Raw genomic sequence first — 518,712 nt, 5'->3', positions numbered from 1 at the left:
TTAAAATGGGGGCTTTTGAGTTGGGAAGTGATGTGGAACTGTGTGGAAGAAATGAATGATTGATGGAAAGTTGTATAAACACTCCACAAGCAAATAAGGATAAATGCAGAATGAATGGTCATTATCATATAACTTCTCCATAAACCATTCTGAAAGAATGCTAAATAAAAACTGGACATAAGCCTTGTGCAAGCAGGTCAAGATGAACACTCAATTAACAGGTCCTCTGGAGATGCCCATATTTAGACATACAGCCCCCAAAGTTTAAGAAATCTGATATTTGATATATTTTGATATTTGATATTTGATATTTTTGTTTATCTGTTTACTTATTTATTGTGAAATATTTACATGTTGCCTTTCCAAGTACAACAGTTTCGCAGTGTTTATTTATGTCTCTGTGACATGTCTCTTTAAGGAAATTCAGCAGCTACCTTCCCAATTGTTTTAAAATGTTGAAAATATATACATATAGACTTTCATCATATTGAGGAAAGGAAGAAGGTTCACCAGAATTCTCTGTCACACTGTGGTCTAGTCTACCACTGACAAGTGGAAGAATCCCTGAAGTAACTCTATTGTCCAGAAAACATGGTCCCGCCACTAAGCCCTTCCTGATCAAGGAAGTAGAAGATTGGGTTAGTATCTGGACTAATTCTTGTTAAAAGTAGGGTGCTTATCAAAAAATGTGTCATTGATCAATGCTAGCTTACTGTGTACCGTGGTACCTCGGGTTAAGTACTTAATTCATTCTGGAGGTCCGTTCTTAACCTGAAACTGTTCTTAACCTGAAGCACCACTTTAGCTAATGGGGCCTCCTGCTGCCGCCGTACTGCCGGAGCCCGATTTCTGTTCTTATCCTGAAGCAAAGTTCTTAACCTGAAGCACTATTTCTGGCTTAGTGGAAGGGTGTAACCTGAAGTGTATGTAACCCAAGGTACCACTGTATATTATGTAGTGATTTATTAATTTTGTTGTCGTTTAGTCGTGTCTGACTCTTCATGACCCCATGGACCAGAGCATGCCAGGCACTCCTGTCTTCCACTGCCTCCCACAGTTTGGTCAAACTCATGCTGGTAGCTTCGAGAACACTGTCCAACCATCTCATCCTCTGTTGTCCCCTTCTCCTTGTGCCCTCCATCATTCACAACATCAAGGTCTTTTCCAGGGAGTCTTCTCTTCTCATGAAGTGACCAAAGTATTGGAGCCTCAGCTTCAGGATCTGTCCTTCCAGTGATCACTCAGGGCTGATTTCCTTAAGAATGGATAGGTTTGATCTTCTTGCAGTCCATGGGGCTCTCAAGAGTCTCCTCCAGCAGCACTATTGATATTTGAAATGAATTATTATTATATTATATTATATTATATTATATTATATTATATTATATTATATTATATTAGTTCTTCTCATGTATTGTGAGCTGCTTGTGGGAAAGTGGCATATAAATAAACTAATGAGTAATGAATGAATTGTAGGAAATGGTTTCCTAATAGCTAAGAATAAATCTCCATCTTTGGAATGAGATACCCATCACAACATGGAAATATCCCTCCAGCTACGGAGGGGGAAAAAGCAACTTTCCATTTGAATGGACAAAAAAAAGAACAACAACAACAGGTAGAGTGAGTGAGATGAGAATTGTAGCTAAACTCAGCTGCAACTTTTGGGGAGTTGTATCTACTCTCTGGGAATCTGCTAGAACACCCACAGATTTGCTATAACTGAATAAGGGCCTATTTGCTTCCACTATTCTCTTCTTATAAATAAAGTAAACCTACTACGAAGACCCTACAAGTCTGCTGTTCTCTCTCGTCAAAAATGTAAAGCTCAGCACTTAGAAGGGGGGAATGTATTAAAGTGAAGTGAAATTCCTTTTTCCATTCAGCAACAATCTGCCCCAGCCAGGTATCAAAAGTTTAGCAAGTACTTGTTTGGAATATACTAGTAGCAAAATAATAGGAAAAACATTCCAAATATGATTAAAATGAATGCATTTATTTTAAAAGCCTCATCCAGAGAAGCAGCACTAAATTACTTTGATGCACTAATGCAGAATTACTTGGGACTTAGATATGGGATATAAGTTCAGTTACCATAACTTAGTATTCACAGTACATAATTTTAGTTGATCACAGTCTAACCAAATGTATATTTAATCTTAATCCTTTAGCCGCCTTGGGTAGCTGGCAAATTGATAAAACAAGATCTAGAGACAAATTACAAAATTGTGTTCCTGGAAAATAGGTTTCCATATATTAAAAAGCTTATGAAATCACTGGAGTTGATTTTGTTATGCATATTATTTAATGGTCAATGATGGGTTTAAAACAGTGCTACCTTTATGGGCTTATTATGGAAGCTTCTAAGGGGAAAGATTACTGAAACTGGGAAAGAAGACAGAACTTTTGTTCAAAAGCACGTCAAAGTGCAAGTAGATAAATAGGTACCGCTCCGGTGGGAAGGTAAACGGTGTTTCCGTGCGCTGCTCTGGTTTGCCAGAAGCAGCTTAGTCATGCTGGCCACATGACCCGGAAGCTGTACACCGGCTCCCTTGGCCAATAAAGCGAGATGAGCGCCGCAACCCCAGAGTCGGTCATGGCTGGCCTAATGGTCAGGGGTCCCTTTACCTTTTTAAGTCATGTTGAAATCAGTTGGGCAGGTAAAATGATAACATTTCATTATTTCTTTATTTTTTAAAAAAAAAACGTACTAGGAGCATGCAAGCCCCTGGATTTATCAAGGTTCTCCAGGCAGGCTTTAAGCCAGAATCCCTGACCAGAATCTGGTCTAACATACCTCACTGGAACTATTTATTTAGAATCATAGAACTCTATGGTAGGGCTGGAAGGGGTATTGAAGACCACCTACTTCAATCCCTTACTCAGTGAAGGATCTACAATGCTGCGTGAAACTGAAGCATCCCTCGCAGATGGACATCCTGCCTCTGCTTAAATACCTCCAGAGGCCACCATTTCCTGAAGCAAGCTGTCCAGATTTCTACTATGCTAAGCTGAAAATTTGCTTCCTTGCCATTGGTTCCTTGTATCCATTGGTCCCTGACCTACCCTCTTGTTCAAGGGTCGCCAGTGTGGCCCATGAGGCCTTCTCTGGTGCTCACAGCCCTTGCCTCTCATCTACTGAAGCTCAGAAATGAACAGCAGCTCACAAAGAGGTAGCGCTGGAGTTAAATATAGTTCACAGAACAAAGTAGAGTCATTTACTCATATACTGATAATATCCCTTGAGGGATAAGAATGTGCCAAAGTGTGAGAAATATAAATTCTCTACAAAATAAAAATGTGCCCTAACTCTACCAGCTGTCTCCTCAGCCTGTGAAGCAAGACACTTTCTGCTGCAGTTCCTATGATTCCTATTTCAATTGGGATTTTTAAAAAATATATATAATGCAAATGAGCTTGCGCCACCTGAGGTGAGACTAATTAAAATGTTAAATGTGACTTTAAGTGTGGTGTCTTCTACTACTTCATCATGTTACATATTACAACCATCACTCGCTTAACTCAAAGCTGTCTTCCCGCTGGTTAACAGCCATCTGTAGTAACAGAGACAGAACTTTATGAGCCCATGAGTAGAATCTGAGCTGCATTTAGCAATGATTAATGAGTATCATTTCTATTGAAAAGGGGGTGAGGGATGCAAAGAAGATTATCTTTGAAGAATGTTAAAAATGGCAATGTCAGCGAGGAAAACAACATGGCCAGAATTTCTTGGTGATAAAGTGCCAATACTTCTGAGGCCTTTCACTGTGACTTTTTGGGACTGACAGCTTTTGGGTACTAAGGGGCTTGCAGAGTAAATATGCCTGGTATTTACTTGAGCAGGGACAAGATTCACATCAACTCAAAGGAGGCTGTGTAAAAAATTTAAAATAATTAAAGGTCCTCAGGAAATTCCAGGCTATATCAAATAGCTTGTTGAATACAATTTGGCTGCTATTTATAGCACATGAATTGATTGTGAGTGAGAATTATTCCAATTATCAATTAAATAGCACTTTGAGGTACAAAATCTATACCATTGCTTTGTGGATTTGTGAGCAATTGTTTCCATTCTAAAGTTGGAGGAACTGGAACTTAGAAATACTAGGCATTTGGGTGGACAGTTACACATTACCAAACAAGAGGAAGTGCATAAAGTTAATAGGAGAGCAAAAGAAGACACATAATTGCATATGTGGATAGAAGCAAATTTTGAAATAATGAGTATTCTAATTTAAACATCAAGACAATCCATCTCACCATATTGGGGAAAACTGACCAATTGAATCTGCTGTCTGACATGCTAACTATTTATGGGCAACTTCAAGGCTTCTTACATTTCTTTATCTTTAAATGAAATGTGCATTGAAGAATCAATCAATCAACTTTGCTGCAGTTTAGAAACCTTCCAATTGACCAATCCAAGTTATGGGATACATTGAACACAACAAGTTTTGGCATACATTGAACACAAGGCCTCTCCTCCTTCCAGAGCAGGAGGAGACGATTCCCGTGTCACGCAGGCGACGTTACGCCCCCTGCCCCATCCACATGGCTGGCGCGCCACGCCCTCGGTTGAGCACCCAATCAGGCAGCTTGGTGGAGGCGTGGTTTGCTGCTCAGACGCAGCCACGCCAGCCATTCAGCCCATTTACTCACCTTCTCATCGTGAGTCACCCACCCACCACTCCCTTAGGGCTTAGCTTTTCGCTTGACCTTGCTATGGACCTATGGTTGGTCGCCCAGGTTGCCCAGGGGGCCTGGTAGGAATTTTTCCAACTGGCATTAGGCCTCTTGGTTTTTTTGCCTACCTCATAGCAATCGTCACAACTTTCTTGGTACTTGGCGGTTAGGCATTGGAATGTGTTGTTGGTATGTGGAAGGCCAAGGTGTGGCTATCGCCTACCCCTTCAAATTTGGGTATTCCATTAAAGGAATCCGGGGTCATGAATCCTGTCTGATGCCTGTGTGGCAGGGGGCCATGGAACGACCTTCGGTGACATCAGGGGAGAGCTTATAGTTGTATTAGCATCAACAGGCTCCACCTACTGGTGGTTAACCCCTCTGCAGACCCACCCCTCTCTGAGTGGGTGGAGTCAAATCTTCCGTGGTCCAATGCCTAAGCCAATACCTTCTCACTTGCTGTAATCAATGAAGCTGTGGCCTTTTCTTGCCCATTAACCTTATGTTCTGTGTCCACGTGTCTTTATTCCACCAAGCGGGGGTCGGGTCCTCGAACCACAACATAAATGCAAAATTTAATAAATAAATAAATAAATAAATAAATAAATAAATAAATAAATAAATGCAAAATGCATAAATTGCTCTTGACACATAGCACTTCTCAGTGTGATTTGGATAAACTTCCCTTGTATTTATAGTGACAAATAATGTTTGCCATTTTTAATGTCATTTAATGTTATTCATATCAGTCAATAGGAAAGATACAGAAAATATTGAAAGTGTGTCCCCCTGTAAGGAGTTACTAAGAGGAGATAAATAGCTGCCATAAATCCTTCTACAATATGCAGACTGAATGGTGCATGAACCACCAGTTCAACCACCAAAGGACCACAAGGATGAATCTATCACCCCATGGCAGTCCTCTGAAACGCACATCCACTGCAGCTGGTGGAAATACATGTAGCCAATCCAGAATAAAAGATCTACAATATTTAGGAACTATGTAAGTCCATAAGTTATTTAGCTGCTGGTAAATAGAGAAATGCAATCTGACAGCCCTTCAAATACACAATGGTCCTCTTTAAAGTAGAGCGTGTGGTGACCTTGCTCAGGTAGAAGAGATCTGAATCAATGTCTTCTGGAATACTCCAGTGCATGTGATGTCAAGTTTTCTGACTATAATTCACTATATAGTCCACTATAATTCTCTATATCTAAACTTTTCGGCAATATAAATGGTTCATCGGTTACCCATGTACTACGCACAACACTCATATATAGCAAATGGCTGGCCACCCCTGGCCACGGGTCAGATGCTGCCATTTGTTAAGTACTAAACATATGAGATTTCCACATTATGTAATTGGTACTACACACTCTCCTGCCCATGTGTGGCCAGTTCTGGGTCTTTGCTTTGCAATCCAAATTTACAGCGTAGCAGTAATATTTTTGTACAAGCTGTCAGGTCTCATGCTTGCATAGGTATATGGGAAAGTATCACAACCTATTATTCAGAGGTAGCAATAGGTTCTCCTCAGCAGTCAAGCCACTTTGTGTTAGAGCTTTTTTCCTTTTTCTAAAATATTTCAACACCAACACTGCACTTCCCCTTTGGAGGAGGCCATGTCACTGTGGGGTTTAAAGTATAATGCAGCTTCTCATCTGGCAAACCCCAGGTGGTGCCATCGGTTGCCTTCTTTGTCATAGCTGCCTCAGACAATCCAAGTGTGGCCCACCCCACTCTTTTGGTACAGGCTTTGTCAAGAAAGGTGGGAGGGTTAAAGGGTAGAGGGACTTCTGATCCCATACAGACCCTTAAACTCACCTCAGAGTAGCTTTGCTTTCTGTGTCATTCTAACAAGTGAAAAGGAGCGTTTTGCCACATGTAAGGCTTAGTACTCATTTTAAGTAAATTCAAATTAAGTTAATTCAATGTAGCCACTACTGTGTTAGCACCACAATGCACTCAGTCCCATCACGTAGGGCAGCAATGTCCAATTGGTTGACCGCGATCAACCAGGTGATCCCCAGGTGAATGAATGTCTCTGCCCCCTGCCCCCTTGCTCTGTCCCTCTGTCACGTCCAATAGGAAGTCATTTGTCGTCTAGTGCTGGCGACTGGGGATACGGTAGCGGGCTTTAGCAATGCCTTCATGTTTTAGTGGCAGGTTTTTGGTGAACGATTTATGTCATTCCCCCATAAAAAAAACCTGAACAACTCTTGGCTCTCCCCCCTAAGAAAAAGCTCAACTATTGGCAATCATCCCCTCCCACCCACCCATCCCAATGCCAGATCACTGACATTTTTTTAATATAGTGGGGTAGCAAGTCTCTTGGAAGTTGGACGTGCCTGATGTAAGGCATCCAAAAGTCAAGTGAGCAGCACTGCATCTGCTACTGAACTAGGGCCATCCCGTTTGGCTGCACTGAATGAAATTCCCAAGCTAGTGCTGTCCAGATGTGCCAGTGTGGTGTAGTGGTTATGAGCGGTGGACTCGTAATCTGGTGAACTGCGTTCACATCTCCGCTCCTCCACCTGCAGCTGCTGGGTGACCTTGGGCTAGTTACCCTTCTCTGAAGTCTCTCAGCCCCACTCACCTCACAGAGTGTTTGTTGTGGGGGAGGAAGGGAAAGGAGAATGTTAGCCGCTTTGAGACTCCTTAAAGGGAGTGAAAGGCGGGATATCACATCCAAACTCTTCTTCTTCTTCAACAATCCCCATCATACCTGATCAATGGCCATGTTGGCTGCGACTGGTGGGAGTTCTAGTTCCAAATATCTGAAGGGCACCATCTTGGGGAAGGTTAGTCTAGCTCTATTGAACACAAGCTCATTTCTTGACCAGTATGATGATACTTATTTCAATAGCATTCCATATTTGATAGTCCACAAAAGAACAGAATGAAAGCTCTGCTCCAAAAGACTTACAACGGCAGCAAACTGGCAGGCTATTCATTTTATGACTGAATGCATGTATTGCGGTAACTAGCCTTTTAAGTTTGGGGCAATTAATAAGATCCTGAATAAACAAAGAATACATTTTCAAAAATCCCAACAAAGGAAAAACTTTGTTCCTTTTAATCCACTTGGATACAAGTACCTTTTTTAAAAAAGAAAGAAAGAAAGAAAAGGATGTAGCTCGACTTTCTGTATTCTTTAAAGGGCATTTTATCGGAGAATTAAATATTTCGCTTTCTTAATGCTCGTGGGTTTTTATATTTGGATTTACTAAAGAGAGGCATACATTAAAGATAATGAAGAGGCATTGCCATTTCAAACTACTACATTTTCAATGCTATTCTATTGCAGTCACCGTCGCTCTGGAGAATGACAGCTATTAGACTGCAGGTGTGAATATAATAGAGCCTTCTCTGAAGATAACATTAAGGGTGAAAAAAAAGTTGTTGTAAAACTTCACCTCTTTTGTCTTCTATTGTGTGGTTGCCATTCAAAAGAATCCATAATTGGCTAAATTCTACCCAAAGTGCCACTCATCTAGTGTGGCACAAACCTCCTTGGGAAAGATGCTTTTGCCCAGGAGTGATCTCTATAGAGAGCTTTGGAAAGCCACAGAAGCGTGTCATTATTTCAAGTATGTGTTTTATTTGTGATCTAATCAAGGCTGTGCATCTCAAAACTCTATAAATTAACACACTTATTAGGCCCATGAATAGCTACAGGCGGCCTGACACATTCACTGAAATTTCTCCATTTAAATGTAAATGTCGCCAGCCCAGTTGAGATTTGACTGAATTTCTCTACAGAATAAGGGCAGAAAAGAGGAGACATTAAAAAGTGGGGGGGGGGGACCCACAAAGGTCAAATATATGCATAAAAATTAAAAGAGGAGAAGGCTGTTGTGGAACAGCCTAAAGTTACTGCATGAATATTAGATCTGCCTCAAAGCTGGGAAATGACAGGACTCCCTGATGGTCCACAAGCTCTTCTCCTTCACAGGATAACATTCCTCTTAACAGGCCACCCAGCTTCCAGGCACTTAGCAAACTATGGGCTGGATCTATAGCTAGAGATGGGGGAGGAGGATTAAATTGTAATATCACACATTACATTTAAAGGCGAAGCTACCTAATTATCCATTTCCCAAAACTATACATCAGGCATGTCCAACAGGTAGATCGTGATCTACTGGTAGATCACTGGACGTCTGCGGTAGATCACTGGTAGATCTTTGGCTCCCCCCCCCCCAAAGAAGCTGAACAACTGTGGCTCCCCTAAAAAAAGCTCAGCATTCTACCTCCTCCCTGAAAAACTCAACAACTTTGACCTGAAGCCCCCAAAAGGGGATCACTGCCAGTTTTTAACTCTGTGAGTAGATCACAGTCTCTTGGGAGTTGGCCACCCCTGCTATACATGAACCAAAGCACAGCCATCCTTTGACATTCACACTTCTCTGAATTTGGTTGTGCAGTTCTCCAGCCCAAGTAACGTGTACACAAATGCATATACTATGCCAAAATGTGCATAAAAATATGTATTTGGGTGAAAATAATGTGTGAAAAGGAATGAGGCTAGGAAGCATAGTTTTGTGTGAATTGGGTGAAATCGTATTCAAATGGTAAGGGGAAAAATACCGATTACATTTTATGGCGATTTTTAAGTTGTGAACTGATTTTAAGACTGGAAAGATTAGAAACCGGGAGAAAATGAAATTGACAGATTTGTCCCTCCTTAATCCAGACTGAGGCATCAAAACTGTAATTCTCTGTGATCCCCCCTCCCTAATGTCCATGATTCTAGCAAAGCTAGATTCCCAGTTGGCTGGAACATAAGAGTTTTTTTTCCTTTCTGGCTCCAAGTGGCTCAGCTGCCCACCCTCTCCTTGAAGCTTCAGGCTAAGACCTTTGTTATTATTTTGCAAAACTTGTAGTTTGGGTTGTTTGTCTCCTTGCTTTTTCTACTGAATAGTTGTTGATTGCCCACCTATCAGTCACCTGATGTCACAAGTTGGAGGAAATAGCCTCGTGGGCCAATCTGGAATCCATGCTGGACCAAATGTGGCCCACGGCCTGGGTGTTCCCCACCCCTGCTATGGACCAATGAATCAATAGGAGCAAGTGACGTTCTCTTCTGCTCGTGCATGTCTTCCTTTTTATTGCACAAAGAGGAATAATAACTGCAATGCTGTCTGAGGATGCACAACAAACAGCTCTGCAATTTTCCCATACCTCACCTTGTTTTTTCTATTTAACGAGCAGCACAAGCTGTTTATTGCTTTGCTTTGTCCGCCACAATGAACATTAGCCTTTAATTAAATAATGGTGGTTTTTTTTTCTATAAGACTCATAAAAGAGAGAATAAAAACCAGGTGTGTGTGAAGCTTAGACTACCAGCAGGCTCATTAATCACAATCACAAGTTTTATGAGTTGTGTTTTGAGCTTTGAATGTGAAGACCTCGTAGTCTACCAGCAGCCCACGTTCAAGGCTGCCACACTTGGTTCTTGAGTATGAGGTCTGTTTATTGCATTCACCTAAAACCCATCTTAGAATGGGTTGGGAATGCCAGTACCCTCATCTTGTGAGACACTCCAGGTTGATTTGATTGGCAACGAGCCTCCTGATTGGCTCTTCCTGGTGAGGATACCCAAAAATAGCAGGGCAGCATCAGCAGAAGGCACCATGCTCCAATGAGCACAAGGTCTGAGAGTCATCATCATTTTAATTTCTCAAAATGTAGCATTGCTCCAGGGCATTGTGGGAAATGCTAACTGCTAGAACCAGCCACTGAGCACCCATCAGAACTCCGGGGGGGGGGGGGGGCACATTAGAAAACATCTGAAAGCAGCCCTATTTAGGGAAGTTTTTAATGTTTGATGTTTCATTGTGTTTTTAATATTCTGTTGGGAGCCACCCAGAGGGGCTTTGGAGGCCCAGGCCAGATGGGCAGGGTATATGCAATACATTTATATTTTTAGTATTATTAGTATTATTATTTTAAAGGAGGTAGTGGTCTGTGAGTGGGTGGTGGCATCTTCTCAAACAAGTCATGTCATGATGCTAGGTTTGGTAAATTCCCACATTTGGTAAATTCCCACATCTGATACAATTATTAATACCTGCCTTGGAAAAGGGAATGTAATATGAGAACTAGCTTTGCAGTGTGTCTCCTTTCTGTCTCTTCTCCCATAGATTAAGGGGTTATCTGCACTGTCTCAAAATTCACCTTGTAGGATGCCTGTTCCTGCATGAACTACATGATGTTTCCACCACCCTATTTTCCTACAGTTAAAATCCATTTTTTCCTAAATGGTAGGAACACAAAAAGGTTATCTAAACTGATTACGTGTCACTGAAGCACATAACGTGTGTTCGCCATATCATGGGCTTTTTGGCTTTTGGGGGGGGGGGCTTTTTTTTTTGCTTATGCCATGTTCCCTTTAACTCATCCTCTGTGCTGCTCCCACGGCCATGCCACCCAACCTCAGTCTTTCTCAATTCATTACTTTCTCGTTGTTGCCATTGTTCATTTCCAGGTACAACTTTCTCTCCTTTCTGGGTGGATTTACCCAGTGCTTTTTTTCTTTAAAAAAATGTTTAGGGGTACTCTTATTTTCCTGCTCATATTGAAATACTGCCCCTCAATGAGACCAAACTTAGATTCACAAAATGTTTAGGGGTGTGCTTACCCCTGCGTCGTCCCCCCCAGAAAAAAGCACTGGATTTACCTGGCAGTAACTCTATCTGCACACTCAATATGCCAGCAAGTTTGGAAAACTCAGCAGTGGCCAGAGGATTGGAGAAGATCAGTCTACATCCCAATCGCAAAGAAGGGCAGTGCCAAAGAATGCTCCAACTACCGCACAATTGCACTCATTTCACACGCTAGCAAGGTTATGCTTAAAATTCTACAAGGAAGGCTCAAGCAGTATGTGGACCGAGAAATCCCAGAAGTGCAAGCTGGATTTAGAAGAGGCAGAGGAACCAGAGACCAAATTGCAAACATGCGCTGGATTATGGAGAAAGCTAGAGAGTTCCAGAAAGACATCTGCTTCATTGACTATGCAAAAGCCTTTGACTGTGTCGACCACAGCAAACTATGGCAAGTTCTTAAAGAAATGGGAGTGCCTGATCACCTCATCTGTCTCCTGAGAAATCTCTATGTGGGACAAGAAGCTACAGTTAGAACTGGATATGGAACAACTGGTTGGTTCAAAATTGGGAAAGGAGTACGGCAAGGCTGTATATTGTCTCCCTGCTTATTTAACTTATATGCAGAATTCATCATGCGAAAGGCTGGGCTGGATGAATCCCAAGCTGGAATTAAGATTGCCGGAAGAAATATCAACAACCTCAGATATGCAGATGACACAAACTTGATGGCAGAAAGTGAGGAGGAATTAAAGAACCTTTTAATGAGGGTGAAAGAGGAGAGTGCAAAATATTGTCTGAAGCTCAACATCAAAAAAACAAAGATCATGGCCACTGGTCCCATCACCTCCTGGCAAATAGAAGGGGAAGAAATGGAGGCAGTGAGAGATTTTACTTTCTTGGGCTCCATGATCACTGCAGATGGTGACAGCAGTCACGAAATTAAAAGACGCCTGCTCCTTGGGAGAAAGGCGATGGCAAACCTAGACAGCATCTTAAAAAGCAGAGACATCACCTTACCAACAAAGGTCTGTATAGTTAAAGCCATGGTTTTCCCAGTAGTGATGTATGGAAGTGAGAGCTGGACCATAAAGAAGGCTGATCACCGAAGAATTGATGCTTTTGAATTATGGTGCTGGAGGAGACTCTTGAGAGTCCCATGGACTGCAAGAAGATCAAACGCATCCATTCTTAAGGAAATTAGCCCTGAGTGCTCACTGGAAGGACAGATCGTGAAGCTGAGGCTCCAATACTTTGGCCACCTCATGAGAAGAGAAGATGCCCTGGAAAAGACCCTGATGTTGGGAAAAATTGAGGGCACAAGGAGAAGGGGACGACAGAGGACGAGATGGTTGGACAGTGTTCTCGAAGCTACAAACATGAGTCTGACCAAACTGCGGGAGACAGTGGAAGACAGAAGTGCCTGGCGTGCTCTGGTCCATGGGGTCACGAAGAGTCGGACACGACTAAACAACAACAACAACAACAAACTCGCTCTGCTGTGTAGGAGTGCCTGGGACTGAGTTCCTGGCACAACAAGCCCAAAGCCCTGTCCTCTCTCCCTACTCCTTCAACTTGTAAAAGCTTTGCTGCTCTCTCATTACTTCAGTGTGTGCCGGTAGCTTCCACTTTCCCCAGCAGCCCAAGAACCTGCATGCAAGAAGCAAGGCAACTGTGTAAACAGTATTCTCCACAGTTTTTTCACAGTTTTTCACAATTTTTCACAGTTTTTCACAGTTTTTCACAATTTTTCACAGTTTTTTCCATATTGTTCACTCTATAAGACACACCCGACCATAAGACGCACCTAGTTCTAGAGGAGGAGAACAAGAAAAAAAATGTTCTCTCCCTCTCTGTGCAGCACCTCTCCAGCAAAGCGGGAGGAGAAATGGAAGGGGCTCAGTTTCTCATGCCGCTTCGCTGAAGGGGTACTGCGCAGCTTTCCCTCTCTGTGCAGCAAAAGCAATGTGAAGCCTCCTGAGCACAACGGGAGTGCTCCCGCTGCACTCAGGAGGCTTCGGGCAGCTATCCCTGAAGCCAGGAGAGCAAGAGGGATTGGTGCGCACCAATCCCTCTTGCTGTCCTGGCTTCAGCAAAAGCTGCGCAGCCTGCATTCGCTCCATAAGACGCACACACATTTCTCCCTACTTTTTAGGAGGAGAAAAGTGCATCTTATAGAGTGAAAAATACGGTAGTTAAAGTGGAACACATTTACCCGGGAGAAAGTCCCTCTTTACTCAGTGGGGCTTACTTCTGAGTAGGAGTTCCTGAGACTTGGTTATTAGTTGTGTTAGTCAGTCAGGAACAGAGTGTGGATTTCCCTTTATTCACTTAGGTGAGGTGTTGTGAAAGAATGACAGATACACAAACCCTGAAACACATCATGTGCTCTTCCCCCCCATCTATGGCCAGGTATCATCATATGGCAAAAGTTTTCCCACCAGAAAACAACCAATGGCAATGATTCACTTATTCCTGCTACTGTCACTGTGGAGCAACATCACTACGAAGTTTAGTCGGAGCATAGCAGCAATCTAATGGCAGGGAGGGAGAAAAGCAAGAAGAACACATGTGTTTTCCTTGTTTCTGCTGGAAACGGTGATAGAAGGGAGTGTCAGTAGGTTTTATGGGCTGCAGTTTTGAAATGAGAAGCAGGACTCTAGGTCCAACATACAAACAGACAGAGCTTGTGGAACAATGGAATGTGAGAATAGCAACGGTATGGAACCATGGAGGGCACACAATGGATTCAAAAATGTAGCTATTCAAAGGCAGTGTGCAAAAGATTTATAACAGTACAAATGGAGCAATTGCACCATGGTCCATACCAGCAAGGGCCCCAATTTGAGGTTTTGCTGGGATTGTGGTTAAATATTCCTGATCTACCTACAGTATATACCTAACACATTACTTTTTGCCTCTAGATCTTGGATGCTAAGAACATGACAAGCCTGAAGGAAGAAACTGTTGACATTTCCATTCCACCTTAAGGAACAGGCATGAGACTGTTGTGTGTCACATGTCTGTTTACATTCCAGCACAGTATGCTGGGAACTTCTTCTTGTGTACAGCTTTTGCTTTTGCTGTTCTGAGACAACACGAGAGAGACGACATGTTTCTTTGTTCTGATTTATGTTTAATAAACCTGTAGTTAAAGTATGACTTCACAAGCCTCATGCCTATTCTGTGTGTGCAGCACACTCTGCTAATAGCATGCCTTGGCTTCTGAAGCCCAGGTCGCTGATTTACTTCAGAGCACAGACCAATGGATGGAGACGGCACAGCTGGGGCTTATCAGCCAGCCTCCCAGCCCTCTGCATGTCAACAGAAACAACCCACCCACTCCAGGATTCTAGCAGCAGCCAGGTGATGCTTAGGGATATGAAGTTATATTCTCTAACTATCCTGGCCAGTAGGGTTTGACGGTCTCCTTAAATAATGAATCGAGTATAAGGGGATAAATGTGTTATATAGTAGTTAATTCTAGCAGCATTGCACCAAAAGCTATTAGAGTAACACAACACAACTTTTGTTTAATTCATAACATACACAAGCAGTGCTTTGTTATTTCGAAAGACCAAACAAAGATATTATTTTATTGCTTATTTTCCCCTTCAATTTGTTGTATCTAGATGATGACTGGCTAATTTATGCACAGTTGCTTTAAAAGCAAGTCCACTTCCCATTTAATTGCATTCCGTTGCAATCCATCTGTTGACAAGCCTGTGTGTTGTGCTGTTTATTTGCTAATGCAATCCTCTCCTACAGCCTGATCAGTCATACACATCAATTCTTTTATTATAAAAGCACTGCAGGATAATTAAAATACAGATGTACGGCCAATGGGACTGGGTATTTATCTGCATTCCTAGCCAAAATGACCTGATTATTGCTTCTTCATGGGGAGTGAATCAAAATATTTATGGTTTGATCCAATCTGCCATGGGCTCAATATGTGTGGGTGGAGGGGCCTGCAGTGTTGTACATGCTGGGCCTGCAACTAGCTTTTATGGGAAACAAGAAGCCTGTGTGCCCTTCTCCATATCCCCAAACAGGCTGCCACATCTGCTTGGCCAAGGTGTTCGTCAGCACTTTGGGTGGATCTTGGTGCTCTTTCACCAAAGCCACAACAGCAGAGGCAACAAAGAGAGGCATGCTGAAGTTTCCAGGGCATGCTAAATCTGTGAGACAAGTATTTCTTCCAGCTCTCTTCCAAACCTACTCCTTCTCCCACTTTCCCCTCAGCACTGTATCCTGTTGGCCTAGAGGGAAAAGTAGACACCCTTCCCTTAGGCTGAACACAGCAAGCAGCCTTATACCAAGTCATTGACCTATCTAGCTTAGCACTGTCTACACTGACAGACAGCAGCTCTGCAGGGCTTCAGGTGGCATTTGCAATCCTAGGTGGAGATGCTGAGGATGGAACTGTTATTCTAAAGCAGCAATGCTGCAGCAAGCAAAGGCTCTAGCAGCTCAGTCTGCTGCTTGTGGCTGGAAAGCCAAACAGGAAGTATGTGACTGTTGCCATGAAAACGAAGGGGCAGTCCATTCTCCTTATTGAGCACAGGATGTGAGCTCAGGATGTGTCATATGACCTGTACAGGATGTACATGGGTGGAGTATGGAGTTTCTCTCTGTTTGTTGAAGAGAGCAGACATCTTTTACTGTATGACTGCTAAAGACAGGAATAAAAGCATGTAGTTACATTTCTGTCTGTGTCTGATTCCCCTCCCTGGGGATATGCAGGGAGCAGGGAGGAGGAGAAGCAGTTGGTGTGTTTTTCTCACAGCCTGAGGAAAATCGCCGGAACGGACCTCGTGTTGTTCCTGCCGGGAGTCGCCGGAGGAAGGTCTAAGGAATTCAGCCGGTGCCTGAACAGATAGGCACATACCTCTGACCGGGCTAGAATTCCAACAGTGGTATCAGAGCTGATGGTTTCTACGATCCATGGAAGTCTGCAGAAAAGTGGCAGAGCTACTGTATTCATCGCTCCATGGAGGCCTGAGGTGAGAAAGCTGTTTCTCTGCAGCCAGAAGCTGACCAGAGGAAGCTGAAAGCCAAGCTACGGAGCCCAGGTATGAGATTTTCGGGCTTAGAAGTGTGCATGCAGATTGATTCATTCTCTGCTTCAAGGGAGCAAGGTTTGGGAAAAACAGCTCCAAGAGAGAAGAGCTCTGCATTCCAAACATTCCTGTGGTTAATCCTGTCCAAGGAAAGGAATGCTGTTGCTTAGCAACGAAGGCCAGTTTCACGAGAGGGCTGGAAGTCAGGCTTTGCCTCAGAGAGGCAAAACAGCCTATGTTTTGACTTAGGCCCAAAGGAACTGTTGGAAAGGGACTTTCCAAAGCGGCCAGTGTTATAGCTGCCAGGTGCACAGAGTGTAAACAAGCCAGCTATTGGATTTTAGAGGCTTGTGTTTGAGAGTCAATGCAAGGACTCAAAATGGATGCCAAGAAGGGGGGAGGCCTGCCTTCTCCAAGCCTCCTGACCAGTGACAATTATGCATCTTGGTCTATTAAGATGAAGGCCTTGCTGCAGAATCAGAGACTGTTTGGGGTGATTGAGAACCCCATCCCTGCAGCACCAACGCGTGCTTGGGAGTCACAGGATGTGAAGGCCAGAACAGCTATAATTCTGTGCGTGTCAGACTCTCAGCTTATCCATATACAAGATTTACAGCACGCGAAAGATGTTTGGGACACGCTGAGAACGACACATCAGAGAGATGCAGGTTCTTCAGCGTTGCTGTATTTTGAGAAGCTGACCAACCTGAAGCTTGCGCCTGATGGAGATGTTCAAGCGCACCTGACGGAAATGAAATTTCTGCGTCAACAGATGGTGGAACGCAATTTCCGTCTGGATGAGGAAGTGTTTTGCTTCATGGTGATCAACAGCCTGAATCGGACTTACAAAACAGTTGCCAGTCAGCTGGGGTCTCTCCCAGCAGCTGATCTAACGTCGGACAGGGTCTTTGCCGTCGTTCTGAATGAACAGGACAGACTTGCCGCCCTGGAAGTGAAGGACAGGGGGAGACAAGAACGGAGTTCTGACACCCCCACTGCTGTTGCTACTGGAGAAAACGCTGTAGCTTTGAACGTTGTCCGATGCTACAATTGTGACCAAACTGGGCATCTTCAGCGGTACTGCAAGAAGCCACGTCAGCAGAAAGGAGCCAAGGGAAGCTCCACAAAGTCTGAGGCGTCAGACAAAGGTCACACCAAGCCAAAGGCAAAGACTGCAAAGGCTTTGATGTCCCTAAAAGCCACACCAGAAGTGGGGAATTCTTTCGTTTTGGACACGGGAGCGACAGTTCACATGACAGGACACAGAGGACTATTTTCGTTGTTTAAGAAGCAAAGCTTCGCGGTACAACAGGCCAACGGTCAAGAGCTGGAAGCCACCGGAATTGGGACTGTGTATCTTGAAAGTCTGAACTTGACTATAAACAATGTATATTTGGTTCCAGAGTTGAAGTACAATCTGCTCAGCGTTTCGCAGATTGCCAAGAAGGGACTAAAACTGTCCTATGATGATCAACACTGCGAGATCTACAAAGATGGAGAGTTGTATCTTTCTGCCAAAGAGAAAGATGGACTGTATTTGTTGACATTTGATCAAAGTGATTACATGGAATGTAATTCTTGTGATTCTAACATGAACTCTTTTGCAGGTGTAGCCAAGAAGAACGCCAAGCAGGTCACCTCGAGGGTCGACAAGGCATTTCAGCGGGTGTATGCTGATGTGATTGGTCCTTTAGCACCTTCTAGAGGCAATGCAAAATATTACCTAATATGTGTTGATTCTTTTACAGGTTTTGTCTGGATTTATCTTTTGGAGAGACCGCAAGAAGCCTTAGAAAGGTTTAAAGAGTTTTGTGACAAGGTTAAAAATATGCATGATGCTGACATAAATTGTCTTTGCACAGATGAGAAGCCAATTTTTCTTTCACAGGATTTCCAGAGGTTCCTGAAGAAGAAAGGGATAAGACACAAAATTGCTAGTTCCGAAGAAGCTTGGAACAGATGTGTCTGTGTTAAGGTGAACAAAGAATTGCAAAAGGGAATGCATGCGCAATTGCTAAGTTCACATCTGTCACATGAGTACTGGGCTGAGTCGCTAATGTCATTTTGTTAAACGTGGTTGAGAAAGTTTTCAAAAGAGTTGGGAAGTTCTCCTTTTGAGAAACTGTTCCACAGAAAACCTTCTGTTGCCCATTTCAAGGTTTTTGGGTCTCATGTGAGGACAGAAGCTCCAGGTGGAGTAAAGAATGCCAGAGGCATTTTTGTGGGTTATGAAAAGGGTCTCTACAGAGTAATTTTGTCTGAATCTGGAAAGGTGATTCTCACAAAATTTCTAGAGAGTGCTCCTGAACAGGAGAGAGTGATTGTTCACACATTTCCCACAGGAAGTGATGATGATTCTGATGATGATGATGATGATGTTGATTTTATTGAGTTCAGTAGTACTGATGATGACAGCGATAGCTCAGACAGCTCAGTTGTCACAGTCATTGAGAGGAAATCTCACATAATGACTAGACCCTCAGAAGAGGAGGATGAACCACTGTTTACAATTGGTACTGGTTCTCCAAAGAGTCCAAAGGCTGAACCAGAAAGCAAAGAAGAGCAGCACCTCTTACGTAGGTCTGAGAGAGCAACGAAGGGTGTACCACCCAAGAGGTATTCACAAGAGTTTGCTAACTTAGCTGTTGCTGTTGTAAACGACCAAGGTCAAATTGAAGCTGTGTCTGAGTCAGAGACAAAGGCACAACAGAGAGTTGTTAACCAAGGTAATGCAGAAGCACTCATTCCTTGGAAGTCACACAACCAGAGAGGTACATTGGTAAAACCAGTGGCGGGTAGTTCCAAGGGTGGAACTGAAACAACAGGGGAATGTTATAAGTATAACAACTGTTTGTTTTCTTCTCTGGATGACGCTTTGCTCGCAGCACGCATTGATACTTTAGGGGGAGTATGTTATTCTAAAGCAGCAATGCTGCAGCAAGCAAAGGCTCTAGCAGCTCAGTCTGCTGCTTGTGGCTGGAAAGCCAAACAGGAAGTATGTGACTGTTGCCATGAAAACGAAGGGACAGTCCATTCTCCTTATTGAGCACAGGATGTGAGCTCAGGATGTGTCATATGACCTGTACAGGATGTACATGGGTGGAGTATGGAGTTTCTCTCTGTTTGTTGAAGAGAGCAGACATCTTTTACTGTATGACTGCTAAAGACAGGAATAAAAGCATGTAGTTACATTTCTGTCTGTGTCTGATTCCCCTCCCTGGGGATATGCAGGGAGCAGGGAGGAGGAGAAGCAGTTGGTGTGTTTTTCTCACAGCCTGAGGAAAATCGCTGGAACGGACCTCGTATGTTTTTCCTGCCGGGAGTCGCCGGAGGGAGGTCTAAGGAATTCAGCCGGTGCCTGAACAGATAGGCACATACCTCTGACCGGGCTAGAATTCCAACAGGAACTTGGGACCTGCTGCATACAAAGCTGGTGCTTAACCACAGAGCTATGGCCCTTCCCTGTATGATGCTTTCCATGGGGGGGAAAACCAGCCTCTGATCACATGTATGTGAAGGGGTATGTGAAGATAGGTTTTAGAAGAGGGATCAGAGCTGCTGCTCTCTTACTTCTGAATAAGACAACACCCTGTAGCACCATCCCTGGGACTTGGGTAAATGGGCAGTGTGCTGTGCACACACGCCAACATCACTAAAATCAGAGCTGAAGGATCTACTAGTGACAGGCTTGTCCTTTCACCTGTATTATATTATGGGAACTATTCATTCCCCTGTTTAAAATGTTCACAGTGTGCCACACACACACACCATTCTTCAAAATAAATTAAAGGGTTCAACATAACTAAAAATGCAGGTGTCAGTTTTATACAGGTGGCATTAATTTCAAATGTCAGATTTCTCCCCTTTATCCCTGTAGCATAAATGTCAACAGCATTTCTTTCCTCTGAATCTGTTCCACCCAGAGGAACTGAAATTGGCTCATCATATCCCTATCAAACTTTGTATAGTAAAAACTCCACTGGCTAATGCTATGGTTAGGTTTTTCCAAGTGCAACTGCATCAGTTGCAGCCTATCTGGTCCTGGTCAAGACCTATGAATAAATCACAGAATCAAGGAGGGAAGGGGATTGAGTATAAAAGATCAACATCTACAGTACACTTGAAATAAACTTGCCTAGAAGTTGTTGCAAGGCTGGCTGGGATTCACAAATGCACACCTGCCACCAATAATGGTCCTCTTAATCTTACCCACATGGGGGCAACATCCAATGAAATCTGTCTGCTTACACAATGGAAATCTGTTTCCTCAATGGGACTTCTGCTTTCTGTTACCCTCTACCCCTTCAGCCCCCAGTGGCTCACCAAAATTTACTCCAGGGGTTCCTCCTAATTCTCTGGAACAGATTCAGAGGAAGGAAAATAGAAGCCCCATGACATGAGCGATCACGCATTTGTGCTACATCCAGTGTCATCCAGGAAAAATTAGGTGGTGACTTACCATGTTGTTGTCATTGCAAACAGGGCTCCAGGATTACCATATGTTGTGGACTTCGGTTCCCATCATCCTTGACTGCTGGCCATGTTGATGGGACCTGGAGTTCAACATAGCTTCTCCAACTAAAAAGCATTTCATATGGCAGCTGTAACAAGGGTTGGGGGGAAATTCAACTCAGTTTAAAGGCAAACTTACCAAATCAGCATTTTCTGAAACAATACATGCACTGAAACACAGCCAGCCTTTGAAACTTGCACTTATCCAAATTTTTCGGTGCACTTCTCCAGAGAAGTCATGTATACAAATATGCAAGTAATTCATATATTAGTGAAAATAAACAACAAATGCATATATTAGTGAAAATAAATGAACAAAAATGCATCATATTAGGGGAAAATGCTTTGGAAAAAAATGTATACAGTAGGCAAAATTGCATATATACATATCTATATTGATGGGGGGAAATCACACAAAAATGATGGTGAATTTTCTTGAGGGCTTAAAAAAATCACAAACCGATGTATAAATGTGGAGAACTGAATTTAAGATTGGGAAAATGAGAAATATCCAATTGCTTCAAGCTTCAGTCTAGTTGCTCAGTATTAATACCTGCAATAAAGTTGCCTTCTCCTATTGGTCCATCTAACACAGTATAGTCTGTGATGACTGGCAGCAGCTCTCCCAGGTTTCCGGCAGAGATTCTATCCCACTCATACTTGGAGATGCTGGAGATGGAACCTGAGACTGTTGGAGACTTCAGAATCCGGACCAGAATGGAAAAATCCAGGCAGCAATATTTTTAAAAGAAGTTTTATTGACTTTGGTTTATTTGTCAGACAAGCAAAGCAAAGTGGGTACATTCAGCAAAAATGAGAGAATGCCCCCGAACACCAGGGGCAGACAGTTTTTATCCCCTTAGGCAAAGCAAAGTTCAGCCCCTTCACCCACCCCCCTTAAACATTCCCCTTTATGCATATTCATTGAAGCTCAACCAATTAAAGAATTGATGGTGGCCCTTCGGTTCCAAGCTGCATTATCCACTAGGTGGCGCTGTAAGCTTATAATCCTCTTGACCTATTTGCAATTCCTTGTAAAACCACATTGGCCATCCGTGTTCCCACCTTATTTTTGTGGTGGGCTACATCTTCCTGTTGTTGCTCTCTTCTCGGTCTGTTTACGGGAATTGGGTCAATAGCTAGAGCAGGTGTGAAGCGCTCTGACCACACTTGCAGCATTTACAAAAATGCTGTGTGCAGGCAGAGGAGAGAAATAGTTTTTAGCTTTTAGCTTGCTTCTTATAAAATGGCTTCAGTCTGGCTCTCCAAAGTGGACCCAGGTGGACCCTTGGTCCTCACTCCTTCAAGACCTTTGGCATGCAAAGCAGATGCTCCACCCCTGAGCAATGGCCCTTTCCCCAACATCTGCTAGTGCTCCCTTGGCTTGTGAGACAAAGGGCAACTCATAAATAACATTATAAAACTGGGCTCAGGTTTTCTGGTTCTTAAAGGCAGTAAACCCAGTTGAATAGGTGCAAATAGTTATAACGCGACCTTAGAGAAGTACAGAAAGGGATTTGTCAAAGGGATATATAATCTGGTATCAAAATTACTCTAAACTATCCTATGTGATTAAGATTTATTACAGAGACTTATTGCAATGATCACGTGCCGATTCCCCCCGCTCCCCCAATGTGGATTTTATGAGGATAACACAGTTATATTTTGCGGCTTGATAACCATGGGCTTTTCTGTCTTTGAAATGGTATTCCTTTTGTTAATTGCACTTCCCCTCATAAAGTGAGCAGCAGAAACAAAAATGATAGCACAAGGTTAAACTTGTTATGAGGAAATTATACTTGGTAATGACTAGAACGTTGGTGTTTTTTTTTTTTTAAAAAAAAAGAATCCATTTTCCATTTCAGAACTGAGAGTGTGGGACTAGAGAACAGCAGCCAGAATACATTGCATTTAAGATCCATGGCATATCTCTTCCTTTATGAAGTGCAGCCTGGTGAGAACTGGAGAAGCATGGTCTGGCTATTTCTCCAAAGCACATGCATTGGGTCTGGATGTTTCCCCATCCAGGGGAAAATATCTTGGGTTGGCCCTGCCCCATCCACCACTAGCAGCTTAGGGGGTGATCTGGATCAGGGTCATGGCCAGGCAGATATTATTAGACTCCCCTCTCCCAGTGCTTCAGCCCGATTTCCAAATCAGAGCATCATGTGTCAGGGGATTCAATCAAGTGTCATATGTACTACCCTACCTGACCCGCAACATCCCACCGGAACAATTTCTTGAATTCATAACTGCACAGACTTGTACCCAAAGTAGTGCTAAGTCATGGTCCCATGTGTGCATGGATTTCCACTTGTACAATGGGGCTTCCCTCTCTTTCCTCCCACTGTATACCCCCTAAATCTGTTCTAGAGGTTTTCCCAACTGTACAGAGCAGAATTGGAGGGTGGTTATGCATGTAGAGGGGAGAAAACCCTACTGCACAATTGGAGATTGTTGCAGTGGTTGAGCATGTTCCTTGGATACCACCCACAAACCGTTTGGTTTCTAAACCCAAGCTCACAGACCCTTTGCACTCTCTAAGCTAATCCAATCATGGATCTCCTGTTTAATATCTAGTTTGGGCCTAGCCCACCTTTGCAGTATCGAGTCAGAAACAGGCTTTACCCAATATACATGTTGCTGTGATTCCTTCCCTACCACCTATGTCTGGCTTCCCTCTTCTGTTCCTCATTTTGGCCCTTTCATGACCCATGGCAGTCTGCTGCAAAGGCAGCAAAGGGCAACAGGTGCTTGTGCTGATTTGGGCCTCGATCCAGCATGCAGATAAGTGCACCAATATTCCATTGATTTCAGGCCGCAGGAGTCAATAGTGGCTGAGCTAGAAATAGCAAGCACTAATTTAATAGACAGAGCCAAGAGAAACCGACTGTGACCCAGGGCACTTCTAAGAATACAATAGTGCAGTTCCCATTCCCTCACTGAAGACAAGGGGGGGAAGGTCCCGTTTGAATACTGATTGATAACAGCAAGGGACAAAAAGCAAACAAACTAAACACCTAACATGGAGAAGAATTTGCCAGTAATTTCAGGTAATGGTGCACATTATCATTATCATTATTACTATTGATCTTTCATCACTTTCTAAACCACCATCTCCAGTGATTTACACATAACCACTTAAAAACAGCTAAAATATAAAAACAACAAATACATTTAAAGTAAGTCAAGAGGTCAGTCTTGGTAGACCCATGTATTCAACAGGGAAAGCCACCCCCACTTAATATGAACACTCCTAGATTATTGGTGGAGTTGTGGTTAATGAGAAAATGAAAGCAGACATAACCGCTCCCTGGAACTGTAGCTTTTTGACCAACATGCTGTTATGTTGCACTAAATTTAATTCATACCAGTGAATATGTTATGACACAACTTATGTTAATGGACGCTTTAAGTACTCCTCCACCAATTCCACACATGTGTGCTTCTGTTTTCCCATCATTCGCCCATGAAAGTGGCAGGAAAGAAATGTACTGTATGCTGATATACCACGCCAATTTTCGTAACTTTACTCTGGAAATCTTCTGGGTTAATTAGGTAGCATGTTGGTTTTTTTCTGGAAGCAATTAACACAGACGTGAGTGCAAAACTTCTGCTAGATCTCCAGCTTTTGTGTCATGTGAAAACTCAAATGTAATTGGGAATTTAAGAGTTAGGGAAATGTCAGGGAAATAGCATAGACTGCAGTGTGAATGCAGCCAATATCTGCTCCCAAGCTCAGATAACAACCATAAATTGTCAATGAAAACCAGACTCACAAAGTGAGGGGGCTTAAATGCGAATCTCGGCACTAGAATTCATAAACTCTTTTAACAGGCCCATGTTTGAAAAGCAGATGCAACAGCAGAAAGATGCTAAACTAATGCCATTGCTTAAATGAATATTCTGCGCTCCTGGTACATGCACACACACCCTTTGGCAGCTGAAAGAAAACTTGTGAATGATATGGAGCTGAAAGAGTGGCAGGAGAAAGGAGACATAAATTTATGATAGACAGGTGGAGATTTCCTTTCATTAGTTATGACATTTGCATTCTACAAAATAGGCAGTTCTGTAAATTTGTTGTCATTTTCAGACTATAATGCTGTTGATAAAATAGCCTGCCTGGTAATGAATGGCAGCTGAATTGAGAGCACACCACTGCAAAGGAGGCGCAGAACAACGGCAGCCACTTATTAAGTGGATGACAGCTGTTCTAGGTGCTTATGGTTAACAAGCAACTACCTGCGGAGGGCAGGGGGGCAGGAAGAAGCACCCACTAAATGAACCTTCAAACTCCAAGGAAAAGTTCACACGCTTAGCATGAGAAATGCACCCTGGTTTATAAAATACCAAAGAATGGAAAAGAAAGACCTAAAATCGGGACACATTGGGGGGAAATGAAAATACAAGCACCAGGTATTTATTGACATTGAAGAGGTCAAAGGGGGGGAGCTACAGAGGAACATGGAGTGGGCCCCCCATAAGATAACCAATCTCAGTGTGTCACATGCCCTCCAACATTTCTCCGATGAAAGTAAGGGCGTCCTATTCCACAATAATAATGTTATGATTTTTACCCTGCCCAACTGACTAGGTTGCTCCAGCCACTCTGGGCTGCTTCCTCCATATCTAAAAACAGTGGGGGGTTTTCTGGGGGGATGCAGGGTTTTCTGGGGGGGACGCATACCCCTAAAAATTTTGTGAATCTTTGTACTTTTGTCCATTTACTGCATTTATTTTTCCCGATTTGAACTATAAAATGGTGATTTTCTTGAGTCAAAATTAAAGTAAAGGTACAGTGGTACCTCGGGTTACATACGCTTCAGGTTACATACGCTTCAGGTTACAGACTCCACTAACCCAGAAATAGTACCTCGGGTTAAGAACTTTGCTTCAGGATGAGAACAGAAATTGTGTTCCGGCGGCGCAGCAGCAGCAGGAGGCCCCATTAGCTAAATTGGTGCTTCAGGTTAAGAACAGTTTCAGGTTAAGAACGGACCTCCAGAACGAATTAAGTACTTAACCCGGTATGAAGTTTACGGCATGTAATGCCTTGAAAGAAAATATTATGAAAATGATATATAGGTGGTACTTGACCCCAGTCAAGTTAGCAAAAATATATCACCTGTCAGACAATAAGTGTTGGAAATGTAAGGAAACTGAAGGAACGTTCTTCCACCTCTTGTGGACCTGCCCTAAGGTTAAGGCCTTCTGGGAAATGATATATAATGAGCTGAAAAAGGTATTTAGGTATACCTTTCCCAAGAAACCAGAGGCCTTCCTTTTGGGCATTGTTGACCAGAGGGTGTTAAAGAATGATCGAACATTATTTATGTATGCAACAACAGCAGCAAGGATACTCGTTGCTAAGTATTGGAAGACTCAAGATTTGCCCACGCTGGAAGAATGGCAGATGCAACTGATGGACTATATGGAACTTGCAGAAATGACTGGCAGAATCCGAGACCTGGGAGAGCAAGAGGTCAAAGAGGACTGGAAGAAATTTAAGGACTATTTACAAAAACATTGTAAACTATATGAGTGCTAAGAAGGATGAGAGATTTGAAAACAACAGGATCCATAAAGTTAGTTGATAAGATTGTGAGAATGAGTGAATTTTATGAGAAAAATAAATTTTGAATAAATATTGTGTTAAAATTAGGTTTCAAGACCTAGATAAAAATATTCAAAGTTAGGGACAAAATATTGGAAATGTGTATAATAAGAATTGAAACAAGGTGATAAATTGCTGGCTAAAGTTTTATAAATATGGAACGTAAGAGTGGGAGATGTGAGGAAGTCCAAAGGATGAAGAAAAGATGGATACTACAAGATGTTAAATTTTATGTTTGCTTTTTATTTCTGTCTATTATCTGTTTATGCTGTCTTTTTTTCTATTGTATTAAAAAATTCTTAATAAAATTCTTTTTGAACCGCAAAAAAAAAAGAACAGACCTCCAGAACAAATTAAGTACGTAACCAGAGGTAACACTCTGTAAAGGTAAATGGACCCCTGACCATTAGTTCCAGTCGTGACCGACCCTGGGGTTGCAGCGCTCATCTCACTTTATTGGCCGAGGGAGCCTGCATACAGCTTCCAGGTCATGCGGCCAGCATGACTAAGCCACATGGCGAACCAGAGCATGGCACGGAAACACTGTTTACCTTCCCGCCGGAGCGGTACCTATTTATCTACTTGCACTTTGACGTGCTTTCGAACTGCTAGATTGGCAGGAGCAGGGACCGAGCAACGGGAGCTCATCCCATCGCAGGGATTCGAACCGTCGATTTTCTGATCAGCCCACAGCACCACCCGCGTCCCTCAAAATTAAAGTACCCCTAAATATTTTCTTAGGGGGGAAGCACTGTATAAAAACATAACAAAACATTAAACATTAAAAAGTTTCGTATACAAGGTTGCCTTCAAATGTCTTCTAAATCGCTGTGGCTCGGGGGATGCATATTGTCCAAAGGGAAAGTGGGGTGTTATAGGATTAAATCAGAAACTGGGACAGCTTCTGTAAATCTGGGACTGTCCCTGAAAAATAGGGAAACTTGGAGGGTCTGCAGACATTGAAGATTGAACCTGGGATCTTCTACATGCAAAGCAGAGATGCTCTTAGCACTGATATTTGTCCCTTTCCCATCTGCATCGCCCTCTGATAATACGCATCCTCTGCAGGTATTATCCACCATGAACATACAACAAACATTTAATAACCTGGAGAGCATTGCACTGGATCCTCAACATTATTCACCTTCCAAATATATACAACATCCTTGTAGCTACCAGCTTGATGTAAGCCTAAGAAATTTTCTGTAAACCATTTCCTGTTGCCCAGTTTAGTTCTCTTGTTTAATGAAAAACTTACCTGGTTCTTTTTTTAAAAAGAGAGAGAGAGAGACCTTGCAGTTTAAGATTAGAAAAGCTTCTTAAATCCTGTTACAATTTTAGAAAGTGAATTTTGATTTCTACACGCAAACACACCAAACAAACGCTTTTGGTACTTAACAGCACACACACAAAAATTAATTTATGGGTCTTGGGTGTTCCTGCTATTTGTAATGCAAATGCTCTATTTAAAAAAAGCAGCTAAAAACGGGTGCTATTAACTATTCATTTCAAGTATCCAAACTTTATTCTAAATGGCTACGCCTGCTAGCTATTGGGAAGAACTTATAAATATGCAATTTAAGCAAAAAAGAAAGAAAGAAATCCCTTATAAAAATGCACAAGGGGGAAAAAAAACCACACAATAAAAATAGACATTAGGATTCCACTCCTAGCTATTTTCAGCCACCCGATGATTGCTCTTCAATTCCTCCCCCATTCTGAGGCAGTGGCACTTAGTTCAGTTTGTTTATGAGGATTTTCCTCCTCATAACAAAATCATTCAAACAGAAATGAAGTAGTCCTATAATCAAAGGCCTGTTTATTGTTCCTTGAAATCAAGGAGCACTCCATTCTTATTCATGCTAGGCTCTGCCAGACAGTTTGGCGAGAGTGGGGGCGAGGGAAAGGTTGAAAATAGCTTCCACATGTGAGACTCGGGCAGCTCAGATTTTTTAAAAAACAAAAAAAAAAAAACAAAATTCTCCTCACTCAAATTGGCAAAACTTACAAAACTCCAAAATTACTTTCTCGTTTTATTTTGCCCCCAGATTTATTGTTTATGAATACAGTCGAATTTAGGGATTTTAATGGTGGTGGTGTAGCGGGGACAACATTGGACTATATTCAACTAAGTCACACTCAGAATCCAAAGATCCATTGCAATCAAAGCACTTGAATTCATCACATCTGCTAATATGGATGGGTCTACTCTGAGTAAGGCATAGCAAACTGATATTTCTTTAAGAGCACTAGTGGGACTTAAGTTTCTGGGCACAATCCCATTCCAACAGAGTGATCTTGACTGATGCCATGTGTCTTGGAATATGAGCTGAGCTCCCATGCAGGGATTTACAAACTCCTAGAGATGTGCTGTGACTGAAATCCTGTCCTCTAACATGTCTCAGGATTGGGACGCGGGTGGCGCTGTGGTCTAAACCACTGAGCCTAGGGCTTGCCGATCGGAAGGTCAGCGGTTTGAATCCCTGCGAAGGGGTGAGCTCCCGTTGCTCGGTCCCAGCTCCTGCCAACCTAGCAGTTCGAAAGCACCTCAAAGTGCAAGTAGATAAATAGGTCGGGAAGGTAAACGGCATTTCCATGCGCTGCTCTGGTTCGCCAGAAGCGGTTTAGTCATGCTGGCTACATGACCTGGACAAACTGTCTGCGGACAAACGTTGGCTCCCTCGGCCAGTAAAGCGAGATGAGTGCCGCAACCCCAGTCATTCACAACTGGACTTAACTGTCAGGGGTCCTTTACCTTTTAGGTCATTATCTTGGGTTTTCAATATCCAATATATTTCTTTTCATTTTTCACCTAACAGAGGCAAGTTACATGTGGAGGCTTTCTAACGTTATCTGAAATTTGCCTTACTGGTATGAGACTTGATGAAATATATGTAATACCTAAGCTTTGCCTCAGCCTTAAGGCTGAGAGGTGAACAACGTTAATGTAATTTATTACAAGAATGTTAATTCCCTCCTTGCTGGCCCAGAGAGGAATGAAGATTTCAGTGTCCCAATTCAGAAGGGATGGATGATGGCAGGAGACACACACTGTAGGGTCCCTTATCAGGCATTGGCATCACTGTGGTCTTAGCTTATCACCATGTCTCTGGGGTCTTGCTCTTCCTTAAAATTCAGCTGAAAAGAAAGGACCAGTTTTGCACTAAATTTCTCATAAAACTCCACAGGGATGACAACTATCCCAGGGATTTGCCATTCATCCAATTCTTAATTACTTCAACAACCTTGTCTTCAGTCACTACTCCTTCAAGAAAGTCCTTTTGCCCTTGGCACAGGGATTTAGTTAAATTCTTCTGAAGATGTCTTATTATTTCCTCCCTACAGGGCTTACTGAACTAAACAGGGCATTGCAACACACCTTGAAAAACGCCACAATATCTGTAGTTTTGATTAGCTGCGTAATGCCCTTTCTAGCCTTTAGAAGGGGCATTTGCACCTTTCTTCATTTTGGGGGACTGCTTTCTGGCCCCAAGCCTGTGTGATTTTGCCCCCATTTTGTTGAAGGCTCGTTGCAAACCTAGGAGTGCCTTAAGGCATTTGGTTGTGTCATCCTCACCTCTAATTTCTTTCTCCTTTACACCATGGAACCCTTTCTGTAGTGTCACAATTTGAATTGTTTCATTCTTTCTAGCAGAGGCGCCAACTTGTGAGGGAGATTGGGAGGGGGCAATGTCATGTGTGTGACAATGTCCCTTCAGGTTGAAGGAGCCAGGAATGTGGTGGCGGCATGGCTTCAATGGCTGGCAGCTCCACCTCCTAATGCTGTTGCCGCCACATCTTCCACCCTCCTTCTCCTCCACGGCAGGGGGAGGAGCCGGCCACTGAAGTCCTGCTGCCACTGCGTTCCTGGATCTCCTGACCTCACCCATTTGGTTTTTTTAACATTGGGGAAGGCCCAAAAGGGAGTTGGCACCCCTGCTTTCTAGAATCTCAAACCTCTTCTATTATTTTTCTAACTTGCAAAAGAGGAGGGTAGATAGATGCAGTGCTAATGGTATAAATGTGAAACAAATGGGTCTGTACAGATGCATATTTCTGTTATTAAAAGTTATTTTATTCAATTATTGAAAAGCAAGCAAACAGTAATCTACCACAGCAACAGAGGCAGAGATGGAATGGGGCAGGGGTGTTGTGTGTGTCTGAGTCCAGCCTATCATCTTGTTGTATATCTTGGGGTCTCAGTATTTTAGCCTTTTAATTGTGTTCAGTTCCTTGGGTTGCATTCAACTAACTTATTCAGTGCAGACCCATTGGAGTTATGGACCCAAGTTCATCACGGTCATTAATTTCAGTGGGTTTGCTGTGAGTAAAAGTTAGTTAAATACAACCCTCAGGACCTAATTGTTTGTTAGTGTTAGAGTAACAGAAAACAGAAATATTTTTCAATTTTTAATTTTAATTTAAATAGTTATTTATTTTGGCTGTGTTTTGGTGGTGGGGGATGAGTGTTCAGACCCCTGGGCCCTCACTTGTGGGGTGCCTCAGGGTGCCGTCCTCTCCCCCATACTTTTTAACATCTATATGAAGCCGCTGGGAGAGATCATCAGGGGGCTTGGACTGGGTGTTCATCAGTATGCGGATGATACCCAGCTCTACCTCTCTTTCAAATCAGAACCAGTGAAGGCAGTGAAGGTCCTGTGTGAGTGCCTGGAGGTGGTTGGAGGATGGATGGCGGCTAATGGATTGAAGTTGAATCCGGACAAGACAGAAGTACTGTTTTTGGGGGACAGGGGGCCGGGCTGGTGTGGAGGACTCCCTGGACCTGAATAGGGTAACTGTGCCCCTGAAGGACCAGGTGCGCAGCCTGGGAGTCATTTTGGACTCACAGCTGTCCATGGAGGCACAGGTCAATTCTGTATTCAGGGCAGCTGTCTACCAACTCCACCTGGTACGCAGGCTGAGACCCTGCCTGCCCGTGGACTGTCTCGCCAGAGTGGTGCATGCTCTAGTTATCTCCCGCTTGGACTACTGCAATGCGCTCTACGTGGGGCTACCTTTGAAGGTGACTCGGAAACTACAACTAATCCAGAATGCGGCAGCTAGACTGGTGACTGGGGGCGGCCGCCGAGACCACATAACACCGGTCTTGAAAGACCTACATTGGCTCCCAGTACATTTCCGAGCACAATTCAAAGTGCTGGTGTTGACCTTTAAAGCCCTAAACAGCCTCAGCCCAGTATACCTGAAGGAGCATCTCCACCCCCATCGTTCTGCCCGGACGCTGAGGTCCAGCACCGAGGGCCTTCTGGCGGCTCCCTCATTGCGAGAAGCAAAGCTACAGGGAACCAGGCAGAGGGCCTTCTCGGTAGTGGCGCCCACCCTGTGGAACGCCCTCCCATCAGATGTCAAAGCGATAAATAACTACCTGACATTCAGAAGACATCTTAAGGCAGCCCTGTTCAGGGAAGTTTTTAATCTGTGATATTTTACTGTATTTTTGGTTTCTATGGAAGCCACCCAGAGTCGCTGGGGAAACCCAGCCAGATGGGCGGGGTACAAATAATAAATAATAATAATATTTTATTCACCTCTTAACTTGGATGCTGAATGAATGCTGAATGATGGCTCTGCAAGGAACCACCACTTGAGATAATGTGTTGGTTGCCTCATATCATCAGGTGTTGGGGGCTACCTTAATGAATTAGAGCTCCCACCCCTGAACAGAACAGGTGGGGGACAAGGAGACCCAGATTCAAATCCCTCACTCAGCTACATAGTAACTGGCTTAAGGTCCTGCCGTGAGCTCTCTCTCTCAGCCTAACCTTGCTTCTAGGATTGTCACAAGGATAAAACCTGCATAGAACTTTTGTGCCAGTCTGAGCACGTCAGAGGCTACGTGGGATCAAAATGCAATACATAAAATGCAAGCATAACATGTTGAAAGTCACTCCAAGTAACGGGACCCCACCTAAAGCCCCCCCCCCCGTTTCCCCATATCTTCTTTTGATTGCTCTGCAATATACAAGAGCCTAGCAATTGTAATAATAGTTGGAGAAAGGTTAAGGACATATCTAGATCATACCCAGTTTTTTCCCCATTTAGCTGTAAACAAGTAGTATGGAAAGCATCCCTGGGAGAGGCAGATAGCTCTCTCATTTTCTGTTATTCCTGCATCAATGCTCAAAAGCTGGTCAAGCGGAGTGCATGACTTCTTACTGATCCTATGATTGCCTTTATCTACTGTCTAACATTTTAGGTGTGTGAGGGGGGAGAGCAGGCTAAGGCCCCAGACTACAGAGGCTGGATGTGCTGAATGCTTGCATCTGTTGTCAGAATCAAGGTTAAAGACCATGCAGGACAAAAATAGGGGATTTGGGATAAACAGTATTTTTTGTAACCGGTGATAAGGACATTAATTCACATGCTCACAGTCCTTATTACATCCTTTCTCAAAAGGCAAAGCCCTGTGGCCAACATGTGCTCTCTTCTGGCAACTGCACAGCAACCCAGCAATTCAAGTGAATAATAATCAGGATATTGTGGCTTTCGCATTATTGTGTTCCTGGCTCAAAAAAGCCTCTTGCCTGAAAGATGTCTCTTATCAGCTTGGATAATTAGCATGCATTCTGCCCGCTGTTGCCGTTTGTTCTTTTTCCTCTTTAGATTTAAAAAAATTAAGTTTCTGAGGGTCAGACCTGCATGAAATAAAGATGCTGTGTACCCAAACTCAAGTTTCCAACCATTATGAAAGGCAACTCAAAAACTGTGGCTAGGCTAGTTCTTTTGTGCCAAGGTGATGGGTGCACCTCAGTTATATAGGGGGTAGCAAATATGGACAAATATCTTAAAAAAAAAATGTTGCCAGCATGGAAAACTTTAGCAGGGGCTATTTCCAGATGTGATGAAAGCAGAGCAACAATAATGCAGTACCATCTAATGCAGCAGACAACTGAGGAACAAATACAATGGTGCCTTGGTTTTAGGACAGTTTAGTTTATGGATAACTTGGAAACAGAACGCTGCAAACCTGGAAGTAGGTGTTCCAGTTAGTGAACTTTGCCTTGGAATCTGAACATGTTCTGCTTTCTGTTGAGTCTTTGTAAATTGAGTCCCCTGCTGCTAATCAGAGGCTTCCTGTTGAGTTTGTCGGCTGTTGAGTCCCGATCACCCATGCAACACGGATGTGATATTTGGAGCTTTTGTTTTTGCTATTCTTTGTGTTTTTGTTTGTGTGGCTTTTTGGGTTTTTTCACAGTGACTTGTTCTTTGTTTTATGGCTTGTGAGTGTGGCTTGTGACTTCGTTTTTGTGACTTGTTTTTGTAACGTTGTGGAACCCAGTTCAGCTAATGATTGGTTGTGTCACTGCAGAAATGGATAAAAGCCCCCCATCCAAACAATGACTATCATCAGTGCACGTAAGAAAAAAAAGTCATTTTAATTTTTATCATCTACAATACTGTCTTATTTATTTTATAGTACAGTACATTGATTATTACTTTCATTTTATGGATCAATTGTCTCATTAGATAGTAAAATTCATGTTAAATTGCTGATTTAGGGGTTGTTTTTAAAAGTCTGGAATGGATTAATCCATTTTGCATCCCTTTCAATGGGAAAGCGCTCCTTGGTTTTGGAACGCTTTGGTTTTGGAACAGACTTACAGTACTGATTAAGTTTGGGAACCAAGGTACCACTGCAGTCCTTAACAAAAAAAAAAGCAGAGTTAGTGGGGGGGCAAGGGGAATTAAATTTATCCAATGCTGCACATGTGGAGTTCTGCTTGTACAGTGGAACTTCCCTTTCCCATGACTCCCCCCCTCACCCCCCCCCCAGAACTGTTCTAGAGTATCTCCCTACTTTCCAGAGCAGAGTCTGAGGGTGCACAGAGGAGTGCAGGAGAAAGGAGGAAGGAAAAGTTCCTTTGCATAGACATCATGAGGTACAACAGAGCATTTTTTAAAAAATTAAGAATTCTTTATTACAATGAAATAATTAGCATACATACAAGTACTCCAATAATAAACCCTGAACAGGTCAAATTCTATGCATCATATAAAAACAATTTCTATACTGCTTTTTATGTAAACATCTCAAGACTCTGTACATTAAAACATACTTACAGAATGAATTAAATAGTGGTCATTAGTCCAAAACAGAAATAGCAAGTTACTACAGTCAACTGCTATCAATATCCAGCAAAGACCTGAGATAATAAATAAGTTTTTAACAGATACTGAGATGCCATCAATGTTGGCAACTGCCTCAATTCGGGGGGGGGGGTGTTTCTAAAGAGAAGGCACCACTATCAAAAACATTTCAACATATGCCAAGCACATTTGAACCCAAAGCTCTTCACCAGTGGCCTAACAGAATATCAGACAAATTAAACATTGATTTCAACTACCACGGGGACAGCTGACAATATAAATTTGGCACAGGAAGATGAGCTTGAGACCCAGATTAATGAATATAGATGGGCTAGTATGTGGGCTCCCCTCCCCTTATGAACTGCCTCTGCCCAAATCCAAGACGCAGTGCTAAAGACACTCCTTAGATGGCGCTGGAGTCTTCCATTCACATCAGCAACATACCGTATTTTTCGCTCCATAAGACGCTCCTGACCATAAGACGCACCTAGTTTTTAGAGGAGGGAAGCAAAGGGGGAAATCTGTCCAGAGCATGTAAGTGGCTTCTCTCCCGCTTTGTGCAGCTCTCACTTTGCTTGTCCATCCCTCCTCCCGCCTCACTATAAAGCGCAGCGACACCGAAGCAAGAGGAGGAGGAGACGACACTGGGACAGGTGCTTTGCTTGCTTTACAGCGAGGTGGGAGGAGGGATGGGCAAGCAAAGTGAGAGCCAAATAACGAGGGACAGAAGCCATGTAAGCAGCTCTCGCTCTGCTTGCTCCCATCCACCCTTCCTCCCGCTTCACTGAGAAGCCAGCAGAGCAAGAGGTGCTGCGCAGCTCTTGCTCTTGCACTGCTGGCTTCAGCAGAGCAGCGCAGCGCCTCTTGTTCTGCTGGCTTCCCAGCTAAGCGGAAGGAGGGACGGAAGGGAGCCCTTACACTCACCCCCTTCTATCCCTCATCCCGCTTCTCTGCGAAGCCAGCAGAGCAAGAACGACAGACAGGAGCCATGGCTCCGGCTGTGGAGGCCTCCCTCAGCTCGCGACTGCAGCGGTGGCCGAGAGATCCCTCTGCCGCCCAGTACATTCGCTTCATAGATGCACAGACATTTCCCCTTACTTTTTAGGAGGAAAAAAGTGTGTCTTATGGAGCAAAAAATACAGTAGTTTCACCCTTCTGCTGGCGGGGCTGTAAAACCATAGGTTCTTTTTTACATATGTGGTGGGTGGGTGCACTGGTCAAAAACTTTTGGGATATTGTTTTGGATAAAATTTCTGATATAACCGGACAAACAATCCACTCCACCGCAGCATTTGCTGTCTTATCCTTCACCGAGCAACTGGAAACAAGATTTATAAGACCCAAGTAATACTGCTTCATGGAAACATGAAGGCAGTCTCTCTTTAGAGAGATGGATGGCCAAAGACTAGGGCATGGCCTTATCTGAAAAGTTAATGCAGCACAGCAGGATAGTGTGTGGTCTTTTTCGCCATGGGAAATTTGACAGTATAGGATATCCCTTCATCACATATATCAACAGATCTCTTTCATTGTTTTCTCCCCCACTTACCCACATTTCATTCTGGCAAAGTTCCATAAGATGAGCAGACACAGTGATTTAGCCTTAGACATCCCTTAGGGTTGCCATATTTCAAGAGGTAAAAATCCAGACACAAAAGTTTGCTGAGCTTTCCTAGGGCAATCGCCCAATCGCCTCACCGCCAAGCCAGAGCCTGAAACTGAGCTGCCCGGGGACATTTAACAAATCAAATCCATAATCCAAGACATTTGCTTTAAAATGTAAAATTCTCCCTGGGTGGGCATGTAGGACCCCCAAAAGAGGACATGTCTGGGAATCCCCGGACACATGGCAACCCTACTTTTACTCTTCAGCATAATGCGTATTAAGTTAAGGCAGAGCTCTTTACTGTTTGTAATTCTGCTTACCTTTATAGTCCAGTCTCAATTGCATTCATTTTAATACATGATTTACTTGCTTCTTTTATTGAAAAGAAAAACCACAAAAAGGAAAGAAATTAAACATGGGCAATCAGTAAGACAGAGAGAAAGACCGACAGACAGACCCTTCTAGTATACATGTTGGCTTCGACTCTTTCGCATAACCCTTTCAGCCTCTGTTGAGTCCCATCTCCATGGATGCAGCACTTCTACCCAAGAATCTTAAGACAGGTGAGGAAATGCTGAGAAAGACAGAATTGCTGAGAAGGGTGAACCAGGTCACAGTGGAATTGAAGTCCAGACCTCCACATCATCACTGGCCCCATCTATACTGAGTGAGGGAGAACTGATAAGTGATGGGATGGCCAGCTGCAAGTATAATGCAACAAGCCAGGCTTTATTTCATGGATTGCACAGGTGCTGCCTATAAGGACCAATGATTCTGGAAATAAACCCTGAAGGAGTTGCCAAGTTAGACAATGTGGTCATTAATTTTTAGAGGGGAAGGGGTCCTTCCTTCCTTCCTTCCTTCCTTCCTTCCTTCCTTCCTTCCTTCCTTCCTTGCTGCAACATTTGCAAACTTCAGATTTTGATTGTCAGTTATTACATATGGCACTTCCTCCCCATCCATCTATTTGAGGGTCACAGTCTAAATCCTTGGAGAGAAATCTTACTAGATAATTAGGTAGATGTGCGATCAGCTGTGCAAGAGTCCATCACACATGTTTATGAAGCCTTAAATTATATATTTTAAAACCCACAAAACTGATTGTTTCAGGTCCCATCTGCAGTTATCCAGTGGAAAATAAATGACAAGTATCTAATTTTTGCTTTCTCCTGGCTCAGCTTTCAAGAGGGAGCCCTTGTCATCCCACCCTCAGTATGTACACAAATATACAGCCCCATATATTATGGGATAGGGTAGTTGTCTCTTCTCTGAGAGACATTTGTGTCATCTGGTTTATGGGGCTCCTGTGAATTATCTGGCAGGCAATGTGGTAATTGAATATTTAGACTAACTAGGTTACATTCTCTTGTGGTCTAGCAAGCATTTATTTTGCTGATGTCTTAAAGAGTTTTTTTAAATGCTTCAAGAAAAAAACCACCATTGCATCCAAATAAACAGTTCTAAGTGGAGTTGCAGAGAGATTTTTGGGTGTTTGTGAACTTTCTAGTGATAGAAATATAGCTTGAGAGATACCTGAGATATAGGAGCCTTGAAGATTCCTAAAGACACACTAAATTCCAAGTCTCTCTACTATGGGGAGGGAATCGATAATACTCTGGTTTATGAAGGACAGGGTGATTAATGAAACAGAAAATGAGTCACTTCTTTTATTCACTTAGCCTACAGTCCTGCACACAGTTTGTCTGCTTAAATCCATCTGAAGTCATTGGAAGTTTAAAAACCTAACTGTATGCAGGGCTGCAGCCACAGACTGTTTTGGATCATTTGAAATTAAAAGGAAATAATTTCCAAAAGGTCCATTTCGATTCTATATCACAGCAGCCATCACCAATATCAGAATCTGTAGGGGACTCATAGAATCATACAATGCAAGAATCTCAACATGCGGTCTCCCATCCAATTCGAAACCATACCAGGCCCTGCTTAGCTTTGCAAATTCACCAACAGTTTTATTGCTGCACCACTATGAGGACATAGAGAAGAATAAACTAGAGATTTTGAGCTTAATCCCCATGAGTATGATATAGTTCCACTCGATACTAGCCAGAGGCTCCAGCTCGTGAGCACGTTGGGGAGGCCAATATCACACACGTCAAGATGTTGGGAAGAGCTGGAGGCTGGGCCAAACGTGGCAGCCGTGTGGCGTCAATGGTCGGCAGCTCCTCCTGGTGCCATCACTGGGGGGAGGCTGCTTCAACCTTCCTTCCCCTCCAGAGCAGCAGGAAGAGATGGAGCCGGCCACTAGAGCCACACTACGCCATGCTCAGCTCTGCGCTTCGCCTCAGTGCCTTTGGGACATTGGGGAGGGGGTGGTCCCAACCCCCAAAATATTAAAGAGGCCCAAAAGGGCTCAGTCCCCAGGAGATGGTGCCTCTGATATTAGCACAAAACTGGGCTCCACATTGGCATATAATTTGATGACTACCACAAGCATTAATGTACATGGTCTGAGTGAAATGTTGTGCTTGGGAAAGGAGACCATTTTGAGGTAGGTGCCAGAATTTTCAATTGCCCAAGAAGCAATTTGGAGATCCATGGGGGCAGTTGCTGGATTCTCTCTCACACAAACGGACTGGCTCATGGTCCCATGGGGAAGGGCTGTATCTCAGAGGGAGAGCACCTGCCAAGTTCAATCCCGGGCACCTCCACGTAGGACTGGGAATGTCCCCCGTCCAAAATCCTGGATTGCCACTGCTAGCCAGTATAGACAGTACAGACCACAAGGTGGACAATAGGTCAACTCAATATAAGGCAGCTTCCCATGCTCCTGTTTCTTACATGAACAATCATTCCCTGGAAAAGTGGGGAAAGAATTCATCTCCTTTCAGGCTAATTTCTTAGGAATTATGACAGAGAAAGCTGAGACAGAAATCCTCTCACGTGGAAATGCATGATTCCATCAATATCAAGCCCTAGTATTTGTCTACACTCTTCAGCAACCACCTCCTTCCATTTTCCCATTCTATTTCCCCATTTCTCATTCTATTTACAAGCTATAATATTTTTCTGTAATGTGTTTATTCCATTTATTTCCAGGAAATCATAATACTAAATAAATATAATTGAACTGGATGTGTATAAAGCAAAAGGAAGATATTAAAATTGGATACAATAAAGTGAGTTAAATACAACTGCGGTTTAAAATGCTTCATGGTTTTGAGCATGGTTATTGTTTACCAGATATGCAAACATAGCCACCGGATTAATTTTATCATATTTATTTCCCAGGAGAAAGATATTCTTTTCTGCAATGGAAATTTAAAATCAGAGGATAGATTTACTTCAGAGTCTGGTACACAACTGAAAACTATACAAAGATCCTCAATTATACCAAGTGAATAAAACAACAGGAACTATTCTTTGTCAGGAGATACAGATACATGTATTATATAACCTGACACAGCAATTTAATATTGGATAGCTGTGTATTCCAGGATGCCGTTTCTGAATAAATCAATCCCAGATATTTAAACGTCTTAACTTGGTTTATGATGTGTTCTTCCAAGTGCCAAACATGCTTTTTAGGGCGCTTCCCAAATACAATGACCTGCGTCTTATCGTAGTTTATAGATAAAGCATTCCTCGTGCAATATGAACTTAATTTTGCAAGAAGCCGTCTCAGGCCCACCTGGGTTCTAGATACAAGTACTAGATCATCAGCATACATTAAGACAGAGTTTTTGGTCGAGAATTGTGACGGGGCAAACCGTAGGCCCTCCAGTTCTTTAACCGTGTCATTAATATAAAAATTAAATAGGAAAGGATCCAAAATTCATCCCTGTTTGACTCCAGTAATGGTCTTAACCTGACACTGTAATCTAAAGGCATAAAAAAATATACACTGGAATATCGACATCCTCATCATAGAATCACAGAATCAGAATTGGGATGTCCCCAAGGGTCATCTAGTCCAACCCCCTGCAATGCAGGAATTTCAGCAGAAGCATCCATGACAGATGGCCATCTGCTTAACAAACTCCAAGCCTCCACAGCCTCCCAAGGGAGTCCATACCACTGTCAAACAGCACTTACTGTCAGAAAGTTTTTCCTAATGTTTGGTTGGAATCTCCTTTCTTGTAACTTTAAGTTATTGGATCAATTCCTGCCATCTGAAGCAGGAGAAAACAGGTTTGTTCCTCTCTTCCATGTGACAGCCCTTGAGGTATTTGAAGATGGCTATCATATCTCCTCTCAGTCTCCTCTTTTCCAGACTAAACATACCCAAGCTCTCTCATTCGTTCCTCATAAGGCTTGGTTTCTAGACCCTTTAACATCTTGATCACTTTCTTCTACACACATTCCAGTTTGTCAACATCCTTCTTAAATCCTATTTCTATACTTTACTATATCATGTATGGCAGATATTAAGACTGCAACTCTATACCCACTTACCTGGGAGTTTGCCCCAATGAACTCTGTGGAACTTAGTTCTGAGTAGACATCCCAAGATTGTACTATGAAGATACTGGTTGCTGCTGCCCGGACGCTGAGGTCCAGCGCCGAGGGCCTTCTGGCGGTTCCCTCATTGCGAGAAGTAAAGCTACAGGGAACCAGGCAGAGGGCCTTCTCGATAGTGGCGCCCGCCCTGTGGAACGCCCTTCCAGCAGATGTCAAAGCGATAAATAGCTACCTGACATTCAGAAGACATCTTAAGGCAGCCCTGTTCAGGGAAGTTTTTAACGTGAGATATTTTATTGTATTTTTGCTTTCTATGGAAGCCGCCCAGAGTGGCTGGGGGGGCCCGGCCAGATGGGCAGGGTATAAATAATGAATTATTATTATTATTATTATTATTATTATTATTATTATTATTAGAACATTGCTTTAGGGATTTCTATGAAACTTCACACAACCCAGGTCAGATATACACCAAAACAACCCTAGCATTAACTTCTAGTACATCTTCAACCTCCTTCACATATTATATGCACGAATAGGGTATCCATCTTCAAGGAGGTAGTGGAACTCTACCATTGGCCTGCCTGCTGGTGTCCATGCATTGAGTTTGAACATCTGAGCAGAGGAAACCTGTGTACTAAAAATCTGCATATATAGGTATCACCATAGCTCAGATGTCCACTCAATGCATGGATGTTAGGGAGCAGTGAAGATTACATATTAATATAGGGTAACAGTTTATAAGCCTAATCTGTGAGGAGGGCTTTCTTGAGTGGGTATATTGAGGATATCCTCAGCAGGATGGCATCTAGCAAGAGAACATTGTGGCCCAATTCAGGCATGTTAAGGCTTATGCCAAGCTATGCATGCCTTATGACTGCATGCTCCATCCTTGCACTCTCTCTTCCATCCTCCCTTCTCAGCACATTGCAATTCAACACGTCTTGGATTAATTAACCATAGTTTAATTAACCATAGTGTATACATAGATGGCTCTTCTGAAATAATTACATTCCACTGTGAGCCAGGAAATTATTATTACTAGGATCCAAACGTCACTATTCAAAGTTGGTCTATGATCTTAGCCAGGTAACCATAGTTTTCTCAATTTAGATGCAGTGGGAAAGTACGGTTCATTAACCCAGCAAGTGCTGAATTATGATGTATTATGAAGGAAGGCAGGAAGGGGTGGTGCAAAGACTGGGCATGTGGGCACAAGGCTTCTGCACATCTTGACTTAATAAGCAAGGGCACGCATCCAAAACTGGATTTACAAAGAGCTACAAGAAAGAAAGAAAAACCTCAAAATAGGATGATACCACTTTCTGGTGTCCTATCAATCCCACCTACCTAAGTTTAGCCTGAGGCTTTACTGGTCTTTGTTTCACATAGGAAGAGTGAGTTTCCAGTTAGTTTATGTGTGTTGCCTGGCCCTTCATATGTACATCCAGCAATGGCATTACCCATGACAAAGAGCATACACTGCACCAGACTTAGAGGACGATAAGGCTGCAGCTCTGTCCTTGTGGGAAGAACTGTCAGAACCATCTTCAAGAGCCAACCAAAGAACACAGCCTTGCCACCTTCCTCTGATTTGGAGGAGGAATCTACCATAGTACCTTTACTTCCCACGCTGCAGGCCTGCAATAGTAAAAGACTGCAAAACAAGGATAACAGGTCTTACTGCATTACACCCCTGTCAATATTCTTCACTGTAATTGCTGGATCCTGGCAAGACTTACATGTGAGTAAATGTTATATTTTCTTATGCTTACTACACATTCTGTTGCCTGATTATTTTTGTAGGAGGGGAAAGAGGGTGAACCCAGACTGCTGGGGCAGCCTGGGTAAAAATATTTAAGGCTAAGCAGCCTAGTTTCAAGTTTCCATTTTGCTCTGCAAAGGGATGGTAATATTTTAACAAAGAAAGGCTAAAACTCCAAACTTCACTCAAGTGAGACTGGGGAGATAATCTTCTCCTACTTAATCAAAATCCATCCAATAAATTGTAGCCCACCAATATCTAGAGGGCCAGAGGTTCCTTACTACTGCTGCACTAGTGTAGGGCATATGATTTGCTTGGGTCAATCTGGGGATCATTTCCTGGCATCACCAATGAAAGGACATCAGGATTGAGCTATAAGTTGCATGTGACATTTTCTTGATATTTGTTTTTAATGAAAAACAGCCTTCAGAGGCTGAAAATTTGATCTAACAAGCAGCAGGGGAGAAGCAGCCCTTTCTTTTAGGGCTTTAGCTGATCAGAATTGTCCTCTCTGACCTGCTTTTTCCCATGAGGCACTTCTTAGCTGGAAAATGATCAGCAGGAAAGGCTTGGTTTTTCCTTAAAATCCCACCACTCTTTTAAAAAAGAAGCAGCTTTGGGAGAAAGTTACCTACATCTTAGTGGTCATGCCTAGTCTGACCCACAGATAGCTGAGCGGGGAATCACCTCTCTCTGCCTGAGACTACTGACAGGCAGCTTCTTAGATTCTCACAAATTACTGCTCTGTGATAAATTTCTGTTAGCTAATGATTCCTATAAAACAGAGCCATCCTTCATTTTAGCATTTTGCTCAATACAAATAAATGCATCTAATTTCTTTTACCATATCTTTTTCCCAGGATAACCAGTTGTTGATTGGATATTGTTGTAGCTCAGCATACACATTTGTTACAGAAACAGACCATTAATTAGGGAATGTATCATTTGAACTGGGCCATCATCCTTCTAGCTGGATTTGTGCACAAATACACCATTAAGAATGACGAGAACCCGCCTGCGCAAGGTGGAAAAAACACGTCCCCAGCACGATTTCTAATCTGATAGTAATGATACATTTTATCATGTTAATGATTTACCTTCTATTCTTGGGTCTTTTCTTCTCATTGACTGCTCTGTTAAGGCGGGGGGAGTGTTTGAATAAGAAATCTTGGTGGTATACGTAAATGGACTTTGTATTCACCTGGGTCTTGGTAGTTGTTATGCTACAGTATGAAAACCATATAGATTTGTAAACTAATGTTCATAAAATGTGCTGTTTAAGCCCCTCATAAATGAGGGGCCTGAACAGCACGAAAAAAGGGAGTAGAGTGCTGCCTCCAATTCTCACTGAGGACTGGGCAAGACACCCCAGATCATGAGACAGACAGACACAGACACACACACATTCCCAGGCCTTTTGGAGGACTCAGTGGCAGAGCATGCTTTTAATTAAAAATGCAAACAAGTCTGCATATAAGTTTTTTCATCTAAACTGGTAGTATAAGGTAAGATCCGCATCAAAGAAAAGGGAAGAAGTACCCAGATTCTGTTTACCCATTTTCCTCATTCTCTGACTACCGCTATGCTAATCTGTCACAAATAAACTTGAAAACCTCATTGTCATCTCATTCATTAGCCAGAGCAGGGAAGAGCCACCCATTACAATGGCATCTCAGCAGATAATATCAAGAGTCCTGCCAGGAAAAAGGTTTCAGAGCTCTCCCTTTCTATACCGCTGTTGTCATATATATTTTTCACCTTTCTGGGATTGAACATCTGTCTGTTGCTCCTCCACAGCAGGCCATCATAAGCCATGTATGCTTTCTAGCTTACAGCGAAATAACACAAGCACCATGTTGGACGTCTGTGTTGTCTTTGTGGTGGCACTGTGGGCCAGCTCTAACTCACTCAGCCAAGCTGTGTGGCCTTGCCCTGGCCATTTCCCATTCCTTTAGTGCCACTGGAGCTGTGACAGGCTGTCTTTGTTGGACTCTTCACAAGCTGAGCTCATGTCACTCCATCATATTATTGATAGAGAACCTCAATGTGATGGATTTTCCTATCAGATTTTGGTGCATCAGGTTATCTGTGCAGGTTGCCCGAGGCATTTCTGGCCAGATCCTTGGGTTTGCTGGTGCAGACTGTAAAGTATAATGAGAACTAGAGAAAGTTCACCATTGAGACTGTACATGCACATAGGGACTCTGAGACTCTGACTCAGCAGGGGACACCTGAGATTTCATGCTTGGGTAAATGAATTCAAGCTGGGTTTACAACACTGCCTCAGAAAGCACCTCAGCTAATACTAACCGTGTCCAAACAAATCCTGAGCATCCACAATTACTGTTTTGCTTTCATTCATTTGCAAACAAAATCTCCACGCTGCTGTTTTTCGTTGGCCAGTGTGGACCATATAACCCACAGGTGCCAGAAGTGTATGTAGTCCATTCATTTCATTGGCTCCCATCGCCCTACATGTGCCAACTGAGGCTAGCAATCCGTGTTTCTGATGGGATTTTGTCCACAAAGGCTTATGACATGATAAATCTGCCAGTCTTTTGAGGCATCACACAAATCTATTTCTTGTGTTAAGAGCGTTCAGGCAGTTTAAAGCTGAATTGCAGCATCAGACACTTCCAACGTGTTTTGGAGTTTCAAACAAGAACATTTGATTCAGGGTCAAATCGTTCCAGATTAGTTATACAATTATAATGGGCTTCCCCTGCTTCTCTTTATGAATCATTTATATACTCATTTATCTACACAATTTCTCTCAATGGTTTCTGACATACCAGTGGATGCAGGCTTTCCACAAACTAGTTCCTTGATTATGTTGTTAGCTCTTTCTTATTGGATGCTATATGACTGTGCCCCTTATGTTCCTCTATCGCTGCTTATGACTGACTCCTTACAACTAATTAGAAACAGTTATACAAATACGTATAACTGAATGGTACATAACTGTCATGTACCAACATAGCCAGCCATGGCAACATTTTATGGAGCAAATTATCCTGGAATGGAGTGTGACCATTCTTATCCCATAGTTCAGTTCATTATCCTGTGAACTAGTGAAAGCTTTTGTGGTACTTTCAGAGCAGGAGCAACAACAGTCCTGGTCAATCTAATCATCCCATTTGCTCGTGATTTCTTCTTGTGAATATTTTACAGTGCAGTTCTATACAGTAAGGCTGTATTATTAGCTACATTTATAGCACAATCCCATGAATGTCTACTCAGAAGTAAAGCACATACTCCCAACCTAAGTGAGTATAGGATTACAGTTTTCGTTTCTGGAAACATACCGTATATGTTAAGATGCAAATAAGCAATTCTGTCATGATTACATAGGGGTGAAAAGGAAATGCTTAAGCATGACTCACTAATTCAAAAAGAATAGCTTTGTTTTCCATCTTTAATGTCAGCAGATATATGAGTGAAGTGGAAGGCATATGGCCAACAGCACATTCTACTGCATATTTGAAGTTTAGACAAGCTTTAATAATCTGCCTCTTTCTGGAATTGTGTTCCTTGAATATAGAAGCAAAAAAACAAATTTCCAAAGGGTTTGGGAACATTCCCCCCAGTTAGGCAAATGTGATGTTCCATCTGGCTGCAAATATGTTTATATATTTTAACCTGAGATATTAATGTTGGTTTAAGTAAACCAGTTTGCTTGGCAATAGAGCAATAACAACAAGCAACTTATTTGACCATGCTATTGAGCTCCACACATGTTTTTTCTCCATTGTCAAATGACTATCTGTAGGTCAGATTTCCCCTCCATACCAGATAAAGCAGGCTTATCCCTGTGAAAACCCAATTAACTTATATGGTGTCCTGGCACATTGTGTCATTCATAGTGGATGGACTTTCAAAAGAATCCTAATTCTTAGGATGCAACCCTACATGTACATACTTGGGAGTTAGTCCCATTGAACTCAAAAGAACTTAATTCTGAATAGACATTGATAAGATTGCATTGTTAAGTTATGCAATCCTATGCCCATTTGCCTGCCATTAAGCTCAATAGGACTGACTTCTTGGTAGGGATGGGGGAGGATTAAATTTGGTTTGCATTTAAGGTTGAACGTATGTACTTCATTTACACTTTCTGAAATGACGTGAGAACTGAAACAATCATCTTGCAAAGATCACACTTCTCTGAAATTTGCAATGCAGTTCTCCGGATAAGAAATGGGTACAAAAATGCATGTCTTGGAGTAAACGCCATACAAATCATACAATAGTGAAAATGACATACAAACATGCATTATTTTAGGGGAACTGCTATGCAATAGTTTATTAGACAAAATGCATACAAACATAATAGAAGAAATTTGCACTAAAATGCAGAATTTTATTGAGGCCCTTTTTTAAAAAAAGAGCAAACTGATATGGCAATGTGACGGACTGAAGTTATAAAAATGAGAAACTGAGAGAAACCAAACTTGACACATTTGCCCATCCCTGCTTCTGAGTAAGCATGTATGGAACTACACTATTAAGGGGCTTACCCAGAAACTGGCCTCTTACTTGCAATCTTGCAAAAGACTGAATATTTCACCTGAAATATGCTTTTGTATTACAGTGGCACCTTGGGTTACATACGCTTCAGGTTACAGACTCCGCTAACCCAGAAATAGTACCTCAGGTTAAGAACTTTGCTTCAGGATGAGAACAGAAATCGGGCTCCGGTGGCTCAGCGGCAGCAGGAAGCCCCATTAGCTAAAGTGGTGCTTCAGGTTAAGAACAGTTTCAGGTTAAGAATGGACCTCCGGAACGAATTAAGTACTTAACCCAAGGTACCACTGTACTTGCATGCAATGGAGAGCTATGCATAATTTCTACAAACTGATGCCAGTAATTGTCGCTTTGCTAACTTGTGCCTTTCTCAACAGCAAGGTAAGCCTGTTCTGGCCTGTGCTTGAAGCAGGTGTAGGTGCTGTCCCTCAGGCTTTTGATCTGTTTGTAAGTCATTGCTGCAGATGTGTGTGCCTCCCCCAGCCGCCCAAACATGACACACACAACCCACCAGTTCTCTCATGAGGGCTGGGTAAACAGAACTCATAAAAGGCTAACAAATCCCTTCTTCTCCTAGACTGACTTATATGTGTGTTTCAATCTTTAAACAAAATGAGAAAGTTTAATGAAACAGTCCCCTTTTCAGACCTTCGCAAAAAGAGCCTCCAGACAAAATTAGATTGAAGTACATAAATTCTTAATTTGCTGTAGATAATGTCTACCAGATGATAGGATTGGGAGCATGAGTGGAAAACAGATTTGGAACAAATGTCATTCAGCACTTTTCATGCAGAGAATAATTAATGACTTGACCTCAGGCAAGATTGTCAAATCAGGGCAAAAAAAAGAGAGAGAGAGAGAGATCTACTGAGGTCATTCAAAAGACAATCCAAAAGATGGCATCCTTCAGGAACCTGACTCATTTGCAGAAAGAAGCCTAATGTATTCTTCCAGCTAGAAATGTACAATGCAGTCTAATTTAAAACCCTGCCATGAGGAATATCTATAGTTTTGCTGGCTGCAGCACCCAGCTGTATAGTGTTGGGCTGCAGAGTTTGCATTGCCCAATGGATCAAATAAATATTTTTAAAGAGTTATTGCCCTTGTGGACTGGGCACAAATGCTAGCAATGTAGGGCTCAGAGGAAATTGAATCCCACCCTGGAATCTGCAATACAACTGAGTTGAAGACATTGACTTTTCCCTGCTTTCTAGCAGGGATGAGGAACCTGTGGCCCTGAAGAGGGCTGTTGGATTACAAGACCCATCAGTCCCAGCCAGCCACACGCCAATGGTCAAGGGTGATGAGTTGCATTCCAACAACCTCTGCAGGGTCACTGGATAGCCAAACCTTATTTAAAGTTCCTAAAATTGAGAAATCTTCAAACCACCACTAATTAAATCATTCTCCCCTTGTATTTTAAAATAGATCCCCTGGAGAAATAAAATATAAGATGCCATGAGCTTCAAAACTGGGCATGGCTGCCTGCTCCCTTTGTTATCAGAGTTGAGAACTGAAAGAGGGAAATGCGGGCTGTGACACTAGGATCATCCTAGGCAAGAGAATCGAGTGCTTAGAAAACCACACTTCCATCACTGCCTAGAAAGTTCTCAATCCTTTCCTATTGTGCAGATAAGAGGCTCTCTTTTTGCCAATTGCCTGTCTGCTCCAGATACTTCCCATTCCTCAGGATCAAACTACATCTGCTAATTGCATTTGTGCAACTGAGGTGATACAATTTTTGCAGTACAGTGGTACCTCGGGTTACAGACGCTTCAGGTTACAGATGCTTCAGGTTACAGACTCTGCTAACCCAGAAATAGTACCTCAGGTTAAGAACTTTGCTTCAGGATGAGAACACAAATCACGTGGCGGTGGTGCGGTGGCAGCAGGAGGCCCCATTAGCTAAAGTGGTACCTCAGGTTAAGAACAGTTTAAGGTTAAGAACGGACCTCCAGAACGAATTAAGTTCTTAACCCAAGGTACCACTGTATAAACAGCCGCCATGGGAGGGAGCAATCAGAATTGAGTCCATGGTGCACACTGAGATAGTTTAGTTCTTTCCCCCTTGCCATGGTCCCCATGGAAATCCCTGCCCAGAAGCTGTGTTTAGCCACCAAGAGGGCTGCTTGCATTGGTGCTAATGGACACCTGCCTGCTTATAACAGCTTGAGGGGCAGGGCATGATTTTTAACAGGACCACAGTGTGTAGGGTGGGAGAGAGTTCATCTCCCCTTCCCCAGGCATGGTCCCAGATCCTGGTTGTCATCACCACCACCCCATGGCTGATATTAAGTTTAAAATGTTTGTTGCTTTCAAAAATTCATGTTACTTGTGGTTTGATCATCTTATCTGAGCACCTGACAGAATGATTGAGAAGAAGTTCAGATTCCAAAAGGCTTTTCCAGCATGTGGGTGATTATGAGCATTCAACCTGCAGAAGGGAAGATAAATGGTTCTGTGTATTCCTTTTAATGATTTCTTAAAAACTCTGCCTCTCCGAAGGGGCAAGACCTACTCTTTTGCACACTATGCTACAACGACAGGCTCCAAGAAGCACTATTAAACCAAAAGCAGGCAGCTTCATCAAAATAAGCCTTGACTTGGAAGAAATTTCATGTGCAGTCAAAGCTTTGCTCCCTCTTGTCACTGCAGCAGTTCCCCCCTGCTGTCAAGCATACACATTACATTTTAAGCTAAATATCAGTTTTGGCAGCAGAGACTGCAGCAGCAAACTCAGCAAGTGAAGCTGCAGCTATGCAGGTGGTTCTCTTCCAGCTACATACATGTTTTCTTTGGATCCTGGACTCTAAATTAGTTGCAATGAGAACCTGACCATAATGACTAGGAACATGGTAGATAAAAGGTTATGGCCTTTTAAATGTGTTTGTGGGACGGGGGTAATTGGTTTGTTTTTGGTTTATTCTGTATTTTGTGTTCTCATTTTGTATTTTTATATCGTGAACCACCCTGTGAACTTCAGATGAAGGGCAGTATATAAATTTTAATAATGATGATGAAGATGAAGATGAAGATAGTAACTGCTTTATTCTATATGTCAGACACTTGGTCCCTCTAGCTCAGCATTCTCAGCTCTGAACTGGCAGGGGCTCTATGGGGGTTCAGACAGGAGATCCCAGGAACTGAAGCTGGGACTTCACTGCATGAAAAGCTTGTGCTCTAACCACTGAGCCTCAGTGTCACCCCTGAATGCTGTGCACTTGCAGAATCTGCAGCACCAACCAATACTGACCCCGTGGGGTTTTTTCCTTCTTTCAAAAAATGACTCCACTTAATACATTCCTATAGAGTTCGCCAGTTTATTTCTGTAGGACCAAAATTTCTACTGCATCTTGATGGATGGTAAAATGTAGGAAGTGTCTACATTTATAAAGAACCAGATGGTGTAATGGAAACTGAATTCAGAAAGAGAACATGTCCCCCAATATCATGTATCATGTTGATTATCAGCCAATAATCTCCATGGCAAACCATACAGTGGTTCCTCGGGTTACAGACGCTTCAGGTTACTGACTCTGCTAACCTAGAAATAGTACCTCGGGTTAAGAACTTTGCTTCAGGGTGAGAACAGAAATCGTGCGGCAGCAGCGGGAGGCCCTATTAGCTAAAGTGGTACCTCAGGTTAAGAACAGTTTCAGGTTTAGAATGGACATGCAGAATGAATTAAGTTCTTAACCCGAGGTACCACTGTATTTGTTAGCTATAGACTATTATCATCAGGGACGCGGGTGGTGCTGTGGGTTAAACCACAGAGCCTAGGGCTTGCCGATCGGAAGGTCGGCGATTCGAATCCCCGCAATGGGGTGAGCTCCTGTTGCTCGGTCCCTGCTCCTGCCAACCTAGCAGTTCGAAAGCACATCAAAGTGCAAGTAGATAAATAGGTACCGCTCCAGCAGGAAGGTAAACAGTATTTCAGTGCACTGCTCTGGTTCGCCAGAAGCGGCTTAGTCATGCTGGCCACATGACCCGGAAGCTGTACGCCGGCTCCCTCGGCCAATAAAGCGAGATGAGCGCCGCAACCCCAGAGTCAGTCACGACTGGACCTAATGGTCAGGGGTCCCTTTACCTTTACTTTATTATCATCATCCTTATGATTGTCAATATTTTAAGAATTTTCTATGAAAGCTGGTCTGATTTTTTTTTTAAAAAAATACATTTTAAAGTAATACACTTGCTTTCTCAGTAAAAGTCAGGTCAGTATTCAACTAAGTTATTGAACTAGTGCAAAGATTAGCACTAGTACAATGGGATTTCACCCATCTCCTCCCCTTACATGTGTCCTGCACCATCCCCAAATCTGCTCTGGAAGGTTGTGAGATGCCCCGGAATAGATTTAGGGGGTACAAAGGAGAGGAAGAGATGGGGAGAATGTTCCATTGCACATGGGGAAATCCTTGCAGTGATGGAACATTCACCTTATCACTACATTGAATGCAACCCAGGAATCAGTATTTTTTTAATATGCTCTACTTGACTATACGACTGTTTCCCTAAGAATATTTTACAGACACCTGCCATGCTTTGGTTTTAATTTAAGATCATGTAATTTTTTTCTATTTAAAACTTCATCCTTGTATCGTGCTTTATTATTTATGACATACAACTGTTTGTCTCTCAAGGTCACATACCTAGAAAGACCAAACACTCTTTTTAAAAGGCATGTTTTATCTCTGAATTTCAATCAACTGAGGAAAGAATACCAGGAAAACTATAGTGGCAGAAACAAAGACCGTAATAGTTTCTGCAAGTGCATTCAGGCCTGGAAATCTACCGAACAGCTCTTTAGTGAACATTTCATTTTAATGGTACATTTAACTAATATCATATTTCACTGAGGGCTCTCTGAAAGCCCATATGACATGCATATAAATATGAGACCAATTCATCTGGACAGGTGTTGCTGAAAAGCATACTAAAAGGTGACAGCAAGCTAGAAGCCTGCAGCCAAAGTTCTAGGTGATAAATACCTATGAGCACAACCACCCAGAATCAGCAGATTAGGAGAGATGCCTGTCTTTCTCTCTCGTTCTCCTCCACAGTCCTAACCTTGCTTTTTCTTCCTCCCTACTGCTCGACATTTCACTTTCCTCATTTCATGATCCTAGAGATGGAGGCATCGGTCAAATCTAGGCCCATGACAATTTTTCATCCCTAAGTCTAAACCGTCCCATTTTTTCATTAATCTATTACGCATTGCAGAATGACCACTCTTTTTTTAATACCTAATTGAGTACATATTACAAAATGTGTACCTATTTCTAATCATATTTCATCCTAAAATAGGCCATGTTTATGCATGCTGGTATGCATTTTGTGTAAAGAACTGTATCAGTCAAAGCACCAAATCTGAAGGATAATTACATTCTGATCTGTGTATCAGTCCTGGAGATGTAAATAAGGTCAGTTTGCTTAAAACTGTGGATCAAACAAATTATCCTACATCTCTGCCTCTGACACCACTATGCCCCACCATTTACCTTTCACACATCCTTCTATAGATCGATCCTAATCCCCCCCCCCTTATTTTCCTCCATTCATCCTAAGCACCAGCCCTCCAGTCTCCCATAAACATACTTTCTTCTGCTCACTTCTTTCCTTTCTTACAGGTCTCCATTCATGTCTCTGCCGCTCTCTCATCCTTCTTCCCTGCTGCACATTCTGCTGTCATGCATTCTCTCTCTTCTTGCCTCATGCTACATGCTGCTTCACTGCCTATTTTGCAATTAGTCCTTTTCAAATGCAACTAGCAATTCCAGCAAGAATGATCCCCAGGAAGGTTGTCTTTCCAAAAAAAAAAAATCACACATCTAGATATATATATAAATGGCATTGAGAAGGCAGAATCCAGTAACAGGTGGTACACATACAGCACTTCTGAATTTTTGACAGCAGTGAGGAGCAGACTGGATGTGGGAACTGGGTCTAGGCAGTGATCAGCACTGTCAGAACTGATTAATACCAATAAGCCATTCAGTGGGGAGGAATGGAATCTTTGTGTACCACAGCTGACAGTCAGGCACTGTGCAAAGATATTAAATTAGGCCCTATACATATAATAAATAATAATATTTTTTATATATATACCCCGCCCTTCCCGGTTCAGAAACCGGGCTCAGGGCGGCTAACAACAAATTTAAAACACTTAAATGTAATACAACATAGAAACAGCATAAAATACAGTATAAAAGCATGAATAACAATAAAATTCAAAGTTCAAAAATCAATTTGGGGGAAATCCATTCAATAAGCATTATATAGTCACCAGGGCTAGCTGGCTGAATTAGTCCTACTTGGGCTAGTGAGGAGGCGAGGGGAGAATTAGCTGTGGGGTCTCAGAGTGGGTAATCTTTGTAAAAGGGGAGGGAAGAGAAGGCTGAATTCAAATTAAAGGCCAGGCGGAATAGCTCTGTCTTAAAGGCCCGGCGGAAGGAGGTTAAATCCTGCAGGGCCCTAGTCTCATGGGACAGAGCATTCCACCAGGTCGGAGCCATCGCTGAAAAGGCTCTGGCCCTGGTGGAGGATAGTCTGATTTCCTTAGGGCCCAGGACCTCTAAACTATTGTTATTCATGGACCTTAAGGTCCTCTGCAGGGCATACCAGGAACCACTGCAACTGGTAAAGCCCCAGTTGAGTGAATATGTTCCCATAGGGACCCCGCTGGAGTTTCTGGGACAGTTCCAAGGGCAGCCCCGCGTAGAGCAAATTACAGTGGTCAAGCCTGGAGGTGACTGTCGCATGGATCACTGTGGCCAGATCGGGGCAGGAAAGGTAAGGGACCAACTGCTTAATGCAGCGAAGATGGAAAAATGTTGCCTTAGCTGTTGCTGTAACCTGCGCCTCCATGGAAAGGGAGGTATCAAGGATTACACCCAAACTCTTAACGGAACGCACTGGCACTAATTGGGCTCCCACAAGAGAAGCGAGTTGGTCCCTCATCCCCATGCCATCCCAACCCAGCCAGAGGACCTCTGTCTTTGAAGGATTTAGTTTCCATCGGCTCCCACGAAAACCATCCAGGCACAGCTTCCAAGCATCTGGTCAGTGTGTCCGGGGCCGAGTCAGTGTGGCCATCCATCAGCAGATAGAGCTGAGTGTCATCAGCATGTTGGTGACAGCCCGGCCCAAAGCTCCGGACAATCTGGGCAAGGGGGCGCATAAAGATGTTAAAAAGCATCGGGGAGAGGATTGCACCCTGCGGCACTCCACACACCAAGGAATGGCACGATGACATCTCCCTCCCTAGCGCCACCCTCTGTCCCCGACCAGAGATAAAAGAGCACAGCCATTGTGGGGCTGTGCCCTGTATCCCCACATTGGAAAGGCGGTGGTCCAGAAGATCATGATCAACCATATCAAAGGCTGCTGACAGATCTAAGAGACTCAGCAATCCCAACCCACCTTGATCCAGTTGTCTACAGAGATCATCTGTTAGGGCGACCAGAGCCGTCTCGGTCCCGAAACCAGGACAGAAACCAGACTGAAATATGTACTTATATTAACAGAACTCAGCAGTCCTGTGTTGATGTGATGCCATGACACAGGGGCACCATCTGGGGGGGAACTGAGGCCCCCCTCAAATTTTGCAGGATGGGGCCAGGCCCCCTCAATTGCGGGGGCGTGCCTGCCATGTCAGTTATCAGGATTATACAAATGTGTAAAAATATAATTCTCTAAACCCAGTTCTTATGCAGAAAAGAAAAAGGTCTGGTTGTTTCTGAAAGTCTCTACCACCACACCACCCTCTGTACAATCAACCCTCTTACTTGAGTCAAGCCAGAAACTTGTAATTTAAAAAATAACTGCCCCACTTCTATTGCCTTGGCCAATGCCTTATGGATTGTTTTCCCCCAATTTGTAATACTGCAGATTACATTTCTGTTGCAATCATATTACTTCTCTGTGGCCACTGCAGGAATTGATGAAGTGGGAAAATAGCATTTAGGAGGCATCAGAGCATTTTGCCCTAATCAATAAGACACACCAAAATTACTTGTCCCTTAAAATTACATGAGTCCTTGTCTAGATCTATAATGAAGGAATCTGCCAACTCTGTCTCCTTGCTGGGTGGTTAGAAAGACATGAACACAGCATAATAAAAGCAAGACGTTGGCTTTCACTGGAACAAACGGCTGTCCCGGTTTTCTGTTGGGCTGGAACAGAAGCTATGATCCCAAATGCTTCAGTGTGAAAAGGGGCAGCCACAACTGCAGATGCAACAAAGATTTAACATTTAAATACACAACAACCACCAGAGCTAGCCCAGGCATTAGGCAGGGTGATGCCACTGCCTCAGGCGGCAGAAGTCCCTTCAGGCACCAGCCTTGCTGCCATCTCCAGCAACGAAATCATGCGAGATCTTGCCCAAAATTGGTATTGATAGCAGTGCCACTTCTCTGCCAGAAGCAGGGCACATGGCGGCAGCACAGCAGGCAATGGCAGGAGCAGGTAGGTGGCCTGGCAGCAGTGGCAGCAGCAGGTTAAAACGGCACTTCCGGTTTCGCCTCAAGCAGCCTGACACCAACATTGCACCACATCTCATCAAGATTGTCAACAGTAGTACAACAACAACAACAACAACTCTTTAGTGGCAATTAAATCTGTGCAACCTAAAAACACCACCACATACTTAGCCAAAAGCTTTCTGATTACGAGTGTTCAATATGTGCATGACCGTGCATACGCACATCACTCCAAACCCAGAAGTTACCCAGCAATGTCATAAAGACGTCACTGAGACATCACTAAAAGGGCAGAACAGGGTGTTTCCAGGCTTTTTAAATGAGTTTTGGTTATGTGCAATTTCACCGACGCTCAAGTACCTCAGAATATAACCCCCATGTAAACCCAGGGCTGCTTGTACACACATCACTCAGAATACCCAAGCACCTGTATCACCCTGGTCAACATAAGGTTCTATAGAAAGAAAATGGGCATGAATCTATTTTTTTTTTTATAATAATTTTTATTAAGGTTTTCCAAATTAAAACAAATCAAAACAAATTAAATCCAATCTATAAACTTTTTGCCAATAACCAGGACTTCCCCTCCCTACCCCCTCTTGTGTTCCAAATCTTCCAAATAAGCAATTAAATTCAACAAGTTCTTATCCCCAAATTACACTCGCCATCAATAACCCAATTTATCCAAATTCCCATCCCCTAAGATCGATCTATACCCTTCCACGAGTTTCCCCCTTTCAAACATAGTACAGATGGAAATAAGATAAATATGAATAATAATTTTACAGCCTTTGGATTCCAATTTTCCCTCCCCTCTTCCCCCTTTGCGTTTCACCTATCCCTCCACTTCTAATATCTTCCTGGAGTTCCCACATTAAACTATGTCCCTCAGGTTCTTTGCCAGTCTTTGATTACGGATGTCCAATCGTAGAAGGAGTCTATCAAAAAAGGGCCCATTTCTTCTATCCAGGTTTTTATATCCAGGAGTAAAAACTCCAATTTTGTATCCATAAGCTTGTCAAACCTGAATGTCCCAAATGTTCCCCCAGTTCTGTCCAGTTCTTGTTATTTCCTTGTTCTTGTCAATCATTCTCCTCCTTTTTATTTCTCTGTTCTCCCACAGAAATGTTCTTTTTCCAAAAGTTTCTAGTGTCTCTGCAGAGGCTTGTTATTCCTGGAGCAAAGCATTGCATCATGTTCCTTTCATTTTCCAACAAATAGTTCCATTGTTTCCTGTAGTGTGTAGACCTCTGTAGACAAAATAATGTTCCATTCCTGCAGTTTCCCAGGAGATTAAAAGTTCCATTCAACTGTTCAAGTTTCCTGTGAAAAACACATGCAATATCCCTCGGCTCCTCTAGGTGCATTGCAGTAACAAAGTTCCCTTCCAGAATCACATCCACCAGACCAAGTAGCTTGTTGACCGATATTTAAAACAGTTTATATTCAATTTATAACAAATATAACCGGCAAAGTCCTCATAACAAAATCTCTATTTTAATCTTCCTTTTTGACAGCTCTTTGACAGCTGTCAAAACCTCCATCGCTTTTCTCCAGGCAGTTTCACGAATCGCTCCAGGGATTCCGGGGGGGGGGTTGCTTTTTTTAAAAAACAATTCCACTTTTCTCCTCCAGCTCAATCTTATAATTTTCCCTCGCGAAGTTGCTGATTCGGCAAGATAAGGTTACACTCGATCTTAGTTGTCCAGTCCTTTGTTTTGGCTCTTCTACAATTTAGGGGTGGGCTGACTTCCTTTTTTCCGCCTCCCCCGTTCGCTCCGAATTTTAAAAATTTATCCCCTTTTTTTTAGTCCATATTCCAATTACTCACGGGTTCTTCTTTAGAGCCGAATTTTCAATAGAAGAAGTCAGCGCTCTCCGCCGGATGGCATGCAGCTGCGCTCGGCAGGGATAGCAGAGAACTCAAAGCACCACGCTTCTCCCCGGCACCCGATCCGTAGCCTTTAAGAAGGCTCCTTCACGAGTCGGGAGAGCGCTAACGGTGCCAGCCGAGTCTCCATGTCCACGGCCTCCTCTGGCCGTGGTTTTTAAGGGTCCCCGCGTCGCCGGTGCGGTAGGACCCAGCCCCTGCCAAGCCGGCTCCCTCCGGAGCTCGGAGGGAGTCCGCCATTCGGCGATGGCGCCGACCCGGAAGTCCCGAAAATGGGCATGAATCTAAAGGGTTTTCATCAAACAGACATAACACAGCCTAGAATCATAGAATTATACAGTTAGAAAGGACCCTGAGTGAGAGTGCAGGATGCTGAACAAGATCACACGTGACAGGTGGCCATCCAACCTCTGCTTACAGAAGCACCATGAGGTCCACGATCAGGCAAATCATGTGAAAGGTCACAGGAGCCCATGTGGCCCTCAGAAAGGCAATGGAGGGGGGAACCTCCAGTGGACACAGTAGAAATGAATAGAGAAGAAAACAAGAAGGTGCCTTCATGAAGGAAATACACTATAAGACAGACAATGGGATAATATGAGGAACTAAGTGAATATTAGGAAATTGCATCACTACCTTTACAGCTAATGGTAGCGTCACATCCAGAGATGAGGTAAAAATTCAGTTCAGTTTACCTAATCCCTTTCCAAAACAATACAAGAAATTAAACATGGCCCTCTTCCAAATTTGCACTTCTCTGAATTTTGCAGTGGAATTCTGCAACCAACTAATGTGTAAAAAGAAAGCCTATACTAGGGTAAATTGTGTATATAAGTGTGTGTGTGTGTGTGTGTGTGTGTGTGTGTAAAAAATGCATTATATTAGGGAGAACTGATTTGCAAAAAATGCATATATTAGTCCAAATTAGATGCAAAAAATGTTTACATTAGGAGAAATTCATGCAAAGATACTGATGATCTTTGGTGAGTACTTTTGTTATTTTAAAAAAAATGCAAAATGATGTAGAAATGTAGAGAACTGAACCTGTGACTAGAAGAAAAGAGAAATGGTGAGAAACTGAAATTGGCATATTTGCCCGTGCCTAATCACATCGCATATCAACACATCCAATGTTCACAGAATTCTTAATTCCTTCAATCCCCCCAGTATTGCAATTCTTACTTTATTACTCCGCTCTCCCATTTTCTCCCAGCATCTGAGATATGACTGTGAAGCACTGCCAGATATAGATACTAATGAAATCATGATAACAATCTGCAATGAAGACATAGACAGAACATAATTGCAGCCACTGAGGTGATCTAGATCATAATCTCTCTCCTGGGTACACCCCTTGAATTTCCATTGTGAGAACAGTGTTAAATGTGGGACAGCAAAGGAATGAGTCTGACAGTAAATTGGCTCATCTGTTTGAGTACTTCTCCTGGAAGAATTAAGCATAAGTTGCCAGATTCACTCGTGGGAATAAGCAGCTCAACAGTTTTTCAGCAGCTTATTACTACATACAAATTACTTCATAGTTCTTCCTTTGGGTACATTTAAATTATTCAAATTCTACAATGCCTTATTGCAAAAGGAGGAAGAATATCTCATTTGTAGGTTATCCACCATGAATTGGTTAGACAATGTTTATTCCTCCCCATCCTTGTTAATATTCGAGAAGTGTGTTATAAACAAAAATACATGTATGTGCTCTGCATATACAAACCAATAATTTTCTACTATTGATGTTTTATGCAACAAAATAATATATATCCTCCTTAGCCTCATTAAAGCCTTTGACCTCTGAGAAATAGGGTCCACCCTATTCTCTTGTTTGTAATTTGGTTTAACTGATTTTAATATTATATTTTTAAATTGTTGTAACTCAGTTTGGGACCTCATGGCAAATGATGGGTAAGAAGTCTGGTAGTGGTAGTAATCATCATCATCCACCGAGTTCATTTCTTAGATACAGTGGTACCTCGGGTTACAGACGCTTCAGGTTACAGACTCCGCTAACCCAGAAATAGTACCTCAGGTTAAGAACTTTGCTTCAGGATGAGAACAGAAATCGCATAGCGGCAGCAGCGGGAGGCCCCATTAGCTAAAGTGGTGCTTCAGGTTAAGAACAGTTTCAGGTTAAGAATGGACCTCCAGAACGAATTAAGTACTTAACCCGAGGTACCACTGTATTTGTGAGCACCTAGATATAGGATTGGCTACCAGCTGGAGGGGGCTTTTGAGCTCATGCCCTACTTTGGGGCTTCCTACAAACATCCGGTTGGCCACTGTGGGTAAGCAGATCCAGCAGGGCTCCACTTTTGATTTGTTTCCTGTGAGATACTTTTGTTTACTGTTAAACATCCAGAAGTATTCTAGATACATCATTTTAGCCCCTGTTGGAGAAGCCGACTTCAAATTTTGTGTCTGGCTGGTTGTCTTAAAGATCAAGCACTGATTTCCATCTCATGGTGTATGTCCCACATAACAAGTTACATTCCCAGTCACTGATCTGAGATATTTTCAAACCATAGTATAAGATTCTGGCTTCTTCTAATCAATTATCTGATTATCTAATGGGAAACCCTGGTTACCTATTTTACTATATTCATTCAGTAACGGGTTAATGCAAGATTTCTTCAGTTGCCACACAACAAGGAGGGAGATATGAAGGGACAGTCCAAGGACACTGCGTGTGGGCACAAGGCTCATGCATATCTCAGCTTATGTTAAGCACGCTCAATAAAAATGGTTCAGAGCGCATGGGAAACTAGCCCAGTAAGCGTTAAATCACAACATGCCAAAAAGAGAGGAGGGAGGGACAGCACAAAGCTAGAGCATGTGCCTCATACAAGGCTCATGTGCATATTGCCTTCAGAAGCTGAGATCTATACAGCCAAAGCAAATTAATGTGTAATTTGACCCTCAAATGAATATTTCTGAAACTGAAAGCAAACATGAAATCTGTTCAGGTGCACAATTCACAAAAATGTGGGACTTGCCATCCATAGCTAGTTGCTGCTATTTTTATGGACAGCTTTCTACTTAGAATTGATTAATGAGTTTCCCATTTACTATGAGAGGCTTAAATGTGAAGAAGCCATAAAAATTAGGATGAGAGAGAGAAGGAAACCCTGTGATTTCCTCTGAGCTTTTGGGATAGTGTGAAGAGCAAATATAAATCTAAATAAGTAGGGAGAGAACTAAGTAAAATGTGGGCTCCATCTCCTCAATAATACAGGAGTCTTCCTCTGCTGCTGTGGGAGAACAATTAGCCCTCCTCTTACCGCCAGTTGCATCTCTATCTTCCCTCTATGACTCAGAGTAATAAATATTTGATTTTGAAGCCGATTCTGGTTCAGTCCTTCCATCCTGAAAATGTTTTTGTGAGAAGTAATTAACCTCAGCATGCCTCTATTCAACCTATGTGGCTAGCCTATCATAAATTCTCTTCTGACTCACAATCTGTGCCAAAGACACCTCCCTCGTCTACACTCCACTGCACAGTCAAGGGGCTGCATTTGGAACAGAGATGGATTCTGAAGGGATTCAAAAGCGAGCTCTTAATTGAAGTTATCCACAGCTATGGAGCAAAGAAAGGGGTCACCTAAGTGATGACAGGCTTCCACTGAGCTCTGCTGACGCTGTTAGACTCTCCCCCCAGCAATAAAGAAAGCTTTGGTGCATCAGTGAAGAACTCTAACATATCCTTGAGCGAACTGTGGCGGACTTTGGGGCACTGTGCAATGAATGAATATGGGCCACAGAAGCCAACTTACAGAGTGATTTCTGAAGTCTCTGTTGATCATGTTACTTATTGCCATTAATCATGTCCAAGTCTGCTTCTGATTAACTTAACAGTAGCCATGGGAAGAGTAAAGGAGGAGATGAGATCTGTGGCTGATGAGTGACAATGTAAAAATACACCAAGGGTAGGTGCTCACCAGATTCAAATGCATGACTCATCCGGCTGACACTAATGGGATCTCAGGTGGCCAAGTCATTTCACAGCATTTGGGGAAAGCACATTTCACTTTAAAGGCATCAAGGGGAAATGGAAGGCCCTAAATATTCAGAAGTATATTCTTTGGCGATTTTTCAAATGTTCTTTATAGCCTGCCCTACCTCAAGGGCTTAAAGGGGGGGGGCTAGAGACTGGCGCACATATTACTAACTTGAAAAAGGCCCTCAAAATTAACAAATCCTGGTAAGAACATTGCAATAAACTGGGGAAAAAAATTAAAGTTGTCAAACCACAGAAAAGCAGGTGCAATCAGCCAGTCTGTCTCAAATACTTTGTGGGAGAACCTTTTTTTGCCCCAGTGAAAACTCTCACATCTGCATTCTGGGTCAGCTGAGGTTTCTGACTTGTTTCTTCTGACAAAGACTTGGCCAAAAGTGTGAGCAGATCTGTCTTGTCTGGGACAATCTGTTGGTGGTGGACCAGCCTTAAAGTCTACCCGAGCCACTGTTGCCACCAGAGCATCCAACATTAGTGACGTATCTAGGAACACTCCCAGAATGGGAATCTGATTCTTCAGGGGCGAGTGCAACCCCATACAAAGCATTGTTTAAGCACCCAAATTCAGATAAGTCAAAAATCTGTGTTGGTTGGGATTTTGCTTATGTGGATTAAGCTTCATTTTGTTAGTCCACATCCAGGCCACCACTGCTCTAAAGAGATTGCAAAGTAATACAGAAAAATAGATCCATAAAACAGGAGAAGCTGAAGGACTATGTTAATCACACCAAACAGCAGTGTTAGTCACTCAGCGCATGTTCAGAGGGATCTTGAAATTTTTATCCTAGAATATGATGGGTTGTTGCCTCCCCCCCCCCAATTACAAGGATTTATGGTGGAGAGAAAAAAAATCTCAATTTCCTTTAATTACTCCAAAATATTAATTATTGTTAACATCACGCTGAACCAATCTTTCGCAACAGTGCAAATCATTATTTTCACTAGCAGCTTTGTGTATTATGAAGATATATTGCAGCATTCTCATTAGGGTGAGTTATTTAACATTGCCATCTGCACCAAAACAACCTTCCACCTCAATAGCAAATGTTCTCCATTATACCTTTTAACCACATTCTAACATAGCTTTTATATGTGCATAGTTAATACAGTGATTGAGGGTTGGTCGTTTTTTTTACCCATTATAAGTCATGCTAATTCTCTCTCATTCTGTGCCATTTGTGGTACAGAGAGTGATTGGGGGCTAAATTCTGCATTATTTCATAGTGCTTATTGCAATCATATTTTAGTTGTATAAGCTCAAATTACAGACAAAAATGAGCAATTAATGAACAATGGTGATTAAAAATGGCAAAACTCAGATTTCTCATTTGGGGTATAAAACTAAATGAGAATAATTCTAGTTACTGATGCTATTGAAATGCTTTCTTCCACATCGCACTGTAAGACAAATGTTACCCAATCACTTTAGTGAGACTAAGCAATGTATCATATTAAAGTTTACTATCCAACAGAAACAAATAAAATATATTATAGAATATAAATATAAATATGTGACAGTAACATCTTTCAGAACATTCTATTTGAGCCAGAGCAGAGACAAATGGGGAATGAGAAATTCATGGGGCTTCCTCCTAGGGTTACAGCCACATTATAATAAGTTGAATTTGCTTGGAAATTCTTTAATTTAGCAATTTTGAATGTAACATTACTATTCCCAACTACGAATACTGTTGGTATTTATGATTTTATTTAGCATATTATTATTCTTATTATTATACCTTATTTGTCACTTGTTGCTCCAAGTGACTTATATCACATAAAACCACCAAGAAAAAAGGAAAGAAAAACCACCAAGAAAAAAGGAAAGAAAAATTAATATAAACATTAAAACCTGCTTTATACAAAAACACACATGTGGAACAACCTTAGGAAGCTTTGACAACACTTACAATAAAACAGTCCATCAAAGGCCTGAGAAAAAAGGTAAATCTTTACCTGGCACTGAAACAACATGTTAAGTGGACTTCACAGGTCAACACATTGCAGTCTTCCCCAATTAGAGTCATTGTTTCTGAATTTGCATATATTCCAAGAGTAGAGAAGCGCTTCAGTCCAGTGGGCCACATCATGAGCTTCCCCCACCCACCGTAGGCAACTTTTGACAGGTGACGGGGGCTACGCAAACGACGATCACATCCTAACATCAGATGACACATTGCCGCTTGAACTCAAACAGCCCTGAAAGGAAGCAGTTTCCTTTTGAAGTTGCTGCCAAGCAGCTGATCGGCTCCGATTTCCAGTCTTGTTTTTAACAAGGATGGTGCATTTGGTGCCAAATTTGAAAGGCAGGGAGTACAAGCCCTGCTTGCCAATAAACAATTGGGAGCAAATTTTAAGGTAGTTGATGGTTCCTTTGCAGCTGAGTCTTTTACCTATTCCACATCTGACATCAGGAGGGAGGGGAGTGGCTTATAGAAAACAGCCTCACGGGCCATATTAGGAACACTGTTGGTGATGTTCCCCACTGCTGATCTATACATATGAATTAGGATATCCAAATTGCTGTTTTCTTTTGTCCCTTTTTTTTTAAGCAATGCATACATGGCCACCATAGCCACTCCCTGAATGAAGTGGCACAGGAAGCCACGCTGCCAGGATCCAAGCAGCACATCGAATATTTGTTGAAGTCATCCAGGTAACCCTGATGGCTATGTCTACCTCTACTGTTGGACACAGTATGCTTCTGAATACCAGTTACTGGAAACTGCAGGAGGGGAGAGTATTGTTGTGTTTGGGTTGTGTAGGCTTCCCATAGGCCAAAGGAAGATCTAGGGGAGTACAACCAGTGCGGTAGCACCGGGCTCAAAGCTTCTGGGATGCCACAACTATGACGTCCAATGGAAGGCAAGAGTTGGGGGCTGTTGGATTTTGGCATCACTGAAATATGAGACTCCAAGGTCTGCCATTGCAGAGGCATCTGGTTGGACACCATAAGACCAGCATGTTGGACGAAACAGGCCACAAGCTGGATCCAGCAAAACTCTTCTGATATTCATCTGAATAGGTGCCCTTCTCTGTGCCTGAGACTTGGGAGGCATGGCTTAATGATGTCAAGCTGGATGTCAAAAGAACAGATGTGGTTTGAGCCATGGAGCATAGCTACGGGGGTGAAACTAGAGATGTGCAGGCCAAGAAAAATGGGAGGAACTCAAGAAAGATGTATGGCCCTGAGGTTTAATTTGCTGCCTGCCCTGAGATGCTAAGAATAAACCACCAATCCTGAGATTTAACTCTCTCCATCCTCCATTTCTCTTGCCCTCTTGTTCTCTTCTACACCGGTTATATACATAAAAGTAAAATTTTCTTCTCTTTTAGTGTTTATTTCTTAGAATTATTCCCCCACCCCATTTTTTTCCTGGTGCTTCAAGGTTGCCTGCTGATATATCCTGTAACAGTGGCAAATATATCACAGTGTACATCATCCTGTGGCTCTCTACTTATTATTTCAAAATGTAGTCAGAGCCGTTTAGATCTAAACAGTGCACCAAGCTTGCTATTTTTCTTATCTCTTGTTTTTGAACGTCTTGGATATACTTTCAGTGGAGGGTTCTGATATTCAAACTAACAATCTAAGCATTTCTAGTACTTTAAGGAGCTGTCAGGCATTTATATATCAAACTCCCAGGTGTGCTTACCCGCAATCAGGAGAAAACAGCGCTATGCTATTATCACTTATTCCATCCACAATACATTTTTAAATTGCCATAGTCTTTTTAGTATCCCTGTTCATTTTTTATTTGACTCAGGCTTAGCTTCAATGCTCTGGCCCAAACCAACCTACTTTTGGTAAACAAATGTTCTCTCAGTGGTACGATATCGCTGTACATTTCCTCTCAACTCTGATTTTATTTTACCACAGTTCTTTCAATAAAGCTAGAATTATCTGATGTTCCCATACAAACCCAATGCCATCACAATTTGAGGAAAAAACTCATTTAATTAAAACTCATTGTAGTGTTCTGTCACATGGAACACAGTCTTCCGCAACCAGTTGCCTTCCAGGCATCTTGAACTACAGTTCTCATTAGCTGTAACCAGTGCTAGCTGGGGCTGATTAGTGTTGCAATCCAAAATATCTGGAGAGCAATAGGTTGGGAAAGGCTGACCTATGAGGCAACCCACAATACTGTTAGATTTTCGCCACCAGATGGGTAAACTGATGCATTATGAAACTCCACTATGTGTCTGTCTTCACCTCTCACTTGATCACTCACAGCTGTGCTTCAACGATAACCAGGGCATGTTGTTCCTTTATTAACAGGACAACCTGTGCATATTTGTTCAGAAATAACTCCCACTGTTTCCAGCTTATTCTCATGGTGCTTATTCTCAAGTAAACACACTTTGGAAGGCAGCCTAATTTGACTTTTCGGCTTGGCCTTGTGTGCTCCAGAAAACTACCACTCCTCAATAGTCTTCCTCTCCTAATCAAATATTCCCTCACCATCGGACATGACTATTACAGTACTAACCTGTTGTCCTGAACCACAGGTTGTCCTGGCAGCAGGTACTGCTGGAGTGCATGTTCCCATGGTAGATGCTAGCACACAGTCCAACAGGTCAAAAGTCCAGTCAGGCCAGGTTCCCACCTCTGTAATCAATCCAGGGGTCAGGGCACCTAGAGGTCAGTCCCACACAAGCACAGTCCTGAAGAGCTCCCTGGAACATCCAAGCCATGGTCCAACCAATGTGGGAAGTTAAGCAGACACAGCCCCTTAGCTCTGCTTTCTTTTTATACCTTTCATGCTGACTGCAGCATCTGGGCTTGATGAGGCACATAACCCTCACCTGTTCTGAGCTTACTCCAGCTAAGGAATCACACCCGTCCTCCCATACTTAGCAAGCCCCACCTGGTCAGTTAGGGAGATGAGTGGTGGGGCCTCATAGAGCAACCTTCTTGCTGCTCCCTATGCCTCAGTGCCTGCTGTGTTCATGGAGACAGGGTCCCATTTGCTGCTCTGGTTCCTGTGCACTGATCCCCAACCCCTTGCCATCCTCCATCTTGCCAGCAGTACTTCCTACACCAACCTCTCCTTCCCCATCTTGCCCCAGTATGTTCCAGTCCCAGCTACCCATCTCACCGGGATCCTCTTCCTACTCCCTGTCATCCTCCCAGTTCATGACAGCTGTTCCTTCTCACAGATTACCAGACTGACAAGCCTTAGCAAATTCATGAGAGGAAACAGTCTTATCGCTACATCCAGAGCTGGGCCTACCATTAGGCAGAGTGAGGCAATTGCCTCGGGTGACAGTGCTGGGGGGGGGGGGGGCGGGTGGCAACCCAGCAATTTTTCCAGAAACCTCTTTCAAATTCTCCCCTGTTGGAAATCAGAGTTGTGTGTCCTGCACAGCCTTCCACGTACCCCAAAAGCTAGTGGGGTCCCCTAAGCTCTGTTCAGGTGCAGTGGAAGATTCTAGCAACTGTCAGCCCAGTCGGTTTCTGTACATGAAATGGGGAGGTGGCAATTTCCCATCTTGTCCTTTGCCTGAGGCAGCCCTGACTACATACTGCACCAGTTGAATGTCTGCCTGTAGTTTATCTATTAACTATACAGAAGATCTGCCATTAACAATGACGGCAACCCTACTGAGGAGGCCATCTGCTACAAACCACCCAGCCATGCAGACAGTTATAGTGAATGGTAGAATAGCTCCGTCATTAAGAGATTCTTCATTCTCTCTGTTTCGTTAGATCGTTTTGGCTGTAAACCAAAGAATACAATAGAGAGGGCACATTTATTTCAAATGGCTGCAGATGTGAGATTATCCAGGTCTGTGTTGATTTTATTTATTAAAAAAACTTCTTGTGGGTCTACTTTTGCAACCACAAATAAGCCTTACTAAATGGGAGCGACTGCTTATTCCTTAGAGTTCCAGTTCTGTGGAATTTGACAGCTTTAAAAAAAAAAATGAGATGAGGGAAGTTGGAAAATTGGAGCATACATCAATCAGGGAAACACAAATTTGCTGCATGTTATCTTTAAAGTTTTTGTGGGAGAAACTTGGGGGGGAATTAAAAAAGCCCTCAGACACAGAGTTTTAAAGTGAGGACATGTGCCTGGAAAACGTGGAGCAAAAGGTAAGTGTGGATAAGCCCTTTGTCTTGCAGAAAGTGAAATATTTAGTAATGAGATTTTTTTCCTTTTGATTTAAGGAACATAGGATGCTAAGAAGTTGCCTTACACTGAGTCATACCATTGGTCCATCAAGCTCAGTATTATCTACACTGACTGGCAGCAGCTCTCCAGGGTTTCAGACTGGGGCCCCGTCATGGCAAGAGAGAAGATGGATGGCTCAAGTGCTCTAGGTGGAATCCAATGTTGCATGGATAGACTTCTATTCATACAGTGGGACTTCCCTTTCCTGTCCTTCCCCCATCCAGAGCAGATTTTGATGGCATGAGGAGGACTGAAGCAGGGAGGACAAGCAGGTGAAGTCTGTTCTGCTCATGCACAAACAGCAATACAACCTTTAGTCCCCAACTGAGGCCAATCATTTGCCTCTAATTAGAGAAACTCATAAGCAGGGCATTCACCAACCTCAGTTGTTTGGTAATAGCAGGTATTCTGAAATTGGATACTTGGCAAGTATGGCTCACAGCCAGCCCTATAAAACTTTGTAAACTGTTTTATCCAATGCAGCGCTAAGTGATTTAAACTTGTACAATGGGACTTCTCCTCTCTTCCCTAGTGGGTTCCCAATGCCCTGCAGTAATTTGCTCCAGAAGGTTGGGGGGAACACCAGAACAAATTTAGGGGTTGTGACCTTGTGTAATGGAACACATTAGTTGGATACCACCCATTATTAGTTATCATCCTTTTCTTCATTTACAGTTGTCTGACAAGGAGGATGCCATGAAATTCTCTTGACTTTTAATCGCAGACTATGGATATGTTTGACTGATTTCGACAGACAAGACAGACATTGTTTTCTTCAGTGCTAAGATGCAATTAATATTCACCAACAAATAAATATTTGCCAATAGGGTTTGGGAGGGAACCAAACTCTCTCTGGTTTAGACTCCAGGTGTAACCCTTGCTTGCAACTGCCTAAAATACACAAATTCACACATCCAGCATTGGGCACTGAGTGCAATGGATTTTAAACAGGATTTAGCCTTTGGGAGCTTACACCTGCCCTTTAATCCAGGTAGAAAAGATTTCTCTTTGAAAGTTACCATTTTATTAGCTTTAATCTGACTTCTTAAGTGCCATAAGCTATTAGCACTTAATTAGAAATTCCCAAACAGGATTTGTCAGTCATGTAATATTACATTGAGTAATAGTATAATATTTTAATACCATAAATAATTATCAAGTGCAGCCAGATATAGTAATATGTTATCCAGAAGAAAACTGGCCAGAACAGTCTCTGGCAACAAGAGGACAGTAAGTACTGTGGCACAAAAAGGATTCTATTTAGTGTGACAGAACTGGGCTACTATAGGCAGACAGCTGTGTGCGCACATGTATCTGAGAGAGAGTTGAGGGATGCTGGAGAATAAAAACCAGACTCACCGCCTGAAAGCTAACATTACCAACAATGCAAAAATATGATTTATTTGTATTTTTAGACAATCCTTCATTCTAGATCAGACACAAACATTAATGTTAAATTAAAACCAGCCATTGTCATTCTAAGAGAACGAGGGAGATGTTTATGGTGAGTACCGGCAACTCTTTTTCTAGAAAAATAGCACTGGGTATATGCTTAAGATGTCACAAGTAACACCAAAAATGTAAAGGGTAAATTTATTTATTAATACATTTGCATCTTACCTTTTCTCAAAAGAGCTTAAAGTGGCATACATGAGTCTCCACCTCCCCATTTTATCCTCACAACAATCCTGGGAGTAGGTTAGGCTAAGAGATGGTGACTGGGCCAAGGTCAGCTGGTGATTTTCATGGCCGAGTGGGGATTTGAACCCTGGCATTCCAGGTCCTAGTCCAACACACTAACCACTACACCACACTGTATCTTATAGGTGCACATGATATATATATGCTTGCAAGTATGTGTATCATATTGGTATTTTTGCTGCAGAACCACAGTTGGCTGAAGGAACCTGCTGAATGAACTCTCAGTCATGTGTCAAATGGTTCCATATGGCTCCATGATCCTTTGCACCAGCTGTCAGCACCTACAAGAGGCGTCATGAAATACGTAGTTCCCCAGGGCTTGCCAAGAGCATGACCCAAGACCTCCGCCCCTCAGATGAGGATAGACTGTCCAAGTTCAGATAACCAAGTGATGATCTGACAAAAACGTGTCTTTAGATTTACATTTGGATATGAGCCTAAAAACTTCCTCACTTTCTCCTTTCCCAAAAGGTATTAGTTTGAAGGCTCCAGTGGCAATGTAATCAGATTGTTCACATATTGTATTTTCAGGTCTTGGCTGCTTCAGAGGATAAGTGTTTACTTAACAGGAAGTGAACCATCTTAGTGTCAGGGGTGAGATGCCCTTCTTTGAGGGTAGAGTGATTCCCATCATCCTTTCAGATATTGTAGTATAGACAGAGGTCAAACAACTAACGGTGTCTTCTATAAGCCTGCAAAAAGAGACTGGCTGACAAACAAGGTCCTTCAAATTTTAGAAACATCTTTGTGCTGACTTATTAGAGGCACTATTCCATAACTCACTTAAGAAGCTACCTGTTGTGAGGCTTTGTCCCCTCTATCATTTCGAAAACACTTCACAGATCATCTTCAGCTACTGTAATTTTGCTATTTTTATTTTCCTTTGCTTCAAAGCGTCCAAACTAGTCTTCCACAGTTATTTGTCCATGTTTAGCACATAAGGGAGTAATCTAAAGCCAGACACCAGCCCTATTCACACTGTCCATTCAAAGCAATATCATACCATCTTAAACAACCATGACTCCTCTAAGAAAATTCCGGAAACTAATTGGTTAAGGGTGCTAAAAGTTGTCAAGAGACTCCTCTTCACCTCATAAAGTTACAATTCCCAGAGTTCCCTAGGAAGAAGGATTTATTGTTAAACTGCCAATGAGAATTTCACCATAAATTTTCCCCTTTGATAATTTCCAAGTGTGTTTTCTTCCCCGGCTTAATTGATGTAAAATTGTTTTAAAGAAAGCAGAAGAGATTTCCAGCACAGCACTAGCAAGTACTGTGTAGGAAAGGTTGACTTATATGAAATACTGCCAAATGCAGGCATTGGGACCCTGGGACCCTCCAGAGGTTGTTAGACTCCAACTCTCAACCCCCGCCAGCACTGCATGGGGCAAGGATGATGAGAGTTATAGTCCACCAACATCTGGAAGGCCACAGGTTCCCACGTTCCTGACTTAATGGCTAGACAAATTAGTCAGTAGTGCCCTTCTCGGTGGTGGCACCCTCCCTGCGGCACAGACTCCCTACAGATGTCAAGGAAATGAACAACTATCTGACTTTTAGGAGACATCTGAAGGCAGCCCTGCTTAGGGAAGTTTTTAAGGATTTATGTTCTTATGTTTTTAGATATTTTGTAATCCGCCCAGAGTGGCTGGGAAAAACCAGCCAGATGGGCGGGGTATAAATAATAAAATTATTATGATTTATTATCCAGTGAATATCTTAGAATGTGCTCGGAAGGAAATTCTGCCACCAAAAATGCTAAAATTATTAAATAATGCTGTTTATTTACCTGATGATCAAGATCTTTTTATAAAGCAAACTTCCAAAGCCAACTAAAACTGAAATGATTGCAAGAGTAGTTATGAATATCAAACAAATGACATCTGATTATTATTATTTTAAGCTGGAGAGCTGCACGCTGCCCTCTTCGATAACCCTGGGCATTCCATCATCCTAGACCTCAGGATTATCATTGGGTAAAAAGTAACCAATTTGCTCCCCTATCTTAGTAAATAAAATACTTATTTTTGAGATGACGAATCCTCTGGAGCATCTGATATGACATTTAAGCTTTGGAGCAGGATGACTGAGTGGAAGCTAATAGAACCTGCCTTAATGACAGATTGTGTGTTAACTTTCTATTCTCTCTCCCTCAGTCATTGTCAGCCTTCACTGTTTTATTATTTTTCTTCCCAGCTGAAGGTTTGTATGGGTTCTTAAGAAATACTTCATATTAAAGACTCTTGAAAACAGATGAGACCTTTTGAGCAGCCTTCTTAGAAATGTAAACCCATTCACATTTTATTTCTGTGTGGGCTTTAATTTTGTTTGGTTTTCTTGGCTCATACGCTGATAGGATTTCCTTTGGACTTCCCCTCGTCTTCAAAAGTCTAACCTTTACTGAAATTGTGCCTGTATTGTTTCATTTGGTTCCTGGCGTTTCCTCATTCTCAAGAGAAGTTATTGCCCGTTACTCTACTGTGGTATGCATTCCAGAGCAGATATTTAGGCAGCAATATCTCCAGGTTGCTCTTAACAAATGCTGATGTTACTCAATTGCCATACCGCGGACTCACACAACATGGGGCAGATTCACACAAGACGTGACATGGACAGACAAGCATGTCCTCAAACACTCACAAGTAGGGGTGTAAGAATACATCATTTCCCCTTCTTCTCTGCATTCCTCAAATGCAGCACTGTTTCCTTTCTGCTGCAGTTTGTCTTTCCCAAAAACTACATTATTCATATCGCTGTCTGCTGTGATGAAATTTTGTAACTCGCATATTTTACATAATTAATTGTGTAAATTATGCTGCCACTATAGTATTCTACCCCATTGGTGTCAGTGCAAAGGAAACACCATCAATTATGTATTGTTTGCAGCTCAAAGCTGTGCAACAGCAATCAGATTTACCTTTCAAGACATGGGACAAAAAAGCAAGCAATTTCCCCTCCTGGGGAGCCAGTGTGGTGTAGTGATTAAGAGCGGTAGACTCGTAATCTGGTGAACCGGATTCACTTCCCCGCTCCTCCACATACAGTTGCTGGGTGACCTTGGGCCAGTCACACTTCTCTGAAGTCTCTCAGCCCCACTCACCTCACAGAGTGTTTGTTGTGAGGGAGGAAGGGAAAGGAGAATGTTAGCCGCTTTGAGACTCCTTTGGGTGGTGATAAAGTGGGATATCAAATCCAAACTCTTCTTCTTCTCTGTTTCTGTTCTCTGACATCCCTACTCACAAGACATGACATGGCCTCACATGCATACCATAACATGCACTCATACACACGTACCCCAACACAAATTCTCACACACATGCATGCCACAACTTGCATATATGCACACACTCCCAGAACCACCTCTATCAGTAGCTCTTCCATATCACTGTGCCAGAAAGAGAGGTGGAGTCAGCATGACACAGACCAACTCCTGTCAGACTCCTTTCTCCCAGAACTGTCTCCTGCAATGGCCATCAAACCTGGCTATTATTTAATTATGTAACACCACGTAAAAAATGGAGAAAAATTGCTTATTTTCTCTTCGTTCCCTTGTTCCTTTTCTAAATTGTATGATTCCTATCAGATCATAAGCTATTCTTGTCAAATGCAAAGCCACCTCCAGCACGTTGGCCAAAAAAGACTATGTAAATGTAATTACTTAGCCAATTAATTAAGCCCTTGCATTTTAGTTTCTATCAGAAATATTAGCAGATGATTAGCAAAGGCTCTAGACAAATGGGTGCATTTGTGCAATAATGTACAAATACACCATCTCTCCCCCCCCCCCCCGTTGTTGTTTTTTTAAGAGAGACTTAGAGGCTCCAATCACAAAGAGAGGCTGAAAAAAGGCTAGGAAGTGAGAGGGGATGTGAAATTTTTCTCCAGACCAACTGGCCATATGTGTGTTCTTCTTTAAAAAGTTACCAACAACTTTTGTATACACAACACACACACACACACAAATAAGAATGCAGATGTTAGAAAACTGGGCAGGCTGCATTTTCATTGTTCCATATACAATCTCTTCATCCTGTGATCTCTTCAACTCTTGTAATCTCTTCCTTGGCATCTCACTCCCCTTTCTCTTAATGCCAGAAGTTGGCCTGCTCTGATGTCACTCTGTGTGGGTGGGTGGGTGGGTGGGTTGTGTTGTGGGGTGGGTGTGTTACTGGCACACATCTCATGATGTCCCTTCAGGCTGCCATTTAGTTCTTTGATGTAATGTGGAAGCTTAAACAGGGTAGAGATAGCTTTAGGGATTTGAAATATCTGGGACTTGGAATGTTAGGATTAAAAAACAACAGCACTTTGGTTAAATTAAATGGCTTCATCATTAAACAGATACCATGAGGGTTTTTTTTTTAAAAAAAAATCTTAGGCTGCTTCTAGGCCATTGGCATTTTGTGGATGGGATTCAACCACATACCCAAGTTGCTAAATTAAAGTGGATTTGACGCTCATGCACAATCAACTTGCTTCCAAAAAACGCAAAAGCTTTGCTGCAAGGAAAGTGATGGGGAAATGTGCTGGAAAGTGTAAACCAATAATTTGTTGATGCAACGTTGTATAACCTCCCTGCAAAAACTGTTGTATCACCATCCCATAAACTTTGTCATGATGATCGTTTAATCAATGAGTCATCCCAAAGTGACTTTTGTTAGATTGGTTTGGTTGAACAGTTTCAGAAATAAAAAGAAAACATTTGATGCTTATCCATGTGACTCTTCTTAGGAAGTCTGTGATAAATGAGAAAATCTGTTTAAAAGCCTTGTCAGGCATTCATTAAAGCAGTGATGGCCAAACTTGGCCCTCCAGCTGTTTTGGAACTACAATTCCCACCATCCCTGACCACTGGTCCTGTTAGCTAGGGATGATTGGAGTTGTAGTCCCAAAACAGCTGGAGGGCCAAGTTTGGCCATCACTGCATTAAAGGAATGCATGGTTGAAAGGTTGGGCTCGCACCCATTCGCCCTTCACCTGACCTCCATACATTCCAATGCCCCCTTTCCCGAGGGGCTATGTGCGTACATCTGAGCACACCTAACCTCAACTGTTCACAGAAGCACACTTACAGAAGCTTACAAGCATTCAGGGCTACATGTATGTAGGCCCTGTGCAAACAGGCTACTTGAATACCTGGACATTGAAGGAAGGGTGGGCCAGCAATCCCCAACCTTCACCTATTAATTTAAACTGCTTAAATCAGTGCCTGAATACGACTGTAATAGTGAAACATAGGAGGAAAGTGATCCTTAACATACGCAAAGAACAAGATGTTTACGGCTCTGCTCCAATTAAATTTATGCTGCCTGATCACTTTCACAGAGAGAATAACAGACAAATCAGCTTTGATAGTTAATCTGAGACTGGGGCAGTCTAGATTTGGGGTCCTAAAATCAGCTACTTTGCCAGTCATTGACACACTCTGAAACTCCATCAATTTCCCAGTTATTATAGAAAGATGTGATGTGCACTACCTTGTGTTATTTTCCTCTTAACTATACCCCGGCACATCTAGAGCTCAGGGATGGGACACTCAGAACAGGTGGGGGACTCTTCCAGGCAGGTTGGAGCCTCAGCACCTCTCCTTATAAATCAAACTCTTGTTTGCATTAGGAGGACGCAATAAAGTAATCCGGCATCACCCCTTGCGATGAGCTAGCCAACCCAGTTTGAAATGGAATTGAGCTGAAAAGCACTCCAATCAACTTACATTGGAAAAACAAATCCATCCTACCCTTACTGAACAAAAGGGCAGAGCTTCAACAACAATTAGTTCCACTGATAGCTTATCTGAATAGCTCTGGCGTTGCCACAAGATATTGATCAGAGCAAAGAGCTATTCCAGATTGTGACATCTGAAACAATTGGCTTTAAAGCAGTCAGAAGTAAAGCTATTGATTTAACTGAGGATTGTTTTGTCCTTTCACTCTGTTTTGTTTGTTTGCTTTTTGTTTTGTTTTTTCCTAACCTGTCACTGACTTTTATATATATTGCGGAATTTTTGAGGGCATTCATTTCAAAACCGTGGCGTTTCCAGCACCTTGCAGGAATGACTGACTGTCTTCCGGGGAAACTACTTAAAGTAATATGCTGCACCAGCCATCTGTGATCACAGATGCTTTGACCTAAGATTTAAAGGGGCTTTGCCAACCTTAGTGCGAAAAATACAGATGAGATGTCCCACAAACCCAATTCCGCAAATGGCAGAAAAAACTACACTCGTTTATCTTCTCACACAAAAAGCCAAGAATAAGCTCCAAACACTTGCACCTCCCCACCTCAGAAGGAGGGTGGGGAATTCCCAATATAGAATTATACTGCATCACCAACCAAGTGTGCTATATAATCTCATACATTCTAGAAGACGAGACGAAACAATGGGTACACTTGGAGAGAGACATAATCAAAAATACTCCCACCACAGCATACCCTTTCCTCCAAAACAAACTAAGGAAAATCCCCACAACACTAAACAGGTCCACACAAGACTGTGATGGCCTGGGATTCCGTTTCTGAGAGTGAACCGGAGGAATCCCAGCTGGCACAGGAGTCCCCGCCTCCAGGGCCGGCTGAACTGGGGCAGGGCCTTGATTCTGAGGAGCCTGCACCTGTGCCGGATCCTCAGGAGTAGGCACCAGGTAAATCCATTCTGGCCCCAGAGGTGGTTGAGGACTCAGTGCCTGCAGGTGAGTCTCCCCCTGGGCCCAGTAACCCTTCAGCCTCTCCTGAACTGCAGAGGCTTAGGGCAGAGAGACGAAGGGAACTGGTTTCTCCCAGGAGGAGTGCTCACCTTAAGGCCAGGGGAGGCGGGGCTCCTGGGGGCCGGGACCGCCCCTGGCCTCAGAGAAGATAAAGGCCAGTCAGCCCGGTCCCAGGTTGCGGGAGCAACGTCGTCATTGAAGAGCTGTTTCGGCCAGCATCCAGTCCTGTTCCTCCAGTGTTCATGTTCCCTGCCCGGCTTCCTGCTTCTGATCTTCGAGTGTTCCTGTCCCCGCCCGGCTCCCTGCCTCGGACCTCGCCTCGCACCTTGTGGACTATTTCCAGGCCGGTGACTCAGGACTGAACTTTGACTACGGTAACAGTAACCTTCCCCCTGGGACCAGCACGCAGACCATGCTTAAAGCATGGAAGGAAGAAGTAAGCAAATTGTCCCCAACCCCATCCTCACTAATCCCCCTGGCTCACCACCCACTATTCTACTATGCAGCACAAAATCTCCAGATAAAAACCTGGCAAGCCAGAGGCCTATATCGCCTAGCAGACTTCTACAAAAATAACAAACCCACTTTGACACGAGAAATACAAAACAAACTAGGGGACACCCAAATACCTTGATTAACACACCACCAACTGCACACCTTCTTAAACAATCCAGTAGTAAAATCAACAGCCACTAGGCCCTTGACCACCTTCAAAAACCACCTCCTAATAATAATGGTACATGGCAAGGGGATGGTGTCCACAATATACAAAACACTGCTCCAAAGCCCCACAAACCCCCTTGATGCAATCAAAAAACAATGGGAGGATAACACAGGCTATGAAATTAACCCCACCCAATGGACTAGAATGCAGTCTATACGTCCCTTTAAATCCATATCAGCAAAAAGAAGGGAACTCACTCTGAAACTCACTTACAGATCGTACCTAACACCATGCGAACTGGTACTGATATGCCCAGGAACCTCACCAAGATGCTGGAGAGGCTGCACCTCCACAGGCACATACCTCCACATGTGGTGGGAATGCATCAAAACCCAACTTTTCTGAACAACAGTCATACAGGAAATAAGCAAAATAACTAAACAGGTACTAGACGTCACCCCAGAACTGGCCCTACTGAACATCTTCCAAGATAACAGTGCCCACTCACGCTATAAAGAGCTCATAACCCACCTACTCTCAGAAGCCAGAAGCATCCTAGCCAGACCCTGGAGGGACCTGTCAGAAATAAACATGCAACACTGGTATCAAGTAGTATGATAAATAGCCTTACTAGAAAAGCTAACCAATAGACTGAAACTGGAATGGGGACAAATAGAAGAGGACACCTTCACTTCAGTATGGCTCCCCTTTATCACATACACAATCCAACAAGACAACAACACGAACCCACCGTCAGCATACAATTCAATATGGCTAACTTAACCCATGAGCCCCCCCTCCACACACAAACAAATCCCACTGCAGTCAACCAAAGCCAATCAGGCACACCCTAGGCCATCCCAACCTCTCTCACCACCAAGGAAACATAACATGTGAATAGAAAGAGAACACACCCAAGTGATGCTGACACAAAAACCCCACACATATACTAAGATCCTAAGCTTTACCACCCCACCCCCTCTCTCCTGCCCCCCTCTTTCTTCCCAACCCTATACTACATATAACACCAATGTCTCACAGCAAATGTAACTGATCTGTAGAAAACACAACCTGAAGAAAGAGACAACGCATGTGCTTGGTAAACAAGGAAAATCTTTAAGAATAATAGTAGTAGTAACAACAACAACGATAAAAAGATGAGATGTCCCCTGATTTTTTCCTCTAAATAAATGTTCATGCCCACCAAAGCTGAGATTATTATACAATAAGGCAAGACTTTTCCATGGTCTTAAAAGCTCATACCTTCCATCAGGGAAAGAGGCAAGTGAAATCAACATCACATACTTACTCCTGGTTCAGCTAGACTGTCAGCATCTCCCCACTCCTACAGTCACATAAGACTAATGGTCTTGAAAGAGAACCAGAAGAAACAGGTCAAGGCTGTTAAAAGTGTAGAACCCCTGTCCCCTTTCATCTTTTCTCCCTGGTAGTCTCACCGAATTCAGTAATCTTTGTAATGATTACTGGCAATGCAGTCCCCTGCATGGAACATGGGTTTGATGGGAAGTTTATGAATGTGATGTTAGAACCCCTTAAGCATTTTTTCTGGGATCACCAGACTGATGGAATGATTCCGTGAAAGGCTCTGGGATAGCTCAGTTGATAGAACATGAGACTCTTAATCTCAGGGTCATGAGTCTGAGCTGCCGCCCCCCCCCCCACACACACACACATTGGGCAACATATTCCTGCATTGCAGGGGATTCGGCTAGGCGAACCTTGTCCACAATTCTATGACATTATATATAAGACACCACATTGCTGCATACTTGTTTCTGCTGTGAGTTGCTGTTGATGAATATTCTAAGCTGCTTTGGGGATCCAGTTTAAAATCAGAAAACAAATCAAATCAATATGTAAGTCCACAATGCCAGAATGACCATGGACAGCTCAATCAGCTTGGGAAGATGCATTGTAATGAGTCAGATCATTAGTCCATCCAATTTAGTGTTTTCTGCATGGCCTGGCAGTAGCTCTCCAGAGTTTGCAGATAGGAGACTTTCCCAGCCTTACCTAGAAAGACCTGGGATTGAACCTGGGACCTTCTGCATTCAAAGCAGGTGCTCTGTAGGCCTAAGCCTGTGCATATTTATGTAGCCATCTGTCCCCTTGTGGTCAGTTACTCCTATCCCAAGTAAGCATGTACAGGATTGTTCTCAGGAGGAACATTTAGCCAGTGCACAGGGTTCTTGAACATTCATCCCAGTTTAACATCATTCTCGTGGTTGTTGGGTTTTATTTCATACTTTTATTATATCTGGAGAGACTGGGAAACTCATACAAAATGTTATCTCTCTTTGTGCTTGTATTTGTCCCATCAGATAAGGAAACACATGCAGAATCCAAGGAACCACTTGTCTATTGCACGTGCCCAGAAAAATTAGAAGTAAACACCATCAAACTATTGTAGTATCCTGTCTTTGAGATAATTTGATTTAAATGTGCCACTAAATGCTAAATCTGAAAATATCTGGCCACCTATGATTTGATTTGAAATTCTTAATTATTCCTGTTCAAAATTATACAGGTGTATGAATGAATTATTTGTCCTTGAACCATCTTATTTCTAAATTATTTGTTCTTTATATTGTGGTGATTAGCGCTTACCACCAAAGTCTGTAAGTTTGGAATAAGAATATTTCCACCTCATAATGACCAGATGTATTCCAAGGAGAACTGCTGCTAGAATCTAAATGCAAAATGAAATTATTACATGTTTGTGCTGCTTTTACATTCATCACACTTAGGCGATGAAGATAGGGAAAAATGCAAAAATAATAATAATGGAGAGTGTCCAAAATGATCCTCAAAACACAAGTGAATCTGTCCCAAGATACGCGTTTGTGTGGAAAGGAATTTATTTTTAAAGCAGTCCAATGAGTTTTGGCCAATTGTAGTTGATAAGGTCTTCGTTGCTGGTTAAACTGGGGGGAAAGCCTGCAGAGATCTCTGTAAGATAAATTTCGGATGCTCACTGAGCCACCAACTAATGTGAGTGGGAGATATACCTAACAGAGAGCTCAGCAGGCTGTCTTTTCAATTCAAGTCCTGATCAAGATAGCAGCCACTGTTGGCGCATATTCAGAAGTTTATTATTTTAACACACCAGTGACTTTAAATCTTGATTATTGGTGCAACTGGCAAGAATTTTAAAGGGGGCAATGCCATTTACAGAGCAAGGCATTCGCAGGTATGGAATCAACTGGCACCAGGAATTCCCAAGCTTGGGAAAAAACACCCTAGGTTCTTCTCAAATGTAAATATGTTTTAAAGCAGGGATGAGGAACTTTGGACCCTCGGAGTGTCACAGGACTACATTTCTGACCCTTGGCTATGCTGACAGAAATAGAGTCTAACAAGATCTTGAGGGCCACAGGTTCCCCACCCAGCTGTAAAGCAATTTACAATTCTGTGTCCAAAGGATTGGTGGGGAGAACCCTTGGTGTTTTTTTTACATAGTGGGATATGGTTCCACTTGTACCCTAAAGAAGACACAGAGGAAATGGAAGGAATCAAGGCTAAGCAAAGTCCACTTCCTCTTGGGGCTGCAGCAGTCATTGATCTGGCAGATGACACGGCTTCCTGGTGTCCCAGCTGCCTCAACCACACTCCCGTTCCAAAATGGTATTATGAGACTGCCTGTGTGTCCTGAAAAGGAAGCAAGCATGTGCAAACGTTTACAGCCAGTGTGGTGTAGTGGTTAAGAGTGGTAGACTCGTAATCTGGGGAACTGGGTTCGTGTCCCCGCTCCTCCACATGCAGCTGCTGGGTGACCTTGGGCCAGTCACACTTCTTTGAAGTCTCTCAGCCCCACTCACCTCACAGAGTGTTTGTTGTGGGGGAGGAAGGGAAAAGGAGAATGTTAGCTGCTTTGAGACTCCTTCGGGTAGTGATAAAGCAGGATATCAAATCCAAACTCTTCTTCTACAAGCCAGTTTAGAACTCCTGGAATGAGATGCATGCTCCAGTGGTGTTCCGAATTGCTAACCCAATTCCAAGTGGAGCCAAGGGGAATTCTCCCATCACAGATAATGTGCACTACGGTAGGTGCCCTCGGCAGATTGTCTTTAAAGCCCTGAGATACTAAAGCACAACCAAGTGTGTATTGTTGCCACTTGCCTTTCCAGCTCTTAAGAGAGTTGCTAGCCCTCCAAAGCTCTAATGGCAATGTATGAAAAGCACTTGGCTGGCACAACTGTTGAAAGGAGCCAGCCAGCAAACCTGGAGAACAATCAGTGAGCTTTGAGTCTGTGCACCTGCCAGCTGCATTTCTGTTGCTCAGTGGCCTGTGTGCAGCACACACTGTTGGAACATGCAGATGAGGTTTCCCTGGAAAGGGGGCAGGAATTCTGGAGCCAGATAGCAGAATTAGAATGACCTTCACCTGCCCTTAATCCATGTGAAGCTCAATGGACATCAAAGCTTTACAGAAATAATAATAGGGGGGAGAAAGCTATGTCCTTGGCACACAGCAAAGAGCAATCTCTTTCATTCTCAAACTGCTTCAAGTTCAAAGGCCCAGAGTCATCCTCCGGGGCTATTGCATAATTTGTATTACAGTAGAAGCGTATGATCCATCTAATACCAATATGTCATGTGGTGGCCCATTGCAGTCCAATGCTAATACCAGAAGAAAGGGATGAAATAGTCTCCACTTCGTAAACAGATGTGCAGTGCAGAGAGAAAAGATGTCCTAAATCAATATATTTGTGGGTAGGTCTATAGAACCTAGGGACGCGGGTGGCGCTGTGGTCTAAACCACCGAGCCTCTTGGGCTTGCCGATTGGAAGGTCGGCAGTTTGAATCCCCGCATTGGAGTGAGCTCCCGTTGCTCTGTCCCAGCTCCTGCCAACCTAGCAGTTCGGAAGCATGCCAGTGCAAATAGATAAATGGGTGCTGCTGCGTCGGGAAGGTAAACAGTGTTTCCGTGCGCTCTGGTTTCTGTCAGTGTCCTGTTGCGCCAGAAGCTGTTTAGTCATGCTGGCCACATGACCCAGAAAGCTGTCTGTGGACAAACACCGGCTCCCTCGGCCTGAAAGCGAGATGAGCACTGCACCCCATAGTCGCCTTTGACTGGACTTAACCGTCCAGGGGTCCTTTACCTTTATAGAACCTACCATTTAGCTCCTTGGGGCTTAATCTCAGGGAAGTGTGTGTGAAATGCAGCCGCAAGGAATATATTTATTATATTTGTACTCCACCTTTGCTGCAAGGTGATCAGGGTAGTCTAAATTATCATTTTTTATCCTCCCAGATCTGTGCAGTAGATTAGGCTCAATTGGGTGGTCCTGTTGGTCAATGTAGACAATACCAACCTAGAAGAACCATTGTTGAGTTGCTTAGGAATGGATGGCTAACACATACCTGCATGTTCTCGTCTGACTTTTGTGTCAGCACATGTTTACATCCAGTTGACGGTTTTCACCCAAAATAATCTTCCCTTCCTTTCCTGTTCATCATTGGCTCTTGTCACCTGCCTGTAGAATCACTTCAAAACAGTATTATTTATCTCCATAAAACCACTCCCCTGTAAAACATTAGCTCACTTTCATCTTAACTTGAATCCATAAAAATCTGAATAAGTGAGATTATACTGGGTTTTAGTAGCTTGGTGAAGACTTCGTTTGTGCTAAATAGGTGAATCAGCCACTAAAGTGCGGCACATAAAAACCTTATTGAAGGAGATGTTACCGGCTTGTAGGCATTGCTTGATTTTGCCTGCCATCTAGTGGTTTGGTTCCGCCACACTTCCTGCCCAGGAAAAAAAGAGTGCTGATCTATGGATGCAGTTTCTTTTCGTAATGGCACAAGTCAAATCAAAGCACATGTGATCATTAGTTCAGTGATGCTTTCTTTCAACCAGTCACTATCAAACGGTACATAATATATAATTGGGACCAAGTGTAGCTCAACTTAAGCCTGTACCAGTTTTCATTACAATCGAAATGTCTGTCCAAGCTTATTATTGTGTTTCGGTTTGATATTGAGTACTTGAAACACAAATAAAAGCATGCTGTACTGTAACATCTAATCATACCCCTAGCATGTACAATTATTTGCTGAATGAGGTTAACAGCACTGTTGAAAGCAGAGGCTCTATAACTGTGTTTTAAAGTGCTATTTGCAGAAATGGGTACCTGATTTCCAACATACCAAGCTTCTGGGCTCTGACCCATTATTCTCAATGTATTGATTTGTTTACATTTGTATCTCACTATTCTTTTGTCATGGAACGCAAGCCTCCCTGGCAATTAGCCATCAGCTACTGACCAGAACCAGACCTGCTTAGCTTTGTGTGCCTATTTCCCCATTTCTTCATGGAAATCTTATTTATTTTCATTCTTATAACATGCAGGTATGTATTAGCCAGTCCTAAGCAACTCACCAAAGGAACACTAAGCAGTAGCTCAAGAGGCAGAGTGTTTGAGCTGGAATTGTTGCCAGAAAGTTAGGCTGCCCACAAGCTGCTAGTCACGTCTTGCTAATCAGCAGGAAGTCAACGCAGTCAAGTTTGGCGGTGCTGATCATCTGTATGGAGAAGCAGCTTCTCCTTTTTCCTTCGCACCTCAATAGTATCATCTGCTCAACAGATTAGTGTCCCAAACCACTGTGCAGTCTCACCCCCCAGATCAGCCCAAGGGAGAATATTCATACTTATTTATTCCTATTGGAGCAGGGCTTATCTGTTTAATCAGAGCAGACAGCATTAGCCATGGATTTGGCTTGGCATGAGAACTTCCTAATCTAGTGCTCCTGCTTTGCTTTCCTGAACTTCTTAAATTAATTACTTCTAGACACCATCTTTCAGAGCTCTTGAGTTTAATGACCTTTTTTGGATATGTCCCTTGTTTCTTGGCTCTTCTTCGTTTAAGTTTCCTAGCAAACAGTCATGTGCATAATTTGTCAGCCTTGTTCATTTTTTTAAATGCACTTTTTCTTTTTTTTACTCCCATATAAGGAATGCGGGTGGCTCTGTGGTCTAAACCACAGAGCCTAGGGCTTGCCGATCAGAAGGTCAGTGGTTCGAATCCCCGCAACGGGGTGAGTTCCTGTTGCTCAGTCCCTGCTCCTGCCAACCTAGCAGTTTGAAAGCACGTCAAAGTGCAAGTAGATAAATAGGTACCACTCCGGCGGGAAGGTAAACGGCGTTTCCATGTGCTGTTCTGGTTCGCCAGAAGTGGCTTAGTCATGCTGGCCACATGACCCGGAAGCTGTATGCCAGCTCCCTTGGCCAGTGAAGCGAGATGAGCGCCGCAACCCCAGAGTCGTTCGCAACTGGACCTAACGGTTAGGGGTCCCTTTACCTTTTTACTCCCATATAATTCCACCAATTTAAATTGTAAGCTCAGTCACATTGATCATGTTAGATTGGGCTGTTCAGGATTTTAGCACAGATTTTCCTATGCCTTTTAACTTTGTAAAAATGTCTTTATAACAGATTGTGCAAAGCCAGTATGAACAATTGTGACGGGTGCCAGCCCAAGCATATTTTGCTATCCCTTTCCTCCCCATTCATACCACCACAGTCAATCTTTCCAACTCTTCCCTCCCCATAGTACATTCCTGTGGCCTCTTGCATTTCTGCAACATTTCTGCCCCTGAAAAGTAAGCCACAAAAGTTGTCAGGCTTTTGTTTCTACTAAATAACTTTCCATGTTGACAGTCTTGTGTGCCAAAAAGCTGTTGCATCTATCTCCAATATTTACGTAAGCGAAGCCCATCTCTCTTAATATTTTTTAAAGGTGCTGGCAGCAATACCCTTGCCTGTCATAACCTGGGACATTGTGGCCACTGTGACAATCACAAGACCATTCCAATATATTCCTGGCTGAGTACATTCAGCTGGTCAGATGCTCAATTTGGCATTTCCTTCTGGATGAGAAGAGGGAGATCTGTAGGTAGGGAAAGATCAGTTTGCTCTTAGAAAGTTCTCAGCAAGATATAGAGAAAAGATTCATTGAGACATCCACATTATTTATAACTCCCCCTTTTCTTCCTGTTATTATCAACAGAAATAAGGAAGCCAACTGAATTAGCAAAGTTTCCATCTATGCTGGCAATGTCCTCTGTACCTGAGGGAAAGCAGGCTAGCTTAGGGAGCGCAAACCACACAGAACACACAACTCTGTCCTCCAGCACTCTTGCTACCACTCCCTGCTCTCTCCAAACATCTGCTCCCTGAAGCAGCTACCTTAGTTTGTTCAATAGTAGGGCTGGCCTCCAAGGGTTGTGTTTACAAGGCTGTCTCCAGACTATGCCTTCTTTCTGCCACTTCATAGCAAATAACAACTCCTTGAATAATATTTGGAATTATGTGGCATGGGAGGATAGTTGACACTGCACGTTATCTTACTCGCAATCATATGATGCAAAATCCAGATTTCTACCCAAGTTTTTGGAACCCTTCTTGAATATTGAGCTTGGTCAAGATTTATTTCCTGGTATTAATGCAAGATAAATGTGGAAAGATTTTATTTGCTTTGCAGTTTACTGAATTCATTTATCCAACAGGAGCATATGATTTAGCCGTTATATTTTAAAATCCAGCTAGTCGATGCCTTGTGTTCTTTCCCATTATGCCCATTACAATGTGCAAATAATTATTCAGGTAAAATGAAGCCCCCCCAGCTCATAGTGTAGTTTTCTATAGTTATAACCAACTTGAACTTGACATCTTATCAAGGAATACGAGTGTATTAAATTTTTGACTTGCCAAAAGTTTGAAGACTACATTTATTTTTTTCTCTCCTCACAAAGTAACAAATACAAAGAAATGAGTTTTCTGGAAGTTCTACAATTCTGTACAGTACACATAATAGCACAGGAGAGATGGTCTTAAAATTACACTAGATAAATTACAAAATCAGAGCAGAAGCTAGTGCTGCTTTTAGTGTATTATCGGTTTCTTAGTAACTTACAAGGCTTCCAACATACTTGCCTGGGTATTAAATAAGAGACTGCAGACCTATTAAGTAAAGCATCTTCAGTTCACACATTCTTCAGTTCACAGTACTGTCTTTTGAAATGTCCTAGACTGCTGACAAGGTTTTTAAAAAGCCACACTTTCAAATCCAACAACTGCTGGATGCAATAAGGTCCCCCTGTTGCATTTCAACAGCAGTTGCATAGACACACCCAAGGCAAACACTGGCATACAAGGTGTACAAGACCAATATTAAGACTTCCAGTACCATTACCTTGCCTTTGCCTCACTCACAATTCAGTTATCCCATTTAAATAGGAATGGAATGCATTCGGCTAGGGTTTGTCATTACGGCAGGCAGCACAACCCAAGTCCCCTTTGCTCGCTGCTGTTCAAAGCTTGCAGGTTCACCAGAGAACACAGCAGAGCCTATAGACACTTGGAAGAGTCTTGTGTAGATCTCAGATTTTAACAGGATGCTCATGCAACGGATGGATAAAAATAGGTGTGCCTTTCTTTTTATTAACCTACACTGCTGAAAATAATTTCCAGGTGGGGATACTTGCTCTTTTTTCTGTCCTCTCACAGAAGTAGGGGTCTTACATCTTTAAAGCAGATAATTTAGCTGCAGAAGGAGAAGCAGACTGGAGCGTGCAACCAAAACAGAGGTATCTCTGTAGTGTGTCTGGAAAGTAGAAGCCCTTGTTAGAAGTAGTTTATAGTTGCAGGTAAGAGAGCATAATTACTTTGTATAAATCTCAATACAGATTCAAAAGGTTCCCATATACCTTAAGAGAGCATAATTACTTTGTATAAATCTCAATACAGATTCAAAAGGTTCCCATATACCTAAACCAGGAAGTTAGACTTTGAACACATTTATCCCCATCACAACACCTCCTACCACCTATTAATTCACTATCCTTCTACCTGCCTTAGCAAATGTTCCGGAGGCCTGATGTCCGCGTGTTAAGCTTTCTTTCCGGCCACCGTTACCCTAAGGAACTGTTACTAGGATCTAAATGAGGTTGCGGTTTCTAGGACAGTGGAATGGTTTGCATGGTAATCCAAACTCCTTTCTAGAAGAAATGTCAGATTTTTCTATTGCTTAGACGAGGGAGAGGGAATTTGAGCTCTCCATATTTGGTTGAACTCCCAACTCCTGCCAGCATAGCCACTGATCAAGGATGATGGGAGTTGAAGTCCAAGAGCATCTCAAGAGCCAAAGGTTCCCTGTCCCTGGTTCAGCCTTGGGAAGGACTTGTACAGTAAGTGTGCAATCCTTGTCAAGCTACTGAAATGCCAGAGCTCTCCCTTGAATACAAGAAAACATTCAATGGATCCCACGGCATGGCTACTGAATCATCATCTTTGTCTTCTAGGAGTGCTAAGAAAAATGTCGGAGTCAAAATCCCCTGGATTCAGAAATACCCACTTTTGTGCTCCCTTGCTTTCCAGTTAGCATTCTGAGGCAGTAGCTGAAGTAATTTTAACAAGATGGTTAATATTTGACTGTAAAAATGAGTCAACTGTGGCCATTTAGCCATCATTAGTAACACTTCATTGATATTACTGCTACTTACTTATCAATGCATAGAATCACAAACTCATCTGACCACGAGCCATTATGCTAACCACTTTTCAACTAAAGGGCACCTTTGGGACAGCTGGGAATTTTTGTTAACTACAATCTGCCTGCCACCAGCAAAAAGTACTACTAGAACCTATCGGAAAAAATTGTAGATTAAAGTGAAGTACTTTGCAAATACATATTATTGCACACAGAAGACTTCAGGTCTCCCTTAGCTTTGTGGCTCCAGAGGGAGCCTAGAACACCCAGAACAACGAGCCCAGGGCCATTCCTGTTGCTGCTCCAGCAAGCATGCCAAGCGCCAGGTCCCCATCATTATCCCGGTAGCGCTCTCGAATGATGACATGATTCGCAGGAGGGTGGCCATAAGGACCTGGAAAGAAGAACACCGTGGGATTTAAATAGAAATAAAACTTGAAACTTCTTGTTCCCTTTCATTGATCTCCTTAAAACTGGGAGGCCAACACATTCTGGACTCCATAAAAATGGAGAAAGGAAAGCCTTGCCATTAATGTGGGCTAGATAGCTGTGTCTTTAAAAGTAAATGATTTTCAATGCCAGGGAACCTGAACGAACACACAGAGGAGGTAATGTGAAGGAAGACCGATAAAAGCTGTGGGTGATGTCTACATTGTACTCAAGTAACGCAATCCACTCCTTTTTACTGAGTCTACTCTGAGTATGACTAACACTGTATTTCATCCAGTGGCTACATTCAGATATCATGTTCCCCAAGGCGAGTGTACACACACACACAAATATGACTCATTGCTGATCCTCTATAATGTGGTTGGGCAGGGCAGTCCAACATGTGACCCAAGAGCCACCTGTAGCCCTCAAGGCCTTTTTGGACAGCCCTTGACAACATTTGACACTCCCACACCACAGCCCTTGCACTGCCTTCCCAAAACTGGGTAACCGAGGCACTAGGCCAGGCATGTCCAAAGTCCGTTTCGGGGGCCTAATCTGGCCCACCGGTCGGTTTAATCTGGCCCCTGTGGCAGTTTATTTCCTGGGGTAAAATATCCTAAAAAAACCTTAACAACTTCAATCCTTAAAAAGTCCTAAAAAAACTTTGGTTGGCCCTTTGGTCGGCCCTCACGGCCCTTCACTTCATCAAATCTGGCCCTCTTTGAAAAATGTTTGGACACTGCACTAGGCTTTGGAAAGGAAGGCATGAGGGCTTTGGCAGAGTCCCAGAGTCCTTCACCCTCCTTTCCCAAAGCCTAGTTCGCACTTTCCCAGCTTTGGGTAGGAGGTAGGAAGCCTCTAGGACCCTGCCAGAGCCTTGCGCCTCCTTCCCAGAGTTTGGCACCTTGTTTAGTTGACTTCGGGGAGGCAACACGTTGGCTGAGGTGGTGTCAAACTTTGGCCTCACACCCCCTCTTGTGGCCCACTTGGTATGAAAAGTTGGACCACTGTTGTTTAAAGGATCACATCTCAACGCTGTTATTGTGAGGGCATAAACCACTCATGCCAAAGAACAGGAAGACAGGACAGTCAAACCATAAGAACACATTCAAACACAATATAATCCATAAAGCAACTGCAGCTGTCATATCACAGAAGTATATGATACAGGATAATTAATCAAACTATAGTCTTATACTATAGTTTCGCAGTAGCACAGGCTGACCTAATAATGGGTTGAGAACTCTCACACGGGTTTCTTTGCACATCAGCAGTGACAGTGTAAGAATACTCCAACCTTTAATAGAGGGATGGGGAATCTGTGGCCCTCGAGATCTTGATGGACTACAGTTCCCATTGCCATGACTACTGGCCATGTTGACTGAGACTGATGGGAGTTGAAGTCCCAGAAACATCTAGAGAGCCACAAGTTCCCCAGCACAGATTTAATTACAATCTGGCACTGAAACTCCCTCAGTAACCTGAGCATGGGCATATTTTATGACCATAACTGACTTAAGCAATTAAAGATGGCATATTTCTGATACAAGCAACCAGCAATAGAAGCCAAACATACTTAGCAGTGCAAACCTTTACATGTTTACTCAGGAGTAAGTCCCAATAAACTCAATCCCAGGTTAAGTGATCACAGGATTGCCATCAAAATGTTGCAGTTATTATTATTAATTTCATTCCTATTGAAACTATTATTAATTTCATTCCCTTCATATGCAGCATCTCACAATATAATAAAACATATATAAAATAACTGCATATATAAAAACAATTTCAAATCCAGTATGGTTATGGACTGGGATATAGTTCTTGTAGTCTAAGTTACACTCTCATATCATGCTAATGTACTAAAGGTACTAGTAATGTACACATCAAAAATTTGGGAGAGAGAAATACCATCAGAAGACGAGAATTATACTACTATCTCTTACGTTACATCCTCATTATAAACCTTTTTCTACTTATGATTTTAGGTCTGAGATAGGGAGGGAAATTATAAGTACCATATTTTTCCGTGTATAAGACAATGTTTTTTGCTTAATTTTTTTAGTCCAAAATAGGGGGTCGTTCTATACATGGAAAAATACGGTCCAGTGCTTCAGCTGCTCGTTCCGCTTTGGCTTGGCATCTCTCATCTTCATGCCCTGCTTGACTCTGGTTCCTTCTCCTGCTCCCTATTGCTGCCTTGCCTGCCTCCCTCAGCAGAAACTAATTTGGACAAATTCCCCCCAAAAAAGCTCAACAAATTTGGGCAACCTCAGGTGTTTAAAATATTGATTTCTTTTTGCCCAGAGATGGAAAGAGGATGCTGTTCCAACCAGGGAAGAGTGGCTGATTCAATTGATGGTTTATGCCGAAATGGCAAAATTAATGGGTGCGTTAAGAAACCAAGGGGGCGGGGGGATTATTAAGGAGTGGGGAATATTTGTGGAATATTTGAAAAACTATGGTATGCAACTAAGTGCATTGGTAGGGTTAACTTAAATCAAGCAGTTAAAAGTACTATTAAGATTAATTGTAGAATAATAAAAAAATGGAGTAAAGTAGAAAACGCAGTGTTAAAAATTTAAATAAGAGAAGACACCACAAAAGCAGGGAAGGGAAGTCTGATTTGTATTGGAAGAACAATATTGTAAAATCTGTATTTGTAAATTCTTGAATATTGTTTTCTTAATTTAGGGTTAAAAAATATAGGTATCATCTTATACATAGGGGAGTCTTGTAAATGGAAAAATACGGCAAATGCATTATATATACTGAAGAAATGGTAATTTTAGGGTATTTATTCATTTATTGTTGAGTAATAAAATACCTTACTACCAAGGGGGAGTGGGTTGTGTGGGGGAAATACTGAATGCAAAACCAAACTGCATGTACTAAATCAAGTCATAGAAGAATAAATATTACCAGTTACCTTGGTTTGGATATTGATAGGGGATTGCATACGTCTGTCCATTAGAAGTAAAGAAGACCTGAGCCCCGGGTGGTGGATATGCGCCATTGTACTGTGGGTAGCCATAAACCTGATGACATTGAGAACAATTGTTAGCAGCGTACATTGGAACCAAACATTCCTGAGTGCGGCATCCCATTCTCTTTAACTACAAGGCTTTTCGCTTGAAACTGAAGAGGACACCTATACAATATGCCATGCTGTGATGGAAGATGGGGCAAGGGTTTAAGACCTCTTTTAAAACTAGACACAGGGAACAGGCTTCATCTGCTGAACAACTCAAGCAAACAGGTGCTGCCTGACATCACCAGCTCAGGTATGACGCACCATCTGCTTCTTCAGGACAGGTGAAACCTGCCAGCTAAACTTTATGCATAGGTCACCTCACAAAATGCCCAGTTTTAAGCAACTTGCACTAACCAAACTCTCCTTATATCATGTTTTCCGTAGCTTACCTCAGGCGATGGTGTTGCATAAGCCGTGTACGGAGGAGGAGACGAGGAAATTGTATTGTCGTCATACATCACTTCCGAACCAATATAGGCCTGGACATGTTAACATAAAACACAGAAGCAGCTGTTCAAATTCTTCAGTTGCAATCACTGCAGATGGGAGCAGGATTGGATAAACGGAGCACTCAATAGGAAATTGAAATGAGGTTAGCATCTTTGGGAAATGCTGAGTTGTTGACTTACTGTACAAAATAGCATTACTGATCAACCATACTTAAACTGAGGAGTTTAACGCACAATGCAGGGCAAAATGGAAAAGTACAGCCTTCCCATGTTAGGTAGGTGAGAAGTGGGAAGAACATCAGACACAAGGCAAAGTGGAAAGAAGATGCCACTGTCGGAGGTAGAGGGAGAACATACCAAAATTACCAAGTTCTTAAAATTTCTCTGTGTTCTCTTTCCCTGCTCTCCAGCAGATGGCTTTGCTTCTAGCACACGAAAGGATTATTATTTTTGTTCACCCTGTGGATATGCGGCAGAAGAACCACGATGCCGCTTTTATGTTCCGCAGAAGACAGCAGCAACCTTGACACAGATGGCTTTGTGGATGATCACCAACAGCCGCATTGTGTTTTTGTTCAAGCTGCGAGGAGCCCTGTTGAGTTGGCTTGACTTGCTCTCCTACCTTTTTAAGGATCAAGGGCGGGAGCTGGGATAGGTCTGCAGCAGAGATGAGAAAGCACCAAAGGACAACACTTCTTGGACTACAGGGCCAGAAATGCATAGCAATTTCCACCAGCCCTGCTGGATTCTTTTCTGATTCCAGGAAAGAGCACGATGACAAGGGTGTGTGCCTGTGTATTAAGCAGAATCAGAGGCTGCAGCTTGTCTGCTCCCCTGGGGAAGCTACTTGCTCCAGGCATGCTAGGCGAGTGGCAAAGGGCACCTTTGAAGCGTTACGCATCATGTTGTGTGTAATATTTGACTTTTGCTCATTTCTGAAATAAGTATCTTCCTAAAGATTCCTTCACTGGCTAACATGATCAAGAAATGGATCATACAAGTTGGGCCTGTGATGATGATAGGAATAAGGCCAGATGACCACTGTGAGAACAGGATGCTGAACTACAAGGAGGCTTTGGTTTGATGCAGCAAGGTTCTTCCTAAGCTTCCTATGCACTTCTTACACTTACTCCTTCCATCAGAACAAGAGAAGTGTGGGCCAAGGTACTAGCCACACAAAAAAGATACTCAAAAAAGAAATCTAAATGAAAGGTTATTTCTCTCAATGCTACTATTGCAAGCACACACACACACACAAAACCCAACTTACCCCATTTGTTCTGGCATCCTGGAGAGCAATTTTCCAAGCTCTGTATAAAATATGAAGCAAACAGTGTAAAAAAAAAAAAAGCATAATGGTGGAAGAATCACTAATATAAATTGTACCTCCATGTTAACAAGTTTAGAAAAAAATTGTAGCAACCTTTGTGAATATATAAACCTGGCAAGACTCAAGCATTCATAAGGGGACAATCGGACCAGAAATTATTAAAAGAATGGGGTTGTGCTAAAGAGTATATGAAAAAACATTGTTCTGGAGTAAGTATATCAGTATGTAATGAATGATGCATTACAGGGTTAAAGAAAAAGAAAAATGGTGTAAAAAAGTACAAAGATGGAAGTAATCTACATTAGACACAACAATTTAGTAACAGTAAAAATTTTGAGGTCTTAGAACAAAGGAAGGAAGTCAATATGTGTATATGTATGTAAGGACTAGATTAGAATGATGATAGGGTTTTATTTGGAGATGTGTGCTTTTTTGTGTTCTGTTTTTCTTTCTTGTTTGTATGGTTTTATTTTGGATTCAATGTTTGTAATTTTTGTTATAGTTTTGCACTGCATTGAAAAGAAAATAAAAAAATAGAAAAAAATTATAGCAACTATTTGTGGTGAAACTACATGGGAGGAGCATGATTAGAAGACCTGGTGCATTTTTATTACACAAAAAAGTAGCTATGGTTGGGAATGCAATTGCAGAGGGAGAGTGTCTAACTAATGCTTTTGGATTTAGGTCAAAGTGTCTCCTCCCTCTCTCAATCCAAACTGACTACTGAAGTGAAAAACAGCTGAGTTCAATGTCCTGAATCCATGTCTTCCCCTCAAGGACTAACAGCAAGCTTGGGGTACAATTAAAGCCAGGGACCAAAGGGTTAAATCTCTTCAATCTAGCCACAAGAAGTAGCCAGAAAAAAACCTTGGCTACAAGCTGTGGTTAAGGAAGAGAGAGGTTCAACCACAAGCCTGGGTTCAGGCAACATGCTAAACTGAAGGACCAGGAAGGAGCAAACTGCCTGCATTCTCCTCCAGCGCCCACAAGTTTGGCTTAATGTCATGGTTTGGCTTAGCACTACATGCAAATGCAGCAAAACAAATCAGGGTTTGCTGTTACATGCGAATGCAGACCATGTGTAGCCTGATGCTCAATCTGACGAGTCACTAGCCTAGAAAATAATCTGACCAGCAACAACAATTCCCTTTATCAGTATGCAAGAATAAAATATCCCCAAAGACATAAATCCTTGAAAGGCTATTAATAAGTGGAGGGAAATTGAACCATCTGTTAATAGGTGATAATCTGGAAAGGAAAAAGCAAAGATGCTCAGCTAAAGTCCTGGTGTGAAGCTGTCATTACACTCCCCTAGTTTCAAAAGGGATGGGGAAAGTTAGTTATCTGACCATGATAATTAGCTCAAACATCCGCTTTGGGAAGTGAGCTAAGACACGGGTCTGCTTCTTGCAGTTGGGAGAGTTGCAACTGTTTTGCAAACAACTCATTCAAGAACATATGGCACATGGCCGTTCATTATGCATACGTGTCACTCTTTCAGAAGGGAAGGTCTTTTATTTTCAAGTAAGCAGAAGAAACTCACAAGCAGTCGTCAGCACTTTCCGCACAGAGGTTGAGCACTTTCCCATCACGGCAAATGATCTGCAGCAAGCAATCCCTAGGCTTCCCCTCCGGAGGCTGGAAACCTGCCCAAGAGAAAGGTGAAGTAAAAGAATGGTACTTCAGCTCCACGTGGCACCAAGCTAAATGCTTAATTCACTTTTAAACTCAGATCCTCCAAAGAAGCTTGAGTAGGCACATACAATGGGAAGCCTGATTCAGAAACTAAAGCAGAATCCTAAGCTTGAGAAACGGAGGAGACACACCCAAGCTCCACTTGATTTAAGGTATGTCACAAAGCCTTTGCTGCAAAAAGGAACACCTAGAGGTGCAAGGCTGTGCTGCAAGTTCCCGGGTCTTTCAGTTGCCCATAAAGGTAAAGTGACCCCTGACCATTAGGTCCAGTCGTGACCAACTCTGGGGTTGCGGCGCTCAAATCGCTTTATTGGCTGAGGGAGCCGGCGTACAGCTTCTGGGTCATGTGGCCAGCATGACTAAGCCACTTCTGGCGAACCAGAGCAGCACACGGATATTTCTGGGTTAGCAGAGTCTGTAACCTGAAGTGTCTGTAACCCGAGGTGCCACTGTATTTTGTAACATAATTCTTTTTTGCAAATAACTAGAATAAAATAAAATAGGTTGCTTTGCAAATAAGCTCCCTTTTCCCCTGCAAAGGACAAAACAAGAATATGCCAGTTATGTCCTGAGAAAAGGCGATGGGGATCCTCTGCATTTATGTTAAACCAAGTAGAATAAAGTTGTAATTCACTGCATGTATGGGTGCACTGGAAATGTGCATAGTGCCACATTGATACCATCACTGGTCATAGTTTAGCACAGGCACAGGCAAACTCGGCCCTCCAGATATTTTGAGACTACAATTCCCATCACCCCTGACCACCGGTCCTGTTAGATAGGGATGATGGCAGTTGTAGTCCCAAAACATCTGGAGGGCCGAGTTTGCCTATGCCTGGTTTAGCACTGTGAGAAATGGCTTTGTGAATTTAGAACCAAGTCTACATATACAGTGGTGCCCCGCAAGACGAATGCCTCGCAAAACGAAAAACGCGCAAGACGAAAGGGTTTTTCGGTTTTTGCGTCGCTTCGCTAGACGAATTTCCCTATGGGCTTGCTTCGCAAGATGAAACGTCTTGCGAGTTCTTTTCCTTTTTCTTAAAGCCGCTAAGCCGTTAATAGCCGCTAAGCCGTTAATAGCCGCTAAGCTGCTAAGCCGCTAATAGCCGTGCTTCGCAAGATGAAAAAACCGCAAGACGAAGAGACTCGCGGAACGGATTAATTTCGTCTTGCGAGGCACCACTGTAGTGGTAAGTCCTTCATATTTGTATTACAGGTGGCACTGAGCAGGTGTATGTATGCAGAGGGTGGGAAAGTTCAAATAAAAAGAAGATATTCGCACCTCGGCATTCATTTCCCACTCTGACGTTGATGCAGTCAACTTTCATGTGAATTCGATCCTCTAGATCCTGCCGATGTTGGTCGTCATAAAATAACAAATGGCCATGAGCCCACAGATCAAACCAGTTCTTCTTCCAACGCCTTAATATAGTACCTAAAAGGAACAGGGATCAATTGTTTTTTGAGAGGTCTAACTAAACTGTATCAAATTCCACATTGATTAGGTTGTTTGATATTTGTTTTGCTTTCAGTGATCGTGTTTGAAATGCTCTTAAACCAGAGTTCTCTGAATCTATAACAGAAGTAGCAAAGGCAATTAATGTCAAGGAAAAAGCTCCTACTTCTACTTCACAGCAACTATTTAATATATTCTGACAAACCTTTAGCCAGACATCAGGCAACCAAAGAACCAAGCAGACATCTTTTTATTCATTTGGTGGCCAAAAATACTGCTTTTAAGGATTTTTGCATAAAACATTATTTGTTTTATGTCACCATAGCATGAAATTCACACACGGTTCCTGATTCCGAGTGTCATTCTCCCCCATTTGTGTTTTGAGGAGCGGGGGGGATGCACATAGTCAGTTTCCTGGGGAAGGGAGAATCTTGATTGGGATATCAGCACAGGAGGAAAAAACTCTCCCACTGCTCATGCTCAGGTCAAATTGTCAGCCTCAGTGGCTGCACATCACAGAAAATTTGATAAGATCCAGTCATGGATTTTCTACCTAATGTGTTGCTTGGCACCGAAACAAGTCAGGGAGGGGAGAGACAGAGAGAGAGAGCTGACAGAATCCATTACTCACTTTGCCGGAGCAGCCATCCACTTTTCACCAGTGCCATCTCCAAATGCTAGGGAGAAAAGAAAGACATCAGTGTAGCACCAGTGTGATGATACAGAAGGACTTTCTCTGTCTCTCTTTCTCCAATGAGAGACAGGCTTCCTTACAAGGCAGAGGGTAGGGTATGTCTGTGTCTCTTGTGTTTAAAGTATATGGGAGGTGGGGGTCTCCAGACATACTGTACAGGGGTAGCAAACTTTGTGCTTTCCATATGTCGTGGACTGCTATCAGTATGGCCAATGATCAGGGTTGATGGGAGTTGTAGTCAAAACATCTGGAGCGTGCCATGTTAGCTACCCCTCTTATAACAGTAATGTCTTGTTTAATTGGAGCTGCAGGTTGATCCTATCCAGGTTTACTCCAAAAGAAATCCCACTGAGTTCAACAATACTAATGAAGCATGCCTGGGATTGCAGGTTCAATTGGAGGGAAAGCTACTCTGTGGGCCAACATAGCTGATAAGATACCAAAAAGTGATTCAATTACAGAAAGAAAGGGACTTGCATTGAGAGACCAAATGCACTTTTATTTACAGATAAAGGAGTAAGAAAAAATTCTTAAATCATCCCATGGCGTCCAGAAGAATCTTCCCAGGAAGTAAATCCCATGGGACTTGTATCCACATTAACACATTGTTTAAAATTGTTCTAGGAATGAAAGTTCAGCTGCTGTGTTTACTACGTACATGAAAAGCTCTGTCTCTCGTTATGTACTGCATACCACATTTTGTCACAAATAATGAAAATAGCTGAAAATATAGTACTGGTTGTTGTTTTTTTGCCCGCTGTACTAGGTATAAAAAGCCACTACTGTGATTATGAGATTGTTTTGTGAGGGCTTGAGCTTGTCCATAGGAGTGTATGGATTTCCACTAGGCAGAGCCAGGCCATGGATCCATCTAGCTCAGTAATGTCTACAGGGTCTGGCAGCAGTTCTCCGGGGTTTCAGCCAAAAGTCTTTCCCACCTCTGCACGGAGATGCCAGAGATTTTTCTCATATAAGGTGTGGGCTCCACCACTGAATTACGGCCCTTCTTACTGAGAGTCTCCAGCAGGATTGTTGGATTGGGTCCTGCTACTAGAGGTTGTTTTCACCAGGAGATGCCAGGGACCAAAGCTGCAATCCTATACACACTTATCTGGGAGGGGCAGAGCAGTCCAAACTGCCTCCGTGCTGAGCAGAGAGCCCTGCCAGCTAAGCCGGCTTCCCGCTGACAACAGAGCGATGCAAGCAGCATTCCCGTGGCAGGGCACTCCCCCTTCCCCCAGCCAAATGGTCAGGTGGGTGTGCTGTCATGAGGAAATGAGGCCACACCAAATAAATAAATCACATCTTCACTGTTACTCTAATCTGGAGACAAAGCTACCAAAGCAGTTCCCACCCTGCCATATTCTGTCCATATTTCAGCAGCACTTTCACACGCCGCCCAATTAACTGTGGTACAACCCAAGTTAGAAAAGAGAGCTCGACATCCCAAAGTGCGGTTTTCAGAGCAAAAATGACATCATCACCATTTAATTAAAAGCAGCAGTTTGACGATGAAACCATCTGTAGAGATGATGCTTTTGTTTTCTAGCAGGCCTCCCATGTCCTGAAAGCTGTCAATGTCCCCACCCCACCTCCAGTATGTTTAGTGAATGTGTTGCCCACCAGAGAATCCTGGAAAGCTTTGTTTACCCCCCTCACTGAACTACAATTCTCAGCACCCATAAACTATGGTTCCCAGGTTGTTTTTTGATGAGGTGGGGGGGTGCTATTATACTACAAAGTACTTTATCGGCTTATTTTCTGCTCCTCGCACACAGGGGTCTATTTGACAAGGATCCTGAATTACATTCTGCTGTAAATTCCAGAATTAATCCACACTGCAGCTTGAAAGCACAATTGTGAGATAGGAGGGCGACTTTGAAAGGCGTTATCTCATAGCTGTTAACGTTTCCCTTTTTTTTAAGGGAAATTCCCTTATTTCGAATAGGATTCCTCGCAAGAAAAGGGAAAAGTTGACAGCTATGCGTTATCTTAAGAGCCCGCCACTCCACCCCAAAAAGGGCTTCGCTGACTGTCACTCAGACGACCTCCGCCCTGACTGAGCCCCCTTCTCCTCCGATGCTAAGATGGAAAAAGCAAGAAGAAAGCAGGAAGTAGAAGCACCTCAAGAAGCAAGCGGAGCGCTTCTCCGAGGAGGATAAAAGACGAGGACAGCGACCTAGACTGCGTGCACTTGTTACAGTCCTGGGGATTACAAAACACGGTGGCCTGACCTCATTGGATTTGACCCCTGCTCGCCCAGACAAGCTGTAGCCGCCGGACCAGCTGCCCGCCCTCCGTCCCCGGCCCATTGCAAGATCCACACACCGCGCGCCGCCGCCGCCCTTCGCTCTTTCCCGGGCAGAGGGGGAAACGAGCCCCGGCCCAGCCTACCTGTTACGCCTGGAAGCGACCGCGCGAACCCCAACAATCCTCGCTTTCTTCTTATTCTTCCTTGTTGCTAAAAGGAGATCCAAGATCGCGCGCCCCGCCCCGCCCTCGTCTGACGCCAGACGGGTCCTATGATCAACCGCGTCACTCAATGTCTACTGCTCATGCCCGCAAGGGTAGATGGGAGTTGTAGTTTCTCAGAGCGGAAGGAGACGGCAGGGCAAATGTTTCATTTAAAAAAATTCTGTATCAGCGTTCCCGCAGGTTTCCTCCACCCCTATTACGTCTGGGTCAGTTCTGGAACATTCACTCCCCAGCATGCCAAAAAACGAAACTGCAGTTATGTATATTTATATACAAATATCTAGATAAGGCGAAGTGTAAAGCGATATGGAAATATGGAATTGTGCGCGGTAGGCGGCCCGATCCTATGGAAATGCGCTCGCAAGTAAAGCCCGCTTGTTTTAATCGGGGGCTGTCCCCTGGTGTTTAGGGTTAGGGATGGAGGAAGTTGGTGGACTACAGCTCCCATCTTCTCCCACTACTGGCCATACTGATGGTTGGAATTCAACATCTGCGTGGCCACAACTCTCCCACCTCCCCTGCACACCTGATTTAGGATTGCAGCCTTCGGCACATAGTTGGAGGTGCCAATCTTGGCAGCGTCGTGCTTGTTGGAAGAAGTAGGATATCTACCGTAATATCTTCCAAGCAAGCGGGTATGCTGAAATTTTGGTGTCAACCTCATCTTAAAGTACTATCACAAAATAGCAATAGTTGCATGTACAGTACATGTAGTCTCTGAATAGATACAACATATTACTGTGTTTCTCACTCCAGATGGGTTGTACACTTTTCTATTCAAATAATGTTCATGAAGTACTATTATAATCATGAAATACTACTATTATAAAAACTATTGTGACACCTTAAATACAAACTTCAAATCTTTAATTTCTTGAAATATTGTTGGAAACCACCCTGAGATCTGCGGGTATAGGTGGTATACAAATTTAATAATAATAAATAATAATAAAATCTTTCATGACTTCATATTGGCCCACTTGGGAGAAAACAATAGTAATTGAATCTGTGGTTGGAACTGACATATGGGAGGGAAATTTCCCTTGCCAAAGTGCTTTTAAAGCAAAATGTTTCGGCTCTGGTTTTGAAGGGGGGGGTAGGGTAATTACATAATTATTTTTTGCTTTTGTCCAACAACAAAACAATCCAAGGAAACACAAGGGAGAGGATTTCGTTTTTGTCTGAAATGCAACACACACCACAAACTGTTAAAACTATTCCAAGATCCAGGAAAGCTAGCACATGTGAACAAGGCTTGCTGGATCAGGGCCTATGGAAATAGCATGCAGATATGCATGCTTTTGCATAAGTCATAAACCAAGAACAATGAGATACCATAACATCCTAGAATGAAAACCTAAGTTTGAGTTTAAATATCACATATAAACTTTGCCTAAGATTCTTTATTCACAGTAATGTCCCCAACAATATTTCAAGAAATACGAGAGAGAATTTTTCTTTATTTTTCATAAATTTAAGAAATAACTTCACAATAAATAATTCAACTCTAAATCTCCAGTACAAGAAGGACAGTTCACCACACAGTAAAGTATGCTTAGGTACACTGATATCAGTGGAGTTAAATATGCTGGAAATATGGGTTGTGAATAAGGCTGTGCTTCAGGACCAATGACTGCTACAAAAAAGGCAGCTCCCATTTCTCAGCAGCATGTCCCAGATGCAACATCCAGGAAATTCTGATGAAATTAAATTACTGCCACCACTGCCAAAGGCAGCAAGCAAATATGATATTGCCAAATAAATCATGAAACAATGCTGAAAATGAATAAAATGAAATGACCTTTTTTTCATGCACACCCAAATGTGTGAAAGGTAGGGGACCACCACAGAGAAAGTAAGGTATGTTCCTTCTCACTTCCTTAATATGATTTGTATGAAAGATATTAAAACATTATTGATTTGAATGCTCTCATATTCTCTTTGTTATGCAGAATGCCTAAACATATTTTATTGGTTAAGAATGGCAGTTACAAATAGATAAGATTTATAAATGCATACATGTGTGTGAGGTGGTTTTTTGTTACAGAAGAGTAAGATGCACAGTTCTGCAGTGCATTTTCTGAAGACACACACCTTTGTTTCCTTTCAGCAACTTCCAGAAGGCAAGTTGTGTTAAACCAATGAAGAGTCTGGGGGCACCTTAAAAACTAACATTATTATGTTACGCTATATTACTATGTAAACATTTGTGTATTAGAGTTGACTTCATCAGAATCCCCTTTTCACATTTGTTCGGGCATTTGCCCCAACTAACAAATGCTGAATTCGTGGACAGTGGGATATATGCAAGCCCTGTGCCCAACACCCCACCTCAACGCTTCTCTGCTCAGCGCTCAATCTATCCCACACTGAGCACGGAAGTTCTGCAGGGGTCTTTTAGTTGCACTGATTTCAATGTGAGTAGAAAACTCTTTGTGATTTAGGAACCCAATAAAAGCCTTTCCCCCGTTTACAATTTTAGCCTTCTGGCGCCCTCCTTATCCGCCATCTAACTATTAAACTGTATTATGGGCAATCATTATCGTACAGGAATGAGTCACCTTGGCTCCAAAACAATACCAGAAATAGTTATGCAAGCATGTCCTCTCAGGAAGGTGGCTGGCTGCCATAAGCATCTTTGTGCTCTTAATCAATATTGGGATAGCTACCCGGCTCCAACATTTTAAAAAACTCCCTGGTCTCAAAATATGCAGTGCAAAAGAATGCAGACTGTGTTTAATGGATTGTGTAGTTTAAGTTTTAACTGACTGCATTGCAGTGTTTTATTTTGATTGTGAACCACCATTGTTTCTTTCTCCAACTGCACAGCCTCCATGAGAGAAACAGGTAGTGGAAGGGAGGAGCAGGACAGGCTCCTGAAGTGATTGTAACCCCGGAAATTTCCCCCTGTCCTCTGTCTTTTACACCTTATACATTTATTAGGCAAACCAAAATAACACAGAATTGCACGCAAGCTTTCGAGTTCTGCAAGGGGAACTGCCCAAGCTCAATTCCAGAGCATGTCGAGGAAGGGCGGACAAACGCTGCCAGTCAGTGCAGACAACACCGAGCTACATAGGCCATCAGCCTGCCTCGGGATAAGCAGCTTCCTCTCTTCCCCACTCCCGCTCTGATGGTCCAAGACAATATTGAGCATGTGCCTTACAGGTGCAAATGACCCCGAGAAAGCGTGTGCGCGCGCGCGCCTCCAGCCTCCTACACGTGACCAGCCCAGAGGCCACCTAAACAAATAGCAGTTAAAAAAACAAAACAGCCGTCGACTCCTTTGCTTCTTTTGCAGTTTGAGGGGGCGGGAGGGGGTAGAACAGCAGAGCGCGACGGCTCCTGCGACCACGTGACAGGGAGCCGCGGCAGCGAAGGAGCCTTTCTCCCCCCGCACGTGACAGCGGCTTTCTGCTCGCTTTGGGGGGCTTCAGGCGCGCGCGGCTCTCGTCGCTGCCACCGCCGTCCATCCTCTGCACCCAGCCGACGGGCGGATGTGACGTTTTGGGCCGCTAGGTTGCTGCGCAGTTCTCTGGAAGAGAGAGAGAGAGACGGGAAGGCGCAGCCAGGAAGGGCTCGTAGTTGTGGTAGCGGCAGCTCCAGGCGGCACTAACACACATACACACCCCGCCCAGGCTTGGCACCCTCCCGCCTCAGGCCCCGAGAGCGAGAGAGCGACAGCCGGGCCGGGGCCGCCGCCGCGACGAAGCGCCGCAGTCTGGTAAGCGAAGGAGCGCCCCCCCCCCCCGCAGCCCCTGCCCTGAGGGGAGGCCGAGGTGGTCGGCCGTCCTCGTACCTGCAGCTCCCGGCCTCTGCAGGCTTTCGGGGCCGCGGCCAGAACAGCTGCCCGGCGGGCTCCCTCCCCTTGGCTGGCCTAGTCGCTCCCCGGCGGCGCTGCAGTCAGTTCCCTTGCAAGGCCCCGGGCGAGGGATGCTTGGCCGAGGCAAGGCCGGGGCCGCAGACTCGCGCCCGCGGGCGACCTGCAGCAGCTCTGCTCCTCGCGTTTTCCGGGGGCGATCAGCCGCTTTCGTTCCTTCGCATATTCCCCCCCCCCTTCTCCTTTCCCTTTTTGCACCTAGCCGTGCTGCTTAACGGCGATGCTTTGCGGGCGCATTAACTCTCCCCAGTCTTTCTCCTTCTATTTTGTGCTGGGGGAGGGGGGAGAGGTCACTTTAAAGGCTTTTCTCGGCCTAGCTTTGGGAGCGGGGGCGGCTGCGTCTCTTGCACAGAAAAGGATCTGCTCAATTGCCCTGGAATTTCTTGGGCCGCTTACTTTTCCCCGACGCTCCGCGGTGACAAAGAAAACGGCGTTTTAGGATTTAAACCGGTTTGCGCTTATTGGAGGCGGTCTCTGAGAGAGACGATCGCGCCCGTTATACCTACCTGCTGTGTCTTTCAAGGCTCAGTCTTGAATAACGTGGGTGGGCTTCGTGGGTCTCGCGTGTTTAATGGCAGCAGGCCTGTCTGTGCACGCTGACATGGAGGTAGCTTCCACTGAAAGCAGTTGATGGCTTTTTAACATAGACATGTGGACCAGATTGCACGGCTATTTTCTTATCACCCTACGGTGCCACTTAATGCTTCCAAATAAACATGCAGGATTGGGCTGCCCATCACTTCATTTTAGGCATATGTTGTATATGCACATTCTGAGACTTGCTATGTATGTTTTGGAGCAGTTTGCCAAAGAGGTTCAAGTGTCCTTGCAATATGTCAATGGCTAACTTGTTTAAAGCAGGTCTTGTCTTAGCAGCCATGTTCCTTAAACTGGATCCTTTAAATATCCGTTGGACCTTAGTTTCCATATTTGGGTATACCAATTCAGGTTGCATATGTGCACAGATAAGGCAGATCATCCTTGAAATGGCTCTAAGTCCAAACATCAAATACAGAATATACATAATGATACCCTCATGATGTTTTCCTTAATTTTTTTATCCAACTTGCTCTATAGTCATCTCTATAATAAAAATAGAGCACTTGAAGGCCTTTTAGACTGATTTGCAGTAGACTGGTATCACTTGTTTAAAATACTTTTTAATGACATTATAAGCCAAAGAATATGTTTGTGTTGTCTGTTTTAATTATTATCAAGTGTGGTTTGAGAGTTTCCTTAATAACAATATTTGGCTCTTGTCTGTACATCTTAATCTAATCTCTAGGATTGCAACCATATAGTAATGGAGAAACATTGCTGCCATGTGTGCTGCCTTGATTTTAACCTTACTCTGAAAGGGATAGATTGGAGTTTGCTTTGTTTTTTGAATACAAGCTAACAGGCAGACAAAGTATCCTCACATCTGGCATTTGAGCTTTTCTTTTTCTATATTTGTGCCATCTATATCATGCTTGAATAAACCAAATGCCTTACATTAGAACTTAGCTTGTCATTGTCATAACCCTGAGCAGTAACTCGTTTGTTTCTGTTAGTTGTTCTTCACTATGACTATACCCTTTCCAGCTGTTTCTGCTACAGTTTTCCTTTTTGTCAATTCTCTGGCCATTTGCATTCAGTTCTAACTTCTAGGCAGCAGAATATTACTGTTTTTAGTTTTGTGGTCAGCGGAGCAGTCAACCTGATTTTCTTGATTTTGGCCTTATTAGGAACCAGGTTATCTGATTTGGAACCAGAACCCACTTGCAGTTGTCAGCCAACTTGGGCCTTAAGACCATCTTCTGAGGCCCTGCTCTCTATCTTGTCAATAAAAGAAGTAATGATTAATACCAAGGACCAGATTCTTGATGGTGGCCACATATTTGTGGAATTACCTTGCTCAGAAAATACTTGTGGCCTGATTATTGAAACTTCTAAAGAGAAAACTTGGCCATTTTTATTTCATTCTGTATTTTAAATTAATTGGTATTGTTTATTTTAAAGAGATAATGTAATGTGGCTTTAATATGATGGTTTCATATGTTATGTTTCCACTGAGAAACTTTGTACACTGCATTGTGAATGTCATTGTGTCCTGAAAGTCAAGTTTTGAAATTCTTTTAACTAATGTTTCTTCCCTATAACTTTCCCCATCTTTCAAGACCTACTGCCACTCTAGTCTTGTCTTGGGTTTTCAGGGTACCCACATAACTTTTAACGACATATGTTCTTCTAACACCTAAACACATACATTTTATTCTTTAGGTTGCTTATTTTTTGCAAAGACATGAGGAGGATTTAAACATAATCATAAAAATGTAAGATGTTGATAGTAGCACCCTACTAATTTGACTAGACTTTCTGTCTTCTCAGATATAATCTTTTTAGAGAAGCCTATAATTGTAAATGTTATAAAAGTTTGAAGCTCATAAAACAGCAGAACTTCTCAAACACTGTTATCTGTGGGATACATGCAGTTCACCCTTCAGCCCAAAAAGTGTCTAGTTTTTATATATATATATATAAGTATGCTTTCTGTTCATCAAACAGCTTCATCTTAGCTCAGTTTATCCTACCCAGTTTCACTACTAATTTCATCAAAATGTTGTAGGAGGATTATTGGCAGAAGTGGCATTTATACTAGAGGTCAGTTTCCTTGTTTTCTAATCTATGTATTAAACATAATTTATAGACCACTTAATCAAAAGATAAACATCTTTAAGCAGTTTGCATAAAGTAGAATAACTAAAATGGTTATTTAAAAATAACATCAGCTAGTATACATTTTTTTAAAAACAAATTGAGTATACTTTCCTAAACAAATAAGTTTTTATCAGGTGTTAGTACAGTGAAGGTGCCTGCCTGATGTTAATAAGCAGAGAGTTCCAGAGCATTAGTGCTGCACACTTAAGATTGATTTTTTGCTGATATAGAAATGAACAATATCAGAATAATCTTGCATTTAAGGCCTCAAGCTGTGGAAGAATCATCATTGACCCACTTTTCTATAATTTTCTTCAGAATTACGGAGGTACAATGCTTCTTTGGAATTCTGTTCTGTAAACTATTGTCACTAGGTTAGTTTAAATGAATATTTTTGATTATGATTCAAATGGTGTACATTCTGGTCTTTCAAAAAATGCTAGGGCCAGACACAACTTTACCAGCATTTTGCAATGTAAAATTATTATTTTTGATGCTGTTTCCCTTATGCCCCAGTCTTAAGTGCACTGAAGGAAAGTAGGTTCTGTTGATATCAGTAGACTAATAACATAAGATGTCTGCAATCCAGAAGAGCTAAATTGCTCTTTAAGTACTCAGAAAAGTGTGAAAAGCACTCCAGTGATTCAGTTCTGAAAGGTCTTGAGTTGAAAATAAAGACACAGTTAAGGTGCTTACACATCCCTCATATTTGCACCCTTGAGTATTGTGATCAGTGTTCTACAACTGTAACCTCCAATCATTTCAAACCTAGAATCGGCTTTCAATAATTGCTTGCAACACAGGCCATAACGTGGTTCTTTAAGCATACACGAAAAGTGGGCTTTTCTCTCTCTAGTTACCATATACAGATAGGTAGCCGTGTTGGTCTGCCATAGTCAAAACAAAACAAAAATTCTTTCCAGTAGCACCTTAAAGACCAACTAAGTTAGTTCTTGGTATGAGGTATCTGAAGAAGTGTGCATGCACACGAAAGCTCATACCAAGAACTAACTTAGTTGGTCTTTAATGTGCTACTGGAAAGAATTTTTTTTGTTTTGTTTTAGTTACCATATGTGACTGAGAACAGGGATACAGTGGTGCCCCGCAAGATGAACGCCTCGCAAGACGAAAAACCCGCTAGACGAAAGGGTTTTTCTGTTTTGGAGGCGCTTCGCAAAACGAATTTCCCTATGGGGTTGCTTCACAAGACGAAAAAATCTTGCGTCCCCCAGCGGGTTTTTTTTTTTTTTTGCTTTTTTTGCCCTTTTCCTAAGCCGCTAAGCCGCTTATCAGCTGTTCCGCTGATAAGCCGCTTAACAGCTGATCGCTGGAAGCCGCTTGACAGCTCTAGCACTAATCCGCTAAGCTGTCAATGGGCTTGCTTCGCAAGACGAAAAAACCGCTAGACGAAGAGAATCGCGGAACGGATTAATTTCGTCTAGCGAGGCACCACTGTACTTACTTTTAAAGAAGTGGAATTTTGGCAATGATAGTTTGTCACAAAGGGGTGAAAGAAACGGCAGCTGCCTCAATTTCTTCTTTACACAAATTTTAAAAGTACAAACGCCCTATCATAGCTTGCTGTTGTCATGCATATATTGACAACCCATCATTAACTTTAAGCCATAGTTCATGAAGTTTATGAACTATTACCCATACGTAGTCTGGGGGACATAGCTTCATTTCCAAAATGAAATGTGTAAGCTTGATCTTATATGCTGTAGTGCGTATTGATTTCAATTACATGGATGGATGAGAAAACCTTTCCACTTGCGCTGTTTCAACTGTCATTGGGATTAATCATAGTTTGTTTCTCATGGGGCACCAAACTGCAGTTAATCTAAAATGGAAGTAGAGGCTTGTGGTCACCTTGTCCCCATGCAAGAGGAGTGGGAAAGCACTCAGGCCAGAGGCTTGTTCTCATAATACTGAACCCTGACTTAAACTATGCTTGAATTCACTCACACATCATGGTAGGTGATGCCACCGGTTTCTCACCTTATATTTGTTGTGCTCTACTTATTGACCGAACACCAAGAAGCCAAACTAGTAGTATGTTTTGCTTATTTGTCTAGTACATTTATAGTCCACTTTTTTTTTCCATCATGGAACTGCAGGCAACATACTGTACATTGAGTTCCCAGACAGTTTCCCAGCCAATCAGCCATCAGGCTGAAAACTGCTCAATTTCTCCCAGATAGTTGCATTATGTACTTCGCACGATGGCAAGACAAGTCTTTGGTGACTTAAGGATGGAATCCTAAGCATGCTGTAATGAGTAAGCTCCGTAGGTCACAGTGGGGCTTCTTTTTGCTCTTGACAGACACCGTCTTTATATGGGACATCTTGTTTTCAAAAGTAAAGACAGACTATGAACCGCACTTCAAAACGTAGTGTCAGAAACTGCTTGTCTCATCTTTGTCAATTGTGCTCATCTACAGTGCTTTAGACTGCAATCCCAAGCATACTTAAAAGGAGAGCAAGAGTCATTAACCTTTTGTGATACTGAGTGAATAAATGTGTTTGGGATTACACCATTTGAGGTGTGCCATTTTGTCTACCTGTTATAAATTAAAGACCACTCTTGAGAAATGGTTCTTTTTCTAGATAGCAGTAACAACTGTTGACAGTTTTATTGCATCTCATGTAATACATCCCCAGATATCATGAAAGGTACAACATATAGCCATATATGTTAACAAAATCTTAGTTGCACAATTAAAATAAAGGACTTATTAAGAGGGACTTTGTGGCAATGTAGTTGATAATATTGGATTCCTACTGCTTCACATTTTAGTTGAACGTTGATGACTAAGACTCCCTATTCTTTTTCTATACAAATGCTTTCCCCCTATAGTTTCCGAAATCATGAATCCTGTTTATAGTCCTGGATCATCTGGGGTTCCCTATGCAAATGCCAAAGGAATTGGTTATCCAGGTATGTAACTGAATCTCTTAAATGTATTACCTGGGTGCTGTCTATTAATCAAACTGGACATTGTAGTAAACCTAACTTCAGGATGCATTGGTGTAGAGCAGTAGCAGTTACTCCCAAGTAAGTACCTGAGTGACAAACTTCACATATTGCCTGTGGACTGCACAAATAGCTCCAGAGAGAAAAGTGGACCGAGTGTTGTCATGTCATGTCAGAACCACAGAGGCATTTTATTTGGCTGTAAGGGCAGCCACAAACAGAGGATTGCTCTTAGACTACCAGAATCCAGAAGGTCAAGGGAATGTACAATGCCTGCAGTGTAAATCTATGTTTAGGCAGAGAGCTGTGCTGATAGTTTCTGCCCTTTTGAGGCCACAAGGAATGGGAAGGACTATGTATAGTGTTTGGGTTGGAGGAGACACTTTTTCCTACCTGCATTTCTGAAAGCTGCAGGTGATTTGAACATTAGTTTAAATTGCTGGTTTCTAACTGTTTTAGCTTAAACTAACCTTTCTTAAATGGCAGCATATAAACAACTTACTGTTTCATGCAGTTTGATTATTATTATTATAATTAATTTCACTTTTATACCATTCATATTTTAAAGAAAAAAAATCTCAAAGCGGTTTACAACACATTGAAACATCACATAAAGCAATACAGAATAAAACAAGTTTAAGCTCCAAGGGAAATACTTCAAATCTTTCTCCAAGTGACATTTTGCTTTTGCAATTTTTCTTTACCTACTTGATTTATATAGCTGTTCCATAGCAGAAGTACTCTAGGAAGCCAGTGTGGTGCAGTGGTTAGAATCTTGGGCTAGGACCTAAGAGATCAGGGTTCAAATCCCCACTTAGTCATGAAGCTCACTGGATGACCTTGGGCCAGTCACAGCCTCTTAACCTACCTCACAGGGTTGTTGTGGGGATTAGCATTCAGGCTAAGGCCACAATTTGGTTTTTCATGATGTCTGAACCCGGCCAGTTTTGAACTTGCTTTTTATTTTGAAAAGAATACATACAAATAGAAAAATGCTTTGGATGCAGGCTTAACCTTTGTCCTGTAACTAACTGCAGATAAGAGAACACAGGAAGGGCCATAGCTCAGTGGCAGAGCATTTGCTTTCTATTCATATGGTCCTAGGATTGATCCTGGTAGAGCTGGGAAAGATTCCCTGCCTGAAACCCTGCAGAATTGCTGCTAGGTCAGTGTTGACATTACTGAGCTAGTTGGGCCACTGGTCTGGCCCGGTAGCTTCCTGTGTGTCCCTAACATCGTTTTCTGCCAGTGCGTGTCTTTAAAGCATTGTGCTTTTCACCCTTTGTTTCTCCGTGTAGAAGTGCTTAGTTAGCCAAAATAGTCTGCTGTTGCTGTTGTCTCATTTGAGGCTGTCCATACCATTGAAAATATACATTTGAATGCTATTATAAATTATTATGTTATAACTCATTAAAATATCTCCCTGTTGTAAAAAGTAGTTGAGAGTGAGAATATTAGAGGTGACTTTAATATTATTTAGAGCTTTTTATTTTTTTTATTTACCTGTGTTTTGCTTTCCACAAAGAATTCCTGAAGTGACTCATATTAAATATGAAACTACAAAACAGAGAGCATACATCAGTTAAAGGTTTGTCTACAAAAATGAGTCATAAAGCAAAAGACTCCCCCACCCAGCAGCAGGGTTTAAGGACCTGCTGCTGAATTTCTCGCTTACACACATAGGCTCGTACAAACCACAAGAGTCCCTAGTATCAGTTCTACTTTGTAATCTTAAAAACAGTTCTCTGAATACATAGGAAAAGTGCTATACTGGGTGGTAGTAATATTGAAGGTCTTAGCATTTACTATTTACTGTGTATTATGTGGATGGGAGTGCTTTACAGTCCTCATCCTCCAGCATCTAAAATACAGTTAATTGGACTTTGGAATTAGCAGAATGCACAAGTAGTAGCATATAACTGTGCAGAGGTTATTTTTTTAAAAAAAATAATTCTAGAGAGTTGGAGTGGCTTTGCATAGTATAGATTAAGGATAGACACCTGCCATTCTGAAGCCTATGCATCTGGCTGGCATCCACACCTGATCACAACTTCCTGATGCATGGGCAACAAACACAATGAAATAGATCCATAGCCATTTCATATGTGGCAATGTACCATATCAGGGGTAGGCAACCTAAGGCCCGGGGGCCGGATGTGGCCCAATCGCCTTCTAAATACGGCCTGCGGACAGTCCGGGAACCAGCATGTTTTTACATGAGTAGAATGTGTGCTTTTATTTAAAATGCATATCTGGGTTATTTGTGGGGCACAGGAATTTGTTCATTTCCCCCCCCAAAAAAAATAATAATTAAGTCTGGACCACCACATGGTTTGAGGGATGGTGGACTGGCCCATGGCTGAAAAAGGTTGCTGACCCCTGTACTATATAATACATTTGGTTTATTGTTCATGCCTATCCTATGAAGATCTCCTCAGAAAAGTGGCTACATTGCACTGTATAATTTCAACCTCTTTTTGGCTGACTGAAGCAGTTTTTTATCTTTGTGCAGTTGGCCTGGAAGCATAGGGGTTAGATGGCCATGATTAGACATGTCCTGTAGCCTTACAGCTGGCAAGGGCTGGAGGGGTTTAGAGCCTAACAGCATCTGGAGGGCACGACATTGGATGCCCCTGGTTTATAGCCTGAAGCCTCACAATATTAATCATGGGCTTGATTACATTACAGAGATACAATTGAAAAAAGTCATGTTCACCTTATTTTAATTAGTTGTAAGCTTGGAAAACAATACAAGTAGATCATTGAAGGTATTTCTAAAAGTAATTTTCAACTGTTTTCTCTTAGCTGGATTCCCAATGGGCTATGCAGCTGCTGCTCCTGCCTATTCTCCAAATATGTACCCTGCAGCAAATCCTACATTCCAAACAGGTATGTATGCAGACATGTCAAAGTCAACCATATAAAGCATTGGGTGGGAATAGTGATATTTGTTTGGCATCTGCAGAGGATTTCTGAAACAAAGAAACTGAGTAGCCAAACTTTTTGTTGTTGCTATGTTTGAGAAAGGAGTGTGACAGACAGAGGTAGCAGGTTCATCTTTCCCCAGCTCCATGCTAGGTACTGTTGCATCCATGGCATTTGTCTGTCATGTACTCTGGAAAGGAACTGATGTCCTAATTAACTCTCACAGATAATTCCACCACTCCCATTTCCCATTATAGGCCTTGATTCTGGGAGGCATGACACTACGGGTTGGAATATGATGTTAAATGGCCATCTGTCATGGTTGCTTTAGTTGAGTTTCCTGCATTGCAGGGGGTTGGACTAGATGGCCCTTGGGGTCCCTTCGATTCTATGATTTCTTCCCTCTGTATGTCGAAGGCAACCTGGTGCCCTGTTGAGAGACATGGGGATGGTAAATATTAGGTATTGCCCGCAGTAGGGTTCTGTGACTTGGTGCTCATTAGAGGGTGAACGTGCAAGAGAGGGTTCTGCCTCCTGTATACTCTTCCAGTTGATGTTCTTCAGCCTAGTTCCCACTCTCACGTGGGTAGTCTCCTTGGCACTTGCAATTGGTTATTCACATACTGAGGAAGTTAAGACTAAACCTTATCATCCAATGTAGGGAGTTGCAATGGAACACTATCTGCATTTTGTTTGTTCTGCTTTTTGTCTTTTGCTCTTATCCTGTGAAGATAAATGAGTCATAAGTTTTTGGCAGTAAGATGGAGAGGAGTGTTGGGTATTCGCCAACATGTACTCCATGTTCCCTTCTGCGTGCATCACAGAGTTTACTGGGGTTTGCACAACGGGGGCTTCCTGGTGACACTGTGTATTCTTTCCTTGGTATTCCCTGCATGTGGGGATACTGCTACAACCTATTGGGTAATGGACTGTTTACCAGTGCACAGTATTCCTGATTGTTGTTGCTGAGGGTGGGGTGGAGAAGGAAGGTGCACTGTATAGCCATTATTTTTCTTGATTGTTGGAGCAAAAGGTGGTCAAGGGTTGTTTGAACCAAGGTCCCCTCACTGTGCAGGGCATCCCTCCATTTTTTAATAATTGTGCCTTGTCCGTCCAGCTCCACATCCTACCCAATTTTAGAATTAGGCACCATCCTCTTGAACCCCTTGCCCCCACCCCCTGGGGGTTTTAGCAACCAGGTTCAGATCTGTTCTGGATCCAGGATTATTGTTTTTCGCTCTGTGTGTATTTGTATTCCAAGATCTAAAGAAAGTTATTGTAAGAGATTATTACAAGATGAGTGTTGTTTGTTTTCCCTATATCTATATCTGGTAAATAAAGTACAACATTTCTGTTGTGCTTTACCTAACTTTACCTAACTGTTGTGCTTTACCTAAAACCCAAGTACTATATTGACCAACCTTAATACCTGTACTACTCTTCGATATTCTGTTGTTGTTGTTTTTGATTATTGAATTGTGTGTGGTAGCAGATTCTATTTCACTAGAAAATTTAATGGATGTTACTAATTGTTGTGGTTTATTAATCTGCTTGATTGTTAGAAATTATGAAAGCATGTATGTGCATTCAAACGGCTTAATGGAAGGCTCACATTTGTGCCCAGGTGTCTTAAATAAATCTGATTAACGCTCAGCAAAAAAAATTAAATTTGTTTTTTTCTGTTTATAGGTTATACACCAGGCACACCATATAAAGTCTCCTGTTCACCTACCAGTGGTGCAGTGCCTCCCTATTCTTCATCACCCAACCCCTATCAGACTGCAGTGTATCCGGTTCGAAGTGCCTATCCACAGCAGAATCCATATGCACAGGTAAAAAATATAGATTTACTGTTTGCATTAATTCTGTAACAGCCCAGAATGCTATCCTTCTCTACTCTGTTAGTATTTTCTGTAGGATCAGTGTGTTATGCAGAAAGTTTTGACTTCGGTTGCTCTTGCTTTACATTACTCTGTTAGGTTACTGTACTTGTGGGAATATCTGATTTTTCTGAGCATTATCATTCTTGGAAATATGTGGTGATGTTATTGTTTTGGTAAATATGGCTGCTGTGTGGCAAGGGCACAGTAATGTAGGCCACATATCCCAGTATCAGCATGGAAATTTTATAAATCAATTCTTTAAAAAAGGTTCAGTTGAATGATCTGAAAGAAGGCACATGAAACAGTAAACTTGCTGCACCTAAGGAGACCAGGGTCTGACCGGTGCCTGAGTGAGAAACTGCTTGAGAACCATAAGTATGTTGTCTCGAGTACCATGGAAGAAAGATTTGCATTTATATAAATATTAAATGAGCTCTTTTTAAAATGGGGCCTAAAAATAAGTATCAAGATGGATAAAATTACTTGCATCAGCTGAAAAGGTTTTTTCTGTGCCTTCCACCCTCTCCTCTAGATTCAATTTTCACCTTTCCTCAAAATCTCTGCCTACAAATAACTGAGGTGTAAACCTGCAACTGAGCTTTGCCACTCAGATGGCAAGTAGGAACATTGCACACATTAAGACTCCATGGATATAAAACACAGATGTAAAAAGCTATATATAATCCTTCCCCTGGGTGTCTAGATTTCTGTGTGCAAAGAATCTTTTAGCTTTATGCAAGTCCCCAATTGTGGGTGTTGTACTTGACCAGATTCACATATAAATATATACCTAAAGCTACCTTCCTGTGCACCCTTTCCTAACAGATGTCAGAGACAAACTTCAGACAAAAATAAACATGCATAGAAACAGGCTTGTGAATGAACTCCATCTTTAAAATGCTTGTTTTCTCTTAAGAGAAATAGTTGCAAATACAAACAATAGACATAAATGTCTGGATTCTGAATTACTGTCTTGTGGCATGCAGGGTGAAGCAAAAAAGAAAGATAACCCTGCTTTATTAAACTATCCCAAAGATTTAAGCTGATAAAATTACAGGATCTCAGTACAAAGGCGATCTTGCTTTTTGGAAACAAAATGTGAGACTTCAGGTGTGAGAATAGTGACAGTTCAATTAGAGATTAACAAGGCAAGTGTTGTGGGTTTGTTTGCTTTTTCAGGGGTCCAACTCCCACCTGAGTCGTAATGTCAGAGGAGGAAAGAGATGTAATTTTCTGCCTTTGATCTCTCTCACACACCCCACCACTCCAAATTATATCTGTGGTCTGAACTTAATTGTATTTTTCCTGAAATGGTTTTGTGTGCCCTTTTAGGATGCATGCAGTGGTGGCAAGGATTTTACTAAACCAACTATTTTTCCCCAACAGCAAGGCACTTATTACACACAGCCTTTATATGCAGCACCACCCCACGTAATTCATCACACTACAGTTGTGCAACCCAATGGAATGCCAGCAACTATGTACCCAGCACCAATTCCGCCCCCCAGAGGAAATGGTGTCACTATGGGAATGGTGGCTGGGACCACAATGGCAATGTCAGCAGGTAAATAGATTTTTGTTATACTACATTCTGGGCCAGGGTCAGTATTTAGTCTCACTTGATAGCAATCAGTGTGGCCAGTTTGATAATGCATGTAAATTCTCGTGCAACTTGTGATAAGTGGATATTGTATATCTGTACTTTCTTGGCTACCATGACTGATAACAATATTTCAAAAAAGTGCCATTTAGGACTAGAAGTCAGATCATCCTGTAGCACATGAGTTTCACAAGTTAATGTGCATTAACTACTCTGATTTGTCTGAAATCTGCTGCCCATACACTTGAGTGGTGGTTGGATTTTAACTTGAGACTTTGGCCTGGTTCACACATTGCTTAGTGTGGGCTTCCAGGGGCAAAGATTGTGGCCTCTTTACTCTTCCTTGGTTATTCTGCTGCTGCACTGCCCTGAGTCCTGGCTTGATTTAGTGTGTTCTGTGAAGCAGGGGTCATGGTTTAGCTTTCCACAGACTAACCACAAGCTGTTTGCCCTATGGTTTACACAGCTTAAGGTCTGTCCAGGAGAGCTAAGCCATGATCCCAGGTTTAGACAACATGCTAAACCAAACCATGGTCACAGCCAGCAGAGCAATGGGGAGGCACAAAGTGACTTTGATCCCCTCTCTCAAATCTCACACAGTCATGTGTTCCTTCAGAGCCATGATTTGGCTTGGTTTGATTTATGAACCATGTCACCCAATTCTACTGATAAATTTTATATGAAGCATTTTTATACAGTGGGGAAATACTGCAAGCTGAAGAGCTGCTCAGAGGATGTAGATGTACTTGGGGCAGGAAGTGGGAGAGTCGAACTCCTAAAAACCTTTCCTGTTCCATGTAACACATGAAGTAGCATCATGAGACACGCTGTCTCGGCCCCAAACTAGGATGATATACCTGCCTCTCGGTGTGTAACTTTCTCTCCTTTTCTTGCTACAAAATTGGGGGGGGGGGGGGAGAGCAAAAGGGACACATGGCCACAAGCTTGCAAAACGATGTTCCTTTTAAATCCTATGTAAGTTTTTATCGATATGTTGACTTCTAAATTAAAGCAACATTATTATGAAAATATTCTTTGCTCCTCAGGTACCTTGTTGACAACGCATTCCCCAACTCCTGTAGCCCCACACCCAGTTACAATGCCCACCTATCGGGCCCCAGGAACGCCAACCTATAGCTACGTGCCCCCACAGTGGTGATTACCACACAGTGTAAGTACTGGTATGGTTGTAACAATCATAGCAACGTCTTTGCTAGAAATCTAGCACAAGTCACAGGATAAGTTATAACTTTTTCTGAGGTGCTTTTTTGATAGTAGGTGCTTTGGTATGTGTCACCTGTAAATGTCAGGCATGGTTATATGTTTTTAAACATTGCTTGTTTCTGGGAAAGAATGTTTTACAACCACAGTGTTTTGGCTTTCTGAAGAGTGTCTTATATCCATGTATAGTTTTTCACTCTGTAGAAAAGAAATTTAAAAATAAAATGAAGCAAGATTTATTTACCTGGTTAAAGACCCACCTATACCTATGTCGCTTTTGTGCTTTGGGCTCCTTGGATGAATACTTGGCAGAGAAATTTTTGAATTTGGCATTTGGATTCGGAACTGTGTGGGTTTCAGTGGAGAGTACTGATGAGAGTTAGCTTTAGCTAACAGCTGCACTGCCTCTTAATATGATCCAGCAGCACATGGAGTTCCCTGATGGAAGGGTCTCCCTCATTCAATTTTCCTGACTAAGATAGTCAGGAGTTAAAAGAAGCTAAAACAAGCTTTGAGCAGCTGTTAATTGCATGAAACGGGGCATTTACTGTTGATTTTTGTTTTAACATATTACATATATCTCTTTGACTGAGGATCTGATTACTCTGCTAGAATGTTCTGATCCATTTGCAGAATCTGACTGTCTTGAGTCATGGGGTTTCTAGGCTTTCTAGTACAGGTTGGATAGATGAGCTCTGAAAGTGAAATCTGCTAGGTTAGATTGAGGAGGCAGACAGAAGAATAGGGCTATCTTGCTGTTGAGCACAAGCTATGAATCTGCCAGTTCTTGGTGAGTATATGGAACAAGGCGAGTCTGAGTGCAGAAGTAACTATTATGTGCCACATTTGCATTGTTTCTATATTTGACATTGCATGGATCTTGTTACATGAGGTCAGACATTTACTTAGTTGCCTTCTTACCCTTCTTTGAATGTAGGTTTGAAGATGGGAGATATGCAATCAAGTAACTGAGGTTTAAAAGTTGGTGCTGAAGCCCTCATGCCTCCAACCAGGACTTATTTCTTCTGAATGCTTGCAATCCTTTGCTAAACACTAATTCCACATCACTGAAGATTTCCCAGTGCTGCATATCTTACATCTTGGAACTCCAGCAGTTAGTCTTAAAGCAAATCCTGTTTTGTGGACTGTCTTGCAATTTTTAGCTCATTATAATGATTAAAGGGAGTATAAATTTATTGATCTTATCTAGTTGAATGCATGTCTAAGAACACACAAAGCTTGCTATCTACCTGCTGTGACTGATGCAAAAAAAATATGTCATATGCAAAATCCAAAGGAGCCGAAAAGTATTTTACAATTTGTATCACTAATGCACTGTTGTAATGTATGCAGGGTCTTAAGAGGTAGAATTGTGACAGTGATTTTTTTCATAGAAAAACATAATATACATTAGCAACTTTCAGTTGATGAAGGCACCAGTTCAAGGGGGCACTGTTAAGTGATATTTTCCTTTCCTAGTTCAGTGACTGGAAAATTAGTTCATAGTTTGCAGAGAATCAGTTTACCAAACATACCTTTTTTCCATTTCCTTTTTTCTTCCAGTGGGAGGGGGTTAGATTCAGTGTTGCATAAACATTCTTAAGGACAAGAATGAAATTTTGCAGGAAGTGTGGTTATCAGTGGCAAAAGCAGCTTGTCTATAAATCATCAAGGTATACTTCATTAGAATATTAGGTGGAAAACCTATCTACATAATGGCTTGCCTCCTTTAAAAAAATCAAATCACAGTTTTAAATGATATGTCCAAAAGAAATTTCCGCACTTCTGGTAGAATCAGATTTCCTTTGGTTCCAATCCCCTCCCCACCCCAAGATAATTTTTCTTACCAGTCCTGGTCAGCTAAAAAAAATTCAATTTCAACCAGTTTGCTTTTGTAAAATGTACTAATGTAAATAGGAAGGAATTCAACTACATGTTAGATATGGTAAAGGCAAACAAGCCATTTGAAAATATTTTACTTGGCTTGGTTTCCTCGCAGCATAGATTATGAACAAAGTGTGGTAGGAGTTGTCATGATGGAAGAGTTCCAAAAATGAGTGCTGAATTAGAAAGTGATCAAGTACAAAGACATTAATTAGTATTTTGGCATAATCTCCTATCATATCCTTATTGCTTCCTAAATTGCATTTAGAAGACAGTAAATTAAGAAAGCAGATGCAGTGTTTCATTGCAGCGAGTGACTCCTGAATTCCTTGCCTATGACTTTTAAGTTTTTATAAAAGTTCCTAAGTCAATTCCGTGGTACACTTGTGTACCAAAATTATTATGAGATTTTATTTTTAGTTTAGTTTCAGTGCTAAATGCAATCAAGGGCTTTCTTTAAATTGGCACCATTTAGGTAAACAGTAACAGGACATTATTTTCCCAGTATTTCCAGCGTACAACAAATTGTGCTGTAAGTGGTTATAAAATGTTCCGTTAAAAGTTGGTATTTGTATGTTAGGTTATAGTGTTGGTAGACTACTCAAAAAGCTTCTCTTTTTTTAATTGTGAGATTGAGTATCCCTGTACTTTATTTTGGGATGATCAGTTTTTAAATCGCATTTGGCAGCTACTTCTGTGTAGTATGCATGCTGATTTTAATACTGCCGTCCTGGGGCAGGAGGGTTCCACATCTCGTATCCTTGTAGAGGTGAGGGCCTTGATAACTTTATTTTATAATAGACACACTTCATGTTTTTGTTTTAGCATAAGGTTTTATAAAGTTAATTTTCCAAGGAGCACATTGTAGATGGCCCCCTTGATCCAAATGCCTTTAGCACAACAAAAAATTAAGATATTTAAATTTTAATCTTGAGCACTTGTTGCAGTTTAGAAAGTCCCATATGCAGAGAACAACAACAGCAAAATCCTACCCCTACCATTTGGAGTCTGTACTGCTTTGGACGAGTCTGCTTAGCCATTCCATTTGTGAAATTGATCTGTAATTCTTATTTTCAAAGTGCTCCACAGACCTAGTGATCATCCAGTGTGGGCAAATGTCCATTTTAGCAAGTTTAGAACAAAATATTTCTTGCCACAGATAAGAGCATTGAAAATACGGCTTTCTTGGGGACATGTTGAAAACAAATGGAAGCACTGCTGCCTTCAGTCTCTTAAATGCTCTGAACTCTCTTCAGCTAATGCAGCACTTTGTGAATGGTAAGGACAAGTTATAATTTATTCTCCTCAAGCTTCAGATTTCCAAATGCTTCCTCTTGCTTTTTTGGACACAGTAGTAGTAACAGCTTTCTAGGTGATCTCACTCGAGCACTTTTTTCTAAGTTGTGTTTTGGGATTCATCTGCAAGGGGGGGGGAATAGTACTTTTTGCAAAAAATACTGCACCTTCCAGAAATTCTAATCTGTGGGTGGGAGGGAGGGAGAGGGCATTTTTGGGGAGGCAGTTCCATGCCTCCATTACAGTCAATAGGGAAGTAACCAAAAGCACAGTGATGAGGGGGGTGTATATAGCTTGGTATATTGTTGCAAATAATAAAAAGCATGAATATGAAACTGAAAGTTTGTACTTCAAGTGGGTTATAGGCAGCAGGAGGTGTTGTGGAATTCTTTCTTCTGCTGTTTGTTCCATTCCCTGTTTTAGAATTCCTGGGCGGGGGGTGCGCATGGGTGGGTGGGGTAAAACCTCAAATTTTTAGTACGTGGCTGCATTGGAGCTTCCCAGAAAGTTATAAAGGGAGCTAATGCAGTGTAGACAAGGCTCAAATCAAGCTGCTTTTTCAAATGAACGCAGCCTTAAATGTAATCAAAAATTACAGCAATAACAGAAAACAAAAGGATCTGGGCTTTTAAACTTCAAAAGTTATGTTTTTGAATAATGTTCAAAGGATCATTTAGGAGACGTTCCCAAGGTAGATAACACAGCGTTCTAAGTGTCTCTTTTTTAAAGAAGAGCAAAATAGAAAAATAGTCACATTCTATGGAAACATCATTTGCCTAAGAATTGGTAGATTTAGTCAGTGGTGTTTAGCACTAACTACTGACAGGAAACTAAACCTCAATTATTAACCCTGATTATAAATGTGTAACTAAAATATTGTTGAAGGCTACAGAAATTCAAGTACTCTGACAAGCTCATAAAGTAACCATGAAAGGTAGCATGATGCTACAATGGAAATATTGTTTGGTGGGATTCACTTCAGCTGAATTCCTGTAAATGAAAAGCCACTTAGAATGCAACACTTGTAATCTGGTTAAATTATATGGAACGGTATTTGCATAGGGATATTCCATGTCAGCCAATGTTCACAGATCTTAATTTCTGTATAGAATTTTGAATTGATTAGGCAAATCTTTCTCCTATGTGTATCAAATGAGCAGTGTTCCTCTTGGTTGAGCACAGTATTGTAAAGCTAGCTTAATTTGTTTTATTAAAATGCAGGGAAATTGGATGACACTGTTCTACGCAAAGCAGAATATCTAAATTGCTTATATGAAAATGGTGAGTTGGCACTGTTAGGTAAATACACGGTATTTAGCGGCTGCTTCTGAAAGAAGTCGGCATCCATATAGAGGTTTTAACTAACTTCTTGATAGTTGTGAAGGCTCACCATAGCATTTTCTATCGGGTAACTCTGCTAGAATACATCAAATAGTACAAATGCCATTTCTGTCTGTGCATGTAAAATACTAAGCCCCAAATCCAGAGTTCGGTTGTGGGGGTTTTCTCCATGGGTGTCTGCACATGGAGCTTTTTCGAAGCCCCTTGCTTACTAACTTGAGTGGTGCTGTATAGATACTATTTCAGCCTGTAAAACCCCCTTCATTCTGAAGTGGAGAAGGAAGGTTGTGCAGGCAAGGAAGCTGCATGTGTGTCTTGAGTCATCTGTGAAGGATCTCTTTAGTCAGGCTGTAAGTCTTCAATAGAAATGGAAGGGAGAAAAGCTACATAAGCATGTTTTTGCATTAATATTTCAAACCATCAATATTCTTGAACTGCCTTTTCAGGATAGTGAAGGCAGGGGGGCATCTGACCCTTTCTAATGTGACTTGGAATACATTTTGAGTATCACAGTGTCAGGAGCCAACTTAGTGTATCAAAATATTCTAAATAGTTTGACCTCTTAATTTCCCGACATGATCTGTGTGGTTTTTTCCAATCTGATGTGACTTTTGAGCACTTAGCAAGCAAACCGGGGAAGTTTCATTTAGCTTGCTGCTGTACAGACTTGTTTTTAGTAGAATGGATTTGTTAGTGGGATTTTATTGTAGTGCTATTATTGGCTGCCCTTGTGGGGTGAAAAGGGGGAGTGCATGCAACAGAGGTGCAAGAGGCCCCAGTAATAGTGTTTGTTATGAAATAGACACAGGTTTCCTTTTTTATAACTTTTTTTTTAAAAAGAAGACTGTCTTAAAGCAGTTGTATTGGTACTTTTTCCAAGTTTAGGTCAATGTTGTCTTCCAGAACCAGTTTAAAGCATCATATCTGCATTGAACTATTGCATCAACACATAGGAGTGGCAATTTCATTCTGAGCCAACTGTGTAAAATTCATTTTTATTTTTATGCAATCCAATGAGTAGATGAGCTCAGAGTTAAATTCTTAAAAGCACGTTTATGTAACAGGAATTGTTATGTATTAATACTTCAGTTTTCAATAAAGATTGACTGTGTTGCTTATCGTGGTCCTTTAGTCTTGTTTTTTTTTTCTTGGAACAACTACAGGTCTCAAAGTTCCCATCTTACCTTCCAGTTGCCTATGCTAGCTGGAGATGATGGAGCATCTGCACATTCAGAGAGCCCCAGGTTCCCTGCCCTTGCTCTGTAATGTAACTTCGTATGCTTAGCTTGCTACTTCAAATCAACCAGAGCATATCAAAATAGCTGCTTTGTTTACTCAAATGAAAAAAGTGTTAAATAGGCATCAGTCCTTCAGTTGGTATAGCTCACTTTCCCCTTTTGCTGGTGGTATCAAAGATCCTATATTACTGCATGCTTTCACAGAGAATTATTATAACGAGCTTTCCCTGTGCTGACATTCTTCTATGGAAGTTAGATTTCCTATACTGTATATATACAAACCCAAAAATGAGAATTCTGCTTATTCTATGAAGCTTCTGAAAGCAGCAGTATGGCAGTCTTGTCTGTTTATATGGGATATGAGGAGGACTCTGAAGTATGTCAGGCACCAAGCTAAGTGTGAGGCGGGGTTTTTTGGATGGAGGGCACTTGTCTGGACCAGTATTCCAGTAGTGGGTGGTGGCAGATCCACACAAAGCTGTTTCACATGGATGCAGAGGCATGTTTAATTCTTGGTATTAAATTCTTAGTAACTCCACAAGTTTCACCTGTTTTCTTTAGACTTTTAATCCATTTTATCCATCCTTTATAGACTTTAATCAACTCTTGGGGGCTTAATGTTCCACATCCCTGGAACAATGGAAGCTATGTTGTTGCATTCCTTTTCTGGGCTCTGCTGGCTACTAACTTCACACCCATCTACCATTGTTAAAAGCAGCAGGATGTTCTTGCCACCCAGTTGTGGGGTGTTCTGGCTTGGTTCAGCACTAATCCCTTGCTCCTTGTTCCAGTACTTGATCTGTACTGCTGTACACTACAGCATACAATTTATCCCATGGGACTGATAATTCCTGAGATCTATTTACGCAACAAGTAAAAAGTGCTTTCATTTGCAGCACTGGCCACCTGACTGCATAGTTCGCATTGGTCAAGCATTGTTGGGTGACACCTGGCTTGAGAGCAGTACATGTGAAAAGGATCTAGGAGTCTTGGTCGACCACAAACTTGACATGAGCCAACAGTGTGACGCGGCAGCTAAAAAAGCCAATGCAATTCTGGGCTGCATCAATAGGAGTATATCATCTAGATCAAGGGAAGTAATAGTGCCACTGTATTCTGCTCTGGTCAGACCTCACCTGGAGTACTGTGTCCAGTTCTGGGCACCACAGTTCAAGAAGAACACTGACAAACTGGAACGTGTCCAGAGGAGGGCAACCAAAATGGTCAAAGGCCTGGAAACGATGCCTTATGAGGAACGGCTAAGGGAGCTGGGCATGTTTAGCCTGGAGAAGAGGAGGTTAAGGGGTGATATGATAGCCATGTTCAAATATATAAAAGGATGTCACATAGAGGAGGGAGAAAGGTTGTTTTCTGCTGCTCCAGAGAAGCGGACACAGAGCAATGGATCCAAACTACAAGAAAAAAGATTCCACCTAAACATTGGGGAGAACTCCCTGACAGTAAGAGCTGTTCGACAGTGGAATTTGCTGCCAAGGAGTGTGGTGGAGTCTCCTTCTTTGGAGGTCTTTAAGCAGAGACTTGACAACCATGTCAGGAGTGCTCTGATGGTGTTTCCTGCTTGGCAGGGGGTTGGACTCGATGGCCCTTGTGGTCTCTTCCAACTCTATGATTCTAAGATTCTAAGCAAAGGCAACTCTGGCACATTACTTCCAGACTGGTCTTTTTTATTCTTTTGCTATTGGACTTCCTCTCTCTGATGACTACTACACTTTTCTTCAAATACTTCTGCGCTTAGTAGCTGGCTAGGTTGAACTGTGTCGTTAATACAATTGGTATTTTCAGGTCTACACATCTGACAGAAGCGTTCTTAGCTCTTGATCATGTTGTGGCACACCACTTTTGAGTCTCATTGTAAAACCTGGTGGCTTTATAATCTAGCCTCACTCATGTCAATTGAATGGCTTGGAAATCACGCTACCTCCCCGCAACATTAAACAGTTCAAGAGATGAAAAGTACTAACAAATTAGGAGTCATCTTGTACATGATGGCTATATCAGGACTGGCATCTAGCCTCTCCAAATCCCATGCTACAGCCCAGAGTGCTGGAGCTATCAAAGTGTAATTGCACTAAAGAAAGCTTCAAACAGGATGCATGCATATCATTTCTCATCCGTTGAAGACTTCCAGCCAGTTATGTAAACTGAAAAATAAAGGGTTTAGTCTTAATGGTTGCTTGTGTGAGCAGAAGGCAATGAGTTAGCTTAGCTTAGTTCCCCTGCCCTGCCGCATCCCATTCAATTCACAGGGCCTGCTTTAAGGGATGCAACAGCAAGGAGATGTGAAAGCCCCGTTGCATCAGCAAAAGCTCTGAAATCTTGGGGTCCATCTTGGTATGTTTGAAATTATGTAAAAAGTTAAATTATGTCCACATACAAGTCATCACTTGACGCTGCAGTCTCACATGCATATTTTACAATCCTTAAGTAATGTGAATCAGCTTTTAGACCAGGTGGGGAAACTGAGGTCCTCTATCTGTTGCTGGATTCCTTGGGCTACAGCCACACCATACATGTAAAGTGTTCTCACATCATTTTAAAAGTCAAGGATTACTCTGCAAAATCCTGGGATCTGTAGTTTATTAAGGGTGCTGAGTATTGTTAGGAGATGCCTCACAGAGCTACAGTTCTCATCAGCCTTAAACAATAGTTCCCAGAATTTGCACTTGGGGGGGGGGGCATGACTTTCAATGGTGTGAGAGTGCTCTACGTGTATGGTGTGGATGTGGTAGTCCTCTCTTATCAACTACAGCCAGCGTGGCCTATCAAGGACGATGGGAGTTGAAAAATTCAGCAAGAGCTTGAGGACCATGGATTCCACATCCTTGCTGTCGACATGGCTGGAGCTGGGGAGAAACAAAGGCAATAGAGCCCAGCCTGCTAGGCAGCTCGCTCCTCACTTAAGAATAACCAGGCACAAAGGACGAGACTGTTGGACCAATAATTCTATAACAGACACACACGGAGTGGAAATCACTTTTACAAGTTTCTTTATGAAATTAAATGTAGCCCCTCCCACGAGGGGAAAGATATAGTGCAAGAATGAATTTGTACATGCTTCTGGATTTGCGTAACTATCGGCTGGGTAGCCGTAGTTGGACACTGCATCTCTGTGGCAGACTTCTGAGTGCTCACCCCCTCACAGTAGTCTCATACCAGAGTACATGGTTTTCTTTTGAAGTTCACAGTACCAGGAAATCCCTAAAGGATGGGATTCAGTCAGTTATGGCTTCTAGCTATAGTAAGGCAAATCTTTCTCTCTCTTTATCTAGTCAAGGATTACATGGGTATTTTTGCCCACCGTTTTCAAGTGTCAGTGTGTCTATATATACACCCTTCTGTATAAATCTGGGACTCTGTGGCCCAGGCTTCCTATCCCCGCACCGCCTCTGCAGACTATTGCGTGGGTGGCACAGTTCCCAAGGATAATACTGATTTGCTTGTAAGTGGTACTGGTACATCTGAAATTCACCTTCAGACATGTCTCATCTTTTTTTAGGAATATAGGCTTACAAATGTTGGCCTTTGTCTTTAGTGGAAAAGAAATAGACAAAACAGGCATCAAGTTAACATCTGACAAGACAGATTACAAACTCTTACAAAATACAGTTATCTGCACTTTTACCATAAATAAACATTTAAAAACACTGACAGAAAAAAAAATTCATTGGCCAAGAACTATGGCAAAGTGTTGGTAGAGAATAAAAGTAATTTAAAGTTAATTTAGGCACATTTCCCCCTCCCCCACAACGTACATTAACTCAACTAGGTCTCGGCTGTTAGTCATGCTTCAGGTTGGCCAGTCAGGTTCTGGTTCGTGGTCAGTAGTTCTGCTTTCAGCAAAGGAAGGTTGAAGGTGGCTCCCTGGCCATGCTGGGATTCTTCAGGATTTCTGTGAAACGGGTGAGGACGGTGATGGGAAAGGAGTCCGTCGTCCCAGGATAAAACGGTGTGTAACAGCAGCAACAACAGCTTTTTGGAGCAAATGCAAAGCTGGCACTGGGACTGCTCATCCCCTTGCCCCTATTTTGTCTGGCGGCCTTGTTGAAACTGCAAGCAAATCATGGTCCCAAGGGAAGGAATGGTCCAAAAGGAAAGTGACAAAATAAGGGTGGTTTTTGTGGGGGTTTTTTAAGGAAAGAAAACAGGAAAGGTTCCAACTATGTTCTAACTCAAGCCTCTTGCTTTCTCTTCCTGGGTATTCAAAAGAGATGGGCAGGCTCAGCTCACTTTCACAGACACACGCGTACGTACACACAACAACAAAAATGGTCCATGTTGTAACACTTATGAGCTCATTCAGTCTGGCAAAAGAAATAAGGGAGTAAAGGGAAGATGCTATCCCTCTGAAAGCCAGGAGGGGGAGCGAGTGCTTTGTTTTGCAGGACTGATGCATAAAGTGCTTTCTCAGAAGGTATTCAGGCACAAGATCAGGCTGCTTTCCCTCATTTTCGAAACGGTGCCAGCCTGCTGATGTTCTGCCAGAAATTCGAAGGCTTGCGCTTGGGCTCCGCCAGCATAAAAACTTGCTGCTGAGGGAGGTTCGTCGGCAATGTGGGGTGCTTCTGGCGCATCAAGAAATCGTAATATGTCCGGGTGACCACTGTTAACAACATGAGCAAGAGGATAAAAGGTTACATTGACACAGATTTAACGCATTCTTGCTCGTGATGCCCAGCATGATCTAAATTTAATAGAATAATTCTTCAAAACAACTCAACGCTGCCTTTTAGCAGAAGCATCCAATAGGACCTTCTTATCTCTTATGTCCATCTTCTACCTGATCTCATGACACTTTGTGGGGGAGGAGAAAAAGCTGATAAAAGGGTCCTCATGCTCAAGCCATCTGCAGCACAACTATCATTTCTGAACACATGAGCCACTAGTAATATTTTTATCTTGAAATGTGGCTAGACATCACATTAAATTTTGCATTTAACATGCAGGTTTCTTTAAAAAGCAAACCTGGAAGGCCTGATTATTATGGAATTGCAGCAAGTGGGGGACTTTTTTTAGGGGGGGGAATCCTGCCTTCCCCTGCTGTTCTGAGGACAATTCTACCTCTGAAGTAGGTACTTTGCTTTTGGGTAGATGCTCCCAAGTGAATAAAACTAGCTTCCAAGAGCAGGTTCTTGTATATTGCCCTGTATCCTGGATCTCCTTGGCAGGGCTGAAGGCAGCTCAGCGTGTTCAGGGTGCTCTGAAATGCATGGTGTGAAAAGAGAAAAAGTGTCTCCCCTCCTAATACTAGAACTTGGGATAATTCCCCTGTTGGAGGGAGAGATAAAAGAGAAGGATAACTATCCTGACTTGCCTTTTGGTTTTCCACTCTGGTTCAGTTTGCTGGCATTAAGCATGGCTTGTTTCCTCTGCACCTCAGTAATGGAAAAACCTAGAAGATGAAACAAAACTCATTAGCTCAGCTGTGCCTTTGCAAGGTGCGTCATAGAAACACACGCACAGCAACCAAGGGGCCCCCCTTGGTTCAAAATCCCAAGAAGCAAAAATTACACTAGCAGCTTGATTCTGCGCACAATGACTTGGAAATCAGCCCCGCTGCTCTGGCCACTTTTCCCTTTGGCCCCACCCACCACTGGAAGTTTCTCTAAGGGGGAAGGAAGCCCTTGGGCTGAAAAGGGCTCCCCACCCCTGACTCAGGAGATGCTTTGGCGCTAGTAGACCAGTGCATCCATCAGACAGAAAGGTTACATAGGACCCTAGGCAATGTTTCGTTTGTTACATCCGTAGGGAAATTAGAGTATTTCAAAAGTTTGACATGCAGCTCAGGTGGGGCAGGTGAGAATCTTCTAGGGAAAGGGTTTTCTCTGCTTAATGGCTGCACAATGCCTTAAGTAGCAACCCCAGCTACTGTTGCATACCGGTTTCCTGGTCAAGCTGCACCTGCTTCCTTTCGTTCTCAAAGGCCTTGAGCCAACGCTGCTTCTGCTCTGGCTTTTTTGCGCAGAATAAGTGGACTTCCTCAGTGTCCCTGCAGTGCAACTTGAATGCGTTTTTAATGGTGACGTTGAAGTCCTTGTCTTTCCCATCTTCCACATCCAGAATCTCCATGTTGTCCATGCCAATTCGACTCTTATAGTACAGGATGTCACGTCGCAGGAGATCCTAAGAGGAAAAATATAGTCATGTACCACTCTGGCTTCTCCTCAGGGTCTCCTGATGCACAAATACTCAAGACAAAAATATACATGGGCTACCATGTGCAAAATAATATATATGTCAGAACATCAGAAAAGCCAATCAGGCCAATGACCCAGCTAGCCTAACAACTGGTTTCTCACAGTGGCCAACAAGTTGCCCATTAGAAGCCCTAAGGCAGGATTTGAGCCCAACAGCCCTCTCCTCAGATACGATTTCCAGCAACTAGCATTAAGAGAGGCATATTCTGCTTCAGAAAGTGGAGGTACAATGTAGCCATTGTAGTTATTTTTCCAGCATGGAAGTTCATCTATATTTTCAGGATTTATATTAAGTTTCCCTCCCTTTGTTTGTGGGAACAGCAATTCAAAGAGGTGTATTCCAACACAGGGTTGGGGAACTCACAAAAGTCACCAAATGCAACCGAAAAGCAAACCTACACCTGAATCTTCCCTGGCACATTACTAAATAAGATAGAGGAGTGTAAAAATCAGCTGCTACTGTCCAGTCTATTATAACAAAACTGAGTAAGGGTTTCTAATGTCACTGCTAATACAACAAGGAAAGTTGTGAGTCTGCCCTAGGAAGTCTTGGTAGTTTTTAATTGCTTGGAGAATGTATGGTAGGTTTGCACTCATTAAATGGAATATAATATTTGCACAAGAATTTCTTCTGGTTGTACAAATAATACACATGATTTTTAGGTTACTAACTTACTGAGTGATTGTACTTAAGATCAAAAGCCCACTGTGTATTTCCATTCTCCCAAGCATGGCAAGAGGTGGGCTTTTGTATGTATACTCAAGAAATTAAAGTCTCATTGAACAGCCTAGGGACCTTTAGGCTGTAGGGCATCATCCTTCAAGAAACTCAAAGTACCTCTTGATTACATTATAACACACATGGTTGGAAATGGTCCTGTGCCATTTTGTGCAGAAATGTGTTCTGACAGCTAAAACATAAAACCTGGAACAATTTTAGTGGGGCTTACCCAAATCAGACACCCCAAAGTACCCTATTTCAGACACCTTTTGTTTACATTGTAAGATGCATAACTGAAACCAATACTAATTTACATGGAAATAGGGTTAAAGTTTAGGGGGGGTCTTCTCCCCAATCAGAACCCTTTTTAAATAAAGCCTTTTGTTCACCTCCCAAGGTACATAATTTTATGTGAAAATGATTATTCAAACCTAACCCCTGACATGATTTCTGGAGCCCTTACCCAAACCAGATGCTCACAAATGTCACTCCACAACCTACCTACAATATCATCAGTTTACATCATAAGGTTTATATAGGAAGTCAGTACCATTTTGTGTGGCAGTATGGCAGATAAAACAGACAATCTGAAAAGTTAGGGGGCTGTTCTCCCATTACATGTCCTTCTTACAGAGATAGACTGATGTTAGGTACTTTGCTATAGCCACACAAATAAATTATTCAGATGTGCTGCAGAATGTTTCATACCCTGCAAGAATATTGTGCAGTTCTGAAAAATGTTTATTCGGTTCAATGAATCCATGTGGAATGTATCAAGAGAAGCTACCAGCTCTCTCAAGGCCACATACGGTACGGGCTCTTTGCTCTTTAAGTATTTTTTCAGCATTCAAAATTTCCATGGCAACTAGTAAGATGTGGTGTATACACTTGCATCTGTTGAAATGTTCCCCCTAAGATATATATCCTTTTGGTGATCTTGCAGCCAGAGTGCATGTTCTATGAACAAATGGGCAGATTCTTCAACATATTTACCCCTAACCAGGGGACTGCATCTTACGTGATGCACAGACACCGATGTGAATATTGTAACTGCACCATCCTATTAATTGTAGTCATATCAAAGACTTAGTATAATCATAATAATAGAAGACACAGATAGGATAAAACCCATCACTGCTGTTGCAAGGCTTATGATGCCTCCTATTAGTGAAGGAACGAGAACGTAAGAGTCCTGCTGAGTCTGACCAAAGGCCTATCTAGTCCAATATTCTGTTTTCACAGTGCCCAGGCAAATACCCATCGGAAGCCTCCAAGGAGGATGTGACCTTTTCCTCATCCCACCTTCTGGGCTTGGCTTTGTAAGATTTCTACTCAGGCATGCATCTTAATGAATAACATGAGCGTTTATATACACAGGTGGAAACATTGTTAGACTCTTATCTATTCAATACAACCATAGAAATTGCCCCGATGCTTAGAAAGAACGTGGGTGGCACTTTCTGATGAATTTAATTTGATAGCATTTTCAGCTGCCGTCTTTTAATCTTGCAAAAGCTAAATGCCTCACTCTCCTTCAGTGCCGCAGGAGAGCAGTCCACAGCAAGACTCTTTCATTAACTGTTGGTAGAGAAATTCACAGCAGACTAGCATGGAAGAAACGATGGCAGGGAAGGCAAGTCTGCAGTAGGAAACCCTTTCCTTGATTGATATGAATAGTGACGTTTAGATTAATGCTATCACCCTGACACACTGGGATGTTCTTTAATGCAATGCTTGAGTGCAAAAGAATGAAAAGCAGTGGGGAATTCCACTATCGGTGGAGAGTGTTAACTGGCCGAGGCAGAAGTGGACACCGCTTGCTTAGCTTACCTTCTTGCAGCAGACAAGCTGATGATCAAAGAGGAAGAACATCCTTTGATGGCTCTTTGCTTGAGGCTGGGAAATTTTGGTTAATTCCCCAGAGTAGATAAGTTCAGAACTCTTCACAAGGACATCTTCACCCTGTCACTCACAACACAAGAGACATGTCATTTTCTTTCTCAAAAGAAGCTGAGAAGTAATATATAGCAGCCTATTGTGGAGATACTCTGGGGCCAAACAGGACAGTGTTGCTGTTTTTTTTTAAAAAAAAAAACAGCTTCCTAGCCTTGCACTCCCAGATATTTCCCTATTAAAGCTCAAAACACACACATAAAAGTGGTTGTTGCCAGTAGGCCAAACGCAAGAAAGTTAGGTGTTCTTTTTTTTACTTTTTCAAATTATTTTTATTAATTTCCCAAATTATTACAAATCAATCCAAATTCATTTAATTTAATACAAACATATGATCACCCACATAGCTGTATCATTATTTAGCTGCATCTTATTTAGAGTCCAGTTGACATCCTTCACTTGCTGTTAAATTGTTCTTCCAGCTGGCCTTTTTTTTCGTCTTACAAGCAGCACCTCCGTTACATCTTGTAAATAAACAATCTGTTTCACGGTGTGGTCCTTCAAATACATTGTTGTTGGCAGACATGGCTTGTGCGGCACAGCGGAATGCAGTGAGCTCCCCAGAACCCACTGGGGAACGTTGCCAGGTTTTTTGCCTCATAAATCTTGGTTTCCCCCCGCCTGAACCTCCTCGCTGCCCATGGAGGGTAGCAAGGAGCAAGCACCATTGAATCCTGATGTGACCAGAAACCTCAAAACATCACGCTTAACTTTGGAGGTTTCCAGTCACATCACGAGCCAGTGGTGCTTGCTCCTTGCTACCCTCCATGGGCAGCAAGGAGGTTCAGGCAGGGGAAAACCAAGATTTATGAGGCAAAAATCTTAAGCCTATTGGCATTCATGCTTTAAAATGCATTTCATTCTGTGTTGGATTATGGCTGAAGTGTGGCTGACCTAAGAGAAGATGGCCTCTTTGACATCCACCATTTGCTTGTGGACCTAAATAAGAGGTAGGAAAACATATTTATCCAGAGGGCCACATTCATGAAAAACTTTCTGAGGGCCACATGCAAGTGGTAGGTGGGGCCGGAGGCAAGAGTGAGCAGAGCAATAAAGTCACTCTTCTGCAAATTTTCTACATTCCAGGCATGCGGAAGTCAAAGGTTTCTATCCATTCTTCATCAAGGAATCAAGTGGCCTTTATCACAGTTTGAGGACACATTTCACCCAAGCAAAAGCCCTCCAGAAAGGCATGGACCGGGACTAGTGAGGGTGTGTGGCCTAGGGTCACAGAAAGAGAGAACCAAAGGGCCACATTCGGCCACTGAGGTTCTCCACTCCTGATCTGCAGAACAGTATTAACAGGAACAAAGACTATTTTCACCAAGTACATTTCAAAAGAATGCTGCATAGGCTCTTTACTCTTAACACATTTTGAAGTATTCACCATTTCATGAGAAAGTTTTTGCACCGTGACCTTAATTGACTATAATAGAACTTATTCCTGGTATGAGAGCCCAAGTTTGCAACTTAAGAGTTTCGTCGGCAGTGAATATCAAGTTCCACCAGTCTAAGAATGCTTGCAAACAGTTTGGCTAATAAAAATGTTTATTCTAACTTCCATAATTAGCAAGTGTGAGAAATTAAATCTAGGAAGATATTAAAATTCATCTGGCTAGCTTATGACTTGATCTGATAATCCACTGCTCTGGAACAAGAGATAATGGGATCGATAAAAGGGACAGGTGGATGTGTTGCACGAGGACGCCTTCCTGGCACATGGGGATCTGAAGCCTTGACCAAGTCAAGGTAAATGGGCAAGATACTCAGGAGGCAGATTCTCAGTGCAGCCTTGTGGTTTTTGTGCATGTTTGTAATGAAGAATAATCTTCCCCAGTGGAGAAGCCATAAGAACATTTCTTTACCTCCCAGTCCTCTATTGAACTTTGCCACTGAGCAATTTTGTCTATGTTTTCCAAACGCCTCTTCCTCTCGTTGATGAGTCGTGCTACGTTCTTCATGGCATTCAAAGCGGCTTCGACGTCCTTAAAATCCCTACGTTTTAAATGGATTCCATTAGAGGTGTCAACACAAAGCAGCCACAATGCAAAGAGAATGGCCCTCTCCCCCAAAGCGTAAGAAACTAGCAAGCAAATTGTGGGGTTAAAAAAAGAAAGAAAAAAGAGCAGCCAGGAGCTCTACCCCTGACTTGAAGTACATCTGATGTAATTGCTCGAGGTTTAATAGTTTCCCTATCTGTGGTGTGGAGATAATATAGAAGAGTTACAACTTGTGACTTGGTTTGCTGATGCCTGCGAAACACTTCAGCAGTATAAATAACTGTGAAGCTAGCAACTGCTGTGATTGCACTCCGGTGCTTCTCTGTACAGGACCTCGAGTGGTGTCTACTTGGAATTCTCCCCCATCACATTATACACCACACAACATACATCGCTGCCCTTTCTTTACTTGCTGTTCAGGGCACCAGCAGTAGTACCGTATTTTTCGCTCCATAAGACGCACCAGACCACAAGACGCACCTAGTTTTTGGAGGAGGAAAACAAGAAAAAAAAATATTCTGAATCTCAGAAGCCAGAACAGCAAGAGGGATCGCTATGCATTGAAAGCAGCAATCCCTCTTGCTGTTCTGGCTTCTGGGATAGCTGCACAGCCTGCATTCGCTCCATAAGACGCACACACATTTCCCCTTACTTTTTAGGAGGGAAAAAGTGAGTCTTATAGAGCAAAAAATACAGTAATTACAGGCACACCCTCAGTATCTGGAGGAAGCAGCTTCCATAACCAGCATCAGACCTGCTTAAGCTTTGTTGCATCAGCAAAACCGCCATCCCCTGGATGGACATTAGCTGCAGAAACTTTGACCATTTGCACGTTCCAGAGAAAAAGCCTATTTGATCACTGGAAGGTCACAAAAACAAAATGGGACCTAGACAAAACCATAAAGAAAGGTCTGCTCAAGTTACTACCAACTAATTTTTACAAGTATCAAAAGAAGGAACAAACTAGGATGGCTGCATCTGAGACAGGATATGTATCCTCCCTGCCCCTTTGTAATCATCCGTACCTGTGTTGTGGGTTGGTATACTTCAGCAGTTCTGCAAGCTGCAGGGGGTACTTGCAAATTTTCTGCACTGGAGTCAGGAGGAAGCCATCCAAAGAGATGTCGATCATCTTCTGAAGCAGGCGACATGCTTCGAAGAAATAAACATACTTGCTCACTTTGGTGAGTCGGGAAAGCTCCATGCAGGCATTGGGGTGGTTATTGCAGTATTCAGAATAGATCTGGAACTCGTTTTGCTAAATTGGAAGCAAAAATATATATTATTACTACTAATAATAATACTACCAATAGTAGTACATTTATTATTTTAACTGTTTGTTTATCTTTCATGGGTGTTATACAGAACAATAAAATTCAATAAATTCTCCCCCCATCCTCCCATGGAAGAACAGATTCATACAAGAGAAACAGAAAAAACCTGTAGTTTGAAAGAGCAGGTGGGGCTCGCTGACTTGGGAAGGTAGCCAATTTAGGAGAAGAAATGCTCTGATCCTAAACCTCCATTGCCTTGTGGGATATCTTCAGGAGAAGAAAAGGCTAAGGCTTAAGCCCTACACAAATCCAGAAAGGAGTCCCCAAGACAGTTGAGTGATGCCTTGTACCCCCTCCTTCTGGCAACTCCTGCAGCCCAGCTGGGGCCAAATGGATTGCTCTGCTTTGCTTTGGACAACATTAGCGAGGCCAAGAAGGGGGTCTGTGTCGCCTGGGTAGCCCAGGACCTCCATACATACTGACAATGCTTGTGTCCCGGGGAGGGCACGCTGCAGTTTGACTTCACCCCCGGAGGCACATTCCATTGTCTCTCAAGACAAATGGATGTCAACAAATAGCTTGAAAGTCAGCCTACTGAGAGATGGTAGAGAGAAGTCCATGATTTGCTGTGAATTGCTGGTTGGTGGTCAACAGGCATGCTCTTTTGTATATGCATATACAATAAGGTCAAAGAGACACTTATTGGAAATTGTCTCTTTCTTTATTCTTCGTTCACCTAGTTTTTCAGTGATTTCATCCATTAGTGCCACATCCCAGATTTGATTCAGTCACATTTCATATAAGTCAACATTTATACTATTACATTTCTGATCTATAAAAATATAGCTTTTTACTTGAAAAAACAATGATAGAAAGGATCCCTGCTTCAAAGATCACAAACAGAACAGGTGAAGGAAGGAAGAACACAGGGAACAAGATGTTATTTTAAAAGCACAAAAAAAAGAGGAGGGAGGGAGGCAACAACTAAATGGAAGTGAAATATCCAGAGGCTGGCTATAGGCAGAAGAGGCACATGAAACAGAACAAGAGAAGCCCTGTAGTGAGATTAAATTGTGGAAAAAGGGATCAGTTTAAAAAGAGAGAGATAAGAGATAAAGTCAAAAGTAGATCTGCCAGGGACAACTAAGCACTGATCCGGCTTGTCCAACTAAGGTAGTAACAACTATTGTTCTAAGGGTGGCGCAGCAATTTTATAAACAAAACATGTCCAGGTAAACTCTAATCCTAGACCCACTTACCTCCCTCAACTCCCTCCCTTTCCCAAGCCTAATGTTCAAATGTAATCACCATCTCTGTAGTCACAATAACAGGAATAATGTCAATACTTTCCCACATAATTCAGCTGTCAACTTACATATTCTAAGAAGCAGCAGCCCACCTCACTGAGGTGTGGGTAATCTTTGTTGAATTTCTTCTCCAGTGCTTTAACAAATTTTTTCTGGCACTTGTAGATGTCTTCAATATTCCCAAAGATTGTCTTCAGCTGCTCCTCTGTGAACATGTCTGCTCTTTTACGGCATTGTTTTATATAGCCCTGTAAACAAGTACTGTTTTATGATTCAGGTTTCTTGGGAAACAAAACCAAAGAGAACTGCAGCCCAACTCATCCTTGGCAATACGTTTAACAGCTTGATGGAGCAATCTGATGGTGCTAAAGCACCTCAGAGATTATGGACCTGCTATGAAAATGATGATTACTGCAGAAACAAAAATACTTCTGATGTCTGCATGCAATATTCAGGCAACCAGTGCAAAGGATAATGCCTCTACTTTGAGATGCAGCACTAGAGGCAGACATCACAGAATTCTCCAGTGAAGTAAAGCTAAGCTGCTTCTGGGGTGACATGCAGAAGAAACACTCTACAATTTTAAGGAACTCAGAAAGATGTACAAAAATGTTCCATTTGCATTTTATGATTTTCCTAGAAGCTGCTAAAACTTAATGTCTTGTGACACCCAAGTCAAAAGGCAAATGTGTGCATTTTAGTGACACTTCACTTTCTCCTCTGTGACCAAAGGTTATGCTGGACAATATGTTCTAATGTTGTAAGTGGAAAAATATATGATTCAATAGTAGAATAAAAGACTACAGTTGATAGGAATTCTATATGGAGCTTTTGAAGGAACTTGCTGATCGAGTCTGACCAAAACCATTTCCACTGAAGTAGATCACCTTCCCAAGGCTGGTGCTATCCAGATGTTGGACTCAACTCTCTTCACCACATCCAATGTCTAGGGATGGAGGGCGTTGTAATCCAACAACATCTGGAGGACACCACATTTAGAGCAACTATGTCGTGTTTAACTCGATGAAATCAAGGTTTTCAAGGAACTCCTATAGAGTTCCATATTTCAAACATATTTCTAAAATTCAGCTTCTGAACTTCTTTTATCTGTGTGACTTGTTACCTCACATATGTCCTTCAGGTGCTTGATGTAATCTCTTTCCGTGCTTAGGATTTCATTGATAACATTGGTTCTCATTTGGTCCTTAGTTGTTTGCCCCACTCCATAACGGTGGGCAGCATTTCTTGAGTCTTCTTCCCTGCCATCTTCTAACTTCAAAGGATAGTCTTCCATCGGTTCATCCTGGTTCACTCGGAGCTGTTTCAAAACAGGAATATTCCCATCATATAGAAGCAAAGGCAGGACAACAACTTATTGCTTAGGTCAAAATATGGGAGAAGAACATTCTGGAAGGCGGAGCTTACAGCAAGTGTTCCAACTAGTTTGTGACTCCTAGACTTGGAATATGAATCTGGCCTTAAGTTCTGTTCCATCTCCCAAGGCTACTTACAGAACGACTATTTAAGATACAGATTCAATAATAATAAAACAAAAAAATACAATTCCCACAAAAAAACCCACAACCAAGCACCCAAAAGCCGCAAACAGTGGGTTTTCCTGGGGAAAGCAGTGGGACAAAAGAAAAACCTTTTGGACCTGTACCTAGAAAGTATAGGACAAGCAGAAGAAAACATGGGACAAATGGAAGGGTGGAGGAGCCCAAATTTAAGGTAGCAAAACACTCCCATCTGTCCACATACCCAGTGGCTGCTACTGATCACTAAATAATATTAAAAATGCCTCAACTGCTAGAAGTTACTGAAGCTACAGGAAAAGTGCTTCTCTTCTCAAAATGCCCCCTTTCTTGAAAGAGTTTGCTATTAATGAATGAATTTTTAAAAACAGTGAATAGTTCTTACCCGTACGAAGCTGGCTGGGAACCAGCCCTCGCTGTCCATTATTCTGCCCCACCACCATTCTTTGTTAGTTGCATCCATTACTTCAATGACATCACCAGCCTTGAAGCCCAGCTCTTGGTCATCCATGGTGACATGATCCCAGAGTGCTTCGGCGTAGACCACACCACCATCACTGATGAGCTGGAACAGAGAAAGTAAGTATTTTCACAAACTGATCTTTGGTAGGAGATGCTCAGCTCTTGTCATCCAAGAGGAAAAGGGTGTTGGTTCAGTGCAATTGAAAGTCCAAGACTCTGGGGTAGCTCAGTTGGTAAAGCATGAGGCTCTTAATCTCAGAGTTGTGGGTTCAAACACCATTTTGAGAAAAGAGTCCTGCATTGAAGGGTTGGACTATATGACCCTCACGGTCCCTTCCAACTCCATGGCTATAATTCTATGACTGTGATATTCTGAGATTTGAGCTGGGAATCTGGGTATGTGGTGTATAGCTACAGTCACAGACTATGCTCTTAGTGCCCTAGGATCTGCATAAATAGCTGAAGCAGATGGCCTAGAATCAATCCAGGTGTTTTAGCATATAATTGATAAGATGGAGGGGTTATGCTTATAAGTGTGTGCACATGCATGCGCGCGCGCACACGCACTACATCAAACACAACTACGTTAACCTGGCAGCCTCATTTATTTCTACTATTGAGCTTGTGCTACAGAAGGACTTGGTGTGCTTTATGTAAAAATCTGGGTGGTATATTATTACTTTAAGATTGCATTCCTTCTCTCCTGCATCAGGAGTCATCTGGAGAGAGTTTGCATGCATCATCAATATGCAAGAAATACATTTTGGATTTCAAAGTTATTCTGTGTGACAAGGTGCCCATCAGTAAGGACCAAGCCCTCCTTTCATGTTCCATTTATCTTTACAAATAATGATTTAGCTTAATCTGTCTGGTTGATTTTTCTTCCCTAAATTTACCTATTAACTAATATAACACCACAGATTTAACCATTCTCTCTCTCTCTCTCTCTCTCTCTCTCTCTCTCTCTCTCTCTCTCCATATTCCCATCTGTTGAACTCAAAGGCTACCAGTAGTTGCAATTAAATGCCTCCTTTCCATGACAGAGCTTTTTCACTTGTTGCAGAGCAAATCCTATCAGGGCCCGTCTGCCCAAGAGGTGAGATAAGACAGTGGCCTCAAGGTGGCAGGCTCTGGACAGCTGCAAGGGGTGGCAGATCTGCCTCCTGTACTTGTGGGCCACCTCTTATTCCGCCATGCACCCGCTGCTGCATGCCCGTCTGCCATGTGCCCACCACCAGGTGGCAGCAGGATGGCAGTGGGTACGTGGCTGCTGGCAGGCAGAGGAGGAGGAGGAGGCAGGGGTGGCCTTTTCTGTTTTACCCCACCCAAAAGCTTCCTGGACTGGCCCTGAATCCTATGCATGATTACTAAGAAATAAGTGCCACTGTGTCCTAAGACTGCAGTTTTAAGCATACCTCTCTGGGAATTAGGACCCTGGAACAGCAATTGATTTATTTCTGAGTAAACTAAACACACATAGGAGTTAAGGCTATTAATTTTGTTCCAAAATACAATATTGCAGTACGGTTAAATATTATGGCAAAGAGCAGCACAGAAAGTTATGACCAGCATGATGAGGAGCATTCATCTACACAAGCAGGCAGGTAATTTCATTCTGCATGGGAGTCATGTTAACTTTTAAATGTAGATAAGCTTTTTGCCAAGCATGAGGTTGGGGTTCGCAATTATCTAGTGAAGCTGATGGTGTCATTTGCTCTGCTTCATTCTCATGCTTCACTTAGCAAGGGTAATAGGAATGTGCTGCAGAAAGACTGCTTTGCGTTGCAATCATATTGCTATGCAGTGAGCTAATTATATCTTTGCGAACCAAACTTGAGCTTCATCAAACACAGATGAAGCTAAGAAAACACACACAAACATATATTATAAAGCAGAGGCAACAGATGGAGATAAACTATATATAAGGTTACACTCATTTCACTGCCTCTTATGAATACTTCATAAAACGTACTTTACAAACTGTGAGCCACTCGGAGGACTTTTGTTGAATGGGGAATATATAAAGGTATAAAATAAAGCAAAGTGATTCAGTGTGGTGGGGGACACCCGGCATACTAGCAGTATATGTGAAAAGGATCCAGGGGTCTTGGTGGACCACAAGCTTAACACGAGTCAACAGTGTGATGCAGCAGCAAAAAAAAAAAAAAAAAAGCTACTACTATTATAGGCTGCATCAACAGAAGTATAGTGTCCAGATCAAGGGAAGTAATAGTACCATTCTATTCCGCCTTGGCCAGACCAAACCTGTTCTGGGCACCACAATTTAAGACAAACTTTCCAAGCAATTTATTGTGCAAGGAAAGTGCAGTTGCTACCCATTTGTTACAGAGAATCCAAATATGTTTTCCCCAAATGTTTCTGTTGCAAGAAGAATCCAGAGCACATTACAACTTCCTGCACACAAGCCACAATTTGCTCTTGCTGGAATTGTGAGTATCATAGAGGCAGAGGTCATGAGAATGTCATGGTACCAGTCATCAGCAGTGAACAATGGCATACTCATGGCCACAATGCAGGCACTATTCAAAAGTCTTCTTACTATTTGTTTAAAAGAAGAATAAATGCTATGCTGTTATGGTCCAATAGAAGCACTCATCTAGTCTACAACTCCAAAGCCACTCCAACGTTGTGCATCAGTGATCTATGGTCCCATCTTGGATACTTCCTTCTTTGAGGTCTTAGAATGGTAGGCCCCTCCTTGACTTCATACAGTCCCCTAACCTAGAACAGCTGCTCACCAACAACAGGACACCTAAGAGCCACACAAACACAAGCACCAAACTCTGAAACAAACCCAGAAACCAACTCTATCCCCATATTTAGTAACATCAGCTACAACATCAAGGTTCATTTACTTGTTAATCTTCCAATATGACATATACTATCATCTGCCTGAAATGCCTCTTTGCATTCTACATAAGCCAGTTTATATGTAAAATAACACATTTGGACACACCATGGTGTAGGTGAGGCAGAGAGCTGGTGACTGACTCACTCAGTCAGTTTCATGACCAAGTAGGAATTTGAACCCAGGTCTCCCTTAAGTCAAGCTCTCTAGCTACTGTATTATCTTGGTTCTCATTAGCACATCAAACAGAAGGGTTCTAGTTTAGCCTTTTCATTGATGTCTAGTTTCCATGTGCAGATTTTACTCTTATTTCCAGTGAGGGGAGCATATGGAGGAGCATTGAGATTTATTTAGGAAAAAGTATATGCTGCTTGATTAACAGAACCTCTAAGCAATTTACAAAGCTGTGCAAACCCCAATCTGCAGCCTGAAGTGCTATGGCCAAGCCACAGATTTACTGTTTTAATGGTAGCTAGGTCTAAATATTATTTATCATTCCTGGTGCCCAAAGCTGGAAGATACTAAAAAGGTCCTTGCCCCAATCTCACCACAGTTTGCTGTGGTATAAAATTAAGAAAGCTTCTTCACACCAGGCTTTTGGCTTGCTAGAAACATGCTTACTGCCCAAATGCAAGACCTATAGCTGAAGCTAGATATATTGACTGCACCACAGGTGCTGCTAGAGCTTATTAGCATTTTTACACATCAGCAGCTGTTGTTAAGTATCTGCAGCAGAGCCCTGCTGCAATCTGTTTGCTTCTCCTTAAAAAATACGGATGAAACCCTACAGAGTCTTCTAGTCTTGTGTTTATTGTTTGATGTCAGAAAGTGTATACCGTACAAAAAAAGATATAGTGGAATTTGTTGCACTAGAGCCTCTGAGTCGAGAGCAGAACAAATATTGCCAAGAGGGAGGCAAAACAGCCGCAGCCAATCCAGGTTAAAGTAATTACCACTGAGAGGAAGCAATTTATCCCTATGCATAGTAATACACATTGCCAAACTATACATCTCTGTGCACATCCTCATCATAACCATTCAGCTCTTATTTGTCTAATGTGGTTCACCTCTGCATAATTGCCTTATAAGTTGGCATGCAGCAGCGGAAGCACTAGGCAACAGATATATGTACATTTGGCGGGTGCAGATCTTTCATCTGCAGTTTATAAATTGTGGATTAAGGCTATTTTAGGAAGTAGTCATCGTGTTAATCTTTTAGCTCTTTGGTTGTGTTAAAATACTTCTGTAATAACCCAGCACCTATAATGCTGAACATATTTTATCACAAGATCTGAAAAAAAATCACTTATTTCTACCAGGTGCATAAAATGCTATGTATACAGCAGTTGTTCAGAAAGGATATACTGTTTGTGAGCCCATGTACAGCTAAGGCAAAGGGTCCTATAGCAATAAACTGCTCAGAAATTTGGGTGGGTTTAACAAAGGCCACAGCTTTGGTTAGAGAGCCCTCCATTCGGCATGGCATTGGGCAAGGGTGTTATCATCAAATAGTACATCTGCTAGTTGATGTCTCCAACCTAGCCCAATTACTTGGCCTTCCAATGGGAAGTTGGTCCAATGTTTTGGGCTTGCCACATTGTGAAACAACTGTTGAGAGCCCCCTCAGACAACTTGGGGGCACTGGGGCCCTACAGCCCCCTGAGCTTTGGCTACAGCTGATAAGCAGCACCCCAAGACACTTTGGAATCCCCCTCCAGCAAGAAGCAGGGTGCCCATCCCCTGCTTAACCCGGCTATGGACCCTGCCCAATGCCTCCCCAAACAGAGCAAAGTTGTAACAAAAGAAGCCATATAATGGGGAAGGCAAAACCCTCACAGGTCATTGTTAACCAGAGACTGACCCGTATGCACAGCCATATTCTGCACAAGTCATCCCAAGAACTCCTCCCAAAAATTATAAATAATCAACTACAAAAGAGGGTGGGATGGGTGGGGATGCTGGCAATGAGGCTGAGGATATTCCTGAGCATACCTTTGTTTATTTCCTGTGGTCGGACCAGACAAAGCAGAGTCTTCACTCTGGTCCAAACCAGGCCCCCAGCCACAGCCCCTCATTGGCTTCTAGGGGCAATGCCACCCAGGTCCCAGGTGGGAGCAGCAAGGCAAGACAGATCCCAGGCACACTGCAATGGAACCCATCTCCCTCTTCCCTGAGGCATGCTGGGATCCCCAGTAATTCAGGAGACCTGGGACATACCAGAATGCTTCCTCACAAATGGATTTGCAGGTCAGTCAACCAAAACTAGGGTGGCCAGATTCTAAAGAGGGCGGAGCTCCTGCACCTCTAACAGTTCTGTAAAATAGAGTTTCAGCAGAAATTCCCTCCTCCACCCAGCAATTAAAGTTGCAGGATCCCTGTCCTCCTTTGCATCTGCCTACATTATCCACACCATCTATAAATTTGGGGAGGGCGTGTTTGGCCCAAAAGCAAAAGTGGCCATTGCCCCCAAAGCTACCATTGCACCTTGCAAAATAAATGTATTTCAAATAAGTGCATGCTCTTCAGAGCACGCCTGAATCCTCAAATAGTTGAACTTCTACCTTTTTTTCTGATGGAGCAAGACTTCCTCTGATAGATTTTGAACTCCAGTTATGGTAGATTCTCAGTAGGGATTCACTTACCACACCTAAGAGTTGCCGAGCCAAGACATAGGCTGGAGTGTGCCAACAGCTATGACAGCTGGGTCAGTGTAACATTGCAAAAACGGGTGGCATGCCAAGCACAGCTGCAAGGTTATAGCACCTTTCTGGACAGACTTGACAGCTCAAATGTTGACGTTAAAGAGTTGGCTGGAAAGCTAAACTCAACAAGGAACACCTAATCAATGTCAAAATGGGAGGAAATACCAAGTTGACCTTTTGCACTGATGTAACCTTGATACAGATACAGGACTGTCCAGCACATTCATATAACTGTCAAGAAGGGGAAGAAAGATAAGCATGTTTGAAGATGACACGTAACAGGAATACATTGCTAGCAACTTGGTTCTAGCAACAAGAGCTGACTGAGCTACTTGAATTCCTGCACCAGAGTAATATTCCTTCAGTGGTACTGCATCAGTGCTTGGAACACCTGGAATCTACAACTTTTTCAAAGGCAGAGAAGAGGCAGTGTTTCTTCCTTGTGCCCCTGATCTTCTATGGAAATGTTTGTCCAGTGATGACATATGTCCATATGTAAGCTTCTGTGGGGGGAGTAGTGTGGGGCTCAAGCAGGCCCAGCCTACCAACTTATTTTAAAGGGGAGCCCCAGCCAACCTCGTTATCATTATTACTTGGCATCTCAATATTTAAAGTTTTGCTTGTGGTATTTTCCTCAGTATTTAACTCTTTGTGTGTGTTGGGGTAATAAAATTGCAATATATGGCACAGGACTCTTAACTAGTCCTGTCAGTGGAAGTCCTGCATAGCATAGGCAATTCTTAAGCCTGAGCCTCTTTATTCCAATCTGCAGCCTTTCCATCACTATTCTGAACAGAAGCATCCTGTACACCAGGGAATGTTAATCAGTGGCCCTCTAGATGTTGTTAGACAGCAGATCCCCTTCACTCTGACCATTGGTCATGCTGGCTGGGGCTAATAAGAGCTAGAGTCCAACAATAACTGGAGGACCAGAGGTTAGCCACCCTGTTTTACATTCTGTGCCCCACTGGGGTCCCAGACAGTAACAGCATGTCAGATGGTGTTCTTGAAGGTTACCCTGCAACTGTGGAACTTTCTTTTCCTGGATACATGCTGGATGTAAACTAATTCCCCCCCCCCCCCAATTCTTTTTTGTTAGCACCAACTTTTGGCAGGCAGGTTGAAGTTGAGCTTTCTACCACAAATGCTTTGCTTTCATCTGATTATCAGTAGATACTTTATGCAACTGTTGAAAATTAATTAAAATTTGCCTCCAAATTAAAGTAACAGATTAATATTTTATAAGCAATGATTATGAAAATTAAAATAATATCCCTGACAGTGAAACAATGCTCCCTGGGCACAAGGGAGCTTCCACATATGCCTCAGAGGGTCGCTGGAAAGGAGTGAAGGTTTTAACAATTATCTCACAAACAATACATTACATGCTTTACATTGTTTCTTAGACTGCTACCTTACTTTATTTAATATGACATGTATTGAGATATCGTAATTGTAATAAAAATGCTTTAATTGATTTGCAATGCTACAAAATAAACATTCTTGCTTCCAAAACAACATAAAAGACTTTGATTGATAAATTCTTAAACCCTAAGGCACAGAGAACTTAAACTGATCTAAAGCTTTAAATCAGCTTAAACAGTTTGAGCCCATCTAAAAGCCATAAAGTGCCCTAAGCAGCTTCATGCAACCTTTAGCCCTAAAGTGGCTCCAGTAGCTTAACAGTTCCTGTTTCCCCTGACCCTGCTGGCCAATTCCTTTTTCTTCATTCAGCATTTGGGATTTGAGCTTTGATGGAGATCTCTGTGAGTTACTGACAGAACCCAACAGTTGGTGGTCTGACTTCACCCCAAATCCTGTTTGCTGTTTCTCTGGGGCTGCAATGAAGAATGAACAGAAGGCCAAGCTCAATGCACTGGGCCTAGGACCATCAGCTGCTGGGAATTTGTGCTCTCTCCCTCCAGCACAAACTCCATACATAATGCCAGATGTTTCCAATGTAGCTGCAAAAGGCTGTGGCTATTCTGGGAATAGAATTAGTAGAGAGTAACAACAATTTCTTCATTTCCTTTTTGAAATGTAAAATTGCAATGTATGAGTGCTAGAAGCATGGGTGCATTCACATACAGCCATACAGTAGAGAAGATGGACAACTTATTGTGAGTATGGACTAGGCCAGAGAGAGCCAACATGGTACCCTCTAGATGTTGTTGGACTCCAGCTTTCATCAATCCCAACCAATGGCCATTTTTTCACAAGACCACCAACCTATTAGCCTCTATGACCTAGATTGCCTTTTGCCAGCTTAAACTAGAACATCACCTAGGACCCCACCTGGACAGAGCTGGCCTTGCTTCATTTAGTCATGCCCTGGTAACTTCCTGTTCAAAGTACTGCAATGCTTTATATGTGAGTCTGCCTGTGAAGATGGACTGGAAATGTCAGTTAACAGAGCATATGGCGGAGAAACTGTTAAACGGGACTGGGTGATATGAACACAACATGCCACTAATTTGCCATCTTCATAGAATCCTAGAATTGTAGAGCTGGGAGGATCCCTAGCTTATTTCTAGGCCCAATCATGGTGCTAATTTTGACCTTTAGCACCCTTCATAGCTTGGGACCAGAGCGCTCAAAAGTCCACATGTCTCCAAACATCCCTACCCAGTCCATGAAATCTTATTTCAGGATCCTGCACTGAATGGCCCCACCAAGTAAGGTACAACAGGAGGCTTGTGGGGAAAGGTGTGTTTTTGTTTTTTCATTTTTTGTTATGGCTGCCTGCTATGGAATGTAGTGTCCTAAGAGAGGCTTTCCTGGCATCTAACTTTGTGTACCCTTGGCACACAACCTTTTTATTTTTTCAGACCTTAAAAAAAAGAATGGCACAATTTCTGCCCTGTGTAACATTCTCAAAAAAAGAAAAGAAAAGAAAGAAAGAATAACAGTAGGAGTATTATTCTACATATTACAAAGACCTCATACCAGGTAGCATCATTTCAAGAGAGAATGGGGGACAATGAGGATCCCCATGCTATTTGAGTTGATCTTTAATTCAACCAAGGTTGTGAAGATCCAGGCTTACTTGTGCTATTTTTTACAAGACGACGTATGTGCAGAAAATGTTGAGCATTTGGGAATGTTGGAAACATCTCAAGACTTCAGGGGTCAGAGAAGGAGGCCAAGAGAGTTTAAAAGATAACAGCAATTAATTCCATTGTATGTGGTTTATTCAAGGCTTAACATGCTCATGAGCACATCATAAATATGTATGCTTCTCATTGTGTATGTTATCTCAGACATGTCATGAATGCTTTTGCTCAAAATAACAGCAAATTCAAAGAATAGCTGATAGCATCATTTATTCATTTGAAAACAAGCTTCCCATGCATTCAGACTGCTGCCTTGGGATGGGAAATAAATCAGAAAGGCAGCAGCTAATGATCAGAGACCCCCTTTTATAGAACATCGCCTGGGAGCATGGGGTAAAATAAGCAAATAGCTGCCTTAGCATTCTTTCACACATGCCAGAAGTAGACCTGGGATGGTCTAAATAAAAGGTTCCTGGGGCCAACTTAATCATGGGTGAAGTGGGGTATACAGCCATTCTCTCTCTCTGAGCATCAGCTATCTAGATAGATGCAGTAACTCATCCTAACTTTCATTTGTCCTTTGAACTTAGCACAGAAGTTCTAGTTAGTGCACAGAACCTTACATGCATATATATTGCACACATGTAAGATGTGTGCACAAAGAAACAATCAATTAATGGAGGGGGTCAGCAGCTGCAAACTTTATCAATCTTCTGCATGTTCATTGTATCCATTTTATTACTGTAGGTGTTTGTTTTTCAAAAAAATATTTCTAGGTACAGGTGTGGGGCATTATCATTGACAATGCACAGAGTAAGACCTTCCCTCCCTTCCATCTCAGTAAAAAAAAAAAAAAAATCCCACCATGGTCAGACTCCCACCTGACTCAGACCCTAGGATAGACCTCATCTGAGAAGGTGGTTTAGGATCCCACAGCAATCCCCAGTACAACTGAGGACCTGGTCACGGACCTGATCCAAAGGTTGCCTGAAGTACCCCGTATCAAGGATGTTTTGCCTGTGTCCTTTTATACACTCTATGGCTACAGCCAAGCCCTGCGTCAGTGCCCAGTTCTCACTCTTTGCTCCCAAGGGTCTTGAGAGTAAATGAAGGAGCTAAATGAGTGGCAAACAGCAAGCTGGCATAATGGTACCTATGTAGATGCCAAAAGATACAATTGCCATGGTTCTACCCCAGGAAGAGTCTACTCAGGAGAAGGTTGCAAACAATGACCCAGCAGATGTTCAGGGCAAGAAGGCTGGCAGTGAGGATATAAAACTCAGCCTCCTCAGGATTCTTGCTGGCTTAATTTCTCTCCTGTCCCTACTCTTCAGCACATGGGAGCCTGTGTACACATTACTGCCTTAAAACACAGCAGGGTCGGGTTTCTCTTTTGCATTTTCAACTTGCATTGTCACATTGTTGTAGACATCAGTACAGCTTGGTGTTTCCCCAAATTCTCAATTTCTGTCCACACCAGCAGGTGTAGAGGGGGTATTGCTGTGTTCATATGGCTTACATTTGCAATTCAGTTTGAAGCTGGGGGGGGGGGGCGGAGCATCAAAATGCAGTATTTCTCAGGAAACCACAGGATAGGTGTGGATTGTGTATATACAGAGCTTCACAAATCAGCAGTGGGAAAACACTGGATGCAGAGGTAATGGGACTGAGCATTTAGAAGGAACTCGTAGTATTGGTGTTAACTGCTAATCATGTTGGTAACATATGTGTAGTTAGGCCCTTAATAAGAACCTTACTGCATCAGAGCAAAGGTCCATCTCATCCAACTTCCTGTTTATAACAGAGGCTAAGAAAATTCTTCTGTAAAGTCCTAACTCCAGACATGAGTGAAATAGCCTCTCTCTCCCTGTCCCTTGAATCTTGTATTTAGTTGTATTTAGTTGTATGCTGCTCAAAACCAACCCATTTTACAGTCCGGAGCAAAAAGATAAGGTTTTCCCCACCTGAATCTATTCCATCTGCATTAGCTGAATCTTTTTAACTCTGGTGAAGGGCTCCTATATCAGTATCTACAGACACTCTCCAATGGGTTGACTTCCATTGTCTGACAAGATGAAGATTACCAGATGTCCCCATTTCCCAGGGACAGACCCCGGATTTACAAATCCCATACAAAGTCCATCTATTTAGTAGGAAGTTGAAAAGTGTCCCTGGATTCATTGAAAAAAAATCTGGTAACCTTAAGATCAATGCCAACACATAAGAAGGGCACAATGTCCTGAGGGCAGCAGAGTACTTTAAGGGAGGGTACCTCTAACAGATGGGAAAGCCTGGTGGGTTGTAGGAGCGGAAGAAGGGGGTGCTGTGGGGGCGGCCTGCCCCAGGTGTCATCACTTGGGGGGTGACAAAATGGTGGTCAGCACTTACCGCGGAGCCTGTACTGTGCCCAAGCCACGCGTCTCTCCTGGGAGTGACAGAGTGGCTTGGGTACCCACAGGCTCCACACAACCACCTCCCCCTCAGCTGTAAGGTGGCTAAGTGGGAGGAAGCAGGCAGATTCCTCAGAGGCCCCGTGGAGCATCCTGCCCTGGCTGGACCCACCCCTGCAGGCGGCTGGCCCTGCCCCCGGGTGCAGGGCACGTGCGCTGCCCCAGGTGCCTGATCGGCTTGTTCTGCAGCTAGTGGGTTGAATAGCAAAAGCCAGGGGTGAAGCCAGTACTGCCACCCTTCCACCCACTACCTGAAGGGCTCTCTCTCCCCCTTATGATAGGGCTGGCCCTGATACTTGCTCTGACAATTTAGTTACCATGGTTAATAGTCACTGATAGACAATGAATTTGTTTAATCCCTCCTTAAAGCCACAATGTGTTTTGAGGCTGTCTGAGGGAACAGGCCTGTATTCTGAAAGAAAAGATGATGAGAGACTCCCCTGCTGTTTCTTCCCCTGAGGTGAGTATTAAATGTAATTAGAAGTAATGCTAGGATTGCAGACAAAACTAACTTCCTTATTCCTCCCATCCTACACAAGCTACAGGACCAGTAGACTTGAAAGTGCTTTTTGTTCTTTTTCTTTTATCTACAATGATTAGGGAGGGGTGTTTCCAGGCTGAGCTCTGAGAGCACTTTGAATGAGTCACAGTCTCTAAGTAGTGACCAATTAGTTCTTTTTGAAGAGATATAAATGTTTTAAGGCAAAGAAGCCTTCTTGCATGGGCAGATACAGGCACTGTAAGCAGCTGAAGAAGGCAAGCAAAGGTTAACTTAAAAGGTTTGGCCATTCACCAGAATGATGGATTTGACAACTTTCCCCAAACATTGGATGAGGCCAGAGTGCATTCAGGTTTAACAATGAGGTACAGGGGAGTCTTCATGAGCCCCTGGATAACAACACGATTAGTCAAAATACTAAGACACCCAGGGCACTGGGTGAACCAACATAGGAACCAATGGTCCACTAAGCTCAGTACTGTCCATACTGAAGGGCATTGGCTCTTCAGGGTTTCAGGCACACCTGGAGAGATCAGCTATGAAGAATGAGAGTTATGAGTCAGGAAATCCCATGTTCAAATCTCACCCCAACCATTAACTCACTAGATCACCTTAAGCACGCCACAGTCTCTCAGCCTCAGCCTTCCATCTGCAGTATGGGAATGGTGGTAATAATATTAAGCCCTTTTATAGCTTAGTTGTTGTAAGAGTTATTGAAATCTAGCTGCTAAGGATAGAACTGGAAACCTTCAGTTTGCTACTGTGTGCAGCTGAGGCATGTTGTCAGAAAGTTATCATGACTGCAGCATGGAGCATGTTTCCAGCCCTCAAGTATTCCCAAGTCTGTTCTGTCTGTTCTGTCCTATTTCCGCAATAATTTTCCCATAGTGGTTTTTAATTTGCATGAACATCACACCTTGACATGTATTTTTAAATGTAAGTTTCTGTTTAAATGCCGTTTTATATGTTTTCTCTCAACATACACTTTAAAAAAATGAGTCAAGAACTACGGTACATCGAAAAATTTGAGAGGTGGGAAGTTTGGTTCATGCATTAGTCCATGAAATGCAGATCACATCAGCTTGTATTGGAGTTTGCAAAACATCAATTTCCCCCAGCATCACTATTCCTTTCTGATCTGAGAATTTGCCTGAGCAACAAGGTCTTCCTGGCTCTGGTGTGTTACTTTCTAGGTGTCCCTTAACTCTTACTCTCTTACTGAACATCTGTCTCAAGCTTGACAGTGAAACACTTTGAACACTCTCAAGCACCTTGTAAATGGAAAGTATTTTATATGCTGTTGTGTCATCCAGTTAACAAGGTCTATTGATTGTATGAGTTTTGAATGGTTGATGAATCAAATCGGAATGAAGCACAATTTATTTATATTCAGATGCTGTCTATACGATCATTTACCACATTAGAAGAGGCATTTCCTCCTGTGTGAAAGAGGGAGAATTCCTCTTCTCAAATGACTGTCATTTGCAATTTTTGATACATACCTATATTTTAAAAATTAAGATCCAGGTGGGAGGCAGCAGGTACAATCCTGATCACCTCATTGGGCCCTGTTTGAACCAGATGTACATATTCAGTTGATCAAAAGGTTTTTGAGTGATCAGTCTAACTAAACTATCAGTACAATCTTAGACAGAAGTAAGCCTACTGAGTTCAATGAGACTTACTCCCAAATAGGTGTATAGGGCTGCAGCCTAAATTTGCTGTTATGATGAAAACATGGTTTTCTCTCATCTGTTCATTCTTCTTTTTAAAAAGGCCCATTTTAAACATACAGCAGGATCAAGTTGTGGTTTTTTCCCCATGGAGAGCACAGGAGAGGAGTTGCATGTTTAAACGCTCCCCACTTGCCCCAACAACACTTTTTCTTGCGTGTAAAAAAGTAGTATCAGCCTAGTCTTCTTTTGGGTTTATTTTTCTGTGTAGGAGTTAATTTCATCTTTGGATGAAGAGCAGTGTACAAATAATTCAAACCTGCAACCCTCTTCCAGCAGTATGAAGTAGTTTGCACTAGGAAAAGCATTAGCACTTCTGCTGCACATACATAAATTGGGTCAGAGACAGTTTACTCGTGAATCCCAGGAGCTTTCCTTGGTTAAGAGTCCTGTGTGTGCTATTGCTGCCATTCAAGAACAAAAGAGATATCCTGGCAGGCCGTGGTGAGAAGAGGATATCTGTGCCTTGGAGGGACCTTATCATACTGCTGCCCAAACTCATGGGACTCTTCACAAGTGGATATTCCACCTAGCAATGGCAGCTGTCATCCTTGATCACACATACCCTCCAGGAACCTCTCTACCAGCTGCTGTGTTCTTTCCTCAAAAATACTGCTAACATTAAAAGTTAGTAGGGTTCATCTACACCCCTGATAATCAGGTGCTATAACAGGGCTAATAGGTATAGAAAATCTGTGACCTAAACTAGCTCTGGTTGGGAGAGAGCCCGTAATCTTGACGGATAAAGGCAGTGCACATCCTGCTATTTCCAGGGAGGAAGTGAAAGTTCTAAATCAGTGCTTGGGGTCAGCTCTGTTTGTTCGGTCAACAAAGTGAAGCTTAATCCAGGTACTGTTGGTCAGTGATTCTCAAAACCTAGGTACAAATGTGCAGCTATGGCTATACTCCTAAAAAATCAACCACACAGCTTGGGGTACTCCTAAAACTAGTAGCCTTGCTCCTGGGTGGAATCTACACACACATAAAAAAACACAATGAAAATGCTTTTTTAAAAAACGTTTTGAAAAATACATTGAATTTGGCATAGAACATTTGTATATAGTGGTACCTTGGGTTAAGTACTTAATTTGTTCCGGAGGTCCATACTTAACCTGAAGCACACTTTAGCTAATGGGGCCTGCTGCCGCCACTACGCCGCCGGAGCACGATTTCTGTTCTTATCCTGAAGCAAAGTTCTTAACCTGAAGCACTATTTCTGGGTTAGCGGAGTCTGTAACCTGAAGCGTATGTAACTTGAAGCGTATGTAACCCAAGGTACCACTGTATTGCACTTTACAACACATTTTAAACATTTTATTTGCAGCTGTATAGCTGAGTCCCTGGATACAGAGGTAGTGGAACCTCTGTAGTGGTAAAAGCTGCTGTGCCCTTTCCTGAGCTTCAGTCACTCATGTGATGGTCACTTCCAGGTTGGATTACTATAATGCAGTATTTATGAGGCAGCCCAGAGGGCAGCAACATGAGAATGGGCCTTTTCTGCAGTGGCTTCCCGTTTGTGGAATGCTCTCCCTAGGAAGGCTCATCCAGCATCTTCATCACATACCTTTAGGCACCAGGCAAAACATTTCTCTATAACCAAGAGACTTTGGCTGATTGAACATTCTATAGCCTTTTAAAAGTTTTTTGAGAGGGGAGTTATTGGTTTTTATTCTTGATTTATTCTGTCTTCTATGTTCTTATTTGTATTTTTATGTTGTGAACTGCCCTGTTATTTGAAGGAATAATAAATAATAAAAATAATAATCTCAATAATTACCTCCATCCATATGAGATGTCCAGGCTCTGAGGTCAAGTGTAGAGGTCCTCGTCTGTCCCCTCACCTCCCATTCGCTAACATAAAGGGGGCAGCTGGGTCTTTTATGTGTCCTGGAAAAAGAAGCTTGCCTGTCTCCTTAGCGAGCAACGAAGGTTTTTATTTCCCAACAGGCTTTTAGGAATGTGGTTTTCTGAATTTGCTTTTCACCTGCTATGGATCTTAGAAATGTATGTTTTTTTATCAGGCAGATACATTGCTAATGTTTTATTGTCTTAGATGTATTTCTTTGCCTAATTATTTAGAAAGGCAAGGTACACCTTTTGGAAATGAAAGATAAATAGAACAACCTCCTAAAAAGAATGGGATACTGGCAAAAAAATATCAGAAGAGGGAGACAAATTTGATACCTTATCTGAGTAGCAAGCAACACTTTATACAAATATATATATATACTGTATGAACCTCACTAGGGAATCATTACAGTCAGATATGATTTTGGAGTGCCCGTTAGAGAAACAAGGAATGTTACTTACTTTCCTTTCGATGTCATAATGTACAATGTTATTACTGTTTATCACATTGCTGTCACAGAATTACTAATAAGATCTATTCCTACCCGCTTTTCAAGGCTAGGCTCTAAGTTTTACACACACTTTCTTAAGGCAAGGAAAGGTGATCATTATCAATTCCTCCCGCCTCAAACTCTAGATCTGAAAGGTGTGCAAATCCAGCAATTTATTATCTAAAAGGCACACAAGACAGGTGACTGCATGGATAGAAATTGTGTGGGAGCACCACACATGCTACTTCGAATTCCCTCATGGAAGAAAGGAAGGATATAAATGCAGTCATAAGCAGCTCACTTCTGACAATGTTCATGCTGCTACATACCTCTGTTGAAGTGTAAAGTCCCAGTAATTAGTAATTTGGTTAATGCCTACTGAGGGTTAATTCACACACATTTCCATCCATGTTTATTTGAATACAGTTTGGCTTTATTTTGAGGAACAGTTATAACAGTTCTTTTTATAAGAAGCCAGAATTTATTCGATTTTTAAATGTCAAGCACCAACATTAGAAATTTACAATATGCCATGAATAAATGCATGAGGAATCTTATTGACAAAACAGCCTCAGAACTCTTTTTCTTATAGCTCTCTTAGGATACAGTGTATAGAAAGCATTGGGTATTTGTCAGGGCTGATTTGCATGGTCAAAAATGTTTCTCATTGTACGCTCGCCAGCCATCTGGGTTTGTAATGAATTCTTAGAGGCGCATCCTGATCCAGTTATGAAGGTCTGTGTATGTAAGCAGAGGCTCTTTTTACATACTACCTGCTGGATCAGGAACAATGGAAGTTAACTGGATTCACATCTGCATTCTACATTTGTGGACAACTAATGCCAGAACTAGTGGCACAACTTGAATTGATTTGGGGATGAATGACACACATTCAATCAAGGCAAAGAGCTTGATTATAAAATAAATAAATATGAAAATAAATAAATATGAATTGGCCCTCAGTATTTTATTTCTGGCTATGGCAAAACAAAAGTTCTGTTTGTTTCTTTATTAACACTGCAGACTGCTGCAGCATACAACATTTATTTATATTTAAAATGTATACACTGCCTTTCCAAATATGTTGCTCAAAGCAGTAAGCAAAGAAGAATGGAAATTGTAGCAGAAGCTGGAGCTAAGAAAACCAAGCTGAGGCATTTCATTTTTTTTATTTCGTCATGAAAGCAAACTCCCCCCGCCCCACGCAACTACTCTCTAAAGTTATACGATGTCCATATAGGAAATTAGGCTTTTAGCCAGACAAGTAAAACAGATTTTTGGTTGGGTTTATTTTTCCCAACTTTACATTAAACTAAGAAAACAATACATTTAAGAAATGCTACATGCTCTTGTGTTGTTTGGTTTGCCTTAAGTGCAGAATGGGATTGCCTGTTCAGATGAATAAAGTCTATGCAAAAACCATTCTGAGAACTAACTAGCTGTCAAGCTTACATATCTGAGTGTATCCCAGGCTCGCTTCCATGTGCCAAAAATCACAAAGTATTTTCAAAATGAGCTTTCTTTAAAAAAGAAGGTGTCTAGCACAACAACAGAGTGACTCATGTAACTAATAGGAATGGAGAACACTGCACAGAACACGACACACACATAACTTAGAAAGAATGGCTCTTGATAACGGATTCAGTTCTTTTAGGGTGGAATTAGCATTAAACTCCAAGGAGAAGAGAGCAGTTTCATTATCAAATATTGGACCACGTGAGATGAACACACCTGAAAGTTCTTGCTTTGCAACTTCAATGCCAGTAAGGGGTTTGTTGTGTTTCTGGAGGGCTGGATTTCTACTCAAGGCTTGGGAAGCAAGCCACACTTGTGAATTTTCCATTGGACAATGTCACAGGATTTATTTGAACTTCAGTGTTTCTTGAAGAATCAGTTGCCTTTGACACTACCAGCCTGACTGCTTTTCCCTTGCCTCCCCTCACTCCCACTTTCAATCCATCAGTGTCTGAATTTCCAGATGGAACAAGACTGGTAAATAAAAATATATAATTTCCAAGTTGATTATCGAGTTGGCTTTTCTCCATTTTAAGAGGCCTGGATCAGCTCTCCCACAACACCTCGATATTTCAGCTAGAAACAGAAGGGACAAAGGCAGTTTCTTGTCCAAAGATCCCACCAACATTTTTTTTTTACATGTTTCTCTACACATAAGCACTCTGAAGTCATTAAGAAAATGGGATAAAAGCCAGTGAAGACATACATTCCACAGGGCGGTCGCTGAACATAAACATAGATTCCTGATGTACTCTAATGATCCACCATTAATCAATTACAGCTAATTGGGCATTACTCACATCCCAGCACACATATTCTCGAAGCCCCGATGGTCTCAATTAGAGAGCAATACTTGCTCTAATGGATTGGGCTTTTCTCACAGCAGCTGCAGACATGTAGCCGTTTTCTTGTATAATGGTTCATCAAATAAGTGCCACTTAACAAGCCAATGGAGTGCATAGATAGAGTCTGCTGAGCACTTCCAAGTCCATTCAGCTAAGAGGCGGAGTGTGTCTGTATGCAGCATCATTGTGATTATGGCCAGAGGTGGCCGGCAGCGACTCAGTTAACCAAGCTGGCCGCATTACTTCTTCCCTTTCCAAGATGTGATGCTGCTCTGGCTGGCAAGGCACAGGCAACGGGAACAGGGAGAGCCAGGGATACAGTGCGCCGATGAATAATCACAGGAGACATGCTCAGACACATGGCTACGACAGAAGACAAGGCGAACCTGAATCAGACAATGACGAGCTGACCTGCTGGTCTGCAGCCCAATCCTGGAAGCCCCAGCCACTCTTTGCCACGCAACAACAATCCTGCTTCTCAGTAAACTGCCAGGAGAAACATGAGCACAACATTAATGATGATGAGAAAGAGCAGAATGACAAAGACCACCACGCGCTGCGTTTCCGGGTTCATGTTGCACCGGAGGAATGTGTGAAGCGCACTCCATTTGTGCCTGCTCTGGTTCGACCCCTTCGCCATGTCTGGGATTGGCCTCAGCCCCTCGAAAAACAGTGTCTTAGCAGGTTAGCAGCAGCGCTGTTTCCGGAAGAAAGCGTGAGGGGAGGCAGGGGAGGGGGCTACAAACAATAGAGGCATTTCTGCAGCTGTCAGGAAGCAAAACCTGATCAATTCGGTACAGCCATTATTATGATCGGCTTCCGAGCATAATACACGCACATGCAAGTACATCCTCTTCCCCCAAGCAATCCTCCTTATCTGGTTTTTGTTTTTTGGTTTTATCTCAGCAAAGCACCAGCTTCCCACTTCATCTTCAGCAAAGTAACTGCCTCCATAAGCATTAGCTGAGTGAAGCTCCTATAGGAAGAGGGTTGCGTGTGCTGGAGCCCAGAGATCTCAGCGGCGATACTGGCTTTCTAAAGAGCTAGTCAGCTATTTGCTAAGCGCTGTAGCTAGGATACATGCAAGCCCTAGCAACGGGGGAGAGCGGGGAGGGCAGCAAGGAAAATGTGGGTCTTTCAAGCAGGGTTACAGAAGTGGAGGCAAAAAAACCAAAGGCAGCTGTGTTGGTCCATAAGGGGGGAGAGGAACCCTCCAAAATTTACAGCTCTGAAGTATCTTTATTAAGATCAACCAAAATGTTGGCAAATAGGGTGCAAGCTTTTGAGTTCTCCAGAATTCTTTATCAAGCTAGGCACTGCCCAAGCAGGGGTTGGGGAAGAGGAGGGGGAGGCATGGGTACAAAAATCCAGTTAGCTGTTGAAGCCTGGAGCTTTGCATTCAGACTCAGTCTGCAGATGGAGACTTTTATTGAATTAGTCTCTACAAGATATCAGATGATATCTAGGATTGAAAGATGAAGAGGCAATAGCCCAATTTTGAAAACAATTTTGATGCTGCTAATCAAATGTGGCATTCATTTAAAAAATACAGCTATGAGCTGAGTAGGCAAAAATAAATTAACAAAATTAATAAGATTAATGCAGGTGCTTCTTCAGATATTGCATAACGGCAATAGCAGCAGACAGAAAAGGAAATACAAATTGCAAGTGTAGATAACCTAATTCTTCAGCAATGGAAAAAAGGAAAAACCTGGCCAGCCTTGGGTAGTGAAAAAGCAAAGACAGCCACTTGGATCCAGAAAAAAGCCTCCACGATTGTTACAAAATAACAAGCATGCTTTCCGGGGGTCCAGAACTCTTAATGAGGCTGGAAGCTATACAAAGTAGAGTTGCAGGGGAAGGGAAGAACAAAAAAGAGAGAGCAAAAATAGGCTGGTATGTAGCCAAAAGATCTTCATTTAGACCCAATTTCAAGATGGAATTTGTATATTGTACATCAGTTTCAGCAAACTATTCTAAAACTGATTTTCAATCATCATGTAAAATATATAAAAACATCTATGTTCTGTATACTCTGAATGAGAATATTCCTATGATTGGAAATAGGAATCTATTATTTATTTATTTATTTATTTATTTATTTATTTATTTATTTAAGAAAGAAAGAAAGAAAGAAAGAAAGAAAGAAAGAAAGAAAGAACTGTTTTGGGGGGGACAGGAGGCGGGTGGGTGTGGAGGACTCCCTGGTCCTGAATGGGGTAACTGTGCCCCTGAAGGACCAGGTGCACAGCCTGGGAGCCATTTCGGACTCGCAGCTGTCCACAGAGGCACAGGTCAATTCTGTGTCCAGGGCAGCTGTTTATCAGCTCCATCTGGTACGCAGGCTGAGATCCTACCTGCCCGCAGACTGTCTCACCAGAGTGGTGCATGCTCTAGTTATCTCTTGCTTGGACTACTGCAATGCGCTCTATGTGGGGCTACCCTTGAAGGTGACCCGGAAACTACAACTAATCCAGAATACGGCAGCTAGACTGGTGACTGGGAGGGCCGCCAAGACCATATAACACCAAGACCATATAACACCGGTCTTGAAAGACCTACACTGGCTCCCATTACGTTTCCGAGCCCAATTCAAAGTGTTGGTGCTGACCTTTAAAGCCCTAAACGACCTCGGAAGGAGTGTCTCCACCTCCATCGTTCTGCCCGGACACTGAGGTCCAGCGCCAAGGGCCTTCTGGAGGTTCCCTTGCTACGAGAAGCCAAGTTACAGGGAACCAGGCAGAGGGCCTTATCAGTAGTGGCACCCGCCCTGTGGAAGGCCCTTCCACAAGATGTCAAAGAGAAAAATAACTACCAAACTTTTAGAAGACATCTGAAGGCAGCCCTGTTTAGGGAAGCTTTTAATGTTTAATCAGTTACTATATTTTAGTGTTCTGTTGGAAACCGCCCAGAGTGGCTGGGGAAACCCAGCCAGATGGGTGGGGTGTAAATATATTATTATTATTATTATTATTATTATTATTATTATTATACTGCCCTTCATCCAAAGTTCTCAGGTGCTTTCAACATTTTTGAATCTAGAGGTTCACTATGATTTTTAGCAAATAATTCACACAGCTACTCAGAAAAATGTGGGAGGACAGATGCACTCTTCCCCCAAACACACCACACTAATAGCAACCAGGTCATCTGAATAATCTATTACAAGCATGTATGGCAGGAAGCAAAACCATAGTTTGTGCACGATTCAATTTTGCAGATAACCCATTGTCTTAAGTTATAATGTTATACAGTACACTAACTTGGTAACTTCTGATTTAATGGCAGTGTATATGCTTTAAATACAGTAATAAAAAATAATAATACTGTAATACAGAAACAGGTGGGGGAGGCAGGTGGACAACCAACATACAATGCTTCCTTAATCTACACTGAGATGTTTTTCAAACGTTAGTAGTTGAGAGACCAGTTCTGTTCCTGAACAATTTGTCTGGCCTGATTGCGCTCTTCTCTCCCTTGTTAACATAATTTACTTTTTGCCCATAAATCTTTGAAAGTCCTCACCAAAGTTATCTATATTTGTGAACTGACACAAAAGAGGGGATTTGGAAGACATAGAGGCAACACAAGCATCCTGTTTGACTTGAGTTCCTGGTCAGATTGTGGGAGAGAATGCATATTCCACATTTCATTTTTAAGACTGTGTACGAAAGACTCCAAGCCACTCAGGAGACAGGTGCTGGACCATGGTCTGATTGAGGGAGATTTCCATTTGGAATTAAACAAACAAACAGACTACCATATCTGATTTAAGGATTTAGCACAAACATGTAGGCAGGCTGGCTTAGTATGCAAACTCCCACTACCGCCCCAGCTTAGATTGTTATCTCCCTTGTGTCTAGGAAAGGCTGAATGCTATGAAAGCAAAAGTATTACCAGTTTTTCACAGAGAGATCAACATTTCAACAAAAGACTCATGCAACCATCTTAAGCTGGCAACAGTACATGCTCAGGATGTGAAGTTTGACTTTTTGCATTGTGCAGTCATATTTGTTGAAAACTTTATGGTAGTACGGCAAACACAGAATCACTATATCAGGAAAGAAAAAAGTCAAACCGTACCCACTGGCGGAGGGCGGGGGGGAGCACACCGCCTCCGGCACAATCGGGGAGGGGGGTACCATCGCAACCGCCCCCCCAGACACACGCCACGCACCCCCCCCACTGTGCAGGGCGCTATGCCCCCTCAGGTGGCGCACCACACCCCTCGGGAGCATGCCACACCCCCAGGACGCACACCACGGCCCCACAGGTGGCGTGCCACACCCTGGGATGCACGCCACACCCCACAGGGCACGCGCCAGCCATGCCACCGCCTACCAGTTCAACCAACATTCCTGTAAGTTAATTAAGCTGCAGCCTTTTTCTGTTGTTGTTCTGCACAAAAAGAAAGCATCTATTCAGAATGCAGCTTTGCTGCAGCAGCTGCAGGTTCTTCCCCAAAACGATGTGTCTTTAATTCAACATCTAATTGAAAGAAACATGTCAAAATACCACCTTTTGCATGCATTCTTTGTACATGGAACCATGTCTGAAAGGAGCTTGTATAACACCTGTAGCCTTGTGATACATTGCCCATAAGCCGGAATTGTAGAGTTTTCAGCAGGCATTTAAAGTATGAAACAGATGGTGCCTGCTGCACTGCTGCTGGCAGAGTATTCCACAGGATTGGGCTCATGATACTAAAGGCTCCATTTCTTGTTGATGTCAGATGAGCCTCACCAACTCAGTGGAGAACAAACAACACTCTTGTAGAAGATCACAGTGATGAAGCTGGGATATAAAGGTTCAGGCTATTCCTAAAGTAACCTTCACCAAAGTTGTTCATGGTGCTATAAATTAACACAATGACTAGAAACTGGCTCTGAGGTAGTTGAGCACCCTTTGCAAATGACTAGATAAGGAGTTTTTAACAGTAGTGTCACATGTTGTCAGCCATGTGTCCCCATCAGCAGTCTGGCTGCCACATTCTGCACCAGCTGGAGATTCCAAACCAGGCCCAGGGGCAGACTCACATAAAGCGCATTGCAGCTATCCAGACTTGAGGTTACCAAAGCAGTGCTTAGGACGTTCCTGTCCCAGAACGGTCAAATATAGCAAATCAGATAAAGCTGGTAAAAGGCACTCCTACCAAGCTGAACTACAAGACATATGGCTAGTGGTCACATTTACAAAGACCACCACACAGAAGGAAGTTGTTTGTTGTTTTTTGCTTGATTCATCTACGAAAAGACTGCTTGATATCTCATCAGTTGAACTTCACCTGAGTATGTGAAATGGTGTGAAGATGATATAGGGCAATATGAAAGCTCTGCCTGGGGTGTTGGGCTGGTGACAGCCATTTCACACGTGCACATCATCAAGATTTTATTTCGTGCTAATTTTATGTTTGCATTGTTTTTTGTGAACTGAGTGTACTCCATGTTTAGCTCTCTCCTTTTGGTTGAAAAGGAGATGTTCACAAATGTTCAACATGCTCATGCGAATGCACACTTTTATTTGCAGGTATTTTAATTCCAGGAGGAAGTCCTCTGGAAATTGTCTCATTACATATGTAGGAAATGTATGTATATGTATATAGAGTGAATGTGGTACAGCAATTAAAGCTTATCACCAAACTTAAAACCATGGAGAAACCTGGCCTGAACAAAGACCTTGGATTCTTATCTCATTATACATGACAAAGCCATTTTTCACCTTTTCACCCCTTGCTTCTTCCTGTAAGACCTTTTGCAGTCGTTAAGAGTCGTCAACAGGCTCATCAAAGCTATCTGCCAATCACCCATTCCCACCAGCCTTCTGAGTAATACCCCTCCCCACCTTCTCACTATATAGAAGGATCTGGAAACTTCTGTTTCAGTGTATCTGAAGAAGTGTGCATGCACACGAAAGCTCATACCAAGAACTGACTTAGTTGGTCTTTAAGGTGCTACTGGAAGGAATTTTTTTTGTTTTGACTATGGCAGACCAACACGGCTACCTATCTGTAACAGCAATTAAAGCATCAGACGTTAAGCAAGGGGAGTGAGATTCAACTCCTTATTCAGCCATTAAGTTCACCAGGTGACCCTGGGTCAATCTCTCTCTCAGTATAAACTTCCTTACAAGGTTGTTGTGACAATGAAATGGAGCGGGGTGAATAACCTTATATACCACACTGAGTTGCTTGGATTAAGGGTATGATGGAAATCTGAATAATGGTGAAAACTATGGGTCATACTCCATGCAGCTCCATGAGCAGAAGACTTCCAAACACACAATGGAGTTTTCTCTCCCTTTCCTGCATGTTCCAGGCATCCCCACCCCAAATAAAAACAGCTTCAGAGGTTTGGGGGATGTTCCAGAGCAGATTTGGGGAGCATGTGGGGGAGAGATGGAAAGAGAAGTACTGCTGCACCAGAAGAACTATGCATGTGAAGCCTTGGGCACATTTTTCCTGTTGTCCCTAGCTGATTTTGATGCTGGTTTTATAGATTTCATATTTCTTATGTAACCTGTTTTGGACAATGAACTGATATCAAAAAATCAAATGCAACAGCTACCCACCACCAAAAGTCTGACAGAACAATGGTGACAGGCCCTTGCTGGGGACAACACTCCATAATGACTGAAGCAAATGCCTTGTCTCTCATGATCACCTGCCAAATTTGTGTTAGCCAGGCTGTTGTAGCCTTGGGGGTGTGTGCAGTCATTACCAGCTGATTATTTGGAGGAGATGCATTGCTATTTATATTATAGTAATTTTTTTCTAAATTTGCATCCGTATGTACAAATGAGAATATGCAAATTGGCACCCTGTTGTAGCCTCATTTTCAGTGATGGCTTTCCTTTTTTTTGTGGTGATGGGAAGTGGTCATTCTCTTTGTCTCTAGTGGGCTTCAGCAGAAAGCTGGGTGGGGAAGGAGGTGAAAGAAAAGGGGGAGATTTAGGGAAGACTGAAAGGGAAAAAGAAACAGAAATAAACAAAAGTTGAATTAAAAAAGTAGATTGTTTTCATCCAGGCCTTGCCGGCTGTGTCCTTTTCAGGAACAAGATACAAAAAGGACCTCACATGATGAACAGGGCACACAGGAAGAAACACATGGAACTTTAAGGCAATCTTGTCCCATAAAGTTTATAAGTACCAGCACCTTAAATTGGCCCTGGATAGAATAGGCACTGCAAATGTTACTGGGATTATGTGCTCTATCTCACCAGCACCTGGCTGCTACAATTTGGACTACAGTATTCTAAACACTTTGCAGTGTCAGGCTTACATAGAGAACATTTCAATATGAGCTGGAAATTCTCAAGGAATGAATTACCGTGCCCAGGTCAGTCTTATCCAGAAAAAATACAAGATTCATAAAGACATGTCTATGTTAAAGAGCAAGGATGAGTAAGATTATCCACAGTGAAATCTTTAACAATACTGAATAACTTGAGCAGGCATCTGAGCAAAAGGGGCCTTACCACAGACTTTACCAACGTGGTACCATCCAGATATTTTGGACTACTGTGTGCTGCTTTCCATGTATAATCAACTGTGTGCTGCTTTCATGAAGTGAATTGTGCCCTAAATCACCACATACTTTTGTGCCAGATTATTTGCCATCTTTATTGCAGCCTTGCTCTATAGCGCGTGAGCCTGTAAAGATCTGTGCAATCTATTAGCTGGGATAAGCAAAACAGCCTGCTCTCTAGTGAATGCAGTTCAGTGTTATACGGGGTTATGCCAAGTGGCTTTATCTGGGTATGAAAAATTAATAACACTAATAAATCTGCTTGCACAGATCAAGGAGAGAGAGAAAAGATGAAAAGCCTAACGGTAACATTAGAATTTACTTCACTGTGAAAGCAAAGTGTGGGAGTTGGTTTGGCAGTGCCACATAACAAACACACAATAGCCTCCTCTTTTACCCTCGCAATCCAGGATAAACCAAGATAACTAAACATAACAGACATACAATGCTTGGCCATCACATACATATTCATTTTTTGTGTTCTTCTATGATCGCTGGTCTAATCAGGCATGCAGGTTTTCATAGTATTTCACCCTGTACTAGGGTCAGTGGCGTAGCGTGGGGGGTGCAGTGGGGGGCCGGCCGCACCGGGCGCAATATCTGGGGGTTAAGGTTAGGGGGCGCAAATTACTTGCCTTGCCCCGGGTGCTGACAACCCATGCTACGCCACTGACTAGGGTAGTTATGTGAAAAATAGGACAAGGCTTCTGCATCTTACATAGTTGTGAATGAAAGTCTCTCTACTACATAAAAGTGCCAAAACACTTTCCTCTTCTGCATCTAAATAAAAAGATTGTCCAGTAGCACCTTAGAGACCAACTAAGTTTGTTCTGGGTATACGCTTTTGTGTGCATGCACAAGTTGGTCTCTAAGGTGCTACTGGACAATCTTTTTATTTATTTTGACTATGTCAGACCAACACGGATACCTACCTGAATCTATTCTGCATCTGGTCACCCGCCACCTCAGCCCCAAGCCCAGGGTGTCAGCAAAATCCAACCAGACCCTTCCAACCAGATTCTGAAAATCAGTAGGTTGCCAGCACTCCTGACTGTCAGACCTTACTGGACATTCCTGCAGATTCAGATAGACAAAAGCTAAAAGTCCAATTGAATTCAATCAGCCTTACTTCCCAATAAACAGCCTGCAAGGCTCATTTGCTTTTCAAACCTAGTCTGGATTCCCATCTTTCTGAGGTGGTAAAGTTCACACACAGTGACTTGCCACCTCATTTTTCGCATGGCAAGTCATTTGTGTGAAAACAGCCTCTCTTGGGGGGGGGGGGAAGAGAGAAATGAAACGCTACCTTGTCCAAAAAAAATGCTTAAAAACATGACAGTGTGTGAGGAAAGCCACTGTGTATGAATCGGCAGCTAAACTTCTCCTTGTCACTGAAGTATTGAATGAGGCACTTCCTGCCCCCCCCCCCCCCCGCAAGAGCATGATAACAAAATGCTGTAAACTTTTATTATTTTTAATATGGCAGTCCCAGTTAAATTTTCAACCTCACCTGCAATCTTAAGAACTGAGGCCCAGTGCCGAGAGCCTTCTGGCGGTTCCCTCACTGCGAGAAGCCAAGTTACAGGAAACCAGGCAGAGGGCCTTCTCGATAGTGGCGCCCGCCCTGTGGAACGCCCTCCCACCAGATGTCAAAGAGAAAAACAATTACCAGACTTTTAGAAGACATCTGAAGGCAGCCCTGGTTAGGGAAACTTTTAATGTTTAATAGACTATTGTATTTTAATATTCTATTGGAAGCCGCCCAGAGTGGCTGGGGAAACCCAGCCAGATGGGTGGGGTATAAATAATAAATTATTATTATATTGTTATAACATAGGAAGAGCGTGCTGGATCAGGCCAATGGTTTGACTTCACTCCCCGGAGGCATCTTCTACTGTCTCTTGAGACAGACGCCAACCTCTAGTGGGGAGTATTGTTGTGTTCAGGCCCTCCTTTCAGGTTGGCAATGTGACAAGCAAACACTGGACAAGATTGGTCTTTGGGCTGATCCAGCAGGCCTCTTTTTAAGCTGTTATATGGCAAGCTGGTGGCAGCTGGTATGGACACTGTTGAGCCCAGCCCATTTTGAAGCCCTTTCAAATATCACTCAGCCAGAGCAGGAGTGCAGCTATTTCACTCTGGGCAGCTGGATCCACTGCCCTGCACACACACACACACACACACACCCGTCAAAAGCCCATGCTGTGAGGCATCTAGAGAGAGAGAGCTGCAATTACATGCCATTTGAAGTGATTTTAGGGGGATTTGAAGTGAAGCCCGCCTTTTCTGGATTGCCTTTATTGGTAGGCTGAACAGTGAAAACATTCACAGATTTAGTTTCGGAAGTGTGGGGTGGGGGCAGGAAACGGGAATGGAATGGCAAGAGACCTTTCAGGTGTATCTCAGCAGGAGCTGAGGTATAAAATGCACTATGGGAGATTACACAGCTCATGTAGGAGTGAAATTGTATGGACTTTTAAGAGCCGAGAAATAAATAAAAAAGAGCTAACAACAAAGGTTTGGGAGAAAATTACTTGAACAAGTTCCGAAGGGAAGAAATGCATAATGTACTTAGGAGCTTTGGGTTTCCAGCACTGCCTGAGGAAACATATTAGTGATTTTTAAAAACTTAAATTTTATTTGATGGGTTAGTAGAATGTATTCAATTTAAACTTATACCTCTGGGTACAGGACAGTATATAAATTCAATAAATAAAATAATAATAATCTTCTTATTACCAAAGCAGAACTAAAAAAATAAAAACTGTAAGATGCTGCACAGCAAATGTGCCTAGTTCTCCAATCTCACAATATAAATTATGTGGTGCAGTATGCAGCTCATACAACCTCCTTGTAATATACTTTCCATTAAAGCTGTGAGAGGGTGGGCAGGATTTCCCTCATCAAGAGGGCAAAAATATATTTTGAACCCTACAGGAAAATCTGAAAGGGAGGGAGGGGTATGGTGGATGGGTAAGGGGAAAGAAATGGCAGATGAGGAAGAGTAAAGCACCCCCCCCTTTCCCACTGCTTCTCTGCTGTAAATTCTACTTCCATCTGAAAAGGCTTCTCTTTTTTAAAAAAACAAACAAACAAACACTGTGACAGGTCTCTCTTGCACATGCTAAGGGTGTTGTTAGCACCAGACTGAGCAACAGAGACAGTATGAATAAAGTATGGAGTCACAAGGTCAGGGCTGTGGTTCACCAACCAGATGACCTGCCAGAGGCACTGGAAATGGTGTGTGTCTATTATTGTTGTTATTGTTTTATGGTTTTAATACTGTGAACCATCTGGATCCTCTGAGAAATGCAGGGTGTATGTATATTAATCTGAAAAAATGCCTGACAAGGAAAAATCAACAGGTCCACATTAATTCAAATTGTACTTAATCAAACACGGTTAAAACGTTTTGCCACAATGTCTCCTCATGTAAAACAGCATATCTAATTCTATTCTTATTATATTCATGCAAGATTAGAGTACAGTGGTACCTCGGGTTACATACGCTTCAGGTTACATACACTTCAGGTTACAGACTCCGCTAACCCAGAAATAGTACCTCAGGTTAAGAACTTTGCTTCAGGATGAGAACAGAAATTGTGCTCCGGCAGCGCGGCGGCAGCAGTAGGCCCCATTAGCTTAAGCGGTGCTTCAGGTTAAGAACAGTTTCAGGTTAAGAACGGACCTCCAGAACGAATTAAGTACGGTACTGTACTTAACCCGAGTTACCACTGTAACAGGATTTTTATTTTTATTTTGCTATTTGCATTTTTTTTAAAAAAAGTACAAAGTGAAAGGAAGTTGTCCAATGATTACATAATCTACAGTTCCTTTCCAAATAAATAAATAAGCAAGTAAGCAAGCTTACAAATTCACTAAGGCTGCAATTCTGACCCCTCAACTCCAGTGTTGATGGCTAGGTGGTTAGGGTACAGCGCAGGCTCCCCTCTCTGCTGACCTCTACCAGAAAAGTGATGGTTTAAACCTCCACTCAGCCATAACTCTGATTGGGTGACCTGGTCCTGTCTCTATCTCTTAACCTAACCTAGCTCATATGGTGACTGAGAGGACAAAATGAGGATAATGAGTCAAAGGCATTTATTTGAGCTCTTTGAAAGAATAACAAAATATAAACGAGATAAATCAATGAAGAGCTACAGTTAAATAACTGGGATGTATATTTATAATACCATTAGTATAAAATAGCCAGATGAAAACAGCCATATTGTGCTTATGATATCATGCCACTTTGCAAGAAGTGTCAATTCACATATCTAGTTTCAGACCTGTCACAAGTATATTTGCACCAGAAAGTGGTGGTGGAGGAAGAGAACTTTCATAAGGAATTACTTGCATCTTCATTTAAGTAGTGGCAGTCTAGCTAGCCTGTACTTAAGATAAAGTCCAAAGGCACATCTAGCTCTGAATCCTGGAAGTCTAGGCAAAGAACCAATGTTTCATGCCAAATGATCAGAGGTGGCCAACGGTGCCTTCATCAGCCCCTGCCAGCACAGCCAATTTGGGACAATGGGAGTTAGAATCCAACCTCATCGTCTATCTCTGAACTCCAAAGTAGTTGATAAGAACCCATTGACTAACAACCACAGGAGCCTCCCCCCACCCCAAACCAGCAGCAATTCCTCTTGCTGCATTTCTCTAAAGTGTTCCCTAAGGGAAGTGTCAGTTATAAGGCTGTCAGTTATCACCTCTGCAGAGGTTATTTGATCAGTCATCGTTATAGAGTTAAGTGTTGATGCTAAGCATTCTGCAATATCTTCTGAATAACTCTGCAAGTGCCTGCTGGTGAACTGCCATATAAACAGCAGCTGCAGAATTATCTCTCACCTTCCTTGCGGACACAAATATCACAACTCTCTCTTTCCCTTTCCGTCTAATGTCATGCACTCTGAGCACAGTTGCCAAGACAAAGTCAATATTATTTCTCAGCTGACCTTGCAAATTCAGGGCAGATGAATTATCCCCAAATGTGCAAAGAATCAGAGAATCGCAGCTGTCACTCATAAGGTCCCTGGCCACTCCAACCATTTCTGGCACTTTGTTTTATTTGAGGCTAGAACATGGCAGATGAGCCCCCGCTGCTGCCACCACAAAAAAATTAGTGTGTATATAACTCAAGTTTTGAATGCGCAGCTAGTTTGTGTCCATATGACAGGAATGGCAGGTGCTATTCTTGGGCCTTTGTCAGATCAGACAAGACCTCACATTCAGTCTTCATACAGACCACAAAATTTTAACCACATATCTGAAGGCAGAGTTTGGTCTTGCTGTGGGTTTCTGATTACTTTGGTACCTTTAAGTCCATTAAGTTAAAGGTACCCCTGCCCGTACGGGCCAGTCTTGACAGACTCTAGGGATGTGCGCTCATCTCACTCTAGAGGCCGGGAGCCAGCGCTGTCCGCAGACACTTCTGGGTCATGTGGCCAGCGTGACAAAGCTGCTCCGGCAAACCGGCACCAGAGCAGCACACGGAACGCCGTTTACCTTCCCGCTATAAAGCGGTATCTATTTATCTACTTGCACTTAAGGGTGCTTTCGAACTGCTAGGTGGGCAGGAGCTGGGACTGAAAGACAGGAGCTCAACCCCGCCGCAGGGATTCGAACCGCCAACCATGCGATCGGCAAGCCCTAGGCACTGAGGTTTTACCCACAGCGCCACCCGCGTCCCTTAGTCTAGCATAAAAGGCACATCATTCTCAATTATTCTTGCAAAGAACGGAGGTCTGAAATCATGGGGATAACAACACCAACAACAGCATTAGCAAATTATATAATGATGATGATTTATACCCTGCCTTTCCACTACAATTTGCAGAGCTTACAACAAACCATTCACTACAAAATCAAGTAAATAACAACATACTATTTTGCCTGGACTGAGGCTTAATTTTCATGTCCCTTACCAAACACTGGCATTTAATTATTACCCAAGCCTTTGTGGTAGATTTTTGATAACTATTGCAGACTTGTACAGCAAAAGGGCTGACTCTAAGAGGATTATGGGAGCGACAATAAAACAGCCCTTCAGTTTCATATCCCTTGCACCTTTTTTTGATACATGGCAACAGCATGTTACAAATTTATTTATTTTTACTAGCCTCTCTGTCAAAACTCACTTGTGTTAGTTGCAACTGGGCTAAAAGGAAAAAAGAACTAACTTTTGGAAAGCCTTCCCATCTAAGAGAAAGGGCATAGTCACACCTCCTCTGCTGCTGCTGCTAAATATCTGCAAAATATCCCCTGTATAGAAACAATACTTGTTTAAATTCTTTCACTAACCTGAATACATGTAAAAACACAGCAGTTAAATTTCTAATGGGAATTATCTGTGAGCTATACATTTTAGAAATGGGGTAGAAAAATGTGGTTACATACCAGAGAGCTTTATTCATAATCTGGAATGTGCCAGCGTACAATTTGCTAATAAACATTTATAAGTCTTATGTAAAATACAAAACTTTATCTCTGCTTTCATTCCTACATGATATTCTAAGCTGGGGAAAGGCTACTAAAGCGGAGCAGATTATGCTATAGTTCAAGCATTCATACCCTCCAATGAAATTTTTCATTAATTTATAGAATGAATGTATTGCTATTTTCTAATGTAGGATATTCATGAGTGAGTGGGCTTAGAAATACAGTTGGATGGCAACATTCTGATCTTAATGCACCAGATAACAAAACCCCTTAAGGCAACCAACATCAGTTTTTCAATACATACACAACCATCGTTCTTCCTTAACATACCACTTCTTTCGTCATTAGTATTTTGAATGAGGAAGGGAAGGAAATACAAATGGAAAAACATATATTTCAAAGTGTACAGAAACTATCTTCACTGAATAAAAAAGCATATTTAATCCTTGATCCTAGTTGGTGACTTGAAAGCATTTTTAATAATGAACGGAACACTTTTCAGGAGGAAAAATAACCAAGCAAAATCTGTAGTTCTACAGGAAATCATCATAATCACTATGTATCCAGGCCAAATATTTTCTGGAAGGTGCATTCAAAGTTGCTTCCGAAAGAAAGACAGAGAGGTCGTCAATAAATATGAGAGGACCTCTCTTCTTGATCAAATAGTGGAAGCACAGCCAAGTCCCATGCCATCCAATGAGTGCAAAGGAAGTTGGTCTGAGTTGAACGACCTATCTGTGCACTTATAGATGCATGTAAACAAAGATCACAGTAGCACAACACTTCTGAAATTTTGTTTAACCATTCTGCTGGTTAGTCCACCTATAACATTAAGATAATAAGAAGTCTTGTGCAGAACTTCAGTATACATGCTGCTTGTCCCAACAAAGTGAAACAGAAGAGCTGAAGAATCAGTTTTGAACACACCAATAAAATCACACACAACTGCTAGATCAGCAGTGCATCAGGCATCTGATTGAACAATATGGAACATACCAGCTGCTAGGTTCATATATATTAGTAGACCAAAGAACTTTGTTGCCTACTTTTCTACTCAAAGTAATTGAAATTAATTAAAAAGTCACAGATCATACAAATTATTCTAAAATTCAATTATATGTATTAAAAATCACCCAAAATACCCAACATCAACTTAATGTTTAGGATAATAAAATAATATCAAAGAACTAACAAATGCTCACAATTAATTGGCAATTAATCTAAAGGCCTTCCAAAATATGAAAAATTAAAAGGAAACAACCTGGTGTGCTCTAATGGTGGATTCTGGGACAGAGTGATTCTGTCTTAAGCTAACTGGCCTGATTGAGCTTATTGATGCATCCTCCATCATTTCTTCTCCACCTTAAAATTTGCAAACATATTTTTAAGCATTGTACGTCTCCCATATGCTCTTTCAAAGGAAGTTGCCTTTGCAAGTCTGCCTACTAAAATTCACTTACATGAGGGAGTTAAAAGATAAATGAACCACTAGAAAATGCATCTTCTGCAAAGAGAGTCCTGCCTGGTTAATCATAATAGTTTCACTGTTGCTGTTGTTGTTTAAAAATGATAGCTCTGTCTTATTTTCCTTAGAAACCCATAGTTGCAGTACCTCATTAATAGCAAGCTGCTCTCCTCCTCCACCTGGGTGGCCATAACGATGGCTAGAACTTCGAAAGTCTTCATACAAGTCTTCTTCACTTCCCACATCATCACTGGTTTTCTCCAGTGATCCATCAGCAATGACTAAAATAATAAACAAACAAACAAAATCAGGAATGTTGGCCAGATGCAGAATGGAAGGAAGCACAGTAAGTTAGTGTGTTCAAAACAAGGTTATTATAAATGTAAATTTTCAGGCTATAAACAGACCAGTTCTAACAGAAAAGAGAAATAGACAGGACCTGTTGGAAATTATGAAGCTCAGCAATAGCTCTGCTTTATCTTGGAATGATACAGCTCACTCGTGGCCATAAATTTCTCTGCTTTCTTTGGTTCTGGTCTCAGTGGTCCCTAGCAAAGCCCATGGTTTGCATACAGAATCTCTCAAATTCAGCTCCTGGCATCTCCAAGCATGGTTGGGAAAGACCAGTTTGAAATCCTTAAGAATTGCTGCTAGTAAGTCCAAGCAATACTGGGTTAGATGGACCAGCAATATTGACTTGGTATAGGACATCTTTCTATGTTCCCTTAAGTGCTTAAAGGAAACAGGCTGCTGAAAGGGTGGTCAACAGCTCCTGTTTACAACCCTTCACCTAGGCCTGGAACATCTGTCTTTGATTGCTCTGCTTCAGCTCTCAACAAATCCTGCCTGGTTCTCTTTGCCTGTTGCCTCCATATTTGCCCTTGGCTCCTACTCACTGCAATCTTGCTATGTGCTGGGTGTATATATATTCTTATTTTTTTAGCTATTTGATTTCTTACCCATGCTTCACCATGAGGTGAAATACAATATTAAAGTCAGTTAAAACAAATTACAGTCATTTATAGATGGTATTGCTTGTAAGTGATTGCAATAGCTCTCCACTAATGAACAGAGCATTTTCTGTTGGCAGACTTTGTCTGCACCCCAAACCACCATTTTGTGACTTTGGCTGGTAGATTCCAGTGCTCCAAGGGACAGAAATAGATCCTCAAAGCATGAAGTCTGCCTACCCATGAACTAGGTCAAAATCTTTGGGGGGAAATGCAGCAAACAAACCATTTGACTTAAGCTTTTGAGAATATAAATGATGGGAACAGGGAGGGGCAGAATGCCTCTTTAGACTAAAGTATTTCCTTCTAGGCTGTTTGTTCCCTTTTCCTCAGCACGACACTTTGTTGTTTCATCAAATGTTTCACTATACTTTTCCTTTACATGCCGCCTCTGCCTGTTCCATTACTGAACTCTATAATTTTCAGCTTCAAGACAAATCTCTCCCATCATCTTTAAAGCTTTCTGGGTTTTTGTTTTGTTTTGCTCCTTCTCCCTGTCCCCTCCCCCAACTGATACATGATTTGCACTTAGATGAAAAAGTTGTGGTCTGCGTTAAAATGTACTCTGCTAAGCCCCCTTGTAACCTATAATCTGTGTCCTTGCCAAGCACACATTTGTTTGCCTAGCTTAACTCATGTTCAGGGATCAGCAGCATGAGTTTTCCAGGGCAGTCTTGCAAAATGTTATTTCACCCTGTAATAGCTGCTCAAGCTTAGCAAAAGAAAGCAGCAGTGGCAGGTTTCTGCCAACTGTTCCACTGCTTGCGGCAACACCAAAGATGCAGTTCAAATGCCACATTGAAAATAAGTAAAAGAGAAGGATTTTCATTGCATTTATACAAATTAGAGCATCCAAAATGTCAAAGGCCCGAGATAGAAACATTTTTAAAATGTAAGAAGAAAAGCTGCTGACTTATTTTTGAATTCCCAGAAATACTACCCTTATGCCCCTGATACTTAAGTCATGGATCTAGAGAGCTGAGGCTGGGAAGACTTTTAACCCATTACATTACAAGAACAATCCTAAAGTTAATGGCAAATCTTCCATTTATTTCAGTAGATTGGGATCACAACTATTTGCAGTGGAAGAGTAGTACTTGTTTAAACACACACAAACACAGTGAAATGAAAAACAAACAATAGTTTCTCATCAGTTTTAGTTTAAAGTTAAGTTTAAAGATCTTAATGTTTTCAAGCTGAGAAAAGTTCCTTGCATCTCCTCCTATACTTCATCTCCCTGGCTATGTATTTACAACTCACCATCCAGAGTTTGCTACCTCAGTGTTATGTTACTCCCGGAATAACTGGGAGTGTGAGTGCCTGGAGGCGGTTGGAGGTTGGATGGCGGCTAACAGATTGAGGTTGAATCCTGACAAGACAGAAGTACTGTTTTTGGGGGACAGGAGGCAGGCAGGTGTGGAGGATTCCCTGGTCCTGAATGGGGTAACTGTGCCCCTGAAGGACCAGGTGCGCAGCCTGGGAGTCATTTTGGACTCACAGCTGTCCATGGAGGCGCAGGTTAACTCTGTGTCCAGGGCAGCTGTCTACCAGCTCCACCTGGTACGCAGGCTAAGACCCTACCTCCCCACGGACTGTCTTGCCAGAGTGGTGCATGCTCTGGTTATCTCACGCTTGGACTACTGCAATGCGCTCTATGTGGGGCTACCTTTGAAGTTGACCCGGAAACTGCAATTAATCCAGAATGCGGCAGCTAGACTGGTGACTGGGAGTGGCCGCCGGGACCACATAACACCGGTTCTGAGAGATCTGCACTGGCTCCCAGTACGTTTCCGAGCACGATTCAAAGTGTTGGTGCTGACCTTTAAAGCCCTAAACGGCCTCGGTCCTGTATACCTGAAGGAGCGTCTCCACCCCCATCGTTCAGCCCGGACACTGAGATCCAGCGCCGAGGGCCTTCTGGCGGTTCCCTCATTGCGAGAAGTGAGGCTACAGGGAACCAGACAGAGGGCCTTCTCGGTAGTGGCGCCCGCCCTGTGGAACGCCCTCCCATCAGATGTCAAAGAGATAAAGAATTACCTGACATTCAGAAGACATCTTAAGGCAGCCCTGTTCAGGGAAGTTTTTAATATGTAATGCTGTACTGCTTTTAACACTGATTGGGAGCCGCCCAGAGTGGCTGGGGAAACTCAGCCAGATGGGCGGGGTATAAATAATAAATTATTATTATTATTATTATTATTATTATTATTATTATTATTATTATTACTAATCCCAGTGTACACACAAAGTATTCCAGTGTATTCAGACCACATCCATTTGCTGAATCTCTTCAGCCAATCATAGGTCACTATGTTTCCCTATGCTACTGGCTTTCATCCACTAATCATGCTAATATAAACAAGACTTCACCTGCAATGAAAGGGAGGTGAGTCAAGACAAGAGCTCTTGATCTTACCAGTTGACCTTTTTTAAACCGCTCTGATTCATCCTTTGAACACGTATATACATGAGGGGAAGAGGCTGAGTTCAATCACTGATATCCAGGGATACCTGATTGCGTAAACAAACAGGTCCTGACACACATCATGCCAGACCCTCATTTCTGCCTTCAGTCAGAGGCAATCACATCAATGCACATAGATCTATTAAAGCAGGCATGCTTTCTCTAAAATAGTTCCAGGGCTTGTTGAATGTCAGAGGCTAAAGGGAACTATAGAAGCCAGGTATTGTGGTAAACATAGCAGTGCCCACCCTGCCACTAGCTTCCTAGCTGAGAGTGGAGTTCCTTGCATAGCTTCTGTTCTTCTCTTTGTGGTTAAAAATAAATAAAAAGAATCTACTTTTCTTTTACACCAATTAGATAGAATACACTTATAAGCTGCAGCCACACTCCAAAATTCAGAAAGTCTTCTTACTGGTGTAGGGTCCAGGTTTTGAGGGGTCCCTAAGAAAGATCTTAGTGTCCCCGCTCTGAGGACCATCCCCTTCACACTGCTGCATGCTACTTGCCCTGAAGGCAACCCTGTACAGGAAGGTTTTTTAAGATTTAATGTTTTATTACGTTTTTATTCGTGTTAGAAGCCACCCAGAGTGGCTGGGGCAACCCAGTCAGATAGGAAGGGCATATAAGGAGGAGGAGGAGGTGGAGGGACTGAAACTTAATTATGCCATTACAGCTATTACTATAATGATTGTAAATAGTACTACTGTGATGCACTTATGGCCGGTCAAGCAATGAATCACTTGACTGAGTTTTATGGCATCTGTGAGTGTTTCATCTCAAAGAGTAACTTCAATTGCTGACCACTGTTTCCAGAAATTCTGCTAAATGAATGAAAGCTTCTAATAAGGTGCCTACACACAAGTTTTTTCACGCAGCAAAAGTGTGATGGACTGTGACCTTTAATATACTACTACTAGTAGTAGTAGTTATTTCCAGAGGAAGAGTGCAAGGGAAGTAGAAGATGCTGGTCTGTCTCCTTACTCTTTTCCCCTGGTTGTGTGTTAGATTGGGCGAGTGAACAGGCAGTGACAGGAGGAGGAGAAACAGAATAGTCAAGACGCTCCAGAGATTGGCAGTGGACACACAACTGCTGGAGAGTTGGCCTTGGCAGGTGCCAACAAGACCACTGCTAGCCCAGTGCCAACTATGCTTCCTTATGTAGCTGACTCTTTTTGTGAGCCTGACCAACATACTGTGAAGAGGATCTCACCTTTGCCCCATAAAATATTCACTTTACCCAAATATGCCTATTCACCATACCTCAAGTTCTTAGAGCACTGAAGGATCAAAACTGGATAGAGAACACAAAATGTGATACACAACATTTTTACTCAGAATTTCAAAATGTGTAAACATTTCTTCCTACACACACACACAGCAATGTATTCAATGTTACCCCTACTACTCAGAGAAGACCCACTGAAATTGCTGGCCATGACTAAGTTAGGTCCATTATTTCAATGGGCCTACTCTGAACAAAATTTAGTTGGATACAACCCATAGAGTCAGCCCAGTGAAATATGTCACTTTCAATTATTCTTGGTTTGAGAGCCAGGTAAAAAAGGTAAAAGCCCTTTCCCAATGTTTTTATCATAGCTGACCAGAGATGTTCTAGTGTGGAGCTGAAATCTTTTAAAAGCTCTCTTATAAGTTTCTGCTTTTTCTTTCCAGTTCTCTCCTACCTCTGCTGTTCTTTGGCAGTAGAGTATACCGCCACAGTCCATTAATGGGTAGGCTTAATTGTCATGATCAAGCTGTCTGGGTGGTAACCATAACAGTCTGTTCCCAAATATCCACTCAGAGCCTAAATATAGGCATCTTTTATCTTTCTACTTCTATTTTGCATCACACCATGTAAGCTGTTACAAACGGCATTGTTCTTGACAACTGTACAGCTGTAAAATTTCAGCTATATTAGGAATAGTCATGTTTCTGTGGGTCATTAGCTCGTAGGAGCCTCTGAAAACTGCTCTCGTGAGATCTGATCTCAACAACAGCCCAGGACACAAATATTTCATATTTCAAGCATTCCTAGTGTACAAGCATTTGCACAATCATATTTAAAATGTTTACAAAAAAATTAAGCCTCTATCATATTGAAGGGAAAGGAGGAGGAGCAAAACAAAAGGTGGACACTAGATGAACCCAGCCATTTGTCCCAATGGCCACATACAAGATGAATGGACATCACAGCCAAACTAGTGCCTGTTTTATGAGATTCTAACTTTTGTGCTCAATAGCACAAAAGTGAAGTGCTAACCAGGCCAAGGGCCAGGATTTGGTACAGACTGCATTAAGTTACTAACAATATTTACCATAATACATAACACAAAAATCAGACGTTAGAAACATACAGGATGCCACTAATGAAAACAGACAGCAAACAAGTGTAGATTTTGAGATGCGGGATTTGTCTGTTTCCTGTGCCCAGCAGGTGCCCTAATGCTAGAAGCAGGAAATCTTGCTTTTGCTCAACTATTTTTGCAATGTCTGCTTCTCTTTCCTGTAGAAACTTTGATGGCATTCATCAAAGCTTAACAGAATTAAAGCACAACTCAACGTCTGTGATATCCCTTTGTAATAAACAAATTCAGAGCTTCTTAGAACGACAAATGTTGCTTGGGGCTGTAATCCTTATCCAATTGAATTTTGTCACTGATTGCATTCAGGGCTGCATGAATCCTCATTAATATGTAGTAACTTATTTTTAAAAATGAGCTTCTTCTCCGAATGTCACCTTGCATAAGTTCCCAAATGCCAACCATACAAATGGATCAATTCAAGGAAGCGCAGTTATGGATTCCCAAGGAATGTGACATTTCCAAAATGATAAAAGTGTAAAATAATTATAGCTAAAAGGTAAATGTGGGGTGCCTTTTATATATTTTATATATTTTTTAAAAGGTGAAGGGTTAAAAACCAGCAAAGGGAATAGGTTTTGCAATCATATCAGCTAGACCAATTATTTTGCTTTCTTCTCCCATCCCCTGAGGTATCAAAGTGAGACTGTACGAAAATGAACTTTGAAAAAAAGTTACGAGGAAACCTGCTTGTTCTACAGATCCTTTTACACTGAAACACAGCTGCAAAAGTGTTTCATAATATGTATGTGGAACACTAGATAATAGAATGCACATGAAAAACAGGGTGGTGTACAGTGAATAAAATGTTGTATTTGAATTGGGCTGTCCTGGGTAGGGATGGAAGGATTTGTCAATTTGTTCTTTTAATTTTTAATTTTTCCAATCTTAAATTCAATTATCCACATTTCTGCAGCTCATCAGCATTTTGGTGTGAATTTATCCTAAGAAATATACTTTTGTATGCAGTTTTGACTAATGCACACATCTTTGCAAGCAATGTGCCCAAATATAATGGATTTTGGTATGTTCTTTGCACCAATATATTTTTATGCACATTTTGCCATAATATAAACTTCTTCTTTTTTTTTGAGAACTAAACCACAAAACTCAAGCAAGTGAGAATTCTGAAGCATAGCAATGTTTTGGTTTGTGTGTTGTTTGGTAGGGGCCAGTTTAGTAGATTCACCTTTAAACATTAACTAAATTAAATTTCTGCTCCATCCATAATCCTGAGTATTTATTCCTACTCAGCCATGAAGCTGGAACTGGGCATGAGACAGGGAGGAAAGAAGGACTTGCCACACACATTTTTGCTCCCTCACAAAACAACTGCACAAATATGAAGAGGGCCCAGGTAAGCAGCTGCTGCAGGACTGTGTCTGTGAAGAGGTGAGGGGTGGAGTTGTAACTCCCAGTGGAAAGGGATTACATGCTAACATTTCTGTAGGAGAAGAATTTCTACCTGCACACAATTTATGCCATATTTTGCTGATCTGAGAAACTTCACTTTCATATTTAAAAATCATGTCACGTTCCCTCATTGCTGTGCATAAAAATGGTCCCCGTATCAAGAAGTATTTTTAAAATTCCCATTATTTAATCAACAGTACATTTTACTGCATCTAATAATTTTTGTACATTTTATCTATGATATTTTTCTGTGTTTGGGTTGAGGTATAAAAGCTCTCTAAGCAGCAGTATTCAACCATTTCAGTTCCTGAACTGAAATATTATCCTTAAGCTACATATTGCTTTTTATCTACTTTTAAGCTTTATCTCTTATGTTTGAGATTCTCCACTTTCTCTCTCCTCTCTTCCTTCTTTTAAAATCAACATGTCAAAAATGGTGGTGATAATACTGGTGTGATGCAATTGTTGGTCATGACACATTCAAAGGCCAATTTTCTGTAACTAGAGATATGAATTGGGGGAGTGCTTTTCCTCCCCTTCCCCAGTTTTCTCTGCGGTTTTCCAGCCTTCTACATCTCTATCTATGATCCATCAGGTCAAAGACCAATTTCCTATACAGTCCTGATTATTCTAGTATCCCAAAAAGTTATATTTCTAGTAGAAGACACTGACAGAGTACACCCCATATAGTTAAAGCACATGACAGTGGGATATATCAGCCTCTTTGGGAGGGAGGATTACCAAAGTCTTTATTCCCCCTCTTCGACCATGTGATTTCAATCAGAAAGGACGTCTGAGTTGGATGCTCCAAACTTTGACCACATGGCTTTACCAAGCCATCTTCGTGTTTCTAGACAAATGATTTAGAAACTCTTACCTTCTTGAAACTAAGTTAAACTGTCTGTTTTCTTGGAAAAGCACACGAATCTGACCTTTGAAGAGTTTGTAAGCAAACCATTTTAACCAATCAGAGGAGTTTGGAGTTTGGATTTGATATCCCGCTTTATCATTACCCGAAGGAGTCTCAAAGCGGCTAACATTCTCCTTTCCCTTCCTCCCCCACAACAAACACTCTGTGAGGTGAGTGGGGCTGAGAGACTTCACAGAAGTGTGACTAGCCCAAGGTCATCCAGCAGCTGCATGTGGAGGAGCAGAGACGCGAACCCGGTTCACCAGATTACGAGTCCACCGCTCTTAACCCTACACCACACTGGCTGTGTGTATCAAACTATACACTGGCTGTGTGTATCAAACATGTGGTCTCTTTTTTCACACTGGCTGTGTGTATCAAACATGTGGTCTCTTTTTTCTAAGCTAAGGGAAGTAAGGGGAACTTGGAACAAACTTAAAAGCTATATCTCCACTCTTAACTTGTCTGCATGTTTTGTGACTCTAAATCTTTGCTGGGGCTCTCCCCAAAAGAGTATTTGTCTCAAACCCATATCTAGGCATCTAGGGAATTCTTTTATTCTTTTAAACCAATTACAAACAAACCATTATATACCAACAATGACATCTCCCTGAGATTCATGGGAACTGTAGTTTGTAAAGGATTCTAGGAAATGTAGTTCTGTTGTGGGTAAACTATAGTTCCCAAAATTCTTTTTTGGGAAGCCATTTCTCTTTCTCTCTGGGCCAGTCTTATCTGTGCTGTGTTTGTGGCTTGAGTTTTTTGCACATACATTTCTATCAAGAGCTCTAGTGACCCAAGAAGTGTGTCATTTTCTCTTATTTGTTACAGACCCCGCCATCTCCTTGGGAAAGAGTGACTGTCAGTTTTCATTGTGTTCAGGCCAGTGACACTCAGATGAAATGCTTGCTGCTGTTTTTGTTTATCACAACACAGAAACTCCCAAGGGGAAATAAACCGCAATGTCCCTCTCCTCATAGCATCACACTACTCTGCTTTAACCCCAAAGGGACACTCAGAGTACCGGTATATTGCCCTCCTTCTACTACTCTTTACATTTGATGGAGGTATATATAGAAATACCTTGGCAAATTCCATCCTAATTCAGGTGTTTTTTTAATTCATTGTTATTACCAACCCAGAACACTTTAAAAAATGCAGGAACAGTTATCGCACTGGCATAACGCCACCAGCTGTTGCCCAAAATGACTCATGTCACTAGTGTATGTTGATTAAAGTTCACTTCCTAGTCAAAAATGACCACATTTGAATACTGGCTGTCAAATATTATTCGTGACAATAACACGGAAATTTAAAAGCTTATTATTTAAGTTCTCCAGCCCTGCTAGGAAAAGTTAAGATGAGATGGCATCCATCCACCTCAAGAGACAACAGAGAAGTGTGCCCTTGGGGGTAATGTCAAACTGTTGGAGAGTTACAGCGCCTGCTGTGGCTGTAGAAAGCCATGCAGGAGAGACATGTTTTGTTGCAGCAGATGAAGGCATCTAGTTGTGCTGCTGCAGATTCATTTTTTCTCTGTGTGCTCCTCCCAGCTTTATAATTAATTTCAGATGTAGAACCGCCTTGGGAAAAGTGCAGATTCCAATACAGTGGTACCTCAGGTTACATACGCTTCAGGTTACATATGCTTCAGGTTACATACGCTTCAGGTTACAGACTCCGCTAACCCAGAAATAGTACCTCGGGTTAAGAACTTTGCTTCAGGATGAGAACAGAAATCGGGCTCCGGCGGCGTGGCAGCAGCAGGAGGCCCCATTAGCTAAAGTGGTGCTTCAGGTTAAGAACAGTTTCAGGTTAAGAACGGACCTCTGGAACGAATTAACCAGAGGTACCACTGTATGGTGGCCATACAAGAACGGCAGCCCTTACTGTTTTACTATTCATATTTAGACTTTCAATATCATTTTAAGAAGAGGTATGATATCTTATTTTTAAAAGTTAAGGCACGTGTGAACATTAAACACACACATACACAAATTAATATTTAAATTTTAAATAGCCCAAAAATAAGAATATAAGGACCTACTGGATGAAGCCAATGGCCCATCTAGTCCAGTATTCCATTCTCACAGTGGCCAACCAGATGCCTGTGGGAAGCCTGCAAACAGGACATAAATGCAAGAGCACTCTGCCCACCTGCAATGCCCAACTGGCATTCAGAGGCATACTACCTCTGGCAGTGGAATTAGAACATAGGCACAGTGGCTAGTAGTTGCTGAGAGCCTTATCTTTCTTGAATTTTTCCAGTCCTCTTTTAAAGCCAAGTTGGTGGCCATCACTTCCTCCTGTTAGAACAAGTTCCATAGTTTTACTGCAAAAATGCCTTGACTTCATACTGGAATTTGTGCACTTCCCAAAGGAGCACCACACCTGAAATCAAACATATAACTGAAATCTACAGTCCTGCAAGAGCTGACCTTGTCACAATTTGCACAGTAAAACAAATAACCACACGACAATAACAGCAAAACAAAAGAATTAAAACTTCAGGAGGTCCTATTAGAGATCTCCCACATCACATCTGTTTCCACCAAGAATAAAGGCTTTCTAAACAAGCAGAGGATAGAAGAATCCATTTCTTGACACTTAACTCCGGTGCTCAGCAATCTTGTGCTCCAGCACTTGTGCTGTTTATATTATTCTCAGGGCAACTGGCTGTTTTGCCAAAACATTTCAAACAGAGCTTCAACACTCTCTGTGTTATTTACTTTGGGTTTGAAATGGGGAAATCAAAGCTCGGGGCGCTAGGAGATTAAGATCTTCCATTAAAAACTTGCTGAAGCAATCTATATCTTGGAAACACTAGGGCACAAAGTGCCAGCAAATTCTGAAGTATGATCAGTCTGCAGAATGATTTTCAGAGTCATTGGAGAAGACAGCTCTCTGCATGCTCTGATGATTTAGGCCACAACTAAGCAGCCTTGCGCTCCGCTACATACCTTCATGTGTATGAACATGACAAATGATCTGAGTTATGAGAACGCTGCCACTTCCTGGAATCCTCCCACTTTTAATACCAATGCATAAAACGCAGGGACAGCAGAGCTTTTTGTGATATAATCCCAAAGCTGCTTAGGGGGCAAGATAAAATCAAATTGTCCCTGTGCATGTTCATTTTTATGCACAATAACATCTGGCATGCTGATGCCACAGCATATTAAGGTGACCTTGAGCATTAAAAGGCACAATAATCTTTTTTTTAAATGGAAAAAAGATGCCTTGCTGATGGACAGTTTACTGTTCCTAAATAACCTTATGAAAGCAGGATGGAGGCAGACCTTGATCTCCTCTTCTTGGATGCTGTAATGACTCACTGTAGTATTTCTCCTCAAAGACCTTGCCTATGCACGACCGGGGACTTTCCATGCAATGCCAAAACCTATTTCTCTCATATAATATCACTGCAGCCATCATACTATATGTCACTGGAGGACTCAAACCTTGGCCCCCGGCAGCAGGCCCCACCTTGCACCACCAGTGCAGCTTGCATACAGAGAGAACTACTTGCCTGAACTCTGAGAACCATCACTGTAGCAGACCAGAGAGTGTATTGCACTAGAAATGGGTAACCTGCAGTCCTTCAAAAGTTGTTGAACATGAACTCTCAGCAGCTTCAGTCAGCATGGCCAACAGTCAGCGATGACAGAAGTTGTAGTCCAGCAAAATCTGGAAGGACACAGGTTCCTCATTCCTGCATTAAAACTTTGCTAGGCTAAGATGGGGGAGGGGATAAAATGCACATATTCTAATCCCAATTTGTCCCCTCATAGGAGCTGCATGCAACTAAATCCTACACAGAGTAGACCCAATGAAATTAATGAACCTAAGTTAGCCATGTCCATTAGCCTCAGCAGGTCTACTCTGAGGGGAACTAGCTTTGAATACCACTGAAAGGTCCTTTAAGCTGAAAAGAAGCCTACCCCTTCATAATTTAAAGCAGAGGTACCTAGCATGCCCTCCAGGTGTTAAACTGCAGGTTAGTGATGAACTCATCATCTCTAACCTTGTTCATGCTGGCTGAGGCTGATGTTGGCAGTTCAGCTTCAGAAGATTGGTTGTTCTTGTTCTTGTTCTTGTTCTTGGAGGGGGACGATTCTCAGAGAACACACATTCTACGATGTGATTTCTCCAACTCCAATATCCTCCACCCATAGGTTTATTTAAACCAGAGGTAGAAATCTATGACCCACCAGACGTTGTTAGACTCTAATTTCATCAGTCCCAGGCAGCATATCAATTGTTAGGGATGATGAGAGTTCAGAAACATCTGGAGGGCAACAGGTTCCATACCCTGCTTTAAGCTGCAGGAAGGGCATAGGTCAATCTTGTTCAGTATTGTGTACACTGACTGGCAACAGCTTTCCAAGGTTTCAGACAGGACTCTTTCCCAGCTCAAACTGGAGATGCCACAAATTGATCCCGGGACCCTCAAAACATCAGTTCTGCCAATGAACTGCAGCCATTCCCTAAAGAAGGGAAGCAAAAAACCCCTCCACTGACTGTGATGGCGGAGCGGGGAATTGGCCTCTGAAAACATGTTTCCCCTGAAGCCAGCTCCCATCACCCATGAAATTTGTACACAGGTCTTTAGTTGTTAACTATTCCATTCTTGACATAAGTGCCTCAGGATGTAGAGAGAAGGGAAAAGGGCATCTCTAAGGCCTTTTCTACCTTCTTACTGATTTATCAGCAAAGAAGTACATATGGTATAATGCTTCTGTTAGGCTGCCATATGTGAAATGCTGTATTGGAAACCAAGTATCCTTTAAAATTCATACTGCATCTGAAGGTGTAGAAAGGCCAAATGGTATTATTATGACCTAGAGTGTCCTAGCCACTGAGCCAAGACAACAGCATGCACTATGTTCTCAACCAGTCTGCTAATAACAGTGAAATATAGCTGACCATATACTGCTTCATCCATATTCAGAAGAAGAGGTGGCAGAGGAATCTATCCTGCATTATTGCCAGATGGGTATGAAAAACACCTCGCAAAATTGCATGTTTAAGTTTAAGAGGACACACGATTGGAAGTCACTGACAAAGACCACTTCCAGGTTGTCGTTATTTTATAGGTGAGATTCAATCCTCTACTGGCAAATTTGAAGGGTGGGCAATTAAAGACGAGTTCATGCTCTTGCGCAACAAACTTTATTTTGTGGGAAACTTTGGGATAACAATCACTTGAGGCAATGTCATATAACCTCCACATAAAGAAATCAAAATGAATGGTTACCAAAGAGTAGCTGTCACATAACCGTCGTGCAAACTTCCTGGGGCTTCAGTGGTTTACAAGGTGTTTCTTAAAAGAAGCATTAGATTATCATCACGATTCAGTCCGAACCAAACACAGACAAAATTTAAACATGATCAATAATACCCTCTTATTTTCCTGTAAAAACCAGTAAGATTCTTCAGATCAGCAAATTTTGAATCTGCCATAGCTCAGAAATGTAACCCCTATCAGTACACAAGTAAACACTATGCAGTTGCAAACTGGTCTAAATGGCAATATCTTCCACATCAGAACCTTGAGCAACCTTCACAAATCCAGGGTTGGTGAATGAGGCATTGGGTCCTTATGCCATTAGCACTAATTGTGCTAATGTAGAGAAGAATGTACCATTGTACATAGAGAAGAAGCTGCCAGATGCTGCAACCCAAACATATTTGTTTAACCCCTCTGGTTTCATAACAGACCTCCACATCTGTATGTGTATATAATAATCTAGTTTCTATAGTCAGAAATCTCTTAAGCAGTGACACCTTTGATCACTAGCTAGGCGGTTTTCATTTTTCTCCAAGCCAAGTATGGAGGTCTCTCTCCTTCCTATTTGGCAAGCAATTTACTTTTGAGATGACAGTACTGACAGAATGGACTCCCAGGAGCCCATTCCCATCCATGAGTGATATATTATCAAGAAGCTCCATAAGCATTTTTGTACATAAAACATCCATGTCTGTAACAGTTCCTAAATTAAATACACTTATTTCTCCCCTATGTCAGTCCCCTATGACCACAGTCTGCCCTTTTCTGTTTCTCTTGCTGCAGTGTTTAAGAATAGGTATGAGTTAGTTGGCCTGAGATGAACAATTCATATGCTCTAATTCTTTCTTTATTGCCCGGCATAATTCCCATCATATGGTCCCTATCCCCGGTAAGATGTTGCCTTTGTCTTTGGGAAACATTTTGGAGTTACACCCAGATATGAAATGCGGCTGAATATGTTTGTAATGCAGCTCTTCTGTAATAAGAGAGACCAGGACCACAGAGAAATTAGACCACCTTAAAGATTAAAAAACAAACCTCTTATGGACATAGGATAAAAGCTCAACCAAAATGGAGCAACTTGCCTGCAACACATGGAGCTTTCCAGATTAGAAAAAAATGTGAATAAGGGGGGCAAAATAGATGCATATAAAACTATGCAAGGTGTGGCAAAAGTGGAAAGGGAGAAGTTTCTTCTCCTCTCTCATAATACTGGAGTCATCCAATGAGGCGGAATTGGGAACATTCAGGACATTAACACAACACATAGCTCAACTATGGAATTTGCTACCACAATAGGTAGTAATGGCTGCCAGCTTGGGTGGCTGTAAAATGGGTTTATTCATGGAGGAGATCAGTGGCTAGCAGTTATGATTACCTCCGTGATGAGAGGCCCAATGTCTTCTGAATACTAGTTGCTGGGAAGCACAAACAGGTGTGTGCTACTGCACTCATTTCCTGCTGTGGGCTTCCCATAGGCATCTAGTTGACCACTGTGGGCCAGAGTTTTGGACTAGAGAGGCCTTTATTCTAATCCAGCAGGGTTAAGGACTGTGCTTCCCAGCCTTAGAATCAATGGAAGGAATAGGCTACAACTACTACAGGACTGGATTCTTCCAATGCCTCATGCCCTAGAGTGATGGGAATTTATTGGCAGAAGTGAGAACAACGGGAAGACCTGTTGAAGTAGAACGCCTTGCATTCCTTTGTATTATGGTAAAAGAGGGAAATAGCTGAACCCTCTGATTCCAACTCTGAAATGCTGGATAACCAAAGAAAATCAATATGAACGTTGACAAATTATTCTTTGTGCCAGTGTTGTACTCATTGGGGAATTCTGCTGTATAAGCACAAAAAGAGCAGTTTAAAGGTATTTTAATGTACTTTTTAAATGAAGTTGTCAAAGACTGCATTTGTGCTCTTGTGTTTGATGAATATATAGATTGGTTTTTGCAAAAAGCAGTAAATAAAAATGCAACCTACTGACTTTCACACAACAAAACACCATTAACTGTGCAGTGGGTGATTGTTGGAACAACTGTGTAAACTAAATGTGCCATGTACAATTAAAGTGCACCCCAAATCACTGTTTGCTTGCTGTTACAGCTTTTTTTAACTGATTCTGAAGATGATATAGTGAGCATCCCGAAGGACTCATAAATTAATTAAAAGAGCTGTTTTCATTTACACACACAAATACACTCCTCCCCATCTCTCTATTTTCACGCAATGCAGCTGGCCAACCCACACTGTACACTATCACAGATATATATGCCCTAAAGATGTAAGAATACAAATTTGGAGGTAACAGACTGCCATCACTGTGCAACTTCTAGACTCGAAATGTCCTGCATCATTCAATACCCCTTTCTTCATGCTATGCGCATATATAAGAGAAGAGACCCTTTTGTCCCTATAAGAGTATTTGAAATGGGTCTTGCATTATAGTTGGAATTACTGCTAATCAAACATGTTCAACAAAGATCAGAACAATCTGCACCATGCACGTAAAATACTGTTTACCATTTTAACTGCCATGACTTTCCCCAAAGAATCCTGGGAACTGTAGTTTGTTAATGGTGCTGAAACACCCCTCAGAGAGCTATAATTTCCATCAACCATAACAACCCTACAATCCCCAAGATTCTTTGATGGAAATCATAATTGTTAAAGTGGTATAAGAGTGCCTTAACGAGTATCCTTAAATTGTTACATTTCAGGTGACCACCAGATGTAGTTCCTAAGAACAACAGGGACAGAAAGTATGGCATTAAAGAAATATTTCTGCATGTAAGAGTGTTGCTGCTTGACAAGAGACATCCTGCCCTTGCTGTGCTGATCCTTACCAACCAACATATACCAGCAAGGGATAAGAATAACAATTGTCCCCAATCTCCATCTGGACATGTAGCTTTGTCCAGAATTTGTTTATCACCGGCAAATTACAAACTGGAATCATACACTTACTTTTTGGGTTCATACTTTTGGATTACTAAAGACAAGGAATTAATTTTGAATTCTCTACATGCTTGTGAAATGATTTAAAAGTCAGTATTTCAGTGATATCTCATTTCAATAGCAATATGGCAGTTTTAAAAAATCCCAATACAAAACAAAAATAAAAATGCTGCCTAATGCCCAATTATGCTAGGAGGATTCTTTTAATCCAATAAGGACTGTCGGCATTAAAGCAGCTGTTAACAGCAATCATGTTTAGAATCCTAGGTCTGAAAATGCCAAGTCTGCTGATCCAAGGCAGCATGCAAATTGCGCTACTAAACAATAAGACTGTGGTGCAGGGGGATCGTACCCCAAGGTACTTGCAGAGCGAAATGTTCCAGCTGACTCAAGCCAACAATTTCTTCTTGACGGCACAGTAAATTGATCCGTCCATGGCAAGTTCAGAAACGTGTAGTAGGTCAAATGCTAATGAGAATCGGCAAGATCAAATTCTAGTCCTGGGCAAGCTACCATTTGCAAAAGGAGAACAGCATACTTCAAAAAAAATCAGTCATTAAGACTCCAGCCCTAAACATGCTTATTACAGAATAAGGGGCTTACTTATGAGTACGCATGCACATAATTGTGCAGCAATAAGTGATACATTAAATTAGTGCTAGTTAAAAGCTCAGCTGTGACTTAAGTAATTTTTGCTAGACTGTATGCAGGAAGCTGTATTATAATGAGTCAGAGTACTGGTCTACCTAGTTCAGTATTGTCAACACCGACCGACAGAGGCTCTCTATCCAGTGTTCCAGGCAGGAGTCCTTCTCAAACTTACTTGGAGAACCCAGAGACCGAATCCAAGAACTTCTGCATGCAACTTATGTGCTGTTGCCACTGACCTATGGTGGCAACTGGAATGGGAATTCACTGACCAGCAAAATGCTCTGTATGTGTTCAAATGTACTTAAAGTAGGGCCAGAGTTACTTCTAAAATTCCTTTTTGCTCTTCGCCAGCGCATTTTGCTTTATCCTGGCCCACACCACATTCGTGTAATGAAAAAGGGTCAAGTAATCTTCCTTCATGTGGGATGAGAGGTGCTGAAAAGTAATTGCCTGCTCGGTGCTTTTCCAATTGTGATATTTGAATTCTACCCTTCCAAGTAACTAAGAACTCAGATGTTGTATTACCTCACTGGTCTGATAGGTCAGGGAAGGAGGAAAAGTCGAGTTTTGGAAGCATGCTTTTTATATTAGTCAGTGGTGTGTAAAGAAAGTAGACTTGATAGGCTGAGTTATGATGACCCTGCAGGGCTAGGAAAGAATGCTCACAGTCTAAATAGCTTATTGAGGGCAGAACTCAACCTGTCAGCATGGAATGTAGTCTCTGGCTAGAACTGGCTCCACTTTTGCTCTGGCATTTTGTGTAACTAGCAAGGAAGAATGAAGGAGTGATCCTAAAAGATAAGTATTAACCCCACTTTAGCCGGCTTGCCAGGAAGGGAGTTTCTGAACATGAAGATGCCACCTGTCTGACTGAAAATAGTGTAAAACACAAAATTGCTGTTAGATTTTCTCCCCCAGTTGAATAAAAAAGGCTATGGAGATATGAAGGAAACCTTTTTAAAAACCCCCACTAATCACATAATTTTCTCTTCTTACTACTCAACTTTGATTAACTATGAAGATTTTTCTGTAGTAAAAATCCTCCCCACTCCTTTTTACTGCTCCCCACATACTTCTGCTTAGTGAGAAACTTAACCACAAGCCAACAGGCTAAGCCAAACCTTGGCTGAGTTCAGTGGGGCAGCAGCAAAGCAGCTGCACATTTCTCTCTGGGAGCATGTGCATCTGCACAGTCCCAAAAAACCAAGCTTGGCTTGCCACGCTGTACAAACCAGGCCTATGTGTAATGACTCTCTGGATGTTGTAACTGTTATTTATTTATCTGAATGGGCTGGGTGGGTGTGGGTGTAGATGTGTGTGTCTGTAAATCATTTTGAGATGAATGAATGCAGAGTGCTGGATAAGGTTTTTTAAATATATAACTGCAGGGCTACATGCCTACTTCACCTACTTCGCTACTTCTAGCCATTTATTATTAGGACCTTCTCAGTCACTCATGGTTTGTTTCATCAGTCGTCACAGTAAAACCATTTCTAGGTTTTAAAAATTAAAACAAGTCATTAAAAATATAGCCCAGAACACAGATCAAGATTGTGATGAAGCAATAGATTATAATGGGATTAATTATTGATAATGCTGTTGTCGTGTAGGCCATTCTGCATATTTAATAATGTCTCACATTTAGAACTTTAACCCTATCAAATAGGATATGCCTTGAAATTATGGCAAATAAACTATACATAATTAGCTCAAGTTGTTGACAGGATAAAGCATTAGCAACCCTGATAATCCAGAAGGCACCCCAAGCAAATTCTGCTTGAAAAAATACCTACCCATTTCCTGAATTCTTAATATTATTTTGCAAATTTGAAAGTACAGCAGACGTTAACATTCAATAAAATCATTTGGCCTGGCATGTGTCCTTTCTCTGATTGGCTGAGGCACCAGTTACTCCCTAATGCACTACCTAATTAGCGCCTAAAAGACAGCCCTGTCTACAACTGCCCACCCAGAGTGATGACAACAGATACACTTACACTTACAGTGTGAATGGCAAAATCCCAAAAGGGAATTGAGACTTTGTAAGGATTTATGATTTAATGGTCATGTTATACAATCATTTTCTATTAAATGAGCTTGGTGTTGGGTGTTCAGTACCTGGCCCTAACTTTATATTAAGGAGTTACCATCTGAGTCTGAAATAGCATTTTTGTGTCTCTCTTTTAATACAGGCATGCCAGAAGTGGCAAATGGATTGTAGACAGCCAGAGAGGCAGGATGTGATGTGTGCACATTTCAGGCACAGCTTGTCTCCCTCTATCAGACAGTTCAAAAGTTGAGAAGGTAGAAAAGGGTCAGCTTTGAAAAGAATGGCATTCTCACTATAATGCTCAAACCACATTCATTCATGCAAAAAACTCTGCAAACTGTCTTGCGGTTGCTGCTTCTGTCTCCCCCTTTACGTTTCAGCATTCCTGGCTCTACAGCCAAGAGCACCCAAAGACATTCCCTGCTTCTCTCCCAACAGGATGAGTCTTGTGTAATGGTCTCCTTCTGAGCTTTCATCAAATGACAGCTTTACTGCTTGGTGCTGCCCAAAATTTAATTTGTTGTTGTTTTATGTCTTCCCACACAATATTGAGATGACCATCCATTTAAAGTGGAGGAAAGGAAATAGTGCTAATAAGGAAAAGAAAGATAAGGATCGAACAGGCTACTGTGCGGTATATCTTTTATCTTTGATAAATGCCATGGGAGTTAGCTCATGTATTCAGTATCAGATTGGTGAGGTATAATTGGGCGCACCTAGTAACTGCGTAAATTCAAGAATGGCAAGGGCGTGCTTCCAAATATCATTCCTGGTAAGAAACAATTCCTTTTTAAGGGAACTAGGCCTTTCAAAGAAATAAGGCTAGATAACAGTACTGGCTCAAATTCAGCCAAATACATTTTGCTACCTGAGGCAGAGCAGCAGATGCACCCTCTCCCCACAGTCCTTGTGGGTGGTACCAAAGCCATTCAAGATAATTTGGCAAGAGATGCAGAAAATCCCACAAGCTCCTCTCCTTGTCCACGGCAGCAGCAATGCAACAATAACAATCTGCAGCTTTTGTTCCAAGACACCCAAAACCAGCCGCCTCAGTCTAGCTAACAGGAGGGTCAGTCCTGCTCCGTGTATGTCCCTTTTCTGCAAAACAAGTAACATCAGAGCTGGAAGCCTTAAGGCCTGCTGTGTATGGGAGATTCAATTCACAGCTTGAAAGAAGCCCCTCACAAATACAACATGTGGACAACAAAATCCCACTTTGACAATGAAATGTAGGATGCTGCCTTAAACTGAATCAGACCAGTAACTTGTTCAATCAGCTCTTACCTTCTTTAAAAAGTTCAGTATGAAAAGATATGGATAACTGCCTCTTGGGTGGTCCCTATCTAATTGGAGCAAGGTGTCAGAAGCACAGAACTATGACCTGAGCTGAGTCGGTGTTCAGCCACGGTAGTTAATGGTTCAAAAATGTGCCACTATCAGTCAGGAAAAAACACCATCTGCTTCAAGTCAAACAATACATTCCCTATGAGGTTATCCTCATGGGACCATGCACCTTTCACACCTGAGCACACACACGCTACATACATGGAGTCAGATGTTTGTGCATCCAAACAAGAAGGCATATTTATATCAAAGAAAGCATTTTTGTCAGACAAGCTATAGAATCTTCAACATGCTTTCTCAACAGCTTGCGTTCTCACTAGAAAACTGTTGGCGCTAAAAATGTGTTTTCATGCATGTCTGTGCCTTCAGGCAATTAGAGTAAAGGCCTGTGACACACCAGTAACCTTAAGATTGCCAGATGTCCAGGACTGGCCTGGACAGTGTAAGAACTGACTCTTATCTTCCTTATAGGAGCCCCAAAGCAGCCTCCAAGTACAGAAAATCCAAGTACATTGATTATTTTTGGTGTAACTAGCATCTGTTTTTCAAAAGAGATGCATATGCAGTTGACAATGGGTATCAGGAATCACACACAAAACGTACATGGCAGTTTTTGTAACACCCCAGCAACTATAGAAAAAAGTTTAACATGACCAATTGAAAAGAAAGCAGCAGGGGGGCACCTGAAAGCCAAGTTTGTAGATGCTTTGAAAGTCTATTATTTCCCAGAAGGAACGACAAAAAGGTTTCTTTTGGGGGGCAGGGTTTCCTCTGTACTGCAGTGTATAATAAAATGTCTTTTGGTTCCAAATAAACTACTTTTCGAAGGGGGAAAAAACCCCAAAATATTCTGCTTTAGACTAACAAAATAACTGGTTTAGGTTCTTCCCCCTTACATTATCTTTCAGGAAAAATGCAGGAATTTCATAATTCATGAAATAAAAACAAAGCTTACATATTTCAAATATCCTTTTCTCAAAGGTTGCAGTACTAATTACTTCTTGGAACAAATAACGATTTCAGATAAATTCCTTGGAATTGTGGCTAATTTCAGAGCAGTTTACATCTGCTGCAGTCAAAAGTTTGGAGTTGTGCCAAGACGTACGACAGGCAACCCAATTGTTTCCACCGTGTAACTACAAGCCTGGTTGGCATGTCACGTTCAACCACAGTTAAAATGACCTATGGTTTAATGTAAACAAGCAGCATGTTGTGGTTCGAGGACCCGATCCCCGCTTAGTGAAATGAAGACACAAGGACACGTAATATAAGGTTAATGGGTCAAGAAAAGGCCACAACTTTATTGATTACAGCAAGTGAAAAGGTATTTGCTTAGGCATTGGATCACATGACTTGACTCCACCCATTCGGAGAAGGGGGGGTTTAAAAAGAGGGGTTTATTCACCAGTAGGTGGAGCCCGTTGATGCTAATCCAACTATAAGCTCTCCCCTGATGTCACCGAGGGTCATGCCATGGCCCCCCGCCACAGAGGCATCGGACAGGATCCACGACCGCCGGATTCCTTTAACGGAATACCCAAAACTGAAGGCGTAGGCGATGGCCACACTTAGCCGTTCCACCACCACAAACACATTCCAATGCCTAACCTACCCACCAATACCACGAAAGTTGTGACGGTTGCTACGAGGTAGGCGAAAAAAACACAAAGCCTAATGCCAAATGGAAAAATTCCTACCAGGCCCCCTGGACAACCTGGGCGACCAGTCTAAGGTCCATAGCAAGGCCAAAAGAGAAATTGAAACCCTGAGCTCTGAGGGAGTGGAGGGTGGGTGACTCGCGACGAGATGGCGAAAAGTGAGACCGTGTGGCTGGCGCAGCAACAAGTTAAGCTGCTGTCCACGCCCCCTTCAAGCCACCTGGTTGGGCACTTGCCCATGGGCGTGGTCCGCCAGCTTGTAGCTTGAGGCGGAGATTGGATCCCGCCCACAACCCCTCCCCTCTTTGCAGGAGGAGAGTCTTTAGTGCACACTGCTGAAATCATGGGTGCTTTGCTCCCCTGCTTCTGCTGCACCACTGGGAAACAAGCTTGCCTGGCTTGTTGTGTTATCCAAACTCATGTTGTGGTTTGTTTTCGCCAAACAAACCATGAACGGAAAGCCAAGAGCAAACCTTGGCTGTTTGGAGAGAAATAAAGCATGAGCCTTGGTTCGGATGACACAACAAGCCAGACAATTTTCTGAAAGTGCAGTGACAGCAGGAGCAGGGGAGCAACAATGCTCAGAGAATTTCAGAAGCATGCACCAGCCTGCAGTTCATTCACAGAAACCATAGCTTATTTTAATTATGTTATGTTGTGGTTTATTTATGTATCACTTTTGGACTCAAAGGCCCCCCAAGCGGTGAACATCGTATCACTACAAAGATATAATATGTACTAAATTGAAACAGTGTAAACTAGCAAAATCAAAATACCCGACAGTGGCATACCTATACACAGTGAACTGGCCATAATATAGTGACTGAGAGCTGTCTCACTCATCACTTCAACCTTCAACTCTGTAGCCACTTTTGTTACATCAGGGTGAACAAACAGATTCAGATATTTTTTGGTGCCACTTGCCCTCCCACCCGCTCCTTCTTCTTCTGCCACCAATCAAACTAATGTTAATAATAATACTAGCCTCTAATATCACCTACCAATCAAACTAAATATCTGTTCATGAGCTGCATTTATGCTCTCACCACAGACACAGCTCCCTAGCATTCCATCTCTCATTTGGAAACCAGGTTAATTCACATTCCCCTCACCCACTGCTCCAGTCTCTCACCCAGAAGCATGGTTTAATGTGATGCACAAGTCAGGTCTATGACAGTAACTGACAACCCAGCTGTGCTAAAGTATTAGTAGTTAAGCTTGTTGGCACCCACTGGCTTTGAAAGCTGTGGCTCTGAATGCTAGGAGGATTTTCAGAATTGCTGCACTCCTTGGCTTTTTGGCTAACACCAAGTGTAGTGTGCAGAATCTCTTCCTGCCATTAATTGTGATGGGCCTGAGAACCTTGACCCAGATAATTTTTTCCTATGAATAATTGAATTCCATTGTCTGGAAGAAACCAACAGAGGCAACCTTTGAATCATGAATTAGCCTCAGTAAAAGGAAGAAAGTTCAGTAATATTAGACTGTGAAGCTCATCCTCATGTCTACAAATAAATCCTAAACCACCCTGACACAGTTTACACAAATGACTGGACACTGTAATTTGTAAATGCTTTCAGAATGGCTGGCCTCTCGAATTAGACGACAAGATCAGAATGTAAAGGCTCCCTAAATTCCTGCCACAAAAGGAATAGCAGACAAACTCTCTTATTGCCTTTAAATCAAAAGCCTCCAGAATCTCTAATGAAATGCTGCGTCTGCCATATGGCGACCCAATCTTGCTGACCTCAGTCTTGTAAGACCCCCACCAGAATTAATTTAGCAAGTAAATGTCAATGCTCCACAAAATAGTTTCTGGTTGGATGTATGCAGTGGTGCAGGGACATAAAATGAGATTGCTTCTGAAGTTATTGTGTGTGGTGATGCTGTTCAAGTGTTAAAAGGGCTCTAGCAATGCAGGGCAGAACTCACTGTTCCCGCCTCCTCAGTTACATTGCTGTTACTCACCTCTGCCACTTTTCACTTATTGGAGAGCAAATATCTGCAGTGGGAAGCCTGTTGAACACGGATAGGCTCCCTGCACGTTTTAGAACTTTGATTATGCAGGGCTCTAAATCACATGGGGAGCATCCACCATTACGGCAGACTTCCCACTGTAAGTATTTGCTCTCCAGTGTGCAGAGGGCAATGAAGATGTGATGGAGAGGATGGAACCAATGAGCCAACAGGGCATGAACTGGTTCCTCACATAATTCTAATCAGTATCTTTTTATCAGGGCTCTCAAGTTAGTCAAGCTGACTTTGTGGCTGGTGTGAGTAACATCATTTACATGTGGCCATTCCCCACTATATCAGGAAATTGTTAATGGAGAGAAAGCAGATATGAGTAGACAGAGTCTCCTATATTTTGTTGTCTTTAACTGCATATGTTAATAAAAAAATGACTCCTGTGCAACCTTAGAGACTGGGAGTGGTACTGGACTAATTTTAACTTGAAATTAATGAACATGGCTAAATTAGAGCCATTAATTTCAATAGGTCTCATCTGGGTAAAGATTGAGGTCTACCTCATTTTCCTCTTTCCTCATTGCTTACATCCCTCTACACCTTCCAATGTATATATCTTCCAATGCAGTGCTTTTTTTCTTAAAAAATGTTTAGGGGTACTCTCAGAGGGTGACAGAGGGTGTTTAAATAACACCACTTCCTACAGATGCTTCCACAAGAACAAAGACAACCTGCTGAGCTGAATTCCCAAATTTAGGAATATCTCTTAACCAGGAATCCTCTTGGCTTCTGATTTTTATTATCTGGTTACAGTGTCAGATGTCATACATGGCTCCCTATCCCAGAGCCAAGAAGTGACTTGTGAAGTACGGTAACTTGTGTTTATTTTCTGTGGTATAAAATAATAAACTGTCTCAATTCTTCTTTCAGCACCTTCCTCTCACCTCCTTAAAATTTACGTCTTGCCTGTGGAGGCTGCAGATTTTCCTTATGTTACTGCTAAATAACTCAAAAGCAATGGAACTCCCCACTTTATTATTTAAAAGGCTCACATGTTTAAGGATTAAACACTGTTCTCTGATGAATGATTAAAATGACCTATTATTGCCTCAAAGTTGGATTTCTAAAGTAAAAGTATAGACCTTTGAAAGAATTATCTGCTTGCTGCCTTACTCAGAAAATCTCAAGATAATATCAGATAATTTTCTCACAAGTTTCCTTCCATGAATCCTAAATGCATATATGAGAAATCAACATATTACTATGTTTAGATGAAGATATGCTTATTTGCCAAAAATAATTCAAATTCTGCACCAATAAGAACATAGTTCTTCATTAAAATTCTAAGCTTAAGCCTTAGATGTGCCAGTGCATAATAACTTTTGCTGTGATCCTATGCACACTTACTTGGAAGTAAGCCTTGCTAAACAAAGTAGAACTTACTTCTAAGCAAATATGATGAGGAACAGCAGCATAATCAGAAAGACCAGTGACTAGGCCATCATAGTATCGAGGGTCTGCCTTCTAACACTTGTGGCATGTGGTCAATCCCATCATGTTATTTTAAAAAATGTTAATGCTTATTTAATATATATTTTATTTAATGCATAGGGGATAATATTACTCCCATACTTTACAGGTTTGTGGATATAATATATGCTAAGTTCTCTGAACACTAAATTCGTTTTAAAAAAGATCAATGTGTATTGTTTGTCTCACCTAGTGAGGAGCTGAACACTTAATTACAAGTGATTTCTTCCCCTTATTCCCATTTGCAAACTCCGCATGATTTCATGATTTGGTGTCTCTTTCCCTCCTAAACAGTATGGATATTTTATCTTGCTTTTGAACAGCAAATGTATTCTGTTTCACAATAAAAAGTCTATAACATAATAAGAATTAAAGATTTGAGACTCTCAGAAATGAGTGCCCAGATGCAACCCTCTAGCAAACATCCTAGATGTTGGCAACATAAAGCACATAAGTTGGCAGCATAAAGCACTGTTGATATATCATTTCCCAATTAAATATATTTGAAGTTTGTAAGGGGTCGTCCACGACACACATTTAGAATATGCACAGCTCTGTCTGCAACATTGCTCTGTACTTTAATTCCTCAGCTCATTATCATTCTTCATTCACTTTCCACAGTCCATTGTGCTGACTTTCTCCAACAAGGCTGTGAAGTGTTGAAATTTAGAGAAATTCAGTTAATGGACTGATCATTTTCTGCTGATTGATTGTTACATGTATTTGCTGCTAATCCTATCCAGCCATTGGAAAGTCTATTATATTCTTCCGCTTTCTCTATGTCAATTTTTACTATCCAAAAATCCACCTCGGGGCATTGCCGGCTGATTTATTACATTTGTAAATGTCTTACTTTGTAAATGAATATAAGGCTGCTGGAAAACTGAGTGTCATCAGGTGATATGAACTGAGGACAACCTACACACACACACACACACACACACACAAACACACACTGATCCCAGTCTAGATTGGGGGCCATGCATGTGCAATTTGCATTGAGAGTGGTAACTCCCATTCACTTTAATGGGGGCTTTCCCCCCCTATACAAACTGTAGACATGGTGGGTCCAATCCAGATAGAGACTATAGTGGTGGGGGGGGGAAAGGGTAAAAGCTCACTATGTTAAGCTCCTCAACAGGACTGGGGGACCTGCGCTGGAAAAGTGTGTATAAAACAACAACAACAAGTTCTCCACATTTAAAGAGACAGCTATGTAGCTAAAGTAACTAACATGTGGTTTGGTCCTAATTCCCTTAGGTAAAGGGAAAGGTACCCCTGCCCGTACGGGCCAGTCTTGACAGACTCTGGGGTTGGTGCGCCCATCTCACTCAAGAGGCCGGGGGCCAGCGCTGTCTGGAGACACTTCCGGGTCACGTGGCCAGCGTGACAAAGCTGCATCTGGCGAGCCAGAGCCGCACACGGAAACGCCGTTTACCTTCCCGCTGGTAAGCAGTCCCTATTTATCTACTTGCACCCGGAGGTGCTTTCGAACTGCTAGGTTGGCAGGCGCTGGGACCGAGCAGCGGGAGCGCACCCCGCCGCAGGGATTCGAACCGCCGACCTTTCGATCGGCAAGTCCTAGGCGCTGAGGCTTTAACCCACAGCACCACCTGCGTCCCCCCTAATTCCCTTACCGTGCCACAAATTATGGCACTACCAACCCACGTTTATGATGGAACATGAAAAACTAAGCTTAGAGGGCTTTCATATTAACTTTAAAAGATCTTGAGAAAGATAAAAGAGAGTGATGCACCAGAACTCTATTATACAGAGCTTCAGGTCTGAAAATCTTTGTTTAGATGATTTTGACCACATTTTGGATGCTAGGTAATAATTAACTACACCTAGTGGAAATGTCACACTGAAGCATGGCTGCTTAATTGTTACAAAATGGAGCAAACCTCACTGGATCATTCGAATCCCTCACCATGACATCAAGCCATATTGATTTAACTATGTCAATGCAATCATTTCCATGACAACAGACTAGCACGTTCCAAATATAGATGTGTAAAAACTTCAGCAGAGGAAAAGAAGGTAGAGATAAATAGGAAAGATACATAAGATTTCCAGATACAGTTAGCAAAAGACATAAACATCATGAACAAGCACTATACTACAAATTTATGCCTTCAAAATCTTCGCAAGGTGACTTACTCTGTCTCTTGACATTAAAGGCGCAATGGAGTTTAACCCATATTTGGCAATGGGAATTCTATTACCATGTTTGAGAACTATAAATAAATTGCATTCAAACCCAAATAACCCTTTAGTTCAGTTAGCTCTCATTTTTTAATATGAAAGTTCCGCAGGCTATTATGGAAGCACAACCACCAGTGTTTGTTCAAGCAAAGCCAGTACTTTCAGAGGAAGCTTCCCAACTGGTTTCTGTTCTCCCAAACCAGATGTCCTTGGACAACACCTACTATCATTTCTGTTTACTGGCTGTGTTCAGTGGGGGAGGAAGAGGAGTACGGGGGGAGCGCAACGCCCCAGGCAGCTCAATCCTGGCGGGGTGCCATCGGCTGCCCCCACGCTGGGCACCACGCCCCCCAGGCAGTGTGCCACGCCCCCAAGATGCCCACTACACCCCTGTGGGCAGTGCGCCATGCTCCTGAGACATGTGCCAGCCCCACCCCTGCCTGATCTCCGCCCCCCGGTGCCGGAGCATGAAGCTCCACCACCAGCTGTGTTAGCTGGGTTTGTGGTTTGTAGAGAATTGTAGTCCACAACATCCAAAGGGTGCCAGGTTGGGAAGGCTGTATTAGAATATCACATTTCTTATTATGTGGTTCCAAGTAGCCCTCTTTTTTCTTCACTGAAGGACCTACCACCCTATCTATTGAACCACCCCCTAAATTTGTAGGTCAGAACCCCGTGGTAAACTAGTACATTGATTTGAGTTCCCTATATGGTGAAATTATTATGCTTTTTTTGTTCACAGATGAAGACCCTCCACTCCCCCAATGTATCAGACATGTGGCCTGTTGTGTGGGCTTCTGCTACAGTCAAATTTTGAACAGTACGAGGCTGGGGGGTGGGGTCATGGTTGACTGTGGCTACTGAATTAGTTTATTTACAGAGTTATTGTGTGTGTATATAATAGTTGCTGTGTTTTTGTATTTTGATTCTATGGACCTGATTATTCCACATTCATATATTTGTTTTCATATTTGTGTATTTGTGAAATTGTCACAATTTACTTACATTTATTATCTTTTTTGTAGCGGAAATAATAGTCTAAGAAAGGGGGGGCAGGCAGATTTTCAAAATGCACACCAGGCACGGAAATGAAAGCAAGCAAATCAGTGACCCTCCTGCCTCATTATATTTGCAAATGAAATTATTTTCCAAGTTGAGTTCCCTTTTTGCATATGTGGGTGGTGGGGACACAAGGCTGGACTGGTGTCTGCTAAAGAGAACGCTCAACTAGCCTTTGCTTTGGGGAAGGGTCTACTGCTGGGCCAAACATGTGTACACCCTTTGTGCCCTGCATGCCTGATCACAACAAAAGATGCTATTGATGAGGAAAGCTGCTGTTTAAAATTGAATTTTCTAGGAGCTTACGCATAAGAATGCCCTTTGATATAGTTTGGATTGTAATAAATTACTTCAGTAGCGTGCAGTAAGAAAACAATGCATGGTTGTGCTTAATAAGATTACTGTAGTTTTATTTGTGTTATGTGCTGTGAATAGAGAGGAAAATATGATTCGTGTATTTCTAGCCCTGGATTTGGCTTAGTTTTAGGCAGCTTGGGACATGCATTTTCAATGGTGCCGTTATTTTTATGCATAAAACTCTGGTAGAGAGGCTGTATGTAGCCTTTCTACCACATTGGCTGCCAGTTAGTTTTTGGGCCCAATTCAAAGTGCTGGTTTTGACCTATAAAACTCTAAACAGCTTAGGACCACAGTGCCTCAAGGACTGCCTCTTCCCATATGAACTGACCCAGACCCTACAATCATAACCCTTCTTTGTGTGCCTCCTCCATGAGAGGTCCAGAGCGTGGCAACTCAAGCGTGGGCTTTTTCTATGCCCAAAACTGGAAAGAGGAATGGCTCCAAAAAGAGTTGACTGGCAACTAAAACTGATGAAATACACAGAGATGGCAAAACTCACTGGAAGATTAAGAGCTCAAGATGAGAGACTTTTTTTAACAGAATGGGGTGGGGTATTTTTAATATATGAAAACAAATTGTAAACAATTAAAAAGGTTAGCAGGATTGACAAAAACACAAACAGTAATAAATTTAAAGGGATTACAAAGGATAAATTTGTAAAAAGGATAAACTTGGATATGCAGTAAGAATACAATAGAAAAAGAAGAAACCGCAGAAGGGGAGGGAGGGAAGTCGCATAAAATATTATATGATTTGTGTACATTTATATTCATTGTTGAAGGATGGAAAATGGGAAAACTGAATTTTATTTTATTTTTTTAAAAAGTGGGCTTTTCTGTGGTGGCTCCCCACCTGTGGGGTGCTCTCCCCAGGGAGGAACACCTGGTGCCTTTATTACGTATATTTAGGCACCAGGCAAAAACATTCCTCTTATCACAGGCCTTTGGCTAATTAAACAATATTTGGCCTTTTAAACTGGGGGTATTGATTATGATTATGATTATTGTTGTTATTATTATCATTATTATTATTATTATTATTATTATTATTATTATTATTATTATTACTATGCTATATATTTTTGTGTTTTTATCCAAGCAGCGACCATTTTAGGTGTTAAATTGACACACAATCACTGGTGTGTGGGTCCTTTTGGACCTGGAAGAAGGCAGGAGCAGGATGGATGGAAGAACATGAGTAGGGCAAGGCAGAAAGGGGCAGGGTGTGCTAATACACACTCTGTTGACATGAGGGAGCGGGTGGGAATGGAATCTCCAAGCAAAATGGATAGTTAAATTATTATTAACTATCATTAATAACAATAGTTATTATTTTTGGTGGTACCTATCCATATGCAATATTTCTATCTGACATGTATTTTCCTTGCCCCACAGCATACCTTTCTTGCTTACTTTTCAAATGCTAGCAACTCTATATTCCCACAGTGAAGTCTCTGGCCCTTTAATTTCATTCAGTTTCAGGACTGGTGGCTCTGCATTTATCTCACAATTGAATGCACCTTGATATAAGCTGTTGCACGTAAAGATCAAAGCTAATTTACCACAACAGAAAGAGCCCAGTTATTTTAAAGAGAGAGAAGGAATTAATAACACCCTTTAATGATCTAGAAAATTATTGTGAGCTTTCTCACCAGGAGTCACAAACGAAACGCAAGGAAAAAAGGAGATTAAGAAATTCATCAGAGTAATTTGTGATGATGAAAATGATGAATCCCACTGATGCCTTCTAACTCGCAAGATGTCAATTCAAGCATGAAATACAATGTCTGCACTGGTATATGCTTTGGAGCACCTATGGATTTATTTTTGCTCTTGAAAAGGTGCCGAATGCTTCTTTCATCCTTTCTCTGTTGCATTTTGCTTCCAATTTCCTCTGAAGGCATGACCCAAAGGCACAAGGTCAATTAAATCATACACAGCAGTCCATGGACAAAGTTCATATATCAGTGCTTCAAGGTAAGTCTCCAGACAAATGTATCTTAAAAAGGAAAACCTCACAGCCTAAACAAGAAAGATGCTAACCATTTATTATCAATTCTGTAATGCAAAAAAAAAAAAAAAATGCAGTCTTGGAAAAGATAAGCTAATTAAAGCAATGATAAACCACTGCTAGCTGTTTTCATGAAAGGCACCAGCATATTAGTCCCTTGCTTTGCTACCCAGAGATTCTTATCATCTGTTGACTGCTAGAAGGTCCTCAATCCCCTTTGTGACTATAAAAGCTAGGGAAGATAACCTGCAATATATATGCTATCTTTCACAGATGAACATGCAGAATTTTCAGGGTGTTGAATAGAAGGAACAGGAGTGAAGCTATACTAAGAGCCCTGAAGCTGACCAAGCACTGAGCCACGACACACACTATAAAGGGAATTGGGGGGGGGGTGTCAAAGAAATGAGCACTAGCCAATAGCCTGTGGCTATCCAGATGGCATTTGGACTACAACTCAAAGAATTCTTGAGCATTGGCTATGCTGGTTGGAGCTGATGGAAGTAATAAACCAACATCTACAGGCCGCAGGTTCCCCACCCCTGATTTATAGCGTATCAAAAGTCAATCACTCTCATTTGCCACCGAAAACTTAGTATGACACAAATCCATTTCATTCCCTATCATATCTCTAGCTGGGATAGATCCTGATGTTCCATGAGTGAGGAGGAAAAGCCCAAGATCTCATGCTAGTTAAAGCTTTCCTGACTTCTGTGGATTACAACCATGACACTAAAGTAATTTTTTTTTTAATGTATCAAGTCATAAATGTGTCTATCTTTACAATAGGCTCTGCAACTCTACAACTGTACATCTTCATCTGATTCTCTGCCTAAATTAATTAAACGACAATTTTAACCACAAGTTCTTGTACCCCAAACAGCCTTGTTCTACCTGAACACACTCTGCAATGTTACCTTCATGAATAAGCATGAATAATTTAGTCAGATTTTCTATTTCACTTGATTCCGAAATGCCATGGTATACCTACACCAGCAAAACTGCATGCCTTCATCTGCCCCAGCTGCAACAAAACATGTCTCTCCCATATCAATCTCTACACCCACAGCAGGTATGCATCTCTCCAATGGTTTGACTTCACCCCTGAAGGCGCACTCTTCCATTGTCTCCCGAGACAGCTGGATGCCAACAAGATAAATTTGATAAATCTAGGTTCCTTCTTATAATTTGAATTCATTTTTCTCAGAGTTATTAAAATGAGTATTATTTCAAATGACACTTCACCAAAGCTTTGTATTGTTGTACTAGAAATAAACCCACTTCCTGTTCCCAATATACTCAAGAACTTCATTTGCCTTATTTGGTTTCATCATGCAGTTGGCTCCTATTCAATTTTGACAAACTAAGACAAGCATTTCCTTTTGTGTCCCTAAACAATAGCACAGCTAGACATTTGAATTCCTCTCCAGATGCATGAAGCAGGGATGGCCCTACCATTAGGCAGACTGAGGCAGCTGCCTCAGGTGGCAGATGTTTTGGAGCCAGTGAAATGCTAGAGGCAAAGAGTTGTGTACACTGAGTAGTTCGCCCTGCACACCATAAATTAGCTTATTGTCCTTGGATATGTTAGAGGATGCTATCTCATCACCAGTGTTGAAGTAAGATTCAGCTGCCATTCCAGTCAACTTCAATATGCAGCAATGTGGGGTTGGGGGCATTTTGCCCTTTGCCTGAGGCAGAAAAATTGGTCTAATCCCAGAATGCCTTTACATTTCATGGAACTGATTTTCATAGTGTTCCTGTTACTCAAATTTGTGAGGTTTTCCAGTGTACCTTGCCTGTCTTATAAACTCCTCATCTGACATTTCCTAAACTCACTTGATCAAATCAGTGCACTGAAGATAAAATTAGACACCTAATGGAGGATTTTGTTTTCAATGTTTAGTGACGCTTAATGTTTACCAAAAACAATACGTGCTTATACGTATACACTGAGCACACACACCTAGACAGAATGGAAAAATAATAAAATCAATTTGTTTCATAATAGTCCCATAATGCAATAAAAATGTAAATCATAAAGACTGCTTTATTATTTAATTACATTTTACACGTTTTCTAGCTTTCAGAACCTCAGACTCACTGCCTGCATTACCAATACCTTTTCAATAAATGCAATACCCTATTAATGAGCTAAAGAAATCCCTTTTCATGTTTAACTGTTTCTCCCAGCAGATCCACAGAGCACCAGTAAAAATGTTAATCCTGCTTCAACATTTTCCCATTTAGAGTTATGGTATTGACAAAGTTTTATAAAACATATTTAGAGCTCCAGGTAAGAGCTGGTACATAGTTTCACCAGCTTGCTTTCTGTTTCAAATATTGGGTGTTTCAAGAAGTGTTTTTATCATGAAATCAGTGCTATTCATGCATTCAAGTTTTTTGCAGCAGCCACATGCAACTTCGTGGACTTCACAATGCCAGTCTCTCTCTCTCTCTCTCTCTCTCTCTCTCTCTCTCTCACACACACACACACACACACACACACAAACACATATTTAAGCCTGATTTACTGTTTCCTTGGAAAATCCACTAAGTTAAAAAAAAACACCCTGTTGTCAACAACCTGTTTGAAATATCTGAATGACCCACTTACAATATTAAGACTCTGTCTGGAAGCAGCCAATAAAAATATGGAGTTGTTTTCCTTCTGGCTGTCTTTGTTGTTTAATTGCTCGTTCTATTTACCATAAGCAAAATAGATTGGGAAATGAATTCTTTGAGAAGCTTGTCCTTTAAGAAAAATGTCAGTCGCCACGAGTCCTTCCTGTGTCAATGTTCATGAGGCTTGGCAAAAACTGTGTTGTAATCCAAACCTCAAATGCCTTGAGCTTTTTGCCCTTAACAAACACAGCATGGCAGGACAAGTACGGTATTAGTTAAACAATGGCATGGCAAACTCTCTCTCTTTCTCTCTTTTGGAGAGGGGTTGTTGTAAATTACCACTGGAAGAAGCATTCTGATGAAGAGACTTCTCATTTCCCTCCATCCCTCCAAGTGGGAACAGGATGGATGTCAGATCTAAGTCAATTTGGTACAATGACAATGAGCTACTAAAATCTTACCAGTCTCCAACAGTAGGTAGCAAGAAGAGAACTGAAAATCTTTGCTATAGCTGAAATAAAGAGCCCATAACCTTAAGTCGAGCAGCCAGCTACAAGTGCTACAATTCTTTTACCCAAGCTGCCAGCGTGGTGGCCCTGATTTGGATGAACCCTAGGAGCTGTAGAAAAGCTTTAACCCTTTAACCACCACTGCAGTCCAAGCCTGGCTCAAAGGCCCCACGTGTGCAATTTGCATGGATGGAAAAACTCCCATTTGCTTATTTTTTCCTATGCATGTTGCAGGTGCAAGGAGCCTAATCCACATACCAGGAGGCAAAGGGTTAAAGCCCCCAAACTGGCAAATTGTGTGGATGTTTTTAACACACACAAAAACCCCTACACTTTAAGGCACAGCTACATAACTAACATAGCATGTAACTTTGCCCTTAGCCAGTGGTCCTTTGAGAATGTCCCTCAAATTCCCCCAATTTTTTTTTCACAAAGCCAATTTTCAAACTAACAGGAAGGAAAGTGAAGACTTTTTTTTCTCTGTGTGTCCACAGACCCCCTAAATCCCATCCATGGACCTCCTAAGAACCCCTACCCCAAGGCATCATTTGCTTTTTAGTCCAAAGCCACAGTAGAAACACAAGCACTGCTAAGACCTTATCTCTACTGCAGAACACACATCAACTGCAAGGTAAATCTTGCATTATAACTCCAATACAGTGAGACACCACATATCAATGAATAGCTTTCACTGAGTTATCAGACAGCTATAAAAACAGGGAAACAAACTGGATTGCTCACTCAGAAAACATCAGATGATAGTCTACCGTGGATTTATTTTTCCATATCAAGCATACACACATTTTATCAGATGCACATCTTTTGCACAGGATGGGGCTATACCACATGAGCCATAAAGAGCCATAAGGTTAGGTACCTTTGCAAGACAAACTTATTATCATTCCAGTAGGAATCTTGCAAATTGCAACAGAAGTGTTGCATGGAACAGGAGGAGATACTTTCAATGGGTTCCAAAGATGAAACTGAACCTTCTATCCAATCCAGGCTTCCAGTGTTAGCACCCAGCAAACCTAGTGGAAAATACGGTTCTCAGGCCCATGCCAAAACTAACCAAAGGGGAAAAGTAGCTTATTACCAACTAGTGGATAATGAAACTGATGGGCAATATCAATCTAAAACAGAAACCTTTGCAGTTATCAATATCTTGATAAGAAATTAAATGTTCATCAATCAGTGGTGAAATCAGAATACTGCAAATTCTCCCTAATATATCATGTTTACAGTTCTTACCAGTGTTAGAAATAGAGTTATGAAAGCTAGGAGCTAAACGTACCTTAAACCTAGGTTGGGGCACAATAACAGAATGTCTAGGTGTGCTTTTTTATAACAAGAATAGAAAGCTGAAAATGAATGAACTGCAGCTAAAATATTATGTCCATTTTTCACATGGTCTGGTCCTTCCCCTGCCCACCCCCATAGTATTCTTAAGAGGCTCTCTTAAGTAGCTGGGAGTGGGAAGGCAGAAAAAGGTCCCTTTCCACTCTGCAATTTTAATCTGAAATCTTAGGCACAGTACTGCGCCCAGAGCTCAGAAACTCCTTGCGCTAATGAAATTCCCTGTCGCAAAATGCGCCTAGAACAATGGGAGTTTCAAACACTGGTTCTTACCTATGAACATACAGTGGTACCTTGGGTTACATATGCTTCAGGTTACATACACTTCAGGTTACAGACTCCACTAACCCAGAAATATTATCTCGGGTTAAGAACTTTGCTTCAGGATGAGAACAGAAATCGTGCTCCGACGGCACGGCGGCAGCGGAAGGGCCCATTAGCTAAAGTGGTGCTTCAGGTTAAGAACAGTTTCAGGTTAAGTACAGACCTCCAGAACGAATTAAGTACTTAACCCGAGGTACCACTGTATATTACATCACTTGAATGACAGATGCCAACAACACTGAGCCAGAACAGTGTTGGAAATGAATAATAAATAAGATAATTCTCAAAGAAGACAAAAGGGACACAAATCAGACTGTAATAGGCTGTAATGCTAATCTTCCTCAATAATTTAACAAGGGGGAAGGCATGCTGTATTGTGGATTTTACAACTTCGCCGATGTGAAAACAGCAAGCTGACAAAGACTATAAGCATCTTTTCAAAACCTTGAAATCCTTGCTTCTGAACTCTTGATTCCTGAAGTGTGATCAGGTGCTTTTGCTTCTGCTACAGTCTTGAGTAGTATACCAAGCTCAAGGCATAGGTACAAAGCTCTGAGGTTATCTTGTTCTGCTGCCCAACGACTATGCTGCCCATCCTCAGTTATCAAAATTCTCCATTTCTTCCAATTTTATCTCCCAAGGTCAGTACAATATCACAGAGCAACAATTGAGCTTTCCTTACCAGAAGCTGAATGAAGACTCTCCAAGCTCCAGTATCTGGAAAGGACACCTCTCATCCCACTGCCACCACCACACACCACTCCACTGCTATCTGAATCCGAACCTGGGGAGAGCCCAGAGCTGCCACTGCTACTGCAGTTTTCTCCACTGTGTGCACCGCCAGACTCGCAGCTGGAGCATTGCTGGGTCCTCATGCAGGCAGGCAGAGGGGAGAGCCAAGAGGCTCTGCTGTTCCGGAGAAAGAAGGGAGATGGAGCAGCACCGTGCAGCTACGCACAGGGCAGTGGCACCAGGTCCTGCTGTCTCAGAGCTGTGTGGGATTCCTCTCCTCTGAGTTGCCAGTCGCCTGCACGATGCAACCTGACATCATAGGGGTCCGTCAGGGAGGCTCCCTCTGTGGCTGATGAAAAAGCCTCAGCTACCGTTTTCAGAAGCTGGGCTTGCTTCTAAGCCGATTGCCAAGGCATTAAACAACCCGAGGACTAGATCACTGGATCGAGAGCTTAAATTCCAAAGGGTCAAGAAATAGAGTGACAATATCCTTTGCACACATACTTGTGAATAAGGCCCACGGAAAAGAATGAGACTGACAGCTAAGTAAACACGCAGAGGACTGGGCAGCACATGTTCACACTGTCCTGAGGATATCTAGAACTAGCTGGAGCTGCAGCAGTTAAAACTGTTTTACAAGGCACTGGAACCACCACTACATAATGGGGAAAATATACACTCGAAAAAGATCAGATCCAAAGAAGCAGGGACTGGCCCTCAAGACTATGTGATTGGTGATGTGAGGCAAAATCACTTTTTAAAGTGCATACATCATACCAGGGAACCTGTGACTCGTCAGGTGTTCTGGGGACTCTCATCATCCTTGACTATTAGCTGCACTGCTGGAGCTGCTGGGATTTGGAGTCCAACAAGATCTGGAGAGCCACAAGTTCATCATCCTTGGTTTAAATAAAGTTTCACTCTGATTGTGGAATACATACATGAGAACATTTTGTGCTCCTGGCTCATGCTTTAGCACACAACTGCAAGTGCAAGAAGCATTCCTAGGGAAAATAAGGCATTCAGGTGGTTCAGACTTTTTCTTGCTAAAAGTACATATTTCTGTGTGAGACAATTCCCAAGCAGAGTTCTGCTAACAGACAGCTGACCAGCACAGGCTATGCAAAACTATTTTGTCTTTTGATGAGCACACCTAAGACATGAAGAAATCCCCAGAGCTTCCTGGAACGATAAGAAATTTACTAGGATTTCCAATTTTTCCCCAGGGCAGGGTTTCTGTGCCCTTGAGACACTTGTGTACCAGGAAAATTTCAGCAGGAGTACCTTTCTCATCCCTGTCTCTCCATGCAGGGAAAGCTGCTAAATGTTTGCCTTCATAAAGCCATTAAAGGCACTGGAGCTCAGCCAGAAAACAGTTGGCAGCTCTAGGACCTACAAAATCCCCCATGGATGCACTTTCCATGCAGTATCTTTGTCAATCTACAAAAGTTAAAATAGAAACATTATTGGAATACCGTCTTCCTGAATGCAACTAACTGTTGCATTTGTGATAATTCCTGCAACAGGTTGAAATGATTAAAGTATGCTTCCTCCCTCACAAAAAACAACAACCGCATTTTGCTGTAAAATATTAAATATGTCTCGTAGACATTTGTTTCCCTCCCAATGTTAGCTGAGAGAGAGTCAGAAAAATCCCACTCCTGTGCACAGTGAAACAAAGACAGTACAAGACTGCATTCCCTGCAAGGAAGGAATTCAGCTTTTAAATATGCAGAGACTATGAGCAAAGAGACCCTGCAAGTATTTCCAAGAGGCACAATCAACTGCTTCTCTTATGGGGCCCAGACAGGGATGATATGACATAAGCTAGAACACGGAGAATACAGTTGAAGCAGGCTGAAGCCTTAGAACTCTACAAAGGACACCTGTTGTCCATCAATGTAACCCAATTTATTTCAGCTGGGTGTCCTTTTTTCTGTACATTTTGATAATATTGCACACAGACTGAAGTCTCCAGCAGGTCAGACCTAAAGATGACTGAAGTCATCCTTGAATTTCAAGACAAAAGGAATCTCTCCCATGGCTTTTTGTTTTCTGATGAACAGTGTTAATCAAAGAACAGCCTTATAAATGCTCAGGAAAGTTTTGTTTTATTCTATTTGAAAGATGCAAGTCATGCCCCTCACTGTCTTCAAAGCAGCTTCCAACAACAATTAAAATATAAGTTCATGATAAAACAAAATAAAACCAGTTAGCATTAGGTCTCCTATGAAGAAAGGTTTCCCCAGCTGAAGGTAATGAAGATCTTACATATTTAGCATCATAGAAGACAGCAAGATTAATCTGCTCTGTCATGAGGCATTAATGGAGCAAGGTACAGAACAGCCTCTCTCAAACAGCAGAGCTGTCTTACATGTGGTCAAGCTCTACATGTCTGCCAAACAGAAATACCAGCAGCCATCTGGATGTTCATTCATAATGGGTCTATGAGGGGGCATGGAAAATTCCACAGGGCCTGGCTCTTGTGACATAGAGTAGAGTTGGAGCTGCAGTTGCTGTTTCTGCTACTACTTCCAGCCACTGGTATTCTGACTCTGCCTTCAACTAAGGGCTCATCCACACTTTCACTTGACCCGTATTTCAATCATATTGTGTACCCTTTAATTCCCCCGGGTCTGAGAGCTTTTATTGTTCCACAGCTGTGGCTTGCGAAAATCCGATCTTACCCACTAAACCAAAGCTTAGTTAAACCAAATCTCTGTTTGGTTTCCGCACATCTTATGAGATCTGATTCAGTGAGTGAGATCGTCAGAGTCCTAAAGTTTCCGAGCACAACTACCCTGTGTTGGTCTGAGTAGCAATGGTGGTCAGGCCATTGTTGTTTTTATATAGTCATTTTTGATAGCCACTAAATTACGTGTTGCGATGCTGAGCCTGTTGCTTAGATCTTGTATGCCTTGCTGCAGCAATAAAAGATTATGGTTGATGTTATAAAAGCCAGAATGGATGATGTGCAGTTGGTTCTTCAAGGTGTACAATAGATCATCTTTTGCAATTTCACTGGGGTCTTTGGAGGGAGGGGTAAGATTTTGTTTTGGCTTTTCCACAGGGTTCTCAATGTGTAATCCTTAAAACGGTGGCTGTATGTTTGCTTGTTTCTTAGAGGATTTAAATCTTGCACCTTCAATCCCGACTGACACCTTCAGGGTGGCAAACTACAGGCAATATATCATAAAAACAATAAAAAAGACAATAAAATTCGTGAAGCAACATATCAGCAACCACACAATACCAAACTGCAGCTCCACTGAGGTGCTCTGTCACATTCTAATTTAATTCACAGAAATGGAGGCAACATCATTAACCATGTTTCCTGACCTATCTCTCATTTATTTAATGTGGAACAAGCATGCATGGGCACATGCTTTAATTTGAACCAGGATCACAAAAGAGGGGGAAGAAATGAAAGAAGAAATAGGGCAGTGATACTTTTATTACGTATAGGACCTACAGGTGTTTGAAATGCAAGTTTTCAAGTTACCCAGTTTCTTCCTCAGATTTAGATGGTTAGAGATATATATGGCAGGGAGGAATCAATGCTGCATTGTCAGGACATGAATGCAGAAGGAAGTAGTATATTAATGAAGATGCTGCTAATTAGATTATAAATATCCTATGCAACTAAAATTCAAGTTGCAAGGAGTGTGACTCAAAAGTTAGCACTGAGTATTTTAAATGCCAAGTGGTTCACATAAAAGTATCATTTCAGTTGCCTGTTTATCTTATTCGTGACCATCATTGCTCCTAAGAAAAAAGATACAAACCCTTTTTGATGAGGATTGGCCATGCGTTTCTAAATATATAACAAATATATACCAAATTTCATATTAACCTGCGAGACCTAGATTCTATGTCACTTCCCACAGATACATTTTTCTTCAAAATGATTAGAAAAGCAAAAATGTGACATTTGCTGCAAAGACTGTGCTGCTGTTTCAATAGTGTTGCCTGTGGGGGATGCTTTGACATAGGCAACCTTCCCCTTTTTTGGGTGGGGGGGTGCAGCTTGAAGGAATGAAAGTGTATAATTCAGTTTTCTTGTAGCATACAATAGGAATAGTGGGGAAACAAAACGGGCCATTTTCTTGAGAATCTGCAGTGCCTGACAAACATGGCACTAGCAAGAGCCAGGCACTGAGAGAGCTGAATCAGAGCTCAGGAAGAAGCTAGGGCATGGGATGTAGTTGGCTAAGGTGAATGGACAGCAGCACACCAAACAACTGGGTGAAGAGGAGAACTAGGGAGAGAGAGAGAGGAAAATAGCTGGGGCAGAAAGCAGATCAGGGCACAGGTGTGAGAGAGCAAATGTGTGTGAGAGAAAGCATGTGCATGCCTGTAAAGTCATCTCAAAGTGGGTGTTTAGAAACTGGATTCTGTGTAGATGTGAATGCATGCAGATTATCTCGATTCTTTCAAATGTGGCTTCCACCCCAGGTTTGGCACTGAAACTGTCTTTGGTATCCTGGTAAATTATCTAGACTGGGAGATGAAGGGTGAATGTGATCCTGTTGATTAGCCTCCTGGACATCTCAGTGGTGTTCTTACCCTTTCCCATCCCCAAGATGGCACTAACTTGCAGTGGCTCCAGTCACTCCTGAAGGCTAGGTCACAAAAGGTGATGCTTAGAGACTGTGGCTGTATCCCATGGCTTTAGCCGTGTGTACTGCTGAAACCTTGTATCCCATGCTATTTCAACTGGAGATTAGGGTTCAGTATCATCAGTATGTTCTTTTTCATCACATCTCAATGTTTGTGATCAGAGGTGGACTTGATGCAAGCATCCAGACAAGGCAGAAATAGTATTAGTTTGCCGTTCTGTGTGCAAGTAAAAATTCTAACGGGACAGGTTAGTTGATTATCACTCTCTGTCTTCACACTATCTTTTCTCTCCTTTATGCAATGACTGACAACTTACTGGGTTAATTAAGTAGAGTCTTCCATTAGGACCCTGATATGGGACTCTGTGGTTATTAGAATTGGAACAAGCCAGGATCTGAAACCAATTGCACCGTCAGAAGTTGCTTCTAGTAATCTAAGTCAAATGGGGCTGTCATTTTTTAAATTTTAGTATTTTAGAGTATCTAAAATACTAGATTTAGATATGTTTTCCTTGACTAATAGTTTCAATTAATGGTAATTTGATACAGATTCCACATAAGCTACAGATTTTTCAAAAGATGTACCTCCAGAGGAACCATTCTGAGACCTGGATCATCTCAGAAAACAGCTGCTGAAGATGAAGCAATTTTGCACAGTGGAATACGGCCCTCCCATGTCCTTCATTCTGACATTAGAAGAATTAAGAAGGACAGGAAATGAAACAAGTTACTTTGAATTACCTTCTTTTGAAAAGGTTGCAGTTTCATTTTGTGAACTTTTCTAGTGCTGAACTAATCACATATCAGCTTTCCTTCAGCTTGCAACTTTGCCGTAAGGCCACAAATGTACCATGTTATATCAGCGAAGAAAGCTAGTTTGCAAATCCACCAACTGCCAGCCAGACTTCCTATGCCCAACGTCTCTTTTCAGTCATCAAAAATTGACACTTTCATTTGCAGAGCTTCAGAAATCATTGGTGCACTCTTCCATGACTTGGTCACATGATGATGTTATATTACAGCACACTGACAGAGATTCCCTCCGTTTCTCCTGCAAAGTTTCTCAAATGCTAGTGATTCAGTCAATGGGAGCGGAGGTAATTTATTGCTGAGAAAAGAACTTTCTTGACCTCTTCAAGGATGAGTGCCTTCCCTCTGAGATTCTTGGAGACTAATGCATCATGGCCCCACGTCTTGTCGACATTGATAGACCCCATCTGGTGATTAGTTCGCCCCATCAATTCAGCATTTTGCCTGTAGTATTTCTTGTACTGTTTTGAAAGTAGTGCCATTATTTTTGTGTATTTTTCTATGTTCTGCTATTGTTGTTTTTATGTTTGGGGCTTTAGTGTTGATTTAGTGTGTTATTTTTGATGAGATGGTATATTTATTGCTAGCTGCTCTGAGTGTTTTTGGTTAGAACAAGATATAAATTATTTGAAATAAATACAATAGATAAATTATATGGGCATGTTTGGAACTTAACAGTGTGTGCAACTGTTATTTATACAATACCCTTCAGTTGATCTCCTTTCAACTTATAGTATGAGACAGCATGTTAGAATTTCAAAAATACTTCCTCTGGCATCTTTTATAACCTTGCTAGCTCCTTTTGACATCTAAGAGTTCATCAAACAGTTCAACTTTGATGTACAGAGCAACACCACCACCAGTACGTCATTCACTGTTCCTTCTATACAGTTTCCCCACAGATATAACTGCGCCCCACTAGTTCTCTCCATCCAATCAGGTTTCCATTATGTCCCTTAAGTCAATGCCACCCTCTAAGACCAAGAACTCCAGTTCACTCAACTTGGCACATTAGCATATAAACATTTGTAATACAGTCTCTCTCTTCAAGTGTCTTTCACATTTGTGTTTTGACCTGTGGTGCTTTGGCCTCTCCGAATTGTTATCCCCTGCACTCACAATGCCTAGATCCATGCCTCCCCTATTTAAATTTTCACCAATTTTATCATATTTATCCCAGAGATTTGTTCTGAACCGAATCCCCCTCAGCACCTATCTGCTCCCCCTGCCCCTCAAAAGTTGCTCAGCCACCTTTATCATTTTAAGTGCCAACAGCCTGATTCCATCCAGGTTCAAGTGGAGCCTGACCCTTTTGTGCAGGCCTAGCTTGTCCCTGAATGTTCCACAGTGCCTAACAAATCTAAACTCCTCTCCCTACATCATCATCTCATCCATGCACTGAGACTACAAAGCTGCCCCATCTAGCTGCCCCTGCATGTGGACCAGCAGCATTTCAGAGAAAGCTACCTTGCAGGTCCTGGCTTTCAGCATCCTACATAACTAACTAAATTTTGCTTCTAGGACCTTATGACTACTTTCCCCCATGTCATTGGTACCAGTATGCACCACAAGTGACTACTGACATTTTCCTATCTCCCAGGCTACCTAGACAGCAGGTGACATCTACAACCCTTGCAACAGGCAGGTAAATCACCCTGTGATCTGTACACTTAATGACACACCCAACTATCCTAATGATCAAATCATACACTACCAGGATCCCTCCACCTTCCAGAGATGTACTCTCACAAGAGGACAGCTGCTCATCCTCCAAAAATGGGTCCCTTCTAAGGGATTGTTTCCCTCTTTCTCAGAGCAATGTAGAGGAACTATCATCGTGAGAGTGGGACACAGCTATAATGTCCTCAAAGACTTCATCCACCAAGCCCTCTGCCTCTCAGCTAAATGTTCAGCCTTCCTCTAGCCCTATATGCGTATAATTGAGCACTAGAGAGGGGAAGGAGAGAGAAACAGCTCCTCAAAGAACAATATCTTTTAAAAATTGAAAAACTGCAGGACGTTGTTGTGAGATGAGAAAACAGAATTTCTTGTTCTCTACTTCTCCTTTTTTAAGGGCAACATGAGCACTTCTCCTGCTTGAGTAGTACAGTGAGAGAATACTTTAAAAAGTTCATAACGCCTGTCATTTTATGCTGTTCAGTTTCCATTACATGCCATTCTTGGGCATGTTGGGCTAAGTTGCTGTGTTTTGTTCCAGTGTCCTGAAGCTTGTGAATAATTCCAAAGGTTCCAGCTAAGGTCACAATATTCAGTTTCAAAATATTCTGTGTAATCCAAAAGTTACCACTACATTTCATAGCATCCCTTTCCAGGATAACATCTAGAGCGTTCTAAAACCTGGGGCACCACCTATTGGCCAATCTCCATATATATTTCAACTCTATTAAAATAGTTTAATTCTTTCTCTTTTAAACAACTTCAGACGAAAGGTTAACAGAGTTGAAACAACTGTAATCAGTTCTGTGGTAGAGCTGGAGAGAAGGCAGAAATAGGGCTACAGCTAACTCAGCAGTCCCACTAGTTTCCCATGTGTTCCTAAGAAACTTTTAAGAAACTTAGAAAGCCTCCTGGTTTTTTGAGGAATAAGTGATCTACCTTTGGTAGATCATCAACAGTATCACAGATAATGAAAGACTGAGAATGTTCACTACCAACTGAAGTCATTTTGTATGGTAAAGTTCAAATAGTAGGTCACTGAGAACGAGATAAGAAAACACCCTTGAGCGGGAGGAATTAAGAAGTGGATTTCTGGCCTCTTGTTCTTCCAGTATTGATTGATTGATTGATTGATTGATTGATTGCATCTATACCCTATCTTTTCTCTAAGGAGCTCAAGGCGGTGTACATGGTTCTCCTTCTCCTCACTTAATCACCACAACAACCCTGTGAAGTGGGTTGGGCTGAACAGCCATGACTGGCCCAAGGTCACCCAGTGAGCATGTCTTAGTGGGGATTTGAACACTGGTCGTCCAGCTCCTAGTCTGAACCACTACACCACACTGGCTTTCATTCATTATAGTTCATTATATTTTTGTCTGTTGAAAAAGATGCTTAATACATTTCACTGCATTCTAGTTTCCAATGGGGATCATTGCTATTATTTATGCTGCATGGCATTTGAAGTCTTTTGACAATGGAAGTGTATGTCTAAGGATAATAGTATTTGCATAAATAGAACAGAGCTGAAAGCAGGACATTTAAAAATGTTGGTGTATTTGGAAGGGTCCAAATGGCATAAAGATGTTTGCTGAGGAGAGGGAATATTCTCCCATTGCCAAGGCAACCAAGCTCTAGGTTGCCTCAGCAATGAGAACATTAACTTCCCACACCAATTTGAACCTAGAGAAAACCTTCACTTTATTTACCCGCAATAAGATGGCCACCTATCCAAATAAGATTGGCTTAGTGGCTCTGTAATATCATTGTATTCCTTACACAATCCTTATTGTCTGGGATCACACAGGGAAGGCAAAATCCTATTCTCTCTGCTATCAGTACCGCCACCCCAGCACTAGGACAGGAGAGCAGAGGAGAAACAAGAGTTTTGAGTCACTGTGCTATACTGTGCAGTCAGAACAATCTACTCATGATGATTCCTGTCCTGGTAATATCCTGGCTAGAGTACTGTAATGTGTTACACATGGGTACCTGGAGCTGCCCTTAAAAGAGAAACTGGAAGGTTCAGTTAGAGCAGAACTCAGCTGCTAGAATTCTGATGGGTACCTTATTTTGGAAGATCAACATTGGCTGCAATTCCCCTTTGAAATCAATTTACAATGCTGGTGTTTACCTTTAAACACAGATTTGTGTTCCCTTTAGGACACAGATACCCAAGCAATCATTTCCCCATACCAGCATGCTCAAAATCTCTTTAGTAGAGAGAAACATTATGTTGACACAAAGGAAAGGGCCTTTTCTCTGGTGGTACCACGATTTTGGAATGCCGTTCTTATATGATATTGGGATTGTACTCTATGCTGTTCTTCATTTTTCACTTTGTCTTCTTGTGCTTTGTTATGGTTATTTGCTGGTTCTAAAATATATTTATATATGTTTGCTGAATTAATCCTAGTCACACTTTTTGTACACCAATTTTAATTTTAAAAAAAGAAGTATGGAAAGTGGATTTTAGGAGGTTTTCAAGGGGTTGTGTGTGCCCCTTGAAAGCTCCATTTTCACTGTGCAACAATTTTGAGAGGGAGCACTTGGTGCGGCCCTAACTAATGTATTGTGTCTCCCCATAAGACTTCTGTGAAAAAGACTAGCAGGGCAGGGCATACCAAGGCAATACCTTAATACCTTTGATTTAACAAAGAAATTCTAACAGTTTGGGATATTCAGGTGAGGCATCTCCAGAGAAACTAATTTTCTGACAGACTTCCCTAAGTGTTCTTCTCAAGCCTAGGAATAAGATGTCTTTCTCTCCCAACTAATTTATGATGTACCCTGGTATCTGTCTACAGAATAAAGAGTTGGTAACAAATTGCTTTCCTTCCATACCCAGGAAAAACCACCACAGCAGGAGGAGACACTTTGTAATGTCACCTCTCTCAAATGTGAAGCCCTCTGGAAGGGGCAGAACCCAGAAACCTTGAAAATGTACTTAGAGAATTCAGTATAAGTCATCACTTTAGCAAAATTCTCATCTAGGGCCACCTAGGGCTCTCTTTCATTTTGTAACAAAGCTTCAAAATTAGGCTTATAGCTTCTCTGACAACTCTTGTCAAAGAGATGTAAGTTGAACACATAACCCATCTCCACTAAAATATTTCATCACATATAGAAGGGAAGCACCCCAAAGTGACTAAGGAAGTCACTTCACTTCCTCAAGTGAAGCAGTGAAATGCCAACAGTAATACTTCAAAGAAGCTGAGAATTACATATGAAAGCTTGACACGACATGAGGAATCTGTGGCCCTCCAGACTCTCTAATGTTGGACTCTCTAATGGCCAATAGCCAGGGATTATAGGAACTGTACTCCAGCACCAACAGGAGGGTCACGGGCTCCCCACCTCTGGTGTAACACCCATATCTAGTACAAACAAAATAGTACAGGGTGGAGATGGCATAGGCAAACCATTTCAAAATGAACCAATATAATGTAAATATAATGTGCTGGTCAGAAATCAGGTGTCAATTTAAACAGTACTCATACCGGGAAATGAGATGCGCCGCCTCAAGCCCACGCAGTCTAATCCTGTAGGTGTGCTCTGGGAATAGAGGTGCAACTTGAGAGGAAGGGCTTCAAAGGCCACAGGTGAAGTAATGAATGATCTCATTTTAACCTAAAGAGAAAGGTAGTAATGGGTAATTAAAGACACACTTAGCTGGGACTCCGAAAAAGCATTTACCTATTTTTAAAAAATACATACAGTGGTACCTCGGGTTAAGTACTTAATTCGTTCCAGAGGTCCATTCTTAACCTGAAACTGTTCTTAACCTGAAGCACCACTTTAGCTAATGAGGCCTCCTGCTGCTGCCGCACCGCCAGAGCACGATTTCTGTTCTCATCCTGAAGCAAAGTTCTTAACCTGAAGCACTATTTCTGGGTTAGCAGAGTCTGTAACCTGAAGTGTATGTAACCTGAGGTACAAGCGTATGTAACCTGAGGTACCACTGTATTGTATTGTCTATGTTGTTTTCAGACCCGGTATGGTTAGACAGAAAAAGGGAGAGGAAGAGCAAAGCAAAGATTCTGAAGCAAAGAAATGTTATTATAAAGAGCATAAGGAACTTTGTATGTATCAGCTGCACAATATGGGTGCTTCCAAGGTGAAGGATTAACTGAGAAACAGATCGTTCACTGATGTGGGCTTTCCAGTGGGTGCAGCTTGACCGAATGCATCTATGCTATGATTAAACAAAGAAAAAAGAGCATCTCGATAATGACAGTGCCATGTAAACAATGCCAAGATTTTGCATGAACAAGTAGCACGAATTTCATAATAAATTCCTGCCTGGAAGCATCCTAAGACTCAGTATGATGGATCTGAAAGGAAAACAATGGCACCCTGTATTAACCCAAGGGGAATAAAGCTGTATCTGATAGCTTTCATCAATAGTTTTGATTTTTTTTTAAGAACTGTAAACTCTTCAACCTACTCTCCCCATCACTAGTGAACAAATCATGATATAAGAAATGAAAGATAAGCCATTGTGTTGAGGAGTCTCAATGCACAAGTGACTGCCACATGCTGTTAGAAGTAAAGAAAGCAGCAGAATTGATTAGAGGAACAGCCTGAAGAGAGAAGACAACAGTAGAGAGATGCAGCCAGAGAGACGAAACAATATTATTTTTGGTTCCTTACTTTTAAATGATCCTCTGGGAGGTTACTTGATTCAATCTCTCTGTCTGACTGTGCCTCTTTAACAAGCTTCCTCTTCCGATTCCTTTCCATCCATGTGTCATCAAAGCTGAAACGCTTGTATAGGGGTCTGTGTCTCCTCCTCTGGGCATGTTCTTTGGCTTTCCCCTCCTGAATATGGAAGGGAAGTATCCAGGCCTTGCTCTCTATGTTTGAGAGTGAGGGTGGAGATAGTGGCATCTGAGTAGACCTCTTTCTGCAATGGAGACCCCATTTCTCACCTGGTCTCTTTTCTGGTAGGATTTGACTTTGTTGGATATTCTCCTGTTTTATAAGTAACAGGTCAAAACAAAACAAAAATGTTGTTTCTTTGTCTTTTGACTATGCTGGGCAGCTGACTATAAAGCAATCATGTTGAATCCGGAATGTCATGTTACATTTGCCCCTCTTCAAAGTAATAACATCTGTGCCTTATAAACACAACCTACTGGAACTTCTAATGATACCCAGATGTTTTAAGTGTGGACAACTCAAGCTAAATGAAACTCAATTGTGCACTGGTCTGCATAAACACGTAGTGTCAATAATCATGTTCTCATGCACACTGAGGGAAGAATCACAGTCATGTTGTCAGCACCCTTAAGTAGCTGTCAGGGACCAAAGACCCTGGCAAGTCCCACTAGCACTGCTAGTCCCAGGGTATTGTCAGATGGTGCATGAAGCCACCACTTGGTGCAGGGCTAGGGTTGGTCAGTGCCATATAAAAGTGCCAGTTACACATCTGCAAATCAGAGGGAATGCATCACCAAAAAAGAGGACAACACATCTTGAAATAATTCCTATAATTTAAATAGGAATAAAAACAACAACACATCTCATCGTAATGGGGAAGACTGCGACAAAATGTGACAAGATAACTGCTCAGTTTGCTGTCTGGGTGCTTCAAGGCCCCTGCTCTTTCATCTTAAGGTTTCTTCAAATAAAGAACTGCCCTATTTACAGGAGGACACATGACCACCCAGGCACAGTTCTAGCTGTAAATCCAAGCATGAATATCTTGCAGTACAAAAAATTGCCCCCAGAGGGCACAGTGAAATGAATACACTTCCTTACTCCAGGAGCTTTCAGATTTTTGCTTCCATACACTTGACTGGTGCAATTCAATTTCTGTCAATCTTTTTTTTTTTAGAATCCTGCCTCCTCCAGGAATGCTGAAGCATCTCCCTCTGATCACACCATTCTCTGAGACAAAGACTGTGTTCATACATGCAAGCCAGATGTATTTTTCTACTCCTTGTGATTTTTCCACATGAACCTATGTTAAGTTGGCACTACGCAAAAACACTCTATGATCTCCCCAGGCAGGTTCATTCATTACATATCTTTAGGCGTCAGATGAAAATGTTTCTCTTCAATCAGACTTTTGGCTGATTCACAGTCTATGGCCTTTTAAATGTGTCTGTGGGAGGGGGGGGGTTACTGAGGTTTTTGTTTTTGTTTAATTACACATTTTGTGTTCTCATTTTGCATTTTTATGTTGTGAACAAGTCTGTGATCTTCAGATGATGGATGGTATACTACTACTACTAAAACTACTACTAATAATAATAATAATAATAATAGAAATATAAAAATTGCCATCATGATCCCAGCACAGTGAGTCTCTGCAGCAATCATTCCTTGAAGCAAAAAAAAAAAATTGGTTGTTTTAAATTTGTGGGTTTGGTTATTTGTTTTATTTTAGTAAAATTGGCTGGCCCATCACTTTCCTTTTAGTGCTTCTTTATCCTAAGGCTAAGCTATGGGACTGCACTGCACTACAACTGCTACTGCACTAACAATGTGGCACAAACTTTGGCAGACCCATGAGACTGAAGCCGAGTAGACACCATACATTTCAAGTACATTTAAAGCATACACTTTAATCCTGAGAACTGTAGTCCATACCTCACAAAGCTACAATTACCAGCAACCTTGACAGTTCCCAGGATTCTTTGGGAGGGGTACTTTAAATGTATGGCACACATGCAGTCTGTATCTTTGCAAGAAAATGAACCTTGAAGAAAGGACCATAGCTCGGATGACATGCTTTGCATGTCAAAAGGTCCCAGGTTCAATCCTTGGTATCTCAAGTTAAAAATGATCAGGTAACAGATAACTTGAAAGTTATCATCTGAGACATTGGAGTGCTGCTGTCAATCAAAGTAAAGGGTTCTGGGCTACACGGACAGATAGGTATCTGTCCACCAGGTCAGGCTATGTTGCTGGCAGGGAAATCTTTCACATCCCACTGAAAGACAATGGTGATGTCAGCCACCATATTTTCAAATCAAACAAGATATATTTAAAATGAAGTCTGTCCCCTTGTCTGTGGTTTACATGGGCACCGCTTCTGACATAATGTTTGGGGAATCTGATTTAAAACCAGTCTCATGATGACTACATACATGTGGACTCAATTGGTTAGCCACTTAACTTCTCTGGTTTAGACTAGTTTGCAGGATGGCCTGGTCCTGCTTGCATGTAGTTCTGGAAAAGTTATTCAGATAATTACTGTAGTTCTGATACCATATGTCCCTGTGTATGCACTCGTAGATTCACTGAGTGTGACATTCTATATTCCATTTCACTGCTTAGCATATGGAAATGGGCTTTGTTTGGAATGGAAATGATTTTTAGAAAGAAATAAAAATAAATAACAATGATGCCACACTCCAAACTCTCAAAACTGAACCACATCATCACCACCACAAAGCAACTCACCTCATCTCTGATGATATCACTCACTGAAGAAGTCGTGTCCAAGCTGATTTGTGACTGGCTGCTTATCCCACTGTCCTCTCTCAGATAGTCATTATCCAACGAATGCATAGATTGCAGGAAACTAGGTCTAGGCTTCAATGTCTTTGGCCTCTCAGGTGCTTCCAAGTTGCCATCAATCACCGAGATGTTTCCAAGAGATATCATTGAAGTGGAACTTAATCTTCCAGGGTAATGGAAACCCTTGCGTTGAGAACCAGTTCGAGGACTCTGTGGCTTGGGACTCATGGGTCTACATGGCATATCTTTACGTTCATACATTGACAACTGGGGGCAAGAGGGAGTGAAGTGAGAAAATGATGACTGCAGGTCAATCGGACTAATTGGAGATTTCAACCAGAATTCTTCAAAAGATGTATCTCCATCACTGCTCATTGTTTCCCCTCTCCCATTGCAATCTAGGCTGGGCAGATATTTTATATTCAGTTCATGATTCCTCCTCTTGGTATCCATAGATAGAAAATCACCAGTCCCAGAGGAATCAGAATGTCCACCATCTGCAGATGAGCCATTAGACACACTTGATTGCATAAACTCTTGTCCATTGCAATCTTCCTGATTTTCCTTGGATGGTCTTCTAGGAAAGCTGCCAGGGATCCTGCTAGAACAAGGACTCTGCTGTGTTGGAAGAGGACTATTTAAGGCAAACCGCTTTTGGCCATCTACCTCCTTACTTTTCAGAAATGCTTTCCAAGATGTTTGGTGCAACTTGGCTTTTTCCTTTTCATTTTTCACTGAAAACTTTGGACTCTGTTCAGCATTTTCCTTCTCCAGAGATTTAGATTCAAAAAAACTTGAGAAGGATCTGTGGGCCAAGGCCAGCCGACTCCTGAATCTTTTACTCTCCGTGTTTTTGTTTCTTTTGAAGTCATTCTCAGATGAGGATTTCTTGAGTTCAGGATACTCCACAGACTCATTGTCATTATTCTCAACAGAACCTAAAACTTTCCCTTCAGAGTGCTTTCTTCTTGTCATTACGGGAGAAGAACTTGTGCTCATACCTTCCAAGAGTATCCGGCCAGAGCCAGAAGCCTTTCTCAGGCTCATTCTGTTGAGGAGTCCAGCAGGTTTCTCATAAAATAAGTCATCATCGTCCAAATATTCTGCAAGGCAACGTTCCTTGCTTTGGAAAGCAGAGCTGGGTGAACTGCTTTGAATATACTTCAAGTCATCTTCTATCTCATCCCCTTTATCGCCATCCAATGTTTCTGTCTTGGCCTTGACACTATCTTGATTTTCAGCAGACATTAGTTTAGATTTCCTGAAGGATGCCATTTTTGAAAAGGCTAAAAATTTAGACTGCTTGGAAGATTTCTCTGTGGCCCCAGCCTTATTGTTTCTCTGAACTGCCTTGTAGAAACTGCTGTTACTACCCAGGAAGTTAAACAAGTTCTCATTTAACTCCTCACTGTTTGTGCTTTCCATGGTGATATTATCTAGGCCTGTGGTGGTATTATCTTGGCTGTCAATTCTCACATTAGTGTCACAGATATCTGTGCTTGGATTCCATTGGCTGTCTCTGCTAATGCACTTTGGCTCCTCAGCAGAAAAACTCCTGTTCAGTCCTGTGCTTGGAGAACCTTCACAAAAGCCTGTTTTTCCACGTGCTGTATCACAATGTTTGGTGCCTTCCTTTTCAATAATTTGCTTACTATGGACATTATGTCCTAGGGTCTTATCACCAGCAGTGACATTCTGGCACAGGTCACTATTGCTATTTATTTCCTGTGTTCCTGCAGTGATAACACAAGTGTCTCGCTGTCTATTTTTGGTCACAGATTCATCTGCCACTGTATAGCCTCCTGGTTCAAACTGTAAGTTTACTACTTGGGCCGATTCTAAGACAGAGTCACCTTTCACTCGAGAGGGCTTGATTAGCAGCATCTCAGTATTAGTGGCAAGTGGTTCTAAGAACAAACCATTTGCATACCCCTCTTCTTTCCAGTTTTGTACAGTACTTTCCAAATTTAAATTAGTCCTAGAAGAATTGTTCTCAAGACTAGCTCCTGTATGAATTTCAGGGGCAGGCACTGAAGATAAATCAAGACCCATTGCTTCAGCTTCCTCATCACCTCCTTGGGTGGTGATGCTAACAGGGAACTCATCTTCACTGCCTGATATACCCTGTACAGGCAGAATTTCATTTCCACAACTGGGTTGTGCATTTGGAGTCTTCTGTGGTTTTGCGGTGTCCATCATGGTGATGAGAGAAGAGGCTGAGTTCTCATGTTCCAATGTCTCAGTGGTTAATTCATCCACATAGGTCTCACCATCCATCTGATTTGACAGTAGTCCTTTTTGATCAAGAGATTTAATCAAGAGAGGTTTTAACTCTGAAAGATTCTCTGATTTTTCTTCCTGGCAAATGTGATGTGGTGTTGGTGTTAGTTCAAAAGCAGAGACATCTTCACCACCACCACCACAATAAAAATCCTTCTTTTCTATTCTCGTGAGGTGCACACTTGTTATCTCTTGAATGGAAGGACATTTTAAGGCATCAGACGCCCTGCTCATGTTTTGAAGAACTGTTTCCTCTTGTTCCCCCATGACCTTTTTTCCACTTAATTTCAGAATCCCATCAAACATTCCCCAACCTAATCCAAATTCTGAATTGTTCCTTATCTCAGCTGCCCCTAGAAAGGCCTCAGTGTTTTGCGTTTCAGGGCATTTTCTCTTCATGTTCACCTCTGTGCTAACAGTGGAAGCGTGGATGTCGTAAGTATTGCCATACTTATCTGCCATGCTATAGCCACCCGGATAATTCTCTTGGGCTATAGCATCACGGCTGTCAGATTCAGAACTAGGATTCTGAAGGAACGTGTTAATTTCTATCTCACCCTCAGATTTGAACTGATCTTTTCTTAGTACTATTTTGGCATTTATATTTGCTGGTAGAGACCCCAAAGTTGAAGGAGTTTCCAGTCTGGAATGATCCTCTGAGTGATATGGCAGCTGGGATAGGGTCAAAGAATCATTCTCTAGTGTATCTGCTCTTTTTGTTGAAAGGCCAAAGATATTTGATTTATCATGCAAATTCTTACTGGTATTCCAGTGGGATCTTGTTGCCAACTGGTTCTTATTTGAGACTAGATGAGTATTAAGAAGTGATTTTTCAATACCTGTCTCTTTTTCCATCTTGAAGGACTTCTGTGGGCAGTCACCAAATCTTTCTAAATTGCCCCTTACCTTTTCATAATCCGACATTCCTAGGGGTAATCTGGAGCATGACCAACTTAATTTATCAGCCATGCAAATACAGTCACTGGCATGTTCCCTGACCTCTCGGGCACTTATGTTTCCTGGTGAACTGTGCCATGATTTCATTTCTACAATCTCTGGCTTCGTAGGTGGCACCAGAAATGTAGATTTTATACATGGTAAACCCGTGGCCTTCAGCTTTGTGTCACACAAGAGTGCATCTACAGGTTTCTGACCGTCAATACCATTCTTCCTATTGCACTTGGTGTTCAGTATATATTCCTGTTTATACCTAACTTTGGATGATTCACAGTTTCTCTTACAAGTTCTGTTTGTTTCTAAGTGAATATTAGGCAGACTGCATCTTGAAACAGCTTCTGAGTGGGCAGGAGGATGTTCAGTCTCAAGGGAAGTCAATGAGTTTTCAGAGTTTGCTCTGAGACAAGCAAACACTGATCGTTCTGTATTTTTATTACCTTTGCCAACAGCACCTTCAGCTAGATTTTTTGAGCAGATATGCAGGTGTGGCTCTCTGTCAACAGATTTTGCCTCCACTACCAATGAGGCCTCTGTCTGTGATGCAAGGTCTTCTTTACTAATGTTAAACCCTGTGCAGGTAATACTGTAAGGTAACACTTTCTCATTTCCATTGATCTCTTCTGTTTTTGAGTCTGTTGCCTGTACTTCCAATTCACCTTTGCCAGGTGCTATGTGCAAAGATGAAGACAATTCCCCTGCTTCCTTATGCATGCATCCCAGATGTCTTGCACACTCAGCCTTGGAGGGAGCTTTTTCTAGTTTTCCTTCAGCATACTTCTGCCATGGTTCCTCTAGTTCTGCAGAAAGGCAGAATGAACTCAGGCTGGTTTCTCTTGTTACATCACTGGCAAAAGACTCCGAGTCTGATGCACTTTCATAAGGCTCTGTCTTGATGTCTGACAGGGATTCACTCTGATGTGACTGGGTCTCAAAATAATCTTCATCAGTTTCTTGGCCTGATCCACGAATCTCCAGCTCTAACGTACTTGGGACCGAAGAACTCCGGTCTTCTTCAGACTCTCCTTCACTTGTGCAATTTTCTACTGGCTCTGGGGCCTAAAAAGAAAGAGAAAAGAATCTATCAAAGATGGAAACCCACAACAAAATGGTTACTATGGAGAGAACTACTAATCCACAGACTTTGATTTGTATTTGGATGATATGAAGAGGTAATCTTGTATGATGTGGCGGGGTAACTTCAGGCCTGGGGTCCAAATTTGGCCCTCTATCTGACCGTTGGAATTCTCCCCAGGCCATACACTCTCTTTGGACATTGAAAGATTAGTCTTTCATATTTCCAGAATAATACATAATCTTGCCCAGACTCTAAATGTTAAAGCAAGTTTCTACCTCTCATAGCTGCATGTGAAAATGCGGGGGGTCGGGTCTCTGCAGCTTAGGATAGGGCATAATGCAGCTCCTGTCTCCCAGTGTAGCACTATTCAAATTGTATCAGATTTAAATGCACAATGGCACAGCTACATTAAAATGCCTTCAAATTCTTACTTTTATATATAAAGTGCTTTCTGGGTTGTTGGCATCTGTCTGTCTCAAGAAACCAATGGAGTGCGCCTCTGGGGGTGAAGTCAAACCACTACATTAGCAGCTTTCCTGGTATGTAAAAGCATTTCTAAACCACTTAATATTTTTACACTCTCTTTTTTTTTTAAATGATTTTTATTCAATTTTTAAAACACATAATTAAAAGACAAACACATCACAAAACACAAACAAACATAAGCAAAACAACCAAAAATAAATTCATAATCTTATTTTCTTGTAACTTCTTTCAGTCGACTTCCCCATACCTCCCTTTCGCTGCATCCTTATTTTAAACAATAATTTTTAGCAACCCTTTAATCAATTTATCCATTTAGTTCCTTTTCATTAAATTCCCATAAATTTATTGGTTACAGCTGTAGTTCTCTGCTTCTTACCCCTTGACATCTTAACACTCCTCAATTTTACAACAGTTTTTAAGATATATTTTAAATTTCTTCCAATCTTCTTCCACTGCCTCTTTCCCCTGGTCACGAATTCTGCCGGTCATCTCTGCCAGTCCCATGAAGTCAATCACCTTTGTCTGCCACTCTTCCAGAGTAGGTAGTTCTTGCATCTTCCAATACTTTGCCAGAAGAATTCTTGCTGCTGTAGTAGCATACATAAAGAAAATCCTATCCTTCTTTGGCACCAATTGGCCAACCATGCCCAGGAGGAAAGCCTCTGGTTTCTTAGTAAATGTCCATTTAAGGACTTTCTTAATTTCATTATAGATCATTTCCCAGAATACTTTCACCCTCGGGCAGGTCCACCATAGGTGATAGAAGGTACCTTCATTCTCCTTACATTTCCAACATTTATTATTGGGCAGATGATAAATTTTTGCAAGCTTGACTGGGGCCATGTACCACCTGTAGATCATTTTCATTATATTTTCTTTTAAGGCATTACATGCCGTGAACTTAACACCACTGGTCCATAACTGTTCCCAGTCAACGAACATAATGTCATGACCGATATCTTGTGCCCATTTAATCATAGCTGGTTTCACCGTTTCCTCCTGTGTATTCCATTTAAGCAGCAAATTATACATTCTTGACAGATTCTTAGTATTGGGTTCTAACAGTTCTGTTTCTAACTTTGACCTCTCCTTCTGAAATCCTATTTTCCTGTCCTCTTTAAATGTCTCATTTATCTGGTGGTAATGCAGCCAGTCTCGAACTTTGGACTTTAGTTTTTCATAACTCTGAAGCTTAACCCTTTCACCTTCATATTCTAAGATTTCACAATATTTTGGCCATTTAGGATCCATATTAAGTTTTTTCACCCCCTTAGCTTCCATTGGTGACAACCACCTGGGAGTTTTACTTTCCAATAGGTCTTTGTATCTGCTCCAAACATTATATAATGCTTTTCTAACAATATGGTTTTTAAAACCTTTGTACACCATTGCCTTGTTATACCATAAGTATGCATGCCAACCAAAACTATTATCATATCCTTCCAAATCCAAAATGTCTGTGTTCTCAAGAAGTAGCCAATCTTTCAGCCAGCAGAAAGCTGCTGCTTCGTAATATAATCTTAAGTCCGGCAGGGCAAACCCCCCTCTATCTTTTGCATCAGTTAAAATCTTAAACTTTATTCTGGGCTTTTTGCCCTGCCAGACAAATTTTGATATATCTTTCTGCCACCTCTTGAAACAATCCATCTTGTCCAGAATTTGTAAGGTCTGAAACAAAAATAACATTCTAGGCAGTACATTCATCTTAATAGTAGCAATTCGACCTAACAAGGACAGTTTCAACCTTGACCATGTTTCTAAATCTTTCTTTACTTCTGACCAACATTTTTCATAATTGTCTTTAAATAAATTCACATTCTTAGATGTTATGTTTACCCCCAGGTATTTCACTTTTTTCGTTATTTCCAAACCTGTTTCACTCTGAAACCTCTCTCTTTCTTCCATTGTTAAATTTTTCTCCAAAACCTTTGTTTTCTGTTTGTTCAATTTAAATCCTGCTACTTGACCAAATATTTCAATTAGTTCTAACACTCTTTTGTACTAGTGTCTGGGTGTTGCAAAGTCAAAACTAGGTCATCTGCAAATGCTCTTAATTTGTAGTGTCTGGCTCCGACCTGAACTCCTTTAACCAACTGGTCCCTTCTAATCATATTTAACAAAACCTCCAGGACTGATATAAAAAGCAGGGGGGATATTGGGCAACCCTGTCGTGTACCTTTTTCTATAGATATTTCTTCCGTTACCACATTGTTTACAATTAACTTTGCTTTTTGTTCCGAATATATTGCACCTATACCGTTTTCAAAACCTTGGCCTACCCCCATCCCTTGGAGATTCTTTTTCATAAAGCTCCAACAAATATTGTCAAAGGCTTTCTCCGCATCCACAAAAATCAAAACCGCCTTTCTGTTAATGTCAACTTCCAATAACTCCAAAATGTCTATAATGTTCCTCACATTGTCTGACATATGTCTCCCTGGGAGAAAGCCAGTTTGGTCTTTATGAATCTCCCCTATCAACACTCTCTTCAGCCTTTTAATATTTTTACACTCTCTAGGCAGTGTACACTATAAATATGCATTTTATCCCCAGTGCAATTTTTTTTGTGATATCCAATCTTAGCAATATTCAGTGTAGACCAAGTGAAATCAATAGTCTTCACTTAATTCCACTGATTTCAAAGGGTCTACTTTGTGTATGACTAATATTGGATATGCTTTTAAACTAGTGAACACAGATGATCTTGTATGTATTAAAAGAAATATATTTTAACTTGTCTGATGGTTCCTAAAATGTGGGAACTTAATTTGAATTATGGAATGAACATATGTTTTCCTATTCCTACAAGCAGACAAGTTCATAAAAATGTGCATTACTTATTGCTAGCCATCATTTCATGCTACAGAAAAACATAGCCTCTTGGGACTTCTCCTAGGGGTGTGACATTTCTAGTACTCAAATGTTAGGAGTGATTCTCTCTGAGAGCACAAAAGCATTAACATTTGAATAAACACAATGTGGGTCAACATGCCATCAGTGCAAAAATGCAAAAGAGTTGATTTTATGCTTCCTGCTTTCAAGAAGAGACTGTGCCGGTCTAAGGAGAGAGAATTCTAAAGCGTAGCTGCCACAACACTAGAGGCCCAGTTCCTTCATTGCGTGGAATGAACCTCCCGATAAAATGATATCTGCAGGAGGACCTCACCTACAGAGAACTGCGAGCGATTGGCTGTGTAAGTGATCCCAAGTTGTATAAGGCATTATACATAAAAAAAACCCAGCACTCTGAACTTAGTCTGGTAGCTGATTAGCAGCCAAAGAAATTCTTTCAACAGTGGAGTTGCATGTTGGTGATATTCTGCCTCAGTGAGCAGTCGAGCCACAGCATTTTGCAACAGCTACAGCTTCCAAACCTCAAGAGCAGTCCTAAGTAGAGCACACTGCAATAATCCAGCCTGCACATGGTGGTGGCCAGGCTATTGTGGTCCATCACTACCATGGTTTTGTTTCCTTCCCATGGGCCTAGCCAAGGGGAGGCAGCTGCCCCCCTAAAGTAAAACAATAGAAATACTTAACTGACCAATCACATCAGTTCTATCCCCCCCCAACAAAAGTCCTGACCTCCCTAACAAAGTCCTGCCCCCTCCAACAAAAATCCTGGCTACGCCCATGTTCCTTCCCCACTACCCTCACCTCAGTGGAATATATGCTTAGTATGCAAGGGCTCTCTTTAAGGATAACATCTTGCGCTGTAGCCTCTGGACCTCCTTGGCCCCATAGGAGATGCAGAACCCACTTTTATTATTTATTAAATTTGTACACAGCCCTTCATCCATAGGTCTCAGGGCAATTCATAGCATAAAAATGCAAGATAAAAATACAAAATACACAATAAAAACACGAACAAGAACAAAACAAATCACATTCCACATAGTAAGCTGGTATCACTTGGTTTGGATGTTTCTCTGAATTTCCTTATTCTACAGCAAACATTTCTATTTTTATCTTTATAAGCAGCATGGTGAAAAATCACTTAATCTAGCTGATGAACCACTGAACATTCATCGCTCAGCACACAGTAAGAAATGTCTTTGTCATGTTTACACCAGTGTTACAGATGGGACCTATGCAAAGAAGGAAGAGAGATGAATGTCTCCCAAAACTCTGGGGGCAGGAAGTGAGCACATACTATGGAAAAACTGGTGTACATGTTCCTTTGGAGGAAACACCAGTGAAAGTGCGCCAAACATGTGTATCAGCCCCAAGAGGGCATCTGTTCCTTTAATAAGCACCAAGAAAGAAGAGTTTCATTGGGTGCAGCATTTTCCCTTCAGTGCTAAAGTGGAAAAAGAAGCCACGCTTTATTGAAACTTTGCTTCTGTGCAGCACTTACAGAGGCCCTCACAGGATTTGGACCTGATAAGGATTAAGGATTTTACAATCTCCTTTTCCCGCTCTCTTGGCTTTTCCACTACTACCACTCTGAAGATTTGTTTCAAGGAGGAAGAAGCTGGCAGTTGCCTTGGAAACTGGGATGTTCTGTAACTCAGAAGTGATGGGGGGCATAAAGCAGTTCCTAAGCAGCCACCAAGAGTTTCTTCGCCTCCATCTGCTTCAGTCACTGTTGAAGAACGACCCTGTGGAAAGGGAAATGGTAGCCTCTGGCAACACTGAGCCACAAATACTCAAGCACCAAGGAGAAAGCACAGGCACACAACCCCTCTTCATATCAGTCATTGAAAGAACACACTAACAAAATCACATGAGATGGGCAGCATTTGACTTTTTAGCAAGGCCACCCAGAGCAGGACAATATACAAGAAGAACCTGTCTGGTCACGCCTGCATTTGATGATCCTTCCACATGAATGATGTACCGAGAAAAGCAGTTTCTTCCTCAGCTACTGGCTTGTTTGCAGTCTTGACTTTCTCAATGCAAGCAAGGAGTAGGTGTAAGTGATTCAGTCATGCAGCCTCCACAAATTCCAGACTTCAGCATCATCTCGTAGGGCAGGAGGTTCCAAAGACTGTCACACAATCAACAGCCCAGTTTTTATTTGACAAGAATTAGTGGGTGGGGGGCAAAAATAACCAAACACTGCTGTACATCATATATTGATCAACTAGATTCATGCCACGTATCTGGCACTCACAGTTTCAAGGAAAGGAAAGAACAGATTTTTTTTAAAAAATCAGCTCTTGCAGGGAGGAAAAAAGATGAGAAATAGGATAGCCACAGTGCAACAAGAAATACTGTTGTCAAAGCAGCATACTGAAAAGCAACTTCTAATGGAAATGTCTAAAGCTATAATCATTCCTGACCACTGGTCCTGTTAGCTGGGATGATGGGAGTTGTAGTCCCAAAACATCTGGAGGGCCTAGTTTGCCTATGCCTGCTATAATCCTACATGCATTGAACTGAGCAGGAAGTTGACAAGCTTGTAGTGCAGTTTGATTTCCAATACAACAGTAAGCAAAGCTCAGGAACTGAAATTTTCTTAAAAGTTGTACTTGTAATCAGATACATTCTGAAGCGCTAAAGTAAAATTTCACATCTTTTGGCTTTTCATCACTTTCTTTGACATTTTTTCCTAGAAATGCTAGGGGGTTTGTTGCCTTTCATAGGTAGAAGAATCACTGAAGTGACAGGAGAAGCTGTATGTACCAAGTATCTTCATGGTACACAACTACATAAAGCACTATTGCTAACTCCATGTCAAGAGCTGACAACACAAGTGACTGATCAGGAAGAGGATAGGAAACCTGTGGGTCTCCAAAAATTGTTAGACTACACCTTCCATCATCCCTGACCAATAGTCATGCTAGCTGAAACTGATGATACTTGGGAGTCCAGCAACATCTGGTGGACCACAGGTTCCCCAATTCTGTTTATATAATCTTCTCACACTGAAGAACAGAAGAAGACCCTAGTGTGTCATGCCCATGACCCATTGAGTCCAACATCCTGTTCTCACAGTGGCCAAACACATGCCCATAGGAAGCCAGCAAGCAGGACCCAAGCACACTTCCCACTAGTACCATTATCTCATCCTATTAGTTATCTTTTATAAACAAAATACATTAGGAAACAAATCCTAAAACAAGTTCAAACGTTAGAAGAACTGAGGATCAACAAGATTAGCTTTTTTAAAAGCAGATGTTGAGAGGGGAGTGGATTTGCCCATTTACCACAAAATTCTGGAAACAAATTATATGATGAATAAATAAATTATTGGATGTTCTTCTTCCTGCAGATCTTAAAATTATATGATCAATTTATCTGAATAATGTAAAACAGGAAGGATTGTTTTGTATATAGTCCTCAGCTAAAATGTTGATAACAAAGCTCTGAAAATAAAATAACTCATCCATCAGTGATCAATTAAAGTCTGTGAAATCGCAAACACAATGAATCTATAAGACAACATTTTTAAAAGGGTTGATAGCAAATTTGAAAGAGCAAAAATCCTTAGCCAAACTATTACACAACTCTAGAATGATAAAACTGCTAGTAATCTCTTGCTTTGTAAATTCTTTGAGTTTTAGCAAATTTATTTTACATGCTTTTCTCTGTGGTAAAAATGATAATAGAACACACAAGTGCATCATTGATGCTTTTCAGAACATACCATCTTGCCTGGAACCTTAGATAGCTTCACACTGTGACAATGCTGGAAATTGTGAGTTTTCTTTCTGCCCAGGTGGCATTTAGTTCCATGTGAAGGCATCACTTTTTCTTTCCTTTGGTACAAAGATCCATAATTCTTACAGCCCTTCTTTTCCCCATTCTTATTGTCAATGATTTGACGCTCCCATTGCTCTATTGCCGCTGTTATCTTATTGGGTGCTGTTTTAAATGCCGCCTCCATTTGTGACCCCAGCTCCACAGCCTTCGCCAGAGTTAGAGAATCTATTTGCAAAAATAGGGTCTCCCTAATTCGCCAGTCTTCTGCTTTCTCAATCAGCTGGTCAAGCACCAGCTCATCCTGCAAAGGCCCAAAATCACAGCCTGATGCCAAATCCAACAGTGCAGAGGCAAAACTCATAAAGGTCTCCCCAGGAAGTTGCTCCCGCTGCCGGAAACAGAGCCTCTGGATTCTCTTGAAAACACTTTGCCTTGGTGTGAAGTCTTCCTGGAACTCATCAATAGTCTCAAATAATGCAATGGAGCCCAGCTTTGTCTTCTGATTTCCCCAACCAAAACGGTAGGGAAGTTGGTCCTCCATGTTCTCCCATCCAAATAAACACATGAAGAATTCAAGAGCATTTAGTCCATGTGACTAGGACTTCTCCCCGCTAACGTTTGGGGGAAAATAATAGAAGAAAGAAAGTATACGAGTCCACCATCTTCCAGTCACGGCAATGTAACTGATAGTAAACACACCACTTTGCTTTTCTAATTAGCAGGTAGGCTTAGTCAGCCGAGTCACATTCAGACTCTTCCCCATAAACTGACCTGACCTGTAATTTGTCATCTCGACATCTCCGCCTTTTAATTTCATTGTTTCCTGAATATTGTTCGTGGGCATAAAAATCATTAAAAGTACTTATTAGTGCTTATGAACTCAGAATACTACATTGCCTCAGATTTTCTGGCATCAGAGGCAGATAGCATCCCTCATTCAATCCCAGGTAGACAGAAAACTCATAGTAAAACAATTTCCAGATGCCAAGAGAAATAAACTGGACACAGCAAAGCCTAAAGGACCCTCAACAGAACAGAGGCAAATATTAATAAATGGGGTGGCGCATTTGACAGTGTAGTGCGGCTGCTCTTCATGACAGCCCCATAGCCACAATCAAAATAAGCTTTTAAGCAAAGCCCAATGGCTCCAATATCAAACTACCTTTTTTCACACCGGCACCCCACTTTACTTCACATCCAGCCCAATGAAGAGTTTCAGTGGACTCCAAAGCTTGCTCATTATTTGGTGGAATTTGATTGGCCATAATAAAGTTTGGGTTTTTGGGTTGTTTTTCCCTCAAACAAAAGTGGCAGTTTCAACCTGAACCATGCATGCAAATTGAACAAACATCTTCCTCTGCTTAGCTTACTTCCTGGGTTCCTTTCTGAGAAGAGTTTATTTATTTGGCATCAGATAATTGGAAAATAGCATCCCAGTAGATGGTTCTCATCCCTGCTGTGAAATAAGTGTCAGTGCTTTATCCCTGACCCATGCCCACTCCGCAACATCACTGAGCACCTTTTTGGTTTATTTATTTTTGAATTTTTTTTGATATTTGGAAACCTAATTTCCACACTTCAAGTCCTACCCAGTATTTGTAGCTGTGGGTAAGAATGATTACCTGGAAGGCTGATGAGAATACACGTGAGGAGGCTTGTTTCCTACAGTACTGGGTGTCACTTTTACCACCCACATCATTCATCTAAATATAGCTCAGTCTGAACTCAGCAGGCAGCAATCACAACTGCAGAAATGCAGCAAGCCCACTCTATAATGAGCACCTTCCACAAACTGCCCTGAAAACAAATTAAGCTTTTTGGACATTTGAGCATTTCTGAAACCAGTGCCAGATTTACGTATAAGTTAAACAAGCTATAGCTTAGGACCCCACTCTCTTGGGGGCCCCCCAAAAAAATTAAAGGGGAAAAAACAGGATGTACATTTACAAAATATAAGATAAGAAACAAATAAAATAAAACCTACATACAGCAACTGTGTTTTGTGTTGTGTAGGCTCTTATGATGTAAATAATGGGCCCCGCCTGCTCCCTAAAATATCGCTGGTTTGCTCATTTCAACATTCTGCATGGACTGGTTACATGGCAACTTGTGCAAATGGCTTTAGATACCTATTAGGTCCATAAATTACCATATAGCATATATTCAACCCAAAAAACAGTGACAATTTGTTGTTGACAAAGGACAGCTGGACATATAAAGGGCCCCATTACCTTCATTAGCTTAGGGCCTCATGAAACCTAAATCCGGCCCTGCCTGAAACATTAAATATGAACAACTGACATGCCCAGCTGATATTTTATTTTATTTTACTCCCTCCTTCCTTACCAGTCACCCCACCTTCTTCAAGTCAAAAAAACTGACTCTTGGGGAAGGGACTAGTTGACAACTGAGGGCTCCTTTCCTCGCTAGGCCTTTCCTTAACTGTAAATACTGTGTGGAACATCACTTCCTGCTGAGGGACCAAGTGACCTGAAGACAAAAAACTATGTCCCACGATCCTTCGGTAGAAAATGGTGTTGCTCAGAGTGTCATTTACTGCCAAGGGTAGCTGCCCTCACCTGTGTAAAAAGGAGTCTGTTACCCTATCCCAAAGTTTGGCTTTTTTTGGCTTGCAGAGAGATGAGGCAGCTGACAGGAAAATGACAGAAGCATTTTGAATCCAGGCAGACTCAAAGCAGGCTGTGATCCAACTCCTAGGCCTAAGAGGGCTTTGCATCTTCCATTACAGAGGGCAGCCCTCAGCCTAACAGAGTTCTCTATTTGAAGGATTACTGGGGTCAAGTCTGATACGATAAAGAAAGATAAAGAATCACCTGAGCAGCAGGCTGAGCAGGCATGCAGGTCACCTGTTTAGTCTTCTCCATTATGGTGAAATATATTGTATTTCTATTTCAAAACTGATGCAGTTTGTTCTTCTCTTTTATTCTCTTTTTTGATGAAGCTTTTCCTCTTTTCCAGCAATATGTAACCTGCCACGCTTCTTAGATCGTAATCCCATATGTGTCTACTCAGAAGTGAATCCCATTGAGACATACTCCCAGGTAAGTGCGTATAGGATTGCAAACCTAATGGGCCAGACATTTACAGCAGGTGGAGTCTGCCTTACAAACTCCCCGCAGTTGCAAGACTCTTGACGTCCTTTTGTTGAGCTATGAGCAGCCTCTCTTAAAAGTATAACAGTTTAAAACAGTTTTCAAACTTCTTACCATGTAACTTTTGTGGTTCTCTGAATCAATCTGTGCTGATTTTCAGCAATGACTGCCATTATGCAAAGGAAGGGACATGGCTCACTGACAGAGCATCTCCTTCGCATGCAGAAGGTCCCAGATAGGGCTGTGAAAGACTTGGGTCTAAAACTTTGGAGAGTCACTTCCAGCCATTGCAGACAATACTGAGCTATGTGGTGTGACTGTGTATAAGGCAGCTTCCTATGATAAAGTGACTGTATAAATGCTGGTGCTACATTCAGAATTCCATGCGGGTCAGCTTTGTCCACACCACTCCAAGAGCAACTACGTGCAAAAACACAAACCGATAGAACCATAACTGCCTTGACATAACTACCATCATATAAGTGCAAATCAGTAAATATGCACCAGTTCAAACTGTGCTTCAGAAAAAGTTACGACAATAGATCCAAGTTCCAGGATTCAGAAGCACAGAATTTAGTTCAGGGAACCACCAAAAGGCCAGAATCTAATGCCTGGACCAAGCTAATAAAACCAGTAGTGGCATTTTAGTAAAATTATCAGTTTTACAGCAGTTTAACTTTTGCAGCTTCTCCCAGATAATCCTGGAAATTGTAGTTCGCACAAACTCTAAGCTGCCTATCCCCCCCCCCCACAGAACTATAGTTCACCTTACCAGGGTAAGTTGATGATTATATAAACCATTTTAAATTTAGAGCATAGATGTATTCACCATTTTACACAAACACACACTCCTTATTAAATCCCTGAAAAATAAACATAGAAAATAATAATTATAGTCTACAATTCTACTTGTTAAGGTGTGTTAGAGTAGGATGGAACAACCAAAATTGTCTTAGAAAAACATGTAATCTTAGCAAAGTAGACCTAGATGACTCACATGGCCTTGTGGGAGCTGGAAAACCATTAAGTCTTATTGCTTCATACTGTAGTAAAGGTGACAGCCATGACCATTCCTAATGCTGTACTTATTTTTCTTATTATAGTCACAGTGCTCACAAATTGCATGCTTGTAAGTTACAATTTGTGGTCCAAAAGCAAGCAAGTTTCTCAAATATGCTGTGGAAGGCATTACATCTACAGCAGAACTGTATCTAACTTCTCAAACAGATCACAATACAGTACATACTTAAAAATGGTTTTGTAGTAGACACAATTTACCTCCTAGAATGGGAGTATGGGGTTGTGTAGGAATAAGCTCTGTTCCAATTTTAGGCACGTAGGAAGCTATGGTATATTCTCATTTACAGGCAAGAGTCACCTGAGAACTTCTGCATGCAAAGCAGATGCTCTACCACTGAGCTATGGCCCTCAGCCTAAATTTTGTTTAAATACGTGAAGGTCAGGAGCCACCATGATCCCAAACCCCACCATTCCACATATTCAGCAGTTCATTGTCTGGTCAAGGCGAGTCTTCGGATATTCATACCTCATTACAGCAAAATGTATATAATTGACTGGTATAGCTATATCCTTTTTATGACGTCTTTCTGTGCTTAAAGTCATTTTGTTCCACGTATGCTACTGACACTGCTTTGATATCCTGCCTCCACTTGAAACGGTTACACTTGTTATACTTGCCTGGATCATGAGGTTACTTTAGCTCCGGGACAATGCTCATAAGGAGTCACCAAATGGCACCGTTTCCTGTCTAACAAAATGGAGGCTCTCTTTTTTCCGATCTGTTATTTTTCTCAGCTGAAACATTGGGTCTTAGATGGTGTAAGCCAATAGTTTTGCTTGAAATTCCATTATTGTGTAGGTATTTCTGCGTTTCCATACAGATTAATTACCGGTAAATCCCAGTATACACCACAAGGTATTTAGGAACTGTATCCAGCAAAAACTAAAAGCATGAATTAAATTAACATTTCTGTGGTAATTTTTAGACCACTTCTGAATGACAACCTATCATACTAGGGCAACTATTTGTCCAGTTAACTGATTAACTGATCTGCCTGCAGACTGCCTCGCCAGAGTGGTGCATGCTCTGGTTATCTCCCGCTTGGATTACTGTAATGCGCTCTACGTGGGGCTACCTTTGAAGGTGACCCGGAAACTACAACTAATCCAGAACGTGGCTAGACTGGTGACTGAGAGTGGCCGCAGAGACCACATAACACCGGTCTTGAAAGACCTACATTGGCTCCCAGTACGTTTCCGAGCACAATTCAAAGTGTTGGTGCTGACCTTTAAAGCCCTAAATGGCCTCGGTCCAGTATATCTGAAGGAGCATCTCCACCCCCATCGTTCTACCCGGACACTGAGGTCCAGCACCGAGGGCCTTCTGGCGGTTCCCTCACTGCAAGAAGCCAAGTTACAGGGAACCAGGCAGAGGGCCTTCTCGGTAGTGGCGCCTTCCCTGTGGAACACCCTCCCACCAGATGTCAAAGAGAACAACAACTACCAGGCTTTTAGAAGACATCTGAAGGCAGCCCTGTTTAGGGAAGCTTTTAATGTTTGATGTATTTTAATATTCTTTTGGAAGCCGCCCAGAGTGGCTGGGGAAGCCCAGCCAGATGGCCGGGGTATAAATAAATTATTAGTAGTAGTAGTAGTAGTAGTAGTAGTAGTTTATTTTTATTATTCAGTTTATATGCTGCCCTTTATCCCACAGCAGTGTACAACAATAAAAACCTAATTTCTATCACATAGTAATAAAAGACAATTAAACAATCACAGGGGGGGGAATCATAATAACAACCCCCCCACACACATTTAAAAGCCCATAGCTTGTTTAATGGTCAAAGGCCTGGGTAAAGAGGAATGTTTTCACCTGGCATCAGGCAAGACTCTCTGGGGAGAGCATTCCATAGATAGGGAGCCACCACAGAAAAGGCTCATTCTCGTGCTGTCAACCCCTTGGGGAGGGAGAACATGGAGAAGGGCCTTGGATGACAATCGCAGGGTCTGGCTTGGTTTGGATGGGGAGAGGCAGTCCTTAAGGTATTGAGGTCCTGGGCCATATAAAACTTTATAGGTAATCAAATGGCTCTGTTATGTCACAGGTTAACTTCTCCCATGGACAGGAGGAACAGATAACTGACAACATGGCGCCTATGATTTGCCATTTGTGGCATATGATATTTCAAGGGTGGATATGTGTTTTTCAACCCAAGGGCTGCATTCCTTCATAGCTAACCTTCCAGGGACCCCATGCACACAGAGGGCTGACCAAAGTCATATCCACAGCCAGCCACACCACATTCTTTTCCATACATATTATGCATACCTAATTCAGACTCAACAGCCTATCCACATACTCTCCTTCATTTAGAAAGAAAGCTAAAGGGAAAAAACCCACGGCACTAAGATCCTTTATCCACTCAATATTTTTATCCCTCTGGCCAGCAAAATCTTACTGAAGTTAACATTTCATTAGACTAAGACCGCTTCCATACCATACATTTAAAGCACTACAGTACTGTACTACTTTAACAGTCATAGCTTTATCCAAAGCATCCCGGGAACTGTAGCTTGTTAAGGGTACTGAGAGTTGTTAGGAGAGCCCTTTTCTTACAGAAATACCATTCTCAGAGTTCCATCTCTAGCTCTGTCAGGAGATTAGGGATTTCCTAAAAACCCTCAGCATGATGCAATTATATTAACAAAATATCTGTGCCGGTCTCTGCAGCAAAAATGATAAATCTAGCAACTGTTTCTCATACTATTTTGTTGACCAAAAGGGACTTTGCGAGGTTTGCAACCAAGTCCAAAGAACGATGGAAGCTTATCTTTGCTGCCCATTTTGGAGCTTCACAAACGATATTTACTAAATCAGATTTTGGCAATGTGTCTCTCGGGGGGGGGGGTATGCCCTAGATATGAATCTGTCTTAGATTGACATTATTCCTGGCTACTTGTTTGCATGAGTTTTTGAAGTTTTTCTAGGACATTTTTCAGAGTAATATCATATTCCTACTTACAACAGCCCTGGTTTCTCCAACGATTGCATGCATCATTCTCTGAAAGCACAAATTCTGCAGATACCATGCTGAATTGCATGTGTTTCATTCTATTCTCTTATTTGCTTGTCAATGTTCACAAAACAAAGGAAAAGTGCAATAAGAAAATACAAAAGTTGAGATACAACAACAACGACAAAGGTTCTCACTTTGGCAGCACATATACAAAAACTAAAAATGGAACGATGCGGAGAAGATTAGCATGGCCCCTGCGCAAGGATGACACGCAAATTCATGAAGTGTTCTATATTAAAAAACAACAACAACAACAACAAAGAGAAAGTTGTTTAAATTTGCATCATCATCATCTTTATTACAGTCACAGACCTGCATATGTTAAAATAGAAACACACAGTAATTTAGGAAATAAAACAGATAAAATGAGTGACTCAAAGAAGGGGAGATGCATTTAAGAGAGACTTAAAATCAGCTAGAGCAAGCAGTTGCAAAAGTAACTGTAGAAGGGAGGGTGCAAGAGAGGGCACAGGTCTTGCGTATGAGCCTTCAGTTTAGGTCTGGTGTGGGACCCAAACCATTCTTTGGCGAATGTCCATCATGACAGCGCAAAATCTGACTGCTGAGTATATTACGTCTGGGTTTGCATCTTGAAGTAGCAAGGAGGTATAGAGTTGCTCTGTCCATCCAGGGAATTTGTGTAGTATTGGCAGGATGGACCTGACTCTTATACCTGTATAATATTGGCAGTGGAAGAAGACATGTTCAGTAGTTTTTAGTTGCCCTGAGCCACAGGGGCATTTCCTCTCCTCATATGGTACCTTCCTAAAACAGCCTTCCTGGATAGCTGAGGGGAGGGCCTTCACTGTTTTGGTATTTCTAGGTTGGTTATATATGGCATTTGGGAATTAAAGTATCTTTTGGTTTCACTGATTAAAAAAAAAAAAAGGGATCTGGCTAGATATGCTTGGCATTCTATATCTTACATACGCTGTTTAATGGCTCCCCCCCCCCCCCCCGTATTCTATGTAAAGTAAAATTTGTGGGGTAAAACCTAGGGTTGTTGTTTTGTTTAGCACTGATCATTTCCAAGTAATTCAGAAGTCGTTCTTTATAATTAAGGGAGCATGGCCATGCAGGAAGAAGGATAGACTCAGCCAGTAATTAAGTGTGGCAATCCACACTCTAGCCTCAATTCTTACAAGTCCAGTTTCTAGGTGTAGGGTTCCACTGGAAACGTTTTTGGGCACATGTAGGACTGATCTTAGAAATTTAGATTGTACCAATTCCAGTGTTGCACAGTTGGGGGGGGCAGTTGAGCACAATACAGCAGCCTCAAACTTTGCCTTTGCGCAATATAGACTTTGCCTCAAACAATTTGAAGGCTGCAGATATCATGTGGCCACTTTTAGTCCAGAGATATTTGAGTATGGCCGTTGCCATAAATTGAAATAAGCCTTCTGGAGCAGTAAAATGCTGTATACTTATGGTATTTGAAACTAAGACTGCAACAATGGAAGAAGCCCGTTTCCTTCCCGCCCTAGTTATACTTCCCAGGGGCATGTGATTGGCCACTGCACAGTGGAAATCAGGAAGCTGGATTAGACAGACTAGTGTCTGGTCCAGCAGGGCTCATAATGTCCCTCCACTCTTTTTCCTATTCTTTTCTCCTTCCTCCGCTCCTTCTCTCCCCAAGGAACCTTTTCTGAAAAACAAGCTGGGAAGGAATGGCAGCTTCCAGGTTACAATATTGTGGTCCTTCAGTTTACCTATGGAGGTGGCCTGGTTCACATGAGCTGTCTTCATCACACAGAGAGTTTAATTCCTCCAGAAAGCCAACTCTCATTAGCCACAGCCAGCATGACTAATGGCCAGGGGTGATGGGAACTGTAGTTCAGCAACAACTGGATGGCCACAGATTCCCCACTCCTGACTTTACTCTCTAAGTTAACTTTTCAAGTGCACCTCTCAGGCTACAATCCCCTGCACATTCACTTGGAATATGCCCTATTAAATACAGTTTAAGAGTAAATATTACAGAATGGGGCTGACAATATGTACTTTGGATGTACTTTTGTATGCCTGGTAAAAGTACATCTGAAACCCTGTGATATATTATTACCGTAACTGCTAACAGTACAACTAACCTTATGTTCCCAAATAAAATATAGTGATCTCTCACATTTTTAGATGCAGATTAAAAGCTGTCTGGGTTTGGACAGCCTATGTCACCTGATAATTATGGGTGGAGAGGTAGAGGACCCGGTCATGAAATCCACTTACACTACTCATGGGTGTCTGCGGGAATTTTTCCAGGGAGGAGTACAAAGTAAAACACTGAAAGGTGGAACAGGCTGGTTTCTTGCAAAAGATTGTGAAGAATAATGCCTATACACTTTGCCTCCTATATTAGGTTCCATAAATGCTAGAAACTTACTCGTTTTTTTAACAGAAAGAAAGAAGAAAGAAAGAAAACTATGGATCTGGAAGATATTATTCATAATATTCATTGAATTTATATACAGTACTGCCTTTCATTAGAAGATCACAGTGTGGTTTACAGCACAAAAAAACAAAATGAAAATACAAAATATATATCATTATAATAAGAACAACAACAAAAAATACACCCAAACACATTTAAAATGCCATAGATTGTTTTATGAGCCTAAAGACGTTGTGAAGGTGCCAGGCAAGCCTCCCTGGGGACAGCATTCCACAAACAGGGAGCCACCACAGAAAAGGTCCATTCTCATGTTGCCACCTTCTGGACCTTTCATGGAAGGGGCACATGAAGAAGAAAATGGTTCACTGTGGGGGCCAAATGTGGATCCCCATGGCCTCAGTCCAACTCCCCCCAGTTTTAGCCAAATCATGCCCTCTCACATAGCTTTCTAAAGGCAATCAGTAAAAGGAACAGCTCGAAATGGTTAGGGTGCTATCCCTCTTCTGGTCCTTTGTAATTCAAACATTATCAGAGTTCTCCAAGTCATATTGCTGTTTCTCATATGCTTCTCCATTCACCCTCCAAACATTTGTCTCCCTACCCTACTTTGCACTTTCACATTAATGACTGGTTGAGAACACACACAAAACAACAGCCCTAAATGAGCATTATCCATACATCCTTTTTATTATGCATTCATGATTCTCTGTGCTCATGAAGGTCAGGGAGGCTATATGTGATAATGTTTTCAATACTGTTTGCACCTGCGAATGTTTTGGGGTGGACATACTGCTTCATATCCAATCAGTGCACATTCCATAACTTCCTGCTAAAAACCCTGTAGCTCTTATTGTCTTGTTTATTTTCTGAACCACTTTTGTCACATGATAGTGCAGTTATCCTTCCAGAGGGTGTAGGTGCAGTTATCCCTCCAGAGGGTGCAATAATGCAATAACACTGGGGAATATCACAGGACAAGTAACAAAGCAAAATGATGTGTGGACAATCAAACACCAATTCCCTGTTATTGCATCAATGACACGTTGCAGAATACACCCAGTCTGGAGGGGCCTTCAGTTGTCTTCCTCCTCCTTTTGCTTCTGTTCTTTGGCCTCTCTGTGTCCTACCCATGTGGCCAAAGGGAGTACTGAAATTATCCAGGCTAACCTTTTACATAGCACAATTAAAGCAGAGCATCAAAGCACTCTTTCAGCAATACCTGTCATGTCCCAATTGCTGGCCTGCAAATTAAAGGATGTAGGGTGATTATCTGATTTGATGAAGAAAGAAGTCAGTCTTCCATGCCTTGCCACACCTCAAGAACTGGAAATAAGTGGGCCAAAGTACTGTCTGTAGGTATTAAGATTCCTATCTACCTTCTCTTGCTTGCATCAATCACTCTGCTTCCGTTGAGTCAGTTCCCTTGTTTGTGACTTATTTTTAGAAAGCAAAGAAAGCCAGGTAGCAGACTGAACGCATTTAGCTCCAGAAATGGAGAGTCTGCAAGGATCAGAGTTTGATTGCTGCATATGCTGCTTTTTGGACAGTTCCTCCCACAGCAGTTTACACTGAGGTTAAAAAAACACCATCTATAAAGATGCAATAAAACAGCAAGAGGCAGAGCAGCAACAATATTAAAAGGTAAATAAAAGGGAAACCAGATTAAACGAGTAACATGTTAAAAGGACTGGACAAATAAGATAGCACTGTAACTGGTGCTGAAGATATCAGGCCCTCGCTGACATTCCAGAGCATTCCAGAGAAGGGTGTTGGCTAAGTTCTCCTGAACCGGGCTCAGAAAAAAACTTCCGGGGCTTATAAAAGCCCACCACAAAGGAAACTGGAGCAGGTGAAGAATTGCCAACTGCTTTGGCAGTCAACTGCTTTGCAAAGATTAAGCCACACCTTTGTCAGCTATCTCTTGGATTGCGGGGACTTCAGGTGCCAACCATCTCCAAACTGGTCCTGCAAAATGTGATGGAGCAAGGTCATTCCATTCCATTGCATACAGAAGATTTTAGGAAGAAGATTTCAAGCATTGTTTTTGACTGCCATCAAACCCGCCTCAAACAATTAAGAAATAGAGAAACTTCTCAGATGAAGAAATCAGCTAGGTAAACTTCTCAGGGACTTACCGGTAACTAGAAAGGGCATTTAAAAGTACTCAAGGTGGTTAGACATACATAGGCCTACACAACTTGTGAACCACTGAACTGAACTCTGCCCACCAATGAGATATGAGAGTCCACCACAGGATTAGCAAACCTCCCAGGTGTGTTTTTTTCTTTCTACCCCAAACTGCAAAATCATAGGGGTTGTCAAGCTATAACTTGCAACCTACCAAATCAAACACAGCCACAAGGCAATCACATATTCTGGTTGCTTTTGAGTTATTATTTTTTGTGATTTTTACTTAATTTTTGTAATTGATTTTAAGGAATTCTATGGTAGATAGAATGTGCAAACTGCTTTGGTTGTCCTTTGCTGGAATGTTAGGTTAGATTTTTTACAATAAATTAATATAAGGTAGGCAATTCATATGGTCATATTAATCTAGGTAATATAATTATTATATAAGTAATTAATATAAGTAATTAATATAGGTAACATTAATAAAGGTAGGAAATATGAGGGGTTTTTTGCAGATGCTGTCAATGTGATCCTGTGGATATCTATTGAGAAGTATTCCTCATTGAGTTCAATGGTACCTACTCCTAGGATATATAAGGTATTGCAGCCTAAAAACACGTCTCAGTCACTTGGCATTAGAGTTTAAAGCAAAAAATGTAGGAATGTGGTTAATGCATCGTGTAATAATTAGAATTTGCTCATTCAACAATAAAAATCTGGCTACTTAGTTAACAGTAACATTAGAGCATTAAAGCACAGGTTAGTGTGACACCATCAGGCACATGTGGGAATTACAAAACCTGATTTAACTGAGATCAGTCTTCCATCTGTAACCTCCAAAACTAGCGGGCAAATAAGTACCAAGGCTGTACTACTTTACTGTCATTTGATCAACTGTAGTGTCAATGCCAGGGTTGTATGGATGTTAGACCAAGCTCCACAGACTGATAAGTCAGAACAGAAGTGTAGGACTCTGTTGATGATATTCTGCACACACCACCCCAGTCTCCGAGTGCTGAAAGATTACAAGTGTTCCAGGCGCTTAGACAGGATTTGTGTTTCATTTGGAATGATGGACAATGGGTGGAGACAGTGGTATCTTTATGATATATGGTTTATTTACACATATATACAACCTCAGCCTGCGATAGAGGGGTTCACATCATTAACACCCCAAAAGTGTTTCTGAAGCCTTGGATACAGACAGAAATCAAACATTGCTCAGACTCTCTCCAGTTGAGGAAGGGGCTCACACAAATCCACTTTCCTTTGTTTCCTTTCATGGCCCATCCCCAAGTCTATCACCTCAACACAGGAAGCTAGCCTGACTTATATTTTAACACTTGCTAGATCCAGGGGTTAGGAGGGGCTCTTGCATATAGCCTACTTCGCTCCACCTCAAACTCGTAATTATATTAATCTATTAATCTAACTCATCCAATTCTGATTTCATGCAGATTTTCTAACTGTGCCCTAATACATAAAGGTTTTGGCAGGAAATATTGATAAACATTCAGAAAGTAATGGGATATAACATTCTTTCTAACCCCCAAAAGATTGTATCAAGTTTATTTAAAAGCAACAGGGAAACACTAGATTTAGTTTAGAACTATTAATTTTCTGTCAGCTTCACAAATATTTACAGCTGCTAAGTTAAGTACCCTTAAATGTCCCCCTTAACTTATTTTTTTCAATAACAGACTGATAAGTCTAATGAGATGAAAGTGTATTTGCTTATACATTCTTGAAATAATAATTTTGAAGACAAGTTGCAACCATACCATTTTTCTATGGTATGTTTGTGTTGGCTTTTCTTTTTCTTGTTCAGATTTTTTCAGTATTAGATCACCATTATTCTATAATCATTGCTTTGTATATTTTTGCATTCTTACACTTTTGTAAGTTAGACAAACATAGATAAGGGTTATTTTTTAGTACTGAAATGTCATTATTTGCGTAGCAACGTATTGCCAGACTTGGAATTTGTCCAAACAAGTTTTCAAAATGCTGACTATATTCTTTCACTGCATTTTTCCCCCTTAAGGAAGGCACAGAACATGCAGTTTTGGGGAGGGAGGGGTGATTATGAAATAAGTGGGTCATTTATGGTGTCGTATAGAGGCAGGGGGGAGGGAATCTAGAAATCAAAAACCATGAACATTTCTGAAACACCCCATAAAAGCAAAACTTTGATGTTTTCAAGCCACACCTAAATTGCATATTTCTACAAGATACTCCCAGACAGGTTAAATAGCAAAGATTTGCCCTGTTTTGCAGTTACTTGCAAAATTCATTAAAACAAATTAACCGAATGTAACTGAATTTGTGCACGGCATGCCACTTGGGTTCACTAGGATGTGCAAAACATGTTTACTCTCATAACAGTTAAATGAAAACACAGGCTCCACCCACCAGCGTTTCCCGTAGCACCTGTCACTGTCTGCCATGTAACAAGGATTAGGTAAAGGTAAAGGGACCCCTGACCATTAGGTCCAGTCACGAACGACTCTGGGGTTGCGGCGCTCATCTCGCTTTATTGGCTGAGGGAGCCGGCGTGCAGCTTCTGGGTCATGTGGCCAGCATGACTAAGCCACTTCTGGTGAAGCAGAGCAGCACACGGAAATGCCGTTTACCTTCCCGCCAGAGTGGTACCTATTTATCTATTTGCACTTTGGTGTGTTTTCGAACTGCTAGCTTGGCAGGAGCAGGGACCAAACAACGGGAGCTCACTCCATCGTGGGGATTTGAACCACCGACCTTCTGATTGACAAGCCCTAGGCTCTGTGGTTTAACCCACAGTGCCACCCGTGTCCACGTAACAAGGATTAAATGACCCCAAAACAGAATACTGTACTGTATTTCCCAAATGTTTTCTGTGGATTGTTCTTAATTGCAATGCACAGAAATAGGTTTTAATTGCAAAAAGGATCTGAAACAGATACCATTCAGCATTGTATAATTATGTGATTATAGTGTATTGATTTCCAGTTACTTTATATTAGGTGCTTAACTTCATTGGCAGGCAGTGTGCTGTCAGCAGTTTCTGCCTGATATTTCACCACTCAATCACAACATCTGATGAGGTTGCACTTCTAAGAAGGTGGGGTCCTAGGTACTAGTTATGATGCTTCTTCCCTTTCTATCCTAGTTTAGGATAGAAACTAGGCTAAACTAGGATAGAAACCACAGGCTAAACTCCACAATTTAGCCTGTGGAGGACACCCCATCCCCACATTGCAAACTCACACACAAGCACACTGTTTTGTTTTTTCCCAGAGACCTAGGAAACAGCTCACAGCAGCACCCTGTTCTTTGTTTAGCCCTACCAAAAGGTTATGTAGGCTACTGCTATCCATCTTGGACTACCAGTATATTTGAACCCTTGATACTTGACTACAGGTGTGTGTTGCTACTTTCTGTTGCACTCCCTTTGAGTTCAAAGGATTAGTAGGTTTAGGATGGTGTTCAATTTGCAGCTTGCCACTGGACACCACAAGGCATATTTTGAATGGCTATGCACAATTATGTAGCAATTGGTGACCCAGCCCATGTTGACTCTTCCCTAAGTACAAAATGCTAGTGCCTTCTCTTCTATCCTCGCCCCCACCAGCCCATAACTACCTATCCAGAAAATGAACACTACTCATTGCATATGAGATGCAGCTATTCTGTAAGCACCACAAGAATGAACATAGGAAGTTCCCTTAGAGTGAATCAGGAAGGGCTTTCTGACAGTAAGAGCTGTTCAACAGTGGAATGGACTACCCCGGGAGGCTGTGGACTCTCCTTCCTTGGAGGTTTTTAAGCAGAGGTGGGATGGCCATCTGTCCAGGATGCTTTAGTTGAGAGTCCTGCATTGCAGGGGGTTAAATCAGATGACCCTTGGGGTCCCACCTCTATGATTCTGTGAATCAAATCGAATGGTCCAGCTATTTCAAAATTGTCTACACTGACTGGCAGAAGCTCTCCAAGGTTTCAGCAGAGAGTCTTTCCCAGCCCTGCCTGGAGATGCTGGGGATTGAACTTCTCACATGCAAAGCAGCTCCACTTCCACTAAGCTACAGCTCTTCCCCTCCATTGTGGAATTCAGTATTCCGTCAATCATTTAAGGATTTTTTTTAAAGGCAATTTATGGTCAGTTTACTAAGACACCTGCGTAAGAAGCAAGTACAGACAAGCTCCAAAAGAATAAATGAACACAGTGTACTGTGTTGAGAAGTAGCCGATGGTTGTAATTCCATTGCAAAACAAAAACAAAAAAACAACCCAGTGTTGAGTCTTGTCACATTTATTATGGCATACGTTTTGTGGACAAAAGTCTACTTCATCAGATGCATGATAATGTTGTTCTCCATTGGCAGGGGTACTGTTTATGGATGCAAGGGGGAAATCTGTAAACAAGTTAAAATGGCAAAGACATGCATAAAATACAATATGTGACAATTCAGTTAAATTTCAGCATTAATTTGAATTGTGTCACAAACTATTTTTTGCATGTCTTGTTTGCCATTTTAACCCCACTGTTTATAGTGTTTCAGTTTTCTCTGCACAGCTTTGTTTTTGAGCCCAGTGGAACTAAGGCTACGGCCCTAAAGATGGTAGGATTGCTTTTTTCTTTTTCTTTTCTTTTATTGATTTTCCTGTGCCTGGAATGGTAGCTAGATGATCGTAACTTTAGCAGGCTGCACATACTAAATGGGGTTTACAGAATGTATGGGAAAGGGCAGTATCTCTGGTGGGGGGGGCACGTTATGGTTCTGGGGTTGTTTAGCCACCTTTTGTGTTGAAGAGAGAATTTGGGCAAAGGTCCCACTTTTTCATCTCTGTATGGGCAAACTGAGCCTACGGAAAGGAGCTCAGTCATCTTTTACATCTGGTCACCCGCTAGGTGAAGCTGTGATCCTCAAACCTACTTACCCAGCAGCAACTGTATTAGGAGTGAATAGGATTTACTCCCAGCTAATTGAATTAAGGATCAGAAGGCATGGCTGTGGTTCTAAAAGGACAGACTATCAGGATTCTCCCAGGGCACCTCCATTCTTTCCAGAATAAATTGATCACAGCCAAATCTTACATTAGTGTGGATAAAGCCTGTACAGTACATTTAACGAAACAGAAATAAGAAGTATTGATATCTCACATTGCCTCTGACTGTGCTTTAAACAGCTGCATGACAGGTTGAATTTCTACAGGTGTGGAATTTTCCTAGCTCCTCAGTGCAGTGATGGGAAGAACTGATGCTTTTGATTTTCTACTGCCATGCAATTCTTAAAGGCATAGAACTTCTATCAGGAACAAAAGACAAGAGGCTACATTTAGACATAGACTGATCAGGATGTCAGTCCAGCTGTAAGTAAGTTAGTTTCATATTAATGTATGTCCTGATCATAGCTGTCTTTGAATTTTGATTCATTTTCTAACTGACACAATGTTTATATAACTGACAAATAAGAGGTCAAGCCTTGGTATCAGCCTAGTAAAGGTGCCTGCAGATTATTAGCTGGAATTAGCTAAGTAAAGCTGTGTTAGTGGGAGAACAATAGAAACACTGTTCAGTGTATTCAGGTCAGACTCTGGGAGGGCTCCTGTACCCTTAGCAGTTGCAATAAAGTGAGAATTTCATGTGGTGCAGCTTCTCTCGTCAATGCTGCACCATGATGGGAAAAGTTGCAAAAAGTTTTTTTAAAAAAAACAAAAACCTCCCTTTTGTGAAACTCTTATAAGTACAGGAACCCCCTCAGGGTCTCAACCTGGCAGCTAGGGAGGGGAGATGTTTATTGCAATATTACTCCTGTATTCGATTTTGGTTTTGCACTCAGAAATTATGTTAACAAAGAGTTGCTTGAAGGACTCTGGGTGCTGGCCCATAACACAAATGCTCCCATGCTAATTTAGATGCGTAAATGCCTCTGAGCAAATTAAGATGCTGGGTGGTTGGGGTCTTGCCAGCATGGCACTTTGAAGTGTGTCTAGCTGCCCTCCTAAGCCAAGCAAGAAAAAAAGAAGTTTTTTCAAGAAGGGAGAGAGAAGAGCAGGAAATGCAAGCCTGACTCAAAATGGCCTGGGCTCAGCCCCCTCAGGGCACACTCTGAGCATGCCCCTGAATGTTAATGAATGGGTCCATGAAGGTAGTGAGCTCTGAAGGTTTCGGTCTCTGAATCCAAAAAGCTTGTTAAAGAAGTGACAGTGCTTCATGGAAGGATTTTTGCACCTCCATTTCTCTTGGAACCACTCCAAACACATTTCAGTAAGTAACATGCGTCTTTCAAGGGCTACTCCAAGCTGATTCTTTCAAATAATTTATGCTTGAGGTCCTACCCCACGAGACACACCCAGGTGAAACCAGTTTTCTCTAAGGCTCCACACCCTTCAATTTCACCTTAACAATTAAGCAGAGAGGGAGAGAAAGTCTCAAGAAGATGTCCCAATATGCTGCAAAGTATAAATAACCCATAAACAGCCACCCTACTCTGCATCGAATGCACAACTTCAGCTGCAAAACAGATTTAACTAATTTACAAAGGAAACTATTCATATAAAAGCCTCACATCAGCCATTAATGTTGTCAGGAGATCAAACCCTCCCAATTCCCACGGCCTGGTGGGCCATATGCAACACTCGGCTACACAGTGGCATAATGTAACTCCATAAAAGGAGAAGATTAATATTCATATGGCATTTAATTAGATTAAACTGCTAAGCAGCAATTCATAGGTTGGCAGGTGTTGGTTCCCTCTGCACTCGACTGGATAGCTAGATAGCACAGATTACAATTAGTGCTATTTTGGGCTCCATTTCTTTGAGAGGTCAACCAGAGCATAATCTAGTGATCCTCTGTTTAGTCATTGTTACGCTTGCCATTTTATTCTGGCAGTGCTCCTGTGCTGTTAACAACTCTGGAGGCTAGAAATCTGATTTTAAAAAGCAACTGCTAATCTTGTAAGGATGGGGGGGATATTTTAAAACAAACTGACCTAATTCACCGGTTCCACGCTTAGATGCAAATTAGAACGCAGCTATCAGTTCCTCAAATTTTGCAATGCTGTTTTGGTTTAAATGAAAATACACAAAAATGCATATTTCACATTTAAAAAGTGTAAAAAATGGATATTTTAAGGGAAACTCAAAAGTATACACAAATGTGTGTTTTAGGGAGTTGGATTGCATAAAATGTGTGTGAAATGCATACAGTTTAATGTGAACTGTGCATACAGTTTAATGTGAATGCATACAGTTTAATGTGAATACAGTTTAATGTGCAAAAAAAAAAATCCTCTCCAAACCTGTGCCAAAGTTTTGCACAGTTTCAATGCACAGTTTGTGTGGCGCTACAACTAGCTGGGCTTTTGCTGCAAAACAACTACAACAATTTGGCACCAGTTTGGAGGGGACCCTAAAAATTGGGGTTCATAGTTAATATTAAATATGGCCCCCAAGTTTGAGATATCAATTGCTCAGTTTGTGGGGCACTGCAAAACTTCGGCATGGGTTTGGAGAGGATCCCAAATTTAGGGGTTCATAGTTAATTTTCCTGGTGTTATGGTTATGTGCTGCCTTCACAATGAGAGGCAGCAATGCTTCTAAATACCAGTTGTTGGAAACCACAGGAAGGGAAAGTGTTCTTGTGCTCAAGTCCTCTTTGCAGGTTTCCCACAGGCATGTGGGTGGCCACTGTGAGAACAGGATGCTGGACTAGATGGGCCATTGGCCTAATCCAACAGGCTCCACTTATTTTCTTTGTTTAACAGCAGATGCATTAAATACACATCGCCTGAATATTTTACCCACACCCAATCCCACTGGAAGAGCAGAACCTAGGTCAGTTTACTGGATGTTTGCTTTTGCAACTGGCAGAATTAAGTATTGATGCATTAGAATAGGTTGTTACAAACAAACCAAGTTCAAACATTAAGAACATCTTGGAGAACCCTTTCAGTCTTCAAAGGTTTCTTGCACTATGAGGCAAAGCTTGCAGAGGTCCAAGCATCAACTACATCAACAGAGTATTATTGTTTAGTTGAGATTACAGCTGTTGTAACATGTGGTTTCAACAATGATTTCAAATACCCAGGAGGATGAACATCTGGTGCATGCCGTTACTTCAGAGCTGTACGATCCTGTCCGTGCAATATTTACCAGGGCTGAGTAGACTCAGAAGAAGAAAACAAACATGTTAAGTAGAGAAGCTCTTAATAATTTTTGGATTAATTGGAGTACAATAACAATTGCACGCAGCAAAAGGCGGCTCTCCTGGTTGTACTGTTGCCTGCTGAGGCTCGGCACACACTACATCTTTTAAAAATATCCAAAGCACTGTGGTTTGTTACAGTTACTGGGAATTGCAACTCTGTAGGAGGTACACTACAGTACCCATAATTCTTTGAGGGAAAGAATATGCTTTAGAGGTATAGTGTGTACACAGCCTTCAGCACACTGTATTGCAACCCATGAAGGGGAGGAGAGGGCCTTCTCAAAGATTGGACCTAGCCTACGGAATTCCCTCTGAAACAAGTCAAGGGACAGCTGGTTTATCAGCTGCAGTCATTCCTAGGCCAGGACAGCCTGGTATCACTAATCCATGCTCTGGTAACCTCTTGATTGGACTATTACATTGTGTTTTATGAGGGGCTATTCTTGAAGATGGTCTAGAAGCTGAAGTTGGTGCAGAACGCAGCTACTCAGCAATTGGTGACTCATATGACAGTCATCCTTAAAAGAAGCATTTCATTGGCTTCCTGCGAACCACCAGGCTGAAGTTCAAGGTTGTACAAATTCCTAAACAGCTTGGTACCTGAGTTCTTAAAGGAGTACCTCCCTGAGTGCGACACATGTCTTGAGATCACCAAGGGAGGTCACCTAAGACAGGGCCTTCTCAGTGGTGACACTCTGATTGTGAAATTCTGTCTCAGCAAAAATATATTTGTCCCCCGGATTATCAATCTTTAGATATCAGCTATAGACATATTTTTTTCATCTGCACTTTTAGATATAAATGCCCCAAAACCCAGCTGCTTAGTACATTATGTTTTGTGTTAAGTAAGGTTGTTTTAAAGATGTCATTTATAGGCGTTACAATGTTTTGCAGTTATTTTATTGTGTTTTCAGATTTTATACACTACCGTGGGCTCCTGTGCAATGAAGGGCAATCTAGAACTAAAACAAATAAAGAAATGAAATATTTAATAGCTATGTTAATCTTTTGGTCTTTATGCATACTTGTAGCTAATGGGCATTTGTAGCCTGTAACAGTGCACCATTTCACATTAGAATACATTCTTTCCTAGCTAGTCCATGCCTTTACATTCTGTATAGCTCAAGTTTCCACCACTGCTTTCGAGTTGGCGGCAGGTTTCCTCATAAAGCTGGTGAATATGTTTACCCTCTTAAGCCCAAGCACAGAAACCCACAGTTCAAAGTCTGGAGACACACAGTGAAGACCCACCCTCAGTAACAGTACGCATCTCTATATCTCCCCACTGATCTCTCAAGTGATAATGCAGCAGCAGGTGGTTGGTTAGTCAGGAATCCAAAGGTAGCATCCAAGGGCCCTAGGCAACAACACTGTTTTGCCATCTCCTTGGCATCTCCAGGTAGGACTGAGAGAAAACCCTGCCTGAAATGCTGCCGAGTTGCTACCAGCGGTTCTCAACCTGTGGGTCCCCAGGTGTTGTTGGACTACAACTCCCATCATCCCTGAGCTCTGGCCTTGCTAGCTAGGGGTGATGGGAGTTGTAGTTCAACAACATCTGGGGACCCACAGGTTGAGAAAGGCTGGTTTAGACCAAAGTGAACTAGATGAGGCAATGTTCTGACTTGCTGTAAGACAGCATCTGATGTTCTAGCCACATACTGGAGCGGCAAGTGCCTTAAAAGGGTCAGAAATCCAATCTAACTCTAATCTAGCAGGTGATTCATAAACTATAAAGATACACGCCTGTTCCTCCTCCTGTTTCAGGAAGGAGGTTCTGTGTTTTGAAGTTGGCATTTCAAAACTTAGGAGGATGTGTTCCCTGGATGTGTTGTTGGAGTGCCCGCTTTCCTGTTGTTCATCGCCCCCATGGAAAGACTAGCTTGCTGAATGCAACACTATGAACTGTTAACAGGAACACACACACACAGCTATGTTCATATCTTTGAAGCTGAACAATATATCCAGAACTTGTGTGGGTTGGCTGGTGCTGCAATTCACCCTCTGTTGGAGAAGAGCTGGCAACATGATATTTGAAAGTTAATGCTCCTCATCTAAAGGTACAAAGTTCACCCTTCATAAATCGCTTATTTGGACTCCCACCCAAACTCAGAAGAAGTGCTTGCTGCGCTTGTGGCACCCACTCACTTGCAGAAGTTCCTTCCAGACAACCCTTCTGAGGTGGGCCTCCTAACAGTGGTCTTAGTATGCTGCCCTATACATTACCCCAGTAATCAAGTTGCAGCCCACACTGTTCTTGAACTAGGACAATGCTCAGCTATAGAGCAAACTGTGTGGATTATTGCTAATGAGCAAGATTTAGAGACAGATTTAAAGGCAGTTTAAAAGCACGCCTTGTCTAGATTCTAACCACATACAAACCATACATATAAAGCACTTTAAACAGTCGTGGCTGCCTGTAAAGATGGATTGACAGTTAACCCGCGCTGGAAATTGTAGCTCTTTGAGGGGAATAGGGGTCTTCTAACAACTCAGCTCCTTTAACAAACAACAGTTCCCAGAGTTCTATAGGAAAAGCTACAACTGTGTAAAGTGACGCTGATCTATACATATACAGTGGTTCCTCGGGTTACATACGCTTCAGGTTACAGACTCCGCTAACCCAGAAATAGTACCTCGGGTTAAGAACTTTGCTTCAGGATGAGAACAGAAATCACGCAGCGGCAGCACAGCAGCAGCGGGAGGCCCCATTAGCTAAAGTGGTGCTTCAGTTTAAGAACAGTTTCAGGTTAAGAACGGACCTCCAGAACGAATTAAGTACGTAACCAGAGGTACCACTGTATGTTGTGAATGTGGCCTCTGTTCCAGCCCACAGGCCAAAGTGGGATGAGAGGACTTCTACATCAGATTCAGCCTGCTCTTCAGCAGAGTGTCCATTTGCTACAGAAGACTGCCTGCTACTAAGGCAGACAGGAAAGTGTGGGTTGGGTTGGCCCATGGTGCTCATGCAGATGCAGGGCAAGTGTGGAGAACTGGAAGACCATAACCACCGGAAGCTGGCAGAAAATACTGAGCTAGATGGACAGGTGGTCAGAATTGGTATAAGGCAATTCCTATGTTTGTATGGCAGGGATCTACCCACATCATTCTCCAGTGTCCTGACTGCATTTTCCTTCCCTCTCCAGCTCCCTGAAGCCTGTCAGTAGGCTGTTCATGAGGCAAGGTGGCAGGCTCCAGGCACCTGAGAGAAGTGGCAAGGCCGGCCTCTGAGGAGCATGCTGCCCACTTCCTTCTGCACTTGTAGGCCACCACCTCCTCTGTTGCACACCCAGAGGAGAAGGAGCATTTTCTGTTTTTCCTCTAGGGGCAGAGCAACCTGGGGCAGCCCTGCCAGTCAGTGTTCAGGACGGCTTCAAACTGCTTCTCTGCTCCTCAGGAGTGGTCTGAAGAGGCCTGATCCAACCCACCAGACCTTTGTAAAAGGCCCACCAGCTCCCAAACCAGTGTGTTGCCAGCATCAGTGATGGTGAGCAGTGCTTAGGGGCAGATCAGAGTGCTCAGGTATGAGGAAGGAGCAGTCCCATATGCTCTGATGCACCTGAAAAAAAATGGAGCAGACCTGAGCACTGCTTCCTGTTTCCGGGCTGCTCTGATCTGCTCCTCAGTACTTCCCATGTTGTTGATGTCTCAGCATACACCAGGGTAGTAATTAAAAATGGCACTGACCTAGAGGAGGAAAAGCACTGCAGTATTAGTTGGAGCCTCTGATAGGTTTGGCTACTTCGTGTGTCTCTTGTAAGGATTTATGCATACCAGAGCGGGGGGCCGAGCAGAGAATGCATGTCCTTATTTCCACCTATTTCATCCCCTTGTGCTATTATTATTTTCCCCGTCTAGATGTCTTTTAAAATCTCCCAGAGATCACTTATTCACTCATCATGCCGTTGAAAGCCTTCCTGTGTTACATTAAGAAGTTTTCTTTCTGTACTTGCAGACACTCCATACAGGACATAGGTTTAAATAGGGGTAATCTGCTAATACATATCTCTCCTCTGCCTGTGTGTGCGCCTGCATGGATGGGAGAGAGTGTAAGGGTGTGGCCTGGCCACACTCACTTAGGGCCACATCCATTGCTGGCATGTGGCTTCCAGAGGGGTTGCAGTGGACAGTGCAAAGGCCTTGGACCGAAAAACATTATCTGTCTCTCCTCTGGTTGGAGAGTGTCACCTTCCAAAGGCTTGAGAGACATTCAAGACTATCAGGAAAACATCTCTAGCCATTAAAGAACATTAACTCGTGATTACTCATATCTATACTCAACATAAACTGGAGAATGGCATTTAAGGACCCCAAAGTTAAATACCTAGGGTGGGAGGTATTCAACTGACTTTTACTCAGAATAGACCCATTAAAATAAATAGATTTAACTCACTCGTGTTCATTAATTTCAGTAGGTCTATGCTGAGTATGACTTACTTGAAACCATCTCTGCATTATTAAAACACTAACAAAAAAGTTATTCACTGTCCTGCTTTTGTCTCCAGTTGGATCTCTAACATTAACAAAATGTTTTACAAGCACCACCCTCCTAATCATGTTTTTCAGATTTTTATTTTATTTTAATGAGACTTACTTGGAGATAAATATGCTTAGGACAATCTTTTTCTCCAAATGAGCAAGTGGAAGTTTATAAAGCATGGAAGTTCTGCCCTTTATAAAAGTAACATGATTTGTTCCATCAATTTAAAATTTAGTATGGAGGATTTATTTGGTGAGTTATACAAGCTCTCTGGGTTTCAAAGAAATCTAATGGAAAAATCAGAGGAATGGGAGTGTCTGTCTCTGATCATTTATTTTATTTTTTGCCAGTTAAGAAAAAAATATTAAACTTGTCATTTTGGTGAGTGAAATTATTTCAAAAATGGAAATGTTCACTGTTTTTTCTTTTGTTAGTTTGTTCAAAATGGGCTTGGCAGTTTTAAAGCTAGAGGGCTTTTAAGTTCCTATTTTACCCAATGGAGAGAGAACTATGGGCAAATTATGCAGCAAAGACTCTCCTCCTGGAAGAGAGGGGGGTGGTTGTGGGCGGGAACCCAAGCCCTGCCTCCCACCCACCTGGCTGGCGCCCACGCCCATCAGCAGGCACCCAACCAGATGCCTCCAAGGGGGCGTGTTCAGCAGCCTAAATGCTGCGGAGCCAGCCCCTCCTCTGCCTCACTCTTGGGCGTTCCGTCGTGATTCACCCACCCTCCACTCCCTTTGAGCTCAGGGTCTTAGTTTTCCTTGGCCTTGCTATGGACCTTAGGTTGGTCGCCCTGGTTGTCCGGGGGGCCTGGTAGGAATTTTTCCATTTGGCATTAGGCTTTTTGGGTTTTTTGCCTACCTCGTAGCAATCGTCACAACTTTCATGGTATTGGTGGGTAGGTTAGGCATTGGAATAATGTGTTGTGGTGTCGAAGGGCTAGTTGTGGCCATCGCCTATGCCTTCGATTTTTGGGTATTCCGTTAAAGGAATCTGGCGGTCGTGTATTCTGTCCGATGCCTGCTTAGCGGGAGGCCATGGCACGACCCTTGGTGATATCAGGGGAGAGCCTATAGTTGGATTAGCATCAACAGGCTCCACCTACTGGTGAATAAATCCCCTTCGTTTCAGACTCACCCCTCTCTGAGGGGGTGGAGTCAGCTGATGTAATCCAATGCCTAAGCCAATACCTTTTCACTTGCTGTAATCAATAAAGTTGTGGCCTTTTCTTGCCCATTAACCTTATATCACGTGTCCTTGTGTATTCATTCCTCTTTGGGGGGATCGGGCCCTCGAACCACAAAAGTAACTTGTATACAATGAAGACAGGACAGAACTGTAGCTTTTATTTTAAACTGATTTAAAACTAGCCAACCCTAATATATTCCCCCTCCCATTGTGGAATGAACCTATTCTGGTTTACATGGGTGTATTGAGCGATATTATTATGGTAGCTGGTCCTAACAGATTAGTCGTAGTGACATTTTAAAAGGCTAACTTGAGGGGGGGGGAGGCATTTCTTAAAGTCTATTCATATATCTATGCCACCCCTTCCAATAACATACTATCATTTGAAAGCATAAAAATATGTTGCAGGAATAACAAGAAAATATGCAAGTCAGTGTTGGAGAGAAGGTGAACTTCAGTCACAGAATGCAGTTACCAGAGATCCCATCCCCACAACAAATATTACAAGAGTACCATTCAATGTTCTTTGACTCTATCAAACCCCCATCAGCTGTCTGGCTCGCAGCAGGGAGAGGTGCTGGAATCCCACCTCCCCTTTCCCCAATAAACCTTTGTAAATCTCAGTGGGTGGGTTTTGCCGCTGCATTAGCTCTGGCCGATCACGAACTTTGAACTTGGGAAGACAGTTTCCCCAGGTCAGATTGACTAGAGGCGGAATGTCTGTGTACATCCATGTGTAAGAAGTCTGTGGTCTCTCCTAGCTGTGTCCTGTTTCTCTTGCATACAGCTGCTTACTCCACAGACACTTTTCTACAGTGCACCCACTCCCTGTTTGTGTTATGTTTGGTCTGTACTTTCAGGATCTTGGTGTTTTCAGACAAGTTGTGGCCAAGGATAGCATTACCTGACCTATGGGGGCATGTTGGGTGGATGGTCTTGCCATTCAGTATGATAATTTTACTAAATGCCTGATGGACCTTCCAGTGATAATGATTCTGTGAACTGAATGTCAGAAATGTGGCATCTGCTCCAACACTACCTGCTATGCTATGGCAGCTGCCACTCCAGTGTAGCAATAATAGTAATTATAATTTATTATTTATACCCCTCAACATCAAAAAAACGAAGATCATGGCCACTGGGTCCATCACCTCCTGGCAAATAGAAGGGGAAGAAATGGAGGCAGTGAGAGATTTTACTTTCTTGGGCTCCATGATCACTGCAGATGGTGACAGCAGTCACGAAATTAAAAGACGCCTGCTCCTTGGGAGAAAGGCGATGGCAAACCTAGGCAGCATCTTAAAAAGCAGAGACATCACCTTGCCAACAAAGGTCCATGTAGTTAAAGCCATGGTTTTCCCAGTAGTGATGTATGGAAGTGAGAGCTGGACCGTAAAGAAGGCTGATTGCCGAAGAATTGATGTTTTGAATTATGGTGCTGGAGGAGACTCTTGAGAGTCCCATGGACTGCAAGAATATCTAACGCATCCATTCTTAAGGAAATTAGCCCTGAGTGCTCACTGGAAGGACAGATCGTGAAGCTGAGGCTCCAATACTTTGGCCACCTCATGAGAAGAGAAGACTCCCTGGAAAAGACCCTGGTGCTGGGTAAGATGGAGGGCACAAGGAGAAGGGGACGACAGAGGACGAGATGGTTGGACAGTGTTCTCGAAGCTACAAACATGAGTCTGACCAAACTGCGGGAGGCAGTGGAGGACAGGAGTGCCTGGCGTGCTCTGGTCCATGGGGTCACGAAGAGTCGGACACGACTAAACAACAACAACAACATTTATACCCTGCCCATCTGGCTGGGTTTCCCCAGCCACTCTGGCTGGGTTTCCAACAGAATATTAAAAACACACTAAAATATCAAACATTAAAAACTTCCCTAAACAACGAACTGAGGCAGAGGAGTATACCGTTCTCTAAAAGAAGGATCCATGTGAAGAGCACATGGAACAGTTATGCATTGGGAATTAGACTGTGTTGATCTGATTCACCGAATTACACAAATCATGTTTCTTTGCTTATAAAAATAATAATTGTCCAATCTTAGGGGAGAGCCATGAGATGACATTACTGCTTACAAAATGTTGACTCTGGGAATTATGAGAGTTTTGTTGCTATAAACAAACGAAAAGTATTAGTCCAAGGTTTGGTTGTTTTTTAAAAGGATGGATTCTTGGTTATTTCTGCTATACATAAGGGAGGAAGTGAAAGGACAAAATATTTTTAGGGAAGTCTTTTCCCTCTAACCATAGTGTGGAAATAATTTTATTGAAATGATAAAACAACTCACCTCTCTTTTGGCTGGGATATCACACTACAAATATAAAACGAGTGATTAACTGGACTGCACTTTGTGCTGGGATATATACACCACAGGCACAAACTGTTTCCCATTTTGTGAAAGGGAGTGGTGATGCCGCAAGCTCAGGCACACAAACCACTCAAACTGCCATACTGGATCTTTTAAGGGCCTCGGTCTCATGGAATTAATAGTGCTGCTTTTAATGTAGATATTGCAGGTTATATGGTTTGTGGATCAGTTTTCCACTTGTTAGTGGACAAGGAAGCTCATGCCTTTTGCAGCGACATGAATATTAACAGATGCTGCCTTTCCCTTGCATGATCAGAAAAGCTGCCCTTGGTGAACATCTGCCTGTTCTTCTGCTCTCACTGACTCAGAGTCAGCACGCTTTCAGGGGGGAAAGTGGCAACCCTGTTTGTGGAACCTGCTGAAAAACTGACTAATTTTAACACACATCCAGTGAAGCAGCCATTGTAGGAAATGCAAACTGCAGACAGCCAGGTTCTCCTGGAATTGCATCTGTCCCAGCTGTTTTGAACATTTGCACCAAGTATACTTTATAGTCTGCACCCCCACCCTTTCATATGAAGGTTTGTTTCACGACAAGCTGTCCTAGTTAAAAACTTCTTTTTTTTTGTTGCTCTTTCTTAAAAGTACACTTTGCGTGCTACCTTTGACATTTCACATGTTATCTTTGTTGGATGTGCACGTAAGATCGTCCTGTGAATGTAAAAACTGTAACATGTAAATACCCCTATCAAAAAGGCAGAGGTGCTTGTGGCTCTCATTCAAAGTAAGAAATCCAAGTGTGCCTTCAATAATGTGTAGAATTGTCCAAATATTATTTGCTATCAGCCTAAGGGCATATCTGTGCACTCCAATCAACACAACAAGCTCTGAACCAGTTTCCCAGAGGGTGCATTTGCCAGTGCTGTGGTTGTGCACTTGCAAAATATCAGTGCTTCACACCCTTGAAGATTTGTCTGAACTATTGTTGTGCCTTTCTGTTCTGTAAATACAAGGGATTGTAAAGAGAGATAGGAGAGCAAAGGTACAATAGCAGAAATTCCTCCACTCTACTGTTAACGTTTCTCTGGCTACTTGGATGCCTGGCACCGTGGCCAAATTCCCTGTTTAACCTGGCAGAAATCCATTTTCAGCAAATTTGAACAGTATCCTATATTAGTTACAGTTTCACGCTACAGCTGAAATTGTACACTCTGCACTCTGCGTGGCGCTTTTTTAATTTTTCAAAGCAGGTGAAATACCATTTGCGGATTTATCTGTAAATGAGTGGAATTTGTCCCGGAGAACGAAGGCTGCACACTAATTGGAAGGTAAATTCCATGGAACCTGGAGGGACTTGCACCGTAGGATCAGGCTACAAGGCATGTCAACGAAGTCAGCTTGGAGCTTGTGATTAAATATCACTTTCTCCACAAGCCATGGTTTGTGCCATCTACCCTAAAAGAGGATCTACTTGACTTGCACCACTTCACTCTCAGGCATAAAGACAAAATGCTTGATTACCCCCCTGGAGAATCAGAATGCAAAGGAAGAGCAGGGAAAAGGTCACACTCTCGATAAAATTCAGACATGAAGTATCACCCCAATACTGAATTCCTTGTATCTCCAAAGCTATTTTATAATAATGCACAACCCTGGGGTCCACAGAGACAGAAATACTTTTGTTCTGAAGTTTACTTGCACTTGCTAAAAATACAAGGGAGAAGTCTCAAGTAAGCACAAAAGTAATGAATTGCAGTGAAATGAATCACTAGCACAATGAATCACTCAGCCTGATTAAATGTTCTGCCAGCTATTCTCCGTCTTCACTCTCTGGAGGAACAAAGTTTAATTTTAAACAAAATCACATAAAGTTTTATTTGCCATAAAAACCAGATGTTGTATAAATATAAGTATATCTATCTATCTATCGGTTAACTCATGCAGCAGATAACCAGTTTCCAGAATCGTATCAAATAATGAATTGAGCTCACACACACAGTGTGCTTCGTTCCAGTCCCCCTGGAAATCAAGTTTTCTTTTACCTTGAAACACACTTAGAAAAAGTTTTAAAACTTCTTACCTTGAAGAAGCTCCGGAGAAAATACATTATGCTTAGCATTTTTGGAAAAAGGAATAAGGAGCTGTTCAACCTTTAGAATATCCAAGGCCTGTGTGAATTCCTACACCCCTGCTGTGTCTTTAGTTACATGCTTTCTTGTTGCTATTTTGGACAGACTTAGTACAAGAGAATCATATGAGGCATGCCAGGAGCTTATGCTAAGGAGTTGCATAACAATTAGGGCTTATCTGCGCTGGCTGTACAGTGCAAACAGGTTTGTTCACAGTTTGCTGGCCCCGGAGCATTTCTACTGGGCATGCTCAGAACGATAACCATTGTGTTTGCTAAATGTATAATACGAAGGACCATTTGTGAGCTCATCCAAAGGAGCTGGTAGCCAATGAGACTCAAAGGGAAAGTACATGGTCATTTACATCCTGTCCTTCTCTGCTCTCCCCCCCTTTTGTTTTGTTTGCCAAGAGTTACCTCAATCAATGGGTATTTAACTCTTCATTTCACTCCTCCTCACTATAGCCCTTAGCTCAGGGCAAAGAACAGCCGCTGTAAAATGCAGACGCTGAAACCTCATTAAAATCTAGGCAGAAATATACCACTTTAACATCTCCGCTACCTGTTTCTAAGTACAAAAAGCCTGCATTTATATCCCACCCTTACTCCAAGCAGCTACATGTGACGTACATGGTCCCGTCTCCCCACATTTTATCCTCATGACACCCTTGTGGGGTAAGGTTAGGCTGACTGAGAGAGAGACTACATTCAAGGTCACCCAGTGAGCAGGGCTGGCCCTATCATTTGGCAGAGTGAAGCAGCTGCCTCAAGTGGCAGATGCTGGAGGGGAACAGTACAGAGGTGTTGGACAACAGAGTTGTGCATGCTACACAGTATAACTTCCAGTTGCTAACTTAGCCTGCTGCCCTCAGCGTGGTGGAGGATGTTGACCTATCCGTAGTGCTGAACTAAGATTTCCCTGCAATCAGCCTCAGTATACAGAATGAGAAGGTGTCCCTGCCGCCTCAGCTCCCAATGCTAGGTTGTGTGGAAGTGCTCATGAAGCGGCAGCAGCAGCAGGTTCTGGCTGCTGCTGCCATCACTTCTCTGCCAGGGGCAGGCAGGGTGCCCACAGGGATGCCACGTCTTGGCATTCCAAGGCAGCTGCCGCAGCCTTCCTCATAGGCCCTTCCCATTCCTGGGATTGTCTGCATTGGTTTTCAATCAGACACACCCCAAGGTAATGTAGAATCGATCTTCAATGAGCTTTTCTTTTCAGAATGAAACCAGATTCTGAAGGAGAATTTTTCAGGGGCAAAAATATAAGCATTAGATCTTGATTGTCTATGGACTATGTAGAAAAAACCCTGATCTCCATTTATTCTAGAAGAAAATGCAATGTGTCCACAGACCTGGATTTCAAATCCCAGGTCAGTCACTGGGTGGCTTTGGGCAGGTTATTGCTGAATCACTTTCTTAGGAGTCAAGCAAGTAAGAATACTTCATTTGAACTAATAAATAAACTACAGAAAATGCAAGAGCTGATTGTTTCCTCCAGATGGGACTTCCTCTCAGCCAGTTCCTCTATGAGTCTGCTTTTCTGCTATGCCAATCTGCAGCCCGTTACCTGGATGCAGACAGGCTGACAAGGAGAGCAACCCCTGGGATTAATCCTGTAGTACAGCTATTACTCAGCCCCCTTCTCCATATGTGACCTTCCTCACAAAGCTATTATGAGGGTAAATGAATTAAGGATTGTATTTAAATAGGTCATTGAACATGTCTCCCCAGAGTTTGAGGGATTAAGTGTTCTATAAATCAAAGTAAATTAGTAAATAGGGGTTATCTGCTCTGCACCATAGGGGACTTCTTAACCAATGAATTGCTCAAATCAGTCCTTAAAAGTTGGAGCATGTGGCTGTCCATAAGGTCCTGCCATCTTTACCTATTGGGGTGATTGTCTGTTAGGAAATTGCCTTCTCCCAAATGGGTCAGTACTGACAAAGCTGGTTGCCATCAATCAGAAGTGTAGGAACGTTACAAATGCACTGCATCGTCTTGGGAACACAGTTTGAGTTCTTATGGAGATCATGCAGCAAGCAGAAGATGGAGCAGACTTGTCTCCATTGCTCCACTAAAACCAATGGTGAAAATTGCAAGAGAGCATATTTAAGTTTAGGAAAAACTTCCTGATGGTAATAGGTGTTCAAGAGTGGAACAGGATGGTTCAGGAGTGGTGGGCTCTCCTTCACAGGAGATATTTAAGCAGAGGCTGAATGGTTATCTGTCAATGATGCATAGTGGTATCTTGCAATGCAGATCCTGTTATTAAGCATGTATTAAGCATGACATTTGGAATAGATGGTTTTGTCTTAATTACTGCATTTGTCTTAATTACTGCATCCAAGGAGCCTAGTGTGATGTACATGACTCTCTTCTTCCCTGTTTTATCCTCACAACAACTCTGTGAGGTAGGTTAGGCTGAGGGACTGTTACTGGCCCAAGGTCATGAAGAAGTTTTATGATCTCCAACCGCAAGTCTTGAAGGTGGTCCAGCAACACTTCCTTGCGTGTATGCTAGCTCTCTTGCATAGCAGAGTGACGATTGCAGAGGTTCACTGAAAGGATGAAGTTGTGCACAGCCGATGGCAATTAAACCCTCACGGAAGCAGTAAAGCTCAGCCAAGCATTGTTTACTCGAAAGGCATTGACAGTCGTGTCAGTAGAAGACTATTTACAACTTTACTACCACACAGATAGTAAGGCACACTTCAGGCCTACATGCTGCCTACACACAGCTCAGCAGTCTCTCCCCTGCAGGAATTGCACAAGTCCGCAGATAAGTGCTCCACAGCTATTTATAAGTGCTGTCGAGTAAACAAACTTGCACCTTGATGCTTCAAGAATCTTCAAGAATCTACTCACAGTTTTTGGAAACGAATGGCTCTTTCTCACTTACTCTTAACAGGTCACCCAGTGAATTTCATGGCTAGGTGAGGATTTGAACCCTGGTCTCCCAGGTACTAATCCAACACTCTTAATTACTATGCCACACTGGCAAGATCTCCAAGGTCCCTTCCACTACTACATTCTAGGTTGGGTGTTTTGTTTTGGTTTTGCACAATTAACAAAAACAGACACTGAATAAAGAAATGGAGATAGATGAAACATAATTGGTTCCTAGTGAGCTACTAAACCATTAAGCCCTGTATCTTTAACCTATTGTGCCATTCATTCAAACAAGATGGCATTTAAGATTCTGCCAAAGTGACTAGAGACTGGCAGAGGTTCTTTAAAGAGTGAAAAATGTCAGCTTCCTTTGCACAGTTACAGGGAGATAGGTTCCAGGGCTCAGCCCTGTCAATCTTCAATCTCTCTACTCCAATAGTTTCGAAACATTTTTGTCTACTCCAATAGTAGACCACTTGAAAATTGCTGACTTTTGTGCCCATTGTAGCAACTGTAATGCCCTGTGTTTGATGCTGTGGAATTTTTGAGGACCAATTTTTCAGCTGTTGTAGACCACCTGAATGAAGCTCATAAACCACTGTTGGTACATGAACCACAGTTTGGGGAGCTCTGATCTACATTGACTGGCAGCCAGCAACAGCTGTGTAGAATCTTTGGCTGAAGTATTTCAATCACCTGGTGTCTAATCCTTTCTTTAAAAAAAAAAGGTGTGCGCAAGCTGGGGAATGAACTCAGGGCCTTCTACATGCATACGTTCTTATTTTCATTCACATAGTGCCATAGGATTGTTGCGAAATGTGTGGATCCCTATGGCTCACCTTCTCTCTTTGCATGGGTTTCCCTCCATCAGTGTTCATGGATCAGCACTGCAAACCAAATACTGCCACATAATGATCTATGAATGTGTAGCTTTAAATATTCCACATCTCTCTATCTGCTTCTTTCAGACAGAAATGTGCTAACGAATGCACACACCTTTTCCATAAGAGTCTTGTGGGACCAGTAAGAGGAGGACTTGGGAGCGAGCTTTCTCAAGTGTAAGGAAAAGAAGGGCCAGCTGCCAACTATGACAAAAATCGCTCTCAAAAGGTTCTGAAAGGCTTGAAACTTCATGTTTCCAAGGGAACACCAACAAGCAGAGAATCATTAAGCAGCCATTATCTTATTTCACAGATAAATCAGAGGCCAGCTCTTGTCTAAAACAGAGTGCTTGAAAACAGCAACCCCAAAGGAGTATGAATTAGCTTGTGCAGAGAGATTGTCACAGTTTGAAACATGAATTATAAGGCGGAACAAGGCTGAGGTTGTAAGAAAACAAAAATCATAAAACTGAAATGTAGGGGTAGCCTCATGTGAATTTCAGTGGGTAAAATGCTGAATAAAGAGCTCATGGAAGGAAAACTTCTGGGAACCTTCTCTCTGGCACAGAAAATGATTCTGAAAGGGCATAATGAATGGGAGGGTAGGAACCATTTGCCATTCCAGAGAGGGACACAGAATGACCTTTCGTTTGTGCACAAAGAGATTGTCCCCTTTCACATGTATATATTCCACTTCACAAATATTCATTTTCTATTAAATCAGTACTCGCACTCTAAAAAGAACTTCTAATCAAAACCAGGACATTTTAACCGAAACCCGAACCCAAGAATTAAAAAACAGTTTCTCATTTTAGTGGGAGGAGCAGAGACCCAAATGTTTATCCTATACTAAAGGTTAGTTCCTTAGCTTTGCAGATATATGCAAGGAAAGGATCTACTGGCTGGAAAAGATAATATGGATACTGTATTTCAATTGTGAATCTGTCTGTTTGTTTGTTTGTTTGTTTGTTTTTGTTTGCACTGTCTGATCCTGAAAATATATATTTTTTAAAGATTATTTGAAATAGGCAATGAAAAACTAAAAGATAGGAAAGTGGGATAGTGATTTGTCACAAATTCCAGCCCAAAAAGAAATAACATTACATTATTAATTCTGAAAGATGGTCAGTCCCAGTTTTTTGAGACTGGATCTGGTCAGCTAGCCAGATCTTTATCCCCCCCACCTCCCATGGGCCATGTTAGGCAGATGGTCAGGACCAACCACCTGCCAATCACTTGATAGCACAGTGATGTTGCATGACCCATTTTCACCCTGTGCACTGTGCACCACCCTCTTCAGCACCAAGAGTCAGCTGATCATCAATGCTTGTGGAGATCCATGTGCTGCCCTTTGAAATCCTGATCATCAGCTATTTGCAGGCACCACTGATTTGCTGATCTGCAAGACCTGCAAAGAGCTACAGAAGCCTTCAAACTCCCTTTTTGGCTCAGCTGTAACTTTGCTGTTCAATTTGAGCCCTGTTTAAGCCTAAGCTCTGATCTGTTCTTTCTTTCCTTCTTGGTCATTCTTTGGTCCTGCTGTCTCCTAGCTTGTCCTCCAGTCCTGCCTTGCTCTTCAGTCCTGACATTTGTCTTGCTCCCCAACCCCATTACCTGGTTTGTCCTTCAGCCCTCACCTGCTCTTTGGCCCTGACTACCAGTTTACTTCTTGATACGTATCCTGTGCCTCTCACTAGGCATTGGGAAGGAATTTGTTCGGTCTGTTTTCTGCTGTGGACCTACACTCCCAAACTAGTATCACAGATAGGTGTATTCTTACAGATGCTTTCCCCAAGTATATGCATTTCTGTACACGTTATTTGACTGAACTGCCTAGCAAAATTCGGAGAAGTTCAGATTTCAAAGGATGACTGTGTTTTGGTTCTTGTAGTCTTTCAGAAAGTGTTGATTTCATGGGAACTGAAATGAATTTAAATGTGAACTGAATTAATTTCCTGTCCATCCCCACTCTTGGCTCACCTCAGAATTCTGTCCACAGCCCAGCCTTGGCGCTGCCTGTCATAACCCCTTATCTTTCTCCAGTGCCCATCCTCTGTGGAATCTTTGGACTTTGTTGTCAACCTCTCAATAATATCCTTAATAGAACTGCGTAACATGTTTCTGTCCTCTTGAGCAATGGACAGTGGGAGGGAAGCGCTGTACTGAAATCCTAACAACAAGTTAGACACAAGCTAGTCATTCCCAGCAGCTCTTCAATGAGCTTTTCATTAGATGGAACTTCCCGTCAGACTATTATGGGAGACCCAAGTTTACCAAACAGCTAATCCTTGGTAATGAAAGGTTTCCAACAAAAAACCTTCTTTCCAGGGAGGCTGGGCACTTCAACATTGCCAAGCAGTGCCTAGGGAAAGTGCCAACCGCCAGCTCATATTCTGATCACAAAATGCCAAAATCTTCAGTTGGCTATGGAAAAACATGCATTTGCTATATACACCCACACTAGGGTCTTTGGCATTTTCCTTCGTTTTCTTTAATGGCACTGATGCAGAGGCTGAAGATTATTGTTATACCGTGCCCCTACATTTGCCTATTAACTTTCAGGTCTATTCAGGGATAATCCCAAGCATTGCTTTATATTGTTAGCCAGCCCAAAGTGGTGGAGAAATGTCAGGTTGCGCCCTTTCACTGGATCTGTGCCATCTACTGTCTATTGCCGGGCAACTGTAACTGCACTTTCTGCTCACCATTCATTGCTTTGTTTCAAGTTAGTTTTTAACAGACCAGGCATTGGCTACTGTGAGTTAAAAGGGTCTGTTCTGGCAGTGCTTTATCTGCAAGTACGTATTTGAACCAACTCACTCTCAAATATTTTAGACATGTTTTCTTTCTAAGTCTCACTCATAAAAGCTAGCCAATGCCAAAATTCTTTTTTTCTTGGGTGGGAGATATTTCACACACACACCCCACTCACATTCAGTGATATGCTCTTAAATCAACAAGTCTGGAGGATGAGATGCTCTAGGCATCTGGTGTCACATGGCAACCCTTGAATTTCTTGTTTTGTTCTGAGCAGAAGAGAGGAGGAGGGGAGAAAAACAACCCTCTTCATTTCCTAGTACAGTGGTACCTCGGATTACAGATGCTTCAGGTTACAGACGCTTCAGGTTACAGACTCATCTAACCCAGAAATAGTACCTCAGGTTAAGAACTTTGCTTCAGGATGAGAACAGAAATCACGCAGTGGCAGCAGCTGGAGGCCCCATTAGCTAAAGTGGTACCTCAGGTTAAGAACAGTTTCAGTTCTTAACCCGAGGTACCACTGCACATTCAGCCAAAGAGTGTGGGTTCAGCTAGTGTGAAATAGCATTAGGGGGTGGGTTTTTTGTATGATATCACCTGCTCACCTGTAGGAGCTTCGTGTAGTTCAGAACCTCTCTGCAAGCCAGTGAGTCATGACATTGGTGGCATTGACTACCATAGAAGGGAGACATGAGTAGAATGTGACTGCAGGCCAGTACCTCTAGACCCGCCCAGGTCAACATGCAACTCCTTATGGCTGTTCTCACGTTCTGTTGCTACTTCTGAAGTCGGGAGTTTCCTCTGACGGAAGGTCCATAGCTTCTGTTCTGCATGCAGAAAGCCTCAGGTTCTATCCCTGGCATTGCCAGACGGGACTACCCCCTGCCTGAAACCCCCAAGAGCCATGGACAAATGGTCCGGCTTGAGCTAAACGCATAGGCCTGAGCCCCCCTTTTAACATATTTGCCCTGTACACATGGTTACTGCTTGAAGAAGCCTAGGATTCTGGCAATGGTTGATAACTGAAAACAACAAGACTTTAGCTGTGTACACACACAACTCTTTACTGTGCACCAAGCGCAGTCCCACCACTAGTTTAGGAAGGGGTTTACACACAACTTGGGTCACAATCCATATCTACCCTGTATCTGTCGGCTGTTGTTCTTAAACAAAACAATGATTTATTCTGTGAATCGCCCTGAGATCTTGTGATGAGGGGCAGTATTTGAATTTAATAAACAAATAAATGCATTTTGATGTATTTCCACCACAAAGCAACTTTGAAAAAGAACGGCCTAGTTGAGTTTTAAATGTGTACACAGCCTTAGCTCATGGTGAAACCCAAGAAGAAAAAGGAAGAGGATGCTCAAAAATAGCAGCAAACTCTCTAGCTTGAGAAGAAAGAGAAATAGCAACATTCTTGGTGGACAAGCAAACAAACCAGAAGGGACGGGGTAAGAAAAGATTAGAGGGTAAATATGACCTTGTGTCTTTGAAATATTTAACATAAGGGAGTGAGCAAACAACCATAAGGAAAGAGCAAGGAGACAAGATGAAAGGTTAACAATTGAGGGTATTAGAAATAAAAAGGCAATGACAATTAAAACCAAAAGACCAAATAAGAGAACCTAAAGGTCAAAGATTTCTTTTTTTTTTAGAAATAAAAAGGGCCTAAGAGACACGCTTTTACTGAAAGAGCTATGAATTAACACACAATGGCTTGGATCCATATTTCACTCCTACCAGTGGGAGGAGGGAGGCAACTTTTGCAGAATCCCTCTTTCCCCTCAAGTTCCTTGTGCCCTCCAAAAATCTGATCCTGAGGGTTGAGAGACTCCCCTGAACAGCATGGAAGGTGGCACTGGGGTCTGCAGGGGCAGGCAGAAATCAGCAAAAGTCACCTTGTTCTCCACCGCCAATGGGATCTCTCTACTGGATCAAAAACCTTCCACTGATAGAAACAACTTTCCCATTTACAGAAGACAAAGTTTAGATCCAGCCCAATAAGTACAGCTAGGTCACTCCCACACGACCTGTATAATGAGCATTCATCTTGATTTGCATGCACAAAATTTGCAGGGAGGTCAGACGACTTTGGCAATTTATTGAACATTAATTCTGATTCATTTGTGGGAAGGTAAAACGTTGCATCAAGCATTATCCATAACATCTGGAATAGTTCCCCATCCATTTCCTTTTTCACACCCACACCCACAGTTTTGGAGGGAAGTGGGTTTGATATGCAAGAGCACCAAATAGAACAACTTGAATTTGCCAGTAGTTGATTGAGTCCCACCTAAAAATAATAATAGTCTGGAAGTGCCTCTTGATTCTCATCAGGCCTTCAGCCTGATGACATGAGGGTCCTTCCTCATCCACACCTGATCTTCAGGCGCACATGGAGATAGCAGTGGGGATGTGGAACAACAATTGCATGTTGCTGTGACTTTTATCTCACCGTAAACAAATCTGACTAAACGCTGAATAAAGACTTGATGTCATATAGCCTCCCCCTAATTTTTGTGCAAACAAATCAGGATGAATCCTTAGTAAAATACTTGTTTAAAATATCTGGAAAGATCTATGGCTCTCTGTTTTATGCATTCCAATCTCTACTAGTCAAGGGTAAGCAAAAGACAGATTTGACAGTACATGTCACAGGCCACTGAAATCCAACTTTTTAGGCAGTGCTCTTTGTATTTCAGCAAAGAATACAGGAGTTAAGCCTATGTTTGTGTACATACTTGTTCGTATTTGTCCAGCTTGCTGATGAAATAGGAAATGTTTACATAATGAAAATAAATCATTTTAGATGCAATGACAGTCTTGACTACTGAAATTAGTAACAGTACTGGATGAACCAGTTGTGCTTGAAACATAACATTCTTTGTACTTGGTAGGTAACTTTTTCGTTATCTTAAAATATAATCTAAGGGTGATATTGGTGGTATTCAACTTAGTTTTACACATGGTAGGTGCACCAAAATTAATAAACATAACTAAGTTGTGTCCATTAATTTCAGTAGGTTTACTCTGAACAAAATTAGTTGAATACCACTCTAAGCACTCAAAATAAATTCTATTAAAATTCTCAGAACTGATTGTCATCTACACTTGTATACAGTTGGACTCCACTTTGAATCAAGATAGCAAACATTTCAAAATTGCACTGATTTTACCCACTGATTTCAAAACTGCGCTGATCTTTGGTTTCTTAGAATTTCCAAGCAACGCCAGATTTGAGACTGCTAGTATAAAATCAGCAAATCTGCAGAGTATTCAAGAACATTAGGCATTTCACATGGTGTCTCCCCCAAAAACCTGCCACTTCAGAGCCAAGAATGTTTCTTCTGATGAGGTGTGCTTTTATTAGCCACCAGAGGGCAATCTGTTCATATTTTTAACCAGAGCAATCATGTTGCTAAATATGCAGAACAGAGTTTGTTTTAATAATGAGCGTGAGTGTGTCCACTGGATAACATAATTTATCCTGGATGCCGGAAAAGAATATAAACTGCCACAATTGGCACCAGTTAAAATTGGATGCTGTGCATTAAACTTATTTTGTTCCTGCATGGTGAAACCATGAAAGTAACGAGGCACACAAACACAAACAAATATTTCCCTTACTTTTTGGATAGGCATAAATCATTCTGCAAAACTTTGGGGAATTGGAACAGCAGGTTTTAGTAAAGTTCAAGAAAAGAGTGGTCTTTGGCTGTTTTTACCAAGAGAGAACTAAGAAGGTTCCAAAACAACCTGCTGGGATAGCTCAGTTGGTAGAGCATGAGACTCTTAATCTTAGGGTTGTGGGTTTGAGCCCCACAATGGGCAAAAGATTCCTGCATTGCAGGGGGTTGGTCTAGATGACCCTTGTGGTCCCTTCCAACTCTACGATTCTGTTCTTCAACCCATCTTAAATAAAGCTCTGCTTCCATGTAATTTGGAATTACAGAATGTGGCCCCTCTGGTGTCTGACTGTGGAGAAAGACAGCATGTACTGTTCGCTAATGAAATAGTATAAAATGAATGGATTTCTATACGTTTTTTAAACGTGGATTTTTATTGTTTTTAACTTGTTACACAATAAAAAAAAAAGTATCTAGATGTGATGGACGATAAATCTGCTTGCTGCTATTGAATGAGCAGAGCACTTTAAGCAGCTTAGCTCAGAGCATTTTATTTTACAGGTTCTGGTGCCAGGCCACTGTGCAAAATGCTGACCAATCCTTCTTAGAAGCCTGCAGTGCTGCTAAACAATGAAAGCAGGAGCACAGAAGCAGAACACTTGCAAGGAAAGGGCATGTTGAATGAGCTGGATTTAACAAACAAAAACCCATCAGCATCCTCTTCCCTTGCCCTTTTGACTTGCAAACAGCACCTTGACAGTGGCATGAAAAGTAACTACGTTATATATGTTCTAACATAGTCGAAGCATATTGTTTGAAAGGCATTTGTTAGTAAAGGACAGTTTCTAATGTTTAGTGGGGATCCAATCTCCAGTAGTTAACAAGAGGTACAGCTATCAGCAATTTATTATCTCAGAATAGGTTTCAGTAAATCTGTTTTGTCAAAGGATGATATTCCATTCTCTCAGTGCAATGTCTGAAACAAAGAACTCACACAATAGTTTGAATGCAACCATAAACTGAAAAATTCTGAATGTATTTTGACTGTCTTCTTCTTCCGTGGTCATCATTAAAAACTTGTCCTCCCAAATCAAAAGTGAAATCTTCTAAGTCGGACATTCAGAGAAAGTCACATCTTTTAATCCATTGAGCTTGACTACATGGAAGCTCCCACACCACTAAATTAACATATGAATTGAGATCAAGACACAGTGTGAACTGATTGTGATTTAAATGTATAATTCTGGAAGTTTTTAAAAAAACGGCTCAGAAAGTTGCATTTGTGTCATTTGACATTGAGCTGGAAAGAAAGCCAAACGATTGCAACACTTTGTCATCAAAATTCATGGAATGAGACTTCAGGGGACAACAATACACACCATACTTTTAAAGCACAAAAGACTCTTGGGAACTGTAGTTTACCCCTCACACAAAGCTACAGTTCCCAGAACCCTTAACAAACTACAGATCCAAGGATTCTTTGGTGGAAGGCACATGCCTTAAATGTACAGTGTGGCTTTGTCTCCTGGTTTGTCCTTCTACCAACTCATCATTCCAAAGCACGCTTGTTCCCTTCTCTTTAATTTAAGGAGGCACCACAACGACGAGGAGCCAGTTATTCCGCCTGCCTCCACTACATTTCTTTCAATAGCAACCCAAATGAAACAGGAAGCTGGATGAAGCACAAAACAGGCTGCAAATGGATTGCTTTGATCCAAGCCCAGTGGCATTTCAGAACAGCTGCAATAGATAAGGTGCGCCCCATATTCCATTATCTCTTCATTCCTCATTTTCCAGAACACAGTTCCATCAGCTACACTGACCTTTACTGTTAGAATTAGGGGGGCTAGGGTTTCCCCTGCTTTTTATTTATTTTTTTCTGTGTGGAAGGTGAGGGTGAGTATTTTGCATTCAGGAAGGGTTTACTCCCCCTCCACCCCTCCTTTTCCATACCATTCCCTGACCTCAATGGGTGGGTGTTGAATGGGTTGTTGGGGGGTTTTTTCTGTCAGTTTTGTATTCCTGCTGGATACAAAAGGGAGGCCTTGTGGGGAGGGTTGTCTGTGTGCGTACATGCGCAGTTAGGCGTGTGGTTAGGGAGGAAAAGAGTGAAGAATGAAAAATGCACAGTGAGCAACTTACAGAGATAATCAATGGCTGCATAATGAGCAGCCTACTCCTTTGAATATTGATTAGTCCGTTCTGGCAAGAATCTGCTCTGGGGAGGTCGGCACTCTTGCCAACTGCTTTGTGTGAAGACAAGGGAGGGAAAGGATGTAAAGTCCAAATAGCTTGTTGTTGTTGTTTTAATTGGGGAGGGATGTTTAGAGCCAATGTTATGCAGGAATGGAGGGAAGCTCAGCTGCAACAGTGATAGAGACATTCCATGGTAATATATCTGTTCACATATTTTAAATTGACATTGTTTTTGTTATTGATGTCAAACTTCAGTAGAAACAGAACCCAAGAAGTTGGAATTAAGATATGCTGTTGACATCTTTGTAATTTGGAAATCTTACGGAATGTTCTTCTTGTGAAATATTAGGTTGCACAATAGCTTTGTTTCTACACCAGTGGCTGTGTGTGTGTGTGTGTGTGTGTGTGTGTGTGTGTGTAAGTGTAAACTATATTCAGAATGAACTGGTAATTATAGAATCTTCTTTATGTATTGTCTATACTATAATATATACTTCACTGTTTCAATAAAAAGAAAATCTAACTTTCTTATTTAGTGCATGTAGAAACTCAGAATTGTTTTAAATTAAGCTCATTTGCCCTAAGACTTTTCAGATGAAACTTTTTGTTAGTTGTCCACAAGAATGGGTTGGGAGTTTGTTAATGAAGAAGCATCTGGTGGCATTTTATAATTGATATGAAATCCTACCTTTTGAGAGGCTGAGCATCTTTTCTCCAAAGCTCTCTGCAAAGGAAAGACAAATAGCAAAAGTTAGGGTGGCCAGGGAAGGGGCAGGGGAAGGGGGAGGTAGGAAACTAGCAGCAAAGCAAACATCTACAAACACCCACCCAATTCATCCATGGTGCACTTTCCCTTCTGATGACTTCAGTGGAATCACCCCTGGGATAAATTTGGCTCTGTTTCTTTGCCAAAAGAGAACAACAGAAGGCTGCGAAAGGCAGCTGGTTTTGCATTTCTTTTCTTCAATGGCTCTGTTCATTCTAGTCTGATGATGGAGACTGTAAACAAAGGCCCTTCATGCAAGTTCATTGTGTTAGGCATAATTAGACAGTATAGTCTTCGTAGCTATACATGCCTGCAGTCACGTTGCAAGGGTTTGCTTCTCACTTAGGCTTTATCTTATAGGGTAGGAGGAAATTAGGGGGTGGGAGAGAGATAAAATAGAAGTTATGTTGTGTTCAGACTATAGGTTAATAACACTCCCTAATACTAAATTAGGTTAGGGTATGCTCCGCTCCCCTTCCTAAGGAGGCTACAAAATATTTTGCTGATCTTATTGGAAACAGGTCTAAAGAATCATAGAACTGTAGAACTGAAGAGTTGACAGGGACCATGAGGGTAGGCTAGTCCAACCCCCCTGCAATGCAGAAATCTTTTGCCCAATGTGGAGCTTGAACCCACCATTCTGAGATGACGAGTCTCATGCTCTATGAAGTGAGCTATCCCAGGCCCAATACACAGCTAAGGCTCAAGATGCTTCAGGGAAAGGGCTTTATAGTGCAAATGGGTCACCCTGATATCACAAAAGGGTCACTGGCAACAGTTTCTTTTCTTTTGTTAAAAAAAAACCTTCTTGGGCTTGCATTTTGATACAGATTATTTTGTGTGGATGCTGCAAAAAACCTGCATACATGGGGAGCACCAATCCCACAATAAACCCCCATCTGAAAGCACCCAGTGTACAGGGTGAATCCTTTAAAAGAGGCCCCGTGGATACAGAGTACACATGTTCCACTGGGCCTCTTTTAAAATACCCTGTATATAAAGCTTATCTTATTGGAAATAGGCCTTTACACGGTGAGGGCTATCTCCCTAGGAGTCTGAATTTCTGATAGCTGCTGGAGTACCACTGGTGGACAATGGTGGGGGCGGGGGCACGGTCCACGCTGGGTGCCATCCGGGACACTCAGCGCTCGCCACGCCCTGCAGGTGGTGTGCCACGCCCCCTGGGACACACGCTAGCCACGCCCCCAGATGTATGCTGCTCCCGGTGCCAGAGCAGGTAGTTTCACCACTGTTGAGTACAGCACACTTTTTAAGCTTCCCGCTCCATTTGTCCTGCTTTGCCTTCTAACCTTGGTGCCATCTGTCCTGCTGCTCCTCTCCCCTGCACTCCATGGTCGTGTGGCATACTCTGTGGACAGTGCCTCAGGCTGAAGAAGTGCCACGGAAAGAGAGCAGGACAGAAGAAGCCAGGGAGGGATGGCACCATGGGTCAGGCGCAGGAGCTGGACATAGGCTGGGAGAAAGTGTGGGTGGAGATGCAGGAGCCAGGTGGTAATCTTTCCAATGAAATTTTAAGTGACTGGGGATGCAGGAAGACCCTGAAGATTTAGCACACTTAGGAAGACAGTAGTGTTTCATTAAATCTGAGAAATACTGTCATCTGTCATTTTCTGACACTTGGATGGTCACAGAATGTCATTATCATACCCAGTGGACTTTCTCTTCTCTTATGGGTTTAGCCTGTTCATGGGGCACGGTCAGCTTCTGTGCATAAGGATGTGGCCACATTGCAGGATCAGTGGCTGCATTTAAAGCACTTACATTTAAAGCACATGGCTTCCCCAAGGAATCCTGAGAACATGGTATTTTAAGAGTCCTGGGAATTGTAGCTCTGTGAGGAGCAAACTACAGTTCCCAGCATTCTTTGGGGGAAGTGATGACTGTTAAAGTGGTATGGATGTGTTTTAAATGTATGGTGTTGGTGTTTCAAAGGACTAGCAAACACTGCAAGTATCCGGAAGAACTAGCTTCCCCCCTTATCTTGAGTTCATCCCCATTCTTTTTTTGCAAGGAAGTTAAAAGGGAAAGGATGGAAGTTTGGAAGTTCAAATATTATGCTATATACAGTTTTATGCAGCTGTGAGTTATTATTTCCATATCTACTGAATTTCAGTGTTTTGAGGTTTTCCCTAAAACACAAATATCAGAATGTCCCAGAGGAGACTTTTAATAACATGTTAAAGTACCTCTTTCTTTCCTTTAACTATTTAAATATTCCTCTGTTGCTACAGATTTTAGAGGTTAGTTTCTTAGAGGTTACATCAGAGCTATTAAGACTTCACATTGTCTAAACTATATTCAAGCTGGTTTTAAAAGTCAGGCCTAATATTGTCACATTCCAGGTCAACAGAAATCTCTGCAGTATTCAATATTCATGTGTTCTGTAAGCCCGTCAGCAATTTAGGTGACAATCCTTATAACTGCTTATCTGGGAGTAGGCCCCTTTGAACTCAATGGGACTTACATCTGAGTAGACATATGTAGGACTCCCCAGATAAGTACAAGGATAAAGTTGAAAAATACAAGGAATAGCTATTTTTTTCACTTGTTCTCTCATATCCCTAAATTCATTAATCTGTTTGGTAGAGAATGACATGTTTGTTTGTCTGTTTATAAAGTATTTATATACCCCATTTACAGTGGGTAAAACCACAACACTTTACAATAATACAACAATCTATACAGCAAAAACCATAATAAAAAGTTACAATAGGAAATCAACTATTGTGGAAAGATGTTAGAAGTTTAGGTAGCGGCTGTTATTTAGCACTGTGAGAGGGAGATCAAAGGCAGTGTTCCTTGGATGTTTTTCAGTTATTTAGCATGCCACATTTAAAGGCCTTTTAAGCATAGCAGCACCCTCCCTTCTTTTTAAAAATGCCTTTAAAAAAACGACCACTCAGCAGAGAGGGAGCAGGAATGACCTGCATTTCTAAAGTTAACTAGTAATGCTCCTCCAGCCTTCTGCAAGCAGCCTCTTACCTTACAGAGTTTCAAGATTAGCCAGCATGCCAGATATGCTGTCAGCGTAAACTTTGCCTCCATGTATCTCTCAGGTAAACAGGTAAGATACATTTGTACAAAATCCAGGTCATCACTGACACCGGCATCCGTGTCGCCAGCACTGGCACGAGCCTCCTCTTCTCGTCTCTGATTCGGTCCTCCTGATGCACTCAGAAGCTTGTTGAACTCCATCTTATCAAATATTTCTTCGCCTTGGACAAAGCCACAGGCAAGTCAGATCATCCTTTGTTGCAAGTCGGCAGTTAACTCTTCCCGGCCGCCAGGAAACTCAGCCGCTGCAGTCAGCCTGGAGTTGGGAGGATGCTGGAAAGAACTTCCTAGGACCGAACTGCCTTGGCTTGTTGCCTTTCTGTTATTGAACAAGCTCTTGCAAATGTGTGTTCAGCTACAAGATAAATATAGCACTGACTAGAGAGAGCCTTGTCATACTGCACAAGAATACTCCCATGGTTGCCAAGAGTGAGGAGAAAGATTCCATTTAGCCAAAGTGCAACCCCCCCCCCCCCCGAATCAGAGCTCTCTTGTTCATGTTAGGAAAAGGGGGGGGGAGTGAGTAAAAGGAAAAGCTATAATCTATGAAAACTTTTTTTGGCCAGTTTTGCTTCCTCAGACGAAGTTCCAGTTGTAGATAGAAACAAAGTTCTTGTGGGGGAGAGATGCCGTGTTGGGGATTCCCCCCCCCCTTCCAAACACAATAATTCATTGTTTGTGATTATTTCATATGCCAAACTTGTGAACACTACAGATTTCAAAAGAATAAATGAAGTGTCCTCCGTGGAGTAAAGCCAAACTATTTTGGATTAATGAATGGCTCTTCTGCTTTGCTAACCCTGCTGTCTCCATCAGAGTTTTGTTTTTTGCTTTTTTGCTCAATTGTTTAAAGTGGTTCATGACATATCCAGACAGCATGCATTTGTCTGTTCAAGGCACACATATTTATACTCGATTGTTTGTACCAGTTATACATGAGTTTCACACGGTTGGGTCCTTTATTATACCAATCCCTAATTGTGTCCATTGGAATCAGAAATGTACAGTTTCATACACATCTTTAAGATCAACTTCAATTTCACAGACTTTGCATTGTCAATGCATCATCTTGCTTAAATCATATTTATTGTCATTGCATTTCCTGCATCTAAAATTCAGATGTAAAACTCACATCCAAAACTGAATTCGTTTCAAGTTGGCTCCCACATGAACAACATTCACAAGTGATACATTCGAAGAGTAGAAGCCTTCTTTTATCACTGGCAGAAAATGTGCTTAGTGTCCCATCGTCTTCACCGGAGCGCTGCTGATGCACCAAGAAATAGCAACAGAGTTTACATTAAGCATGTCAATGCATGAGCCAGGTGTGTTGATTCAGAACCATCCTCACAAATCACACAGTACTATGATCCCCACTATTCCACAAGACAGTCATGGGCAACTGTGGCAGAATAGTCCCCATGTGGATCATCAGCATCATCTCAATCAACAGGATCCAGCTGTCTGAAATTTCTGGTTAGTGCTAAAGCATTACTTTTGCAAAGCTCCTGCATGGACATTGTCATAGCAATGGGCAAGACAAATAGTCCATTTTCCGGAAAAGTTTTTTTGTGAAAGCTAAAAGGACTAAAGCTCAGCATTAGAGCACATCATTTGCATGTGAAAGTATCAGGTGCAACCCCTGGCATCTCCAGGGGAGGCTGGGAAGGACTGCTGTACTTCACCCTGGATTGCTGCTACCTGTCATTATAGACAACACAGGGCTAGGTGGGCAAAATGTCTCACTTGTTATAATGCAGCTGCTTACCATTCACTTTCCACTCTCCTGTATGTCCGAATGGAAAGCAATGATCCCAGTACGGAACAGCTGTGGGATCTTCAGAGTGGCACAGGTAATAAGGCGTATGGCTTAGGGGGAGAACACATATTTTGGATATAGAAGGTCCCGGGTTCAATCCCAGCCATCACCATGTGAGGCTGGAAAAGGCTCCTGACTGAAACATTGGAGCGCTGCTGCTAGTCAGTGCAGACAGTGCTGGGGTGGATGGACCAACAGTCTGACTCTTCCAAATCCCCATCTTCTGCACAGCTGCGGGAAATACAGTGACTCCAGGGCTGAATTGCTGACTTGTTTATTTATGACATTTATATATTACCCATTCAACTAAGTCTCCTGGGCGGTTAGCATCTTATTCCAACACCATGATGCAAAGCAGTAGATTTAATTCTCCCCTCGTTGTTAAGACACATACTCCAGGCAGTTTGTGCCAATAGACTGATTGGATATGACCTCCATGCTAATAAATATCAGCTTGACAACCTGCATGGAACTCTGGGACAAAGCTGTACAGCAGCCATTAATGTCAAAGCTCCTCGGTGATATATATAGAATACAAAGGAGGAGATCCAATTACAGGTGCCAGCAAATCTCTGATATTTTAATTCCCATTGGAGTGTTGCTTCTTACTCTTTCTTGGGGCTTCCCAACCAACTCCGTGTGGCTTAGTCCTCCCCCTGGCCTGAAGGTACACAGTGGGGCTTGTCAGGATGACTTGGGGGAATGAGGCAGTGTGGTGTAGGGGCTAACATCACTTGAGAGTTCACATGCCTATATAGCATGAAGCTTGCTGGATGACCATGGGTCACACAACTCTCAGCCTGACCATCTCACAGGTTGTTGCATGCCTTCCAAGTGTCCCAATTTTGCAGGGATAGTCCTGGAATTGCAAAAGCCATCCTGACTTCTGATTTGATCCCAGAATGTCCCTATTTCCCCCGCCATTGACAGGCTTGAGGAGGAGGAGGAGGAGGAGGAGGAGGAACCAGTGATAGTCCCAAGCGATGGTGATGGCAGTGGTTGCGCCTCTCCATGGCCACCGCTGCTGGCCTCCTCCCTTGGGCAGCTTGTAGCAGCTGCTGGAGGGTGGGTGAGGACGAGGAGAGGCTGCCACTGATGAGGTCCAGCCCCATGTGACATGCTGGCCCTGAGGGGCAGGAAAAGCGCAGGGCCATCCTGAATGGGAAGAAAGAGGGAGCTTTTAGAGCTTTAAAGGTCAGCACGTGTGTGTTGTTTAAATCCCTTTTGTGGCATTCTTAAGGGTACAGGAAGCCTCTCAGCACCTCCTCTGGACTTGGCAAACCTGTCTTAGAGACCTTGGTGGAAACGAGAGAGATGTGTAGCATCGTATTCCATTTCTGGGGAAGCAGTCTTACGAGAATCTGAGAAAATGATCACAGACACGCCAAGCAAATAAAACATTCATTTACTTCTTAAGAAACAGCATGATAGAAAACCACATTCAGAACATAGTTCAAAACTTTAAAACATCCATTTGTCCATGGAGGGCCTCAGATCATTGCTACAAGCAAGCCATTTAATTTATTTTATATCTCCCTTTATACCTATATACACTAAGAAATGTATACGGAGAGGTTCGCAGCCAGTTTGGAGCCTCCAGAATATTTCTTGAGAGCTACATGGGTCTACCTATATTTGAGTTACATAAATGCAAGGCAAGTAAAGTAAGATTGTAAGTAAACTGGACAGCACTTATGGCAAGCTTTTTAAAAAATCATAATAATTAGTGATATTATAGTTCAAAGCAGTCATAAAAAGTTATGGGACTGAAAAGTCTTGTTTACATTGGAAGAAGATAAAGGAGATAATATGCAATAATGTATATCATTCATATAATAACGTGCTGGCACATGCAGAAAAGCAAGAGAGAGGGAAATAACACCACAATGCCATTCAATCCCTCTGTATCCAGTATCCAGCTTCATATATTACACTGCTGTCCCTAATGGTTCTCCCACTGTTGGCCTAGACGTAAAAAAAGCAAAATGTTCACCTCTCCTGCCAATTCTCCCATTTTAAACAAAACTAGCTTTGGAGTCTCCCCCATTAAGTTTTCTTTGCTGCAGTCAGTTTCACCTCTCTTGCAGTTTTGTAAAACAAGGAACTGGAATTTGAAGTATGCTTTCCCAAGAGCTGAGTGCAAAACTGTCCATCTCCTCTTTGAACTTTGAAAGTCTTCAACTCGTTTATGAGTAGCTGTAGGCTCCATTGACCACTTACCTGGGAATAAACCTCCCAATGAACTTAAGGGGACTGAATCTGAGCAGATGTGTATAGGATTGTGCTGCAGTTCAGGTAATCTGAGCTACTAGGGAGGATACTAAAATCTAAGGCAGCCTTCACCAACCTGTTGCCCTCTAGATGGTTGGACTACAACCCGCTTCAGCCCCAGCCAGCATGGAGTTGTGGTTCAAAATAAAATACCTGGAGGTCACCAGGCTTAGGAAGGCTGATCTAAGGTCTTGCAAACAAAACTTGCAAGATCTTAGATATGAACTATCTATTGGTTTAATATATCAACGTTTCTTAATTTAGCATCTTACTTGGCTCCTTGCTGGAGATTGCTAGATCAAAATATATACAGCAGAATAATGCTTAAATCTACTGTTCAGCCTTTAAACATGAAAGCAAGATACATATTGATGTTTTTACTTTTGAGATACATTTAAGAATATAATTTGGTGAATGAAAGTTATAATACACATTCCTTGCTTTTTGTGGCTTTATCATGGGGAAGAGCGGGGCCAGGGGGTTGTGACTTCAGAATCTGGTAAAGATAATTTAAGCATTTTATTTTTGACAGGTTTGTATTCATGCAGAAAATAGGAGCACAGAATCATAGTATACAAGCCACACCTTCCAATGCACCATAAAGAATATACATCCATATTCCTTCCCCTTATGTGCATGCAGTGTTATGTATTCTTATCCCTCATATGCGTGCTCTGGTCCATGGGGTCACGAAGAGTCAGACACGACTAAACGACTAAACAACAACATCCCTCATATAGAAGGGACAAGGCTTTATACTTCCATCCCACCTATGACTGTGCACCATCTACTTTTCTTTCAGACATTTGCTATCGCTATTGACTTTAGCAAAGTACTGAGCCCACTACTACCCAAAATAGCCCAATGCAGTGGGTTGACAATTGGCCTTTATTGGATTGGATTTGTTGGTGTGCTATATATATCTATATCAGCTCTGCCATCGGTATATCCACTCGTCTATATCTGTATATATGTGACGGTGTGCCCTGCTTTGAATGATTTCATGTTGAGGAATCTGTCTTCTGCCCAAGTGTTATGAGATTTACATCTACATCTTCTTATCACCAAGGTAGAAGTACAAGCTAATATTAGCTCCACAACGTGTTGTTTATATTAAATCCCCCATAAATGGATGAGGGGAGCGCTTGCTATTTTAGCCATTTAAATACACTTAACATGATTAATCTACAGAGTGCAGACCTGAGAGTTGTTAATCCTTCCTAGTTCCCATGGCCTCAATAGAATTTGGGGGGACACACGACTATGCACTTCACAAAAAGAACACCTGTGTTATCAGATACTCACTAGAATTTGAGGGGGACATCTCAGTAATTATGATTTTTGTCTGGCTTCACAATGGCTTTGATCCCTAAACCATTTGGAGCTTGGAATGTATATGATTTTATTCTATTGTGGGGTTTTTTCATTTGTCTACAGACAGACACAAATGTGCAGTGTAGCACATATCACAGAATCCAGTAACCTGGAAATGCCTACTTTGGTCCATCCGCCCCCCAGATCCTAGCCCTTGTGTTTGTGAAGAAAAGCTTTAAAATGCATGAGAGATACCTGCTGAGATATCAGAAGTCAGATTTTGGCTGCTTAGATTTCACACCCCGTGGATACTGTTTCTTGACTCCCACTAATCTCAAACTTCTATACCATTTTCTACTTTCGTTTCTCCTGTTTTCTCTTTCTCTTCACCTCTCAGTTGATCGTTAAAAATATTCTGGAAAGAAAATAATTATCTAAACTTATAGCCCAATGCTACAAGTGAGTGTGTGTGTGGTATCTAAGACATCATGGAGGCCTTTCATTGCATTACCATTTTCCCATTTCCATTCTTCATTTTCAATCTTCCTTGAAATTCATATAGTTCCTAGCCTTCCCCAACATATGGATTAAATGTTTGAGGGCAAGGGGGAAGCTGGGAAGAAGACATTGTCCAGAGCAGACTTTTCCTGTCTGGTACCCAAATACATATTTATTTATTACATTTGTACCCTACTTTTTCTTCCAAGGAGCCCAAGCTTCTCCCTTTCCCCATTTTATCCTCACAACAACCCTGTGAGGTAGGTTAGGTTGATAAATGGATGCCCAGTGAGCTTCATGGCTGGGTCAGGATTTGAATCCTGATCTCCCAGCACTCTAAACTACACTCTCTTTTGTATGTGCTAACTGGGGCTGATGGGAGTGGTCCTAAACTAGATTGGGAAGGCTGCTGTGGACCATTCCTTCTTTACAACTTCCCCCTGCCTATAATCCTTCACTTTACCACATCTGTCCATCTGCCTCCTCCATTCCTTCTTTATTTGATCCCTTCTGCCCTTCTCTTGTTGCTCCTTCAGACTCCTGCTTCTCACAGCCTTCTGTCTGCCCTTTCCCTTTGTGACATCAGGTCAGGTGTACAGATGTTGGAACCAATGTGAGTTGACTGGAAAAATGCATACCAGCAATTGTGCATATTCTCATGAAGGCATGGAGAATATGCATAAATTGGCATGGTCAACAGGGGGGTTTGCACACTGCCCAATCAAAATATGGATAATCACTAACGGATGTTGAGGAATGTGAATTCATCACAGCTGTTTCATTTGTTGCCATACACATTTTATACGGTAACATTTTCTCCTCAGTGCATAATCACCAAGATGATAATATGTACAATGATAATATGTACAATAATATTGTCCTCTTGTGCACATTCCTCAGCTACATTCCCTGGAGACTACGTATGTTTACTAGGCAATGTGCAAAATCCCTAGTTTGTTTTTTTCTATTTTGTGCACATCCTTCATGTTGCCATATGAACATGCAGAGTCACCAAATTCCTTCCTTTAACTCAGGTCACTGCATTCATTTGTACTTTGTATCCTCAGTAGCATATTGTCACAGAAAAGGTAAATAAGTGTCCTGGTATGTAATTTTACACAAGACGATGGGATGAAATAATAAGCAGCAACACATTGGCAGTTATTGGAGAATGAGCTGTCAGCACTAGAAAAAGATGTATCATGAATGATATCCAAAATAAAGCAACAAAATAAGCAGAAGAGAAGAGATCTCAACATAGAATTCAAGTAATTTTAATATGCAATGCAAGCAACAAAAATAAATTATGATATAGAAGGCACAGCTATGATACAAGAAGAGATATGTCATATGGATATATGAGACTGAGGAATTGTGTGTTGTATTCAGCTAAGTCATACTCAGAGTAGACCCATTGGAATAAATGCACTGAAGTTAATCAAGAACATTGATTTCAGTGGGTCTATTATCTGAATGTATCTTAGATGCAACAATATTATTTTTATTATTATTAACAGAGCATCTAAAGTAAGTGCTATCATTCTCTTCTGTATTCTGGAGTATCAGAATCGGAAAAAACAGCCACTTTGTCTAGGTATTCTACTGCAAACATTTCCACTGAAGATGTGACTGGTCTGGGAAAGATGCTCCTGTCTTGCAAGAAACAACAAAAGAAAAAAGAAGAAGATGGTCCCAGCTAAATGGGACCTTCTTTATATACAATGGAGAGAAAGGATTTGAGCCATGGAGAGAATATTTGCCTGGGTTACATCTTGTTAAACTCATTTTGGTTGACTTCGGTTTGAGTGCATAATGACTGGCTAATTCAGCATGGTAGCAAAGGGCCAGCACCCTGGGAACTCATTTCTGCTAATGCAAAACATGTTGCAACATTAAATGAACATTCAGATTCGTAAGGTCAGTGTGTACTTTCTTTTCTATCTAGAGAAATTTTGGCACATATACTGGAACAGGGTCATCATTCTAAACCATTGCTTCAAAAGCAGCATTTGGGTCACATTCTGTCTTGAGCGAGATCATGAGCACACTCAGTAACTTTTTTTTGTTGCTGTTGTTTTGCATTTGATTCACCTAGTGATGTTAGAGGGAAATGCCTCATCCAGGACTGGAGCAAGATCATCATTAAAAGCATCAGTCATTTATGCAGGGAAATGGATAGGGAAGCAGAAAGCTCAAAAGCTGATGATCACATTACTGAGACTTGCTTCTCAGTGGGATTTCCAGTCCAGGAAACAAGTGTGCAGCACCCTTTTGCATGCAGAGAAATCCACTGTAAGCACAGAAGAAAATGTGCACGGCCTTAGCTGGACTGGGGCACTGCCTTTCAACATTACCCAAACCAGGAGAATCTTTCTTTTGGCGTATATCTATATTCTAAAACAAGTATTTTCATCCAACTCAAAAAGACTGAATCTGGGGGCAAGCATGTCATTATACATTGCACACATCCATTCAAGGGACCAAGTGGCAAGGTGTCAAGAGCTTATAATATTAAGTTCATTAAAATCCACATTCTTCTGGTAAGAGATTAGGAGGTGCATCCGCAGCAGTGTCTTCATGGGGTTTCTGTCTCCGATGACACCAGTCTCTTACCTCATTCTGATATATGTGAGAAATTGGCATTTGCAGAGCATGGATCTTTAGAATCACTCCTGAAACATAAGAAACACGTGGCACCATGTTACAATAATTCTATAACAATCCTTTGCCAAACTATTCTACAATATAAAGAGTAAATTGGATTGTTCCAGTGCAGAATCCCAAACTTAACAAAAAACTGTTATTTTGATGTTATCCTCTTTTTTGGGGGGTGGGTGGGTAATCCATTCCTATCATAGGGACGCAGGTGACGCTGTGGTGTAAACCACTGAGCCTTGGGCTTGCCGATCAGAAGCTCGCGGTTCGAATGCCCGCGGCAGGGTAAGCTCCCATTGTTCAGTTCCAGGTCTTGCCAACCTTGCAGTTCGAAAACACACAGTGCAAATAGATAAATAGGTACCACTCTGGCGGGAAGGTAAATGGTGTTTCCGTATGCTGCTCTGGTTTCGCCAGAAGCGGCTTAGTCGTGCTGGCCACATGACCAGGAAAAACTGTCTGCAGACAAACCCCGGCTCCCTCGGCCTGTAAACCGAGATGAGCGCCACAACCCCAGAGTCGTCCGCGACTGGACTTAACTGTCAGGGGTCCTTTACCTTTACCTTTTATTCCCATCATATATATATATATATATATATATATATATATATATATAATCTCTTCATCACCCAATCGTTAATAAAAACTGCCAGCAAAAGGCCTACCAAATCCTTTTGGCTAGTATTCTACGGAACATGCAGCCTCAGCTATCTGAAACCCACTATGTAATGTAAATTGGAGGGAAGAACTTTCTGCCACTCTCACCATATGGCCTGTTTGGAGCTGCAACACTCTATATCCCCCACTCTACAATCCCTGCTTCCTTTGTAGATTTGGAAAATGGAGCAAGAACTAGACACCAAGTAATGCATTTTATCTCCAGAACTTTCGCCAGGACATTTCTTCTCTTTCATCTAAATCAAAGGGAAGAGATGATTCTGAAGGCCTCCAAACTGATATTTAAAATTATTATTACTATATTTATTAACCAACCTTCACCAGCAGGTCCTGGGGCAGGATACAACAATTTTAAAATTCAGAATGAAAAGCGATTAAAATGCATTACATGGGTTGAAAGCATATCTGCAGATTTTCACATGTGAAGCCATGAGACGACTTCAGCAATGCACCCAACTTGAAATTCAGCAACCACCAAGCAGTGGCTTGAATTGTGGCATAATTATAAAAGTGCAGTAATCTAAATTGGTCTGAAGCAATTACATGACCTAAGACACATTTTCTACCCATTCCTTTGCAGCACATTTTGTCTTGTGTGAAGCTGCCCATAACCTGCCAAACTCTGTGTGAATACTGTATGCATACTCAGTTCATTTCATTGAGGGATTGGGCCTTTCATATTCCTACTAACCTCTCATAAATTGGTAACACTATTTCTTATAGCAGAGTGACATTGTCACCCTCCACAAAAAAAATCCATGTATGCCAGCTTTGTGTAAACAGAGAAAGTGTTATATTAACAAAATGTACATTATTAAATACTTGGTTGCAGATGTATATTTTATCATAGCACTGCCAGAAAACTAACTCCTGGAGCTATCATATAAATTGCTGCAAAATGTAGGTATATTGCTGGTTCTCACAATACTTCACCAAAGGTATGTGCTGTGCCTGGCAACCGAAAGGATTGTGTGAATGGGGCCTTTATTGTGGCTGAAATTCCTTGCTCCTCATAAATCATTCTGTGACTTTGCAATCTTGTTGTGACTTTTGTCTATTCCTTAGACTAATTTATTCCTTAGGCTTCCTCATTCATTCATTTTCCCTCTTTCACATTTAAAGAAAAGCTGCTTATGCAGTAAAGTTCACCGTATTTCTGAACAACTTTCCCTTATTTGCATCGCAAGATAACTTATTGTGCCTCCTTTGCTCAATATATATATATATAAAATAGACTCATATTATATATATATATATATATATATATATGCTTTCGTAGATTTTCACGGGTACAGGAATGCAGGTTTTGGTGTCCTCGGGTGTCTTCCCGTGTAAAAGTTGGGGTGTCTAGGCGACGTTTCGACGAGGTCTCACTCGTCATCTTCAGGCTGGTGCTTTCGGCTTCTTGTTACTGGAACAGAGCGGGATCTCAATGTTTGAGTTCCTATAAATACTGTAGAGGGGGTGTGGTGTCTAGCCTCCAATGTTCTGGGCAGAGAGGAAGTTCCCAGGCTAGTGTGCCTTTTCTTCTTTTGTTCCTTAATTACTTGAGAGATACCTTGAGTGATTTCTTGAGTGATATCCTGAGTACCACTTAGGTGGGTCATTAGGTGTGGATTAGTTGCTAAAGTCTTTGTGTCTTGACCTCTTGAACTTTGTGAAGAGTTTTCCTGAGAAGATGGCTGTATTGCACTTAGTTGTGCTTTGGCTTGGCTTCGTGTATAGGGGCGAGCTGTGGTTTTGTGGCTTGTGTCAGCCAGATCTGTGTAGGGATTGCAGGGGGGTGCAGCATCCGGAGGTGCCACCATGGATTGGCTACTGGATGGTGTCAGTAATTCATCTGTGGAGAGGGTCTGGGTTTGGGTCTGGTGTGGTTGATTGGTGTTGGCGTTCTGTGTGCCTCTGGATCTGGTGTCAGTTTTTGTGGGGAGGGCTAATTTCCAGATGTCTGGCAAGCGGGATGTGTCGTCACGCTTGTTCATGTTGTGAGGGTGTTTCTCTATCTCGATGGCTTCCATGATTATTCTCTTGTGGTGATGTTCCGTGTTAAAGAGCAATTTGGAATCTGCAAAATTAATTTCGTGTCCTGTTTCACAGAACGCCAACACCAATCAACCACACCAGACCCAAACCCAGACCCTCTCCACAGATGAATTACTGACACCATCCAGTAGCCAATCCATGGTGGCACCTCCGGATGCTGCACCCCCCTGCAATCCCTACACAGATCTGGCTGACACAAGCCACAAAACCACAGCTCGCCCCTATACACGAAGCCAAGCCAAAGCACAACTAAGTGCAATACAGCCATCTTCTCAGGAAAACTCTTCACAAAGTTCAAGAGGTCAAGACACAAAGACTTTAGCAACTAATCCACACCTAATGACCCACCTAAGTGGTACTCAGGATATCACTCAAGAAATCACTCAAGGTATCTCTCAAGTAATTAAGGAACAAAAGAAGAAAAGGCACACTAGCCTGGGAACTTCCTCTCTGCCCAGAACATTGGAGGCTAGACACCACACCCCCTCTACAGTATTTATAGGAACTCAAACATTGAGATCCCGCTCTGTTCCAGTAACAAGAAGCCGAAAGCACCAGCCTGAAGATGACGAGTGAGACCTCGTCGAAACGTCGCCTAGACACCCCAACTTTTACACGGGAAGACACCCGAGGACACCAAAACCTGCATATATATATATATATATATATATATATATATATATATATATATATATATATAATAGACTCATTTTAGTCTATTTTATCCCTTCATTGCCACTACATTTTTGCGTAGTTTGTGTGTGTGTGTATTTAACTGGGTTTCCTTTCTGCATTACCATTTGTGCACTCATGAGGGTTGCTTATCATGGAGAAACACCTTTCTACACAGTTTTGGGCCATTTTTGTCTTCATGGGCTCATAAGCTGTTCACCTCCTCAGCCTGACTTGATCTTGGAAGGCCAGTTCAAATATTTGTGCTACTTTCTCTTTTCTCCTACACCAGTGTTGTTTTGGCTAGAAAACAAGAGTCATACAAGAAATTGGAAGATCAAAAAAAATAAAAATGTTAGTGACACTCTGCCCTCTGCTGGTTGAAATGTTTTTTCCTTCCACCTGCTGCTTCTGATCATGGTTACCTTCCAATCTACAACCACAAAATGTGGCAGTATATCTTGGGAGACGTAGTGAGCCCTTCCCAGGCTGAAGCCAAACAGAGTGAATCTGTCAAATTATTTATTGTATAAGACTCTAACTTCATCAAGGTTTTGCTTATCCTGTTACTCACTTTGTGGTTTATAGGTGCTCTGCGGTGGAGGACATATAGCCTAGAGAATTTACAAATATCTATCAAAAAGGCCTCTTGGAGATTATGCATATTGTCTAAAGGAGTTGCAGTTGAGATATGCAAAGACCCCAGGGCCTATTGGAGATTATGCATATTGACTGGAGAATGTACAAAACGTTCTTGAGGCATGCACATTTCCCAAGGCCTGCTGGAGAATATGTATATTGACTGGGAATGGTGCACAACTCCCTCTTTCATGGATAGATTATGAACACATATTCCATGAGGTGCGGTGAATGTGCACAATGCCCAGCTGGTATGCACATCAGCCACTAAGCACGCATTGCCTCTAATAATGTTTGTGTTCTATTTTAATATTTCTTTCATAGGAGCATGCTATAAAACCACGGAAGAGGCTTTCTTACATTCATTTGGTCCTGGTCAGTCCAAATACTAAGCGCTATCCAACATTTAGTGATAACTGATTTCAGCTATATTACATTGTATCTCTATCCTGAGTCTTTGGGGGCAAAATGGATGGAAAAGAAATCTAAACTAAGTATATTATTGGAGGAGAACAGGTGCCTGATGTTATCTTCATCCCCTGTCTTCCTCTCTCCCTCCTGGACCATCTTGTGTGAAATGAATGGAGAGGAAGAAGACATCAGAACCGGCTCTCTCATTGCAGGCCCAAATGCCCTGTGGGAAGGATCTTGGCGGGTAGATTTTGAAATGGACTTATAGCCATTTTTATTGTTGTATTTTGACTTTACTCATAAGCCTCCTTAAAGGCAGGATATAAATGACTGGAATAAATACAATAAATAAATGGTTCACTTGGTGTTAAACCATGGCAGCTCTTTCCATCTGCCGTGGTGTATGCAGTGGGGCATCTAAACATTAACTATGTATGAGGAGATAGCCAGGAGTGAAGTGGCAAAACTAGTGCTATAGCTGTGGAGGGATTGAATTATTGATATGAAAGCTTGGCTTGCTTGCTTTTTCCTTTAAAAAAAAAAAAGCTTCCCTCTTTGCTTTTGAATAATACATTAAATTCTGTGCCAGTAATGATCATTTTCTTAATATGCTGTGAGAAAGAATGAGGACAACCACCACCAAAGCTTTCTCTACAGAAAGACGTTGGATTGGCAGCTCAATCTTGCCAGTTGCTGCACCAGCAAAGATGCAGATAAAATGAGGACCCAACAACTGTTGTACCAGCCTATAAGAAAGGCAGTGCTTTGCAGTAGTTACTGTGCTAGGCTAGCATTAAGGTTCAAATCCCCACAGAGCCACAACAAAGTTTGCTAGGTGACCTGGGGCCAGTCACTGCCTCTAAGCCGCACCTACCCCAAAGGGTTGTTGTGAAGATAAAATAGGGAGGAGGAAAATTATATGTGCAACCTTCAGCTCCGTGGAAGAAAGGTGGGGTTTAAATGTAATTAATAAATGTGACCCATTGGGATGCACTTGCTCTGCAAGCCACAAGAATGTTTTCCTTTCCTAGGTGGGTCTTGAACCCTCATTCCAAGGGGGCTTTTCTGCTCTCTCTAGACATCCTACCCAACAAGCTGTGTTGTGGGCTCTCCTTCCTTACCTTCGTGCAGTGTGCTCCAGACTGGTGGCTGCTAGCAGCATAAGGAAATCAAAACAGCTGCATGCCTGGGACTGACAGTAGCAGAGTGGTCATGGACTGAGCCAAGTGGGGCTGATGGCACAGGCAGTGCTGTGGCATGATATTTCAGGGTGTGGGTGTGGGTGTTGGTGCAGGGGTGTGTGCTGAAGGCATGCTCCCAACATTATTAGTTTCTGTTTGTTCCTTCCAAGCACAGTTTTTCATTGGTCGATTTTGGTGGCATAGTCACTGCCACATTTACACTGATTTTATCTTTTATGACTGTGTGTTTCCCTCCTCCCTGAATTGATGTCCATTACACCAGCATAGTGATGCCATCCCTGCTGCAATTGGTGTATACAGGATTGCTCTTCTAATATATTGATGACATTATTTCAACTCAGCTAAGCCTCAGGTTACTTGTTAACTTTTACATCTCCATCCTTTCTCTCTTGCAGTCTTGTTTTTGTTCCGAAACCCATCGTGTCCCAACATTTTCCCTCATCCTTCTTTGCAATTATTTAAATACTGGTCAACCCTGTCCCTTCTTTTCTGATCCTTTGGCCTCTGATCTTTTGCTCTCCTTCTGCCCCCACCCGGGGTGTTGTTGTTTAGATTGTATATCTGTGGGCACGGTCCTTTAAAAAATAAAAATAATTACTCTACATATACTTTACCTCCTGTGTATTTTGGAAAGTCGCTTGTCTCATTGTCTGTTCTCTGCACTTTTGGACACCTCTTAAGATATTGTAACCAAATTTTTCATGAAGGGTTTCGAGATCAAGAATCCGGTTTTTGTCTGTGTGTTTCCCACAGCCCTGCCCACTTCAAACCCCATCTCTCCTTGCTTTGTATCCAGCCCAGCATTCAGTCTGAACCCTGCCTTGCCTTGTGTCTAGCCGGACTGCCCCCAGGTCACCTAAGGAGCTTCTTGAGTGAGGATTTCAATCTGGCTCTCCAAATTCCCAGTCCAACACTCTAACCACCACAGATTTCTGACTGAAACTACATAGTCAGAAGATACAACACTGAATCTGATTTGGCCACGCTGGCTGTCAGTACACTTCTAGACCCAGTGCATTGTGGAACAGTTTCCACCTTGGGAATCTTGCCAGACCTTTAAATCGTAACCAGAAGCCCTCTTCTGAGCACCTCCTTCTGTAGAAGTTCAGAGGGTTGTGCCAAGTCAAAGGGCCTTTTCCGCACTGGCTCCCCACCTAAGGGATGTTCTCCCTAAAGAGGCCTGTCTGGAAGCAACTTGGACATCATTTCACTGCTGGGTTTAAACTTTTCTTTACTCCCAGGCATTTGAGTGTTGGTGTTTTATTGTTGCTTCTCGGGGATCAGCTTTGTTTTAAAGTTTATTTTTTGGCAATTGTACCATCAATTCTCAGAGTGGTTTAATTATCCATTCTTCTTCTCAGGGAACCTTACAAAATGTAGTTCTGTGTAGGGAACAGGGGTCTCCTAATAACGCTCGGCACCTTTAACAAACTACAGTTCCTATAATTCTCTGGAGGAAGGTATGACTGTTAAATGGTATGATGTTGCTTTAATTGTATAGTGCATATGGGGTGTTGGTCATGTTTATTAACTTCAGGGAGTCTGCTCTGAGGAGGACTAGCACTGAATACCACCCATACATACATACTGAGCTTAGATGGTCTACTGGTCTGACTCAGAATAAGGCAGCTTCCTAAGTTCTGCAGAGTACCAAAAATAAATAGACAGCAACGAGAGAAGGGAGAGATCACGGCGTACAGTAGATTTGCTTGCCAAAGAGCAGCTGCTAAGAAAGCCACAAAAGGGGAACGCAGACCAGGGATTCAGTACCAAATTACTACAAAAAGGAATGTTGGGGAGAGAAGCCAATGCCCTCCCAAATTAAAGGAGGGGTGTCAGGAGCACAAAAGGAGCATTAATGGAAGAGTCTCAGAAAACACAGAGGGCAAAATGAAGAAAACAGACAAGGAGGCATAGAGAAGGGGGAAAATAAATGGAGCCAATTCAAGCAGCAAAGTCAAATAACAGGAAGCCAAGAGAAAAGGGGAGATCCCCAAACAGAACACCTGCCTGGCCTGTAGCAGATCTAGTTTGAGCCTTAACACCACTAGGATTTTATCATGAATGTAGCATTTAGCTGGGCTTTTAAATTTGGGCATGGGAGAAAGATTCTGAATGGCATCCATTTATTTACTGCTGCAATACATTGCAATAATATTTGGGACTTCTGGATTGATGTCCCGGGGGAATTTCTGAAAGGTGGCACTTTGTCCTGGATCTTAGGCAAGTCAATCAAAAAATTGCAAGTTTTTGGCGTTTTTGTAAAAAAAACAACAACAAAAACCAGCTCAACAGCTTTGGGGATTGTCTAAAAAAAGCATCAAACACTAAAAACTTCCTGATACAGGGCTGCCTTCAGATGTCTTCTAAAAGTTGTGTAGTTCTGAATCTCCAAGAAGGCCCTCTGCCTGGTTCTCTGTAACTTCACTTCTCACAGTGAGGAAACTACCAGAAGACCTTCAGAGTAGGACCTCAGTGTCAGGCTGGACAATGGGGATGGAGATGCTCCTTCAGGTATTCAGGTATTCTGATATTATCTATCATTTCTCTGGTGGCCTTCTTCTCAAATTAAAAATGCCCCATCCACCCAAAGAGTGGACACGATCCAGCCAAAGTAATGCACTTCTACATCCCATTTAGTCCAATGGGATAGACTTTAATGTGCACTTACCTGTCCCACCGAAATCTATTGTGGCTTATAATCATTCTTTATTATGCCTGCAGTGAGCACAGCAAAAAAAAAAAAAAAAAAAAAGGCAGTAATAGCACTGTAATCTGCATGCTGTTTGAGAAGGCTTGTCTTGTCCTAACTGAATTCACAGGGTGGTCTGTCTACTTGGGATCATTTTCTTCAGCTTTAGAAAGCTTAATCCAATTGCCGTGCAATTAGAACTGCAGTTCTGTGGGCTTCTTTTCCACTAAAAGTTTTGGAAGAGCATTAGGATTGATTCACATGACCTAGTTACAAAAAAGCTGATGGGCAGAAGGGCTTTGGCTGCTCTAGTAGCACCAAGCAGGTTCCATTGAAACCTCTGCTAAAATAGGTTGAAAATGCTATCTTTTCACAGAGGTTTCAATGGAATCTGCCTGGTGCAGTTGGAGCAACAAAGCCCTTGTACTGCAGTTCCCAAATGCCCAGCAACCAGCTGGCTGCCAGGTCCTGGGGAAGCACTGCAGACTGGCCCCATCCCCATGGGCCAACTTTGACAGGTAGGCAGGGCAACCTACCTGCAAATCACCTGGTGTCTTTATGACATCAAATGATTGACAGGTGGGTTCTTCTGTCCACGTCTCAAAGTTGGCCTGTGGGGATCGGGCCAGATAAAGAGGCTAAAAAGGTTCCCCACCCCGACCTAGTATGTAAGGAAGTAATTATCTGTGTTGCCATTTTGCCCATCATAATCAGAATCACAGAGCAGGAAGGGACTCTGAGGGTCCTCTAATCCACCCCCTGCAATGCAGGAATCTTTTTGCCTAATGTGGGGCTCAAACCCACAACCCTGAGCTTAAGAGTCTCCTGCTCTACCAACTGAGCTATCCCAGGGGAAATAGTATGGAGTATTCAAATGGCCATTTCAAGCTCTGATCCCTGATGAGCCTCTGCTGACCTGGCTAGTGTCAAAAAGTCACTCTGCTTGCCATGCGTCTGAACTCATGGTCTAACAGTGAGATGACAGCATCATAAGTTCTGTGAGGTCAATGAGACTTCCTCATTAGCACACCTAGGATTAGGGATGGGGGAAGAATGTCATTTCCATTTGCAAACAAACTGGACTCATCTTCACCTCCAAGACTAATAGACAGCTTGGAACAGTATTACCCTTTCAATTTTGCAGTTCTCTGAATTTTGCATTATAGGAATGCACGTAAATACATTTTAAAATATGCCTTTCGGGGGGGGGGAGTACAGGTTAAAATAAAAATTCAGTTATGTATTTTTAAGTAAGCATTTAAATCTGTATTTAAATCTTAACTTTTGCCCAGATTTTTATTTTAATTACGGATTAATGAGATAACAGAATACATGCAATATTGACACGGAGTGAAACAGACACACTCTGCCATCCCTACACTCCTTAGGCTCCCTCACTTCACACATAGTTCACTGTGCCTGTAAAACTAGTGTCTGCAGACAGCAGATGAGTATGTCATACCAGTGCTTTTGCCAGGGAGCTGCGTTTGGTCATGGCAGCCTACCATGCATACAGATGGAGGAGAAATCAAGCATTTGCCATGTAACGTATGACGAGACTCTGAAAAGGTTCAGAAAGAAAAAGAGAATGAACACCAGCTGATTTGCCTTCTGCACTCTGGAATCTACATTAATAGTCTTCACAAGATAACTCAACTAACGTAAAACCAGCTACCCAGATTCCTTCCCTGCCTCCTTTTTGTCCCCACTTCATTTCTTAATCATACTGCATCATATTCAATATGGTTTATAAATGTAAACCCAGTTATGGAAGTATTGGTCACGGGGAAATATTTAATTGACAGGCTTTGAAGAGGCAAACCGCCTGTACATTTTATCTTAGGGTATTCTCCATTTCGCCTATTTTAATGTAACAGGAATACTATTGTGATCTCTGCATCCTCATTGCTTGGACAATACAACTGCACACAGTTTACAATTTACTATTTCTTTCTTTTTTAAAAAAAATCCATTCATGAAGCTATAAAAAGAAAGAAAATAAAAAGAGTATATAAAGCAGATCCTGACTTAGATTTGCAATAATCATTCACACCCTTGATCTACAGCAGGCTAGCTAGGAATATGCTTTAGTGCTCTCCAGCATTGCCAGAGCATCGCAAGCCAACCCTGTAAGCCTGTATCCATGGAAACGTCCTACTGAAATAAGAGGCATGATAGCAAATCAATCGTTTTATTTTGAGAAAGGACTATAACAATGTCTCTGAATGTCTTATACAGCCCATGTCCAAAAAGCCTACATGTATTTAATTAAAGCAGGGGGCAGGGGAGATTGCTCTGTAAGACCGGTTGAGGCTAAATATTATTTGCTGTGACAATCAGCGAACAAGTCAGATGCTGACAGTACAGTGAAACAAAGCCAAAGCTGGAAGGAGCATTGCTTAATGAAGTATAAAATTGTTTAATTTAGCATCTATTTTTTCCTTTATGGGCACATGCTAGATGACGCTCAAAGCATGCCTGCGGAGTCTGGGGCGCATCACCAATCGGATACTGGTTATCTAGTTAGGAAGCAGTATCTGGTCTTTCTGGTAGCAAATTAGTATCCAGTACAGTGGTACCTCGGGTTAAGAATTTAATTCGTTCCGGAGGTCCATTCTTAACCTGAAACTGTTCTTAACCTGAGGTACCACTTTAGCTAATGGGGCCTCCCGCTGTTGCCGCCATGGCAAGATTTCTGTTCTCATCCTGAAGCAAAGTTCTTAACCCGAGGTACTATTTCTGGGTTAGTGGAGTCTGTAACCTGAAGCATATGTAACCTGAAGCGTCTGTAACCCGAGGTACCACTGTATCATGACTCTTGCCCATGCAATGATGCAGTCTCCATCAAATGCCATTTCAGTTTTTGACTGACCCCTGCTCCTGTGTCTTCAGCAGCAGCTTGATGTCCATGAATGCAAAGCAGCTGTGATTCCTGCATTGCAGGGGGTTAGACTAGATGACCCTTTAGGCGCCTTCCAATGCTACAGTTCTAGGATTCTGTTATTCTTATTTCCGCTGACTGAGCTGCTTTAAAAATCACAAGACAGGCCAGTTTCCCCCCTGATTACTTGATAACCCTACTCGGAACATGCTGCTTAACTGCAAGTCTTAAGATTTGGGGATGCTTTTAAAAGCTGAAATATGCATAATTTCTCTTAGTAGTAACACACAGGCAAGAAAAGTGGATCTGTGAAGAGATGCTATATTTTTTAAATGCCAGTTATCTAGCCACCAAGTATGAATACCCCTTATTAGGACAAAGGTTTGTGCATATAATCTCATGAAGAAGCCTGAGTACCTACTTTTGCTGTGAATAAAGTTGATTTTAGATTATGGATTCTGTAAATGCCTTTTCTGAGAGCTTCATTAAAAATCAGTGATATCATCTTTGCCTTGAGGTATTTCCTGTTCTGTTGGCCGGAATAACAGCCTCCTGTAAGTTCCAAGATATGGTCTACCTTCCTCCCACTTCCAATATGAAAGAAATCTCAAGCTTTTCTAAAAAGAGAACAGAAATGCCAGACACACCTCACAACGATCTTATAGATCTGCTCTTGAGAAATATTGTCAGCTGCAGCCCATCAGTCGGTGGTACACAGGTAACTGCTGCCACCATCTAAATAGGACCTTCTCCCACCAGTAGAAACATACGGTAAATAATAATTTATGATTGCATAGATCTGATGAGATCATAAGGACAATGACCTCATCTGTTGTTTCCAAAAGGTTTCATGAAATGATGCATTTCAGCCAAATTACCGTGTAATCGTACACATTAATAGCTCCTCCTAACTGCTGAGCCACCTCAAATCAGCCATCTCACATGCTACTTTTCCTTAGCAAAAATTATATTTTCTAACATATAAATGGCATCACACATCAGTTCTGGGGCAATTACACAGAACTAGGAATCACCGCATATACAGATTCCTTGATCTGTGTACTTGGAGTACCAAAAATACACTGATATTAATATTTATAAAAAACAACAACAAGCATATAGTTTAATCTTCATAGTGAAAAATGTAACATGGGAAGCAATCCCAAAGGCATGTTAAAATGTGGGTTGATTCTATGTGTGGTGGGCCAATAATAGTCATAAATTTGGAAGGTACCCAAGGATCATCTAGTCCAACCCCCTGCAATGCAGGAATCTCAGCTAAAGTATCCATATCAGATGGCCATTCAACCTCTGCTTAAAAACCTCCAAGGAAGTGGAGTTACGTTATAGCAAAGCAGCCTGTATGTCCAGGTTCTGATTTTCTCTCTCAGATGTGTTTACAGAGAAGTCATAAAATAAGAACATCAAGACTTTTGTATGTAGTCAAGCAATAAATCAGGTGCATGCCAAAATCCAGCCCACACACCAAGACCTCCAAGTTTAATACATATCTAAAATTATGCAAATGATTAGCAGTACACCATTAAATTAATATCTAGAGTAACCTGTCCATTCTTTTTCCAGAGAGCAAAAGTCATGCCTTCCTTGGGAAGTTAACTATAGCATACAAACTGTAATGACATATCTCTCTGGTCTGGCAGGTGTCTACACTGACAACTTGTGGCATGCTACAGCTGCTAGTGAAACAACGTATTTGAAAATGCCCCAAGTCAGTTTGCGGTACAATCTCATAAAGCACTAGTATAGGGTACATTACCGCTTCTGACAGCTGTGTCTGCTTTGCTTCTGCTTTCTGCAACTACCAGAAAGTAACTCATGCCTAGAAAAGATTTGTTTCCTGCTAGGTCCACATAAATCAGCACTTGGTTTGCCTCAGCTTTAGTCCCTCTGGGTTTTCTCATGAAGGCCGTCCTCAACATTATCTCTAATCCTTTAATCTACCACCATACCTGCTTACCACATTATTGCTGTCTTGAGGGGCTATAGCAACAAAACCAGGACAAAAGTAAAAGAGAACAGCCCCCTCCAGCCACTATTTTGATTGCATCTTCAGGACAATTGGTGCTCATTACGCTATTGGGGGCAGTCACACACAATCCCGCTGTTTGCATCTGCAAAACCTTTGGGGTGGTCACACTGCTTCATTTCCAATCAGTGCATTTCCTGTAACCTTCTGCTGATATCCTGTAATTTTATATAGCACAGATGTTCTGGTTTATTTTTGTCCCACTTTCATTGGGCTATATAGCAATAATGTGGTAGCATTTGGGAAGCATCACAGAACAAACCAGAACAGAGGGGGGAAATCACCATTAAAGCACTATTGTTGGGTCAAGGGCATGTTGCAAAATACACCTGCAATAAAACATTAGTCTGGAGGTATAAGGAGTAACGGGCTTTCAGGAGGAACTTACAGGATATGCCCTGGGTGGGAATGAAGCAGTGTGACCACCTTAAAGGTCTAGTTGTGGCCGACTCTGGGGTTGTGGCGCTCATCTCGCTTTATTGGCCGAGGGAGCCGGCGTACAGCTTCCGGATCATGTGGCCAGCATGACTAAGCCGCTTCAGTTGAACCAGAGCAGCACGCGGAAACGCCGTTTACCTTCCCGCCAGAGCGGTACCTATTTATCTACTTGCACTTTGACGTGCTTTCAAACTGCTAGGTTGGCAGGAAGTGACCACCTTACGCAGGCGTAAATAGTATTGAAAGTGGGATTGCATATGACTGCCCCAATAGCATCCTGAGCATACATTATCATGCATATGCAAATAAAGGGATATCTGGACAGCCCTAATTCACCTCTGTTGGGTACACTTCCATTTTTAACACTGTATCTGACTTCCTGAGGACAAGTGCCCATGGCTCTTTCAGTCATGGATTCTACCAAACCATGCAAATGTCCTACCTGCAGACCTTTATTATTATTATTATTATTATTATTATTATTATTATTATTATTATTATTATATCAATACCGCTCTATACCCGGAGGTCTCAAGGTGGCTCGCAGAAGAAAACCAGAACAGAAAACCACAAAATATATGATCAAGATAAAAACAACAACCCCATAACCCCCCCCAAAAAAACATTTTAAAAGGGCATAGGATACATCCTATATACACCCTAAATACTTATCCGTAACATCTTTCTGCTTTTACTCCTATTCCACATCCAGCACATGTTTTCATGTTTTAAATGCAAATATCCCATTTGTTTACTGTGTCAATGTGTAAAATAAAAATAAATTTATGTTGCTCCATAAGTAGCAAAATGAAAAATGAACAATTTATTTATGCCATGAGGTTTCTTGAACCTGAACTCATATATGACAACAGGTGTGGGAAAGGTGGGTGTGGTTTTCTCAAAGTCACCTGGGGGGCCAGTCCCACCCGCTGGTTGTCTGCAGCAAACACAAGTCTCTGCCAACCAGGTGACTTAAGTAAGAAAAGGTTACAAAAGAGTGGCGTCTTTTTATGCAGCCAACAAATACCTTATGTCTGAGCATGCAGACTAGCAAAAATGTTCGTAGGATACCAGTTTTTCTGGGTTTACTTCACAAACCCATATATTTCCACAACTCTCAGTAATCAGAGGTAAATTAATCTAATCCTTACTAGAAAGTTGCTAAAACTGGGGGTAGGATTTGGGGGGACATGTTGGAGGGTAAAAATATATAGACATTGTAAATAATAACCCTTCAGAGGCTTTGTCTATGGCAAAATGAGTGGGCAGGAAGTAAGTGCCTTCCTAATGGGTCTCAATGCACTTAGGGTCTTCCTTCAAGGACTCACCTTATGACAGCAAGTCATCACAGGTCTTCTCCATAACTGCTCTCTCTTTGGTAGCATCCTGTAAAAGTGGAAGAGTGGACACCTTTGGCAGTACTTTACACTGGAACGTTGAATAGCCACATAACGGTGTGCTGCTCGGTGGAACTTCTTGGTCTTGTGAATGTTTCTCCAGCAAACCGCTCCTCCTGCAGAAAGGCTGTGAAAAGCCACTAGTTGTGTCTGAGCAGATGGAACCAAAGAGTGGCAAAAATGTCGGCCTGCAAATGTGTGCCATGGTGGTAGAATTTTGAGCACTGAGTTCAAATCTGAAATCTTTGATATAGGACAGGGCTTGATTATTCAACTGGGCATATTCAAAGGGTAGTTTGTTTTTTGCAACTGGACCCATGCAGTTTAGGATACTTGTGTTTTTCTGATCTTCAAAACAAATGAGACCTTCCTTTTGATTTGCGAGAGATGTAACACTAGCTCCAATATTTGACTCAATGTTACAGTGGCCTGAAGGGTGGCTGGAAGAACCTTTTGGGCTTGGGGTTATACAGCTACATTCATTTTGTATTTGGTTTGTGAATTGAACTATAGCGTCTGTATCACTGCTCACTTCATTTCCAACGCAATCATCTTCCAAGTGATTACTTGCAGAGTCATGATTGATCTTTAAGGAAACAACCTGAGTGACACAATCTTCCAAAAGCCTCATTACATTCGTGTCACTCTCCTTGGATGTCTGGCTGATCTGGCTTTGGGGATGACTGAGATTCAGTGGCTCAGTTGGCTTGTCACATTCAGCAGACCAGGTTTGATCCTTCATCTCATTTTCCTCTTCAGTCCCTAGAGAATCTGGAGATGTTGCAGCAGTCATATAAGAAGAACATGATTCTGCATCATGGTTATCCATTACCAGTGGGTTATCATCAGTTGGGCAAATTGTCTCCAGATTCAAAATTTCTAGTGAAAGAGTTTCATTGCTAGGATCTGTGCATTCTTCTACGAGAGATATCTTCTCCATTAAAGAAGAGCTCATTAGGAGATCTTCCCAACTCTCTGATCTCTGTGTGTCGCACGATATGCTGTTGTCTGTTGTGAGCCCAGACATTGCACTCCAATTTCTTTCCCTATCTTGAGAACTTTCTTGAGTTGAGCTGCACGAAGGAACATCACTTTGGCTTTGTTCAGTTCTGTCCGCTGAATATACCTCAGTTCCATTTTTGCAGTCAGCTGGAGATGTCTCTGCATTGTTTTTATTTTCCGCAAAAGCTGATTTACACATGTCTGGGCATGTGCTGAGACTGGTGGGCACTGGCTCGCCATCTCTCTCCATCTGTGGGGGAGGGTTCTTGGGAAAGTCTTGGGGGGAAATCAAGCCTGGGTTTTTCCTCAGCCAGTTGATGATTCCCATGGTCAGGGAGAGCTCCGTATCACAGAGCTTAAGCAAGCATTCCTTCCCTTTCCACGTGCTGTGAAGGAATCCTTGACTGATTATGTCAATGGCTGGTTGAGAAGCCATATTTTCTTCTGACCCTACATGAAAGCTATAAATTGATAAAGGGATTTCAATGGCCTTTTCTGAAGTGCTTTCAGACATACATGGGTCATCATCTAGAACTGGGCTGATCTGAGCCTCATTGGGATCATAAAATAGTTCATAAAGGGCATCGCCACTATAACTGTCTCTTGGAAACCTACCTGGTACCCCAGGGGACTGATCCTCCCTTATTTCATCATCTTGCCCAGGAGAAAATGAATCATAGTACCCTTCATCACTGGTTGACATAGACTCCTGGTTGTCACTCTTTGGGGTCCCTGTATCTATGGAACTCTCTTTGGAAGAGTCAGGGGAAGAAAGCAGATCAGTCACTGAGGCACTGGTCTCATTTCTAGACTTTCCTAGTTCACTACTGGGTATTTTCAGAAGCCTCCTATCAAACAGGGTCTTCTGATGCAGCTGCACTGATTTGTTGATGTTGTCCCAAAGTTTTGCAAAGTCTCCTGCTTCGTTCTGGGCTGGCGATGCAAGCTGTTCCACTCCCCCTTGAAAGGTTCCCAGAGCAGGACTATCTTTCTGTTGCGATTGCCTGAGCGAGATTTCTTTGCTAACCTCCAGTTCCATATTAGCTGAGCTCTCGTCTGCGAAGATCTCTCCGCACCCAGTGAGAGAATCAAAGCTCTTCAGGGAAGCAACATCTTCACACAGAGCACTGGAGTACTCATAGGAGGACTCTGAGAGCAGCTCGCCATCCGAAAATTCTTGTGCCAAACAGTCAGCAGAAAACGTTTCTCCGGCTTTGAAGAAATACTTGCCGAACCTGCCTGCCAACTCTGACTTGCAGCCTGGAAATGGCAGCCTTTTTTGTTTCTCTGACAGCAAGGAAAGACTCTCTGGCTTGTTTTTTTTCATGTGAAATATATCCCGGAGGCCTTTTTTGGATCGCTTCAGGGAAATCCTCTTCCTTGGGATACTTTTTGCAACCGCTGGCACAAAGGGCACCTGTGGCACAAAGTTTCGGTAATCAATCATCTGCTGCGGGCTGTTCAAGAAGTGGCTCGAGTTGCCCACCGATTCTTTCTTGCTGCTGGAATTCTGTGTGTTCCCAATTCCAGAAAAGCTGGCACTGTTGATCATCCGCCCTTTACTTCTCCCAGGAGCTGCATAACCTTCCTCCGAGATCTTGTTATTGTAGCTGCAGTGTTCAGTTTTGTCCACACCTCCCAGAACACAGTCGTGGGTTTTACTTTTCCGAACAGGTTTGTAGAAGGATTCTGGGAGCAACAGGATGCTCTCACTAGATCCAGTCTTGATTGAGCTGTTGGAAAAGCTGTCACTTCTATCGGCAGAAAAACTTGCTTTTTGGATTTCAACTGCAGGGTGGCTCCTTTCTCTTATGTCTGTTCCTACATTGCCCTTTTCCCCAGGACTCAAGCTCACTAAAGGTAATTTCTCATGGGTCAGCTGCATGCTGGATTTTATAAAGGTTTTTCCTCTTTTGAACTCCATGTTGTCTCATCACATCTGGATCTACAATCAAAACAAAGAGTAAACTTAAGGAGTACCTCCAGGATTCACTTGGTAGCAAGCAACCACAAAAAAAAAAAAAACAACGCTTCTGGGAGACTTTGTCTAAGATCAGGATTTTAAAAGTCAATAATAATAATAATAATAATAATAATAATTTTATTATTTATACCCACCCAAGTCAAGAAGCAAAGGCTTAAAATGTCCTAAGCAAAACTAACACATCTAGATTTATTCAAGTTCTTGCTTCCATGTTCCCTCTAAAATGACCATAAGTGGTGAGACACTTAGTAGTGTCTGTTCAAATAATGTTTCCTGATCCAATCAGGATGTTCAAAGTGGGTTGTGGCAAGGTCAGGAAGTAACTCCTCTTGCCTTCTTAGGAACGTGCTGTGCACTTTGAATATCCTGGTTCTAGATTGAGTACTGTGCTGCAGAACTGGTTTAGTCCACCTGCTGTGTTGTGCTTGAAGAATGGTTGTTTGGTCAATAGCAACTTGAATGTATTTTGTTTTTCAAAATTTAGATTAACTTGATGACCTGGCCCTTAATCTCCCTGTTCCATCATGACTCTTTCAAGATTAGACTGTTACTATAATCTGAAAATAGCAGATTGCTCCACTGAAGTCAATAAAGCATCATAGTTTTTAGAAAAATTGTTTACACTAATTTTTTTTATACTAAATTTATAATTTTCCCACTACAAATAACAATCATAGCTTGCTTTCCATTGCTCTCACATTCTGCTGTCATCTTTCATCAAGCCACAGCTTTATTTCTAACTGTTATATAAATAATTGCAGCCACAGTATATGGATATTCACCATTTGCAAACTGAGCCATATGACCATTTTTGACATAGTGACTCCAGATTTTCACTGACCTTTTGAATATTCCAGCATTTGGTGAGATTGTATGCTATATATCATATGATGGAAAACATTGGGATCTTTCTAAGTTATCCTCAAAGTAGATCCATTGAAATCAATGGACATGTTAGTCCTAACTCAATGGATTGACTCTGAGTATGACCCCATTGCGGGGAAACTAGCTAGGCTGTGTAAGTTTCTATCCTGGGGTTTGTCAGACCACTATTCATCATACCAAAATAATGAGGAAATTTGTAACCGTGCCAAAAATAATTGTATGAATCAAACCAAGTCTCCTTAAAGTAAAGGGCAATATATTAGCTAAAATACAGCACTTGGAGTGCAGATCAACCTACTTTATTGTCAGGATACAGAGAAGCACAATATGTTGTCATTTTTATTTTATTTTTAAAAGATTTAACTTATCAAAGAATCAAACAAATGCTTTATGCTTTACAGTGTATCCTAAATTTATTGAATTAAAGCTGCAGTCTTTAAGACCCATTTAACTTAATTTGGACTTACTTTTAAGTAGACAGGTATAGTGTTGCATTAAAAATGGCCCATTTGAGATCTGCCATTGGATTTTTATATGTATTGTTATTCAGGAGCTGGACTTATATCTAGAATTTCAGATTACTTTTCTGCTTTTTGATGCTTGGTTATAAGGATTAGGGGGGGAAACAGCTTTAATCATCATTGAAAAAAGGACTGTAGTTTTCATTCCTTTTTTCTAAAGCTTCTTTTCAAATTGTGCATTTGTCACTGTCACAATTTAATTAAAAGATTTAATCATTATCTCTCACATAGTGTGCTTTAATGGCAATTTATTAAAGACATTATTCATTGAGATTGTTGCCTATTCTATTTGTTGTTATGTTTTTTAAAAAAAAACAGCTAAGATGAAAATGGCTTGAGAGTATTTACATATTTTTATTCTCTATTTTAATTCTTACATTCTAAATGCAATGCATATAGATATCACAATTTTTGTATTTTACAGTTTAATAACTGTATTTATTGATATTAAGGCTTATAGCCAATTTGACAAATTACTCTTCTATTTATTTAGAGTGTGATGCAAAGATTCATTTAAATAACTATTGATCATCTCACTGCTCAAACTGATCACTCTAATAATAGCCTCTCCATTTCCCTTTGAAAGAAAAATTGAAAAAAGGTGACACAATGGATTTTTGTCAGACAAGAATGTTATTTGTGTGTTATTATCATCATTCTAAATAGAATAATGCAACATAGGCTCCCATCCTTAAAGCATCCTACATGCTTGGAGCACTGTTTTCTTTTTGTTTCATCAGCCCTCTTTATCATCTGCCTCTCTAGGGTAAAATAGCTTTCTAATTTGAATATCATTTTAGGTCAGTCTCTGATTTCTTCATGAATTGGCCAAAACATGTAAATCTCCATTGGGGGTTTTTTTCAGGCTTAATATGCTCAGGAAATAAAAACTGCAAATCCTCTGAACATTTAAACTGTTTATATTTTTACAGTATTAAACCTATCTGTGTAGACCTTCTTTTTTTCAGTAAAGTATGAATGAGAAATCTGTATCTTAAAGTAAGCAAAGCCAACTGTTCATTTAAATGAAGGATGCTATGTAGCTGGAAAAGGCCTTAGTTATCACACATCTTCAGTTTTGTGAGAATGAATTAGCAGGCAGTATTGGGGGTATTACTATTTCCCCCTTCTTTATTGTGCAGGGTACATACAGTAATATTTCCAGACAATCAGCACAATGGATAGCTCCCTGTGTCAATCCTCTGATCGAAGAAGAATTGCAATAATTACTCTTTCCCAGCTAATGCAGAAATGGATGACTGGGGAAGAATAACAGCGCACAGGAATGCGGGCAAGAAATTAATTTGCTTCGCAAGATTTCCTTCATGCCAACAGTGTGCTACAATAGTTTATGCAGGTCTCCCTCGCCCCTCCTTGAAGCTGAGAGATCCCCCCCCCTTCTTCTTCACACCTTATGGAATAACTGCATGGCAGCCAGCACAGTAAGCTAACCAATCACTAGCCTACCTCCAGAGGGGAGAGAGAGAGCTCAACAACAACAACAAAAATCTTTGCAGTATACCTGAGAGGAAATCAGCATTTCATTTCTGGCTCTATTTGGCAGCCCACTGTATTAGCCCGCAAAGCTTCCACCCTGCCAGATCTCATCACCTTTGCTGTTCAGTGCCTACACAAAGAATGAATAAGCACATTAAGGTCCGGCATCAGAAAGAAGAGCAACGAAGAAGCAACTAGCCCAAAATAATCACACACACACACTGCCACTGGGACAAAGAAAACAAACACACCACACCCTTGCACCAAAAAACCTAATAAAAAGACAAGGCAACAAAAGATCCTACTCACCATGTTTTACCATCCCAAAAGCAGAAATCTTTGCAATTATATTCTTGTTGCTGAGGCTGCTAAGTGTTTTATGAAAAAGCTCCTGTAATGCATGTGAGACTCTAAGGGGCTGGTTGCTTCTCTTTGCTTCTTTGCTCCTCCTCCTCCTCTCTCTCTCTCTCTCTCCCTCCCTCCCTCTCCTCCTCTTCCCCAGCTTTGAAATATTCCCAGGTATTTGATATCACACCCTGCATGGACTTCAGGTTTTCACATGTAGCCAATTTTAGAACAGAGAGGATTCTTTCAGCCATCTGTAAACACCAACTGTTAGCACCCACACCAGAGGATTTGTGCTTCTTGTTATTCTCTGCAAATAAAAGGTTTTGAAATGCCCAGATTCCCCCAGTGTTTATAATGCTGGTTTTCAAAGACGATTAGTGCGTGGATTGATATCTAACAGTTTGTAAGCAGACGTCATTCTCCATTGTGTAGTAAGGTCGCTGTACTGTGTCCCTTTTGGAAGATGTCTAAATGGAGCATAGTGGGGAAGAAGATAGCTCTCTGTGTCTTCTGCTTATTTGGAAGGCATTTTGCATCTGAAGGGAGATGGGAGGTGAGAAAGGCAGCAGCAAAAGGCTTCCCACATAAAAATAACAGACCCAGAGCACTTCTAATCGGTTGCTTTTTTATGGGTGGGGCTCAGTCACATACTGGCAAATTCACGTTGTACAACTGAAGTGGATTTGGTGCTCTTTTGGAAGGCGCTTCCAAAAACAACCTGAGCCAGTGTGGTGTAGTGGTTAAGAGTGGTAGTCTCGTAATCCTGGGTAACCGGGTTCGCGTCTCCGCTCCTCCAAATGCAGCTGCTGGGTGACCTTGGGCCAGTCACACTCCTCTGAAGTCTCTCAGCCCCACTCACCTCACAGAGTGTTTGTTGTGGGGGAGGAAGGGAAAGGAGAATGTTAGCCGCTTTGAGACTCCTTAAAGGGAGTGAAAGGCGGGATATCAAATCCAAACTCTTCTTCTTCTTCTTCTTCTTCCTGCAGTAAGGAAAGTGGTGTGAAAATAACAACTGCTTGATATCACTTAGGCTGCACTACACTCATATAACCTCCCAACAAATAAATCAGAATTAATGCTCGAAGAACAGTGGACATCTTATAACCTCCCATAAACTTTGTGCAGTTAAATCAGCACGAATGTTCAATGAACAGGCCTTCTGGAAGTAATTTTAGCCATTTCTTCTTCAGGGCCATTGCTGTCTGTAAACATTTCATGTTTTTTTTAAATGCTCAAAAAGAACATGAGAAGAGCCCATGTGGTCCAGGAAACAGCTCTCACAGTGGTCAGCCAGATGCCTGTGGGAAGCCTGAAAGCAATACCTGCGCAGAGGAGCACTCTTCACATTTGTGATTTCCAGCAACTGGTATTCAGAGGCTAGTAGCTATTGATAGCCTTATCCTCTTATTGATGTGTCTCATGCTCTTTGAAAGCCATCCAAGTTGATGGCCATCAGCAGTACCTCTTGTGGAAACAAATGCCATAACACTAGCAGTAGCAGTAGCAGCAGTAGTAGTAGTAGTATTTTATTTATTACCTGCCATTCACCCTAAGGTCACAAGGCACGTTACAAGTTTAAAATGCTACATTAAAAACAGCTAAAAGCTAATTATGATCACAAGAATGATGTGGGTGGAGGGGTGTGTGTTTTGTGTTGTGTCAAAGTCCAGGGTAAAGAGGTACATCTCCAGCATATGAGAAAACAGTACAGTGGTACCTCGGTTTACAGACGCTTCAGGTTACAGACACTTCAGGTTACACACTCCGCTAACCCAGAAATAGTACCTCAGGTTAAGAACTTTGTTTCAGGATGAGAACAGAAATTGTGTGGCGGCGGCGCGACAGCAGCAGGAGGCCCCATTAGCTAAAGTGGTACCTCAGGTTAAGAACAGTTTCAGGTTAAGAACAGACCTCCAGAACAAATTAAGTTCTTAACCTGAGGTACCACTGTATAATGAAGGTACCAGACACACCTCTGAGAAGGAGGGAATTCCGCAACAAAGGGGCTGTCACAGATAATGTCTTCTCCTGGACTACCTGAACTTCTGAAGCTGTGTGAAGAAATAATTTATTTTCTCTGTCCTGAATCTTCCAACATTCAACTTCATTGAATGCCCACCCCAGAGCTCTAGTATTATGACTGGAAACCAAAAGAGCGCCATCTAACCCTGTCCCTGGGCCACACCCCTCACAGTCATTCCTTTGCATCCTCCTTCAACCTTTGCCTACCTGAAATGTGTTTTCAAAGCACTGCTTCTTGCTTGCCTGGATGGAGGTAAAGGTAAAAAAAAGGTAAAGGACCAAGGGGGTAGAAATGTGTGTAGAAACTAACCTACTGCACATATTCAGTGTTCTGCCCACGTTTGCCTCTGACCTCGCACACCACTAGCATGTGGCCCTCAAAAGCTTGTCTAGAAAGGAATATGGCCCTTGTACTTAAAAAAAATACCACTTCCTTGTTTAACATGTTTTTCTGACATTTAGCTGAAATGTTTCAGGGCATTCAGATGGAAGGAAGGAGCCTCTAATTTTTTTTTTAAACTCCCCTATTCCTTCCAATACACATACCAGTGTCTGTCACCTGAAGAAGAAAATGTAGATCTAAGGTTTCCTTCATTCTGCAAAAAGACCTTTAACTTTTAATCAGATATTATTTTATATATTAGAAATATACATATGTCAATTCCTTATATACCTAACTTGTTTCTTGGGACACAGGTTCTAAAGATTTTTTTGTGGGGGTTTTCTTGACTGACAACACTTGAGTTGAGCCAAGTGCTTCTAACAACCCTGAGAGGTTTCCATCAAACCTTTGACAGGGAAGACAAACTTCATTGGGATTTCTGTCCTTGTTTTTGGCATCTTAAAATAGAACTCAGTTATCCCATGTTAGTCATCCCTGATGTAAACTCTGATCTTTAGCAGCCTAATTGGGCTACATTTGTACTGAAAACTTTTCTGAGGCCATTCCTAAGATTGGGAACTATCCATACTCTACTGAATGTAAAGCAGCTTGTTCTGCAGGAATATTAAGCAGTAGGGAGTTTTCCTCCTTATATTAATGTTCGTAGGCTAGAAACATCCATTGCAGGGGTTGGATGGCAACAAGCTGAAAAGAATATGGCTCTACAATATGAGCCTGCCTCTATGCTCCATTTCACATTTCGCTGATAACTGTCTGACAGTGTAGATCATAGCTGTCAACTTACAGATTTGAAAATAAGGGACCAGCAGCCTCAAAAATAAGGGATCAGCAGCCAAAATAAGGGATTTTTCTGGGCACAGGTATGTTCAACTTCTGAGCCCCTCCGAGCCAAAGGGAGAAAGCCCAGCCAGCAGCCAAACGAAGCCTCAAGCCTCAAGGAAAACCACCGTCACCTCTCCGCTGGGAAGCGCTGAGCAAAGGCGAGTCCCCAGGCAACGCAGCTGATTTGATCAGCACAAGGCATGCAAGCTCCACCCCCAAGTCATTCTTAGACTTCTTATTGGGTGAGCAACGCAGCCAAGCAACACAGTTGGAACCTCCCTCCTCCATGGCCGGCAGGGAGGGAGGGAGAGGAGCTGCTTCCTTTGAAACCCGGGAAATTTAAGTGACATCATCAATAAGGGACAGCAGTGGGACATGGTGCAGGGATAAGGGACTGTCCCGCCAATTAGGGGACGTTTGAAAGCTATGGTGTAGATCAGAGCAACAAACACAGGGCCAACATTCAGGGCTGTCCCACCCATGAGGCAAGGTGAGGTGACTGCCTTAGGCAACAGGATCCACAGGGGCAGCAGATCCTGATGTAGATCCTTTATTTCCCCCTTTGTTCTTGATGTCATTCTTCACTCCCCCCCCTTCTTCCCTGGCATTGGGGGGGGTGCCATTTTGTAGTTTGCCTAAGGTGCCAAATATCTTGGGCCGGCCCTGTTAGCATTGAGCAACCACATAGCAAGAAAGTGGGCAGAAGGCCTGGCAGCCATTTTGTAGACAGAAGGCAATCAGGGAGCCAGCAATACAAGCCAGTAGCATGGAAGCTGCTCTTTCAGTACATGTCTCTTTGTGTGGAACAGAGAACTAAAACCATGCTTGTCACAACAGAATCTAAAAGTGAATTACTTCACAACAGCCAATCTGAAGGCAAGCAGCACGATCTGTTGTGTTTGTTAGTGTCCCTGGTTTGCTTTACACGAGCTCTGGACTTCATCTACTCTTGTGTCTAGAGAGGACATGGTGTGTCATGTTATGTCAGGTGTAAAGACAGTGCGAAGGGGGGTCCTGAAGAATTTTGCTTCAGGATGAGAACAGAAATCGCACGGCGGCAGTGGGAGGCCCCATTAGCTAAAGTGGTACCTCAGGTTAAGAACAGTTTCAGGTTAAGAACGGACCTGCAGAACAAATTAAGTTCTTAACCTGAGGTACCACTGTAGACAAATGTATGGAGTATCAGGCTCTTAATGATTCCTAGTCATAATTGCTAAATTTCCTGCAGTATCAGAGGCAGCATGCCTCTTAATACCAGTCACTGTGGATCAGGAGAGTGCTATGACATACCCTGCTTGTGAGCTTTCCGAGACATCTAGTTGACCACTGTATGAACAGAATCCTGGATGAGATAAGTCTTTCATCTGATCTGGCAGTGCTCATGTTCATTCTAGATTTATTTAATCCTTTGTTTTTATTATTCTTTCCTCCTGATTTAGGGAACAGCTGTAAAGGATGTAGAATTGTATTGTATTGTTATATGTTAGCTTTCCATTAATCGTAAGAAAATAGTTTATTTTGCATTGCGTCTGTTCCTCATCCCAAAGCATATGATGAAAGCAAAAAGCACTTTAGATTGGGCAAGGGGTGTCAAGCCACTTTTTATTCTCCATTTGCAGCTCAATATTTCATAGTAGGTGGCAATAATATATATGGGATTTTGGTGTATGTGTACTGTTTCAGATAGCTGAAAATATATGTCAGCAGTCTGCTAAGAACCACGTATTAAAAGGGATTATGATGCACTTGTATTTCAGGAGCTAAGGGCACCATTCCTATTGATTACATTGACTCAATACGTTTCTGATTGCATTTAAACACTCTAGTATATCCTCTGGTTCCATTTATGACTTGATTGCATTGGCAAATTTGGAATGTCCCCTTTTATCTCATCACATCTGTTTAATCAAGCTAATATTCCATCTGCTACTTTGCTATGCTAATGCTTGCAGTGTGGACAAACTTAAGTTCTTAGTGGTGAACAACCCATTTACTTCCCTCCCAGAGTGCCTGCTCTGCAGTTTGGATTTTGAGCCCTATGAGTGTGTTCCCTTCTTCTGAACAATCAGTGTTGAATTTTCTTGAGGAAAAGATTCCACTTGTGCGGATTTCAAGATCTGCTTGCGGAGCTCCCTTACCAATCCCTATGCTTTGCCATCAGCTATCATTACAGAGCTGATGACAGATGGTGATCTGGTTGCTATAAAATGCATCTTCGCTTGTTGCAAAACCTCAGCGTTGAAGAACTTCTTTTGTATACATCAGCTGCCACTCCTTATCTCTGGGGGAAATGAACTTCTCACTATGTGTGCCAGCCAGGATTTTGAATGCAACCTTCTCCCGCTATAGAGAAGTGGCCTCAAATGCTTCCTTCACTTTGGATAAAACTTCATTCCAAAACCTGCAAGAATTGATCATCTATCCTCCATACTCCAAGACAATGATGTTCCTGATCCCGCCGATATTGTGCCTTACAGCAGCCGTCCTGATCAACCCTTTCATTCTGTTTGTGATTCTTTCCCGTGTCAACATCCGACAGGAGACTAGATACCTGCTGTTGGGAAATGCTTTGCTCTGTGATTTGTTATATCTGATACTCTATGTTATGTCTGCAGTTTTCAATGTAATGAAACTCCACCTTCCCAAGAACCCTTGTGTGCTCCTGTTGTTTCTGCTGGCCATGACTTACTGCGGAGGGTTGCTAACGGCTGCCGCCATGGTGCTGGATACATACGTGGCCATTTTGTGGCCTTTGCATTACATCTCCATTTTGCCCTCTTCACGAGCAAAGAAGCTGATACTGTTCCTATGGATCTTGTCTGGTGTTTTCCCTGGGATTGTCTTCTTAATACTCAAGTTTACCCAGAAACCCAGTGTATGCCCAGTGGAAAACTGCTCTGTCCCCATAATACTGGTAATGACTCTACATGGAGATGGGGCCGTGAAATCCTGCTATGTAATCTCCGTTTCTGCCCTTTTTCTCTGTCTGTCCCTCATACTCTGCTGTTATATGATCCTGTATTTCAAAACAAAGCAGTCAGGCATATGGAAAAGCATGTTCTCTAGAGCCAGTGTGACGTTCCTGATGCATCACATTGTCTTGTTCTTTCATTTCTCTCCCCTCTTGGCTATTGTGGTGGACTCCTTGCTTTATGTCAATGCCGTCATTGGGACACAGACAGGGATATTGGTCTCTCTAATAATATGCAATGTGCTGATAATCTTGCCCAAAGCTCTGTTGCCTTATCTGTGTGGACTTCGATACAGGGAGATAGCCTCATCCCTCAAGTTCTTCTTCAGACGGAAGCGCATGACTGCCGTGTCTCCAGTCTCAACCACTTGAGCAGAAACATACAAAAGACTTGCTGTGGTTTGGAGCTGTATTTGACCTCTTCTATCAAGTTGGAAGGATCCCCCCCCCCCTAAAATTCATTCATTTGTTGTCTGCTGGCTGAGTTATTAGCCATTTATTTTTTCAAGGTCAGCATACTGTGAATGGAAAAGTAGTAGTATCATGCTGGCATTTTTATATATAATGATAACAATGTTGTGTTGGATTAGATGTCATGATGCAGCAGTAAATTAGAAGGAAGAATTTAACCAAAAAAGAATTTTCACCTGTAGAGAAAACTGGAAAACCAAAGAACATGGGGAACAACACATTAAGGGCAAGTGTAACAATTGTTACTATTCTGATTTCAAAGTCATCAGATGGGCCTGGTTTTCAAATGAATGGGTATTTTTTAATTGTGCATTTATGATGATTTGTGCTTATGGTGGTTTGGGGGCAGTCATACAATATTCCACTTTCAATACTGTACATGCCTGTACAAGTTTTGGGGTGGCCATATGGCTTGATTTCCTATCATTGCATATCCTCTAATTTCTTGCTGAAATCCTTTAACTTTTCATACCACAAACAATTTGGGGGTGGGTCCTATTTTATTTTATTTTATTTTAGCTACAGTGCAAGAATGTCCCTCCAGACAGCAATAGAGTGGTAGCAATGGGAAGGCATCACAGAACAAGTAATGAAGTCCTGTGATGTGTGGACAGTCCAGTATAAATTAAAGCACTATCGCTGATTTGAGAACATGTCGCAGAATACACCCATAAAAAAACAGCAGCCTAGAAGTGCCTTGGATTCAGCATGCATATTCCTATCATCAGACTGGTGATTGTCTACATTCCCAATTACATCTCTGAAACAACAAATATCTCCCTACCTTCTAATAGCGTATTAACTTTGTATATAGAGTTCAATCCTATGCACTGTCCCCTTGATTACTGTTGCATCTATTTGTCTTTTTGTCTGTTGCTGGACGTATGAAATGTAGCTATGAAGGCAGAGGAAACGTATGGAATTTCTGAGTTACTGAAAATGTATGGAAATTGTGAGCTACTGTAGGGGATGTGTCAACAGAGAATCTGTTTACAATTTTCCATAGTTACATGTCTCTGTGTTGTTGTTTTTAGCAGTCTCATCAAATATATGCATAAAGATGTTAGAAATTGTGTGACTTGATTTTAGGGGGAAATTACTTTTACAGCATTATCTAGACCTGAATTGGGGGACATTATTTCTTTCGGAGGCTGCCTTTCCCTTGGGAGTAATCTGTCAGGGCTGCACATCAGCAGTGGGGCTGAAGCCAGCCGTGGGTAGGTTCAAAGCCAGTCCTCCCTCCCTCCCTCTCCCCCGCTCTCTCTTCATAACCCCTTTTTCTCCCTCTCTTTCTGACACCCTTTTCCCTTCCTCCCAGATCCTTGCATGCTGAGGGAGAATGCAGCCCTGGTGCCACAGATTGCCCACCCCTGATTCAGATTAAGGACTCAGTTTGTCACTCTGAGATGCCATTTACACTTTAGCCAGGGGAATGTAGAATGTAACTAAGCAAGAATAGAATTTCATCATTTGTTGCTGTGCTCTTATCTATAGACTGGAAAATCAGGACCTAAGTATGCTTAGGGAACTGATCAAACTAGTCTAGTTTTTGGGACTGGGCTGATGGCTCCAGACATACACCAAGGGTAAACAAAGTGCACTGTGAACAAGTTTCAGTAAATAATAACTAACAGCAAATGTTTTCATCTACCATCTGCAGGCTCCAGGAGGGTCTATGTGAGTGGTTTCATGCAGGGATACCAAAAAAGGAATGGCCAGTTTTAGTGCTTTATTAAAGAAAGGCATAAACTTGCAACACAGTCTACAGAACCCTGCTGCCTTTGCAGACTCACAAATGGATGGATTTATACAAATGCAAGCTACGTAAGCTGGCATCAATAGCCCAATTAACACACTCCTGACATGGAGGCCTCTTCCCAGCTCTTATCCATCTCCCAGATAAGGGAGTAGCTGACAGGCAGCCAGTATGAGAAGCCTCCCCTCTCCCAACTAGGTGGCAATGGTGCAGGCATTATCCATGGCCACATCCTCCAGAATTCTGATTGAAATGGCCTTGGAGAGTAGTGGGCCCAGAATGTCTGGGTTGGAGCACTGTTGAATGCTTTTTGCTTTTTTCTTTGGGTGACAGCAGTGATGTCCCATGGCCCAGTGGGTGGGCAGTGGTAGTAGCAATATCACCAGTAGCAGCAGGTGGATGGCAGACTGCTTGCTGGGTGCAGTGGAGGTGGCTGTGGCATGTGTGGCAGGCAAGCAGGTCAATCTGCTGTGGATGAATGGAAATGCAACCCCCTTTTGATCTACTACTTGAGGCATTTGCTCAGTTGGCGAGAATGGTGCTGATAACATCAAGGTCGTGGGTTCGATTCCCGTATGGGGCAGCTGCATATTCCTGCATTGCAGAGGGTTGGACCAGTTAATCCTCAGGGTCCCTTCCAGCTCTTCAATGCTATGACTCATTACAGGGCCACCCTTGCACGCTGTGTTATTGTTTATTACTCCAGTTTGCTGTTTCTCATAGAGACGTATCAGTACCACTTATTCCTGATGTTATTTATGGTTTTCAGAGCTTTGATAGCAAGAGCTTAGCTCAAAGAGGGACTTAATGGTCCGTGCTTCCCCAAAGCTCTATACATGATTCAGAAGAAAAGAGGTTATCATTCTACAGTCCTTGCAAAGGACATTCAGGCTCTGAAACTTGAGAAGAAATCCATCGTTTAACACAAGGAGGGAACGAACCCTAGGCTAAAGGGTGGGGGAGACACATCACTTTTCAGAATGCCCGTTTGACCCGTCCATCAATGGCTCGAGTCAATAACACAACTATGTTGGAAAGAAAGTAAACATTCAACAGTACATCCTTTAATCCTTTGTGAGGCTACTTTGTTCCCCCAGCAACATTAAAAAATGCAGAGAAACATATACAGGGGCCCTTTCTACTGAGGAGTGGGTAAATAATGTTCTGTTGACACAGAAATGTGGGCTACCAGCCAAATTTTTCAAGCTTAGTATGGACATAAACCAGATCCAGGCAGGTGCTGCATTAAGAGAAGTCTCTTTCCCTATCAACATTTATTAATCCTCATGCCAAGAAGATGTTTTTGAGGCATTAGGGAAATGTACTCAACGTGACTAAGATGTATGATTCTATCTAAATATATTAGGTAATTTCATACAATACATGGTTTAAAAACACTTTTCCACTCCCCAGATCTATAATGTGCATGTCAAATCTACATTGGCTAGAGAGCATAGTCAATATACAATGGCTCTCCTCCCCCCCCCCCCACCTTCTGCTTGATAACATTCACAAAAAGTGTGACAGAGGTTCAGTGGGACATTTACTATCATAACAAAATGCTCTGTTGATTTACAGACTGATCTTGCGTATGTTTGCTTAGGAAGCAAATATTGGGATTTAAGCGGGACTTAACTCCTAGTAATGGTTAGTATTGCAGCCATAGAAACAGAATTCCTCCAAGACGATCTAATCCAACCTTCCACAATAACCGGATTGCCTTCATGGGATGCTGCTTTGTGTTGAACCAGACCATTACTCCACCTTGCTCAGCGCTGTTGTCTACACCAACTGACTGTGCCTCTCCAGGTTTCAGATAGGGGTCTTCCCCAGCCCAGCCCCGGGGATTGATCCTGGGGTCCTCAACATGCGCAGCATGTGCTCTATTGCACTATGGCCTGGATTTCAATCTCAGACAGATGTTCATCCTGTAGGCTCTTCAAAACCCTTGAGCAATAAGAAGTGCACATCTCCTTGGCTAATTCCATCTGCTACTTTAGCATTCCAGTAGTATGATGGTAAGAGCTGTTTGACAGTGGAATGGACTCTCTCAGAAGGTGGTGACCTCTCCAATGGAGGTTTTAAAACAGAGGTTGGATGGCCATCTGTCGGGGAGTCCTGCATTGCAGGAGGTTGAACTAGATGGCACTAGTCCAACCCTACAATTCTATGAGTCCTTTATTCTGGCCTAAGTGTGTTCTATTGCATCTGGGACACAGTGCTTATTATCCTAGCCTTGGCAATCTTAACAAACAGCTGTTCTTAGGGTAGACCTTTGGGTTATGGATGGTGGTCCTTCTGCTCCTTTACACAGAACTCAGTGGTAGCTCCAGGGCTGAATGTTTCTGTTTTGAGTGCTCCAAAGATCCTGTCTTACAACCTGCTCAGGTCCTGATTATGTGCTACTGGATACCAGTGGCCACAGCCAAAGGTATGTCTTGATACTATCGCTTCATCACTGCAGAGCTGGTGCTTGTGAAAGGAGAAGGTGACAGTGGGCTTCCTTAAGAGCACTTCTAAAAACTAGTTTACACAGGCAGGTCTGGTCATGTGATCACAGCACATGTGATTAAGAAGCGAAGGTGTGTTCATAGATGCAATCCATCTGGTCCTTCTTTCTCAGTAAACTGAGGGGGAATCATACACACACAGTACCTGTGTTGCACATTACCATGCCACACACATGGCATGCTTATCTACTCCTTCACCACATGTACTGAACCAGGTTCAAATTCACACATTATACATAGCCTCTTTGCACATGTCCTTTTTCTATATCTGCTTATCATGTAGTAGCCATAGCCATAATCATAATATTCACAGTCTTAGAAAATGTAACATCATTATATCACGATCATGACAATGCTGATTTAGAAAGAGCCGGGAAAAAGCATTTCTTGGAAAAACTTGCAAGCTACTTGCCAAGAAAAGTGGAACATTCTTTTCCAGAATTTGTTGCCTTTCCTCTGTGTAAAGAAATGTCAAAACAAAGCAATGAGATCCACAAAGCAAAACAGAAATGTTACTGGGGTGTTTTCCCACTGCCCATTGCGAATGCTGGAATTGTGTGAACTGGAGCATATGCTAGAGCTTGGTTAATTGTCAAATATTGGGAGTACTGAGGACCCTTCCAACTAGCTAGCTTGGGGGCTCTGGTTTAGGAGCCAGCACACATCATGGGTGAGCAGGGGAAGGGATTAATGAAGAATCTTTTGCAAATTAAGCAAGAGACCTTGGGTGAGTCACTGCCTCTCAGCTCAACCTACCTCACAGAGTAGTCGTGAGGATTAAATGAGGATGGGGAGAACCATTTGCACCTTGAGCTCCTTAGAGGAAAAAGGTAGAGTGTAAATGCAGTAAGCAAATAAGTAAGAGATGGGGAGAGATTGGGTAATACCCAATTACTTGTGTATTTGATTAGGTGTAAGGTTATGAAACACAATCTTGCACTGTTTGCTGTAGTGCCATGATTAACAGTACGGTAATTTCTTTAATTGTCAGTTCTCTCTGTCTCCTGCTCAAAGCACCTGACATGATGCTTAAAAGTTCTTCATGTTCATTAGAACAGAGTGGAGACTTTGGAGGAGGACGAGATCAGGGAGAAAATAATGACAAAAATATTAAGAGAGAAAGAAAAGGCTGCAGTAATCAAAGGGTGGTTTTACAGAAGAAATTACTGGGTGTCAAAGAGAAAATAATTACCAGGGTGCATTCCAGGAGAAAATTACTGTGATCTGTGCTGTATTGACCACCCCCTCCCCTATTCCCACAATTTCATTTGTCAATCCCTCCATGTCTTCTTTGTCTCTGTCTAATGAGAACTGCATATATTCTGGGCAAGGGGACAACTCACTCCAATATTCTATTCCAGACGTAGCACATGACTGCCCGGTAGGAAACAAAAGTGAGATGGTACTAGAAGCAATTCACAGAAGACTGTAATGAATACTAATGGAGGTGGGAGGGATGTCATTTTGATTGTAGCAATTTCCTCCAACCGTAATAGACTTAAAAGGCAAACCATGTTAGCCGTTTAAGTACGAGTTAGGATGCAACCAGGTACTGTTTAGTATTGCTTCAAACAAGGCACTTTAATATGGTTCCTGAGTACCAAATACATGTGCTGCATGACTCAATCTGAACTTCACACCTATGTATTTTTAGCTGCTATTTTTAAAGCTGTCACAGGCACAAATGTGCTGCTCCCACACCCAGCACAAAAAGCCTTCAGAGAGATCAGTCTGTCTGTCTCTTGCTAAAATTGGAAAGGTTTTTGTGGTGTTGGAGATAAATTCTGTGGTCCTGAGCAGTCTTAGAGCATCTCTGCATATCTGCCCTTTACTAAATTTGAAGTCTACTGTAAATGCCACCCAAAAGCCTGAACGACATGTTGTTAAGCATCACACGCTGCCAGAAACAGAAGCTTCACACAAATGCACTTGGTATGAGGACCATGGGACATATATATTGCTATGAGTTTCTGGGTGCCACTAAATCCCTGGATTCAGGAAATGTTTAAACATTAGCCAGGCCCATTTCCTGATGAGGAAATCGCCTGGAAGATGAGCCATTGGGAGAATAAACAGAAGGTACTGAACCATTCGCAAAGACAAAGAGATGGAGCTCTGTGTCATACAACAAATGAAAGGGCCCCTTCTGTCAACTCAGAGTTAGTTAAAAGACAAAGCAAAGGTTTGAATTCAAGTCTTTTAGGGTTGGCTGTGGTGTAACCTAGAGGGGAAAAGGTTGTAAAAGTGGCAAGCTGGAGAGAGAGTCAGTGCACGATGGTTGATTTCTGTTTGAATCTCTGGTTGTGGCTATAGGAGAAATGACCCTTTTGGGGTGGTAAAGATGTGAACCCCTCCATTGTAGATTCAGGTTGTGTGTGTATGTATGTGTATATATATATATATATATGCTTTCGTAGATTTTCACGGGTACAGGAATGCAGGTTTTGGTGTCCTCGGGTGTCTTCCCGTGTAAAAGTTGGGGTGTCTAGGCGACGTTTCGACGAGGTCTCACTCGTCATCTTCAGGCTGGTGCTTTCGGCTTCTTGTTACTGGAACAGAGCGGGATCTCAATGTTTGAGTTCCTATAAATACTGTAGAGGGGGTGTGGTGTCTAGCCTCCAATGTTCTGGGCAGAGAGGAAGTTCCCAGGCTAGTGTGCCTTTTCTTCTTTTGTTCCTTAATTATATATATATATATACCATGTATCATAAAGACACCACAGTCTCCACTATGCCTCATTCCCAAAAGGAAACAGAAACCCTGGAATCTCGCACCGCTCAGAGATTGGGAGTGGTGTGCAGCAATATAAAAAAGAGCTCCCATGGTGTGTAGGTGCACACACCTCATAGCTCAGTGGTAGTATTTGCTTTGCATGCAGAAGGTCCCGGGTTCAAGCCCCAGCATCTCCAGGCAGGGCTGGGAAGGCCTCTTGGCTGAAACCCTGGAGAGCCACTGCCAGTCATTGCAGATAATACTACATCTGACTCAGTTTAAGGCAGAGATGTATAATTATATTATGAGAAATTAATAGCCATGCTTAGCTTAATCTTTAAAATCATAACATACAATTTTCCTGGAAATCATGTTGCAACATAAAGCATTTTTTCCTTATTCAAGGGATTGTTTTGTACCTTTGTTCCTGGAAATTAAAGATTTCTTTAAAAATAGTGTAGCAGCGCCACCTACTGGGCCACAGATGGAACTTAGGGAAAAGAAATTCTGTTTGTACATGAATGCAAGGAAAGAGTGATCCAAAAGCAATGGATTAAATGAAGTACTTTGTTTTGTTTATAGAAAAAGAAAGGTGAGGAGGAAGGGTTTGGCAAATAAATGGAAGCTATATATTGCTTATGGCTTATGCCAACAATGATTGCAAATATTCAGGCTGCCTGCAACATAGCAAAAATGACTTCAGATCAGAGTATTTATTTATTTAAAACATTTCTATCCCATCTTTCGATGCAAGTAATAAGATTTTTTAAAAAATAATAATAATAATATCCAAAGTGGCACCTACAAAAATATTAATAATAATAATAATTGCAACTCACAGAGCTCAGCATTGCTAATTATAGGGGGATCTCATTTCGTTGAATGTCTCATTGGCTTACAAGTCCACAAATAGCCCGGTCCTTCTGGATATGATGTTAATTTAAGGCACATGCTATGCGGCAGGAAACTGAGCAAAAATGCATGTTTCTTGAAAAGCTGTGACAGCCTAGTGGTTTCATCCTGATCATCCTATATAAAAACCTGAGGGAATGAGGTATTTCATGACAACTTCTTCTTTCCTTCTCCCGAGTATCCCTGCAATGTCAGACTGAGACTGCTCCAGGCACTACCTTGCGGATGTATGTATAGGACTTCCGGAGAGTGACACTTCCATGATGGGAGACTCCGCGGGGGAGGACGCATTCTTCCGTCAGTTTCTGGGTCTCAGCATCCCAACACAGCACAGTGGCAATGACGTCATTCTTCTCATCTCGTCCTCCGGTGATGAACAGCTTGTTGTTGCAAGGAGCAATCCCACAACTTGCCCGTTCGTGGCTTAACTGGGTGGCCAGGCACCAGGTGTCTGTGAGTGGGCTGTAAGAATAGACTGCCCTCATAGCTCCACCTGAAGTGGGAAGAGAGCAAAGGATTCCTTCTGGAAAATTTGTTTCTTTTGAAATGCATTCTAGGCTTCAGGCCAAAATGTTAAGTGTCAGGTTTCCTCAACCCACAAGACAAAGACAGGACAGGACACGTATTTTGAAAAGACAGCCAGCCAAAGACTTTACTTCATCAACTAGCCTTCATCAACCGGGTGCCTTCCAGTTGGTTTGGACTCCATTTTCCACTCACTGAGGCTGGTGGGAATTGTAGCCCAAGACATCTGAAAGCCACCAGGCTGGTTGTTCTCATCAATGGGAACTGTGACCACCACCCCCCCCCCCCATGGCTCAGCATATCAGTATGAAACTTCAAAGGGGCACTGGGGATCTTGCATTGCATTTTAGCTTTCCGTTGAACTGGAAGCTGTCTCCTCACACTGGGAAGACTCTGCAAAGGGGACATGAAATGGAATCATATGAATAGAAGTATTTTGCCTGCATAGGTTTTTTACTGCCACTGTAGCTGTGAAACAATGCACAATTATAAAGAAAGTAAATCTTATTTTTAAACCGACTTCCCCATTTGTTGCCTGATTCTTTGTCAAGTGGGTAGAAAGGGGAAGCCAGTTTACTTTTGGACTTGGTCAAACAAGATTTTATAGCCTAATTCCTATGCTTTCAACCCACACATGTGGGCACCCAGAGGGATAAATCACAATTAATATACCCTCTCCTACCAGTGCTGTAACTCTCCAACTGTTTGACTTCGCCACCAAAGGTGCATTCTTCCATTGTCTCCCAAGACAGATGGATGCCAATCAGTCAGCCAAAACCATTAAAACCCATCCCACAATTTACACTTCTCTGTGTGCATGCACAACCCGTTAAAAAATATCTCAACATGGAATTCAAAACTATCCCCATTCCGCCAAGTGGTGATTCACAATGCAGAGGGACCAGAGTTTGACTGCATTGCCTTCTTGTCCTTCAACTGGAATTCTAGAAAAAGTGTTCCAGCTGTACCTACCCACAACATAGATGTGGTCGTGGAAACTGGTGGCATTGACACATTTTGCCTCAACAGGCATAGGTGATTTTAAGCTCCAGTTGTTTGTTGCTGGGTCATAACATTGTGTTTTGTCCGTGGCCAGCTTCCCATTGGGTCCTCCTCCAATCACATAGAGCTTCTTCTTGTAACTGGCAGCCCCAAATGAACTGACGTTGACCATGAGAGGAGCTGCCTATAATAATGCAAAACAACAGAACTGAGGAACGTGCTGAAGATTCATCAGGACTTCATGTTCATGTATATTAATTCTCTTTTAAAAAATAATAATAAAGAGGAGAGAAATGAGTTGGGGGCAAGTGACGACGAGTGTACGACTGACACAATTAAGATGCCCATGGCATTCAAAGGAACTTACTTCCAGGTAAATGTCTAGAATTGCCACCTTTGTTTTGCATAATGTACATCCATGTATGATTGATTGGGTAAAAAGAAAACGCCATTCTAAATTTATCTTCTAGATAATCTTACATTTGCATTATAGATGCAGGAAATGCAAAAAACAAAAACAAAAAAACCCACACATTTTTGGTGTGAAAACACCATTTGTCTATTAACCAACATCTGAGAGTAGAAAGTCGTTATTTTAGTCTGTTTCCTGTTTCATCGATACCAAAAGCACATCTGTACTCTACCTCTGACCAACAGTTGTGAAAAGAATCATATGTCTCCACACTGTTGATTCTTTGTATACCGTCGTAACCACCAATGACATACACCTTGCCACCCAATACGGCCATTTTGTGTCTCCATCTTCCAACGTTCAAATATTCAATTTGGATCCATTTGTTGATGGATGAATTATATTTCCAAACTTCGTGTTGCGTTTCTTTCCCTCCTGTGATGAATGTAAGATACCAAATTAGAGCCAAACTTCCAGAATTTGTTCCTAGATTTTTGATTTCTAAATACATATAGCAATATTCTCCAAGAGCCAGCTCAATTCTTTTTTTAAAAAATGAGGGTAAAACTTCCACAACAAAAGCATTGTAGGATAACTGCAATTTGACCGCAAATTTATAGTTTGGCAACAGTCCGACTCCTGAAAGAACTATGAACATTGTTACTTAAACCTAATGTTTAATAGTCTCAGGTCATAGAATCATAGAATTATAAAGTTGGAAGGGATCACAAGGATCGTCTAGTCCAACCTCCTGCAATGCAGGAATCTTTTGTCCCATGTGGAGCTAAAGCCCAGGACCCTGAGATTAAGAGTCTCGTGCTGTAACTATTTTTCCTCCCTCATTTATTTCCATGGGCATTATGATCTTCCTTACCTGATATGTAGACTTCATTTTTTAATGTGGCACAAGCAAACTCCACCCATTTTTTATTCTCACACTCGGCTTCTTGTTCCGTGTTGGGCAGTTTTGCCACTTCCAAACGACTGCGCCTCAAAGGATCAAGGCAGGTGACTTCAGCTACAAACTTTTCATCCTTTGTGCAGCCACCTATGATCATGAAGACCTCTGACTGGAATTCGTGCATTCTCGGCTTTGTTCTTTCAGAAATGATCTAAATGAAAGCAAGGAGCTGGAGAGATCTTTATCTTTTAACATTTTAACAAAAGCCTCCCTTCACTCCCAGTAAATAATTCCCCTAGGAACATGCCATGCTCCAGACACCTTCAAGAGTGTCTACCCACCTTCTGAATGCAAGCTGTGCTCATTTTTTTTTTAAAAAAAATTGGATTAGAAAAACAGCATACAATAAAACGCATATAACTGCAAGTTACAAAACTCATTCCGATCAGTGTACTAGTGTATACAATATATTGTAATAAACGTTTCACAGATTATTCCAAAAGATCTAGAGGGCATGATTTTAAGAGTTGTTTGCATGCATTTAATGCATGGTTGTTACCTATTTAAAAATATTCTTCATAAGGCACACATGCCTAACTCTATGAAATTCATGAAATAAATAGTCTAACATAAAAAAAACCCCTCCACCTTTTCCCCTAATGATTGAGCAAATTGTGCCCATATAGCGTCAATATTCTTGGATAACACTGACTATTTATACCAGGGATGGAAAAAATGTGACCCTCCAGCACTCACCAACCCTGACAATTGGCCATGTAGGCTGGAGCTGAAGTCCATCAAAGTCTAGAGGGCTGCTCCTGAATTAGACCCATTTCATTCTGGAATCAGGTCTGAATTGCCACTGAAATGGCCTTGATTGCTCCACCTTGTGCTGAGGGAATAACAGGGGAAGTACAACCCTGTTAATTCTCTTGGACCTCTCGATGGCATTCATACTGACAGATGGAAGTTGGATAACCACCATTTTGATGGCTCTAGTGGAAGATCTTTTTCTGAAAGTTATGCTGGGAAACTATTGCTCTGCATCTCGCCTTGCTCTACCTATTCAATTTGTATCCCAACCTTCCTCCCAAAGGAGCCCAGGGTGGCTATGGTGTTCCATAGGTCTCCTCATCCTGTCCTCCCTGCTTTATAACTTCTATGTGATACCACTGGAGGGAAGTTATTCAAATATGTGCTGTGAAATACCATTGATATGCTGATGCCACCCAATTCTATTTCTTCTTTGCTTATGAGGCCTAGGAAGACCTGAACTGGTGACTGAGGTCAGAAACCTGTGGTCCTCCAGAAGTTGTTGGACTTCAGCTCCCATCAACAAATGTGGCCAATGGTCAAGGATGGTGGAGATTGTAGTCAGAACAACATCTGAAAGGCCACAGGTTCACCACTCCTAGTATAAGTTGTTACTAATACTAGATCAATAAAATTATCAGTACTGTATCAGCGTAATATAAAATTAGTAATTTTTATTTACTTGTTTACTTATATAGTACTATATAAGTACAAAGGGGTGTGAATTTCTCTTTCTTTTTATGCAGACTTCTTTCTTTCTTGAAAGAATATTCAATATATACAGTCCAACTCCCACCATAAAGCATCCTGAACTTAACTTTCCACAACAATAGCTTGTGAATCTGCATTACAAACTTTAGGCTTCTTCCTCTTTCCAAATATATACTGATAAGGTGTTCAAAGGGAAAGTATGGCAGCTGTCCAACTCCCATACATTGACACTCATACCTGAAAAATAGTCACAGGTGGGGGAATCTTGTAGCACCACCTCAAAGTATTATTTATTAGGGCAAAAGCTTTCATGGACTTCACCAGAGGGAGAAAGAAGAAGAAGAAGAGTTTGGATTTGATATCCCGCTTTATCACTACCCTAAGGAGTCTCAAAGCGGCTGACAATTTCCCCTTCCTCCCCCACAACAAACACTCTGTGAGGTGAGTGAGGTGGACAGACTTCAAAGAAGTGTGACAAGCCCAAGGTCACCCAGCAGGTGCATGTGGAGGAGCGGAGACGCGAACCCGGTTCCCTAGATTACGAGTCCACTGCTCTTAACCACTACACCACACTGGCTCTGTGTGTAAGAACAGTGTATGTATGTTCATGGTTACAGGGGCAAAAGATGTAAGTAACTGAATCACTGTACTGTATATCTGTTAGTCTTTATGGTGCCACAAAACTATATGTTGTCTTTTCTGGAAGAGATTAACATGGCTACCTTCTTGAAAATGTTACCATAGAGATGGATGTTAGGAAGTTAGCATTCCCAAAAGGCAGGATGGCACTGCCACAAGCAGGAACACCACAGAAAGCTCACTGCAGAGTACCTATAGATAGTTCAAGCAGCTCATTGAATCACTAGTCTGAACTTTTTCTTAATACAATCAACATTGAACTCACCTCATTCCCTGATAGATGGTACATTCTGGCTTCTTGAAGCAGAGGAAAGACATCAGGGCACTGTTGGATCAGTGGCTCAGCTTCTACAGTCTCTACAAAATACCAAGGGTCCAGAAGGGGTAGTCTGACACCCTCAAGGATGTAAGGAAGGAGAGGAAGTCTTTCTGCTATTTTGTAATGCACCCAGTTTATAACCATTTCAAACACTTGAGCTTCGTCAGTGACACAGAGTTCATCACTCTTGAGCATACTATATAGAACATCCACAGGCAGTTCTAAGAACTCATCGTAATTCAGTACTTGGGAAAAATTCTGGATAATATACCCCTTGACCTGCTGCTTCAGTTTTTCAAGTGAATGAGCATCAGCCAGTCTCAGAATCCCAACACAGTTTTCTGGATGAAGAGCTTCATTGAGAAAATTGGAGCAAGCTTCTACCATTCGCAAAAACTACAAGCAGAAAAGGAAGCACATTAAGTTACTATGCAGACATGCCCTCCTGTGCTTGTTCATTTATTTTACTGCTCTTAGCAAATCTTAAGAATGTGAGGAAGCAATGTCCCTGTTGTAAAATGTGCAAATGCCATGCTTAGTATGTATACCAATACTGTTGCACTCAGCTTGCAGTCTCCCCACAGGCATCTGATTGGTCACTGTGGGAACAGGAAGCTGGACTAGATGGGCCTTTGGTCTGACCCAGCAAGGGGCTTCTTATGCTTCATTGAACTTGATGCTGCTCATCTGTATAATAAACGTTCAAAATGCTGGGATGTGGTAAGTGGGGATTCCAGGGGAGAAAGGAATTCCGTGATGAGTGGGAAGATTAACAGTGTCAGGTAGGCAAAACTGATTTCACAGGGCCTATTTGCACAAACATTTGAAGAGTGTAAGAGCCTGTACAAAAGGTGAGGCTCCTGAAGTGTCCAGACACCATCTTGACTATGAGTCCTGGAAGACTTGCTCCCTGCATTGCTGGCCTTTTTCTACCTGGCCATATTGTTTAGGGAGTTTTGTTACTGTTATTGATATTATTTTTTGTATCTTTATTTTTAGATCTTATGATTTATATGCAGATTGTTCAGTTTGGTTGTGTACTTTTTGATGTGCTTATAAATTGTTGGCTGTGGTCTAAACCACTGAGCCTAGGGCTTGCCGACTGGAAGGTCGGCAGTTTGAATCCCTGCAACAGGGCGAGCTCCCGTTGCTCAGTCCCTGCTCCTGCCAACCTAGCAGTATGAAAGCACGTCAAAGTGCAAGTAGATAAATAGGTAGCACTCTGGCAGGAAGGTAAACCGCGTTTCCGTGCGCTGCTCTGGTTCGCCAGAAGCGGCTTAGTCATGTTGGCCACATGACCCGGAAGCTGTACACCGGCTCCCTCGGCCAGTAAAGCGAGATGAGCGCCGCAACCCCAGAGTCGGCCATAACTGGACCTAACGGTCAGGGGTCCCTTTACCTTTACCTTTATGTTTGTAATTTAAGTAAATATTTTTATGTTGTAAGCTGCCTTGAGCATGGTTTTAACTATGGAAAGGCAGCATACATATAAAATGATGATGGTGGTATAAGAGGTTTTTGCATCAACATACCATGCACAGGGTCTGGATCAAATGTTGAAAGAGGATGAAGGGCAGATCAGATTGACTGGGTGGGAATGGGTTTGAGAGATTACTAGTTCTAATTGCACCCATCTCAGACTTCAGTTTACTGTGAATTTGTTTTCATTGTTACTCAGGAAAGAATGCTGCCTTTGGTTAACCCTGGATAACAAAGGAAACATGGACCCTGGATAGTACACCTGGAACTCCCTCGAATCTTGCACTGCTCAGAGACTGGGAGTGGCATGTAACACTATGCATACCAAAATCCCAGCTAAAATCTCAAGGAAAGGCTGAGCACTCAGGGTGCTTCCAGATATCAATAGTTCAGCAGTTTTCTCCATAACTTTTTTAAAAATCTGCACCTAACCTTAGAATTAGTGCATGACTTTTTTTAAAAAAAAAAGTGGTTAAAAGGAAAAGAGGGAAGTGAAAAATCTGAAACACCATTTTTAATGGTGGTGGTGTGTTTTAAAGAAGTGTTTACAGCAGAGTTTTGTGCTGAGAGCCATGTCCTGTTGACACATTTAGGCTACTTATCATAACAGACCTGGCCTATAAACCACTGGTTCCTGTTTTTTAAAGATACATGTGGGCAAACATTTAAAGACATGAAGCTCTCAAATCAAAATTAGATGTACTTATTTCATTTGATAAACTTTCCCTTTGTATCCTATTTACAGCCAGCTTTATCGGCCACCCATGGAGTGGAGCCAGGCAGGGCTGGAACTAGAAGTTAATGGGACAAAAATTGGAAGGAATGCTGGTCCATTTAAAAATAATTCACGTGCTTCAGCACTTTTTATTATTGTTGTGATCAAGCTGAAAAATTAAAAAGCTTGCTCGCTACTTTGAGACATTTTAGGTACTCCTCATTATGCCAGTCCCATTAAAGTGGGGTAGGTGTAGGGGTGAGCAAATTGGTCCATTATGGTTTCTGCTGCCTTTCACTGTGGAGGCAGAACAGAGCCATCATGGTCAGTTAAGGGTAGGAGCAGCATTATCAAAGTAGCAGAACCAGGGATGGACACAAGGACAGCACTCCAGTCCGTCCTGTCATAGGCAAGCAGGCAGCCTTCCTGACAACTTTGGGGGTAGGGGGTGGAGCTGGGTACACTTTCCATTATTAAGTTCGGAATAGAGTAGTTGCTTTGGAAGATGATAATCCAACTGGAGAACAGCCTTTACCAAATGTGTCATGGGCTCTGAAGAAGCTCAAACGCAGGACAAAAGGTAGAAACATGCTAAGAGAAAGGCATGCTTGCCAAACCCTCACTGCGAGCGCCGTATTTTTCGCTCTATAAGACGCACCAGATCACAAGACACACCTAGTTTTTGGAGGAGGAAAACAAGAAAAAAAATATTCTGAATCTCAGAAGCCAGAACAGCAAGAGGGATCGCTGCGCAGTGAAAGTAGCAATCCCTCTTGCTGTTCTGGCTTCTGGGATAGCTGTGCAGCCTGCATTCGCTCCATAAGACGCACATATATTTCCCCTTACTTTTTAGGAGGGAAAAAGTGAGTCTTATAGAGCAAAAAATACGGTAACTCCTGTCCGGAAACCAACGTCCCCATTGTGGAAGGACATGTGGATCCAGAATTGGCCTCCACAGTCACTAACGGACTCAGTGCTGAAACCGTGTTTATGGAAGACAATCTTACTCGGCTACGAGTGATCGCCAAAGAAGAAGAAGAAAGAGTTGGGTAAGGCAGGCAGGCAGAGCCAGCCCTTAAACAGCAAAAACCAGTTTAAGGCTGCAGTGCTTTGCACACTTAATTCGGAATTGATCTTGAACTTACTTCTGAGTAAGCACGTTTTGATTCACACAGCATGCCTTGCTTGTGATCTTAGGCTGAACATTAGATCTAGTCATTAAATAGAGCAGCCAATGAAATCCCACAGCAAAATATTGTTTCATAGTAAAATTCAAGTTGCCCGAAGACTAATCCAACAGCTGTCAATTAGCCATTTCCACACTAAACAATGAGCTAAAACTAGTACTCACGTGAATTTGGTATGGTTTCTATGTGCTGTAAATATTTTACTTCACTAACCTGAAAAAGACTAGCAGCTTCCAGGACTTTCTGGACATTTTCCTTAGTGATCAGCACTTTGCTTGTGTAAGTGTAATCCAAAAGAATCTGCATTGTTTCAGCATCAACTCCCTTAATTACTATTTTTTCTTCATACTTTTCTTTCAAGTCGTTGCAAAACATTGCCCTGAAGGGGGAAATACGTAATTTCTTGGAAGACCAGTCATTCTGAAATACACTCTGGAAACAAGCAAACTAATAGCCCTCCCAATCACTTCATATGTAATTTATTTTAAAATATGTTTATGGTATTTTTCTATTTTAAAATATTGAAAGTTGCTAACAATATATATCAGATCAGAGCAATAATAAAAAATTTAACTACAAAACCATAAGAACAATCCTTTAAAACCACCAAACTGATCTATAAAACATATGGCAACCTAAGTACACATTAAAATGCATCTTATACAGTAAGTCTGAACGTTATTATTAAAAGATTCTTGTTTTTAACACATGCTATTATTATTTTTTTATATTGTTTGTATACATACTGCATTGGGCTATAGTGCCTTATTATAATTCAGATTTGAAAAATTAAAATAAATTTAAAAATGCAGTGTCTAATCAGCTAATGAGTATGGAATAAATGTGTTTTTATTCCAAAAGCCAAAAGCCAAGCAGAGGTGGAACTGTGTGGATCTCATGCTGGTGCCAGGACAAAGAAGAACCTCTTCTCAGTGCTCATCTGTCATACTTCAGATGACAAGAAGACATAAATCAGAGTCTCACATATTGACCAGAGGAAAATTCACATGGGATGGCACAGTTCTCCTTCTAAGACATTGGGGTTGTAAACATCAATACTTTGAATTGACACCAGGAACAAATTTGTAATCAATAAATATGGCATGATGCTGGAATAGATTATCTTTCCTTTGAGCCTCCATTAACACCTTGGCAGCTGTATTTTGTTTCTGATGAAGTTTCAGAGGCAGCCCCATATAGAGCATGTTATAGGAGGGACAGGGAGCCTGTGGCCCTCCAGATGTTGCTGAACCATCTCTGAGAGATGAGTGGCTAATAAATGTTTTAAAATAAATAAGTACAAGCACCAATACCGCTACACAGCCTCCCTAGGATCAAAAGATGGAAATGAAAGACAGAACAGCTGGGTATCTTCAGCATATTGATGACACCTCAACTGAAATGTATGGAGGGCGCCATCCAGTGGTTTCATGGGGATGCTAAACAGCACAAGGGACCAGATGAACCCATTCAGTACCCCATAAGCCAGGCTTCCTCAAACTCTGCCCTCCAGATGTTTTTGGCCTACAACTCCCGTGATCCCTAGCTAGCAGGACCAGTGGTCAGGGATCGGGGAACTGTAGTCTCAAAACATATGGAGGACCAAGTTTGAGGAAGCCTGCCATAAGCCATTGTTCAGGGTGGAGCAGCAGTTTCTCAGAATGTCCTCCTAGGAAGTCTTTCAGAAAGATGAGAATTTGAACCACAATATAGTCAGATAGTTCAGAAGGGTACCAGAGTAAATAGTATTGAAAACCACTGGGAGGACAAATCAACGGGAATACACTCCCTTGTCTATCTCACAGTGAACAAGGGAATGTCTGTCCCAAATCTGAGATGGAAGCCAATTTGAAAAGGATCTAAATGATCAGTCTCATCAAGAAATAATTGAGCCACCACATCTTGCCCTGATATAACCTTACAATAACTTTGTATGATATTAATTATTATTATTATTACTCCACCTAATACAGATAAGAGCTAAGGGTGAGGAACAGTGGCTTGTCTGGGGCTACCCAGTGAAGTTCAAGGCTGAGCTGAGATTTCAACTGGAAACCTCCCAGTTTCTAATGTATGTTCTTAATCACTCTGCTACACTAGGTATACATATCTGTGTTTTAGCATTTCATAATCCTAGAATTATTGTCACTCTCTTGACATTTGCTTTCTCACATCTAACACTCAAATATTGCTGTATCGAATAATTGTGTGTTTCTTTTTTTTTTACTTCTTTTTATTCATTTTCTATAATCAGACAACAACAAAACGAAAAAGAGAAAAGAACAAAAAATAGCTCATACATGGCAAAGAAAAAAGCAAACATCACCCAAAGCAAAACACCTACACCAACCATAAAACAAACATTAAATAACAACAAATAACGATTGACTTCCCTCCATCTCAGTTTTGGATTATGTGAAAGTTAAAGCTGTTCTGCAGTTTTTCATTTTATAGCATCTACACATCTCAAGGGTTATATTAAACCTACTGTAATTTTTATATCTCTAGAATTTGATTCCATATATGTTATGAATTTAGACCAATCGTCAATAAACCTTGTGAATAATTGTGTGTTTCAAGGACCTCTTGTTCAATTGTCCGATTGGAATTGTTTTTTTCAGTGTAACTTGTTGGTTTAAAGCAGGGTATTATTAAACTTGCTTCCCTTCTTTGAGGAGAGAAACATTTGGGCTTTTTCAAGGCTAAGCAGTCAGAAAGGAGCCCAGATAAACTTCACACAGGCAACCCCTTTTCTGCATAAAGCTGAACCAAAGCTATTTTGCCTAGTTCTCAAGGAGAGGGATCGCTCTAAGCATGGCGGAGAAATATTAAAGTCACGTTCCATCAAAACAATATGTACAAATTTTGGCTTAATAAATCATCAGAATCTCCCCAAAGATAAAAGGTTGTGCCAATCACATGGGATGGTCCATGGAATTATCTGGTGGAGAACGTTATGTGGTTTTCAAAATATCTGATGTAAATATGTATTCTTATGGAATCATTAACTATGAATAGCTGAATGGCAAATACTCACCTGTCAGAAGACCAGTATAGTTAGCTACACCATTGTAAAATTAATTTACAGACTGATCCAATCCACATTCACTTGGAACTCTTGCTGAATTAAATGATACTCCTCCCAAGCATGCACAGGACTGCAAGCTTAGTCATTTAATATTTCTGAGTATCGCTTCACCCCTTCCCCACAAACAGTAACCAAAAATGAGACATTAATATGAGACTAGTAGATATGAATCATGGTTGTAAGACACCTCATATCCAAGATACCAGAAGCATTCTCTTATGCCAAAAGAAAGGCAAGATCTTGTGTCGAAATAATTTTGTTAGTTTTCTGTGACTATGCAAGGGATAGTTTTCTGTGAATTGATAAAGTGGATAAAGTCCTACATTAGCTACTTTAAAAAAATGCATTATGATGAGTAGAAATACGGAGGCCAGCAATAAGTGCCTAAAATGGCCCCAATTACATTTGGAATTAAATACGCCAAACATTCTCCCCCCCCCCCTTTTGTTCTACCAGCTAGTATAAATGTCACACCTTGACCTGACTGAGTAACTTTTGGCACCAGAAGTTAATAATGTTTCTTTTACCATTTAAAAAAATATAATAAAATCTATCCCCATGTCACAATAAGTCTCACTGACAGGGATTGATAAAAAAAAAATCTTTTATTTTCCAGTGTAATTAGTAACATGATAATGGAGTTACAGATAGGTAGCCGTGTTGGTCTGCCATAGTCAAAACAAAACAAAATCCTTCCAGTAGCACCTTAAAGACCAACTAAGTCAGTTCTTGGTATGAGCTTTCGTGTGCATGCACACTTCTTCAGATACACTGAAAATGGAGTATTTTGTTTCTCACTATTCATTTGGCATATTTTCTCACCCATGTGTTTTTCCCATTTCTCAAATTACTTTCTTAATTTTAGAACGCCGAGAAAAATAGGAAGCACACTCCTTTCCCCTCATTGATTGCTTTTGCCATATGTTGCCCTCCTCATGGAAACAGGTTTTTTTGGGAAAGGATCATTCAGCTTCCACACATTCAACTGCATTAATGATAACATAAAAAGGTAAAGGTAAAGGGACCCCTGACCATTAGGTCCAGTCGTGACCTACTACCTAAAACACCCAGGATCCTGTGGAACAACGCTTTTTAATGGGCAGCTGTTGAATTAATATTTTATTTTATTATTACCAATACAATTATCTGGACATAGTTAGGATTGTTATGGAGGGGGGAAACGGGGGTAACTGTAATCGATTGCATGTTTGTTCCTATATTCAAATTTTTTCTATCCCACATACCTAGCATTCTCAGTTAATATTCTGGATGCTGTAATTATCACCCTTCTTCTGACATGCCACCAAATGTAGACATTTTGGAAGCTCATAGACTGTTGGGGTAGGTTTCAAATCAAGTGCTCGGGAAATGTCAATTTCCATCTTACCTGCTTAACTATTTCTGGTTGCAATTGAACATTCAAATGAGAGGAGAGGGGGGAAAATACTTAATTTTAAATATCTCCCTTACCTAAAATAATTGCTTGCCGCTGCTAGAACCACTCGGTGGCATGAGAATTTCATGTTGCCCACACACAGGGTAACGTCTGTGAGAGAGTTTTCCAGTCGGAGGTTCTCCAAGCCGTTCTGCAGCACCATGGATAGGCCTGTGTCATCAAACTTAACCCTTTCACTGATGGAGACCTCCACAAGCTCTCCCATGTTCCTGGAACACTCATTTTCCAAAGGCAACGGAGATTCCTCCTCCAAGTTCTTCTTCACTATGTCTCCCATGTTTCGATCAGCAGCAGCACATCATGCCATTGATACTTCAATCTAAGATGGTTCCTGAGCTTCAGACAAGTCATGCTGCAGAAGCAAGACGGATTTCCTGTTTGGGCCTCCCCACTTATCTACAGCTGTCACACATGCATAACAGGAAACCTTGCACTTTCTCACCCTGTTAACACAAACAAAGTCAGTGGGGTTGTGTTGTTATTTTTTAATTCCACACATTTCCAAGCAGTTTTACTATATCTAAAGAAGACTTAAAGGTGCCTTTGAATATGGGATTATAACGAATGCCAAAGACCTCTAAAACTGTTCTGAAATCAGCATTCTGCTGCTGTATATATCCATCCAGATATACTTGATAAGCATGATGGGAGAGTTATGGGGTTATAATTTTAACAACCAGCATTTTGAAAGAATGCCTAGAGTAAAAATAAGCTTTGCATGCATGCATGCATGCATGCATGTATTTATGTATTGTGTGGTAACAACTGGCAATTGTCTTGACTTTGAGGGGTATTACTCGCCTGTTTGGAAGTATAAACAATATTGTTTTCTAGCTGCCTGCACTGACTGACTAACTCTGTATCTGCACTTTATATATTTTTTACACACTATACACAGCTCAATGAGGAATTCAGTACAGGGATGGCCTGAATGAACCAAAGCTAAGTTTGGCTATGTTTGCCATTTTGGATAGCACTTAAAAAATAAATTTTAAAAGCTCCCAAATAACAACCTCCCTCTCATAAGTTAATGCTGAGATACATGGTATGATTAGTTAATTAAAATGCAATTTCTATGGATGCAGAGTTTCCCAAATATGACTCAACAGTGTTCTCAATGCAAAATGTGAGCAGTTATTACAACAAGCATACAATTTCACCTGATCACTTTCTATATTATTATTATTATTATTATTATTATTATTATTATTATTATTCCCCATCCATCTGGGCTAGGTCTTTAGAAGCATGACGTGGATCAAATGCCAGCCATATCACAGACAGCATAATGGCAAGCATTATATGCATTATATTGATTGGTAGCAGCAGGAAAAAAAAGATCTGCTAAGCTCTGTGCTGGAGTGATTCCAACGGCTGAGTCACCTTTATGATGTCTTGGGAATGGAGGCTTCTGTGAGATAACACTTACTCTCTTCACTCTGGCCTTACAGTCTAATGCAGTTTATCACATAGATTCTCAGAATTGCATAGAAAGTTTCCATGCTTCAGCCTGACATCCAGGAAAAGTTGGCACAGGTGTAGAAACTTTCCACATGACTGGAAGGATCAACATGATAAACAATGTTAACTTGCAGCCACCATGAATACAGTACAGTCACCATGCAGTAGTCTCTTGTCATAGGGATAAAGCTACCCTTGATTATATTTCAAGAGGCTTAATCCATATGCTTCTTTTGTTTCCATTTTTAAAATTATATTTACCCTAGATCCCACCAACGCTTTGTCCCTTGTCTTTCACTTGCTGTTTTAGGAGTAACTTTAGATGGCATTTTGTCAAGCCACACCTTTAGTAAACAGGACTGACAAAGGTCCCCTCCAAACTGTCAATATTTTGTGGGAAGGACTGAAGCACATAACCAAAAATTAGGTTTGTGCAATTAAAATGTGCAAGAAAGCCACTTTGTGGTTAGGAAAGTGACAGGGAAGTACATGCATGGAATGAATGAATGAATGTTTAACAGGAAGACACATATACAACCCACAAGCCAATCAGGATGAATGTTCATTGCCGTATAACCTCCCCACCAACAAATCAGAACAAAGCATTAATAAAGATTGAGCATAGTCTAACCTCCGCATAAGCTTTTATGCAGGCAAATAAGAATAAATGCTCTCTAAACAAGTCATCTGGAGGAGCCACTCTTATTAGTAGCACTGGCTATAAAATTCTCCATAATTCAAATGGACCACACACACACACACACACACACACACACACACACACAAAGGTTAATTTGTGATATAAACTACTACCTTGACTAGTAACAACTGCCACAATTTGGTATTGCCTATATGAATCAACTGGGCAAGTTTTTCTGGAAATGTTGAATAATGAATTCTGGGAACTGTCATTTACCCCTCACAGCGCTACAGTTCCCAGCACCCTTAGCAAACTACAGTCCCCAGGATTCATGTGCTTTAAATGTATGGTGCATAACACAGGCTCTGTATCCTGGACCATTTGTTCATATTCTTCTCTTTCACATTTTTTGTTTTGAAAGTGTTACAACCTGGTTCCATCCAGGGTGCAGGGTTATTCATACATTTGTTTACCCCCTTTCTGCCATGGCATCTCAGGCAGTTTACCATTTTATTTGCATTTCTTGCCTAGCTTTCCTTCAAGGCGCTCAATGTGGTGTACATGGTTCTCCTTATCTTATCCTCAAAACAACCTTGCGAGACAGATTAGGCTAAGACAGTGACTAAGGCCACCCAAGTGAGCTTCATGTATGACTGGGGATTTGAACCCTGGTCTCCCAGGTCTTAGCTAAGCAGTATAAAACAAATTCACAAGAGCAAATGCAGACCTAGTACTGAAGGAAAGATGAAGAAAGTGCTCAGCTCTGCCCCTCTGGTGCAACGCGGCATTGCATCGCAAACCGTGAACTACATCTCCCAAGAACGTTTGCAGCCGGCCCGCCTCTCATTGGCCGGCATATCCGTGACATCATGTGTTTTGGCTCTGGGAGGTCACATGTTTCGGGGTCTCCTTTGTTTTGAGTTGAGCTCGAACTTGAAGCAGACAAAAAGAGAGAGCGCGAGAGCGGAGGAGACCCGGAGCTGTTGCGCGGCTCCTTCTGATCGGCAGAAAACTGTGATTGACAGGTAAATGGCTTGGCTAAACTCAGCGGCTAAGTTGCAGGAGGCCAAAAGTATAATTGGGGTCCGGTGGCCGGCGCAGGAGTTATTTCCATTCGAAAAGGAGCATCAAGAGGTGCACAACCATAATAATATACCTACAATCGTAATGGGTTCGAATGCAGGGCTCGTGGTAACTCCCCTTACAGTAATAATTACAAACAGAAAATATGTCCTCCCTTAACATTTATCTTTTCACCCCACCCCAGTCCGGCTTTTCTAGGAAACTTCGTATGAAATTAATTTCAGCGAAGATTAAATTGCGTCGGATTCTGCTATGGTGTTCTGTTTGGGGATCAGTTGTGTCAGATTCGCAAGGGAGAGAAAATCCCGTTGATATTTCAATGCCCAGCCGTTGTTATGTAGGCAGGGCAGATATCATTTGCCCTGGCGCAATTTCCTTCTTTATCCTCCTGGCTAGTATTGAACACGCAGCGAAGCACAACGCCGTTAGTACTGTCGAGCGCCTTGTTCGTGCGCAGAGAAAGGAAGTAGAGTTCAGCTGGAGGTGGAAAACAATGTGCGTGGCGCCTGGCGGAGGGGTGGGGGGAGAGCTCGCCTCTTTCCTAGGTCGGTACTTAAGGACACGTAAATTCCGGATTTGCACTGCCGTTGGGCGAGGGGGAGCAATACTGCAGCTTCTTGATTTCGAACTGTAAAGTTGCCAGGCCTCTTGTTATATTAAGGAAGGTTTCGTGCTTCGGCACCCAAGGATTTCGAGTGGAACTCGATAAAGAATTTTTCCTCTCCTCCCTACTTTTTTCCTCTCTCCTCTAAACAGTCCACCCAGTTGGACATCTACTCCGTAGATTGGCCAGGCATTTGTGTTTCAGGCCGGCACTAGAAAGCTGGATTGGTCAGAGAATGTTGACAGATCTGGATCAATCTCGCGAGCATCTGGAAAGTGTTCCATTCCTCCTCCTCTCACCCCCCCCCCATCTCTTCAATGTTCCTGAATTTTGATATGGACAGTCACTCTGGTCTAAATTTGGTGGCTGTTTTATGCTTATGGGAATAGGCTGCTTCGTGCACTCCCGTCTTCGCTGGCGCATCATATTCCCATTGGGGTGAATCCTAGTAGCGGGAGCTCCCCCCGCCCTTGAGGTACTTGGCGAAGAGGCTGCGTTGGCTGCCAGTTCCTCTGGACCAGACCACTTTTTCAGGAGGGGGGAGAGAGGCCTCGCAAGGAGCTGTTGGAACACGCAGGCCTTTGTGAGGAAGTGGAAATGCCGCTCCGACGCTTTGGCTTAGGACCCGAACCGCGAAGAAGCGTCGGGAGGCGGAGTCGTCTGAGGCCCAAAATATAATAGGGACCGGGTGACCACCCCCTAGCGCGTTATGGTTGGTTCTCCGCTCCCTTCTTCGGGACAGCTGGAGGAGAGAAAGGCGGGGGCAGCGCTGAGGGAGTCGCGCTCTCTAATTGGACATATAAAAGGCGGGGGGCGGGACTTGCCTCCAGGGCTGTTCAGGGTGAAGGTGAACTGGAGGATGTGCTCGTGTGCGCGCGCGGGGCCGAGGCGTTGCTCGGGTTCGAGCCGAGGCCGCTTGTATAACGGCTCGAACCGGACGCTTACTTCAGGTTGACGCGAGAAGGCCGTTATTTTGCCTCAAGTGCTTTGAAGTGACGCCTGCCTTTCAGTCACGCGCCTGCTTTTACCCGAAGAGTTTTATTTCTCACATAACACACTTCGAATGTGACTTAAGTCAAATGAACATCTTTCCTCCCGCTCAGTTACTTCTGGGCTGTTTACATGTTCTTCATAGGGCCCGTTGATGCAGGATTCCCAAAGCGGGTCTCGCAGCAAAGCATACCTCTCCTCAGTAGAATGGGAAATAACGAAATCCCAGAAGAATGACGAGTATTAGCCATAGTGCCATTTCTTTTTACAGAGCAAACAAAACACAGCCCGCCCACCCCCCCTCCTTGTAAAGAGTGGAAGGAGACTTGTGTAATTTCGAGATGATCTGGAAAGGAAAGAGGAAAATGTTGTCAGGCACTATTTGTCAGGTACTTTGGCTCTGCTGTCTTATTTAAAAAAAAATGTTTTAAAGGAATTATCTGGAATGGAAACGAGGTGAACATTTGCAACTGGCTAATGAGTAGCATCATAATGTTGACATTGATTTGCATTTCACTGGTGAGTTAAGCAGAATTCTTAGTTGATCGTATCTGTCCAAAGAGAACATTTTATGGAACGTTAAGATTTCCTGGTAGTATTTACATTCTCAGATTTCAGCCCTGGGGTGGTGAGGCACATATGGAGTGGAATATGGTGAAGTGAGGGAGATACATAGGTAACATTAGGTGAACACAAGGAAATACAGTTGGGTCTACATATTGGGTCTTAAGGAAGTCAATATCAGTGTCCTGTTTCTGCTATTTTACCTGATCTCAGGTTAATTATAAGAAATTTTTTATAACTGCATAAGTGCAGCCTCACCTACTCAGAACTGTTGTCAGGAAAGGTCAAGCTGTATTTACACTGTATTTACAAAGAGCTAAGGAGATAGTAAAAAGACTGAACTGCGAACCATGACTTAAAACCTTACTTTAGCCATGGAATCATTTTGATGGCCTTAGGTGAACCATTCTTTTCACTAAAAGGCATAAGAACAGCCCTGCTAGGTCAGGCCATCTAGTTCACTTTTCTGCTCTCACAGTGGTCTGCCAGATGCTTATGGGAAACCTGCAAGGAAGACCTGAATGCTCTCTCCAGAGCCCTCCATCTGTAATATGAGAATAATCATACTTACCTATATTACTGATCTTATTTTATTATTTACTCTCTATCTCACCCTTTCTCCAGGGCAGCAAATACATCACAACAAAACAACTTTAAAAAATACCTTAAAAACACGTCAGATCATTCTACAGTGATCTCAGGGTTGTTGGGAACAGTGCTATCAGCCAGTAAATGACTGGGTAAACAAGAATATTTTTAACTTCCTCCTAAAAGTCAGTAATGAGGAAGGGAGACATACCTACCCAGAGGGGGCATTCCACAAACAAGGAACCACTTCTGAATTGACCCCCATCATGAGTCACTGCCAATCAGACAGCCTCCAGTGTTGGCACCTATATGCAAAGTGGTCCCCAGCAGGAACACCAGTATCAAAGTGCAGTATACAAAAGGCAGATACAGTCACGTTAAAAAAAACCCAACTTATTAATAACCTAAAATACTGTAAAACAGCCAGGAATATTTAAAAGCAGGAGTAGAATAAAAGTACATTTAAAAGTGGCCCTATACTAAGGCGGTCTGGAACTATATGGTTTTCAAAGTCTGCCAAAAAATAGATGAAGAGGACATGTACATGTACATGTGCCTCTCTTGGGAGGTCATCCTAAATTTGGGTGCCTTAGCAAAAGAGGCCATATTTCTCATCGCCACCTGCTGCATGTCTGTTGATGGGAGGACAGAAGGAACAGTCACAGAGACAGAATAAAGTTCCTGGAGAGGTTCACATGGGAGAAGATGATTCCCAAAAATACCCTAGGCCCCAGACACTTGGGATTTAATGAGAAAAACAAATACAGTGGTGCTCCGCAAGACGAACGCCTCGCAAGACGAAAAACCCGCTAGACGAAAGGGTTTTCCGTTTTGGAGGTGCTTCGTAAAACGAATTTCCCTATGGGGTTGCTTCACAAGACGAAAAAAATCTTGCATCCCCCCCGCGGGTTTTTTTCGCTTTTTTCGCCTTTTTCTTAAGCCGCTAAGCCGCTTATCAGCTGATCGCTGGAAGCTGCTTGACAGCTGTAGCGCTAATCTGCTAAACTGTCAATGGGCTTGCTTCGCAAGACGAAAAAACCGCTAGACAAAGAGAATCGCAGAACGAATTCTTTTCGTCTAGCGAGGCACCACTGTACCTTAAATTGAGGCTGGAGACAAATTGGCAACCAGCAAAACTGGTAGGTGTACTGTATATACTCCAGTCTACTGACTCCAGGGGAATCTGGCAACCACATTTTGCCCCAATTGGAGTTTCCAAACTGTCTTCAAAGTTATTTCCAAAGAAAATGCATTACAGAAATCCAACTTGGAACTAAGTAGCTCGGAAACAAACTTAGCTAGGGCCAGACTCCGCTTATCCAGAAGAAAGTACGACTGAAGAACTAAATAAAAATATACTCCTAGATGCTACAGCTACCTGTATATCTAAGAATACTCCAAACTGTGAACCTACTGCTTCAGGGGGAGTATGACCCCACCCAAAACCATCTATGCACTTCCTCCAGGTTGTTGTAAAGATTATTGATATAGTAGATGTGAGGCACTTTGTTCTAAAATGCTGTACAAATATATTTATTGCTATAATGGCTTAACTATTGAGTCTCTGAATCACATATTAAACATTTAATGTCTAGAATAACAATCAAATGGTTTTAAGATGACTTAAAATTAAATATGGGTGTGATTGAGCAAAAGCAATGAAACTGTAAGTGCTATTTAAATTAAAGAGACGGCTTAAATGCTAGGAACATGTATATTTATCTAAAGTGGACAAGACTGAAGTGAGTTGGTTCTCTCTGCAGGAGTCATATGCCTCTAGAGATTGGAAACACACCTGGTAAATTCAGTCCGTTGATTTGTGTGAGATAATTCATGCATGCATAACTAATATATTCAGGGAGGGATTCGGTTGTACAAGTGTAAATTGTTGCACTGATAGAACCAGTTAGTTGAATACCATCCTTTATTTTTTAAGCAAAGTTTTGACTGTAGACAAAAGCTAAGGCTGCCCAAGAGAGATGGAGATGTTTTCAGGGACCGAAAGGGTTTATACAAATACAGCCAAATCCTCCCTTTGCCGTACACTAGCTGAACTACAAGATACACCTGTTGCCTCATCCTCCCAACTAGATCCATGTTCCCAACTAGAGTTATGGTCAAGTCTACTTGCAGCCAAGCAAGCACTCCTCCACTGATTCTGTATCTTACACTGGGTCTGTGTTCATTTAGTTCCTGGTGGGTGAAGGGGAAGAGACTGGACCCATGGTATGTTGTAGGAGGTTATCCAAAGCCCCAGGTGAGGTATTCAAGTAACTTGGCCAGTCAAGCAGCTTAACGGGTTTTTCAGGTGTGCTGGGGTTTTCTCTGGGGCCCCAAGCATCTTTATTGCATTATGTTCTCCCAGGATATTGATTATTCAGCCAATAGGGGCCCCAGATTCTAAGCTTACATTTTAAAAACAGTCTCTGACCCTCCTAGAAAGCTTTGAAACAAAATGTGCAGATGCTCTTCAAAATGATTCCTAACCTCCCTTGGTGGGTTATGAGTGCTCTTTCTCTTGACTTTATGCTTTGATGGTTGTGGGAATGAGGTTGCAGTCAGCAAGCGTAGTGGTTGGTGAAGCTTTAGCCTCTTTCTCCTTCAAGATCGTTCATGGTATAGAACTGAAAAGTTCAGTATGGAACATGAGCATAGCTGGTATATGGGCGGCACTTCACTCATAAGCGCATTCAAATGTCTATGCAGTGTGTGTGACGTTGTATGCATGACATCTTGGAGCCGGATGTTTAGAGAACCAAACCTGGCTACTGTCATAATGTAATTGATGGCATTTGCAATTTGAACTAATACTTTGAAATTGTTTTTTATCTTTAGCACCCAAAAGACGACACTCATCAGTATTTTCTCCATGATATTATAAAGAGTTGATATAACAATGGTACTAATAATGTTGGGACGCAGATTGAACAGAGGGGAGAGCCGAGCTCAGGAATCCCCGGTCACGAAGCGTAAAGTTTTTGAAATGGACCCAAAGTCTTTATCAGGCCACGAGTTCTTTGACTTCTCTTCTGGCTCATCCCATGCAGAAAGCATACTGCAAATCTTCAATGAATTTCGCGACAGCCGCTTGTTCACAGATGTAATAATCTGTGTTGAAGGCAGGGAATTTCCTTGTCATCGAGCTGTTCTTTCAGCATGCAGCAGCTACTTCCGAGCTATGTTTTGCAACGATCACCGAGAAAGCAGGGAGATGTTGGTAGAAATCAATGGAATTTTTGCGGAAGCTATGGATTGTTTTTTACAATATGTGTATACAGGCAAGGTTAAAATCACAACAGATAATGTACAGTACCTCTTTGAAACATCAAGTCTCTTCCAGATAAGTGTTCTGCGTGATGCTTGCGCTAAGTTCCTGGAAGAGCAACTGGATCCTTGCAACTGCCTAGGAATCCAGCGTTTTGCCGATACACATTCACTGAAAACACTATTTACCAAATGCAGAAATTTTGCACTGCAGAATTTTGAGGATGTGGCCCAGCATGAAGAATTTCTTGAACTTGGAAAAGATGAACTCATTGATTATATTTGCAGTGATGAACTGGTAATTGGTAAAGAAGAAATGGTTTTTGAAGCCGTTATGCGCTGGGTTTATCGGGCTGTTGATCTCAGACGCTCAGTGCTACAGGAAATTCTCACACATGTGAGATTGCCCTTGTTACACCCCAACTACTTTGTTCAGACAGTGGAAGTGGACCAGTTGATCCAAAACTCTCCTGACTGCTATCAGCTGCTGCACGAAGCAAGACGGTACCACGTACTTGGAAACGAAATGATGTCCCCAAGAACTCGGCCACGGAGGTGAGAGGGCTGGGTTGATTTTTGTTGTTGTTACATTCCTGAATAAATTATTCATTATAGTGATAGCTTTTGTTTGAAACATTCAGTCTATTAAAAAACATTTAACCAATTGACCAGTTAACATAGTGTATTTTGTATCACCTCAATAAAGATGTGATTTGCTTTTTATCATTAGGCTTCTTTGTGCTGAAAAATTAAGGAACAATATGAGACAGAATGTGCGGGAGGGAGTACATCACTACCACGCAAAAAATGTTAAACACATTTTAGTGCTTTATATTTCAGTTACTTCAGTTGTTATGTCTTGAATGTTTCTGAAGGCTAGTTGTTTTTTTACTGAAAAAACCATGTTGGGATTTGGGGGAAGGCTCAATGGTAGAACATCTGCTTTGTATTTAGAAGGTCCTGGGTCCAGTCGCCAGGTAGGGCTGGAAGAGACGCCTGCCTGAAACCCTGGAATGCTGCTGCCATTCAGTGCAGATAGTAGTGGAACCTTGGTTCTCGAACTTAATCAGTTCCAGAAGTCCATTCAACTCCTGAAAACCAAGGTGCAGTTTCCGTTTGGCTGCAGGAACTTCCTGCACTCAAGCGGAAGCCATATCAGACGTTCAGCTTCCAAAAAACGTTTGAACACCGGAACACTTACTTCCGGGTTTTCGGCATTTGGGAGCCAATTTGTTCATCAACTAAGCCATACAAGAACCAAAGTTCCACTGTACTAAATTAGATAGACTGGTCTGAGTCAGTGCAAGGCAGCATCTTATGCCTACTCAGAATTAAGTCCAGTGGGGCTTCTCTCCAAATAATTGGCTTTGAATTGCAGCTTTTTAAGCATGTCGGAATTTCTATAGTACATTCCTATAGGCTAGGGATAACTTTTCCTGCTTCATGTGAACTCTGGTCCATTAAAGCTAGTACCTAGTGGATTTGTTACTCTTTAAGGTACCACAAGACTTTGTTTTAGTAAACTTGTGGATTTATTTATTTATTTAGGAAATTTTTAAAAAAATGTTCTAAGAATACAAAAAAAGTATTTACTACTTTCAATAAATTAAGGACAGATAAACTGACTTTTATTTTTCATGTTTTCTTCAAATCCCACCCCCGGTTAACTTCCAGATATTGTAACTTTCAGATTCTGGTTTATTTATTAGGTTTTTCAATAAACTACTTTGTTTTTTCTGTTTCTAGGTCAACTGGCTATTCTGAAGTCATAGTTGTTGTTGGAGGCTGCGAAAGAGTTGGGGGATTTAATTTGCCCTATACAGAATGTTACGACCCCATGACAGGAGAGTGGAAATCACTGGCTAAATTACCAGAATTTACAAAGTCTGAGTATGCAGTTTGTGCTTTGAGGAATGATATTCTCGTTTCAGGTAAACAACTTATATTACACACAAAAGCACTGTGACGAGAATACTATTATCATCAGTTTATGGAAGTCTTGTGGGAAATGGAGAAGTGGACTTAGTGCTACTTTTGCATATTGTCAGAAGCACTGAAAAGTGAATGCACAAATTACTTAGGCACCCACTTTTGGATAGCATTCGAAGAGGCGACTTACATCACCACAGCTAAGTTATATGTGAAATGCACTTTACCATTGAGCACAAGATTTCCCCAGCTAGGTAAACAGACACAGCACCCAAAGTGTAAACTACTCCAGAAAAAAGTACATTAGTGAAAAGAGGTATTGCTTTAATTGCTTAGTGGAAAAGAATTCTATGAAGTGTTTTTATATATTGGATTGTTGTGAACTTTATTTTCAGAAATGTACTTTTATTATTATATGGCATTGTCCACAACTGGGCACAATGGTGCAAACCCTTTGTTTAATAACAACCAAATTCCTGTCTTTTCTTTTCTTTCAAATGAGGTGGAAGAATCAACAGCCGTGATGTGTGGATTTATAATTCTCAGCTTAACATTTGGATCAGAGTTGCCTCTCTAAATAAAGGGAGATGGCGTCATAAGATGGCTGTTCTTCTTGGTAAAGTAAGAGATATTTGTTATTATCTAATAACATGGTTGAAATGAACAACAAATATCTAGAAATCAGACTGCATTCTCTCAATTAATTGCACCACTTTTAAAATTGAAATGGATGTCACCTCAGTTGTGATTTTCAGTCTGTACTATATAGAACTACACATTTTGCCAGTAAAAAAACATAATTAAAGAAAATGGCCAAAGAAAATAGTTTGTTTAGGAAGCCTCAGTTGTAAGCATGAACAGTATGTGAGACTGTATATTATCTTTACAGTGCACATAGTGTGGAAATTAAGGAAGGAGCCTTAATTTCCAATACCCATGCTTTTTGGTGCGTGTGATTTGTAACTGCATTAACTCCCTTTTCTTAAACTGCAGGGGGGGAGGGGTCGGTCCTAAAATACAAAAAAACAACTCAACGGGTCACAAATGAAAACATTGAGGCTTTGTGTAATGCCACACTTAGGTTTGCTAAAGTAGCCAGGCAGTAAGCATATTCTGGCAACATTCTCTCTTTACTTTTAAAGGTATATGTGGTTGGAGGATACGACGGACAAAGCCGACTGAGCAGCGTAGAATGTTATGACTCATTTTCCAATCGATGGACAGAGGTAGCATCTCTTAAAGAAGCAGTGAGTTCTCCAGCAGTTACCAGCTGCGTGGGCAAACTGTTTGTGATAGGCGGAGGTCCTGATGACAACACATGCTCTGATAAGGTTGGGTAATTGTATTCACTTTCTTTTCTCTATTTTAGTAACATTCAAAATGAATAATATATAAAAATTACTAGTAATTGAAAACCAGCGAGAACCTACAATAACATGTTGCAAGATATTCCCAACTCCTGTTCTAGGCTCGAGTAAACCTGAAACAGGAGCCTCATAGTTCTGTTCTGTGTTTTGGGTGGGGAGCCTTCAGGAGACATAAAAGGAAAATAGATACTTGTGGGGGCAGGGGGTTAATATTTATCCACCCTCCTAAAGCCTTTCCATGCTGTGCTATATAGAGCTCAGGCATTCAGTTTGCAGAGTGGGCTTCCCTTTCCTGAGCATTTTATTGCTTTGTAGTGGGAAGGAATGTGGTTTTTCATTCCCCATCTCCTAAAACCTTGCTTTATAATATGTATTCCAACAACCCTAATCCCCACGATCCAAGCTTGTGTAAGCTAGGGGTTTGAACCACCACCCACTGCCAGTATTTCCATTGTTCCTGGAGACAAGGCAGCTCATAGTATGCTGTCCTTATCAGGCTGTTTGGCGTGGAGGTTATCTTCTCTTTTTCTGTAATGTGTTAAATAATAATACCTATTAAGTTCCCTAGGTTTGCAGAAATTGCTACATTGTTTGTGGGTAGCCTGATTTTACTGCCAAACCAATAGGCACAAGACCACCAAAGTTATTTTAGTGCCCTGCCTTGCTTGGCATCTCTGGAGGGGGTTTCATTGCCTTTCATCCAAGCTTAGAGGAGAGTATCTGAACTGGCACAGGATAGGCTGACAAAAAACAAATGGTCAATAAGTGGCATGAGGTATGCATGAGTGCTGAGTCCTCTGCCTTTCTTATTGTGTTAGGGAAGTTTATGACGCTTTGCAATGGGGTAATTTTAATATTTCATATTTCCCCAGGAATGGTGAAACCTCACTTTTGTTTGTGGGTTGCCCTGGCTTGTCTTCAAAGTGATTGGCATGGAGCAACAGAATTTTACTATTGGAAGGAATTATTATATAAAACAGTTTCATTACTAATGTTTTGTCCCATGACATGAAGTCCTTATAGAGTCTCACTTGCTAATTGGGTTGGCATGAAAAGTTCTTTAATAATTTGCAATTACACAGTTGACTTGCTCAGCCATTTAAAGATATCATTCAATCAGTATTAACAACTTGGGGAAGCTGAAACCATATCAAGTTAGACTACAGGAGCTTTGAAAGTAAAATGTGTTTGTTACTTTTCAGGTTCAGTCTTACGATCCTGATACTAATTCTTGGCTACTCCGTGCAACAATCCCCATTGCAAAGAGATGTATAACAGCTGTATCACTAAACAATCTCATCTATGTTGCGGGAGGGCTCACAAAGGCAATTTATTGTTATGATCCAGTTGAAGATTATTGGATGCATGTGCAGAATACATTCAGTCGACAGGTAACAACAAAGAACTAGCAAAGTTGCTCCTTTGTACATTGTATTTATCAAAATTCTAAACACATTGTGTTAGATCCAGATAAAAGCACATCTAATGAGGCTGACAAAAGCTAACTTTCTCCCCCGGTCCCCAGCCTTGTGAAAAGGTTTCTTCAAAGCATCTAACAATACAGTATTTGAAAACGGTTCAAGCAGTCCCCAAATGAAATTAAACTGGGGATGTTTTCATACTGTTGCTATTTTGGAGTGGATTCACTCCTATACCAGGTTGCACAATTAGATGGGTTTTTTGCAACAAACCTTTTCCCCCCTCCCCCCAAATGTGGTGAAAGTGCAATAAGGAAAGTGATGGGGAAACATATCAAGATGAAAGCTGAATAAACAGGTCTTCTGGAAGTGAACTAGTTTAAGCCATATTGAACTAGTGAGAAATGAACATGTAAATGTACAGAATTTTAGAACAGAATAATGGGTGGAATTCACTGACAGACCACACCAGTACAGCTATGGGTCAGGATACTCCTTTACACAATACCATGATTTCACTTTAGACAACAATGCGCATGCTATTTTAGGTGCTACTTAATACTTGTCAGTCAAAAATTCACCTTGGACTCCCTATACCCTAAGAAGCAATCAAACAGGCTGATGCTAATGTTTCTTGGTCTGAATCTGATGAATGGCTCATTGCATACAGTAGAGCTTTCCAAACTTTTCATGTTGGTGAAACACTTTTTAGACATGCATCATATCGTGACACAGTAATTCAGTTTTACTAGCTAACCAGAGGTTAAACTAACTCCTTTCCGGTCCTAGGAGCAGCATGGGGAGCACTTGCCCCACACAAACACACACACACTGCAGCCAACACACTAACATTGCAACAGTTTGGAAAGCTCTGGCCTACAACAGAATGCCTAACACTTAGTAGAATCACACAAACCCTGCTGCTAGAAAACGGTTTATCATTTTGCTACAATACTTTTGCCACCACATTTATAAAACCCATAAGCAAGCTCACTCTGAGGGGTACCTTCCTTTGCTTATCCTATATTTTTATTCCTGATTTGCCTCTCATCTGTTTTGTGTAGTATCCAATATCATTGTTGTCTGTTGTTTTGTAGTTTTCCATTCTTTCCAAAGTGTTATTCTACCTAGTACTTAAGACAACTCACAGCTCTTCTGCTTGTACTCCTTTTCAAATGTTTCAGCATATTTCCTCATTTGCTGCCAGTTGTCTATCTTAATTTTGTTTTCCTCTTCCCATCATTCCATCATTCCCCTTTTCTTATATAGTACTGTGCATCCATTTTCTTAAACTTATCACTTACTTGATACTTATCTAGCCTTTTCCCAGCACAGTTGGCAAGGATAGACTCCACCACAGATGTTCAACTATTGGGCCAAGATTAACAAAATGCTACAAAATTATTGTGCTGCCAAATCGAAGCCCAAACTGAGGAAATAGTTTATTGTAGCCTAGCACATCTACTGTATTTTAGGGTGCATCAGGATGAGGTAAGGAAATAGTAGCCTAGCACATCTATTTTAGGGTGTATCAGGTTGAGCATAACATGCTAATAATCACAGCTGTAAATGTTTTAATTATCAATTTTCTTCATGTATTTGATGAACAGGAAAACTGTGGCATGTCTGTGTGTAATGGCAAAATCTACATCCTTGGTGGGAGGCGAGAAAATGGAGAAGCTACAGATACCATTCTTTGTTATGATCCTGCCACCAGCATCATCACAGGAGTAGCAGCAATGCCCAGGCCAGTCTCATACCATGGCTGTGTGACTATTCACAGATACAATGAAAAGCACTTTAAACTCTAAAAAAGAGGAGAGTCTGTAAATACAAATAAGTGGCATATTACAATCAGGGTTTGAAAGCTGCCTTTTCCAAAGTATCATCTGGAAAGATACAAGATTGTACTTTTTGCTTTTAAAATTTTGAAAGTGATTCCGAATGTAATTGTTAAATGATTTCAATAACCACAATTCAGTAATTTTTCCCAGAGCAATCCTAACCCTTGATCTGTACTGCTGGTGGGGTAAAAGATGGGCTCCCTCTATTGGGATCAGCTGGCACCGGGCTCTGCTGCCACAATGTCCCCCATTGTGCCCACTGAAAGTGCAACAGAGCAACACTAACACAGGCAGTGACTGCCATAAGAATCCAAAATGGGCAGGACGGAACAGGGCCAGCAATGGATCTGCTAAATCCAAAGCAGATCCATTTCATGGCAAGGAGCCTGATTTGGGCTTCTCAGCTACATGGACATGGAGCTAATGGAACAAGAATGTTGGAAACTACTATCCCTGCTTTCTCCCCCTTGCCAGCCCAAGTGCAGATGTCGCAGTGACTCTTCTGCTCTGTTCCACCCTGCTGTACCCTGGCCACAGTTAGGATTGCTCTGTCCTAACATGTTCTGGTTTGAAAACTGTATCAATTTATATTAGTAATTAGATCGTGTTCACTTCTATGTTATCTGTAAAACAAAACACCTTGGATTTTGAGTGTATAGCAGTGCCTTTGGAAGTATTCATCCCTATTTTATATGAAGCATTATCTGCATATTTTCATACCTTATTTGTGGTAAGCACTGTTAACAACTTTACTGTTGCAAGTATGTGGGCGTTGGAATTGGAATTCTGTCTGAAGATCTAAATAACTTCAAAATATTGTATTGGCCTTTGGTAACACGATAGACCCCTCATCAGTAAGCACTATATGCACAGGGACATTTAGTGAGGAAAGCACACACAAATCACACATGGTTATTTGAATATAATCATGGAATTGCTTTAAAACTTGCTTCTACACCAAGTCTGAAAAGCTATTGATTCTCCCTTGAGTGTTCAGAATTCCCACTTGAAGGCTATCTGAGCTCAAATCACAAGTACCCACTAGAAATGTTCTGTAGAGCCTATGAAGATTTTCTCTGATTAAGATTAAATTTGTGCTCAGGTTCAGTATTGTTTACTGTTCTCAGATAGCAAGTCAATAGATCTTAGGGGTAGGGAGTTCTTGATTGATTATGATAATACCTTTAGAACTAATAAGTAAAAAAAAACCTGTTGATTAATACCAGGTTGTCTTAGTTTTATTTTTTTAATGGAATAGGGCAGGCAATGCAGCTATTCTTGAAAATTTGGCAGAGATCCACACCTTGTGCTATGAATCATTATCTGAGTTACTATATTTTACTGTAGCACTCCTTATACAGCATAAGTAAACCTGTTATACTTATTCATGTCTCCATGGAAGAACTCTGTTATACCTGATCACTGAATTAGTAAGTGAACATGTAATTGTCACTGCACTTAATTTATGCTGTATTTTGTTAATGATCAGTGGCCTATGATATACACAGCACAATATTAATTTGCTGCAAATGATAAATAACTGACGCAGCTACACAGAGCTGACAAAATTAATTATGCAAACATGTCTAATACAAGAAAAGTCCATTATGCCATATTAAACTGTAATTTTAATTTGTACTTTTATGTCAGTTTCCTGAGCCTTACTTTGACAAGTTTCCTAACTCTAATATATGTCAAAGTTTGTACTTACAGTGTTTACGTTGCTCTGAATACTATTCGTTTTAGGACACTGCATATGATGCTTATGTAAGCCAATCCATACCCTCTCTATTTTATGCATTTCCATTTTACATTGTCCATCCAACGTATACTAGCTTTATGGGACTGCAAGGTTTATTCTTTCTTAAATTGACATTATAGTTTTATGTAAAAGTAGATTGTGAAGCAGTGAATGAAACAATGGTCCTTACAACTACTTAATCTGGCACATTCCAATGAATGCAATTATTGAGCAGTAAGTCTTGAGTTTTGTGGCCTTAGTATCTCTTATTTAACAGATCTGTTTTGTTAGGTGGTTTTTGAACCAATTTTTGTTTTCAAGAAAAGATATGGCTCAAATGATCCACTGAGTGCTTTCTCATATGATATGACTCTGTTGAGTCTTTCATGTTCTGACTATAGAAGCAACTACATAGTGGTATCATTGCCTGTGCTTCTATCTTTGAGTAAATTGTGCTACTACTATTTTCTAGATGAAGCATCTGATATAGTGAGTATTCAATATTAGCTGTATGAATGAGCAATACTGTATCATAACCAAAGATTGCATTTCTCTGATCAATATTTCTTCTTCAAAAAGTGACATAAAAATTAATGCATAAAGTGTATATCACTTTGTATGTTTCTATAAAGAAAAAAGGATGAAGTGGATCCTCATGCCATTATTCTTTTGAATAGGTATACATTTTAAAGAAGTAGTTCACAAGTAGCAGATATTAGACAATTTACTAGATGATACCAATTTTTTTCATGGCTACTCTTTTGAAGCCAACATTAAGCTTGGCTCCCATTGATATTGGGCTATGCACAGACTATGATGTCTGCATTTTTCCTTTGCTGATTTCTTTTGACTTTGGGTAACACCACAGTCACTGCAACCTTAGAACTTCAAGTTTAAACACATTTATCTGGGAAAAGGCCCCATTTCTTTTGAATATACAGTACATGTATAGGATTGCACTGCAAATCATCTGTGTAACATCAATTATTTGAGACACTTTAATCATGCTAGTTTAAAAAATCTGTAGTTGCAAATAAATCAAACTGCTTTTAACTATTTGAAAATGGTACTTATGCATCTGCTTGTAATTTGGCATATGTCAGGATAATCTTTGCTTTATGAAGGAAATTAACCTTCTTTACAAACTTTATATATAGTTTATTCTATCCTAATTTACTTGCATGCTCACCCTCCCTCCTTAGAGTCTACTTAAGTGGAATTCACATGGAAAAATTGATTAAGAGGGAAATAGCTGGATGTTTTACAGTGATTTGCATCCTTCAGCATGAATCTTTATGGAATATATTATTTCACTTTAACTCACCTAAGTTCACCTTTGTTGTACTGTGCTGGGTCCCTCTTTTTTGACTAGCCTCTGGTCTGTGCTTTGATGCTGCCAAATAGCTTAGCCTCCAGGCAACCTGATACTCTGCATCGGTGCCTTTTTTCTGGGGTTACACAAGGGTACGCAGTACCGGCACCTTTTTTTTTTCTAGAAGAAAAGCACTATTTAAAAGTGTGGCACTTACTGTAACAACTTCATGGTGAGTACTGGCACCTTTTTTTTCTAAAAGAAAAGCACTGCTCTGCATGTTTGTTCAGTCCCAAGAAGCAAAAGGGGGTGACTTCTCATTTAAGGGATTACAGCCTTACTATACTAGCTGCAGCCTTGATCCTCAATCTGTGTTTACTGTGCCTTAAACCTGATCCTGGTTGTGATCCAGTTGTGGACACAATAAGGCCAACCACTGCCTAGTTCTGATTAAACCACATTCATTTGTGGAATGGGCACACAAGTCATCTGTAAACCTCAGTAGTTTAATTGTATTTTTGTAGCCTCATCAAGCCTGCAGATTCTACCTCCTCAGTCATGCAATCTGGGTGCATATCCCATTCCTGGGAGAAAATACATTTGCTTTGACTTTTTCTTTCTCAACACAGCTTGCACTAGTATTTTGGCTTTTGATATGCAGAAGTAAAATACTAAGTGGGGTATTCAACTCCAAGTGGACACATTGTAATTAATGAACATGACTAAGTTAGGTCCGTTAATTTCAATAGGTCTATTCTGAGTTTGCTTATTTGAGTACCTTCCTAAAACTGGTGAAAATATGATAAAACAATGAAAGCAGAATATTTTACATGATAAAGCGATCTCAGGAATCACATTTCATTTTCTAATTGAAATCAAATATACATCTAATCCAGTGATAACAAGTAGAAAGTTACTGATTTATATCCAAGTGTCCTAAGAAAGAAAATATTTGTGGAAAAGAATGAGATTTGGCAAACCAAAAGTTCTCATTCCTATGAATAAGAACCATTGCCAGACAACACTTGGAATATACTACACTTTGCTTTTGTACTCATGTGGTGAATAACTGTACAGTCATTATCAGGAAAGATGGCGATTAACTATGACCTAATGAAGCTCTAGGTGTTTTTTTTAATGCTGTACATATATAATATTTGTGTTTACAATTCCTTCTGAATTGCATGTATAAAGTCGTGCCTGCTTTGTAAATACACTCAGCTTTTTATGGTTGTAAAGCACCACCCCAGATATATATTGGATTTCATCTTGAAGTTGTTGGTTTAGAGTTGTTGGTGGTTTTTTTTTACCATTTTAGAGGTCTTTTTCAGTTGATTAAACTTGATACAGACAATTATCAGTAAACAGTTAACACATATAGTTAAAATTGCAATATATATTTAGGCAATAATGCTTTTTTAAAAGTGAGCAATTTATTTACTTGACAAAATAGATTTACAGTGTAAGCCTATATGTGTCTACGCAGATAGGTCACTGAGTTCAATGGGGCTTACTCCTAGCTAAGTAGGTATAGGATTGCAGCCTTAGTTTTAGCTATAGCCCCTTGTGAGAAAACAGTTGCTGAACATATAACATAGAATCATATATCTTGCAAAAGATACCTGTTCAGCAACATTTCTTGGACTCTTGTAAACAAACTTACTTCAAGAGCAATTCAAAAACATAGGAAAATGTTATCTGCATGCAAAATGAAGATATCTATTTGCATTTGGTGAGCTCAATAAATATTCACAGTGGTTTCAAAAAGTGAAATGTATTCATATTTGGTCACTGAGTTGTGCTTGCTGCAATTTTTAAAACTTGCCCAAGATTGTATATTAACACTACCAGTTGCATGAAAGAAGTAGTGAAGGAATGGGTGTTAACAATTTTGATATTGAAATGAAACATTTGTTAAGGATTTTGTTTTGAAAGAAGTGAGTTTTCTACCTGTGCTTCCATTTCTCTAAAACTAGCAGACCGGGAAATAACTTTGATTTTATTATTGCAATCTAATCCTTAGAAAAACGGCATTGTTTCAATCTGCTTCTTTAAAAATATTGCACCCAGAATTTGAGATGAGTGCCTTCTAGAGACTTGCCTCCTTGGCAAGTCTAGTACATTCTGTTTTACATAATATCATGTACACCACAGGAAGGCAGAATCCAGACTTGTGAGATGTACTGTACTTTGTTTTTACTAGAATATCAAGATCCTTAAACCACAGCCAGATACAAGATACAGTGATCGTTTGGAATGGGGCTAGTTTGAGAAATGTACACCTAGAATTAAGGAACAGGGCACCTTGAACACATGCTCAGCCCCATAATTCGTTCTCAGTACCAGAACTGAATTCACTGTTTTTTTTTCACAGAAAATTCTATGCCCAGTTTCCTCTAAAGCTTTCTTATTCTTGACAGTCCAATTTTGAAAGAGTGAAAAGTCTTTTATGTTGGCGTTATTACTATTGAAAAGCAGATATACTGCAATTAGTCAAGAGATCTACTTGCAGATCCTGATCTATTTCCATATCCATCCAGAAACTCTGTCACTTTTAAGTATCCTGAAAAGGTTGCTTTTGCAAGATTTTCAGATTTAGCAGTTTGACTTGGGTATACAGTGAGTTAACTTGGTACGTTTCAAATCAGATTCTTACATGAGATTTGTCCTCCTAATATAATTGAGAAGTATGTTGCTTAATATTTTTCTTACCAATGAAAAACTCAAATAGGCCAACATTCCTTTTCAGTTCAGTTACAGCGCTTTCTGAATACAGTAATTATGTCAGTACTGCAGGATAAATGGCAGCTAAACATATAAAACTCATCATGTGAAATCTTACAGTTGTAACTCAAGGATTTCATCTAGTGACAGCAGTTTTAACAATTATCACTCATTTATGTGCTTTGCCCTACCTAAGTCTGTTCTCAGAACGATGTTAACACTTAGTTTGTATTCTTGTAATACTCAAATGATTCAGACAATATTTTAACGTTTTGTGTATGTATTTATAGGTATGTGTGATTTGTTCTTGTAATCATTTTATAATATTAAAGATGATTATTTAGAAATTATACATTTAAAGCTACTGTGTAATGATATGTAGCAGTATTTAAGTGTGTGTGAAAAGCATGTGATTTTAGCTTCTTTTGTATAATTAATCCAAAGAATAGAGAATCTGTATGTTTGTAAACAAATCTATTCTTGGTGTAATCTTTGAAAAAAAAAATCAAATTCTGAATAAATATTGCTAATTTGCATAATTTTTGTTTGCCTTTTTTTCTTGCTTTTTTTCTCATTGAGAATTTTATCCAGCCAGAGTTTGGAAAACACAGATTCGTAAAGACTGGCCATATGAATCCCATGCTTATATACTCTGACTAGACCTCCTTTGTTTTTCACTGCCACATGTATGTTGGTTTCTCACTTCTTCTTGCAGATGGAAATTTTTTTTTTCCTGTGCTCAGAAATACAGATTACTATTGCTGGGAAGATGCCTTTTTACACAGCAAGCACTGCTATTTTCTGAGTTTTATGTCATGCTGGCTCAGACCAAGTCTTGGTCTGTTCACAAGCCAGGATATACTTAAAGATGAAAATTCAGATTCTGCAATAAATTCGGTACAAGGCTATATGCTACTAAGCTTATATAATCATGCTTATAACTGCATCTGTCAGCATGAAAATCTCCATTACTCAAAGCATGCGCCCTTAGTCTGGTGTCCAGTTGGCAAGTTCCTTGCATACTTGTAACTCAGTAAAAGATCACAGCCTTGGCACTGTAGGTCCTTTTATACACACAGTTTTAAAGTATCAAAGCTGAGTTTCAGATAGGAACTAGGATATGAAAAATACTGTGTGCTGAAATACCGTAAATTCAGAGCCACCTCAAAGCATGTCACTGGTGCCTGCATCACTATATCTACCACCTTATCACATTCAACACTGCAGATAACTTGGTTGTTATAATTCCTCCTCTAAACACTACCAATATAATTTTTGAACTCGCGAGATCCAAATGGTGGTCAACCAAAATTCTTCTCCCAAGTAACAATTTCCACAACAAGCTTTCCATCAACCTACACTGTCTGAATTATTACCGGGGGGGGGGGGGAATAGATCCTGTTCCCTAGACTATTAACAGCTAAGCATCAAAAATGCCACCCATTTTCACTACTGTTTGTGCACTTAGAGCCACTGGTGAACATGGTGAACAGGACTGACAGCGAAATTACTTATAACCATGGGCATAGCCAAGGGGGGGGCAGGAAGGGGCAGCTGCCCCCCTAGATCAAGTAAAACAATAGAAATACTTAACGTACTGACCAATCACGACAGTTCTGGCCCCCTAACAAAACTTCTGGCCCCCCAACAAAGTCCTGCCCCCCAATAACAATAATCCTGCCTACACCCATGCTTATAACTGTAAAGTTATCAACAACAAAAAACCCATTACATATCAACATGCCCTATTTATATCCAACCTGAATAATTAGATCCCCATGTTAATGTTGTTAATGAAGAGTTATGGGAACTTGGCGAAAGAGTTTTTGGACTCCCTCTTCTTGAGAGATCAGCTGAGAGATCTCGTCCTTTCCGGTTGCCTGTGATCTACCGTATATACTAAAGGACAACCCATTGCCCAAAATCACAGCTTAAGGAGCCGTTCAAAAATCGACCACTACATTGGTTCTAGGTTCATTTTAAATTTAGCCCGATTTGGGGGGGGGGTGTGTGCTGCTCTATAACGGACCAGCTTCCCAAATTCTAACCCCTACTATTGCAAACTAGCAGTCCCTTTTTTATTATTATTGTGGGGCCCGAATTGCTACGGGACAAAACCAATATTGCAAAAAGCAATTAAAAATCGCCGACCAAGGCAGCAGGAGATAAAACATTAGTCAAAAGAAGAAAGGAAAAGCACTTAAAAAATAACTTTCTCAAGGGAATAAAGAAAGAAACCAGCGCCTCGGGCTCTTCGGCTCCTGCAGCCTCTGGGCTTTAGGACGCAGCAGATGCTTCGCGGCTGCAAAGAGAGCGCCCTGCCGGCGGCGCCCCCTCGCGAAACCGGCTTCTCCCAATGCCCGCCCCTTCTCCGCTCTCCGCCTGCGCAGCCGCGCCCCGCCATCGCCGTGACGGGCAGGCGAGAGGGGACGGAGTTGATGGCGGCTGCGCGGTAGAGACGCTGGCCTCGCTGGAGCGCAGGGCTGGGCGGAGGCGAAAGGGACTGGCGGCGGCGGCCCGTCGGGACGTCTTCGGCGAAGGCGGGTGAGTTGCGCGGCCCCGAGTCGGGGCTCCGCTTCCCGCCGGCGGGGCTGAGGAGGAGCGGGGCGTTTGCGCGCGGGGAGGAGAGCGCCCCCCTCTGGCGCGGGGCCTCGACTCTGGCGGCAGGCGCGGGGGTCCCCTTCGCAAGAAGAGGGTGTCGAGGCGCTCGCCTCCGCGGGAGTCCCCGAAGTTTGCTCGCTTGTGCAACTCGGTCTGCGCGGCAGCCGAAAAGTCCCATCTCGCACCCCGATCCTGGCCGTGCTTACTTGCTGCTGGAAGGAAGACCCGCGGTAGCTTATGGTTAACTTTACTCCAAGTTAGCCCTCTGGGAGCTGCAGTCTTGCAGACGGATCCTAAGCGCGTTTACTTGCGGGCACGTGCAGCCCCAGTCCCGCGCCGGGTTTGCTACCTGTCCCGCGGATTGCAACTGGTTCGCATAACGCTGCAAAGGATCGGGCTGTTAAAGAGGGCAGTCCGATTTTATGGCCACCTGGAAACAAGTTGCCAGGCACACGTAGGACCAGAGCATTGTTGTTTCTCAAAGGGGTCTTCCCAAAGGCCACCCTACTGAGTTTTGCTGGGGGTTATTATCATGATTGGGTGAACATCTTGCTGGAAGCCATCCTTGGTGTGCTTTTCCTTGATGCTCCGGCAGTCATTCAGGCTTGTTCTGAAGACCCTCGCAAAGTTGGCCCCTAATAGCACAAATGGCTCCTTTGCAAACTAGCGTGCCACAGTGACTCACTGTTCCTGGGCCAGCTTCCTTGTAGCCCCATCATAACTTGCTATCCAGTGCAATCTTACATGTTTACACCTATTCTGAAGTAAGCCCCATTGTGTTTAGTAGGACTTACTCCCGCTCAAATGAGCTTTTAAGTCCCACGGTGTTTGGTAGTAATGCACGGAAGCAGCATTTTGTAATGCTTGAGCTATCAACTTGTTTTGCTTTGGTCACTCATAGTTGTGATTTGGTAAAGATCTTCAGTTGGAAATTGAAATACTATTCTGCTCATAATAGAACATGCTGGGAAACTTGAGCTTCAAGAAAACGATTGCTTTCACTTGTCTAAAAGAGTTTTTATTCAACAGGGGTAACTGAAAAGGAAACTGAACAGCCTTCAACAGAGGTACGGTGACATTTGAAGGAAAACAGATTCTGCCTTTTTGACACATCTGAGGTAAAATATTGCAGAAAGGTTTTTTCCATTTATAATGGCCTTTCATAGTCTTTCTGTGTGAGTCATTCACCGAGGACATCTATGTATTCACTCACATGTCTTCGCACATAACTTTTCTAAGGAGAATGAACAGCAAAAGGAAGGTTTCGACAATGTATGAAGAAATAATTGTGCAGGATTAGGGGCTTTGTTGGCAGCTGCTCACACGTTTGCCCTCTCTAGGCATTCTGATGCCCGGTAGAAGAATAATCCAAGGGGGGCATGGGCAATAGCTCTGTCCCCCCTTGTTGCCATTCTCTTCACCCCCCATGAGTAGTAATGTGAAGAATATCTGTCTGGAGTTGCAAACAACAAAATGAAGATAGTCCATCATAATAGCAGATTATGCAGTAATAGTAGCCCTCAGGTGTTCTGATGCTGTGTAGATAAATTATTGCAATAGATGCACACACACACACACAGGGATGGATATGCTGCTTTGTCCTTTGTCATTCTCTTCACCCTCCAAATTAGAGGACAATTGGGAGCCTTCTGAACTCACGACACATTTTAGAGCCCCGGAAAACATGCTTCTGGAGCGTGAACATAATGATAAGTCTGAATACCTCGCTCATCCCTATGGGATGCCCTCATTGTAGTTGCTCTCCATAGCTTCAGAATGCCTGACTGTTACTGCAAAATCTGTTGGACTGGACTCTTTTCACTTTGTTATTTGAGGCTCCATGAGGATGATAACTTTTCAGAGATGTGGAGGCTGTATAGTGGAGCTGTCTTTGCCTGTGGTCCAGCGATTTATCTCTAATTTTTTAATATCATGTTTATCCTGTCATGGTCTTTGGTCACCTCGATTTAGCAGGCATTTCAGATGGTACCTCCCAAAAAACCAAGATAAACTCGTTGAAATGTAGCCAGCAATAAATGCGTTTTCGTGTGACTATTGCTTTTGATAGTTCAAAGAAAAACAAGGTATTTACTCTGATTCATAGACCAAAAGAGGTTTTTTTAAAAAAAAAAAGAGGGGAAAAAGAAAAATAGGACAGGTTCTTACCGCAAAGTAGCTCAATTCATAATCCAGTTTGAATGAGCTGAATTACTTTGTAGATCTTGGTGGAGTTTTGGGAAGCTGTTGAGACAGAAGCTCAGTTCACATATTACTTGTGTGTAGGTACTCAAGATTTCAAGCTGATGCAGGGCTGCGTTTCTCCTGATATTGTGGTGTTCTGCTAGCTCTGATGTCTGCAAGTTGAACTGCTTGTGTTTAATTGCACAGGGTTCCTAATCCTGCAGAGCCCCTAATTGTTAACAGTTGTTCATGTGTAGGGGTTCCTTCGGAGGCAACCATGTTTCAATGTGCCATCATTAAAGAGTAGATATAGCAAGACATTGTGAGATGAGAAGTGTGGTCCTGTTCTGGGTTGAAACTATGAGTACCCTACACACAAGTAGCATATAAATAGATTTGTATTCTTCCTCCCAGTTGGAAGGTTTACTTCTTCTGCAATGTGACCTTATAAATGGAAAGATGTTCTCAGATGTTTGAATTCACTGTTTGTCCCCCCCCCCCTTTTCCCTCTAGTGAAGTTGCCAAACATGTCAGGAATCAAAAGAACTATAGAAGAGATGGACCCAGACTACGAGGAGATCTCACATGTACCTACAAATAAACGTCATAAAGCAGTTGAGCAGTCAGGTAAAAAATAATAAATAAATTCGGAAATTGAAGTGGGACAGAGATAAGAGGAGAAGGATATAGTCTGATAATATGCAGAATGCTGCTGTTTGTCTTTAACTCTAATAGAATTAGTTTCAATATTTCTTTGTGTGAAATTCAAGAGCTTGACTGATGGATCAAGTGCCACCGTTTCCCATTTAATTTTATTAAAAACTTAAATTGCTATAGCCAGACTGTACCTGAACTGCAATAATACTTGGTATTACAACACTCTTCTTACATGTTCTGTGGCAGTGGATTATTAAAAAAAAAAAAAACCCCACCACCTGCACCACAGCTATGATCTTAATTATTCTCTCTCTCTCTCTCTCTCTCTCTCTCTCTCTCTCTCTCTCTCACACACACACACACACACACACACACTCTTATATAAAAATATAAAACATTTGGGTCCAAGCTATGCATTTAACCAAATGTGTAGTTTGGTCCATGTATGGATTGCTGAATTTATGTGTCCAACTAGGCTTTTGATGAAGATCTCCTGAAATGGATTGAGTGATTGACTGTAAGAGCTTTCTTTCACCAATCTTCAGATTTTGGAGCTGTCATTCATATGTTCATATATCAGTTATTGTATTGTGGTTCTTTAAAATATTACATATTATTCTTGTACATGGGTGCGCACACACATACAAACAAATAAGAATGGCGTACTTTTTTCATTTCTTCATACTTGGCCTGGTCATTTTGATACTAAAATGCAAGCAAAAAGCAAGCCAGAAATCCACATCGTCTTCCAGGCATGGAGGACTGTGTTGTTGCAAATGGCCTTAACTTTATTGCCTGTAAGAATATTCTTCCTCTTTGTGGACTCTTCCTGAACAGCACGAGATGCTGCAGTACAGAAGATCGAGGCAATTATTAAAGAGCAGTTTTCTGTAGAAATGAAGAATAAAGAACATGAGATTGAAGTCATAGACCAGGTATACAGATTTCAAGCTCAGTATTCTGTGGGAAGGGTTACAGTCACTATACTTCATAACGGGACTTTCATCTTCTCCCCACCCCCCCTTTTCATAGCGCTTGGTTGAAGCAAGAAGAATGATGGATAAACTGCGAGCCTGCATTGTTGCAAACTACTATGCTTCTGCTGGTCTTCTTAAAGTCGGAGAGGTAAAACTGATAGCAATGGAGCATGTGACTTTTTGAAAGAAAAAAAATTGCATTTACTACAAAGGAAAACCGCCAGATGTTTGGTGGTCTGCAACCTCCAAGGAAGCCATGGTCAGATGGGTGCTTCTGCTACACTCTGCAAGTGTTTATCAGCACTTTGATCAGGTGGACATGTTACTTTCTGTCATAACTTTAATTCTGAGCAAAATTGAAATGTGCTGCCTCCTTTGTTGTTTCAGGGAACCAAGACCTGTGATCCTATGGTTTTTAACCATCCATCTATCAAAAGATTTTTGGAATCTCCCTCCAGATCATCATCTCCTGCTAATCAGGGGTCAGAAACTCTGTCAGTTAACCATTCAGAGAGTGAATCATCCCAGCACATGGACTATTTGATGGGAAAGGACAATGGCAGCCTGGATGTAGAAGAGCGATTATCAAACAAGCTCGACCAGAGGCTGAGCAAGAATTCTGGGCAGGTAAAATGAACCTGAGGTGTTAAAACAAGGCAGGAGGAAGGAAAAAAAATAGTGTTCTTTTGTATTCAAAGGCAGACATAGCAAATATATTCCTGACTTCTGCTGCGTCTTCTGAAACCCACAGAGATGGTTTCATCTTCAACACCCCTCATTAGCACTGTTGTAGAAAGGGGTCAATTACAGGTCTCATTATATTGCTTTTTGCTGCCTGTTTTCTGCTGATGTAGCACTATGTGCAGCGATAATTTCAGAATCGTTGTGCTCCATCATCCACAACATTTCCCCCCTTTCTTAACTTTATTTTTCAGCTTCTAAAAATATATAGAACAAATAATCCCTATATACACCTCTCCAAGAAATGTTCCATGCATATACAATTCAAATAATACAGTCAAACATTAAGTTTGTAGATAATTTAGAAGTGATTACATCAGTTAGGTGCTTTCTAGTCTGTGTCTTGGCAGATTGTCCCAGAGTGAGACATTAATAACATTAAATGGCTCAAAGTTAGTTCGGTTTCTACAACACGTTTGGAGAGGGCAGAGAAATGGGTTATTTTCATCTTAGTTTTTTTAATGTGAGAGAATTACGGTCCCTGTCCCTGAGAGTGAAAAGAAATTTAATCCCCAGTATTGGCAGACTTTACGTGATGAAGCAGAAAAATCCTTTTATAGAATGTACCTAAATTGATCTTTTTTTTTGTTCTGCAGCAGCTCTGCGTCTCCCTACTCTTGCTTAGATTTGCAAATGTGCTAAATACTTTTAAAACGGGTATTTTAAAATATGCTGGTTCTTTTATCATTTTCAGGGTTGTTCTCTATTGACCTTTTACTGCAGACAGGTGTATGTCCTTTCTGCAACTTAAACAGTAGCTGCATCTTCCTTGCAGGGGGGTAAAATTAGAATAAATGTGTGCGTAAGCAGATTTCTAAACAGATTTCTATTTTGTCCTCAGGGCACTTCTGGTGTTGCTAGAGGTCACAAAGGGAGTCTGAGAAATGCTGGTCACTCAAATGATGAACATTCGCGGCTGTTTGTGAAGAAAACCATAGTAGTTGGCAATGTTTCCAAGTTAGTACCTGAAGTCTTGTTCTTGTGTGTTCTTTGACTGTTCGCCTGGAATGTGGATTGCACCTAGAGAAATGGCTAAACAATGTATGCTTTAATATTTCAAAATGTTTGTAGTGGAATTGATTTAAGTAATTATTTCCCCCCTCTGCCAGGTACATTCCTCCTGACAAGAGAGAAGAGAATGACCAGTCCACTCATAAATGGATGGTATATGTACGAGGGTCCCGAAGAGAACCCAGCATTGATCACTTTGTTAAGAAAGTCTGGTTCTTCCTTCATCCCAGCTACAAACCTAACGATCTTGTCGAAGTCAGGTAACAACACTTTCGGTGAAACTTCCAACTTGCCCCAACTGACTGACAGATTTTCAGAACCTCAGTGATTTTTACTTAGGGGTGGGGTGTGGGTTCCGGTACTCTGGGAAGGGGGTTCAAATCCTCTCTGGCTGATATGTGGCATCATATGCCCAAGAAGGTAAACACAGAAGAGAGCATAACCCTTCCCCTGCCTGCTGTTTTACAGTCAAGATCTTATGCATGAGTAAGCCTGTATCTGGAGCCCAGCAGAAACAAAAGGCATACTGAGCAGAAAACAGATGGCAGAGATTGTGTGAAGCAGCTCAGCTCCTCACCCCATCTGTGTGCCTTCTCAGAATTTCAGCTTTCTGTCTGTTTTTCTAAGCATGGTGCTGAGATGTGTATTTAGCTATATTGCAGCTGGGGAACCCAGGGTTCTTCAGATCTCATTGGCCTCCAGCCATCTCCCACTAGCCCCAGCCAACATGGCCAATGGACAGTGATGACAATTATTACAATTTATTACTCTCCCTTCACCCTAAGGTTCCAGGGCAGGTTACTAGGTAAAAAGGTAAAGGTAAAGGACTCCTGGACAGTTAAGTCCAGTCAGAGGCAACTATGGGGTGCGGCATTCAACTCACTTCAGGCTGAGGGTGCCGGGGTTTTCCACAGACAGCTTTCCAGCATGACTAAACTGCTTCTGGTGCAACTGGACATCGTGCCAGAGTGCATGGAAATGTTGTTTGCCTTCCTGCCACAGCAGTATCTATTTATCTACTTGCACTCGTGTGCTTTCGAACTGCCAGGTTGGCAAAAGCTGGGAGAGAGCAATGGGATCGGGTTACTAAATGAGGAACACAACATTAATATTAAAACACAATATTAAACAGCACTGCAAACAATTTAAAACAACTCAACATTACAAAAATAAGATCGGTCCTAAAAATATACATTTCAAGCGTCAAAAGCCAGGGTAAAGAGTCTTTAGCATTTGCCCAAAGCTGTATAATGAAGGTGCCAGACACCTCTGAGGGGAACTGTCGTACAACATAGGGAGGACCACAGATTATAAAACCTTTCTAAAGTCAAATAGCCAAGACTGCAAATATTAGGGAGGCTTGAAAAATTTAAGTAGTATGTTCAGTACTTAAGATCCTTAAAATTCTTTGGCACTGTCTCGAATACTTGAATATCACCATGGTAACTCTTTGCTGGTCTTCCACCTTATGTGGGCCTTGTTGCTTGTTCTGCACCTCCAAATCCCAAGCTCAGAAGTATCTTGTATGTAGTGGAAGACTTTTGTTTTGAAAAATGATCCTTATTTCTAGAGAGCCTCCTTTCCACCTGACTAGACGGGGCTGGGGAGAGTTTCCTGTCAGGGTTCAGATTCATTTCAAAGACAGCCGGAACAAAAGAATTGATATCATACACCATCTGAAGGTAACTTCGCTGCAATGATAATGCATAGATGAAAATACTCTCTTTGTATTTTTTTTGTTTTGCTCTCACATGAAATAACACAGTAAACCCTGTTTTCCATGCTAGTCCTTTTATGGTTCAGAATAGTTGTGTCTTCTGTGATGCAATGCCCTTCTCAGGAAAATAAGTATGGCTCCCTCTTGCTTGGCTTTTAGAAGAGTCCTAACTTTTTTCTTATTATAGTTTGCTTTGGGGTGATTTTAGTGCACTGTGTTTTATTTACTGGTTTTATTTTATTTAACAAAGTTTATATACTACTTGATTGTAACGAAATCTCTGAACCTAAAACAGAACAGCAAATAGCCCTCCAGGCTCACACAAGTCAAAGTGCATAGTATCCATTGCCAGTCATTCTGGCATCTGAGACAGAAAACCCTACGTGTATTTCTTCCCCAACCCTACCCTCTGCAGTTAAAATACAAAAATAAGAAATTAAAAAGTCAACAACTTGCTGGCATTTTGTGGTACCCCAAACCAACTGCATGGGGCAGAACCTCACTCTGCCTATTGGCAGGGCCAGTTCTGTTTATTGCTATGTGTCTCTTCAAGTTTTGTGTATGTGCGTATATTTGCTAATATTTGTGACAAAGACACCTAAACTTTTCCTTTCCTAATTGTTTCGTACAGTTGGATAGGACATACACAGGTCTGCAGACGCTAGGTGCTGAAACGGTATGATTTTTAAAAAGTTTTCTCAGGCTTTTCTTGTAAAACTGTAGAATGGAAACAGTGATCACTTTCTTTGGCCATCTCCGCCCCTGCCCCGCAAAGTATGAGCAGTAAAAATAGTTATCAAGCAGTTTACATGTTGAAAGTACATTCTGTAACTTGTGTGCTGCTCTTGACAGGTAACTGGGTTGGCCATCAGTGTCTGCTTAGAATTGACATGAGATGCACATGCTTTCTGCTCTTGGTCTTAGGCGGGATTTTCTGTGACCTCTTAAGGCAGGCATGGGAAGCCTCTGGCCTGCAGGCCAAATTAGGCCTGACAGGCGACCCTATCTGGTCGAGGCGATTTTATTCCAGTTGCACCCACCAGTCACTCATCTGAAGTCATATGTCAGGTGTGTGTCACGTAAAACTGCATCTGCAAAGGGAGCATTGCAATTGGAAGCCTTGGAGTGCACTCATGATTGTTCCTTTTGCAAGTAAAGCATTTAAATTCAGTGCTGAAATCAAGTTGCACAGCTGGGGTCAAGTTCACTCAGGAGATCCCAACTGGATTTGATGTTTGCTGAAAGCAGACCTGGGAATAGCTTCCCTAGCAGATTGGCAACATGGCTTGCATTTGATGGCAGATTTTAATCAATGCTGAATGTAAGCCCTGCTGGTTCAGATGGGGATCAGATCCACCTGATGTCATATGACTAGCTGATGTTCTCTGAGCAATACCTGCTTCTGTGGTTGGTTGCTTAACTGTTAGGTGACTTGAACTTGAGTTCAGGTGGATTTTAAGCAAACCAACACAATTTCCCCAAACTAGGAGCTTCTGTTGATGAGTGCAAAAGGTTTAGAAACTGGTGTCCTTTGTATCTAAGTATGCAGTGAAGTCCCTCTCTGCACACTTGTCATCAGTTGCCTTACCATAGTTGTTTTTCTCTTGAAAGGTGGTGGACGTTGAATTGCACCGGCATTCTTTTAGAGAAGAGTATGTCTTCTCCCAGTCTTCAGATTCTGATCTTTCTGATGCCCCCACCTCGTTGCATTTGCCATTAAATATGCCAGCACCTGTAAAAGCATCCTCACCAATAAAGCAGATGCATGAATCCATTACGCATACTTCTGTTGACAAAGGTAAAATAAAAATGCTGGTGTTACTTTAATTGGCCCTTCTGTTCTTAACAGCTGTGTTTGTGTTTATTAACTAAAAATAAAATTCAATAAAAATATTAACAAGAGCGGGGGGAGGTCAACATAGTATGTGTGTGTGTTAGAGGTGGAAGAGAATTTGACCCAGACTGGAAATTGGCTGATCTGTCCATCCATAGTATGTATCCACCCTAACGTATATTGGGAAGGGCCATAGCTCTGTGTCAGAAGGTCCCAGGTTTAGTCCTTGACCATCTCAAGGTAGGGCTGGCAAAACCCTGGAGTGCTATTGCCAATCAGTGTAGACTCTATGGACCAATAGTCTGACTAGGTATAAGGCCGTTTCCTTTGTTCTAAACAGTGTTATGTTGTAGAGTACATTATGATGTTTAAATTCTGAAACTGAAACTTATTGGAGACACATCCTAGTTGGCGTGCAGTTTCAGTGGGTGTGCAAGGAGAGAATCATTTTATGAAATAAATAGTCTGAATAGGAAAACACTACGCTGCTTTGGAGATGGCGGCCTATCAGATATTGAGAGCTCATTCTGAGGGACAGAAATAAGTTGTTTTTAACATTTTGATTTGTCTGCCTAGAAACACTTCATAACACTTTTTTAAAAAAAACTTTTATTCATCAGGGTTCAGATCTGAAGCCGAAAGACATACAACCTTCTATTCCTTGCCGTCGTCTTTAGAACGGACTCCCACAAAGCTGGCTTCACAAAAAGTTACTTTTGGTTCTCACGGCAACTCAGCTTTTCAGCCAATTGCTGCTAGTTGCAAAATAGTGCCTCAGGGTCGAATCCCAAGCCCTGCTGAGTCTCCGGGCAAGTCTTTTCAGCCCATCACCATGAGTTGCAAGATTGTGTCAGGTATGGCTTGGTTTGTGCATCGAATTGTGTTGTACAGCGAGATAAGAATAAACTGCTTGCTCTTGCACTGAGCACAGTTACAGTTTTGTATGTTGTGAGGAGGGGTGGGGGAGTGCCGCACAAGTCAAGCCTGAAGCATGAGATGGTGATACTCAAATAGATGCTATGTCACATATGCAGCCTCCATACTTAGGAGTAGTTTTGCTCCTAGTCTACTGAACCCCTGTAGGTCATAAGGGGCAAAATGCTAAGAAGCATTGCAAAATGTTTAATGCTACTGGGGATTAAAAATGTCCAAGAAGAACAACCTTATAGGCACATAGGGCCAGATTCTGTTAATGAGCCCTTCTCTTGTGTCCTGCAAATTGGCTTGGAGGTTGTTGGGGGAAGGGGAAGCAGAGGGGAGATTTTTCCATCTGATGGAGCAATCTCCTTGATAATTCCTTCCATAGTCCTCTATAGTTTGCTGTAGAAGTTGTGTTGGAAAAAGGTAGCATCTTTCAGTGTTCTAACTTCCTCTACGGAAGGCTTTTTCTAAAGGAAACACAGCAGGTGCCTGTGTTTTCATGGAGCTGCTTCTACACTTGCAGTAGAATTGATTCTGCAAATTGCTGCTATTGTTGTTGTCGTCACTTCGTTACCGTCACTTTGGATATCTGTCTGACATGTACAATGGAGAACCCCTTTCTGTTTCCTTAGGATCTCCAATATCGACCCCAAGTCCTTCTCCACTACCTCGAACTCCAACTTCTACTCCAGTGCATATGAAGCAAGGGGCTGCCACCCCTGTAGTCAATAACCCTTACGTTATTGTGGACAAGCCTGGTCAACCGGTTGGGGCAGCAGCCACGAGCACAGGTGTGGACTAGATGCGGGTGGGGAAGAATGTGCTCTCCTTTCCAGAGCCTTTGCAGTGTGTGTTTTGATTTGCCTCTGAGGCAGAATGTTCAGAATAACCCCTACCCCTTGTGTGCTTCGCGCATGTCTTAATTGTCATTACTGGATACCAGTGGAACAGCCATCTCCCTCACTAACTTTTGTTTTGTTTGTAAAAGGTATTTTCCTTTCCTAAGACTCCTTACTCCACAAACCTTACAACAGCCTTCAGTGACCCTGTGCCCTCTGGATATTTTGGTCTACAACAAAACATCCCTCCAAAACATCTTGCAGATGCTGGGTTGATGAAAGCTGCCTTATAGCATTCACTTCCATTCTCTTTGATCAGTCTGCCAGGGACAAGCAGTTGTTGTAAAGTAAATTGCTTGTCCATCCTTAGTTGCATCGAGCAGCTTTTTGCAGGTTTAGACATACCATCATAGATTAGTCAACTGCAAACATACTTCACTGCAGGCAGTTCCCTGTAAGAGTGATTGTGTTCTGTGCATGCTAAGAACATAGGAAGGTATCTTACACTGAGTCAGACCAGTGGTCCATCTAGTTGTCTAAACTGACTGGCAGCAGCTCTCCAGGGTTTCAGGCAGGGAGTCGCTCACAGCTCTACCTAGAGATGCTGGGACTTGAACCTGGGATCTTCTCCATGCAAGGCAGATGCCCTGCCATTGAGCTACTGCTCTTCACTTCTCCTACCTGTGCTTCTCTGTTCTACAGTGTTACACAGGCTTCCTCAACCTTGGCCCCCCAGATGTTTTTGGCTTACAACTCCCATGATCCCTAGCTAGCAGGACCAGTGGTCAGGGATGCTGGGAATTGTAGTCTCAAAACATCTGGAGGGCCGAGGTTGAGGAAGCCTGGTGTAGCATGTAGAAGGTGGGGGAGGGGAACTTTGAGACACTGCTGAGAGACGGGGAAAGTGTGTAGGAAATGGTGGCAACCATCTCTCACGTGATTTGTGCCTAGTCCTGGCAGAGCTGTAGATTCTCTGGGACTGCATTCAGCATATGGGCACAGAAGAGGTGTATTGCTTTCTAGCAAAATGGGAAGCGGACTGGCGAATGAGCACCCGTCCTCTCTGTGGCTTTGTGGGTGGGAAGTGATGGTGTCCCCCTCTGCCTGTGAACTGGCTGCCATGTTGCCTTCCTTGCAAGCAGGCAGCGGTTGTTCCATTCTGCCAGTTGTCCAGCAAGGAAAAGGTGATTCTGTTCAGAAAGCTGTAATGTGACAGTTGTTAGAACACACTGAAGCTACACCAGGATGGCCAAATGTGTGCTGTTGTATTTCTCAATATATAGGTAGCCCTGGAAGTAAGGCTACAAGTGTTTCTCAAGCCTCTCAAGGGACAGCATCTCCAGTATCAAAGATCCCTGGGAGCAGTTTGGTAACCTCCACTGTCAAGGTAACATTCGTTTGTTTGGCTTTTCTGTTTTTGTTTTGTTTCTAGAAACTTGTTCAGGTGGAGCATTTTGTCTTTTATTCCTTGATATTCCATGGCAGTGTAGTGCCTTTTTCTGGAAACTGTTTGTAGAGTTCTGGTTCATTTTATTTATTCATTAAATTTATATCCTACGGCTTCTCCCAGGATGGTAAGCAGTAAGCGATAAAACATGGTTAAGTGTTTTATTTCTGCATCCCAAACATCTCTGGGTCTGCTTTCAAATGTCTCTCAAGTGTTCTATCCTTAGTGTTCTCCCACCAAAACCACAATTTTCTCTGTATTTCACGGCCCTGTTTTTCAGTGGTGTTTGGAGAAGCCAAAATGCCTATTTGCAACACTGTCATGTGACTCTCTATTTCTAAGTAAGTCCTACTGAATTCAATAGAGCTGACATCCTAGGTAAGCATGCATAGGATTAGGGACTTGGGCAATTTTTCCCTCCAGGGTAAGGCAATGAACTTGCCTTCACCAGCCAGAGAAAAAAATGGTTCACTGGGTAGTTTGGGCATGGCCTATTTATAAATTACATTGGTGGAAGACACATGATCTCCGTAGTCGCAACATGGTTCACATTTCCAAAAATCAACAAGTAAGCTGAGGTTATTGAGTGCATTTCTTGTTAAGTGTGGTGTCGTCTTCTGTGTAGGCACAAATTTTGTATTTAGGGAAAACAGAGGTAGCACTTGACAACTTTATAGCTACCATTGTCAAAATAATATTTATGTAAACATTTGTGGTGAGGGAAAGAGATTCCAAAGAGCCAGTGGTGATTGGGAACCTCTCCAGTAAAGAAGCACTGGGAGCAAATCATTTGGCTTTTGAAGCTGACACAGAGGAATAATGTTAGTATACTTCTGGGCTGGGGAAGAAGTCTCAAAGGTACAGAGCTAGATTGTTGCAGATAAATGGTTCTTCAGAAGGTGATGGATTTGTAGCAGAATTTGGAACTTTTGAATACTTGCTTTTATTACTGCTTACAAAAGAGAATATTCACCATAAGCTAGATCATCTTAAGAAGGGATAGTTAAGCTTGTTGTGTGTTTCAATAAGACTGCTTCTAGCATTTAAAATGAGATAATTTTTGTCTAGAATTGTTTCCTCAGCAACTTGGGTGTTAATGCAAAAGTAGTAGAGAAAGCCATTCCTTTGTCACTTATGAAAGCATCTCTACGTAGCAAGTTCTGTTCCGTTTTAACCAAACTTGGCACAGATTAATGATGGTGATTTGTAATGAACATGCGTTCAGTAACAAGCTCACTGCATTTGGGAATATTTTAATGAATTGAAGCCCTCCTAAAAGTGAGGATCTCTATTTCTGTACCTAACTAGGGCTGCTAACCAGTTAAATGCACTAAACATTATTTTTGCATCTGTCATTTTAATTGTTCAGTTGAGAATATTTATTACCAAAAGTTCAGTATTTAAAGGAGGACAGCATAACGTATGATATAATAAACAAAGGTATGATTATTAGACATTTAGATTTTCTTTAATTTTAGAATCACAACAGAACCAACGGCTTTAAGGTAATACTGTAAAACTTTGTGTCGTTAACTCTCAATGAAACCCAGAACTTTTTGCAGGCCCAGGTTGGCTTATGTTCCTTGTCTTGAATAAACTCATTTCTTGTAGCATAGTGCTTAAAAAATAATAATTGCATAGTTAACTTAATCGTCTGCTTTGTATAATTCTAGCAGGAAGACTCTCTCTTTGCAACCATGCCACCTCTGTGTCCAATTGGGAGTCACTCCAAGGTACAAAGTCCTAAATCTGTGACTGGAGGATTTGGAACATTTACAAAGGTATTGGAAGTCTTATTATTCTCTTTGCAATGTGTAGCAGCAGTGCAAGCAGCATTTAACAGTGCAATTCGTCATAAAGCATTCTAAATATGTGCTTCTAACTTTTGAGATTTTTGTTATTGATTGCTCAAGTAGATAGATAGAAACTTTATTTGCAAATAAATACTAGCCAGAGCAAATTTGCCCAAGTATTGAGAGAACCCATTCTGATTTTTGTTTCGCTCTTTCCATAGTGTCTAGGGAACATAATGACCTGACAAATTTACCTTACCACCTTTTTCTTCTTTTTTATTGTTACACAAGCAACTGACTTTCTTTGGGGGAAGATAATGTTACTATATAAGTAATCTGTGTGGTGCTTGGTCTTTATATATCAGTAAATATTTGGCAACTGGTCTGCCCAGAGCTGAGATTGAGCTCTGATACTATACAGTCGTACCTTGGATCCCAAATGCCTTGCGAGTCAAACGTTTGGCCCTGAACGCCACAAACCTGGAAGTCAGTGTTCTGGTTTGCAAACATTCTTAGGAACCAGAATATCTGATGGGGCTTCCGTGGCTTCTGATTGGCTGCAGGATCTTCCTGCAGCCAATCAGAAACCGCACCTTGGTTTCCGAACATTTTGTAAGTCAAACGGACTTCCGGAACGGATTCCAGACATGTTTCAGATATTTTTTGCAAATATACTCCTCTTCTGGTAACTTCTCTCAGAAACTGTCCTTACTGTGTCCCCTGGTTTTAGGATATAGGTGCAACTATGAACTTTTGAGGGACAGTCGTATATGAATTACTTAGTGCTCAATCAAGCAACCTATTTGTTTATTGTGGGAAAAATAGACAGCCATGGTGTGAGAGCTTTTATGTGTTTTTAGTAGAGATTAAATTCTTCCCTTCCACTTGATTTATTTGAAGGTAATAATCAAGCAAGAGCCCGGAGAACCGCCCCAGCAGTCTCCAGCACCAGTGACTGGGACAACCTCTCAGACCTCAGTGCAGCAATACGTTACGGTGAAAGGAAGTCACATGATTGCTTTGTCACCCCAGAAGCAGATTGTGAGCACCGGAGAGGGATCCACATCATCTAAGGTAAAATAGTTTCCATTTCTTTTGATTTCCTTTGGCTCTTTTCACCTGGCTGTAGGTCATCCCAACCTATTTTCAAGCTGTGGTGTGAAGATGTAGATTCGAACCTGGATTTAGTTGCCTGCTGTGTTCCGCTGCTGAAATGTTTTAATTGATTTCATTTATATGTTTGTTTAAAACTTTTTTGGTAGATGAATAGAAGTATAGAAGTGCCTAAATTAAATAAATGCATTTGTCTCTACTAAAGACACAGTCAGTGCTTTGGGAGTGTGGAAAAATGCCAGTTCAGAAACCATATAGTTTCTTTGTAAGCCTGCATTTTGCATCTGGGTAGCCATGTCCTGCATTTGTTCTCACACAGCTGCCACTTCAGGCCCAGTTTGTGCAGCTGACTTTTTTGCATTTTTAAAATCCCATTGCAGTAATATTGTATCAGTTGCCTTAGAAAGGTTATTATATTTGTTATCCATAGATACATTTTGGTTTGTGATGGGCTTTTAAGTGGTATAATGTTCATATAATCAAACTGAGTTAATTGATGATTGCTAGGTTTTGAGCCACCTATGTTTGTTTGTTTGGTTGTTGTAATGCCAGATTGTTTTTCGTGATTTCCTGCTCTCTAATGGGCCAGTTTAATTAATAGATGGCCACAATCTGTTTCACTGTAGGTCATTGGTGTTCCAGTCGGGTCTGCTTTACCCAAGCAAGCTGTGGCTATTGGCGGTGGGCAGATACTAGTAGCAAAATCCAGCCCTTCGGTCCCAAAGGCCGTTGGTGGAAAGCAAGTTGTAACGCAAGGAGTTGCAAAAGCAATTGTGAGTGGCGGTGGAGGGACCATTGTGGCTCAGCCTGTGCAGACTTTAACGAAAGCTCAGGTGCCCTCTGGAGCTCCCAAGAGTGGAACCCAAGGACCAGGTAAAGCAATCTTATTTGCAGACACCTTCAGAAACAATTACATGGAACCAGTTAATTAGTATGCAATTCTGGAATATTGTGGTAATCTTCTAAATCCAGTTGAGGTGGGACATGCATAAATTTACCATGCAGGACTGTAGAAAGAGCATTTTTAGTGCTAGTTTGTGCTGTTGTAACCCATGTCTAAGCACTGAACTCTTTTCATGTTACACCTTTGTAACATCGCACTTCTGTATCTATTCTGTATCTATAGGTAGACCAACACGGCTACCTATCTGTAACTATTCCTATTGGAAATGCAGAGAGAAACAGATTGTCCAAGAGCTGTTTACCACAGCAGCTGCTCGCAAGAAATGTTCTTTTGTCTCCACCAGTGCAGATTTCTTCATTCTTTCTAAAGAATATATTTTGTTAGTTTTTAGAAAGAGGGGAGGAGCATGGGTGCAGGGTCAGAAAGACAGTTTGCCCCCTTCCAGTGGAAATTTCTTGTTCTGCCTTGTGAGCTTTCGTTTGTTTTTCTTCCTTGTGACTCCTCTGCTCCTTCGGTCAGTTTTGCTTATGCCCACGCATTCCTCTTTGCACAATGAATTTCCCAAGCATGCGCCCTTTGCAGTTCTGTTCAGATTCTTCCTCACAGCCCTCTCCTTCCGCAAGATCTTGTTCTGCTAAAGCTTCGAAGTATTCACGTGCATTTTGCTCACAATCCTATAATGCAACAGCTTGCCTCCATCTTCCACCAGTCTAACTGGAGGTTGAAAGCTCTTTGTAAATAGAGGGTTTGCCTCTTCCTTGCTGTGTGAAGTGACTTGAAATTGAATCCCAGTATGAAGAAAAAAACTATTGTTGCAGTCATAGTGGAAGTCTTTGGCTCACCATCTTAAAAAAAAGTACTCAAATAAATAAAAATGATACAGAAAAGATTATTGCTGGTTTTATCTGTTCCTATTTGAAATAGTGTTTGGCAAAAGACGGTCTCTGTAAACCTGGGTGATCTTCATTTTTGTTTCTGTTTTTCCTTTCAGTGATGGCAACATTGCAACTTCCAGCCACGAATCTGGCCAACTTGGCAAATCTGCCCCCTGGGACTAAGCTGTACCTTACCACGAACAGCAAGAACCCTTCTGGGAAAGGAAAGCTGCTGCTTATACCTCAAGGAGCCATTCTGCGAGCCACAAATAATGCCAGTTAGTGTTAAACGTGTTGAAACTACTGTGCTTGGTGTAGTGATTCCGTAACACACATGAATGCAGTAGACGCTGCTACCCTAGTCTGGCCACGCGGCGTTCCCCTAAAGGCAACAACTGTTAAACGGTGCCTCCTTGAAGCTTGTTAAAATGCATAATGGGACTAGGCTGCCCTGCATATGTGATTGTTTTGTTTGTTCCAGATCTGCAGTCAGGCTCTTCAGCAAGCGGAGGTGGGGCAGCCCAAAGCACAAGTACTGGCTTATCACAGCATCTTACCTACACGTCCTACATCCTCAAGCAAACACCACAGGTCAGTCATAATACAGTTTTCTGGGATGAAGGCCCATCACATGGGCCCATGGTTCCAGCTGTCATCTAAAAAAAAGGAAATGCACTCAGAGTTGTGGGAAGTAGGCATGACTAGTCTTCACCAATCGCATTCCATTTCTTGCAGTCACTGTGGTCTTTTGTTTTGGAGTTGGGGTGGGGGGGTCTCCATGAGTTTTGCCACTCCCTTCTGTTGATCTCTGCTCTTGCTGGACACTAGATAAAGCATGAGTGGCTCTGGGTTGGGTCACTAATACAATCGGTTAGAGCAGGGAAACCCCATGTGTTTGCTGGACTCCCAATTTCCACCCTTCCTAACCACTGGCCATGCAAGTTCTGGCTGATGGTTGTTGGAAACCCCAACAATATGCAGAGGTCACTACATTGGTGATATACTCCTGGGTTAGAGTATGCCTTATATTTGAGCCTAAAGGCTTATGAAGCGGGAATCAGCCTACTAGGGGCCCTTATCTTGAGAAAGCACAGTCTCTGTGAATCTGTTGACATTTTTTCTTGTCTCCATAGCAAAGATGTAATAGTGATAGTTGTGCAGGAGGCAATTGCATTATGTAGTAAACCAGTGGCCAGGCTGAATTCAATGAAACAAGTGAGGAAGGAGTGTCTTATGAACATCTGAAACCGTTTGACAGGATAATGTATAAATAGGACGTGAGATCTCCAGGCTAAACAGTATATTGAGACTGATGGATTTTTGCTGAGGACTGAAACCGGGAAAAGGGTGGGTGGAGTTTGGGAATCCAAAGGGTATATAAATATAGTTTGTTTTATTTTTACTTTGTTCTGCTATTGGCATGGAAATTGGGAAAGACGTGGAAGGGAAATTTTGGTCGACTTTAGGAAAAATGTTTAAAATGTTTAAGAAAAAATAATGAGGTATAAATATTGATGTGTAAATTTGGTTGTTAAAATTGATCTTTTTTAAAAGGCTAAATTAAATGAAAATAAGGTTTGTAAATATAAATTGAGGAAATGGAAGAAAGAAGAAAAATAAAATAATAATATGTTAGAATAAATTAAGTTAAGTTAAAATGGAGAAGTAAATTAAGGATTTGCTGAGCCAATAATTTAAATTGGAATACAAGAAGGGGAGGAGGTCTGAGAAACAAGTTAAAAGAAAATAAGTATTTGAACTTTCAGGTGTTTTTAATTGTTTTTATTTTTAAGTTTTGGATTTTTGGATTGTTTATTTTTGTCTTTGTTGTTATACAGTGGTGCCTCGCAAGACGAAATTAATCCGTTCCGTGAGGCTCTTCGTATAGCGGTTTTTTCGTCTTGCGAAGCAAGCCCATTGACAGATTAGCAGATTAGCGCTACAGCTGTCAAGCGGCTTCCAGCGATCAGCTGTTAAGCGGCTTATCAGCAGAACAGCTGATAAGCGGCTTAGCGGCTTAAGAAAAGGGCGAAAAAAGCGAAAAAAACCCGCGGGGGGATGCAAGATTTTTTTCGTCTTGCGAAGCAACCCCATAGGGGATTTCGTTTTGCGAAGCGCCTCCAAAACGGAAAACCCTTTCGTCTAGCGGGTTTTTCGTCTTGCGAGGCGTTCGTCTTGCGGGGCACCACTGTATGTGTTGTTCTTTTTTGAAAATGCTAATAAATGTTCTTTTTTTAAAAAAAAAAAAAAGATAATGTATAAATAAAAACAAAATTTTGTTCATAATTAGCCTTCCCCAGCCTGTCACCTTTCAGATATTGTTGGACTCCCAGCTCCATCCCATAAGTCCCTGCCAGCGTAGGCCATGGACAGGAAGGAGGAGAGTTGGGAGGCCAGCAACATCAGGTTGGGGGAGGTTGTAGAGTTTCTTAAAGATGAGGTGGTATCCCCCAGCTAAGTGGTACTGGAAGAGCAAAACAGTTTGCCTGTCAAAAAATAAAACCTGAGAGGGCAAGAATTTGCAGTAGGACTGCTTCATTAGAGAGGTTTCTCTTTGGTGGTGGTGGTGGGAGCAGAGTCCTTGGGGCACTCACTGTAGCAGTTTGCTTCTTTGGTCCAGGGCACCTTTTTAGTTGGCCAGCCATCTCACCAGAGTTCTGCCAAACAAGCAACATCTGGAACAGTTGTGCAAGGTAACACAAGTGCCGGGACACCATCTGGACAAGGACACCAGGCGTTGAAAGTGATAACTGGACACAAAACGGCAGCTCTGTTTGCACAGGTAACTGCCATGTTTAGGGCTTTGATTGGGATTGAAAAAGCAAATACACAACTGGTCCAAGGGGGCTTTGGGCTTGTGTGTACTGTGAAACAGTAGCCCTTTCAGTATGCCTACATATCATGTAACTTCTGAAATGGGAAGGGGCTTTCAAAAGCTGCTTGTGATATGACATGGGGCGGGCGAGGTCAGTTATCCAAATGAAATAGTTGGAAATGCCGCTGGGCAGGCACAAGTCCTTGGGGATGTCTAAAGTAGCTCCCTGGATCTCAGCCTTTATTGCAGACTTTTGTTATCAAAGGAAAAATTCAACACCATAAAAAGGTTCTTGACTTCCTCATCAGAATAGTGGGGTTGGGAGTGGGGAAGTAGAAACAAGGAATTACTTTCACTTGCTTTTCCAAAACAGTAACTGTACTGATCTGTTGTGCAGAAAAAGAAAAGTAATCCCATCAAACCCAGTGGGACTTTCTTCTTGGTATTCTGTGTTTCCAGGCCCATCCCAAAATATTTAAAAACAGATTGGGAGGAATGCCCGCTTGTTTTCATCACATTTTTTGCAAACCTTTGATTCATAGGAAGTTGCAGTTTCCAATTTTTATTTTAATTTCAAAGGCAGCTTCCAGTGGACAGGCATCACTGATGAAAATATCCGATAATACACTGAAAACCTTGCCAGCATCGTCGCAGCTCTCAAAACCTGGCACCACTGTCCTAAGAGTATCTGGTGGAGTGATCACTGCAGCGACAACGTCGTCCGTGACTCTGCCAACAAATGGAGTTGCACAGGTGAGGTCAAGTGGTATGTCAGGTTTCTAGTGCAAATGCAACCGCTCAGGAAAGTAGCCTATGAAATTAGAATCTTCTACTTCATCAGTTTTGATTCCCTTGAAGTAAAAGGTATTTTAAATTTTCAGAAACTGTCCTGCTTGCTACTAGCTTTACTTAAAAAGAAAAAAAAATGTTGTTTAGTCGTGTCCGACTCTTTGTCACCCCATGGACCAGAGCACACCAGGCCCTCCTGTCTTCCACTGCCTCCCGCAGTTTGATCAGACTCATGTTTGTAGCTTCGAGAACACTGTCCAACCATCTCGTCCTCTGTCGTCCCCTTCTCCTTGTGCCCTCCATCTTTCCCAACATCAGGGTCTTTTCCAGGGAGTCTTCTCTTCTCATGAAGTGACCAAAGTATTGGAGCCTCAGCTTCAGGATCTGTCCTTCCAGTGATCACTCAGGGCTGATTTCCTTAAGAATGGATAGGTTTGATCTTCTTGCAGTCCATGGGACTCTTAAGAGTCTCCTCCAGCACCAGAAATTACTTGGTGCAATTTGATATTTGATATTGAGATGAATTACTTGGTGCAATTTGATATTTTGGCTTGGCTTATTCACCCAAACTATTGAGATTAATTTTAGTTCAATATTTGTGGTTGCCACTGGCCCCTGACTCCTCTAGTTCTCTGGCATTTGCAAAGAAATTTGCAGAATTTGTATTCCTTTTGTTACATGTACACCTCTCCTGCCTCCCACAGGGGAGCTCCAGGCAGCGTACAGATCCCAGGCTGGATCAGCTGGCAGAGGAGGGCTTAAGCAGCTCTCCTGTTCACTCTGTGATTCTCTTCTACAGATTGTTATTACTATTCATTAAATTTGTATACTGCCCTTCATCCAAAGATCTTGGGGCACTTCACAGAGGCCCCCACGTAATCTTGGTTACGTGCATGTCTAAAAGCACAAGTTTGTGAAGGTAATGTGTACTTCCACGTTGAGTTTGTAAGGGATGAATGAATTGGTAATTCGTGCTGGCTGGTGTTCTTCAACCCAATATTCAATCATTTTAACACAGCAAGCGGACAGTGCAAGTTCTAGCTCATCTCCAGCTGCAGGCCCTGTAGTGAAGGCGTCTGGACAGCAGCCACAAGTTTCTGCCAGCCAGGGGCAAGCAGCATCGGCTGTGCCTAATAAAACAAATGCATCTGCGGTTGTAAGCATTGCTTCTTGGGTGGCTGCCCCAGCCCCAACATCTGGGAAAACTGCAGTATCAGGTAAGGAAAATTCCCTTTCCTTTGCTCCTGCTACCTTTTAAATCTAGACCTATGATGCATTGATATTTTGGGTGCTGAAATGGCAGAATTGGGAGCACCTAACTAGGCCACTGTTGGGACGCGGGGGCGCTGTGGGTTAAACCACAGAGCCTAGGACTTGCCGATCAGAAGGTCGGCGGTTCGAATCCCCGCAACAGGGTGAGCTCCCGTTGCTCGGTCCCTGCTCCTGCCAACCTAGCAGTTCAAAAGCACGTCAAAGTGCAAGTAGATAAATAGGTACCGCTCCGGTGGGAAGGTAAACGGCGTTTCCGTGCGCTGCTCTGGTTCGCCAGAAGCGGCTTAGTCATGCTGGCCACATGACCCAGAAGCTTTACGCCGGCTCCCTCAGCCAGTAAAGCGAGATGAGCGCTGCAACCCCAGAATCGCTCATGACTGGACCTAATGGTCAGGGGTCCCTTTACCTTTTAACTAGGCCACTGTATTTGTGGCCTGGCCTCTTTCAAAAGAAAATCAAAAGTGCTGGTGTTTGGTCTGCCTCTAGGCCATTTAGGAGTTTAAAGGTATCTTGAGGTCAACCTTCACACATATGCATGAGCTTTGAGTAGCATCTGCTCCTTGACCCAGTATTAATAAAGTGCCAATTAGCAAGTTCCGAGGATGCAGCCTTTTTAGTGGTGGCAACACTATTGCCTAATCTTCTCCCTGGAAAGTCCACCAACTTTCCCCTCTTCTGTGAAAAAAAACAACAACAAAAAAACTTTATTTCTGTCAGACAGTTTTAAAATCTGCTGCTGCTATGCTTTTCTGCTTGTTTCCTTTGGTTTATTTAATCTGTGTTTTTATTGTTTTTATTTATGGGGGAGGGGGTTTGTAAGCCACTTTGTGGGGAATTTTTTTTAGATACGGGATATAAACAGTTATAGTAAATACTTTGAGGTGGCAACAAGTGGTTTATTATTTTTTTATGTAAGTAACTATTTGGAAAAGTTTAGGTGCAGCTAAACTCTGCATCTGTGACTGCTAAAAGGGTGCGGAGTTCTTAAACTCTTGCACTGCTTCCAGAAGATGCGCAGATAGGCAAAACCCTATGTTTTCAAGGGAAAGGAATTCCACAGCTGAGGGTCTGTTGCTGAGAACCCCTCTCTGTGTGACTTGTAATTCTAGAGAGGTACATGGATGTTTGACTGAGAGGGCCTTCACAACACACAACTAGACTTAATGTGGACAATATGTGATCAAGAGCTCCTGATGGTTATTTCAGTTGCCAATCTGATTTGGCTCCCCTGCGGCGGCTGCTACTATTCTTCTTTTCTCTTTTGATATCTTTAATTTATAAATCCTCAATCACAAGAATGAAGTGAGTTTTCTTCAACATAATTTACATGTTCAACTTTATTTCTAAATAACAGAACTTTGTTTTGGATAGGCAGTATTTATCAGTGGTACATTGCTGCATCACTGCTTTAGAAACACTATCTTTGCAGAAGCAACTATATATATATTTTTGTAATTATGACTTTCAATTGTAGCTACAAATTGACTGTTTAATTGTCAGACGTCCTTAGTGATCGTTATCAGCATCTCTCCCCTTTTTGTTGTTGTTGACGACAGAAGAGCTGATTTCATAGTCTCTTACCTTGTGCAGAAAGGAGCAAGAGCTCTCTTTAAGCATGACTTCTCTTCTAGGATTGTTAAAGATCCACTCCAGTCAAAATAGTCCCCAGCAAGCTATTTTGACTGTTCCCAGCCAACTCAAGCAACTTGGTGTGAGTGCTGCCTCTGGAGGAGTCCAAACAATATTGATGCCCATGAACAAAGGTAAAATGCAATTTGGCAAGACTACAAGTGTGTACGGATGCTTTTGATGAGAGTATTTGGACAGTTTAGGTAACCATATATTAGCTTTAAAAACTAAGATATGGATTGTGCAAAAAACTAACTGACCAATTATGAAGTCTATTTACTATAGTTTCCCATTACATCTTAACCAGGAAACTATAGTTATGAGCTTTGCAACAATCCAGGTTATTAAGCCAACTTCAAACTAGAATAGCCTGAATTGTTCCAAAGCTGATAACCATATTTTCCTGGTTTAGATGAAATGGGAAACTATGGTCAGGTGGATACTTCCTGGTTTGTTTGCCAGCTTGTACAAAGCGGATCTGTGCACAGACTCAAAAGGCTTGTTCATATCTTAACATATTAAGCCAAGGCATGATCATCCAAGAGCAGTTGTTATTATGTGATACATAACACACACTACTGACACTAACACTAGACTTAAGCTACTATAGACAAATTTCAGTTTCTATACCAAAATACAGTGGTGCCCCGCAAGACAAACGCCTAGCAAGACGGAAAACCCGCTAGACGAAAGGGTTTTCCGTTTTGGAGGCGCTTCGCAAAACGAATTTTCCTATGGGGTTGCTTCGCAAGACGAAAAAATCTTGCGTCCCCCCGCGGGTTTTTTTCACTTTTTTTCGCCCTTTTCCTAAGCCGCTTATCAGCTGTTCCGCTGATAAGCCGCTTAACAGCTGATCACTGAAAGCCGCTAGACAGCTGTAGCGCTAATCCGCTAAGCTGTCAATGGGCTTGCTTCGCAAGACGAAAAAACCGCTAGACGAAGAGAATCGCGGAACGGATTCTTTTCGTCTAGCAAGGCACCACTGTACTATAAACAATTGATCTGGCATCTCCACTAAGGATTAGTAAAATAATTGATCGATACAATTGTCTAGCAGTTTGTTTATTTGTTTGATGAAAATACCTACATATCAATGTGAAACCAGTATTTTTCTTTTCTCTCAGTGATACAATCACTTTCATCCAGCAAAGTATCTGCTGTTACACCCGTAACCTCAACAAATGCAGTTGTTCCAAGCCCTTCTGCAGTATCTGTTGCAAAAGGTAAAATTATTTGTTACTGTGATCAGACCTTGCCCTTGCTCAGCTGTGGAAAATCACTGACATCATTATTGGTGGTTGTAAGCTAATTTATTTTATGTTTGATTTTTCTTCTGTGTACATTTTTACCAGGATCTGACTTGGATACAAAGACTTGCCAGCCTGATACTTTTATGGCAAATGTACATGCAGAAATATGGCCCTGAGCTTAGTAAAACTGAGTGGTAACGGGGGGGGGGGGGTGAAGTGGGTACATTGGTTTTCTTCTTTTTTTGTCCCAGCAGATCTCCCATTTTGTAACACTCCTCATTGAAGCCAGTGGGGAAGAGAATTAACTACACTAGCTCCAGGCATAGCTGATAAGCCTGATCCCAGGAATGGCAGGTCAGGTCTCTGGACCCAGCCCCATCCCTCCAGTGCCCTGGTTTGAGCCCAACTACGCTGTGGCCTAAACCACGGAGCCTAGGACTTGCTGATCAGAAGGTCGGTGGTTCGAATCCCCGCAACGGGGTGAGCTCCCGTTGCTCGGTCCCTGCTCCTGCCAACCTAGCAGTTCGAAAGCACGTCAAAGTGCAAATAGATAAATAGGTACCACTCCAGCGGGAAGGTAAATGACATTTCCGTGCGCTGCTCTGGTTCGCCAGAAGCGTCTTAGTCATGCTGGCCACATAACCCGGAAGCTATACACCGGCTCCCTCGACCAATAAAGCGAGATGAGTGCCGCAACCCCAGAGTTGGTCATGACTGGACCTAATGGTCAGGGGTCCCTTTACCTTTACCTTTGGCACTAATACTAACAACATGCCTCCAGAGAATTCTGTGGCAGGCAGGCCTCGCTCCCCTACCAGCAAAGCTCTTTCCCACCATTGTAGAGGTACCTCCGCCCCATCAAGACAGCAGGACTGAGAGCATGGATCACTCTGTTAGCTGAATAAATAAATCTGCAGTAGAGTAGAACAATGCTATAAGATACTCAGAAGGCGCTGATATGTCCGTGGTCAAATTCCTTTATGCACAAGAACAAAAAATGCATGCAATGACACATACTGCTGAGGCATAACAATATGGTTGCATTTTTCTCTGTAAGCAGTATCTTAAAATGTGGTTAATTAAAAAATGCTTTTCAGCAGCTCAAGAAGTACAGCACTTGGGAGTCTTAGGGATAGTGCTAATGAGCTTTTAATATATTCCTCCCATAAGAAACTGCTGGTCTCAGCTGAAATATTTTCCAAAATAACAGAACAGAAATATTCTTGTGTGGAAAATGAAACTTCATGTCATTATCTTCCAAAAGAATTTTTTTCCAATATTCTAGATTGTGCTGTTGACTTCAATTCCACCACCAACACTGCTACCATCTCCTTTTCCTCATTATTCTTTTTTTCTGTGAATTGGATGGAGACTTTTCAGGAGAGCATGGATATTTTAAAACTGTTTGGATGAATTGCAGGATTTTACACATATTTTAGAGGACAAGCAGGGACCTGGTTGCTCCAGCAACAAATTCCCTGGAGTAACCAACCAGCTCCATCTCAAGGTCTTTTTCTTGTCCTATAAATATATAAAAATTGCAGTTATTCAGTTATAAATAACAGCTTTGACTCCTTTATTAGCTAATTGGCAGGTTCAAGGCTAGGCAAACATATATTTTTCTACAGATGTCTACAGATGATTTTCTACAGATGTTAAATTTTTTAACAGGTGTATTTATTTTAATTATTCTTTTATCTTCTGAAGTTAAGCTGGAGCCTGATTCAGCAGGACAGAGCTGCAGTTCGCTTGTCTCCCAAGATGGTCAGGTGACAGTGAAAGCAGAGGAAAGTTCTGAACTTGGAAACTATGTCATTGGGTAATTACTCGTACCAAGTTAAAACTTCATGAGTTGCCACAGGGATATTGCTCACTGGGGGCCATATTTTTTTTGGGGGGGGGGGAAGTACCTAAAAGCAATAATATAAAATGTGCTCTCTTGATTTATTACAGGACAGAGTATTTGGACAACCTCCAGCAACTTTTGACAGCAATAGTAAAGAAAGTGCCATTGATTGCTGAGAGAAGTAAGAACCTGCAGAAAAACACAAACACACACACACACACACACACACAATTTTATTTACGTGCCACCTTTGCATATTCAAACCATGCTCAAGGCAGCTTACAACATGAAAAAATTACCTAATTACAAACGTAACAAAAGTAGTCATAATCAGTAGATAAAACATTTAAAAGTACACAACCAAATTGAACAATTTCTTTGCCAGTGAACTATGACCTCTGTGGCCATTTAACTTTGAGATTTCATCATGGAAAAGAGCAAAAGAACTCAAGATGTTCTTTGCAAAATACATAGAAATCTGAATAATCTCAGTACTCTGTATAGTTCCAATCTCACTACCCAGCCAGATAGGTGGGGTATAAGTGATAAATTATTATCTTAACCTTCTCTGCACAAGTTGTAAGTGTTGCAGGCTGCAATCCATTATTCATGTTTTTAAAATATTTCTTAACAACTCCTTATTGGAAGATACCAGTGGTAGTGTGCTGAACTGTGAATAGAATTCACACAACATAAAAGTTCAGCTGAAAATCAAAGTTGGGGTGCCACCACAAAAAAGGCCTTCTCCTTTGTCATAGGATAACATGCCTCTGTTAAGTAAGTAATGCCTCTCCAGATTATTAGAGATCTTCCTCAGATGCCCCTCTTGCATGATGCCACCTTCGGGTGCTTGGGGTCTCAAGCCATTTAGGGCATTAAAACTATGCACCGACACCTTAAATTGGGCTTGGAAGCAAATAGGCAGCCAGAGTAGATCTTTAAGAATAGATGTCTGAACAGCTCTGGCTGTACTTGAGCAGCTGTGTAACACATTGCAGTAATCTTGCCAGGAGGTTATCAAAGCACGGTTCACCATGACTAGGCTATCCCTGTCAGGGAATGGTTGCAAGATGACAATGGCATCAGTAATACTCAGAAGGAACTATGAAGTTTCCAAAGCATTTCACATGCCTTGTCTCAGTAATCCTTAGCCTTATTGACAGACCGGAGATATGTATCTTACCACTGCTGGTAGCTGTTTGCAGCCATTTGTCAATTCAATCCATCTGTTGCTAATTAAAGTATGCATTGATTGCCTACCTGCAAGCTGCCCATACTGTTAGCACTATTAATGTTTCCCTGGTAACTAACCTTACATGCCTTGAGGGAAGCTTGAAAACAGCAGGAGCAAATGTGCAAAACTAGCTAGCGTAAAGAAAATGTAATGACAGGAGATGCCATAAATATGTGTAATGCCTCTTTTTAAAAAATGCTGTGTAATTGTGTGGGCCTCCTATTTGGGAAACAATGCTCTCCACCTCTGCTTTGTATTATTTAACACCCCCCCCCAAAAAAAAAGCCTGTTTCCTGCTCGTATATTTTCTTTTCTCACATTTATGGACTCTTTTTACCAGCAGAGTTTCTATACCTTTCCGCAGTGTTGTTGTTTTTTAACACAATTGGCCTTAAGTGATTTTCTTAGCCCAGTTTAACGGACAAAGGTAATTCCTTACTATGGATGCCGCTGACCAGTTTTCATTTTTGAGAAATCAGAACTCTTGTTTCCATTTTCCTTTTTTGTTTCACTTTGTCCTTTGGGTCACTATAAGATAATATGAACTTAGAAAGTGTTTGTGTTCTATATGCCTTGTAACTAAGGGAGTTTGAGCCTTTTTCTCTGAGGAAAAACAACAGGAGAATCAGTATTCACTGAGTGGGTTGTCTATTAAGAGCGGGAACCCTGAAAGGGATTTGCTGCTATTGGAATGTCCTGCTGTGGTAGCCATTTCGCTTACTCTCTGAATCGTTCATTTTGGCAGAACACAGGAGTAAGTGTTTAGATGAGATTGCCACTTATTTTTTAATTCTGAGGCTCAGGAAATGTACGCAACACACTTGTACTTTCTCCCTCATGCAAAATGATGTGCATAACAAAATGTTCAGGAATAGCCAGTCACACAATAAATTTAGTTTCATAGCTGTTAAAATGTATATTTTTTGGTGCTTTCCCCCTTGCTTTTTAGCTGAAGATGCCAACTCTTATTGTGCCAGTTCTCTGGAACAATATTATAGCTGGAATATTGGAAAACGGAGAGCTGCAGAGGTAAATCTTCTTAATGTGCTCTATAAAAATGAGCTTAAACCCTCAGAGAAATGTCTGGCTGGAAATCTGTGCCTTTGCGGAGCTGTTTTTTATTTTTAAAATCTCTTCCAGAAGCTGAGGTTATATTTAATATATATGTGTATACCCATTTTCTTTTTTCTAATATAGTGATATTGGCTTAATATAATATTAATAAATTTGAGGCTTCTAGATATTTTTAGCACTAATGTGAACCATTGTGTAAATTCCTATGACTAATTTGCGTTAACTGTTTTTTATTCTGAATTTTAAGTTGTTGTAACCTGCCTGCTGAAGGGTGGATGATGGCAATGGTAATATAAGAAATGGAAACGTGGTTCTTTGAGACTTCTACCATATCCTCATTCTTTGATATCCAAGTTTTGTCTGAATAACCTAGATCATATGGAGTTAGTCAGGAGGCAGCATGGTTTAGTGGTTAAGAGTTTTGGACCAAGAATTGGGAAGACAAGGTTCAGTTTCTTCACGGAGCCATGAAGCTTGCTGGGTTACCTCGGCCAGTCATACAGTTGCAGTCTAACCTACTTTGCAGGAATGCTTTGCTAATAAAAGGTGAAGAAACTGTATGTTGCCTTGAACTGATTAGAAGAGGGTGTGTAATAGAAATCGGACCCCCCTTTTATGTATCCAAGGAAAGTGGCAAAGACTTGCTAAACACTTCAGTGGGGGGAAAAATCATGAGAGCTGTAATGAAATGAAAGGCAGGTTTACATTAGTAAAAACAATGAAATTAAGGACACCTTCACTTTAATTTCCCATTGGAGATTTATTACCATTGTTAAACATACTATGACTAACTTCTTGGCCAGTCTTTGGACAGAGGATTTGCTATTCATTTCTTCTTGTTTTGTTTTTTCCTTATTTGTTCTTCTGTTTCTCTTTCCTGTTTCACAAAATGGCCCCTCTGTTGTGCACAGAATACAGGAAAGTAGGGAGGGCGCCCAAACAAGGCACACATTGTCCCCCCAGATGTAGCAGGCTGCAACAATAGACCCATGTGCCTCTCTACAAGTAACAAAATAGTTAGCAAGCTTTGTCAGACTTTGTTTCAGGCTGCAAACAGGGAGGGAGGCTGGGAGCATGATTCATGAAATTGTACAGGAAGGGACTGTGCTGTGTGTGTGGCAAGGGGCTGGTGGTGCAAGTTTGTAATGCCCCCCCCCAAAAAAAAACAACAACCTATGCTTGGGCCCTGCACAATTTAAGTATCCCTTGTTCTTTGAATGATCTAGAACAGGCATAGGCAAACTCCAGCCCTCCAGATGTTTGACTACAATTCCCATCATCCCTGACCACTGGTACTGTTAGTTAGGGATGATGGGAATTGTAGTCCCAAATATCTGGAGGGCCGGAGTTCGCCTATGCCTGATCTAGAAATACACTAAGAAATCACCATAAACCTTAGTTTACGGATTGAAAATCTAAGGCCATACACTGATCAAGGAACTGATCCCATAACTGTTTCTTAAGCCCTCTGGGGGATAATATGTAAAAGCAGCTATTTTCATAATGTCCTATTTTTCATCATGGATCTGATGAAATGCATTCCTGTTTCAAAAGCTTTTTGCTACAATAACTATATCTGTAGTGCTCTTGGTTGTTGTTTTTCTGCAATGAACTACAATGGTGTTTGGTTTTTGGTTTTTTTTACTAATTTACTATAATTGGTCCTATTCTAAAGTTGTAAAAGATGGATAAAAAGGGGGGTTTTGTTCTAAATCTTAGCTCTTGTCCTTTCTGAATTTCCCCCCGTTATAGTGGCAACGAGCACTGACAGTACGGAAAATCCTCCAAGAAATCATAGAGAAACACCCAAAATTTCACAGCATTGCCCCCTTGAAAACAAAGCAGGTTGTAAATTGGTGTCGCTCCCGTGGCTACACACCACCTGACCCAGAAACTCTGAGGAATGAAGATTCCATAGAAGATGTGCTGACACAAATAGACAACGAGCCAGGTAAGGAGTCTTATTTTAGAATCTCAAAACATCTGTACCTTGGTGATGATTTAACAACGCACCACCTCCAGAGTTCCATTTATAAGCCCCTGGCGCCAGTTTAGTTCTGTTCTGTCCATTTCAGTTTTTGCTTTTGGGATCCCAAAGAACCCACTAAATTTAAGAAAAATTGCTCTGATTCAATGCTCCTTTGCTCTTTGTTGGGTTTGGTGAGAGTCAAAAGAAACTACAAGGTTTTTCAGCCCACAACAACCATTAGAGGCACAGGAGTCCCAGTGGGTGAAAACGTGGCAGTCCGGAAACTTAAATTGTACCTGATTTCGACAAAGCAAATCTAGAATCCGTGTTGCATGGCATGGTATATTTATGGTGCACTATTTAACTGTGCCAGATTGCCTTTCTGTTATAAGGCGTGGGGAATCTTTTCTATCCCAAGGGCCACATTTCCTCCAAGTCAGTCTTCAAGGGGCCACCTTGCCAACAGTGGCAATGGCAAAAACAGGCAGAACGATTGATGCGGTTCTTACCTCTGTGCAGTAATTCAAGATATGCAGTGGTAGTTTCTAAACACCTACTTCTCTCCATCCTGCAGGCATTAGTGCAGTGCACGGACACATTCCAGCCAGGCAAAAGCATGCACGGAGGGTGTAGATCAGTGTAGATCAGGACTTAGGGAGAGGGGATGGCCTGGGAGGAAATCCTGAGAGCTGGATAGAGAAGCTTGGAGCGCTACATTTGACCACCAGACCTGAGGTTCCCTATCCCTACTGTATAGACAGAGCATGCTGCTAACTTGCTCATTTGGAAGCTGTTCCAAATTGAGATAGGTTAGGAGCTAGCAAACGTTGTTTTGCAAAATCCATAATTGATTTTAGAAACAGAATTGCTGCCCTCCCTTACTTGTCCAATCTGTCTCTCCTGAAAGTTTCAATTTCATTTGGCAGACATAATTCAGAAGCTTTCTATTCCTAAATGACTTCTACTGAAAGTTGATATTTTTTTTACACTCTTGCCAGAATGGCGGGTGCTTGCTTGTTGGGAAAGAGTGGGTTGGGTTTTAAGTGGCAGCAAGAGTGGGGATTAAAGCAGGAATAGGCAGAAGGAATGATTCAGCATCTGTTTATTCATTCTGCAATGCAGAAGATGTATCCGGGTTTTTCTATCCAAAACTTGAAACTGCAGAAATAGAAGCAAAAAATCAGATTTTACTGGAAAGCACTTGACATAATATTAAAAAGGAAAGGAAAGGGAGGGGAGGGGTGGGTTTAGGTTTCTGCTGACCATCCCTGGCTTCCTGATATACATGGATCTAGAACATGTTCAGCAGGGAGCATCACATCTAGAAAAACTGTGGTCCAGCCTGGAGTGGACTAACACAAAAGGAGGCAGCATGCCTCAGTGGCCCAGTTCTTGCTGTATGCACGACTCACTCTGATGTGGATTCCTGGAGTGTGTTTCTGTTGGTCTATAGAACTTCACAATTGTACCTTTTAACCATTTTAAAGAGCTTGAAAAGGAAGTGCTTTCTCTTGATGAGAGTGGGTCAGTTTCTCTCCGTTGTCTACGCTGGTTTCTCCTTGTGCTCTACCAGGGGAGGTGGTGAGAGAATGAGAGCAGGACATTCTTTATGCTTGCCCACTCTGTGCATCTGCCATGTGTTTGTTTTATGGGCAACTTTTCCTAGAGAAAAGCTCTAGACTTGCACATCTGACCCCATAGGCATCCATATTGTTTCAGAGAAGAGGTAAAATAAGAGAGGTGGTCTTGCTTTCCTTCTGCCTGTAACATGTGATCAAATTTGTAACGTTAGCGCCCGGTTCTAAATTAATGTGTTGCAAATGGAAGCATTTTCTTTTTCCCTTTGTTGCTACCCTTGGATCCAGATGCTGGAGGGGGGGCACCTCCTTTTCACTTTGAAAAGATTTCTTTCATGTTTGGAACATTGGTTCTACAAATCATTTGCCTTAGGGCTAAAAACAGGTGTGATTCTGTAACCTCTTAATTTGGGCCTGGAAAGCAATGGGCAGCCAATGCAGAGTGCTGTCTTTGGCCCTTTAATGTCCTATGCCAGCGGTTCTCAACCTGTGGGTCCCCAGATGTTGTTGGACTACAACTCCCATCATCCCTGAGCTCTGGCCTTGCTAGCTAGGGGTGATGAGAGTTGTAGTCCAACATCTGGGGACCCACAGGTTGAGAAAGGCTGTCCTATGCAGCTTGAGGCCAGGATGCCTGAAGGACTGCCTGCACATGTATTAGCCTGCTAAGGTTTACAGCAGGGATAGGGAACCTAAGGTCTGGGGGCCAGATCCAATCACCTTCTCAATCCGGCCTGCAGACGGTCTGGGAATCGGCGTGTTTTTACATGAGTAGAATGTGTCCTTTTATTTAAAATTCATCTCTAGGTTATTTGTGGGGCATAGGAATTTGTTTTTATTTTTTTCAAAATATGGTCTGAGGGATAGTGGACTGGCCCACAGCTGAAAAAGGTTGCTGACCCCTGATTTACAGTCAGCTACTAAAAGGTTCCCCATCCCTAGACAAAGACCTGTGCTATGACTGGAGCCAAGTACCCCACTCTTCCAGAGCAGTTTTGCAATTGTTAGTAAAAGGCTCTTGAAATGTTGATGCCCACTGCGTTTAAGTTGCTTTTTAAAGCTTCCTCCTTCGTCACGGTAATATCTATAAACGAAAATTCTTATGTTTACTGAACAGTGTGTTTCCTCACTCCAGTTCCAGAGTGCTCTGACTTGCATTTTTTTTACAAGGCAGGCAGTGAAACAGGCATTTTTATCCATAGCTAGGCTCCCTCACTTTAGGATGAATCCAGACTTAAATTAGTTCTGTCAATCAGTGGAACAAGTTAATCAAAAATCCCATTTATTTCAATAAGACTAAAGCTTGAGTTAGTGTGGATGCAAACCCGTAATGTTTATCTGGCTATCCAGCTGCTGTGGAACTGGAGTCATTGTAGCAGAATGAGGCAGGGCGCTTTGAGAAATGTCAGTCCATCCACATCATCAGTGTCTCTATTTTTATGGGCTCCTTTTCAGGCATAACGATGATGGCAACTTGAGATGGCAGGATGTTGTCACTGGAAACCATGTTCTGGTGTTGGGCAGTAGCAATTAGGGCTTTTTCCTCCTTGCGGTTCAGCATGAACTCCGAATGCCTTTTAGTTGCACCCATCTGTCACTAGATACAGATCTGTTTGTAAATCCTCTTTCTGTCTTCCCGATTGCTTCTTGGGAAAGAATGCTCATCTTCTTACACCACTGGGGAAGAACTGTGTCGAAAGCTGGAAGAGCTGGAGCGGTTCCTCAAGCAAGAGCCAGACAATGACGAGGAAATAGACATTATCAACGTTGCTGAGCCTCTGAAAATAAACATTAAAAAGGAACCAGAGGAGAAGCAAGAGGAAGCAAAGTTCTACTTGGCACCCCAACCTACATCAGAGTTTGTGCGTGAGACAGTGGAGCAGGTACAGAGAGAAATGCTCTTCATAGCTAGATGAAGAATTATTCACTGCCTCAAGCTCTTGACAGTACAGTATAATACATTTGTCCTGTGATACTTGCAAGTTGTTTTGGCTTTTTCTTTACAAGGTTGGTTGGAGCTTGCTGGTACTCCTAGACTGCCTGTAGTGTCTCTTTCAGGGTTTAACCCCCACCCTCAATTTGCCTACACAGTCTGGTATCCTCCCCATGCTTGTCTGTTTTGCTGGCTGGAGATGATAGGAGCTGTAGCCTGAGACATCAGCAAGAGGCACTAGGTTGAGGAAGACTAACTTAAACTGATAACAAGAACCCCAGGACCTGATGTGGAGATGGTGACGTTTAGCCCATAGCAGAAAGATAACGGGGCTCAACATAGAGTGGGCAGGCCCAACTGGGGATCCAGAAGTTTTCCTGTGATGTGCCTTCCACACATCTCCCCCCCCCCCCACCGTGCCAGCAAGTAGTTCTGTCAGGTTGTCAGAATCCCATTTTAACAGAATGTTTTGGTCCCATTTGTCTGCTCCTTTGTTTAGTAGTCAAGAGCAGTAACCTTTTTTTTATTCACCCTCTCGTTTTATAGATAGGAATTTCCTTTCAGCCTGTAGAGCTGCACAAGAACGTCTATGCATCTGTAATAGAAGATATGATTTTAAAGGTAAACTGTTAGAAAACTTTCTGTCATTTGACAGTGTAAAATTTAAGTCATAGCTTGTTGAGTGAAATGCAGAAAAATCAAGTTGTGGCTTATATGAGACTGCATGTCCAAAGTCCTGTTTTGATATATATTTATATAGGTATGGTGATGACAAGTTAAACAAACATATCGTTCTTTGTAATTTGTGCATGGGGATGTGTCAATTTTATAAGACATGGTTTGTCATGATTAAAAGCATTTCTTAACTGTTTATGTTCTCTGTCCTTGAAACCATCTTTATAACAGGCCACAGAGCAACTGGCAAGTGATATACTAAGAGAAGCTTTGGCAGTTGGTTACCAAGCAGCACCTCACAGCAGGTATACTTGCTTAGGTTTTACTTATACAGTGGTACCTCTGGTTACGTACTTAATTCGTTCCAGAGGTCCTTTCTTAACCTGAAACTGTTCTTAACCTGAAGCACCACTTTATATAATGGGGCCTCCTGCTGCTGCTGTTCTCATCCTGAAGCAAAGTTCTTAACCTGAGGTATTATTTCTGGGTTAGCGGAGTCTGTAACCTGAAGCGTATGTAACCCGAGGTACCACTGTACTGTGTAACTTGTGTGGCATTTGTGCATTAGACTGAATCTATGTTTACTTTGAGGACTATAAATTTAAAATGGTTCAGAACTACGAGGCACCAGAGGTCTCCAAATCACTTACAGACTGATAAGACCTGGTTCCGTGTCTTCTGGTTGCTATTCTGTGCCCCCCCCCCCAAATCCACTACAATCCTAGATTTCTCAAGTTATTTTCTCTAGGCAACAATCAGTTCTCTACCAGGGAAGAGAGAAAAACAGCTTCAAAATGGACCAGGCAATCCTGATTCTAGAGAGAGAAATGTGCACTGAGGAATATACAAAAATGGCTTCTCTTTTCCATTGTCTTTAGGAGGAACTTCCTGAGTCATTTTCAAGCCATTTTTGCTTCTTCCCTTGAGCTTGTGTGACTCTCTCTAGCACTCATCAGCCACAGCTCTGATTTGTTAAAAACCACTGAAAGGCGGGATTGTTCTCACAAAGCAATTGCTTCAAATGGAGCCTCACATTTTGCTTTGTAACTTTTGTTCTTGAAGGGCAACAGGATACTGCTATTTTTAAAATGAAAGTTCAGAGTCTGGGCAGGCCCTGATAATAGTAAGAAATTAAAATTTGCTCATGATCCAAATCAATACCAGCTTATAGCTCCATTTTTATTTGCACAGTTCATCCCTTGTGGCTTTTGTTGTTGTTTGCTTAACCAGGTGCTTAGATGGAGGCTTGAGGACTAACATTCCATTGATATATTCTCCCTTCTCCTCCCAGGACTCCAAGAGAGATCACCGTGATGAATATTCACCAAGCTATCTGTAACATTCCCTTTCTGGACTTCCTCACAAACAAGCATATGGGAATATTGAGTGATGAACAGTGATCTGGACTGGAAAGCAACACAAACAGCAGAATAAAGTTCTTGGCACAATCCCATTGTGTTCAAATAAATATATATTTTAGTGTTTGGTTTAGGCTACCTTGAATACTACAAATTAGTGTTTCAAATTAAAAAGAAAAAGAGAAAGCATAAATCTTTTTTTTTTAAAAAAAAGACCTGTTCCAAATTCAGCTGCCTAATTTCATTAGCAGTTGCTCCTACGTGAGCTACCTGCGAAAATTATGATAGCACATTAGATCATGGCCTAGCCTGCTGGACTCCTGCTTTATCAAGGAAATGATTCATTGCATAGGGCTCAGTTAGTGTAATTCAGAAATAAATGCAAGCTTCCTTAATTCTCTTTGGAACACAGCTTCCTCTGACATTGGTAGTTAATTGTAATAATGGTTACTCGAAACAAGCCAAATTCAACCTATAGTTCATGAAGCTGGCTTGTTTTCACTTGCCATCAGTTGGGCAATATGTTAAACTCTGGTTAGTCTAGGACAGAAGCAAAAGCTTCTGATATCCTTGCTGTTGCACCAGAGGAAGGGAAGCATACAAGCCCCACGAGAGGCTTGTTCTTGTAATATTAGACCAGGCTTCCTCAACCTTGGCCCTCCAGATGTTTTTGGCCTACAACTCCCATGATCCCTAGCTAGCAGGACCAGTGGTCAGGGATGATGAGAATTGTAGTCTCAAAACATCTGGAGGGCCGAGGTTGAGGATGCCTGCGTTAGACCATGACTGAGCATTACATACCAATACAACCAATGAGTGGCTTAGGTGTATAGAAAGGCAGCAAATTCTGTTAGGGTGTAAGATGACATAATGAAACATGGTAAGAATTCTAGGCTAGGTTGAAAGCTTGTCCAGGTTGACAAATAATCCAAAATTGGCTCTCGGAAGGAAGTTGTTGCCAACCCTCAAATCACGTGCCTAATTTTTCATTTATGCTGCGAAAATAATATTCTGTCCACCCCCCACCCACAAACCACAATTGGATCCTTTACTTGACCAGTAAAAAAAAAAAAAGTTAAGTTATAGCATACTGAGTTTTCCTCTAATTTTTTGCTGAGTCAGTTCAAATCTTGTTTTATTTTCTGATTTTAAAATCTTCAATTGTGAGGAGACATTTGTTTGAATTCCAGATAATAGGAATTGTTTAGCCCACATTACAGTATGTAATTGGAATATAATAACTTCGCTAGATTACTTTCTCTGAAATTTGTTGGTTTTCATGTGTGTGACTTTTAGGCTATTAGGGCACTAGGAAGTATGGTTTTTAAAAGTTTTTTTTAAAAAAATCCGTCCATTTGGTGACCTAGATACTGTCCATGTGCAGCTGCCTTGCGATCTTTACTGAAAACATGCAGTGCCTTGCCGAACATTTCTCCAACATTTTACTGACCACACTGAACAACCAAATTATCAAAGGGGAGATAAATTTCAATGAAATTAACCCGGGTAGAGTGCAGAGTTTTTCTTGTGCTCAGCATACTTTCAAGGTCGCTATAGGGTGTTTGTAGGGGACGTGGGTGGTGCTATGGTCTAAACCACTGAGCCTCTTGGGCTTGCTAATCGGAAAGTCAGTGGTTCAAATCTGCACAGCAGGGTGAGCTATTGCTCTGTCCCAGCTTCTGCCAACCTAGCAGTTCGAAAGCATACCAGTGCAAATAGGTACCTGTGCGGCAGGAAGGTAAATGGTGTTTCCATGTGCTTTGGTTTCCGTCATGGTGTCCCATTGCGCCAGAGGCGGTTTAGTCATGCTGGCCACATGACCCAGAAAGCTGTCTGTGGACAAACGCTGGTTCCCTCGGCCTGAAGTGAGATGAGCACCGCAACCCCATAGTCACCTTTGACACCAGGGGTTCTTTACCGTTTTCTTTTTAGGGTGTTTCAGCATTGTTTTCTTTCATTCTGTAAGTCATTCTGCAGCCTTCCTGGATGCCCACGCATTCTGAAAACCCCATAACGTTCCTCAGCTGTGCAGAAGACAGCGATGCTGAACACCAGATGCCTGGTCTGCTGTGTTCATTGGGTTTTTTTGGGGGGGGGTGTAAGCTGGGTTTCTCTACTTAAATCAATGCAACAAGGTTTTTGGGTGGTTAGAAAAAAGCTTTCATTAACAAAATAAAATCGGCATGTGCACCAATCTTAGAAGCTCGGTAGCACACATCCTGGCTTCTCACACTTCAATTGAAACTCGGGGGAAGATATCACAAAGCTATCTCACTGGACATTTTGAGATTTGGAATTGCAGGCAGTTGGGGAGGCTGTAGAGTGTTGCAAAAAAGTTTTAACGGGAAGGGGAAAATACCAACATACACCCGATGCTCAGCTGCCTTCAACAATAAGGTATGCTAAAAATAAACCCACACAGTATGACACCAGTTTGCCAGGTGGAAGGAATTTGGAGGGCATGTTTCATCATGAAAATCCTTAACCTCACTGTCAGGCTTGTTGACATTTAACTAGTCCACTAACAGGTCAGCAGCAAAAAGTACTAACAGCTTACCACTAGATGACTTGTAGGTGAACAATCTGAAAATAAAACAAGAACACTGAAACCAATATTAATCAACCTAACAAAGAGAGGCTGTTGTCTTGAGATAGCAAAGGAGCTGTTTCTCGATGGAAAGGGGGAGGGGAATCTGTCCCATCAAAGTTTAGCATGCTTCAAGTGATTTTTAAATGTATTTTGGGCAAACTTCCTTCACTGGGAAATGAAAATGGTGCCCAGCAGTTACTCGGTAATGATGGTTGGTTGGTAATGATGACAGGAATGCTGCTTCCACACACCCAGATTGCTTTTGCTAAACCAAAGTGAACGCTTTCAAATGTGTTGAAGGCTACCATTGTCCAAAATGGTCCTTGGCTTAAATTCTTTGCTTTGCCTGTATTATAATGTATAATTGTGTAATATACATTTACAATAAATTTTCTTTATTAAACATCATGGGGTGGGCTCTACTTCTTTCATGCTTTAAGCCTATGTTACTTTCCTATATATCTGCAATTCAGACGAGTCAGGAGGTGAGTGGCAGCTGCCATGTCAATGCCCATCAGTCCTACTAAATTGACTACTTCTTGTACTTTAGGAATGGGGAACTGTGGCCTCCATATGCAGAGACTCCCAGATTCCATCAGCTCCAGGCAACCCCTGCTAATGGTCAGGAAGGATGGGAGTTGTAGTCAAGCCACATCTTGAGGACCATAGGTTACCCATTCCTGCTGTGCTCCCTTGGAGAATGCTGTTCAACAACAGTTGCATAGCATAGTCTAAACTTCCATAAGGAGTACAGAATACACTTGCAGAACCAGCTACCATAAAGATGGAACCACATAAATATAGGTGTTTACCTTTGTTGCCTGAAAAACACATTATCATTGCCTAAAGCTACTTCTCCCCAAAAATATTATTGGAACAGGGACCAAGATGAGTTAACCTTTACTTACCTGCTGCATATCTTCCAAAATTTCAAAGATTAAAATGAGAGGCATCTGTAATATCCAATTTCTCCCATTCCTTTCTCACATACCCGTATGCTGAGGGGTGTGGAAATACGTGAATTTTATGCCCTTCACTCTAACTAACAGAAAATTTTAGAAAAACCTTGGTTGAGTGCTTCTCTGCTGTATGTCCCACCACGACTCCGAAGCAGCATTATTGTGGTAGTTCTCCTGACAAAATTTCAATGTCCAGGTTGTGTTCCCTTAACAATATTCAATCTTAATTACCAAGCTCTGTGGACGATTCTCCCAAGATCCCTGTGTCCCTTGACTATGAGAATATAATAATACAGCCTCTGTTTCTTTCTCTCTAGCTTTAAATAAATATCTAGGCCTTGAATAAAACAATGCTCCTCTTCCCCTTAAATTGTAGTCTTTCTCAAACAAGCCCACCTTTTGAATAAAGTCAATAAGACAAAGAAGTCAATTGTCATACTGATGAATAACAGCGAGGCTTGCAGAATGCATGTTGCCACAGCAACCAATTGCCAGTAAAACAGAGAGCTAAGGAAAGTTATATTGACAGAAGAATTCTAGGACTGCTTTGCACATTGAAAATAGTATAAAACACTCAAGAGCAGCAGCATGTCACCTTATATGCAAGTGTGCTACTGTGATATAGATGATGATAGATAGATAGATATAGATAGATAGATATATAGATAGATGATGATAGATAGATAGATGATAGATAGATAGATAGATAGATAGATGATAGATAGATAGATAGATAGATAGATAGATAGATAGATGATAGATAGATAGATAGATAGATAGATAGATAGATAGATAGATAGATAGATATATGTGGGCCAGCAAATGAACTTCTATACAGTGGTGCCTCGCAAGATGAAAATAATACATTCTGCGAGTCTCTTCGTCTAGCGGTTTTCTCGTCTTGCGAAGCAAGCCCATTGACGGATTAGCGGATTAGCGCTATTAGCGGCTTTTAGGATAAGCGGCTTAGCAGCTTAGAAAAAGGGGAGGAGGGGAAAAACCCGCAGGAACTTGCAAGACATTTTCGTCTTGCGAAGCAAACCCATAGGAAATTCGTTTTGCAAAGCACCTCCAAAACGGAAAACTCTTTTGTCTAGCGAGTTTTCCGTCTTGCGAGGCATTCGTCTTGCGGGGCACCACTGTACTGCAAAATACAGAGCTGTTCAGCCGCTACCTATGCACAGAACTACTAACTAGATGGAAATAGCATCATTTGTGAAGAGCCCCCACCCCAATCCTTAAACATTGGTGGATTCCACCTCCTTAATCCTTGCCAGAATACCTGCCATTTACTCAGGCAAAAAGTACCTGCTGCTGCTTAATCCTTCTACTTTTCTTTCAATTAAAGGGGCATATTTTTTTATCAGAATACAGGAAACACTTGTGTATCTGCAAAGGCAGCTTCCTACAATAGTTTATAACATCCTGCATAAGGTTGGGAAACAATACTGTAATGTGTTCATAGCATAGGAAGTGACTTTATGGAAAATAATCCCTCTCTTTCCCGCTCCACTACCACACACAGTAGTTCCACTCAGTTGAGCCCAAGTATATATAAACTCTAAAGCATCACACAGAGTAAAGAGCACTGCCCTGATATAATGTGAGAGAGCTGTGACCAGAAAGTGGTTTATTTCGTGAATTTGTTCTACCAGGACCACAGATGTTGTTCTAGATGTAGGGCACCAAGCATGTACATGCAATGCTCTTAGACACCTGTAGACCAACAGGATAAGAACTATCAGCTCTCCCCATGCACAGACTACCTGCCATGTGGGGAGATGAGGAACAGGTTCAGGCACTCAATCCAGCCACTCCCTAGGGCTGGCCACATTTTAGGTTGTGGGAGGGAAGAACAGTGGAATTCAACCAGTGCAGATTTCAGCTACACTCTCGGTTCCCTAAAGCAGATAATAGATTACAAATGTTATTGCTCCTTGGTATACATGCAAACCATCAAAATGTTTTAGTACTCCAAACAGTTTCCATTAAACCTAAGACTGAAAAAGAACCTGTAGCCAAAATACATTTTTATTAAATTTATCTTTTGACTCCATAAAATACAAACTTCATGTATAGCTGCTTTGTTGTCATCTTTTTTTTTCCTTTTAAGAAATCTTATTAAATTAAAAACAGAAACCAAATAGGCAGTGTGGTTTTCTTTTGTCTGTTTAGTAAAAGTCTGGATTGCAAATAACTGAACCAGTTAAAACTCAACTGCTTAAATATATCAGAAATCGTCAAGCAGAATAAACAGGTTTTTACTCAGAAACATTCAACATGCAACAAAGAATATTTTAACTATGTTCCTGAAAAACCATGATTCTTATCCCCATTCCCTTCCCCAAATTCTTTCTGCATGTGCTTACATTAGATGTAGGGCCATCTGCCAGATGGTCCCTGTATGAAATCTGAATTAGACAAGCACCCACTTGTGAAGTAGATGAAGAATGAGTTCCAAAAGCAGTTTGTGATATGGCATGATGTACGAAGAAAAATAAAATGAAATAAAAACTCCTATGGGGCACACCCAAGCCTTTGAGGGTGATGAAATCCTGTCAGGCAGGTCAACATCCCACTGACACCAGTAGAGGGTGAGCTGACAATTATATCTTTTTCTTGTAATAATAACTTGGAGTTTGGGACACCCAGTTTTCTAGGATTATACCCAATATGGTTCTTGCTTAGCCACTTATGAACAAATTGAATATTTATGTTATTACGAACTTATTAATTCTAATGGGCAAATGTCAAATTTGAGTGCACCAGCGCAAAGTTCCCATGACTCCAATACAAACACACACATGTATAATTGGAGTAAGGGCCTTGGGGCCTCCCAAAGATCAAGTATTGCTTTTGGTTTTTTCCAGAGACCACCAATACCCAGTCAGCATTTGTGTGGAGCACCATGAAGACCCTGCTTGAATATAGCCCACCATAATTTGTCCACCAGCAGTGGGGAACCTGTGACCCTCCACATGTTGGTGAGACTACAACTCCCATCAGCCTTGACCACTGCCTGTATTGGCTGAAGCTGATGGGACTTGGAGGCCAACAACATTTGGTGGACCCCAGCCTACCACCAAAGGAGTGACATACACTGAAGTCCCTAGGATCAGGGCAATAGATCATTCTGACATTTGCAAATGTCAGTTGGCAATTAGTTATTTTGATAAAATATATACAATATATGAGGAACAGAACTAACACTAAGAAATGGTTTATTAAAAGAGCCTAGGCAAAAGCTGCTTTTGTCTCAATACTATTCAAAAATGTAGAATAATGAAATTTTAAAATGATCCCTGTTTGCAAATTATGTTATTATAATAGCCACTATGTAACATTTCTTTAGTACTAGCATTACCAATATGCAGGCAATAATTTAGGATTTTGAAGGCAATAAATTTTCTACCTTGCATTCTCAAAACAATTAATAATAACTAAAAGAATACTAAGCATACTCTTTTAAGGGGGAAAATCATCTGTTCTCTCTATGTACAATATTTACATACATATTAAATAGCACTATTACAACTTGAATTGGTCATTGCTTTAACATCTGGTCCATTGCAATGTTGTGAGCTAAACACGTTAGTGCTACCAGTTGCCAATAAAAACTGGTACTTTTTCGGGAATGTTTCAATTTCCCTCCAATGGTTTTTTTTCCCTCCACAGGATGTAATAGTTTCCCCAACCCTAAAAATGTAACAGGTACTTCAGGGTGGCTATACCAAAGTTGTGGAATGCACTTCCTGGAGAAATACATAAATATACCTCAGTGACCATAAATGTGAGGCCTACTATTTTTGACAGGTGTATCCTAGCTATTGTGTGTAGGCCCAGCAGGACTGGTTGGTGCTGGGTATTAAAATTAGGAAATGTTTATGGTGCTGTGATCCTTTGGCTGTTATCTTGTGTTTTTAGTTATATTTCTATGGTTTTTGTTTTATTTAGATGCTTTAATGTACGCTGTCTCAAGGTCCTATTGAGTAGGCAGTGTACAAATAAATAAAGTCACCAAGCTTTTAAAAAATTCCTGTTTCATTCAATAGTATTGCTCTGGGGATTCTTTTGGCCTACTAAAGATGTGGGATAGAAATAAATCTCGATCAAGTCTTGGTTTTCAGTTCCAGAATAAAGTCTCTAGACCTTGGGGGCTATTCTAAAATGGATGTGAACATTGAGTCTGTATGCACACCAACTTAAGAGAAGCTTGTGCCTTGCCTCAGAATGACCAAGCACTGGGCTCTTAAGGAAATAAAAGGTTTTGGCCTATCCAGGAGGAAATGAAGCAGAGATGTGAGTCCTAGGAAAACCTCTCTCCAAAAGAGAAACAATCTTGAAACCAACCACAGCTCCCATCAAAAGAGCTCCACAGAATGGAAGGAATCTAGTGAAGTATTTAACTGGAGTAAGGACCTCTGAAAGATAAAATATTGCTTCTGTTTGTTCAGAACCCTCTAAAATCCAGTCAGCATTTGTGTGGAGCACAATCTAGGGCAAACTGCTCAAGGGCCACCCTGTTCACCTTGAATGACCCTCAACAAGGAGATATCAAAAGTCTTTGCAACAATATGATATATGCTTTGAGGTTGATCCCCAGATCTAAAAAGAAACAGCAACGTTCAAAAGCTACCGAGTCTCACTTTCATTTTCTTATCAGTGTGGCTATACAATATTGAGAAGGGAGTGTTTTACTATACACCTTACTCAGCCCTGCCCCATCGTGTTCTTCAGCATAAGCTTATAGCTTAAAATGCTGCTTTTTGCTGACCAACGTCAATATCTGGAATACTGAAGCCAGTCAGCCCACTGTTAATGAGCCTATTTCTATGAAAGTAGGTCATTCTCCCCTAGTATTTTCCACCATCTCCAACTCAAGTGCTTTTTGATTTACATGTTCATAATAGATGCATAAATTCTGATATTCGCTGTAGCTGCTTTTAATAATCCTTTTTCTTATCTCAACACCACTCGTGAAAGTTGCATAGCTGTACATTTTCACAACCTTAACATTCAAGCTGCCTGGATGGGAAATGTGCATGATCCAGATTCATACATTGAGAATGCGAGATGGCGCCTGGAAAACGGCAGAAGGATTCGGAGAAAACTTAGTCTTCATTTCTGGAATCTGGAGAGAAGGAAAGATGCATGATTAGGTCCATTGCTACATACAAGAACATCTTCGTGGGCTCCAGTTACAGGCTGTAGACCTGTAGCTCAGTGGCAGAATATCAGTTTTGCATGCAGAAAATCGCAGGTTCGATCCCCAGCATCACCCTGTTTGAAACCTTGAATAATCACTGTCAGTCAGGGTAGACAGAACTAGCGGGGCAAACTGTCTGACCCAGTATAAGGCCTGTGTACCCATGTTCCTACCCTTCAAGAAGACCAAGAAGGGACCTGCTGTATCAGAGACGGGCTCCTCCAGATATTGATGGACTCCAGCTCCCTTCAGCCCCAGCCAGCATAGCCAGTGGAAATTACAGTCTAGCAATATCTGGAAGGCCACAATTTGCCCACTCCTGCTCTACATGCTGGGAAATATTAAAGGGTCTTCTCACTATTCAAAAGATACTCTTATTGTCAGACTTGCAGCCAGTTTATACACTGATCTACAGACAGAATCCAGCCCTATTATTAATACAAGGCCTGTGCACTGCAGAAAAATGGTATGTGACATAATTCAATGAGGTTTGGAGTCAAGAAGCTGAATTTTATTTGTGCTTATATTAGACTGAGGGGAAATAAGTCTTTTCCACGGCCACAAACTGTGCTTTGTGGACAAGACGGGAGGCTATATTCAAGTGAGGTGCCCGAGGGCTGGTTCAAAGAAATTCGCCCACTCGCAGCTGCCGCTGAAAAGCCTTTTAGATTGGCATCCTCGGTGTCTTTCACAGGCATGCAAGCTAAACCCCACACTTGGTTGGACCAGCTCACTGAGGAGAGCTCAGATGTTACTCCCTGCACATGAATGGCCAGGATGGGGCAGATCTTTTCAACTGCAATGATGGGCAAATGAGCTACGGAAAGGGCTGTACAGCATATGATTTGCATGCACAAAAGCCCCAGGGGCTCCAGGTGGGGCTGGAGAAGGTAACAGTTTGAAGAGAGAGCCAGTCAGTCAGTGTCGACAATATGAAGTTTGATTAACTAAGGGTAGCTTCCTGTAAGTACATTTGAACTGGTGGCAACCTTTCTGCCTGTGTAAGGCCAACATGCAAGCAGTAATAAGGTGGAAAGGGGAAGAGAGCCACTGAAAAACCCTTACCATGTTTAGAATTGCAGACTTTATTCTTCCTCAGATGCCTCCCTGAAGGAAAAGTGGTTTTTTTTATTGATAGCTGGGGATAGGGTAGAATTGGAAGTAAAGCAACTCAACCCCGCTATGGGAGCTTTCTCCCAAGTATCTCTCATCCCAACACCTTATGACATTTACATAGCTGATCACGTCCATAACATCATGTTCATAATATGGCTAAGAGTTTAAATGCATAGTCAACTCAAAATATCCTCCTCACAACTGGAATTTCACTTGATGTGTGGAAATTGATTGAAGGAATAGCACAGATGCAAAAGCTTGGAGCCTTAGGAAACAAACCCTCCAAGCTATACCTGATCTGTTTAAAATAATGGGTTAAGCACTGCAAGTATATATTTCTGAAGATCTCCTGAATCAATGGGTCTTAATAGTGCTGAGTTGTGGCCACAGAGAACCCTCTTTTTTCTGCATTCCTGTTTTAACTTGTTTCATGTTTTATAATGCTGTTAATTTTATATTCCACATTGGGATATTTTAAACACAAAGTGGCCTAGAAAAGTTTTCAAATAAGTAAGTAAAATCCTGAGACTTTTAAAGATGTACTGGTTAATAGTGTCTAGATCTGATTTTTCTATATAATGCCTTTGGATCCAAATATCTTTTTTATTTTTATTTATTTATGAATTTATAAGAGTACAAAATACAGAACTGAAGAATAAAAGAAAAAGTGAAAGAAAAGGAAGGGGAAGGGGGGGAATAGATACATTATATCAATCCATAATTCTATTCCATCGACTTCCTGTCCATCCTTCCATGACTCCCTAAAGTTTCCCATTGCTGCTGCATATTCTATTTTTTCTAGCTATTTAAACATTGACATTCTTCTCATTATAAACTAGAGCTGCTGAGCTTGCTCCAAACTGACTAAAGTTCTAACATTTTACAATGGTTTTTTAGGTAGTCTACAAATGGCTTCCATTCCTCTTTAAGACTTTTCTCTTCTTGCTCTCTAATTTTGCTAGTTAATCTTGCTAATTCTGCGTATACCAATAATTTCACCTGCCACTCGCCTCTCTCCATCTTTGTGCATATAGGATTCTCGCTGCTGTAGTGGCATACATACTTGGTAGCTGGGACCTCATTATTCCTAACAGGGAGGAATAATAATTCCTCTTTGGAAAAGTCTTCTGATTTCCCCCCCCCCCCCAATTCATTATATATCATTTCCCAATATTCTTTAACTAATCTACAGATCCACCACATATGATAAAAGGTTCCATCCATAGCTTTTCCCCTAAGAGCATAGTAGGCCATGAATTTAAATCCTATTTTCCATTGCTTCAATGGGTGAAAGCCATAAAGGTGTTTTCCTTTCTATCAGGTTCTTATATTTTCCCCAAACTCGATAAATATTTTTCCTAATTATGTGATTCATAAATTCTCATGTATTCTAGCTTTACTTTACCATGGAGATGCATGCCAACAAAATTTAATACCGTACCCCTCCAAGTCTAGCAGTTCAGTATTCTCCAACTTTATCCAATCTTTTAACCAGCAGAAACATGATGCTTCATAATATAAATGCAAATCCTGCAGTGAGAAGGCTCCTATTTCCCTAGTGTCAATCAATATATTATATTTAATTATTGGTTTTTCCCCCTGCCAGATAAAACTAGAGATACTGGATCTAAACATCTAGGGCTCAAGTTCAGACCGTCTCATTCCTTGGCTAATGCTTAATTTATTCAGGACTAATAAAATAAGTCTTGTGGACAATGTCCCATGTGTCTGCTGCTAAATTAATATCTCTGCTCCTCTGTAACATGGAAATATGGGGTCCTAGAAAGAAATTCTATGGACCTTGAACAAATTCTGAATACAGTGGTGCCTGTGGTTACATACGCTGCAGGTTACATATGCTTCAAGTGACATACTTGTGTACAAGTGACATACAGGTTACAGACTCCGCTAACCCAGAAATAGTACCTTGGGTTAAGAACTTTGCTTCAGGATGAGAACAGAAATTGTGCTCCGGCGGCGCGGCGGCAGCAGGAGGCCCCCCATTAGCTAAAGTGGTGCTTCAGGTTAAGAACAGTTTCAGGTTAAGAACGGAACACCAGTACTTAACCTGAGGTACCACTATAATATATATATATATATTCTTCACTTTGCTTATTCCCCAGCACAGTCATCAGTCTGTTAAAGGACAGAGGTAGGTGAGATATCAGTTTTACTCCAGGAGCTCAGCACCTTCAAATTTGTACTGCCTCACAGTATCTCCACCAGATATTTGAATACCCACCAGCCACAGCTAGTATAGCTGTGCTGGCCAAAACTGGTGGTAGCTAATAGTCCAAAATACCAGGAGGGTACCAGGTTGGGAAAGGCTGATTTGTGGAATCAAGGGGTCATTGCTTTCTTGAGCAAGCTAGAAAAGCAAAAACTTATCCATAATCTGTGGGCTACCACAGTCAGAAACTTAATCTTGCCTTCTGCATAGTTGATTTAGCTACCAGAATTTTGTCAGCTGCAAAATCCTTGGTTAAAAACAAACTGGGGAACCTTAAATGGAAACAGGACCTGGCTGCTATATAATTTCATCAGGAGCTCTCCTTCTTCAAGGATGATTTTAAAATGGAGAGCTACCTACCTAATTTAATACATTGCCCTCCAGGGATGGCTTTTCTGCATTAAGATATCAATCACAGCCTACAAAGGTGCTTGAAGGTCATCACCAGATTAGTCTTGAATGGCGCCAGTGTATTTGTGATTCTGGAGATAGCGAGGATTTCCCAGATATTAGACAGAGATGGCTTTCTGCAGGGAGAATTAGTTCTGTGCCCATTATAGCCAAAATTACATTTAAATGGCAAGGGGATTATGAGATGTATAGCCTTGTTTGCCCTCATAGCAAGCAGAATTAGAGCCAAACGGATTAGCCTTTAGGGCAGCAATTGAGTGAAATTACTGCTGTCTTACTGGTGCAATTTTTCAAATAACAGTTTGTTTATGAACTATATTGTTATAATAGATGGTTATGATAATTCTGTATGAATTGAGTATAATGCATGTTTGTATTTGTTTTGTTTTCAATATACCCTTTTTCTGGCTCCTTTCATTAACCAACTTGATTGACTGACTGCAGAAAAGCTATCCAGCAATAGACCACTTTAAGCTGTCAGATCCTGGCCCTAATTCAGCTCTAGTTGTGGGTACCAACTCCTAGCTTCAAATTAGGTTATGAATCCCTACCTGCATAAAAAACACACACATCTAGCCAGCTCAATGGGGCCCAGATGAGCATCATAATAAATATGGGGTACACATCTGGATGCACATCTGCAGAGGAGCTCCCTTGCTGAATCATGGCATTGGTCTTTTTGTTAGGTTAGCTACTCTTTTTGAAAGTTGAAGCATTACTTGTGATGTGTTACTATTTTCCTAAGTCCCACTCTGTGGAGATCACACAGGGTCCCTAAACGTTTGACGGTCTATTGATCCCTGTGCCACCACTGTGATTGCTTCCCCACTGCCACCAACCCGTTTCTCTCAGGTACACACGGAGTCCAGACAGTTGTTAACATTAAACCAAATAAACAAGTTTATTTTATAAGCATTAACAAGTTTATGGTTTCAGATAATTTTTCTTGTCAGTTTCTTAATCCTAGTTTCTTTACCAGCCTATACCTTCCTAATAACTTCTAAATGATTATCCCAACTGTCTATCTGACTCCTCTTAACAGATTCTCTCACTCTCTCACATCAACCTATCCCAACCCACAGACTTATCCTTCCTCTCTCTTCTTTAACACCTGACTGACTCGTTAACATCACTAACTCTTAACTCTAACTTCTCCCCTTGGGTTCCCACTTGCCAATCACTTCACACTCATTTAACCCTTTCCTTATGACCCAACATGATGTCACCTAGGAGGGCAAGCGCCACACACTCACATTAGCAAACACCTGCATTTCAAAGATTTTGCAAAGTTCATTTACCTTAAAGTCTGCTTTGTAGCTGGATTCTTGCGCAAAGTGATCCTCTGGAATAATGAAACCCTGTGTCGTCTTTGTAGGCCTTGATCGTTTTGCTCCAGTCCATGGACGATACTCATGCCTAAAATGAATTTGTAAAGTGAAATAAAGGTGTCTAAAGGTTAAAAAAGTGGGTACTGCTACTCGGAAGTAGACAAAATTAGCTTGCTTATAATGTTGGAAAAGGTAAAGTGCAAATATATATCCACATGTATTTTTTAAATTTACTTTGCTCTTTCATCCACCTCAAAATAATATAAAATTAACAGGAAACAATTTGAAAGCAATGGAAAATGAGGCATCGAGAACTGGTGCTGAAATCTTTGTCCCTCGCCTTGTATTGGAATACCTACAGACATTACCTGCTCCCAGGCAAATGCCTTAACCTTCCGTACCCTTGATAACAGTTGAACACCTTTGCTGTTTAGAGAGAGACACTTGATTCAGATTCAACAGCGAGCATTATCAATACACCACTGACATCCTATTAATTGCTTGGCCAGCATACAAAACCATGCTGTGCACAGGACAGCTGTCCTTTGCCAGAACAAGCTGAGTCAAGATTAAAAACAAATTAAAAGGCATTTGGGGGTTTTTAAGAGCCAGATTTCCAGAGAGTTAAATAATCTGGGGAGCAGGAAAGCAACCAGTGAGCCAGTCTGAAGGAAGTCTGTCTGCACTCAGAAGGGAAAAAAGAAAAGAAAAAGAAAGGGCTGGGTCAAGCCAGGGCTTTTTGAAAGCCTGATCTGATAATCTCACTGATTGCATGATGCCCTGTCTGAAGCATCAAGGTCTTGCTGGTGAGCCCTGCAAGATAAGGCAGAGACAGGAGCCCAGCACCTGGAAAAGAGGCAGAAAGTGCTCACCTGAGAAAGAACAGGATAGACAAATGCTCTGCTATTTGTTTTCTGTATATTCATTCAATACTCCATGCAATAGTGATTTGTATTCTTCCCAGTGGATCATAGTGGAAGAGGGAGAGCAATGCATTTGGGAATTAAGTCTTGCAGACTGACAGCTGTATCCAACTATTATACTCAAGAGAGCAGACCCATAAAAAGAACTTTCTGGCAGTAAGAGCTCCACTGGCTACCTCAGAAGGCGGCGGACTCTCCTTCCTTGGAGGTTTTTAAGCAGAGATTGGATGGCCATCTGTGAGGAATTTTTTTTAACTGGGATTCCTGCATTGCAGGGGGCTGGACTAGATCACCCTTTCCAGCTTCAATCAAAAGACTTGACTAATTTGTCAATTGATTTCAGTACGTCTACTCTTGAGTATAAACAAAAAAAAATCCTTCCAGTAGCACCTTAAAGACCAACTAAGTCAGTTCTTGGTATGAGCTTTCGTGTGCATGCACACTTCTTCATATACACTGAAATAGAAGTTTCCAGACCCTTCTATATAGTGAGAAGGTGGAGAGGGGTATTACTCAGAAGGCTGGTGGGAATGGGTATCTGAAGAACTGTGCATGCACACGAAAGCTCATACCAAGAACTGACTTAGTTGGTCTTTAAGGTGCTACTGGAAGGAATTCTTTTTGTTTTGACTATGGCAGACCAACACGGCTACCTATCTGTAACTACTCTTGAGTATGACTTAGTTGGATACAATCCTATGTAATTCTATCTCCCTTTTAAATAAATACTGGGGTTAGCAGCTGCAACATTTATTCATAGGCAATATATTTAAGCTGTTTGGATGCTTTTTTTAAAAGGAAAGCATTGCGATGACTAGGGATGTGCATGGGGAAAAACTGGGGAAGTATTTCAATGTGATTTGGAAAGTACTATGGAGTTCTCAGTATAAGAGGAGCCATTTATCCATTGTCAGCTTGTTGGGTTCTGGAAAGCCTTACTTCCTTAACCAAGATTTGGTGGTGGTGACCTGGACTACTGCATGTATCGTGCTTTGCCTAACAGAAAGCACTTCTGTACAGTGGCATAGCGTGGGGGGTGCAGGGGGGGCCGGCCGCACCGGGCGCAACATCTGGGGGTTAGGGTTAGGGGGTGCAAATCCACGGGTTAGGGGGCACAAATTACTTGCCTTGCCCCGGGTGCTGACAACCCACGCTACGCCACTGCTTCTGTATAGCGGAAAAACAAATATGTGGTCAGTGGGAGGGAGGGGGACCTGCATATATATTGCCACGTGTCAGCAACTGCACACAGAAGCATGTTGCTTCACTGAGATGCCACAAGGACCCTACCCTTTCAAGTGAATGTACCAGGACTGGAAAGACCCAGGTTAAAATTTCCCCCAGTCATGAAGCTCACTGGGCAACCTTGGGCCAGTCATTCAGTTGCTCATCCTAACCTACTTCTAAAGATGTAACTGGAGAAAAGGAAGCATGTACTTAGTTCATTGGAGAATATGGAGAAAAACGAGTGTGTAAATGGCATAAATGAAATGTTAAAAAAAAAGCAATACGGTCAAGCAGGCAATGAATGCAATACAGAAACCAACCAAATGCAGGTTCCCTACTCCTATTCCCCCGCACAGAAATGCTTTATCTGCAGAAAACGGTTAACCCTTTGCGAGGAAGATGAAGTGAATGTGCTCCATACATGCTCAGGGACACCCTTCTCCTTTGCGTCTTTATTCCTTCCAGGGCTGAGCTCTGGCCCATGTGTGTGTAAGGGATGGGGTAGGGGATAAGTGGAAATGTTCTGCAGGAGCTAAACCCTGCTAAGAAAGAGAACCCCTCCCTCGCCAAAAAGAATCCCCGGCAGCGGCCCCGATTCAGCGCGTTACTTACCTGTAGGAGGAGGTTTCCGGGCCGCCTGGCGGCGAGGAGGAGGACCACACCTGCTTAAAGCCGCTGTACTTGCTGCCCACCACCTCCTGCCCGGCCGCCGGCAGCACGTACACGTGGGAGCCCCCCGGGATCGCGGCGTGGGAAGGGGCGGCCGGGGCGGCGGCGGCGGCAGCGGCGGCGGGGGGCGCCCCGGGGGCTTCCACCCGCCTGTACTCCCCGATCCAGGGCAGGGCGTCCCGCTTCTGCACCGGCCACGCTTGGAAATCCTGCTGGTACTGAGTCTCGGCGGCGAAGGGCTCTTTCCGGTAGCCGCCGCGCGTCTTCTTCGACGGCTTCCTGGCGCCCCCCAGGCCGTCCTGCAGCGACGGGGCTGACGCCGAGACGGGCAGCGAGGCGGCCGCGGGCGCCCGCGGGTGGGTCTGGTGGAGGCGGCTGCTGGTGCTGCCACCTGTTGGGATCCGAGGCGGAGGCGGCGGCGGGGCGCCGGCCGTGTCCGTCCCCTCGTCGGCCGGCTCGTCGATGTCGGAGTAATTGTGGATGGTGAGCGGCACGGCCAGGTCCGACTTGTCCAGCTGGTTCCAGAAGCGCGCCAGGCAGCACACTCGGCTGATGCAGGGCCAAGCCATGGCGGCGCCACCATGCACGGATGCGGGGACGGGAGGAGATGGAGGGAGCAAGAGAGGGAGAGGAGGGGGAGTTCTGCAGCAAGAGTGGCGGCTTCCCCCCCTGCGCGCAGCAACGCTCCCAGCTCGCCCCGTCGCTTGCCAATAGCAGCACCTCCTCCTGCCCACTTGCTTGCTCGCTGGCTTTCCCCCCCCCCTCCCCACTCTTCCCTTTCTCCACCCCCCTCCCCACTTGGGTCAATATCAGTCCCTCTTTAGAAGGCTGCCAAACACGTGATGCCCCTGTGCACCATCACCGCCCCCCCCCCCGCGACAGAAGGAGCTTAATGCAGCAGCATCTGCCAGGGATACAAAAAGAACTGGGGAGGGGGGAGCAGAGGGAAGTGGGGGCGACACACACATAGCCCCGGTCCCAGAGCTTTGTGCCATCCCCTCCAAGGGCTTGGCGCTCTCTCTAGGAAATGCCCTGCACCGCTTGCCTCTTGAAGCGAAGGCAGCCCGGCTCCATCGGTATGCAGATCGACGCGCCTTTAAAGAAATGCTAATAAAGCTTCGATTATGCTGGAAGTGCATGTCCACTGCAATCCGTGATTGGCAGTTGGTGGGGGGGGGGTGATTAGATCAGGCGCGGGTGGGGGGGCAGTTGGATTAGTCGCTAGGGTGACCCATCACGAATCAAAGCAAAAGGGAAAAGAGGCAAGGTCTTTAGGGTATTTTCCAGATGTTCACAAGAGAACTTGGGGCCATATGCACAAATTGAAGGAATATGCACTGCTCAAGCACTGAGATGAGCATTCCTTTTCCTCCAGGCTCTCCTTAGCTTGCTCCTCTAGTGGTGTATTTAGTACACAAGTGTTGTTTTTTAGAAGCAAGAAGAACGCACCTTCTGTCCAATAAGAATGCATGCCAAATACACACAAAAAGTAAATGTGGCTGATGCTGATGTTCTGCATGGAACAACAGTTCACAATGGCTTAGTATATGCTAGAAGCAATTTTATTATTATTATTATTATTATTGCATGTGTGAAGGAGATAATATCGTCTCCAGTGCACAGCAAAGCAACTAATCAAGGTGGAAGTTGTTCTTTGGAAAACAGGCTGAAATTATCTACTTTCCTGAGAGCCAGCTCCACTCAGACACAGTGGGACTTACTTCCATATAAACATGCAAGGGATAAAGCTGTCAGCATCTTTACAGACAGCTAAAGGCTGCAATATAACTGACACTATCAGTTGCATAATTAAAATTCACCATTGTAAAAATGCTCCCAGCTGCAAGATATTGATTCTTATAAGATTAGTTCCAGTCAAGTAATGAAAAATGCACAGAATACAGGATTAATTAAAAGATGCCTGTTTTAAAAGTGAATATCCCTGGTCAATGTGCTATGTGATACTGTTAAATAAAAACATCATACTTCAAGAGAAACAGAATAATACTGCTGGGTTGGAACCAGAGATGCATGAGCAAAAGAAGTTCTGGCATAGTGCTGTTTTGTGAACTATTGTGTAAGAACTAGTGGAATGCCTCGTGCAAATACAAGCACGCCTTTGGATTTCAGTTCAGTGCTGGATCTTGCCTCATGTCAGAACAACAAAAATCCCCTTTCTCTGTCAAAAAAGCACTTTCGAATCCAACCCATTTAGAATGCAGGACTCCTTTTCAATATGTTGCACTGGTTTCATTTTATACCACAGTAGGATCACAAATAAAACTGGGATCAGACTACCAATATGGGGAAAGAATTATAGACACAGGTGTATGCTCAATACTGTTTTAACTTCATGTTGTTGCTATCATCTACAATTATACCCTGCCCTTCTAACAAGTATTCAAGGCAGTTTACAATCAAAATCGCTCTTTCAATAAACATCTTCTTAAATCCTTTACAGTGGTACCTCGGGTTACATACGCTTCAGGTTACAGACTCCTCTAACCCAGAAATAGTACCTCGGGTTAAGAACTTTGCTTCAGGATGAGAACAGAAATTGCATAGCAGCGGCACAGGAGGCCCCATTGGCTAAAGTGGTGCTTCAGGTTAAGAACAGTTTCAGGTTAAGAATAGACTTCCAGAACTAATTAAGTTCTTAACCTGAGGTACCACTGTATGCTCAAAGAATGAGGACATCTTCAAGGGAGTAATGATGTCTTTGTAGCCAATTTAATAGCTTGAGTGGACCATGTCTGTAGCAAATGGCTGAATCCAGAATTCCCATGAGCAGACCCATTCCTGATTTTCCTTCCTTGGGAGGTAGTGCTTGAAACTGCAAGGAAACCTGGTGAAAATCACCCTTCCCCACAGCAAATGTCTTTGGATCTTAGCCCTTTATACAAGTGGAAGGGGTAACTTCATTTACAGACAGGGAACTGGATCCAATCCTATGCTAATCCTCACTAAGCACAGCCTTGGCAGCTTTTTGTCCATTCGTACTTATTTAAAACTGGTTTGACTTTTTTAAAAAGCTATAGATCAACCATGTAGAAGGCATTCTGTTGCTTTATTTCAAACAGTAGGGTTCAGAAGGAAATTGTGTTTATTGCCAGCAGCACAACTTTTACATAGCCTAGCTTTAGAAAGAAAGAAATTTAGGTACCGTAATTGCTAAATATTTAGGTTATTGCTAACACAATAAAATTAATCAAATACAAAAGCCTCATTATTTCAAAGTTATTGGGGAAAGTTATGGGGGAAAGGTGTATAAGCTTCCTGCTATACTATCTCTATAATTTTAATAGGTCAGTAAATCTGAATTCCCCACTCTATAGGATCTGCCATTTTTTATGTATTGAAAAATGCTCTGAGGATATCTACTGAAGAGCAGAGCATAAATATATAAATAAAATGTAATGCACTTGAAAAATTCTAAAAATAGTGTTATAAATATGTGTTACAGGTTGCCTTTGGGATATCCTTCACCACCATAAAAAATGATCTATGATATTTAACATGACAGCTTTCCCTCACTATGCTTGCAGGAGTTAGTTTAATGATCTGACCAGAGGGTGGAAGGGTTGGCATTTGGCTAGCTAGCTAGCTATTGTCAGAAGATGGCCAATCATCAAGTATTTAAAGCCTAAGCCTAATAGAATCATTAGCAGAGACTGCTACAGTATTACAAAAAGTAACATATCCTAAGAGCCTCCTTCTCCCAAAAAGCTTTTCATTGCACTATGTTAAATCACAAGGAGGCCCAATCCCTTTATCACAAAAGGTATAGGATCTGTGATACTTTTGTTTCTTGGGCTCTTGTAACAAGTAGGGTTGCCAACTTTTGTTTCCAAAATCCTGACATATAGGGCTGAATGCCTCTGAGCATTTTTTAGTCCTTTCCTCCCTTAGAGAAAATTTTCCTAAAAAGAACCTAAGGGCAGCATGCCCTCCAACATTTCTCTCATGAAAATAGGGACATCCCATTCCATGATGATTATTTTACTATTTATACCCAACACATCTTACTGGGTTGCCCCAGCCACTCTAGGCAGCTTCCAGCATATATAAAAGCATAATAAAACATTAATAAAAACTTCCGTATACGGGATTGCCTTCAGACAGCTCGGGGGTTGGATAACTCCATACCCTCCAACATTTTTCCAATGAAAATAGGAGCATCCTATGGAAAAGTGGGACATTCCAGGATCAAATCAGAAATTGGGATGGCTTCTTTAAATCAGGGACGTCCTTGGAAAATTGGGACACTTGGAGGGTCTGGAACAGGCTGCCTTTCCTTTGTAGTGCCTGAGAGGGAGCCTGAAGTGAGATGTCAGGCAGCAAAAGCGGGGGAAGGGGAGAGAGAAAGAGGTTGTGTGCGCATATATATATATATATATATGCAGGTTTTGGTGTCCTCGGGTGTCTTCCCGTGTAAAAGTTGGGGTGTCTAGGCGACGTTTCGACGAGGTCTCACTCGTCATCTTCAGGCTGGTGCTTTCGGCTTCTTGTTACTGGAACAGAGCGGGATCTCAATGTTTGAGTTCCTATAAATACTGTAGAGGGGGTGTGGTGTCTAGCCTCCAATGTTCTGGGCAGAGAGGAAGTTCCCAGGCTAGTGTGCCTTTTCTTCTTTTGTTCCTTAATTACTTGAGAGATACCTTGAGTGATTTCTTGAGTGATATCCTGAGTACCACTTAGGTGGGTCATTAGGTGTGGATTAGTTGCTAAAGTCTTTGTGTCTTGACCTCTTGAACTTTGTGAAGAGTTTTCCTGAGAAGATGGCTGTATTGCACTTAGTTGTGCTTTGGCTTGGCTTCGTGTATAGGGGCGAGCTGTGGTTTTGTGGCTTGTGTCAGCCAGATCTGTGTAGGGATTGCAGGGGGGTGCAGCATCCGGAGGTGCCACCATGGATTGGCTACTGGATGGTGTCAGTAATTCATCTGTGGAGAGGGTCTGGGTTTGGGTCTGGTGTGGTTGATTGGTGTTGGCGTTCTGTGTGCCTAATGACCCACCTAAGTGGTACTCAGGATATCACTCAAGAAATCACTCAAGGTATCTCTCAAGTAATTAAGGAACAAAAGAAGAAAAGGCACACTAGCCTGGGAACTTCCTCTCTGCCCAGAACATTGGAGGCTAGACACCACACCCCCTCTACAGTATTTATAGGAACTCAAACATTGAGATCCCGCTCTGTTCCAGTAACAAGAAGCCGAAAGCACCAGCCTGAAGATGACGAGTGAGACCTCGTCGAAACGTCGCCTAGACACCCCAACTTTTACACGGGAAGACACCCGAGGACACCAAAACCTGCATTCCTGTACCCGTGAAAATCTACGAAAGCAAATATATATATATATATATATATATGCCTAATAATATCAAACATCATTGCAGATTAAGACAAGGAGAATGATAAAGCAGTTTCTTAACCAGAGCTCTGTAGTATCAGGATCTTACTAGAACTGTTGGCATCTTAATATACTGTATTTTTTGCTCTATAAGACTCACTTTTTCCCTCCTAAAAAGTAAGGGGAAATGTGTGTGCGTCTTATGGAGCGAATGCAGGTTGCGCAGCTATCCCAGAAGCCAGAACAGCAAGAGGGATTGCTGCTTTTACTGCGCAGCGATCCCTCTTGCTGTTCTGGCTTCTGAGATTCAGAGTATTTTTTTTCTTGTTTTCCTCCTCCAAAAACTAGGTGTGTCTTGTGGTCTGGTGTGTCTTATAGAGCGAAAAATACGGTAACTTATTTCTAAATGAGAAGCTATCAGGCAACTGATCAAATGTTATTTTTGCTCCAAAATAGCCAGAGGAAAAATACAGACTCTCTTAATAAAGCAATGAGATACAAATCTTTATTGTTTTCTATTTGGTTATGTGTTTATCAATAAATGCATTTATTTTTGAGCATGGGTTACCACATTTAGAACTGAAGATCCAATTACTGTGTAAGTAATGTAACAACCAATCCACTTTCCAGTCTTCAAAGCAGCACGCCATTTCTGTACAAGTTTCTTCAAAAAAGCGCCAGTTGCGAGCCCCACCTCATTTATTTGGTCTCCAAGTCCTTATTGTGTGCCATGCCTTCACCACTGGTTCTCTATTCTTCCATATTAGATTATGCCCGTACGTTACATACCACCTAAAAAGCAACAAACACATAACTTCAACTGAAATTCTTTCACAGAACACATTATAGGTATATGTCATGAAGCCATTTGGGCCAAAAACACTTCTCAGTGGAAATTTTACAGGGCTATTTTAAATAAATAAAAGACAAACAAACTACAACACACTGAAGCATCACTCTCATAGTACTAGCACAGTACAAAAACTTACATGCCAAAGAGAGCCCCTCCAACGTGTGCAGCATGGTCAAAAAACTTCCAACCCAAAATAAGTCCAGCCGTGTCCAGTGCAATAATGGCTTTTAAAGCCTAGAAATCAGTAAACAAGTACAGCATTGGCAAAAAACACACACAACAGCAACATTGCCTTCATGTTTCAGCAGCTCCAACAATGATAAAATGAATCTAGTCCACATTCATAAATCCCATTTAGTCATGCCTAGTCAATGAGAACAAGGGTGAGGGTTGTAGCTGGATTTGCGTTAAAGCCCCATCTCTACCGTGGATATATTGAGCAACTTTGAGAATGTACCATATTGGCCTGAATATAAGCCGCACTTTAATTGGAAAAAAAGTGTGGCTTATATTTGTGAGCTTACCGCGTGGCTCCACTCTCCCCAAGGAAGCAGCCCAGGAATGCAGGGGCAGCAGCGGGCAGCCTCCCCCGGCGCCGGTTTGGGGATGGAGTGCCGGGAGGCGGGCCGCACCTGCAAATAAGCCTTGAATTTTAAAGGTGCAGCTTATTTGTGGAGGCCAATACGGTAATTCTCTCCCAAGCCTCAGTTCTGTATTGGTAAATTAGAAGACCCACTCCACCAGCTCTGCTGAGAGAACAGCTCCTTTGGGGACCCTCCTTACCCATCACCTGACAGCAGCCATTCCAGCTAGTTGCAGAAGAGGAAAACTGGATTGTTCTGTTTCCTGGAAATCACGATTTTCACTTTTTGAAATATGGCAACCCTAGTTCCTCCCCTCCCTGAAGTAGATGGTCATTATAAGAATCACTATGTAATATTTAGCAATAAGTGTCCGAGTTCTATTGTTTTCATTTTCCCTTCTTACCCCTTTTTCCTTTTCTGTTGTGTCTTTTTAAAAGTTAAGCCCATGAGACAAAAACAGGTAGCAACAGAGGAGAGAAGTTGCTTCAGTTCTTTCAAGTCACTTACATTTCCAGCTGTAAATGTGAACATTGGAAGGAATATTATGGCTAGCCTGGCTTCTGGCATCTTCGTACATACTGCTGCAAGGACCATCATTATAGCACCCGACTAGAATACAAGCAAAAATTAAAATTGGCTAATTGGCAATAAAAATGCAAAATACAAAAGCAAAAAAAAAAAAAATTCAATTTAGAATTGAATTTCTGTTGAAGTCAGAAACAATTACTGCTTATCTTGACCAAATATTCAACAGAAGTGAGTTACTCTTAATTTTTTTGCCAAAAACAGTTAGGTTCACAATGGCCATTAACTGTTACCAATAAGATGTGGAAATGGAGGCAGCAGGTTCTCAGCTATGCCAGCTGCAAAGAGTTTAGAGAAATACTAAAAACAAAGGATGATATCCAACAAAGTTCTATTCAGAATAGACAAATTGATATTGATAGGCTTAATGTGTCTGCCCTGCATATAACTTAGTTGAATGTCACCCAAACACTACAGCTATTTTAAAAGAATTATTTCAATGAAAGGGCCTGTGGTAAATCCCTTCCCCTTAAGAAAGCATAGACTATTTCCTGTCTGTGAATAAATCTTTCTGATATTCAAGACAGAAAATATTAATGTGAAAATAATACAATCTGATATAACATACCCAACTTATTCCTGATATTGACAAGTTCATTCATGTTTTACTCGGAAGGCAGAGCCAATGAGTTCTATGAAACCTACTCCCCAAGTAAAAATGGACTTGGGGATAAAAACTGCAGTGGAAATTAGTTGTTTTGCTGTGAATTAAGTCCTATTGATATTGTGACTTAATTCAGAATAAGGCCACAGAAATATGACAGTAAAACTATAATCCTAAAAAGCTAGTTACAGATAGGTAGCCGTGTTGGTCTGCCATAGTCAAAACAAAAAAAAATTCCTTCCAGTAGCACCTTAAAGACCAACTAAGTTAGTTCTTCGTATGAGCTTTCGTGTGCATGCACACTTCTTCAGATTGGTATCTGAAGAAGTGTGCATGCACACGAAAGCTCATACCAAGAACTAACTTAGTTGGTCTTTAAGGTGCTACTGGAAGGAATTTTTTTTGTTTTGCCTAAAAAGCTAGTTAGGAGTCTAATTGAAATCCATGGGACTTGTTTCCAAATAAGTGTTTAAATGGAAGACAAGCTGGAAATAGTTCTTATTGCTGCAAAAATGAAAATGTACAAAACGAGCACCATAAAAATTTGAGTTGGCACCATCAGTGATTTTACTTACAGCTTATCTGATACTGAGGCATCTCTTTTCTTTTAAATTATACAAACGATCTAATGCAGTGGCTCCCAACCTTTTTTTTGGCCACGCCCCACCTAAACATCTCTAAAATCCTGATGCCCCCCATCCCCCTTGACATATAATTCTTATTATTCAAAAAGTAAACTCCTATTCATGTGGAGAAAGCCATTAACTTGGTCTAACTCATTATCAAATTGCCCCCCTTAAAAATCAAATTGCTCCTTTGTGGGGCATGTGCCCCACGTTGGGAACCACGGATCTAAACAGTGGGGGGAAACAGTTAACTAAGTAACTTTTGCTGGGGTGAAGCTTATAGACCGACCCCACCTCCCCAAATATTTCATTAGATTTCTAACCTACTCTCCACTGTAGCTTTCCCCAAAAAACAACTTGACTTCTGAAAACAGAAAACAATGTGCTCCAAACCAGTCTTTCACAACAGACAGATTGGTTTGTATTCAGCAGGACTTACTGCTCCAAGCGATGATCCAAATCTTCCTGTGACTGTTTTGCAAAAATAACTCACAAATGTGGAAAAAACCCCTAGAAAAATAAGAATGTTGTCAGAAGCACGGATTCAGTGAGGTTCATGAAACATTTAAATATTCTTATTTTACTGTCCTAGTTTCATTTGTTTCATTAAACCCATGGCTTTCACAGCACAATGGACTGCCCTACAGAGGAACATGCAATTCTTAAGGCAGACACAGGTTCATCCAGAATAGAGTCTGCATAATTGGACTGATTTATGGCATTCAAACAAATAGCTTCAGAAGTGGTTCACTTCTCCTTAGTTTTTTCCTCTGGGGCTCTGAAGCATGATCTATGCCTAAGCCAAGAAAGAAGTCATTTACCATTTATTTTTATTTATTTTAATATGTAACAGTACTTCTTCTATATTTCCATGAACTATAACATTTAAGCAAGTGTAACTTCTCCTACCTAATTTAGGAAAGCTAAGTCTGTGAAAAATTCACCCCCAAACAACTATTTAAAAGGACCTCTAAATTAAAATGGGTTTTTTGGTCCATTAACCACCTTAATCTAAGGTGATGCCTCAAAGGTGGCCCAACCTTAGATTAAGGTGGTTAATGGACCAAAAAACCCAATCATAGTAGCTGGCCCCTTGATCCTGGGCCAGTACTCATACTGGCTCACAGAATACTGCTCGGGAAGCTCATCATTTAATTACTTTAGAATTTTCTAAACTAGTCTTCATCCAGACATGTTTTGAAGATTGTATTGATGAATGCCAGCTTCTCTCCAATGACCAAAGAATGTTCATAACACATAATAAAAGCAACTTCAGTGCAAGTCAAAGACAAGTTTTAAATCATCTTAAGAGCCCATAAATCAGGCATCCCCAAACTCAGCCCTCCAGATGTTTTGGGACTACAATTCCCATCATCCTTGACCACTGGTTCTCTTAGCTAGGGATGATGGGAGTTGTCCCAAAACATCTGGAGGGCCAAGTTTGGGGGGTGCCTGCCATAAAGAGATAACCAAGGAAGGCTTCTTACCTGCAGAAAGGTACGTTGCCATGAATTGCTCACGTCCCAGAAGAGAGACTATACTGGTTGAGAAGCTCCACAGAACATACATGTTGGCTGCCATGTGTAGAAATGAGAAATGACTAAATGCAGATAGCAACATGGGAGAGCACACAACTCCTAGGGCAAAAGGAAGAAAACAGCTGTTAAGACTATTTTAGCATTTCATCTCTCCATTCACAGTTACAAGTTGAACTATTAGAATGGAACTTCTAGCAAGAAAAAACATAGTCATCATTGGGTTTTCAAAATCATTAAGCATTATGTTTTTGCACATAGTTTTACTTCTCAGAAGAGCCCACCACTCTTTACTCATAATTTTAAAAAGATTACCTTAACATTTTTGCCTGCAGTGTGCCTCTTAGGTCACACTTGTACACTGACTTTTATAGCTTTCCCTCCACTGTAGATTTTGGCATGCGCATAAAAATATTTAACTTGTGTTTATACAGCATGGAACACGTTTTTCCTAACAGTTTAGCGCTTTATTTGAGAAGGATGAAAATGAACAGTAGCTAAATAAATCTTAATCATCCACTTCTTAGGAGATGGGACTCCTCAACAGCAAAAAACAATGAAACATTACACCATACATAACATTGAACTGATCACAGATAGGACAAGTGAATATAGAGGAAACAATTAACTAAGATTCCTCACTTCTAATGCACTGTTAGACAAGGTTTTACAAATTATGAAGGAAAGAAAACACCAAAATTTTAATTGAGAATCTGAATTTTATCCCATCTTTCTGCAACTAGTATATATTGTTACAGATTAGCTTATAGTAAACTACTCTGAAATGTTGAAAAACCTAGATATTTTTGTGTTTTCTACAGCTGGTGTATCTGCCTGGCATATTTTTCAAGGCTTTGGTATGCTCTTTCAGCATAGTTAACTATCATCCTCTTTCCCTGTCTAGTTTAGAACTGAGTGTATCACAAAGTAAGAAGATATTCTACTTCTGTAAGATATTTACATGACGCTAAAAATATTTATGCAGGTAAATTGTTTCATTAGTTTGATTTCCACAATACAATTAGTTTGGGATGGACAATTTGCTTGGTATTTCCTTAAATCAGGTGGTCAATCCACAGCCCCCAAACAAAACAAAACAAAATCTTGCACAGTTTTGCATGTATTTTAATGCACACTTACGAGAAGTTGGATTAGATGTGAAATATGTAAGCATTACTCGTTGCAAAGAGGGTATCCTCCATAAACAGAATACAAAGACGTTTGCAGCTATAATGCCTATGGATTTAATAAGAAAAGTGTAGTGACAAAACAAGCAGTGAAAGCATTCTAATATATAATGTATACAACCCACAAATAAGTTATTGTAAACCCAAGTACCACAAAACCGTTATTTTCAAGTGGATTTTCTCTCCGCCCCAGAAAGAGATGTCTGGCACCAACATTACAACCCTTCAAGGTTCAGGTGAAATATATTTTTTTTCTCAGACACTGCATTTGTTTATGTTTACTCTGCTTCATAAAGTTGTTACTGCTGCCTTTGACTTTGCTAGTTTGTTACTAATGCTGCAGTTTCATGGTTCTATTGTATTTGTATGAATAGCTTTATTCCTGCCCACATACATGTCCAAATGGATGAAGGGAAGTCTAGAAATATATATTTCTGAAAAGAATATTTTCAGGAACAAAACAAAGCCAAAATTGCACTGTCCATCCAACACAATTCACAAAACCCGGAAGATATCTGAAGGTAGCCCTGTATAGGGCAGTATTTAATGTTTGATGTTTTATTATGTTTTTATATTTGTTGGAAGCTGCCCAGAGTGGCTGGAGCATCTCAGTCAGATGGGAAGGGTACAAATAAACTACTACTACTACTACTACTACTCAAGCACTAATGATGATGGTGATTATTTGAAATCAAACTGCACTGGGCTTTGTAAGCATCCACAATGAGCTGTTTACTGACACTTGCAAAAAGCTGTGCCACTGCCCATGTGTTCTGAAACCAAACCATGAGGGCAAAGGAAAATGGGTTACCTGGGGTCATCATGACATCAGGTGACTGAAGCAATGCACTGTCAGAGTTGACCTGCAGGTAAGGACTTGGCCCATCAAGCAGTTCCTTTCCCCCCATGCCTTGGATGCAACCCAGTAATCATTCAGGTCACAAATAATTGTGCTCAAACATTCTTTAAAGACTACTTGTATTTTTGCTTTCATATGAGACTTTTCAAAAGTTGCCTACAAAATACTAATGAACTGTAATCCACCCTTAGAAGAATAGAGAGTGGAAATAAAACATGTAAACCCTGTATTCTTCATGAAATATCAGTTTCTCAGTCCCCAATAACACATTACAGTGGAACCTTGGTTGTCAAACGTAATCCATTCCGGAAGACTGACTTCTGAAACGTTTGACGACCAAGGCGCAAAGGGCGGTCAGTGAAGTCAATGGAGAAAAAAAGGGGGGGGAAACAGCCCAGAAGCCGTTTGAAAATGGAAGCTATTACTTCTGGGTTTTTGATGTTCGAGTTCTGAAACGTTCGGCTTCTGAGAAGCTCAAGGTTCCACTGTATCATAATTATATTAAAACATTTACTAAGTAGTAAGCAAACTATTTTTGACATTCTGTTACAACTTTCCAGTAACAGAACCAGCTTATATGCAGGAAACAATCTTGTGTGACAGAGCCATAATCATGGAGAAAGTCTTACGGAAAGCAATAAGCATGGGTCTTCAACCTTCTAGAACAGGGGTGAGAAATGTCTGGCCTTCATCATCTATGGCCATACAGGCTGGGACTGTTGGGAGTCCAACAACATCTGGAAGGCCACAAGTTCTCCATCCTTGCTCTAGGAGGAATAATCTGAGCATAAAATTGCACTGCATCCCTCTACGTTACGGAGCAATATTACATAATGTTAGGCCAAAATATATAATGTAGTGGAGCAAACTAAACACATAGGTGGAAAAGACTGCCTTAGGTTTAACAACTTGTAAGCATGTTATCAAAGCTATCTAGTGACATACTGTACCTGTTTGCCATATTTCTCTTCCTGAGAATGTCTAATACTTGTAAGCTAACACAAACCTGACACAGTACGTTGCCCGTTGCTCAGACTATTCCACCACTGGTTAACCTGAAAGAAAATGAGCAGTCTTAATCTGGCCTGATCCAATATATACAGTATCTCAAGACAATAGATATTAAACTCATTAATATGCAATTTAGTATTTTCAATACACAAATTTGAAGAAATCAAGTTTACAAAACAAAAGAAGAATATTCTATCCCAGAACTTTTCTTAGAAAACTGTAATTATGCATAGGTAACAAACACCTATTTTCAAAAGTTAACCGCACTCCTCTCTAAGTGTAAACCAAGGCTAGGAACCTTTTTTAACATAAGGGTAACATTACCTTGTGGGTAAACTGCCAACGATGGGCAGGGCCATAAAGAAAAGTGGGTACAGAGATAACTCTTATCCATAACAAATCTAAATACTATATCCATGCAGTAAATAAGGATTTGTTCCTTTTTATGACTGATTTCTAAGTGATGCATTTTCCTAATATACATATTTAATTTACCTCTGGATTGCATATGGTAAACATTGTGATTAGCTATATTCAACTGGTATGTTTCGAGTTTGTGAAAGAATCTTCCAAATAAATGAAAAAAGTGTTAATGAATTGACTCCATCTCTAATTAAAAATGTTATTTCTTACCATCCTTCTTTAACCCAAAGATGTTATCTTATTAATGATGGCTAAGTCACACAACTTTAACATTCATAATTTTTCTCTTACTATTGAACATATTATTTATATATATATATATATATATATATATATATATATATATATTCCTCATGGGCTTTTCCTTGAGATTTGTCAAGAAAAGTACGATAATATCCATAAGGCTTTGCAAGGTAAGGCACAATAGAAAAAAATTCAGTCATCATGTACAATAGTTTCAATAGTAAAATTATAATTAGTGTCCAAAATACCTGCCTTCTGAAGTCCATCCCTTTTTGTGGTCGCACCTTATCCATCCAGTCTGCTCGACTATCTTCAAAATAGTTCTGAACCTTGGATTTGAGGTGTTCATATTGCCAAATAGCAGCTGATCCAAAAGCACAGCCTGAAAACTAATATATTTAATTAAGGTTTCAGGTAACACATAATTCAGATAATTTGTTACCATAAGCATTCAAATTAGCACCAGAAGACTGTTAACTCATTGTATGGCATGACCTCTACAGTCATACAATACCAATAATATTTGATCTCTATTCCCTACATAGCTTTTGGAGTCTTTAGATTGGAAATACAACTTCTATTAAATTCTTTATTTTGGGTGTTATGCCTAAATAGGAACTATCTCTATATACAGGAGGCATGGGGCTGCACATGCTGGGTCTGCTCCCAATATCACTGCAAAAGCTGGCCCCGACCACCTGTTTTCAAACTTCTCAGATTGACCAAAAAACATTTGAGGTCTATCTACTTGTGTTTGCTTTAAAGTGAATAGAACATGATGGGAATCTTGATAAAGCAGGATTCTGTACTACACAGATGTTTCTACTCACATTTAAGTGAACATGGGTAGAAGCCCCATTCAGACCTACGGTGTTCAGAATAGAAACAGTGGGTAGGGATGGGAATGTGGGCAGCCCTGTTCTTTTTACTCAGGCATTATATGGACATGGATCCCAATACTTTAATTGTTCTACAGATTAGAAAAAATTGATAAACATATCTTCAGCTGTCATGGTGCTGCAATGGGTCTGCCTGCCAAAATCCCACCTCTATATAATCCTTGTTCTATATGAAAATTCTGTAGCTTACCACTAAACAAACCAGTTTTTGTTAAATACATACGGACTGCGGCACATTATCTGTAATATCAAACAATTATTACCCCAATTGTAAAGAAGAATGGCTTCACAAGGATTTTCACTGAACGGGAAGATTCTTGATAGGCTGGAGGAGACAAACTACTTTTCTGTGGCTTAATACCAGTTTTTGGGTTTGGTGTTTGCGGATCACTCTTCTGTGCTGGTCTTCTGAATCCATTTCTTTGTTGTGTATATAGGGTATTTCTAAAAGTAAATACATATGGAACACAAAGTGGACTCATTCTAAATGTTTCCAAGATGTTATGAAATACCAGCTTGACTACTGTAATTCGCTCTATGCGGGGCTGCCCTTGAAGCTGTCCCAGAAACTCCAGCGGGTACAGAATGCTGCAGCGAGGCTCCTCACGGAGTCTCTGCCATGGGAGCATATTCACCCAGTGCTTTTCAAGCTGCACTGGCTCCCGGTGGAGTACAGGGTCAGATTTAAGGTGCTGCTTTTGACCTTTAAAGCCCTTCACGGCCTAGGACCCTCGTACCTACGGAACTGCCTCTCCTGGTATGCCCCACGGAGAGCCTCAAGGTCCATAAATAACAACACCCTAGTGGTCCCAGGCCCTAAGGAAGTTAGATTAGCTTCAACCAGAGCCAGGGCCTTTTCAACTCTGGCTCCGGCCTGGTGGAACGCTCTGCCTCATGAGACCAGGGCCCTGCAGGATCTGATTTCTTTCCGCAGGGCCTGTAAGACAGAGTTGTTCCGCCTGGCCTTTGGCTTGGAGCCAATTTGATTCCCTCCCTCTCTTTTTTTTCCTTTCTTTTCCTTCTCCTCCTGCGATGAGGCTACATTTTAATATTTTAATGTTCCATTATTTTAATGTTGTATTTTATTTTTGTTTTTAAGTTGTAATCATTCATCTTGTTTTTATTATTGCTTGTAAGCCGCTCTGAGCCCGGCCTTGGCTGGGGAGGGCGGGGTATAAATAAAAAATTATTATTATTATTATTCAGAAATACCAGATTAAGAGAAACCAAAAGCACCTTCTCACCACTCCAAAGTATTATGATCTTTTTGTGATTTGCCTATCCAGAATATACCTTTCATAGTTTGTATGTCAACTTGTTTTGCAGCTTACATGGTTGTTTTAGGCCACTTCAGATATAACACTAAACTATGATGTTGTACAGTGGTACCTTGGGTTAAGTACTTAATTCGTTCTGGAGGTCCATTCTTAACCTGAAACTGTTCTTAACCTGAAGCACCACTTTAGCTAATGGGGCCTCCTGCTGCTGCCACGCCGCCGGAGCACAATTTCTGTTCTCATCCTGAAGCAAAGCTCTTAACCCAAGGTACTATTTCTGGGTTAGCAGAGTCTGTAACCTGAAGCGTATGTAACCTGAAGCATATGTAACCCAAGGTACCACTGTACTAACAGTAGTTTAGGAACCCAAACGATACTTTGTGTTCTGCCTATATAGGCAAAGTACAGTTTCTGTCTTATTCTCCTTTTCCTAATCATCCCTAGATGTTATGCCAAACAGCAGCTTGTGAGAAAAAAGAAACACCTAAGCCATGTTTTGTAATTTCAGTAGGAATATCAATTGAAACTTGTCAAAAAGCTTCAAATTGTAGTTTCAGAATCATGATTTGTCAGATGGGACTGGATATCAGAACAATAATTGATTTTGTTTCTGGTTCTCACTTTGGATATTATTATTAATTACTGTTGTTGTTATATTTGTATCATTGCTGTTAGGCACCTTAAGCATCATTTGGTAGATGGGATGTAAGTTTAACAAATAAGTAATTATTATCATGATGCTACCATGGAAATCTTATATTTTCAATTTGTACTAGACTCTGCGAAGCTACTTCAGTCCATTTGTCTACCAATGCGCCGATGTGCCATTGACACACCCAACTCTCTTTCTCCAATCCGTCGGAATAAGGAGAGGCTGTGTAACTGCTGGACCAGTGTCTGGAGGCATCGTACTTCCCTCATTCACAGCCACTCCTTTACTACAGGCTTTCCCTCTTCCTCGCCTTCGATCAGGGTGGATGGAAAGAGAAGCACAGGAACTGGATCCTACCCATCGTTCTGGGTGCCGTATTTCTTTTTTAAAAATAACAGACTCCTGGAAAAGCCGAGCGGCAAAGTTGACAACCCCACCGCTGTCCCAGGCACACCCTCGCAGCGAACTCCTCGATACCCGCAGCAGCACACCACCTCACCCACCCCCAGCCCCTTCCTCTGAACCCCACCGCCCTCCTCCTATGGGTAGCAGCTCCGCCTCATTCCTTACCTGTGTGTCCGGATTCCACTACTACCCCATAACTCCTGTCTAACCCAGACTCGGGCACAGCAACTCCACGCCATTTTCCTCACCCTCCGAAAATAACGCTTCCGGGTCGGCGGGCGCTTCCTTCCGCCATCTTGAAAGGGGGGGTCTGGCTGGCGCCGACGGATGACGTCATAGCCAAAGACCGAAGCAAAAATACCGTTACCTTACCTACCTCTCCGGGAAAAGGGCGACGCGGCCTACAGTGTCGTTCAGTTGGGGCGGTTTTTCTTCCGGCAAAAAAATATTGCGGCGTCCTATTGAGAGAGCTTAAGAACATATGGCGGGGGGTGGGGACCCTTTCGGGTCTTCTGTCGCCATTTTGAAGCAATTGGTGCTGACCGGATTCAGTCCCCATTTTATCAAGGGCGCTGAGGCTGGACTGGGCACCGAGGCTGTGCCTCTTCCTTGCCAGAGGGCCTTTTCTTCGTCGAGGCAGTAGCTTCCACTCATATCTTCTCACAGGAAAAGGAAAGCGCAGTCATGGGTTGTGTGGGCAGCAGTGGTAAATGGCAGAACTAGGGAAATCAGTGATCGCCGTCACCCTGCTGCTCTTCAGTTAGGGATGTTTACCATCTTTTCTCTTTCCTTTACAGGGCCTGTGTCAAGTAGCTTTAACTGGCGAAAAGGGAACACGAGTTTTTCAATTTCCAGTATTTTCCAATATTTTAAAACCGCTATTCATTTACCTAAAAGCTTACAACAAAAGTGTATTTAAAAGTCAAAGTCAGGAATTGGCTAAGTATTATGGAAAAACTACACCCTTAATTGCCTACATAAGCTTGATAAAATAAAAAGCTTTCAACAGGCGTTTAAAAGATGAGACAGAAAGTGCCTGCTGAATGTCTCTTGGCAGAGTATTTCACATTTCCATGCTGGTAGATTTGTGCTCTTGTATAATGGTTAAAAGCACAGGAGTCTTGGCATAAAAAAAGTTGGGAGTACAATCTGATATTTAGTTTAGTAGCATTTCTGGTAGTTTATCAGCATTTCTGTGGCAACAGTGACCTCTTTTTTGGTACCTGTCATTGAGAATGAAAATAAACATAGTATTGGCACAGGAAGGGAGAGAATGAACCTTGGCTTTAGGGAAGTGTCAGAAGGACTAATGCTTCCAAGTGAATGACTTGGAACTCAAAAGTACTACACTTGTAGCATCCTACCCATATCTAGACACTTAAGTGAGTCCATGCCTCAGGACGTTTGCAGTGGACCCAGAATCACTGAACAAATAAAGGCACATCTTCCTCCCATCATTCCTTCCTACTTTACATTCCCCATAATCTTAGCAAAAATGGAGCTGGAACAATATGTTTGTCAAGCTAATGCCTAATTTGGCCTTCTGTTTTAGCTACAGTGGTGCCCCGCAAGACGAACGCCTCGCAAGACGGAAAACCCGCTAGACGAAAGGGTTTTCCATTTTGGAGGCGCTTCGCAAAACAAATTTCCCTATGGGCTTGCTTCGCAAGACGAAATGTCTTGCGAGTTCCTGCGGGTTCCCCCCCCTTTTCCTAAGCCACTAAGCCGCTGATAAGCCGCTTAACAGCTGATCACTAAAAGCCGCTAGACCGCTTATAGCGCTAATCCGCTAAGCTGTCAATGGGCTTGCTTCGCAAGACGAAAAAAACGCTAGACGAAGAGAATCGCGGAACGGATTCTTTTCGTCTTGCGAGGCACCACTGTACTCCCAAAATGGAGCTAACACTGGCCTGTTTTACAAACTTGTTGAGTGAGATTAGACTGTTCAGAATCCTCTAAAAGTTGTGTTATTGTTGCTATATGGAGGATTATTTTGAAAATACTTGATGTTTGGTTGTTGTTGTTTTTGCAGAATAATCTCATTTTTCACAGCATCATTTCCCTGAGATAAAATCATGAGTTTGTTGTGGAAAACATTAGAACAGGGACTGCCAACATGGCACAATCCAAATGTCTGAGACTACCTCTCCCATCAGCCCCAGCCAGCATAGCCAATAGATAGAGAATATGGGAGTTATAGTCCTCAGTGTTTAGTGAACACCACATGGCTTCTCTCTTTAAACGTAAGGAACGTTGAAAGTTAATATGGCGTCAGACACTAGAGGAATACTAATAGGTGATTTTATTCAGGTTCTATAAGAACCCATTAGCTACAGGGAAGCTAGCCGGGGTTTTTTTGCCCTGGGTGAAGCCTCCAGATGGATGTCATTGAGGTTTCCAGCCTGTGTGTGTGCGCGCGCAAATACACATGGGGGGGGCAAACGGGGTCTTTGACCTGGGTGAAATAAAACCTCGATTCGCCCCTGCTGGAACAGGATCCATTTTGAATAACATAGTTCATTGGATCAGCTATACGTCTTGCGCAATGGTGAAGTCAATGAACTGGCTGGAGGCATTGATTTTTAGAACGGGGGAAAAGGTCCTAAAGTGTTACAAAACGTTCACTCTTTGTTTGGCAAAACTGGCCCTCACAAGCTGCTGTCGTGTCTCTGGAAAAACTTCAAAGGGGAAAATACAGAACACAGATACCTAAAAGTAAGTACATATATATTATACAGGACATTGAATCTACATTATACACCAGTAAATCCAGTAAAATTATTTAAATGTGTTAATTCAGTTAATTGGCTTTAAAATAAATTTGGAAGTTGCAAATTAATTGTTCATTAATGGTTTGCTGATAATTCTTTATGAAGCAAACAACATATAGCCACATTACTTCCCCAATCCTCACTTCTTCCTTCCTGCTCAAACATAACCCACCTCTATTTTTTCAAAGAAACAAATATTGAAATGGAAATTATTATTATTATAGATAACAGTGAATTCCTATGCCAGAAATACTGTCCTATGTACCATGTTTCCCAATAGTTCTGATTCTAACTACTATTCTGCATGCGATGCTATGTGCACCTCAAATGTATTTGAAGCTCCCATCTTTTCTTCAAATTACTTTTGAAGTAATTTTTTAATGAAATGATTTTAAAATGTTGTCTTATTTTATTGTTGTTAGCCGCCCTGGGCCCGGCTTCGGCTGGGGAGGGCGGGATATAAATAAAAATTTATTATTATTTATTATTATTATTCTGCATTTTATTCTTATATCAGAAATACTGCTTTATATGCTGTATCTCAAAATATTGACTGCTGTTCTGCAAACAGTACTGTAAATCCACTATAAATGCATTAAAAATGAATCCATGCTGTATATCGGATAATAACTTAGCATGCAAAGAATATTCTGTGTTAGAAAAGAAGCTAACAGTTTTGTTTTCTTCTCAGCAGAAATATTCCTCATATTACAAGTGTGCTGTTACATGGTCTCTTATCAACTTTTAAAATAGGATTTTGGCATCACAATTTGAGAGTGAATCTTTGAAAATTCACTTGTCATTGAAGGATGACGTCGTCAGCTTTTCAAATCTCTGCACTGCTTCTGGCCTTTCTGGGTCTCATCCTTTTACTGGTTGCCACTGTGTCCAACTGCTGGAAATTTTCTAGTCCACCTCCAGCGCTTATTACTGCAAGCTGGATTTATGAAGGTCTCTGGAAGAACTGTGTAGCTACTTCTCTGGGCTCAGTTCAGTGCAAGAAATTCTTTTCCTTGCTCAGTTTGGAAAGTAAGTTAACACTTTTCATACATAAAATGCTGGATTCTTAGTCTGAATTTGTGCGCTACTTATGCGAACATCTGACATTGTGTGTTTATAGATACAAAGGAAAGAACTTTAATGCAAGCCTGTAGAAACAAACTTTCATATATATTCTGTGATCAAATGTTGTGTCAACAATAATCTAAATCTGTCACTGAAAACATTTGTATTTTTAGAAGTACTGTATACAAATAGTACAGTTTACATGCATTTATCCCACTCCAGGAGTGTCAGTGCAAAGGAAGGATGTACATAGTCAGTGGCTGCTCCCTTTCAATATTTAAAAATGCACATTTACAAAGTATATGTCACAGGTAATCACTGCCACTATTTGATCTCTGTTTTTGCCTGTTGGGCAACATTTTGTTAACATATTGGGTGTGAGATACTAGAGCAGTCATTATCCAGGTTCAGCTCCCTCCCTAATGTCTCTAGAACAGAGGTTGCCAAACTATGGTCTGTGGGCCACCAGTAGTCCACAAGCTTCTTTCATGTCATCCATGGTATGTGTATGAAGATCTGTGGCTAAAGATGGGCGGTAGCGCATCCATTGTATTAAATATTCATAACTGATTTTTTTCTAGAATTCAGTTTGTAATACAAAAAGATATTTTGATTTTTTTCTAGAATTCAATTTGTAATACAAAAAGATATAAGGAATAAAAAATGAAAGAGGTAATAACATACAATTAAAAATCATACAACATCTAACACATCACACTGTAATTGTTGCAGCAGGCAGGTCTGTGAAGATGTTTAGCAATTTTCAAGTGGTCCATGGTAGGAAACATTTTGGAAGCTCTGTTCTAGAAGTTAAATCTCAGACATGAGTGAAGATGTACCTTTTGTCTAGTGTTGCACAAGCATGTAAATCAGGGTGGGGAACAGAGTTTGGCTGGTGGGCTGGATCCTGAGCCCTTACTTCACAGGCCATTTTGACAGGTGGGTTGCTCTCCAGACGTTACTTGACTCACATCATAACCTACTATTTGGCCATGCTGGCTGGTGCTTGTGGGAGTTGAAGTCGAATTACATCTGGAGGGCCACAGGTTAGCCACCCTTGCATCATGCAGTGCTTACATGTTACTATCACTTCTGTATTAAACTTCATTGAGAGGTATTTAATTGCTGTTTAATTCTACAAAATCTGATAAATGTGTAGCACGTTGGTAGTTGATTTTTCTGGATGTGGTATAAATAGCTGAGTGTTTACACAAGAAAGCTACCATTAGTGTAGTTGCTGATAGTTTATCTAGACACATTCATTTTCACTATTTTCCCATGGAACTTGACACCATATACTTAAATATCATCTTAACTCTTAGTTTATCCAGGGATCATTAAAAATAAATAAATTAACCATTTGAGTAGGTCATTATTTGTATCTTAAGTACTTCTAATTATGCCTTAATCTTTGAGACTTTGTCTCCTGCTCTGATCCTTGTGCTGTGTTAAATAAACATATAAATCATGTGGTGTCAGGCTTTTATTTTGCCCTGACGAAGATGCATTAACAAAGAATCAATTTCCTTATCAGTAATCATTAAGACTTGCAAATTAAACATTCTGCAAACAAGTATTGGAGACAATGCTCACTCAGATCTTGTTTTTCTACATAGTCCAATCCCAATCTAGACTTAGTGTCTATTAAATGTTCCTGGAAAGTGCTTCTTTATGGGCCAGTTTTATTCTAAAAAGAAAGTCTCAATGCATATTGATTCTGCATTATCCCCCATTGTGCTCATTTGAAAACGGATAGAGGCAGTCCCAGAAACGGGTATATCTACACCTGCCCAGTGATGTGGGTGGGCGTATAACAAGATAGCAGTTACCATTTCGACCTTCATCTGGGGCATAGGCAAGGGGGGGGGAGTGTGGATACATCCCCATTTGATTCCTACATTGCAGGGTTTGGACTAGTTGATCCTCGGGATCCATTCCAACTGTACAGTTCTATGATAACCTAAACAAGGGAAGGGTTTTCAAATGTGCACCAGGTAACTACACCCATGCTTGTGAACAGTGGGATCAAAAATCAATCTAGATTAAAAGCTTATTGAGGATGAGCATGCACAATTCTGTATTGAGAAAAACTATTTATTTGCACTGCAGATTGGTAAGTAACCTTAGATTACTGTGCTAGTAAGCCAGTCCTTACTAGCTTGACCAAACTGCGGGAGGCAGTGGAAGACATGAGTGCCTGGTGTCCTCTGGTCCATGGGGTAACGAAGAGTCAGACACAACTAAATGACTAAACAACAACAAAGCCATTCCTATAGCACATTGTGGGCAACCTTTTCTGTTGAGGAACATGCTTGTTCATGGGTGAACTTTTTGGGTCTCTGTACTGGTAGTGGTGGAGCTAGACCTGATGATGGGAAGAATCGGAGACAGAGTGTTCTGAATTCACCAGTTCCTGGTGGTGCTTTAGATGGAGTTGCAGTCTTGCTAAAAGAAGCTGGCTTATAGTTAGTGGTAGGGTGGGAGGTCCAGCATTGCTGGCCTTAGTGACTTAGACCAGCTTTGATCAGCTTAAGCTAACTAGCCAGCTATGACCCATTTGGGTAGAGATCACATTACAGTACTACAGTTGTAAATGATTTGATAACCTCCCTGATGGATTATTTCATTGCATTATATGTGGCACTCCCTTAGATAATGGTCTGGAAACGTCATTTGTTCCAAAGTAAGGTGGCTGGGGAGTGGTAAATATAATCGCATCACACCAGTGTGCTGACATACACCTGTGAACTGACTCTCAGTCTGCTTCCAGGTTCATTTCAAAGTGCTCCTTTGAATCTTTAATGCCCTAAATGGCTTGTGGGCCAGACTACTTGAAGTATTGCCCTTTCCTACACATACTAGCTCAAAGTGCCTACATTATGGTGTTTAGGTACCAGGTAAAGACCCTTCTGTATTCCTATTCCCTCTACATGCTGGTTTGAGATGAATTTGGTTGATTTTAAAATTAGTTTTGTTGTGTAAAATTGGATTTATACTTAGTATTTTTAATGGCTTTGTAAACCACTCAGAGTAGAAAATCTTGGGGTCTGAAATTTCAGCAGCACCCTGTCCAAGGAAAAAATCTCCCCACCTCTCGTGTTCCATTCTAAAGAATTGTTGCGGTGCCCCCTAAGCACCTTACCCAGTGCGAGTGAACTGGTCACGCTCCTCTAAATCCGCCTCTGCTGACATGGGTATCATAAAGGGCAACCTAAGCAGTTTCTGTGCCAAAACTGGACCTAAGCCCCAATTGAAACGGATCTAGAAAATTGATGTCTTCCAAGAGTGCCTGGATCTGGTCCATGACCTCTCACTCAAGAACCTTTCCCAAAAAGGGGAAATTGGAAACTGACCAGTAATTGTTTAGATTTTCCAGATCCAGGGAGAGTTTCTTAAGGAGTGCTCTTACCACTGCCTTCTTCAAGCAAGCAGGGACCACCCTCTCTTACAAGGAGGCATTGATGACCTTCCTGGCCCAACTGTCCCCCTCTGCTAGTTTTTATCAGCCAAGAAGGCCAAGGATCTAGAAGGCAAGCAGTCACCGTGACTGATCCAAGGACTGTGCCCACATTCTTGAGCCTTACCAACTGAAACTCATCCAATAGGACTAGGCAGTGCTCTGGACACCCCTTGAGAACTATCTGTTGAAACAGTAGAGTCAAGGTCCCAGTGGATGCAAGCTATTTTAGCTATAAAATGCTTTGCAAACAAGTCACAGCCAGCTACTATCGGTTCTGCTACCTCTTTTGGGCTAGACTGTAAAAGCACCCACAGTACTGAACTGCATAATGAGGATTGCAATGGAGGCTACCAAGTATACCTTCTTTGCTGTCTTCACTGCCACTAAGTAGGCTTGATGATGAGACCTCAGTAGTATTTGATGGCATTTGACTTGAGTTTCTCTTCACTCATGTTCAAACTGTCTCCCAGCTTGTTTCATTGCCGTGAACTCTGGAGTATACCAGCGAGCCAAATGGGCTCCATGAAGCAGAAGAAGGCACTCTGGGGTGATTGTTTCAGTTACCTGAAGCATTAGATAGCTATGCAGAAGTGAAAAAAATACCCATGCCGTAAATTTTATCAGAAAAACTGATCAATAGCATTTGTCCTTTTGCAAATCCAATGCAATTAGCACTTTTCGCTTAAACCACGCCTCCAATTATTAAAAGCAATGTGCTACAAATCTTATCATTTAGTTGACGGAACAAAGATCAAAGGTAGCTTCATTTTGGAGGAAACTGGAGCTAAGACAGCAAGTGGCCTTTAATGGGGAGATACTTCTTATATTTCATCTTAATACAAAATAGATAATATATCTGTTAGAAGTTTCAACTATGTCTGCTGTTTTGGAACTCACTGGTTTTGTACTCACCTTGGCTGGCTGGGTAGTGATTGGAGCAACTTTAAAAAACAGTTACTGGAAGGTCTCCACCGTACATGGGAGTGTGATTACAAGCTCAAGCCTGTATGAAAATCTGTGGCACAGCTGTGCGGAAGATAGTATTGGAATCTCCAACTGCAGAGCGTTTGATACACTTTTGGCACTTCCTGGTATGTCTTTATTTGTAAATGTCCACATCTTTATCAGGTGAAATAATTCATTGGGTGGGTGCATGGAAAGTATATATAGTGAATTTTGACTGAAAATAACATCAGTGAGGCATTTCCCTCAAAGAGCTTGTCAGATTATAACAGACTGCTTGTTTGAGCTCCAAAAGTGAAGGATTTTTGAAGTTTCTTGGCATGTTGATATATGGAGGACAAGATTCTCTCTCCACCTGCCCTGAAAGGTGATGAATCAGAACACATTGAGAGTAAAGTGTTTGTGTGTCAGTGCATTCCCTTAATGAAGGTAAAACATAGTCTTCACAGAGCTTTAAACAAGATAACATTTTTTGGCTGTTATTAAAAACAGCTAAAGGTTTGTGATGGCAGGTTATTCATCTATGGAAGGTATTGTTGGCATTGGCAATGGGGCAATGTATTGTAGAGAAGCAACTGAGCTTTAAATAAGCTATTAAAACATTAACTGTACACAGTGGTGTGCCTGTTATATAGGGGGATTTGTTCATCACCACTGATGTGTTGGGTTATGATCAGACTTTATTAAAATTTATTTTGTAACATTATATTTGAAAATTTGCATTTTGCTTTGCATACACTCAACAAAATGTGTATTGACCTGAAAATATATAGGCTTACTTTTCTGCATATTCAAATAATGTACTTCTGGCTTCCATGAGTATTCTGCAGAGGCAATGCTACAGGGATTAATTCCCTTTGGATAAGAGAGGACTGGAGATTTACAATGTATAAACAAAGCATATTAGAAACAAATACCACATTTTTCCGTGTGTAAGACTAGGGGTTTCTTTTTTACCAAAAAAATAGGTTTAAAATTAGGACTCATCTTATACACAGGTAGTGCTGAGGGGTGTTTTCTTAATTTGGAGTCCCCCAAAATAGGGGTTGTCTTATACATGGGGGGTGTCTTATACACAGAAAAATATGGTATCTTCTTACAGGAAGTAGAACAACTGCTGAGCCTGCATCAGATTCTCCAAATGAACAGCATGGATCTTCACAGCCTTCTGGGCTACTTCTAGTTCAGCTACCTCTGGCTAAAACCTCTCACTTCCTATAGCCCATTAGAGACATTATAACCTCATAAACATGTATGTGTGTTTGAGAGTGGAACTTGTAACCAAGATACCATAATTTTCCACCTGCACACATTTGTACTGTGTACCATCTGAAAGTGCCCTTCTTTGCAAATGCTTACTTGCTCCAGTCTATTTCTCTGTTCTTCCCACTAGCTGAAGGGTGGGAGAGACATTCCAGGGCAATAGTATCCCCAGTCATCAAGGAACACCACTGTCCTTTTGTTAGGTCCAAGCCATATTTTGATTTGTCAGGCAAAACCATAGTGATGGGGACCCAGTCACAGGAATAAAGACAGCCAAACTCATAACAGTGTTTTATAGATTGTTTGAGCAGACCATGTTGGGGTTATGACTCTGCCCTTGTTTTTCATTTTCTGACCTTATTGTCAAGTGTTTCTCAACCTGTGGGTCACGACTTGCAAGTAGGTCACAAATCCTGTGCAAGTGATATACAGGCTGTATCAGTAAACCCAAAATAATTGATTGCTTTAAATCTTTCACTGGTATAATGAATATATCTTATAACTCTCTTATTTTGGTGCCATGTTGCTGTATTGCAGCTGAATGTCAGAAAGGCTTGAGTGTTAACATTTTAACACTTGGGAATTGCTTTTTAGCAACTGCCAGTAGATCTGGTGACAGCTGGCTACATGGTGCTCATACAGGAAGTTGTCTGAAAGACTACTGTACTTCACTCCTGATGGGCAGACACCAACAGCACCTTGTGGCAAGCTGTCCATTGCCAGATCTGTCACAGGATGAGCTAATTATTAATAGTGATTTGAGGTTTGCTGCGTCAAAATAAGAAACAATATACCGTATTTACTCTATGTATCAATAGTGATCTGAGACTACGTGAGGCAACCATCAAACCTTGCATTGACCTACTTGGTGAAATGCGAGCTCAGCCATCTCACTGATACTTGCCAAAATAGACTTTTATTTACAATATAGTTCATTATATCTAACACTGCTTGTGTAACCTTTGTTTTTAGATTTTTTTTTATAGCTCATGAAGCATTATCCTGCAGCCAGATGGTATGGGTTCTTATATTCCCATAAACAAAACTGAATAATTTTGTAGGTGCTATAAATATTTCAACAAATCCACATTAATAGGGGTGTTAAGCAACTCTTGGCTTGAGTGTCTCAAGTAGTGCATATAAAATAGACAAAAGCATGAAACCAAAGACTGGAAAAGATGTCAGGGCTGAAATTCATGTCACATTAAAAGGATGGGTCGGCATATCTGAGCCAGTGTTACCTTCTGGAGAAGGGAGAAATCTTTATTCCTTTGCTTTATTGCTGATTTCCTACAAGTTCCTATCCATTTGCCCAGTTTGTGGTTGAGAAGACATGACTTTAGTGAGAAATGACTAGTTGGTTATATTATATGTTTGCTGAATTGTGACTTAACTTTTGGAAGAAGATTCCATTGTCTGTACAAAACACCATTCTTTCCTATAGGAGGTGATAATTAAACTTTGCTGGTAACACAGGATTAGTTTTTTGATCTTCATATATTAAGAGGTCAGGATATTTATTCATGCCTTTCAGGGTTCAGATAAGATAAGAAGTTCCAGGGTTAAAACAGGTCATAATTTCAATTTATGCCAACTTCACTGGTGCTATGATCTACAGTAGTGTTTGGGAAATGCTTTGGGGTGCTGGAACGATCCAGGGGTGTGGTAGTAGCCCTGGATCAATTGAGGAGCATGAGATAAAAATAAGGGGGCGGTGGAAGCATAAAGAAGAGAAGAAAATTTTGAAAAACCGTTCATACATGTTTCACCTGTTGTGTAATGGCGCTTACTGCCAGGTTGGTGGCGTTGTGGGATAGTGACAATGTCTCCCCTGGATCCGGTGGTCGTGCTGGAAGCGAAGGGGTTTCCTCGGCTTGGGTGAACCCTTTTTTGCTTCACTCAGGCCCAGGAAGTGGGTGGCAGCTTGCCTGCCCATTTGGCCAATGTAAGGTGGGCTGTGGGATGCCGCTGGAGTGTAGTGGACTGTTACTTCAAGTGAACATGCATGGGATTCAGCTGCTTGTTAACTTATTTTTCAAGAAGTTGTAGGCATAAATGTAGATATATAAAAGAATGCAAAATTGCCACTGCACCTTTCTGTTTATTTGCTTAAAGAAAGTAGATTCCCAGGGGGTGCTGAGTAATTATTATTTTTTAAAGGGGGTGGTAGGCCAAATAGGTTTGGGAACCTCTGATCTACAGCAATAAATCATAGGAAAAGTTCAGACTGGCACACATTGCTATGGATGCTCTCCAGGGTTTCAGGCTGAGTTCTCTCCCAGCCCTACCTGGAGATGCCAGAAATTGGATGTTACCATCTCTGTGAAAAGTAGGTGCTTTGTCACTGACCTTTGGACCTTCGTTGTGTATCTACTTATATATTTTTAGAAACTTATAGTGTTTGCACTTCATTAAGGAATGGAGAGCTACCTAGCTTTGGAGATTATGTAGTTGACACTTTACATGCAAGTAGCTGCTGACACATTTGCTGCCTTGCTTATTATATTACTCAGCTATTTGATAAGAGGGGCAATCAAATCTCTGTACTGAACATAGTAGCAGCCTGTTCTTACTGATATATATAGTTGTGATAGTATGGGAGACAATTTGCTTTGCACCAACATAGCAACAGGTCATGTGGCATCCTACGTTACATAAGGTGTTGGGCAAGCAAGCCCACCCAGAGCTAACCCAACCACGCAAGCATGTCAACTAGTGGTTTCAGCAGTGTGACCAGGATGTAGCATGTTGGATTCCTCCCCCTCCTGCCATGTGTGGGGTCACCAAACATATTGAGTCAGTTGGCACATTTGGATTGTTGATAAAGGGCTGTTGGTGCCAATCACAAAATGGTTGCTGTGGGGAGTGGCGTAAGATAAAATGACCATCATGTCTCAAAGTGAAAAGAGGCAGGGCTACAAAATGATGTTGGCATTTTCCCTGCATTAATGGAGAGACAGGCATCTATATCAGCCATTGCCATGCTTGCTCTCAGAGAGAAACTCTTTGCATCTTTTCTCTCTTCAGAACAGAAAGGAGAGAGGGTATCTGATCCAGGCATCCAATGAAATGTGAACATGTTTATGGGGATGTGTTCAGTGTAGGGGAGGGTGAACCACTGCAAACAGGAACTGAGCAGGAAGTGCAAACAGTTCCTTGTGCATTGTGAATTTTTAAGGGAATATTTACTGAGCCCTTTCATGTATACCGTAGAGCAGGGGTAGTCAACCTTTTTATACCTACTGCCCACTCAAGAATCTTTCTTGATGGTAAAAATTCCTTACCACCCACCAGTGCTCGATGGAAGGAGGATTCAGCTTGGGCCGTAGAACACCCTACCACCCACCTAGAATCCTGAAACACCCACTAGTGGGCAGTAGGGACCAGGTTGACAACCCCTGCCATAGAGGGTACTGGTGGGCACACTGGCCCCTATGGTAGCCCCCTGCAGGTCTAACTGAATTTGGGCATTTAAATAGCCACTTCCTTGATGCTTGTGGGAAATAAGTATGATGTCCAGGCAACCAGCCATTGAAACTGTAAAGTTTTGTTTGGTTGTATCCAGTGGTGGCTTTGCACTGTGCATGCTCAGGGTGCCTGTTTTTTACCAATCCCTGCTCCCCACTGCAGTCCCCGCTGGGACCGTATGGATTATGGCACAGAAGCTGCAGTGAGAAAGTGGGCTGGTTTGGTTGCTCAGCAAAATAATATGCCTCAAGTCATGGGACGCAAGCCATTAGCGAGGGGTCCCTCTCCCCTTTGTATCTTTAAGTAAAGGTTAAAAAGATAAAGGATCCCTGGACTGTTAAGTCCAGTCGAATTTGACTATGGGGTGTGACGCTTATCTCCGCTTTCAGGCCAAGAGAGCCAGCATTTTTCCGCAGGCAGCTTTCCAGGTCATGTGGCCAGCATGACTAAACCACTTCTGATACACCATGACAGAAGCCATAGCGCACGGAAACACCATTTACCTTCCCGCCACAGCAGTACCTATTTATCTACTCACACTGGTATGCTTTCGAACTGCTAGGTTGGCAAGAGCTGGGATAAAGCAACAGGAGGTCACCCTGTCATGTGTATTTGAACTGCTGACTTCCCGATCAGCAAGCCCAAGAGGCTCCGCAATTTAGACTACAGAACCACCTGTGTCCCTTTACTTTACCTTTTATACAAAGTACTCACATAGATCCATGTGTGCACAGGGGCATCCTAGTCATGCTTCTTGCGGCAATTATCGTGCAATTATTTGGAAGATTGAACTGAAGGGTCCTTGACCTTGTTTCTTTCTACTTCTACTCTCTGCACCTGGGTTCTAATTTTTGGAAGAAACTAGCTTTGCGTTGATGGCGTGCCATTAAATACATATTTTGCTCAAAACTTCCCTGCTTTCTAAAGGAGGTTCCAGGTTTGCTTCTTCTTCTTTTTTTAAAAAAGCCTTTATTTTGCTGACCATTAGAGGGACAATACTGCTTCCTTCCTTCTTTGTGCTCTGACTGCACACAAGTGCTTTGTGAATTGAGTCTGGAGGGGAAGAGCTAGATTGAGACTTAAAAATAGCCTTTTAACTAAAAGGATTCCAAAACAAGCAAGTCCACAGTCTCTGTTCTTATTAAACCAGTGAAAGTATCTGCCAGAACTAGAAATGTATTCTTAAAAAGAAAATATCTGATCGAGTGTTATGCTTTGCTCCTGTTTCATAATAAACTTTGTGGTGGCAATTATACCTTGGACTGCCTCTGGATTTGCTGCCAAAAGCAAGGCAGGGGGTAGGGTGGCTGCTTAGGAATGACCGAAAAAGAGGTACTGCCTCGCCAGAAAAATGGAGGTCAAAAGAGGACACTGTTAGAATCAAGTGGTACAGTATATAAATTCTGGTTCAATGTCTACAAATGTTTACAAAGAGCAGCAGTAGCGTTAGGGTGTGTATGTCTGAACCCCCATGCATGCCCACCTCCCACATATAGCTCACACACACTCTCAAAAAGTTTAAGATCTTTAAACATTTGTATGTTAAGACTATGTGTTCCTGCCCTTGTTTTTATGCTCATAAGAAATTCATGAATGAGGAATAAAGAAAGATGGGTTGGTTACTTGAAACAAAAGTGACAGAGTATATGGATGTTGTTTTCCAACAGCAAAGTTAAATTTAAGCAGTCAGCATATCTCACAGAATGTATACCTTGATCTTGAGAGGGAAAAGGAACCCTAACTATCTCAGAATCCTGGACATTGAGTATGACCATTTCCCACACTAAAATGAAGAGAAAATACAACTTATGTAAAATTCCTAACTTTGGCTGATTCATACCATAAATAAATGGACTATTTATCCTGTTATTATTGCTGTTAAATTTATATCCCACTCTTCCTCGTAAAGCAGCCTAGGGTTTGCAAACAACAAGTGACAAAACAATAAAAACAGCCTTAAAACATATTTAAAGCAATTCTGCTACAGATGCAGACGCCTCAACTTGCTGAAAGACTTGTTGAAAGAGGAAAGCCTTCAGTAGGCACCAAAAGATGATGCCTATCTAACATTCGAGGGGAGGGGATTCCACAGGATAGGGGCCACAACACTAAAGACCCAATTCCTACATTGTGTGTAATGGACCTCCTGATGGTGTCCCCAGGAAACCCTCACCTGCAGTGCCATGGCAGATTAGGTATATACTTTGTTGTTTGAAACCTGCAAACTACATAGATAAGTTTACATTATAGAACCACCAGACGCTCATTAAAGAGTATGATAATGCTAGATGATAGCATAGAATTCAGTTGCATAATAACTACAGAAAACATGTGGCTTACATTTATTTGTCACCTGTTCTTGTCATTTGATTCATTAATCATGTGCTGCAACTCCTGTTCATTGGTACAGTGGATTAATAAGTTACTTTATGAATCAATACTTACCAGTGGATAGTATTCTAGGGAATTTCTCACTACATCATAAATATGCTTTTGTTTTTTATCCACCAGCCCCCAGCCTGAATGTTTTAATTGTTTTTACTAATAATTTTAGTGTTGTATTTGTTTAGTAACCTGCTTTGAGGTTTTTTACAATCAAGTGGTATATAAATTTGAATGAATGAATGAATGAATGAATGAATGAGTAATTGGGGTGTCAGTGCTGCTGAGCTACACAGAGTCAAGATATAAATAGAAACGACTTTGCAAGCCCAATATGGGATGGAGAGAATAGCTTCAAACATTAAACTGGCAAAATGACCACCAGATGGTGGAGATGTTTGCATATAGAATAATTATGCTGGTTGTTGCTCATCTCTGTATGCTTGCATTCAGTCTTGACCATTTACTTCCAGATCTGTCCACCATCAATCTTTGCTCCTTTTCTTTGTTATGTTGGTCGCTAAGCATGCAAACAGGTATGAGATGAGTATGAGGACTGGTGTAATGGCTTCTAATATCTCAAAGGGATGGAGGACTCCCTAAAGAAGGGAGGAACAGTGATATCCTCAATGTATTTCTGAAATGGAAGGGGAATTTGGGTAGCTCTCAGATGAGAAGTCAGACCAAAAGACAGATTCACATACATGTGGGTAATGTAAGATGTTTCTGACAGTCTAAGGGCTTGAGAGATTTCCTCTAGGGTGGAATCATAGTTTGGGCTGGTTAATCTCACATCTGCCTCTATGGGCTTCTTGATACTGCTTTCTATTAAACCAGATTTATATATATAATGTACCATCTGCCCATTGTTCCTCTCAGCAGCCGCATATTTGGATCAGTGGGCATGTATTGCTGTTTAACATGTCCTTTGCCAAAACTGATACCTTTCTTGACAAAATTTCCTTTCCTCTGCAGCTTATATTCAAGCATGTCGGGCCCTGATGATCACCTCGCTCATCTTGGGTATGTGTGGGACTCTGCTGACACTGCTTGGTTTGAAGTGCACTCAGCTTGGATCCAACAGTGAAAATGCAAAATCAAAAATTGCCATGCTGGGGGGAATGGTCTTCATTTTAGCAGGTGAGATATCGGTAGACTATGCACCAAAAAAAATATAAAGCTAATTGAATAATACAGTGGCTCTCAAAGGATGTTGTGCACCATGCTGGTGTGGCTGGAGGATTCAAGGGCAACCAAAGAAACATTTAAACATTTCAGTATAGTGTAGTATCAAAATAATGTTTTTTTATTTGAATAATATGAATATCTTTTCAAAATGAGAGATCTTGAGGACAACCCTACTAGTGAATCAGAATCACCGTTAGAACAGAGTGCTGGAGAAGATGTGTTTATAATTCTATTTTCAGAATGATTAATGTTCTTATGCAGCTGCATCATTTTATGCTTTCTGGATGCCCCGTGATCATATTATAAAGTAGTTGTGTTTTGTGTTCTAAATCAAGCACTGCTAGTTGTTGTTTCTTTTTGTTTTCCAATGTATTTCTTTTTGATAAAAAAAAACTATGTGGTGCATGCAAATTTTTATATGTGGCCCAGAGAAAATTTTTTGAGAAGCAGTGGAATAATAGGAAAGGGGAGGCACTCAATTGCCATCTTATTCAACACAATGTAACGATGCAGAAACACATCCATCCAGCAGCCCTGAGCAAATTAACCAACTCAGCTGAATTGAGTATTCAGCTGAAACTCATGAGGCTGAGTAGGATTTCATTAATCAGCTGATGACTTTATTATATTTACGTACATGTTATTTCTGTAAGGCAAGGCTGTGGAATTTGTTAGTTCGCTCCATTAAAATGGATCTGTATTGTTTCCCTAGGTCTCTCATCAATGGTTGCTATTTCTTGGTATGCAGAAAGGATCACAGCTCAGTTTTTTGATTCATTTTATGGTGGAACCAAGTAAGTTTACAGACTTGCATGTTGTTGTTTAAAAAAAAAATCAGTTCAGTAACTGCAATATGTAAATGGCTTTAGGCATTGTTAAAACTCACATGAAACTAACATTTGGCTTTAATCTTTTTTGCATTGTACGTTTCTTAACAAAAAATGATGAGATTCATGGTCATGCTGAAATGTGACCAGAGGACAGAGGAATTAATGTCTCTGACAACCATAAAAGAAGATAGGTTGCGGGGGGGGGGAGGGTGTTTAAAGGATTACTGTAGGTGAAAGCCCTGCTTTCACCCACCTCAGTGTTTGCAGATCATCTATTTGAGACAAAACCCATTTTCCTGCCTTCTGCAGAAATAACCTGGAGAGCGGCTGGTCATAGCTCCTAGCTTTCTCCTCCTATACTCGATGTTTTTCCCACTGGCAGCCACTACATTAGAAAAATATGGCAAAATGTATCTGATTTGATTGTAATGATGCTTCTACAAAATCATTTTTTTCCAGATATGAGCTGGGATATGCACTGTACTTAGGCTGGGCTGGTTCTCTCCTTTCTATACTTGGTGGGATCTTCCTGACATGTTCAGCATGCAAAGAAAAACACAGGTAGTTGACCAGTTTCCTATTATAAGAGTAAAAAGTATCAATGAGATTGTTAAAGATTGCACTGAGCTGTCTGTTTTGTCTGGTAACAAACCCCAAGTGTTTATATTGCTTTCTAAGCATTTTGAAAATATATAACATATGCAATGAAATGCCTGAAATAATACTGAAAATGATGGGACTTTCATCTGAGCAAACATGAATAGGATTGGATTGTAACCTCTAGTAAAGGTAAAGGGACCCCTGACCATTAGGTCCAATCGTGGCTGACTCTGGGGTTGTGGCGCTCATCTCGCTTTATTGGCCGAGGGAGCTGGCGTACAGTTTCCGGGTCATGTGGCCAGCATGACTAAGCCGCTTCTGGCAAACCAGAGCACTCCCGCCGGAGTGATACAGTGGTGCCTCGCAAGACGAAATTAATACGTTCCGCGAGTCTCTTCGTCTAGCGGTTTTTTCGTCTTGTGAAGCAAGCGGATTAGCACTATTAGCGGCTTAGCGGTTTAGAAAAAGGGGGGGAAGGGGAAAGACTCACAAGACGTTTTTGTCTTGCGAAGCAAGCTCATAGGGAAATTCGTCTTGCGAAGCACCTCAAAAGACGGAAAACTCTTTCGCCTAGCGAGTTTTTCGTCTTGCGAGGCATTCATCTTGCGGAGCACCACTGTACCTGTTTATCTACTTGCACTTTGACATGCCTGACTCAGTTAAATTTCTCAAAAATAGAGAGAATGAAAGAATGAGAGAGCAGCAGCAAATTGACACCTCTTTTTAATTACAGAGACTACAAGTATGCTGCTACCCGGCAAGGCAAGGATGCACGTATTTACATCAAACAGTCCGAGACAGTCACATCTGCCAAAGACTACGTTTAGATTTTAAAATGTTTCACATGTTCTAACTCATTACTGTATAACATCTAAGCCCTCCATTCCCATTTCCATATTCCACTTTCAACAGGCATTTTACATATATGTAGAATTTCCTTCTGGTAATAGTTTAAGCTACAGTGTCATTTGGGTGTATGAGGACTAGCCTAGTAAAGAAAAATAATATGTAACATGTTAGCATATTCCCAACCCTAACCCCCCCCCCAAAAAACACACACACACACCCAGGAGGTGTTTTTTATCTAGTTTTATCTAGTTTATCTACATTTATTTAGTTTGTCATAATGTTGTCTCATTGTACTAGGGAACACTGTAAACTTAGGATCATTTCAAGAATAAAACTTCTTATCTCTCTCTGAAGGATTCAGTATTTAACCATACAATATGCAAACACTATATGAGGAATGAACTGATTCTGACAGGTTATCATGGACCTTAATAATATTGGTACCACAGTATTTGCATAGTGCTTTAGAGTGTCCAGAGTGCTTCTCACACATATTATCTCTGTAACCATTACAACAGTTCTGCATGGTTGATCAGGATAATCCCCACACTGCAGATGGAGGAAGGGGCTGAGGAAGAGAGAGGGAAATTTGCTTAAGGCCTCCTACCAAGGTTGTGATGGAGGCAAGATTCGAGGGGGAAACATTCTCATTCACCTCACTTAGGCATTGCATCACAGAGCTCTCATTGGCCAGAGCTACTGTTAAAAAGACTTTTTGTGCAGAACCTTTGTTACATGTTTTGACCTGCTGCTTATGAATGTATGTTCTACCGAGTGCTAACATCTTTACTGTTTGTGTATATTCAATAAACCTAGAGTTTTTGCTTCTTTATAACAAAGTTTTGCTTCTCTTGTGTGTTATTTTACCCACTGTTAGACATCAGGGCCCACATTTCCATGAACTTAGGCAGAGATAGCCAGTGTGCTGCTTGCCTGACCACTCCACCAAACAATCTCGAGTAAGTAGGTCTTGAGTAAATATCCTCAATAAATGAGAGACTTGTTTGCTCTTCTTCCTCAGTTTCTGTTTGCACAGGCTCAGCCTCCCCTACGCTGAACAAACACTCCTTAAATATGCCCACATTCCATTGTAGGCCAGGATTAGACAACCTCCCTTCTGTTCTGAACAGGAGAGGTACAAAAAGCTGCTCTGTGAGTGTGGCAGAGGCTGATGTAGGGCCATCCACTTTCCCATGGATGGGGACCATTTTAGGGGCCTATATCTTCTGCTGCTCATTTAGATGTGGCAGCTATTGTGTGTTATGCCTTACCACCACCACTGCCCACCCACCAGTCACTGGCACCCATTACAATTTCTTATAAAACCCAGTGTGTCCACTGACCCCAAAAGGTATGCAGTTCCTGGCTTAGGGTAGGGATAAACAACATGTTACACTTAAAAGAAGCCCTGGCCTTTTTTCGAAGAAGAAGAGTGGTAGGAGAGCTGCTTGTGTGTGTACTGAAGCAGATGGGAGTAGGATTGGGAGTTGAAAAACAGCCAGCAGGTGGGAAAGTTAAGAACTCACCCTTTCTCTTCTCAAAACAAAACCCTCCCTCTTATTAAGCTGCTTGGTTAGAGCATGGTGCTGATAACACCAAGGTTGCTGGTATGGTACAGCTGCATATTTCTGCATTGTAGGGGTTGGGCTAGATGATCCTTAGGATCCCTTCCAACTCTACAATTCTATGATTAAGCTGCCTTGCATGTAAAAATTCAGCCATCACTAAGATTACTACTTCCACACCCTAAATACTTTATTCGTATTGTATAATCAGTCATCAATCATAATCACTTTCAGAAAAATATGCCAGTTCACTAGCAGAGTACTGTTAATCGAAAAAGAAAATACTGATATGATTTTAATGTAGACACATAAATAGCTACAGGCAATCATAAATGCAGGCATAAAATGCAGATAAGAGTAGATTGATATATTTTACATATTCGCAAAGACAGTTTTCATCTTGCCCAAGGCCATTATTTGTTGCTCTGTCCTTCCTTATTATGAACTTTGGAGCCAGCTGTTATAATGTATGTTTCACATGAGAGTAGAAACTTTTATTTAAATACAGGTGATTGTCAGTCATGCCAGTGGGCACTCGCAACATGCTCAAAACACATATCTATTGGTGAAATAAAACACAAATGAAGCAGTGTTGCATTAAACACATTTTAAATAAATTTTCAGTCTTGAGTAATTCAATAGAGTGCCAACATTGTGCATCATTTCTCAAAGATGGATACCAACAGCACCCAAGAATCACACACAAAAGCCCTCCAATCTGGAGGGGCACATAACCACATTTTGACCTCAATTGTCAACGTTTATTTTGTGGCTTCAGAGACTACTAAAGTTCCAAAGAATAATGTTTTGGGGGATGTCTGTGTGACTTCTGGGCAGTCCACAAAAACGGCTCCTCAGGAACTAGGCAGATGAGAAGCATGCTGATGGTTATCAGTCACAGAGCGAGTCTGGATGACCTGACTTTTGAGCATCCATTCTGATTTGCTGTTAAACAGAGGCTAGACTATGCTCAGTCTTTATTGATCATTTGTTCTGATTTGTTTACCAGGTGTTTGCCATATGTCAATGATCAATCATCCTGATTTGCTTATGAGGTGATTACATGTTTCACCATCAACCATTTGTTAATCACACACTTTTCAAAGGCTTTCTCCTTCATTTTCCAAAAAGCAAAAAGTTCATTTTTTAAAAAGTGGGTACGTTGTGTAGGACAACCAATAGCTTTAATCCACTTTGATTGTGCAAACATAAGCTCCTGCACACACTTGAATCTCTCCCACAAAATTCTTGTGGGATAACCAGCCTCATATAACCATGCTTAACTCTAAGGAGTTAATACCATAGAGTAAGCTGCCCTGCCAGGCTTAGGAGGTCACTTTGCCTCAGCTTGAGAGGGACTAGGTAATCAAGTCTATTGTTCAACCAGTCTTCCTGAGAAGCTCAATGCATGAGGAGGTCTAAGTTGGTTTCTGCAGCTCAGACCACATGGCCACTCTACTATTGAGTTCCTATACCAAAAATTTAGGAACTTCACCACTTTAACTACCGTTAAGCCAGGTTTTATTGCCTGTGCAACTTTTTCTGAAGTGCAGGAACCTGACCATGGGATAGTTTGTAAGTAAATCATTTTTAATTTACCAAACATGCGGTATTTTTCTATGCTAAGGGAAAAATGCTTTACCTTGCTGTATATTTTGTGATTTTAAATGTCTGCTGGGGTTCTCTCACCAAAGAGTAAAGGTAAAGGTACCCCTGCCCGTACGGGCCAGTCTTGACAGACTCTGGGGTTGTGCGCCCATCTCACTCAAGAGGCCAGGGGCCAGCGCTGTCCGGAGACACTTCCGGGTCACGTGGCCAGCGTGACAAAGCTGCATCTGGCGAGCCAGAGCCGCACACGGAAACGCCGTTTACCTTCCCGCTGGTAAGCGGTCCCTATTTATCTACTTGCACCCGGAGGTGCTTTCGAACTGCTAGGTTGGCAGGCGCTGGGACCGAGCAGCGGGAGCGCACCCCGCCGCAGGGATTCGAACCGCCGACCTTTCGATCGGCAAGTCCTAGGCGCTGAGGCTTTAACCCACAGCGCCACCTGCGTCCCACTCACCAAAGAGTACTTGCCACAAAACTGGATCTTGGCAACTGCAGAATTTTCCTTTCTGTATACCTATATTTTTTCCTTGCCACCAACAATACTGACAGTCTGGAGGCATCTACAATCTTTCCAAGCTCTTAGGACACACACACCTCCTTCAAGGAGTTCCCCCACACCAGAATCTGAATCAAAACAAAAATGTTTATTGCGAAGTTATTTTTCGAGAAGGATCCATCTGATGCTGCATTTGTAAATGCCCTTCATATTTTTGTAACTGGGACCAAAAGCCAACATTGGGCTCTGCTACTGGCCTGGCCATCTTCACAATCTACAGGGAGGAAAAAAGGAAATGTATTACACACAAAGGAAGTGATTTTCCCACAGTTGCCCTAAAAGTGGAACAGTATCACTGAAAAGAAGGCACAGAGTGACATAAATTTATGTGCTAATTTATATGCACAGATGCAAATTCATAAATAATGACTGCAAATTTAACAGACATTATTATTTTAAAGTGCATAGGGAGGGAGCTGCAAAACCTCCTGCATAATGTTGCCAGATTTTATTTTACAGGAGTTTAAACTCCTGAATCTGACAATTCAGAATTTACTTGCCATTGGAATTTCGTTGGGCCAAAACACCCCCAACAATCTGCAGTCAGAGTTGGCTTTATTTGCCCAACTGAGAAGGAAATTAGGCTGCCTTGAAAATTAATCGTCTTTCTTATCCTTACGACACTTTCCTTGGAGAGAGAAAACTGGAGCAGAACTATTGCAATGACTTTTGTTATGCAAAGCATTTCAAATTAGAAAGTAAGATGCTCTTGCCCAGTTGGAATACAAATGCTTCTGCATTTCAGCATCAACAACCGAGCTATAGAACAAGATAGTTATTTTTCCTGCATGCTCACAATACCTCAAAGGCATCCTTCAGGCTGAGATTTTGGTGCTTCATCAAGTAGGCAGTGCAGATGGCAGCAGATCTGCTGCGGCCGTTTTTACAGTACACTAAGCACTTCCCACCACTCTGGACTGCGCCCTCTATGGCATCGCTGCAGCGCTCAAAGTATCGATACAGGTCCTCCGAGGGATCATCAAAGACGGGGACACTCAGCGTCTGGACTTGCTGAAAGCTCGGGAAGGGCTGCTGCCTGGAGACATTGACACAGAACGTAATCCTCTCTTGAACGAGGAGATTCTCATCACAGGCTGACCTGGAATTGCTAATGAACAGAGAATCGGTGACCTTGCAGAGGGTCAACATTTGAAGGGGAATGGCGGGGCTGCAGCAAGAGGAGCAGCTGAACCTTTCCCTGGTTCAGGAAAATGACGGGGAGAGGCAGAGCGGTGCTTAAGACTCACCTCCCGAAAGCACACAGATTGTCAGATCGCTTTGGATGTCTTGTTCTGCAGCCATCTGCAGGCTGTGCTATATTTATTCTACTTGTAGCTGAAAGGATTACATTTCAGACTGTCCTAGTGCCTTCTGTTTTTTTTTTTTTTTTTTAATGGCAGCACTTAGCAATATTGAGCTTTGGACAGTCACTTTGGAACAATAGAGCAGTTATTCAAGACTCTCTAGAATTTAAGATCACACACACACATAATCAGGCTTGTTGGTTGGACTCAGGCCCCTCCAGACTGGTGTTTTATTGCAGCTTTATTCTGCAACATGTTCTTGACACAGTAATAGTGCATTAGTGATGGATTTGTTCTGCTTTGTTAGCTGTTCTGTAATGCTTTCCTAATTACGGCTGTCTGGAGGGGCTATAGTGCAATAAAAGTTGAGCAGAAGGGGAGAATCCCCATAATATATTTGGTAAGAAAAATTAAGGGATTTTAGCAGGATCATCCTGTTTGCACAAGGAATTACTGCAGTAATTTCTACACATAGTCACCAAGGAAAGAATAGAATTGAATAAGAACATATGCCAGTCTGGTGGGTAGACAGGCGTTATTAGCGAATGCCGGCATCAGGAAATAACACTCCCACAGAATTCTGCAGTTAGCGAAGTGACTGGATGAAGCATGTTTGCAATGTTTCTTCTTTGGGAAAGTGAGAAAGCTATTAAGACATTGTGAATATAGATAGCTTGTTCCAGAAGGGTAGCCATGTTAGTCTGTTGCAACAAAAAACAGAAAGGTTTTTTGTGGCATCAGAAAAAAAGATTTGTGGCATAAGCTTTAATGAATGAAGCTGGCTTTAGTCCAGGGATGGGCAGATGGCAAATCAGTCCATATGCATCGATTTGAGCAATTTGCAGTAGACCAGCAAGGATTCTGACTCCCAGTCGTTCAATGGCAGCAACAATAAAAAGAAGCTCCCTTAAGTTTTAAAAGCTGTGAAATCCAGTTCAACTCAACCTCAGCCAGCAACAACAGGAAGCAGTCCAGTTTCTCTGATTTTAAGAGGCTAGCATAAGCTATGTGCTGGAACATTTAATGAGAGCTGCTAACATCCCCAAAACAAACTTGTCTAAAAATAACAATGAAAGGGGTCAAAGTTATAACATGTACTCACCGATGAGTCAGATGTTTACTCTTGTCTTTTTTATTTCTAGAGCCTAGCACTCTAAGAAGGGTAAGGGAGTATGTCCACTATAACATTCCACTGCCACAGAAAGGGGATCAGCAGGTTGGCTGAGTATATGAACTGCCACTCAGCAAGTCTTGTCGCACTTATGCTGTGGCCATACACTAAAAAGTGTTGCCACCCTCTTTCTTTTTTCTTTTCTTTTTTGATGCTTATTTTATTAAAATATACAGTGACTGAATATTAAGTAGTTACAGAGAACAAGAACCAGCGACTGTCTCCCCATATTGTGCTGTGAAAGGAGGTTTAGGAGATGCTAGAATGAAAGGCTAGTGGGACATGCGGCCATTCCTTCTACAGTGGTACCTCGGGTTAAGAACTTAATTCGTTCTGGAGGTCCGTTCTTAACCTGAAACTGTTCTTAACCTGAAGCACCACTTTAGCTAATGGGGCCTCCTGCTGCCACCGCGCCGCCGGAGCACGATTTCTGTTCTCATCCTGAAGCAAAGTTCTTAACCCGAGGTACTATTTCCGGGTTAGTGGAGTCTGTAACCTGAAGCATCTGTAACCTGAAGCGTCTGCAACCCGAGGTACCACTGTACTGTACATATGTCAGGAAGCATTGAGTACAAACTCACAACATCCTGAGAGGGATCTGGGGTGTGGGTGGGAGAGGACAAGGGAACCACACTTCATGGTTGGCAATGGGAGACCCTTTCTTGCCCAAGGCAATCAGAACAGAGAGATTGTGTATTGGCTCTCCTTCACTGGAGGTCTTGAAGCAGACTGGATGGCCATCCTTCATGGATGCTTTAGCTGAGATTCCTGCATTGCTTTCCACCCTCTTTCTGATCTGGGAAAGGGGTGGAGACCTCTCACCAATTTCAGTGCTAGCTTGAAGGAAATGCCAGTGGAAGAACAAATCATCAGCTGGTGTGAAAAGTAAACTGCAGGCACCATATGTCACAGAATTTATGGAATCTGTGCTATTGAGACTTGTCCAATAATATATTCCTTGTGGTCTAAATCTGTTGTCCATAGCAATTTTGTATTGGCAAAATCCTTGATATTTGGAGGCATCCATATTCTTGTAAAATAAATGTCTGTAGTATTGGGATGAATGGCAGGACAACAAAAGTGGATTTGATGAGCCTTTATGGTTGCTAGGAAACTACTGCTTATGGCCTGGAAAGATAAACAGCCACCATCTATTATGAAAAGTGACCCCTGACCATTAAGTCCAGTCGCAGACGACTCTGGAGTTGCGGTGCTCATCTCACTCTATAGGCTGAGGGAGCCGGCATTTGTCCGCAGACAGCTTCTGGGTCATGTGGCCAGCATGACTAAGCCGCTTCTGGCAAACCAGAGCAGTGCACAGAAACACTGTTTACCTTCCCGCCAGTGCGGTACCTATTTATCTACTTGCACTTTGACATGCTTTTGAACTGCTAGGTTGGCAGGAGCAGGGACCGAGCAACGGGAGCTCACCCCGTTGTGGGGATTCAAACCGCCAACCTTCTGATCGGCAAGCCCTAGGCTCTGTGGCTTAGACCACAGCGCCACCCGCATCCCACCATATATTATACAGTTGCCTAAATACCTTACTGGATGTCCATCTCAACATTTGGAGGGAATATATCAATTCATGTAAGATGGATGTATTGATGGTTATTGTATCTTTTAATGTGGGCAGATGGGCTTTTTCCGGCTCAGTTAAAAAAGAGACAGGGGGAAGGGCAACAAATCAGTTTTGTTTAGTGGATCAAGTGCAGGTGCTGAATCTAGAAAACCTGGCTGCACAGTCCATGCAGGAACTCATTAATGACATGGGAAATGTATCCCTCACCCTGCAAGCAGCATTCCACTTGTCCAATGGGAGTTCCCCTTTCTCTCCCGCCACCAAAATTTGCTCCAGAGGATCTCCACTGCGCAAGCAAAACAACAGCATTGGTAACAACCCTTAGTGCCAGCACCTAAGCCTGTATACTCCATCTGTAAAATGGGAATACAGTGGTATCTTGGAACTTGAATGACTCCGTTCTTGAACGTTTTGACTCCCGAACGCCCGAAACCCAGAAGTAAGTGCTCTGGCTTTCAAATGTTCCTCAGAATACAAATGTCCAGTGCTGATTCCAGTGTACAAAAACCTAGCTGTTGGCCAATTGGAACTTAAACGTTTCGGAAGCTGAACGGTCGAGTTCTGAGGTACTACTGTAACTGTTACTTAATTCCCATGGTTGCTGTTAGCTTGAAGGATTGAAAAGGAGCATAAAGCACCCCACGCTTTATAAGAGAACTCTGTAAGTCACATCATCAGTAGACAAAGGCAAGGCAAATGCAGCTACACCATGCAGGCCCTGTCAGCATTAAATACATCTGTAATAGGACACAACTCACACCATCATTTTGAACAGAGCAGTAGAATCCAGTCATATTGCAAGGGAGTTTTATTTGAAAAACCATAAAGTTTGAAAAATACGTTCAATTTCTCAGGGGAAATAAAAGCTTATATAAAATGAACAAAAATATTTGGTACAAATATTCATAAAAGGGTTGTGAAAAACAGTTACAGTTCTACCACTGTGATTCTCCCCACTCCATCAGTCAACTATTAAAGGAAATTAGCATGGAAAGCATTGCTTGGATTTTTTAAAAAAATTCATTATGCACCTGAAATATTTATTAAAGGTGATTGAACATTTTAAATAAGACATGAACTGTAAAGAACCGTCATAGCAACCTCTTTCAGATTTCATATCTCCAAAGGAAGGCAGAATGATCAAGCATTTCTTGCATTCTCGAAGCAAGAAAAGCATGGGGTGTGTGGAATCTCTCTCTCTCTTGTGAGTGGCCAAAAAGAAGAATTCAGATCAATAAATAGGTCCAATATCAACCCTAAAGATCCCCATCATTTGGAATGGAGTACCAGAGTCCTCTTTTCTGTGCTGCAAGCGCAAAGGAGGTGCTTTCAACGCTGACACCCAACATCTACGCATTGTAGTGTGAGGAGAAACAACTCGGGTGCAAAACAAGGTCCGCAAGTCACCGCTTGGGATTATCCAGAAGCTCAGCGTGCAAAAACACTCCACATTCCAGAAGGTGGAGGTTCCTCTCCTTTCCAAGACTCTGTTGTGAAACCGTAACAGTCTCCATAAAGATGCACTTGCCCCACCTGGGTGCTCAGTTGCTGTTCCTTTGTGGGATGGGGAGATTTTCATGAAGGTACTTCATACTTCCTTGCTCAGAGAAATCGGAAACGATGTGATTCTCCCCTCTTAGCAGCCACTTTGTGGTCAACAGCCCCTCAATTCCAACTGGCCCACGGGCATGGATGCGCGATGTACTGATGCCAACCTCAGCCCCTGTGTGCAGAGAATAGAACAACTGGGTTGAAGAGGGCAGGAAGGAAATTCTCCAGCCTAATGGCACAAGTCAAGTTGACCAGACCTCGTTCACCCATATTTCAAGATCCCCCCCAACTTTCTCTCATCCTTCTTGCACTGCATTTGAGCTCTGGAGCTGCCAATTTGCTCCTTCACCTTCATGAGGTTTAGACAACTAAGGATTTGCGGTTTCATCTTCTGGTGCAGCCCCACAATGAACGCTTGAAGGAAAGCAGCTAATTCCTCAGTGCCCACCGAGTAATTTATCTTAAAGGTTTTTTCTCGCAGAATTGCCACATTGTGCGGGACTTAATGCAGAGTTTGCTCACAGACCTGCGCTTTACCCATATGCAAATATATGTGTTGCCATAGATTACTCCAAGCGGCAGTCACTCTTTCGTCACTGACTGCCTCAGCTGAATCTCTCCTACAGTACATCTCTAATAATAATAATAATAATAATAATAATAATAATAATAATAATAAAATTATAACATGTCCATCTGACTGGGTTGCGCCAGCCACTTTAGGTAGTTTCCAACATAATATCTAAACATCAAGCATTATAAATTTTCTGATACAGGGCTGCCTTCAGATGTGTTCTAAAAGTCAGATCGTTATTTATCTCCTTGGCATCTGTTGGCAGGGCGTTCCACAGGGCAGGTGCCACCACTGAGAAGGCCCTTTACCTGGTTCCCTGTAAGTTCACTTCTTGCAGTGAGGGAACTGCCAGAAGGCCCTCGGAGCTGGACCTCAGTGTCTGGGCTGAACAATGGGGGTGGAGAAGCTCCTTAAGGTAAACTGGGCTGAGATCGTTTAGGGCTTTAAAGGTCAGCATCAACACTCTGAATTGTGCTCAGAAATGTCCTTTGAATTAGGCCAGTCTTCCCCAGAATTCTGGGTTCCCAGATGTTGTTGGACTACAACTCCCATCATGCCTGACCAAGGGTCATGCTGGCTGGGAATGATGGAGACTGTAGTCCAACAACATCTGGAGATCCAAGGTTGGAGAAGGCCATTCTCTACATCGTCATAAATGCTCTTGTTTATGGTAGCCTCTACCTCCAACTCTTCCTTTGGGATGGCCTGGATCTCTCTAATTCTAAAATACTCCAAAGCTTTAAAAAGAAGTTCCAAGTAAATCTCCTTAAATATTCTTAACTTTAAAGGTGACCATGTATCCTCCTTGAACACTCTCAACCTCACACAAAATGTGTAACTTGCTCACCAGTGGCACACGGCACCCATCGTGCTCCCTTACCTAGCCCAAAGCGATAGCCATCTGAGAAGCGGGTGCTGGCGTTCCAGAACACACAGGCACTGTCCAGGTGCTGGAGGAAGAACTCTGCTGTTTTCTCTGGGGGTGACAAAAGGATTTTTTTAAAACACAGCTGCTTTACAATAGAACTGTGCCAAACGTGGGCTGAAACAGAATGGTCACTTGTTTAGTCAAGGCCTTTTAGAATTATTATTTTATACCACTGCAGCCTTTTATTATATTTAAAATGCTTGTTGATGCTTTGTTGTTAACCAGTCTGTGTTGCAAAGGTGGGCAGGATAGAAGCTTGAGTATGAATAAATTTTATATTATGTGTCTTTGCAAGGGACACTTGCAACAAACGAAGCTGCTGTGTGGAATGCTCCTGCTCAAGGTTCCAGCCAGCCAGTCATGGCTTGTTGCAGGATATTCCATCCCATTTTCCCACTGCTTTTCTCATGTTCAGTCCTCATTGGAGCTTTTGCTCTCTTCCTCCTGGTTGGTCCTGTTTTGACTACTTAAGACGGGCACTCAGATTAGAGGCAGGACTGAGATTTGGATATGCTTTGCGGTTCAGACTGTGGGAAGTCGTAAAATCAAAATTACAATTTGGAAGGCAATTTGATTTTTTTTATCTTAGTTTTTTATTATTGGATTATGATTTGATATGTTAATTGGTTGTTTTTTATTGGAAAATTAAACGCTCTAACAAAAAAAGAGAGAGAGAGAAAGACGGGCACTCAGAAAATGAGCTTGCCATTCATTTATATTGTTCTTCTTCTCCGTAGAAAAGTAAATGTTAACAGCAGGGAGCTGAACACTCAACAAGAACAAGCAGTTTTAGAAACGAGGGAACAAGATACCAGCAAAATTTGCAATGTTACTTTTAGAGAGTGCTTTTTTCTTAAAAAACGTTTAGGGGTACTCTCATTTTGACTCAAGAAAACCACCCTTTTATAGTTCAAATCGGGGAAAATAAATACAGTATATGGACAAAAGTACAAAGATTCACAAAATGTTTAGGGGCATGTGTCCCCCCAGAAAAAAGCACTGCTTTTAGAACATGGAAGTTGTTGCAGTTTCTTGAATGTTGATGGAACCCGAACAGCAATTTGGACATAGCCAGTGGGATTTGTGACTCAGCCCGCCCCGCAGTCCCAAAATATCCACTGCTGGAGGCAGTATGCCTCTGAATACCAGATGGTGGGTATCACAAGTGGACAGAGTGCTATTACACTGATGTCCTGCTTGCAGGCTTTCCACAGGCATATGATTGGCTACTGTGAGAACAGGATGCTGGACTAGATGGGCCTTTGGACTGATACAGTGTGACTCCTTATGTTCTTAGTGTGTGCTCCTCTTGCACTGTTCTGGTAACTCCAGCCACACAACAGAAACCCAGGCCACAGCTCCTCCCCACACCTGCAGCAGTGCCTGGGAAGGACAATACAGGCAGGGGAAGAAGATGCGGCTTGGACTCCTCCAATGTGGTCCAGATCACCAGATGTTTGTTCCCAGAGCAGAAAAGGAAGAGACACACATTGTGGAGGGTGCCAGGCCCTAGAAAGGTAACTTCAGAAAAAAAGCCCCTCAGGGTTCCAACTGAGGCAACCCTGGAGTCCCCAAATGCAGAATCACAAGGAGTGTAAATGCACACAAGACGTTAGACTGGCCACCAACCGTTCTCTGTGATGATTACATCTGTGTGGGAGCTCCCATATTTGTGGATGTGTTCAATAGCATCCTGTGCGCTGTCCACCACTTCAATGCAGCACTCCAGGTCCCCATATTCCGTGCGGAGTGATTTCACCTCCGAGGGGCTGAATGTCAGGTAGGAGGCAAACTTGGGGCCAGCGTGAACCTTCACCTGATGGAAGAACAAAACGTTTTCACTCACATTCCTCCTCCAAGCTTCTATGCAAAGAGGGAAGCCAAACAATGCGCAGACGGGCCATTGCTCAGTGATAAGCACACACACTGTGGCCCACACGAAAGATCCCCAGCCCAATCCCTGATATTTCCAGGAAAAAGGCCTCTTGTCTGAAACTCCAGTGAGCTGTTAATATTCAGAGTACAGTCAATACAGAGCTAGACAATCAGCATAAGGGAGTTTCCTATGTCCCTTCCTTTGTACTTTTGAAGGAAATTATCTTCCACTGTCTAGCACTTTCCTCACAGTAACCTACTGCCACAGTCCCATCCTGTTTTACGGGCTTGGTGGCTGAATCTCATTCAATCCTGTTGTTCAAAGCTCTCAGGCTTCAAGTTAGTGGAGAAAGCACGTTCACAAGCCAACCCCAAGTCCTCCTTCAAGAATGCCCAACGCAGCAACTAACCTCTCACTATCTTTTAAGTTCTGCCCATCCCTACTACAGAAGAACAACAAGCAGAAGATTCCAATCTCCAAGAAGCTTGGACTAAGATAACTTCAACAGGAACCTGCTTTCCATATATGCTTGTCTTCTATGGCTCTTCAGCCTAGGCAGAGGTGCAGCACAGATGCCTTCCAGGACCTTGGCACCAAGATGCATAATTAGAAACGTGGCTCCAAGTGCAATGTATGCTCAGGACAAGCCACACACTACTATAAAGACAAGGCTACTCCAAAAATCAATCTATCATTCTGCAACTGGAGCAGGCGGACACTCCTCAAGGTTTGCATCTGCAGCATCCATTCTTAGCTGGCATCTCACTGAGCAGAAACTCGTGGCAGCCACTCTCTCACGTTCAGCCTGTTCCAGCCGTCTTTACTTACCTGTTCCACTCGCAACATGTCAATGATCTGGTCAAAGACGGGAGTTCTCAGCAAGTCCCGGTGTATTAAGAGAGTCTCGAGCGCATTGCAGGCTGCAGGATATTCACACTTCGAGTCTCTCACTGGATGAAGGACAAATTGTTGATTACAAAGGTGCTGCACAGATATTGGGCATGCAGGATCTATACTGGGTTTTTTTTTGTTTTTTACTAGAATCCACCAACCGTAGCCAATTGCTTAGGGAGTGGAGCTAGTCACCTATTGCACCCCATGAACTGGGATTGCCTGTGGACAAAGGTACAAATATACATCCAAGTTACTAAAGATCAGGGATTCTAACAGCCTAGTTTAGGAAGCAAAATTCTTTTCTTGCTACTTATACTAAAAGAATTAGGAGTCAGAAACTGCCATTACCCTACTGAAAAGTATCCTCTGATCTACCGATCTACCAGTAGATCCCAATCTGACTTCCATCCCTCCCCCTGCTGTAGAGCATCTGAAATAAATAGGTTAAGGAGGAGCATGTTGACCATCCATGCCCTCTCATGCCGATCACTTAGCTCAACCCTTTCAAGAAGAAGAAAAATCTCTGTCCTCTCATCTCACCTATTCTGGTGACCTTCTCCACACTGGCCTCCAAGTCCACATACACGTGACAAATTCCTTCACTGTGGCCCATCACTGGGATTCCTCTAGCAGATTTCTGGATATCCCGAACCAACTGAGACGAGCCACGGGGGATGATCAAATCTATCAGCTTGTCTAAACGGCAAAGGTCTTCCACCTCCTCCCTGGTATTCACCTGTAAAGACCACGCCAGGAGTTATAGAGGTTGCCCATGGAAGAATAATCACAGTATGGGACAAAACAGAGAATACATACCCAACAGTAGGGAAACTGCCCAGCTATTTGGGCACAATTGATTTTATGTGTGTGTGTGTGTGTGTGTGTGTGTGTGTGTGTGTATACAACAGAAAATAAGTAGCTTGTCAAAGCACCTGGACAGAAGGTAACAAGTCCCAAAGCAGCACAGTAACATTCATGGGGCGATCGCCTGGAAATAGCTCTGAATGGATCACAATTCCAAATTACAGACATTTCCAGGATCCCTGCCCAGTCCCAAAGAACTGCCTGCCATGTGTGAGCTCAAAAAATAAAAGATTTGTTTTAGGTACTCAACACAAAGAATCACCAACCAACCTGAAGCAAGATTTAAGCAGCCTAACACATTTCAATTAAAAATGCATCTTCCTCTTTTCATAAAAGGGGGGGGGGGATACTTTAATGAAATTCTTTCTGCCAGGGTTCTCTTTCAGGCACCATTAACTGTTATTTCTTTTTAACTCAGAATATGTGGAACTTTAATTTTTTTCATTCAGTAATATATCAGGTTCTGACTCCCCTTTGACGCTGCCCTCCCATCCTGTGTTTTGTCACCACGGTGCTGCCCCCCCCCCCCCGCTTTCTGCTCATAGGCACTTACCAGCTGCACTGCGTCCTTCACCCCATGGATGGAAAGGGCTTCTTGAGTCAGATGGTGAAGGATTTGGTTGCTGTGCGATGCCTCTTTCCCTCCTTTCAGCAGTAAGCCATTTCCACTGGCAATGGCCAAAGCAGATACCTGCCAGAAAGAAGGGAGTGCGAGGAAGACAAGCATGAAAGAACACATAGCAGCACCTAACAATTATAATGTATGGTGAGAGTGCTGTGAACCATTTCTGATTTAACAATAATAAATGTAAAAAGATAAAGGTAAAGGTACCCCTGCCCGTACGGGCCAGTCGTGTCAGACTCTAGGGTTGTGCGCTCATCTCGCTCAAGAAGCTGGGAGCCGGCGCCATCCGAAGACACATCCGGGTCACGTGGCCAGCGTGATGAAGCTGCAACTGGCGAGCCAGCACCAGTGCCGCACACGGAAACGCCGTTTACCTTCCCGCTATAAAGCGGTACCTATTTATCTACTTGCACTTAGGGGTACTTTCAAACTGCTAGGTGGGCAGGAGCTGGGACCGAACGACGGGAGCTCACCCCCCCGTGGGGATTCGAACCGCCGACCTTACGATCAGCAAGTCCTAGGCACTGAGGTTTTACCCACAGCGCCACCCGCGTTATAACAATAAATGTACAGTGCCATATTTCATAGGCAGCCAATGTTGTGTCCTACGCTGCTCAACTACAATAACCATCAGGCCCAGTCAGCATAGCCAATGCTCAGGGATGATGGGAGTTGCAGTCCAACAACACCTAGAGGACAATACAGTGGCTACTCTTACTTATACCTCTTATTTTGAATCTTCATTCCCCTTGTCCCTTTCTTCCTCTCCTCACCGCCATTCCCTCACTTTTTGACAATATAAAACACTGAATGGGTTATGGTCCCATCAAGCTCAGATCTGTCACTTTGCTGTATTTCAATAGTAATGCTTCCAAGGTTGCAATGCTGCGTGTTTTTCTGCTAAAGCTTTGTTTTTGGAAGGTCGTAATTAATGGTGGGTATGCAATATATCTATCTGGCTGGGAAGCAGAGGAGTTGCTATGACTATGTCCCTTTGGAACTGCTGATCAAACTTCAAGGAAAGATGCATAGCTCCAGAGGCTACTCAGGCTGCGCAACTTTTTAAAAGGACCCAATGGAGGACACTATACAAAATAAAGGACAAACTATCAAGCCGGCTACAACACATTCACATCCAAACCACAACACACAAACCTCAATTGGCAACACTTTCAGTACTAATTATTTCCCTCCCCGGGGGAGCAAGGTGGGGAAAATCCACAATCAGAGACCTTCACAGCTCATAGCAAGTTATATTTGCTTTCTTGCTCAGGTGACTTCTTCACACACCTGGGGGAGACAATCGGGCCGGGATTCAAAAATCACTAATAAGACCCCAATAGGCACAGTCACTTGCTCCAACTCCAAATCCTTCGCTACACGTGTTCTTCGAAGGACACGGCCAACACTATCTTGTGACGATGCTGCAATCTGTCGCAGCCCAATGGCCAAACTATTCAGCTTGGAGGTTGACAGGCTGAGTCTCTTCAACAAAGGAAGGGCCAGTCTTCCTGAAATAGAAGCAGAAGCCAGCAAGTCAGACTTCATTTAATGAATGATTAGAATGAAGCAACAGAAATGAAGACTTCAGTCTGAACACTGAGTCAGCAGATGGAAGTAAAAACTTAATTTGAAAAAAAATCAATACAAAGGTGACAATGTTCAGTACAATCAAAGAACTTATCACATTATCCTTTCCTGCAATCTGTGTTTCGGCTGGTCTAATGAAACACATGAATGGCTTTATGTAGAAAAAAAGATCCCTGGGTTTGCATCCATGGAGAAGTCATAGGCTTTTATGGAATAGGAAAAGCCTTTGTGACCTTGTTGCAAGACCTTCACCTGGTTTCTTTAGACAACTGTGAAACTAGGCTGTCTAAAGATTTTGGCTAGAAAGATTTCCTTTCTGTTTTGAAGCTGTTTTGAAGCTACCCTTGGGTAGCATGAACAACAGAGGTGCTCAGGTGAAACAAAAACAAAGTCTCAATGTTAAAGGAACATTTGGCCAAAGGCTTTCTAAGATTTCTTCATCTTATCTTTGTAGTCTGTTGAAGTAATAAATGGCAGCCTCAGACATCTCCAGCATCACCCGCTTGGCCTGATGAGAAATTGTTCTCACCACATACCCAACATGGACTCCACCTGCCTTACCTTTATGCTCAGCTTCTTCCAAATCTTTTTTGTTGGCCTGAAGAATCTCTTCTCGCTGGTCTGTCAGAAGGTCAGCAAGATGATAGATGATCTCTGCTCTCTGTAGTAAAATAGACAGGGAACCACCATCAGGCATTTGATTGTGACCAGCTCTCTGGTCGCCATATTGACATAGGAGATGTTGTTAGCTCCTTCAAACCCACAGCCCAATCTCTCACTGAGTTGCGAGGCTCTTTAGTTTATCTCCAAGACTGCTCATCTATTCTTCAGTCAAGCTGCTGGATAGGTATCCTTGCCAGTTCAGTTTGCAACTCAATTTATTCCCCCTGGAGCACCTGCTCTACAAAAATCAACCTCCTCTCCCTTCTCCCCACATCCTAACCATGGTAGAAGGTGCCACATGCTCCAAGTGGACTGATCTTCAGGTTTCAAAGCCTAGATCCTGCTGCTTGAGCTATGACGTAGATCAGCCTTCCTGATGTTTTGGACTATAACTCCCATAATCCCTGACCATTGGGCCATGCTAGCTGGGACTGATGGAGTTGGGAGTCCAAAATATCTGCAACTTGGGGGAAGATTAATCTAGGCTATGAAGATCCCACGGAACATGCTTCATGAATAAGGCATGCACAACTCTCAGCCTGTACTACTCTTGTGGTCCCTTCCACTTCTATGATTCTAAGCCAAACAAGATTCCAAGAGCCACATTATCATGACCCACTAGGAGCTTGACAATCACAGTTTTGAAGTCCAAGGCAGGCAAAAAAGCAGGAATTTTATTGAGCTACTGACGGCCAGAGGGATGAATTTAGCTCAGCAGGTCTTAAAAAATAGCAGGCCTGTTCTGTATTATATAGTATATGTACTCTTTGACACAGATGTTTCATGACTGTGTCAAATTGCATGCTTGCAGAAGTGAAACTCAATGTACTTGATCAGTCTTAATAATAGTAAATAAGCTTGATTTTGAAAACAACTAGTGCAGATTTCCAAAGTATCCTTTCCACCTATTATATGGGAAAACTTGAACCTTCCACATTTGTGCAAGCTGTTCATCTCAGTCGGGGGCTACTGCCTTTTGTTCATTTACTACAAATGCCCTGTAGGTGCTCTCAAGGCTGTAATATACATTATGTGACTGACTGGGCTGGTTACCTGTTCAGGCTGAAGTGCTGCCAAACTCCTGCCTCCTGTTCGAGCCATTTCAGCCTGCTGTTCCACGGTTGGGCCTTTAAAAAATAAAAAAAGCAGAGGGTGGTTACATACTAACTCTCATCACGCTAATTCTGGCCACCACATACTCGATACAGAATATTTAGAAGAGTTTATTTTTGCTTCTCCCACTCTTGAATCAAAACATGGCTGAACACGCCACCCCACAAGTCCAGAGAAAAGGGTGCGCATTGGAGAAGCAACATTTACACCCTAAATGTTTAGCAGGACAACCCCTAAAGTGGCCTTAAATACCCTTCTGTCTCATACAATAAAAGCATAAATAGTTTCATCCTCACAGTTCTTTTGTGGTTTTTATTCTACAGCTGAAGTAACCAGCTGCCTCCAGCCTTCCCAAAATTCTGCACCATGAGTGTCATTCTTTGTTCCCCACAAATTATGGACCTGACCATGCTAACCTACCTGCAGGCTTCACCTCTGAAAAAAACGTGCCCACTTTCTTCCCTTCCACAATGTCTGTGATGACATGGCCAGAGATCTTGGGATGAGTTCCATTGGCAATCACTACCGAGGTACCTCCCTGGAGAGCCCACAGGGCAGCTTTCACCTGCAAATGAAGAATATTTTTAAATGCATGTTTTCAAACAAAAGAGCATTGTTGTTTACTGTAATTTCAGGTAGGAGTGTAAAAACTCTTCTGAGGATCAACACTTTTTCAAGACATAAAAAACAGAGGTAACTTTCCCCATTAGCCAGGAATGGGGAATCTGTGATCTTCCAGATGTTATTGGACTCTAACCCCCAACAGCATCACTAATGGTCATGGATGATGGGAGTTGTAGTCTGGAGGGCCACAGGTTTCTCATTACTGCCATAAGCAGCTCGTAGTTTATCTCACAGGCATGGCATAGGATGCAACAGAAAAGTGTTTTTATAAAATAATTCTAGAAAATTAACATGTTATAAAGGCTAAGCGGGGTCTTAAAATATTGCAAAGTGCCCTCCTATTTCCCCCAGTAAATGGACACAAACACAGCAGAACGGTGAGGAGCTTGACCAACCTTGGCTTCCATGCCTCCCATTCCCACCCGAGATTTGGTTCCAAAAGTCACAGACTGCTGATCTCCAGGATAAAATATGTCAATGAGCTTTGCATCATCTGAGCCTGGGGGGCTATCAAAGAGTCCTGAAATGGAACGGTGGAAATGAGCTACATACCTTTAATATCATTATGGTTGAAAAACAATGCACATACATTTGTAAAATAAATCTTTGACCTCTACCATTCAGACAAGAAAAGAAAAAAGACTGAGGTAACTGGATCCTCTGAACCATAGGGACTGCATTGCTAGTATCGAGTCATCCACTTGGACCGTAAGCTATCACACTAAGGGATAGCCAGGGTCAGAATTTAGAAGCAAAAGGCAGAATATGATACCTCAGGTCAAGTGATATGGGAAGAGGTGAATCCATTTCTAAGCTCTAAGAAATTGTCAGCAGTCCCAAGACACATAATGTATACTCTGCTCCTCTGTTTCTAACCAGCATGAATAAAGCAATGACTAATCCCTTCTCCTTTAAAAGCATGCACTGTGAATATTGCAGTGTTCTGGCTGACTACAATGAGCCTCACAGTCAATTCCCTAAATTTCCTCTTCCTGAACCGCAGCACTGAAAAGGATCACAAAGCTGCATTGGCCATTTAGCCAGAAACAGAACAACTCTCGTACCCTCAACATCTGAAAGAACAATCAGCAGGTCGGTCTTCATTTCCACAGCCAGACGGGCTGCTAAGCTGTCGTTGTCCTTCACACTAATTACCTGGAACACACATTGTAAAAGTCAGCAATACTAGCCAGGCGAGAGCCCAAGCAATTCATAGAAAAGCAAAGCAACAGGAGATGGTTAGGAGTCGTACTACCAGCCTCGAGTCGACAGCTAGCCTCGCAAGCAACACCAAATAGCCAGATCTACTACATCTACAAGCAGCAAGTCACCTTGGAGAATCCAGAGCGTTATGACGTTAGCGTGCACTACAGCCCGGAGTCAGCGTGTTAGCGGGTCCACGAGCGAGCGAGCAACCACCACCCACTGCAATGCGCTACCCACGTTTACCCCCTGAAGATCACTGTTTGGCTCTGGGGGAGGAACCACAGCATCGTTGGTGTTGATTATGGGGACAATGTTCATCCGCAACAGTTCGTGCAGCGTCCCGTTTAAATTCCGACGCTTCTGTTCGTCGTGGAAATCCAAGTTGGTGACTAAAATCTGGAAGGAAGAAAAGAACTGCTCTGACAAAAATTATCCACTATCAGTTTCGGAATGAAGAGGGCCGCCAAGCATGCAAGTTACAAACGAACTAGCTAAATTCTTACAACAAAGGAAATGGAAGTTCTGTTAAGTCAAAGCAAACAAAGCGAGGGGTCGATGTACAAACCACTTCAGATGTAAAAGTTTGGCTAGCCTGTTGTGAAATCTGAAATGCAATTATCATGGCCTTATTGGGGGGAGGAAAGGGGGAGTATTAAGTTGGGCAAAGCAAAGGAAGGGATGGAGGGGTAAGGTGTTGGCATGTACTGAACTGGGGGGCCCTAGCGTTGGAATAGGCTTCCTGGCAAATAGCATGAAAGAGAGTCTTCTTCCAGGAGTCAAGAGAGAACTTGCATGGTGCCCAAGGCAGCTGATACACTCTGAGGAGGAGTGTGTACAAAGTTCCCTACCTGGGCTGCACAGATGCTGTACTGTGTGAACATGGCCTCATAGAGAGCCATCAGCCCGCTCTGACCGGCAGCTGCACAGGCTCGAGCCTCCAGCACGGGAATTGCCTGCAAAGATTAGAGAACAAGTCAGCCAGGAACAGTGGTTTCTGCACCACCACCGAAGAACCCAGGTCGCTCTCCCACTTGCTTACCATGTCCTTGAGCTGGTTCTGCCCTGAGTGGAGAGCCTGCCTCACACTCTGAGAGAGCAAAATCTCGTGACGCAGCCGCTGCTTCCCAAAGGCCACAGCCCCGCTGGTGACGATCATCATCTCCCGGCCCTGGTTTTGCAACATGGATACCTGCAGGCCCGAGAGAAACAACTCTTAGTCGAATTTAAAGCCATCTTACCTTGCTTCCAATTTTTAGACGCTGTTGCGATCATTCTGTAGGAAAACATTTATCCAAAGCAGTAAGAATGTAAGCTTTCTTGGGTTTATATAATGTTGCCTAGCACACAGGGTAACTGGGAGGGGAAAGGCCAACTCAGAGACAATCCCTACTCTTTGGAATATGTTGGGGAAATAAATATAACCACGCCTTCTCCCTATAACACCCTAGGTTTATTATCAGTTTCATGAATATGGCACTCCTGCCTCAACATGACTGCAGCAACACCTCGGTGGGAGATGTTTTGGGAGATGCATTAGTACTCTGTTACATCTTTAAAATGAGGATTATTTATTCTCATGTTACTTCCACACTTTGGGGGTTGCCATCATTGCAAGATAACATAGGCAGATCCTGAAATACCGTTAGTCTTGGTGGGAGTCTCAAAAGCATTGCCTTTTAATGTTAATATTTTAATATTAAGCATGTGTTTTAATATTAAACCATATTTCTGCCCCTCCGCACTCTACTGCTCATTACATTTAAGCCCTGCCTTCAACTGTTATCTGTGTATTCAAATATTCCTCTAATCCAGTGGTTCCCAATTAGCTAAGTAATGCAGATCCCCTCTTTTTCAAAAGGCAAGCCTTGGACATCCTTACTTTTGGAAATAATAATAATAATTTTATTATTTATACCCCACCCATCTGGCTAGGTTTCTCCAGCCACTCTGGGTGGTTGTTTTTATTATGTGAATGGTGCCACCATACCCTCCAACATGCCCCAGCGCAAAACATGTATTCTGGGCCACACTCCTGTGTGAGTCATGTGACCTGTGTGAGTCATGTGACCATGTGAGGGCATGGCGCCCAAAAGCAGGATGTTCTGGTCAGTTGTTGGGTATGTGCTACGGACCCCCTTAGTGGGGGGGGGGTTACCACTGCCCTAATAATCCAATCTTCTTCAGCTGATCTCAGGGTGGCATACAATGCAAGCAAATACCCAAATTAAAACAATAAAAACAGCAGGAAATGGCAATCTTTGAAACACAGCGTGGGCTGCACATTTCTAGCAACAACCAGGATTAACTTAAAGCTAATGGCCTACCAGTGCCTGGGTATTACAGCATAAAGTGGAGACAACTTTAACCACTGAGGTGCCTGGCAGGGTTTGGTAAGGAGAACAAGCAGCCAAATACCCACAGTGCCTCCCGGCCTGCTTACCTGCTCAACAATGGATGCCAGTCGCCCCAGGGCTAAGCCACATTCGTCTCCTCGAGTCACAACAGCGCTCCCCAGCTTCACCACAATCCTCTTGGCATGCTTCAGCTCGCTGCGGTGAGCAAAGGACTTGCCATGGGTTCGGCTGAGGGGCACCGTGATGAACGGGATGTTACTCCAGCCCCGAGCAGACTCATTCCTCAACACCAGGTTAGGAGCCAGTAGACCTGTGGTTAAAACACACAGCAAAGGCATTAGAGGCAAGTACATTGAACCAAAATCCCACCCCCCTTTTCCAGGTCCCAGGTCTGGAGAGAATGGGGGAGTCTGAACATATCACCTGCCTCTACCTAGTGTCCAGATTTTAAATGAGTGAGAAAAAAACATTAGCCCAAGGAACACCTTTGCAGAGCAAAATAAGTATTCCAAGTACCACGTGACCAACTGACCAGAATATTCTGAAGTCATACTCTTGTCTCTTGGTCTCCTGGCAGTTATGTTGATACTTTTAAATACCACGACCCACAGGAGACCCAACAAAAATCAAAGGGAGTGGGTCACCTTGTCATATCTCTGCCAACTGTGGCATCAGTCAGTGTTAAAGGCAAATATAATTTCCTCTACTCCGCATAACCTAAAGCTTGCATCTTGCATGCCTTATTATTATTATTATTATTATTATTATTATTATTATTATTATCCTGCCTTTTTGCCCTGACAGAACTCAAAGAAATTGGAGTTCTTGTTGAAAATATACTGAAAAGGATATACCAAGAGCTCTGGCCAAAAGTTTCAATATAAGGAATAATTCCTACTCGAGAGTTGAAAAGAAAAACGTGTATATTCTGCTAAGAATAACAGTTTTAAACTGATAGTAAATTTAAACACAACGTGTAAGTGTGACAGTTTTAAGATAATAGTAAATTTAAATACAACGTTTAAGTGCAGAAATAATGTATTTTCAAATATGCAGTGATATAGTATAAAGGTACATAAAATACCAGTACACAACAATTGTTTTATACAAGTCTCAATGGCAGTCAAAAAGAGTCTATATTATATAAAATCAGAATAAAGAATAAAGAATCAAATAGGGCCAAAAAGAAGTATCCGGAGTGTGAATCAGATGTGCGACTCAGTAGTGGTGACCAGGACAGGGCCCTGTTTCGGAGTAAACACCTTCTTCAGCTTGGTTTTTTGAGGACTATAAATCTGTTGGAAGTCTATATCATTCAATTCTTTTATGTTTCTTTTTCAACATGCGTCTTAGATAATTGAATCCAAATTTTCTTGCGTTTCTCTGTGCGTTTTCTCTGTGCATTTTCCGGATACTTCTTTTTGGCCCTATTTGATTCTTTATTCTTTATTCTGATTTTATATAATATAGACTCTTTTTGACTGCCATTGAGACTTGTATAAAACAATTGTTGTGTACTGGTATTTTATGTACCTTTATACTATATCACTGCATATTTGAAACTACATTATTTCTGCACTTAAACGTATTTAAATTTACTATTATCTTAAAACTGTCGCACTTACACGTTGTGTTTAAATTTACTATCAGTTTAAAACTGTTATTCTTAGCAGAATATACACGTTTTTCTTTTCAACTCTCGAGTAGGAATTATTCCTTATATTGAAACTTTTGGCCAGAGCTCTTGGTATATCCTGACAGAACTCAAGGCAGCTTAGATACAATGATACACTTGGATACACTAAAAACATAGGAAAAAACACCATTAAAACACAATTTAACATTTATAGAATCAAAACTAGCTACATATATTTTTGGCAGTGGTATGCTTGTTTTGTTTTTTGTTTTTTACCAGTTTATTAAAACAAAACCTTCACACTCCCTGTTGTTTATAATTGCCAGCTAACAAGCATGGTCTACATCACCACCTAGAGGTAAGGCCCTCGTTTCCCCCTTACATACATTCTTCATTTAGCTCCCCATTTGTGTTTATGCAACATGATACTGACAGACAAATAAGGAAATAGAACTACTGACTTTATGGAAGCCATGTCCTTTTCCTTTAGGCTGAACGTCAGCCAAGACAGCTAAAGGCTTGAAGAAACTATATTTCTGCAGCAATGCTTCAACAAGCCAGTAGGGGGCAGAGTAACACAATACATTTCCAAAGCCATGCTGCTCACATTTTAGCAGTACAGTAGTACGAATCAGGACACCTAGGTCTGGAATTTTCATTGCTGAGAAATTCCCAGTTCTGCAGTATTAACAGAAAGTCCTCTACCCACAGTTGCCTCCTCCTTTTTTCTCATAACAATATCTATAATCATTACATCACATTCACATTTCAGTTTCCCCCTTCCCTGTTGACCTCCCTCAACTTCCATCCCTGGTTTATTACGTCTCACGTTGCATTCTGCTGTTTATATATACTTTATATTGTCATACTGTTAAATTTCTTGCTTTATTGTAAATAAAATTGTAAATGTTTATTTAAAATGTGCCAGTGAGTCTATGGGGTTATTTTTGTTTCTGCAAATATAATGTAAAAGGTTCCCATTCTTTTTCAAAGTCACTATTGTCCTTTTCACACAATTTGTCTGTTAACTTTGCCAGCTCTGCATAGTTCATAAACTTTTCTTGCAATTGTTCCTTTTATGGTATTTCTCCAGTCTTCCAGTTCTGTGCTCTCAGAAGGTAAAGGTAAAGGGACTCCTGACCATTAGGTCCAGTCGTGGACGACTCTGGGGTTGCGGCGCTCATCTCGCTTTATTGGCCGAGGGAGCTGGTGTACAGCTTCTGGGTCATGTGGCCAGCATGACTAAGCCGCTTCTGGCAAACCAGAGCAGCGCACGGAAACGCCGTTTACCTTCCCGCCGGAATGGTACCTATTTATCTACTTGCTTTCTACGTGCTTTCGAACTGCTAGGTTGGCCGGAGCAGGGACCGGAGCTCACCCCATCGCAGGGATTCGAACTGCCGACCTTCTGATCGGTAAGCCCTAGGCTCTGCAGTTTAGACCACAGTGCCACCAGCATCCTATACGCTGCTGCTGTAGCGTATATAAACAATGTCCATTTTCTTTCGGCAGCTGTCCTAAAATTCCTATCAAAAAAGCTTCTGGTTTCTTTAACTAATGTCATTATAACATTTTTTTCAGTTCATTGTATATCAGCCCACAGTTGCCCCCCTCTGATACATACAAGGGTGAGAGCCCGCCACGTCAGTCTGCCGCCAGAATTGTCCTGAAGAACGCAAGGAAGGCAGAAGAGCAGCTCGGCACAGCATCTTGATGGAATCAACAGCGTCTGCAAGAGAACAAGGAAGCCTACATGATTCTCCATTATTCCTGTGTCCCAGGTAGTCTCCCCATGGCAAGTTGCAAGACAGCCCTGCAGCAAAGTTTAATATGTGAGAAGTGGCTCATCACTGCCACCCAGAATTTCCCTCCAGTGTTTCAGTGGAAGATTTGGGAGAAAGGTGAAAAATCTATTATGCACTGTTTTTCTTTTACAGAATGATGTGGAATGCTTTTTAAAAATAATGTTGCAGCCAATTATGCTATTACAAAAACTCATAGAGTTAAGATTCAATGGTAGTATTGTTACTTGCAGTATTAAACAAGCAACATTCTTCAGATCTTTACACTGGGAGTGCATTTTCCAAGTGGTAGAATACAAAGCATCTTCTCCACGTATCGGGTTCAGACTAGGAGTCTGCTAAGCATATTGCTCCTTTAAGAAACAACAATGTACAATCCAGCCCCTGATTCTTCACTTGACTCAAATTCCTCCTAAATCAAGTTTAAAGATACACAAATGCAACCAAGGACCACCAGACTAACATGAGAGGGCAGCAAGAATTTGCTTCTTTTCGCTCTTGCACACCTTTCTGAAGGTCATGAAGCTCAGTGCAAAAGAAGCTATGGATTAGGCAGATGCTCGTTAGAGAAATAAACTTGAAATGCAATCAGTTTAAGAATGGAGGTTAAACAAAAAACAACAACAGAAATATGGGTACAGGATAGCCAATTTTCTTTACAATTACTGTGAAGCTTGCTTCTGAGTGCACATGTATATGTAGCCGGCTCCTAATTAAATGTACACAAGATAGCAACCTTATGATATATGACTATCCAAATTTATTGCTGGTCTTTATTTTAGGTATTTTCTAAGCCCTTTCTCTTAAAAATATTATTTGTTCCCACTTCTGCAGTATAATACCAAGGCTAAGACCAGATAATAAATCTTTATTATAAAGCAGATAGTTTCACATGTTCAATTTACTTTTAATTTCTCGCAAAAACTAAGGTATACCTAGGTTAGCGTGGAACAACTTGCAGCTCCAACACTGGATACATTTGTAACTATTGTTTGAATAAAACCAAGACCTTTAAAACTCGCAAATGTAGCACCAACTGTACAATTTCAGGTGTTCAGTTACACACTATATATTTCATGTTCTTGAAATAGTTAAGTAAGTTCAAATTTGGTAAGAAAGTATTACAGTACAGTATTACAGTCCCCCCCCCAATTGCATACATGTATACATGTACATACACACCAGGAAAAGTGATAAAACTTTGGCTCCCCTCCCAGTACCACTACCAAGGACTTCCAGCATTCAGCCAGAGAACCTGCCTGTCTAACAGGGACTACACAATCTGCCATAGATAGACACCTGGTACTGTGGGTTCAATTTCAAACCTGCTTCAGGCAGGAATTCAATCCTTCCTGAAACTGTTGCTGCTCCATTTGCACTGGAAGAAGGGAAGATGAAAACGGCAATTCCAAAGACCCCATCCCATTCTCATTTTGACAAGAGCAATAGCAAAAAGAGGATTTCCATGTTTCTCACCCAAGCATTTCAGATAAAGAAAGTCTGGAAGCTCTTGCAGAAAAGCACTCTGATAGACGAGCTAAGACAAGGGATAGCATCACACGATGACTCAGTGATGCTACAAGCCCCAGTTTTTGCCTTCAGCTCCCTGGCACTGGATTAGAGAAAGGAGACATATGCAGCCTGGATCTAAGTACTGTCTTTCTGAAAGCATCGATTCCAGGTGCAGAAAAGTCCCAATGTCAAATAAGGGCCTGTCCCTGCTCTTCAAGAAGAAAAGCTGGGGGCAGGGATGTGGGAGGGAGGGGGAAGGGAAACCGCAGATAGAAGGAACTGCAGAAGTGTCCAGAGTCGAGAGAGTTAATTCCTGAAAATCCAGCTGAAGCCAATTACGACTCCCTGGCAGCCGCCAATCCCTGAGCTGCTGCCTGGATGAGCCACATCAGCTCCAACAGAAAGACGGGAGAGCCCTGTAAGGAGCTGATGCAACCTGACTCCCAGCAGTCAAGGCATCACCTCCTCACACCCTGTCAGCTCAGCGGCTGATGAAAAAGTTCCACGTTGCAGCACAAAATCCAAGTTGAAGGCTGAAATGTCAACAAGTGTTCTAGATCTCCAGTGCAGACCAGATCTGACAGCCAGTAATCAGGCTCTCTGTGCCTCTTCAAAACACACACACACACACACACACACACACACACACACACACACACACATTCACAGGTGTCTTCTCTCTAAGCACTTTCAACTCTGCTAAAGATGTGAAAATTGCATGCATGTTTGAAATGTGAACTACCTCTTTGCAAATATGGAAACCAGACCCTGCTTCCATGCATTTTAAAGGGGGGGGAACATGCAGCAAAAATTTCATACCCAATATCTTACGATAAGTGTCCCAAAGCAGATTTGGTCATACCACATGCAAGGAAGGGTGACCTGGATGGAGATATTCCTTGCGCTGGTAATTATCCAGGAAGGCGAGGGAACCCACTCCAGGAAAGTGCTGCCATAGGGACTCCAGCAACCCAGACTGAGGACTGTCCCGTATCTTGTTAAAGCAACACCTTATGCACACCTACTCAAAAGCTAAGCCCCGTTGTGTTCAATGGAAGTTACTCCTAAGTATGTCTATATAGCTCGACAGCCTTAAGAAGCATATTATCTTTATGTCAGCCTTGACCTCAGATGTAAAACTCACCATCTCACCATCTCACCTATGGCAGCCATGCAAAAGTGGGGTTGACACACACCTTAAGGTTTACAGTGGTGCCTCGCAAGACGAAATTAATCCATTCCGTGAGGCTCTTCGTATAGCGGTTTTTTTGTCTTGCGAAGCAAGCCCATTGACAGCTTAGCGGAGTAGCGCTATTAGCGGTTTAGCGGCTTTTAGCAGATCAGCTGATAAGCGGCTTAGCGGCTTAGGAAAAGGGGGGAAAAGGGGGGGGAACCCGCAGGAACTCGCAAGACATTTCGTCTTGCGAAGCAAGCCCATAGGGAAATTCGTTTTGCGAAGCGCCTCCAAAACGGAAAACCCTTTCGTCTAGCGGGTTTTCCGTCTTGCGAGGCGTTCGTCTTGTGGGGCACCACTGTATATGGATGCACTGCCCAATGTCCGCCATCATTCCCCTTCAAAGATGTCTTCCATCTCTTTCATCCCCTAGAGCTCAGGGAAAGAGATGGTGCCTGGCATACGCTTCAGCTTTAATTTCCAATTCAAAATTGCTCATTGATCACACAATCCCAAATTATAGTGCCGCCCAGGTGTCCTTTCTCCAAGAGTTCCAGAGCAACCACGTGCCTCGCTTTTCCACCACATAGCAGCACCATCAAATTTAAAGGACAACTTCTGTATTGCTCTTGCCCAAGAGATGGGATACGGCCTGTGTGCTTCTGCTGGCTACTGAAGTAGTGAGAAGCCTAACAATTTGGCTCTTACTAGCAACAGAAACTCAACTAGTTGTCATCATGGGCAAAAGCATGTCAGATCTCAGCAATTCACAGAGATGTGGGAGAATGAACTGCACCTCTGGACTCTTCTATGGGTTATGCTCTCTACAGATTCTTATCCTTGTCTCTTCCCAGTTATGTTCATGAACTGTAAAGAAAACCACTCAGAACGTAAGAGTTTCAAAATACTCTGTTTTGAGACATATGGTTTCACATGATTGCTGAAACTTTCTGTCAAGGACTGCGGTCGCCGAGCAGAACCAGGAAGAAGAAGAGGGCAGCCAGCCAAAAAAGCAGCAAATGGTTGCTAGGGGAATGCAGCATGCATAGAAACAAGGCTGAGGTCAGGAGCTCATTGATGACCCCTCAACACACCACTTTTTCCGTGTGTTCTGCAATGTACAAATTGCTGATTTTGCTGTCAGATTTACCAGAATCAGCCAGCTAATGCATGTGATAGCAGTTCAGTCCATGTAGTTAACAAGCAGGAATAACAGGATAAGAAAAGACTGAATTATGGGATAGCACTGGGCCTCCAGTAAGGCCCAAATGAGGAAGAAGGGAAGGGGCAAAAGTACCAGTTCCTTAGCTAGAGTTTAAGGAGTGCTCTGTGCAGGAACAGAACCTGCATGTCGGACTGCAGAGGGAGTATGAAGAAGAGGGGCTGCAAATGGGGAGTGTGCATGCTTGGATGGGAATCTAGGGGCAGCCTTGCCCAGTCTGGTGCTTTCCAGATATTTTGGAGAACTCCCATCAGGCCTAGTTAGAATGGCCATGTTGGCTGGGGTTCATGGGAATTGTATTTCAACACATCTGGAGGGCACCAGACTGAGGAAGGCTTGTCTGGGGTACAGGTAAAGGTAAAGTGACCCCTGGCCACTAGGTCCAGTCATGGCCGACTCTGAGGTTGCGGTGCTCATCTCACTTTATTGGCCGAGGGAGCTGGCGTTTGTCCACAGACAGCTTCCGGGTCATGTGGCCAGCATAACTAAGCCACTTCTGGCAAACCAGAGCAGCGCACGGAAATGCCGTTTACCTTCCCGTCAGAGTGGTACCTATTTATCTACTTGCACTTTGACGTGCTTTCAAACTGCTAGGTTGGCAGGAGCAGGGACCGAGAAACGGGAGCTCACCCCGTCGCAGGGATTCGAACTGCCAACCTTCTGATCAGCAAGTCCTAGGCTCTGTGGTTTAACCCACAGTGCCACCTATGAAATAGCTTTTTCTTCTTCTTTTAGTCACAAGTTATCTTGTACTGACAATTCCCCCCTGCCCCCGTATTAAAGCCTCCTTAGGAAATTACCTACAAGGGGTCAGTTCAATATTTAACTGTGGACCGAAGACCATTTTCTGATGACTCCTCAGTACATAGCTACATGTAAATCTGATTCCTTAGAGGTGAATTCCCAAGGAAACTTCGCAAGAGGAGCATGACCAGAAAAGGTTGCCATGTGATGACTCCCCCCGCCCCCGAAGCAACTTGTGTAGGTTTAACCTAACAGCTGGACTCTGTTGGAGGAATATGGGGGAATAGTTTGTTCATCCTTTTTCCGTCCAGTCCATCCTTTAATTCTTCTACTCTTTGTCAGCGTATGCACTTTCTCTGCCAGCTATTAATATGCAGAAGTTTGAAGAAAAGAAAAAACTTTTGCACACTTTGCACAAATAGGAGGCTTAACCATCACAGGCTGTAGCAATAACAAGGTTGCCTTTAAAAAGAGAAAGAACTAGGTATCAGAGAATTACCATATTTTTTGCTCTATAAGACTCATTTTTCCCCTCCTAAAAAGTAAAGGGGAAATGTGTGTGCATCTTATGGAGCGAATGCAGGCTGTGCAGCTATCCCAGAAGCCAGAACAGCAAGAGGGATTGATGCTTTCACTGCACAGCGATCCCTCTTGCTGTTCTGGCTTCTGAGATTCAGAATATTTTTTTTCTTGTTTTCCTCCTCCAAAAACTAGGTGCGTTTTGTGGTCTGGTGCGTCTTATAGAGCGAAAAATATGGTATATTTCATTCAGGATCTGAAGCAAATCATGTGACCTTAGAAAGCTCAGTAAAATAATATGCATATACCACTAGCATTAGTTGGAGACAGGATTCTGCACTGCATTCTCTATTAGCACGAACCAGTAAACCTTGTTTCAATATAGAACGTCCCTGTTTTTATTTCCAACCACTCAGCAGCAAGTCAGCAGAAGTGAGCCTTAAATTAGGGGTGGGGAATCTTTTAAGTCAAAGGCCCCAATCCCCCAGGGGTAAGTGTTTGGCTAAAGCCAAAAGCAGGTATGGCCATATCCAAACATGGGTGGAGCCAAAGCCAGAAGTAGTTTTAGATCACCAATATACCTTCCTGCAAGATGGAAGTTATTCTAGGGAAGTGTAAAATTAAAAAACTCTCCTGGTGCTACAAGGGCAGAAGATGGCAACTCGCAATCTAATGGTATGGCAAGCTAAGGACAAATTTCAATGGCATAAATTTGTCTCTGAGTATAATATTCTGGACAAATGTTGTTCTTAGAAGGTAACCTTTGCTAATAGTTTCGCGAACCTTCGCTAACCTTTCTATGGTTACCTTTGATCCCTCAAGTAATGCCACATGTCTTTGTGTACCCGCTTGCACCCCAGAGAGGTCACTTCAGTGCTTGCCAACACAGCAAAAACAACATAGGAGGCAGAAGTTACAAGTTCCTGGTCTCTGCAGCCACAACAGGCACTGTGATTCTCCAGCAGTCTGACTTCACCCCTGGAGGCGCACTCCATTGTCTCTAGAGGCAGACGGATGCCAACACCAGTAACTCCAAGTGCAGCTATGTCTGCAAGCTTTAGAAGCAACTTCGTGTGAAGTCACAAAGCACAACCCAAGAACAGGACAGGAAACACACTTGTGTCTTGCTTCAGTCCCAAAGTCCTACAACACTTGCTACTTTATGCAGGGCAATATAGTTGTAACAATGAACTATCTTTACAGGAGCAAGCCTCAGACTTTTCTGCTTCCACACACTCCTCTCCTCCCCTGGCATGGCCACAAGGAGAAGCTCTTGCTTCCATTTTTACTAATGGCAATCTCCACCCTTCGAGTTCCAGTCCTCATGACTACAACTCGCTGCCTTCAAAAAAACAGTAATTTCATGGTGGATGAACTATAGCTTTCAGAACATATTGTTTATTAAACCAAACCAACAACATATGACAAGTGAATGTTCATAGGCTAAAAAGAACATTCATTAGAATGCTTGTTAACTCCAGCCGTAGGTTTTCTGCTGAAATACTTACAAAATACAGAATTGTATCCACCTCAGTTTACTACTTTATTTTCAAGCTATACTGTGTGAAAAAAGCACATGGAGGTATTCAAGTATATGCATCCATTAGCTAAAAGTGCTTAATATAAATAAGAAGGAGAGAAATATCATGTCAAGACTTACCCGTTCAGTTCTGGTTAGACTTAACCGTAATTTCACTCTTAAGTCCTGAAAGCTTCCCTTGGGAAAACTTGTTTAGAGCATAACAAGTTACTGCAAATCCAGCTTGTCTAGTCTGGCAATCTGCAGTGGCCCAACCAAGCTCAACATTTCAGAGGAAAACTACTGCTCCCCCCTCACCCCACTAATTATATAGAGATCCAATCAAGCAGTTCTAAACAAGGGGAAAATTCCGGTTCAAAGGCTAGAACTAACAAAGGCACCAAAATAAGATTTAATCTCTGCCGTTGGAAAAATTGGCTGTTTAGAAGATGCTAGAAAGACCTGGAAAAGAAAAAAGTTCCTTCTGCTGCAATTATTAATAATTGCATAGCAAGAGAAACAAAGAGGTTTTGAGACAGTTAAATTCCCCTCTTCCAAAAGTTCACACACTTAATTTTACTGTTTTTTTTTACTGTTTTGCTTCTGTGTATTTAGCACACTAAACAAAATGAAACGCTAAGATCCTGACCAAAATTGGACGTGCATATTTTATTTATTTTTTCCTGTTTAAGCTAGCCAGATATTATTAGTTTAATTTAAACTGGTTTCCTAGGATCTAACACTGCTTTTCATGCTGAAGAACTCCTATTTTTAGAAGTTCCCAAGCAACCATAATCTTAAATTGAGGAGCCTGCCAACTGAACATAAGAACTTAAGAGCCTTGCTGGATCATGCCAAAGGCCCATCTAGTTCTAGCATGAATGCAGTTATTTCAGTGGCCAACCAGACACCTCCGGGAAGCCCAAAAGCAGAACCTGAGCACAACTGCACTCTCCCCATCTGCAGTTCCCAGCAACTTCATGCTTCTTAATCAATTGTGCATGAAAACTTATATTACAGTACATACAGCCTTGCATTTAACAGCTTGCCTGGTACAAGTGCATAAGCAGCCTGGCATGTGTGTGTGTGTGTGGGGGGGGAATTGCTCCATTTCTCCTCTGCTAGCCATAGAGGAAGGAAAGTCTAGTAAGTGGGCTAGCAGAGGAGGTATAGAGTGATCCATCCCTTTTGGCAGCAGCCAGTTGAGAGGGGGATCTTGTCTGAACACCCAGGACCTCCAGCCACACTGCCCAGGCTTGTGCCCCATAAAGGTCACTTTGGTGTTGCTAATGCAGCAAAAAACCTTTTCTTACTAGCCTGAGAGGAGGGAGTGCAGCCAGCATGGAAATGCAGGCTACTTTTTCTTGCAAACTAGTCATTTTTGTAGGCTTACTTACAAGACTCACAGATCTGTTCCTATTCAAGGTACCACAAAACTCACTTTTGCTGTAACAGACTATGCAGCTGCATCTCTAGAAATGATCTCCACATCTGTATCTACTCAGTTTCACAGTTTCCAGTGAGCCTTTGTTCCTATATCCTATAATAAAAGTGGCCCAAGTTGGAAAAGAGAACCTCAGGAAAGGATTTGAGGTTTTGTTTTGATAAAAGGCCTATATTCCTTCCCATACAAGGTGGTGTTTACAAGAATCTTTCTACATATAGCAAGTTTTGACAGCGAGACTTTAAGCTTACATTACCTCCTTAAGAGTGTCCACCCTGAACTCCCAACTTCTAGGCAGAATCAATTCCAGCTGATGTCCCAAATTCAATGCCTTGATTCATGCAATCTGCAAACACATAGCTTTTCCTCTCCAGCACCCAGCAGGGGGGAAAAACCCAGAGGGGAAAAAACCACATCTTTTTTTCTCCTACCCATTGTTAAATAATGACCTCTTGCCCCTCTAATCCAAAAGGCAACATGATCTATAAAGATAGAGACAGAGGAGTTGAGAGTAGCACAGAGGAAAGGGTTACAGAGACAGATCTGTGTATATAAGCTTTAGAGAGATTTTAGTAACCAGCAGCAGAGCAGGGTTTGTGCAACTCATCAAAGTCAAAAGAACAGAGAAAGAATACATAATTTTAAAAGCAATCTTGCCCAGAGATTGGCTGGTTGACAGTTCAGTTGTTTAAAAAAATGGAAATGGAAGAAAGAAAGAAAGAAAGAAAGAAAGAAAGAAAGAAAGAAAAGAAAGAAGTTCAAGCAACATCACAACTCCAAAGAAAAGTGGGAGAAAGCTCACCCTATAAAATACCCCTCTATAAGGTTAGAACTCAGCCTCATCCAAAGGTAGGATGCAGGTGTACCAACTGCACCCGCATTTATAAACACAAGAAGAGGGCATCAGGGTTAACACAAGTATTTATGGCAAGCCTGATTGATAAACATTTTGCATCCAGAATGAGACTTTGCCCTTCACTTTATAGTAATTTTGAAGTCTGCCCTCTCACAAGGAACTTATCTCAACTTTCCAAAAACGCAGAATAGCCTTTATCATGCGGGAAAGAGGCATAAAAGCAGGGGTTCCGATGGGATGCAAACTGCTCTCGCAGAAGCTGTGTTGCGCCTGCCTTTTCTTTCTTTTAATCTTAAAAAGCATTATTCTGCACACACTTTTCTTAAAACACTGGAAGGCAGACGGCACTGCTAGACGCTTGGTGGCCTTGATCGTAAAATCAATCAGCTCCCGCCTAGATATATGACAACAGATGATTCTAGGACTGTGTGTGACACTTCACACAAGGTGGGCGCAGCACCCAGGATGCTGGGCATGATGCAAGAGGCTCCGTATATGTCATCACTCTCAACAAATGACCCAAGACAGCAGCAGCCGATGCCCCGGACTCTTAGAAAGGCTCTGCTGTATATTCAGCCCTCTTACGTCATACACAGAAGACAATATCCTGTATTTAAGTGCCCTGCTTTCATGTCCACAACCACAAGCAAGGGCTCAGCACCCCCGCCCCTAACCTGCCAATGGAAGCGTGGGGGGGGGGGGCACAAATATATCTCTTTCCCACTTGGATCGCCCAGGGGGTTAAAAATGTGGGAGTGGGAATGGGGACCCTGCCCTCCCTCCAGGATGGATGGCAACCGGGTGCGTCAGATCCCAGCCGGGTCCATGATCAGAGCCCGACTCGCTCTCAGTGGAGGATGGGGAGACCGGGGAGATCCTGAATCCCTCCTTTGGGGCGCAGGGTCTCCATCCCCAGTTCCGCCCCCTACGAGCTCTCGCAATGGGAAGAGAGAGAAGGGATCGCCGGCCCGCTCCCCCCCCCCCAGGCTGCGCCCCCCAGCCTCCGGCATCACTTACAAACTCTCCGGACGAGGAGCGGAGCGGAGCGCACCCCGGACTCCCCCCAACACCAATCCGGCCGGCAGGAGCGATGTCAGCAGAGGCACTTCCGGCCAGGGACTCCGCCCCCTCCTTCCCCACTGTTTGCCTCGTGGCACCTGCCTCCCCTTAACGTGGATGGGCTCCTTCCGCCCGACCCCCCATCTGACTGCAAAGATCTTCAGATTTATTTATTTATTTGGCCGTGCAAATAATAATAATATGAAGTGTTGGGAGAGTTCCTCCTGCGAAGAGGAGCTGGCCTTCTCTTGCGGAAGAGGAATTGTTATTGAAAGGATGCGCCGGGTAATGGCAGGGTCTACCCCGCCCCCCCACACCAAGGCAGTTTTCTGCCTGGGGAAGAACGGAGCCTGTCCTCCGCGCCCTGTCAAGCTGCATCACTGCCCAAGGCCTGCCAGGCTGTTTGGGAACCTGAGGCAGAGAATGGCATCAGCAGCTCCCTCCCTCTGGCAGGAAAAGATGACAGCAACAAATGAAATAATTTAGCAACCTTGCCCTAGTTGCTAAGGCATGGAAGGGCCCAAAGAAGTTGTTTCTGTTTAAATGTACATTGTCCCGGCTTACAACCCTTACCTGGGTTGTCTTTGACAGCTCTGTGAGGCAAATCCTTATTACTGTGCAGACTTAAGCATGTTTGCTCAAGTAATCCCACAATTCAGTCAGATCTGCTTCCCTAACAGGATTGTAGGGATTGTAGCATTATACCCATTTTACAGGTGGTGGACATAACTGAGGCAAAGGAAAAGTGGCTTTCATAGGCTACTCCATGGGTCCGTCGTGGGCAACTAGATTGCCCAACTAGATTGCACTGCTCTCTGCTCTTAAAGAAAATATAAACCCCGTAAACCGTCTGGGCCTTGGGGCAAGCTAAAGGCTGGCATGTGGGCACAAAATTTCAAGACAGCAGCGGAACTGTGCAGTTGACAATCCATGTGCACCAGAATGCTAAAAGTTGGCAGAGTTCTACTGATTTATAGTGGCTTACTTCAACTGACAGTAGATTCCAGTTTTAGAATTACAAACTTAAGAGCAGCATTACTTAGGGAACATATGGGCCTTATATTTCTGAAACCTATCTTGGAATGTGGTCAGTTAAGAGAGAAAAGATACTCTCAGCCTCCCCCTGCCACTTTATATGTTGCTTCATATTGATTTTTCAGAGTATTAGTTATCATTCTCCATCCCATGTTTATGTTAGTAATGTATGCATTTTGTTTTGGGCATTCATTCAGAAAGTAGATTTTTGGCTTGTTGCTATGGCTCCCCTTAGTACAACACAGAATAGCAGACAAAATATAATTTTGGTCTGTAAAATCCAAGTGCATATCCTTGCTCCATTATAAATCTTATTGGGTGACATTGTGCAGACTACCCTACCTCAAATAGGTTATAATTTGTAACATTTGTTCACTTTTTAAAAGTGGGATAAAAATGTAAGTTTAAAATGTAGAGACATGTTGTAACCCACCTTGAGATAGGAAAGAAAAGGAGTTACTAATTTACTACTTGCACAAAAAAAGTCCTGAAAGCCAAGAGGCCACTTCCTTTGCTTTTCAACCTTTCCACTGGAAGTATCTTGCTGGGAGAAATGGGGCAAAGCAGAGATTAAGAACTTTGTCCTGTCCCTCTTTGCTCAGCACACAAGGAACTTGCAGCAGAATTTAGTCTCACAAGGACAAATGCAATATCTGTCTCTCTCCCAAACTGGAACTTTCTGCTTCAAAACAAATGAAGGGACAGTCCCTTTCAAGCGTTTGGAAGTATATGGTATGCACTGATATCCGACTCAGTTCAGCTGTCATAGTCCCCCCAAGTGAGAAGACAGAGTGACATTTTGGACCTATACACTTGACCTTAAGCAGATATTATCGTATTGTAACATTGTCATATATTGTTCTATCAGAACAGGGTTTTAAAAAAATAAATAAAAAGAAACAAGTCAAAACAAAAGAGTCCAGGCTTCTTTCTGGAGACACTGAAGGGCAGGTTAGGAAACAGCTTGTTCCTAAGAGTTATCCATTAGGGAGTTGGCCTCATGCTTAAACACCTAAAGTCAACAAAGCTGGACTTTGTTATTGCATGCTCTGTGAAGCCAAAGCCCAGACGGGCAAAATGCACTATACAGCTGGGACTCACACAGGAATCATGTGCTCCTTACAATCAGTACTCAGATATGGGTGCTGCGCAGCCAAGCCTCTAAAACACAAACCATAAAACTAAGATGCATGGAACGGCATATAGCCAGGGCTACAATCGCAAGCACAGTCACTTGTAGGCATTCTCTCACTTCTGACTAAACATGGTCAAGAAAGTACAGCACGTGGCCTAAATGTTCCTTAAAGGCCACTTCTAGGAATATATGTGCCAATGACTGCTAAAAGTGAATTAAGGAGACAGAATGGGTTCTTATGGTTTGCCAAGACAGAGCTTTATGAGACTTTCGTAAGAGCATGAACATTCTTTAAGCATCTACCTCTCACCGTGCAAATATGGGTCTGCCCAGTGGTGTGACTTCATGCTAAATAAGGGGGACACTGACACCCTCCTACTAGAAACTACCTTTTGATAAGGGAGAAAAACACGGGGGAGGAATCTGCTCCTGCAAAGAACATCTCACCCACAGAAACCCCCCTGCACTGAAGTTATTTATGAAATAGACTGCCCACAGAATTGAAATTAGCCTGCTTTTAAAAGAAAAATAAGTGGAATCACACATAAGGTGGCTGTAGTGGAAAGGGTATAGTGTTCTTTTTTATTTAAATCAAATACAATGTTTACAAAAGACACAAAGTAAGAAACAAACAAGTCATTCACATCAGCACCAATTGGTCAAGTCAGCCTAAATCCAGAATCCGGTTCCAATCACACACACACACATTTCTATTTCTGCAACACTGGATCTCTGTAGCTAACAGTTAATCATTTTCCCCACCCATGTATGCAATACCTAAGACAGTTACCAGCCAGTTTGCTATGGTTGGTACAAGTACAGATGGGAGATTTCCAACATCAAGCAAAGACAGATATCTAAAGGTTCATAATAAAAATTGAGTTTGTCCTATACTTTTTATCCACCAAGAAATGTAATAGTTTTTAAAAAACTTAAAATAGTGTAAATATCAGATTTTTCCTTTTTAAACTTTTTAAAAATACTCCTCCAGCATAAATTTCATCTGACTTAAGAATTGTCAATATCATGTTCCCTCTTTGTTAGAACAAAGTTTGTTAAATCTTTGAAGGAAATCATTCTTCATTCCTTAATACTATCCAATGCTGAAATTTTTATTTACAGTATCTTCATCTTTCTTTTGGGAAGCTCAGAGCAGCTTACACAAGTCTTTCAGAGAACCTTGCCTCCAAGTGAGCCCCACTTAGCATCATATACTCTTCAGCCATTCTCTGAACCAAAGTATGCTGAGGGATGATTACACACAAGAAAAAGCAGCTGAGATACACTTAGTAGGACTTTGCAGATAAAACCCATAGCACCTCTCCAAGGTACTACTACTTACTACTTTTCAGATGAAGAAATCCAAAAGTAGGGGCGGAATTTGATCTGAGGTGCAGTCTGCACCCTTATTTGTGGTATGTTCAGTGACATTTCAGTGGAAAAAGAACTATAGAGTTGGAAGGGACCCCAATCTCCTCAATGCAGCATCTCAACTAAAGCATACATGACAGACGGCTCTCTAACTTCTGCTTAAAAACCCCAAAGGGAAAAAAACCCACGGAAGTAGTCCACCATCTCTCATGGGAGTCTGTTCCACTGTCGAATAACTCTTAACTATCAGAAAGTTATTCCTGATGTTTACTCAGAACCTCCTTTCATGTAATTTGAATTCATTGGTTCGGGTCCTAGACTCCAGAGCAGGAGAAAACAAGCTTGCTCCATCTTCCATGTTATAGCCCTTTAGATAATTGAAGATTGCTGTATCTCCTCTCAGTCTCAGGAGACAAAACCTATAATTTCTTGCCACCCACACAAGTAGCCCAAGAAACACATTTTCACGGTGCTCATTTTTTGCCAGAACCCCAGGTGACATGAGGACGGACAAGCAAGGAACTGGGCCAAGGCATTATCACATGTGATTTCATATCATACTCCAACTGGAAAGCTGTAAATTACTAGTCCTCCTACTTGGACTTTGAGGCTATTTTTTCCTAAAGTGTCCTTATTTTAGAGTTGACAGGGTAAGGTCACTTTCTGCCTACCTCAAGATTCAAGGCAACTCTGAAACCATAGGCTTGAAGGTCACTCTTCAACTGATCTTAGTGGACATATTTTGAGCAACAAAAGTTGAGATAGCTGGATTCTTTGGTATGAGACATATTATAAAGATATAGTATGTCATTTTGCTCCATTCCCCATTAACAATGCCTCTCACTAAGCTTTTACTGTCACATAAGGGCTACAAAAGTAGGCGGCTACCTGAAATTAGAAGATTTGAGATGTATACTGTAAAGGCAATACATTATCCCATGACAATGGGTCCCTCTACCTCTCATAGGCATCCTTTCTTTAGGCTTTAATTTTACAACTATTGACCCTGAGAGTAAGAACCATTGAACTTCATGGGACTTACTTCTGAGCAGAAATGTATAAAAATTGCACTCACAGGGTGTTTTAAAAAAGAAAAGAAAAGAGATTATTGTTATTTGATAACAAATAGTATTATACATTTTTCCAGATTCTGGAAGAAGCTATAGTTCTATTGTATTGCAGGGAAATGCTAAAAAGCAACTATGTTAGAACAGGCCTACACCAATTACTTGGACATGAAAGGTATCATTACTGAAATCTGTTAAACAGCCCCATATGCTGTGAAGCAATAAAGCAGAACAGAAATTATACTTGTCCCACATCAGATGCAGACAGGCAGAGTAATTATAACAAGATGCCCCCACAAAATACTTAATTTTTTTATACACTGGCTTTGTTTATTAAGGCTGTTGGTTAAAGTGTAATATATTAGGGAAGAACTCTTCAGTAGGACATAAGTTGCAACACTCCTAAAATTAAAGCCCACTTCCCAAGCTCCCATAGTTAATAAACAAGTGTGCATAAGTTCTATAACATAAAAGGACATTTAGCATCAGTGCAGCTTTGTATCCTCTGCGATTGTGGAGAGATTTCTTTTTCAGTAATCGTGTCCCAATTTGACTCCTCTAGGAAAGCCAGCCATAGTTAGTATAAAGGTAAGAGACAGGTATTATCGAGGTGAGTCATGTAAGGCGTGATTGTTTTATCATGAAAAGAGGAATGATACTAGTTTTTAATGACAATCCATAAAGATAAAATAGTTTCATTTACAAAGTTGTGCGTTATCAAGTGTCCCAAGTTTCCCCCTAACAACAGACAAGGGAAAGCAGACTGAAAGCTATAGAACTTTCTACTTCTAGTGTTTTCTTCAAGAAATAATACGTCATGAGTTTGTGACTGAGAGCTTTTTCCTTGACTGAGATCTAAAGCAGCCTGAGATTGTCCTCAAGCACTTCCACACTGGCAAGGGTTTTGGGGAACGTAAGGGGCTGCATAGAAGAGGCTCAAAAGCTTCAGAATGAGGAGGAAGAGTGCCCATGTCACTTTGGGTCCCAACTCTTTCTTCACTAGATTGATGGCCAGAGGTCTTGTGGAGTAAAGAAAGACATCCATAAAGAGGCATAGCAAGTCACGTATGGCACGACTGTTAGCACTTACCCTCATGAGCTGAATACCAAATTCATGTGTGGTATGTGCATTTGATCAGCTCATCATGGGCTGGTGAGTTTTCAACAGGTCACCACAAGTCCAGATAGTGATGTACAGAGGTTCCTAGACTTGACTACAAGCATCGCAGTCATGTGACGCAGAGTTTCCACTCTATATCCTCCACTAGGAGGAGACTGTTTCGTAAACACACTTTCCCCCAAGAGGGCATCCATTCTGATTCAGTCACTTCATAGCAAGCAATGCTATGTAATACAGCAATGACAATATGGCTCTTGAAGATCTTGTTCTTCTTATAAAAAAGGCATTCATGAGACAAGTAATTTACAAAATGTTAATGTCACCAGCAGAGTACCAGGTAGGCTGCCTGAGCTGCTCCCAGCTCCACTCAATGCCACTTTAAAGGGGAAGAAGAAATCAAATGGAAGCTTCCAAAAGGCTCTGGGCTGACCGCGGGGTGGCTCTGGCCATTTAGTAGCATCCATGAAGGCAACTGTGGTTGTCAAAGGCAACATGTTCACCATGTTGCCAATGGACTAGAAGAAAAAGAAAACTATCATTTTAGAATGTACAGAGCCTTGCTTGGTTCCTACCTCACAGCAAATTGCTCCACAGGCCTCTTACACTAGTCCATCGTAATTCAGAGCTGTTCCCTGAACATGAAAGGGAAGCCTGAGACATTTGTCTTGGTCTTGCGACATGACATGTTTGTCCTTGCTGTCTCTCAAAACAGGAGACTGGGACTACTCTACAGCAAATGGAACTGAAAAGAAAAGTGATATCCATTTCTATAGCTATTATTTCCCACCACCAGCTCCCCTTCCACCTTACCACTGACAGCTGCAAACCTGTCCTTTCTTTGTGATGCACGAACAGGCATAGAAGTGAAGAACACAGAGTCTAGAGACCATCCTCCCACCCACTGGACCTCCGATACACAGCTATTAAAATTATTCTATCACCTGTTTAGTCTCCTCCTTCTGGCTGTGGACAGGAGCTGGAGGCTACACCTGGCATCCCTTATGAGCTCTACAGTGGCAACAGGTGGTATTGCACTACACAGAGAACTAGTCTCTTGTCTTGCAGCACTCTCTGTCAATGTAGCAGATTAATCCTATACAACTCCTATAGTTCTTCCCTCACACTCTAGTGGACAGGAGCAGGTTTCTTCACTGATCTCCTAATATTTCCTAAAATTCTGGTTAAGTAGCATGAGTATTTATTTGTTACAATCATTTTTACTTTACCTTGGAAGACAGTTAATAAGTAATAGTGAAATACAGTGGTACCTTGGTTCTCAAACGCCTTGGTTCCGAAACGTCAAAAACCTGGAAGTAAGTGTTCTGGTTTTCAAACGTTTTTCGGAAGCCAAACGTCCGATGTGGCTGTCGGATATTGTTTACGGGGCGCCTGAAGCAATCAGAAGCTGCACCTTGGTTTTCAAACATTTCGGAAGTCAAACAGACTTCCGGAACAGATTAAGTTTGGGACTCTTGTTTTTACTATTTATTTTGCGTTTTTGTTTTTGAGGCTTTTCCAGTTAATTTGTTTCTGTGGCTGTGTGGAACCCAGTTCAGCTACTGATTGAGTGACTGCAGAAATGGATAAAAGTCCCTCATCCAAACAATGACTATCATCAGTGCAGGAAAGAAAAGAAAAATAATTTTAATTTTTATCATCTACAATACTGCCTTATTTATTTTATAGTACAGTACGTTGATTATTGCTTTCATTTTATGGATCAATGGTCTCGTTAGATAGTAAAATTAATGTTAAATTGCTGCTTTAGGGGTTGTTTTTAAAAGTCTGGAACGGATTAATCTGTTTTGCATTACTTTCAGTCGGAAAGCGTGCCTTGGTTTTGGAATGCTTTGGTTTTGGAATGGACTTCCAAACAGATTAAGTCTGAGAACCAAGGTACCACTGTAATTCATTGGGCTCATTCAGATTTATTGCTAAACTATGGTTCAGTGAGAGGTGGGGAACCTCCAGCCTGCAGGCCAAATGGTCCCAACTCTAGAATTCTATGAGCTACTAGTACAGCTGATCCCTGCAGAAAGCAGGACTGAACTACCCAAGGCAGAAGTTGATGCATAGGGTATTCAATCCTGCTTGGTCACCCTCTTGCTTTAGGTGGTCCTGCCCAATTGTCAAAGTTGGCCTGTGGAGTGGGGAGGGAGAGAAAGATCTGGCCCCTGGTTTAGCCTTATGTGTACAAACAACATTAAGTCTTGGGCTCCCCTTTCTCCTCTGGCATGTGTCAGAGAAGATTATAGGAAGCATCTGCTTCTAGTTTTTAACTAAACAAGTTCCTGAAGTAGGGCAACTCTGGTAGGTTCAAACACTAGGTAGTGAACAAATCAGGATAATAAACCACTGTTCGATCCTAGCTTGTTTGAACTACTCGGAGTTTAAACAAACCAGAATTCACTGCGTTAAGATGCAACAGTGAGCTCTGGTTAGTTTAAAACCGAATGTAGCTTTCCATCTTCTCTGGTGCACATAAAAGGTCAAATGTGCGAACTCACTATAGCTCATATACTTTGCATTACATCTGAAATGGTCCAAAGAAACAGAAAACAGCCCTAAAACATTATTTGTGACAGACCTTCAGAGATTTGCAGAGATAATGGTATCGTGCTCCCAATATTTGAGCTTGCGGATTAGACAGGAGGCCTAAGTGGGCCCATATCACTTGGATCTTCAGGGAAATGGGAACCATACAAGGCCCCTCCTAGAAAGAAAAGGGGAAATTCTAAATTAAATAAGCATACTCCCAAAGAGCTGTATTCCTGCTGAGTAATCAGCAGTGTAAAGGGGAAGGCTCAGAATTACTGCTTAATTTGTGCTCAAATATGGAGCAAAACATGATGGCTCTACACTGCTTCAACAGTTGGAGGCAGTATGCATCTGAACACCAGTTGCTGGAAACCACAGGAGAAGAGAGTGCCTTTGTGCTGGAATCCTGCTTGCATGTCCCACGGAAGACCTTACGGTCTTCAAACAAAAACATCTTGGAGGTCCTGGGCCACGGAGGTTAGGCTGGCCTCAACCAGAGCCAGGGCTTTTTCAGCTGTGGCCCCAATCTGGTGGAACACTCTGTCACAAGTCCCTGCGGGACTTGACATCTTTCCACAGGGCCTGCAAGACAGAGCTGTTCTACCAGGCCTTTGGCCAAGGCACAGTCTGACCCCCTCCTTTCTGTAATCCTCACAGAACTCTAGCCCAGTGGCTGCCATTAATTTGATTTTGAATTGATTTTAGAATGCTGTGTTACTTTTATTGTTGCTAGCTGCTCTGAGCCCAGCTTCGGATGGGGAGGGCGGGATATAAATAAAATTTTATTTTTATTATTATTATTATCTGATTGGCCGCTGTAAGAACAGGATGCTGGACTAGATGGGCCATTGTCCTGATCTAACATGCTCTTTTGTGTTCTTATGAAGAGAGTGACATCTCAGAGGTAGTCAGAATTGCATGGGGATGCAGAACATGATGTTTCTACAGCTACCTCTCCTTTCATTGGGAGGAACAAAAGGAGACAAAAGACTTATGGCCCAGTTGAAGGAAGTTCTATGTGAATACAGTAGGGACCTGTGAATGTGCCACTGGTCTTGGCAAAACACAATGTGCTCCAGCTTGACACGGTTAGAGGGTAGTTTCTTCTATAGGGTAGATGGTAGCCCTTTCATCCTTAGGTGCTGTGGCAAAGCTTACAATAGGATGTCAGATACAAAGCTAGCTACTCTGTCTCTCTGCATACTACCTGTATTTTGCACCCCTGGGTGAAGATGCTGGTCCGCTCTCCTGGACGGCTTGGGTCAGCATTGCCAGTTATGGCCAAACCACCTAAGTTGTATCCTCCCTCAAAGGCTTGGTATAGTGTCTCTTGGAAATGGCTACAGTTTGCTTCCTCCAGCTTGAAGGGTACACTGGAAATCAGACAAAACAGGGAGCATCCATTGGTCTCATGTCAGTGAAACTTAACTACCATTCAGAAACACATTGCCTTTACATTACTTCTCAGGAATTACTGAACTGGAACATGTCTAAATCAGTTCTTCAATGGAGGTACATTTGGTGAGAAGTTAAAATTACCCCTTGCCAAGTTCCTTAGTTTATGTGCTAAGCAGTGAACAGTCAGCTCTGATTTACAAAATTTGGCTGTCTATACAAGTCTGTACAAAGAGTGTAAACATTCAAGAGAATTTGAGGAATATTACCTGAACTGGCAACTTGTCCTCACATTCTCTCTAAACTGTACTTTATACCTTTCAGTTGCTGAGCATTGACCATCAACTTGATTCTGTAAAATGGTTATCTGAGGAGAGGTGTGTCAGGAAACTAAACTAGAATACAATGGAAACCAGAGAAACTGTCTTTGGTCTTGTGGACAGAAAGCAACTCCAAGTGTGTACATATGTACACAACTCCAATATGGTGTGTACATACGTACACAATCATTTGTTTACATTTTAACTCATTCTCAGGTTTGGAGAATATCAACTACTGATAAATAATCTGAAATATTTTAAGACGAATGGTTTTAATATAATAAAATGCTAAATGATTACTACTTTAGCCTAAATGATGAAAAGGCAGCCAAACATGAACACCTCAACACTTTTGCCAATTCTCCAAATAAAAATACCCCCCCCCCCCCAGTTGTGGGGCTGATTAAATGCAGCATATGAACAGCCAAGAGAATGCATTCTCAGTTGCTCCGTCTTGGGTATTATAGTGGGACATATAAAATACCACCACATCTCCAAGAACCATTCACAGGCTGTTTATAACCCATAATTGGCTCATGGCAACATCTTAACTGAACAGCTGGGCTCATCCACATGTTCTTTCTATTGAATCCAAAAACTTAGAAACAAAAGGATGTTGCATAGACCTGAAAACAATTGAAAAGCCAAGTGCAGGAGTAAACAAAGAAGTATATAATTGCATATACACATTATCACATCAGCCTACAGCTTTTTAAGAAAATCTGAGGCCAGCGGATCAAGTAATACATTGCAGATAGCTCTGCAGGATGCTCTCATTTGTAGTTAAAAGTGGGAGATGGTTACTAATACCAAGAGCATTAATTCTGAGCATTGGTTCTCACAAGGCATTCACATACGTATCAATATATGCAGCGATATGAAGAACAGTGGGTGAGGTCAAAATCCTCTATACAGCTCTACAATCATCTAAGACCTAAGGGTACACTCCTGGTATCAGGCTACACTCCTGATACTAGATCAAACAGTGCCAGAAAGGATACATGCTGCTGGGTGCCATTATACAGAACTATCAGTGGTGCTCCTATAATATATCCAGGGTTCCCACTTCTCTGTTTGGTGAGAGAAGGGCTCCTGCTCTGCAAGAGACAAAATAAATTACATGAACCTTATTATACCATCATCTGTACATACTTTGAAATACAATAATTAGTAAGGGACAAAATTCAAACCTGGCCTAATGGTTAGGATTGACATGCCAAAGAAGTGGGAGCTGAGCCCACTCATGCCAGATGAAGGGGGCCTTGTTTTGTCATTACACATACTAAAATCCTACAATAGTGCAATGAAGTACCATACATGAATCCACTGACCCAACACTGCAGTGATGGATTATAGATAATCTTGGGGCACTGTCAGACATGTGAATAAAATGGAAATAAAAAAGAACACTGGCTAAAACACCAGGCAGGAATCCTTGCATGATGCAGCTGCTCCCATGTGATGTTATAAGGCAACAAGAAATGTAAGCAGCAATTTGAAGGACAACAGTGGAAGCAGTTTTGCAGAGATTTGCAAGAAGTCTCTTCCCTAGTGAAAGCAAGAGAAGAAATTATGTTGCCATCATGTTCTGCTTTAGTCATGATTACGTCAAAGTTAATAGATGAGCAACTTGCACCATTATTTCCTTTTATATGTGTGTGTGATTTATAGAAAGGCTACATGTCTTTTAGACAAGGAATAAATATGCAAAGTCAGCATCTGTGGCACATCTTTCATTCTCTAAGCAATTGGAGAATTACTAACACAGACAGAAGACAAAAAGTGGCAAGGAAAGGCAAAGAATGAGGATGATTAGTTTGTGTTTGATGCAGAGGGAAAGAGAGTATAGTTTGCCCAGAAATTCATACGCTTATCTCCTCTGCACTGTCTTTGTGACTCTTATCAGTCACATGGACTCAGACTATGGGCATATTTACCACAGCACTCCACTCTCCAAAATAAGTCACCAAGCAGACATAGCAATTTTTTTTACCAGTATACACAAATAACTGGTATTACAGGAACTGAGTTTAAGCAATTGGTTGCCTATTCATCTGCTTTACTCTATTGTTTATGTGATTGCTTCACAGGTACACAAAGTGAGAGACAAATTTAGCAGATGGAAGGAGAAAAAAACCAATTTAAATACTTTCTAATCTGTTTACCACTCCATCATCACAGCTTGTGTAAGTGCTGATCAGAATTACAGATACTAAGATTACAGGCAAAGCTAAAAGTGTACTAGACAAAGTGCACAGATTCTGTACAGACTGAATACTAAAAACTCAGAATCTTATTAGAACTGCTGGTGTTAACCAACTAGACAAAAGAAGTTTCCAAAACATTGTACCCTTCCCCTTTCAATGCATGCAAGGCCTATCTCCATTTAGAAATGTTTGGCATGCCATTTCAAAGCACTGATAGCTTCCTTTCCCTAGCTCCAAAATTAATTTGCATCACTTTGATAAACAGGATGGAGACTTCTCCAATTTGCTGTCAGACCTAGAAAATGCTTCTTCAGTGAAGCAGCCTGAGACTTTGACAGCCTTGAGAAGAACCTAGACTTCTACACCACCACAATTGTTCTGCAGCACAAACTCAATCCTTTCTTTGATCACATACGGCCCAGAAATAAATATGGAGCCACATTTGCAAGCCTGTTTTGTGTTTCAGAGTAGCCATCTCACTTCCACAACAGCACCACCATTGAGGCCCATGACAGTAGAATACTGACTCTGGTTTCCATTCTCACAACACAGCAAAGGATCCAGTTGCACACAAGGGCCCCAGCCCAACCCTTTCCCCCACAGTCCAAGAATGCATATAAGAACAAACACTGACCCCAAAATGAAGAGAAAAGCGCTGCTGCAGTGTGGCTCTTGGATTCCCAGATATACTGGCAACTTTGAATTGAACGGATACTTTCTGAATTCCATGAATCCCATTGAACTCCACCTCATAGCTCACCTAAAAGTATGACATACATGTCAGAGAGAGACAAGGTATGAACTTAGGCCTCCGGTCACCTCCCCACACCTCTACTAATAAGGACAGCACTCGAAGAACTAATGATACCTCAGAAACAACATTGTGGCACGTGCTACCACTTAGTGAAGGAGATGCAGGCTCTGAAACAGGGGTGATGTTGACCTGGAGACACGAAAGATATTTTCAGTTCTCATATCATATTTATCTTCACCTACATAATCTATCCACAGTCATCTTAGACTAGGGGCATTTGAAACTTCCAATCCACTTCACAAAAAATAATCCTCACAACTATTCTGCTACTTGCAGCGGGAAACTTAAGCATTCCCTTGAGACCATATACAAATAAACTAACATCTTTACAACACTCATTTCTTTGTGTATAGCTAGATCCACAATTTCCAGTCCATTTTCTAGACTATGATTCAAAATTATGACTAGGCAAAAACAAACTAAAATCTCACCTGTATGGGTTGGAAAATAGTCATGTTGACTGGGACCTGAAAAATGAAAAGCCAGCTATACTTTAGTGTCTGCACAAGATAATGATTTACAAACCTTTGATCCCAATCTTACAGTCTTGTCTTCTTTGCAGTGTTTTTTTATCTATTGGGGATGAGGCATTATTTAGGAACAGGCAAGAAAAATGTTTATTCATCCAACAAATTTTGAACCCTGCTGGTTCTTCTTCAGGGAAATTCAGAGAACAGTAATTCAAAATTCAGATGTGCTACCTCATCTATTTTTTAGCATAAGAAATAAAAAAGGTAGCACATCTGAATTTCCCTGAAGTAGAGTTAAAAATGTGTTGGATAAATAAACCTCTTTCTTGTAAATCCCATTGTTTTGCTTTTGTTTCCAGTTGCTTTTTTTTTTAAGGTTGGGGTTCTTATTTTTGCTAGACATTATTTAGGAAAAATCTCTTAATTTGTAGGCCCCAAATACTCTTTATGCCTGTAGTAGGCCAACAGAAATATCAATTGTTTCCCCAATATTTCAAGGTATTTGACAATAAAAAGAAATATTTTTAAACCTATTCTTCATTTGGCAAGGAAGCAGAAGACTCAAATGTGCTTAGGAAATGTGGAAACATACTTGAATTAGGCAAGATAACCAATACTATACCAAAATAGCAAAATAAAGAGAGTTACCTTCAGCACACTGAAGCCACGGTAGTATGAAGCTGCATCCAGTGCAGGGTCAGTGGTGCAGCTGCTTGTTAAGTCAGCAAGGATCCGAATGCAGCTTGTGTTTTTGCTCTCCAGGAAACCTAAGTAATTAACAGGTCACATAAGCGGGTAGGGACACGCAGTAAATGTCATCCTAATGCACAGGAATCCACAAATGCAGTCAACTGGGCAATCCAACCTGTAACGTGTCATGGTGTGTGTATGTCTTAAATGCAGAACTCCCAACAGCCAGGCTCCAACGTCTTATTACCTGGCTGTGCCACCAACACACTGTATTAACTGCAAGTCTGACAGGCTGAGCACTGTACTTCCAAGGCATTGCCTGGGTTGCAGGGCCAAGCCTAGTTAAGTACTCAGTCAGTGGATCACAAGTACAAATTCCTGTCCACTGAGACCTATTACGCTCTAGCCTAACCTGTTCATTAGCAACTCAGTCCAGAGCAACTTGCCTCAGCAAAGAAGACCTCAACTAGCTGTGTAGCCTGGTTTGACCCACTGCCTGGGATTATGCTACCAGACTTAGGCCCTTTGGTCACTGCCTCTGGAACCCATCTTGCACATCTTAGACTGTACTACCTGCTACTTGCACTTGCACATCTTAGACTGTATTACCTGCTAAGTATTTTAAATGCTGCTGGCAATACTGAAAGGCTCTTTCAAAATAATATTAAGTTGCATATTGTATTGGAAAGCAGATCATATCACAGGTTGAAACAAAAATGTTGTTATGCACTGTGCACTCTATTGTTAACTCCCTCTCTACCACCACCACCCCACTTGTCTGGCAGCAAAAAAGAGAGGAACTCCTTTATATTTGCCATTGTACAGCAGGAAGCCAAAAAACTCATTAGCTGCTAAAATTGATTACTCAGCACTAAACTCCAACAAAGTTTGTGGAGCTCCACCAACAGATGTCAGGACTTTGCTGAAGTTCCCATGCTCACCAGCAGGATTCTCATCAATGCAAAGTTGGCTGGTTCCAATGCCCACTGGTTGTTTGAGTATACTTAATACAGATGATGCAGCGAAGTAAGTCTGTATAGGATCTCCCACCTGAAATGAAAACATAGGGTGCTATTCAACTAAGTTTCATTCAAAGTAGACCCACTGAAATGAATGAACCTAACTTATGTTGATTAATGCCAGTAGGTCTACTCTGAGTCAAGCTTAGTTGATGAAGAATTCTTTTATTATTTATACCCCACCCATCTGGCTGGGTTGTCCCAGCCACTCTGTGCCGCTTACAACACATATAATAACAAAATGAAACATTAAAAACTACCTGAAATAATACCACCCAGAGCTGCAAAGGAATCACTCAGAGCAAAGCACACGCAAGAGAGGACCATAATCATCTATTCTACTGCATGAGGATGAGTATTTAAATACAGTGGTACCTTGGGTTACAAACTCCACTAACCCGGAAGTAGTTGCTCCAGGTTGCAAACTTTGCCCCAGGAGGAGAACAGAAATTGTGCAGTGGCAGCATGGCGACAGCGAAAGGCCCCATTAGCTGAAGTGGTACCTCAGGTTAAGAACAGTTTCGGGTTAAGAACGGAACTCTGGAACGAATTAAGTTCATAACCCAAGGTACCACTGTAAACCTAGGAACACAGGAAGCTGCCTTATACTGAATGAGACAACTGGTCCAGCTAGTTCAGTATTGTCTACGTAGACAGTTTCAGGAAGCAGCCTCTCCCAGCCCTAACTGGATATGCTGAGAAATGAGCCTGGAACCTTATTGTAAGTTACTAGGAAGGCTGCATCCATAGAGGAAGTATGGAGATTGAAAAGGAAAACTTAATCCTGACCTCTTCTGTCTAGATATTCTGTCTAGATTTTCTAGAAGCAGCCTTCTCACCACGAAAACCTCAAGAGAAAATCCTTGATAACTAGAGGCTAACTCACCCGGTAAAAGGCAGATGGTGATGACAGAACTTGATGAGGCAAGTTGAAAGAAGACCCTCCATATTGCGCTGAAAGTGCTGGAAAGTTGACTTTTGTAACCACCTGTGGCTGCTGTAAATAGTTCAGCTTTGCTATATGTAGAATTGCGGGGGGGGGGGGGTGAGAAGGGATACATGCAACTGAAACATCACAGTGTTAAAATGAAATCTCATTTCCCTTTGCAAATCTGAACTCCTTCTAGAGGGAAGAATTTTATAAGGCAAGCTATAGGACTTGGTGCTTGTTAAAAGTTTTTTTCTCCACTCTCTGTTAAAAGGTAAAGGTACCCCTGCCCGTACGGGCCAGTCTTGACAGACTCTGGGGTTGTGCGCCCATCTCACTCAAGAGGCCAGGGGCCAGCGCTGTCCGGAGACACTTCCGGGTCACGTGGCCAGCGTGACATCGCTGCTCTGGCGAGCCAGAACCGCACACGGAAACGCCGTTTACCTTCCCGCTGGTAAGCGGTCCCTATTTATCTACTTGCACCCGGAGGTGCTTTCGAACTGCTAGGTTGGCAGGCGCTGGGACCGAGCAGCGGGAGCGCGCCCCGCCGCAGGGATTCGAACCACCGACCTTTCGATCGGCAAGTCCTAGGCGCTGAGGCTTTAACCCACAGCGCCACCTGCGTCCCTGCCCACTCTCTGTTAGAGGGCACAAAAATACTGAGTGACTGCACTCTCAACAGACATCAGAATTAGAGGTTTTATTATCCTAGTACATTATTTTCTTGCTCTGCTACTACAGGATGCTCCCTTTTAAGCATTGCACTGGGTGTACAATGCACAAACACTGAGGAGCCCTGCTCCTCAGAATAATGAAAAAAATCATGCAAAAGGCTCTTGGGGAGTACATAAATGAAGACAGCACCTTGTGTCACACTCTGTGGAACATCAAAGAGTGTACATAATTGCAACTTTGATATTAGTAAGGGAACTGTAGACAGTTCAGAAACAAAGTGGGTAGAGTTGGCAACAGGATGTCACCAACTTTTACGAAGCAAACCTCTATCCTTGCTCTAAAAGGAATATATATATATAAATGAACAGTTCATTATCTGCCCTGTATAAATGCAAATTAGCAAGTACAATCTGCACTTCTATTTTTAAAATCAGCTTCAGAGAAGAATCTTGACCAAACAGAATGGCAACCTAGATACCGATCTAAACTTACGATCATTTAGCTCCACACAGAACAGCAATACACATCCACCAGGACCAGGAAGGACATCAGTACGGTAAGGAGTGTTATTTTGGAAAATTGTGGATTTTTCCAAGCACACCTGACTCACAGCCCTAATAAGAAAACAAAAGCACACAAAACCACACCACAGGAGTGTTATTTAAGCAAACACAACTCAATAATATAATTCCTGAAGCACTTGCCTATTCTGTGATTGGGTGACCTAGCAATCTGTCACTCAAAACCACCCGAATATAAGACACTGTGCATATTGATATGGTCCCTGCATTAGTTTGTCATCCATTATGTAACCAACTAGAGAGGCTATCAACATCAGAAGTCATCATAAGGGTGAATTTTACTATGTTAAGTTTGCCTAGTATAGGATTAGTTAGACCATTATTTTGCTTTAGTATTTTAGTTTTGTTGTGATTGGTCATACTTGCTCTCCCCCCCCTTTAAAAATAATTCCTTTAAAATGAACTGCCCAATTAGGTTTTTAAGCAATACTAGTTTCTGGACACACTCACAGTTTGCCTCTTCCCCCCCCCCCGATCATTTGATCTATGCTACTGGTCTGAAGTACTTGGGAGCACTGGCGGAGAAAGAGGAGTGCAGGGGGAGCGCACCGCCCCTGGCAGAGCAATCCCAGTGGGGTGCCATTGCGACTGCCGACCCACCCGCACTGGGTGTCATGCCCCTAGGATGAATGCCACACCCCTGGGATGCGTGCCAGCCCCGCCCCTGCCTGCTCTCCGCCCCCTGGTGCCGGAGCATGAAGCTCTGCCACTGCTTGGGAGGTCAAGCAGGGTGACTGGCTGAGGCTGTCAGGCATGAGACTTGGAATTTGGCTGACAGTATCCCTACCTATAGGCAACTATAAGCAATTTTGTACTCTGTTGACCAAGTGAGCTGGGTGCTACCATCATTTACAAATAATATCTATCTTGAACGGTGATGGAGCTTCAACACTCATGCAGAGGTCTTTCCTAGCCCAGCTACCTGAGATTTTGTTACCCAGAGATACCATGGCTTCAATTTGAAACATGCAACACATGTGCTTTACTTCTAAACTACAAGCCTGCCCACAACATTTGTAAAAGAAAAGCAAAGGCAGCAATATTAGTAGCTCAGAAAAAGATGCCTTTCCCCTTCCCACATCTTTATAGGACACAAGATAAAGGGGTACTCTCACTTAACCTTTGTCTGTAACTCTGCTTGCAAGTTGTCTACAAACAAGTTGGACATACTCATGCCTTTTTCTTAGACAACACTTAGAGACCTTCAGGACAGAACATACTAAAACTTACATTCTTACTCTTTCACTAATTGTGTTTATTGCTCCTGTCAGCATTCTCCAGCATAAGTGTGCAAACCTCCTATCCACCCAAACGGTAATAATGGATCTGACCACTGCCACCACCAAGCACCCTGGCTGAATGAAGCTAGCAGTCTCATTCAGATCCCAGGCCACCCCTATGTCTTAACACACTGTGGAGAGAAAATTGTGCCCATGCATTTCACCTAGTGCTGCCTGGAAGACAAAAAGAGAAGGGACATTCAGGGCCCCCCGTGCTACAATCTGAGCCACAGCTTGAATCACAGCAGCAGTTGAGGTCGCAGAAGCCTGGGTGCAGATCACAAGGGCAGATGGACGAAGAAGCACCTGTGGGGGACAGAGAAAGAGTTCGAACTGAAGGCGGCAAGGAGAGGCTGTGAACTGAGAAACGATCTCGGTAAAGTATCGCCTAGACGGGGTGGGCGGGGGTGGAGGGTTATTCACATATTGCCTTTAGGGCACCCGCTGCCCCGGACCACCCTCAGCCTCTCCTTCCCTCACCAGCTCTGGGTTCGAGTCTCTCTTTCCTCTCGACTTCGACCGCCTCACTGGTGGGCGCCTCACTGGGGCTCGTCTCGTTCGTGGGCGCTTCCTCTGCTTCCAGAGTGCTGTTTGCATCCCGGGGCTTCGCCTTCCCCGACGCCACGACCGACAACAGGAGCAGCAACGAGAGCATTGGCTGTGCGGCGGCCATAGCGGACGCATCGCCCCGTTGCTAAGAAACGGCAGTCGCACGTTCATGACGTATAGGCGCAAAAGAAGTACGTCAGTCTCAGCCGCTTCTGTGTATCCGTAAAAACCATAGAAGTAGGAAATGAAAGGAGTGAAAGCGCCGTCTCCGAAGTTTGTAGATAATTGTTTGCTGAATTTTACTGTAGCTGTGATTGGGAAACAAGAAACGAAAACGAAATAGAATAGATGTTTTTAACAAGTTTTTTTGCAAATATTAAAAAAATAGCCGATTTGTTTCCCTTATTGGAATATATTAACAGGGAGGGATTCCCTCCAGTTTCTCACTCTTTGGTAATGATTAGGATATTTAAATAGCATCTGATATTTAGTGAACCAAGATTGTAATTTGGTACGCTGTTACTATATTATTCTGAAACTCTTATTACTTTTTATTTGGCCAAAAACAAACAGTAAGCGGGTTTTTTATTTTCTCTTACTAGCGCTGACAATATCAACAAATGGTATATCAATATTATCAACAAACAGCAGTCCACTGTTAAGATTGCGGAGGCGGTGCCGATGTTGGTTTTCATTTCCCGCCAAAAATCCCCTGTAAAAAAAACACTTCAGCTTGTACGATGTTTGCAAATTTCAAAAAAATAAAAATAAAAATTGTATTTTCCACACGCAATAAGACCCGAGGTAGAAAAGGCGTGAATTCTCTGTTACCACTTTAGGCGTACGAGGTGGGGGACACCTGCTGCTGCCCCCCCATTACATTTATCGTAAAATTCACTCGAAGTGCAGTTGCGCCCCTAGAGTTCCAATGCAAATTCGGGAATTTTGTAGCCGGTGAATAATTTTCTTTTGTATATGGATAGTTAAGAGCTATTGTGGAGGCGAAGAAGACCTACTCTTCCTTATGTTGGGGCTTGAGGGAATAGGAAGGCATAGCCGAGGGATGCATCTTTGTAGGGGGTAATGCGGGTCAGCGGTTAAATTTGCTGGTCTGGGAAGAATACTTTTATTAGCCAGCCGTTTCCCGCTGCAACTCTGAGATGGGTCTGGCTGGGGGTTACATTTAAAGCACCATCCACCCCCCCCCCATTCCGCTGGCGAAGAATCTTGGGAACTGTACTTTGTTGATGGTGGAGTGTATTGTGATGGGTTAACTACTTTGGGGATAAATGTATAGTGTGCATAGGAGCCAACTCCTCTCCTAGGGGCCCGAGGTCCCTTCGGCCCCACAATAAAATATTCGAGGGGCAGCCGCCCCCCAGTTGATGGGCATTGCCATTCAAATAGTGTGCGTGTACTGCGTCATGTGATTGATTATGCGGGGTGAGACTACCTGGGCTCCCCCAATATTTTATACAAGTTGGCACCCCGATAGTGTGTATGAGTTTGTATGCTTTTGTAATTCACCAGCAGGGAGCAGCAGAGAAACTGGTTAGAATGGGGAAGGAGGACCTGAGACTATTCTGGTTTGAAAACGGGACCAGGTTCAAAGCGAGGGCTGGGGGGATTAATAGCAAGCGGGGCGATGCCGATCTGGGGCATGATTAGTATGCCTGAGTCAACTTCAAATAGGGGGAATCTCTCTCTCTCTAGATCTGCAAAAGAGGGATATGGAGTGTTAAGCTTCTGAACGTGCTCAGTGATCCAAAGCTCTCATAAGGCTTGGGCATCACCTTGAACGTTCCATTTATAGACCGTGTGATTTGTTCCACCCGATGCTTTTTGCTACAAATCCAGAACGGATATATTAGAAATTCCTTTTAACTGGGGGAGGGAGACTATAGCATCATGTTGTGCAGCAGCTATCGCTGACCAGGAACCCACAATACAAATCCAGAAAATGGTATCTTTGTGACCCCATTCTGAATGCAGGATGCAATCACTAATGTACTAAGTTTTATATATAAGATAGATAGATAGATAGATAGATAGATAGATAGATAGATAGATAGACAGATTAGATAGACTATCATTTCATTTGACATAGCTTTGTCTTCCCGCATGAACACCACTAGGGGTCACCAAAACCAGATCTATACAAGTAAGTGTACAGGCTGTTCTATTCTACTTCTGTGAAATGAGTGGGTGGATTTCAGAAAATGTGCAAACATCATGAACTGAAGAGTAGGGCTACTCTCATTTGTGAAAATGTGTTCTGTATGCAGAGTTCAGAGTCTGTATACAGTCTCATCCTGCAGCAGCCAAAGTATAATTTTAAAACTGAATTTGTGCATCTTGAGCTTTCCATGTTAATATTGCAAAATATGCACCCACAATTACAAAAATTCTTAACAGACCTTTCTAGCATCTGATTAGGAAAGCATTGACATACAGTTAACATGCAGAAAAGATATCTGACCGTATACACACACACGTCAGAAATCTTATTCACTGTCCTTCACCACTTTGACTTTCCAAAATAATCGTCTTGATCAAACATCAGAATGTCCCTCCACAATTTAAAGTACTTTCTAGATCCACATGCAGTGAGAAACATGGTTAAGACTGTCCTCTTTTCCATGTTCCTTTTTAATTAACCTTGGAACATCTCATTTCACTCTCAGAAAGCTACCTTATTGTGTTGCATGCCACCTCAATCTCTGAGTGTTGCAAAATTCCAGGGGTTCTAGGCTCTCGCCAAGAGTTTGATTTTCTCAGAATGAGGGACAGTGGAGACTGTGGTGTCTTTAATATTTATGGTTTATTTACACATATATACAATCTGAGCCTATGATTGAAGGGCTCAGAACTTCTTCCATAGCTGCAACCTTGGATTCAGAAAGAAATAAGTAATGTCTCTCCGTCTCTGGTTTCTTCCTGACTCCAACTTCTCCTTCACACACACCTTAAATCTCAACTCTGGCCTTTTTCTTTCTAACCATCTCTCTCCAAGAACAAGACAACCACAGGCAAGGTTGACTTTTGCTGACTACCAACTTTTATTTGAGGCCCTTCTTTGTGTGCCTCTTCCATGAGAGGTCTGGAGGGTAGCAACACAAGAGCAAGCCTTTTTCTGCAGTGACTCCCTCCTTGTGGAATGGTATTCAAAGGGAGGCTTACATATTTTTATGTCATGCAAAAACACTCTCCTTCTCCCAGGCCTTTGGCTAATTAAACAATCTATTGCCATGGGGAGGGGTTGTTTCTGTTTGTTACTATGTTACATATTTTTGTGTTTTTATATTGTAAACTACCCTGTGGTCCTCAGATGAAAGGCAGTATAGAAAATAATAACACAGTTAAGTGCAAACAATGTCAAACCACACAACAAACCACTCTAGACATGCCATAGTGGAAAACTATGAAGTCATTCATGAAAGAAAGCCAATGTTGTTAAAATGAATATTCTCCATTGTCCTATTTGCATTCTTAAGGATCTATCTGCCTTCATCCCAAAATCTTTTGTGACCACAAAATTCAACAAGGATTTCTAGGTCTTTCTGTGAAACACACAGAATTCACATACCAGTTTAAAAAGGCACTTAATATATTAAAGGTGATCACAATTCATTCATAATATCCCAGACTCTGCAACTGAAACTTCCCCATATTTCACAAATACATAGGTGGGCAATTCTGGAAATGTTTGCAATGGGCCTCTTCTTATGGGTAGCTGGCAACGACAAGGTTCTAAGCACTTTGCTGTAAAATAACAAGAATTTGTTATCATTAAGCCAGCCAGTAACATTTTGGTTCAGCCTAGGCAGATAGTTTGTATTTGATCCTTTCCTGATTATAATTGTGCACAGTATTACTCAGCTGAGGACAGCAGGAAAACCTTTCCCTTCACACTCTGATACAAATTTGGGTTTTCTGACATAAATAGATTATTAGAGGACTAACTTATCTTGTTTGAAGGACTTAACACTAGATACAAACTTCCCAAATCGGCACAATGGCAATTTATCTTATGATACTGCCACCTTGCTGAAGTTAAGCAGCTCTGGGTCTGGCTAGATGAGTGGCCACCCAGAAACCATAAGTATACTGCCTCAGGCTCCATGATAGAAGAAAAAAAAGGATAGAAATGTAAGAAAACAGACAAGCAAAGTGAAGTGGTGTGGCCTGGGTGGCCATGATGCCTGCTCTGTGTGACCTGCCTTGTGGCCACAGTCAGTGATTTCAGCTCAGCTGAGGCGACAGTTCCCCATCAGTGATTTCAGCTTGTGGAAGCTAGCCTAGCATACCTAGCCTAGCATCCCATCCTCGTCGCCAGTGAAGTGTAGGTGGGTTCCACGAGGCAAGGCACAGCGATAACAGCAGGAACCTTTATTGAACTACATAACTGGGAAACAGGGGCAAAGCAGCTGCTTATATACATTCCTGAAAGTCTGGGCCACTCCCACTCCCAACGTGACTGGCTGTCTAAACTTCCAAGCTGCGAATCACAACTCAGAGTTCAAAGGCCAATGGCAGCGGCCCAAATCCTGAAATGCTCTGTGATTGGACATCATGTATCGAATCAGAACACAGGAGCTCAGATTCCTTAATCCATACTCAAGCTCAAGCAAACTGAATACAAAAAGGTTGCTTCCAGACTGATGTTATTTTAAGCTTTGATTCAATCTTGATACCAGCCAATTCAGATTTTGCCATTAGAGTTGACTTGGAGGTCTTCGGCAACAAACTCACTTCCCCCAAAATCAGAGTTTTTGCGATAAGGAAAGTGACAGGCAAATGTATTGGGAAGTGTGGGGTAGCAATGGCTTGACACAATGCTGTATAGCTGACTAAGAGGAACAAAATATATTTTAGATATGATGTGTCTTGGCTTTGCACTATATATTTTCCTTTTCACTTACCTGCTCCCTTTTTTGCTCTTCTCTCCCCCCCCCCCATGTTTCCAAGCACTTTAACATACAGAAACAGTGAGCATTTGTGGAATGTGTTTATTTAATGTTTGTGTATATGTAAAGAAGAAAATACTTCCATAGACAAACAAAAAGGGATAAAGCCCTGACATTTTATTTTCAGCAGAAGCCCTCTACAATTCTGCATGGAGGATGTTAGGGTCATGGTAAGGCAGTTTTGGAAGATATCCCTCATCATTTGTTGCTATGTTCTGTCTACAAGAAGATAAGACATAAATATTTGGAACATTGTTGTCTTGGTACTGGCTAATGGTCAAGAGACACGATGGAAAGAGCTACGGTATCTCACATGCTTTTGCAGTGGCAAGTATGTGCAGAGAAGGACCTGAGAATAAAATGCCACGTATCTTCAAAAACCCAGTTTCGTAGAGATCCATCTGTCCAAGCATCCCTTAGGTACACAAATTGAAATTCCCTCCTGATGGTTCTGTCTTTCAGGAGCAGATCAGAAATCTCTGAAAGTTGCTGTTGGCCAATCTCAAAATTTGGTAAGCCAACCTTGCTGCATTGGGGGGCCTTACTCTGGCTCATTCTGCTGGGCTTCTGTTCCAAACCCTGTCTTGACTGCACCACTGCATCAGCAGCCACTGTGACATATATGGGAACCAGGAATCTGAGGTCCAGGAGCACAGTAGATACTTGTTGTCCAGAAGTAGTTCCAGTCTTACCTGGGGGAGTTAATTGCCCTTACAGATTCAGGTGGTTAGGGACCCTTTATTGTCCATCCTGAAACCCTAGTGGCTTATCACACAGACTAGTGCATACATGACTTGCTAATTCTAACCCTGGTGAAACTAAAGATGAGAGGTGGTGACTTATCAAAGGCTTCTCAATTAACCCAAGGCTAGAAGGATAAATGTGAGTATAAGGGCACCTCTTCCATTATGTAGTTTAGAAGATTAGGCCCAAGCTGGAGGCATGGATAGCAGCAGAGGGAGAAAGTAAGTAAAAGAGAAAGAGGACCTATTGTATATTTAATAAGAAATAGCTTATTAAACTCCTCTAATGTGCTCATCAATTTAAACCGGGGTTTCCCAAACTTGGGTCACCAGCTGTTTTTGGACTACAATTCCCATCATCCCTGACCACTGGTTATGCTAGCTATGGATGATGGGAGTTGTAGTCTAACAACAGTTGGAGACCCAAGTTTGGGAAACCCTAATTTAAATGGAGAACATTACGAAGGCTCCCAGATCTTCATGATTTTTGTGATCCCCTGCATTGCATCCTTCCTTACTGGCAATATTTTGTTAAACACTAAGGGCTTGTCCCTTCTTTTTGCCCTACCACTTTCCCCTGGTAAAACCTGCTCTTTACCTCTGATTTGGAACAAATAAGAATCAGGTTTTCTGCAGATTGCCATTTGTTCCTGTGCAGTGGTGAAGAGCGTGTTTTCCAGGGGAAAGCTGTGGGGTAAATGCAGAACTGCTCTGACCCATGTCTAGAAAGCATGGAGTAGGCAGAAGTGTGGATGAACCCACACTTTAGGCGCCAACACAGCAACTTCTGTCTTGGTGCCAGTTACGATGGTGGAGTTTTGTTGACTTTAGCCTTCGGCAATTGTAAGATTGTCACTAGCTAGAAACAGGAAGCTTTGTGATAACTTTATGCTGCCCCAGCAAAAGAAGCCTGGCAGGCAATTTGTCAGACTTTCACTTCTTCCTTCCAGATCTAATTATTTGCCCAGACACTGAGCATATATTGACCCCACACCCAATTTCCTCTTCTTTCTTTATTATTCTAAAACACCCTCTGCAGTTGTCTGTGTAGTTATTAGAATTCAAAGTGGGCAGTGATCAGTTTTTCAAAGTTTTGCAGAAATGTTTAATGTTTTCTGCCTTTGACAAACACCCCTAAACAAGTCAAAAGCATTTTTTGAAGAAGCAAGCTGGCCATAGCACATTCACCTAAGTATCTGTAGGCCCAGTGTTGAGGTTTTCATGTATTTTAATGTTCTAGGAGGGTAATCTCTTTCCTCCTCTAATGTTCAGACCAAAAACAAAACAAAACCCTTCTCCTCTTGTAAAATGACCCCAGAGAGAAGAAGCCACATTAGAATGGTGGGTCTAGAGATCAGGGCTTCATAGGTCCACTCCAGACAATATGTTTATTGAGCATTCATCCTAACTTGCCTGCACAGTGGCTATGCATCTTCCTGTTAAGCAGCTGTTTATCCCACACTTTTTGAGTGCATTTCCTAGGCACTTTCTGAACTGCAAAGTTCAGTTTTGGTTTTGTTTTTTTAAGTGAATTTGTTGTGCTGGAGCACTTTACTCCACTTTAATGGTGTAAATCTAAATCTCCAGTTACAGATAGGTAGCCGTGTTGGTCTGCCATAGTCAAAACAAAAAAAATTTCTTCCAGTAGCACCTTAAAGACCAATTTTTTTTTGTTCTAAATCTCCAGTATGCTATTAAATCATCCCTGCAAATATTGGCGGTCTAGAGGCGACCCTAATGGATTCCTCACTACATGAGTTATATACAGGCTCATATTTACAATGGCAAGCTCAAGTCTCACTGGCACAGATCACTGTTGTATCTGGGGCTTTTAAAACACATTACAAATTGAAACGCCATGAAAAGTCCCCTTATGTTCTAATACATTGTCTGTGGCACTGTTTAGAGAAAAACATTTCTCCCTAGAAAGTAGTGCTGCTCTGTGTTTCTTTTATTTAAGGCATGCTTTTTAGCATAAGGAAGTTGGGAAAGGCATGCCAATGCCTCAACAGGGCATGTGGCAAGTCCCTGTGCAAGTTCAACTTTAAACCGTCCTTGTACAGTCAGCTGTAACAAGAGCGATAGTGCAATAAAGTCCATTAGAAACCAGAGAACTGTTTAAAAAAACATGAGTTGATGTTGCCACTCGTCTGGGGAGATACCAGCAGGAAAAACCCAGATGTGATGATTCAGCATACGGGGGTTTGTGGTAAGGGGGAAATATTTTGTGCTTAGTGAAGGCTGCAATCGTTTACATACCTACTCAGTAGTAAATCCCATTAAGTTCAATCAGACTTACACTTAGGTAACTGCATAGAATTGCTGTCTGTTACCTATTTAGCCAATCTTGATTGGATTAGTCTCAATAGACTACAAGTTGTGGGGCAAGTTTTTGAAAAAACGGTATTGCCTGTAGTTTCTGTAAAATATGTCACTGCCTAAAGAGAAAAGCTTTCATTTAACTGTGAGAAAGATGGAATTCCCGTTTATATGGTAAGGGATCCTGGATCCTGAAGTAAAGACTAGAGTATACAAGGATATGTCTTTATTACCCAAGATGTAATGTGTGGATTTGTAGCAAAAATCCAGCAAAGGATCAAACATTTAAATTATAACCAGACTAAAATATCTAGGATTCTGGATAGGATAAAAACTAATAGAGAAAATCCAGAAATAAAACCAGAAGAGAATTTGACCATCTGTAGTTTGGTGGGTGGTGCTGTGGTCTAAATTACAGAGCCTAGGGCTTGCCGATCAGAAGGTCAGCTGTTTGAATCCCCGCAACGGGGTGAGCTCCCATTGTCTGGTCCCAGCTTCTGCCAACCTAGCAGTTCGAAAGCACGTCAAAGTGCAAGTAGATAAATAGGTACCACTCTGGCGGGAAGGTAAACGACGTTTCCGTGCGCTGCTCTGGTTCGCTAGAAGCGGCTTAGTCATGCTGGCCACATGACCCGGAAGCTGTCTACGGACAATCGCCAGCTCCCTCGGCCTATAGAGCGAGATGAGCGCCGCAACCCCAGAGTTGTCTGCAACTGGACCTAATGGTCAGGGGTACCTTTACCTTTACCTTTTAGTTTGGCCTCATACTGCATGACTGCCTTTTTATTAGTGAACTGGGAATGACCTGGCCCACAAACTTTGCATTTGTCTCCTGGTACCATGCCCCTGCTCCTCCCCGTTCCTTAGACTCCAGCCCTATTTCCTAAATCAAAGTGTAAGAGAACAAAATTTAAAACAGGAAAGCGACTTTGAGGAGCTTTCCCAATGTTAGGAAAATATACTTTAATTATACTTCCGCATTTTCCTCTTCTAACTAGAATAGTTTTTGAGGAACTACAGGACAGCATTGTTTCCTCATGATGCCATGCAACTATAAGGACCAGAACTCCTGGCAGTTGCTTGCCAGCCCAAAGATGTGTAGCCACTTGTGCTTCAGCTCTCAAATGAGTATCTCCTTGTACTGGGATGGAAAATGACACTTCTCTTTTCTAAATAATAATAATAATAATAATAATAATAATAATAATAATGTTGAGAATTAGCACAAAAGAGCTGCTTCTGTAGCTCACATGGAAAAACATAGTATACTTGGGATTGCCAAAAATGCTTTTTACAATGTACCTCAGCAAAGACTCCTTAGTAAGCCTAGCAGTACCCAATATCAGGTGTATGAACTGTGCAGTACAAATAAAAGCAGCCACAGTTTTAACGGATAAAAAGCTAGCCATGCAGAAAAGCCCTAATTAGCCAGCTTCTTGCAAGCAGAAGCAGACGGCTTGTGGTTTAAAAACCCTGTGAGCAAATAAACAATTGACTGCATAACCTGTGGAAAAGGCTTAGCAAGCTGAGCAGTGTTCATTTTCTGCCTACCACATGTCCACAAATGAATGTCACCCATGCGACCTGAAGTGGAGCTGACTCATCACAACTCTACCCTCTCATGTGGGAAATAGCATATCCCCCCCCCCCATACACACACTTTCATGCGCTCTGAACCTACAGCGGAATAAACCACTGTTTCCTGAGGCTAGAATGTCAATTGAATAGGACAGGGCATGTGACTCCTGTATTGTTCTTTGTAAGAAGAGAATTTAAACTAAAGATGGTGATATCCAGCCATTCAGGACTATGTGAGATTTTAAAGAAGTGAAACTGAGGCAATGAGTAAGAAAACGACTGCCTGAATCACACATATTTTAGCTTAGCATTATGTACATGAGCCTTAGGCTTGTGTGTTCTCCCCTCTTCCCGGGTGGGCATAAGGAAAAATTGTAGGTTTTTCCTCTCATTTTCAACTAACTGTAGATGTGGTTTGTTATGTGCAAGGTGCATAACTATGGTTAATCTTAACAATGGTTTAGGGAAGCCATTGACGTTGGATTGTTTATTTAAACCATAGTTAAAACTAACCACAATTTATCTGGGTTTGCCTATGACAAACCGTAGCTAGCTGAAAATAGTAGCAAAACTCCTGAATTTTCTTATAGTCACACCAGAGGAGGAGGGCAGATCAGGAGCATGAGGCTCATTCATGGAATGCTAAATGCATGTACACTTTGTACACTAGATATTACCCTCAATCTCTAAGCATCTCATAGTTTATTTTGCTAAATTACTGCAATGACAACAACAAATCTTTATTACGGTTGTAGACCAGCATATAAAATACTGCACTTTGACGCAGTTTTCTTCTGAAGCCAGCTTCACTTATTTTACAATGTGTGGTGAATTCCAGGAGGAATTATACAGTGAAAATGTTTATTGGGGTAGTCATACATTCCACCTTGATGGCAGAAAGTGAGGAGGAATTAAATAACCTTTTAATGAGGGTGAAAGAGGAGAGCGCAAAATATGGTCTGAAGCTCAACATCAAAAAAACGAAGATCATGGCCACTGGTCCCATCACCTCCTGGCAAATAGAAGGGGAAGAAATGGAGGTAGTGAGAGATTTTACTTTCTTGGGCTCAATGATCACTGCAGATGGTGACAGCAGCCACGAAATTAAAAGACGCCTGCTTCTTGGGAGAAGGGCAATGACAGGCCTAGACAGCATCTTGAGAAGTAGAGACATCACCTTGCCAACAAAGGTTCGTATAGTTAAAGCTATGGTTTTCCCAGTAGTGATGTATGGAAGTGAGAGCTGGACCATAAAGAAGGCTGATCGCCGAAGAATTGATGCTTTTGAATTATGGTGCTGGAGGAGACTCTTGAGAGTCCCATGGACTGCAAGAAGATCAAACCTCTCCATACTGAAGGAAATCAACCCTGAGTGCTCACTGGAAGGACAGATTGTGAAGCTGAGGCTCCAGTACTTTGGCCACCTCATGAGAAGAGAAGACTCCCTGGAGAAGACCCTGATGTTGGGAAAGATGGAGGGCACAAGGAGAAGGGGACGGCAGAGGACGAGATGGTTGGATAGTGTTTTCGAGGTTACCAGCATGAGTTTGACCAAACTGCGGGAGGCAGTGGAGGACAGAGGTGCCTGGCGTTCTCTGGTCCATGGGGTCACGAAGAGTCGGACACGACTAAACGACTAAACAACAACAACAACAACAACATACATTCCAAATATCAGGTGGGGTGGGGTATCACCCCACTTCCCATCCACCGCCACTGCCTGCCATCTTGTCCTAATTCTGTTGATTCAGAACTAAGACTGCCTTTTAAACCATGTTTGCTCAGAAGTATGTCCTATTGGATTCCGTGGGGCTTCCAAGCAGCTCCATGCCTCTCTTGCCAATAACAACACCCCATTCTGCACAAGAGCACATCAGTTGCACCAGCCACTGCTCACCGGAGGAAAAAATAGATTGCTGGCATTTTAAAAGGTGGTAGTAGGTGAGTTGTCTGTCGGTCAAAAGAGGGGCTATAAATGCTAAGGATAAGTTTAAACTTTACTTCTGTTGTGTGTTCACTTAGACTTTTCTTCTCTTACCTAGGAGTAAATCCCATGGCTGCAGATGGCAGCCACAGAAAGATGGTTTCTAGTGGGGCAGAGTTGGAGGGACGAAAACTTCACCAATAGGAGGTGGGGTGGGTGGAAAGCTGGTGGGGATGGAACCACATCAAATCATAATGATGTGTACAACACTGTGCAAACTTGACTCAAAACACAGTTTTAGGACACACACACATTTTTAAAAACTCTGACATTGGAAATTTCATGCTACCGATATATAGGGTTTGCAAAAATTAGTGGGTGTATATTTGAACCTCCCAGGACACACTATAGCTGAACTTAAAATGTTCATTGGGCAACAAAGGAACTTCAAAGGGAGACTGCAGTATGAAACTACTGAATTACAATCCATTGAGAAGTTCAGTGCTATCACTTGTGGAACAAATCAGGACAAAGGATTTTGAAAAAACAAAACAACCCTTGCAACATATGTTGATTAGCTTGCCAATGCCAGGACGTCTGTGTTGTCATCAACAACTGTTGATAATGTAATTATTGGCAGCTGTACCTTTTGGCGTTTCCTTTCCTTCTGATCTCACTGTCTATGCACACACCCAATGCATAGACATACCTGCAACTCAGGAGATAAGCGAATGTTTTTGATGAATATGCCATGAGACTCTTTGTAGTTACCCACAACCCCACTCTGCATCTGATCCTATATTTCATTTCTATAGTGCCTTCCTGCACTATAGGCAATTTTTATCAAATGAAAATAAGGGTTTTGTTGTTGTTTTATTTTTTAAAAAGAATTATGGTGAATAACCCTCCATTTGATATAAAGCAGGATGGAGGTGGTGTTCTGGATGGAAGGCCAATATCACTGAGCATAGACTACATTTATATGTTAATATTGTCCGTGAGCTTTGTTATTAGCAAATGTTACTTGTTAAGCAATTTCGTTACGTAACTTGTTACTTGTTACCTTGCTATTTGTTACTTATTAAGTCACCGGGGTGGGGGTGGGGGTGTTGTATCCTTAAAGGTGGGGGATAAATAACGGTAATAAATCGACGGCAATATTTATAAGCCTGGAACATGGGTGTAGCCAGGATTTATGTTAGGGGGGGTGGGCAGGCTTCATATTGGGGGGGGGGGAGCAGAACCTCAGTTAAGTATTTGTTGTTGATTTACTTGATCTGGGGGGGAGCTTCCCCCTTGCCCTCCTGCACCCCCCTTGGCTACACCCATAGCCTGGAAGCTAGCAGAATTGGGGGGAGGCCAGGAGGTCTGGCCATGAACACGTCTCCCACTCCTGTACTGTCTCTTGAGTGCTAGGCAACTTCAGAGGCAGGAAAGCCATTGTTTTGTACACAGCAAAGTCACTGTTCTCCCGGCAAAGGA

The 518,712-nt window shown here is 42.0% G+C and overlaps 14 protein-coding genes and 5 long non-coding RNA genes across 53 annotated transcripts; 8 read left to right on the top strand and 11 right to left on the bottom strand.

Moving 5' to 3' along the window:
* Positions 1-85,269: 85,269 nt before the first annotated feature.
* Positions 85,270-98,709, bottom strand: PLEKHB2 (pleckstrin homology domain containing B2). Of its 2 annotated transcripts, none has more exons than XM_083741662.1 (9): positions 98,546-98,709; positions 96,089-96,134; positions 95,284-95,436; positions 93,850-93,952; positions 92,247-92,286; positions 90,917-91,006; positions 90,423-90,531; positions 86,341-87,455; positions 85,270-86,279 (listed from the first exon to the last, which is right to left on the bottom strand). In XM_083741662.1, exons 2-8 carry the CDS (start codon positions 96,123-96,125, stop codon positions 87,319-87,321), a joined length of 669 nt encoding a protein of 222 aa, XP_083597788.1. In that variant the 5' UTR covers positions 96,126-96,134; positions 98,546-98,709; the 3' UTR covers positions 85,270-86,279; positions 86,341-87,318. The 2 variants fall into 2 exon arrangements, with proteins under 2 accessions (XP_083597788.1, XP_083597789.1); XM_083741663.1 differs by having other exon boundaries at positions 85,270-86,236; positions 86,299-87,455; positions 98,546-98,680.
* Positions 98,710-101,980: 3,271 nt separating this feature from the next.
* Positions 101,981-121,446, top strand: FAM168B (family with sequence similarity 168 member B). The gene is made up of 7 exons (XM_083741668.1): positions 101,981-102,350; positions 108,064-108,144; positions 110,986-111,069; positions 112,795-112,937; positions 114,375-114,552; positions 115,635-115,759; positions 116,747-121,446. The coding sequence occupies exons 2-6, from the start codon at positions 108,075-108,077 to the stop codon at positions 115,745-115,747; spliced, it is 588 nt and encodes a 195-aa protein (XP_083597794.1). The 5' UTR covers positions 101,981-102,350; positions 108,064-108,074; the 3' UTR covers positions 115,748-115,759; positions 116,747-121,446.
* A 3,113-nt stretch (positions 121,447-124,559) lies between these two features.
* On the bottom strand, positions 124,560-279,923 carry ARHGEF4 (Rho guanine nucleotide exchange factor 4). Of its 8 annotated transcripts, none has more exons than XM_083741634.1 (15): positions 279,429-279,923; positions 276,348-276,383; positions 221,772-226,121; positions 219,012-219,332; positions 217,859-217,988; positions 170,614-170,747; positions 136,959-137,138; positions 136,162-136,356; positions 135,107-135,286; positions 133,483-133,715; positions 132,323-132,452; positions 130,335-130,466; positions 127,466-127,709; positions 126,901-126,978; positions 124,560-126,189 (listed from the first exon to the last, which is right to left on the bottom strand). In XM_083741634.1, exons 1-15 carry the CDS (start codon positions 279,639-279,641, stop codon positions 126,032-126,034), a joined length of 6,714 nt encoding a protein of 2,237 aa, XP_083597760.1. In that variant the 5' UTR covers positions 279,642-279,923; the 3' UTR covers positions 124,560-126,031. The 8 variants fall into 8 exon arrangements, with proteins under 8 accessions (XP_083597760.1, XP_083597761.1, XP_083597762.1 ...); XM_083741635.1 differs by lacking the exon at positions 279,429-279,923 and adding an exon at positions 276,488-276,778; XM_083741636.1 differs by lacking the exons at positions 276,348-276,383; positions 279,429-279,923 and adding an exon at positions 263,257-263,465.
* Positions 148,680-155,591, top strand: LOC310845306. The gene is made up of 3 exons (XR_014564630.1): positions 148,680-150,178; positions 150,929-151,396; positions 151,617-155,591. It is a non-coding gene; the product is annotated as an uncharacterized lncRNA (long non-coding RNA).
* On the bottom strand, positions 153,092-156,525 carry LOC310845305. The gene is made up of 2 exons (XR_014564629.1): positions 155,879-156,525; positions 153,092-155,526 (listed from the first exon to the last, which is right to left on the bottom strand). It is a non-coding gene; the product is annotated as an uncharacterized lncRNA (long non-coding RNA).
* Positions 162,596-163,455, top strand: LOC310844249. The gene is made up of 2 exons (XR_014564025.1): positions 162,596-163,111; positions 163,246-163,455. It is a non-coding gene; the product is annotated as an uncharacterized lncRNA (long non-coding RNA).
* GPR148 (G protein-coupled receptor 148) lies at positions 235,751-333,871 on the top strand. Of its 7 annotated transcripts, XR_014565030.1 has the most exons (4): positions 235,751-236,160; positions 236,251-236,333; positions 308,692-308,840; positions 314,647-314,763. XR_014565030.1 is itself a non-coding variant. In XM_083741661.1 (3 exons), the coding sequence occupies exon 3, from the start codon at positions 314,932-314,934 to the stop codon at positions 315,982-315,984; it is 1,053 nt and encodes a 350-aa protein (XP_083597787.1). In that variant the 5' UTR covers positions 235,881-236,160; positions 236,251-236,333; positions 314,803-314,931; the 3' UTR covers positions 315,985-316,589. The 7 variants fall into 7 exon arrangements, 1 of the variants encoding a protein (XP_083597787.1); XR_014565031.1 differs by lacking the exon at positions 314,647-314,763 and having other exon boundaries at positions 235,758-236,160; positions 308,692-309,060; XR_014565028.1 differs by lacking the exons at positions 308,692-308,840; positions 314,647-314,763 and adding an exon at positions 333,545-333,871 and having other exon boundaries at positions 235,881-236,160.
* On the bottom strand, positions 286,661-310,040 carry AMER3 (APC membrane recruitment protein 3). 3 transcript variants are annotated; one of them, XM_083741641.1, is made up of 5 exons: positions 309,356-310,038; positions 309,072-309,176; positions 303,089-306,104; positions 296,374-296,420; positions 286,661-288,074 (listed from the first exon to the last, which is right to left on the bottom strand). In XM_083741641.1, exon 3 carries the CDS (start codon positions 306,081-306,083, stop codon positions 303,090-303,092), a length of 2,994 nt encoding a protein of 997 aa, XP_083597767.1. In that variant the 5' UTR covers positions 306,084-306,104; positions 309,072-309,176; positions 309,356-310,038; the 3' UTR covers positions 286,661-288,074; positions 296,374-296,420; position 303,089. The 3 variants fall into 3 exon arrangements, with proteins under 3 accessions (XP_083597767.1, XP_083597766.1, XP_083597768.1); XM_083741640.1 differs by lacking the exon at positions 296,374-296,420 and having other exon boundaries at positions 309,356-310,015; XM_083741642.1 differs by lacking the exons at positions 296,374-296,420; positions 309,072-309,176 and having other exon boundaries at positions 309,356-310,040.
* Positions 298,542-338,759, bottom strand: KLHL6 (kelch like family member 6). Of its 3 annotated transcripts, none has more exons than XR_014565027.1 (8): positions 338,650-338,759; positions 337,235-337,663; positions 332,890-333,055; positions 329,242-329,691; positions 326,787-327,024; positions 326,145-326,347; positions 324,594-325,684; positions 298,542-299,198 (listed from the first exon to the last, which is right to left on the bottom strand). XR_014565027.1 is itself a non-coding variant. In XM_083741651.1 (8 exons), exons 2-8 carry the CDS (start codon positions 337,495-337,497, stop codon positions 324,845-324,847), a joined length of 1,581 nt encoding a protein of 526 aa, XP_083597777.1. In that variant the 5' UTR covers positions 337,498-337,663; positions 338,650-338,759; the 3' UTR covers positions 323,756-324,844. The 3 variants fall into 3 exon arrangements, 2 of the variants coding, with proteins under 2 accessions (XP_083597777.1, XP_083597776.1); XM_083741651.1 differs by lacking the exon at positions 298,542-299,198 and having other exon boundaries at positions 323,756-324,891; positions 325,471-325,684; XM_083741650.1 differs by lacking the exon at positions 298,542-299,198 and adding an exon at positions 323,756-324,466 and having other exon boundaries at positions 325,471-325,684; positions 338,650-338,755.
* A 1,430-nt stretch (positions 338,760-340,189) lies between these two features.
* Positions 340,190-359,288, top strand: KLHL24 (kelch like family member 24). Of its 3 annotated transcripts, none has more exons than XM_083741652.1 (7): positions 340,190-340,346; positions 345,986-346,969; positions 348,161-348,345; positions 348,846-348,964; positions 349,486-349,674; positions 350,913-351,101; positions 352,739-359,288. In XM_083741652.1, the coding sequence occupies exons 2-7, from the start codon at positions 346,047-346,049 to the stop codon at positions 352,937-352,939; spliced, it is 1,806 nt and encodes a 601-aa protein (XP_083597778.1). In that variant the 5' UTR covers positions 340,190-340,346; positions 345,986-346,046; the 3' UTR covers positions 352,940-359,288. The 3 variants fall into 3 exon arrangements, with proteins under 3 accessions (XP_083597778.1, XP_083597779.1, XP_083597780.1); XM_083741653.1 differs by lacking the exon at positions 340,190-340,346 and adding an exon at positions 341,842-342,373; XM_083741654.1 differs by lacking the exon at positions 340,190-340,346 and adding an exon at positions 341,864-342,387.
* Positions 359,289-361,129: 1,841 nt separating this feature from the next.
* On the top strand, positions 361,130-400,774 carry YEATS2 (YEATS domain containing 2). Of its 4 annotated transcripts, XR_014564620.1 has the most exons (34): positions 361,130-361,293; positions 362,380-362,468; positions 364,045-364,158; positions 365,026-365,123; positions 365,221-365,313; positions 365,553-365,792; positions 366,748-366,863; positions 367,016-367,177; positions 368,488-368,599; positions 369,266-369,310; positions 370,246-370,432; positions 371,089-371,322; positions 372,022-372,180; positions 373,512-373,615; positions 375,349-375,456; positions 376,369-376,542; positions 377,208-377,454; positions 378,477-378,638; positions 378,842-378,951; positions 380,981-381,142; positions 381,755-381,928; positions 382,983-383,181; positions 384,868-384,999; positions 385,990-386,088; positions 387,823-387,934; positions 388,069-388,142; positions 390,145-390,224; positions 392,022-392,220; positions 395,472-395,698; positions 396,295-396,369; positions 396,655-396,728; positions 397,715-398,042; positions 398,541-399,746; positions 400,103-400,774. XR_014564620.1 is itself a non-coding variant. In XM_083740120.1 (32 exons), exons 3-32 carry the CDS (start codon positions 364,059-364,061, stop codon positions 397,821-397,823), a joined length of 4,167 nt encoding a protein of 1,388 aa, XP_083596246.1. In that variant the 5' UTR covers positions 361,130-361,293; positions 362,380-362,468; positions 364,045-364,058; the 3' UTR covers positions 397,824-400,774. The 4 variants fall into 4 exon arrangements, 1 of the variants encoding a protein (XP_083596246.1); XR_014564621.1 differs by having other exon boundaries at positions 398,541-400,774; XR_014564622.1 differs by having other exon boundaries at positions 397,715-399,746.
* Positions 400,775-403,345: 2,571 nt separating this feature from the next.
* Positions 403,346-415,583, bottom strand: MAP6D1 (MAP6 domain containing 1). The gene is made up of 3 exons (XM_083738100.1): positions 414,384-415,583; positions 411,592-411,709; positions 403,346-406,461 (listed from the first exon to the last, which is right to left on the bottom strand). The coding sequence occupies exons 1-3, from the start codon at positions 415,007-415,009 to the stop codon at positions 406,384-406,386; spliced, it is 822 nt and encodes a 273-aa protein (XP_083594226.1). The 5' UTR covers positions 415,010-415,583; the 3' UTR covers positions 403,346-406,383.
* LOC310844237 lies at positions 410,437-411,588 on the bottom strand. Its single transcript, XR_014564020.1, has 2 exons — positions 411,539-411,588; positions 410,437-411,045 (listed from the first exon to the last, which is right to left on the bottom strand). It is a non-coding gene; the product is annotated as an uncharacterized lncRNA (long non-coding RNA).
* Positions 415,584-420,271: 4,688 nt separating the features above from the next.
* PARL (presenilin associated rhomboid like) lies at positions 420,272-431,883 on the bottom strand. The gene is given in 11 exon segments (XM_083741659.1): positions 420,272-420,580; positions 420,778-420,875; positions 421,733-421,834; positions 423,480-423,550; positions 424,528-424,677; positions 425,716-425,811; positions 427,628-427,676; positions 428,547-428,687; positions 429,461-429,641; positions 431,697-431,839; positions 431,842-431,883. Coding segments are annotated over 11 exon segments (1,155 nt in total). The 5' UTR covers positions 431,869-431,883; the 3' UTR covers positions 420,272-420,483.
* Positions 425,818-427,003, top strand: LOC310845903. The gene is made up of 2 exons (XR_014565043.1): positions 425,818-426,867; positions 426,934-427,003. It is a non-coding gene; the product is annotated as an uncharacterized lncRNA (long non-coding RNA).
* Positions 431,884-433,468: 1,585 nt separating the features above from the next.
* LOC310845895 (claudin-15-like) lies at positions 433,469-451,209 on the top strand. 5 transcript variants are annotated; one of them, XR_014565034.1, is made up of 6 exons: positions 433,469-434,246; positions 435,056-435,331; positions 447,879-448,043; positions 448,804-448,885; positions 449,381-449,866; positions 450,116-451,209. XR_014565034.1 is itself a non-coding variant. In XM_083741665.1 (6 exons), the coding sequence occupies exons 2-6, from the start codon at positions 435,112-435,114 to the stop codon at positions 450,346-450,348; spliced, it is 663 nt and encodes a 220-aa protein (XP_083597791.1). In that variant the 5' UTR covers positions 433,474-434,246; positions 435,056-435,111; the 3' UTR covers positions 450,349-451,209. The 5 variants fall into 5 exon arrangements, 4 of the variants coding, with proteins under 4 accessions (XP_083597791.1, XP_083597792.1, XP_083597790.1 ...); XM_083741665.1 differs by having other exon boundaries at positions 433,474-434,246; positions 449,381-449,482; positions 450,255-451,209; XM_083741666.1 differs by having other exon boundaries at positions 433,474-434,246; positions 434,997-435,331; positions 449,381-449,482; positions 450,255-451,209.
* Positions 451,210-454,168: 2,959 nt separating this feature from the next.
* On the bottom strand, positions 454,169-455,339 carry DUSP28 (dual specificity phosphatase 28). The gene is made up of 2 exons (XM_083741669.1): positions 454,901-455,339; positions 454,169-454,313 (listed from the first exon to the last, which is right to left on the bottom strand). The coding sequence occupies exons 1-2, from the start codon at positions 455,246-455,248 to the stop codon at positions 454,188-454,190; spliced, it is 474 nt and encodes a 157-aa protein (XP_083597795.1). The 5' UTR covers positions 455,249-455,339; the 3' UTR covers positions 454,169-454,187.
* Positions 455,340-458,946: 3,607 nt separating this feature from the next.
* On the bottom strand, positions 458,947-486,590 carry ALDH18A1 (aldehyde dehydrogenase 18 family member A1). 7 transcript variants are annotated; one of them, XM_083741643.1, is made up of 18 exons: positions 486,464-486,590; positions 476,279-476,383; positions 473,105-473,328; positions 471,704-471,853; positions 471,513-471,617; positions 470,902-471,078; positions 470,523-470,613; positions 469,854-469,978; positions 469,255-469,399; positions 468,775-468,848; positions 467,620-467,719; positions 466,759-466,979; positions 465,397-465,534; positions 464,520-464,715; positions 463,914-464,035; positions 462,839-463,025; positions 461,162-461,257; positions 458,947-459,879 (listed from the first exon to the last, which is right to left on the bottom strand). In XM_083741643.1, exons 2-18 carry the CDS (start codon positions 476,361-476,363, stop codon positions 459,698-459,700), a joined length of 2,418 nt encoding a protein of 805 aa, XP_083597769.1. In that variant the 5' UTR covers positions 476,364-476,383; positions 486,464-486,590; the 3' UTR covers positions 458,947-459,697. The 7 variants fall into 7 exon arrangements, with proteins under 7 accessions (XP_083597769.1, XP_083597772.1, XP_083597773.1 ...); XM_083741646.1 differs by having other exon boundaries at positions 470,908-471,078; XM_083741647.1 differs by having other exon boundaries at positions 470,902-471,060.
* Positions 486,591-489,238: 2,648 nt separating this feature from the next.
* TCTN3 (tectonic family member 3) lies at positions 489,239-505,859 on the bottom strand. 2 transcript variants are annotated; one of them, XM_083741657.1, is made up of 14 exons: positions 505,631-505,858; positions 505,315-505,456; positions 503,782-503,903; positions 502,573-502,703; positions 501,609-501,717; positions 500,626-500,744; positions 499,939-499,974; positions 499,562-499,636; positions 499,328-499,453; positions 497,488-497,583; positions 496,436-496,533; positions 495,979-496,144; positions 494,821-494,946; positions 489,239-492,748 (listed from the first exon to the last, which is right to left on the bottom strand). In XM_083741657.1, the coding sequence occupies exons 1-14, from the start codon at positions 505,821-505,823 to the stop codon at positions 492,521-492,523; spliced, it is 1,767 nt and encodes a 588-aa protein (XP_083597783.1). In that variant the 5' UTR covers positions 505,824-505,858; the 3' UTR covers positions 489,239-492,520. The 2 variants fall into 2 exon arrangements, with proteins under 2 accessions (XP_083597783.1, XP_083597784.1); XM_083741658.1 differs by lacking the exons at positions 499,328-499,453; positions 499,562-499,636 and having other exon boundaries at positions 505,631-505,859.
* Between the last annotated feature and the right edge of the window lie 12,853 nt (positions 505,860-518,712).

Source organism: Podarcis gaigeae (genome assembly GCF_964106915.1).
Source record: "Podarcis gaigeae genome assembly, chromosome: 5".
In the NCBI taxonomy this organism is placed as follows: Eukaryota; Metazoa; Chordata; class Lepidosauria; order Squamata; family Lacertidae; genus Podarcis; species Podarcis gaigeae.
The sequence above is the reverse complement of the archived record's forward strand: the minus strand, read 5'-3'. Positions and strand labels throughout refer to the sequence as shown.

What these genes read in the sequence shown, in the direction of transcription:
- PLEKHB2 (XM_083741662.1), bottom strand. Translation starts at nt 96,125, where the DNA reads ATGGCACTGGTGAAAAGTGGATGGCTGCTCCGGCAAA. An exon ending in AGTGGGAAATGAATGCCGAG is followed by an intron (nt 93,953 to 95,283) that starts GTGCGAATATCT and finishes TCTCTTGGGCAG; the next exon opens with GTTTCCAGCCTCCGGAGGGG. An exon ending in AGGATGCCAGAACAAATGGG is followed by an intron (nt 91,007 to 92,246) that starts GTAAGTTGGGTT and finishes TAACATGTCCAG; the next exon opens with GCCTATATTGGTTCGGAAGT.
- FAM168B (XM_083741668.1), top strand. Translation starts at nt 108,075, where the DNA reads ATGAATCCTGTTTATAGTCCTGGATCATCTGGGGTTCCCTATGCAAAT. An exon ending in AGCAGAATCCATATGCACAG is followed by an intron (nt 112,938 to 114,374) that starts GTAAAAAATATA and finishes TTTCCCCAACAG; the next exon opens with CAAGGCACTTATTACACACA. An exon ending in CACAATGGCAATGTCAGCAG is followed by an intron (nt 114,553 to 115,634) that starts GTAAATAGATTT and finishes TTTGCTCCTCAG; the next exon opens with GTACCTTGTTGACAACGCAT.
- ARHGEF4 (XM_083741632.1), bottom strand. Translation starts at nt 233,836, where the DNA reads ATGTGTTTATTTGGATGGGAGAACATGGAGGACCAACTTCCCTACCGT. An exon ending in TCCCAGAGGATCATTTAAAA is followed by an intron (nt 217,989 to 219,011) that starts GTAAGGAACCAA and finishes CTTTCTCTTTAG; the next exon opens with GTTAAAATGAGATCATTCAT. An exon ending in GCTGCTGCTTCTTAGAATAT is followed by an intron (nt 133,716 to 135,106) that starts GTAAGTTGACAG and finishes CTTCCAATTTAG; the next exon opens with CAAAACGAGTTCCAGATCTA.
- AMER3 (XM_083741642.1), bottom strand. Translation starts at nt 306,083, where the DNA reads ATGGAGTTCAAAAGAGGAAAAACCTTTATAAAATCCAGCATGCAGCTG.
- GPR148 (XM_083741661.1), top strand. Translation starts at nt 314,932, where the DNA reads ATGAACTTCTCACTATGTGTGCCAGCCAGGATTTTGAATGCAACCTTC.
- KLHL6 (XM_083741650.1), bottom strand. Translation starts at nt 337,497, where the DNA reads ATGGGAGACATAGTGAAGAAGAACTTGGAGGAGGAATCTCCGTTGCCT. An exon ending in AAGCTGCTAGTCTTTTTCAG is followed by an intron (nt 329,692 to 332,889) that starts GTTAGTGAAGTA and finishes TTCTGCTTGTAG; the next exon opens with TTTTTGCGAATGGTAGAAGC. An exon ending in TTCACAACTGTTGGTCAGAG is followed by an intron (nt 325,685 to 326,144) that starts GTAGAGTACAGA and finishes GCATTATTATAG; the next exon opens with GCAGCTCCTCTCATGGTCAA.
- KLHL24 (XM_083741652.1), top strand. Translation starts at nt 346,047, where the DNA reads ATGGTACTAATAATGTTGGGACGCAGATTGAACAGAGGGGAGAGCCGA. An exon ending in TGGCTGTTCTTCTTGGTAAA is followed by an intron (nt 348,965 to 349,485) that starts GTAAGAGATATT and finishes TTACTTTTAAAG; the next exon opens with GTATATGTGGTTGGAGGATA. An exon ending in AGAATACATTCAGTCGACAG is followed by an intron (nt 351,102 to 352,738) that starts GTAACAACAAAG and finishes TTTGATGAACAG; the next exon opens with GAAAACTGTGGCATGTCTGT.
- YEATS2 (XM_083740120.1), top strand. Translation starts at nt 364,059, where the DNA reads ATGTCAGGAATCAAAAGAACTATAGAAGAGATGGACCCAGACTACGAG. An exon ending in ATTGATGCCCATGAACAAAG is followed by an intron (nt 385,000 to 385,989) that starts GTAAAATGCAAT and finishes CTTTTCTCTCAG; the next exon opens with TGATACAATCACTTTCATCC. An exon ending in TAGAAGATATGATTTTAAAG is followed by an intron (nt 396,370 to 396,654) that starts GTAAACTGTTAG and finishes TCTTTATAACAG; the next exon opens with GCCACAGAGCAACTGGCAAG.
- MAP6D1 (XM_083738100.1), bottom strand. Translation starts at nt 415,009, where the DNA reads ATGGCTTGGCCCTGCATCAGCCGAGTGTGCTGCCTGGCGCGCTTCTGG. An exon ending in CCGGAAACCTCCTCCTACAG is followed by an intron (nt 411,710 to 414,383) that starts GTAAGTAACGCG and finishes AATTCATTTTAG; the next exon opens with GCATGAGTATCGTCCATGGA. An exon ending in GCTACAAAGCAGACTTTAAG is followed by an intron (nt 406,462 to 411,591) that starts GTAAATGAACTT and finishes CCTTCTCTCCAG; the next exon opens with ATTCCAGAAATGAAGACTAA.
- LOC310845895 (XM_083741665.1), top strand. Translation starts at nt 435,112, where the DNA reads ATGACGTCGTCAGCTTTTCAAATCTCTGCACTGCTTCTGGCCTTTCTG. An exon ending in AATGGTCTTCATTTTAGCAG is followed by an intron (nt 448,044 to 448,803) that starts GTGAGATATCGG and finishes TTGTTTCCCTAG; the next exon opens with GTCTCTCATCAATGGTTGCT. An exon ending in TCATTTTATGGTGGAACCAA is followed by an intron (nt 448,886 to 449,380) that starts GTAAGTTTACAG and finishes ATTTTTTTCCAG; the next exon opens with ATATGAGCTGGGATATGCAC.
- DUSP28 (XM_083741669.1), bottom strand. Translation starts at nt 455,248, where the DNA reads ATGTTGACCCTCTGCAAGGTCACCGATTCTCTGTTCATTAGCAATTCC. An exon ending in GCCTGAAGGATGCCTTTGAG is followed by an intron (nt 454,314 to 454,900) that starts GTATTGTGAGCA and finishes TCCTCCCTGTAG; the next exon opens with ATTGTGAAGATGGCCAGGCC.
- ALDH18A1 (XM_083741643.1), bottom strand. Translation starts at nt 476,363, where the DNA reads ATGCTGTGCCGAGCTGCTCTTCTGCCTTCCTTGCGTTCTTCAGGACAA. An exon ending in GTGATCTTCAGGGGGTAAAC is followed by an intron (nt 470,614 to 470,901) that starts GTGGGTAGCGCA and finishes TGTGTGTTCCAG; the next exon opens with GTAATTAGTGTGAAGGACAA. An exon ending in GGCCCGATTGTCTCCCCCAG is followed by an intron (nt 465,535 to 466,758) that starts GTGTGTGAAGAA and finishes TCTTTCTGGCAG; the next exon opens with GTATCTGCTTTGGCCATTGC.
- TCTN3 (XM_083741657.1), bottom strand. Translation starts at nt 505,823, where the DNA reads ATGGCCGCCGCACAGCCAATGCTCTCGTTGCTGCTCCTGTTGTCGGTC. An exon ending in CACCATCTGCCTTTTACCGG is followed by an intron (nt 501,718 to 502,572) that starts GTGAGTTAGCCT and finishes TTTTCATTTCAG; the next exon opens with GTGGGAGATCCTATACAGAC. An exon ending in AGGACAAGTTGCCAGTTCAG is followed by an intron (nt 496,145 to 496,435) that starts GTAATATTCCTC and finishes TCTGATTTCCAG; the next exon opens with TGTACCCTTCAAGCTGGAGG.